Genomic DNA, 495,101 nt, shown 5'->3' with positions numbered 1-495,101 from the left:
GTCTAAACACAGTCGTTATCAGGGTGTTGTTGTTCGGCTCCAGCCTTGCGACCGCAGCTGGCGCCGAAAGGGTATCCGCATGAAGTGATGGTGCTTTTTACTTTAGTGCGAACAACTCATATGAATTTCAAAGCTGTTCTAACAGTCCAACACTGGTCTCTCAATCTCCCGTTGGAGAGCCGTGAGCTTCCCCATGATGTTATCAAACTTGCGCTCCGTGATGTTGTCATTCTTGTGCTCAAAGAGCCGATTCTGAGAACTCATGACCACAGTGAATAGGTAGATATCTTCAGCACTCAGGCTCACCCAAGCCCAAACTTCTCATTGAGAAAAGGGTGTCAATTGCATTTAGGGACCAGTTGATCAAATCCATAATTCCTCTCTTAGGTTTTAGAGAACAGACTGTGAGAGAATGTTCCAGGGAAAAGTAATACAAAAACACGAGACTAGACAAGGACATAAGAGGCTAAGCAGGGAAGCTAAGGGAGAGGAGGAGAGGAGAAAAGTGCGACCGCCTTCGTCAAGAGCAAGAGCAGAAAAAAAACAATCAAAAACAAAACAAGCCCAAATCATCACTCCTCCACCACTGGCTTGACAGCTGGTATGAAGTATTTGCGCTGATATACTGTGCTTGGTTTGTGGTGCTGTGCACTATAGCCAAACATCTCCATTTTGGTTTTGTCTATTCCAAAGCAGATTGTTCCAGAAGTCTTGTGGTTTATTCACATCCAACTTTGCAAACCTTACCCATGCTGCCATGATCTTTTTACAGAGAAGAGGCATTTCTCCAGACAGCCCTTCTCAAATCATATTTGTTGAGTCTATTTCTAATCGTGCACTCATGAACTTTAACATTTAACATGCTAACTGAAGCGCGTAGAGTCTGAGATGGCACTCTTACCTAGCTCTGACACCAACCCCTTTATTTTGCAGTTTCTCTAAACACTGCAATATCTGACCTTGAGGTAATTTTGCTGGATCATCCATTCTGGGAAAGATCAGCAATTTCTCAAATGTTTTCCACTTGTGGATAATCTTTCTCACTGTTAAATGATGGTTCGGCTTTTTAAGCCGGCTGCTACTTTCCATCTTCATTCTTGTGGAATAAGTTACTTGGTTTTTGAGACACTGCTTTTGCATTCTAGCGTATGTAAAAATAAATAAATAAAGACACGGGGTAATAGGTCATGTGAACTTGTATTTACCCAATTTTAAGATCTGCCAAAGACCAGATTGTTTTTTTCTTATGTTCATATAGTACATAAAACCTCAGAATTAAAAGTAGGCATACTTTTCCATGTGACTGTAAAGTCCTTTACAGTCACTCAGAGGAAGCAGAACCATTCTGTAAAAACAACCCTGACAACCTTTTAAGGTTGTTGAGGCAAATTTTGCCATCGATCATTAATAAATCCAACAGTTATAAAGCAGCACATCATCATTTTGAGGTGATATTTTTGGCCACCTTATTAGTGAAATAGTCTGGGGGAGCGGGGGGGGTAGCTCTGATTTTGGGTGGCATCAACTGCCAGGGGATACGTATGATTGTCAACATTTTACTGCAGCTATTAAAGAAAGCCAAAAAAAAAAAAATGTTCAGCAGTGCAAACACGAAAAAAACATTAATAGGAAAAAATGAATTTGCCCCACAGAGAGACGCTTCGACAGACAAGAATTGGATATGGTTTGATTTCAGATGAAATGGGAGGGAAAAGCAGCAGCACATAATCAGATAACTGTCAGAATGAATCAACTTTATAAAATGACAATGTAAATTTGCCACTCTGTAAAATGCTTGAAGTCTTTGCCCACTGTATGAATAATCTGACCAATATTAGAGTGAAGTATGAAGTGGAGGTGGTCATTCGGTTTATTTCTTGCATTTTTCCAAAGCCAAATTATTCATCTAAAGGCAAAAAAAAAAAAGTTAAAAAGTATTGATTTTTCTTCTAACCTGATCTAAAACTCCAACTAGGCTTCCACTCAACTTGTTTTATTTAGCTATTTATTTCAGTTACATCCCTTTTACATGACTTGTTTACACTTCAGTTTCCCAGAGCATCGACTTCCTGCTGGTTCCATTTATTTGCACTCAGTAAAGAGAGAAGTGGGAGGGAAAGACAGGAGACAAGACTAACTATTAGGCTGGTCTTGTTGATGAGACAATTACCCTCATCCAACGGGAAGGTGTCTGGTTCGACCTTCAGTGCCACCTCCCCACCCACACGCCATCCTCGACTCCCTCACAGCCTTCCTCCAAATTGTGTCGCCAAGGTAACGTAGGAAAGTAAAGTAAAAGGGAACACATGCTGCTTTCCTTGATGATGTGGCAGGACCTGGGTGATCAACGGGTCACGTTTATGTTTTTTCCTTCCCTTTCATTGTCTTCTGCTGTGAGCACAGACAGAAAAAGAACAAGAGGCTGACACACTGACTGCAGAGGAGTAATGAAATGGAGGCAAAGATAAATTAGGAGCCATTCATCAGCAACTGACACGAATGCACCGAGTTTGCTGGAGCTTCAGGTCTGGGTGTGGATCCATCAAGTTTGATGCTGGAGCCCAAATTGATCTGCTTAATTCTCTCCCCGGGAGTTTTTTTCTCCCTCTATTATTGAACCATTCTATCTCTCACTGTTTGTTTCAGATACCATGATGAGTAACCTCAATAAACAGTGTTGTGCAATGCAGCTGGAGTATAGCATAACCTTCATTTTTCAGACATGCTTGGTCTGCTTTCTCCCTCTATTTTTAATGCACTTATTAGTAAGCTTCTAATAACTCATAGGGGTGTTGCTTCTGTACCTCTAGTCTTTTATTTTAGTGCTGCCAGCGTTAATCTCATTAAAATGACGTCAACGCGTTAGCATGGTTAGCTCGTTAATGCCTTAACGTCATTTTAACGAGATTAACGCTGACAGCACTAGTTTATTTATTTATTCATTTTTGATGGATGGAGTTCTCTCATTGGACTAGAGTACAGGATGTAGTGTAAAATACATTGAGTGACATCCCTTTCTCAATCCCTGGGGTTTAATATGATCTTGGCCCACCCTTTGCAGCTAGAACAGCTTTAACTCTTCTGGGAAGGCTTTCCACAGGTTTAGGAGTGTTTATGAGAATTTTTGACCATTCTCCTGGAAGCAAATTTGTGAGGTCGGACAGGGATTTCTGACTCGCAGTCTCCAGTCTAATCCATTCGAAAGGTGTTTTATTAGGGTTGAGGTCAGGACTGTGCAGGCCAGTCAAGTTCTTTCACACCAAACTCACTCATCCATATCTTTATGGACCTTGCTTTGTGCACTGTGTGATAGAAAATTTGTGCTTCACCTCATCTAACCTCTGTGTACTATTGATATGTATTTGTAACTTTCTTGTACAAAGTAAGCGTGTATGTAGATGGGGAAACAACGCACTGTAAACTTTGCTCAAGACCATGACATGGTTCATTATCAGGCTGGTGCCCACATGATGGTGAGAATTTCACTCCCAACCGCTGAATAGACAAGACTGTATCCACACGATGGATGGATGGATGGATGTAAAGGACATGTTGTAGTTCTGCCTTTTTGTAAATTTTCAATACAACCCCTTTCGTGTTGTATTGATCCATCTGCAAATGTTTTAACTTTCTTTCAGTAAATCTCTGAGAATGTTTTTGGTTTTGAAGCTCAAATAATTTTTCCACAGCACACTGGTGTGCAGCCTTGCTGGAAAAGGAGGGGGGCATCCCTAAACTGTTCCCACAAAGTTGGGTGCATGAGTTATCCAAAATGCCTTGATATGCTGAATGAAGCATTAAGAGTTTCTTTCACTGGAACTGAGGGGCCGAGTCCAACTCCTGAAAAACAACCTCCTCCTAAAAACCCCTGCTCCATCCAGCTTTACACTTGGCACAATGCAGTCAACAACAAGTACCATTCTCATGGCAACCACCAAACTCAGACTTGTCCACTGATTTGCCAAACAGAGGAACATGATTCATCACTCCAGAGAACACGTCTGCACTGCTCTAGAGTCCAGTAGCAGCATGCTTTACACCACCTCGTCTGACATTTTGCATTACATTTGGTGATGCATGGCTTGGATGCAGCTGCTCTGCCATTGAAACCCAGTCCATTAAGCGCTCTACGCACTTTTCTTGAGCTAATCTGAAGGCCACATGAAGTTTGGAGGTCTGTAGTGATTGACTGATTGCTGACTGATTGATTTTATGTGGCTCTGGCTGATTCTCAATCACTTCCACTTTGTTATAATACCAGTAACAGTTGCTCCTGAGAATCATACCCCTTGAGGGCAACCCATTCTTTCACCAATCTTTGTAGAGGCGGTCTGCATGCTTAGGTGGTTTATTTTATACACCTGTGGCCATGGAAGTGATTGGAACGTATTTTGAATCATTTGGATGGCTAAGTGAATATTTGGGCAATACAGTGTATGTTTGTGTTGTGTCATATTTTCCACAGACCTATATGACAACTTACACAGCTCTGACTCCAATCACGTAATGCTGCTTTGTTTTTCAAACCAGCATTTTGTTTTAACTCAAAACCACAGAGGAAGGTATTTTATAAAACCTAAATCTGTGGAGTACATTCACTCATGTTCTTAATCTGAGGAGACTAAATTGTTACCCTAAACCTAGAAGACTGAGATCCTTTACCAAATAGTTACCAAAGTATTTCTATGTATACATTTTTTATGTGGGACCTCTAAATGAAGGTTCATGGGGAAAAAAACAAACAAACAAACAAACAAACAGGACATTCACTGGCCAATTTTTAAATTGCATTTTACCTTAGTTCTTCATGACATAGATTAAATAAGGTGTTGGAAATATTACTCAGAGATCCCAAAAAGTTGATTCTGTTCATCGGGACGTAGCAGTTTCAGTGGGAGAAACATTTCATCACTCATCCAAGTTCTTCTTCTTCAGTCTCAGCTGACTGCAGGTTTCTCCAACCTTACGAAATTACATTTGCATAATGACTGAAACTAGCGCCACTGACTCTGAGGTCAGTTTCTTGATTATTAATATGCAAATTGTCATACCTGTTAACCAACAACCACCAATCAATGACCATTATTCAATTGCCATGAGTACCATTGACAGAGAGTTGGGGAACGGCTGCAATCACAGCATTGTAAGATGGTGAAAATGTACCCTTAGGCCCCCTCCTCGATTCAGAGATGGTCTTTCCCTTTTCACATGATCAGTGGTTATTGGTCAGTGGGTTCCTCTCAGCTCAGTGCAGTTTAGCCACTCTCCTTTGACCTCTGATATCAACAAGGTATTTTCATCCAGAGACTTGCTTCTCAGATATTTTCTCTTTTTGAACAATTCTCTGTAAACTCTAGAGATGGTTGCGTGGAACATCTGAGATGATCAGCAGCTTCTGAAATGCACCAACAGTCATGCTACCTTCAAAGTCTCTTAAATCACCTTTCTTTCCTACTTTGATGCTCGGTTTGAAATTCAGCAGCTCTTCTTGACCATGTCTACATGCCTAAATGCCTCGAATTGCTGCCATGTGATTGATTTGCATTAAGAAGGGGTTGAATAAGTGCATTTAAGAAAGTGGGCAGTGAGTGCATAGCCTCATGTAAAAATAATCGATGTGGGTCAGAAAATTTATTCTGATGGGAAAAGAAATGTCTAAACTAACTTTTACCGCAGTCCAAATATTTCAAATATAGTCAGTCTTAAATTAAATGATGTCATCACCAGTGAGACTGGCCAGTGCTTGCATTGTGAAGGGTCTAAATAATAAACACAAATAGCATGACTGAGTATATTAATATGTTATGATGTCCCATAACACTCATGGTAATAGACTTGTTAATCAGCTGTCACTGTTTCAACCAAACGTGAAGATTTGGTGCTAATCCCTGATCACAGAGTGGTAATGTCAGACTGTCAGACTAGCACTGTTGAGCTGCTGTAACTAGAATAGAAGCAAATAGCTGGATGTCCACTCTCTGGAACTAATCACTGTTAATGAGAACAGCCCAATAAAGCAATAAATTAAAAAAACCTCCCCAAATGCTCCATTTCATCCTGATAGAAACCAGCTAGAAGCACATGTGGTGACAGAACGTGTTCAAACCAGCTTCACTTTATGTGACAATATTATGTTGCTAAAAACAACATGAATGCTCTGCTTTATCTTATATTTGCTATGTGAAAATATAGACATCATGCTTAGCAAGAATCATTCTTACAAACTGTGTCTTCATTTCATCCTAAATTGCATTACTTTATGCAATTTTCTGGTTGCTTATTACACTTTCAAGTGTAGGGTGGAAGGTTTTTTGTTTGTTTTGTTTTATTTGTCAAAAATTGTTTAGTTTCCCAACCTAAAAAACTAAAATAAAGTAAATTATACCTGGATAGTAACTGTTGTCTGGATCAGCTGACACAGTATTTTGGTCTGACTGCGTCAGATATTTGATATTGTCACTGCAGGCAGTGCAGACACCGTTGTCCAAATTCACCCTTGTCCCCAGATTATTTTGGACAATATATGTGCTCACTTACATCTGGATGAGAATTTCACTAAAATTTGAACAACATTACATCAAAAATGTTATTCTTTCAATACCCTCTAGGGTTATGTCGCATATTTATATTTGGTGTCCACAGCTCTGAGTTGTTTTGGTAGAGAATTCATGTTCCCCTTAACTTAGTTTTTTTTCCCCCAGGACCATCAATTATTCAATTATTTGAACTTTTTGCCAGTAAACTGGCCAGCATAGCTACATACATTCATTAACGAATTTGTACTTGCTGTTTCTTGTTTTGATTTCTATTATTATGTCTTATAGCTCATAAACGGCTTACAGCCACACTTTATGTGTAAATATTTGAATATAGAATATATGAAAGTTTATCATTCTGAATTAAATGACCAAAAAAAACTTTTTTTTCCCTATTTTTTTGTGATGCCGTAGTACTTAATATACAGAGTGTATTAAAAAGAATGATCCAATTTCAAAGTATAATTCAAAGTGTTTTACAAACAATGGCATTACCTGCTTAGAATTAACAACCCTTTTATGCTCAGTCCTGGTTTTCAGTTAACTGGACATACATTTATTCCTCTGGCTGTGCTATGGGGGCTCTCTTCAAGTGTTCTTGGCTTCACTAGATGTTTATTAGAAGTTAATTTTCTTAACCATAGAAATCATTCTGAGATCATCCACTTTCAGGTCGTTTGGTCTTGCTGAGCTGGCCAGTGCATTTATTCTTTTTAAGAATGAACCAGACTCCATATCCTGAAGTTTTTTTCTATCTCTGTAACAGGTTTACTTTTTTTTCAGCCAAATGATGGCCTCCTCATAATTTCATACTGTATTTAGAGTGCCTCTGACATGTTACCAATACAAGTTAAACACTTGAACTCTACTCCAGATCTTTTACCTGATTAATTCATCACAGAATGATCAGGGCCTCGTCTGGTCAGAAAACATGCAATTAGTTTTGTGCCTCTGAAAATGGGGGACTGTGTATAAAAATGTCTCTAAAACAGTTAATCAGATAATAAGACCTTGCTTTACAGCTGAATTGCTTAATTGCTGGAACAAACTGTAGTGGTGCACAGAGACAAAATCACAACAACAAAAAATCATAAAAACATGTGTACAGAAACATACAGCAGATGACATACTGTAAGGGGTCTCTCATAATTCAGTTAGATTTTAGTGACATTTTCAAAAAAGAAAAATAATAAAAATAAAAAAACACACACACACGGAACACATTTAGATTTCATATATTTTAATTGATGATCACCAGGCTGTTTCCCCTTTACAATGAATCTGCAGTAGTTCTAGTTTTACCAGTTAGATTTAAAGAGACAGAGAGATATTGAATATTGCGCTGCGGAAGAAACCATAAATTTAATACAATGCAAAACAAAATAAAAATAAAATAAAATAAGAGAGAGAGACAGAAAGAGAGAGAGAGAGAGAATCAAACAGAACTACCAGTACAGTGTCTTTTTTACAACATGTTAATAGGGCAAGCAATAAAAGCACAGCCCAGTTTTATATTAGGTCAGTACCAGTTAAGACAATTAGCTTTTTTTTTCAAATATACTTCTTTAAAATAGCATTGTATTTTTTTTTCATTATAATTATTATTGTTATTATTATTTCAATGTTAAACAAGTACATTCAGGATATAACTAAATAAATCACATGCAGAAAGATTAGATGGACAGATGACACCATACGCTGATTGTGATCATTTTAATGCAGGAGATGAAATCAAACTGAAAGATGCACTTTTTTTTTCTTTCCATATCTTATCAGCGTTTTGTGTAGCTTCAGCTGTTTTTGATCATCCCGTCACATAAAACTGCCTTAAATAAACAAGATTCGCTTCTTCGTTGTATCTTTCAGATTTGCTCTTTCCAGAGCGATATGTACAAATCTGTGTACAGCACACAAGTGTGCGTGTAGCATTTTATTGAGTTTATCAATTTTATTAATGGTGTTTTGAGTCTGCATGTGTTTCAAGTCATTTTCAGGAAAAGGAAAAAGTTGCAGCTGCAGTTAGTACTATGTTACTGTTAATATGTTGCTTGTGGGATCTCAGTTACTTTCTTGAACCTTCCTCTTTCTTTGGAACAGAACTGAGACTGCAGTATCTGCTCGCCTTCTGCACGCCGTTACATTTATTTCTGTCTAAGTTGGTGTGAATGTTTTTTTTGTATTTGCATTTTTTCTTTGTTTTTGTCTATTGTTTTTGATCCAGCAGCATTCATATGGTAGTACCAACTCTACATTCAGAAAAATAGATCTCCTGTATAGTGCATTCAGCTTCTGTATAGCAATACAGTTCAGTATTAAGTGATTCACAGCGTTCTACTTAATGCCTCGGGAAAAAAATCTCAAGGCCGGGTATTTGGAATCTGCCAACTTAAAAACATTATTCAAAGACAGTACAACAAATCAGACCATCCATAAAATCTGATCCGCACATTTAATAAAAAGCTTCTTCCTGCTTTGATCCCAGCTCATACAGCATCGAAAGGAGAAGTGAAAAGGACTTTTTGCTTGCTTGATCGGTTCACAGACATTTAAACATGTCTTCAGGGGAGTCATTTTAAAACCTTCATGCTAGGCTGGATATGTACTTGTGCGTACGCAGATGTTTGATATACAACCTGCATCAAACTCAGAGATTCTCTGCAGGTGTGATTTTTTTTAAAAGAAAGGAAAAACACACAGAAGCCATGTCTGCCTCTGAAACAACACAAGCATGGGATGCATATCAAGGCTTGTACAGTGCATAATGGATAAGGGTTATGATGAAAAGAAAAGGAAAACAACATTCAGTGGCAGCCGTGTGAGTTCGCCATCTTTGATTTTAAAACTAAAGTAGAGCGGGCAGAACAGAGAGGCATTGGAAGATGAGGTATAAAGTAAGGAGTCTTATGAGCAGCAAGATATTGGCACTGGTCCCAGGCTAGCCCGAGGTGATGACGCGGTCTAGCCTTAGTTTCTTCCGTGTATTGAATCCAATTGAGGTAAAGGACTGACTAAAGTTTAGCTGTGAAAGCTTTTAATAGCAACATCCTGACAAAAAGGACTTTTTGGGAATCAAAACCAGCCATGCGTCCTCCATCCTGGCCCTCCTTTTTAGCTTTAAATCAGCCAACAAAAGAAACATAACAAAACAAAAAAACCCATAAAATATTTCTTGATTTTATATCTCAAACAAAGAGCGAATTAACCTCTGAAAAATAAATCAGAATTGGATTTGCTTTGCAGCACCACATTTAAAGGTTAAATTGTGAATATCTTTTAAAAAACGTGCATATAAATTAGGAAATGAAACATGGCCCAATGTGAATATGAGCTGCTCTTGAGTCTGGCTGTAAACAAGCAGAAAGACCTTTCACAGTGAACTCGCAGAAAACTCGCCTACAAAACCAAAACCATGCTGCAATTAAAAACAGCTACTCAGAGCGTACTGTATACTCAAGCACACAAAAAACTACTTCTAAAACATTCCTACAGTATATCTGTGACCATAACCCACATTCATGCTCATTATATATATATATATATATATATATATATATATATATATTACTGTGTGACTAACATCAGGCAATTGCTTCACGTTGATCTCGTCCCTCGCTATTAGCAAGCTCAGTCTGGAGGAACGTCCTGTACATAGTTTAATTTATATTATTGAAAACTTCCTCTCTGCTACTACACAAACTCTCTGTGCTTCGACTTCAAACAGCGCCCCATCCCCGCCTCAGAAAAGTGCATTGCTATTTGGTGCAACACGTTGCTCTCAGACATTCATATTGGTTAGAAAGTAGTATTTTGATATGAGGATTTAATGCTTGGCTTGAATTATACAGTTCCAAAGTTTGAGCAGTGGGAGAGTACTATATCGCAGTGCAATTTACAACTTTAGTGTATGAAGAGATTGGTCCTCAGTTTTAAAGTTTTCTACTTGGTTTCTTTCTTTTTTTTTTTCTGACTCTGCTTCAAAATGGCCGACATGTCCATAAAACATCCTCCGCTCTCTAAAGGCACGTGAAAGAAGCCTCCTGTAACATGTTTTTGTTGTGAAAAGTACCCCCCTCCTTAATAAATAGAAATACTGCAGTTCCCGCTGGCATATCGTTACCTCTGAAGGGACGAGCAGGCAAGCTTTCGTTGCTACATTTGCCACAGGTCACTGCTTGCTGTTGTTTTTTTTCTTTCCCATCCCTTTGTGATACTAACGGAGACGGTACATTGTAGCTAAACAGGAGGAAATGACAAGAATTAAACCCTCTCACTTAAAACGCTGCGTTCGCCTCAGGATCAAATCATCACAAAATATATAATTTATTCAACAGAAACTCTGTGTTGATATGAAACATTAATCTTATATGCATACTGGAGTACACAGAACCAACAAAGACTGTGATAAAGACTTAAAGAAGAACACCCAGCAGAGATGTGATTACTGTAGAAACGTCGTCCCTTTTGCCTGGCGCCTACTGAAATCACTTGAGCGCAGACAGCCAAACAGTGTAGTAGTCTATCCACACTATACTGCATTTCACACTTGAAAGGCCAGCTAAAGAAAGGTTTAACCCTACGCAGTTCTCTCCAGAAGAGTCCGAGCTAAAACACAAGCAACATGCACCAGCTAAGCTGTGAGAGCCAGAAGAAGAAAGAGTTTTCCAGGCACCTCCTAAAACTTCACCACAAATCACAAGAAGGAACTTTTTTGTTGTTTTGTTACATAACATCAATTTATGCCATTATCGAGTTAATCAAAACACTACTGTAGCATGAGCTGAATTGCAAAGGATGCGTTTTGCTGTGTACGCCGATGGAAAAGAAAGGTTCGGATTAAGAAACGAAAGCTTTTCTAGTCTTATAAAAACACTTTGCGTATGATCTTAAGAAATAATTGATCACGGATTCGTTTAGACACCATTTTGGAGATGATGAGAATTCCTAGTTCAGTAGTGTTTTGGCACTTGTTTGGACCACTTGGAGGTCTAACTTTGCAATGCAATTTGAGTCACCTTTGTAAGAGCTACACATGACTAATCTTGATCTTTAACTGTGGCATTATTATTCCTTTGTGGGATAATGATCTATGTTTATCTGTCAGGTGTAAATATGTTTTTGAAAAGTATTTAAATTTGTTCCACAACTGCTAGCGCTTCTATAAGAAATGTGTAAGGGCAGACATTTAACTCACAGAAGAAAACAAATATAAAAAGTACGGTATTATTTGCGAGATAGCCCCACTATCACAAAGCATATACCCAGAATTTTGACTAACAGAATCTAGTGTATTGAGGACTGCAGCAAATGGGTCTGAGACTGGTACCATGAGAGAATGAGAAGCTTTGAAGAAGCAGAGTACTGTTCGCTCTCGCTCTAACGTCATGATGAGGAGGGAGGGGTTGTTGGCGGCGGGAAAAGCGGAGCGGTGCCCTCGAAGCTCAGAACTCGATCTTGCAGGCGGGGAAGGACTCATCCTGCATGACTACGGTGCTGCTGGAGGCCAGAACCATGATGTTCAGGTCCTGCTGCCTCTCGTGCGTCTGCTGATACCATTCCCGGGTCACCTCTGTGTCATGGGTCGGGATCAGAGTAACCTGACAGAGATATAACAAAAGGAAATGAGAGGCGAGCTGGCAGGAAGGGAGTAGGACAGATTGATTTGGAGGGGACTCTGGATTCAGAATTTGTACAGATCCAATGGCTAGTGTTTTAACTAACAGTACATCCAAACCATTCTCCAGACAGATCTACCTGCCAGAGATGTCTTATATCATCAATGCTGTTCATTGATGCCCTGTGGCATTCATCAATGCCACAGGGCCACTGACTGTATAAGACAGCTTCCAAACCGAAAGTACTACTATTGATCCACTCAGCTCTTCTATTTTTGACTGACTGAGCCTCTACCTCTAAAACAGTTCTTATAATTCAATTCAATTCAATTCAATTTTAGTGATATAGCGCCAAATCACAACAACAGTCGCCTCAAGGCAGACTCTGAAATACAAAAAAGAACAACAGGAAACCCTTTTCTTAGAAATACAATAGACATGTGATATAAATTGTATTAGCATATTAAAGATACTCCGTCTATATCACCCTTCTGCCTCTTATGGATGCATCACATAGTGCTTAGAATTTGGATGAGAAAAGGTGTCCAAAAATGCGGATTTGTACGTGGATAGTAATCTTCTGACAATTAACCAGTAATCTCAGATATATGAGTTTTGTCAAAAATATTTTCAAAAACATGCAATTAAAACATCTGATATCATCAAAATATAGGCAATGTGAGCTGCCATGATCCCATCTTGGGGACTCTATTCTTCACAATAAGAACAGCCTTGTTTGTTGCATGGTGGTGAATCCAGTACTGACATGTGTGACAGAATACAGATGAAAAGGAGCGGGGACGGGTACGCTTAAAAACCAAATACTTAATCTATTCAAACTAGAACGAAACTGTTAACATACAAACTGCTGATGAGGAATTATATTGCACCAGTCAACATTTCTAACACGTGTCAAATGTTTGAGGGAAAAGCCACTCTCTTTCACTGTGTATGGGACTATCCTAAATTACAACTATGCTCGAAAGCAGTTGTTTAAATTTTATCAACTGTAAATTTAAAGATTTGCTATCAGGCAATAAATGTACATATTTGGTAAATAACCCAAAATTTTTACTGTCTTAATTAATTTTGGACTGCAGTAAAACAGGAGGCCAAAACTGGATTTACCAACAATACATGCATGAGTCAAAGAAATGGCATGGCACTCTGATGGAAAGACTGACTTAGATAACAAGAGGAAGAGCAGGAGACTTTAAAACACTGTGGAAAACTTTAGCTGAATTTCTTGGTCGTCAAGGTGCACAGTTATTTTTAAAGTGCTCTGTTGCCGAATGTGTGTTTTCTTAAATATGTTTAGTTCATAAACCACGTGAGCCAAAAGCTCAGGCTTCAGATTGCTCTAAATGCTCAATAGCCTTAATAGGGTCATGTTGTGCACACCATAGACAGCGTATAAGGTGGACATGGCTATCATGACATCACCAATCGGTTTCTTAAGTCCAGTGAGTTGAGAGGAGCAGCCAATCAGAAGAAAGTTGGCTTAAAAGGAAATGAGGTAAAACAGCTTTTTTTAGACAGTGGGTTAATTGAGGGGCTGCACCAATTAACCCCTGAATTTATCTCACACAATTGTCTCACACAATTGTCTCACACAATTGTCTCACACAAAGATGGTCGCTCACAGTGAGCGACCATCTTTGAACAGAGGCGGGGGTTTACGACACCAACTCTCTGCCATCTATAATCCAGTTTTGAGATCCCTTCCCAGACGCCTTAACGCCCACTCACATCCTGGGCCATCTGACCTCAGGAATTCGCATGATAAGGTGGGGCCAGGTTTCACAATGAACACACCCGAAACTCTGGCTGATTGGGACCCACACCCAGTTTCACACCTTGGCTCAGGCGATTAGAAGATCATCAGGGGGTCCTTTTGTCCCTCTGTGGGGGGATACTCCCACTAGGTTTATATCTGGGACTCTCCACCATTTGACCTTAGATCTGAAGAAGCTTCTCGGATGAGAGGTGAAACGTCTTCAAGTAAACTTAAAGAAGTCCAGACGCTTTTCTTTGCAAGCTCCTTTGACTACGATGACCTGGATGACTGAGAACCTTCACAGACAACTGTGTGAGATAAATAAGGTTTACTTTGAGCTGTGACTCACACAAAGCTACTCTAGTAGAGTATATAGGAATATAAGAAAGGAGTCGGAAATGAAAATAGCAAACCTTTAATTTTTTTTATTACAATTTGATAATTGATAATGTGCTCACTTGAGCTATAGCTGTCTTTTCTTTAGAGACAAGAATGACGTTCTAGTTATATTTGCTGCTGTGGGCCACAAGGTCAAGTAAATGTACACATTAGGTGCTCTGTTGTATACAGTGAAGTCATCAGCCTTATTATGATTATTATCCTTTTAGCTCAGATATCTACCAACTTCTTTAATGAGAAAGTGTTGATTCCATGATTGACATGGTTTCCCAAAGTAATGAATCTATGCTGTACACTTCATATATGTAATCCAGCGGTCCCCAACCTTTTTTGCGCCACAGACTGGTTTATGTCCGACAATATTTTCATGGGCCGGCCTTTAAGGTGTTGCGGGTAAATACAACAAAATAAAACTAGTACCGGTACCAGAAAAAGAACATTTATTCATAACACATGGTAAAAGACCCAGGGAAACCGTTAATGATAAAAACGATTTTAAAAAATAACGCTAAAAACCCTGAAAACCATAAATTTCACACCCGAGCCTCAACTCTTGCTGATGTAATCTATCCATATATTATAGAGTACATATACTATAGTCATAGAAAATGTGAAAAAATATCAAAAGAGAACAAGATGCTGAAGCTAAGGCAGCGAGGGGGTAAATACCTGCAAATTGGAGCCCCACTGAGCTTTGCCTTCCAGCAGGGCATCCAGGACTCCACGGCTAGGCTCTCCACTGCTTGGGTCATTCCCACTCACAACGTAGTATGCAGCCCGCACTCTCTTGAAGAATTCCTGGTCCACATTCTTGGCACTGCAGTGGTTGGGCACATAGGCCAGGTCAACATAGACAGGTGGTCCAGGGGGGACAGTCGAACTGGATTTCTGGGCGTTATTACCTGGAAGTGATCAAGGATACAAAATAAGAATTCAAATATTAAAAATGACTCTCCTGAAAATGCACAAAGGAATAAGCGCTTTCATCAAGTGAGATAATTATCTAATTCATTCATATGATGAAATTATTTTTGCAATATATGACTGTAAGGTGTCATCGCAACACAACAACTGTGTCCTGCATTTCCATCACTCTAATGTGCTCTTCCTTACCCATGCTTTGCTGTTAAATGTTTGATTGTAACTTACGGCAGTGTCCACTGAGCACAGTAATTTCCATCATTACTCCCTCACATAAAGATTAGTGTAACTGTATTATATTCACAGACAGACACACGCAAACAGAACATATCCATCTTTCCAAAATTATATCTTTTGAGGGCTATAACTGAGAGCTTTGAGATTTAAAATTGGAGAATGACATTTAAATCCACTTCTGCTTGTGTCTAAATTTTAAACTTAACAACTCTCTTTAGTTTTATCAAATCCATTACAGAATATTTTGTTTGGATTTTTAAATGTGATCCGATTGGGACCTGAACATTCTCCATTTTGTTTGAAGTGCTAATGTTATCACCACCTGAGGAGTTATCCCTTGAAGTGATTTTTCTTAGAAAATCTTTGTAAGTAATGAGTTCTATTGTTATACAATCAACCTTGATGTCACTGTTTTGTGTGCAACAGCCATAGACTTAAAATTCAAGACAAACAAAGCCAATAATATTTCAGCTGTGAAGCCTCAATTTGAGCATTTTTGCCATTGTCACTTTGGCTTTTTGAAAGCAGATGCTACAGGTCTGACGAAGCTTGCCCTGCTTAATCATTCTTTTTACTCTGATGAAGGCATACAAAATGAAAAATATGAACATCATGTTTCATGGACCCCTTCTGGCCATTATAAATAATACAGGTTAAAGGAACCTTTTCACTGGCATCACTTTTCAGACCCAGAAGCTATTTCCATCAAGCAGTAATACAGCAGGTAAATAAGTATTAAAAAACTCATAAATTTTCTAAGAAAAGAGGTGCAGAAAGGCATGGAAAGTCACGACACCTACTGAAATCTATCAGTAATTAGATAATGAGCTCTCTCAAGACCTTAACCTTATTGAAGAGTTGTCCAAGAGCCAAGGAGTACTTGTGGAGCGTTACAGAAAGACCTGGAATCAGCAGGTACAATTGTTTCAAAGAAAACAATAAGTAATGTATTCAACCGCCATGGCCTGTATCGTGGCAATGGAGTCACACAAGACTCCATTGCTGAAGAAATGTTAATGCATGTTAAAGCACATTTCAAGTTTGCTGAACAACATTTAGACAAGTCTGTGAAATACTGGAAGGATTCAGTCTGGCTAGATGAGACCAAAACTGAAGTCTTTAGATGCCATGATATATGGAGATCAAAAGTCACTGCATTTCACCAAAAAACACCATACCAACAGTGAAGTCTGGAGGTGGGAGGTGAAATCTGTTTTTCAGCATACAGTACTGCTTCATATAACAGAAGGAAGGATAAATGGGAAAATGTACCAAGACATTCTAGGTATAAATCTGCTGCCATCTACCAGGATGATGAAGATGAAACAAGTGAGAACATTTTAGCAAGACTGTGCGTGTGCGGATTGGATGGGCTGTTACTGACTTCTGGTGATAATTTTATGTCAATAGCACCTTTAGAAGTATATTTACTTGGAAAATTGGTGACTTGTTCGATGCTTATTTTACCTGCTGTAATTGTGCAAAGTTCTTAAAGTGCTGCTTCTGAATATGCATTACACAGTAAAGTGAAGGTCAAATATCTAAGGGCAATAATGATAATAACAGCTCTCCTGATTAAATGTGGTTTTCCAAAAGCTTAGTGTTACAGAATGTTAATGATTAACCTCACCTGAACTGCTCTTGATGCCATTGACCAAGCCTTTCCCAGGGTTGAGGATCTCGCTCCTTGAACCATGGGTTTCAGACATTTTGATGAGCCTGGAGCTTCTGTCTGTGTCCTTCCTCCTGAGGGAGGCTGATCGCGGCGAGGCAGAGTCCTTAGACTGTTTCACTGGAGTAGAAGACCTCTTCCTGACTTCCCCCTTTCGAGCAGGAGAGGCTGACTTGGGTTTCCCCTTTCTCAGGCCCTTGGTGGTCTTGTGCTCCTTCTTGAGAATTTTCTCTGTACTGCTGTGATCATTGAGAAGAGCCTCTGGATCCACCATGCACACATCTGGGTGAGGTGGGTGGGGTAGAGGGTCCTTCATTGGAGCGGGAAGGGGATCGTGAGTCTTCTGAGATGACCGTGGTGATGAAGGATGGTGGCCACCACCAGCTCCAGATAATTTGTCCACTGGCAGATGCTCAGCATCTTCGTCTGAGTCCAGATTTCCCTCTGCCGTTATTGATGGACACTCCTCAGTTTCTGGAGGGACATCAGAGTCGGACTGTGACGGCAATGACTCGCTCACTGATGTCGGTGGTGTCTCCTCACCAGCTAAAGTCACAGCCAAACCAGATGACATTGCACCAGGCAGCTGGCCTTGTCCCTGTCCGGCATCTCCATGGTGACTCTGAGCATGGTGGCGCCTCTGCTTGTGTGACCTCCTTTTCACAGAGTGCTGCTCTTGATCATCCTCACCCCCTTCCTGGGAGTGGCCACTGCCACAATCATCTTCACCCTCATCACTGGAGAGCTGGTGAGGGCTGGGGTTGATGAAGGATGGAGAAAGTTCGCCTTTGCGATGTTTGTATTCACAGGAGGAGAATCCTGGCGGGGATTCAGAGGAGGAAGTTGCTCCAGTGTTCAAATCCGAAGGGCGATCAGTCTTTACATCTCCTTTGCTGGATGTTTCTGTGTGGTACGTGTCTTTTGAGGTACTGTGGGCACTTGCCATCCACTCCATTCCTTCCTCATCATCATCACCATAACCTGGAGGGGGGGCACTTGGAAAGTCGTCCGGCCTTTGTAGAAGCTCCCAATCAGATATACTGCTCTTTCTCCTTACCTCTAATCTCTCAGACGGCATCTCCAATAATCTTTTCTCCTCCGCTATTTCGGCCTCCCTTTGTTTCCCATCTTCTACCTTTTCACTCAGTTTGGGATCAGAAGTTACTTTTTTCTCCTCTGTGATGTCTTTAATGCTCTTTTCCTCTGGTTTCTTTTCTTCTATTACCTGTTTGAATTCAGTGTCTTTCATTTTGTCTGCCTTTTCATCTTTTTCACTTGATTCTTTTTCTGACACCTTGGCATCATCCTTTAGTGGTGCAGTATCCTCAGCACTCTTTTCTTCTTTTACCTGCGATTGTTTCTCTTTCACCTCTTCTGATTTGGGCAGGTCTGTTACGGCACATGAGGTTTTGGTAGTGTCAGTGTCACTCACCGGAGTGACCGATGCTGCCTGTTGAGCTGTTTCCACCGTTGCATCAGGTTTAGACACAGCGGTTGCAGAGGTAATGGCGACTGTCTTTGTTTCTTCAGAGGATGTTGTACTCTGTGCAACACATGATTCAGTTATTAATGAGAAAGTCTGTTTTTGCTCAGCTACTTGGATTTTTTGACATTCGATACGACACGGTAGGGTGCCATCCTCCATTTCAAGGGTATCAGGTTCCTTCTCTTGGGACTGTTTGTCAGAAGAGTCAGCCCTTTGGAGGGGAGAGACATCAAAGCATGCTTCTGATGTGGATGAACTCTCCTTAACGTCTCCTGTAGTTTGTAAAAATGGTGCTGTTGTGGATGCTTTTAACACAGGTTCAAGCATATGAAAGCTGTCAGTAGAAGATTTTGCATCTGGCTTTACAGAACTACTTTGATCTTCTGGCTTCTTGGCAGTAGTAGACAAGCCTGGAGATGATGGTTTGCTCTCTTCAAACTGACTGGGCAAGGACTCTTTTGTTTCAGGTTTTGTCATTACCTCCATGTACTCATCTCTTTGAAACCCTCCAAAGCAGGAACTTGTTGACGCTGCCGCAGTCGATGGTTCCTCTTTGGCCAAAGATACTTCAGAGGTTGATAATTTATAAGGTTCATCTTTGCCTCCCAGCTTTTGGCTCAGATGAGTAGACCCTGAATATGAATAACTGTACGATGTTGAGGAGTACGTCGAAGCGGAGTATGTTAAGCTTGTGTATGGGCAAGGTGATGAGGTAGAGTCCTCGTGTTTTTCTGTGATACCAGAAGTATGCCTCACATCTTGACTTCCTTCTTGGACATCTCTTTGGCTTAAATACTTATCCTCACTTTGCTGGGAGGCATCTGAGAGCACAAGGGAGTCTTTCCTGTCATCCTTCAATGCTACTTGATTCTCTTCACTGTAGTAACTCTCATACCTACTATGTCCAATATCAGCATAGCTACCTGTTAGCGGTGAGGATGGACTGGACGTAGGCTTTGACATAGAATCAGTTTGGTCTGTTGCTAAAGAGCTGCCAGTTAAGCTACTCGTGGATGTCGGGTGACAGGTTTCCTTTGTTGAAAGACTTGACTCTGGTGATGGAGACTCTTTATCTTCAACTCCTTTTTTTGATTCTAGTACATCAGATGAAGAAACATCCCCTGCTGACGACAACCTCCTCTTTGTGGATGGCTCAGGGGACAAATGCTTTTTGTCAGTATCCTCTAATTTTATTTCTTCAGTATGTTTGGGTGTAACTGTTGGAGCAACAGAGCTTTCATCTATTTTCTGCGCACACGTGTCTGTTGATGAAGTTGTTCTGCCTTCGTCTTTACTTGCTGCTTCAGGAGGTTTGGATGTGCTTGTATCTCTAGCAGTGTCCTCCTCTTTAATTGGTTTTGGTTCAGGTGCTTTTTTACTTACATCCTGGACTTCTTTATCCATGGTTTTAAAAGCTGAGGCATCATCAGGTGTCATCTTACATACAGTCTCCTCTTTAGTTGAGTCAGGGACCTGTGACTTTTTATTTGAGTCCTCTACCTCTGCTAACCCAGCACTGTCACCAGAGCTACGTCTGCACATTTCCTTCTCAGACTGTTCTCTCGCACCTTTTTCCATATCTATGTCACTTGACTCTTCCTCTTCTTCGTCCTCCTCATCATCCTCATCTTCATCTTCGTCATCATCAACGTTAAAATCCTCTCCCTCAACAAGTAATCTTTTGTCTATCAGGCTCTCTTTTCCTTCAGCACAACTTAAGGATTTAGATGTAGCAGAACTGCTAACTTCGCTATAATCAGATGCCAAAACATTATCATCAATTTCATGTCCTATAAATGTGGCCGAAGAGGGACTCCTTGAATCACTTGATGCATCCTCTCTCTCTAACACCGATGGCTGCTGAGGTAAAATGTCTTTTTCTGCAGGCGAGTACCGACCAGATGGAGATCCTTCTCTATGGTCACAGGAGTCAGTTTTGTCTTTGAGTGACTCCTCAGATTTTTCTTTGTCTGTTTCTGTTGCTTCCTTTTCTCTGAATTCTCCAAAAGGTGAAGCAGTACCTGATGCTTGTGCACCAAGATCTGTCTGGCTCCATGAGGGAGAGGGTATTTCTTGTCTTACGCCTGCTGATTGAAGAGCAGCACTGCTGGACTCTAAATCACTTTCTACTGGTGCCTGTGTTTGAAAGGCTGCTGCAGCACCTTCCTTTATGTCATCTTTCTCTTTTTCTGACCTCTCTGGTTTGTCTTCTTTTGGAGTGAAAGAATAGGCCTCAGCAGCTTGAGACATTTTGTTGTCTTGCACCTCTAAAGCTGAAAAGCTTTTGTCAACATATGGTGTGTCTGCCCTTTCTTCTCTCTCACTCTCTTCCTCTTGGCCTTTCTCACGGTCTTCATATCTCGGGGAGGCACTTTGACTGTGGTGGCTGCTTCGCTCGCTCTCTGTGAGGGAAACTGGGCTGTAGTCGACTCTGCTGAATGAGAGAGGTTCTTCTTTGTACTGCTCATCCAGGAGGAACATGGCTCCTCCAGCTTCTGCCTGGCTTGATCTTCTGTTATCATCAATGCAGATGTCAGAAGCATGATCAGAACCAAGAGGAACTTCTCGTGAGTCCAAATCGTGATCTCCTGGAATAGGTTTTTCATATGGATCGTACTTAGAGGCGCCAAAGCTGTGCTTCTCGTCTTCAAGCCTTCCACTGACAGTCTCCTCTGTGCTCAGTTTTTCACTTTCCACTTTCGCTGGGCCAGCCGTGCGTCTGACATGTTCAGAATCTTTGTCCAGCATAAAATACGAACAAGGTTGTGATAATCCCGGAGACGCCACCTCTCGTTCTCCTTCCATCTCTCTCTCTGTTTCTTTTACTGGTTTCTCATCCAATTTTGTCTTCTCTGGAGCACTCTGGATTCCTGAGCTCACCTCAGCTGGCATCTGTTTCTCTTGATGTGGCATTTCCTCCACGCTAGATTGGCTTTCAGTACTTGAAAGTGTGTAGCTCATAGGTTGGCTGTCTGTGCTTGATATTGCTGACAGTGCTGGCTTTTTCTCAGATGAGTCTGACACTGGTTCTGTTTTGGCAGAGGTTGTCTCCTTTGATGTGGGAATATCAAAGGATGGCTCGGGCTTGGCGAGTGGTGCAGGTGTAGCTTCTGTTTTTGCAATATTTTTGTCTGCTTCAAGGAAAAGCATGGACTCCTCTTTCCCAAACTCTTTGAAGTCCTCATCCATAGAGGGTTCCTGCATTGTAAGTGTAGGTATAATCACTGTGGGCTGTTGAGATGTAGGTGATTTTGTTTGATCACCCATCTGTACCGTTTGGGCTAAAGGCAAACCTGCAGAAGAGATGTCATGGTCAGATTTTCTAGGCTCCACTGACAAAGGTCTGGAACCTGCTCCTCCCATACAAATGTCTTCATCCTCTTCATCTTCTCTGTCTTCATCAGATGACTGAACCACAAATGCAGGTTTGTACTCTAACTTGGATGCCGATACTTCCTCTCCAGAGAGCACCAGAGCAGGTTGCTTAATGGTTTTGTCCATGTCCTTCTCCTGTAATTCCTCTTTCTCCCATTTCTCCTCTTTGGTGTGGTCTGCATCAGAGACATCTTGTTTTTCCTTCTCTGAGAGCTCATCGGTCTTTACGCTGGCAGAATCCTTTTCTTTAATCATCGTTTCGTCCTCTGCTGTCTCTTTCTTTTCTTCTGTGATGCCTTCAGGTTCATATGTGTATTCTTTTTCTTGCTCTTTTTCCATTTTCTGTTCTTTGCTCAGTTCCGCAACATGTGCATCATCTTTTTCTTTTCCCATCTTGTCTTCAACACCAATAATGACCCCTGATTCTATATCTTTTTCTTTTGTATCCTCTAAAATTTGGTCAGGAGATTTACAAATGTCATCTTTTACTGACGTTGCTGCCAAAGAGTCTGGCTGCTTTTCGACTGATGCAGCTCCAAAAATATCCTTCTTATCTGCTTCAGGAAGCATATCAGAGGTCACTCCATGTTTATCACTAATATCAAAAACATAATCTTTCTTAGTCTTCTCCTCTTCCAAGGTCTGGGTCTGTGAAAGACCTACTAGTTTTCCATCATCTTTCTTAGATTCTGGCTCAAGAGGGAAATCATCTTTCATTTCCTTCTCTTCTTTAGAAACTGTTGGAGTGTACACCTCCTTGGCCGGTTCCTGTTTAAAAGATTCAGCACCACAAATGTGATGTTTGACCGTATCTATTGTTTCATCCTTAATGGTTTCAACTTTAGATGGTTCTGTTTTTTTTGCATCTGTGGGTTGCTCATCAGTGGTGTCGGCTTCTTTCTCTTTTGTTGCATCAACCTTAACAGTTTCTTTATCCTTCAAATCTTCCGAAATAGCTTTGTGGTCATCAGTATCACTCTTCTCCTGCTCTTTAGGCTCCTGCTTTATTTTTTGTTTCTCAGAAATGTCACTTTTTTCCACAACTTTGTCATCCTCAGTGGGTTGAAAGTTGGTATCATCAGTGTCTTTTTCCTTCATTTCCTTTATGGGTGCCCCTTCAGAAATAATCTGTTCATCCTCTTTTTTAATATCTTTATCACAAGTTTCCTCCTTTGGTATTTCTTTTGCCTCTTCCTGGATGAGTTTTACATCTGATGGAGCATCTCTAAGTTCAGCCTCCTTTACCTCGTCTGTGAGGGACTTGACACCAGCTGTGTCTTTGGTTTCCTCCACTATGGAGGGTTTTGCATCAGAAATTACATCTTTAATAGCGTCTGTATCTTTTTCTTCTTTCTTGATGGGTTCGATAGCAACACTATGATCCTGGATTGTCTCTTCTTCCTTGGACAGTTTGACAGTCAGCATTTCCTCCTCACGTGTCGTCTTCCTTTTTCCTTCTTCTGTGGCTGATTCCACAGCACAAATATCTTTACCATTTTCTCTGTCTTTTTCGTCCTGCGCTGTTGGTGTAGCACCAGCTACAACAATCTCTGTGCTTGTTTTGACAGGAGGAATCTCTTTGCTCATCATTACATCCTCTTCCTCCATCTTGGCGGGTATGACAGAAGGAGTTACGTCTTTACTAAATACTGGTTCCTTTTCTTCTTCTACAACTGGTTCGACGGTCTGAAGTGTTTTCTCTGTGTCTGCTTCAGTTGGTGTAGCAGAGAAAGTATCGACTTTAGATACGGTCAGGTGATCTTTTTCCATCTCAGTAAGTTTAATGGTGGCAGCATCTTTACTTTCCTCTTGTTGCTTTTCTTCTTCACCTGCTGGTTTAACACCAGAAATTTCATCTATACTTGTAAGTTTATCTTTTTCTTCTGCCAAGGTAGGTTTAATAGCAGGAGGAGTCTCATCTTTACATATGCCCTCCTTCTTCTCCTCTTCTACAGTGGGTGTGAAGATGTAAGCGTCGTCCTTGTTTGTTGTTATATCTTTAGCCAGTTCCCTGGGAGATGTGGTGTCATCACTCTCTTTTTCACTTTCTTTTTTGTCCTTTTCTAGCTTTTCTGTGGCTGGTTTAGGCACAGAGTCATCTCTACACACTGTTGCATCCTTTTCCTCTGACTTGGTAAGGCTTGGTGTAATATCCATACTAATCTCTTGCCCCTTTTCTTCTTTTATAGTAATGGCTGATTCATCTTTTTTGCTAATACTTTCTTCTTCTTTGCTGACTTTAGGAACAGTAATGTCAAAAATCTCTTTTTTCTCCTCTTTCTGCTCAACAGTAAAGGGCTTGGCAGCAGAAGAATCTATCTTATCCATCTCTTTTTCCTCTTTATTATCTTTAAAGACTTGACTAGTATCAAATGTTTCAGTCTCCTTTTTCTTCTCCATGAAAGGGAGATCTTCTTCCTTTCCCTCTTTCCCCGTGTCTTCCTTCTCAAGCTTGATATCTGAAAGGTGGATTTCTTTGACTTCTTTTTCTTGAATCTTAAAAGTGCTACTATCAAGGGTGTCACTCTTTTCTGTCTCTTCCTTCTCCTCCATCAAAATCTTGCTATCAGACACATCCTCCTTTTTAACCTCTGTCTCCTTAACCTCACCTGTGGTTTTGAGGTCAAAATCATCTTTTTGTGTTTCGTCTTTCTGTTTCTGTTCATCTGTAAGTTTTTTGTCCTCAGGAGCACCAGTTTCTACCTCTACTTCTTGGGCCACTGGGGTGTAGTCTTTTTCTGGCTCCTTGTATTCATCTTTAATATCAACAGTCAATGTGTCCTTAGCCACTTCCTCTTTGACAGGTTTAGCATCAGAAGTATCATCTATCACTGCCTCTTTCTGTGTGTTCTCATCTGTGACAGATTTAATGGCTGAAATGTCTTCCTGAATGACAGATTCCTGCTTCTGTTCTTCCTTGATTTGTTCAGCATGTAAAGTATCGTCATTTTCCATTTCCCGTTCTGCCTTGATGGTTTTAACTGCAGGTTTATCATCATGATCGTCATCATCTTTCTTGTTATCATCATCATCGTCCAGGAAACGACTCTCCCTGTCTGGAAATTTACCTGTTTCAGGCACTTTAGGTTCTTTCTCTGTGAGCCTGTCGTCAGATTCCAGTGAATCGCTCCCTAAAACTGGTAGTTGTACATCTGTTACAGGTTCTGCAACAACAGGTAAAGTTTCTGCCTGTTTTCCTTCATCTTTTGGCACGAATGAAGCGTCTTTTTCTTGGTCTTTGATCACTGGAGCCTCTTTCATGTCTTTTTCAGATAATTTGTCCAAAGATTTTGCAGATTCTACTTCATGCTGATCTGCTTTCTGTTGATCAACCTCTTTCTGTGTCTCAGTTTTTGCATCATCTTTTGTGCCTTTTTTGTCCTCAGTTGTGGTCACTATATCGCCAAATTCCTCTTGCTTTTGCAGCTCCAAATCAGGGAGCTTCATCTTGTCTTCCACTGGTGACTGACGAAGTGGAGAGTGAGCTGCGCTTGAGGGTCCAGACTGCGGAGGAGAGGCCATTTTCACAGTGACATCATCCGGACTGAAGCAACGCTCTTCGCTCTCTGAAGTCACTGAGTCGGATCCGAAAGGTCTAGTAGGCACAACAGATGAAATGTCTTTAGGTGTAACTGCGTCAATATTTTCCTCTTCAACTGGTAGATGGTCAGGTTTGAGGTCTTGTAGAGACTTTTCAGGTGACCCCGAGCTAGCAACTTTCTCAATGTCTTTCTCTTTACCCTGCAACAATTGGGTTGAAGCGTAGCCCTCTTGGAGTTTTTCAAGTGAAATTTCAACATTAGGAGTTTGGTCTTCTTCCTCCTCCTCCTCTTCCTGCTCCTCCTCCTCTTCCTGAGTATCTACAACCTTAGCTGCCATTTGCACTTCTGCAACAGGAAGTTGTAGATCATCAGATGGAGACTTGGACTGTTTGTCTTCTTCCAAAGAAGGTGGTGAAAGAGTTCCTGCAGAAAGTGGCTGCTCTTTGCCTTGAGTAGAGTCAGGCGGAGTGGACAGGGGACCTGGAGTTTTAGGCGGCTCTTCAGATTGAGGTGCTGCAACGGATGCCACCGACTGATCTTCAGCGATAGATGTAGGAAAGGAGGATATTTTGTCGTACTCTGTTATGGACGTTGCAGAAGATACATGCTCTTCTTCTGCCAGAGGAGCAGTGATGATGTTGGTGAACACCGATACTTGCTCTTGCACACCTGGAATAAAACCTTTCTCTGTCATGGCTGCAGCTTGCATCTCCCTCATGCCGTGGATGTTTACAAATGAACCCGTCTGATCTGGAACAGAGATGTCGTAGGCACCGACATCATACTGAAGATGTGGTATTCTCTCCTCTGCCTCCTCGTGAATCTCCTCATCAGAGATAGTCTGTTCTGTTTCAGAGTAACCAGGAATAGTTTCATCTTGGATGTAGGACATGGGTTCAGCTGCAGCAGCACCTTGAGCTACTGAGGTTATAGGAGCAGTAGCCCCTCCAACATGTGATAGGTAGCCTTCCTCCTCTTCTTCTTCTTCTCCTTCTTCCACTTTGACCTCAGTCAGAATTTCTGTGGTTTTGCTTTCATCCATATGTTCAGGTTTGATCTCTTCATCAGCTATTACATCTAAATCTTCCACCTCCTCCAGTTCAGCCTTCTCCACTGCCTCCTCCCCTTCCTCTTTCTCATCCCTTGATGGAATCATCTGTTGCTCCTCTTTAGTCACAACCTTGGCTAAGAGAGTTTCTGACTTCTCCATTTCCTCTATCTCGTGTTTTCTATCAAATGCTTCATCTTTTGCCTCCTTCCATTTTGACTCATCTTCCTCCTCACCTATTCCCATGTCTTCTTCCACCTCCTCCTGTATTTTCTTTACAGCAGCTGGGGGCTCTTCCTCTTCTTCCTCATCCTCATCCTGAGTTTGTGCTCCCTCATCTTCAAACTTTTGAGCGTCTTCTAGTTCTCGCTCCTGAGTCACTTCCTTGTCTTCGTCTTTAGCTTCAGCTTTGACTTCTGCGGCTGGTGCTTCCTTTTCAGGGGACTTTGTTCCAGGTGGGATTTCAGACACTTCTTCGTGTTTGCTTTTCTCTTCTGTTCCTGCTTGTGGCTCAGAAGAGACCTTATTGCTGTCCACCAGCTCTGCTGAAACCGTTTTAACTTGAGTCTTTTTAAGTTCTTCAAACTCCTTGGTGAGGTCTTCAGGTGTGGAGGGAACAGATGTTCCCTCAACAGCTCCATTTTCTACCGGTTCAGGTTGTATAACTTCAGGTTTGGACTCCTCTGCTTTGGGTTCAGCGGGTTCAACCTTCACCGTTTTGCTCTTGCCAGTTTTGGCTTTACTTGACACTTTAGCTTTATGTAATGTCTTCCTTACCTCTGGTGTAAGTGGTTTCAGGTCAGGCTTAGTAATTTTTCTCAGCTCAGGTTTGGATGAGTCCTTCTTCTTGTCATCCTTGGACTTTGCATCCTTCTTGTCATCTTTTTTGGCAGAGTCATCCTTCTTCACTTTCTTGATCTCCTTTTTTTCCTTGTCCTTTTTCTCATCCATCTTTGACACTCTTTCCTTGGAATGTTTTTTCAGTGATTTTTCTTTCATGATTTTTTTCTTCTCTGGCACTTCAGTTTTAGATTTTATAGTCTTAGTGGGCTTTTTCTCCTCTTTTTTCTCTGATATGTTTTCTTTCACAGAGTCACTCTTTGCCTCTGTGGTGGCTGACACATCATCCTGCCCCTCGACTTCTTTCTTTGGGGCCTTTGCAGTGGTCTTAGGAGAGGATTTGAGACTCTCTTTGCTATCCGTTCTTTGTTTTAACTTGGTTTGTTTTATAACAGAGGGAGGAGCTCCTGAGGCAATGTCCTTTTGTGTGGCGACAGGATAGCGCAAGAAGTCAAGGTGCTTTAATTTTTCGAGGCCCTCTAGGATCTTGTTTTGTGGCGCATTCCCGGGGAACAGCACCCTAACAATCTTTTCTGTAGGGCTGGCAGGAAGCCATACAACTAAGGCTGTGACTGATGTCAGGTAGGGCACAGATATTTCTCCTTCTTTCCCGTTGGGCAGCACAATGCCAGTTTTGGCCTTGCTGTTGCCAGCCCACTTCTGCATTAAAAATTGCATCTCTTTACTGTCTTTGACGGGGTTGAGAATGTACATGTCTAACCGGCCCACTCCCATCTTGTGGAAAAGTGTAATGGGCTCAATGGTGTTGCTGACAACTCGAAAGAGAGGCTCCGGCTTGATACCGAGTTTGTTAAGGTACTGCAAAGTAAGCGAGGCCTCTTCGATGCTACGTTTCACTTTAAGATTAGATTCTGGCATGCGAAGCTTCTCTGGCACGTTGAAGAACACAACACCTAGTTCAGGAGAAATCAGGTTCTTCATCCAGTCACTATAGTTGGTGGAGCCTTGTGACTGCTCCTCCTCCTGTTCTGCTATCTTCCTTTGAAGAAGCCCATTGATGCCCGGGAGATTGTCAGCACCGATGTGTGTGAGGAGTATTGAGTCGATGCGGTCTAAGTGGCGGACCAGCTTCCAGAAGCAGGACTTTCGATCGGAGCCTCCGTCCACTAAGATGTTGAAGCCATTCACAGCAAAGAGAGCAGAGTCTCCTCTTCCGCCCGGAAAGATGTAGCAGCATGGCTTGGACAGTTTCAGGAAGCCTCCAGAAGTGGGCGGCTCCAGGAGGTCAAAAGGTGAAGGGACATCGACGGTTTCAGAGACGTACTCTGTGAACTCTGTGACGCCCTCCATCTTGGGCAGAACAGGTTCAGGGTTTAGTTTGTATTCAAAGAACTCCCGCAGGGTCTGCTGCTGTCCCAGGGAGCTCCAGCCCACCTCCCCGCGACAGGACACAGTAAGTGTAGCCTGCTGCTTGGGGGATGATGTGCCCAGCAATTCACTGACCTGCAAGAAAGGCACACCCAGACATGTCTGAGTCAGTGATGATATGCATAGAAACAACATAAACTCTTATGTCAAGGGAAGAAATGACAAAAATGATATTTCAACTAAACGAACCACCAAAACTGCCTAAATAAATAAATAAATAATACAGAAAATAAAAACAGGCAATTGGGGATTTCAGTTTTTAATTTGATTTTGTATTATTTTGTGTTGTAATGAGATGCTTAGACAATGACTTGCTCAAAATTATTTAAAACTGAAGGTTCAGCCGTGTGTCCATGTATGCTGCCAATCGAAACAGACGGTAAGTCAGAGCATCCTCACGAAAAAGTAAATAGTCCTGACTGACAGCACTATTTTCAGCTAGATTAGCTAAGCGCCTCAGCTCTTCAGCAATCTCCCGACTAAAGGAAGTCATTTCTGCTGTGAGCCTGGCATTGATCAACAAAGGTGACACCATGGCACACTTTGAATGACAAGCCCTCATTTCCATAATGCAGAAATGCAAAAAGTGTAAAAAGAAATAAATAAACATTTAAGGAAGCAAACAGGAAACAAAGTGAAGGGTAAATAATTAGCAAACAAATACATTATAAAATACTTTATAATTAAAGTGAACTTATGATAAAACAAAGGTAAATAAATATAGAAGTAAATTATACAGATTTTTTAAATATAAATTAATAGACGACTTTATTTATTTATGGTGCTTTTTATTTAATAATCGATTGACTTATTTCTTCTTCCTCTTCTTTTGGCTGTTCCCTTTACGGGTGTCCTGTCACACTGCATGTCCTCCTTCACTACATCCATGAAGCTCTTCTAAGGTCTTCCTCCTTTCCTTCTACCTGTAAACTTCATCTTCAACATCCTTTGTCTGCACATGTCCAAACTACCTCAGCCTTGTGTCTCTAACTTTGTCTCCAAGCCGCTCAATCTGAAACGTTCGTCTGATGCACTCATTTCTAATCTTGTTCATCCAGGTCCTACCCAATGAATATCTTAAGATTTTCAACTGCCACATCCAGCTTGGCCTCCTGTCTTTTTTTCAGTGTCACCATCTCCACACCATACTTCATAGCAGGTCCCACTATCATCTCAATAAACCTCCCCTCTCACTCTTGCTGCTATCCTTCTGTCACAAATCACCCCTGACACTCGTTTCTACCCATCCAGTACCACAGTTCTTCTCTTGGCACCCTATTGTCTGCTTTCACTAGACCTCTAGTCCTTCTGTCTCTATCACCCTAACTTGCTGCACATCCTTTCCAAGTCCTTTTCCTCTTCCTTAATGTACAGCCTAACATACAACTCACTACAAGCCTTTCTTTTTGTCACTTCTTTACACCTAGTCTCACTACTTTCTTCATCTCCCTAACTATCCGACTTTGTTTTGTTTTTTTGCTAATCTTTTCCTTTAACTTACTTCCTCATTCCACCACCAAGTCTTCTTCCTCTGTCCAGAAGATCATACACATCAAACACCTTCTTCACCCTTACAGCTGTGTTTTCCCAGTCATCTGGTAACTCTTCCCTACTACCCAGAGCCTGTCTGAACTCCTCTCTGAACTCTGTGCAACACCCTTCTATCTCACTTAATTAACATATTTATTTGTTTAATTTAATTTTGCGAGCTTTTTTAAAACTGAACGTTTAGAAAGTTGGGACAGGAATACTTTCAATTCTCATCATCTTTTGTGAAATATACAGTTATACATATTGTTTGTCTTTGTAGTCATTTTACAACTGATAAAAATTTGCATTTGTCCTTTGAAAGTAAACAGTTTTTAACCACACACATAACTGTGAATGCAAAATCTGAATGTTGTTATTCGTTTCATTATTACCAAAGAACAGTAGATGGCTTACCCCAGGATCAGTAAAGACACGTGAAAAGGTCTGGGAGGTGAAAACACCGGTTTGAAGGAGGAGGGCACCGTGATCTGAGCTCTGCCCACTCAAGACCAGAAGCTTGTGTCCTGCTGAGTCTGTGACTAAAGACTGGATCTGGGACACACACAGAGGAAGAAAGGACAGAGAGGGACAGAGGACAGTTAAAGGGGAGCCAACACAGCCAAGATAGATAGAGAAATACATATACTGCATTAGTGATGAATAAAGATTCACTTAAACTGTGTCAAGGTTAACAAGATTAAGCATTAATGGCCTGATTTTTTCACCTTTCTTTCCTTTCAAAAGGCACAAAAAGATAATGCCGAATACTTGATTTAAGCAACTGAAATCAGGCCTTTATTTTGTGTCATAGAAACAACTCAAATTTGTGTGCAATAAAGAGATGAACGTAACTGTGAGGAAAATGACATGGAATAAAGAATTTGAATTAAGTGTATTTGTGGCCTCACCACTATGCTTTAGCTTTGCCCCAGAACCTTTGTACTTATTCTACCAATTGGCAACTCTAAAGCAGTCATAGCCAATTCCACACTACATTTAGGTAAACATGTAATATGGCTTAACATCTGTCTGTCTGTCATTTTAAAAAGGACTTTTAAGAAGAAAACAATCTCCATCTGTTAGCATAGTTTAATTTCAACATAGTTGTTAACATCTGCTCAAACATGTCTGAAAACCATCTGAGCACAATGAAAGCAGAAACCTCTGGAGCTGAAAACAAAATGCGACGCTGGTTCCAGAACATAGCTAATCCCCAAAGACTCCCATGTTAAAGTGTCCGACTTTACTGCAATAAAAAGCTGGCAAAGTTGACATTTTTAAGTGGAGTAAGGGGAGTGGTCATATTGACACGTGTCAGTAGAACAAGCACAAATGCAACTGTCCTGATTGTGTGTCTGCTAAGCGTCATCTCTGCTAAATGGTGTCGCTGAACTGGAACTCTACTGTTTTGTGCATTTTTGGAGCCTTTTTAACGGAATTATCAGACAAATAATGTGGCTTCATAGATGCTGACTGCTAACTAAGTTTGCTTGCACTGGCTGGTAGCTTAGGGCTTCATCTTCTCGTCCATATATAGTAACTTCTGCCTCCAAAAACATGGGGCAGCCAAACTGGTCGGTGAAATCGCAGTGTGTACATCCATATTTTACATCACCTATGGTTCTGATAAACTATGGAAGGAATAGTAACAGCTAAAACCTAAACCAGAAGACTACATGGCAATAGTTAAAAAGTTCATGAATGTCATTATCCTCAAAGAGGTTTTCCATAAAGGAAAGATAGGTAAAATAATTAGGTAAAATAGGGCTGCTAAACACAGATGAACTCACTGTAAGCATCTCCTTTTCTCACATCAATAAACGTAAACCAGCAAAGAACAGTAATTCAGAACATGCTGCTCTTACCTCTGATAAAACAGTGCCTTCTGAAGGGTTGACGAGCACTACGGTCTCTAAGACATCACTCCTGTGGTGGAGAGTCCTTTGTCCTGAAAGAGAAGATGGAAAACCTTTTAAATATTTTTTTTAATGTAACAAATCTGAAGAAAGATTATGGAGGCCGGAAAGGTCGAAGGAGGTAAACGACTTGATCGAAACTACTGGCAGACATTCAGCCATCTGGTTTGAAGACATCCTGTTTGGATTGCATCCAGACCTGATCTGGAAAGCCTCTTTGAGTCAGAGAGATTTACTATACTGCATTCTCTACTATATATGGGGCAGTCCCTTTATACAGGGAGTGCAGAATTATTAGGCAAATGAGTATTTTGTCCACATCATCCTCTTCATGCATGTTGTCTTACTCCAAGCTGTATAGGCTCGAAAGCCTACTACCAATTAAGCATATTAGGTGATGTGCATCTCTGTAATGAGAAGGGGTGTGGTCTAATGACATCAACACCCTATATCAGGTGTGCATAATTATTAGGCAACTTCCTTTCCTTTGGCAAAATGGGTCAAAAGAAGGACTTGACAGGCTCAGAAAAGTCAAAAATAGTGAGATATCTTGCAGAGGGATGCAGCAGTCTCAAAATTGCAAAGCTTCTGAAGCGTGATCATCGAACAATCAAGCGTTTCATTCAAAATAGTCAACAGGGTCGCAAGAAGCGTGTGGAAAAACCAAGGCGCAAAATAACTGCCCATGAACTGAGAAAAGTCAAGCGTGCAGCTGCCAAGATGCCACTTGCCACCAGTTTGGCCATATTTCAGAGCTGCAACATCACTGGAGTGCCCAAAAGCACAAGGTGTGCAATACTCAGAGACATGGCCAAGGTAAGAAAGGCTGAAAGACGACCACCACTGAACAAGACACACAAGCTGAAACGTCAAGACTGGGCCAAGAAATATCTCAAGACTGATTTTTCTAAGGTTTTATGGACTGATGAAATGAGAGTGAGTCTTGATGGGCCAGATGGATGGGCCCGTGGCTGGATTGGTAAAGGGCAGAGAGCTCCAGTCCGACTCAGACGCCAGCAAGGTGGAGGTGGAGTACTGGTTTGGGCTGGTATCATCAAAGATGAGCTTGTGGGGCCTTTTCGGGTTGAGGATGGAGTCAAGCTCAACTCCCAGTCCTACTGCCAGTTTCTGGAAGACACCTTCTTCAAGCAGTGGTACAGGAAGAAGTCTGCATCCTTCAAGAAAAACATGATTTTCATGCAGGACAATGCTCCATCACACGCGTCCAAATACTCCACAGCGTGGCTGGCAAGAAAGGGTATAAAAGAAGAAAAACTAATGACATGGCCTCCTTGTTCACCTGATCTGAACCCCATTGAGAACCTGTGGTCCATCATCAAATGTGAGATTTACAAGGAGGGAAAACAGTACACCTCTCTGAACAGTGTCTGGGAGGCTGTGGTTGCTGCTGCACGCAATGTTGATGGTGAACAGATCACAACACTGACAGAATCCATGGATGGCAGGCTTTTGAGTGTCCTTGCAAAGAAAGGTGGCTATATTGGTTGCTGATTTGTTTTTGTTTTGTTTTTTAATGTCAGAAATGTATATTTGTGAATGTGGAGATGTTATATTGGTTTCACTGGTAAAAATAAATAATTGAAATGGGTATATATTTGTTTTTTGTTAAGTTGCCTAATAATTATGCACATTAATAGTCACCTGCACACACAGATATCCCCCTAAAATAGCTAAAACTAAAAACAAACTAAAAACTACTTCCAAAAACATTCAGCTTTGATATTAATGAGTTTTTTGGGTTCATTGAGAACATGGTTGTTGTTCAATAATAAAATTATTCCTCAAAAATACAACTTGCCTAATAATTCTGCACTCCCTGTAGAGACAGGCAACCCACTTGTGCATCAATGCAAGAGGTCACAAATGTCTGTTGGGTGAAGTTTAAAATTAAAGCCTAAAGATTTTATTTGTTGTTTCTCTGCACTCGTCTTTCCTCCCTTCGTTCTCTCCTCACCACAACCTGGTGAGGGAGATGCTCCCCTCCCTCAGGCTGGTTTTGCTGGAGGTTTATTCCCATTAAAAGGGAGATCTCCCTTTCTGCTGCAAAGTTCTCGATTAAAGGGAATTGCTGGGTCATGAGCTTGCTGTATGCAAGTTGCGCTAGGATGGCTAACAGCATTTTATACAGTGCATTACAGAACTTGGGAACAATGTCCGTAAATTGGACATCATTTTTCTCTATTTTTTGACTGAATAGAAACAGTATTTGGACATGGATTGAAAGTAAACACTAACGCACTTATGCATAGAGGACATAAAACAAGCAAAACGCAAGAAAATTTAAAACACTTCCTTACATTTTTTTGTGCATTTAAATTTTTGATATTATGTGTCTCCCTCAAAAGTACACCACAAATTAAAAGTTAGGTTTTATCTCACTTATTAACAGAGAAACAATCGACACTTTAAATTCAAAGATTTAAAACAGCAGCAGCATGTCAGAGTCATGTCATGTTTAGCTAGAAACAAGCCACTACAACAGAGGCTGCTGTCCCATTTTAGAGAGCTCAGCCCAGAGTTTATATTTTAGTTAATGTGCAAATGTTACATATGGCAAAATTCCTATAGCTGCACAGGGAGTCTATGGAGATGCTGAGATCTCCGTTGTACTGAGGTTGATCACAGTCAGCTTGACTATAGTATGAGTTACAAAATCTTTACATGGATGATGAGCAAAATATTGTTTTATATTCGTGCAGATCATTTCATCAAAAGTCTTTGAGTGAATGGGAATGAATGACACAGGGACAGTGGTCAGCTTCCCTGCGTTCTCGTCTAATGTGTTAGGCTGAGGTCTGGCATTTTGTTAGCAACTGACAGCTCTACTCACATGATTGGTAACCAATGTATTGTTTATGTAGTACTAGGTGACCAATCCACGGTCTAGGCAGGAGCTAAATGTACAGTATGTAAAAACAAAATGACATTTTAAACATTAACATTTAAAATAATTTAAAAAAAACCACTTACTTACTAAATGAGCATAAAAATGGGAACTATCATATTTTTTATATATTATGTACATTACTCATTTTAGAGGTGGTGTTAAGCTTTTAATTCCCCTTTGTTTCAGTGCAAATTAGATATCTCAGAGCTCTATTAATAGGAGGATCTCAGTGACTCCATCATCCGCCGGGATCTTCAGTGCATCCCCCGAGTTTGCAGTACTTTGCCTTCCTCTTTGCGATCTGTCACGTGTTTTCCATGAAAAGACTATAATGTAAATCACTGCCAGCTTAAGATACCATGCTGCAAAAAGAACAGCATTAAGAAAAAACTAAGTACTGTTAAGATGCAGCGGAGTTTGAATGAAACAAGTAATTTAATACATTAAAGAGAAGCTCTGAAATTATTCCACTTGAATATCAATAATGCAATCAGTGTGATATTAAGTCTAGACCATCTGTGATCACAGGAAGAAGCACTCAAATATTATATTGCACACAATAATCACAGACATATTATCTGTTTTCAGCTGATCTGATTCATCCATTTATATCTTTTTTTTTGTACCAAATGACATTAGTACAATTTTGAAAAAAAGAGTGAGCTGAACTGAATCATTTTGTATTCAACCACATTTTTCTCTTTTCTACACATCATCTGTGACATTTTCAGAAAATGTCAAGAGTTATTTTCTCTCCTCACAGTGATTCTACCTATTCTCAGATCACGAACTCTTTCACACAGGTGATCTTTTTGTGGTGCGTCATAAGAACTAAAAGCTGCATATCACGTTTTCAATAGCAATAACAATGGTTCAACGTAGAATTAATAAACGTTATATTCTAATTTAGCTCCCACAGTTTTAACACCAAAAACCACAGCATATATACTACTATTATCAAGGAGAAGACAGGCTATCTGGATATTTACATTAAATTACAGATGTTGGCTGTTACTTCAGGAACTGAACAATGAACTTTCAGACGGTCTAATGTAATTGCTTCTTTTTGATTCAAATGTTCTGGTTCATTAGGAGTTACACAGGGATATGGTTGATGGTTTTTGATATCACCATTTCATAAACACAATATCCTTTTTTTATATTTGATTTATGTCATTTGAGAGTAATAATTGTGTTTAAATTACTGGCACACGTACGTCAGCTTAATCTCTCTTCTGAGTGGTCTTGGAAACAAAAGCGTTTGGACTTCTTTAAGTTTCTTGAAGATGTTTCATCTCTCATCCGAGAAGCTTCTTCAGTTCAGCTCTGAGTGGATGTTGGAATGTCTGAGGTATTTTTTTACATGTAATTTATGTGCATAATTTAATAAACGAGTACATGCCCATGCTACGATATTGGTTGACCTGTTCTTGGAACTGGATAAATGCAAAAACTGAGTCATTTTAGCCCATTGCTAGGTGGTTGCTAGGGAAAATGATGACATCATGCTATCTGATATAGATGAGACCCTTATAGATGCTGCTGAGTTTTAGCTACCATCTATTTCCATTTTTAGTCATGTTAATATATTAATTTGTGTCAGTGTCCTTATATAGAGCCCTTAAAACTGGCTAGTTTAAAGTAGCTATACAAATAAACAAGACTTCTGCTTGCATTTAGCATTCATTATGTTTTGATTCGTTTTAGCATTTTAAGCTAATTGTTATTGTTCATTAAGCTCTCCTGTTACTGGTGCATTAAACTACAAACAGGAAATGTGAGCTAGCAATACTACTACCATAGTGAAAGACTATTTTCATCCAAAACCTCTTGCATCTTGACTGATTTATCACAACTAAGGATGCAAACAGTTTAAATTATGAAACCCATGTGAACCTATAAAGTGGATTTATTTTCATATTGCAATGTATTCTTCATAAGGCAGCATTCAGCCAGCATCATTCAACCAAATTAGAAGATGTGGCTCCCTCTGTTGATGTTACCATAGGAACACACTGCAGACCAATAGAAAGCAACGATTTCTAATCAACTGACAGCTTCATGGGGTGAGTGGCGATGAGAGGTCACTGAAGGATTTAACTGAAGAACGACACCCCTTGCTGGGACAGCAGTCAGAAGTTCTAACACTCCAGCAGATCTGCCCACAGACGCGTCCGGTTTCACAGCGCGATGACTAAGCTGCGAGGGTGAGCCATGATTTGCAAGTTTGCTTTGATACTTTAATCCCTGGCAAGAGCAAAACGCAACACCGAGCAGCCTCATCGATATGGACAATAGAGACGCTGGAACCACACAGCTGCAGGATGAATTTGTTAATTTGCTCTCACAAGAACGAGGCCCATACACTTGGTGCTTTCCTTTGACCTCCAGGTGAAGCAGATGAGGAGAGACTCCATTAGCTGCTGCCGATGGCTGCCCGCAAGCTGATTGTTCGCTGACACTGCAGACTGGTACGACAAGATACTACAACAACAAAGACACTCTCTGTCAGTGTGAAATGCTGATGTTTCTCCTCGGGGTCACAGCACATCAACAAGCCTCTCAGAGGGCTCGCTGTCAATGCAGGATGAGATTTCTCAGACCACGTCACCTTTACTCCTAATTACTGCTAATGGGGATAATTCTGTGTGGGTGACAGTGGTGCACTGGCAGGTTAAAAGGCCCTCCAACACTCAAATTTTAGCATTTTATTATTATATTTACTGTAATTCAGGTGAAGACCCCTCCCCCCTTATGTTTTAACCCTCTCAGGCCCGAATTAATTTTTTTGCTGCTAATGCACAACCAAGTCCTGCAGTGGTACTTCTGAGTAAAAAAAAACCTCATAAAATATGCATGTGGGGTAATCAGGTTGTTAGGTCTTAACTGTTGCAAATCTGCAACGTCTGCCTGGAGAGGGTTAAGGGGATTTAATTAAAAGAAAATGAATTTCAAACAACATTTATAATCATTTCATATTTGGAGGTATTTTTTTAAGATGATAAACGTTTTTTAAAGCTTTCCATATAAGAAAATGTGCAGCTATTTTTTGTTTTAACTATAAAAAAATATAAGATTGGGGTGGTATAAACTGGAAAACCTGCGAATGGGGTACAGCAGCAGAAGACACCAGGTCGCTCCTTTCCGCTGAGAACAAAAAACTGATGCTACAGTTCATAGAGGCTCACCGAAACTTGACAATAGACTGGAACTGGTGCCAGGTCTCATGAGTCTGATTTTTTTTTTTCTTTATGTTAGAATCAACAACATGAAAGTATAGATCCATCCTTCCTTGTGTCAACAGTTTATGCTGGAGGTGGTATAATGATGTGTGGGATGTTTTCCTGGAACACGGCCTCTTAGTACCAACTCAGTATTGTTTAAGATTACAGCCTGCCTGAGTATTGTCTTCCTTAGTCATCTTTCAGTGACTGCCTCTGTCACAAAGCTCAAATCAGCTCAAACTAGTTTCTTGAACGTGACAGTGAGATCACTGCTTTAAAATGGCCTCCACTGCCACCAGATATCACTTCAGTAGAGCACCTTTGGGATGTGATGCTGGGAGATTTGGATCATAAATGTAGGGCCATCAAATCTGCAACAGATGTTATCATGTCAACATGAATCAAAGTCTCTGAGGAATGTTTCCACAACCTTGTTGAGTCTATGACATGAAGACATTAAGGTAATCTTAATGCGCTAGACTTAACATACAGACATGCACAAGGTAAATGTAAAAAATGTAAAACGAGTAGCAGGCAGAGGAGTTTAGATGGTTGTAGGCAAGTGAAGGTTAGGGCACCGAGTTAGTCATCCCTCCTACTGAGGAGCTGGAACATCAGTAATGAAAATTTCTTGTCCTTTAAAAAGACAAGGTATTACTACTACTGCACTATACCAAGTCACTGTTTTATCATTATCTTTATTTATTTATGTTTTTACTTTTTAACCCAATGTATCCTAATACATGCTGTTTCTTTGTGAATTGTAAAAATTCTCTTCACATACACAGTGAAACAACCGGGTCAGCATCATTATATTCCTGTCTCCAAAATAATGATGTAAGCTACATTATGAGCCAAGGACATTTGTCCTTGGCTCATAATGTATTTCCATAGTGTCATCTATATCTGTCTGAACATGGGACACATCAATGCATCAGCAGGACTTCTTCAAATAAGATGAAACTGACCAATGGCAGTGGCCAATTTAGCAATGGATAAATGACTAAATCTGAATGAAACCGTCATAATAATATTGTTTTGTTTCCCAGAAAAAAAAGGGTAATACATAAAAACAAAATAAACACACACAAAAAAAGAAATATTGTGAATAATGCTGTCCCAGCTTCCACAGCTATCCAGCCTGCAGTTCACTCCAAAACCACAAATACCAGCATGTTGCTGTACATTCAGGGCACACCATTTACCTTCAGGACAATGTTGGTGTTCTTCATCTAACCTCAGTTTTTCTTTGTACACAGGCAGGCTCACCTGCACACAAACACACCCAGACACCTCGACATTCAACACAAAGTGTCAGCTTGCTCCTTTATTTTCTATCCTGTCCTAACTTTTAATTCATTGTCCTGTCATGTACTTATTGTTTTAATTTTGTTTCTCCTCTGTGTCCTTGTCCATGTCTCCTGTTTTGCAGTTTTAAAAACCCCCAAAATTAAGCTTTTACGTTCAATTGGATAGATGTGATCTTTTACATTCTGCCTCTATTCCTCCTGGTGATTCAGGCTATTCCTGAAGCTCTATTTTCTCCCACACTTCTGATTTCCCACGCTGTCAGAATCACCTCATTCTCAATTTCAGCATCACTACTCTTGTCCAGCGAACTTTCTGCCCACGCTCTCCGAGCCAATCAGCACCCACTCCCTGTTCTTTAAATTCATTCTGCGGTAACTCTGCCTTTGATCTATTTTGTATCCATTCTCATCTCATCCAGGTTGTTCAGGACATCCATCATTGATTAATGAGCTCTTCTTATAGAAACTGCTGTTGTCAAAAAGACAAAAGTGTTACACTGATCGGCCACGTGGACTACGAATCTGCAGGACAGTGACAAATGACAAAGTCATGTGCAAGTCCTGCCAAAGTTTCTCACTTATCTAATGAACACGATCAGCATAAAGAAAGCTGTCAAATGCTGGTGGATTTTTCAGTAGTTTAAATTAACACACAATTAACACACACAAACACATATACAAATCAAAATATCCAACTTTCAAGTATTTTCAAGCATTTCCATGTATTTAAAGAAACTAAACGTAAAAAAATGGTTAATGACAAACATCCATTGTTCATATCAGCCTGTTAACCCACTGCCCTGTGATAAATTCCTATTGTAATAAATAATGAGACATTTACTGGAAATTACAGCCCGGTGATGTGAGTCAGCCTTGTGGGTCTCAGTGCACCGAGAACCAAACAGTGCGAAGCTAAAGGCTCCTCAGGCAGGCCAGCGTCTGCTCCACAGCTTAAATGTGTTTGTTTAAAGAGCCCTATTGAAGACAGCAATGTTCAGCCAAGTTGCCCTCATCTATTCATCCCTGTGGCTTTCTTTTACTGGCATTGCAGCCAGCGAGGAGGCATCATCCTATCACATAAAGTGACGTCCAAGCAAAGGCAGTAAAATGAAGACTCGCGCTGTTCAGACTGGCTGATTTTTTTAATTTTTAAATAACTCATATCTCTGCAGAGGCTTTACTGCTTTTAGAAGGTCCCGGCTTTCCGTCTCAGCTGAATTTGTCTTAAGTACTAATGACATACTCGTATCAAATCAGCTCTCAGGCTTTGTGATACGTCTGCGATTTTAACATCAAAGCAGTGCATTAGAATATCATTGTCACAGATTTTACTAAGTCCACAACAAAGACTGCAGCCAAAGCTAAATCTTCCTATTTGTTAGCAGTCGCTTGGTGAGTGTCGAAACTGCAAAGCACAGTTATATTTTTTAAACAAGAGCAATTTTTTTTTATCATATATAGTGTAACAACGGTGGTCAAATGTAAAATAATAATAATAATAATAATGATAATGTCAAGTAATCCCCATTAACCAAAAGGTTCAGGCTTCAGGCTGCTCTAAACTCTCAGTTGGTTTTATATAATGATAATGAGAGTGGATACATGTTGTCACCTCTGGCACGCAGAAGCCCCGCCTAACACAGTGGATGAATTGAGGGACTGCTCCAGGGCTATAATTAAGGATTATTATGAACAGTGAGTCATGCAAAGCTACTCAGTCTGAGCATAAAACTATGGAGATGAAAATGAGCAGATATTGAAGGAAATATTCAAGGAAAACCTTTCTCCTTGGTATAGATGGGCGTTCTACTTAATCATCTGTTAAGCTTCTTTTTAGGTAAACAGTTTTGATGATGCCACCATTGTTAAAAAAAATCATCTTAATAATCATTTAAAACAATCAAATACAGATAGACTGACCGATGTTGTTTTTATTTTACATTTTACAATGTTACTATTTTACATTTGACTATTTTACTAAAACTGGCCTATTCTTTAAAACGATATATTAGAAGTATAACCAGTAATGAACAAGATTGTACATTTTATTGTATTTGGTGATTTGTATTTTTTTTTTAAATTATACCTTATCTAGCATTGTCTTTTAACTTATTTTGTTTCTATATTTTAACTTTATTATTATTTAATTAAATGTATTTGACACACTAGGCTGCTTTATTTGATGTTTCATCTTTGATTGTTAACTGCTGCACATTATTTGTTTTGTTTCATTACATTTCGCTCCATCTGATTATCCGATTGTCACCGTTAATTGCCTGCAAGAAAGGTGTTAGACAAAGAGTTTGATTAACTAAATTGAAACTCTGCTCTGAGTTTTGTTTTTTTTGTTTGTTTGTTTTTGGTTTTTTTGGTTCTTTTAAACAGCAAATACCTCGCAGGGCCAAAATATTCACAAATAAAGTTTCCTTTCTTATGAAAACTTTGTGATTACTTGCAGCATCTGGGTACAGTGGTTAATATTCAAATAGGAGCACATTAATTCAGCAGCTTCATTTTTTTGACAATGTGTGACAACAGTGTCTCTAAATAAACAATCCATTGAGTGGATTTTGCTTAGAGCGCTCACTGCAAGGTGCAAATCTGTTAAACTTCTGTTTTTACCAACTTTCTCCATGTTTGTTCCTTGTTTCACCCTGAACTTCAAAACTGTTACATATAAATTTCATCAGTTCAAAGAAGTACTCGGTAATCCATCGGAGACATTCGTGCTAACACATGTCTGCAGTGGTCCATCTTCTTGACAAAAATAACTCTGGCAGCAGGTTACATGCTGGGTGTCATCTGTCCTGCTTCCATCGGTTGACTTGGGGATCTTGGGAGATGTGAACTCTTCACTTCCCCTCAGTCTTTGCACGACTCTGCTCGTCAGGCCCAGAGGAAGGAAGGTCATTTGTTAGACAGGACTCAGTGTTTCAGCTCTCGACTCTCTCTTCTCAGCTGACCTGCTTGATATAAATATCCACGTCTGAACTCCCAAAATGAGAACGCTCTGTTTAAAGGCGACTAAAACGGAGCACTGATCGACCGAGGCCCAGCCACTGCACTGCTCCATATAGCATGTTCCACATTTACAGCAGCGGGCTGGCGTGAGGGGGGGTTCAAGGAATTTAAAGACAACAGCTTAAAAAAAAAAACCTTCTAGGGAGATCGGTCTAACAGAGCTTAGAATATTGGGTTTTACTTATAGTGGAAAACAAACTTGAAAAATGGACCACAGCATTGGATCAGAGGCTTTGAAGCATTCATGAGGAAAAGAGTTGAAAGTGATTCAGGAACAAGGATTGCTACTTTTTTATATTTAAAAAATAATCATAAAATATCTACAGGGAGATATTTCTGAATATAAAACCACTGAGTTTGAGAGCGTACCTACAAACCTTGCTTCTGTACCACCTATGCAAATTTTTTACCTCGACCACGCACATTCTTTTAATCAATATGATGCATAAAATTTTTATCAATTAAATTAATAAATTAACAAATTCATTTCTATGACTTAACATCTTTCATGCCTATGGCGTTCAAAGAAGTAGCCTCAGTTATTAAGAAATATAATAATGTTAATTTTGAAAAAAAAAGCCATTACATCATGAGAGAGTCACTGCTGAAGTTATTTTACAGGATCTTTAACATCAGATCAAACCCAGCATGACTGAAGGTGACTAAGATACCGTAAATTTCAGAGCAGCCATCAGAAAGGTGTGTGAAAATCTGGGATATATACTTTATGTGACAAATTAAAATAAATAAATACATTCAAAAACAGCACTTGAACCCTACAGTGAGGGGATATGGTGGCTCTGTTATGTGGTGTGGGGGTGGGGTGTTGGCATGGTTTTGATCCCCTTGTTCCCTTAGCTCAGTGTTTCTCAACTTTTTTTCTGGCATGCCCCAGTTTCCAAGCCTAAAAAAGTCCATGCCCCACAACCCTCACTGTTTAAAATGAGTAACAATCAAAAAGGATCCATAATGAATTTCACTCTAATGCTTAGCGCAATAACACTTCATATTTTTCACCAGGTTGTTCCTGGTTGCTTAGAAATTGGTACTGCAAATCACTACAGTCACTGGTGGTTCTGAAGGATCACCTTTATCATACAATCAAACACAGGAAGTGAGCAGACATTCAAAGTTCTTCTTTGGATGTTGGCTGGCTTCAATAATAATAAGGTCGGGGATCTGGGGAGGCCACTGATACTGCTCCATTGTGTGTTTTTCTATGCTTTTGCTGCACTGACAGTATGTTTAGGATCACTGTCTTGCTCAAACATAAACCTTTCACCATCAGACACTTTCCAGATGGGATTGCCTGATGGATCAAACTCTGTCGGCCGTTCACCGAGTTCATAATACAGTTAATGTAGACAGGAGCCCCAAAACCACTCACTGAAATCCAGCCCCAAAGCATCACAGAGCATCTACAGTGTTTTACAGATGCCTGCAGATATCAGTGTTGTACCTCTCTCCTTACCTTCTCCATGCATATTTATGATGATTTCAAGCAAAAAGTTCAAATTTGAATACATGAGTTCATAAGACCTGGGCTGAAATAAGAATTTTCATTCAGTTCTACAGTAATGTGGCATACTTCAGCTGTTTCTCTCTTTTCCCCTTCCTTAAGAATGGTTTTGTGACAGCCACCTTTCCACTAAGACCATTTCTGTGTTCAGTGAACAGTAGATGGACCATGTGAAGGACTGGATACATCGCTCAAGTCCTCTGTCAGATCTTTATTTGATTTTTCTTCTTAAGGACATGACTTGTAGATATTGCTCATCTGCTGTAAATATTTTTCAGGCCAAACAACATTCTGAGATATACCAGGTTTTTAGGCATCACCTTGTTTGTACAGATATACTATTTTATGCCTCTTAGACTGTCCTCTTTGTAATTTTTGTAGATTCAACTGTAGAAATATTAGACTGTTAGTAATAAAATGCCAAGAGACAAATTGGTTATTTGCTAATTTGTCTGTTATGTGGGGAAACAATACTGGTTCATGCTTTGAGAACTGGACAGAACAAATGAGTGAAATAACAGCCAATGTCCAAAGAAAAACTTCACAAAGACCTTCACAAAGCCTGAAGTTCTATTGCTTAACACCATTAATTTGGCTATACACACCGACACACATACAGCTAGCTAGCTGTGTTCATGATTATTTGTACTCCATGAACATAAGGAGATTGGAGTTACTTCATATACAGAGTAGCGATTCAGCAGAGAGCTGGGTCAAAAAACCAAGCACTGACAAGAAAGCAGCTGGAGTCTCATTAGCTGAAAATGTTATGCAATTTAAGCAGAAACATTTTTGATTTTTCTGCTAGTTATTTTCTCCACAAACTATCGTTTTTTTATCTATGAAAAAAAGAAAGATCAGAATTAACAATTTTTCAAAGACCAAGACGACATCTGAAGATGCATGATTTTCTCAAACCAACAGATAGAAGATACTGAGTTTATTATCGTGGAAGATGAAAGAAATCAGCAGAAATTAGCATTTAAAAAGAGTCAGTTCATTTTTGACACTTCTGATGAATAAACTTCTTAAATACTTTGTCATGACAGGCCAGGACTTCTTGCAGCTGTAGCCCTGGACATGATTTCTCCCGAGGAAAATAAAGTTAAAAAATCAGAGAGTTAATGAGGAAGAACCGATGCTTTGGGCTTCATCTTTATATGCCTGTCAGGACAGCAGAGGTTGACTGGAGCAACATCACAAAGTCATTACCCTGCTTTTAATCTCATTTGCCTAATGTGAGCTTATTCCTTCCCTAGGACCGAGTACTACTGTCTGTACTTATAGATAAAGAGGTGTGAAGTGGGCTGGAAAATTAAAGAAGTCAATACAGACATTGCTTTTCCCTGCTCATTTCAGGACTGTGTCAGCTTTGAGCAGTAAAGCCATGCATCAACACTACAAGGCCAATCGTCTGTTTGTATCTAAAAGCAACGAGTGACTGCTGAGTCAATGTTGCAGTCTGCAATCCATTGAAACAGAGCTGCTATAGCTGTTTAAGTTTTAGTAGGTTTTCATCATTTCTAAAGAGCGCTAACTGAATGACAGAAATGAAAATTATGGGATGAATACTGATGAGAATAATTAGCTTCACACACACAGATTTGTCCTGTTCTTTGAATCTAATAGCTCAAATCAATGTCATATTTCTACACTGCCGCTTACCGTGTTTAAGCTGACTGTGTAGTTATGACTGCCTCATCCACTGTAATTAGCCCGAACCTCAGCTGCTTTGGGTTGTTCTTGTTAATATTTTCAAGGACTTCCAGGCATCAAAGCTAAGGTATCAAACCAGCTCCTCGAACTATAGTCATTATCATCAGTTTACAACAGCCACAGAAAGCCACAGTCTTAGTTTCTGATGCTAATCCAGGTTCTGTGATTTAACATCTGAATGTTTGGGATGATAAGCCAGATAAGTGTCTGTCAGTGACAGCTGGGTGTCAGTGTTGGGGATTCACTGTATTTAATTTGGACAAAATCATAGATATTGTCCACAACTTGCACATTAATGTCTTTAGGTCACTGGATTAGGTTCTGTTGTAGTAATTGTTAATCTTCCTGGAGTCACCACTTTAAAAATGACTAAATAGAAAATAACAAATGAAAATATAGACAAAACTGAACTAACAAAAATTAAACACAGCTAACGTCATATAAAACACATAATATAAAATGCAATATTGTGTCCAGGGGCATAACAGTGTGCTTGAGCATCAGAGCTCAAACTGATGGCTGGACATTCTCCTTCAGGATTTTCTGGTACAGATCAGAATTCATGGTTTCATCAGTTGAGACAAGTCATCCAGGTCCTGAAGCAGCAAAGCAGCCGCAGACCATCACACCACTACCACCATGTTTGACGGCTCGTCTGATGTTCTTTTATGAAATGAAAAACTTCCAGAAAGTTTTGCTTTTGTCTTGTCAGTCCACAAAATATTGGATCATGTGCATAATTTTTATGACTTTTGAGACTGTTTATTTTTAGTATTCAGACTATGTTTCATGTATGTGTCCTACACGTGGACTATAAACAGAAACCTAAAATTAACATTTAGCTTTTTGCCAGCAGATTTTTCTCTTGTAGAGAACAAAACTGCAAAAAACAGTACTACAGCACTTAGTAACTGCGCAAACATTTAAAATTGATGTGCGTGATACTATTTCATATTCTTATATTTTTTGTGGGAGGGGGGTAATGGATACTCAACACAACAGAGTCCACTCGACTTTGACTTGTAATGCAGTAAATCCTTTGGAGCATCTTTTTCGAGTCAGCTGGTTTAATAAGCAGACCGTGTGTGAGCTACCAGATATCCAAATCCCTGCAAACTCTACAGATTTCCCCACAGGGATCCATTAAAGTGTATCTTATCTTTAAAAAAAACACTTAAGTCCCACTTGTCACAGCCTAAATATGTGCACAGAAGTGCCAGTATTGGATTGTCTCAAAAGTAATCTTCTACTGAACTCATACCAAGGCCCATTGTTGATGATAAATGGTCTATTATAAAAGTGCAAAGCCAGCGCAGTGATGGCTTCAGTAGACTTGGCTTGCTTAAGACTCCAGTCAAACAAAAAGCCATGAATGTAGTAAAATGCACCTTTAACACTCTGAAAGTGGTCGAATGCATCACAAATCTGGTTAAAAAAAAAAAAGGTTTTGTAACTTCACACGGGAACAATAAATGGCATATGATTACGACAAAATTTTAACTTCAGTTCAAAAGATTCACCTGCCTGATTTAACTGTTTTTTCTAAATACCTGCAAATCATTATCACCATATGAGTCACTCCCAAGTCAATAAGGGAGATGAGAACACAGAACATTAGGCCACCAATTGCAAAGTGCTTCACTAACTTTCCCAGTGTTTCTGAAGTGGTGAAGCATTAGCTCACTGTCATTATGTCTGAAACAGTGAAAGGAAGAAATCAATGGGAAGAACAGGAGGAGACTGAGGTCAAAGAACCATGAAGGAAAGAGACACAGCTCATTGGTGCTTCAGTATGTAAGTATTGCAGCGTTTTGAGTCTAAACGTCTTCAGAACGTAGTTTCATACCAGCCTTCCTTTCTGCGCCCTCCTTGAAGGGCCTCTGAGCTGCTTTTGGAAGCCTATCATTCAGTCTTTGTTGCTGCAGACTGCCATGGTGATGCCTCGCAGCTCAAACATCCACACACAAACACAGAGTACCTGCGCCACATGCCTTTATGTGAACACTGGAGTCTGTATACTAAAAGTCTTTTTTTAACTGACACTGCAGATTCACTATCTACAAATACTGTTTTTTTATTTAGTAGAATATTGATCATAACACTGGCCTCAAAACACAAGGCTATACTATTTTATTTACCCAGAATTTCACTTTTTATTCTTGTTACAGAGAAAAGCCTCTGAATGAGGCATTTATAACAATAATTAAATAATGGATCAAAATAGCAATAATAATAGCAAAGCCCCGAACAATCGCATGCCTAAACAACATACTAAAAATAGCTATTCAGGGATTAAAGTAACATGTTTAAATTGTTTACGCAGCAGTGGCACAGCCTGCACAGGCACATGCCAACACAAACGCTTTAGATTTCAACCTTCAAAGTGAACTGTAGTAATGATGCAGATTATTTAAACCATTTTAATAAGTCTATCTTGACAAAAGACCTTCAAGGCAGACTTTATAGGACTAACAGAGAGTGAGAAAAACAACCAGGCCAACACGCCGACTGACCACCCTGAAAGTGAGGAGCGGCGTGAAAAAACTGCTGCTAGAAAAGGGCAGCGGGAGGATATTGGCAACGTGTCATCGTCTCTTAGAGTCCAGTCCACAGTGTGCCAACTATGACATCATTGCTACCCCCGGTACTCAGACCATCTAAATGGCCCCAAATAGGTGCTCAAAACAGTAAAAGTTCAAACAACATACACACATAAAGAGACACAGACACACACACATGCTGCCAAAAACATCACACCAAAATGTGTCAGTCCATCCTTTTCAGGCCACCACAAACAGTTTCTGTTCAAACTGTGTCCAGCAGAGAGGAAGACCCATTCAAACATGTCTGTATTATTTGTCCTAAGTCAGCTTGTGTGGCAGTGTGTATGTTGCAATGCCAAACTCTGGGAATTATAAAATCCAGTTAAATCCAAGCAGCAATCCCAATGCTGAAGTGATAAAACTGCAGTTCCTAAGAATGACCACTTGAGGCTGGCTCCAAAAGTGAGCCATCATTGACTCCTATGTTAAAATGCCAGAATTTAATGCAAAAATAAAAATGTTTGTATCTTGCTACAAAAAGCAGTTCTGATCTGTACAGTGGGTAATTTTTTTAGAACTTACTTTAAATTGTTTTAAGGTTTAATGCACTTTGAGTGATATATATACCACAATGGGTGGTATATGTAAAAGTAGCATCCACATGGATGGCAGGACCCAAGGTTTCCTAGGAGAACATTGCCCAAAGCATCACTCTGCCTCCGCAGGTTTGCCTTCTTCCCATCGTGCGTCCTGGTGCCAGGTGTTCCCCAGGTAAGTGACGTAGATGCAGGCAGCCATCCACGTGACGTAAAAGAAGACATGATTCATCAGACCAGACCACCTTCTCCCATTGCTCTGTGGTCCAGTTCTGATGCTTACGTGCCCATTGTTGGAGGTTTGGAGGTTGTTGGAGGTGGACGGGGTCAGCAAACTGTGATGCTCCATGTATTCTGACACCTTTCTATCAGAACCAGCATTAAGGCTGGAAGGGTGGTCTGAGCTAAGTTGCTAAGTCTGAGTTAAGTAATTGAGACCACCTTTCACTCCCCTCATGCATAAATGAGCCTTAGCTGCACAGTTTGGCCCTCAAACTCGCTCAAACCCTTATACTTGTCCATTTTTCCTGCTTTAAGGGCAAAATGTTCACTTTCTCCCTAACATAGCCCATCCACTAACAGGTGCCATGATGAAATCAGTGTTATTCCCTTCACCTGGCAGCGCCTGTCCAACAACTTAATAAACATGCTATTCATCTAATATCATATACTTTGTGATTACAGCAAACATCTGTATTTTTATCGTTTGTTAAAAATACATATTTGCACAGTATTTTCATTCTACTTTTTTCTCTTTGAGCATAGTTAATGGCAGCTTTGCATGTAGTAATTCCTATTACTTTGTATTTCTTTTCAGAAACAAGTGAAATATTTTAAAAACATTTCATTTTTCATCGTGGCATAAAAATATATGCACATTTACGCACAAGCTCACATGCATCTGGCTTGTTTTTTAAAAGGACACTGCTTATTTTTCTCGCTCAGGTGTCAGGAGGTGAGGCGCATTGATAATAAACTAGCTGTCAGCAATATATTGACAAGATAAGGCATCTCATTCATCATGGAGATGGTCACAGGACAGGCTCCCTGGGTTGCATACATCCAGGTGAGTGAGAAGGCAGTTTGGAAAAATGTGTGTCGATGCAACCTTACCTCACACAAGGACAGTGTATTTAATCCTCCAAGGTGGGGAAAGACAAAATGAAGGGCACGGGAATGACAAAGCTTTCCTTGTCTGTTTGAGAAGACAGGCCTGAGAGAGAATAAATGGGAATGGAGAGGTGGGAGAAAAAAGTGTCATTCAGAAGTCACAGGCTGTTAAATTGGCTGCAGATAGACTGCTATTTGTTTGCAGCTCTTTCTGCGGCAGCTCCTCTGTGAGAGGCTTTGGCCCTCAGGGATTTACTCTCAGCTTAAGGTGCTTTTCAAACCACCAGAGCGCAGGTTCAAGTTACTGGCTGGTTGCTTGGTAATAACTTGTCGAAAACAACAGCCCTGTGGATAGATGTCTCTGGGTGGAGGATGACTCACATGGTGATCCACTCTAACACACGCAGAAGTTTCTCGAGCTAGAAGTATATACGATGACTCTGTATCTCAGAGCTTTGCCAGGAAAAGCTGATGGAGATCCAAACTAGATGAGCTTGAAAGAAAACTGGAGCACACAGCTTCTGCTTCCACTGTTATTTATTGCCTCCATTGATTTCAAAGTAATAACGAACGAGGTGTTCCAGTTTCTTTATGGACCCAGAAATTCATGCCTTGAGAGCCTATGAGGAGAAACGCTTGAAGCTCTTTTCTGAACTGTTTTCTATCATATTTCAGGCTTGCTTATAGAACAAAATGACAGAGTATGCCTCAGACGTTAGTGAGAGTGGTCTTTGCCTATGCAGCTACCCTTGGAAATCCCCAGAAACTATTCGTCTTTACTGATATATGTTGAGGTGACAAAACTCGTCACTACAGGGGAGATTGTCAAATGTTGTGTTTATGGGGGGAAAGAGTTAAAAGTCTGGAGAAACTTCAAGATTTAAATTAGAACTGTAGCTATTCAGTATTTGAAAAATTCAGTCTTCTAGTAAAGACTTAAAGACATCAATTACTCAAGGCCTGTGGACAAATCACCTTCAATTTCGAATGCAACAGAACAGAAAAGTTTGTTTCTGAAGTGAGTATTTTTAATCCTCACCTTTTTTTTTCCCAGGTTAGCTCAGCTTTCTTATGAAACATAATAAACCAGTCAAGCTATTTCACATTACAACAGGGTTAAGTGAAGGACAGGTTGCCACGGACACCTCATTAGTTATTGTCTCCCTCCCCATTTGCATCTCCTCGTTGCAAAGCACATTCAATCCTGCAATGTTCAGCAACATGAAGGTCCTGAGGTTAAGCTTCGTAATTTCTTACTTGCAGCGTTTCTTGTCCTTGTACAGTCTAATGACTCACTGTGTTCACTTCAAGTGCAGGAGCTTCATAAAAGAGAGGCGGTAAAACGCTGCTCTTTGAACCGCTGCACATTTAGTCCAAATTTAAAGAAACAACCTTGGCCACAAACATAGCTCCTAACTAAACTTCTCAGTTTATTAAAAATGAATTTGCCAAGTGTGGTAATTTACTTCACTGCTTCTTCCAGCAGCCTGCATTTTGTACACCTACTTAAAACAGCATTTCCTCCAACTCCCAAAAAAGCCCTTCAAAGATGTCCAGGAAAAAGCCGACACATTTGAGCTTAGGGTTATTACTACAGGTGGTAGACAAAGGCTAAGGCCTGGGTGTGTGGGCACTCAGCATTGTAGGAACCTGAGCTAGAGATGGAGTGCTATTGACTAGAGACAGACCTCGAACTCACTGGAGAGATTATCTCTCTCATCTGGCCTGGAAATGCCTCAGGATCCGTCAGCACACAACAAACCCTACTGTTGTGTGCTACATATGAGAAAGGAAAACTGCAGACAAAATTAAGACCTGATTCTTCTAACTTTGTTAGAGTTCATTTATTAAAACTAAAGATATAAAAGATGGACGTAGCCATACTGATATCACTGTTTGGACTGTGCATTTTGAAGGCATAAGGTCATGACTGACCGACACTGTTGATTTTTTGGACATTGATGTGACCATATTTGGATGAGAGGGTGGATTGCTATGTTATTTGCTAAGAAATTCTATGGATGCACAACAGAGACACACATTTCTGCTAATTAGTGCTAAGTAGCAGACTAATAAAATACTAGAATGGTACTCATAAATACTAAAGCCGAAACTATTTGGATGGGCTGGACCCAAAGACAGACATATTCATTTAAAATGAATAGTAACTACGACAAAGAGGTCCACTTCTGTGAGGTCTAAGCAGCAAGCAACTACACCACCACACCTGCCAATCAAATGTTAATGGACTGGTTCTTATATTGTGCTTTTCTAACCTACTGGAGCACTCACAGTGCTTTATACAGCTTGCCTTATTCACCCATTCATACAAGTACTTTTCTCTATACCTAAGTGCTTTCCATCTAACATTCACACACAATCATTCTCCAGTACAGAGAGAGCAGCTTGGGGTTCAGTATCTTGCCCAAGGATACTTTGGTCAGGTATTGAATCACCAACTTTTCAATTAATTAGTGGGTGACCTGCTCTACCTCCTGAGCGACAGCTACCACTAATTTTAAGCACAATCCAAATGTATGACCTATAAAAAATAATAACAATGCGTTATGAAGTCTGCAACTATCCTTAAAGCATTTTATCTTTACAACATTTTAACTGTCTACAGAGATTAACTCACTTTGGAGCCGGCCACAAGTGACCACTGCAGGAAATGCAGCTTTTCGTACTTTCGTATTCACTAAATAGTTGCTTTAAAGTGATTTAATTATGGCTTAGTACAACTTTGCTCTTTTAGATGCCCGTCTTTTTTCTTTTTTTTTGACAACAAAAAGCAGAGCATGAGATGGAAAAGAGTAGACTGGACAGCACCTTCACTTCACAGCAAGAAGGACCAGTAGGTCCTTCCTATGTTCTTTCTGTTATATGGTTCCTCCCACAGTCTAAAGACACACATGTTAACTTGTACAAATCTCATTTCAAGTTCAGTAAGAAAGATGTTTAATCAAACATCTGTCTACTACCTTTGGTGTTTGGTGGCTAGTCTATGATTTTCATCACTTCCTCTTTCTCATTGCTGACATCATCTGTACCAATCCTCTTTCTGCCCGCCATCTTCAAATCAATTAGCCTCCACTCCACGTACTTTAAATCTCACTGCTCACAAGTCATTCTCCCTTTCAGACTCCACCTCCTCCCCATTTCCACCTCTTTTACATTCCTCAGAGCTCCATCTCAGCCTCCATCTTTATCAACACCACCAGCATCTACACTCTTGGGGGTCCTGTCTAATTCCTATCACCACTGGAATTTGTGGTGAAAACCCTGCGCTGTGGCCAATCGCTAAATAGCTTGACTGAATTCTGTTTATCAATAAATCATGTTAAATCCATCCTAACAATCTCTCCTTATTAAACTGTTAGGGTGGACCTTCTTTTTTTCCCAATGCCACATTTTGCAGTGAAGTCTGATGAAGCACAAAGCAAATGTGGCTCATTGCAAACTTATCCTGCAACATCTTCCATCTGCAATGCAGCTGCATCAAACTAAAAACACTTTTCCACAAAAGAAAATAAGCCAGACAACAAGAAGCACAAGAAAATTTCTTGTCTTGTTTAGAGGTGTGCTAAAACTCATGGTAAAAAAAAAGAAAAGGTAAAACAATTTATTCAGATCACACGGCTGAGAAACTGGGTGTGTCGGGTGCACTGCACACGTGGAGGCTCTGTCAGCAGTTCAGAGGGGACAAAGAGATGGAGGATGAGGCGAACAACTCCTGAAGGAGGAATCAATGTTTACTGCTGCTCTGCACCATCAGGAGGCAGGGGGAAGGCAGCAGACACCGTGGCATCACCAATATGGCTACCCTCAGCATGAACTGACTGTGGAGTGACAACTTGCCCTTACCCTGCCTCGTTTTTGTTATTCAGGTCATTCCCCGTCAGTCTGTTGTTGTCGATGTTAGTCAGGCCGTCTTTCTGTCAATTTAGAACCATCTCCTTCTCTCTCGCTCTCTCTCTTTCTCTCTCTCTCTGTTGTGTCATATATTTATTTCTGTCCTCTTCTATGCTTTTGCTTCATCATTCACACTCTTCGGTCTTTGCGGCGTTTTAATGAACCTTCAAGTGACATAAGATTTTCCTATATCTGTTCCTCTCTATTTCTGCTCCACGACCCCCCAGGGTGCATGGAGAAAAAGATGAAAACACTTGGTTGTTAACCCTCTATGTGCCTGAGCTGCTGGCTAGTGGACTGCATGTTTCAGAATGTGGGATGAGGGTTGCACAGTTCCACAAGTAAAAATATATATATATATTTTTTAAAAACAACAGATTTTTTTAACGTTGGTAAAAAGGCAGGTGGAAAGCTTCTGCAAAAAGCTCGTCAAGCAGAACGAAGCAGAGGTAGAAAATGAACAGAGGGACAGAGACGGTGATCTACATTTTCTTCAGAGCAGAAGACATTTTTGTCTCAGCAGGAGACATCGTGAAGGGTCCGTCGCATTGGTCTGAGCTGAGGGTCGAAACGGTCTCTCTTTAGACAAACGTAAGACAAACACAGCGAGGAAAATTTCTGCATAACTGTACATTGTCTCTCTGTTTCTGTGTGTGTGTCACACACTCCAGCAGCAGAGAGAGCTGGCAAAAAGCAGCAGAGCAAACAGGGAGGTGCAAAAACACTGCAAAGACTGCTCACTGCTGCATTTTCTGAGCCAGAGCCTCCCTTCTTTTCTCTCCATTGTTGTCGATGAGTCCCGAGACTCTCGCCTCAGTACCCCTTCTCTCCGTGCTCCTCCTTTTGTATTACTGACACAGCGCAGTGTTTTCACAGGCAGAATAAGATACAGACTTTCATGTTTGCACGGATGGCCATTTGTACTTGGCTGTCATTCAGGTACTGAGCTCTTCTATTTTGGACATGAATGTCATAAAGAGATAGAACTTGTATTTTTTGCTGTGAAAAACAAAGCAAGGCCATGCAGCGGTTTAAACAAGAAGAATTTGACAGTCTTTTAAACATTAACATGTTCTGCATGTTAATGGAAATTTCATGGCCCCAAAATAACACGTATAGTACTTCATGTTCGTTCTGGCACATTGATTCAAAAATCAGACACTAAAACTGCCCACTCAAACCAGGAAACAAGGCTTAGGCAGGCCAGACACTCCTTAAGTAGAGTGATTTTTCTAAGTCTCTGAAACTGGAAGATTGGAATATTAATCTTTCTCATTTGGTGTCTTGATGCTCCTGTACATGTAGGTATTCATCTGGATCTCAATCTGTGATTCACATCATTATCAACCCCGTCAAACAATTCCTTGACACCGTGCCCTTGTGCCTTATGGGTGGGGTTGTCATCCTGAAAGAGACCACTTCTGTCAGGGAGTGACAGGAACACTTTGTACTGAATAGCAGTAACTGTTTCCCCCAAAGGAGACCATCAAAGTGTCCACCAACAGCATAACATAGCCACCAGATGCGTGCATATCTGCTAAACAACCATTCACAAATCTATGCCCTACTGGTTTAACATCGTTCTGCACTAAACAGAATCCAAAAAAAATACTATATATGCAAATGCTGACAGCCAGCATCACTGTCAGCAGTTTAAATTTGTTAACTGGTAATAAAACTTTCACAGACAGCTTCAGTGTGAATTATTAAACACCCTAATTTCATATTTATACAGCCATTCATTGGATCTTTGCTAGCCCTCAGACTTACTCTATGCCAAGCAATGTCCACCCAAATCAAAGCCAAACAATGGCTCTGTCACAACAGGACAAAGAGTCTACAGTCACGCTAGCAGCGCTGTAAAGTTGTACTTGGGCACAGTGTTGCTTTCAGCTATACATTCACACTGGCATACTACTAAGACCATAGTAACAATAACACAGTGTTACAGATATTTTTACTACATCCACAATGTTTGTTTAATGTCTGAGCATGCTAGCATTCGAAAACTGGCACCAAGTGGCTGACAGAAATCTAGTTAATGGACCTGATCATGAAAAGTCAGAAACTCACCAGATGTAATCATGGTCCCTTCAGGAACAAATTCTATACGATGACATAAATACACAATGTAACTGCTACCAGTAGGGCATGTTTCTACTCTAATTGAGCACTCAAAGCACTTTTCACTAAAAGAATCATTCACCCAATCACACACATGTTCATTCAAGCACTTTTTCCAGACCTTAGCAACTTGTCTAATATTTGTGCTACACTCACACCTCGGGTCAACTCAGGGTTCAGTAACTTGTCCAAGGATATTTTGACATGCAGATTGGAATAGTCAGGGATCGAACGGCTCCCTCTATTACCTGAACCACAGCTGCCCCTCTAAAGTCAAATATTCCCAAAGAACAGTTCAACTGTTATCATCATTACTAAGATATTCCAGTGTTTTATCAAAGTCATGGACTCCCACTTCCACGCTACCATCCTTAGAGCTGCTACCAAGGCTACCTTTGGCGTTTGTCCTGTGTAGTTGCCCCACACAACTGGCACTACCGAACCTACTGTTTATAATTGAAATTTAGTTTAGTTGAGGATAAAAGTTTCTATGTAAAAGCCTTAAAGCATCTGTGAGGCCAATGAAAAAAATATCCTGACCCTTAAGTTTTTTAAATTAATCTCTGACATGTTGTGTTTCCATATAGCACCTGATTCCTCATGCATGCTTACAGGGAAACTGACACATCTGGTGTGGAGAAAAATAGGCAATGTATTCTAGTTACATTTATTTTTAAATGACCTGCTGGAATATAAGCCAAAAATAACTCTAAAAATTGATTTTTGGACACATACTATAACCAATTTTGTAATGGCAGTGAGCCAGCAGCATAGTGATGCCAGTTTTCTGGACAGCCCTTTATGATGTCGACACACTTCATCTAAAAATGCAACACAGTCCTGGTATTTCTGAACATACTGTTGAGGATAGTGAATGCTCTTATCTGAACTGAGCAGGTAGGGGCTCAGTGTCTGCAGAAATCATGGAAGCCGCCAACAAAGCTGGGACTTTCCTGCTAGACATCTGCCTCTCTAAGAAGTCAGCTGGGCCTGTGGAGAGCAGATAGTAGTAACTGGATGCCTCACTCTGTGAGACAGGAGAGAGGGGGAAACAGAGAAATGTCTGTGCAGGTTTTTTGCAGTAAGTAGAAGTAATAGTAGTGGTTGTAGTAGCCCAATTAGCAGATCAGTGGACTTCGTTACATAACGAAATAAGTGTTTTGTTTTGGGGGGTTTTCTAAGAAACAACAGGTCCTTTCTACAACCCAAGAGGATTGCTCAAAGTCCAGTTAGTAAAAGAACAAAAAAAACAGGTTCAAGCTGATTTCAGCTGCACTTACATAATCTGGTTGGTCACTAATTGGAAAGCTATCTAATGTTCCCAACCGAGCATTTACCCAGTGACATAAGACGGCTAATACTTTAATAAGATGGCCTAATGAAGTGTGTCAACGATCACAGTGGTCGCCATCTCGGGCTCTGCCAAGTGGTCCTGCGAGAGTCACGGGGGCTTCGGGGGGCTTCATAATGGCCTGCAGTTAAGCCTTTTAGAGACATTAAATGGGATCAAGGTGGGTGGGTGTGTGCCACATATGCATGAAGCTCATGTGTGGCACACACATGTATGTGTGGGTGTATGATTTTAATCAATAACATTTATATAAATGAGGTGTTTGCTCTATCATGTGATCTGCCCCAACCCCCACCCCCCCACACGCATTTCCCTCCCCTCTGTGTTAAGCTGGCCAGCAGCTAATCCGTGAGCAAGCACAGCTCATTGTCTCCATCACAATCCCAAATCCTCACAGTTTAACAAGCAAACACCTTCTCTTTCGGCTGAGAGTTAGTGATTTGAAAACATACAGTGAGGTAAGTTGTGTATAATAAGTGAAGTAAGCATAACTGCATTTTAATAAACAAAGATAAACTCGCATTCACAGCTTTGGCCAATTTAGAATCACCAGTTAACCTAACATGGGGGTCTGTGGACTGCAGGAGAAAGCCAGAGTACCCAGAGAGAAGCCACACAGGTGCAGGGAGAACATGCAAACTCCAAATCCAAAGGCCACAGTCAGCCGGTGGATTTCACCCCAAGTGTTCTTACTATGAGGGAACAATACTAACCACTGCATTGACCTTGTGTAGCAACACAAGACTTAATCCCTTTACTTACAATAAATTCAGATAAAACTCTTAAGTCTATTTTTTATGCATGACTCTCAAGCATTCTCAAGCTCCAGCCAGCTATGAGAAACTGTGAGAATTTCTGCTTTTCTTCAGCAACCTGAATATCTTTGGAGTTTTTGTCAGAGAAATCAAGCTTGTTGTGATGGACACTATCCCCCCCAAAAAACAGAACAAACAAATAATTGATTCTTTAACATAATAAATAGCAAAATAATGGTTTTGGTCCTGGTGCGTAATTGAGCAACATCCATGTTTTTCCTGGGCTATCGATGTCATTGCAAAGACCACTGAAGGTTAAAAAGACAAATTCCTACTTCCTACTTGTTGGTTGCAAATTTGCTTCTGTGATGGCTCAATATAAATAATGGGGAATCACAAAACATGCAATTTTGATCAAACAACTCTGAACAGCAAGATTATAGTTTTGTCATACTCAGTTTTTGACCCCTTTGCTCAGAAACAGCAGCAACTTCTTAAGTGTGTTGAGAAAGCCACACACATGAATAATTATGTGTCCGTGCGTCCTATCAGCAGCTCAGGTGAAGCAGTTGAGAAATGATTCACTTTATCAGAGGAAGCTGATGAAACGCACCAACTGCTGACTCATTAATTTTTCTTTCCCAACACAGATTAATATCATGCAGTCTGCTCCTCTAACCTGGCGTAGCTCCAACATATTAAACCAGAAGACCAGATTCAGACTCTGAATATCGACTTTTTCTTTTACAATTAAAGATTCAAACAACCGACCAGCATCTAAGACGTCATTTCATTTGACAGCTCATCTAATGATTTGTTTTTCCTTCACAGGCCATCACAGTTTTTAGAGTTCATGTAGAAGCTCTGAAATTATGTAGAGGCATGTGAAGACTGAATCATGTGAAGCAAATGTCACAAAAAGTGATTCAGCACTCTCACCACCGTTACTTACAGTTGATTCACTGGTAGCCAAAGTAGCCAGGACTGTATGCTATTCCTGAACTTCACTGATCAGTGACTGAGAGAAGCTCTGAGGATTTAAACCATGCAGCTTTAAGCATATTTTTCATTGTCACCATTGTATAAGAGCATGGATAGAACCAGCAGGAATGTTACTTTAATGTACATTTAACCAGGTACTTTCAGCTACTGAAATACAGGTTTACTGTTCTGTATTTTATTGAACTATTTCTATATTATGCTACTTTCTGATACTAAACAAAGAAAAAATGTAGAACCAGTGGGAAAAACTAACTAATATTCAGTAGCTTGTAGAACTACATATAGCATCAATAACTTTAAGTAATCATCTTCTGTATGTCTGTCACATTGTTATAGAGGAATTTTGGCCCACTCTTCTTCACTCTTCTTTTGCCAAGCTGTCAGACAGGTGGTCCCACATTTTACTCTGGTAAACAGAGGAATGCATGATCTACTCAATGATTGGAGATCCTGTGTCTGCAAAACAAGCCGCCACCGTGCTTTTACCATGACCGTAATTACAATTGCATCAATAACTGATAAATATAACCCATTCTTATTCATCATAATTAGTGTCTTTACTGTACTCTAACTTTTGCTCTATGAAGATACTTAATTAGGATTAGAAATTTGACTTAAGTGAAAAGTAAAAAGAAAATTTCCACTTTGCAAAACAATTACTCAGCATAGAATGACGTTTAAACTCTTGTGGAGCACCACTTGTACGCAGGGCTGTGCATAAACCTGAAAACCATGCCCAAAGTTTTGTAGATCATTTTCTACACAGATTTTACTCCTGATGAAAAGTTCTGACTTGCTGTTAGAACGTCCTTCCTCTTGACCCCGCTGATGCGACCTTATTTAAAATCATGCATTATAAATCTCTCTCTTACTCCTCTGCACTACCTAGTCTGTGGATTTTTGTATACGTGGAAAGTTAATCCATGTGCCTCCACTAGAAAGCACTTTGGTTCAACTCCAGCTGTGCTCTCTGCCAAGGAGTGTCATGTGATTGGTTCAGTCTGTCTGTTTGTTTTGTCTTTTAGCAGAATTACTCAAAAAGCTATGGATGGATTTGCATTAAACTTTTACCAGAGATGGGACTTGTTCCAACTTAGAAGTGATTAATTTTTGGAGTTGATCAGTATGTGCATTTTGATTCAGGAATTCCTTCCCACTGTGAGATGGACATAATTATATCTTTTGCATATTAAAGTAAGTAAAATCAGAGACATTTATTTGATGTTCCACAGAAAATAGCACAAACTAATTAGGATGCAGATATCCAGGTGGATCCAGGGATTCAATTTAAGCACCGCATGGAGAGAACTTGGAGCTGCTCTGTTTAAATGTGGTATACATTTATAAAAGTGGCTTTACTTAACTTGACCTGGTAACAGCTGATTGGTTTGGCAGTCCCAATAGCACGGCTAAAAGTTTAGAGTAGCCTAGCGATCAAAGCAGTGCGACGGATTCCCAGAAAATTGCAGATTCCTAATTCTGCTTAAGAGAGCATCAAGGTGTCTCAGTGAAGATGTAAGTTTTGACACAAACTTTGACACACACACACACACACACACACACTACTGCAGGACAGTACTCGTCAGCTAATTACAGCTGTACGTCTAAATACTCCAAGATAGCAGCTAGTTAACGTCAAGCAGAATATTAAGATATCATCTTCCTATGACTTCATAACTAATGCAAAAATAAAATATAAAGTAATGCTGCGTTTTACAAAGTCACCAGCTGATGGGCAGCTTGACCAACAAAAATCAAAGCTGCACATCAGACGAAATGTTTCATGATATATGATTAGAGAATCTGATGGGTCAATTTTACCCGAAAATGAAAGTTGAGATTATTACACTGCAAAGTAATTACAGACACAGCCATGCATGCAGACAATCACAGTTCAGATCGCAGAGCTAAAATCATCCTGCATGCAGACAGACACTCATTTAGATCAGTAACAACACACACACACACACACACACACACACACACACACACACACACACACAGATACAGGTACACACAAAGAGCCTGGGTCGAACCACCTTTGCTGAGTCACTGGAAACATTCAGTACCAAACCCGGTACAGGAAACTGGAGCAGACTATTACATGATGATAACTTAATAGCACAGGATGAAAACTGACTAATGGGGAAAAATAGGAGCTTTTCCATCTGTCATCGTCACAGACAGCCCACAACACACACGCAGACACACACTCGCAGACACCATAGAGGAGGATGGCTTCAGAGCAACGGCAGTGGCAAAATGCTCGGCATGAATGAATCATCAGAAACACAGTTATCTACCCTAGAGTACAAATGACTGGTTGGTTGTTTTGCCACCGCAACATATAACCCTTACACACACACACACACACACACACACACACACACACACAGTCTCAATCTCCTTCTTTTGTGCTCTCAAGTTTGGTTTTGCATGGTCATTTGTCCCGTTCTGGACAAACACGCAGACAACATCAGTCTTCCCAGCATGCCAAATGGAAACCATAGCAATGTCTCAACTAACACAATACAGGCTCTTTGTTATGTTTTAATTTTTTTTCCACTCCTCTGGGGGAGGGGGGAGGGGGCAATGGGTTCATCTGCATCACCTGCATGTAAGGTGTCTTTCAGATTTACGCACTTTAACTGGCAGTGACAACACAGGAGAGAGTCATTTCAGGGAAACAAACCTGTGTCCCTGCATATACAGGGCAGCTGCCACATCCACCACATCACCCTTTAAACTCTTACGTTTTGCCTACCGTTCTTTTGATTAGTATTTCACAAAGAAAAGTAGGTCGCTGTGTTGGCTTTTAATGATCTTGTGCCAAACAGACGGTGTATTTTTACGAACAGGTTAAAGGCTCGGCTCTCCTAAACACCTGCATTAATCCCGTCACTTGGCTAAGGAAAGGACTTGCTTAAATCCCCGACTGAACCTTGCGTGCTTCTTCTTATGTCAAGGTAGATTTAAATGGACCGGCTGGTTAACGAGTTTATATGCTGTCTCGTGCCCTAATTTCTTCCAGACATTTCTCTTTCCCCTGTTACGCACCACCAAAGGTAAAAAAAAAAAAAAAAAAGCACTGCGCATAAAAGTAAATATCTGGCTACCGGGTGATGTATGCTGGATCGGAATTATGCAACAAAACCAGACGAAACGACAAACCAGCTCACAAGCAGTGGTTTGAGAAGAAACGTCACGTCTGTGCGGAAAAGAGGGAAAAAAATCTTAGCTGAGGACGGAGGAGAAAAAAAAAAACAAGCAACATATGCAGCAGTCGCTCCACAGCATCCCACTCAAGCAATCTGTCGCTGTAATCAACTCCGAGAAGAAGAAAACAAGGCAGAAAAACACACAGCATACATCGTTTTTTGGTTTTTCACAAACACTTTACGTACCGTTATGGGTGACGAGCCACTTTAGCGGAGTGTTGAGCGTCTAGAAACCGGAGAGGAGCGTCGGCGGTGCTTGCGTGTGTGTGTGTGTTTGTGTGCGTCAGGCGGAGACAGGAGGACAGAGGAGGAGATTTGGCACATTTGGAGAGGAACGCAGCCTGGTGGCGGAGCGCAGAGCACCGGGATGCGGCAACATCCGTCTGCAGACGACAGACCAGCGGCGTGCGCTCCTACCAGGGAGGGGCGCACCAGGCACACACACACACACACACTGCACCAGCAGTAACTCATTCACTGCCAGGGCGGTGTGGGTGGGTGGACTGCTTTTGCAGAGACAGAGAGAGAGAGAGAGAGCAGTTCGCCGTGTCTGTGTGTGTGAGTGTGTTCATATGCGCCATATGTCACAGCTCTTTATCAAAACACCAGCTCGGTTTAGCACTTGTATGATGATATTCGCTGACAATTACAGAAAAAATACTTCTGGACGAAAAAGCAGCAAATATAAAGTATGACAGTAAAAATCTCATATCTGTAAGGAATAAAACAGGACAAGTTCGACATCAGGCCTACAAAGTGATCTTTTATTTCTGTAAAAGTTTAAAGTAAGGTTCTGGCTCTATACTTCTACGCAGTCTTTAACAAGTTGAGTGCTGTCTTTGAAAAATAAATGCTTTTTTTTTTTTTTTTTTTTTTTTTTGGTGCTACAGGAAAGATCTGAGTCACCCAAACTATTGTAAATGGTAAATGGCCTGTATTTATATAGCGCCTTACTAGTCCCTAAGGACCCCAAAGCGCTTTACATATCCAGTCATCCACCCATTCACACACATTGTAAATCGGGCATAGAAAGACTATGAAATCCAAATGCCATGCCCACAAGCACATGAGGGTTACAAACAATTACCAAAAGGAAAAAAGCAGCTGAACACACAGAAGAGTCTGGAAACAAAAAAGGAGGCCCCATGCCCCTTCACATTTTTCCTACACTAAACACAGATTAATAGAGAACATGCAGTTTGTAGCACAGACGCCTTTAACTCAATGACTTACTATGAGACACTGGGTCTTGAGATTGCTTTGAAAGTCTATATAGTGTGTGATTAAACACACGACATGGAAAGACATGTTGTTCCTGCCGTTTAATCAAATCGCCACAGTCACCTCAAAGCACTTTAAATTGTAAAGTACAACAATAGAGAGAAAACCCCAATGATAAAATGCCCCCTATGAGCAAGCACTTGGTGACAGTGGAGAGGATACACTCCCTTTCAACGGAAATAAATCTCTGGCAGAACCAGACTCAGGGAGGGGCAGCCGACTGGAGTGATGAGAGGGAGATGGGACAAAAAGACACACTGTGGATCACATGACCGTTTTGGACAATGCTCAGCTGGCCAATCGTGTGCAAGTAGGAGTCAAAAGGAAGCAAACTGCACTTAAAGCCATGGATGTTTTCTGAAAGTTACACAGAACTCTAAACTTAACTTTGGGGAAAATCGCTTTTTAAAAACTTAATAAAGTTGCTTATCAAATTAAATTGATGATTCGATGTGGAGTTTATGTACTGGTGACTGTTTGAATTACAATTATGATTTCTCTCTATTTATTTAGAGGAGGCTTTTAAAAACCTGCCCTGGAGGCTTTAACATGATGGTTGCTGAGCAGCAGGAGAACTTTGTCCAACATCTCATACGAGGACATGCTTTAGAATTAGCTATGAAAAAATGTAATGATTTGTAATGACTGTGTTTTTCTTGCTCTAGTTGAATGGAAAACTATAATGTACACATAACCCTGCTGTGGTCTGACCTAAACAGGCATAATCATAATCCTGCATGCATAATGTACACCCACAATACTGATGAGTCTATATTTAGTTGCTGAATACGTATCACGTTGTGCGACAAGCAGGACCAGCCTACCCTCATGTCGCTCACGTTTGCTCTGAGCTTTTACACCTTGCTCTGCCTCTCTGCTGTTTTATTCTTCGCTCCTCTCTTCTATATAGCAAAAATATCTTATAGTTATTTATAAAAGTGATGACAATATTTACACTCCAGTAAAGGGGACTGCGAATGTGTTTGCTTTATAAGCTGGATGAATAATAATGTTTGGATCCTGTTTTAGTGCATGCCACTAGAAGCTGGCCGTTCTTCTGTGTGCTCCTGTACTCTTGCCATAAAAACACGGCACAAACTGCAGTCCAGTTTTATCTCATACTTTAAAGACCCACATGCCATCCTTTTCCAGACCGTATATAAATTTCTCACCAGAGTAAATTCTGTCAGTCGATCAGGTCATATTTCACAAAGCCCATTCGGGAGATGGTGAGACTGCGCCGCTTCACCCGGCATGCCCAGCCAATCGAAAGAAGCTGAGTGGCTGCTGGATACGTCCATGAATACATACAGGGGAGCAGTTTCGAACAAAGTTTCTCCTTCCTGTTCTTGGCAACAAAGCAGCTTAGTCATGCCCGTAGGTTTGCTGTAGCTCTTCCTAATACCCAAAAGGCTGTAGCCTGTAACTATAAATACACGTTAGCATTTTCATGATTGTTTTATTTTGTAAGAGGTTGTTTTGCAGTATTGCCACTGAGAAACTGAGAGCTCAAAAAACATAAACACCCAACAAACACACTTAAACGTACCCCCCCCCCCCACACACACACACACACGCACGCACGCACACTATTAGCTACTATGAGGTCACTATGAAGCTGCCTTTCAGTTAGTAACTTGTGAAACTTTGAGCAATTTCAAAGTTGCCATTTAAGCTTTTTAAAACAGACATCAGGGACACTGGCCTGCACGCTAATTAGCTGATGACTTTTCAGTCACAAAACAAAGCCTGCTTTATCGTCCTTTTTGACTACCGACTTAAATTCATGCTGCTTTCAACAAGCCTTAAACCTAGTGACTAAGACCATAAAACTTGCCATGAAAATGTTTACGGAGGTCACAGAGCACACAAAGTGAGGGATATTTTCACAAAGGGTTCGGCACAGCTGGACAACTCTTTGCGCAAACAGAGTCGCCGCCCCCTGCTGGCCATTAGAAATTATAACACATAAGCAACTTCCACGCTGACCCAAAATTTACGTCCAATCACAAGTCAAGGAGTTAGAAGATGATACTTTTGTTTTGGGAGAAATTTCCAGATCATTTCTTAATAAATATTTTTGTGTGTTTTTTTTGTAAATTACCTAAGCATGTGTTTTTATTATTAGCCATTTGATTGTGTTTATGTGCAGCCACCACTGAAGCAGTCTATACATGACAAAAAGAGTGTGGAATAGGATAAAGGGCCCTCTTTAAAATATGATTCATGAGTTTAATTAGTTAACACTGGGTAACACTCTTCTTTATTTTGAATTTGTAGTACTTAAAATCATGCATTCTGCTGCCACAGCGCTAATTCCTTTTCACACTGAGGCAGTACTGCTCCTTTGATCAATCACTATGCAGAGTAAAGCATTAGGACAGCTTGTTGTTGTTCAGCAGTGCATCAGTTTCTAACGTTTCAGTCTTTAAAGTTAGTGTTTCTCACTTGCTGTGGTAAACCCCGACTGAATTTTCCCTCATGAACCCGTCAACCAGGAAAACAGTCCCGTGGAGACTGACTCGATGTAGGAGTTGCTCTCTATAAAACCAATGCTGATATAAAAGACTCAGCATTTACAACATATTCTAAATGGATCATGTGCTAAGACCACCTTACTGTTGGCCCTGTAGGGACACCTTTCATGATACGTGAAGTAAAAAGCTCTTCCCAGAGGGATAACATTTATCCTAAATATTTCTCTCTTTACCTTCTCTTCTAAAGCACTTTCTTTGTTCTCTTAACTTCAAAAGTAACTTTACAATTTTAGGTCTTATCTCTGTTCTTCAAAGCAAACTTCCCCGGTGCTGTTCTCATGCACCATCTTTGTCTTATTTTGTTTTCAGCAGGTTCCCCCACTTTCACCAGTGCAATCTCTCTTACAGTATGCACGTCTCTTTCACTACTGCTAATTTCCTTTAGTTACTTTTTCTCTCTCTTCTTCCCTCTCACTCACTTTCTCTCCATCCCACAGACTGCAGCGATGGCAAGCCCTGGGATCAATATCAAAGCTTTGCATAATTCAGCAGCTGCTTCAATAATGAATGACGCAACGAGCCACTTTGGAAGGAAGGCTCCCTCCCTCGCTCCCTCGTCCTGACTCTGTCAGTGTCTCCCTCTCCCTCTCTCTGTCTCGCCTGGCCTCCCTTAGCCAGATAAAGTCAACCTGCTTTACTGTCTTCATTAATGAAAAATAATAGGCATAGATCTGCTAATGAAAGCTGGAAGGCTGCACGTCTGACTTCCAGATTAAGGAGTTAAAATCTTAACAATTAAAATTGTTCTTTCTCTTACTTAAATACCAATGACTCAACAAAATGTTATACAACTACAAAAAAAGTGGGTGACTCACTGAGATGTGAATCGTTGTGTTGAACATTGCCTCAATGCTACAATTAGCAATTTTACAAAGATTATCTTTGAGGGAAAAGAAGGTTTAATTCCAGATTCAAGAGTGCGAAAAAGTTGTTAGATGAGCTGCAGCTAGGACAATACAGAATAGATGAGTACTTACGTTACCAAGGGTTCACGAATTTCACAAACTTCAAAGTAAAGCAACAATTTTGTTTAACCCGAAGAAAATCTTTATCTTCTTTAGGACGGAAATTTAAGTTGAAAAATACGCCGTAACAACCACACATACTCATTTGCGCCCATGTGGGAAGGGTCAGGCTGGTGGCTGAACCACCTAAAAGAGATTAGAGTAGAGCTGTCTGTGATGACGCTGCGCTCTAAGCACTGCTGGATTAGCATTAGTATAAACGCAGTTGTAGATTGACTCCATTCAGCACCCACGGGAGCAGCTTAAAATATATCCTCGAAGATCTGAGCTTTTAAAAAAAAATTTTTTTTGAGGACTCCTTCAAAGAGTGACCTGTTATCTGCAGTTACTGTGAATCTGTGGATTCATTTGAGCCTGCCAGTCAAAAATCAACCACCACAGCGTGTTTAGAAAGCTACTACGCAGAAGGACTTTGATGCATCCATTAATCACAATGACTCATTTCAGACTGTAGCTTTTTATTACCAATGGTAAATAGCCTCTTACTTTATTCAATGCAATGTGAATTGATTTTTTGTTACAAGTGAAACTTGAGAAGTCCTTATCTTCCTTTAACTGTGGCTTCCAAGAACCTAATATTACCTAATAAGTAAAGACCCTGACTACCAGGATTTTTGCCAAAGTCTGACAATATATTTTCCATCTTATTCTGTGTTTATCCAAAGAGTTTTATTTTCATCCAGTTGCAACGTATAATGTCACCCCCCATTTGAAATGGGATTACAGTTGGCATGGCTGTTTGTGCCACACTGCATTCCTTTGCTTTTTCCCACACTCTGGCTTCCTAGAAAACCAGCAACACAGGAGGCCAAGTAATAGCAGAAACAAGGATGTTCACTAAAGACATAAAGCAAATTTGACAATTAACCTTGGTTTATGCCTGGTGCTATTAACCTTGCAAACAGCAGTAGACACCAAAAGTGGCTACCGCTGCTAATGTATATCTTGTGTTAATTTCTTTTTAGCTTCTCGTAGAGGTTTCAGTTTCCTGGCCTGGGAATCGTGTTGATGAGTGTACAATCATGTTGGTTTTCACTATCATTTCAATGATATATCAGTACGGAGCTCAGAGGTTTCCAGGTTACAGAGAGGGAAATGCTGCAACAGTTAAACTTTAAAAAAGATGATTTCATTGCTTCCTGTTTCAAATTCTTCTCCTATACAATCTCTGATGCAGAATTTTGTCAATTCAGGAGACAAGTGTGATGACCCTTATAGCAATGCAGCTGGCAGTCGGCGCATTATGTGGTGACCATGTGAAGGCAACATAACTTACAACACAGGTAGCAAAAAAAAAGAACGTTAAAAAAAGTATTAGAGAAAGTGTGACTGTTCATTCATGCTGTTTGTCTATACAGAAAATGAACAACAGAGATTTTTGATTTACCAGTAAGTCACGTTACCTAAAATAACCCCCTCCTTCCTCTTCATAGCTCGTGTTCATAGACAGTGAAATGATTTGAAATGTTCCTCAACAGCACTCGTATGGGACTGCATCTGGTGAAACTATTCAGGCGAACCTGCCAAAAACACGAATACAAGAAATAAACATGAAATTTTCATGTTCCACTAAGCGACGGAAGCCTGTGGCACTTACGAACTTTTCACCCTCCTCACCGCCTCCGGTCGCTGGGGAGTGTCTTACTAGAAAGCACAAGACAAGACGATGTGCAGAGAGGCAGAAAGAAAAGAGTCGACTCGGCGCAAACAGCCTTTCCACACTGGTTCATCTCAGGGCCAGAGAAACGGAAACCGACAGCTCCTCGGATGCATTTCCAGCGATATGGCTGACTCTGGGAGTATTTGTAGAGCAGATTGTCCTGCAAATGTAAGTGTGTGTGTTTGTGTGCCTGCATGAACATAAGCATATGGTACACACATTGGGACTGCTGCATGAGAAAGAAGCATCTATGTGAGAGTGTGTGTGTTCCTGTCTAGCTATCTTTGTGAGGACCAAAATCTGCATTCTACTATACTTGTGAGAACCAACAGTCACTTGTGAGGACATACTCACCGGTCCTCACAAGCTTGAAGGCCTTTTTGAGGCTCAAAATGTGGTTTTAGTGTCAGTGTTACAATTAGGTTATGGTTAGGTGTAAAGAGAGTTTGATTTAGTTCTCTTTTGCTAAAGCTTTTGATGCACGGTCCTAGGGGCTGCTGGATCATCCATACTCTCCTTTAAGGTTCAGCTTTTGAGTAAACAGAAAGAGTGGTATCTTAGGCATTAATTTTTAATGGTTAGGGTTAGGGTAAGGGGCTAGGGAAACTATTATGTCAATGAAGGTCCTTACTAAGATAGCTGAACGGGCGTGTGTGTGTGTGTGTGTGTGTGTGTGTGTGTGTGGTCGGCAGGTCTTTTTAGGAAGGTTAAAGTGTCCCGGAAGTGAGTCGGCATGCCGCTCTCCTATTAAAGCTGCGACAAGGTGAGAGGACAGAACTGCTGTATCACTGTCAGGACAATGTTACACAGCAGAACTCACTGAGTGTAATTAAAGCCAGCGACACAGCCGGGATATGATGATGAAAATGAAGATGATACTAAATATGATAAATCTTTTTATGTCAGGTTTTACCGGTGCAGTAGACTGCCCAATGACACCATCTGTGATAAAAAAATAGAGCACCACCTGTGATTTGGTGATGAAATTCACAGGGGGTTAGCACCTTTTGTTATGTGTCTTCATTCTTCAAGACATTTCACGAGACATTTTGTCTGCTTCCAGTCATTTTCCATATTGCGTTTCTTCTGTTTTGACTGTACTGACCACACAGTTTAGACTGTAGAAGCAACACAGGTCTGCTTTTATTACTTATTGAGCCAAAAAGTTTTACCCTAATCATCCATCCAGTTTTCCAGGCCCTTGTTTTATCACACAGCCACACCACAGTTCATGAACACACTTCATATCTAACAATTCAATGTTCAGATAAAGAGAAAAGGCGAAAAGGTTCATATTTAGTGGTTTGACAGTGACATAAATTTTTTTTCCCACTCACATCTGGAAGACTGCTGTTTGAGTCCCAGATGGAAATGATGATTTTTATTTTGTATGTTTTAGAAAATAAAACTACTTACTTAGGAAAAAGCTACAATGGTTGCCAGGCACCAGTTTTGCACACTTCCTCTGTTCTCTTTCATCTCTGCTCTACACCCCTGAACTGTTAATTAAAGGCAAAAAGCCTGAAAATAAAATGGTTGCCACTTTTTCCAAAGCTCTGATTCGTTGGTTGACAGGACGACATGTCAACTTTGACTCTCAACAACAATAACATGTGCTGCTAACACTGCGCGTACTTCCAACTCTCGTGAAAAAGTGGAGCAATCTGTGTCCATGCACATGAAGAAACACAACACGCTTTGTTGTGGCAACTTTAAGTTTGGTATTAAGACCAGACTGAAAGACCAGAACAAAACCCAGAAGCTGTGCAGTTTACCATTAGCATGAACAGGGAAAGCTTTATATTTCTACTTCTGAGAAGCATAAATAAATAAAAGGTTGACACAAATTTATATTTTTTAGATTTTTGTAAAATAATTGTTAATTAACTTCTGGCGACTTTTCCATATGATCCCCATGTGTAGCTTAAACAAATCCCCAGAACAAGCAGAAAATAAAATCCTGCACTTTGTGTGACTTTGTCATGCAATAGCAATAAATACATTTAAAGCCACTTATTAGTGGGAAATCTGGGGGTGGTACTGAGGACACTGGAGGGTGAGATGTTAATTGTGTAAAGAAAAACATTGCACTTCTTCTTCATTTAGTTCTCATATAATAAATATCTCTACGCCTACATGTCTGGCCCAAATTCAGAGACTAAGACAGCAAATCACTGTCAAATAATAGCAATTCAATTTTGGTGTTCAGTAAAGATCCAGTTCTGTCTTCCCTTTCTTGTTTAGTTTCTTGGGGGGTTTTTATGTTAAAGTACCAAAAGGCAGCCAAAATGCAGATGTGACAACCTTCCCTGGTCCTGGGGGAAAAACCCTCTGTGCTTGCTAACCATAACTTCTTCTCCTACCGCGCTCAATCGATTTCTTCAAGGGAATCTAGCAGAGTTGAGCAGTGATTAAAATGTCTTCTTTCCACCATCCAGTACACAAGATGAACACAGAGATGGACACAGGAAGAAATATTTCCCACGCTGGAGGTGATAGGCGAGGAAAGAGCAATGGTGCCGTAAAATTTAGAAACAGCTACGTTTTTATAAGGGTTAGACATCCTCTCACTGTCGTCCTTCAGAAATTGGTACAACATGATGAACACCACACATGGCAGAATGAAAGCTCTGACTCCAACAAATCTCAGGACCAATAAGTCAGTGAGAAAACATGAACTGGATGAAGTTTGGATTGAATTGTAATTAGGCAGTCCACCTTTTCTTCCCTTCCAAGATTTTACCACATACCATAGTTGGCAAATTTAAAAACAAATCAACCAATGCAACCTGAAATCCCATGCATCCCAGAATAATTGTGTATTTTTTTTTTATCAAAATTGCATGGAGGTTTCAAATTTTAGTGCAGAGGTTGTTCTCCTTTTATGCTTCCCTCAAGTATGTAGGAGAAACAACGTGTATGCACAACACGTCAAATCTTAAAGCAGGTGGACAACAGAAGACTAGAAAAAAACCTCCTGGTCTAGCTGATTTCTGCAGCCTCATTCAGATGTTATACTCAGAATTTGGTATAAACAACATGAAAGCATGAACGCACCCTGTCCCTAACAATATTTCAGGCTGGTGTTGTTGTTGTTAGTGGTGGTATAAGAACATGAGGGATATTGTCTTGGCACATTTTGGGCTTCTCATGGCTGCTTCCTGTCATGAACTGGACGGATGGCAGGCAGATAAACCAAAGTAGATTTTAATTCACAGCTTTGTTTACATTGAGAGCTGAACAGGAACTTGAGGCTCAGACACCATCAGGGAGGACACCACAGAGAACAGAGGGAGACACAGACAGTGTATACACAGGGCAGAATGGACACATCTGGGTGCACAGCTGAACAGAATCTAACTAACTAGACAGGGTACAGCACAGACAAGACAAGTGACAATCAAAATAAAACACAAAGTAACACACACACACAAACACACACAAGACAAGGGACTATCAGAATAAAACAAAAAGTAACAAGGACCAGAAACATGGAGATAAGACTGATGACCACAAGAGACACTGAGGGCAAGACACAAAGACAAAACTAGGACAGACTGGGCATGAAAGGCCACTAACATAATTATAAGAGCATAGAGAACAAAACTCAGAAGCACTGGGAAGCAGGGAACAATATAATACTTAACAAGGTAATCAGTTATTATTCAGTATGTAAGGGGGCTGGTTTACATTGTTCTGTGGAAACAAAGAAAATAGTAAAACAGAGTGGGTGCAGTTGTAAGCTTAAGATATGTATGAAAAAAAATGAAATAAAAACAATGGAGTTGATTTGCTAACCTCTTTTTTACTAGAATTACTGCCAATTAACCTCTATTTTACCTTTAAGTTATTTCAAGTGTAGGTGTGACCTAATAAAGTGGTTACTTAAGATGTCTAGTTGCACTTAGTCATTGACAGGAGGTAATAGCTTCCCAACCTTTTTATTTACCACTGCAGCAGGGAGTGAAACCACTGGGCCTCAACTCAAATCCTGCTGGATCAAATTTTTCTCGTGTCTCCCCCTCACATATTTCCCCTACAGCTCCTGTCTATGAAAAGAAATAAAAAATATGGGCAGACAAGCAATTTTCCCTTAAAAAAGAAGACATCAGAAATGATCAGCAAAACTGTTATTTGATGTTGAGATGTTATTGAGGTAAGAGGTCACGATGCTGACTTTTGGTCAGTGCAGGTTTTTAGTACGCACAAGTGTCAGAGGAAGATGAAAGCTGTGAAGTATGGGCCACAGCTCTGGTGTGATTACAGCTCTGAAATCTTTGTGGCTTTCCCTCTCACATCCACATTCAAAGTACCGTCTCCAGCATGAATGATCCTAAAGCTCCAACCTTACAAGCAACTAATACCGGACTGATTCTGAACCAAAAAGACCCAGAGCGATGGTATTAGAGGTTAGAGAGAGAAAGAAATAATATGGAAACTGAGGAAAGAGAAAAAGTCTTAATGAAGCAGTTAAAGCCATCAGCTGCTTAGATTTTAGGTGTAAAACTATCAATTTAAATCTAAAAGGACAAAATTTGATAAAAAAGGAAGCGAGAGCTCTTAAGAGGGTTGCTTTCGCTTTCAGATAAGCATTTTTTTAGAGCCGTTTAGATTTGAATTTGAATTTGGAGTACGTCACAATGGGACGTGAGATAATGCTTCCTAAAATTTACAGCAGTAAGACTAATAAGACTAACGAAAGGCTGACCACATGATGAACTTTCACATTAGCTTAAAAAATGATGATTAAAAGCTCACAGCTCAAGCTAATACTTCAGAGCAGACTGAGCAATAGCAAAAGGTTAGCATTAACCAAAGTAAGAAGATTGTTTTGAATGAAATAATCAGAGATTCAGAAGGCAAAAAAACTTTAATATCTTTGATTAAATATAGCATCATTAGGAATAAATGACATACGTAACTGCCACATGACAGGGACAATTTTTACTGCATAGCCTACTGCAGACCAGAAACAGCCCGACACAGAATCCAACCCACAGTGCATAAAGAGGACTCTCCATTTACATCAACAAATTGGAGTCTATTAGATAGATATCATTCAAACCACTTCAGCGCATTACATTTAATACCTAAAGCATGCTCTAATCACTTTTATAAATATAACGGTCAACAGTATCAAATGCTACTGTTGCATGTGCAACAATATGTCTCAGTTTTTCCAGTTTTGCACAATATGTCCACTATCCCTCCTCTGCATGTCGAAACCATCTCAACAGTGTCGCTTTTCAGTGAAGTGTTCAAGGAGGAGAGGTGTTGAAGGTACACGAGTTTAAATAACTGGGGTCAACCATCCAAAGCAACAGAGAGGTGAAGAAGAGAGTGCAGGCAGGGTGGAGTGGGTGTCTGGGGTGATTTTTGACAGAAGCATAGCAGCAAAGTGAAAGCGACAATTTACAAGATGGACGAGACCTGCTATGATGTATGGGTTTGGAGGAGGTGGCACTACCAAAATGACAGGAGGTGGAGCCGGAGACGGCAGAGCTGAAGATGTTACATTTTCAATGGAAGTGACCAGGATTGAAAAGATGAAAAAGAAGAAGATTTAGTGTGAGTGTGGCCAAAGGTAAAGGGTTTGTCAGTAAGAATGCTGTAAATTGGTTGAATCCAACTACTGGCTCAGATGAGTCAGACTGATGATGTGAATAATTCTGAATAATTTCTAACACAATGCTCTCAAAAATTATGCTCTTCTTCTCTGAGATCTTTTCCCTCTACAAAGGCATCCAGTTCATCAGATGATGATGACGATGAAGCTCATCCAGTTACTATAAGCAACCGTTTTTTTCTCGTCTTCACAATGAAGATTTTTACATAATATGCAAGAATATGTAGAACAATATGTTGTAGATGATCATAAGCAAAAAAAAAAAAAAAAACATGCACTTTTTTATATATGAATTCTTGATTGCCCCAGGATAATTCTATTGACTTTGGTAATTCCCTGAACTGCCATCTTTAATAAATACCAAGTTAAATTTTCACTTACATGAAATATGACTGTAATAGTTTTTTAAGATTTTAAGGCAATAACATCCACTCTAGATTAATTTTTAACTTAACTCTTAAATTTTAATTTGGCATCTCTATCAGGTTAAAACAGAAATGCATCCACTTGGTTTGTGACCAATCCTCTTGACACCACCAGCAGCCTCAGTTGCTCTTTGTGTTTATTGGTAACTATAAAACATTAGAAGACTAAACAAGCATTGTAATGCCAGCATTTTACATATACTATAGCTTTTGAATGCGGCTTAGCCTGTTTGACTGGAGCTCATTGTTCACATCTTAATTTAAAGGAACATACAGTCCAATGTTTTCCAGATTTGCACAAGTAGACATTAAACTCAAAAATATGCCTATCATTCACAGCGAGGCTTTAAAATGTTCGCACTCATTAATATCACTTTGTACCTGATTACACAGCTGCAGATTGTATCATATTTCTCAAACCAATACCAGCTAAAGTGCATCCTCTTATGGAGCAAGGTCACACACAGTGCCTCCTTCTTGTGACCTTCAGCACGTGCTCTGCCCATCCTCCACCAGTTTGACTTTAGCCACAGTTAATCGATGAAGGTCATGCAAACCTCTTTAACATTTCATCTTTGACACCTTCAGGGTCATTATTTGAGCGTTATTCCACTCGGGCCCTGATGGTGAGGTTGCTACAGCAACAGTCATGAAAGGCACATTTCCCTGGGCGTCAGAGCTAATTGGCTCCACCATCAAATATGAATCTTTAATCACCCGCAGTTAACTCTCACCTCGACCACATCTACATCAGGTGCCACAGAGATGACGCTCCGCCGTGTGTGTGTGTGTGTGTGTGTGTCCATACATACACAGGTCACACACAGGTTGGGCTGAGGGAAACATGTTGGAGGAATTGAATTCTCGAATGATTATGTTTGATTTTTTTTTTTTACTATATTCATCATAATCATGTTGAATTCATGTATGTATTTATGCATTTTTCATGCTAAGAGGTCACATTTAGATGCAGTCTAATTCCAGTAATATGACTACCTTCATGAATTAACTGCAGTAGTTGTAAAATGACGTCTATCCTGCAGATAATTTTGGAAGCCTCTTATTAAGGATCGGATCAACTATGTAGTCTTTCATGAGCCCCCCTGCCTGGGTAAGCTATCTTACTGAGCTCACCCTGCCTCTGCGTGTATGAACGTGTGTGGGAGGGAGGATCCAGGCATAACGACTGCATTGAGTTTATTCCCACCGATTCTTTCACTTTTCTCCTTTTTCTCCGCCCACACCTCCCTCAGCAAGATTGAGCAAAGGAGAGAGAGTCAGGAAGAAATGAGGAACGTGATGCTTCACATCTCACTTCAAAGCATCTCTGGACCTTTGGGACGTTCAAACCCGCTTCCCGCTAACCCAACGCACAAATTCTCACAACCTTGTTCACTGTGTTTCAGATATGTTCCTGCGTTGATGGACTAAGAGCAGCAATACATGCTGTTAAAGCTGCTCTCATTTTAAGCTACCTTCTAAAGGTGTCTCCTAAGAGTTTTGATGTGCTATTGAAACAAATGTGCCTCTATTTAGACCCTGGGAGACGTACATGCTGCCAGCTAAATAATAAAAACCTGTTTCAAAATGTTCTGATTTGTGATCTAGACACACCGTTCTTTTCCACAGTTTGACTGCGGGCATATCAAATAAGACTGAAATTAAATAACAAATAGACATACTAATCATTACTAGAGTCACATATCTCGCCTTTGCTTCACTTCACTTAGCCTAGCAGCTTTACAATGATTCCTGTTGCACAATGAAGAAAACACTTATTTCATAATCAGGCCCAAACATTAAAAAGATCAGACAGACGGAGCAGTTCAAATAATAAATCCAAGTAAGAGCTCTGATACTCGAAACTCAAACACTACAAATGACACGCACAAGTAAACTAATCAAATAAATTGGGGACACACGCAGAGATACTTGTTAATTCTAAATAGGGGGGTTAATCAGTATAAATCGCTCACACAGGATCCGCAGGCTCTCTCACCCGCTCCTCACCTGGGTATCTGTGTGGCAGACCCTTCGTTGTGTGTCTGTGTGTGTTTGTGTGTATGTATACAAGCTACTGCTTCACAGAAAGTGCATTACTTAAGGGCTTTTTGATTTGTCATTGTTTAAAGAGTAGGACCAGAGAAGTAGGCAGCGTCTCTGTGCAGAAATATCAAGTCATCCCTGCAGTACTCCGTTTCAACACTGGGGGGCCACTGTGTAATATTAATAGGCTGCAGAGTGGATATCTTGAGTACAGCCTGTGTTTTATAAACATCAGCTTATAAAGTGAACCCTCAAACTCCTATCATCAAATACATTGCCCTCAGTTTCTGACACGTCGTTCTGCTTTTTCACCGTGACAGGCAGATGTTGTAAAGCAGACTCGAGCATCTTTTTAACTGGAAAGGTGATTGTGTTCCCTTAACTGTAAGGCTCTGTATTGAACAGCAGTGTCATCATGCTCCTACTGAATGCACCCATTAAATGAAAAGCGATCACCATGGAAAACCTGATGTAACATTTTATATGTTAGATCAATTTTCTATCTTCCATATTTAACCTCAACTGTATTACAGTAACACAAAACTTCCCAGTATGGCCCTTCAAAGATGTTTCTGAACTTCAAATACAAAAGCACTGCAGTGGGTGTTTCACTTATTTAGCAGTAGAGTTGGCCTCTGCTTTCAGGAGATAAAAACAAACCTGAAACATATCTATAGACAAACAGCAGCTGTACTCTGGATACAGTAACTGTATCATGTTATCAGTGAGAATGGGTAAATCTCGTGGGTGAATCCCGGTGCATCCGTATTGTGATGTGACCTTAAGATCAAGATAAAAGGAAGCCACCCTCCTCATTTCACAAGAATGCACAGAGCTTCATAGATGTTTATTACAGAATGCAGAATACTGTGAAGTGTGAAGACATAATTCCAGCTAGTTTTGAACAGCATGCTGTGTGATTCTAAATAATAACGGTGATTAGAAGTGCTGTACTCTTCCCATTTAATGGCACACTAACAAGCAAAGCTTCCAATGCTTTTGTTAGTTCACACTTGGATATGGTTACTAATGCAACAAGGAGGCTTCATATCTAATTGTTAACAGTGCAACCAACCTTGGTTGTGGTAGCACGACCTTGATAGTTAGCAGGATCTGAATAATCCTGCAATGTTTCCGTTTTCTCTGCAGTTACCATGAAGCTCAGAACTGGTTTTGAGGGCAGCTAATCTACGTCTGAAAATATAAATGACACCTCCATATACTGTTGTCCCAACTAGCTGACAACAGCCCCCTGGAGAAAACAGTGCTTTCATTACTGAGAAGAGACCAGCTACTAGAGCGTTATAAGATAAATGTCCCCTCACGGTGTTTTACCACCAGAGAGTTTGGATACAAAGAAGAAATCCACCAAGAAACATTGTGCATTTCAATGGGGCTGGCAGCACAAAGGCTTATCTGGAAAGGAAAAATGGTAGTAGAGCTGTAAGTTTCAGAAACAGGCTCACATTGGGCTGCTGACTTTTTAAATGTTCTCTTAATACTTCCTTTGCTTTAAATATTTCCTTAAAAATAAATCAACTTTACGCCAAATCACAACAGTCACCCCAAGGCCCTTAATATTGTAAGGTAACAACAATGCAGTAATACAGAAAACCTCAAAAGACGATTCCCCATCAGCAAACACTTGGTGACAGTAGGAAAGAAAAACTGCCTTTTAACAGGAAGAAACCTCCAGCAGACAGGACAAAAGACACACTGTGGAAGACAGTCAGAGATTGATAATAACTAATGATTAAATACAGAGTGGTGTATAAACACATAGTATTTCAAAAGTCTTGAATCATCCCACATTCCATTATATTTTGAGTTATCACGACTTATCTTGAGTGGTCTTGATCAACATTTCTCCAGGCTTTCTGAAGGTCTTTCAGAGCTTTTTCTTTGGGCATTAACTTAACACTGACCTATGAATCATTCAAGTATAAATTGGCACCTTTCTCAAGGGATGAGCCAGCGTTACTTCTAAACGTAACTAGAAAAAATTAAATTGGGTGGTTGTTACATTTTCAAGAGTTTAACTTTTCATGTTTAACAATTTCATGTTTCTATGGTGAACATAATTAAATCATGTAGGATCTGCATGAAATTCAACAACTTAATTTGTTCTTGTTGAGATGACATGATACAATCTAGTAAGTGGTCAGTTGCCTGGACAAGATCACACGAGATTTCAAACCACAGGAAACTCTCCGGTGGAAAGACAACCATACACACACTATGTGTATGCTATTGCTATTTATTGTGGTTTAACTTGTCAAGGACAAAAACGTAAAGAAAAGTTTGTATCAAGCATTGTAATCACAGCTTTCCTACTTTGTCCAAAAACTGGACAAGTGGAGGACAAAAGGAAAAGTGGCAGACCTAAAAAATGGCCGGAGGCAGAGCTGGAGGAAATGACCTGGTCTGGACATCTCTGTTGAAACTACTGGAAAAGTGATGAACTGTAAACAAAAACATATAAAAATGAATACAAATCAAAACAAAAACTACAAAACCAAACTGAACTATAATTTGTTTGTCCCTGGCACACCTGCAAACAGCAGTCTAATACTTTCACTTAAAAGAACTGCAAGATACCATCTTGACAAAGCAGAACATAATCGATGCACTCTGTTGACCTTCCTACATCTGATCAGAGAAGCGATTGGCCCTCCCTCGCCGTATCAGCTCATTTCCAAAATCAGCCCACAGGGTAGCACTACTGCCGATTTCCAACAAGGGAAATTTTCCATCAACCCAACGAAATGTGATCTCCACATCTATTTCTGCAGAGCAGCCATTGGATTGCTCTGCATCAAAGTGCTATTGATTTAGCTTGTTGTCCTGCACTGAGGAAAGGATGGTGGGATAATCAGGAGCAGTCAATACTCCCAGTTTCCATCCTCGGCCCTCTGGTCTCAGTGGCCTCACAGTTTTCAAAAGAGATGAGGGACTTTCAGTGATCTCCCTTATCAGTTGTTTGAAAGCACGCCGTTGCGTTTCAGCACAATGTACAGCATGTAAGAATGGATAAATGGTTCTTTTTATAAACATAGCCCCTAAATACTAGAGACAGTCTCACAAGGATCCTGTAGTCAGAATTAAAAATACACTCCCTCTACACATGGTTAAGCATTGAGTTTTATCTGTTGATATCACAAACACATGAATTCATCAACAACAGGGAGTTCCACACTTCTCCTTCACCTCATCTCTTTTCCAAGCAAGAAAAGAAAAACAGCCATACACTCAGTGTGTTTACATTCTTTCATGCACCATGTTAGTGATCAGTGCTCACTTTGAGCACAAGGTTTACACAGGAGATGGCTTTCCTAGATGTGTTATGATCTGTGAAAAGAAAAAGAAATAAGGAGCCTTTCCTCGGCTCCCTTAACAATGTCGTTCCTATAAACAGTCTCTGCAGAGTTCTGAGATTTAGGAGACGGGAGAAAACACAATCTGAAGCTTAAAAGGTACAATATGTAAAGTGAAAATGTACACAGCAAATCCAGCATGTCCAAATTAACACTGTCAGATTTGATTTCAACACTATTAAAGTGTCTATATGGGTCCACACCAGAGAGTGTTAATTTAACTCTTTTTGGAGAGTTGGTACGTTAACTCTGATTTAGTGTTAAACACCAAATCTGTCTGGAGTTGATAATTTAACACTTGGTATTAAGAGTTTATATATTAACTCTCAAAGAGTATTTTAGTTTAACTACGTAAGAGTTATCTTCTAATTAATTCTAAAAAGCGGGGATTTTACTGTTCTGAACTTCTAGAAATTTCTTTTGGAAACAAACATTTACTAAAAAGACGCAATGGTTTTTGAAAAACATTTATTCTGAACTGTGCATCACAATTTCAAAACATTTTCTGAAAGATGTAACAGTGTACGTGTTCTCACTTTCATTAGAATTTTGTTTATCAAAAGGTCTGACATAGGTGAGCTGGTAAATGCAAATAATAGCATTCTCATCACTTATTTCTTCAATACAATATGCATGTCCTTCATTCATCACTTTGTGGAACTTCAACGCACTTCTGCTCTCCCCCATATTCCATCTTCACAAGCATATCCTATGTGGAGATTGAATAAAAATTAGTTGACACTAATTAATGGCACAAATAATCCTGTAATCAATTGCAGCACAGTAAAAAAAAAAAAAGAATCCTTTTTGAGCCATTACTTGTGTAAAGTATTTTCCCAAAAGACAAGGACACAGGCAACAGGTAATACTGAACTAAATGTAAAACCTCAACCTTTTTCATTTTTACCTAAACCGTGTGCACAAAACTCTGGAGGGATCTAAATGCTAACGCAGAACCCAGTCAGGACATCTGCTACTGCTTCACATTCTAGACATTGTTTTAGGTGTATTTGACCAAAGGTTTGACTGAAAATTCACATGCAAGCTTTTTTTCAAGGCTGTAGTATTTGCCCGCAAACAATACCTTTCAGCTAGCTAAAACAGAATATTATGCTATCACCGAGCAACATGGCTAATGCCTTCCACACAGCTTTGTCTCACCTCCAAAGAGCCACAGAAGTAAAAGCTAATAATAATAATTGAAACAATCTTTGAAAAAATGACTTACCAAGCATGGCGAACCACTCAAATATGTAGAGCAAAGTGTTCTGAAACGGCTTCACTTCAGCTTCGATTGAAGCCTATGGTGCTGGGGGCGGAGTCTGTGAATTTACTCTATTGGTGTCATAGCCCCTGTAGGAGTTCAGAGTTAAGAGGTCAAGAGTTAATGTTTCCATTGTAACACCTCCAGATTTGACATAGAAACACTCATTTTTAACACTCGATTTTAACTACTATCATTTTACACCTCAGAGTTACATTAAAAGAATGTGACTCTACTTAGAGTAAAATTAACTCTACTTTTGCAAGAAGACTACTAACACCAAAACATTTAACACTTTTGAATTTGCTGTGTATATTTAACAGCTAGATGCTTTGTCCACTGAAGAGATACCATATTACATACATTATTACATGGATTCTTTTTAGAGGAAACCAGGCAGCAATTCGTCTGGTAGGAAAATCTGAGAAAAACACCATATTGCCAAAAGTATTTGTTCAACTACCTTGACACATATATGAACTTGAGTGCCATCCCATTCTTAATTAAATTAGGGTTTAATATGACCCTTTGCAGCTAGAACAGTTTTAGCTCTTCTGGGAAGGCTTTCCATACGTTTAGGAGTGTTTATGGGAATTTTTGATCATTCTTCTAAAAGCACATTTGTAAGGTCAGACACTGATGTTGGAAGAGAAGGCCTGGCTCATAGTGTCCATTCTAATTCATCCCAAAGGTGTTTTATCAGGTTGAGGTCAGGACTCTGTGCAGGCCAGTCACGTTCTTCTACACCAAACTCACTCATTCAAATCTTTATCTTTAATCTCTGTGAACTGGTGTCATGTTTAAACAAGAAGGGGCCATCCCTAACCGGTTCCCAAAAATTTAGGAGCATGATATTGTCCAAAATGTCTAAGGGATCGAGCCCAACTCCTGAAAAAACAATCCCACTCCATAACCCCCCCCCCCCTCCACCCTACTTTACACTTGGTACAATGCAATGAGACAAATACTGTTCTCCTGGTAACCACCAAACCCACACTCGTTCTTGAGTAATACCACTTTGTGTATAGTACATTTATATCACTACCAAACTGTTCTCAGTCCAACACGAGAGGAAAAAAAGTAGCGTAGTTTATGACTAAGACCTCTCAGTGAAGGACAGGTGGTCAATAAATTAAACAACCAATAAATAAAACAAGGATCAAACCTCCGACTGTACCTATGCTTCATCTCTCCTCTCAGAGAACTACAGGCCTGCTTGGTTTTTTGGGTTTTTTTCTGGTCCATAAAAAAAAAAAAAACTTTTTTTCTATATAATATATTAGCAGTATATAATACTTTATATGTTGCAAGTTAGGATTCGGGGGGATTGGGGTCTTTCGTTTGTTCTGAGTCTAATCCATAATAATAAGTCATACTTTATTAGTTTTAGAGAAGTATTAGTTTCTTTTTTTGTCTTCATAATAAAATTGAAGAATTGAAGTGACTGAAGTTTTGAAATAAAGCTACAAACTCAGGCGTGCTGAGGGTATCACTGTTAGAAAGAGCACCGGAGCAGGTAGAAAGAAGGCCTTCCTTCACATTTCTTTCAGTTTTATGCTAACATTTAAGCCACATCAGGCTCTGAACAAAGGCATAATTTTATTTATTTTAATGTAAAAATACTGAGTGTGAGAAAAAAAAATTCATTAGTGGGTTCATTTTATCCACTTTGCTTCACAGGTGGGCTCAAATGGTGAAAATGCCATCCATGCTGTATGTTTTTCATTTGAATTATATTAAAATCCCTTGTAAAAACCTAAAGTTTAAATAAAAGCATTTTGTTAAGTCAATGAACAGCCATATTAAATAATCGAGATTACACTTAATGACTAAAAATACTGGTGATTATGTTTTTTGATGTATTTGAGCACAACTTCTGCTGATTAGTTAGTTGTGGTTTCTAAACTCTTCCACTTCCACTGATTTGTTGCAATGGCAGCATCCTGTTACAGCACCACGATCAAATTAATAGAGCTCTTCAGAACGACCCATTGTTTCACAGTGTTTGGAAAAGCAGACTGCATAGCTAGGTGCTTAACTTTATATACCTGTGCCAATCAAACTGAAAACATTGAATTTAAAGATTAACAAGTGTGAACAAGTGTAGCATAGCAACAGCTGTTTTAACATAACTGACACATCACTAAGACTCAGAGCACAATAAGAGGATATTGAGGATATGCAGTGATAAGATAGTTCAGGTGCAAGGTTTGTGGACAAATTCTGACAATCTCCAAAGAAAACACAACTTACAAACATCCAGTGTGCACACAAAAGGATTCAGCAATGCATCCACGGGGACAATGTCTCTCAAATCAATGACAGTTAGAGTCATAAATCGATACTGCTTCTTTCAATACAATATGACTGCATTCAAGATGCATTCAGTGTCAAAGTAACACTGACATAAATATTTAAAAAATATATCCAAAAAAACAGGAACTTAAGCTTCATATGTACTTGTCATCCAGCATTCAAAGCTGAAACACTGTTACACGTGCAGCAGCGGTATTAACAAACAGCAGCTTTAAGCACAAAAATAAGGTGAATCACACCGATTCAAATGAGTGGAGGAGTCGTTCCTTAGAAGAGTAACCCTTTAAGACAGACTGGATAACAGATGGTATGAAAGACAGTAATAATGTTTACTGTTTCACAGGAATTCCAGTGTTTCCTTTGAATGTGTTCTCTTTGTTTAGCAGTTGTCTTGAAAAACGCTGTGTCACTTTCTGCTGACTGCAGCTCCTGCTTAGCATTTGCCATCTGTGCAGTTTTGCTGGTCTTTCTTCTGCATATTTGTATATGTTTGATCCCTTCAGGCTCTTACCTGGAAGATGATTGAAATAATTCCCAGTTCAGCATCCACTGCATGCTCAGCCTGGGCTCTGAGCCTAAAGTGCTGCATTATATAGATGGGTGAGCAAGCACTCTCTCTCACTCTAACACATGCACACATACATCTAACACCACAGGTCCACAGCTCTCTGCAGAGTCGCTGTGGTGATTATAGTCACCGCACAGCTTTGATGCAATGCAGATGAATTAAATGCCTACACGATCAATAGCTCAAATAATCACAATAAAAATTGATTTCTGTGATAGTAGTAGTAGTTTGGTGTGCTTTGTTATCATTTAAAATCCTAATAATGAACTAATCATGGTTAGCAGTAAGGTAAAAACTCTGAAATGATGTAAAATTTTTGCCAAAAGATCTCAATATATCATTTTTTAAATCAATGTAAGTAAGTAAATAGGTTAGCCAGGCAAATAAAGTCATACAATTCAAGTAAGTGTTACTAAACCTCAAATAAGCCTTAACCTAAATTTATTTTTTATCAACAAATCTGAAGCAATATTAAAGTGGTCCTGTTATTCTTTTCCTTTTTTGCTACACAAAGGGCTGTGAACCATAGTCTTATATGTCTGTGAAGGTTCTCAGTCATCCAGGTCATCGTAGTCAAAGGAGCTTGCAAAGAAAAGCGTCTGGACTTCTTTAAGTTACTTGAAGACGTTTCACCTCTCATCCGAGAAGCTTCTTCAGTTCTAAGGTCAAATGGTGGAGAGTCCCAGATATAAACCTAGTGGGAGTATCCCCCCACAGAGGGACAAAAGGACCCCCTGATGATCCTCTAATCGCCTGAGCCAAGGTGTGAAACTGGGTGTGGGTCCCAATCAGCCAGAGTTTCGGGTGTGTTCATTGTGAAACCTGGCCCCACCTTATCATGCGAATTCCTGAGGTCAGATGGCCCAGGATGTGAGTGGGCGTTAAGGCGTCTGGGAAGGGATCTCAAAACTGGATTATAGATGGCAGAGAGTTGGTGTCGTAAATCCCCGCCTCTGTTCAAAGATGGTCGCTCACAGTGGACATAGATGGCTTCTTTCACTCCTCTTTCAACCCCTCTGTCCTCTCTGTCCAAAATGTGAACATTGGCATCCTCGAAAGAGGACAAGAGGACAAGACTCAGCAGTCCATCTGCATCTTAAGGATAAAGGACACTCTTTCGAGGATGTCAATGTTCACATTTTGGACAGAGAGGACAGATGGTTTGAAAGAGGAGTGAAAGAAGCCATCTATGTCCACTGTGAGCGACCATCTTTGAACAGAGGCGGGGGTTTACGACACCAACTCTCTGCCATCTATAATCCAGTTTTGAGATCCCTTCCCAGACGCCTTAACGCCCACTCACATCCTGGGCCATCTGACCTCAGGAATTCGCATGATAAGGTGGGGCCAGGTTTCACAACGAACACACCCGAAACTCTGGCTGATTGGGACCCACACCCAGTTTCACACCTTGGCTCAGGCGATTAGAGGATCATCAGGGGGTCCTTTTGTCCCTCTGTGGGGGGATACTCCCACTAGGTTTATATCTGGGACTCTCCACCATTTGACCTTAGAACTGAAGAAGCTTCTCGGATGAGAGGTGAAACGTCTTCAAGTAACTTAAAGAAGTCCAGACGCTTTTCTTTGCAAGCTCCTTTGACCATAGTCTTATATTGCTTCACATTATTTTTTAATTTTAGACAAGGATAACCTGAGAAAATATAAAATGCAGTTTTGAAATGATGACTTTATTTATTAAGGGAAAAAGCTAGGCCATCTCAATCTGATTTAAGTCCAGACTTTAACTAGGCAACTCCAAAACCTTTTGGGGGTGTTTTAGCGATTCGGAGGCAGACTTGCTGGTGTGTTTAAGATCATCGTCCTGCTGCAGAACCCAAGTGTGCTTCAGTTTCAGGGCATTAACTGAGAGTTGTAGATTGTACTTCATGATTTTCTGGTAAACAGCAGAATTTATGTTTCCATCAATTATGGCAAGTGGTCCAGGTCCCGAAGCAGCAAAGCAGCCCCACATCATCACACTACCTGTTGGTCTCTTTTCATGAAATGCTGTGTTAGTTTTACACCAGATGTAACGCGACTCAAACCATCCAAACTGTTCAACTTTTGTCTCGTCAGATCAAACCACCAACCTTCCGATTAGTAGATGACTTGCTCTACCACCTGAGCAATTCCAGTGAGCTCCTTAATGAGCCGACTGTGCGCTCTTGAAATAGTTTTCGTAGCCCACTCCTGGGAAGTTTCACCACTGTTCCAAGTTGCCTATCCAAGTTGGATAATGGCTCTCATTGTGTTTCACAGGAGTCCCAAAGCCTTAGAGATGGCCTTGTAATCCTTTCAGGACTGATAGATGCTAATGACTTGTTTCTCATCTGTTCGTGACACGATGTGTTGCTTTCTGAGATCTTTTAGCCTACTTCACTTTGTCACACAGGTCCTGTTTAAGTGATTTCTTGATTTAACAGGTCTGGCAATAATAAGGGCTAGGTGTGAAATTCAGTGCATTTTTAAAAAAAGATTTAATAAGGGGTAGCAATTACTTTTTTACTGCACTCACTGTATACTCTCAGTGTATACTGTCAGTAAGTGGACACTTAATGATTGTCCACTTACTGACAAATAATGAGGTCTTCCCATTGTGATTATGATGACTGGGATGAGGCTTTCCATGTCTGCATGTCTGCTGGGGGCATGGAGCTAAAACAGCTAATTTCAAAAATGACGGACAGGCCCAGCGTGAGATAAATAACATTATTTTGAAATGTGAATCATCCAAGGTTACTCTAGCAAAGTCCAAGAATAAAAATATGGAGTTGTTATTAGTATAACAGACCCCCTTTAATGATCTAGGTGTGTTTGGCAGCTTTGAATGATAGCATCTATTGACCGGATAAAGAAAAAAATCCATAAACTGAAAACTACACACAGAATGCTCAGTGGTGAACAAATAAACAAAGAAGGTCCCACTTTGTCAGTCACTGCTAGCCTAAAATCCATCCAGAAACACACAGAAACCAAAAAAGATCTTCACTTGATTAAACTGAGCACATCTACAAAATATCACACAGGTCAATAAAACACTAATGATTTATTCTGTATTTTATATCTACTTGCATTCACTTCAATTCTTGTTAAATGTTGAATTTAAAGACTGGAGCTACATCGTCACGATAATACAAAAATATACAAGATAATAAAAAAAAAGCTTCATTGTTTAGAGTGTTATTCAGAATACGTTGCTGGTTTCTGTCAAGTCATCTCCAGGCTCATAAAGAGCCACATCACACTGACCTCTGACCTCGGAGGAGAAGTGGGCAGAGTGGCGAGTTATAAACAGCTGCAGCTGCTGATCAAGGTCGCAGCACTTGAGGTCGACGTCCCAGGATCGAATTCCTGCCAGGAAGAAAGACAAAGATTGTTCAAGGACAACGTGATGCAGTGAAGCGCAGGCATTGGTGAAACTAAGCAAACTTTTCCGAGCCTTTCTTTTATCTGTGTACTTGAGGTAACCTTTTATCAGATGCTGCTGTCGTATCTTGTCTTTCCTCAACTCGCTTTCTGAATTCTGTTTGGGTTTTGGGGAAGGTCAATGACCTGAAACCACTTCATATGTTCAAAATGTCTAGAAACTCAAAGCATCACATGCTTTTCTCATTTCAGAAATACTAACCTTAAAAACCAGTGAAAGCACATTATATCCACAGCAGTATTACAGCCTGTGATGACTTTTAGTCAGCTAAAGGTTTCTGACATGTCATCATGCACACATTGCTTGAAACTTGTCCACTATATTGGATGTAATACATTTTTTATGAGAGTGTGAACAGGGTCTTATTCACTTTACCCTAAAAGTGAATAAAATGCCATTGTGTCACATGTCCAAAATGGCAGACGAGTTAATGTCATATGGCTAGTGGTCAGTTCTGTGTGGTAAAGGTAGATGTGGAAGCTAGCTGCTCAATATGGATGGGTCTAGCCTTGATTTTGGTTTTGGTGATTTTATGAAGTTCTTTTGAACAGTTTACACCCTGTTGTATGCTAATCTGCCTCATTTGTCTGGTGAACACTGTAAATTAGTTACACACAAGGTGAAAATAATTCAGAAATCCAATCCGTTCCTAGATTTCTTTAAAGCTCTGAGTGTTTGTAAAACCATCGGTGGACTTATTAATTGTAATTGGAAGCCACAGGACTTTGCCTAGAGTTGGATATCTGGCCAAACTGAGTAGAATAGGAAAACTCCCATGATCGCCAAGCTTTAGACGCCCTCTGAAAAGATGGGGTAACATAACAGAGAAAAGAGCATCTCATCACACCTTTTCATTTAGGCTTTCATAGCTGACTAACTATGACTGCCTACTTAAAATATGGTAAACTATCTTTAAAAGATTCTGAGAGTACAACAAGACAAATAATTGGTCTTCTTTTGTAACCCTTTCTAACTTTTGCTATGACATTTAAGAGTAAGCAGGAGTTCCTGTATTCTCTGGTCTTACAGGTCAAAAACTAAACTGTTCGGGCAGTTTTGTGTTTGTCAGCTATATGTCTGACAAACACAAAATACTCACCATTACCTGGCTAATCCCATTCCTACAGTATAGCTTGTGATAGTAGCAACATGTCATGGGTAGGCTAATCTAAACTAAATCTATATTTGGAAAGAAAGAGAGAGAAAAAAATCCTATTACTCCAGCAATGCATGTGTAAGTCTTTCTTTGTAAGAGTACAAAAATCCAAAAGGGGCCACTTCCATGAGAAAAAAAACAGGATACTGAACATGTACATGTACTGCTTGTCCATTTTTTTCCATATGGGCAGAGAGGTCCTTGAAGAAAACCTGCTGAGATTGATCCAGTTAAGTTCAAGACTGAATCTTATTAACTCTTCAGTCCTTTGAATTACAAGGCTCCAGTGCATCTGGCTACTAACCATGTGTTAGCTTGTTAATATGTGTAAATGGAGTGTTGATGGCTTATAACAAAAAAAGGCACGCTTCAACAGACAATAGATATCAAGAAGGTACTGAGCAGGTACTGCATTATTATTAGATAATCGGGGCAGTTCTCTCTCTCTCTCTCCCTCTCCCTCTCTCGCTCTCTCTCTCTCTCTCTCTCTCTCTCGTCGTCAAACTTCAGAGGGAACTTATGTCAGATCTCATCCAGCAGGACGGAAACCAATGCACACACCTCTCTCATCTCACCCACTTCTGGATTCCTTTACTCACAGCAAGAAATTAGATTTTAATTTTTTTTCCAAATCCATACCCCTCTGCTTAAATGCCCTTAACAGAGTAGAAAATGTTCCATGACTACAGACTGCAGTCTGTGCACAGAGATGCTGTATCACTCTCTTACTGTTCTGTTATTAATGCTTTTAGCACTCACTGCCAAGTGTCTTTCTTTGCACTACCAGATGCATAAAAATGATAACCTTCTAGAGGCACAATATTACATTTTCATCACAATCCCCATGACAACATAACTGTTGGCATCGAGAGAAGACTAAAAGCAAGGGCAAATTATGATAATAACAAAGGCCTTCTTATTTTTGATCGACCCATCATAGAGGATGACATCTGTCAGCAAGTTAATAGAGTCAACATTTCAAACACTGTAATTAGTCTCACACATTAATGGCTGTTTATAGGCAAGAAAGGATTCATCAGTTTCTGCATATGCTTGCGTGAGGAGTTCCAGTCGAGTACATTTTTAGGCGTTTCTAAAGAAACCTCCTTTGTGTCTGTGCAAAAAACAGATGTCTGGATATGACGCTGCAAAATATGTAGGCAAGGAATACGATCTCTGGTACTGGAAGCTTTCTGGGTTTGGCTTCAGTTTGTAGTTCACTTTTAGTTTGTATTTTACTGATCAGCCACGTTTGAACAGGTTTTTGGTTGCATGCAGGTAAAACAGTCAATGTGGAGAACAAAAGAGGAAAAAAGCTTTTGCAGGAATGCAGTCTCAGAACCATCTGCTGTAAACTGACCAATTTAGCTTTCTAAAAGCCTATGTTTAATATCTGAGCAGCTGGGGCTGAAAATTGCCTGTTAGGCCTCACCTTGCTGATTGAAGTCACTGAAGTGGGCGTCTCGATCGCGTTCGTGTTACTATTTTGTTTGTTTTAATGGAATTATCTGTCAAACAATAATAACACTGAAAATAATAACAGCCCAGAGAAGTTTGTGCTTCAGCACTGAAGAATGAAATTCTACAACTTTATTATCTATTGCTTAGCACTGACTTGTGTATCTGTGCATTGAAACCACTCAGTTTACCAGCTAACATCTCGGCACTCCACCCTCTCTTCCAGTGTGAAGAGTTGCTGCTTGTATATCACAATAGATTTGATATTTTGGGGTTTTGGTTTCCCCACAACTTTGTAACAATAAAATAAATCATTAATTTAAAAACCTTAAAAATATTTACTTATTTACATTTGTTAACTGAACCCATTCACAAGTTCAAATAAGTCACCTAAACTAATGAGAAGCCTGGTTGGACTGACTTTATACATGCAGAAGAAAACCTCTGACTTCTGGTTGTCGGCATCTGCTCAAAGTGAGTCTCTCAGACCTGCATTTTGACAGCTCAGCTTTGGAGCTTCTCATACACTGCATCGAACACAGTCCACGTTAATTTCAAATAAATTACTTATTTTTAAAAATGGACAATGCTCTTCGTCACATGGATTGTAAGTTAATCGTACGTGTAGTTCCTAATCTTACTGTCTGTAAGGTCTTCTTGTGAAACCTCTCCAAGTAAGGCATAGTTTTCATTCCCATGTTTAATGAGTGGCATTAAAATATCCTTAATGAGGCTAAAATTATGAATTAAACAGTTCAGCACACCACAGGAAATGTGAAATATAAAATAAAGTCATTTGGTTTAGTCTTGTCAATGTGCAGAGTCAGTAGTGGGTTTATGAAAAATTCATGTTCATCTGAATAAGACCTTAAGCAGAGCACAGCCAGTAAAGCTGGCCAACAACCACCCTGTGTACTCTGGGAATGTCCCTATAATACAGTGTTTGGAGCTGCAGGAGGACAGGAGAATGGGAAGGCTGTTAAAGGCTAATAATAGCATAAAAACAACATACAGTTTTTGAATGAGTCATTTACTACACTATGTGTAGAATATTTCCTATTTCCCCACTTTGAGACACGGAGAAAGGATTATAACTGCTTAATGCTGCAGACTGCCTACAGGTAGGCTTTAGAGCAAAGTTTTTCAATAGTGTCGAAGTTAATCAAATCCAAAATATGAACTTGCAGTTTTTTTCCAGCTCGCGGCACATTTGAAGAAGAAATTATAGAAATGAAAGGATTAAAACAGAAAAGTTGGGCACTGATTCTGATGTAATAATCATCAATCTGAGCGAGTGGTCAGCTTGTGTTCAATAATAAATACAAGTATGAAAGAGGTTTCATGAACTACTGAAAGCCTTAATACTTCACTATCACAGGATATATAATTTTAAAAAAAAAAAGCCAGCCTCAGTGGTAACTTTCAAAGCACCCATGGGCAGACTGGGGGCCAATAACCATCACAATCATACCTAACTAAACACCCCCGCTAAACATTATATTAATAAATCTTGCAGCAAATGGCAGTAATGAGTCTGTACTACTGTTCATTTAAAAAAAAAAAAAAAAAAAAAAAAAGGCACTACACTTGTCATGACCCTCTGAAACAAACTGTAGATTAAGTATATAGGTGTATGCATTAGTCTATATGTATAACAGAATGTGCATGTAAGAAAATGAGTTAGATCTAGGTGATTGTAAAGGCTTATATGACATTTACACTAAGTGGATTGTTTTATCTAAGCAATCTTTTCATTTTTAACATCAGAAGGAGCCAGATACCCTGTAATCTGTAGAAAGGTGAATTTGGTCAATAGCCTCAACCCCAACTGGTGGTGACAGATGGCCGCCCCTCCCTGAGCCTGGTTGTGCTGGAGGTTTCTTCCTGTTAAAAGGGAGTTTTTCTTTGCCACTCCTGCTAAGCGACTCCAACAATCAGACAACTCTTGTAGTTTTCTGATTGTCGGGGTTTTCTCTTTTTTATTGTAAGATCTTTATCATACAATACAAAGCGCCTTGAGGTGACTTTTGTTTTGATTTGATGCTACATAAATAAAATTGAATTGATTAGTAAAATAATCCAGTGTGTCTGTTGCATTATTGGAGTTTTAGAAAAATGCTTTATCTATATCTATATCAATATAATCCTCGGGAAAAATGTTGCCCATCCTTGTTTTAAAGCGCAAATGTCACTTGCTACATGAGCACCATGTTTGCTGATAATATAAATCATAAATGACCAAAGTGCTCAGGGGGAAAAATGGCATAAATGTGACATTTGTCAATAGTAGGGAGATGTAGATCTCAGTCATTCAGATTTCAGTCAACTGATTTCGCTGTCTTACCCCTCCCAATAATCCTAACTACAGTGGTTACTGTATATATAAAAACAAGTTTTTTCCATCAGGCTGGCCAGCGTGTTTTCTCCAATAGTTTGGACCAGATCCATATCCCCTGAGATCCCTATCGGTAGAAGACTGTTTACCTCAGCTGCCAATGCTGCATGAGAAGCATTCGCATCTGTTCACATCATTCTGGAAAAGGCTGTAAAATTTTGTGAAAAGAGTCCAGGTATGGAGTCAAAGAAGCTCACTTCTGACTGATGACAGCGATACTGAGGTGAGCTGTTAAGGATATCCCGAACTTTTCTGTCAGTAGGCGTAGCTGCTGTTAGCTGCTGTTAGCCAGTGTAAGTGAAAGTACCTTTGAAGCAAATGTAACTCATATGTTTGTGAGAATGTAATCAAACTCAGAGGGAAAATGTGATTTTTGAGTCAAATAAACCTAACATTAGTTGGTATATTGTTAGTTTATAACCTGCTGTTGTTGGTGTTTACTCAGCTCTTGTTTTGTCAGCTGTCTGGAGAGGGGCAAATCTATCTCCCTTTGCATTTTTGCTTCTTTGATGAAGGGAACTCCTTTGATGATAAAACAGGTATGATGCTTCATAGCTTAAATTCTGAAGATGCAGACAAGAATTGAAATCTCCGTCCACATGGGAATTTCTACAAACTGCAAACCCACTCCTCTGTATTTTAAATGGGTTCAATGTAAGTTCATTGAAACACATCAATTTGTTGGAAGACATAATCATACACTACTCAATGTATATTTGTCAGTGTAATGTCCTTTTTCTATTAAATCACCATAAAAACATAAACCGGCTGTACCTTTAAGATCATTTAACTGTTTTTCTCATTATTTTCGTTTGATCTTTTTTAGTTATTGCTAGTTTAAAAAAAAAAAAAAACTGTTAAGGATGTAATAATTTTTCAATTCCTAACTTTTATTTTTTCTTTAGAAAGGTGCCAAGTGCACTATGCACTTGCAAAACTAACCTAATAAAATAAGAATATAAAAGCCTGTCATTATTTTTATTTTTCAGTGTTTTTCACATCAAATTCATTATCAGAACCTGTCTGATGAGGTTTTCAAGTTAACTGCCTTCATAAAGATCAGCACTGCAATGCCAATTTCTCATTATATTCTGACCTTTTGTGTAAGCATTAGCCTGTTGTTTCAAAAGACTTGGGGCACGTTATGTCAACCAAAGGATTAACCAAAATGTGGCCATTTAATCAGCAATGAAATGAACCATCAGCTGTAGCAAAATGAAGATTCTGGCCTTTTGTTTTGATGAAATTACAACACTGCAGTGAGGGTGACTTGTTGCAGGCCTACACAGGGACCCTGCAGCTGAGGTGTAATGTGAGTCGACAGCAGGTCTTTTACTTTGAGTCATGCTTAAAACACCGACCTGGGAAAATCGATGCAGTAATGAGCTTTGTGGGTGTGACACTGAGCTTGTGATCACAAGAGGAGGTCAGACGGGACGCACAGGGGTTGATATGGCGTTGCAACGGGAACAGCTTAGATTGGCAACGGTGGCGCAGAAAATAGCTGACAGGCGTGCTCCCGAAACATCTTTCACACAACAAAGCATTTACTCTCTAAACTTCAGACAGCCCTCAGTGACAGGAACGACTGCAAGCTGCTGCAGTTCCACAGGAGAAGGAAGAGGAGGAGGGTTTCAACTCAGAGCAGCGCTGAGATATTCAGCCGAGTAATGATGGCAAAATAATCAGTCCAGCAGGAAACTGAAAACTCTTCCCTCATTGTGTCTGGGAAACAGTTGTGTTCTTGTTGCTGGGCAAAGCCTACAAAGTTTGTGTGTTTACTGATTTGACTTGATATCACGGCAACAAAGAAGAAAAAAAACAAAAAAACAAAACAAAACACTATAGTGACACTCCAAGCACAAAAACACACGGATGCCTGAAAATACAAACTATTTTATTTTCTTTTTAACTAAAGACTTCCTGTGCAGATTGTGATCTGCTGATATGCTGATTTATGTCTCTTTATCTGGTAATTGGTGAGTGTTTGTAGGTGCTTAGTGCAGTATTTGGAGCTCCAAGAGAGATTTTGGCCAAACTACTGCACTATTAAATTCTATTCTGCCTCTATGAGTCTGCAGTTTTTACAGCAACACTCTGTGGGTAAGGAAAATGCGTAGTGTCCCATGGTGCAATGCTGCAGTAACGGCTTCTGCCTATGGATACTATCCCATCATTGCGTCAAAACACGTCTCTCCTGTTGCTGTTCCATGTTTGCTGCACACTGAATCACGGAAGACACACGGGTAATAAAGCGGATGGACGTCCGTCACTCACCCCGCTCTATCTGCGCTCTGGCGGTGTCCAGCTGGTGCTCGGTGCCGATCTCCCCAATCACTATCAGCATGTAGTAGCTGCCCCGGTTGAACGGCACCCCTCGCCGGCGTCTCCCCGCGCCTCTGCGGTGCCCTAATCGCCCCTCGCACCCCGGCAGCGGCGCGCTGAAGTCCTCGTCTTCCTCCACCACCGGGAGCGCACCTCGCACGGGGATCTCCATGGCAACAACCCCCGGAGCCGACGCCGGGGCTGACTCCATCGCCATGACAACTACCGGTGTGAACGAGGGGAAGAGCCTGGTAGGGTGGGGGCGGGAGTGGAGGATGAGGATGGAGGACGCTGAGAGGTGAGGAAGGGGAGGGAGGTGAAGACAGGTGATAGCAAACGGGCCAGAAATCCAAAAGAAATTTCCGCCTAAACTTTCAAAATAAGAGCGCTTTCGTGAAAGTGTTGTATTTATGCTGTTTCTATACATTTAGCAAGCCGGATCCAATCCGTTATTTTAGTTTTGTTACATTTGCGATGTTTTACTTATAAATCATATAAAATTATATTCAAGGTATATGCGATATATGAAAAAAACAAACAAACAAACAAATCCGAATGACCCACAGTGGTCACTCGGAAGTCTGAGCTGCTGTCAGTGTAATGTTTATCAATTCTGCAAGTCTCAATTTAATTTTATTTATACAGCACCAAATCACAACAACAGTCGCCTCAAGGCGCTTTATATTGTAAGGTAGACCCTACAATAATGCATAAATAATAATACATAAACTTGAACTATGAACTTGAACTAATGGCAGATGAAAAAGAGCAGATGATTATCTGCTACAGAGTTACGGTGAAGGAAATAATAATTTGATTATTATGATTATTATTATTATGAATTTTCTCACCCTCAAAGAAATGAACAGTCTACAATATTAGATTCATTTTAATAGAGAGAGACAAAGTATCAATCAAAAAATTCACATTAAATAAAAGGTATTAACTGATTTGTGTGTCACTGAGTGAAATAAGTATTCCTTCCCCTACAATCCAACCAGAAGTCTGGCTCTCATAGATTGGGTGTGTGCCCATGTGATATAAGGTTTACAATCAATTAATCACAGATATACTACACTAAATTGGTTTAAAATCTTGAGGCACCTGCAAGGTCCCACTGTTCAAGCAAGCAGCAGTACAGGTCCATCTTAAATCTACAAGTGCTAAATGATTCAGTGAAGGCTTGGGAGAAAGTGCTGTGTGTGTGTGTGTGTGTGGGGGGGGGGGGGGGGGGGGGGGGGTATAAATTGAGTTCTTTGGCATAAACTCGACCCGCAATGATTGGAGAAGACAAATGCTTAGTGTTGTAAAGGCTCACCTTTCAGCACATTCACTTCACTGGATGCACCTTGTTTCTTTTCCTCACCTTTGATTGGGTGTGGTGCTTTCCCTTAATTGCACTCACCTGCCACTCGTTATATAAGGACTGCACTCACCTACAGCTCACTCTTTCTTCACTCCCACATGGGGCGGCAGTTGAGGTGAGTTTCTGTATTATTTTTGAGTTACTTAAATCATACTTTGTTTCCTTTCAGAGACAGCAGTCCATGCGTGTCTTTCCCTTGCTCATTATTCAATAAAATGAAAACCCTGCAAGTGATTGCTGACTGTTCATTCTCATCCTGACCGAATGAGCCCCTGATGGTAACAATCTCCAACCTCCTCTGAACCTTCCTCCAAAACATTTAGTATGACCAAAGCTTTGAGTTACCAAGAAATTTAAAGAATTTAAAGTTTCTAAAAATAGGAGTGAGCCAAAATCCCTCATGAGATGTGTACAAACCTGGTAGACCAACTACAAGAAACATCTCACTGCTGTGCTTGCCAAAAAGGATTTCACCACCAAGTCATATTTTCACTCACTTGCATGAAAATCAGTTTTTATGTAATGTGCTTCTTCTGGCTCTTTAGTAATATTGTGTCTCTCACCATTAAAATAAAACTACCATAAAAATCGGACACTGATCATTTTTGTGTGGTGGCACGAATGAGGGATAATCAGGGACGGTGACGTTCACACTGCAGGTGAAAGCGCATCAAATACGATTTTTTTGACCCTATGCGACCCATATCCGATCATGGTATGACGGTGTGAACGGCGCAAATCCGATATTTTCAAATCCGATCTGGGTCACTTTCGTATGTGATACTGAATCCGATACATATCCGATGTTTTAGAAAGCGACTGCTGTTTGAACGGTCATGTCTCATTAAATCCGTCTTTTACGTCACTGACACAAGACAGACGCCAATTATAAGCGCCCGAGAAGACATCGCGAACGCTTCCTGGCCATCCAGTGTAGATGTCAGTGAAACTGTTGGGAAGACAACGTTGGAGAAACGTGAACATTTTATTTGTACTGTATAATCTGCAGATTCTGACAGAAATCTGCAACTATCCTTTGAAGCACCGCTCCTCTCTAAAACAGCAATAAGGATCATTATTACAAAATAACTTAAAGAAAAATTTGGGAAACGTAAAGTCCGAAACAAGTCTTTATATTAACGGCCATCAATCAAACAATACAGATCTAGATCTAGATTGGTCTGGATCTAGAGCGCGTTGTGTGTGACGTCTTGTTTTGCGCATGCGGGCCGCTTTGAGGGTTCACACTAGAGCACGTTTGCTGTCGCATTTTATTTGTAGTGTGAACAAGCAGACAAAAAAAAAAAATCGGAATTGAGCATTAAGACCTGCAGTGTGAATGTAGCCTAGGGGATGTTGACAACGCAACCTGGGGAGAGAGTTACACCCCAGGAAAGATTTTTATAGCCATATAGATATTACACTAGCTACCAAAGCCCACAGGCTCGTTATTAACAGCAGAGGTGAGGCAGATCAGTTTTACAAATCAAAATTAAGAAAAACTACTAAAAGCATAGAACTGTAAGATCAGATAAATTCTTAGGGTAGCAGGGCTGAGACTGCAAGACTGTTAATTAAAACACTTTATTAACAAACTATGATTAAAACAACAGGCTCGCTACCACGGTGCTACCCTAGTAAAATAACAACTCAATAAACTAAACGGTGGAGACCGACCACTTGAGGAGGCAACCTACAGAGAGGAGTGCCTAAGGGTGCCACCAATTACTCACCCGTGTAGTTCCACTGCAAACCTCACTGTCACTCACACTGAAATCTAAATGGTGCAATCTACCCATGCCCGGTGTGTACACTCTCATGCATCGGGGAGGGGATTCCACCTCACGTGCCTAGCCCCTCAACAAGCGGCCGCACCTCCACTAAAGCAACAAAGCAATAACTAATTGAACAAATTAGTAAAAGATAAATAAAACAAATACACCCCAAGTTACAGTTCTTTATAAAAGCATGATTAAAATGTATAAAACAATTCGGAGTAAAAGACCATAAAACCAGGAGTCAGGTGAGGCCAGTCCATAAACGTTTGTAAGATGACAACAGGCCACAACAAAACAGAATAAAACTAAACAAGACAGCAGCAGTATGGCACAATCCTGTAGCAAAAGAGGGAAACAGTCGTCAAGGTCCACTCTACTACATGCCACATTATAGCAAACACAAAAGTCCCACTGACCACTATCTAAAGGGCAATACTCAAATGAGCAGCTTTCCTGAGGAGATCTGCAGTGCTTAGCTGCCTAACGCTCTCAGCCACCTTGGATGGGAAGACTGCCAAATGCCTCCACGTGGTTGTGAAGCACAACTGTTTCTTATAAGGTTGCTAATTATCAGCTGGGAAGGTGTGCCTGGGATGTTAGTGCTGCATTCGCGGACATTATGTAAAATCCTACCCCAAAATCTACTTCACTACATTTGTAAGTTTGCAATCTTACAATTACTTCCCCCGACTGAAAATCATATTGTAGAAGGTAACAGCAAGTATCAAAAGATTAAAGATGTCTGTCTTTTTGGCATCAGTCTGTTAGAGAAAGTGCTCTACAGTAAGTGGTGAAGAGGGTGGTCAGGATTATCCCTGATGGGTAACAGTTTGTTCACAGCTCCAAATGTTTCCATTTTACAGCCAATCACAGAACCAGCCGTCCCAATCAGTTTTTTCAGTCTTTTGCTGTCACCAGCTTCAATGCTCATCAGACCAGAGCAAAATGTCCTGTCTGCCACAACAGACTGACAGAAAATTCCCCACATTTTGATTGAGAAGTTGAAGGATCTCAGCTTTCCTATAAAATAGTGCCCTGTGTTGGTTTCTTTGTACTCCTCCTACCCTGCACCTATACATCTAACCACTGCAGAGTATTTGTGTAGGTGGCATGGCCTAGACCCAGAGTTGTACTGGAAGTCTTAGATGAACAACAATGACGATTTCTGTAAATATTTGTAAAGGAAGGTGAGCTAATGACAGCCAATCACAAGTATTTGCCCTCAGTGTCAAAGTCACATCCACCACTCACTTTTCATGGACTGATTCTGTATATAGCACTTTTCTACTCTACCTGAGCACTCAAAGCGCTTTATACAACTTACCTCATTCACCCATTCAAAGGGATTGAACGACGAACCTTCTGATTAGAATGTGACCTGCTCTACCTCCTGAGCTACAGCTACCCCATGCTTTCAAAACACCAAGATGCTAACACCGAAAACACTTAGCTCAGAACTTCATAACACGACTTCACTAACCAGTGGATGTCATGTGACCACTTTTTATACCATCTATGGATGCAGCACTTACAACGGTTACACGTTTAATACAATATCAAAAGCATCGAGTGTGTCGTTCACAACATTGTTGTAGATTTTCTCCGGATAACCCTCTCCCCACCCGACACCTCCCTCCAATGGGAGCCTGACTCAGCAGAACACTGTGGCTCAACCAAGCCTCCAAATACTGACCCAGCCTTCCAGCTCCCCGTACTTCAGTCAGATTGAGCATCCATGAGAAGTATGAAGGTCCAGACTGGCAGCACACAAGTCACAAAATCCTGGTGTCAGAAAGCACACATTACCCCCAATGTCATGTATCCATGTCCCAACAGGTCAGAGCTTTTAACTGGCACAAAGGGGACCTTACACAGATGGTTTACGTGTAGCATGTGTATGCCCACATGTATCCTCTTACACTGTATGAATGTTCAATTAGGTTTGGTTTTTTATTTTTATTTTTTTTTGGGGGGGGGGGGTGTTTTGTTGTGGGGTTGTTGTTGTTTTTTTTTGGGGGGGGGGGGGGGGGGGTTAAAAGCAAAACTCTAGACTCTAGGCAAGTGAGAGTTATAGAAGTAAAGCCTGATCAGACTGCTCTAAACATCAGTCAGGCACTAATACTGCCTCCCAGTCTTAACTCTGGATTCAGATGGTGTCTAGTAGAATGGATGCAGTGCAGAGGACTTATGCAAATAATCTGCAGAAAATTCAAGTTTCTTCAGACTTTAAATGTCTTTAGCACACAGTGAGGACACACTGATGAAGACACAAAAAGAACGCAGCATTAAAATAGGCTTTCTTCCTTCCTTCCTTTCTTTCTTTCTGCTCACACAAATGATCCTCATTCAGCTTTTTCCTGGTTGACCTTGAGCTTGGCACATTTTGGAGTCTAGCGGAGGGAATCTCAGCATAAACTGTCAGCACCACACTGAGAGGATAACACGAAGGTTTGCATCGACTACTGGCTTTTGTCTCCCTCTGCCTACAAACAACCTAATACATGGCAGGAGATGGTGGTGAAGGACTGAACATATATGACTGTTTATGCATTTACATCTTTTTTGCTTTTGCTCAATAAGCATCTTTCGATGCCTGTCAGTGTTAAAAATAAAAGCAGCACTTGCGCTTCATCATGTTTGGTAAAGTTACTGGATATTACAGTTAGCTGTCTTTGCAGGAGCTCCAGTCAAAAAAGGCAGAAATAAACTGTGTGTAGCATCCCACCCTGTGTGGATACCTCACCACAGGCTTTTGCTGCAAGTCTCTCTGACAGTGAGTCAGCACTTCTAACCACACAGCACCTAACCACAGCCATGCTTCCCTCTAGTGGTAAAACTACAGTCTTTTGTCTCACCACACTTTAGCAGATGATGTAATCCATGTGCAGTTGTATTATGTCAAGGCTGACTCACCTGAATGTACAGTGCTGGCTCTTTTTATAAACTGGAAAGCATTTCTTGGTGTATTTGTTTTTCTCCTCCGATGGAGGAGGAGAAATGCGTCCTTCTTTAAATAATTGACGATTATTTTATTTACACTGACTTGCTGTTATTCACTTGGGGATCAGATATTCTGATCTGGTCAGTACTTCAGAGAAGTAGCAGAGAAGAACATTTTGATGCACAGTTAAGATTAAAGCAGCTAACGTATAGCAGGGCTCTACCTCGCCATCTTTTGGACAAACTGTGTTTAAAAGCCATTGTTGTCAAACTGATGCTGAAACACTGCATCTCTATGACACAACTGATTACTTTTTTATTCTACACACATCAACTTCAACCCCAGAGAATTTTTTAAAACTATGGAAGAATTTATATGTGACTCAAATGTTGTGAAACAAGTTGTGAAAAATATCAATTAAAGCTACATAAGAAGCCTTAAAAGTGCTTTTAGTTAACTGTAAGTACATATATTTTAATAGTTGTGCAAATATTTTTTCTACCTTGGCTGAATTAACTCTTTTCATTGAGAGTACACTGGAATAGCTGCAGGATGTGCACAGCAGTTCCTTGTGGATTACTGTTTCCTTCCGCAGCTTTCACCTTGAGCTGCAGACGCTGATAAAGAGAATCTCTGTCTCCACCTTTAATAACATTAACAGTGCCTGTCTGCTCGGGCAGCCATGCTGTCTGGTCCCGTTGTCGATGGCTTTATTTGATGGAAAGTAGTTTCAGCTATTTTGAGCTCCAGATGGAAGCTGGAGAAAGCACACAGACAGGCAGGCAGATGGTCAAAGGAGAGCGGTCATGGTCTTAGCGCAGACTCTCCACAGACTGTCTGGGTCACTGCAGACCCAAACTGGTCACGTAGGTCTCCCTCTCCATCCACCGAGGAGGGGGATCTATTAAAGACCACTGTTGTCTACAGTATGTTGCATTTAGTTAAATGTGCTTGCTAATTAAGATTTTAATTTAAATAATCTTATATCGATTCATTAATTCCTGAAATCGATTTTTAAATATAAAAGTATTTTTCTGAGTATGAAAGAGGTAGCCACCCAGGAGTGAAGTAACCTGGCTGCACATGAACCATCATGGCTACTTCACTGAAGGCGCCACCAAGCCTTCACTGTCTCCAGTGAAAAGCTGGACAAAAGCAAAGGCATATGGAAGACGTGCAAAATGGAGCTGAAATACTGTGGAAATACCACAAATCTCAGAAGTAAATAAAAAGCTAAATAACAAGTGCATTATTGTAACTGCTTTAGGATCTGTTCTTAATTTAAAAATTAATATATTTAATTTACAAGCTTTAAAGGGTTCTTTCTACAGCACATTTCCAAGATAAATGATCATAATTATAATATTTCTGGCTGAGTTAAAATTAAATTGAATCAAATAAAATTGTGAAAGAGAACTGAATTGGTTGTAGAAATCTGTGACAATACCCAGCCATGCTCTGAGGCATGAATGTGAACATGACTGGTCATTTGCCTCTATGTGATGGTCCTGTGATTGACTGGTGACCTCTCCAAGGTGTACCCTTCCTCTCACCTTATCTCAGCTGCTGTTAGACAACTCAGTAAACAGTTTGAGAAATGGATGGATGCCGGTAACACCTCAGAACTCTGATTAAAGCATCCGATGTGATATCCCTGCAGCTCTAGTTCACTCATTACCCCTCAGCCATAAAAGGCTAATGGGTTATTGGCATGGACACCCAAGTTTGTGACTGCGAGAACTTGAGAATCAGACAATGTAGGAATTTCAAATTGATGCCATAGGTTTAGCCACGAACATCTCCGATAAGTCTGAATCTGTGACCTCAACCTCAAAGTCAAGGTCAGAGGTCAAGCTTTCAGAAAATCTTCTGAATGAGATTAAGAACGAGTTTTCATATCAAAGGTGCATCTACTAGGAGGCTGAGGGGTAGCACTGGTGTCCACAATACAGATAAATTTGTTACATATTGTAGCTACTAAGCATCAATATATCAACAACTTTCTTCCCCCAAATTTTTGATTTGCAACACTAAGCAAAATATTATCTTTGTTCTATCATACTAGTTCAAATTGCTACCCAATTTAAAGGTATGTGACATTTATGGATTAAAATACTTAAGCTTTTAATAATATTCAAACTCATATTGATGCAGCATCATTGTCTTCACGTCACTGGTATTATGTCTCCTTTGATCATGTCAGATGTTGGGCTAATGCTAATGTGAACCAGTTACTTTTTAGATAACATGTACTTTATTGCGTCCAGATGCAGGAAATTCTTTTGTTTATATCCACCATCCGTACATGTCCAAACCTTCTCAACTGTGTCTCCATATTGCTCAATCGCTCTTATATACTCAGATCAAATCCTGTTGCACCTGGTCACTCCCAGTGCACGTCTTGAGATCTTCAACTCTACCACCTCCAGCTCAGCCTCCTGTGGGTTTTTTTTTTAAATCAGTGCCACCATTATCAAATCCTTCATCACAGCAGGCCTCATCAGTGTAGTGTATCTATTAACTTGACTCAAATTAGATTTAAAACGTAGGGGGGAAAGTAAATGTTCTGTAAAACTAAAAAAAGGAAAGTAAGGAAAACAGTTTTAAATGAAAGTAAAGAAATTTTAATAGACGCTAAAATACAAAATCCAGATGTGCATTCAGAAATGTGTGAATTTAAAACCATATTTACTATACATAGTGTAAATTAAGCTCAAACCACCAATCAGACCGTTATGCGGTGCAGGAACATCATAAAAAACATTCAAATTTGCACTTGTCATTTAGGAACATGTTACATCCAAGCTGATGCTTTGAAACAGTACAATCAATAAACACACACACACACACACACACACACACACACACACACACACACACACATATGCATGCTTTTTAATACATGAAATCAGGTAGAAAATATACACCAGCACACAAATAATTTAGAGCTCAGTGGACAAGTTACAGGAATACAGGGAAGATGTTCCACTATTTCCAAGAAGAAATGAAAATACCGCAGCTGTTTACTGAAACTGGATCTGTTCTGAGGAGGATGAAATGTATCATATTCACACTGCTTTGGTATACATCTAATCGGATACATAACTGATTTCTCAGAAATCAGAATACCCGACTTACTTTCTGATTGTTGTTAAATATTCACACCGTTTAAAAAATAAAAATCATTGCAAATTTTCTAACATTCCTCCTGCATTAAATGTTAGTAAATTAAAAAAAAATACTCTAGCTTGGATGGACTCAGTCCATTAAAGAATCTATATGAAATGTTGATCTACTTATTTTATCAGAAAAATGTTCCATTTTTATATTCAGTACTTGTTTGGTTTCCTTAGAAACATCTCTTAAACAAGGTAGTGAGAAGACATAGCTGAAGCTGCTAAAAAATAAGAAATAAATGAATGTGATCCTGATAACATTTGTAAATATTACCAGCTCAGCAAGAATATTCGGCTGGAGAAAAACAAACAAACAAAAAAAGGACATTAGATCCTCAGTCTGCCGAATTAGATTAAAAAAAATCTGAGTACAAGCATGAAATGATGTGGAGCGATGTGGTTTCCTCTGTGGATGCGATTGGTTATGTAGAAATCATGAGCTAACTACCAAGATCATCTTACTCCAGGTTTAAGTCATTTTGTGCAATAACATCCAAGGAATATCCAAAACTTTAAGGCCACACAGATTACAATTAGCATGATCTATCAGATCCATTTCTTCCTCATTAGACTGAAAATGTGCAGCACACAAAAGCAAAGAGATATGCTTCCAGGACAAAATACATGTCAATCAATGACAAACACTTCATCTTATTTATATTACAGGATATTCCATCAGTGTGGAGGACCGCAAGCTCACTGCACCCACATGAAATATAAAATATTTATATTTTATGTACAAGAAATGCTGAAATAGCACTGAGTCAACTTCATGCTTTACACTCCAGTTTGCACTTTCCCTCCACTGCTTGCTTTTTTGTTTGTTTGTTTGTTTGTTTGTTTGTTTGTTTTTAAAAACACCCACTTCAGACAATGCAACTCTGCATGGCACACACTGAAAGTGACAAGCAAAAGGAGATACAGGGAAATGCTGATGGTGAAGGGTGAAGGAGCTTAACCTGGCTCAGGGTCTGTACATTATGAGGTCAAAATCTTATTTCCAGAAATCTGGCCGATGGCTTCAAAAGGCTTATTTGTTCAGCTTTAGTTTAATTAATTATCCAGACCTGATAATGTACAGACATTGACCTGCTAAACAAGCTCAGTTTAGCTAAATCTACCATTAGTTGTTTGCCTGGAAGGCTCCCTGGGCAGCAGAGGAAGCTGCTCCAGCAGCGGCAGTTTGGAAGGTTTTACTGGTGAAGACGCCCTGAGAGAACTCCTGCTGCGCCTTCTGGAAACTGGCCCCAGTACGTCGGTACATGCTGTGGACCTGAGGAGGAAGAAATTGTGAGAAAATTGCTGTTTAAACAGGTAGGTCATCCCTGTATGGGAGGAGACACCAAACAAGCTACCTCTGCTGGAAAATAAATCCTGCTTCGGCCTGGCACTGCATGAGGTCTCTTCCTACTAAAAATCACCAAGTACGGCTCATAGGGGATCGACTGATTTTGTCTTCTCTCTAATATAAAGCAATTTGCAATGACTGTTTTGATCTGGTGCTACAAAAGTGAAGTGGAATTTTTATTTTTTTCTAAATTGAATTTAGCAGGCAGCACAACAAGAGGGTTCCTGGTTCAAACGTGCTGGCCAGATGGGTTTCTCTCTGGATACACTGGTTTCTTCCCACAGACCAGAGATAAGCATGTCGTATTTCTAAAAATGCCTTAGATGTGAGCGTGAATGACGGTCTTTCTCTCTGTGTTAGCCTTGTGACACAATGGTGACCTGTCCAGGATCTACCTTGCTTCTTGCCCTATTAGAAGCATAGGGCTGGGATAGGCTCCTGAACTGGACACACATTTAAGAATGAATGAATGGCTGGAATTCCATTTCATTGTGATTGGTGCACTTGAAGGATTTGCACTGGTGTTAACCAAAAATCAACCATAACATTACACAGACATCTAGCAACTGTTGATTAGTGAGTCAACAAGTAAAATAACCAGAGATAAAAACTGTGTTCTGAAGAAAATTAAGAAAAAAAAGAAGAGAAAAGTGAGGCAACTCTTACCATCTTGAGCAGAATGACAGACATCACAGCGCACAAAGTGAAGAGGATGGCCACTATGATCATGATGATTCCCACTGCACGGTGTTGACTGATGACAGTGAATGCAGAGAGCCAACCACTGCAACAAACAGCAGAGTTTTAGGTGATCTTATAAACAGCATCAGTGAAACTTAAAATTGTATTCAACAGAAGGAAACATACAACATACAGCGTAGAACACATGTACGCTGCTATATTAGATTTGAGGAGAAGAGAAGAATGTGTTTCGGAAGCAGCCGGACAAAAACAAAAACAAATGCCAACCACTTTCTGGTTAAATAATTAACGTGAAATAAATGAGCATCACTACCCTCATTTTCTGTTGCTCTTATTCTTCTTTTTACCTTTAAAACTGTGTTTGACTTTAATACATTTAGAATTAATTTGATCGTAATATTAAGAAGTTAAAAAAATAGGAAAAAAGGAAAAAAACAACAACAACAACAAACAAAGTAAAAAACAGCAGGTTAGTATTAAAAATGGATCACTGCTTAAAGAGCAGAGGTTATGACACCGTATTCTGATGCAGTTTAAGCTGAAACACACTTAGATTGGGAAAAGAGAACAAAGAAATGGTGGGGTAACAGATTGCAAGCAGCAGAAACTTACAGAGTTACCAGCAGACAGAGAGGCAGCAGGCTAGAGGCTGAAGAATGGAAAGTTTCTGTCGTAAGAGATGAAAGATTGCAGAAAATGAAGGAAAGAGAGAGGACGGCAGCTGACAGGCCAAATGACCGGTAATAGTTCTGATTATTTAACGCAACAAATCACAAGCACACAAAACACTTTGTCAGTCAGAGGGACACGATCACAACTTGAATACTCCCCTGAAACCAGTTATTTTATTATCTATTCATGAGCTCTTATGAGATTCATACATACTATGAATTAATATTAATATAAACATAATTATTCTGTCAAAATTATATGTTAAATTATAACATTTGTTCGAACTTGAACTTAAAATATACTTATTGCAATTTCTGGTGTTTAAAAATAGTTTTTTAAACTTCTAAATTTCACTAAAGCCGCCAACAGAATATCAAATAACTGTTACGACTTTATATCCAAAATGTCTGTGGTTTGTGATGAAGATGCACAAACTGAAATTGAAATAGGACTCTGATTTACTTTCATGCAATGCATATATCTACCATAACATGGTGGACTAATATAAGCTTTATTTATCCAGATATGTAATTAAATACAGATGCCTTAGAGTTTAAAAAAATGTATTTGAAATTTGCAGAGGGTAATAAAAAAAAAAAAAAGCTAACCCAACAAGCATAAATTGATTATATCCTTAACATATTATTTCAAGTATATGCTTAAAAACCATAAACGTAATGCCCACATATTTAATTTTGAAGAAGCCATCTGGAAAACTAAAGTTTTTATTGAAAAATAGGACATACATGACACTCACCTGTTGCCCCAGTGGGGTATGCCTATTGACTGGATGATGAAGATTACCACTTGGCAAAAAAACACAAAGAAGAAGAAGAAGAAGCTGAAGGAGCTGTCAGTCCTGAAAAAAGAGGAAAAAAACCCGTCCATTAAACTTTCAGACTTAGAAAACACATTTATATCAGGAGTACAGTTATATGAATTTAAGTGACATGTGCAAGTGCAAGTCTTTACCATGGCAACGCTGTAATATAAATGTAATGTGTGAAATACACACTGTGACAGCGCAAAAATTACAAGGCAAAGCGAATACATTTGGCGCAGAAGCATTATCGTTGTTACAAAAAGTATCAAAGTTATCAGGCATTTTTCTTTTTGTTCACAGCAGTTGATCGAAACTTGAAAATAAACTCACAGGGTTTTTTGTTAAATTGATACACAATACATTTGGGAACAAACATTTCAAAAGCTAATGCATTAATGTACACGTCTGTAAAATCCAGATGAAAAAATGCCTTTTAAGCGGAGTTCTTAAAAACACACATCACTGTCCACACACGGGGTCAAATGATGCATACAGTACCTTTCATGATGGGGGGACTCACCTGAAGGCCTTGTAGACGGGTCGGTACCAGCAGAGGAAGGAGCAGGGAGCAAAGAGGATGAGCCAGAGAATGGAGAGACCAAAGTCCACACCATTGCTTGAAGCCGTGGTGAAGAAAGCCAAACATGCCAGCAGGTTGAGGAACAGAGTCACACAGTTGACTGAGGACGACAGTAGAGAGAGTCAGTGATTGTATTCTAGTCAGAATTTCAGTATCATGTATGTATACAGCAAAGAAGAAAACAAACTAAACAGTACTGGCTGGAGTGTTTTTCCCATCACACCAACCGGTGTTGTTAAGAAGTGATTTTAAGGTACATTTTGACACCGATTCAGAGCTTCAAACCTTCCCGAAAGGTTTTTACTTCTCAGACTCCCAATGTCCGCCCCCCTAAAAATGTAATGTGCTTACACATCCAGAGGTAGTACATCATCTTGCAGACTCTCTGGTACTCTGGGGGGATTTCCTCTGAGAAGTCCTGGTAAAAACATGGTTTGATGGGGAAGAACTTTGGAAGTGGAGGCCAGTTGTTCTCTTTACCTGTCGAGTCAAGAGATAACATCAGCATGGCAAACTATAAATACAAGACAGCAGATATATCATGAGCACGAATAGAGTTTAACAACAAGCAATCGGTGGTTATTTTTAAAATACTGACACATTCATCTGAGTCATTTACTCAAGTGTGTGGGAGACAATGCACAGCAGCATTCCTACCTAAGCAGGCTGGATAATGTCACTGCTGTGCCTCTGGAACATAACTGCACTGTTTACATAAACCGATCTAAGCATCTGCTTTTTAAACTAAACTAAAAACTTATCACCGCAAGGTTGCATCAGCAGATGCAGCACATGAAGACACATTTCACCAGACAGTCATTCACCAGAGTTGATAATTAACAGATAATGATCTTCATATTATTATTATAGCTCTTTGCAGACCTATTAATATGAATATCAGAGCCAAAAAACAAACAAAACAAAAAAAAAAGCCAGTGTGTGCAAGGATGTAGTTTTATATTTGTCTTTGGTACATAATGCACACGTTGCAAATCATTGTCTGTTATCAGGGCGCTGTGCTGAGGAGTTTTGTTTTTAATGACCTGTCGGGCCTCTGCTCTGTAGCTCATGCTCTCTGCGGTCCAGCTCGGCAGCTTTCCTCTCCAGCTCTTCCTGCTGCCTCAGCAGGTTGGCCTGAGCTGCAGCAGCAGTTGCCTGAAAAAGGAGGAAACGCTTCACTCAACCACCACATTAGATGCACAGAAAATTATCTAAGCCACTGTCAGGAGATTCAGATTTCATGCAAATAGCAAGGAAACGGTGCAGAAATTATTCACTTCACATATAAGCTTTCTAGTTTCAGTTTTTAACACCCAAGCCAGCAATGAGTCGCTGTGAGCCACTTCAATAAACACTCTGAATTGCATCTGTTTTCACAGGCATCTAAAAGGGTGTACTTGACTTTTAAATGACACATTATAGGAAATACATATTCATGGTTATCATATCTGATCTCTGACTTGCCAGGAAGAGGTAGGATGCAGGTGATCTGTTTTGCTATTCATGAATATTTATAGGACAGAACAAAGAGCTTCATTATAATAATGTGTAAAGTGAGTAGATGTTTGTGTAGCAACCACACATCCTGACGTAAGGACCATACTGAGAGTCTGAAGGGACAGATTGCCCTTTAGACACATCCAGTTATTTTAGAATTCTAAAATGAGCCACGTGTTGGTAAAAAATGCAATTTCTAAACATTTTATTCTTTGAATCAGATGTTGCTAGACTAGAATAGTTAGTAGGTAGGATGACACCTTTAGTCTGACTTTATCATGTAGAGAAATTACATTAAAAGCTCAGTTTTGTGATCTTTTTGGCAAAATAAGGTTTGGACATTTAGTTCGATGTAGCAACTAAATGGCTTTGAGTAAAAGAAACGGCTACACCATCTGTGTGAAAAATAACTGTTAATTAAACACAGGCAGGATAAGTAGAATTGGAACTTAAGAAAATACTCTTTCTTAGTGGTTTCCCAACTTTTAGTACCCAGTGCACAGCAGAGGGCAAGACAAAATGCACACCTCCATTCACACTGTCACTAAATAACATCCAATTGTCATCATAGTTATTATGAGTTCTTCTAAATGTGCTGCAGTAGGAATATGTGATTAAGAGCCCATCTGTGACATCTAGACCTAGCATAAGAACTGAATTTTTTAAATGTATTTATTGAATTTCAATAAATGGTCTTGCCCATCTTGGCTTAGATGTAGTGGTCTTCTATAGTAGGTTTGAGTTGCTCTCAAAAATGTTTTATTTCCAGTAGAGATGGCACGATACCACTTTTTTATGTCCAATACCGATACCGATATCATAAATTTGGATATCGGCCGATATCGATATGAATCCGATATAGTGTTTTTTAATCAATAAAACTGTTTTTTTTAATATATTGCTGCATTTTGTATAAGTTCATACTCAAGTTTAAATAAACAACAACAGTAAAGCTATTCTGTTATACTTGTATGTGAAAAATACACTGCACCCAAAATATTTCATAGTTTAGCAATACTGATCAATCAAATAAACTTAAACCTACTCCATCCTTCCTATTCTGGTGTTTTAAAGAGTACTTAGCAGAAATATTAAACAACCTAACTAATAGGGTTGCAAACTCCCAGCAAAAAAAAATAAAAAATAAAAAATAGGGACCCACCCCTCACTCTCCACCTCATGATTCTTAATCGACGTAATCAACTTTAATTTGATGCAGTGTGGAAAAAAAATGCACAGAAATCAATTATTTTTCAAGAATAATTAAATAGATTCAACATCTTTCTTCAACAGAATTGCAGACTGCACAGATGGTATCTTCCCAAAGGAAAAAGTACTATAGCTTACTAGGGTATATTAGACAGTTACTATAATGGACTTCTATACATTTTAAATAAGATTAAAACTTTGGGTGTAAGATTCAGATAATTATTTATTAAAAGCTAGACATTTTAAATGAGAATAAGAAAGAAATGTATGTCTTTGTGCCCCCTTTTCCCTGTTAATGCCCTATCGGCCCCCCTGGCTAAACTTTGCTAGATCCGCCCCTGCACAGTTACCAGCCGTCAACTACATAGAAAAGGATCCTGGTCTAGAAAGTAATATTAAATAAATTCTAACAACAGCTTATCAAGGTTAAACGTGCTGCTGTTGTTCAGCTGCTGGTTTCCTCTTTCTGGCGCGAAGTGGGCCAAAAACAAACAAGAGAGACGGACTCGCGACAGAAAAGCTGATCAGCTGATCATTGTAGCAGCAAGAAGAGGCAGTCACTCCATATATCGGTTGTTAAGCTTAATGTGGGAATGCTTTACATTCAGAGATGAACTTACACACTTGCTTTACTTCTCTCTGGGATAACTTCATCGGAGATGAAATGCTGGTGTGGTAGCGAGGCTACAAATACACACAGCCGCTCTATCACATGAGCACACTTCTCCAACTGCTACGGTTATGAGCCGAGTTACACCGTGTTGCAAGTTTTGTGAGGTTCTTTTTTTGATATTTAATGGATCGGATTACATTTTTTATTTCTCTCCGATATCCGATCCAGTAATTTACCTCAGTATTGGACCGATACTGATACATAATATCGGATCGGTCCATCTCTAATTTCCAGATGTATTTTTAGCTTGCTTTGCACAATGTTAGCATTAGCCAACCTCTCCTGACAGACTGGGGCTGTCTTACAGCTTCGGTAAACTGCAACTGAGTCTAATTCTGCTCTTTGTTGTCAATTAGGGCTTCGATGTATCTCAATCTCATAATTCCCACCATCCATCAACTGAAAAAACAGAGTGAGGTCACATATTTGTGCAATAATAATGTTAGATTGTTATAAAATCTCACCCACACCTGCTCATTCACCTTCATAAAACCATTTTTTTAATCAGATAAGTGGTGGGTTTGGTATAAATTCTCACCTGTGGACTGGGCTCTGTAGATGGCTGTAGCACAGCAGGAGATGTGGTGTGAGCCGCTAGTCCATCCTAAAAAACAACAATAAGCAAACAAAAGATTCAAATGCAACCAGTAAAAGAGAAGGAATACCAGGAAAACAAGGCTAAGAAGATAAAGGGAATGGCGACATAAGCAGGCCAAGAAGACCAAAAAATTGAAATGGTGAACTGAAAGATGGTGAGAAAAAACAAAAGACACAATATTTTGACAGGAAAACGAAATAATGAGGAAATGTGCAGATAAGACACCATCAAATGGTTTCAAAACCAACAAAATGAGTAGAAAATGTAGCTTCCAGATGTCTTACATTGGGTTGAGCAGAGAAAGGGTTGTACTGGTCAACTGGTTCAGTGTTGGATTTTGTCACCTGAGTGACAGAGGGATCCTGGAAAAACAATAAAAATAATAATAAAAACATGTGCTCATCTTTATCAACTTTTCTCCATGCAGCAAATAATAATGGGTCACCTGAAAAATCTACAAATACATTTTGATCCAATTTCTGTCTATGATGATAGCTTGGAAGTATTTCTTATCTTTGAGCCAAAAGCTGCAGAAATAAGTGTAGGTGCTATACAGTAATGAAAAAGAGGCCTCTTGTACCAGGTTTGGCGAGCTGCTATTAGAGGTAAGTGCATTTACATGGCTTAACTGAACCGTTTTGCAAGAATATAAATATAAATAAATATAAAATAAAATAAATATATATTTATAAATATAAATAAATAAAGAATATCAAGTTTATTTAGAGATGCTTGACTTAAAATCTACAAAGAAGAAATTCATTTAGTGCTGTTCATTTTCTCTCCAGAAGAACTCTTTGTTATAAGCTTTACCATTTCCTGAAACACTGAAAGCAACCCTCAAAAAGAAAAAAGGAAGCCGAGATTATGAAATCTCGTATCATGCTTTGCCAAAGTCATAAAGTAAAGTACAATAACATCCAGCAATAACCTCTGAGGTTCCTGGTGATATTACCCCTGGAGAAGCACTGGTAATCATTAAATGACTCTAGTGAGCTCACTATTGATTTAACCACTCTCTATAATATGAGAAGGCACTGCTTATTTTGACACGTCTGAGAAAAGAAAGTCAGGACCTGATAAATTCCATCAATACAGTTCAATACATTTTACACACATGCACGCAATTATAGATTTCTCTCAAAGCCTTTTAAGACCTTTTGGAGACATTTTAAAGGCTTAAAAACATTATATACACATACAGTTTTCTTCCTCCAATAAACCTTTTTATTAAGGAATTAAAACTGTAAAGCACAACCTAAATCTAAAATAAAAAACTAGAAAGCATGTTTTGACGTCTGCACCGGATGATGACACTATTTTGGCAGCTTGCGGCATCCCAACACATGACCAAAAATTTTAATTATGCACTTTATATTGGCATGCAAAAAGAAATATGAGGGGGGGAAAAGGTACCAGGAATTTTTTATTCACACCAAAACTACAACAGTAACTGTGAATTCCTGCCATACATGACACCACTTCAGCCCGACAGGTTCTCTGGAGCCTCCTGTGATGTAACACGCATGTGTCGTGATGTAACTCAACAAGGGTCTGTCCTATTTGAAAGGAAGACGGTAAGATTTCTAGGATGTGCCAACAGCTTAATTGCAAATTGTCCTTTTGTATTTGTATGTAAGTGGTTGTCAGTCAATATCGGTAAGGAAAACCAAAGAGACCCTGCAAAGCAAAATTACAGTCTCAATTAAACTTACACAAATATTTTATTGTTCTCCATCTTCCTGACACAACTTCAGCTTCTGTTGAACTTAATTGCTACCACTTGTCCCGGTTACACCTCACACAATTATTTCTGCTTTTTTTCTCCTCTCCAATCTATAGCAATTTCCCGACGACGATGAGATTCTCTGATCCAGTACCTGAAGTTTTTAGACACACCTCTACACTCAGCAGTTCGCTCAGAATAAAGGCTCAAATTCAGCCCAGCTAGAAATACCAGCTTTGAAAAAAAAATCCAGGTCTTAAAATGGGACACAGCTCAAGATGTGTCGGGGGTGGGGCCTGTAGGCTCAGTCTGGAAAACTTGGCCTAGTTGTTCAGCAGCAGTAGTCAGAGTCTGAATCAGAGATGTCCTCAGGTAGATTGGAGAGATTTTCTTCCCCCAAAAGGTTCAATAACTATAACCTACATAACTAGTGAAGGGGTTATCACAAAACTGAGTTAGCAGGTTTGTATTCTTTTCCTGTGTCCTAGTCAGAAGAGTCCTAGTCGAGCTGCAAGAAGTCCTGCTGTGTTTCCATATCCTGTGTACTTCAACAGGTTGTTCATGGTTTCTTTACAGAGGATGAACAGAAACTCCTTACTGTCTGCTCCATGGCGTTTTGAGGTTTACTCAAAATGTGAGTTACAGTGGAAGGATATGCATATTTGATTTGGCACAGATTATTACATATTGTGTTTGCACCCCTCCCAATGACCTTTGTCTACTCCAGGTCTCGATTTCAGCAACATACCAACATGGCAGCAGCCACAATGGCAATATTTAAAATTCAGAAAGCAGAGGGTTACGCAACAGTAGCTATAACCACTGTCATATACATATATGAAATACACAATTTACTGATAGGGTGTGGTGGTTGCTACTATGTTGTAAAATGTAACTTGCGCATATGTAGACTCATACCTTGTCCTCATTAAAACATTCCTTATAAAAGGTTTGAATGTAACTCAACAGCCTGTGATGTTCTGGAAGGACCGTCCGTCCGTCCGTCCGTACATACGTACGTACATACGTATGTACGTACATACATACACACACCAATATCTAATATTTACACTAGAACATATTGTAACAACTAAGCTTTTATTTGGAAATGCTGGTGTAAAATGCAGTCCTGAGAAATGCTGCATCTGCAAGTTTGTGTGAACTCGGTGGGTGATCAAAAACAAAAACTATGACACAGTAACAACTTCCAGAATTACTTCAATAATCTGGGACAAATCAGTCCTTCCTTTAAAAGGTAGACGGAACGAGTACTTCACATGACTACGTGACACGTCACTCACCAACAGTGTGATAAGAGCTCGCCTGCTTGTTAATATGTGCTTGTGACACACCTGTAAACATTCCCAGACGGAAACATAGAGACGTCTGAGTGAGATGATCAACAGCTAGCAATATAAAGGGAAAAGGGTGAATGGAATTAACCTCTAAACCCAACTTAAATGACCCATGATACATTTTACGAAACAACTCCTTGTTGCCTACAAAGATATTCAAAGGCTCTCGTGCAAAACGTCTTTACCTAATTGCACAGGTAAAAAACATATGCTTAGTAAACAGCGAGGAGTGGCTTATTATACATCCTTTAGAGAGACAAACCGACAGCAGTGAATAAAGTAACTGATGACAGCAAACTTACACAGTCTCTGAAATGAAAACCGAGCTGGGACAAGCCTCAAACAAGAGGACAGCATCTTCAAAACAATACACAGACATACAAAGATGCAGTTTTCCATATATGCTGATATATGGAAAACTGCGTACTGTATATAGATGACATGTAAACATGGCATATTTTAATACAAAAATAATACTGTGACTTTAACACTTAGCCTTCTTTTATGTTTTTATATGCAATTCTTTTGCCTTCGTGTGTTTTAATGCCATTTAACCTGCTAGCACGTTTTGGTACCTTGCCATAGCCCTCATCCTTCCCTGTTACTTCATCTTACCCTCTTGCATGTTAAGCACTTTGGTACACCACTGGTTTTTAAATGTGCTATATAAATAAAGTTTGTTGTTGTTGTTGTTGTTAACATCTGTGTACAAGGAAACCGGACATGCTCTCATAACTGCTGATTGCCTAGGTGTGGCCATTTCAAAACAGCAGCTGGATACAACTACTTTTTACATTAGATACCACAGCCATGGGGTGCCGGTTTAGCTCACTGGGTGAACAGGTGACCAAAAGCATTATGGCATGGGTTCGTCTCCAACCCGCAGCCCTTTGCTGCATGTATTCCCCTTTCTCTACCTGCTTTCCTAACCATAGGAAAGTGACACACCTGTAAACATTCCCACCTGTAAACATCTTCACTGCGTCTGTCCGGCAAAGGCCCAAAATTAATAATTTAGATACCACAGTGCTACAAATGATAGAAGTACATGCTCAGAAAGGCCTACAGGGGGGGGAAAGCAGCATAGTGCAGTCTGCAGTCCACAAACATGCACATTTTAACATTTGTAATATTCTTTAAGTCTTTCAAAGGTTGGTAACATGTTAAATATTTAATGTGACCACAGACAGCGAGCTTTTATGAATAGAACTGCTTTTCAGAGTACATATTATACTCCAGCTGCTACTAGGGTATTTATCCAGTCCACCCACCAAACAAACAGAAGTCTCCACTGACGTCACACCTATTGAACACTTGAGATAACAAAAGTTCCATTCTGCAATACTGTAACAGCATAATGCCACTTAAATCTTACACAGAATAGTACCCACAGGTCATTGGTTTTGATTTGGAGTGTGATAAGAGCAATTTACTGTTAAATATGTCACACTAAATGTGAGGCCTGGTTGAACCTTGGACTCTGAATGTTCCTGTAAACTGTTGCTCTCTCTGCAATAAGATGGATTTCTTAACATTTGGTAGAATTGAAAAACCCTAACAACAGCACGTGTGTGTTAACAGATGCAAACACCCACTTATCTATGCGGGTATTCAAATCTGATATCATGATCAAGCCATTGTGATTAATCTGCTAAGTTTCTATTCACCTTTTATGTTGCATTTTATCTAATTCTACATTTTCAAGAATGGCCACTGTTACTAAAATGTTACACTTCATTTCAAAACTGCTAAATAAGGAGAGTTATGACAGGTTCAGCCTTTCATTTTTTTTTTACTTTATGAATTTCATACTGCATAATAAGAAGGAAATATGGAAAACATAAACAGGTTCTTTACTACTGCAGAAACTAGGCTAACATATCTAGCTCATGTCCTAGAGAAAAAAAAGAAAACTTATGGAGTGTGAGATAATTCCTGACAGACTTCAAAGGTTTCTGTGAAAGAGAAAGAGAAAACCTGATATAAAAGGACTGTTTCCCTGCATGTACATACACATGTACAATAAATCATGCATTCTTATATATACACATATATACGGATAAAAAAATAACAAGCAAAAGATGATGGTTAACATTTTTAAATTGGTGCTCTTCCATTGTTGGGTTTGAAACTTCTGTGTGTTAAAAACTGTGTTAAAGGAGTATGAGACACAGTGACAAAAACTAGGTTTTTAAAGAGTAACTTACATTAGGGATTAATCAATGTCAGAGTCTCCCTAACTGCTGCTGCCTCTGTGTCAGCCATTTATTTCATTTTCATCCTTTTTCTTGGCTGGCATAATATTAAATCACAGACTGGTGCATTTAAAGGGGTTGTCTACCCTTACTGAGTACTCAAAGCACTTAAAGACTAAAAGCCACGTCTTCCTTTTCACACACATATTCACATTGTACTTTATTCTACTTGTCTTTTTCTATGACTTCTGTTACTTTCTATTAATTCATTTTCAATTTCAGATGAGGACTAGGCAATAATGGAGGTAAAATTGCCCAAGGACACTTTTCCATGCAGACTGAAGCAGCCAGGGGTCAAACCACTTCCTTTATGAATGGCAAATAATTCTAGCTCCTGAGTGTACTACAAAGTACAATTAATGGGTCAGTGAGCTTGTCAAACTTAACGTCACAGTTTCTTGTGTCTCAAAAGTGGCTCTCTTCATAACTGGCCAAATTACCTTGGTAACTTAGACTGAACACATAGCCTTGTCCGGAGCAGTAACCACCACTGTGATCCCCATTACCTCAGACTAGGGTTTTAGGTTTTGTCAAGCCTGCTAACACTAAGAAAACCTGGCTGTGTTTAACTTCTTTCACAGTATACCCCTCAAAGCTTCAACACGTCTTTGTGAAAAAGCCAACAGAAACATTAATGACCAAATGTGAAATTCTGGGCTTGTTTCTGTTATTAACCCATTTTAGTGCAAGGGAACAAAATAAAATCTATAAAGACATAGCAACTAAACACTCTTACTCTCACTATTTCTGAACATTTATCCAGGGAAAAATGTATGGGAACATGAGGATAAGAACATTCCCAGTAGGCTTTCCTATTATAAATCTGTTCATATAACTATATATTATTTCAGTGCACATAAAGAAAGACCTTAGTTTGTCGCTCGCCCATTTTAATATTTTAAAGTGAAGGAAGGACGTTCCTATTTCCACAAACAACTGGCCTACTACCCGACATCCTGTGTGCTAGAAGCTCTTTGTAGAGAGAAAACCAGCAGTTTCGATAAACGTCACATTACAAACCACCAGAACTATCACAAATCACGTCTAAGACATTAGAAATACACACAATAATGTACATTATCTTCCGAAGGAAGCAGAAAAGAGGTACTGTGGCTTAAAAAATATATTTGACACACATTTCAAGTTTAACTTCCTGCAACTAAACTCACAGGATACCCAGCCGTTTTACAAGCCACGTGATTGGTTAAAAACCTGTCAGTCACACTTCCTGCCAAATGGTTGCAATCCTCAAAGACGTAGGTCCCCGCCCCGACATCCACCAACAAGTTTCCTGGCGTGCTGGCTACCGTTTAACTGCCGCCGTTTGATATGTCACCGACTGCGCCTTATAATCTCAGTCCTCGTACTTACATTGAAAGGGTTTTCGCTGGCAGTATCTGCGAACGGGTTGTTATCAAATTCCGACATTTTGAAAATGTTGCGAGGTGTTCTTTTTGTCTTCTCTGAAGGTGGAGTTAACAACAAACTCTTCCCTATCGCTTCTGGTGCCTGTCCTACCACTTCCTCGAATAAAGTTTAAAGCGCATGCGCACTGAGCCAGCTGGACGATGACGTGTGCGTCAAATGACGCGCAGGTAATCAAAGCGCGCCACCTGCAACCCCTCTCGGCGCCGTTTGAGATTAAAAGCAAATTCCAGTTGTTATTTCTTATCATTTTTATTATTATTATTTATTTTCTTTACCTACATGTTAACCTTGTTTCTATCTTACTTCGCTATATTGTGCAATTGTTAACCAGAATCAGAATACTTCATTGATCCCTAGGGGAAATTATGTTGGTTACAGTGCTCCAGTACAAACAGTAACAAAAATAGACAAAACAAGAAGTAAGAAATAGCACAATATATACAATATATACATACATATAAGTCACTTACGACTAAATATCTGAATAAGAAAGAAGAGCATGTGCAAAAAGGGTGTAACTATTGCAGTATACAGTGTGTTAGGTGGATGAGTTGTACAGGGAGATGGCCACAGGGAGGAATGATTTCCTGTGTCGTTCAGTGGTGCTTTTTGGTAATCCCAGTCTCTCACTGAACGTGCTCCTGTGGCTAGCCAGCATGTCATGGAGTGGGTGGGAGGAATTATCCAACATTGTCATTATCTTGGACAACATTCGCCTCTCTGTCACCACCTTAAGAGAGTCCAGCTCCATCCCCACAACATTGCTGGCCTTGCAGATTGGTGTATTGAGTCTGTTGGCATCAGCAACCCTCAACCTGCTGCCCCAGCATGCAACAGTGTAGAGGATAGCACTGGCCACAACAGACTTGGAGAAAATCCTGAGCATTGCATTGAGCATAATGATGTTGATATGAGTCCATGGCTTATATTGTAGATGTTATTTGAGTTTTTGTTATTAAAACCCCCCACAATCTTATTTGCCCAACAAACTGATTACTAAACTAATAATAATAATGATAACAACAACAACAACAATATCAATAATAATAATAATAATAATAATAATAAAGTATTAATAAACTATTTGTAAATCCTGTGGATGCCTCTGCATTTCTTCCTTTGCTAAATCCATGAATCTTCTCTGAGGTCTTCCTCTTTTTTGCATCCCTCTGTAGTTACAGTTTGCACATCACCCTTGTTCTTGAAAATTCATATCAGTGCACTTCACCTCCTTTCTTCAGGCATCCTCTCATTCTCCAAGATTGCGTCAACCAATCTGGTTAGTAAGACAACATCTCCATACCTCCACAGGTATGTCATTTGGACCAACCACATTTCCACTCGTAGTTCGTTTCATAGCTGGCTCATTAAATTTTCTGAAAAATGTGTAATGTATTTATAGAAAAAAATATATATAAGAGAAGACTTCTGTAAAAATCTCATATGTATGAAAAGTTTTAATGCATAAAAAACTCCATACTCTTTTAGTTCAACTTTAATTTACTTATTATAAAAAGAACACACACACTCACACACAACACACTCTCTCTCTCTCTCTCTCTCTCTCTCTCTCTCTCTATATATATATATATATATATATATATATATGATTATATGTATATTGTTCTTGTTGTTTTATTTTCTTTCCATTTTGGGTTGGTCCTAACTGTCGGATGTCCTCGTAGGACATGTCCAGAATGCCCTGTGGCCAGTTATGGTCGAATAAATATTAAAACAAACAAACAAACAATCTGTGGTGTTTAGTTTTAATTTTTTGCTTTGTTCTTTTCCAAGCAATTATCTCTGTGGGTAAAAAGCTGAAATTATTCAGTTGAATTATTCAAATTTAAAAAAAAAAAAAAAAAAACATCTGCCACGTCCGTCGTGACGTCACCAGCAGCCGTCAGTCGACGTCGCAGACATGGAGGAAGTGAGAGGTGAGAGATTTACTCCTTTTAAACTGTCTGAATTGATCTTTTTCACAGATACATACTCAGCTAGCTAACAGCAGATGTTTTACGCTGCGTGATGTCCGGTGCTGCTCGGTAATATGACGGGAGGCTCGGCGTTACCCGAAAAACCACCTCATTGTTTCAGCCGGCGTTTTGATTGCTTTACGTGTGGCTCACTGTCCTTTTCACTGTGCTGTTAGCACCTCAGCCACAAAGATGGAGTTTAGTATTTTTTCCCCACCACATATAAAACCTTTACTTTCAGCTACATTTGTCTGAAACCGGCAAACAGAGCCTGCCAAAAGGAAAAGCTGCTTACTGTGTGTTTCTGTCCTGTGAAGGCTGCACCGTCAGCTGCCCGGTGTTCTGATTAAAAATGTACCCCCAGCGACCCGTTCCGCTTGTCTTACTAGTTTAGCGAAGCAGGTAGTTATTAGAAATCCAGTGAAACTTGTTTATTATAGTTCAAACTGTGATAAGACAGAAAGAGAGGTAATGAGGTAAAGATATATTTTTTAAATCAGACGATTTTCCTGTACCTACATAAATCTAATGCATTTTAATATTTTTATAGATGACTTTAACGCAGGTTTTTTCTGGTGATTGGTATTGCATTATAAAGGATTACTGGATCATGGGCACAAAAAACAATTATTACCATGAGCTTCTGATGATATTTAAAGATAGCTTGTTGTTTGAATGATCTTAGAGCAGTACAGCTATCACCATTAAAAGCTCGACATGGGTCTCACTGTGTGTGAAGATGGAAACCTAATGTGTTATTGTCTCAGTTCTGCTGCTGATAAACTGGCTGCTGTGTGCATATGCACCTGTCAGTAGAACATTAAAGAGGCTCATACTAGAGTTTTGTAACTCACTGTATGTTTTTGTTTTGTTTTTTGTAATATTTATACACTTATTGCACATTAAATGTTTCCTCCTCAGTGTTTCCCCTGACCTGTGCTGTGCAAAATTATGCATGGGGCAAGGTTGGACTGGACAGTGAGGTGGCCAAGCTGGTGATTGGCGGAGATGCACTTGCTGTCGTAGAGGCTGATAAACCTTATGCAGAGGTAAGGCCCAGAGATATTTGGGGTACCTGTTGGAGGGAGGGTAGTGAACATTTAACACTCAGTATTGAAAATGTAGACCACTATGCTGGAAACTTGGCTTTCACTCTGGTTTTCTGGAATAGATTTGAATAGAATTGTAGGACTACCATTTCCTGAGATAGCTATGCTTGAGTCGCTTGAGCTTGTTTACACTTACTGTCAGCAATGAGGGATCTTTAACATTTGAATTTAGCTCTGTAGTCTTATGTTACGGTTAATGATACACAACTCCTCAGCAAAGCAAAAATAAGGTAATCATTTTGGTTTTAAATGCAGTCGTGTCCTAGGCTGTCTTGGCACAGGCTCGGTGCTGTGCATGCCTTTAATAAGTCTGTCTTTATTTAGCCACAACAGCTTTGCAGTGTTTGTCATAAAGGTCATTAGTTCAGGTTACGATAGTGCTGATATTTTCACGTACTGTGGACCACATCCCTTGGTTGTACACATTTTCAGAAAGATGGCATTGGTGTTTTATTTTGTTTTGTTCTTTTTAAGGGACTTGTCACCATAACTTCCTGTTATAGTCACAGTCATTGCCCCCTGGTGGCTAGTAAAAATAACGCAGATTTAAGGTACCTAAGGCTTTACGTTTCAGACCTGGGCCTCTAATATGAATAAACATTCACACAAAACTAGTTAACTGGCTAAATTATCCCGGGCACTCCCCTGCCCGTTCGCATAAAAGGGGTGGTCTTGGCACCACCTGACCAATCTAAAGGGGGCATTTCACGGGTTTTATGACTTTTTTTTTTTTCCTCCACAGAAAATGATCCCTATCTGAGTCACCTACTGCAGAGATGTTATCAAATGGTTCTCATTGAGAACCAAGAACATATAAATATACTATATAAGTATGCAAGATTGTTAGATATGCTGTAGAAAGTTATTAATCTATAACCAGATTAATAACTTTCTACAATGATTATTTTTAGCAGTAAAAATAATCATTTTAATTCCAGTTATTTACACATTAGAGTCCATTTAAACTTTAAAGCTACACAGCTTGATAAAGAAGATGTGGAAACCAATTCAGTTAGTCACGGATCAAAGTGAAATTAATTGTACTGGTTGAACAGGTATTCTCGGTGTGTTTTGTGTTCTAGAACCAGTGTAAAAAAGATTTAGAATCAAATTATAATCAAATACAACTATATTTGATTTTCTAAATCTCTGAATCATTACACACCGATTCTGTGATATACAGCACACAGTTTGTGCTCATTCAGTGGTTTTAGGCACAGCTTAACAAGCAATAGAAAACAAATTCCCCCAGCAGACAATCTATTAAACAACCATGCTGTGAATAAAAGACTCCATAAAAACGTCATTGATTCCAAATGGAAACTCTGGAAGTAGCCTGATTAAATATAAAAACACTATTCAACCCTAGTGTGCTGTCAAATCTGATATGAAGTCAGGAAGTACAGTGTAGGTGTCTAGTTTTTGGATCATCTGTTTGCTCACTGACACGTGACTTTGATAGAGCTTGTCCTTTATTTACAAACTGGAATAGCGCTCTGATCCCGTAGTTTACACTCTCATAGTTTGGATTCCTTCCTTTTCACTGACTATAAATGACCATGGTTTGGAGTGTAGGATTAATTGGGTCCATGTTTAATCGCAGGTTTTTCTCTCAGTCAGCAAGACATCTGGGGCCTCTCATAGGTTTTTTAGAAAGTTTCAAGGCAGATAAAAAGAAAATAAGGAGAGCTACAAAACTGTGGTTTTTGTTATTTATTCGATTATATTTACTTAAGATTTAGTACTTAGGAAATGTAAAGTGTGCCCACTTTTGGAACCTCTTGCTGCAACACCAACAGGAATATTTCTAAATAAAGTAAATAAAGTATGAGCTGTTATTCAGCTGAAAGCTGTGCTGTTTTCTCCAGCTGTGGATGGGCGCTCACCCAAAAGGTGACGCCCAGATTAAGGACAACAGGATTGCACAGACCACCCTGGGCCAGTGGATCGCCCACTTCCCTGCATGTCTGGGCTCAAAGGTGAAAGACACCTTCCAGGGTCAGCTGCCTTTCCTCTTCAAAGTTCTCTCAGTCAACACGGCTCTGTCAATACAGGCCCACCCCAACAAGGTGAGTACACAGACTCCCACACCTGCTCAGAGTTCAAGTTCTGCTGAAGCTGGCTCATCATTGTGAACTGGCTGAAGTTTATGGGTGGAGGCAAATGTCAGCTGCTTTATCAAATGATGTATCAGGAGAAAGCATTACTCAAATCTACTCGTATAGCATGTAGTGATACTAAACTCATTATATTTTCAATTTTTTTAGGATCAAGGACATACTTTTTTCCTTTGTATGTGTATGAAAACGGATGTTTTTTTCTATAATGTTTTGGTCAGGAATTAGCCACTCGACTACACACTCAGTTTCCGGAGCACTACCCAGACACCAACCACAAACCTGAGATGGCCATTGCTCTCACCCGCTTCGAAGGCCTCTGTGGCTTCAGACCAGTGGAAGAGATCCTGGAATTTCTTGAAAGTGAGTTTTTGATTTTTTTGTGTCAAACCAAAAAACATGTACTCTGCTTCAAATGGTCATAAAACAAAATGAATCTGTGTGTGTTTATTTGTCAGAGGTCCCAGAGTTCCACACTCTGGTGGGTCACGGGGCAGCACAAGAGCTGCGGGCCAGCGTGGGAGATGCAGACCGTACGAGCCAGGCGCTGAAGAGGTGCTTCACCAGGATGATGGATTGGGAGAAGAAGGTGGTGGTAGAGAACCTCAACGAGCTGGTGAAAAGGGTCACGGAAGACGGTGAGAATTAATTTGTTTAAATGATCGTCAACAGGTTGCATGATGTGTGTAGATATGTGTGGTTTAACTATTACACATTTCTGAGGCAGTTTTAATGTAAATTACACAAAAATTGAATCAAGGCCACTGAAGGCAAAAAAAAATATTTTGAAAACGGTTTATTAAAAAGAGATTAATTTACAATAGTAGATTCTTTAAAAGATCTGTACTATATTAAATGAAAAAAAAAACATTGACAATTGCAGAGTCAAAGTCTGATTTGCAGTATTTGTTTTTATAGCCAAGGATAATTTTTAAAACTAATCTCTTAATGCGCAATTTTAAATGTATGTTCTTGTATACACAGCTTACAGCTATCTACTGTTATGTTTGTAGTTCTGGGTCTGTGAAGGTTCTCAGTCATCCAGGTCATCGTAGTCAAAGGAGCTTGGAAAGAAAAGCGTCTGGACTTCTTTAGGTTGCTTCAAGACGTTTCACCTCTCATCCGAGAAGCTTCTTCAGTTCTAGGGTAAAATGGTGGAGAGTCCCAGATTTAAACCCCGTGGGAGTATCCCCCCAAGGAGGGAAAAAGGGACCCTGGGCCATCTGACCTCAGGAAATCACATGATAGGGTGGGGCTAGGTTTCACAATGAGCTCCCCCGAAACCCTGGCTGATTGTGACCCACACCCATTTTCACACCTTGGCTCATAAAGGATCATCAGGGGGTCCTTTTGTCCCTCTTTGGGGGGATACTCCCACTGGGTTTAAATCTGAGACTCTCCACCATTTGACCTTAGAACTGAAGAAGCTTCTCGGATGAGAGGTGAAACGTCTTCAAGCAACTTAAAGAAGTCCAGACGCTTTCCTTTCCAAGCTCCTTAGACTTTGTAGTTCTGCTCACATTTTAACCAGGACCTACATGTTGAAGATCGAATCTGTGTGTCAGATTGGAGTAATTACTAAAATTATAAAGGCTAAGAAACCTTTGTGTGATTCTGTTGTATACTGGCATTGGATAGGAAGGTTTCTCATTAGCTAGTGATGATATTTTTCATCTTGACACCCTCAGGCAGTCAGGGCAGATGGCCGCCCCTCCCTGAGCCTGATTCTGCTGGAGGTTTCTTCCTGTTAAAGGGGAGTTTTTCTTTCCCACTGTTGCCAAGTGCTTGCTCCTATGAGCAAGCATTTGACTTGAGGCATTTGATTTAGCACTACATAAACTGAACTGAATTGAAAAAGTATGTAAGACCTGAAAAAGTGTGGTATCCGCTAACTTGAAGCATTTACTAAAACATAATTGCTGAAGTATAAATAATGTTTTGAGGGTATTTGTGTTAGAATAAATAGCTACAGTGAAAGGGTAGGGTCCAGCTGTGATTGTGTTGCCCTGAGTTCACATCAGGGGAACGGTGCTGTGCGTTCACACCTAGCAGTGTTAGCATCTGGCAGCAAAGTCGACCATTCTGCAATTATACAAAAATGACTTTAAAACACAGAGAAAAATAAGAGCTCAGTCTGATCTTATGTTTTGCTAACACAGTCCTACCTCGGGATGTTTGTGATCCTTGCAGCTGGAAAGGACACGTCAGGCATCAGTGGTGACCTGTTGCTCCGTCTCCACTCTCAGTACCCTGGAGACATTGGCTGCTTCTCAATCTACTTCCTCAATCACGTGGTCCTGAATCCAGGCCAGGCCATGTTCCTAGGAGCCAATGAGCCTCACGCTTACCTTTATGGAGGTCAGTAGATAGCATTTACATTTATAAGATTCTAGTACAATAGAGCTCCAGATTCAGTTGAGTGAGCGTGACTGAAACTGTTGACTCTCCAGCGTCGCTGCAGTTCTTCTGCATAACAGAGCAGCAGATGCAGCTTTTAAGAGCTAGTATGGGATTATTTAGCAGCTTAGGCTTTTCTGTCTGGACGACCAATTTGACTATGCCAAGACTGGCTTCTGTCTGTCCACAAGACTTACTTCTCTACAGTATTGGTCAGAATTTTAGTCAAGCTTACAACACACTCATCACCTAATGGATCACATTTGTCATTTTACAGTCAATAACCTGTAAATTGTGAAGGTGAATAAACTGGATGAGCTATTATGTCATAGAAGCGCTGGGTCTTTAATCCCAAACATAAAAATAAACAATGTTTTTATCCATCTTCTGTTACTCTCAACGTCACGTCCACTGCATCTCTACCACAAATCTTAAAGTATAGATCATAAAGTCTCAAAACTGCAGGCCTCTGTAGTTTTGAGAAAATGCTACTCAAATATTGAACTACGTTCAGCTGCAGATTAATACACAGGGAGTTTTTAAAGGGGGATTGTGCATTTTTATTACTTTACACTGAAGAACCCTGAAGTATACTAAAAAGCTTGTGACAGAGCAGAATACGTGTTGTTGTACAGTCAGAGATGTTTAAACTGGAATCTGTCCAACTGCTGGACAAGAGACTCTGGAGAGGAAGCTAAATTATATCAAAGACTGCCACAGGAGTGAACTAATCAGTCTGCAGGTAGGGAAACACAAGACAGGACGTGGTCTGCCAGCAACTAATGAACTTTCACAAAAAGTGGGGTTTGTCTGACAGTAAACAGTAAATGATGTCTGTCTCTTGGGAGGAGGAGATAGTAAAAATAGTTTGGCAGAGTAAATAATGTTTTGGGTGTCACTAACATAACCAAGTAGCCAACTCCAGTAAATTCTGTGTGTATTATTTGATTCCTTAGATGAGTTGATGTTAAATACATCGATTTAGTTATTTTCAGCAAATGACGTGGAAGCTAGTAAAACTGCCTCATCCACTGGGAGCAAACTGCAAAATGCTGAGAGCCAGCCTTTTTTTTTTTTTTTTACTAGAAATGTCGAGCTTTGGTGTCATCTTCTTTGAAACATGAAGCATACACAAGAGCTTCTCTGTGAACTCAGCAGTCTGTGAAGCACTGATTTACCGCAGTGTCTTTTTTAGCAGCTGTCTCAGCAGAATAAAATGCAATCTGCCTATGAGATGTGTTGATGATGTGTTCAGCTCAACTTTATCTCTGGAAAATTGCCCTGTTCTGCTGTTCGCCCACATGAAAGCATCTGAATCTGTTAAACATTGCAGGATTTTCTGGGAATTGATTTTAATATTTGATTTTCTATTTATGCACCCATCTAGACTGTATTGAGTGCATGGCCTGCTCAGACAACACTGTGAGGGCCGGACTGACACCCAAATACATCGATGTTAACACGCTGTGTGAGATGCTGAACTACAGCCCCGCCCCCGCCTCCTCGAAAATCTTCCCGTGTCTTCAGGACCCCTCTGACCCCTGCGTGTCCATATACAACCCGCCCGTGCCAGACTTCACTGTCATGAGGATACAGGTTAGAAAATTGTATAGTTGATCTCATCTTTAAAATAAAACCTTGTCATTTGAGAAAAAAAACAACTTTACATGATATATTGACATTATATACAAATTAGACATAACACTGTGACCGCTGCTAGTTAAAGTGAATAACGCGGACTGTCTCTTTATCATGGCTTCTGTTAGTGGGTTTGATATATTAGGGAGATAGTGAACATTTTGTCCTCAAGGCTGTAAGTGAGTTTGAAAAGGAGTGATGGCTAGATGACTGGGTCAGAGGATCTCTGCAGCTCCTGTTGGTTGTTCCCCATCTGCAGTGGTCAGTATCTATCAAAAGTGGCCCAAAGAACGAATAGTGCTGAATAAGCGACGGGGTCATGGACAACTAAGGCTCATTGATGCATGTGAGGAGTGAAGGCTGGCCCGTGTGGTCTGATCCAACAGATGAGTAACTGTAGCTGAAAGTGCTGAAAAGGTTGATGCTGGTTCTCATAGAAAGACATCAGAATACACAGAGCATCACAGTTTGTTGTGTATGTGGCTGCATAACAGCAGACCAGTCAGGGTGTCCATGCTGATCTGCATCAGAAGTGGACCAATGAGCAATGGAAGTCGTGGTCTGGTCTGATGAATCATGTTTTATTTTCTTTTACATCACGTGGATGGTCAGGCGCGTGTGAGTTGCTTACCTGGGGAACACCTGGCACCAGGATGCAATATGGGAAGAAGGCAAGCTGGTGGAGTGTGACGCTTTGGGGAATGTTCTGCTGGGAAACCTTGGGTCCTGCCATCCATGTGGATGTTACTTTGATGTGTACAGCATTTGATAGAAACAGCATTCTCTGCTGACTGTGGCCTCTTCCAGCAGCATGATGCTCCCTGCCACAAAGCAAAAAATGGTTGGACCACAGCAATGAGTTTGAGGTGTTGACTTGGCCTCCAAATTCCCCAGATCTAAATCCAGTCATTCTGTGGGATGTGCTTGACAAAGGAATCCATGAAGGCCCCCTGTGCAACTTACAGGACTTAAAGGATATATTGCTAACATCTTGGTACAGATACAGCAGCACATTTTCAGAGGTCTAGTGGCGTTCATGCCTCGATGGGTCCGGGCTGTTTTGGCAGCAATATGGGGACCAACACAGAAATTAGGCAGGTGGTCATAATGTTATATCTGATCAGTGTATATAATAACCAGTTGGTTTTTTGTTTTTAATTTTTCTTAAGATTTAGTTTAAAATGTAATGTTTGGCATATTGTGTTTTGTGTTTAATTAAACTTTTACTCTCAACCCATGTTCACTCGGAGTTGATATTATAGAAACCTTCCTTCCATCAGTCTGCCTTTGTAACGCTTTGACACGTAGTTTGTTGAACTGATAGAGTGCAAAAACAAATTTGAAAGAAATTAGAGTTTCATCTATTTTCATGTATTTTCCAAAGTGGCTTTTATTATTTGAGTTTAGTTTTTGTAAAACTGCTTAGTTTCACTTTAGTTTTTACTAGTTTCAGTATTAGTTTTAGAGGTTTGATTTAAAGAGTTACAAATTGATCGTGCAATACAAACACAACACTTTTGGAAGGCAGCTGAGTCACAGTTATGTGACTCTAACAATCTGACCAAATTAACCTTTTCACGCATAGTGGTCACTACAGTGGACAGCTATGCAAAGGCTGTTTTCTTGTATTTGGGTCAGTGTTGATGGTATACTTGCACATAAACCAATACATTGGACACTGATGTGTCACTCCATACCCTGCCATCCACTGGTCGCTTAGTGTGACTATAGATGTATGACGTGTTTCATTGTAATTATTGTTATTTAACCCTGTCATGCATGAATTATGACAACCTCAATCAGGATTTTTTCTTAAGTATTTTTATTCATCTTTTCATGCCTAAAGATGAAGGAAAAAAATCCTGATTGAGGTTAACTGTCCAGTGAGTGTATATGTCGTGTACAGTGTCATTTTACTTTTTTCATGTGTCTAGATTTTATTTGATTCCAGTTCAGCAAAATGGTTTTTCATACCTAGCTTTAGTTAATGATAAACCATTATTGATGTTATTACAACACCTGTGCTTTTAATACTGTTAAAAATACACATCTACAGTTAGACCTGAACTGAAGTATAACAAATGTCTGAAGTCACAAAGTACACATCATCAAATTTAGAAATCTGCACATGAGGCCACAGTTGTTGGTAAAACTGGATTTATATCTTATTAATCAGCAGGTGGCGCTCATGAGAGGGTCCTCAGTGAGAGGAATGAATTGAGTGTAATGGCTAAAGCAATTAAAAAAACGCCAACGCATGCTGATTGGTTGATTAAGGATTGACGACACACTCTTTGATCGACATCCAAACTGGACTATTGCAAGAACCACCTTTAAACAGGAAGTCTCGAATGTTTTCTTTAGTTTTTTAATGTTTGTTTTAAATACCGACTCATTGTCACCCTTCCATCCTGCAGATCCCAGCCTCAGTGAAGCAGTACAATATTGCTCCAGTCGACAGCGCCAGCATCCTCCTGGTCATTGAAGGTGAAGCCACGGGAACCTCGCCTGCCGCTCTCTCCGACCTCACACTGACGCGGGGCAGCGTCCTGTTTGTCTCGGCCAACGAGAGCGTCTCTCTACACATCACCTCGCAGTCGGGGATGACCCTTTTTCGAGCCTGCTGCCTTCTGTAGTTGTGGGTCTGTGGTCGTTAAAGCTCATACTACCTGTTTGTTTGTATTTGTGATTTGAAGTGTCGAGGTTTGTCCTTGTGTTTTACCTGAGCTCGATGACTCGTGCACTTTTTACAAGGTAGTATAGAAGCTAAAGGAGCCTCTAGACCCATTTTATTGACGCTCATCGGTACCTGCTGCTCCCCTTTAACCCCTAAAATGTAACATGTGCCCTCTCCGCCACCTCCAGCACTCTTCTCTAGCTTTAAACTCCAGTTTTAATCCAATGCTGATGGATTTAATTGGTTCTTACCCTTTTCGTGTGTGCAAGTACTCATAAAACACAGAAGATCTGCACATCCAAAATTCTTTATAGGTGCTGGATAGAGGGCAGAATAAAAAGTAAAATATGTCTGTTTAGTTGCTGTTTTGGTGTTTAAGGTCCTTAGTTTGCTCAAAAATAGAAATCTGAACATCTGCCGTCCCAGGACAAGTGAAGAACATCCAACATGATTAAGTTTTCAATTAGCTGAAGGCGGAATGTAAAAAATGTTGGTGATAACTGGAAAAAAACATCAAGTACAGTTAATTTCTCAATTTTTTTCCTGCATGTTATCTTATACCCTGAATCATGAAGGTAACACACACTAGCTGTAATGAACTAAACAGCATTGTGGGGCTGATGTTTACTCTTGTACACTTCACCACCACTCAGTGCTTTGAACAGCCAGACAACCAACCTGTTGAGGACAACAAAGCACATCTGTTTTATATGCCAGCTACTGCGTTCCCCCAGGATCAGTGTTGTCATTTTAACTTTAGCTCAAACTGGAGAATATCCACCTTTCAAACGTAATTTTAGGCAAAAAAAAAAGTAAAAGAAAAACAGTAAAAAGTACAAAGTGTGATACTGAGATGCCTGTGCATGTTTTAGAGCAGTAGCACTCTCCAGAGCACCTTCTTTGATTACTATATCAGTGCTACAAACCAATCACAGTGAAGCTAAGCCTGCTGAGTGTTACTGCTTCTGTTACCAGCGCATGTTTTACAGTCTGCAAACATCCCATCAAAGTGGTGAAAACTCATGAGTATTAAAAATGAATGAATAAAAATAAATAAGAAGCGGGCATGAAGAGCCATTTCCATCTCGGTCCCATGAAGCATGACGATGTGGCAACCATGTAGGGGTGTAACAATTCTGAGACCAAAACCGTGACACAAACGTCCATCATGCTGTGTCACGTAGGTACTCTGGGATTCGCGTAGAGCAGTTAAAGCATGCTAACTTTATGAAAGATGTAATAAAGATTGTTCAAGTAACAAGCAGGGACGCCTGCTATTTGTCGACTATACATAACGTCCAGAAGTACTAGAAGTGCAGACTTTAATTAGTGCTTTAATTAGATGCAAGTTAACTGTTGATTTGAAGAGTTTGTTCAGTCACCCATGACAGGTGGGCGTACCTCTCCCTGACAGGGCGTGATGTTCGACTTTTGTATGTGGGCTTATCTGACAAAACTAACAACCAGAGCACTGTGTAGGCATGTGGGCGTTAACCTGAAAAGAAAAAGTACTTCTGGTGTTTATGCTAACACTAGCCACACTCGGCCACACAAAAAGGCAGAACAGATTTCAGATTTTTGGTTATGCATTGTGCGAACAGTATTTGTATGGACAATGATTCATTCCCTTTAATGTTTCACACAAAACATGAAGTGAAGTGTTTGTACGTCTCTGCAGTCTATCTAACGAGACGGAGGAAAATTGTCAATTCTCTCCTGATGAAACTACAGTCAGACTGGATGGCATCATTACGGCTTACAACATGTCAGTGTACACATATGACCTTGGAGGGAGCCAGTGTGTGCATACATGTGTGAGAGAGAGACTGGGCCTGGGGCCTGTGGGACATTGTCATGGAGGATGGGACGCTACCCACTGGTTATTGCTGCCTCCAGTGGGATGTGGGTACTTGATGGTCCAGGGAGTGCGGGTCGATGATTTGTTGTGGTTGCTTACCCGCTTCTTTGTGTGATTCCAGGCCGTTCTTGGGCATTTTGGGGGCTGGGGTCCTGTCCTCAGCTTGTGCTGGGATGGCTGGCATCGGGCCAGGTCAGCTCCCTGTTGCATCTGGTCCTCTGAGTCTCGTCCCTTTGGCGATGGGGGATAAATCTGTGGCCTCACTCTTCCTTCTACGGGGTTGAGCACACAGTTTTCCCTGGGTCGTGCGGTCTTGGGTCTTCAATACTCTACTTGTCTGCTCCTGGCTAACAGGGGATGTTGCTGCGAATTGTTGCCCTCATTATCAAGAACGTTTTGCGTTGTGCTAATCTGGATGTATCAAAGAACTTTTGCACTGGACATTTTCTTCTTGGGAAATCAAATGTTTTTGGGACAACAGCTGAAGCTGTCGGACAGGACGGGTATTGAGACTGTCTGAGGGTATATAGGGCTGAACCGGTAAACTTCACTTTGCAGAAAAAAAGTGAGGGAACTCATGCAACCTAATGGATTTTTACACCATTTTCAAATTTTGAAATCACTCTGACATGTTTCCAGCTATTGGTTGTACTCCTCATTGTCCTGTTAGCTGTTAGTAGTGTAGTAACTTGAAGTGTTACATTAGGAAGGGTATCTGGCATAAAAACTGTGCCAAATCAAAAACTCAGATCCATCCGCTGTGGCAGCATCTTGGGGGGAAAAAAAGAAAGCAGCTGTAAATACCTCATTCAACAGTTTCCAATGTGCATGAATTCACGCAAATAACTCACGGCAATACTTCACTTTGTCTTTGGTGTGAACACACAAAAAAAAAAACAAGGTATGAACCTTGTAGTTTGGGAGAATTGTTACACCTCGAGAATCATAAATGCATACCGAGTCAAACATCTTGTTTGTCAACTAACAATTAACTAAACCTGCTTTAAGGTACTTATTGTAATTTCCTCTGTTTTAAAAGTGTTTTTAACACCTTTTAAAGTTAAATGAAGCTTTCAGCAGAATGTAAATAATTGATCGGCATGACTTTACGTCCAAAACACTGATATATTTTTTGTTGAAGAGATATAAAGAGAACCTTAACCAGGGCTGGACGGCAATTTTGTGTAATACCAATTTGTACCACAAGATGGTGCATCAGCGTAACCTTTGTTTAACCAGGCAAGCCATTAGAACAGTTTGTACAAAGGCATTTACTGGTGAAATACTGCCCCCTGGTGATAAAGGTTTTAGTTAACATTTGCTGAAGTTTAATTACAAAAAGTACCTTTAAAAGATTTTTTTTGTCTTTTTGTACAGTTGTACAACAAAATGCTGCATTGAATTTTATACCTTATTGTATTGGAGACAGATTTTTTGACTGTTGTTTGTAACGATTAATCAGCACGTGACGATACATATGAAGTAAATGGTTTTACATGTTTATTATAATAGCTAAACAGGTTTCTTTTCCTAAAATATAATCTCTTTTGGTGACCACTTTACAACATGTTGGTGCAGTAGTAATAGTAGATTATTTCAGTAATGGTGCAAACTTCTGTGTAACTTTCCGGTTCTAGTAACAGGGTCGATCTGAATTCACTCAATAATGATGTGCACTTTCTTCTCGTAGTAGTTTTTATAGGCTCTCAACTCAAATATTCAATGATAGGTCCTCTATCAGCCTGCCAACCTACCACTGAACACGTTTTTCAGAGTGAGTGAAGCCCTGTTAATGCTTTATTATCACGCTTGTGATGTAGGTTGATTGTCCCCAGTGCAGATGCGGTAAACCTTTACTTGTTTACTGTTGTTTTTTTTGTTTTTTTTAAAAAGAAGAGTATTAAGAAGGATGTGAAGTTATTTTTAGATCACTTTTCTTGATTACCTCAAATCATCCTTCTGTAGCTCAAAACACTGTTAACGAATCATCTCTTGTTTGCCATGTTTTCATGTTATCTTTGTTTTGTGGAGTACTGTATTTAATGTAACTTCTGATTTAATGATCATGCACCTTTTTGTTGCCGATCTTGCTGTAAGTCACATTTTCATTTGAATACTGGACACCTGAAGTTTGTGGCTCTTTTTTCCTTACTGTAAACTAATGACTTTCAAATACAGTTTGCATTGTTTTCTTTAACCTTTTATGGGAACATTTACTAGAATATGTCTGTAGTTAGGGCATGGTTGAGTATTTTTGAATGTGGTGATGCTGTAGCATGGTACTGCAGAGAACATGTATGTAAAAACGGTTTAATAAAGCCAGGTTCTGTTAACCGTACGGTCTGAACTTGTTTTTTATTTCCTGCCTCTGGAGCATGAACATGAACAACACACACAGACTTTTACAGCCCCCCCGTGTGACAGTACTGTATTGTAGCAAGTATTTCTATTATATCATATCATAGAAATGTTTGTTATAACACAATGTCATAGAGTGGCAAATGTGTAGCAGACTGGGGTGACCTGATGATGTTCTCCACAGCCTCCCTGGAAAGATCAAAGCCTTAAGAGAAGGGTGTGTCTGTTATGCTCTTGAGGATATTTGAATGGGCAGCAGGTCAGACCCAGGACACGCTTATGAACACCTCAGTGTTCGCCCTGGGGAGCGAGAGGAGAGGGCGGTGTAGGCATCTCTGATTGGAATGTTTTACATGCAAGTGAGCAGAAAAGAGCATGTGAGAGTATACAATCTGGAACAGAGTAGAAATGCAACACATTTATTAATGTCAAATATAACTTTCTATAGAACACATTGAAACATTAAGTATATGAAATTTCTTTTGTCATAAAACTGTAAGCAAATATCTGAATATAATAATGAAAGTAAAGCTGCTAGGTCAACGATGAGTAAGGCATTTTAAAATTTACCCCACACTGCCTAAGGATCGACCACTTATAGTTCCACAAACAGACATTTTTATATTAAGAAAAAAAACCTCCTGAACATGAATTTTCTTTGTGTTGTAGAAAAGTGCAATAAAGCTTTATTTCCTTATATCCAGTGTACAGGCTTTCGTTATGTTTACTTATTTTCTTTTAATATTAATTTCTTAAGTCTCAGATAATAAATTAAAATTGTATCAGGTTCTGATATGATCCTCCGTAACCGTCACGGTCTGTTTGAAGTGCTCCCACAGGGGGCGCTGTCCTGGTAGTCTGCAGTGCACTTTGGCAGCTGTGACAGGTGTTTTGTCGTCCATGGTGTCCAGAGTAAATCTGTGCCTGCAGATCACTTCCGGCTTGGGCCGAAGAACATCATACAGTGCCTGTAAAGCCCGCACGTCCTCCAGAGCATCATGGGCCTTGTAGCTCACGCCCAGCAGCTCCCTGACCAAGTTCTCCTGTCGAAAACTCTCCAGCCCATAGTCCTTGAGCACCTCACGTGACAGCGGCAGAGTGTCAACGTAACCTGAGACCAAAGACTCAAACTCTGCTCTGAGACCAAATTCATCTAGCGCGCGAGCCAGAAGCACACAATCAAAGCGGCGAATGTTGTGGCCGACGACGAGAGGGCGGCCGAGCATCTGAAGGAAAGCTATAAAGGAGACGAGCACCTCTCTGAGGGAGTTGGTGAGAACAGGCTGCCGGTGCAGGTACAGCCTCTGCCTGTGAACCTTGAAGCCAGTCACCTTGGAAGCTCCTCGCTGCATTCGACAGCGAGGGACGACGTAGAGGTTCAGCGAGTGGCCTCCACTCACCGCAGCCAGCTGGACGATCTCACAATTTGGATCTAGAGAAATAAAACATGAACACTTTCATGTGCTTCAAATTTAAATGACTACCTGAAGATTTTGTTTGTTTGTTTTTTAGCAGAAACGAGCAATTTTAAGAGCCAATAAATGAAAGTAAAATAAATAAAGAAGAAACAGAAAAAACACCCTCAAATAAGTTAATAATTGTTGATGTTGCACAGTTTGTCTTCCACTGTGCAGCTTCCTGCAGCAGACATGGGCTTAGCATAAATGAGTAAAAAAATAACTACAAATAATAAACCTGAGGGACATCTGTTTGTGTTTTGTCTTTGAAAGAATAAATAACTCAGCCATTATACTGGAATATGATTTTTAAATAATCAAATATCAGTCCAAATCTATATTATAGCTGTTCTTAGCTCACAGGAGTGGTCTTTTGCTAATGTAGCCTTCAAGGTTCAACATGTTGTGCATTCAGAGATGCTGTTCTGCACATTTTCCCGCCGAGATCTGCCACTTTTTGGACTGTAGCTGAAAGCTTCTCAGAATTTCTGGGAAAATGACCTCATTAATAATAATTTAAAAAAAAAAATCACTGTCTCTTTGTCATGTAGCTGCAAATGCAAAAAATAGCCTATTTATAAAATAAATAAACAGCATATTTATTGCAAGGCTGCATTTTACATTCGAAGAGATGCTATTTAATAGTTGTTTTTTTCTTTTAAAGAAAAGAAAAATGACCAAAAAAAGAACAAACAAACGAGCTATTGAATATTTTGGCTCCATTGATCTTCCATACATATGTGTGCACGGTGCGCTTAGTGGGTCAACCGTGTGTGTCTTTCCAACTTTTAACCGCAGTTTACAACATTATCACCATGATACAGTTTTATCGGTCATAATAACTCACGTAAAACAAAGTTAGAGTATGACCGTACCCAGTCCAGTCGTCTCCAGGTCAAAGAAAACCAGCGACTGTTGAGCGCCTTCAGCTTCCTCAGTTTTTTGCATCACGAATAAATAACTTCCGTTAGTGAGAGCAACGGAGAGGTTAGCTAAAAAAGTCCAAAACCGGCTATCATCATTGGCCTAAAGTGTTTAGCGATAAAACATTACATTTGGTCGGCACAGTTCTACTGTACACCGAGTCTGTCAAGCTTTCCCCGCCATGTTTTAAAGCACCTGCGCAGTGACCGACCGGAAGCTTGAAAGTTTCAAAACAAAAGCCTCGACGAAAAGGACCATATTGGACCATACAATGAAGATACATGAAAAACACAACTAAAAAAACTCGCACGCTTAGGTATAATATGCTACTGAAAACCGAGAAATAAAGAACCTTTTTTTTGTTATTTCTTCCTCTTTGGAGGCCACATAAAAGAGGCCACACATACACATGAGATGTCAATGGAAACCCCAGGATGTCCTTATTTTGTACATCAGGACTTGGTAGGGTAGCTTAAATAAGTCAAATGATATAGACCAAAAACAAATGTCCATTACAGAGGACATAAATGAATAGGCTGGTTCTAAGGAGGATATATTTGTTTGACATATTGATTTTTTTCTGCGTGAGTCATGCAAAAATTTTGAATAGTACAATGCTCCCATCTATAAGAGACAAAAAGATAGCAAGTCATCTATACAAATTACAAGCTATGTTGGGCTCCACCACTGACTGTAGAAAAAATCAAATCAAATAAATCTTTGATATAATCATTGGTGTTAACCAGCAAGCCCAAGGTTCACAACTATGCCCTCTAGAGAAGAAGACGTGTGTAATTGGTTCCATATGCTTGTCTGTCTGTCTCTTTGTTAGCAGTCTAGCGTCTACAGTTTTCAAGAAATGAAGAGTCAGCTGAGACAGGATATGGTGCAGTTTAAAGGTGTCATTTCCTGCTCTTATAGAAACCTGGGATAAAACAGAATCAGTGGAACCTTAGAAACCACAGAGAGACACTTTGTAGTAGCAGATCTTTTATTAAGGCTGAGAAAGATGTGGGTAATGCTCTTTTTTTTTAAAAAAAACAAAATATTTTGCAGACCCATTGCATTTTGGTCCACAGAGGCTACAAAAAGGCATCAATGAGATCAAAGGGAAACAGAAAAGGAAGATTGCACTGCATGTGACACATTACATTACATTTAACAGTAAATAAGTTAAATCTTGATAACTTATGACCACACATTACTCCATTTCATTTGTTCCTGTTTGTCCACTGACCTGAACATAACAGCAAATAAAAGGTCAGCTTTAACATTATTTATTTTATTTATTAAAATTATTTAATATTTTTGCTTTGTCTGATAATTTCTCATGTATTTCTTTCAGCATTTTGTTAATACACCCGGACTGCCCTGAAGGTACAATTGGAGACGCTAAATGTGGTAGGTCTCCAGACCTTGTACAGCTCCTGCAGCATTCTGGCATCCTCCACAGCATTATGAGCGTTGTAGCTTTTTCCCAGGAAGCGCCGGACCATGAACTCCTGGGAGTAACTGCTCAGACGAAACAGGTCCTTGCTAAGCAAGAAGGTGTCCAGGAACCCAGACACCACCTGTTGGAACTGCTGCAGGAGGGAGCAATTCTGCAGCCACCTGGTGAGCACAGGTGCATCGAAGCGCTTTGCATTGTGGGCCGCCAGCAGCACTGGACGGTGGAAGGAGCGCAGGAAGGCGATGAAATTAGTGAGAGCCTCGACAAGAGGGATGGTGTCCACGGGAACCCCGTGGAGAAAGAGGTGGTTGTTGCTGACGGTGAAGCCCGTGACACGTTTTGCGCTCTCTGTGAGAGGCTGGCGGGGGAGGATGTAGACATTAAAGATCCTGTCTTCACAGATGGCGCCGAGCTGAATGATGTCACACACCGTGGTGTCTGAAAATAGAAGACGAGACAAAAGGAAAAACAGATAACCACAAGTTATAATAGAACAGTCTTTTTGCAGAAAGCAGTGCAACATGAACAGGATGGTAGCTTTCCATTTAAAAGCAATAGTTTGTCAGGTTATAACGTTAATATTTCTATCCTTGTCAAGACTTAGATGAGAAATCTTACACCACTCTTAACATCTGTCACTCACATGGATACCTTGACAGAAATGCTGAAAACAGTACTGGTGGGCAGATCTATCGCAATATCGATACCAACACTGGTATTGGATCGATACTAACACAATCGTATGTAGTTAAATCCCAACAGTACTCAGGAATAGGCAAATTTATGATAATTCAGCTAATAAATCATGACACACTGCCTCTTGTATTCTTTAAATACAAAATGAGAATCAGGTGTTAGTTATCAGCAAATGGAGGCCTAATATCTTCCACCCTATTACATAAACACATAATGTTTGTTATCAGGAAGTGATAACAGATAATCACTCCCCATTTGTAGATTACAGTGAAAATGAAAATATCATCAGCTGCTGTTGTTAATCTTCAGACTCTGCGTGCTGTTCTTTTTGTCCTGGGCAGGTGGGGCTGTTTGCTGATCCCGCTTATACTGACGTCAGTAACACGCTTCTCTTTAACGGACTCCTGCCAAGATGTGTGACACCAACATGCCTGGCCTCTGAGGCCATTCTCACACCCACGCCAGCTCAAATCACAGAAACGAAATCAGCATCTGGTTTCATCTATGGCGTGTCTCATGTCCCAACGATGACAGGAAATATAATTTTGACTGACTTCCTAACTGAACAGTGCTGTGGTTTCCACTGAGTAATCTGCTGAACTCTTTCTCAAATTAACTGCAGTCATCCTGAAAAAAACAAAAAAAACTAAGTGCAGCAGCGGCCGTCTATCAAGAAAATAAAGTGATGTTTTGGTGCTTAAAGCGTGTTGTAATTCTGTTTTGGTAAATTGGTGAATGCAGTATTAGGCAATATAGGCACAGAGTTGCAACTGCATGTAACTACTGCTTTCATTTCATTGACATCCAATGATGCTGAGGTTTAATTTACTCCAAAAAAATCTCTATCTAAAATAACATAAAATACAACAAAATACAACAAGAAACGTTATATTATTAAAGATTAGTACCTAATCCAGTGGTTTCCAGGTCAAAGAAAACGACAGTTCTGTCTTGAGCCATCTGCAGATGAAAAATTAAAACAAAAAACAACAACAGTCAGTGTTTAAACGGAACCTTTTTAATGTTAATTTCGCCTCCTCAGTCACAGCTGTAGTCAGCCACTGAGAGCGTGTATTGAACTCACCGTGCAGCCTGCAGGTTGCTGTAAGTCTGCTGAGCCTTGTGACAGATGTGAAGTCAGCTGGAGAGAATAAATGTACTTATGCGGACTCCTCAGGGAGGGCCCAGCAGGTGAACCCCCGCCACGACATTTCACAACTTAAAACTGCGCCCTGCTTTCATTTTAGTGGAAGAGAAACTCTTTTTTTTTTCTTCTAACCAGTCTCCTTCCTGCTCGTTCGGCCCGCTCTGAACGTCCGTGAATGTGCCAGCGGTAGAAACACACACGCACGTTTCTCGGTAAACGTGGAAACTTCTCTGCTGTTCGTTCACTTTCATTTTTGAGCCGCTAGATGACACACGGTTTTTGTTCTACGGCAAACCGTAGATTTGAATAGCCTATGTTATATAAATGAAAAATAAAGTGACTGTATGACACAAAATACAAATATAAAGAAATTCATGTTTTTAAAAAGCTATACTATTAAGCGAAACTTTAAAAAGTAGAGTGTGACCGTAATGATTTTGAAGTAATTTGAAATAAAAAGTTTTTAAAAAGCTGTTAAAGACACGGTAAAAAACAACAACACCCCTCCCCCCCAAAAAAAGCAAAACAACATCAACAAAAAAACGTATTCTACAGTATTATAAATATTCTGCGAAGTATTTTATTTTATTTAACTTGCGCTCGTTAGCTGCCACCTTCTACCAACCAGGGATGCTCATGATTAATCATTTTCCTATAGTCCAGTATAAACGTTTTCACAGCCCCTCTGCTGTTCTGTGAAAGTTTGTAGAGACACCTTCAGAAACAGTAACTTGAAGTAATTATTTACTGTGTGACTTTATCACATAGTAGTGAGGAAATTGTGGCCCGCTCTCACAGCGGTTAGTCTGTTTCGGTTCACTGAGCTTTATGGTGTTTCATTCATACACAGCATTCCAGTCAAGCTGAGATCCGGACTTTGACTGGATCATTGCAGCACCTTGATCCATTCATTTTCAGACATTATCTTGTAGATTTGCTGCTGCACTTGGGACCATTGTCCTGTTGCACAACCCAGTTTTCTCCAAGCATTAACCGTTGGACACACTTGACTCACACGTTAGAGAACTTTGGTATTCTTCGGTTTGCCAAGTTGCACCTGAGCAAACCACAAGAGTTGTTGAACCAATGTCCTTTGGATAGACGAGAGCGAAGCGGAGACGTTTGGCCAAAATGCACAGATCTACATTTAGAGAAAATTAAATGCAGCATAACAAACACTTCTTATCAACTGTCAGGCACCGTGGCGGGGGGATGGTGATTTGGGCTGGGGACCTTGAAGTGACTGACCAAAACCTCCTCAGGCTGTAATGCCATGTTTTTTGTTTGTTTTGTTTTGTTTTTTTTTAGAAATCAGACCTTGGGTTGAAATTACTGGGACATTCTGTTGACTATTTTTCAGCTGTGAATAATCTTTCTCACTGGACCATAGATGTATAACCTTTGCAGGTTGATGTGCAGCAGCTCATTGCTTCTCTAAGACCATTGTCGATGCCTTTCCTTCTTCACATTGTGTTAACAAACACCTGAGTGCTCCAGACCTGCAAACAGACAAAACTTCTGCTTTTATAGAGGAGGTGACATTTTCTGCTACTTACTCTCTTTATTCCTATGGAAGTGCAAAGGCTGCACTTAGTTTTTCACACTGTGGTTGTGAAAGTATCATGCATTCACTTAAGTTTCTTTTTTTATGTACTCGGATAATTATATGAGTAATTCAGTGGTACGTGGCTTTTTGTCAGGTAAACGCATTATGTTATTTTAGATTAAATTTGGAGAAAAAAATACCTTCACTATTAGGCTATAACGTAAAAAACAATATATTGTATTCAGACCTTTTCTATCTGAACCTGAGCTTAAAAAAACAACATACCAGACATCACTCAAAACACATCAGCATGAAGACGATCACAGAGGTGAGAAGGTGTGGTGCCAACACAAAAAGCTTATGTAACTGTTTCCTCTGGAGCAAATCTTATTGGATAACTGTTGTAGAAAAGAAATACTCTGTGTTAATAAATTCTACTTTTTAAATATTAGGTTTACCCTCTCGCACACTCCATGTCTTTCTCTGCACTGATGGTGGCACTAGAGCAGTGTTTCCCAACCTTTTGGAGCCACAGCACATATTTCACATTAGAAAAATCACACCAAACAAAAATGCCACAAAAGCATATTGATAATTTTTGTTTTGAATTGGCTCGGTTTGTCCCCAGTTTGCCCTTTTCGCTTTCTTCTGACCACTACTCATGCTAGGGCCTTCATCATGGGTCAGAATTTTCTCCAGCACCCAGGTCAGATTGACTACTTTTTCAAATATTTATCTATTCTTTATAGGCACTGCGTTGTCTGACAGAATGACTATTATGTAATTTCTTTTTCCTTCTTCTGTTTTACTGGCAGTTGGCAACCAATTTAATTAGAGCAGGTAGTTGTACTGCCCTCTAGTAGAAGATAATATAGTTGTTCTGCCCATTACGCCGATTGCTTAGAGTACTAATCAGGTGAAACCAGATAATCCTCCACGGCACACCTATGTGTGGTTGGGAAAACACTGCACTACAGCCTAATAACACGTCACAGAACATAAATGACAATTCATAAATATCTGGAGTAGATGAAAGCCCTCTAGCTCAATGAATTAATATGCTTCCTTAACAACAAATGTTTATTTTAAAGATTTGTACGTTCCTCTTAGGTTCTCAAACTGTGGGACAGCTCCCACTAGTGGTGGGTGGTGGTACTGCAGGTGGGCTCTGCACAAGCGAAAAACGTCTCTTGTGATTTTATTTCAGGTTGGATCTTTGTTGGTGTTGACCGAGTGAATGATTGCGTGAGCTTCTTTTGGTTCGTGAAGTCAGGTTCAAAAGATGACTCAACTCACTCATGCTTGGCTGCAATTTTGCTTTTTTAATAAGCAGATGGATTTTCCCTCATAAAGTCTTTTTTTTTCTTCTTACAACCATAGACATGTTTATATCATTAAAAAAAAGAGGAAATGTAACACAAATCGCACCTTATACATACATACTGTGATAACTGTGTCCAGAGTGGCGCAGACAGACACAAGGCTTTTTTTTTGTTTTGTTTTTTTGCTTTTTGCTTTATAGCACAAAAAATGAGTGACTGAGTATGGCCTGTTAAAATGTCGCCATGAGTAATAGTATATAATGAACCGTACACAGGATAATATATCCTTTTATAACACCTTTTTATAACAGATTCTTTTTAAATCAATGTACATCCCAAAAGCATGATCATAAATAGTACATACACTGTGTATAAAAGAGGAACAAAACAAAAAAACAACCAAAGAAAGCAGAGCATGCCTTCCAGTGACAGGTACATTCACTTTTTCCTTTTTTTTCTTCTTTTTTCTCCACATGGACAGCTTAGACATACACAACAAACATCATTCCATCAAATATCAGCTAAAAGACATTTGACCAGAATCAGCCATGCCCTTTCAGCTCAACTCCGAAAACAGGTTTTTTTTAATGTCTAAATGGTTCAAAGTGATACTAAAAAAAAAAAAAAAAAACACACACTAAATCATCACTGAGACTTCCAGCTTTTAAAGTTCCTCCAGAGACGCGGCAAGCAAAGAGAGATCGCAGCTTTATCACGGAGACGTGATCGCTGTTTAGCTACTGAGAAGAATCTCAACATCACACGGATACTGTTTGGATACTTTATGGACAGAGACAGGAAAGAGAGGAAGAATATGCAGAAACACACGGACGGTTTGAGTTAGTTGCTACTTGTTTTTTTGTTGACAGGTTAACAGGCAGATTAAATGCTACTTATCACAGCCAGAGCCGGGAGAGAAGAGGAGCTACTGTACTGGTGAAGAAGAAGAAGAACAGGCATGGCTCAGAGGACATCGCGGACGGTTTGAGTGCATGATGAGTGCAAGTGTTTCCCCACAGGTGCAGTAAAGCTCAGACTAACCCTTGTAAGCTCACATCAGTTAGTTTTAGTGTCACACGACAGATGTAGAGCTTCTTTTTTTTTTCAGTCCTTCCATTAAGAATATTTACGGAGGAGAGGCTAAACATGCACAAAGTGGGAGCTGATAAAAATGGAAGGGATCATTCACTCGTTCACTCACTCCAACAAATAATAAAGATCGGAAAGAAAAAACAAAACGATGGCTTTCATCTGAACAAAAACTATTGACAGCAATACCAACATGTACACTATAATACAGCAATAATATATATTAAAAGAGAAAAAATTCAAGTTCTGACGCAGTAACACTGATGTTTCTGAAATGTGGGGGTGGGGGGTAATAAACGGCTGCGGGCAAAGAAAGACAGAACAAAACACACATGGCTGACTGACATCTGATACTGCAGGTCAAGTTCGCGTGACACCCGACGCTCTGCGCTACAACCGCAGGTTGGTGGCTTTTTTCTTTCATTTTTTTTTTTTAAATTCTTTTACGACTCAAGAGTGCAACCAAAGTGCTCTCTGTTCATTGTGTAATATTAAAAAAGAGAGAAACCAGCAGTAAACAGAGGAGAACCGACACAGAAACAAAAGTGGAACCTGAATTTCAGATACTTATATTTGCAAAACAGGCCATAGAGACTGATCACCGATGAGCAACCCAGCAACCCAGCAGCAGCACTGGACTGTCTCTTTATGTACACCTTTTTTCCTCCTCTTTAATATAATAATAACAATAATAATAATAATTAACATACAGCTGTAAGAGACAGTTTCTTCAAACTGAAGAAAAATTGTGATGGAGAAGCATGCAGCCTCTTGGCTGGTGTGTCCTGTGTAAACGAGAAAAGCAGACTTAGCTTGGTGCTGGTTACAGACAAGTTGGTTGTCCGCCAGTTCGGTCAGTATGGCTACATTTCTTTTGGGGGGCTTTCACCATCTGCCCGCATGCTAAAAAATAAAGACGAGGCTCTGAAAGGTTTGGCTTTGCAGGCGTGGGTGTGGTGTCCTGTGTCTCGCCACCCGTCCTTCCCTTCCTCTTCCCCCACCCCTCCCTCTCCTCTGACTGACCCCTGGGGCTCCAGCAGGGGTCAAACGGTTCAGATCAGAGGATCAGCGAACACAGTTCAACTTGTCTTTTTGCTTCTCTCCAGATTTCACATTAGTCGTCAGTCATCCTTCGGTGACCAGCAGCTGTTTTTGTCCCTCTCTGTCAGAATCTCCTTCCTGCTTTGACTGGACCAAGGGAGGAGGTAAGGCTGGGCACCAAGGAGGGGCAACAGGCGACTCTTGGCGTAAACCTTGCCCCATGACCAGCCTCATTCTGCCCTAAACTCGTCTTCCTCCCGTTCTCACTCAGCCTCCCGTGAATGGTCGGCTTCGGGGTCAAACCATGAACTCGTTGTTGCCGTACAGAACCAGCTGCTGCGGCCCCGAGCCGAAGTCCGACTCCCTCCGATGGCTTCCCGAGGGCTCACGTGGCGAGCTGCGGCTCAGCCTGAGCCTGTGGCGCGTTTTCCCGGTACTTTGGCCCCCCTCTGCCTCGGCCAAAGGGGTCCCCAGGCTGCAGGAGGTGAGTAAGGGCCCGGAGGAGGAGGAACGGAACCTGTAGTGAGGGGAAGGAGAACCAGACGCGTTGGAGGAGAGAGAGGAGGAAGGGTGATAGGAGGAGACGGTGGAAGTGGAGTCTGCTGAATCCTGGGAGTCGGGCTGGCGTCGCAGAGCTCGCCTGCTCTTCGCCTCTGACTTTCTGGATCGGATTGTGCCGCGATCTGTGAAGAAGAACACACAAAGATGGCAGTGATAAGAGAGAGTTATTATTATTATTTATTACACAAAAAGCAACTAATTTAATTACAAAATTAGGAAAATTTACTTTCATGTAGACAATTTCACATGGTTATCCTTTATTAGACATAAATAGAATATGATTAGGTGACTTTACCTGGAGCAATTAAGCCATTACCTTAACGAATATAAGGATGATGAAGGTTGAGTGAGAGTGTGAGATGGCAGCATTTATATAGGATCTTTGGATTACATCATTACCTGCAGTTAGTCACAGTAAGCAAGGAATGAAACATGAACACAAACACTGACACGCACCAGAGGGGTCAGAGGTGGCTCCCTCCGTATCCATGGTGATATTCTCTGAGCTGTCTGCTGTGCCGATGGAGGCTTCAGATTCAGGAGTTTCATCATCGGATGCTCGTGGCTCCAGGATCAACATTTCATAGGTCAGCTCCTCCCTGTTGACAGACACATTAAAGGTCATATTTTAAGTTTTGGGATATTTATTACTGTATGCAACTGACCCAAAGCCATCCACATAGAAGCACACGGCAGCTACAAGACAGAACAAAAATAAATTTTATGTTTGCTCTGAGTTTCCAGGTGACATTAGTTACCATTAGTTTTTAGGTGGTTTTAAAGCCTGCACTGTTGTCTGCCTTTAAATATGTAACATGTGTAACAGGAATGCACAACTTAAATGTAACAGTATGACCACAGAAACTGCATACTTTTCTTTCTGCAGACTCTCAATCTGCTCTGCGAGGATTCGCTCCTCCTGCTGCATCGCCAGCTCCTGCTGGTCATTGAGCACGGTCTCTGCTGCGTCCTCTACTCCTCCTCCTACGGCAGTTTCTCCATCAACCCCAGAGGGCGCTCTGGGGCTGAGAGGAGGTGAGGTCGTGTGGGTGCTGCTTTGCCAAACACGGCTTTTGCTCTGCAAGTACACACACACACATACAGAGACAGTGTGTTAGACAAGTCCAAAGTGACCAGAATGTTCAGGGAGAGACAGTGATGAAGCACACAAAGCTAAGCTGCTACAGGTGTAGGTGGATGCTCTGACCACATACTGACTAGATAGACTGACCACAGTTCACCACATCACTGCTAAAAAGAAAGACTATGAGGTCAGGTGATAATCACTACAAACAGTTACACACAATCACTTCATACACACACACACACACACACACACACACACACACAGGTTGGCATTACCTTAACTTTAGCTGTGTTAGGCTGTACATTGTAAAACAGAAACAGAAAGCAAAGAGCGATCAGTGGGGCTACAGTTAGTGAGCTGCCTTTTTTGAGAGAAGCATAAACATTCAGCAGTGATTAAAGAACAGTGACGGCAGCCGTGAAGCTGTAGAAATGCACACTACTGCCTATGGCGCAGCTCTGCTAACCTGAAATAGTTGATGTTATTAAGTTAGCCTTAATGCTTTCGTAGCAGAAAGCATATGCTTTCTATTTTCAGGGTTTATTTACAGTGCAGTTTGTTTTTGGAAATGTTAAACATTAAGTGTGAACACAGCACAAAGTCTTTTAATGTGAGATGTCTCCTATGGAACATCTGGATGTAGCTACCAATTATATATATATATATATATATATATATATATATATATATATATATATATATATATATATATATATGCTTACTATGTACTAGCCAAGATAATGGCTTATGTTGCCTCCCTCCAGACTTCACAGAACATCACTATTAATGTTTATATTAATAATTAAATCTACACAAACAACAAAGCTACAGTACATTATCTGAGAAACAATGTAGTGTTTAAATACAGTTTATACAAACAACAATGCTTGGAGAGGCTATGTAGCTCAGCTTCAAAACTACACTGCACATAAACACCGTTTTGTGTTTAAAATGCTGTGGCTTAATTGACTTAAAGGTCAGTTGTTCAACTTTTGCTTGACTGTAAAGTCAACTTTAGACTGTAGCAGCCATTGATTTAAAGCGTCAATTTGAACATTTCGTCTGCTGTTGTCGAGGCTTTTTGAAACCAGAGACCGAGGAACTAAAGACACCGTATGCTCATGTAGCTGTGAACTGCTGTGAACATAAAGCAGCCATTAGCTAAAGCAGAAACTGCTTTGCCGTCTCTTGTAGTCTAAGATGAACCCCAGGCTTTATGAAGTGTATGAAGAAAATGTTTACTGAGGTCATAAATGACTGTAGCAAAAAGGTTGTCTTTCCCCATTGATTTCTTATGGCAACCAGACGAGCTGCCCCCTGCTGGCCAATAAAAAAAAATCCTGATTTAAAATAGTTCATCAATGGCTACATCCATCTCTTTTATACAGTTTTATGATGTTGAAGTCGGCCTCTTTTGATATACTGCTAATGATGACGACGAACCAGTATATTTAAAAAGAATTGAAGCAATAACTTATATCAAGCTAATATTAAATGTAATAATACTTAATATTAATACAATAAATAAACGAGCTAATGTTTTTATTTGAGTACAGTTGTGCTTACAGACCCTCTCCACCTTCCTATACTTCTGATTATCATCAATATAATCAATAATCAGTTGCTAAACAGAAGACATACATTACATTACATACATTATTTCAAATTACAACTGAAACTGTGAGACAATGATTACCAGCAATGTTAATTATTTAATACAAACACCCGACCTGGCTGCCAGAGGCCACGTTGCTATAATAAACTATATAACAATGCCAGCTGAAAGACTTCTGGTGTTGTATGATTTGCTGCGCTGCATGTTAGCCAACCCACTGATAACAAAACAGCAACACAAACAAAGAGTCAGACACCTGACATAGAAGTAGCTTACAGGTATATGAGATGAGTGGTGTTACAGACAGCATGAGTGGACGGAATTAAGAGACTGATGGACAGGACAGGACTGGTGGTGGGCGGGTACATGTTGTGGGAGGGGCATACATACCGGGGTGGTAGTGCGGGTAATGCTCATAAACCTAACGGCAATTAGTACGGGTTTCTGGAAGGAGGGTGTGGGGGAGGAAAGGAGGAAGGACAGGTTAGGATTAAGGAGCGGTGAAGGTTATCATTTTAGTATGGATCTGGTTATTTTACAAAAGAGGTTTCCAGATTAAACTGAGCTACAGTTGGTTAGAAAGTGAAAGATCTGAAGAAATCTTCCCAACCAGAAAATACCCAGTGTAAAAAGACGCAGAGGGAGGAATTGATAGGCAACTGAACAATACTGAGGTTCGTTTAAAAAATTAATTAACAGGAAATTCCTAAGTGGGCAAACGTGAATTCATGATTCATACTAGGCTGAATTTAAGTCTTTGTAACAGCCTCAAAAGACGACTTTTCACCTTTCACTTTTCAACAAAGATGAAACTCAGACATTTCTGTTTCTCTCACCAGTTAATGTGTCTTTGCTTTTGTTTTTTGTCCTTGGTGCATTGCAGTTTTATGAGAGCAAAAACTATGTAAAAGCCCAACGAGGGTCTGCTGTGGGAAGTTGGGAACTAGGATCTGCTGTGACTGGCTGACCAGATCTGGCCCAGAAAACAACAACCATGGACGTGTGGCACTTTACACATGCTCCACCTATAAGAAAAAATCCAGGCGAGATAGCTCTAAACCTTCAAATCATTAAAAACACTCTTATTTGGAAAGTGTGGATCCATGTGGATGCTGGAGGAATTTGGTTGTCCTGTGAAGCACAAGTTAGCTCATCTTCCCGAATAATGCTTTCCAGAAAGACAGATTACACAGCAGGATGCTCCTTAGGGAGTACAATAATTTCATTCCTGGGTGAAATCATGTAATAGATGGTATACTGTATAATGTTACATACTGTATTTAGGCATGAGCTGCTTCCTGCTGAAATCTTCAATTTCTCCAATTTTGAATCTTTTGTAGCTTTTGTTGCCTAAATGAACCTCTTATCTCAGTTTCTTGCCGATTACTTGCATGAATAGTGGCTGCATCATCACCATTTACTAAAACTACGCAGTTGGAAAGTACGTCAGTCCACTAGGGTGCTTTTGAAAACTTTACACTTTTCTTCTGAGGTTATTGTTTCCCTGGTATAAATGATCTTATGTGTCCCAAAGAGACCTTTGACGTGAAGAATTAAACTCCTGTGAGGTATTATTACAGCAGAATAATTCACAAATGAATGATTCAAACAAGTGTCCATCCCCTTCAAATGCTTTTTTTTGGTCACCTTTTTGCATGTGTAAGAAAAACACAGCAAAAAGTGTTGATGACACATGTAAAGAAACACACAGGAATGAACTCCTGCCATGGCGACAACCATGCCAGCTGCTCGTGGAGCTGAAAACGGATCCATTTTGATGAGGAGTGAGAGGAAGGAGTAAATAAAAAATAAAAAACTTTCGCTCAATGACAACCTCAGCCTCTATGCTAACACCTACTGCACTTTGATCTTACCATGGACCTCCTGATGTGGGTCAGCCTGCTCTTGGCTTTGTTCTCTGCAAACTCCAGACTGCTGATGTCCTTCAGACGAGCCTTGTACTTGCTCATCTGCTCGTTGATGATCAGCTCCACACACCTGCGGACCAGAGAGCCATTTAAATTGGAAGCAAACAGAGCAGAGACGCTCTGGTACCCCATGATAGACTTGGACACACTTGGATAAGGAGATGTTTGTTTTTCTTGAAAAACCCCTTTTCAAAATGTAAGAGGCTGAAGTTTTTTTTGTTGACATCAGCCCAAAGATGCAGTTACATTTAGATGTTATTAAGCTGTAATTACAGCAGTATACCAGGTTTCTGGCATTTAATGAATAATGTTGACTGTAAAACTGCAGGGTCAGTTTGTGAACATACGCTGTGGTCTTGCTGATGTCTTGGACGCTCTGCAGTGGGTCAATGCTGTCGGGGCAGCGAAGGATGCAGGGAGCAAACACGATGGCGAGGGCGTTGGCTGACATCCTGTTTGTCTCCTCCTGCAGGGCAATCCTGTAACAGCATAATACTTTTAATCCTGATGTGCAATTCCCACTGAACACAGCTCTAATCCAGTGTGTCTGACAACTAGTGAAAATAATAATATATATCATAGGCCCTGAAACCTCTGCAGCTTCGACCTGATGCTCAAAAACATGATTCAGATCTTATTATAAAACCCTTTTTTCCAGGCACAAGCTGTTTGCCTGCTCATATTGATTCAAATCATCACTCACCTGACCAGATGGAAGATGAGGCGTTCCAGTGTGCTGAGGTGTGTCCTGCTGAGCTGGTCGATCACAGAATACACTCCGTGGATCACCTCCCGCTTGTCTGGCTGACCTGAAAAGGCAGAAAAACACCACAGAGTTCAGGCAAACGCATTTTTTCAAGCTAACTCGGTCCTGGGCTGAAAACCAGCAAACAGACGGTAAAGAGCATAAGCATGAGTTTACCCATGGCTCTCAGGAACTCCTCGTAGAGTTCAAAGGTCATTAGAGGGCTTGGCAGGTCACGGAGCCACTGTTTGAGCACACTGGCAATAACGTGGATATTGTAGTCATCCAGATTCACGCTGCTGACATCTGAAAGAGCATGATTTCAGACAAGTTAACACGGTTTCCCTTTGATCTTTGGTCCAAATGATGCAGTAGTTCATACATGTGGTTTAAAAATCATTTAATAAACGGCCACGAAAACTGGCAGGATTCAAGTTTTATTTTAGCTTTTAGTCCTCTTTAAAAATTCCTTTTTTTCCATAACAGTGCCATCTGTCTCAGCTGTACTTTGTAATTAGTGATAATTAGTCACCAACTAAACCACATTTTTATGACAGTACACATCTTCACCCATAAAACCAGCTCATTAGGATGGCGACACGTACTTTTTAGGATCTTTATTTTCTCAATTTTACTTTCAGACTTGTTTCACACTTTTAAACGCCCCGGCAGGAATCCTGTAATATGTATTTGGAATGTGTGTTTCATTGATCTGTGAGTCAGCCTCACCCGTGTCCAGCCCCTGTCGGAGTTCTTTGATCTTATTGGTGGAGCCCGACTTCCTGTAGATGCCCTCTGTGTAGAGGCCGTGCATCTCGATGTAGTTGATGAGCTTCTCCACCAGCTGGGGTACGGTGCGCTCCTCGCTGGTCAGACGCGACAACTCCACGCCGAACTGCCGTGACGACAGCTCCGGGTCGTACTTGTTTGCAAACGTAAATAATGCTGCACATTAAACTGAACCACTGGCAGGCTGCACAGACCAGTGACCGTTACAGCTCGATGATGAAGGATGACGTAAACGTAAACTCCCATCTGCATTATACAGTAATATCTACCTAAAGCTGGTAAACATCTGTGTGTACTGATGACGCACGGGACTTTTTATTTATTATGAATTCCTTTCTTTCAGGGCTAAAATTCCTTTTTGTAGGATTAATGGAGAAAAATCTGATACAAACTCCTTTAGTCATACTGTCACACATTCAGACGACATCAAACCACAAAATAAAACCACAAAATAAACCAAAAGGGCAAAATGTGATTATTTTAGCTAATGATTATACTGCGCTGTGATTTCTGTTGTTGGCTACATATTTTGAACGGCGGAGAGAACCCGTGTCATCTTAAAACAAGTGTCACATAAAAAAAAGGAACTCCACCTACCTTCTTGCTGCACTTTGTGGTCATTTTGGAACAGCACTTCCTGTGGCAGGCGTAGCGACACACTGTAGACAAAACAAACGACAATCAGAAGGGAGGCATTTCTACAAACTCCTCACAGTCACGACAGCAGCAGTCGGTGCTGTAGACATTTACCACCTCAAAGGCTAGGGCAAGCGTGGAGGCGGCAGAGAGCCGGGATGGGATGTCTGCTCTCAGAGAGTGCAGATGGAGCTCTGTAACTAGATCGAAGACGGACTCGTGAAAGGAGAGGGGGGTTTAATCGAATTCTGCAGACACTCAGGCACGCAGGGAAAGTGTGTTAGTTTTATGTGTATGTGTGTGTGTGTAAGGACTGCCATGTGAGTGGAAAGAAAAACTACACAGTTTTGAGTGTGAGTGGTGTGGTAAGTGAGTTAGGAGAACATTAGGATCTGCTGCTGGTGTGTATTTTTATATTTGTGTGTGTGTGTGTGTGTGTGTGTGTGTGTGTGAGTGAGAGAGAGAGAAAGATCCTGGGCAGACAGCTTAATGCTTGATTTTAAACTGACCAGCAGACAGCTGACAGTTACTGACAGAAAAACTAAAGCAACAGTACTGAAAAGTGTCACCTCACTATGATTTTGCATTAAGATAACAGATGTTATGCACATAGCTCTTATCCCTGCAGTTTTAAAGACAAAAGTGCCTGCTGCACCTGTTTATATTTCACTTTAAGACCAGAAACATTGTGCAGTGGTTAGCACTGTTGCCTCCAAGCAAGCAGGTCCTGTGTTCAAATCTACCCACTCACTATCCACTATGTCCTGCTTTCTCCATGAGTCTGCATGAGCTCTCCCTGGATTTCCTTCAACAGTCCAAAGACACACGTGTCAGGTTAGTTGGTGATGCTAAATATGCCATATGTGTGAATGGCTGTCTGCCTCTGCTTTAGCCCTGCAATAAACTGGCGACCTGTCTAGGGTGTACCCCGCTCTCTACTGGAGCTGCTGCTCCTTCACAATGAGGTGTTTGGGTATCTGATAAGGATGACTCCTGCGCACTGGGAGAACAATCAGGGTAGACACAGGACATGCTCTCGGCCAGCTCAAGTACGTCTTAGCATTCCCCGAGAAGAGCTGGAGAAGGTGGATGGGTGGAAGGAGGCCTGGGTACCTCTTCTTAGACTGATGCCCCTGCAACCTTTACCCAGATAAGCATCACAAAAAAGGTGGATGGATGTGTATATGGGTGGATGGACTGTAGATCATTTAGATGTGATGTTTTATCTCCTCGAAGCCACCTAACAAACTGAGAATTCAACAGTCTTGTGAGCCACACATTGTGACATTGCTCTAATAAACATAAGGCTCTAATAAGGATAATTTGGCACTGACACATGGCAACACTTCCTTCGTTATTTTGTTCAGTGTTGTGTTCGTAGTCTGGTCTTCATTTTTCTTTTTGGAAGCTAAAACACTGTACCCCCACCATGCTGAAGGGTGTCTGGTTAGTTAACCTTTTTTCCCCAATGACAACCACAAAGTAGTTTTGGAAGCTGGAACAAAAAGTCCTGCAGCACCTCCTGTGCCCTCCACATGAGGGCGGACCCAAGGAGCTTTTTTTAACTAAGCTTAGCTGAGCCACAGAGGCTCGCTCTCGAGTCCCTACCCCAGGCCTGTCTCCAGGGTGGTATCCCGGTGACCTGTCCTGGGCAGGGTAAACTGGAGCTTTGACTTCAGTTCCTAAATGTGTGTTTTGGACAGATGTGTTCTGTGTGTAGTGCTTACGTTTGCAGACACAGGCTCGATCCATCATCCAGATGAGGGAGGAGCAGTACTCGCAGTAGGTGGGGATGCTGTACTGAGTGGACTTGAAAATGTGGCCGTTGTGTTCCTCCACCTGCAGGGGGCAGCAGACCTGCCAGTCAGCTCAGTTGACATATGAAGCAGAAACTGCATATAAAAGATGTCTGTATCTACCACACAAGTTTGTGAAGCCCTGTTTTAAATCTTTGCAGAACTGACTGCAATATCTGCTTTTTATGATTGATGGTATGAAAGTTATTTTTTCTTTCAAACTACCAAACTCACAATATCAGTTTCCTTCTTCCTTGACTTCTTGCGTTCTCGTTTTGGAGCCTGAAAAGAAGCAAACATGACAAAATTTGTTTTCTCTGTATTTCTTAACAGTAATGCATTAAGATTAGCAATTTATGATGTTATATCCTATGAAAGAATTTCTCTGTTATCATTTAATGAATTCATCCAGATGTTACTGGTCTTACCCTGCCGATGGTTCCCTCCATGGGCTTATACTCCGTCATGAATTCATCCAGGAACACCTTGAACGTGTTGACCCACACCTTCACAGGTGACTCGCTCCAGTCTCTCTGCTCCATACGCATCGTCTTCTCCAGGATGTGCTCAAACAATGCGTACAGATCCTTGTAACGGATGCTTTTACCATCATCCATCTGGTGGCGAGGAAAAAAGAAAGGAAAGGACGCAGAAAACATAAATCTAGTTTAAGTGGCAGCATCTCTGTTTTTAAAATCTTCCTGGTCGTGTGACAGCAACGACAGAGAAAAAGAGGGTGTCAGACTCACAGCGAGGGCAGTGGAGTACGAGTTGAAGATGTTGATCCTGAATTCCTTCAGCGCTTTCTTAAAAACAACATCCACCATGGTGTCCTTTTTACCATCTTCAGAATCAAGATCGGCAATCTGAGGGAGCGAAGCACAGCAAAATAACCTATATGGATCAATATGTGAATCGGATTTTGGGGTGAACTGTTCCTTTAATTCTGTTTGATGTTTAATTTACACAGACAACCACATACGACACGCTGCATGAGAATTTAAACGTTACGTACCACAAGGTAATCCTTACAACTCTATGAACAGCGAAAACACACAAACACTGCTCTTTGTGTGAGTCAGTGAGGCGTGTGCGGCCCTTGCCCTCTCACCTTCTTCATGAGGAAGTCGTTCATGCTGCGATAGTCGTGGGCCGAGGTGAGGATGTGCAGCGCGTCATTCTGCCACTGGGCGGGTTCCAGAGCGATGCTGCTGATCTTCACGCTGCGACGTCTCTTCATTTTGGGAGACGGCTCCTTGTTCTCCTTACTGTCTCTGACCCCCCGAGATGAAGCCGCCTCCAAATCTGGACTGTGAGGAGGAGACGGGCCTTCTGCTACACAAAGACACCAAAGCTTTAGGTTTAGTTCATCTAGGAATAAAATAAAGGATTTTTTTTGTTTTGTTTTCCATTAAAAACGACTATTCCTTATGCTATACTGTGCACTTCTACTCTTCACAAATTTATTACACCATGTCTAAAATTTACTGCCAGAACAAATTCATGCTTGCAGCTCTGATCCTGTTTTTATTCACTTGTGTTTGTGTGTACCGCACACAGGTGTGACCAGGATATTCTGGAAGTAGAGCTCCTCTTTTTCAACATTTAACACAGCTGCTATTTATAGATCGCTCCTGTTCACTTATGCCTGGTGATCTGTGTCAGAGGCCCATCTCTCTCTGCAGTCTTCTCTCATCAGATGGCAGATGGCCGCCCCTCCCCGAGCCTGGTTCAGATAGAGGTTTCTTCCTGTTAAAAGGAAGTTTTTCCTTCCCACTGTCGCCAAGTGCTTGCTCACAGCGGCATCTGATTGTTGGGGTTTTCTCTGTATTATTGTTGGGTCTTTATCTTACAACAGAAAGCACCTTGAGGTGACTTTTGTTAATGTGATTGTAACTGACTAAAAACGAGTGTGCTCCTGGTTGCTCTGCCTTTAAGCTTTGAAACTCTTGAACTGCTGCGACACAGCTCTCTCATCACCAGCAATGATCCTTCATATTAGACCTGCTGTTCTCTGCATATCCACAAAGTCCATGAAGAAATCACAAAGCAAGAGGAAGATCCAGAAAGCGATCTAGAAACAGCAGCAATGCTGAGGCTGTCCAGAGCTAATCAGGTGACGTATTTCATTTTTATTTACAGTTCAGAGATAATTATGAGCACATCTAGCGTTTGCGTGCTTATAAATCTGCTCAGAGGCTGTATGTGGCATGCTGAATAGCTTTTATTTTTACCATGTGTTTCTCCAACTTCACTCATGCTGGCCTGCTTCTCCCTTGACAGTTTTTTCTCACTGTGTTTTGTTTTACTCCAGAATCGCATCTTCCCTCTCATCCTGCTGAAAAAACGAAACAAAACAAAATAAAACAACTTCAATATCTAGCATAAAAAGTAAGATGTGACAAGAGAAAGTTGAGGAAGATCTACCTTCCATCTTGACTGGAGGTTTTCCTGAGGATCTCCATCTTACCCAAGTCCCCTGATGACATGGTCTTATGGATTTTCTTCTGGTCTTTGTGAGACGACTGGAGAGAAGAGAAAGATACAGTGAGTGAGAAAGACCACAAAACATATTTATAATCTGTCAGCTGATACGACTGTGACATGTTTTGATTAAGAATTCTGCAGATTTTTATGGTTTTAGCAGTTTATTTGCAAAACTACAACTACTAAATTACTTCTTCGAATAAATAAATGATCACATTAACTTAATGTGAAGAAACTGAAAAAATCGGCACCATAAACATGCACAGGCCTGATAATGAGAGTGTGTGATAGGCAAACAGAAGTCATATGTGTTAGACTGTGTAGGAAAATCTCATTGTTAGTGAGAAGTTACTCTGGTCGAGCTTTTACTGGCTCCAGCATGCAGGAGCAGTGCCGTGCAGTGCAATACGAGATGTTTTGTTTCAAGGACGGGTCAAGTTTGGGAGGTCAGAATATGAGAGAACAACGTCTTTGACCACATCACACGAGTCAAACGAGTTTGCGCTGGGACAGTCTGCGTTCAGTGCTGTAAAAGAAGAATATCTAAATAAACTCATTCTGAGTTTTAGCATTTTATTTTTCCTTCATGACAGATGCAAAACTGTGAGCAGTTTGGTCTAAGAGGATTTGTAATTTAACATGGTGAGGGGGACAACCACAGGTAGATAAGCTGAGGCTTCACCTATCATGTTGAATTTTCATTCACAGATACCACTGAGCTGTTTTTTACATCTTCTATTATTGTGAACCTATTGTGCTCAGTTTTAGCTCCACACTGTTACACATACCGTTTTCTCTAGCCAAGCTCCATTCTGTAGTCTTGCCCTTGCTGTAGGTCATTAGTTCAGTATTTGACCTACGCATCTTTCTTTTGATTGGCTGACTCTCACAGACAAAAGGTTTAAATGGCAGGTGGGTGTGGCTTCTGTGCTGAGATGACCATATTAGAAATGATATTATCCTCAGTAATACGTCTGAGATGGAGGGTTTAGAGCAGTCTGAAGCTCAGGCTTTAGGCTTGCAGGGATTACTTGATCTGTGGACATGTTTAATATGAGCTTCCTCCATTGTTTCATTACATATTCAGGGCTGGAGCTACACACTGACTCAAATAGCTGCTTGTTAAAACCACAGTGTGCTTCCATCACGTCACAAAGCAGAAATTCTCTCTTTAACATCAAAGTGAGTTCACTGCACTCAAACGACTTCCACAGTCACCAGATCTCAATCCAACAGAGCACATCTGGAATGTGGTGCGACGGCATATTAGCATCATGAATATGCAGCACATTTATGCGTGACACTATCATGTCAAGATGGATCAAAATCTCCAGGAAGTGTTTCTAGCACCATACTGAATCTGTGCCACGATGAATTCATCAGTTTAGAAGGCAAGGTAACTAATGACCAATGAGTATATATCACAGGAAATATAGGAAAGCATAATAGGTTCAGGTTACGAATAATTAGGAGCTTTCAAAACTTGATGACTTTGCACTTCACTCTGTAAATCTGTAAATTTTTGTATCTAATGAAACAATACAAGCGAAGTGACCCTGTTGCATTTGAACCTGTCTGAATAATTTAAGGATGATGACATTTTTGCAAAGCACATATTAACTGAATTAAACTAGCTGATAGAGCGAAGTGAAAAAAGGTAGTGTGGTCTAGAAGCTTGGACTTAGTTTCAAACTAGCAGCCACCAAAGCAGTGTGCAAGGCCATTCACGGCACCAAGTGACCTTTATCAGCACTGAGGAAAAACACAAACAGCGCTGCCATAATTAGCAGAGAAACATGTGTTTGGTCTGACAACATTGAAAAACTGAAAGTGGGGTTAGCAGTGTTAAAAGGCTCGTCCCCCTGTCGTGTGGCCAGATGCACATGAGAAGGTAGAGAGGGGGACCGAAGTGGACAGGTTACTCGCACGGAGGTCAGGTGACCGCCGCAGACCCGGTATTTTACCATCTCGGAGTCACTGTGACAGTCAGCGTCGGGGTGGGAGTGTGGGGGAGACAGAGAGGGGGGCAGCGTGCAGGAGTGGGCGGGGATGTAGTATTCATCATCGTCATCCGACTGGGTCGCCCCCTCTGAGTTACAGCGAGTCAGGAAGTCGGAGCGCGTCCGGGACATTCGGGCTTTCTTTTTGGGGCCGGGGCGGCCCACCTGCTTCCAGGCAACCATAAGAATATATCAGCTATGTGTGTATGTGTGTGTTTGTTGGCGTGCTTGTATTTACTTGTTTTGTGTCTTAAACTTGACTCAAAGTAAATAAAAATCTCAATCTTGAGTCTGAACTGAATAAGTAAAGATAACAATAATTACGATGTGCAAATGAAATTAAAGTGATGTGTAGAAGCTGCGGGCTCCTACCTCTCTGCTTCTGGATCCAGCAGACTTGGAATCATCTCTGAACATGGCGAGAGATCGTTCCTGGTTCACCAAATCCTTATCGGACCTGCATCAAATCACCACAGTTTAAAAGGTTCTACTTTGAGTTAACTGGTCTCTTTAAAAAGTGCTAATGAAGTCGACTTTTTTTTGTAATGAAGGAAAACTGGTGATACAGATTTGGGGAAATGAATCATTAGCCTTTAAACAGCACTGCAGGCTTTCAGCTGTTCATATTGCACTTTCAAAATAAAATTACTCGGATTAAGTGAGTTGACTTTTTGGCATCTTCTTTAAGCAATTCTTCTTAAGCATCTTCTTTTGGCCAAAGTGGCCATTTTCATGGCCATCACAATATTTAAGGGTTATGTTCACCAGCTCCAAGGCATGAAACTGTGCACCTATCTGGCCCAGGTTGTTCTATTGACACCATATGAAGACCTAGCTTAACACAACTGTGCAAATATCCACTGGGACTATTCACTCTACACGCCTCCTGCTTGTCCTGGCTAACTCAAAAAGATTCTCCCTTCCAGCAGATAAAGACCCCTCCACCCCCTCCATGGAATAGACCACGAGGTAAACAGTTTGCTTTGAGGAGTTTTCTTCCATTAAATCGAAACAGAAGAGGCACTGCAGGTGTGTTCATGGCGTTCCATTTAAATAGCTTCAGTGTACTCTGGAGAGGCAAATATACGCCTCGGCCCTGCTAAACAAACACAAAAGCACAGTTTACTTACTTGGAGAACGGCAGCTTGCGCCTGGGTGGGGAGAACACAGTACTAGAGGGTTTCTCCACCATGTTCACAATCACAGTCTGGGCGTTGCTCTTCTTCTGGGCCTTTGGAGGTTTGGTGTCCAGGACCGGGCTGGGGGCCTCCTTTGCTGACCTAGTCGTCTTCCTCTCCTGCAGAGTGGGGAGTACGGCAGGAACGCTGCATGTGGGCTTCAGGGCTATTTTGATGTCCATCTCTGCGGAACAAATCCCTGGACCTTCCTGACTCTCTCCACGAGTGAAGGGAGCCTTTGAAGACTTACCGACCCCAAATATGTCTCTCTTGGCTTGGGTGGAAACGCCGTGAGGCTGCTCCCTGTCTGATGCTATCTCAAGGCCTGCAATAGGGGTCGTTTGGGCATTGGGTGCTCCTGTTTGAGAAGCTCTTTCTAGAGTTTGGGCTGCCAGCAGCTCTCCCTCTTCCAAAGGACTCTCTTTCTGCATACTGATCAACACCACTACAGGCCTTCGAGACGTGGACTCCCTTCTTTCTCTGTAAGAACTGCTGGGGCTTTCAGATTTTGGTTCATGAGCTGGACTTTGGTCAGAAGCAATATAAAAAGTTGCCCTCGGGGCCTCCACTTTGTTTGGCAACTCAGTCACAGGCTTTTCATTATAGTTGGAATCTCTCAGCCCCTGCTGAAGTTGAATATCCAGCGTCTTGGGCTGTTCCTGAAGTACACTGAGCTGAGAACTATATCCTCCAGAGCCTTCAGTTTCCATGTCTTCCACACTGAGAACTTCAAAACTTCCATGACTAGCCGGGGACCCTTGGGGTGAATGTCTGTGATGCTCATCCTGTTGAGAGCTGCTGCTGCTGTTTGGGACCGGGTCTTCTGACAGCGAACCCCCCAAGCTGGTACTTCGGACTTTAAGAAGCTCCAAGCTGAACTGTGCCTGCTCCAGCTCTCTCATTCGTCTGCTTTCTCGTTTCGACCGGTTCTTATGGCTGCTCTCGTCTGTGCTCCTGCTTCGCTCCAAGTCATCTTCTTTTTCCATCTCTGCTCCATAAAGTGAAACAGACTTAGAGTCTTCGGAGAGCTCTGCAGAGATGTCCTGGCCATAACTCTCCAGTCCGGATGAGGCGGGCTCTCTTCTTCCTGCCTCCATCGCTGCTGACAGACTTGTTTGTTCACCAAGTCTCTCGTGCTGCTCCTTGAAGTCTCTAAACCTGGAAACAGTAATAGTGAGAAAACAGAAGCCTATTATCCACATAGGCACCACCATGATTTTACTTCCTGTGCCAAAAACTTAACACTGTGCCTCAGTGTTTTGGGTTTCTACACATTTTCACATGAAACACCACTTGGTGGCAGCAGATACAACTGTGAATCCTAGACTGTGCATACAGTCTGTGCATACAGACAGATAGCGCAGGTGTCCCTTTGGATTGTTTGAAGTGTGTTCGAGTTCAACACTGTTTTGTTTTTTTTAAACCAGCAATAAGGTCTCCAAATTAGCCCTAGTTAGAATTCCTGTGTAAATCTCATTGGCTGCATTTTGTTTAAATGCAACAATGTTAATGCGTCAGTGCATCAGTCCAACTATACAAATAAACACGCTGTATTTAAAAGACACTAATCAGTTGATTCAAACTACCTACAAGCTCAACTCCTTCACTCACCTGAGTCGAGCGAGGTATCCTCTGCTCCTCGCCTGTAACTGTATCACCGCTGCGTGCGTTCTGCGGTAACGCCTCCTCTCCCTGGATCCCTTCCAGGCTGTCTGAATTGTAGTAGCTGCCAGAGCCCTCCGATGGCAGCAGTTTTTCCAGCTCCTCTGTATGACGATCGCTGAATCCCGCCAGTGCAGGAACTTTCTCCTCTCTCTGTAACCCCTCCAAGCCGCCTGCAGACACAACGCTGCTCCCTCCTCAACGCTCAGGTCAATGGTGGACTGCCTGAAGAGGCAGAAACGCCACCATCGCTGAAAGAGAAAGAAAAGCACGGTGAGACAAAATAGATGTGAGGAAAAAAAGTCGGGCTGGGGATCCTTGAATATGTTGAGCTAAGCTTTGAATATTTTTTTAAAAGAAAAAGATGCTCATCCCCCGTTGGGACCACCTAAAAATATGTGCATTTCTGTGAGGCTAAACTGACACAGATTAGGGAAGAGATGTATGAAATTTGACGCCTGTTATTCATTCAGTATGTCAAAGCAATATGATGCAGTATGACTGACACAGCAGGAATGTTTGATTCAGAAAACTCAGAAAAGCAGAGCACACCTCACGTTATTTTGATTAAGCCCAACTCCAAAACCTGAACTGTAATCTTGGAAGGCCCACGCAGAAATGCAACCAACAAGCACAGAACAAAAATCCCACATGTGACAGTTTATATATTTCGATGCTCTGAAATTCTCTCGTAAAAGTTATCTGTGCCTGAATGGATCCTGCTCTGGAATGACCTGGTGTGTATTCTTTCAAACTGATGAGGATTTGGACAGCCTCTCTCCAAGAACTCTTCCAGAAAAAACAGAAAGAGCAAATTTGTTGTCTTTCATCCTCTCTCTACCACTTAGTGCTGCATCGTTTTTTCCACAGTATTTACTCTGTAGCACACGTGTTATTTCTTTCTTATAACTCATTAAAAATGTAATATATTCAGTCATCCTTTAATACAGTAGCTTTATACTTAATTTCATTCAATTTTATTCATATAGCACCAAATCACCAAAAACCTATCAAAAGCTTTCATGGCTTTTGCTTCCACTAGATCGATCGTGCTCACCAAAGTAAGCTAAATAGCAACTGACTTTGGCCTTTTAGATGAAAACACACTGCTCTGGATTTATAACAAGACAAATGAAAGCTGAATACACTCAGGCAAAGGCGGTGCCTGACTCAGGACACATGACACATGACATCCACTGGAGCATTATCTGGCATATGGATGCAATCGCATTAACATGGATTTTGTGTTAGAGACTTTGCTAGTTAAAGACCAAGAAGACAAATATCATACTTTATATCCCAACGCAGCTACATTGAAGGTCAGAGCTCTCCTGTGAGGACACAAGTGCTTATCATCTCAAAAGGAGAGACTATTTTTTAAGAACCATGACACTTAAAGAGTTAATACACAGCTATTAATCATCTAATGCTTAAACAGTCCCAGACTGAGAAGCCTTAATGGAAGCTCCTCCTAAAGTGCTCTGAGAGGGATTAGTGATACCCTTCGAGCAATAAGGAGAACAGAGGAACAAAGCTATAGAATTGGACCACTTCTTAGGCCCATCCCATCACAGCGTCTCACCTGAATGGTGCACGCAGCTCGTCTCATGTTGACAAAGTGCTTCCTCTCCAGAACTGCCCTGAAGCGGCGCTGCAGCATGACGATTCTCCGCAGGACCTCCTGGTGCAGGAGGGTCTGAAGACGCTGGCGCTCGGCCTCGCGCAGGAACACCTGCATCATACAGAAACATTAGGTAAAGTGAAGTTGCTGAAGTCCACTGCATGGGACATTTAAAAAATATATATATAGAGAGAAGGACAGTCCATTTATAATTTCCAGAATTCGTACCATGGTGCTGCCCACTTGGTACCCAGCAGGGGGCAGGTGGATCCGTCTGAAGAACTCCCTGACGCCCGACTTTGTGGGGCTGGTGCCCCGAGGCAGCAGCACATGGAAGTGATGCACAAAGTCCTAAAAAAGGATTTTTGTATGTTCATTTTCTGGTGATTCATTTTGTGATGAAAATAGAACATTAAAAACGTGTTTTGTTATATGACGGCAGAGTTCTGGTTAAGATTAAATACAGCAAGGAAATCTAAACATCATTACAAATGTTATTTTCTCAATAAAGTAAAACATCTTTTAATCAACATCATAGTGATAACATGGCTTTGGCTGTGGATCTGCAGCGCAGTTGCGTTAGGAGGGGATTACCTGAAAGGTGTACTTGCTGCTGTATCCTGATTGTCTGATCCGGACGGTTTCCAGCATACCTGTGTACCTCAGCTGTCTGAGCACCAGACTGTCGTTGAAGCGCAGCGGCAGCTAAGTGGGACAGAAAACAAAGGAGCGCTTAAAAACAATCCAGCAGTCGGTCACTAAGAGGAGTGGAGGCTATTCTGCAGGAGTGATCACCTTCTCAGCGTTGGAGCGAATGCACTTGACAAAGTATGGCTCCGACTGATCCAGAGTCTCCATCAGCTTATTGAGCGACGCCTGCACACACAAACTGAAATGATCACACTTTTGCTCTTTGTTGTTACTGATGCTGCTGCACGTGCTTGTGCTGCCGTCTGCTGTGTCACCAGTGTTGTTGTAATTCTTTGAGTGCTCCAGCAGAGGGCGAAAGCGGCACTGACCTGGAACTGAGCGCTGATGCTGGGAGGCTTCTTCTTCTTGTGCAGATGAAGCAGAGACTTGGTGATGCGGTCGTGGAGCGTCACGCTGCTCAGGTAGCGCAGAGACTTAATGTCCAGCAAGTGCTGCGCACAAAAACCCGGATCATTTACAAACCTGTGTATCACTGAAGTGAATGAACACCTACTAAGTTTTGCGTAGTGTCAGGTCAGGGTCTTACCTTGGGAAGAGTTGGTTTAGTTTTGCAGTTTTTGTTTCTCCTGAACATGAGAAATTATAATTAGCAGATATTATCAGCAGACTCAACAGCTATTAACATCTTTTATTTCCTCTGTATTAGTGCTGATACGCTCTCTTATCCCTTCTTACAATCCAGCCTTACAGGCCTTACAGTATGCTGGGGGAAAGCGCCTTAAAAACCATTGCTTTAAAGACAGCCTATTATACTTGTCTGTATTTTTTGCCGGCTATACTCTATACTGTTACAGTGACATTATATTAAACATGCCAAAGTTTTGATTCATGAAGTCTGTGTGTGTGGATAATCCCTGTGAGTCATAGTCTGCTCAAAACGGCTGCTTTTAGACAGCTATTTCCTTTCTTGGCTCTGTATGATGTTAATGACTGCAGATAGCCCTCAAATGGGCACGAAGATCTGGCTGTCAGCACCAGAAGCCTGACACATCTGCTGTTTAACCCTCCCGTTTACAACTGGGGAAGCCAATCAGAAGATTCAGACAGCGTATGAACAGCACCAAGTTAGAGTGTAAGATATCCAAGGAGTTTTTAAAACTGTGACTGACGCAAAGCTACTTTAGTAGAGTCCAAGAATAAAATTAGTTAGCAGGAAATGAGCAGAATAGGCTCCATTTAAAGCGTATCACTACTAATATTAGACCAACAGGGGCGGGCGAAGCTCAGGAAGTAGAGTGGATTGTCTACTAATTGGAAGGTCAATGATGTATTGTGTGAGTGTGTGGGTGATAGATAAAAGAGCTTGAAGTGCACAGAACAAAGCACTGTATGATTGCGTGTGCATGGGTGAATGCATGCTTGCAGGGTAAAAGCGCTTCGAGTGCTCAGCGTGATATACTGGATTGAGAATTATCAAAAACAAACAAACAAACAAAAAGACTACTGTGACTTTGTGATATGTCACTCACATTAGAATTCCCTGAGCTCTCTCTAGGAGCTTGCTGTTGTTCGAATTGAGGAAGATCCCATCTTCTTCCAGCGCGGGGCTTCCCATCGAAGAGAGGCGACCCGACCTGGAAGTGCGACCATTACATCCAACGCTGTAGCCATCCCTACAGGGAGGGAGGAAGAGTGAAGATCAGCACAGAGGCATTTTATTTAATACTAATAATACACACTCGTACTTACCAGCTGGCCTTCTCATTGAGGGCGTTGGTGCCTTGAAGATCTGACAAGGGGGTGCGGGGATTCTTCCTGGTTATACCTGGATATGAAGTGGTGAAGAGAGGAAAAGGAAAGGAAATACAAAAAGGAGTCAAAGGTCACAGGGTTTATCAACACCTACATCTCACTCACCCCGTGTTTGAAGCCACAGCATTAAGATCCAGCACTTAAGGGTCTCCGCTAATCCCCTAACTCCAACTCTCTACCGTTCTTCGCTTTCACTTCTCTAACACACTTCTTCTTTATACATGACAAACCACTATCTTCAGGGCAGCATCTCTGTTCCACTTGGACTCTATTAGAGTGGCTTTGCTATCTGAAACAAGCTATTTTAGCCTTCTTCTGATTGGTTGCCCTAAACAGCAGGTGCAAAAGAAAATTGCCCAGATTACCCGTAATTTGGGCATTACAGATATCATCTTAACAAGGCTCTTTCAAAGCAAAATATAAACATTACAGTATATAACTGTTTTCACAGGCTTACTTGTAGTAATCATGACTAGTGCACAGATGTCGAGGTGCAAAATCATCAGACTTTCTGTTTTACAGGAAAAAATAAAGACTTGAGAAATTCTCTTGGGAATTTCCTTTGAAATGAGTTGCATTGCTGGAAAGCTGTTAAATCCCACTTCTGCAAAGTGCTGCTTTACAACATTAGGATACATGACATGAATAAACACACTTGAAGTATGCAAAAACACACTCAGGCACACAAATGTGATTATCAGTGCTGAAAGGAGTGATAAAGGACGGCCAGAAAAACCGTGGGTGTCATTAAACCCTTCTGGTCTACAGAGACCTGATTCATTTGTCTGATCACTCATGCGTGGGAAAATTTTTGGTTATGAGCTTTGCTCCTAGGCTGAGTCAATCTGCCCAGAGCTCAGAGTGACCCACATACCTGATTTCTTATTAATGGCTGCAACAGAACCAGTTTACCGGGCCTCAAAACCACAAGCCACCCATTATGATCTATACAGCACAGGATTCATTTCTTTCATTAGGCCGAGCTACGTGCCTTCTTAACTCACGAGGAATCAATCCATCTAAAAACCTCGTTCACAGGGATCACCTTCCAAACTCTACTTAGATATGAATCATACCAATCCAATATAGTACCATTTAATATATAAGTGAAGATAAAACACATTAAACCTCAAGAATTACATCAATTTTCAAAGGAAGGCCTCTCATATTCTTAGCAAATTGAATTTAAATGATCAATACCAAAAAATATTGCACGCTCAAATAAGTGCCGACCTTTCAGTTTTACAGAGGGTCCCTATTATTCTGGCTTCAAATTTATTGAAATATTGACCCTGCCAACCTGTCTTTAAAATCTGACAAAACAAATCCACATATGAGGACAAGCGAAATCCCACATCCTTATTATTTATAAGGATAACACTTATACGAATGTAAAGGGTGCAATATGCAAGATTATATATGCAAGAAATATAGCTTTGTGTCAAAGATATCTGTGTTGTGTATCTACTGAAGTTGGGATAGTATTCAGCTAGGACCAGCTGTACCTTTCCGTAATACCAATTTATAGCTCAAGAGGAGCTACTGACTCATCCTAGTGTCCAATCTGTCGAACTAACACGAAAAGAAGAAGCAGCGCTCCCCAGAGATTGTTTTTCACTTTTATACAGTCTATATACAAAGCAGGCAGTCAATAAATGAAACAAAAACATAATGACTGCAGATCCTGGGAACCAGCAGTAATGTGTGACCTGCCTTGGATTGCGTTGAATCCATGCAAAGCCTACTAGGTTGCCTATGCAGGCAGCTGATGTTGTTGCCAGCTTTTATACTTTTGCATGACACAATAGTAAGTACTGGTGTAAATCCCAGCATGTAGGTGATAGCATGGACAAAACTCCTGCTAAAACTGCTAAGACTAGCCAGACTCTCAAACTAATGTGTTTGTAAGTGCTACACTTTTTAGTGACATTCAATACATAATTTGTTTATGTATTGTTTTTGGGAGATTTTCTTTCTCTTAGACTAGTCGACTTGCCTAAATACTTTCTGCTATTTAAAAAACTAGCGTCCAAAGATTAGCATGGTAGGCTAGTTGGCGATTCTAAATCGGTTGTAGGTATGAAGAATATAAAGTGCTTTAGGTGTATAGACAGGGGTGCACATAAGTGGTCCGCAGGTGCGCATTCGCTGTCAAAATAAAAGACGCGCACCAGATAAAAAGTTGCAACGCACGTTTGCGTCCATATAAAAGGCACTGTTTTTGTCCGCTAGAGTGGGATTTTCACGGCATATTCTGCACCACATCTCTATGCGTTCATCATTTGTTTGAAGCCAGCTCACCTCCTGCAACCACTTTTCCAAGAATATGCGCTTCTTTTGTGGTTCGGACTCCTTCTGTCATTTCTTTGGAGGTGGAGGAAAACCAAAGTAATTGCTTAAAGGAGCTTCTTCGACATCTTTAAGAGTTCTAAACAAATGTCTGTCCTCCTCCAGAAAATCTTATGCACGCAAACACGCGTTGCAACTTCTTATCTGGTGCACGTCTTTTATTTTTTCAGCGAATGCGCACCTGCGGACCACTTATGTGCAGCCCTGTGTATAGACTGACCTGCTGTATGAACATATGGTTCATTATAGTTGATTTGTAGTTTTAAGTGCCTTGAGTGGTCAGTTAGACTAGAGTGCTACAAAAATGTGTGTAGGCTACACTTTTAGCCTAGCATCGCTTACACCCGCAGCAAGCCTAGTTTGCCTTTCAAGTCAGCCATGGAGGTTGGTTGTTGACTGATGATGTAACAATTATTGGCAAGTGAAACAAAAGAAAGCCACACTAAGAAACGAAAGCAACACTGCCACTTCTAGGCTAAACTGTTTCACATATTCCACCTTTAAAAACAAAAAATCATAATTAAGGTGAGGAATAGAGAAAAACACAAATAACTAATACATACTGTTATTTCAGAATAACAGTATATCAATATTTTTAATTTTTTTTGAAGTAAAAGCAATTTTAAAAGCTTTCTACAAGAGAAGCATATTGAATAAATTAAAGACATACAGACACTTTCTCTGCTGCCTCCATCCCTTTTCTTTGTTTTAGCTGTAGATCAGTTTGTTAGTTTTTTAAAGGGTCTCAATTTTTGGTTAATAATCCATAAAACATGAAACATGTATGAACAAAATACTGCAAAAATCCATGACAATCCTTTTGCAGCACAAAACCGCATACATGGTGAAATCACTGTGTGTGGGACTGAACTGAGGCTACACGCAAGTCTCTCCAACTTTCTTCCCACCGTCTATTAGTGTGAATGTGTGCAGGAAACTCAGGTTACTTACTGTATTTCTCATCTTTGCATCTTTGAAGGATCTCGAGGCTCCGCTGGTGAACAGGGTGGTGAAGAAAACTGAAGCTGTCAACGGTTTTAACAACAGCACAGGGAACTGCTGCATCATTCCCTAAACCAGAGAGAGGGAGAGAAAATATGACAGTAAATTCCAGTCAAGCATCTATCAGGAATATTAAACATAATAATGGTTATACTGTGAGTGGATTAAGTCACTAAGCTCTTTGGAGTTTGGAGGTTAGATCTACACAGAGAGTAGATAAGCTGGGAATAATGAACCAACTCCATCACAACAACCTACTGTCATTCAAAACCATGAGTCAAATGCTTATGAATGCCGACTTTTGATTTTTAATACTGAAGGTTTGACGTAGTTCCTCTGGTGCGCACTGTAGTGGTACCGAATCTGTCCTCACAGAATCTAGATGGACAACCTTGCTAAACTTCCTCCAGTGAACAAAAGGCAAAGCAAAATTTTCAATTATGGAAGTTTGTAGCCGAGCTCCTGTTCAACTTTACCATGAGCACACCCCCCTGCACTTTTTACATAGCCTGGCTACTTGAGTCCCGACTGAAGACAGAAAGTTTATTATGATAAGGTAAATACACCAACTAACCATGTACAAATATTTAAAAAGGCCCACATCTTAACAATCAATCATTTTTCTGTAGCTCCTACTGTCAGCTTGGTTAATATTTGCGATGCACAGTTCAACTTATGGTAAACAATACTACACACCTGTATACTTAATATATTTGAATGTATAGTCACTGTTATCCTCATTTTGGACAAAGAAATGTTATCAAATAGTAATCTGAGACAAACTCCAGAAAGTTTCTGTAAATATAATTTCTTCTGAAAATGAATGGTCTGTTCCATAAACTATCAAATTAAAATACAGAAAACACCATAAAAGTATCTGTAGCACCTGCAGGTAAGTTAGTCTTTCGTAACAACTATAGGGGGAGAAAGTGCTTTTACTTCAAGTCTTCATAACATAATTACCTGACATCTAACATGGCTTGCTGTGCTGTTATTTGTACACACAGCCCAGCCAACAGTTTTGGATTATGAAATAGTGTTTTCATGTTATTTGGAAGGTTTCCATGTCTGTACACTGCACCCATACGTTTTCAGATGCAGCTTGCTAAACCAAGCTTTCCAGTGTTAGCTAACAGCTTTAACAGTCTACTCTCTCACCCATGTGTGGTCACATTTAGCATAAAAAAGTTTTTTGTTTTTTTTTAAAGAAATGTTACATTGTGGTTGCAACAGCCATCTTTTATATACAGTCTATTATGGCAGAACTTCTTTTTTTTTCCTGGCCTTTAACTTTAACGGTTTACTGCATATACTGAACCTGCAGGGTGTTCTTCACCTGTTTTTTTGTGGGTGTGTCTGCGTCCAGCCTCCCTGAACGCCACATGAGCTCTGAAGTAAGCGCGGAGCACGGCCCAGCGAAAGGTCGCCACGGGGTCGATTCCCATCAGGCCACAGATGAAGGCGTTCTTGCTGCTCTTGAGCAAGGCCACAATGTCGGGACGCATGTGGTCAGTGTTCTTCTCCCTGAAGTCCTGGATGAAGAAAATACGTGTTTTCAAAACAGCCTATTTCTTTCATTTAAAGAAGAACGTTAGGCAACCTTTGTAGGACTAAAGCATGAAAGCACAAAGCTGAAGTATTACAACAAACAAGGACCTTAGTTATTGCTGTGGCTGGGATTTTATTTCTTGTTTGTAAAGCTGTGGAAAGGCACTTGGCAGCAGAGTTTGCAACTATTTATGGGCAAATGTTTCACCTCTTTTCTTTACTCAGTTGTGTGGATAGAGTTAAATAGCTTGCATGATAGCGCCATCGATTTTCATCTAAGACTTGGCAAGAATGCAAATACATATTAGTATACAAAATGTCAAAATATTGCTTTAATCTTCAAAGCCATAATTAAAATGAAGCAGTTTTACAGCCTGTAAATATGTAGTTAATTCACGTTTGTTCTCATGCACCTCTCGCTTCACATTAAGCACGAGGTGAGGAAAAATCTTCTCACACATCCATACGAGTGGAGAAACACATGCCCCACGCCCTCTGCCCCATCTGTCTGTAAGGAATGAAATATTCCAACTTGAAGTGGTGCTATCATAACAAAGCTTGAACTATAAACCCTTCTCTGTCCATATGAAACAAATCAGCTGTGCGCTCGCTGCCGAGCCAACGTCAGGCACATTTCACGTCTGCGGCTCTCGCTGCACGGTTCGCCCTAAACGACTCACTGTCTCTGAGCAAATATAAGATACTTTTCCACAGCTGAGATAACCAGCTGTTATGGATTTATATACAGTCAAACAACAATACGCTCGATCCAGTCCAGCACATGTGCTTCTTATCAAAACGCAGCTGGGAAACGAGCAGAGAATTAGATCTAACTGCAAAAATAGGTCGAAAGAACAAGCAGATCTGCGGCAGGGTTTCAGGATCCATAAAGACTCGAGTGAAGTGAGACAGCTCAGACTATCAAAATCTCAATTTGATGCAAACAAAAGGTAGAAAAGTGAACGTCAGATTCCGAACTGTAGTTCCTGGCTTCATCAGTAAATTGATGTTATCACTGGAGACATGTTTCCTAACACTTTATTTAAAATGAAGTCCGCAGCAAAATTAACAGATATCAGTGGAAAAAAATCTCTTTTTTTCACGTAACTGTTTGTGCCAGCGTGCTCGGTTTAATGCCTAATTTTGGGTTCATTCGCAGCTATTAGCAGGTGGGGCTGTTCTGTAAATCCAGGGCAGCAACAGAGCAAACAGTACATAAATCCTTTGGATTACTGTTACAGTTGGCTGCCCTGAGATTATAAGAAACTACCAACACGTGCAGGGTCGGGGACACGGTGAAACTACAACGCTGAGGCTACAATGATCATCGGTGGTGACGCGCTACTGTAAAAAGCAGATCAGATCTTTTGCATGAGAGCAGAGACTCGTCTTACCTTGACTCCGTACTTGACTTTCCCAGCGTAGTGTCTGATGATGAAGGCAGGCTCCATGACAGCGGGGAACTCGATGTAGCTGTTTCCTTCATGCTGACGCTTGAACTTGTCCAGCAAGGTCTGATTGGAAGCTTGAGGGAAACTGCAAAGACATTGATTTCATCAGGCTCGCATTCAAAGTCTCTAAAGACCAAAGTGGACACACTTTGGTTTTTAGAGACTTTTTATCTTCTGATTATTTCAGGAAAATAAAAAATAAGTTACAAACATTACCACCACCTGCCACATTTTTCCCACACATCTGCTTTCCTGCACTTCTCAAGCGCTCATCCCATTCCTCTAATCCCAAGAGATTAAAACTCCCTGTCACATATTTAATCCCATGACTTAAATTTAACCACAGGGGTGCTTACGAGGCCTCCACTTGCACATTCTTCTTTGGTATTTTCACCTCTGCTTTATGGACATTTAAGCCATTAACTACCAACCTCTGCTGGCTGGATCAACATTCCTGGAGATGTTTCATATCACCTCTCCTCCCTGCACCTCCAGACCGCACTGCCTACCCAGGTGGAGGTCCTGAAGTTTGATGCTGTTAAAGTCAAAATGCCCCCACACTCGTCTGATTCTGCAGTAACATAATCCATCTCTCCAGAGGCCCTGAAGGCTGCACTAGCTGTGAGTGATGAGATCTCCAAGAGACTTTCCTTCTTTTGCTATAGTCATTTAGCATGAAGCTCCTTCCTGCGGCAGCACAAACCCTGGGAGAGATCCTGTCTGCCTCATTTTTTTCTTCAGAGATCCCCCTTTGACCCTATTTCTTCAAAATTGCTTCCCCACACCCCAACACGCACACACGCTGTACGAACAAATACATACACGGCATTCGGTCCACTCCCAACGTTATTACATCCAGATGAAGAAGCTACGCTAAGTGGCAGGTAAGATGACAGCTAACATAGATAAATATGGTTCCAAAGATGTACCGCCTGGTGTGTTTTTCTATGCGAGGGGGCTGGGGGAGCATTTGATTTGATTTATGAAGAAGAAAGATGCCGAGACAGAGAGCTGACCCGCAGTACAATGTTTCACCATAGGAAAGGCAGAGAAAAAGCACAACCTGTTAGAGTAAAAGTGGGGGAGGAATCAGTATATCTTTGGTTAAACCCTGGTACGAGTCCCAGTGTTGGTATCGATCAGGCTAATGAATGAAAAGCCTGCAGAGGGAGCAATCTGTCTCTTCAGTTTAACAGATGCACGAAAGTAGTTTCCGTGTAGCGTGACCATCATTGATGAAGCACACTGCAAGGGGACAAAGTTTAAAAGCAAGAACCAAACTGCAAGCAATAAAAGACCTATCTATACTCTGCTCTTCAACTGGTTTCACCAATAATCAGCTACGTTTATATCCTCTCCTCATGTTTAGTGCCACAAGTTTTATTTATGCAACAGCAAATCCTATTGTAACGTAATTACTTATATTGTAAAGAGTCAACAAAGAATAGAGAAAATCCCAATAATCAGACAACCCATTTGAATAAGCACTTGGCGACAGTGGGAAGGAAAAACTCCCTTTTAACAGGAAAAGAAACAGGAAGAAACTATCTAACACAACTGGTTAAGTGTGAGGGGAGGGAGACAGGACAAAAGACACACAGATTAATGATAACCAATGATTAAAAGCAGAGGTGTGTATAAACACAAAGAGAGCAAAAGCAGGTGAGTAAAGTAGAAACACTCAGTGCATCATGGGAAGCCCCCAGCAACCGAGGGTCTATTGCAGTATAACTAAGGCTACGTCCACACTAGCCCGGATAAATTTGAAAACTGTTTTTGTCTGAAAACGCTCCGCGTCTACACTAGCATTTTCAGTCGTTTTCACAGAGTTGTGCGTCCACATTGAAACAGACGAAAACGCTTACGTTCCAGTACTGCGCATGCGTGAAACGCAAGAAGATTCGACCTGCCTCATTTCTGTCTGCCGTTTATTTACTTTCCGGCTCTTTGAAACGTTGCGGCAAAATGTTGAGGAAAAGTTTTTTTAAATGGAATAACAATGAGGTGGAGTTGTTGCTGCGAGTAACACAAAGGTACAAAGTTGCAAAAGCGAGTGAGAATAAAATAATTTGAAGAAAAGCTATCTGGAGCATGTACAGACTGATATTAATCTTTAATAGGGCTGTCAAAATTAGGCGCAAACAAAACAACTGCTGTATAATGCCCTCCGCTATCTTAGTTTAATTGGTCACATGACTGCATCACATGACTAAAATGTGTCATCGTTTTCAAAACGTCTCCGAGTTCGCTGTCCACACTGCAACGTGAAAAACGGCCTTTTCAAATGTATCCGCTTTGGAGAGCTTTTTCAAAACGCTGTGTTTTCCTTGACCGAAAACGCCGTCTCAGTGTTGACCGGAGGCCAAAATGGAGAGAAAAAGATGTGTTTTCAAATGAAAACGTATTAGTGTGGACATGGCCTAAGGAAGGGTCACCTGAAGCCTCCCTGAGAACCCATGCTCAGTTTTCAGGCCTCTGATTCCATTTTATAAAGGCTCCCTCCCATAGTTGATAAAATACACCGTTTCCCTTATAACACATGGAGGAAACCAGCAGCTGTGCAATATCTTGCAGAAAATGGTTCAACTGACAGTTTTAATGATTATCTAGTAAACAAACACGATCCATGCTAATCAACAGGTGCCGTACTTGCACTCCTCGTCCAGCAGGTGGAACAGAGCTGTGGGTTTCTTGCTGATTAGGTTGATGCAGCCACTGTTGTCGATGTAGTCGATGTTGTGCCAGGTGATGCCCTCTGCCCTGTACTCTTCCTGCAAGCAAGAACAAACAGACAGGAGAAGGATGGTCAGTAACTTTGCGAAACACAAATGAAGCGAGACAACAAACCCGTGTGTTAATGTCTTTGATCGCTATGTAGCTAAAGTCTGACAGGATTTCTTGCATATGCTGTTCTTCTGAATTGCTTTCATATTTTCCCACAGGCATATCTATCAATCAGTCTCTAGCTGCACTACAGCACGAGAGGTTAAGCATCTTACACACGCAGCAGAGCTGTTTACCAGCGCTGCAACCAAACATGTTCTGTTTTGCATGAGATTTTGACTTTGATAAGCGTGGTTCGTACAGGCCAAAGAGTATGCTTATGCTTGTGCTGGCATTAAATGGCAAGCACCACCAAAGCAGAAACCTAGCTGAAAAAAAAGCATAAGAAAAGAGGGTGGGGGTATCAGATCAATCAGCTGGACAGCATTAAACAAGCAGCCAATATCCAAAGACAGTAAGAACAATGAATTGATAATTGTGCTACGATTAGAGCCTTCATGTTCGACGACACGGGCTACACTGCAAACAAGTCCTCAGAAATCTGCTAATCACTGAAAATGACTGGATTGGTTGTTTGCATGAGCTCTTAATACGAGTTTTAGCGACCTCTAGTGAGCGTGTGTGAGCTCATGTAAAATGAGCACTTATATCGCTACCCTTACACCTCTTTTGCGCGGACACAGTGTGGGTCCTGGTGCTGAGCCAGTTCTTCCTAGCTGCCTTTTGAGAACATATTATTACACCTCGTCGCTAGCAGAAGTTGGAGTCAATCACATCAGCCAAAAACTGCTTTCTTACAGCACTGAGCAGTCGCATCTTTTTGCCTACCAAATTTGTGGTGGAAGCTTTTGCTTTGAACAGATTCTAGACTGGGCCCCAACCATAGGTGAGTTGATTGGACATAGCGTTTTTAGTGGGAGAAATGTTTCTGTCGCACGACTGACAGGCGACCTGCCCATGATGTACTCGGTCAGATATCCCCGTGGCAGCTGGACTCAACCCTGAATTGGATACATGGAAGAAAATGGATGGATTCAAAGACTTTCTAAAGCTTTCTTACCATGGCTAATGCTCAAAAAGGGTTTACTTGAACCTAAAAAGTACTCAACAAGTGAAAATTCCTCACCACACTCCATCTTCTGTCTCCCAGCAAAAAGTTGGGTGTGTTTGTACCCTGGCAATAAGTCAATTCAAAAACAAGCAGTAACACAGGAATGTGCATAATGATTAATGACTAATCCTAAAATAAACCCAATTGTAAATGTGACTGTATGGGAACAAGTTCAGGGTTTATGTGTGCTTGGCATACCAGTTTGAGTACTGTAATTTTTAGGTGTCATAGTGTAGTTCAGTCTTACATTTACATGTTTGCATCCTTTATATGGCTTTATTAGAGAGCAAATTTGCATAATGAAGAAAGAGGAAAATATTGTGGAGCATATGCTGGCCATTTGTTAAACTGAACAGTGATCAAAAATTCAAAGCGGAGCTGCAACATAGTTTCACATATGCAACATGTCTGCCCTCTCCTTGTTTTAGGCTGCTGAATCACTGATGAGGCATTTAGAACATGTGGCGTGTTTTGCTTTTATTCCGAGGTCGCACCGGATCAAGTAAAATGAAAACAGAGGCGTAAAGTTTAAATCTCTTTTTGTTTAAATCTCATCAAGGACGAGCGCCGGCACCGCTGGCTGACGCGGTTCATCTGGCTACATTTGTTGTGTCTGTGAGAGTTTGTGAACATGCACACTCAGTCAGAGAGAGAGGGGCAATTAGATACAGACACTCTGATAATGAGATAAGCACACACACACACGCGCGAGCACTAATCAGCCATTTTATTACATAGGCACATTAACGTAAACAGCCCGACCCAGCAGACAGAGGACTACAAAGTGGTGACTCAGTATGTGAAGAATGTACAGAAGGTCTTTCAGTCATGATTCAACCAAACAGCAAACCAGATCCAACAACTTAGAAACAGCTGCTTTAGGAATTTTTTTTTATGCACTGCAGAGCGACCCTCTAATTTTTATATGCAAGACCCTATTCATGGAAGTCCTGTTAACACAGTAATTGAGAGTAGCAAATAAATGCCAATCAAGGTCTCGTTCTAGTTGAGCTGGCAGAAAGGAGAGCTCAGATGAAAAAATGCTAACAGAGGAGACGGACTAAAGCTATATCCAGTCTGATATGTTTTTATTTTAAAGTCGTTTTTAAAGTGGAAGTGATCCCTGCTCATTGGAGCATTTCCAAAATGATTTCTACCTTTACTGACACGTCTGTTTAAAAATATTACACTGACCATTCAGTGGGCACAGGTGCTGATGTAAACAGGAAGCAGATGGTGGGTTTGCTTGGAGAAAATATAACAGAGGAAGAAGAGAAATGGCTAAAAGAAGAAAGATTCCTTTGCCTGGACCATTGGTCTCAGGATTTGCAGCTGAGTGTGAAGCAGCTGGGATGAGAATTAGCAAGTCTGAGGCCACAGTTCTCAGTGGGGAAAAGGATGGAGAGCCCACACTGGGTCAAGAAGGAGTCACCGCCCCAATGGGAGGACTTCAAGTTTCTCAGAGTTCTTGTTCACAAGTGAGGGGAGAAAAAAAGAGCGAGACGAGCAGATTGTGTGGTACACGGAGGAGAGACGAGAGGCCTGAGCGTGAAGATGTTCATTTACTCCCTAATCTACTACTCCTAACCTTACCTGTGCTCACAAAATCTTGGTAGTGACCAAAAGAATGACATCGGGGACAGAAGTGGAGGAAACTAACTTCCTGCAAAGGGTGTCCGGGCTCTCCCTTTGACATGGGGGGAAGACGATCAAGGTCACTTGCCTGCTTGTTTTTTTTGTGACTGTGCAGATTTGTTCACGGAGTTTCTCCACAAAAACTCTCAGCTATGTTTGTGACGCCTGTTATTTGGGCAGCTATTAAAAAACATTATCAAAATTAACTTAATTTTAATCATTTTTGGGGCACTGAAAAAAGTACTTCTACTACCTTTTCTGTGGATGGGTGCTTAGTTCTGATTTAAACTCATACCAAGTTTAACTCAGAATCTGTTGAGGGCCATCTTTCTGTCTTTGTCTCTGAAATGTAAGGCTGATAAGATTTCCCCAGTACAATAGAGGCTTCAGATCCTCCACAAAACATGATGAAATAAATTTGGCAAAACCAAACCACTGTAAACAGAGAGAGATGTAACTGATATTGGACCCCTAAAATCCAATCTGCAAGCAATAAAAGCCCTCAAAACTCCCGCTAAGTCGAAAGTGAGCCGGGAGTTCTGTTGCGGTCGATGAGGTTGGTCAGGATTTGTGGTCATCCTTCCATCCATTAGTCAACCATGTGTCTGTTCTCTCCTGCGTAACTCAGTGCAGCATTCAAGCAACCCGGATTGTGTTTGGCTGAAAGCCCCGGTGTAGAGGTGAGGGAGGGTGTGTGTGTGTGTGTTTCTCGATTGCTCCTGCTATCTCTCCACTCCCTCCGTCTTTATATTTCTAACTCACTAAGCTCCTGTCTCTCTTATTATGACAGCAGAGTGTTTTTATTGAGCGGACAGGAGGAACAGTGGTGCAATAATTGGAGATGGAGCAAGTTCTCGTGGTTTTAAAAGGGTGAGGAGAAAAAGACATCAAAACTGGCAGAGATGGGGTGAAGTGTGTGCTTTGGGAAAAAAGGGGCATCCAGAAAGGAGAAAACTAGCAGAGACCAGAGACCATGAAATGTCAAAGAAAATTCAAAGACTTATCCATTAATGTTGTAAAGTTGGTGGGTCCTCAGTTAAAGTTTTGCATTTGGCTCCAGTTAGTGTCATTACTAGCAGCATGAAGCCATAAATGGACACTACAAAGGTTGCACAAGTAGTCCAACTGCTCCAGGATGGCACATCAATATATGCTTATTGCCAAAACGTTTGCTGTGTTTCCCAGCACAGTCTCAAGGGCATGGAGGAGATTCCAGTCAGGTAGTTACTATAGAAGAGCTGGACAGGGCCATAGAAGGTCTTTAAGCCATCAGGACTGGTATCTGCTCCTTTGTGAAAGAAGGACCAGGATAAGCCCTACAAAATCACCTACAGCAGGTCACTGGTATGAATGTCTCTGTGCTCGCTGCCCGGCACCATGGAGCCAATTGCCATTGAATACCAGAACTGGGAGATCCACTACAAGCACACTGTGCTTTTTCCTGGAGGATGAAACATTTGATATCATCGACTGGCCCTCATGCTCACCTGACCTACATCCAATTGAACACCTGTGGGACATTATGTTTCTGCCAGGTTGCACCTCAGACTGTCAGGAGCTCAGTGATCCCCTGGTCCAGATCTGGGAGGAGATGGGACACCATGGACACCAAGGCCGTCTCATTAGGAGCATGTCCCGACGTTTGGATTCAGTCCTTTGTAGGCTGATATTTTTCATTGTGACATCCTTTCCTTACCCGGTCCATATCAGTATAAATATCCATCCCGATTGTTTTTATGTGTGTTTTTATGGTTTCATTGTAGGTGGTCCAAAAGATTTGTTTTAACTATCATATAATTTGGACTCCAGCGTTTTGCTCTATCTCCTGAGCCACAGCCGCCCCATAAAAATGAATTCATGAGTATGACCGTTAATACAATAAAGAGATTGTTTTGGTAAAATTGGCACGTTCCTAAGGATCCTATTAATTCAGAGAAATACCTTGTTGCTTTGTCTGAGGAAAAAGTAAGCTGCAGAATTCTCTGTCAGATGACGATAAACCTTTCCACATGTTTTTTATTTCAGTTCGGAGTCAGTGTGATATCTCCCAAGGTAAACACGATACTGTGTTTGCCTTAGGCGGTGGCCATCATATATGTTTTCTCACTTTGATACACGGTCCTCGTACAGACAAGAAATCAAGCACCAACTGGCATGTAGAGTGTAAACACTAGACACTCACACCCTCCTTGATCCAGCTGAGGGCTAAGGTTGGTGCGGCGCTATTAGCTTTGGCTCCTGTTCCAAAGATAAACACGCAGCACTGATAAGACCAGCTGGTTGGCTAGAGCGGATTGTAGCCCAGAGGGAAGAGAGGAGGAAAATCCCCTTGATGGAGAGCTAAAACCGCCTTTCAAAAATGAGGCGTATGAGCTGACAGAGAGCATGCATTTTGCTCGCATTCAGAAAACAGGTTACATCTTTTCTGGACACACGATCCTTCTTAAAAATGAGCATAAACCGTAGATCTTTATTACAGCTCAATTAATGGGCTACAACCCAAGCACGGACTCCACAAATGGCTCCAGTCTTTGAAAGTTAAAGGTTGAATAGAAATGAATTCAACCTTAATAGTAAAAAAAAAGATCACATCTTCAAAAATACTAGAAAAATTAAAGTGAAAACGAAAAGAGTAAAGAGCTGCAGTTAGCTGGAAGTAGACAATATGATCTGTTTTATTTCAATCGCAGCTCCATTTCACTTGATACTACTGTTAATACTCAGAGTACAACTCCAACAAAATTAAGCTCTCGTAGTTTGTAACGGCAGCTCTGAGGAAAGCATGACCATGGAAGTGTTCAGACTGCACAACAGTAATCTATTAATGCCAGAAATCTTAGAAAACTCTCAGAAAGGCAGAGCGTTAATCCTCTGGGATTAACCAGGTAATCTGAACCCCACAAATAAAACTTGACATCAAACACCCCACAACACCTACAGGGTCATGATTAGTGTTTAGTTACCTTCTAAAGGTGAGTGCCAGCTGATCTGAGGTCAGCAGTCAAAGGCTCAAAACAAAGCCACAGGTAGGTGTGAAGAGCTTTCTCTCTGTATCACATCAGAGTAAGGCTCGCAATTTTATTCAAACAAACGCAAATCAGTTGAGATCTGGCAGCCCTTTATTTTGAAGCTCTACCAGCTTCCGTCAGAGGGGCCCAACACCACCTCAGCTGTTGTTCTGTTAAATAAACTCAATGATAGCCAAAGTTTCGGAGGACACCGGTGATTAAGGATAATAAACGTGAACGCTGCTGAAACAATGTTTGATGCAAGACTGGTCATCTCAGGAGCACTTTGACTCTTACTAACTCAATGTAACAGAGGAACACGCCTTTAAATGGAAGCACCTTACAAAACAGAGATATTCATCAGTGACAGACCGAACTAAAAATAAATAAATTTACTGTACTTTTAAAACAAATAAGATGATGACTTATGTAGTTAAGGTAATCTTTTATTCTTACACGGTACATAGAGCTCAACTGCAGCACTGCAGAAAAACATATTATGTATAGTTTCTTTCAAAGAGTCTTAACTGGAAATATGTTAAGGCCTCCAATGCTATGAAACACATTTTTTCTTTGCCTAATTTCTTAGTTTTTTGCATATTTGTCACACTTTAAGGTTTCAGATCACCAAACAACTTTTTATATTTGGTAAAACTAACCTGAAAAAATACAAAATGCAGTTAAATCAAAAAATTACTTAAATAGATCAAGTGAAGTAGGCTAAAAGGTGTCAAAAAGCAAAAGATCATGCCAGGATAAAAAAAAAGCCAAGAACAGGTGAGAAACAAAGTCATTGACAACTACGAGTCTGATAACGGTTACAAAGCCGCCTAAGCACAGTGAGAGACACTATATGCCCACATGGAGGAAACTTGGAATAGTCACGAACTTCCCCAGGAATGGATAGGCTACCAAAATTACTCCAAGAACACATCAATGACAACATCTCAAGAACTGCAGGCCTGTCTTGCCCCAGGTAAGGTCAGAGTTCATGATTCGACAATAACAAAGAGGCTGGTAAATAATGGCGTCTATGGGAGTTGAAGGAGCAAAGCACTGCTGACCAAAAAGAGCACAAAGGTTGTTCTCACATTTACCAAAAAAACTTCTCAACAATCTACAAGACCTTCGGGAAAATATTCTGTGGACCGATGAGACAAAAGCTGAACTTTTTGGAAGCTTTGAGTCACGTTACATCTAAAATAAAACTATTTCATAAAAAGACCATCAGACAACACTAATACATGGTGGTGGTAGTGTGATGCTTCAGGACCTGAACGAACTGTTGTAATTGATGGAAGCATGAATTCTGCTCTCTACCAGACTATCCTGAAGGACAACGTCCGACCATCAGTTTGTGACCTGAAGCTCAAGCTCACTTGGGTTATCAAGCAGGACACTAATCCAAAAAACACCAGCAAATCCACATTTGACAGGCTAAAAAATACCCAAAATGACAGTTTTGGAGTGGCCTAGCTGAAGTATGGCCTTAAATCCAATTGACATGCTTTGACATGACCTTAAACATATACATGCTTAAAAATCTCCAATATGGTTGAATTAAAACAATTCTGCAAATAAGAGTTGTCCAAAATTTCTCCACAGCAATGTGAAAGACTCATTGCTAGTTATTACAAATGCTTGATTGCAGTTCTTGCTACCAAATGTGGCACAACCAGTTATTCGATTTAGGGAATAGTTATTTTTTAACCCGGGGCCAGGTAGGTTTAGCTAGTTTTTTAAATGAAAACACCATTTAAAAAAGGATTTTGTAATTTTTTGGGTTATCTTTATTTAATATTAAAATGTGTTTGATGATCTTAAACATGTAAGTGTGAGAAATATGCAAAAAACAAAGAAATCAAGAAAGGGGGGAAATACTCTTTTCACAGATCTCTATAAATTTGAGGACATTTGGTAGTGAAATGTGCAAAAAACATCACATCCTGAGTTTTTAGATAAATCACTCTATCAGATGTTGGATGCAGAAAGACAGATAAAGACTTATTTTTGAAGTTACGTTGCAATCCGTTCTGATCAGTCCTGCCAGTCTCCTCTCTGAATTGTAGAAAAATACTAGCTGGGTTAAAATGTTATCCTGCATGTGTGTGTAGCCTGAGGGCTAACAGTGAGAAACAGATAACAGCGCCATTAGCACTGGCTGACTGCCGGTTTGTTATCTTCATTAAGACTGAAGAGACGTTTACTGCACTTGTTTGCTGGCATTATTCTTTTTTTTTTCACACTCCCTTCCTCTCTTAGCTTCACCATCAGCCATCAGCTAGCATGTTAAATTGCCACGGCCTATCAGTGTTCAGCAAGAGGGAGAGGAGGGCTGACAGCTACTCTGACACAGTCCGTCTGATTTGAGACTCATAATCTCCCCTAAATGATCCTTCTCTATTTTTCCTTCTCAGTTCTGTTGTCCACTCGATGTGATTTGGAAACAACAACAGAAACAACTCGGCACGCAGAATATTAAGTGGGTTAGCAGTTGGCATCCAAATAAAACAGCATGAATATATAATGTAACTGATGTGGGATTTTTGACTCATAGAGGCTCGTTTTGATGCTGCAGATGAGTTTGCTCTGAGATGCAGCAGTGGTAAAAGAGAAGAAGGCATGAATAGTAAACAAGTCAATCCAACGACCTGCACAAAGCTATGTTAGCAGCACTAAGCTGTCAGGATCCATGCTGCTCAGCTTGACTCATGCACTCTAACCCAGCCTGTCAGCCTGTTCTGAGTATTCAGCACTTTTTCCTCTGACCTTTCACATTAATAGATGTGCATGCTACCCTAGCCCAACTGCATAATTACAGCTGCTTTCACAGTAGTGTCACAGGAGCACTACGCACGCTCACCAGAGGAATACAACCGGCATGATTAAGGCTGATGATATATGAGAGGAGACCACATGAAGAACTAAAGAGTTTCCCATGATCATGTTTTCAATAAAAATTATCAAGTTATCAACAAAAATCAATGAACCAGCCTTAGTTGTCATGTCCAGAATGTTCTGTAGATGACTACTTAGCAGCTGATGCTTCCTAGCATCTGTCCAGATCTCAGCTTTTGATGCAGTTGCCCTTGGTGTATCAGGATCGGCCTTAGAGTGGTTCTCTTCATACCCTATCTGACAGATCTTTTTTTGTGGCTAGTTTTAAGTACAGATCTCCCCCTCCAGTTCATGTTGGTGTACCCCTTGGTTCTGTTTTGGAGCCTCTGCTGTTTTTATTGTAATCGCTCCCCCAGGACACAGACTGTTAACCTGTAAGGATCTCCTATCACTACTATGCAGATGATATTCACTTGTACGCCTAATTTCACCCAAATGAAATGCTTAAACTCCACAGTTTATGAAAGAGCCTAGACACTGTTAAACAGTAGATGGCAGACAGTTTTCTTCAACTAAACCGAGACAAAACTGAAATAATTATCTTTGTGCCAGAAAAATGCACATCTGGGATAAAGGAGACACTTATACCTCTTAGTGCTGCTGCCAGGCTTCTCACAAAAAACAACACAATGGGACTCAAATGGGACTCCAATCCTGATGCAGCTACACTGGGCTCCGGTTTATTTCAGAGTGGAATTTAAGATTCTTTTATTGACTTGGAGAGCTTTTCACAGACAGGCACCAGGTTATATCAGAGGGCTACTGCATCCATATGTCCCTGGCAGGTCCCTGAAGTCCTATGACCAGGGCCTGCTGATGGTCCCCCGCACTAAGCTGAAAACAAAATGAGACAGAGCCTTCTGTTCAGTGGCCCCCAGACTCTGGAAATCTGTTCCTTTGGATTTGACACTGGTGGACTCTGTGGTCTCTTATGAAAACCAGTTAAAAACATATCTTTTTAAATGTGCTTTGTTTTGTTTTTTATGCATTGTTGGATCTTGTAAAGCATTTTGTGATTTTATATCTTGAAAGGTGCTATATAAATAAAGCTTTACTTACTTGCTGTTTGACTGTAAATGAAGTAGACTTTGACACATGTACTGACACATCTGACTTAAAAGGAACCTGCACTGATTTTGCACATCAAAGCACTTTTCTTCTAGCACCTCTTTAACATACTGCGTTCAGAGGTTCAACTAAAGAGGAAGCCATGCGTCACACATCAGAAAAAATTACTAATGTCCCTTCACCTCACCGCTTTGAGTGTGTGCATATGCAGACGTCGAGAAGCAGATCCTGTTTGAATGTTTGCACGTAGTTCCAGCTACACACAAAATGCAATGACGTGTTATCAGCGGCTGCACAATGATTATTGTGTGGAGGAAAGAAAAGGAAAGGAAAAACAGTAACATTACCCTACCTGCTCCAGTTTGAAGATGTGTTGGTTGAAATAGTGCTGAAGTCGTTCGTTGGCGAAGTTGATACAGAACTGTTCAAAACTGTTGTTCTCATAATCCTCAAAGCCAAAGATGTCCAGCACTCCTATAGACAGGATCTGGTGGAACAGGCAGACAGCATACCTCAGATTTCTTTAATCAGCGTGATTTCTTTTTAAAGGAAGACTCTTCCTTTTGAAACACTGTAAACACGAGTAGAAATGCATGATGCTTTGACCAACAGCATCTTTATTTAGAGATGTTTCCCTTTACGTCCCACTTGCTCCAGCCTCTCACTTGCCCCCCGGGTGTCAGTAAGATTCATGTCATCATGCATCATTAATATGCACCATCTAAAGAAGGCATTCACTCAGAGAAGGCCTTTAATTATGAAATGGACTGTAAAAGCTGCTTCTCATTTAATTGAATGTTATTCAGCAGCGTTTTATTTCCCTCTGAAGGCTCATTTTTTATAGTTTGGCATAAAAAACATACAAGAGCACATGGCATATATATATAATCTGGTATCTGAACATAAGAACAATGACCTTGATGGAAATTGCACCCTCATCGACCCCTGACAAACACACAGACAGATGATGTCAGTGCCAAGGGAGGCACTCACACGCACTCCTGTTTTCACCATTTCAGAGGACGCTGCATTGACTTACATTCATTTCCTGCAGGCTAAAGCACTGCTCATCAATACTCGAACCTTAAACTAAGTCCTCAGCCTAAAATCAAATGATTTACATCCTGTGGACTGTTTTTCCCCACAGAAAGGGGCAAATTCCCACAATGTGACTGTGTAAATAGATTTATGTCCCCACGATATGAATAAGACAAGTACACACATCCACGCACACACAGGCACAGTGCTGGGACATCAGAGGACCATGGGGGGTAAACCGAGCTGAAGGGAACTTGATGCCATCTGCCCAAATGTTCCTAGCACACACACTCACACACACACACACACACACACACACAACGATCTGTTTTCCAATTCCTTCGATGCACCCACTGGGTTTGGCTTGCCAGCTGCCAACACACACACACACACACACACACACACACACACACACACACACACACACACACACACACACACACACACACACACACATCACACCCTCTGCCTCTAGGAATAAAACAAAAGGCAACAGAAATAGAAGAAAGAACAACATGGCCAATATTTACTCAGTGTAACGGTATAATCATTTAATAATAATATTAATAATGATGATAATAATATTTGTCTAACAATAGTACTAAAATCAGGTTTAATTACTACAGTTCATAACAGCTCTGTTCCATTTAAGGGTATGAGCCGGTGGTGTAACCTAACTAATATTATTAATGACAATATTTGAAGGATATTTCTAATATGAAATTTGAGGGAGATCATTTTATTTGGACACTTGGACACTTGGACACACACACACACACACACACACACACACACACACACACACACACACACACACACACACACACACACACAGGTGAGATCAAGATGGCAATAACTGGAGGAAAGGCGATCTAATCAGAGATATCAAGTCTATATTAGACCTGTAGACCTTGTTAAAGGTGTCTGACTCTGTGTTTGTGGAGTGTGTTTTCATTCCTACCTTTGAACTGTCCTCCAGGTCCTTGTTGTTCAGCAGGGCATGGTTGGTCCTGAACACAATCCAGTCAAACAGCGCGCTGTACAGTGACTTGGCCATGGAGTCCCTCACTGTGCCTGCCTACACACAAACAAACACACACACAGACAAACAACGTGATCAAAAACATATGGGTTTTGTAATCTGAAACAGAAGCTCTGTGGATGTTTACCGCTTTCACTCACAGTCTTGCTCAAGTAACTTTTTTAGCTTTTTTTTCACTTGTTCTGTTGTTACTGAGACTGGATCATTGTAATGTTAAATGTGTAAAGTGGGCAGAGAAAACATTCTAATAAAATCCTGCTGCAGCTGAAACATTTGATGGAAGACATTAAACAGACAGAAAAGCAATGGAGAAAAATGAATCAGTGGATGGTGTTTTAAATCAAAAACTGCTCATAATTTGGCGATGGCTGCAACAAAAACCTCATCCAGATTTTTCTGAAAACAGCCAAACATTTATTCAAACATTAACTTTGATCTGCCTAAATACTCAAAGCACAGGAAAGAAGTTAGCCTGACTGCAAGAATAATCTACATACCAGAAGCTCCAAATTTAAATGACTGATGTTATGGTCTTCTTAGCTTAATCTCTATGCACACAAAAGTACTGAATATACACGCAAAGACATTTTATGTGTAAACTCGTTCAGCTGCTAGTTAATACAGATATCAATTCAGCCAGTGGACACGATCAAGACAACCTGCTGAAGTTCAAACTGAGCATTAGAACGGGGCAGAAAAGTCATTTAAGTACTTTTAATGTGGCATGGTTGTTGGTGCAACAACAAACATTTTCTGCTGCAACAGTGAGACGGTAGTGTCAGAATTTGTTGTGAACAGCATGAAAGCATGGATCTATCCTGCCTTGCATCATCAGGTCAGGCTGGTGCTGGTAGTGTAATTGTCTGGGGAATTTTTCCTGACCCTTAGTGCCAACTGAGCATCCTTTAAACATCACAGCCTACCTGAGTATATTTGATGCTCATGTCTGTTGCCGTATGAACAAAGTGTACCCAATCGTCTGGTGGGATAACACACCACGTCACAAAGCTCAAATCATCTTAAATTGGTTTCCTGAACATAAGAGTGAGTTCACGGTTTTAAAACAACTTCGCAGTCACCGGATTTCAATCCAACAGAGCATCTTTAGGATGTGGCAAAGCAGGAGATTCGCATCATGGATGTGCAGTCAAAAAATCTGCAGTAACCAGAGATCCAACATGGTACTACCAAATATAATGGACACTAAGTGTATATGATCACGATTTAGATGAGCAGGAAGGTAAGAGGTGACTGGCACTGTGTTTTTGCAATGCATTGCTAGTTTTTCTCTAGTTGCTAGCATTGATCCTAAGCATAATCAAAGTCAAAGTTAACTTTATTGTCATCCCTGCTATATACAGTACAGTATATAGAGAGACGAGACGACAAGGCTCCAGTTCCATTCAGTGCAAAAAAACAACAATAAATATAAGAAGAATAAGAATAAATATACACTTAAGACTGAGGTAAAGATAAAAGGAATAAATATACACTTTAAAATTTGGGTAAAAAGGATCAATAACAGTCTAAGTTTCCAATTTACAGTTGAATAATTTAAACTGACCTTGAAGTGGTTTAAAATGACCAGCGTAGCAGCTTTGCAGTTTACAGTATTGAGTGATTTAATGTTACAGACACGTGAGGATCAATCCTCTTATTTCAAACCTAAATTAATAACCTTTGTTCCATTAATGTATAACATGCTTATTTTATTTTTAGGCATCAAAAAATCAGGATGTATAATTACAGCAACAGGCAGCTGAAAAGAGCCAGCAGTCAACAATCAGCAGTTGCTTAAGGAAAAATAATCGAGCTACTTGCTTGAGTAAGTTACCATCAATGTTAACAGCCTATCAGTGGCTGTGCTACTGTAACTTAGAAAAGGCAATGTACCCGAGGCTCCTGTTATGAATAAACTGTTAGGCAGTATAACAACAGCCACTTTGTATTTAAAGGGCAAACAGAGCCCCTGTTTAAGTTCCCTGTCTGCTCAGAGTTAGTGGTCTTATGTTTTGTAGGCTCGCTGTGCACAGTGCTGTAATACTTTTGGAGTTTTCAGTCATGAGCCAGAGCCTTAAGTATCTCCAGACCTACAGATTAGTATTTGCACAACATTTTTTATAGTTCACTTTGTGATCCATTAAAAAAACCCAACCCACTGTGCCTCAATGAGCAAAACAGCAACTATTCTTTCTCTTTAGAGACGATGAAAATCATGCTAAGCTAACATAAGCAGACCTGACTTGGACACCAGAGCATGTTCTCTGTCACGAATAAGTGTTATGATTGAACAGGGAGTGTAATGACACAAAGGAAATCTGCTTCAGCTAGGCCAAATATTTTTATGCCAGTAACCCCAAAATATTTGTGCAATACCCCAATCCGAAAAGGCTGCTAAGTGTGATCCAATCAGAGAGGATTTCATCTAAAGGACAATCAAAAAGAATCACAGAATCAGTTGTGTTGTTGTAAATAACTCTCTCATCTTGATGTAGGTTTATCCCTCACAGAGCCTTAAGTCATGTGACTATCGAAAAGCCCTATGGCAAATTCAAGTCAGTCAACTTCACAATTCAATATATATAATGCCTAAAAAAAGTTGCCTCAAGGTACTTTATATTGTAAGGTAAAGACCCTACATTAATTAAGAGAAAACCCCAACAATCAGAAGACCCCCTATGGGCAGGCACTTAGTGACAGTGGTAAGGAAAACCTCCCTTTTAACAGGAAGAAACCTTCAGCAGAACCAGTTATTCTTATACAGTCCTTTTCTACTCTCGTTTATAAAGTGATGGATACAACATGTTTAAGTGCTTTCTATGTAACATTCATACACAGTCATGCTCCAGTGGATGCATCGGAGAGCAGCCCAAATATCCTTGGGCAAGATAGTAACCCCAAATATTCCTGGCAGGCAGACTGGAATGATCGAACCACCAACCTTGTGATCAGTAGATGATCTGCTCTACCTCCTGAGCTACAGTCACTCTGTTGGGGTGTCCAGGTGATGACAATACCCCATCAGTCTTTTACAGCTAAGGGTTAAAAATCCCTTCAACCTACATTGTTGTCAGTGCGCCCCAGGGCGGCTGTGGCTACAATGTAGCTTGCCATCACTAGTGTGTGAATGTGTGTGTGAATGGGTGGATGACTGAACGTATAAATACGAATACAGGCCATTTACCATTTTTTTTTATGGGATGCACTAATACCAGGCTAGCTAAGCATTTATTGAGATAAAAACTAGATTCTGGCAGATAGACCAGCAGGGCAGCAGGATCTGGACACTCAGTATTCCTACACATGCAGTTTTAGTCCTATAACAGTTATATGCAGAATGTGGATAAATCAGAAAGCTACCAGTATTGTTAGCTAACTATAGCAGTTTGCTACCTAGCAATTAGGAGCACGGCGATCAACTGTCTTCAGAATATCAATGACATTCACTGCCTTCGAGCAGCAAGAAGTAAAATAACTGCTGGTGCAGGCTCACAAGTTAAGCCTTTCTCAGCTTTGAGGGGAGCAGTTGAAATGACTTCCTATGAGAGTAAAGGTTACTACTGAATACCATGAGGGAGGTGTCAAAAACATTTAGAGGGTTAGCTAGGTGTTCTTCCAAAGGAGGGCATGTTTTTCTCAGCAAGGGTGTTGGTCTCCGAGTATGTCTTTTTGCTTTGCTGCTATGTTAGTGTTCTCCTCTCAGATCATACACTTATTGTTGATATCTGTGGGCTAGCTGAAACCATAAGAGGTGATAGTTTCTACGAAAAGTTTTTTGGGCCTTTTCTAACAACTATTTTAATAACTGCAGAGGCCGAGCACACCAACGCAGATGCACGAAGGACTGAAAGTCTTGCAGCAAAGCACTATGATGAAGCAAAAACGTGCATTTTTAAAAGCTGCCTCCTCTCTTTTACATTATTGATTGCTTGTGATATATTTTTAGCAGGCAGGCCTGTGACGTCTCTGTGCCCACAGACTTATGTAAGATTGACATGAATAATACAAAAAGAATCAGTTGGGATTGGCAGATCTGAAGTGAACATTTGACATGCCCACTGAGCACGTGTCGTCTCTGTATTTTGCCATGTCACTTAATTATTCATAAAAATGGGACAAGTTAGGAACTAGAAGGGAACATGACTGGAAGCAAATGCGTAGAAAATGTTTCACTCAATGCCCACCTAAGCAACAGATGAAATAATTAGCAGGACTTTATCGGAGGCTTTTGTAAAGTGCAGCAATACGGACTGTTAAACTGGGTCTTAGCTGGTGTTTCTGATTATAAAGCCCTGGAAGGGGAACTTGTTGTTTTCTCTGTCTCCATCTCTTTCTCTCGTTCCTCCTCCTTGAAAAACCACAGGAGGCGTGAAACACCAGCATGAGCTCACACTGCACGTGGCCTGCTAGCTTCCTCGCTGCAGGATGTTTTACTAGGTATTTCACCACAATATGCCAGTGTGCATATGTTTTTCATTTGCATTTATGTACTTGTTATCTGTGTCAGTGCCCATATATGTATGTTTACTGGGTGTTTGTGATGCATTTTACAATCCATCACCAATAGGGGAGTGGTTTTATACTTCTCATCATCATATAGCTTAAAACTATCATAAAGTGACGCTTCATATATGAATGGAAGCCATTTGAATGAGGGTTTGATGATTCCCCACCATCAACGCCTGATCCCCGCACATACACTTCCCTTTACATATGTCTGTCTTTCAAACAGGAAGAAGGAAATGGTAGAGTCAAATAATCTGTAGCCACATCAAAATTGTCAAACCGCTTGCCTTATCGTGACCAGCATGGACCCGCGCGTGCTTACAGACACACACACATGCATACAATCAAGATCTCACACACGTACTAGAGATGGACCGATCCGATATTACGTATCGGTATCGGTCTGATACTGACGTAAATTACTGGATCGGATATCGGAGAGAAATAAAAAATGTAATCCGATCCATTAAATATCAAAAAAGCACCTCACAAAACTTGCGACACGGCGTAACTCGGCTCATAACCGTAGCACGTCGGAGCAGTGTGGTCACGTGATAGAGCGGCTGTGTGTATTTGTAGCCTCGCTACCAAACCAGCATTTCATCTCCGAGGAAGTTATCCCAGAGAGAAGTAAAGCAAGTGTGTAAGTTCATCTCTGAATGTTTGTAAAGAAGCATTCCCGTGTTAAGTTTAACAACGGATATATGGAGCGACTGCCTCTCTCTCTCTCTCCTGCTGCTACTACAATCATGAAACTGATTAATGATCAGCTGATCGGCTTTTCTGTTGTGAGTCCGTCTCTCTTCTTTGTTTTTGGCCCACTTTGCACCAGAAAGAGGAAACCAGCGGCTGAACAACAGCAGCACGTTTAAGCTTTATAAGCTGTTGTTAGACTTTATTTAATATTACTTTCTACACCAGGATCTTTTTCTATGTAGCTGACGGCTGTAACTGTGCAGGGGCGGATCTAGCAAAGTTTAGCCAGGGGGGCCGATAGCGCATGAACAGGGAAAAGGGGGCAAAAAGACATACTTTTCTTTCTTATTCTCATTTAAAATGTCTAGCTTTTAATAAATAATTATCTGAATCTTACTCCCAAAGTTTTAATCTGATGTAAAATGTATAGAAGTCCATTACTGTATATAGTAACTGTTAAGTCTAATATACCCTAGTAAGCTATAGTACTTTTTCCTTTGGGAAGATACCATCTGTGCAGTCTGCAATTCTGTTGAAGAAAGATGTTGAATCTATTTAATTATTCTTGAAAAATAATTTAATTCTGTGCAATTTTTTTCCAACCTGCATCAAATTAAAGTTGATTATGTCGATTAAGCATCATGAGGTGGAGGGTGGTTCCCTATTTTTTTTGCTGGGAGTTTGCAACCCTATTAGTTAGGTTGCTTAATATTTCTGCTAAGTACTCTTTAAAATACCAGAGTAGGGAGGATGGTGCAGGTTTAAGTTTATTAGATTGATCAGTGTTGCTGAACTATGAAATATTTTGGGTGCAGTGTATTTTTCACATACAAGTATAACAGAATAGCTTTAGTGTTGTTGTTTATTTAAACTTGAGTATGAACTTATACAAAATGCAGCAAGATATTAAAAAAACAGTTTTATTGATTAAAAAACACACTATATCGGATTCATATTGGTATCGGCAGATATCCAAATTTATGATATCGGTATCGGACATAAAAAAGTGGTATCGTGCCATCTCTAACACGTACACACTCGCTTCTCCAGGTCTGAGTCTGAAACCCAGACTAAATCACACAGGGGTCAGAGTTATGCGCATCCAGCTTGGATAACAAAGGATATCTATAATAACAGCTATTTAATAAAGTGATGCCAATCCATTAATTTTTTTCTGCTCATCCAACTGAGGGTCGTGATTGGGCTGGAGCCTTGATGTCAAACAAAATCTTTTTTCTTTATTTCTTTTGTTACAAAACAGTATTTTTGAGCAGCAGATGGCCTGTGTGCCTGAGATGGCCGTACCCCCTTTTTATGACATCACATTCTTGACCAACAACTCTTCTTTTTTCTTTACGTTTCACAACTTAAAAAACGTAAAAAATATCCTGCTTTCACTATTAGCTTATGTCTGACAGCTAATGTATATATAAAGATGGTTGAAATGTTACTGAGATACTGCTCAATGCAGGCTTCAAATTTCCACACCAAACTTGTGTGAGTTACCTTTTTGTGTGACTGGCTTTTAAACTATGTTTAAACTACGTACAAATAAGATAGTAAAAAAATCTGCAGCAGATTTCTGCTGAAAGAAATGTTCTACTTTCAGCAAAAGAATCTGAAAACAATCTGTCAAACTCTGAATATGCATGTTTAGTAACAATGTCCAAAACATATTTTTGAATGTGAAACTTTAACATTTAGTCTAGACATGATGAACAGTACTTGCACTATTTCTCTATTTGTGGCACAGCCAGCTTCAGTAGTAGGAGTAGTAAGTCATAGTAGTAGTAGTAAGTAACTTCTTGAGGAAGCTTGAATGACAGAACAATAGCTGCCAAGCACAATCTTCCTGCTTGAGCTGGGTTTTACTTTTACTCTCATTATTCCTCTATGATAAACCCCAAGAGCTACATGATTCAACCAGAGATCGTCCACTCAGGTTCGGGACTGTCTGCGATAAAGTTAGAAAACCAACATCTTCCAATCCGCAGCTTGCTGAGGTTCAGCAGGTCGAACACCTCATCCAAATTTCCCCACCTCCACTGCGGGTGGATGGGACAGCTGCCTAGCACATTTTCTCAACCTTTCTTATCCAAGCAGGAAGAAATCATTTCTGAGAAGAACCAGCAACATTTGCCAGGTTCTTTTTTCCACATTTCCTTTGTATAAAAACAGCCGTGTTATGGATTCCACAGGTGGCCTCGACTCGCTCCCACGACCCTCCGTCAGATTGGGGCAGGTTTTTACTTCTAATTTTACGTGGAGTGTGATTTTCTGGCATTATGCTTTTACTGATGCCGCAATGAGTGGACACGAAACTGGGGAAAGAGTGTGGGGGGATGACATGCGGGAAATGGCATGGCTTCTGGTATTTGATTTAGTTTAAAGGCTGAATTAAGGATCGCTGTTATAATGCTTATGGAGGATCCATTATACTTTTCCTTATTCTCTGTGACACATATACTCTTACAGCTGAGGATGCCCATCTTGAATGTGGCCAAACGTTCAAATAATGAGGACAAACAAACCCCATGAGCCAAAACCTCAGGGTTCAGACTCTAAACGCATTTTTTCAGACAGTTTTTTTCTGCTCTTGGCTCTGTGCGATACTAGAAGAGTAGATCTCCCTAATATGGTCATTCCCCTACAGAGGCCAGGCTGAAAAACACAGTGCATTTGCAGCAACATCCATGAAAAGCTAGCTAAAAGCTAAACTGAACTCTTTACCTCCTGAAAGGCTACGAGGAGTAACCCTTGAAACACTTTTTCTGAACTGAGTGGTTTCTGTCGTATTAGACCTGCTTATAGAACAGAGGTTAGTGAGGGTGGTCTCTGCCTGTGCAGCTACCCCTGGAAAAACCAAGAAACTATTCTAATGGTCGTCGAGCCACGTCTTTATTGACATAAACTGAGGTGTCAAAACTCCTCAGAGGAGATCTTTAAACGTCGTCTTTATGGGGGAAAGAGTTAAAGCTAGCATGAAGTCCACCAGTTTGCCCAAACTTGTGCCTTATTTATATATGTATCCTTGAAATGTTAATCTAATGTTAAATGTTAATTTCATCATTATGAAGCATTTTAATATTGTTTTAAAAAAATATTTTTAATAAAATATGTTTGCGGTCTACATATATAGTGCGAAGTAGTAATCATTATCTGTTATGTGCTGCTACTTGATAGATAAGTCAGAGGGCCTGGTGGCGCCAGTGTCCGGCAGCCTCACCTCTGTCAGTGCGCCCCAGGGTGGCTGTGGCTACAATGTAGCTTGCCATCACCAGTGTGTGAATGTGTGTGTGAATGGGTGGATGACTGGACATGTAAAGCGCTTTGGGGTCCTTAGGGACTAGTAAAGCGCTATATAAATACAGGCCATTTACCATTTACCATATAACAATGTTCTGTACGCAATCTGAATTAGAGCAATAAACCGAGTCTACTAACAAAGATACTGCCCTGTCTCCATGGATTGCATAAATCTTGGCACAAATTAAAAGTAACATGTTATATATGACACGTTTTTCTTTCTTTGAGTGGATAGTTGAGGATTTCCTATAATGCTAATCTGCTGTTGTTTTCATTTTTTTTTATTATTATTTTTACCACTTCCTCCATGACATCGATGACATAGTACCTGAAGGTTTCTGCAGGTACCCGTGAATCCTTTTATCTCTTGCTCTTCTTGAGATACAACCACCTCAACAAGGACAGAGGGGGATTCGTGGCAAAACACCAGAAGCCTTCGAACATCATTTAATCAGAAATGCAGCTCTAATCCAGGAATAGAGTTCTGATCACATCGTCTGAGCCTGTCTCACACAGCCAGTCCAAAAATAAGTGAATTTATGCTTTGAAACATGTGCGACTGGAGGAGAAAGAGACAGACAAACAGACTGAGGCAGGATCGTGTTTTTGGCCTCTGTGCTGTATATTCCAGTGGAGGTTGCACATTCCTAAGACAAGAACACATGACTGAAGCAATGGGGGTGTGGGAGAGTGGGAACAACCATTGTTGGGTGAAACTAGGCTGTGGATCAGATGGAGAGGTGGAGCTTAACGGGGTTACAGGCAATCAATGTGTAGCATTTCCTTCCTCAGACAAAAGGCCCTGAAGCCACAAGCACAGAGCAGGACTATGCAGTGCTTTGCTGAGCTTGGAGGGAGAGATAAGCAAAATTCACTGAATATTAATATTCAGCAGCACTCTGATGCCCTTCAGTGGAGTTTATCTAGGTCAAAAGAGGCAACAAAGAGGTAAATTCTTCAGACTGTGAGTCTAGAGAACATGATTAACTCAAACCACCACTGCTTGGCTTAACAGGAAACAGGAAGTTGCAGAGGAAGACCCCTATCAAAAGAGAATGCCACAACAAACTCCCCAGACAAACTCTAAAGCAAGCAAACACAAACAAAGAATCTCCAGTACAGATGACGCACTTCAAAACAAAACGTTCAGCAACAACGTGCTTTTACTGAGACTCACTGGAATGTGATGAAGCCACGCTCCTGCTGACACCACACAGCAGCGCCATCAAGAAGCAGAACAGACGAATATTTTTTTTGCTGTATTTTGTTAAATGTGTTGTGGCACCGAAGGACTAGAGGTTCATAGAAGATTTAGCAGCTTTAGACGGTGAGACAAAGCCACTGTATTTGGGGCACGTGTCTCACTCTGGTGCGGTTACCTCTGCAAGCTTGTAGGGCACTATGAGCCTTTCTCCAACAGTCACCGTCTTCCTGGTTGTCAGTGCTTCAAGAAGCATCTCCTCCTTCACCTGTGCACAAAAGAAAAGCAAGAATAAAAGTGTCATTTTCAAGGAAGACATCAGGGCACTCACTCCTGGACTTATAAACAAATAATCTGTGATGACAAAGGGATATCACCCACAATAGCTATAACACAGGATCACTTCTACTCTATCAGTAAAATGTAACCTGAAATGAGATTTACTGTTTATTTTACAGGCAATGATGGTGATAACATTGATTAGGAGACTAATGAAATAACACATTCAGCAAAGCTGGGGAGATTTACAGGAGACAGATTGCAAAGATATGGGAGCAGAGATATGGTGACTAACTATGTATCCTACAGTTCCCACAGTGAGGTTGCACTAGGTACACAGAATAAAGGCCTTTGAAACTTAGTCATTATGCATGTTTCACCAATATGTCCCTCGTGGTATCTATTACAGCCATTTAAAGCCACATTATACCATACATTCACACAGCATTCATACAACCGCGGACAGTTTGGAACCAGCGGTGTCTTTGGACTGTGGGAGGAAACTGGAGTACCCAGAGGAAACCCACACAGGCTCAGGGAGAACATACACACTCAGCTCCAGCTGGCTGGGAGGTTCAAACTGATGACCTTCTTGCTGTGAGGTTACAAAGCTAACCGCTGCATCACTATGCAGCTAATTCATAAGTTTACCCAATCGGTACTCTTTCACTCATTTGATGAAATGTCAGAAAGTCCAAAACAGACAATCCCATTTGGTTCTATTACCTATACGCAGATGATTGTTTGATTCAGTTGTAGTGTTTGTCACATAGTGTCTGTATGTATTTAGCTGACCTTAACTCTGACATCTCTGCCGCTTTTAACCAACGTAGCTGACACAAAAGCAGCACACATGATATTCAGCACAGTACTATATGACTTTCCATTTGAGTTTGTGCACACTCTAAAAATGGCCCCAGACAAACCAGCGATGACAGGGCCACACTGGGAGAAGCAGATGTCACTGCACACATCTCCTCCATCTACAGGGATTATGGGCGTGGGCCGAACAGCTGCTCCTGAGACTGTGTGTGTGTGTGCGCGTGTGTGTGTGTGTGTGTGTGTGTGTATACATGTGAGAACAAGCCATCGCAAGGCTGCCTGATGTCTTCATGTTTAAAGAGCAAGGGTGTCAATGTTATAGTTAATACCATTATGGATCTATTTTTGTCAGTGGCCTCTTTTGTAAATGCTTTGACATAAATTTGGGGGGGGGGGCAGGACAAGTCAACTCTGCAGTGAGTGGGTTGGTGGGGAGCGGGGGGCATAATCAGACCTCATTTCACACTGCCTGGTAATCCCTCCACAAAGAGCAAAGCCTATTCTGCAGCTCAGTGATTGGTCTTTAACTGGTACATTTCCATGTATTAGTTGCTTGGTGACAGGCGCGATGCCCTGTCATGATCACAGATCTTAATACTCTAATAATCAGAAGTTTGTAAGCACCAGTTTGGGGCCAGTGATTCTGAACTGAAGTCAGCCATTTTTTTGGAGCACCTTTAGATCCTAGTGAGGACAAAAAGTAAAAGCAAACGCAGCAGAGCCGCCTGATCTGAGCATGACGGTTTTCCAGAGACATTGCACACAAAGAATCCTGAATAGAACTCTATAGGAAAATATGAGCCAGTGATATTGCATCTGCACAGTAGAGGTTCACACAAGTTTCAGCTGTGAGGTGGTGGGCATATCCACCTGTTACTGTAGTAGAGCCACAGGTAAGTGTGCCTTCTATTCTCTCTCAAATCTGCCATTCTTCTCCCAAAACCCTCAAACTCCTGCTCTCAGGTCCTATACTCTAGCATCATACTCCATAGCAGCTTTGCTAGTAAAGGTTCAAATGTCTGTTTCCACTCTGCATCGGTCAAGTTCTTGTATTTCTCTGAATGTTTAATCTCATAATGATAATTCAAATTGTAATCCTTAAACACGGTAATCTGCTCTCCACAAACCAAGCAGATGGCTTTATCTCTGACTTCAGTAAACGAATACTTAGCGGTTTATGTGTTGTTAAAAACTCTGCATTCGGCATCAATCTATCTTTTTTGTGTGTCAGCTGAAGCCTGTTGGGGCTAGAAAACACACTTCTCATGAACGTCAGTTCCATTGCTTCCACAGTGAGGCTGCAGATGCATGAGTGTAAAGAAAACTTTCAGTAGCCTTCAAAATAAAAGCAACAAAGTTATATTGTGATTTCACCCTGAAACGGAATTATTGATGGGGGGGGGGGGGGGGTGTATGAAAGAGTAATTGGCAACCGAAACAAGACAACTGCAAGATTTAGGTTTGAGTCCTGACTTCCTGTTGATGTGTGGTGGGCTGGTCAGGGACACTCACGGGGCAGGAGGTGGTCAGGAGGCCGTATAACGCCCAGGTCTGTTTTGAAAGGACTTTAGGCTTTCCCTGTCAACATTATTTATCACCATTAATGTCTAAATTGACGGTGTGATTTTACGTTAATAATATGCAAAGCTTTGTAGACCATCGTCAACCTGTTGTGGGCAGTGTCAAAAATGTGTGAACCAACCAGTCTGTGGTAACTGGACTATTATTGGTACTTCAGCATCCTGCTGACAAGACACAATTTAAGAAGCTGCAGCCTTTTTTGATCTGTCCAGGTCCACTTTAACCTACACAGAGAGTCCTCCCCATCAAGCTACGTGCTGTTTATTGAAAGATTGCACACATTGTTGGATACCCAAAATGCTTCACTCTTTGTAATCAAATGCCTGGAGAAACACACAGTAACGCAGTGCCATGCATCTCACATACGTTTTCTCCTATGCAGACACACTATCATGGTTCAAAGATCGTTTGAACTGGGCTAAAAGTGACACCTGGTAGCCCGTCTGTGTCCTAATGGAGATCTTTTTATTACATATCAAAACCCAAAACAACACGATAGCTACTTTGGGTTTGAAAAAGGGTCCTGGATGCTTACAGGGCCCCTCTGTTTGCAGTTTGCAGTTTCCTCCAGGAGCCCCAGGTTTGCCTGCCAGCAAAAGCATTCAAGGTTGAGTCTTCTGTTACTGCGACCAAGACAATAGCTTACATCTGGAGTTGATCCCACTGCTCTTTGTACTTACAGAAGGATGAGTTAAATGCAGAGAATGAGTTTCCCTACTGGAGTCAATAAAAGATATCTATCCTCTTATCGTAAATGTCCAGAGTGGATTAATATGTGATGCTGTTAGTAAGTTAACATCAGATATAAGAATAAACTGTGGCATCTGGTTATTGTAAGGGCAGAACGCAAACGTTAGACAGCTGGTTTTCATATTCAAAACTAAATGCAGCAATTAAAAAGCAAAATAAATAGCAAATGTCTAAAATAAAGAAAAAAAAGAAAAAAATAGACAAAAGAAAAACTGTTTTTAGCATTCAATTACCATCAGCAGTTTCAGGCTTCAGCACATTTATTCAGACAGAAAGCTTCTCTCTGTAAGCTGGTTTCCAGTTTGGACAGAAATGTTTCTGGTTAGGTCAAATCACTCAACTCCAGACCTCAGAGGATCCAGTCTGTCAACTGTACATCAGCCTGTACAAGCTCTACTTCCTCTTCCTGTTTCACCTCCACAGGAAACAGGAAGTGGCACTTGGCTTTATTCCCATTTGTGTATCAATCCACACTCGGTTCTCTTTGAAAGGTGCTTTGCATTAATATGCCACAGCAGCAGTGAGTGCAGCAGTAAACATACCTCATCCTGTCCGAAACCATTTTACACATCAAACGCTGGACATTCATGCAAATTAGGACTCATTTAGAGCCAGAGTTTGCCTTCAAGCAGTCCTAGCCTCACATGACTCAACATGAGACTCTCTTCAGCTGACCCGAACAACCTTTTTAGCCATTTAACAGACTCTCTCACACAGTGCCTTAAAGTAAAACCATGCACCATCAATAAAACATAAGTGCTAACGAGTTTTGATGGTGCCTGTCTGTAGTCTAGACACTCATTCAGATTCTTAGCATAAAGCTAAGTTTGCAAGGATGAAACAACATCACCAATTTGCATAGGTCATACTAATTCAGTATATCTATATCTAAATCATAGGCACATCAAGGAGCTTGTAGTTCTACTGCCAAGCTTCAAAGGGTAAATATTTAAACTCAATCTTGATTCCCAGCAGGTCCTGCTAGTTTTCTAGACTGTGTACATTAAATAACACTACAAGTAGTATTTAAACGTAAACTCTTAGATCACCTAATCTGTCACAGTCTTTAAACTTCTCTGCCTACCTGATTCAATGGTCACATAATGAATGATAATATTTTCCCATCATCCAACCAAAAGATTGCATCTCACCACAAATGTTAATGCTTAAGATCCACTCAAAACAGGGATTCATTATGACCCCTTCTTTCAGGTCAGCACTGTGCTTTCTTTCTTTCCTTCTCTTTCTTCATGGCTTTTTAAGAATATTTTATAAGACCCAAGAGACAGACAGCCAGAGGCTCTGCATCAAATAACAGACATCCAAATAAACTTGAACTTAAAAAACTGACCCCCGAGCATGTGGCCTACATGTGGCTCAACTCGCCGCACTGCCACTCTGGATCCCTGGGGGAAACAAAGAGACCAGCCTGGATGTTACAGGCGAACACTCCACAGTCATAACATCCCCACTGCGCTGTTGACAGGAGTCTCCGGCACACTTCGGACATTGTTTTGTCACCGACTCAACAAGCGCATCCGGCTAATTGTTGCAGTTTGTAACAGGGACTGGGAAATGACACGTCCAAGCAGCATGTGGGTATTTCAGCTGTCCTTTCTATGTATGTGTGTGTGCATGTTTGTGTGTGTCTGTGGTCTGATTTCAACGTCAAGAATGAGTCCAAATGCAGCTCAACTTCATAAACTTATAAACACTGTGTGGCACATAAACCCTGCCAGTAAATGTTTTTGCAGGTCTCTATTTTCCCCAGGATAGTTAAAGAGTCACCAGCAGTTGAAATTCCACAGACGCTTAAAGTCATGCAGTACTGAACAGGTGAGTGAAAGAGCCCGCAGCAGAGTAACAGGCTTCACCCGCACTCAAATGTTGCTAAAGGTTAGCACTGTTTAGTAGGCATCTACGTCTGGGCGATGTAGTTTATGGACGAACCTTTCTAACCAAGCTAGCTCGCCTTAGCTGACAACATACTGTATGGTCACATGTGGTTCCTAAGAAACAAGATGGTAACGATCATGATGCTCTGCTTTTGAAGTTGGGATTTTAAAAGCGCACCTGCAAATTAGTGGGTGCTATCTTTCTTATACAGTCTGTGTATGCACACAAGAGCATCTTTTAAAATGTGTTAATTTTACATTATTAAATGTTAACAAAACAAAAAGATGGTTATAAAATATCTCAGTCATTAGATTACAAAAAGGAGGAATAACAAACAAACATTCAACTGCTTTGTTTAACACCAAAAGTGTAGTTTACTCAGAGCCACTACAGTCAAAATAAGAGTGACTTCCTTTGTTCTATAACGCCCTTCCATATGCATATGTTGAAAACACAGGATGGGTGGAGCTACCAACAGAAGGAAGAGCTTGGGTGAAAGTGGCTTGCACATGCACAGCAACTATAAACAGGTTAGACAGTAGATCCTAACATAACATTTGCCAGCTGGATGCTGAGGTGGATGTCAGCTGAGCCACCAGCTGATATGGCTGGGACTGAGATCAGCTGGACTGCAGCGACTGCTGCAGAGCTTGACTTCTGCCTGGCGTGAACTAATGTTATTCTTGATTCTATTATTAGTCTGAGTTTTACTGCAACAGTCTGCAATATAATTGCTGAAATCAAAGGCTGGATGAACTCTACTTGAACTTCATCTTCAGAGACAATGTGCTCCCAGTATGAAAACAAATGGCCCGAGTGTAATGCTGAAGAAATGACAAAACAAGCCAAAAACAACCGTTTTTTGTTTTTTAAAAGGGAGCGTAATTAAGGAACAACAGTTGTTAACAAACAAATGAATCACAATGACCCTTAACAAAGCTTTTATCTGTATTTAAAATGCTCCTACAATAACTTAAATATGATTAAACTTTGCAGTTAAAATTGGGACAGTAACAGGGACTCATTGTTCCTGGTGGGAGAGCAACAACAGACCAGGATAAGAGCTCTGAAAATAACCTCTACACAAACAGTACTTTGTGAAAGTACTGGATGGGTGGACGGCTCTTTGGGACCTGAAGCACCTCTTAACTTCCGCTGTCACCACAAGCTGTGCTTGTATACCTATATCCTCAGCTCTCTAAAAGGCTTTTTGTAAAACCCACATTGTGGGAGGAATCACATTTTTCTCACAGCTTTCAACAAAAACAGAGCATAGAAAAACGCCTATTTGCTCGAGTGGATGTTACTTATTTTTAAAGTTCATGAAGTCTGTGTGAATAAAAAAACGGCAAAGAAGGAATTTCGGGAGAACAAACAAGTCCTGTGGTAAAGTTCTGCTCCAATTCTTCATTTTTTTATTACCCTTCAAAGTATCAAGAGTTTTGCATTTCAGCCTAAAGTCAGCACCATAAATTCCTCAGATATCTTAATGTGCAATTTTTCCATTTGATTTTCACAGAGCAATGTTGGATATACACAGCTCTGTGACATTTATTGATTCAAAGCATAAACTCATGTCTGCCAAATCAACTTTAATGCTGCTGATTCAGTGCTGGTGGATAGATGTCACGATCTGCACCATGCCGCTCACCTCTAGCAGCTCTGAGACGATGGGCAGGACCTCTGGGTTGCAGATATCGATGGAATCATCCCTGTAGGTCTTCTTCTTGTAGCGGATGTTTCCCAGGTGGAGGATGGCTGACAGCAGGGAGAAAATCCTGACAAGGAACAAAGGTACTTTTCTTTATAACATCAACAAATTCCACCTTCTTACTGAGCAGGCTTTACAGTGGCTATTAGGGCATCATGAAAACGTATTTATACTTAAATACATATTGCAGGGACTGAAAAACTGAAGTAATTAATCCTATCGACTAATTTCCAAGAACTGTGGTTTATAAAACATAGGTATTAATATGAAGCCCTGTAGAAATAGTTTTGGGAAATTTGGGAAAATGCATTTATTTTTTATATATTTTATTATATAATTTATATGCTTTCTTTTCAAGAGTAAGATAAGAATACACGCTTCTTTTTTCAGCTAAAGCTAAAAAGTTACGCTTTGCAATAATTTTTTTTAGCTAACAGTTAGTTCAGTTAGTGATTTAAATCTTAGAAAGACTGTAAAAAAGTAAACAAGAAGCACAACATGCCCTGAGCTGCTGAGACAAGCTGAAGCACCTTGTGAGAGAATAAAAATGTTTTGTGGTGAAAACATCACGTGAGGAGCAGGGGTACTGAGGGAGCGCTAGTTTGCTTTAGTCTGCTAACATTATCATAGCTAGACAATTCCCTGTTTTTTGTCCAGTGCATAGGTTTCTTCAAAAATAAATAAATAAAATAAAATAAAAAAGTACTGAGATAAGTTTCTAAAAACGTTCAGACTCTGACTGTTGGCTTGTAGTTCTTTAATCTTACTCAGTTTTACACAAGAACAGGTTACAAGCTAATGGTTGTAGCCATGCAGCTAATCTTACTGTTTGCGTGTTGTGGGCAGGAAGCCAACCATCTCCATAGCCAGCTGCAGCCGCTCAAAGTCGTGTTTTAGATCTTCTCCTTCCACTGTGAAGCAGTCCTGCTGGTGTCAGGTGGAAACACACAAAAACAGAGGAACACATAATCACTACAAAGCACATAAATTCAACAAAAACAAGATTCTTTATATTGTATGTGTTATTAAAGTGTGTACCAGAAGCCAAAAGACAGCATGCTGTCTTTTTGTGACACTAAGCAGGGTTTCCCCACAGAACTTCTAATATAAAATGTGCCCGATTTCCTCAAATTATCAAAGAAAGTTGCAAAATAACACTGAACCCCAATAACAAGACCTCAGCTCTCCTGATGAGATTTATTTTAAGTGCTTTTTCTAAAAATGCAATTAAAATAATTATGAATTATTGCAATTTTCTAACGTATGTGCAAAAAGTCAAAGATTAAAATATTAGATATTTGTGTCTTACTAATGTGCTCTATTTATAAACTTATTGGACACTTCATTAGGTACACCAGTTCAACTACTTGTAAAAACAGCCAATAACAAAGCAGCAATTCAATAAATCAAAATGCGACAGAGACTTAATTTTTATGTAAGTGCCTTCAAACGCAGCATGACTGTTGCTGCATAATAAAAAAAAAAAACTGCTGCTCTTTTGGGATTTTAGCACAGAATCATCTCTAGGGTTACAGAGAATGGTCAGAAAAGAAAATATCCATTGAGCAGCATTTTTCTGTGCCAAAATGTTGATGCTAGCCATAAGAGAAAAAAGGCCAGACAGAGCATCACGTCGAGCATTGAAGCAGATGAGGTTTAGCAGCAAAAGACCACCCCTAGGAAATAGAAAATAATGGCAGCAGCCAGTTTGACCCTCAGCCTCCTAGTAAATGCACCTATGGTATAAATTTGAAACTCCTGCGTCACTTCATTCTCAAGTTATCAGATTCATAAGATTTTCAGAAAACGCAACCTCTGACCCCTGAACTTGAGGCCGAGGTTACTCAGATTTGAGCTCGTCCGAGATTTTCAGTAGTAGTCCTATGTCTCTTCATTCTCGAGTTCTCACATTCGCAAACTTGGGTGTCCATCTCGCCCGGCCTCCTGCCTGCCCGCCCAGCAGGGTGACGACAATATCCCATCAGTCTTTTATAGCTTCCCTCAAGTTGAATCTTGCATCTTTAGATTCATAAGTCAAGTCTAACATGAGTTTATGTGACACATGGCAGTTAATTATGAGAAAAGCACATTCACTGGGTTGGACCACAATGTAGAAACTGAACTTTAAACTGTTTTATAATCATGGTCATCAGACTCAGCTAAGCAACTAACAGCAATTATTTATAGAAACTGCACATTCCTTTGTGTAATGAATGTAAAAAAAAAAATACAGTTTACAGGGTTTATTTCAGCTGTTGAAGGGGGAAACTCTGCGAAGTGAACACAAGTACATTCCTGTGTAATCATGAGCCATCGCACAGTGTTTGAAAGTGTTTTAACAATTAATGAGTAAAGCAAAGGAATGAGCGGCGTGAGGATGTGTACGTATACAATCATAGCGTGTGTTTGTCTCTTCGAGCCCTCCAGTCAGTCGGCGTGTCTCTGCTCCAGCAGCGAGCCTCTCTCAGGCACATAATTAGCACATACCACAGTGACCGGCCGGCGAGAGAAGACACAGGAACCCATAATCCACACTCTGGATCTGCCTCTTGTACCCTTTACCATTCAACGCTCATCTGCTTCTCCATTGTTTTCCTTTGGCTTCGAACTTGTCAGGAACTGCAGAGCCAACAATCAGCGCATTTCTACAGTGAGCTTCTCCAATTGCAACAAAGGGGTTTTGAGGCTTCTCGAGCTACATCGAGACCCAGGAAAAGCCAGTTTTCAAATTGCCGGGTATGTTTTAAATCGGCGCCAAACAGCACAATGTGATACGTTGAAGGAAGTTGAGAAAATAAAGAGATCAATTTTGGCAATTGCAATGGAATACTTGGGTTGAAAACCAAAACCTTAGCTCGTGGTGCTCGGACAAAAGTCGAGAAAAGAACAAGGGATTGTTGAGTGCAGTAAAGTGATGATTAAGAAACAATCTGTTCTTACTTATTTTAAACAAAGAGTCTATTTTCACTTCAGAGCTTGAAATTGTAATTTCAGGCCAGTTGCAGCAGTTCTGGTGCATTAAATCAAGCCGGGAACCCTGCTGACTGTGCACATGAAGCTTTTTAACAGATCGCTCGAGGATTCTGTTAAAACCGAACGTGCGTCCAGTCAAGGCTTTCCTGTTATTTACCATGACTTTAGTCAAGATTTATGCCATGGACCAGCCGTGCAAAAAACATCAGCATGCCAACCCATCTCTAGACATTCCACACAGCCAAAAACCAGAGATATCCAAACAAGTGCAAAATGCAAACCAGCAGCCACCGAGACCCAGAACCAAACACCAGACTGCACACATCAAATGCAAACATCCAGAAAATGTTTGGTCTTTAGGATCTTTAGTTAAATACTCAGATTTTTCATTCACATTCATTGTTTAAGTGGTATTTTTAGCCCCAGACGCTGCATCTGGAATCTGTATACACTTGTCACTGCTCAAAGTGCGTCTCTATTTACTGCAGCACACATTGACCAGTGGTAGAGGTCAGAGGCCAAACAGGCCCAGAGGGTTGGTCAGGTCATCAGGCAGCTGTCAAAAGCTGCCACTCTTTCTGTGTGTGTGTGTGTGTGTGTGTGTGTAGACACTGACATCATCTCCTTGGGTGGTGGGGTCTCTCATGAGGTCATTCAATGACCTCTGGGAGAGACAGTGTGTCAGCAAACAGTGAGATGGGAGGATTGTGCGAGAAAGTAATAACAGAAAGGAGCCATTTACTAAAGCAAAGCTTCAAAGTAATGGATCATAATGAAAAAGACAGTCAGCTTCTCTAAGTATTTGGACTTTGGCACATTTTGTGTAACATTACCTCTGTATATCACCACATTCTTTTCTTGGTTTCATTACCATGCAAAGAATTCTGCGATCGTGCACTTTAGTCCTTTGTGGGCTTTCAGCACTTTTGGTACTGCTGAGCTGGCCGGTGCAGTCACTCTTCGTAAAGTTTGTTATGTTTTTCTGATTTTTTTTTTCTGTTTTTTTCCTGGCTAATGACGGCCTTCCTCACGCCATCACTGACATTCAAAGGTCCAATGAACAGCTACCTAACGCTAGATTAACACTTGGAATTAACTACAGATCTTTTATCTGCTTCATGAAATAAAGAGGGAACAGGCCATGAAACCGCTTTTCAGTCAATTTTCCAATTTCCCTTTGCAATTTCTGCCTCTGAAAATGGGGGACTATGAATAAAAATGGCTGTAATTCCTAAACAGTTACTACAAAACTTTGGTTAAACCCTTGAGTTAAGTCCAAACTTCAATCACATGTTGATGGTTTGATGTAAAATTGGTGATGGTGTACAGAGGTTAGGGCCTAACAGTATGCCTTTTTGCCTTCCTTGCAAAAAATATAATAAAAGAAAGAAATCTAATTAAAAACAGTCTATTAAATCTAAGATTAAAAAAGCTACACTTAAGTGAAACCAATTTCATGGAAGATTGCTAACTGGTCCAGTTCAGCAACAACTTCATAGTTTCACACCTGGCTTCTTGGATCCTTGTAGGATCTCGTGTTTGCACCAATTTCTTGAAAATCCAATGGCCTCAGAAGCATAGCACAGTAATTAACGTGGCTTCATAACATTTACATTTACTGTAAATGGTGAAAATGATGCAGAGACACAGCATGAATCAAATGAAGAGAGGAACACAAATCGTATCTCAAAAACCTCAACAGAAATTTCTCAAACCACTCCTGCAGCAAAAGCCACATGTTCAGCATGACTTAAATGATTCTTCTTATAAGCAGTTGTTAAGTATGCTACCTCAGCCAAGGAGCTTATGTTTCTGGTGTTTGAGCTTATGGTTGACAAAAAAGCCTTAAAACTAAAGTATGATTCGTAGTGTGGTGTGTATTGCCAACATGTACAAAGTACAGTAAGACTTAAAATATGTCACGTTTTACCTCTGACCTAACCTTCAAGGTCAACAGTTTGATCTGAAGTTCAAAGTAATAATAATGTTACCTAGAGCTATATTTACAACAATGTTTCTTACTGCCATTGTTTGTACTGACAACATACAGGCATGCAGGTAATAATATATGGGGATTGTAAATATCACGTTATTTTATCATGACTTTGTTATGGGTGTGCAGAAACAGATTATAGCCATTTAAAGACAAAAACAAGTTGAGTATATATGTGTGCTATCGCTGTACTTTATGCCGTTAAATGCCTCCAGGCAAGATATGAAGTAAAGGATATTCTGCAGGTGTGGTATGAGAAAAGTCCATTAGCTTGTAAAATTAATAGGGATTCACAACGCCAATGAGAGCTTTTTAGAGAATACTCAAAATATTTGTTTTCATTCATAACAAAAAGAAATGTTTCAGAGCTAAAAAACAAAGAGTTGAAAAAGCCAAAGTCAAGAGTGAAATACAGTAAGTCCACAGGTCGTATTTATACTGACCAACTCTCATGTCAAGTGTTTGCTCGCCAGCAAAGTCTAAGTAACATAATCTCCCATTAGGAGATACAGGGGCCTTTAAACAAACACAACAAATCCCACTGACCAAACATTACTCACTTCAGGCGGAGGCTGGCAAGACAGCGGGCAGGCTCAGAGACCAATGAAACGGCAAAAACACACACAAACACACATAAAACGGACCACACAGCTAGAGGGAAGTTTCAGGATGTGAAGCTAATTGACCACTGCTCAAGCTGACTAATAGACTTAGGAGTATTTTACCAATTGTTCAGGTTAGCGCTTGCCCTATCTTTAATGTTACCGCGAAGCATGAAATTATGTTAAATTTACATCCTAGTCAACATACTTGAAGGCCCTCACCACAAATGCTTGTTTAACATTGATGAAAAGTGTCGCTGCTGCAAGTCTGCCTCTCGTTTTGAACATGGTTACTAGTATCATTTGGATCAGCGACACTTTTGAGTGCTTGAAGGTTCTTCTTACTCCTTTCCCTCCTTACTGTGGTAAGCAATCAATGCTATCAATATCAGCAGTTTTTGTGGCTCGGTGATAACAAACCAAAACTGCAAAACTTCTGTCATACTCACATTAAGATCCTGAACCTTCCCTTTAAAGATGGTAGTGTCGAATTTGTCACCTATTCCCCAAAAGCAAAGCACGCAAAAGCCAAAGGACAAGTTTAAAGGGATGCCTTATTGTCCGAATACTGTTAATCAGCATGTCGTCACCCGTCATTTTATTTTTTTTAAACGAGAGAAAGAGATTCATTTACTTTGAAAAACAGGCAAAAACCTTGAGTTACTGGACAAAGTACAAAGAGCAAACGTCTTGAGACGGAACAGCCAAATACAGTCAAAAGATTACACTAAGGAATCCCTTTAAACATTTTAGAGCACAACCGGCGGAGGTCAGTCCAGGTCGCCTCCATCTTTTTCACTGAAAGCGGGCGGGTGTGGAAAGCCAAGAAAGAACAAGACTAAGACTGGCACCAAAAACCCAGTGTACCACGACACACCCATGGACACAGACGTACACAAACAGCTTGTCATCCACACGATACTGACCAGCTCACTCTCATAGTAATTGTCCCAGTAGAGTTTGTGCGATTTCTTTGTCATCTGGAAGTAAGGCAGAGCGGGTTAAGAAGGCTTGAGTTACACATACGTACAGTATGAAAATGCAATCTTTAAAAAGACTGAGGAAGCAATGACGCATACTGTTAAGACGTGAGGGGAGAAAAAGAATCTCACGAAAACAGACACACATCCACAGAGTCACAAAAATGAAACCCCGATGACCTCATCAGGGTTTGGCATTGGAAAAAAACACACCATCTGTGGTGCAAAAAGTAGTTAGATATTTTATGTAAGTAAAAGTAGTGGCAAATATTAATTAATTACAATTTTGAAAGCGTTTCCTATCTAAATTAAAACTGCTACAATACTATCATAGCACAACTGGATAAATGCTGTTGATTCCTTAATGTTATAGTTGTGTTTTTAATCATTTTGCTTTTTTTAAAATTCAGACTGGTTAAGTTAGTGATTAAGTCAGTGCACTGTACCTGTGCATGTGCAATGACAATAAAGTTGAATTCTATTCTATTCTATTCTATTCTATTTATAAGTTATCCTAAACATTAACTTTAAGCTTAAATCTGTACCACACTGCAACACCTTCTAATGTGTAAATCACAATCAGTAAAGGAATTAGTAACTAAAGCTATAAGCAGAAATTAATCCAGTGTGCAAGTGTCAAAAACACCCTTCCTAACATTGGGACAGTGTATCCGATATCCCTGTGTTGCCGTTTTCCCCATACCATCATAACATTGTCATTTGCAGTGATCATCATGGACGGACAAACTACGCTGTGATGTCTTAGCTTTGACATCACAACATGGCAGAAAAAGGGAAAAAAATGCCTGTTTATATAAAACTCTCTTCTAAAACAAAAAGTAAACAAGTGTTTTCTTTAATAATTAGCAGTGTAGCAAATATATTACTGAGTAAGGTTTGCTATAAGCTAAATTTTGTTAGCATCAGCTAACTTCTTGGCTAATGCCAACTAATTGTTCAGATAAAGTGATTGGTCAGTTGCAATGCTGATCCTGGACCAGCATTGTTATGATGATATAGGAACAATGCCAACACAGGGATATTGGATAGACCACTGGAACTCAATAGTTTAGATTTTGTGAAGTCTTAAAGTTATGAAATGTTGCTGCTTTGGCAGATATGTGCTAAGACATACAGAACAGACGTAGCCACCACGATGTAACTCAGTGGTAAATGAAGTCTAGTTAGGAAGCCTTGAGCTGAGGAACAAGACTCACCCAACAAGACTGGCTAGCAGCAGATTGTTAGCTGATGACAATATCCTGGATCGCTTTCTGTTCTGATTCTGACAATGACCATAAAATTTACCAATTAAATCCACAAAATTAACTTTGTGTTCTGCTCAATACTGCACACTAAAGGTTTCCTCGTAGGCGTCTTATAAGGAAACCAGTGGTGTTTTTGCAAGCAGAGGAGACATCCCTTTCTGGCCACTGAAAGAACTGATGTTTAAGGCACTTTCACACTGGCTTCAGTCAGCAGATCTACACTCTCAAAATCACAGTAAGTTAAGTGCACTGTATAGTAAAGAGGGAGCACAGCTTTGAAGTATTTGAGCAAATGTACTTCAGTCAAATCCACCAAGAAACACAGAGTAACACAAAGAGCTAAGTACGGACAATCGCTCTGCTCTTTTGTGACATTGGCGTGTGCGTAAGTGCGCACCACTACACGACTGCCGGCAGCCTCTGCGTGAGTCCTCGTCAGCGCCAGACTGAGTCGTGAGTTTTGCAGTTGCCATGGAAACAGAGCTGCAAAGTAAGCTGGCAGCTAACAAGAGGGGGTTGTTGTTGCTGTTGTTGTTGGGGAGATTAAAGAGAACGGGGGAGAAAAATTGTATTTTTTGGGCAGATGAGGAGAGAGAATCTTTTTTTCATCTTTCCAGTGTGCTACCTTCATGGCATGAGGGAATGTGAATCCTCACACATCAGCTGCCAAAACACACAGATGTACTGCAAAAGATACACACGTATGTGGGCTTTTGGCATGTGACCAGGCATGTATGCACACTCGGCCGCACATACATGTGAGAAAAAGAGTTGACTTTCTGGCAGTCAAAGATATGTATGTGTCCCAGTTGAGTTAAGTGAGTAAATAAGATCCAGCAGAGATTTTTCAGCTTTACTAATCAATAATAACTTAACCCGGTTTTCATTTGGGATGAATATTTGCTTTTTTTATGAATCATTTACATAAAATTAGCATTAAAGTTTTCTTCAAATGCCAAAAATGCATTTACTCTGCTGTTAATGCCGTTGCATTTTTTTGCCCTACATCTTTTAAAAAAGGCTTTGATGTGCATCGGTTAACATGTTATCAGTTTAAAATCTTCTGATCTTTTTGTACACTCAAGCTTTCCATCCCTGCTATAATGATTGTGTCTTCATTTGTAACTCATTATCTCATCTGGAAATTGTTTATATCTAAATTTTTGTTGTTTTAAATTAGAGGTCCGGATATATCTGATTATATCTGATAATAAATACATCCTGACAAAGTCTACAGACATATTTCTGTCTATAGTGCTATAGTACTGCATTAGGCTACGGTAAATTAGGATTTGTGGATAATCCTGCCTTAAGTGAGGAAGCTTACTTGATGATCATGTTAGATATTTATATTTCATAGTTGTATCATTTTGATGGGCTGTTTATGTGTAATTTAAAAAAATGTCTTTTAATTTTTTCCCAAAATGCCATCAGTTATATTATTATTTTAATATAAGATCACACATTTTACTGATCACACTAGTACATACTATTTACTACATGTAAACTGAATATAGCAGGCAATGAGATATTGTAAAACCAATGTTGGTTTCCATTGGCAATGATGTGCATTAAACCACAAGCACGTGCTCACTCCATCCTTATTCGTGCCTCACTGATGACTGTCTAAGTTGGACATATATGATTGGTTGTTTTACGTAAGCTGTTTAAAATGTTCACTGTAACCTGTTTGCTGATGAACCAAATTAAGGCCTTTATCCAAAGCTTATCAGTCAAATTAATAAAGCTGTTTCTTCACATTACAAGTGCTGCTGGAGCTTTAATCGATTCATATTTTAACCGACAGAAACTGGAGTTGAATGACTTGCCAGATAATAAAATATAATTGAATAACGTGAAGCTTTTCTAGAAAGCATCACCCACTTTGCTATTTGTATCTATGTTTGGGCGTGTGTGTTTTTGTGTGCGGACCTGGTTGAGGTAGTGATATTCCTCAGGTTTGAGCAGGTGGAAGGCCTTCCTCTCCTCTTCGCTGGCTCCAGCCAACAGGTAGTAAAACACATGGTAGTTCCTACAGAAACACACAGAAACACATTAGAGCACTGATGTCAAACTTCTTTATATTTTTCGTAGGTCACATCCAACTCACTTTGATCTTAAGTGAGCCAGACTGGAGAAAATCCCATTTCTGTCAGTGTAAAGAAGTTTAACTGTACGTTTAATCCCTTGGATACCTCAGTATGAGAAAAAGAAGTGATTTTTCAACAGTATATGTCAGTTTTTGTACATGATAAAGAATTGCTGCTGATATAAATGTGCTTAAACTGTAAGAAATATATGTGTAAAATTACAGAAGCCTGACTGTCCTGTAGTTTTAAAACAGCAAGATTTTGTTAATTATTATTTAACTGTGGACACGTTGTACAAAAATAGAAATGTCTGTAGTAAATACTGAAAAGAAGCAAGAATTTTTATTTTTGTTTTAAGTGTTTATCTATTACTTGATTACAGTGAAAATACAGTTAAAAGTCTAAAATTTATGCCCCCCTTTATATTTTCCAAACGCATCCAGTGGGCCGGATTGGAGTTCTTGCCAGGCCGATTCCGAGCCCTGTGCCTTATGTTTGATACTCCTGAGTTAGACGGTGAAAAAGAAAAAAAAGAAAAAAGATTTATTTTTCTTGTATTAATTTCTTTTAAATTTCCTCAGAGGTGAACTAAGGACAGCAGCTTTCATATCTCCCCGCTGTGCCGAAACGGCCCCTGAGGAGGAGACTCCTTTCGCGTTATCTGTGGAACATTTCTTAAAACAAACCTGCAACATGTAACAGATAAGTCACCCCTCTGACCCGGCGGTCTCACATTTCAAGACAAACAAAGCGGCAGTGTGGTGTGTGGGCTCAAGGTAACGAGTTGTGATTAACCGTGACAAAGGCTGGGGCTTTGGCCAGTGCGCTGAGAGGTAATTCTATTACAGCTGGAAACGAGTTTCCCTTCTCTGCAGAGGGACACTTACTGTTTGATGGAGTGGTGGAAACTTATAAAACCCACGGAGTATATTAAAGACTCCCAACCTGTAAGCTCACGTTTTCTATCATCGCACCTCTCAAATAAAAGATGCTATTACATAATCTCTACATCAGATTCCAAAATATTGCGATATTTTACTCTGAGCTTCATGAACTGCATATATACAGGTTTGGTAAATAATACATGGACTTGGCAGTAATGAGTTATCCAGATGAATCCAGATAAAGTTGCTTAATGAATCCAGCTGTTACAAAGGTAAAGGTTACTCGTCATTTGCCCTGAACGCAACCGTAAACACAAAAGAAACAAATGTACTCAACCCCAAATTATTCTTTCTGACCTTCCACAAAGAACTGCTTTACAACCTTTTTTTTTGCCACAGAGTTTTTCCGCATCTTCACACTAACCGCTGACCAGAATACAGTATCAAGTAGCAAACCTCGTGATCGACTGCTTTCAGTCTTTTTTGGGCTTTTTTGTAAGACCAGAAAAGCAGAGTTCATGTAGGTAAGGTACCATGGCTTTGCCCAGAAAACTTATGTAATCCATCAGGCTCTCATTCAAATACACCAATGAATGACTTGAATGCCTGAATGACGTAGTGAAACATAAATGGGTGGCTATCAGCTGAACACTGTATTAAGTATTAAATCTTCGGTTTAAGTTCATTTGTGATTCCACACGAAAGATTCCAGGGTGCATGTCTCCAAAATCATCTTCTGGTTTAACAGAAGAAAGGCCTGATTATTCAAGATTGTGTATGAGAGGAGAAGAATTTTAAATTCAGTTCTGCATTTAACTGGCAGGAAGAAGAAAATAATGTGGGAAAAATGGGGTCTCTCATTCAATGCGTTAGACAACATAAAACAGGGGCAACTTATAAGATAACAACAATAACAAAAAATAACAACAAGCAAAAACAGTATCCACACTTGGGATTTGCGTGACAGCTCTTGAATACAGTAAAGCCCCCTCCCTTGTAGTTTCTGCAGAGTCATTAAGCCCCAACAGTATCCCTGGAAAGTTCAGCTAGTTCACTCCCTAGTGCTTTTTCCTCTCCAGTGGGATCGTACAAAGGCAACCTGCCACTGAACCGACTTCAAGATTTAAGATAGTTTGCAGTTTATCATCCTTCTCCCCCACCTCTGTGGTTCAAGGATGAACCGTCTGGGAGGTCCTGACTTTAGTTTCTATCCTATCAATATGGCCACCAGAGCCTGTCATCAGGATGAAACAAAAAGCCCAGACCAGTCAGGGTTAGAGCGATTAGATGACTGTTGGACAGTTCCCCTCCTCCCCACGCATGAAGCTATTATGCTGGTGGGATCAGTGGCTTTTTTTTACTGTCACCTGGGAGCGATATGATGAACTGTTAGGGTGTGTCTCTGTGTTACCTGAGACAAGTAAAGCTATTTATAGGATGTGGGTGCAGGTGGAGACACGTGCATGTGCGTGCATATGCCCAACGTCAGGTAGATGAGTTCTTCATGCACATGTGAGTGTGTTTATACGTATAAAAAGTAAAAATAGACAGTTTTACACTGTTATACTGGACAGGAAATATGACTCCTTATGTAATATCTCAAAATCTGTATCACAGTATTTGTCCCATTCTGCGTCAATAAATGCCTAAACTCAGAGGAAAACCTGAGAGTTAAACAAAGGGCAGAGGTTTCAGTCAGATGGCCACCTGATATATCCTTGCAGGGGAAATGAAGACTATTTCAGCATTGAGTTTCTTAGACAAAGAGCATGTGAGCGAAAAGATACGCATTTAACATCTTAGCTTTCAGGCAAGTGGAAGTGTCTCAGTGTTTCAAGTATCATATTTAGATTATTTATGGCTGCACCACCTCTAGCTGCGCTTATTGAAGTTCGTTATTTTCACCTTTTAGAAATGTTCACAGGAAAAATTGGATTTCCGTTAAAGGTGGAGTCAAAGTTAAACAGATTATTTTTGATGGATTTTAAATCCACACAAAGCAAAGACTTGGATTCTTTCTGATTAACAAGATGTTATTTACATTCAAAAGCATGAGAGCTGCTGCTGAGTCATTCTAGGTGTGATAAAACAGCGATCCATACTGATGAAACAATGTGGAAAGTGAGCCAAGTGCTGCAGATGACAAATCTTCTAATGATGTCTGTATGGGTTTATCCAGCAAAAAGAGAAGAAGAAAAAACAAACAAACAATATGTGATCTGCACTCACCTCTCATTGTGCTCCTGGTACACCAGACGTGATTTCTCCAGCAGGTACTTCTCTACGTATGCGCTGGAAATAAACATAAATGCAGCTGCACTAAGTCACAAGAGTAATTTAAGAACAAGCTGCTGTAATTATGATCAGAAATGAACAATGTTTCAATAGCACATGGACATTGAATGTGCTTTTTCTTGCCATACTCATCATAAACAGGGCGTTTTAACAGATTAGCAGACAATAGGAAGAGGTAAGAGGTATAATTATCTGAATTGTGGTTTTTAATAGTTTGTCAAATGAGAATTTACATAATCGCACGTCAATAATGGCTGAATGTTGTTTTTTGTAACTTACATGTTTATATTTATAAATCATAGCACAATATTAAGAGATATATAAAGTTAATAATAATAATATACATAAATTGTAGGCATTATTCTGCTATTATATCTGTTATTAAATTATTTCTCAAGTCAGATTCATTTTTATAACACCTTTAAAAACAAAAGCTGTTGACCAAAAGTGACAGACAAAAATAAGAAAACAAAACAAAACAAAACAAATTTTTGATTAAAAAAAACAAAAAACGAGTAAAACAACATGAAATGTGTATCTAGTAGAGCAGGAACGATATATTGATTTTTAAGACTGATAACAATATTTGGTGATTCTATTCAATTCAATTTTATTTATACAGCGCCAAATTACAACACTCGCCTCAAGGAGCTTTATATTGTAAGGTAGACCTTACAATAATACATACAGAGAAAAAAGCCCAAAATCATTTGACCCTCTATGAGCAAGTACTTGGGCGACAGTCGGAAGGAAAAACTCCCTTTTAACAGGAAGAAACCTCCTCCTCAGGCTCAGGGAGGGGCGGGGCCACCTGCCGTGATCGGTTTGGGTGAGAGAAGGAAAACACGATAAAAAACATGCTGTGGAAGAGAGCCAGAGATTAATAACAAGTAATGATTTGATGCAGAGACGTCTATTAACACATGGTGAGTGAGAAAGGTGATTGAAGAAGAAATGCTCAATGCATCATGGGAATCCCCCAGCAGCCTATGATTCTAAAATCATATAAATGGCCCAATATTTTTTTTTTGTTTTAAACAAAAAGCTTTTAACTAACATTTCATGCATGTAGTAATTTATGACTCTTTATTAACACAATATGACAATAAGCTACTTTCGGCTGCTTCCTTTAAACAGCGAGGACATGTAATCTTGTTTTATTGTCACAAGTCGTGGATCACTTGATGCACTGCCCGACTCTGCTCGGATCAGCTCGTTGTTTTGTTTGTGGTGTTCCAAGCACATGTTGCCAACAGCTAAGTTGCAGAGCGCCCTCTGTCTCATAAATGCCGATACACTGGCAAATAATATCGGTCCAGCTCTAGATATGGCTTCTATAGATGTGTTTTATATGTCAGCATGCATCTCTCACCCCCTGACTGTGCCACTCTCCTGATAGTTGACCTGGATGAACTTCCCAAAGCGGCTGGAGTTGTTGTTATGGGCCGTCTTAGCATTCCCAAAGGCCTGAAGAGAAAACAGAAAGGATTACATATCAGCACGCACAGGTACAAGGTGCTGGCAAGCTATGATTAACAGTTTACACCTGTAAGATAAACCAAGTATCAACAGGTTAGGGTTAGCATTCAGATTTCAGTAGATGTTACATCTACCAGCTCTGAAGAAAAGTAAAAAAAAATATGTTGAAATATGTTGACATATGAAGGGAAAGCTACCAATCACAGCACTGTAACAGAGGCCATGAGGCACAGGAAGGGGCCTGCAAAAGGGGCACACACACAAATACACAAACACGCAGTTAAAACTCACAGTCAGACACGTCAGTCACGCACTAAACTGCCAAATTCCTCTGAAGGCAAACACTGCAACACTGAAAACAGACACAGTCACTGCTTGTGGGAGTCTGTGGGCATTTCTGCTAACACACACACACACACACACATAGAGAGAAACTAGCATTAGAGACCCCAGGAGGACTCATTCAGGTTCTCATTAGCAGTCTGATGGGCCTCGCTGGGTTGGTTAGTTAGGCAGAGGAGAGGAGAGGCAACAGGAGAGGCAACAAGGAAAGGGAATACACCACAGAGATACAAACGAAAGGGAGGGACAAGAAAGAAGACAGAGCTCAGAGATAAAACAAAACAAAACAAAAAAGACCAAAAGAGTATGAAGAAGGGATGATCATTTGTGAGAGAGGACATGATGAAAAGAGAAAAAATGGGGAAAACTAAGTGAAAAGTGAAAAAAGAAGGAAACAAGCCCACAGATGAAGATATGGCAGGAAATAAGGAGATTTTTCAGAGACGATAAAGTGGTAGCAACGGTAAATTTTCCGGCTGATGCAATCAGTATTTTGGAGCGATGATAAATTACTATATAAAAGCCAGCAGAGTAAAAGGGTGGGGGAGAAGGGGAGCGGGGGAGAACGGTGTGGGCGTCGGATAATTGATTGTGGCTTCTGGGTGAATACTACAGCTCAGGAATAACACGGTTAATAAAAAGTAAAACCCTGCTCCAGAATCAGGCTTTGATCTCTGTGATGATTCATTTAAAAACAGAACTTGACACATTCAGCGAGCCAACCGGGACAAAGCAGCCCGAAGAAAGAAGCAACAAAACAAGGTTTAAGTAAGGTTGATGTCGTTCTTTTTCCAGGCCTTTCACTTTCATACCAAGCAACAGCTTCCCCTGCACATCCATCTTTTAGACCCCTGTTGGTCTTTAATGTGTGCCAGTCTTGCAGTGGTTGACACACAATGGTAACTACCAAAAAAAACTAAAAGGAGGCAAAGGCGGAGAGTGGACTGGCAGTGAGATCTCCTTTGATTTCCCGAAATGTAAATCGAAACTGCAATTCAGAATGATAATGACAGAGCTTTCATCCTCAATCATTCTGCTGTGGGAAATACTTCCAGTTTAAAGTCTGAAGGGGGAAAATCCACTTCCTGAAATGATTGAAGTGAGCAGCCCTAACAGAAACTGTCACTCACAATCATTAACAAAAAGAAGCGATAAATGCACTGGTAACATATATGTGAAAAGGACACTTGCCCGTCGCACATCTGTTTGCATGCATGTGCTAAGCCCCACGCAGTTTGTGCGTGTGCTTTCTGTTTATGTTTGAAAGAGATTAATGAGCAGGGCGGCACAGTCTGGATGATTTAGTGTTGAACTCTGCTTCATGGTCAACGCCTGCTGCGACCACAGCACAGGAAAACACACGCTATGATTAGTCTGTGCGCGTGTGCGTGTGTATGTTCGTGTCTGCATCAGTGTGTGCTCAACGTATGAACGCGTGGAGACGAAGCGAGAAAACAGATGCAAAACAGAGACAGAAAAAAAGGAAAAAACTAAGCTAATCAAGAAGAACCTTAACTTTATTTGGACTATTTATTAATAAATAGTAAACAAAACAGAGACAGTCTTTGTTGCCACGCCATGCCCCGCTATCTTATTTTCTAATTTCCTGTCTTCACTGTACTGTTTCGGACAAAGCCCCCAAACAAACCGTATTTCCTCAACCGGTAGTCAATTTGAAGTCAGACAGGAAGGGGGTCTGGTAAACATGAACAAACACGGGGGAGGGGAAACAACAGTAGTCATATGATATAAAATAAAAGCCCTATTAAGAAATGAAGGGTTTCTATTGGGGAAAAAAAGATTATTGATTAATACTGTGCTGCTACAGTGCTAAAAATATAAACAAGGAAACTAGCTATTTTGATACTAGTCTGCTTCAAATAAAGCACATTTAAGTCTTGTGCATTTGAGGTAAAATAAGGCACCAGCAACTATTTGTGAACATTTTAATTTAAAGTAAATAAATAATTAAAAATCATTTTAAGTCAATAGCAAAAGAAAGGTGACAATCCCTGCCAAGGAGGAGGCTGGGGTGGATGGATGGACCTAAACAGGAGAAATCTTCATTTTCTTTTTTAGAAACCAACAGTGACTGAAAATTTTCCTCTGTCATGTTTATACAAATGCAAACTATGACCTAGTTTTACTGCAAACTGGATTTAAACAACAGTTTCACAGGTATGAGAAAAAAAAGGCTTCCACTGTCACCTATGAAATATCAAAACAAAAAATGAATAAAGCTGTTAGATTATTAGAGGGATAAGATAATATTTACTCTAAGTGTTTGAAATATTGACTGGTTATATTATGTACTGATGACCTACTTTAGTTAAAAATCTCTCTGTTGTTGCCGGGCAGATAACAAAGACTGATAAGGAAAGATGCTGTGAAAGGAGGGGAATTAGTTTAATGCAACCAGTTGAACAAGCGAGGACTAAAATATCTTAAGTCATACTTTATCACATTGTTTTCTTCGGATGCTGTCAAAATACAAGAAGCATTTATTTGATTGAATATATAAGTCAGTTCATTTCAATATCAAGCACCAAAAATTAGACAGGCTTCTTTGGCATTATTGGTGCATTTAGCAGTAAATTGCATGTCACAAACATTCGTAAATCAGTTTGCACGCTTGATTTTATTGTTTGCCTCCCTAAAGTTTGCACCTTGAGGAAGGAACTCCCAGAAATACACAGGAACAGGATACGCTGCAAAAGTATTCCCACATCTTACACCTAATTTTTCACTGTGCTCTCTGTAAATAACAACAATACCTTTTTTTAAGGTTTGTGCTGGTGCAATATGTTAGTAAATCTGGCCTCAAATTTGAATTTTAATTGAAAATCCAAAGTGACTCAACATAATCTGAATTAACCACAGCCTTCAGTGCATAGCCTGTGGGACCATATGGAGTACAGAAATAAACAACTTAAATGTGTTAAAAGCAGCTCACCACAGCGTCCACTTATACAAATGAAAGATACAGTGCTTCCCGGCAATATGTCACATTTTATGCCGAAGCAAATGTGCTGAGCCCAAGGCTTAATCCAGCTATAACACTGTGTGCGTGTGTGTAGGTTTAAGTCCAAGCGTCATTCTAACAATATGTTAATGAATGCATATGTGCTGTGGTAGCCCTGGCGGGTCCTTCCATGCTGTCACATTACGTTAGGAGCCACTTGTTTTCTCCACTCCTGCAGAAAGCCCGTGCTCTACAAGCACTGAGGAAGCAAGCAGTGGTTCTGCTATTTTGGGATAAAATTTTGCATTTTATATGTTGAAGTGGAGTGGGGGCGAGATGGGAGCTAGGATGGTAATTAGCATGTCAAGCCTTTCCTCAAAGCAGTGGCTAAAATTGGTTTGGATACCAATTCTAATAACATGCTTTCTCCCTCTCTGTTACTTTCTTTCCCTTGTTTCCCAGCAGAGCCACAGTATTTCCTCGTACAGTTTCAAAAATCATTAGGTGACCTAGTTTATGAAAAACAAGTGGAGACGTGCCAAAACCACTGCTGGGCTAGCTTCCATTAGATAGCTTTCTGTGTTTCAGGGAGCGCTGAGTGCTTCAAATGACTGAAAATGGTTTCAATTCCCCAAGTTTTTAGTTTTAAGACAGAAAAGTTTTCATGAATGAGTCAATTATGAATAATGAACAAATGGAACGAAATCCCTGTTTTCCTTGTTATTAGTAACAATCATTACTTTTTGTTTAATTGGATCTTCTTTAAGCATGCTACTAGCCTACATTTGTACAAGTTCTTTATCTACTTTCTAGGCCAACCAGCGATGTTACTATTAACTCAAATCAGTTTATTATGTCACATCACTTCTTATAGTTTTATATTATCTTCTGTTACCTTACCCTTTTTTATTTTAGCTTCTACCCTCATTCTCTTTATGAAAAATAATTAACAGTTATTGTCAGTGTCAAATTTGATGCTACAGATCTCAAAATAGTTAAGACAGGGGTGTGTTTACAATGGTGTAGCAATGCCTCTTCTTTTCTAAACAGTTTTGGCATTGATGTTATGGTTTTGGATTTCGGTCCCATTCTTGCCTGATAAAAGTTTCCAGCTGCTAAAGAGTTTATGGTCCTTGTTGACACATTTTTCCATTGAATGATGCAGCAAATGTTCTCTATAGGTAAAAGATCTGGACTGCAGGCAGGCCACTTCAGCAGCCAGACTCTTCTATAGCTGCAGTATGTGGTTTTGCATTGTCCTGCTGAAATACACAAGGTCTTCCCTGAAATGGATGTCGGCTGGAGGGGAGCATATGTTGCTCTAAAACCTCTCAATACCTTTTAGCATTCATTGTTCCTTCCAAAACATGCAAGCTGCCGATACCGCATGACCTTATGCACCCCCCATACCATCAGAGATGCTGGGCCTTTGAATTGAACGCTGATAACACGCTGCAAGGTCTGCCTCCTCTTTAGCCTGGAGGATGCGGTGGCCCTGATTACCAACAAGAATGTCAAACTTGGACTCAAGTGGACGTAGAACACTTTCCCACTTTGAAACAGTCTATTTCAAAGGAGTCTTGGCCCACAGGACAAGACGGCGCATCTGGATCATCTTCAAATATGGCTTCCTTTTTGCATGATAGAGCTTTAGCTGGGATCTGCAGATGCCACAGCAGATTGTTAACCAACAGTGGTTTCTGGAAGTATTCCTGTGCCCATTTAGTAATGTGAGGGACACCGTCATGCTGATGAGTGATGTAGTGTGTCTTTCACAGATTGGAGAGTCACTGCCGCTCTAAGACATCGCTGTGACTTATCAATGGCAATAATCAATAATCATTTGATCAGTTTACCTTTCTTTTATTCTTATATAGCTACCCATGGTCCTTGACAATTTAGATTTAATTGCTTTGCCTATGATGTTCATTAGCTGCAAAGACAGTGTTGTGTCTGGTTAGGGTAAAGTTGGCTTTGAAACCAGCAGATAGAGAGAAATCTCCAGCCTTGTTCCTCCATTTTATTTTTATAAAATTAAAAAAAAACCCTCTCTGGTTTCAGCCTGCAGGCATTTAGGCTGCAAGCACATTTCTTTTGGTAGCAAATACAGTGAATGTCATGTCTTATGTACCCTCAAGATCACAGGCTCAGTGGTAGATGCCAACAGACTTAATAAACTAATCCGTAAGGCCAGTAATGTTGTGGGGATGGAGCTGGACTCCCTCAAGGTGGTGTCGGAGAGGCGGATGCTGTCCAAGATAAAGACAATGTTGGGTAACACCTCCCACCCACTCCATGACATGCTGGTCAGTCACAGGAGCTCGTTCAGTGAGAGACTGAGATTACCGAAAAGCACCACTGAACGACACAGGAAATCTTTCCTGCCTGTGGCCATCTCCCTGTACAACGCATCCACTTAACACACTGGTTACAGCTACAACTACACATGTTTCTTTTCCAGCTATTTATTTATGAGTGACTTATGTATGTATATATATGTATATATTGTACTATTCTTAGTTAGCGTATTGTCTGTCTTGTCTTAATGTTGGTTTATAATGGAGCACTGTAACAAAAAATAATTTCCCCCAGGGATTAATAAAGTATTCTGATTCTGATTCTGAGACACTAAACCCCATTTGCTGCTTCATTAATCAACTATAGCATGACAGCAGTAGACTGCTGAGTTACACTGCTAATACTCATCAGATACATACACACATCAAATCATTTTTCTGACAGCTTCACCGGTAAAACAGAAACATCGTGTGTAAAAAATCTTAACAGAAACCCTTTGGATTCTTTTGCGAGACAGTTTTAGAGATGTAATACTATATTATAAATTCTTCATCATACATGATATTAATAATTAATGTTTCTTAAAAAAAATAGTTTTTGAGGGATTTTCTTTGTGTGTATTAACAGGACCACCTTCAAGGCTTCAAGTAGCTCATTTTATCCCACCTAGTGCCTGCTCCCACTGTTTCTCTGTCCTACAAACACATGTCAGCGAGGTATTAATTATAAAGGGAGATGATCAGTATATATATATATATATATTTATTTATTTTAATTCTATTTTATTTTTTCAGTGATGCCTTATTTAGAAAATATAAATAAGCTCTCATGCTAACTGCCAGTATTCCTACATCAAACTGCAATCATTTTTGCTTTGTTCTTTTAAAATACAGCATAATGTCTTTGGCCACGATGTAATTAAAACAATTTGAGGAGTGAACTTTGTTCCAGTTATATTTAAATCTATATTTTAATCTTAAATCTGTGATGAACAGAAGACATTTCTTCATATTGATTTAATAAACATGGAGGCTTTTTTTCTTGTGCCAAATATGTTCCCTCTAAAGGTTAAAATGCTAATAACATTAGCATGACGAAGCGATGTAGTCCGTTTGTTTTGGTGGGTTGTTAGCTTTGTTGTACTAAATTGAAACAATGAACACTGATGAATTAAGCATGAGTCGCAATGAGTCAAAGTCATCGGGCAAATTCACTACAAACAAAGTGACGCACAGATAAAATGATGCCAGTGCTATTTAACTTTGTGTCCATCTCATCCCCTCCATCCTTACACTGTTGATTTTCTGTATGACGTGTGGTTTAACAACATCTGGAGCAGCAGAAATACCCCGAAAACAGTTTTTCAGGATGACTTCATGCTGTGTGGATTCCTCCAGAAGGCTACTCATAAGCCCAGAGGAGTTTCTTTTTTTTTTTTCCCCTCAGCGGTGAGTGCCCCTCACTCACAGCTGAGATGACATCACATTGCATTCCTCTGCAAGCAGGTGCAGCTCGATTTTACATGGCAGGCTGGGAAAAACAGCATATCTGTGCAAGTGTGTGTGTGTGTGTGAGGATTTGTGTCTGTGGTTGGGGATAGCTTCAATGCAGCCCTTATTCTAGCTGTGCAGACGAGGTTGTAACGCACGCGCATGCAGCCGAGCAGGTGGTTGCGGCAGTGTCAAATGACAGCATTGTGCAAGTGTGTGTATGTGTATGCAAATGTGCGTTTTTATTCATCTCTGATACCTCTGGATGTTCCTGCTGATCAATGCACTGCTTGTAAACAGGAGGGGAAAATGAGATACGGGAAACAGTTTCATGTATATTGCAAAAAAGCTTGTATGTCGCGTTATATATAGATGTGATGTTTGGTGTATGACAGTTTTGTCCTCATACAAGAAAAAAATAGCACGATGGTTTAATTTTTTAAAATTACAGCGTCGTTGTTACGCTCAATATGTGCAAACATAAACACCGGCAGATCTTAAAATCTCCTTAAGTCTTTAACCACATCTAGTATAAACACACACACAGAGACGCACTAAATTCACTTCAAGAAACAGATGACAACATTTAACCCAGACTGCTTGGATCAAATGTAAATAAACCGTTTATCTCTAAAACATCAAAGACTCTAAATTACATAATAAAGTTAAGCAATAAGATCTTTGCTTCATCTGCATCTCATCTTCTCTTTTTAACTTTCCTCTGTCCTCTGAATCCACTCCCCCAATTCTTGTGCACTCCTCAACTCTTTTTCTGTCCTTTCCTCCGGACACATGGGATGAGCTCTCCTTTTCTGGGAAAAAGAAAGGTTGGGAGTGAAAAAGAGGTGAGGACGGAAGAAGGAGGACTACGGTTATGTAATCACACAAGGTAGGCCTTTGTGTGATTACACACAAAGGTCACACAGCAAAGAAGGGGCCACCGCATAACAGCAAGCATGAGGAGAAAGGACATGAGGTTGTTTAGGTAAAGGAGAAGCCAATCTTATTATAATGATCATAGCACATGTATGTACCCGAACTCCTCTGAGATGCCTTGATCAATCTGGATGAAAGTTACTAAAGAAACTGCCTAGGGTACCAGATATTGATGATTATCAACATCTGTTTAGCTTTTGGGAATTAATTTTATTACACTCATATGTTTACAAATTATATACACTATGTGGAATAGCTGATCTCAAAACATGTGGTGACATGTACGTTCCCACGTGTTTGCAAACTGTCCTCGCATTTATCATACATGGATTGAGTTCACATTGCCCTTCTAGGTTTTATGAACTCCTATTTTCCAATTCTTGAGCTTGCACATTACATACAACATATCTTTCTCATGAAAACACACAACAGTCACAAAGTATGATTCTATATACCGGATTTACAATACTTCAGATACATGTTTGTGTTTTAACACACAAGTGAAGCGAAAAAGCAATAAAATATGGGCTCTTAGCAAATATATAGACATACATGCACACACTCAACCCTCTTGTCTGTAGAATATAATAAGAGTGAGTGCACTAGCTTAATAAAAACCAGATAAGAATTTTTACTGCTAAAATGAACCACAAAATAATGTTAGCTGGTTATATTAGTATCAGCTAGCTAGCTAGGACAACAGTTACTAACCGATAGCTAGCTCGGACAAACCATTAATACAATTAGTATATATATATATATATATGTATATATTAGGGGTGGGGGAAAAAATCGATACTGTGTAGTATCGTGATATTTTGTTTGCTAATAATGTATCGATACAGGGACAGCAGAAATCGATATTTTGTTACAAAAAAGGTTTTTGTGCTCTGACTTCAGAGCATGATGATCCTTTTTCTGAGCAAGAATCCTGACACTGTCCAAATGTGTTTAACTTTTTTTATGGCAGCAATAAACATGACAGTTTACTTATTTTAATTTAAGACATGTTTTATTTTAATTAAGTTTAAAACTTTTTTATTCAATGTAAAATTATATTTTGTTTTAATTTACTTTCAAATTCTTCAGTTGCTGAATGGGCTGCATAGTTTTCATAAATTTCATAGTTCAGAATAGCTATAATTGGACTAGATGGTTGCATTCAGTTAAGTTGGACTAGACTGTAATACAAACCGTTCAGTTTGTCAACAACACAACTGACTGAAATGAGAGAAAGACTGAGTGTGAGACTTTGATATTAGATAAAATGAATATTGATAAAGTTTACCTTTATGTACAGAATCTGAATATCGCAAAATATTTTTAAAAATTGCAATAATATTGTATCGTGCGTTAAGTATTGTGATAATATCGTATCGTGGGATGTATGGTGATTCCCACCTCTAGTATATATATATATATATATATATATATATATATATATATATATATATAGCTTATTAAATTAGCTAGCTTTTCTGTGCATTTCCAGCCATCTTGTTATTTCATAAGCAATACAGCATTAATGCTGTCAGCAGGGATGTACAAAATGTTTCGACACCCACCACAAAGATTGGGACTTCCTCTAAAGAAAAATCGACAGAAGTGAGATAAAGATTTATTTTTGTAACAATTTATATGTTCTGTTTATTTCTTCTTCTTTTTTTAAAAGTGTGGTTTCATTTACTCAAACAGAAAACTCATTGGTTTGTTTATTAAATGGCCGCAACAGAGGTCTGTGCAATTCCTGTTATGTAGGGTAACATCAACTGTGCCAGCTGCCCTTAGTTAGCACCCTAAGGCGCATTTCGAGCTCAGAAAGGCCCGTGTAAGTCGCTGTTACATTAGTGAAAAAGGCAGCGAGGAAGAATGCAATGTTCATCCTGAGTCGTCTCGTGTGTAATAATTCTTGTCAGTCCTACTCCAACGCTTAGAAATAAAATTTGAGCTTGCTATTTTAAGCTAGCCACTATATAATCAAGATTATATAAAGCTGCTAAAACAACTGTGTGGAATTAGCATTAGTGTTTCCTACAGTATATAGTGAATTTTTGAAATATAGTTAAAAAAAAACAGCTTTCACTATGTTATGTCTTGGGTTTTTTTTTTTCCTCTCTCTGAAATCAACCCTCTAGTATTTGTGAAAATATGAGTGAGTTACAAATCTGCCTGCACAGAATACAAACAGGGGATCAGCTCTACAAGCCAAAAAATGACCCCCTACCTCTTCTAATCACTAGTAATCACTTTTCCTTGACCTTTAAGGAAAACATGATTAGGTTATGGAAAGGTGTGAAGAAGACTTAGGAAAAGAGAAGTACAGCACGTGTGCGTGCCATGTTTTAACCACAATGTTCAAAGTTTGGGCTCCAACACACACACCTTACTTTACTGTAAGGTGTTGTTACTGTATGGTTTCATGTAGGTCACATGCTGTGAGCACTAAGCTGCCACACTTGTTTTTCCAGGTTAATTTACTCAGTCAGGAACCTTCCTAAGCAAACATCACCCCAAGGCTTGTTTTTTTTCTAACTGCATTCTTAAATTTGGACACCGATTACTATGCAAACAGTCAGGTTAGATCCACTGTACCACATGCTCTGGTTTTACCTTTCGGCTTCATCGCTACCCTCCATGGGGCTGTATTTAAGGGCTAATAATGCTCTGATATTAGGTGACACACTCTGAAATGGTTTCTTTCATGTGGTGAGCATGAGCCGTTGACGTCATGGCTTAATGGCTGGTGCTTGACATGAAAAACCTTACTGAATAACAACGTCCTCCAGTTGATAAAATGCCCAGAATCTATTGCCCAATTTGACCACAAGAAGAATTAAAACCAGGGAAACAAGTTGACATTGGCCTGCTGATTCACAAACGTGTCTAACAGCTGTGAAAGATAAAAGGCTTATTCTCAATATATAGTGTCACTTGTGTGGATTCCACTACAGAACATTATTTAACACAAGAAACACCACAAGTGCGCAACAACATTAATCCAAAAGATGCAGCAGAGTGTTTCTGCTCATATCTGGCACACTCCACGCTTGCATTAGTCATCTGCAGCTCTGTGCCTGTGCCAAGATCATCATGTTAAAAGGAGCCCATTATTTCATTCACACGTACACGTATAAACACAGTTGTGTATTTATGAAGCCCGTACACTGACTCATATTCATTTCCTGGAGGCTTATACTACTACTAACTCAACACTTAGCCTAACCTTAAAACAGGCACTTGTGTTTAATGATTTAACCTACAAGAACTTGGTTTTTCTACCCATATTGTGATTTTCTTTTCACACAACAACATGAGTAACACTTAGAGTATATCAGCATATCCAGGCTTTCTTTACATTAGCTGGTTTGACAGTCAGAGATAACAAGTATCATGATGGTGGCCATCAGCTTTCTTTGTTACCCAGGCTTCCTGTTCCAGGCTCTGTGTGCGCTCACATAAAAATGATGATGAAATGATGAAAATTGATCAGCTGAGCACTGCCTACTCCAATCATTCACACATGAATGAGTGAAGAACGCAACAAATAAAGTTGTAACCAGGAACTCTGGTGCAGCAAATAAGACAGGACAGTCATGTGACTGAAAATGGGCATGTGAATTCATGAGTGTTTATTTTAACACTAACATTCGTGTTCATTATGCTCTTGATGCTGCTGTTTACTTCTACTGCGATAGCTGCACACTGGAACTTCTTGGTGATAGATAGCCTTTAAATATAATAATAAATAAAATAAAGATCAAACATTAAATTTACACACACAGATAAGCTTTCACAATTCACCCGTCAACATTCGGTAATTTAACCTGATACTAGAAGAAGAGAAAACTGAGAGCATCAAACTTTTAGTCTATGAAGTGGTTTGTATACTTAATCACTTTCCTTTCGAGATGGAGCAATTATCTATGTTTATTTCCATTCCTGCATGGTAATACTAACATAACAAAGACGAATTGGCAACATATATATATATTTTTTATGATGTAATTACTGACTTCACAGCAGTTTCCACACTTAACAAAGCCATCAACTGGATCCTTTGAAGTTCCTATCTGGCCCTTGGGGCACATGTTTGACACAACTGGCCTCACCTTTTCCTATCATCACAATAAGGATGATGGTAGGGAGAAAGCTAATGCTAGCTAAGTGACTCTCCTTTTAATTATAACAGCACAGGGCTCTGCTGCAATGGTCAGTGACTCAGCATGTACTGAAATAACATGAATGACATTCAACACAAAGCAAAATCAGATGACAGCGTTTGGGCTCATCATGTCTTTATTTTTGAAATCATGTATATTTGGTGTTCAGGTTTTACAAAAAAAAATACCTAAAAACACAACACGGCTGAGTGAAGGGGTTGCCGTTAGCTTGGACTACCTGTAATAGCAGCATGACAAGGCTGAGAAAATACTGTCAAACTAAAAAGAAATATCAGAACTTTGGATTCATCATCTGGACACAGTGTTTGAGCGTTTCAACACTCATCAAAGTGGCTTGTTTAGCCTCGGCTGACTGCACGTTTCTCCAGCCTTATAAACAGTACAGCTGTAAAACAGCCAAAACCAGCACCAAAGCCTAACAATTAGCCACAAGTTCAGTTTCATGATTGTTGTACATTTTTTGTGTGTTCACAAAGATTTCAGATTTTTTTTTAATAGCATGTGGAACTGCGAAGATGTGTCTCAAACGTTTTGGTGCGTGTCTCATGTGTGTCCATCCTTCAGTGCCTGAGCGCATCTGGTGCTGTCACATGGGCAGAAAAATACACGTCCCACGCAGCCAAACACAGCCAAACACATGTGAACACGTGTTAAAAAGAGCTCCAGAGCACACTGAGAAGAAGAAAAATCACATCTTTGTCACAGGTTGTCTCACATGCATACACACACATTCTTTCTCTCCATAAATGGCTGCTGTCGTAGTGTGCCGGCAACACATCTGGATCCTATTGGCCTCAGGAAGGGCTGAAGACTCAATAAAAGCCTCCTTCCACTGCAGAGGACTGTCAACAGGCCCTCCACCACTGTCGGCGAGGAGGAGGACAGAGAGAGGGACAGAAATGAGGGAGGCTAAGGGGAAGAGGAGGACAGGAATAAAGAAAATGGACAGAGACACAGGCAGCAGGAAAAGTAAAAGTAGAAGAAGTAGCAGAAGGGTGATTATAAAGACAGGGAAAAAACAGCTCAAACTGCATTGCCATTTTTATGATTTAGTACTTTAACCTTTCATCACAGTAATACCATGTTTTATTGGATATATTCAACTTCTAATTTATTTTATTTAAAGAGTGCCAAATCACATTTGCGTCAATGTGCTTTATACAGTACGGTAAAAATAATTATATAATAGAGAGAAAATCCCAACAGAAACCCACTATGAGCAAGCACTTGGCAACAGTGGGAGGAAAAAACTCCCTTTTAACAGGAAGCTATGATGGGTAGTCGTCTAATTATAGAACTAAAATAACAAAAACTGTGTAGATTGTTCACCTTCAGAGTAAAAGTTCTCAACCTCACAGCTCAAACCAGCAGGTTTCAAAAGGCGCGACTTTTAGTTTGAAGGCCATTTCTAGTTTCTGTCACATTTTTCAAATGACACTATTGCTCGACGGTTAGTTGATAAGTGTTTACGGCCACAGCAATCTGCTGGTGAACAAAGCACAAGGAGGTTTTTGTTGCAGCAACCCTTTTATGAGTGATTTCACCCAGCGATAGCTAGCAACCAATCAACAACCAGAGGGCATCCTTTGCAAGGGGAGGTTGCAAGGAGGTTGCCAATTGGTCTCCTGGCCCGTGTGATTGAGATCTTCGATAATTTGAAAAGTTAGTTATGAATTGTGCTAATAAAAAGCTTTGAGGGGAAGAATAATAACTCAACAGCATTTCAGGGCTTGTGTCTGTTCAACAACAAACTCAGAACAAAAAAGTCAACACAGTAGACATTTGGAAAAACAAAAAAGCTGATATGTTATCACTTAAGAAACACATATCTGTAACAGCAGCCATTACCGTAGCTGCACCTTCTCAATATCAAACTTGTCCACGTCATCCAAGCTTAATCTTTCTGATTTTTTTTCGTTTTTATTTATCATCATTCGTTAAGTTTTTCTTGCTCACAAAGTAGAAAAAAATGCATAAATACTGCTGTATGTGAACGTGCAGAGACAGGGAGAGAGAGGCATGCAGGTCTGTATTTAACTCCTGAAATATTTATTACTAAATCTGTTCTGAAGAACCGACTTGAGCAGTGTTTGCTTGTGTGTACTGCATAACTATTGTTTTTCTGCAGAGAAAAACAGACACCTTTCAAGAAACATGAAGATGCCCAATCAACCCCAAACCCCCTTCAGTTCGATCCACACACCACAACTTCTCAGGCAAACCCTGTGAATATGTGGGAGTGCGCTCGGAGCTGGCGGCGATCCTGTAACGCAGCGCGGTGTGAATGACATAAAATGTAACTCAGCATGCGAGGTGGTGTGGGAAAATCCCACGACTGAGCGTGTTGAAGTGTTAATCCCCCGAGAGCTGGACCTCTGCATGCTGCAGTGTGCAAGTGTGTGTGTGTGTGTGTGTGTGCGCTGCAGTGAGAGATGATTAATTTGGGGATTTGACTGGGAGGAGTGTGTGTAGCCTGAAGTGCATTTATATTTGGATGTTGCAATGCAGTCTGTTTATGCATTTGTGAGACAAAAGTTTCCACCTAGACCATGAATGGTGTAAAGAGCAATATATTGCTTCTGCTAAGTGTTTACAGTAATATTGCTAAGGACAACTTAAAAGGTTAAACTTTTTGGAAAAACTTGACAAAATCAGACATTATTATGATATTTAAAAAAAGGACAGACAAGTATTTTTAATCTCTGACGCTACTATTTTCGCCCTGTATTCTTGACAATAAAGACAGAAAGGACAAAGGACACACAGCCTTACTCTGATCACATGACATTTGTCTAAAAACACTGTGATAAATTCAGTAATCACATTAAAGTTATAAATCAAACCGTTATGCTGTTACTTGAGCTACACGACTTCTTTTATAACCTGCCAGATGAAAATGTGAGTACAGTTGCACAACAGGTGCATAACTTTAATTCAAGCAGGAGGAAGAAAAAAGTTGGCAGAGTGATCTGCTTTCGAGGAGTGACCATATACACATCATTTCTAACTAGCAAAAACCCGCCCTGCAGGCAGTTTTTGCCAAGCCAGAGGTTCTTGCTCGCTTCATTCATGTAAGAGTGCGGGGGCGCTGGAGCCTATCCCAGCCATCATAGGGCGAGAGGCGGGGTACACCCTGGACAGGTCGCCAGTCTGTCGCAGGGCTAACACACAGAGACAGACAACCATTCTCTCTCACATTCACTCCCACATTCATACCTATGGGCAATTTAGATTAATCAATTAACCTATCCCCACTAACTGCATGTCCTTGGACTGTGGGAGGAAGCTGGAGTACTGGGGGAGAACCCACGCAAACACGGAGAGAAGATGCAAACTCCGGACTGATGGTGGAATTCTTGCTGTGTGGCAACAGTGCTAACCACCGTGCTGCCCCACTAAAAATAGTTTAAATATATTTATACACAAAATACATATTGTAAACTACTATACTTGTAAAGATGAGGGAACATACAAACATATGCTACGATCATTATACTAAGATTTATTGCAGGGAAAAATCAGGAACTTGACTATAAAGAGACGACAATTCTTAATCTGGAAACAACAACAATCCACCGCTGTGAACACTTCCTAAAAGCTCTACAAGCACCTGAAGCAACATGCTAACCTCTTTCATACACCTACAGATCCAGAGTGATATTCACGCAGAGCATAAGCTGCCATCAACCCAGCAGCTAAACCTTGATTTTCACCAGGTAACATAAGCATGAATATGCTTGCAGGATTGTACATTTCTGCTACGCTGTGAGCTTCATGGTAAACAGCCAACTAAGAATAAACAGCTTTGTTATCTCCTCCTTAGGACGGTGATTTGCGCAGATACATGTTTTAAATCACTTTCAGCGTTTGAAAGTAAAGAGTAAACTTTTCTGGTATTTCTGTAGCTTTCATACAGTTTGTAATTCCTAATAAAGAACGCAGCGGTGCTCAAGTAGTAATCAGTATCAGCTGAGACAGTGGAAAAGGTGTCAGCAGACAAAAAGACAGATCTGTGCATCTGTTCTTACACGGCCGCTCTGGAAATATGGAAAAACATTTTCTTTCCAAACATCAGACCTGTGGACTTGAAGCTGCGCAGCTTGAAATATTCAAGTGAAACCTTTCTGGACATGAACTCACTCTTCAAAAACACAGCTCCTTATTTATGACATAAACACAAAAAGATTTATAAGTACAGTATTCTGGCGAACAGGTCCTCTTTCCACACTCTCCAAAAACACAAATAAATAACGTCGGCTGTAACTGAGAGTTACCTCACTGTTCATAACTCAGCGATAGTAACTCGGTCTTTGTGCACTCATGGATGGAGTATTGTGTTACCGGAGCGCCGGGGGTAAAGAAAGAGTCGGGAAGCTAAATTAGTGCCCTACATGAACTGTGGATTTGGCAAACTAATTCAATAAAGGAGTGCAGCATTTCCTGTCTTATCTGTGCCTGTCGGGGGGAAGGAAACATTGGAGGGAGATGAAGCCACCTAAATTAAGACAATCTTGCCTTCCTGTGAGGCTGCACTATTTCCTCTTTGTCTTCCTGAAATTAAGAAACTGAGACACTATACCTCTTCTAGTTTAACATGACAGTCTAATATTAGCCCTACGTCTTTCTTTTTCTCCCTTCCTTTCAGCCTTTTCTTCTACTTCCATCTCCCCCATCTGAAAGCTTCATTGCCTTCTTCCTCTTTCTCCTCCCCTCTCTAGCTAAGCTCTCTCTGAGCCCAAGTGCTTCAGACGGTGTTTCACTCGGCAGCAGAAGAAACCTGAGCTATTTTTACACCGATCCCGCAAAAATTTAGTGCCAGTGTGAACAGGAGCCCTGGAACGCTCACCGCATGTAAACCCAAAACCAAAATACATGCGTACAGTGAGCTATACAGTCACACAAGCATACATAAAAACAGAGGGTAAACCCACAGATGCTCACGCCCCTCTCGCCATGCTCGCTATCAAACGTGTCATGACGGTGCAGTGATAGCAGTGTCGCAGCTTTGTTTCATTGAACATAGTAAGTAAACATGAATGTGATGAGGTGGGTGGCACAGAAGAGCCACAACAGTGTTTGACTAGTGTGGGGACATTATTTGTGAGAGAAAGCGAGCTTGAACAAGGCAATCACACATTTCTTCACGCCGTTTGTTTACAAGGTGAACAAACAAACTGCTGCTGAGGGGATAAGAGTTTTGCCACCCACTTTGCCACCCGGAGGAATCTCTTCCACTGCACGCCTTTGCCTCTGAGGACCATGGAGACGGCCTTTAGGAAGAGTCAAATCTGTCGGCATTACCAGCCTCATCTCGATTTCACTAAACCTCAAAACTGGGGCACTTGGGAGCCATGCTAACTTGAAAACGATCCTCTCGCTCTACATTATTTAAGCGCGAGATCCTCTCATCTCCCTCCTCCTCCTCCTCCTCTCTTCCTTGACTCTCCTCTTTCTCTATTGTCCTCCCCTTTCCTTTTTTATCTCCGTCGTTCCACCGTGTGCCTTCGGTGGTGCTGTAGCAGAGTGGGTGGGATAGAGAGAAGATGAAGGCAGAGAGGCAGGGTGCTGCAGCAGAGTGCTTTCATCCACTCTCTGCAGGGCTGTTGCATCAAGGAGAAGTCACACTAAGTGGATGCAGTGATACAGCAGAGCCAGGGCACCATAACTGTACGCTACATGCATTTTTAACCTGTCATCGTAACTGCTGGAACGTGTTACTCACAGGCAGACATATTACATATTTCAGTAGCTATAATATGAGTCACATGACATGAACCAGGGAGATGCTGCAGTTATTTCTATTCATTCAGCCAATCTGTTTCCTGCTAATCATACTGAGAGTGAGAGCACAAGCATGCAGACGTTTTTCCACAATACATACTGTCCCCCTTAAAACACACTACAGTTTGTGTTGTCACGTGACTCTGCCCCGTCCATTCTGCCCATTCTGCCACATGGAAACATCGTATAGGAAAAGTCAAACACTGAGCTGATTAAACAACTCGTGCAGTTCGGACTACATAAAAATGCCGTGTACGTTGTTTGAACGCACTTTTGCATAGGCAACATCAAACAAAAAGTCCAAAATGTCCAGCTCTCTTAAGGTCCCACCACAGCATTTCCTCGACTGGGACTTTGATTGGGCCATTGCAGAATCTTGATTCTTTTCTTTCTTATATATCCTGTTGTAGATTTGCTGCTGTCTCACATCTGACTCTTTGGTGTGTACAGAGAAGCTGACATGGCTGATTTATGCCCTGTTGGTGCAAAACAAACCCAAATCATCATCCCTCCACCACCGTGCTTGACTGTTGGTATGAGGTGCTGATACGCTTTACTTGTTTTTTTGCCAGAAGCAGAAAAATGATATGCCAAGATGATAATATTTGATATACCTGAGACAGCTAATTTTTTTCAGCTTTTTCAACATTGCATGGTTTGACCTTGGGAGAATTTGCTGGGACATCCACTCCTGGGAAGATTACACAAGTGAAGGTTTCAGATCAGCAAACTGCCAAAACATCTGCGTTTATAGAGGTGATAGTTGGAACTGGAGATCATTTATCTGAATTTCAGGGGTTGGGCCACACCTTATGCATTCCCCTTCAAATCCTATGCCTCCAGTATATATGCCTTCCTGCACTACAGGATGTTTGTTTTCATTTTCATACCCCACCCTGCCTCCCCCATTCTCAGTTCTCAGACCTCTCATTAATACCTGGGGATCTGCCTGGCCCGCCAGCAGTCCTCACTGAGGCTTACCCTAAATCCCACTCTCAGTCCTACATCTACACTTATTCCATATACCTTTCTCTTTCAATAAATGTCTAATCTAATTCTGCTTGTGGTCCCTGCTTGGAAATTATTGCTGTAAAAAAACAAAACAAAACAAAAAAACAGCAACCCAAATGTAAAAGCTGCATCTGAACAACAATAATAATAAGATCTGAAGGACGAAGATCACAGATAACTGGTTAATAAATCCATGTATGAGACATTTGAAGGGGAACATCTTATCTTATACTTTCTAAATAAAATGTGGTTGTTTAGGATGTGGTTAAAAAAAACAAGTGAAACCCTAAATAATTTACTGGTGAATCTCAAGCTCATTGTATATGTACAAAGACAATAGAGGCTATCCTATTCTATTCTATTCTATTTGAATAAAGAGAATCTTAAAATAAAGTTGACACAGATTTATGAATAAAATATAATTAGCAGAAACCAAACTGAACACTGCAGACTGAGCAAATTGTCAGAAAATAAAGCAGCTCTGATTCCTTGAATAAAACTGCAGTTTTTAGGTGTATTTAGCACTGGGCACGCTACTATATCATCACAGGTTATGGCAGCGGCAGCATCAGTCAACTATGGTCTATTAGATTAAATTAAATATTAAAAATAAATGAAACTTTAATGATGCCCGTGGGGAAAATCAGGTCATTGCACCAGCCGTGAAAAGGATATAGATCAGAGCAGAACAGACAGACACCACTGAGCAAATACATCAAAGAATTACAACCGGAAAAAGCTTGAAATAGGGCGTATTAGGTTTAGATTTAATATCATAAGCTTTGATTTATATCATTATTATAACTGAAACTGAATGTTATGATTGTTTTCACAATGCTGCGTCTTCTTTGGATATTATAAAGTTAAAGAAAATCATTAGATTAAACTATGTTATGTTGTGCAGCACAAGTGTAAAGGGAAGGATTGTAGACACAAATATACTGTAGTTTGCCAAATGTCATCAGTGCTGCCTCATTCATACCAAGCAGTAAATACTGCACTGAAACAATACAATACAAACGCAAGCAGGCATGTGCACCATGCACCGACAAACCAAACCAAAGCATCACCTGTCAGCCTCAGTCTGAAAACAAGTTCAAACCTCCACCGGCCACTCCCGGTCTTTTCACGCACCCACCCAGTCCACACACACTCAGCAGAAGGACTCTCAATGGTACAGCTGTACCATTCATCCCTTCATTCATTCATTTATCCACAGCGGCCTACTGGGCTTTGAATGGCTAGACCAAGCATGACTGTACTTCACTTGAAGTATTGGGGTGTCTGGTTTGTTTCAGTGGATTTCAACATCAAAACCTGTTGAAACCTGACAGGTGAGCGTCATGTTCATGTGCTTGTTGTGTAAATCCCTGTTTTGTGACAGCGTACAAAGACAGTGATTAGGACTGCTACTGTCTGAAACTTTCTCAATCACCCACACTTACAAACACAGACAAAAAACGAGGCAGTGTGTGTTCTCCACAGACCATTAGTGATGACTTCATGCCGATCTGATAACACCACTATTACCCAGCTTGCACAGCAGCTGAACCAAAATCCATCAAACTGAGAGTTAAAATGAAAGCAGACTGTTGCCAGTGTCGCTTTCACGGTCAACTCTTTCCAACACAATACTTAAAACTCCAGCAGCTCCTCCCTGCACCCAGACTGGATACCAACACGCCACCATTTTCTGGCTGAGAGCCATGGCCTCAGACTTGGAGGTGCTAATCCTCATCTTAACCGCTTCACACCAGTGCGAGCTGGACGTCATGGCCTGATGAAGTCAGCAGGACCACATCATTCGCAAAAAGCTGAGACAAGGTCCTGAGTTTATACAATTTGCTGTGCCTGAAATTCAGTCTAATAAACAGAATTAGTGGGAAAAAAAGCAGCCCTGGTGGAGTCCAACTTCCACAGGAATGGGGCTGACTTACTGCCGGCAATGCAAACCAAGCTCTCACTGCAGTCATACAGAAACTGGATTGCCCAAAACAACAGACAAACAACAATAATATCCAAAGTCCAAGCCAAGAGGAATCCTGATTGCTGCCTGGATCACATCATCTGCCTCCTTTCAATGTGGAAGAACAGCAGCTCTACTTTAAACACCTCGTAAATGACTGAACCTTTTTTCTATAAATGAGTTCTGACACTGTTCAGATGAAGCTTTTATTATTTGTGTACCTGCATTCAAAACGGGCTTTTTTGAAATGCAACATTACAAACGCTAGCAGAAAGACATCCTAAGGGCAGGTTTTGCAAACTCTACCACGATGGAACCATCAGGTGACTGTTATATGTAATGTGCATATAAATGTACAAACATTACGGTACAAATAATGCAATCAATGCTGCAGTTTCTTCAAACAAATACACGGAAATATTTTTTTTATTTGTAGTAAACCCCGTATGGATGTTACAAAACTTGGTATCCTAGCTAATTTCATTAAGTTTCATGACGACTGAACCAGCAGATGATGATGATTAGATTCAGCAGTACTTATCAAATGTTAGCAAGCTAGCACTCTAAAAAGTGGTTAAATATGCTGAAAATAATACATAAAAATAACACTTTAGCACTGTCATGTTAGCATTTAGCACAGAGCAAAACTACAGAGCTGCTGACATGTAAATGGACTCTCAGCCTGGTTTTAGAAAAAGGACTAAACAAATATACAAGAAGCTCAGTGAAAGATATAGAAACACATTTCTAAAATGTAAAAGAAAAAATCCTAAAAAACACAGAAATCAAGTAGCTAAAACATCATGGAGGCAAACTGTTATTCTCTGTGAGGCTAGAGAACATGTGTTTATCAGTTAGTTTTAGCTAGCAGAAACTCTGTGGGATACTTTGGGTAGTAGAAACTGAAGTTGCTGATGTAAAGCATTAGGACAACTGGGTGCAACAGGATGTTTCTGCTTCTTTGTATGTAGTATCTATTTGTTTAAGGTCCTTTGAAAGGTAAAGAATTCAATAATAATAGTGAAGTAGTCCTTAAATAAACACGCACATTCCTTTAGTTATTTAAATTCAGTGATACGTGCTACAAGAAAAAAAAAGGAAATCAAACACCTGCTAAAAAGTGCTTTCAGACTCACCGAGTCTGTGACACAGATATGTTTCTCAATAAGGAATGACAGAATTATAAAGAAGAAAAACCAAGCAGGAGGGTTTGTGGGGAGATTTAAAGTTGTGATTACTGCAGCAGTGACGTGAGCAAAAATGAGCCAGATTTTAGCTGCATGGGGTCTCACCACAAAACCCCCCAAAAAACAAATGGAGCAGCCACAAGAAGCCAGTATCTGCAGCATGTAGTTAGGCAATGCCTAAGTTACGGTATCTTTGTGGGTATATATATATAAAAATAATAATTAAAAAAAATCTTTATGAAGAAAAGCTTTCCAGGAGTTTAGTGACATTTTTTTTTTTAAATTTCATCCAAAGGAGAATAGCAACAACAAAAAAATTAGATGCTAATTTCCTTGAGGGTATCCCAGCACATGTTTCCTGTGGTTCCCATTGGCTTTTAGTTATGTTTCAATGCATGTTAATTGCCCTTTGGTTACTTCCTTTTTTTTTTTTTTAAATAGTTAGCTTTTCTAATGTGTCCTGTTGCGGTTGAACTTCCTGTTTTTGTTCCTTTGTGATCATCTGGCCTGACCTGATTAGGTATGATAGGTAGGATTAGGTAGGTTTGATAGGCGACATCTTGGATTGGGAGGTTGGGGTCAGTGCGGCTGCTCTGATCTTCTGCGGTGGCGTTACAGTTGAAAACTCCACTTAAAATGGAATGCAGCCATAGCCGTTTTCTTTCACATGCATGTGCACTTTTTTTTTTTTGCACTAGAAACCCGATAATACCCAAAACCTGATTCAGATTACAAAGTGACATGTTTTTTGTGTGAACCCTAAAGAAAAAAAATAGCACTGTCTCAACTCTGATGAGGCATGTATAGTCTCTATCATGTGTACACTCTTCTGCATTTAAACAAGCACTTTACCTCAATGTTTATTGCAGCTATTAGTTGAATATCCACCTTTAGATAAAAATAACAACTGTTGTGCAGAAACATACCATGCACACCAACTGAAAACCCCCCCACATTATTCTCTGACATCTCTCCTCTTATGTTTGGTTCTCTGTGTAACACCATATGCTGCTGTTATGCACCAAGGCTACCAATTATTCTGAGGCAAGCCTCCTCCAGAAACTCGCAAACAAAGGCAGAGTTTGTTGTCTTTACAGGCTTAAAATAACTTTTCAAAGGCTGCTTCACAACCGCATGATGCTGGGACAAAAGGTAATGAAAACCAAGCCAACTCGTGCACGTTAGAGAGTGAATGGGGAAGATGTTAATTTTAACAATTGTGGAAGCAGTCTTGAAATGACACTGAGAATCCGCGGATGAAAAAACTGAAGAGATAAACAGATATCTGTATGACAAATTAAAACAAGCAACTTTTTTTTCGGGGGCTCAGTTTCCGTCTGATTGATGAAAGTCTAGTTAACGGTTTCAAACAGACAAGATTACAAATGCAGATCTAGTTTGCTCAATAGCCTCCATAAAGCCCAGATGGCCTTGTGTCCAACTAAAGCTGCACTAATGTCAGTAATCTCATCTGGGCCTGATTGCTGTGACACCACATAAGCAGAATCAGATTGAATCAGGCCCGTTTTAACTATCAATTTCCTGTCGTGAGCCTCTCGCTAAATCTATTGGGTGGAGTCGCGGACAGTCATCAAGAGAAAAAAGACACTGCTGGCAGGGAGGAAGAAGAGGAAATCACCGCCTGGCCATACGGCATTGTGTGAAATATTTGTGTCAGCCATTGTTTTTAAATGGGCACATCCATTCAGTGTTACTGTCCAAAAGACAACAATACAGATTCCACTACATGAAATGATAGGTACTTATTATTCTTTGACGCATGCATGTGCACAAGAATCCTTATATGGTCACTGCAGAAGCTCCGCCCACCTGTTTAAAATCACCTGTTAATGAGGGGCAGATAATCAGAAGCAAGTTAGCTTTAAGGGAGAGGAAAACGAGCTAAAACAACTTGTTGTTAAGGCCGAGTATGAAGTAAATAAGGCTTATTTTGAACTGCGAATCATGCAAAGCTACTCTAGCAGAGTTCAAAGATAAAAATGAGCAGAATAAAAACAGGATCCTTTAAGCTAATAAAATATGACAAAGAAAAAAAATTCTCAGGATGCAGAAAGGAGCAGCGAGAGGAAAAAGGAAAAAAAAAAACTTGGCTGATGATATTACGCTGAACCTTGTCCAGGTCAACTATATGTCTACAGAGCATTTGAGTACACTGTGTACAGCTGTCTGAGGGGATAAATGCTGTACTGAGCTTCCTGAGAAAGGAAAGCAGGAATGCTCCAGAGAAAGAGCGCATGAGAAGGAGATGAGGATAATCCAGTGAACAGATGTTTGGGAGCACATCGAAGAGTGCTCACTGCCCAGAGGATACCGATTATAAGCGGATGGAAGCGCTAACAGGAATGCTTTGGAGCCAAGGTGAGCTACACGATTAGCCAACGCACACCTGCTAAGGCTAGCCAGAGTGCAATCTTGTGATGTAAAAGGTAGCCGCTGTTGTTAAAGCACACGTAATGATAGAATTTCACAGAAGTAGCCGCCGGCAAAAGAAACACTCCAGATGTCACACAGAGAAGACTCCAGACATGTGAGAGTGGACGGAGCTTTGCTTTGTACTTCTTCACCATTTAATCAAGAGGAAATAGCTCATTTAGTTAAAACTCTAGCATGTGCTAAAGATGAAGGAGAGGTAATGTGACCAGTGAGTGAGGGTGGGACAGCAGCACAGAGGAGAGCACTGTGCAGTAAAACCAGCCTGTCCTCTGCACTAGAGCAGCCCTGGCAGTACAGAGCTTTCCAATGTCTCATTGTGATTTAAAGACCAAGGACACAGTCAGTCATGAGTGAACATCTCCTATTCCCCAGCTCCTGGGAGAATAGAACATGTTCTGACAGGCACCTCTCCGGTGCACAGAGGTTAGCGCTGCACACGCCATGCAGAATAGTACACACACACAGAGCAGCGGTGCCCTCATTCAAGCAGAATAAAAACAGCACCTCCTGCAATACGCACGCATTTGAGCGATGGTGCTATAATCCATGCATCCTCTATCAAGCTGCCAGCCTTATAACAGGCCTTGCAGTTCTCACCTGGTTTGTGAGGTTCAGTGGGTTCACCCCCAGCAGCTGTGGCACCATTGCCGTACTGTAAATGTGTCCATATGCCCGGGAGTACGTGCCGTTTTAACCCAGGTAGCTGTCTCCAATCCCAGTTTTGGTGGTGCTGGATAGGAGCACCGGACAGGTCCTCAAGCCATTTCACACTCATACTTAATGACGCACGCTCCTTTGAACCCGCATTTTGTTTTGTATCAGAGTGCTGAGGTACTACCTGGAGCCATCCATCAGCCACAGGAGACAGAGCCTTTCCCTGAGGGCCTGGTTAAGAGCAGGGGGGGGCATCTGGATGGGAACCATCTGGTGAAGGGGGAGTTTGTTCTGCTACTCCTGCAGCAGGCAGGCAGGCAGGTCTGCCGGCCACACCACCAGAACAAAGGCAGGCTGTAATGTGGTCCCTGCGGCCGTGGCGGGGGAGCTCTGTCTGCCTGCCTCCCCAGACAGAGCAGCACACAGCTGGGGTCAGTCTCAAAGCCTCACTTGGCCTTCAGGACGGATTTAAGATGCAGACGTCTGCTCGTCATGCGAGAGACTGCTTCACTTTCATGGATTGCCTCCGCTCTTCACATGACAGTAACTCAAACACTAAGATTTTAACAACTCACTTTCTCTACCTGCTTAGTTGTGGAGGACACAGCCGGCAGCCTTTCAGAAATCCCATCCTTCAGTCAGATGACGACTCGAGATTATTTACCGAATGTGCATGTTTTCCAAATGTGGCACACATAACGACTGCTCCACATACACAAAGCTTTTGGGAAACTGAATCTTTTTAGTTATTTATTTACTTTTTGCTTAAATGTATGGCTCTGCACAAAAGTCTGTCCAGCTTACGTGAAAGTGAAGGATTTTTTTCGTCATCACTCAGATTCCCTTCCTGCCTCTAAATGACTGATAATCCAACATAATGTCAGTGGCCTCTTTATTTTCAGCAAGCCTCTGGGTTTGATCTGATCTCACAATCAAACACAGTCAAATAATAGTCAAATTTCACCTCCCGTGTATCAGCTCTCCGAAACTTAATAGGCTGCAGGGGACCAAAAAAAAAGAACATCTCATCTGATATTACCTGACTGCACAACTACAACTGGACTGCTAGACACAGACGGACACTGGAAGCCAAGTCCTTCCCATCAGCCTGCCAGCTGTCTTCCCGTCAGCGCTCTCCCGCTGTACGCTCATATCTCTGCCGTCGCCTGCCTCTGAACGCCGCTCAAATTACACACGACGGCAGTTATTGGACATGTGCGGCGCATTATGAAAGGCTTTTACGCGACGAGAAACGTTTCCAGCGGACGATGACAGCATATCATGAATACTTGGATTTTACCGCTGGCGTGATGCAAGGAAGACAGTCATTGTTAGTCATGTGTCTGCACTGCTGTATTTCTGAGACGCATCACACAGAGGCTACAGAGGCTGCACTGTAGCCAAAAAAAAAGAAAAAGGTCACAAGACTGAACCCCTGCAGCAGCTGATGCAGCAGCCGATGAAGAGCTGAGGGGTCATCAGTCACTAGGAATAAAGCTGTGTGAGTCTTTAAGCCTTTAAAACCACACACACGCACACACACACACACACACACACAGTGTCCTTGAGAAGGGAGTAAAGTCAGGCACAGCCTCTTCACTCACTGCAGCGTGCTTTACCTTGAGCAAAGGTGAACAATCAGGTCACTGTGATGCAGAAAAATGCACAAATGTGTGCAACAGGGTTGGCTATTAGATCAGCCCAAACTTCCAAAGATCTCCAGCCAAAAAATAAAAATCTTCACTTAGGTTCTAACAGGAATCATCACAGCGTCGCACTGAGTCCCGACAACAGCAGTTACTTAGCTTAATGAGGGAAAAAAAGCGTTCACGCAGCCAGAAGTAGCCGAGCATGTCAGTGCAGGGGCGCAGACAACTTTCAGACGAAGTGCAGACGGCATACTAATCCACGGATTTAATACGAGTAAACAGAATAGTATAAACAGAGTACTCGAAACAATAGAAAGTCTTTGGACAGACAGTGTCATCGGCAGTGAATATGAACTTCAAACCAAAAGAAATGAGGACAGATTTGGGCGTTATCTGCCTGTAAGGACTGCAAATATTGTGATATTTGACTACGCAAAAGACCAGTTACACGACAGCCCATTAGGAGGTTCAAATAAACTCCAAAGCTACCCCAGCAGGCCGCTGTAATCTTTTCGTATGTTTGGAGCCAAGTATTTTGGTGCTTTTCTCTTACTATTTTTCCTGTGCCCTCCTGTGTCCTGTGTGCAAATGTACAGTCCTCCACACTGACTCAACAAATGACTAACACGTATAGCTTTTGTCTTCACTGTTGTTAACCCGGCATTTCACAGTAGCCTCCATGTACCAAGAGCAAGCCACAAGCTCAGGCTGCACCAAGTGTGGCTATTTTATTGTTTTACCTTCACGCTGACTAAAAGCCCACTTTGTCTCATTTCCCTGAGCACAGGAAGAAGCTTTCACTGTTACAGCTTGAAAACTGAAGGAAATAATCCCAGCCTGGATCCTTCACAGCCCACCTGGTGTTTCCATTTAAATCTCATTTTAATTTTGTCAATCAAATGTACACGGGAAGGCCTGAGATTTAATGTAATTGATTTAAAATATTTATAAGGAACAAGGTTTAAAAAGTAATTTTTCACTCATCTGCAGGTTGCCCCCCCCTCCCTCCATTCATCCAGTTGGCAGTAAGCCTCTTACACCAATCCAAAAAGAATGATTTATCTAAGGCTACAGGCTTTTATACAAATGTTGTCAAATCAAGGCCCAACCGCAGCATCTCCTGCCAGCGAGAGATATCTCATCCTGCAGAGTGTTTTCTTTCTTCTTCCAGACCTCTTCCTGACATTAATGTAAAAATCTGGACATCTGCTTTCGTTATTGCTCCGTCTCAGGCAATCTATAAGAAAAATCTAATGAATCATTATGATGTAAACTAACCAACTTCCAGTCGCCACAGCAGGTAGCTCTGCATGTTTGATTTGGCGGATTTTTAAACCCTTGCTGACAGATTTGTGTCACCTCCATGAATTAAACAAGGGATCTTCTCCTTGTTAGACAAATGTGTAAACCACCACACTATGAAAGCAATTTAGAAGATACTGGCAGCCACCAGTGCTAGCCCTCAGCCTCCTGGCAGCAGAATCTTTAGTTAGCGCAAATACCATAGAAGCAGAATTTCTAGAGCACCTGCCTGGTGGGTCATACTTGTGGGCCAATGTTACCAAAATTCAAACTCATCTGAGACTTTTAGTAGATACATCTATTGTGTCAGGCTTTACTAAATTATCACGTTCACCAGATGTTCAAATTACACTTGACCTCTGACTCTGAGGAAAAAGATTCATGCTTGTCTGAGATTTTTAGTAGATGCATCTAGTTAGCATGGGTGACAACAATACAGTATACAAACTGGCAGATAGAAATACCGTAATTGTCGGGCTATAAGCCGCTACTTTTTGCACAAGCTTTGAACCCTGCAGCTTTTAGTCAGGTGCGGCTTTTCTATGGATTGTCCATGATTTTTGTGATATCGTAAGAGGATTTGTTTTGTTTGTTCCGCTGTTGTACGGCACTACGTTGCCTGGCGGAAGGGCATGTGATCAGACACACAGTATCGGGGTTCAAGAGTGGTATGTTGGTCACATGTCCGTCCGCCAGGCAACGTAGTGCCGTAAGAAGTAGCGCGAAAAACAAACTTCAAAGTAGCGCTACGCGTTCAGTGGGAGGCGTGGATGATGTGCGGCGATAAACTTGCGAAAAGCAAGTTATGCCCAACTCCACCAGTGGATTCTGACAGCGTGGAAAAGTGTGAAAACATCCATGATCACCAACGGATTTCGAAGGGCTGGACTGCTGCATGATGGAGAGGAGGACACCGCCACAGCCCTTCTGAGGGTGTTCGACTCTGACACTGACAACGAGGATTTCTTTGGTTTTGAAAGTGACAACGAAGGAGAGAAGCGGAGAGTGGATGACGTAGCCATCCTGAGCCTGTTCGTATCCGACACTGGAGAAGAGGACTTTGGTGGTTTTAGTGCGCAGGAAGATGGTGGTGAATGACTGACTTTTCTTCTTGTTAAAGCCGTGTCACTGCACCTGAGCCTAAAAGGTAGGCCGAATCTATTTTTCTGGCGTGCTGTAGGTTATTGTTATGTACTACATTTGTTACTCATTTATGAAGCACAGTACATGTTTCGTACTTGTAATTACCGGTACTTGTACATATACCCTAAAAAGTTATTCAAATATGTACCCGTAACTTGTTTTTCAAAATATTAATAAAAGTGATGTGTCTCCAAACAGCCATCTTTCCTGACAATTCCCTTTGTGCATATTCTCTTACATATGATAAGTCAACATTGAAACACCTGCGGCTTTTAGTCAGGTGCGGCTAATGTATGTACAAAACAGGATTTTCCCCTGATTTTAGCTTGTGCGGCTAATATTCAGGTGCGCTTTGTAGTCCGGGAAATACGGTACCAAAGAACTGTGTTTTGTTAGTCTTGCCAGGGCAATTTAGATGTAAAACAAACAAAAGAATCGAATGTCATCAAAGGCCTTCAAGGAATTTATCAGAAGAATACCAAAAAACTGATTCGATGCATTTTCATCTTAATACATTTGAAAATCCCCAACGTCTGGGGGAATCACATCATAGTCCAACAGTCAGCATGACTTATTAAACAGTGTTACAGGAATACAACAAATGGTGTTGCATTCAGTCTTGACACACAAAGTCAAGGTAATAGTGTTGTTTATATTCAAATACCATTACACTTTTATAGACTGCTTATAAAAGTCAGATGTAGCCACAGTGATGTGAGCCTCTGGTCAGCAAAGTCACGTTTTTTGTGCTGTCCAAAAATCAGTTGGGGTAGGATCTTCTAGCTTCATATGGCTCTTTTGCATGTTTCCACTGATTCTACATTCAACAATTTGGAAACTGAAATGAAAAATTTAACCTAGACACCAAATTTGGGAGAAAAAAAAACAAAGCTGAAAAAGTATCACAGCTTCTGTCTGCTCTACCTCTTGATTTTGCTGAACCTTAGTGTTGGTGGTAAGCATGGATGTATACACTTAAATGTTTAGGCTTGAGTTCCTCTAACTGTGTACTTCAACTCCAAAAAAGAAAAAAGTTGTACATTTCCTCAAAAACAGCTCTTTGGATAGTAAAGATTACCAACCCAAGGTAGTCCCACCGTGTGACATACCCTACTTCATTTGGATTTTTTTTTAATCAAGGTCTTTTATTGAAAGAGATTTTTGTACAGTTACAAACAACAAATCAAACATACAAGCGGTTAATGCGGTTATGGCGTTAACATCATTTTACCAAGATTAACGCTGACAGCACTAATTTTAATGTTTTGGTGTCAACCAGCAAACTCTCTACCTAAATTAATGCAATCATTTGAATACTTTGGTTGATTATCGAGATACAAAGTTATGATGAGTAAAATACAACTGCTTAAATACAATTATAATCCATCAGAAGCAATTAAAAATAAGCATCATTTAGCATGGCAAACAGAGTATTTTAAAAATATTTGGGAGTTATAATACCTAAGGATCTCGCAGTTTATAAGTTTATATTCGAGAATAGATTCGATTAAAATGAATATACTGCCAAATTATTATATTTATTTCAAACATTGCCAATGGAAATAAGCCAGAAACAATTTAATGAATGGGACAAAATGTTGTCAAGATACATGGCAAGGTAAAAGACTCCGAATTAGATTTAAAACCTTACAATTGGATAAAGGAATAGGGGGGTGGGGCCTTCCTTCTCTCAAGGATTATTATTGGGCAGCACAATTAAGGCCTATGATATGCTGGTGTAATCCTTCATATGATGCTCAGTGGAAAGGCATTGAGGAGGGTCTGACCTCCATTCCCTTACAAGCTATTATAGCAGACAGTAGCCTGCAAGATTTAATAAAAACTATTTAAATGGATCAAGCTGACTTTTAGTTTGGGAAATAATAATAAAAGAGCATAAACTAGAAGAAGATATAGCAATTCTTAAGTGGTGTGCATATGATACACATTTTGTTCCAAATAAATTGGATACTAGATTCAAAGATTGGACAAATACAAGATTGGCGACTTTAAGTACGCTAATGGGGGAATGTAGACTTCTTCGTTTTGAAAAGGTTAAAGAAAAATATTAATTAGAAACACAGGATATTTAAAGATACCTACAGATGTGGCATTTTGTCAGCAAAAATATAAAATCTAAGGCTGAATTAAGCAAACTGCTATTACACTTATTTAAAAGGGCATACAGCTCAAATAAAAATAGAGGCATCATCTCAGGCCTGTATAAAGGGTTAATAAACATGAAATCACACTCGACCCTATATATTAAAACAAAATGGGAAATGGAGGGAGCAATAGATATAACGGAGGAAGCGTGGACAACAATATGGATAATATGGACATATTATCCATATTGTTATTGGAAAAGCCTGATAAGATATTTTATTACACCTTACCAAAAATCTCACTATGACGGTAACCCTCCCGTTTGCTGGAGAAATTGTGGAAACACGAATGCAAATCGTTATCATATTTTCTGGGACTGTCATGCTATTAAAGCTTATTGGAAGGGAACACATGTAGCAATACAAGGGATATTTGGAAGATATTTGCCTTTAGAAAGAAAAACTTTATTTTTTGGACTCATCCCAGAAGGATGGACAAAGAACGATAAATATTTGTTTAATATTTTATTGGCGGCAGGCAAAAAAGCCCTCATAAAAAATGGCTTTCATGTGAGAGCCCAACTATGAACATGTGGATGGAGGTCACAGTGGATATTTACAGGATGGAGAAAATGACAGCGGATGTGAAATAAAAGAGGGACCTGTGTGTATCACGTTGGAAGAAATGGATGAACTATATAATAACACGCAGGCCAGATTTTGACTTTGTTAATCTTAGATAAGATATTATTTATATTACTGGTAATTAAATCTCACTCCCTAACTGTTTATGCTTTTTTGTTTTGTTTTGATTTTTTTCCCTCTTCGGTCACAGGTGTAATGGGGAGTGACAGTTGGTTTAAATAAGCTTTTCAAAGGTGCTTGGAATTGTTAAAATATAAACTAGCCAAGCGGGAGCCCAGTCCAACACGTCTTACTCCAATGTCGGCTCACTAGCGCCCCCTTATTTAAATTTTTCACTCTCAAGGGGACCGCAACATGAGTAAGATGTTGTATTAAATAAAACTTTAAACCATTAACTGAAACCATAAGTTTATTAGTACAGTGTTTACTGAAGTCACAGATCAAAGGAGCTGAAATCAGCTTTCACACAGATTTTTTTTTGCAATCTGACTTCTTTTTGAAACCAGAGCAGTCGCCCCCTGCTGGCAAATGCTGGAAAGAATAAAGTTTTAAGAAACATCTGCATGGGCTTTGCTTTTAATCCAGGAAAAAAAACATTTAACAAACAGTAACAGATTTACACATCAGTTTGTTTTATCTGTAAATTGTGAGCTGATATTACAAACACATTAGACAAAAAAATAATAAAAAAAAATTCTGTAAAAGCTGAAAACTGTTACTGAATGCAGCTCTGTTTCCTCCATAATGATATCATAAAATTGCCTTAATGGTTATCACTTTTTTGTCCTTCCTGTTATCATCATTACATCAGCCTTTAAAAATCCCCCATTAGTCAACCTCTGATTGTGAGGTCAGCACTTCAGCAGCCAGCATGTGGGGATAACACTTAACTGGTCAGTAAATGTATCCGTCAGAACATGTGATGCGTAGATGTGGAAGCTGGGTGGTAAATACACATTCATTTGATTTATTTGGCCTAAAGTCACAGATTGGTCCCAAAGCATTTTTTCAGTCTATACAACAGGCAGCTTTGACTGAGCTCTGGCAGTAATTTATTAGAAAAGGTATGCACTGTATTAGACAGTATCCAATTTACAGGCATGAAGAGGGAAGACGTTCAACAAAAGGGAGATAAAACTACCGAGAACCAAACAGAGTGGCTAGAATTTTAATAGTTCATCTGGACCGGCATGCATTTGAAATCAATCTAATAAGCTTCTCTGACCTCATATTTTCAGCCTGACTCTGCCTCAGGGGCACATTCAAACCACCACAAAGCCTCAGTGCAGCAGCAGCAGCAGCATCTGACCGAAGCAAATGGTTCTGTAATTGCCATTACAACTTGTGGAAACCAAAGAATGGAACCAAAGCACTCTTGTGCCCTGCCTGCTGGTAAACTTTTTACCCCAGAAATCTGCTTCTCCTTATATTGGGGAGGAGCCGATCTTCCCATTGAAAGGAGAAAACACTCGATGTTTTCCTGCTTTCTCATTTTAAAGACATTAAAAGCTATTCTTTGCACGTTGGTTTAATACCATGTGACACATAACTGCTACCGATTCATTTTTTACACTACATGAATCGCATAGTTTCTTTTTTACATGTAATGGCACTGCATGCTTCTCTTTCATCATTTAGCTATACTGACCCCTCGAGAAATTCAACATTTTTCTTCTTATTTTTCCTGTTACTGTAATTTGTCATTTGGCCTTCTACCAATGTAAATGCTGCGAGCTCATATTGAGGATGACGAGTGGCAGCTCATCAAATTAGCTGACAAAATCCACCTACTAGCATCTCTAAAATGCTCACTAATCATAATCCGGTAATCTGACATTTCGCCAGTTTACAAGAGTCTGTCAGATTAAAGAAATTAGATAGCCACATGAATTTGTGTTCCGAAAGTGACAGAAAAACGATCTTTATACCATCTTGTTGGTAACACAACAAACTACAGCTGCTGGTATTTAACAGTTTTTAGATGCTGGCCCCTCTGTTGATGAGTTTTTGTTTTCTACCGTTTGAAATCCATCAACAAGAAAAAGATACCAGAAAAAAATGACTGATTACTGGTGATCAAAGATGCCGGGATTTTACCATATTTTTACCGTTTTACCAATGTCCTTTATTTAAATATGTTTAAGAATGGCGACGTGTCCAGGGTGTAACTGACACCTCAGCCTATCACAACTAGGATAGGTTTCAGACCCTCTGACTTGGATGAATGTTAAAAGTTGTTACAGCATTTTACTGTAAAGGTGTAGGTTCACACTAAAATACTGACAGCTCTGGTAGCTAGCATTTTACTTTATATCGTGTGATCTTTAAAATGTTGGAATGATTGGACTGAGGACAATTTAAAATGAACATTTAGCATCTATTCATACATGTTTCAACCTAATTTTTTACTCAGATGAGTTATGAGCAACATAATGTAGCAACAGTAAAACTCAAGTCTGCAGAATGCTTGCTGTTCAGACAGAAGCACTTACAGTATTTAGACGTATTTAAGCCAAAAAAGTGTATTAGTGTAAAATCTTTAATCTTTAAACATTCCTAGTGCGCACCTTTTTTGACACACCACAGTCAGACAGGTGATTGATAGGGAAGTAATTACATGGGACACAGTCACAGCCTTCATAATAAAGCACATATGCAGCCAAATAGTATCTACTTCCTCAGAGAGTACTGTAATGTTCCTCTATCTGTGTTATTATTAAACAAAAAGAGCATGTCAGTTTTTGTGGTGATGTCGCCCCCGGCAACTGAGCTCTGACAGGTATTCAGTCAGCCTGCAGATCAAAGCAGTTGTGTGTTGAACCACAGCTATGTGGCTAAAAAAGAAAAAAGCATTTCTGACACGTGTAACATAACCTTCATTCTGTTGGTGCACAAAAACCTCTTAGCCATGTAAGGTATTGTATACAGGCATCACATGAAAACTGTGTTTCTCCAAAGATTTTTCTCTGAAATTTGGAACAAGAATGAGCGTCTCACACATACCAGAAACCTTTATTTTCCCCAAACCAGCTGCAGTAACAGGTTTCTTTCCCCAGAGGCAGCGTGGGGGTCTTTAAAGGTGATTCATGATTTCCAGCTGACAAACCGTATTTCTGACTGAGTGTACAGCAGATTTATTTTACTGTACAGACTTGCACGTGGGATGCATGGTGGTGTCAACATGCACAGCTGCATATTGACATGACATCCCCATACATCCTGACAGGAAGCTGTGAGCTGAGGAACAAAATGGCTGCCAGCAAACAACAAACTACAGGCGGGCACATATCCCACACAGAGTCATGTTTAGGCTGAAGAGAACATGCTGCCCTTGAACAGACCAAACATGGAATTCCCAATGAAATTCCATAATCCATAATCCATTATTGATTTATAATCCACAGCAGATTAGGCAGCATTCCATTATATTTTCCCCCCGTTCTCTTGTCAATGCAGAGATTGGACACTGCAGAAAAACAACATATCTAGGTCACACAATAAATATTAAGTATAAGGAGTCATATGTGGTAAAGCTGATGCTAAATATAGGTTTCCTGCCTGTTAAGGGATTCCAGCTTCAGAGGGACATTTCTATAATCCATTTCATGCCTGGTCTCATGAGCTGACATTCCATCACCAGAGGGAAAAAAAAAATTCCCGCTGACTTCTCTACAGATTTCGTTGGCCTTTTTATTTTGGTCACTTCCTTTCTACACACAGGGTGTCTTAATGAACAACATATGAACCATATTCAGCTTGAAAACAAGTCAGCTTGATGGGTTTTTCCTTCAATAAACTCAGTCAAACAACAGCTAAAGTCCAACACAGGGGTGAACATTTATGTTTTCTGAAGCATTTTGGGTCTGAGTCTTGCTCTAACTATCAAACTTTTCTAGTCTCGATGCCCAAATGAACTGCACAGCTTTACACAAAGTTGACAACAGTGACAAAAAACGTAGTAAATGCAATAAAGCTTAATCCCAAATGGGATCTAGACAGAGAGAATGTCTAGATCTATGGATCAGTGGGTGATTTGCAGCCTTGGTCACAAAACACACCCTGCGACACGATTCAGACAACTCTACAAACCAACCAATCAGAGTCAACCATGTAATGAGACAGACGTTATTAGCGAGCACAACATTTGCCGAGCTGCAAAGGGCTGTGGTACCAAATGTCATCAAAAAGAGTAGCAATCCTCTTCAAATCAGACTTTACATGTCGTCAGATACTCATCTTAGACTTATGGGGCATTCCAGTTATTTCAGAAGTCCAATATCGGAACTTAGAGTGACATCACTCAGTTAGTTCATTCCAACAGTAAAGTCAGAAAAGCAGGGACTCGCTGCAGAGGCAGCTGAAAGTCCACCTGATGAGTGGAATCAGTCACTTATTTTAGAGACATACTGAATAGAATCAGTATAACCCAAAATACTATATTCAAAATACAGTCTATTTTGCAAATTTTGCATGTTCCAATTTGAGAAATGAGGATTATCCATAGTATGCTCATTGGCTAATGACTTTTGATTGACAAGTCCTCGGCTAGTGTGGTTTCACTGGTTAACTCAAAGCTTCAAAACAGGACTTAACTAAGTTATGTATGACATCACGCTAGCTACATCCATCTTTTATGCTGTTTACCTTTTTTTAGTAAAGTTTGTGCAGTGGAAGATGACTGCTAGACTAAGTTTTGCGCCTTTTAAATGAAATCAGACAGTCAGGTATCACAAAAACGCCACCGTTCATTTTAAAAATACACCCATGTGTCCTCCATTGGTCACAAGGCAAAATGCTAACCGCAGTTTAGTTTCTAATTTAGTTCCTTACCTCTAACACAGGCCCCGCTCCCAGGATGATCTGCTCCACCCCGCTGGCAAAGCCCTTCTGGCTGAGGGCTGTCAGGTGATGGATGAGGAAGTTGGTGCTTTGGGTCTTCCCAGATCCACTTTCACCAGAAATCACTATGCACTGGTTCTTCCGCCGCTGCAACATGGCATGATACGCCACATCTGCCACAGCATAAATGTGGGGCTCCAGCTTCCCCAGCGTGTGGTTGTCGTACATTTTGACATATTTGGGATTATAGATTGGCAGGAACTGGAAGGGGTTAATCACGATAAGAATACTCCCAACATAAGTGTAGATCTTCTCCTGGCGGAAGCGTGCACGGAGGCTGTCCAAAAGGGCGCGCTCCGTTAGCTCCGGGAGAGCACACAGGTCACAAGGTGGGTCGCTCCCTGCAGGCTGGGGGAGGAAACCCCGTTCGACCATGCGCCTTCGTTCCTCAGTCACCCGCAGCCACATTTGCAGGCTGCCCCCGTAATGAATAGATCCATCCAGGTTCTTCTCCCGCAGGAGGAAGCGGTAATCCTCGCCACTGCACAAGCCACTACGGTTTTCCAGGGCGGTTCTTGGCCACAGCATCATCCGCTGAACCGGGCAGTCGCCGGGATTGAGGATCCACTCTTCCCCACCGAACTCCTTCACCTCGGCCAACACGTAGCATTTGGTACGGTCCAGGTGTAACCGTTCGATGAGGCACTCGATGGCTTCAGCAGCAGTGGTGTTCTTGCGGGCGGTGACGGGGCAGTAGATGGTGCCCTCAGCCAGGGAGCCCGGATAGACGCGCAGGGTGAACTCCTGGTCCTCCAGGCGCCGCCGCATGCTGCCACTAATGGTGGCCATGTTGGCGCTGCTGGTGTAGCTGCAGCCGCCATCTTGTAGGCTCATGGCGGCGCAGCAGGTCCCATCAGCAAGCTGCTCTCAGGGACCAAAGGACTGACTCAGGACATCCCAACTAGAGGAGGGAGAGAGAGAAAGATGGAGGCGGTTAAGACGGACACATTTTTGGTTTCAGACATCAGTTCATGCCCTCACAGCGTCAAACACTTCCAAGTACATTGAGTCACAACGGGGTCATCAGAGTCAGGGCGACACAGTAGTCCGACTCAATGGGCTTTCTGTTTCGTATCGTAAAGGGAACCACTATGAGAGCCGCCGCAAAAGAAGAGCAAGAGCCCGATGCTAAGGGAGAGTCGAGAACTGATAGTGGGCTGATAGTTATTCAAAACAATGAGGAACAGTAGCTGCTGCATGAATTTAAAGGCTACTGGCCACAGCTTATCAGAGCCACGTACACTCTGTGTGTGTGTGTGTGTGTGTGTGTGTGTGTGTGTGTGTGTGTGTGTGTGTGTGTGTGTGTGTGTGTGTGTGTGTGTGTGAGAGATAATCCAAGTACTGTAGCTGTGTGCCAAGATTAACAGCTGCCACCTTCCACACAAAAGTGGCTGTAATGAGAGCACAATGGTGTAATTCACCACTTCCCTGTTGATAGTGGACACAGGACTCCATTCTCCCTCTCAATCTTTCACACACACAAACTTCAAATGTCACACTTGAAAATTTAAAGTGCTCTTCCATCGATTAATGATTTTGGGAGACAAACCGCTTTTAAATTCAATTGCACAAACAACAATACTGTACATTGTGTCTGGGACACGATCAGAAACAGACTATAGCACTTCTATGCTGCACTAGATTAATATAACTCTTTATATACAGCATTTTTTTACCTGATTTTTAACTGATGGTAACGGTTTATATTTACCTCTCTACTTAAATGTGTAACTGCTTTTTCCTTGGGCAATTAAAGCTCCAGCATTACTTATAATATACAGAACAGCTTTATTGTCAAACTCTGAAGTTGTTCTGTACACTACATGTGTTGTTAGTTTGGACTTTATCGCTTGAGAAGTAGGTGAAGTTGTGCCAGAAATCTCGAGAGTGTTCATACTGCATCCGTTTGATGGAGCCACTGAAATACTTCAAGGTTAATTTAACTAACTATTCTTTTCTTTTCTGGAGCCAGTTCACCTCAGTGTTTCCTTCATTCTTTACTTTCTCTTTTTTGGTTGAATTTTCTAATCTGCTACATCTCTCTCATGCCTTCTCCATTTTTTCTACGATACAACAAATACGCACCAGAGAGCCAAAGTCAAACGTCTGTCAGGGCGGCTGTTAGCAACACAGCTTCCTTTAGTTGTCCTTTGAGCTATGTGTACAGTATGTGGCCGACAAACAAAGAAAGATAAAGACAGGAGAGGAGAGGATGAGCCAGCCACTCGCCCTTTGAGCGCTCCAGACAGGCCTTCATCTCCATCCTGCTTGTCTGGAGTAATCCTGAACATCTACAGGAGTCTGCAGCAGCCCACAGACAAACAGGGAGGAAACAGACAGCCGAGTGTCTGTAAGACACAAAGAAGTGAGCTGTGAGGGATGAAAGACAGGGCAAAGGCAGAGGAGGCAGAGCTGAGAGACAGGCAGAGATGACAGAGAGCCTGGGACTTAAGATAACTGACGCAATCACTCGCTGGGACACTAATGAGCTGCTCAAATAGGTAGAAGGTCAAAGTTTCAAGTCTATTATGCAGAAATGCAAATAGAGTCAGTATTCATCACGGTGCGTGTACGCTGTGCTGGTTTCCTTTTGGGAATTTCTGGTGTTTTTACACAAATATACAAACAAACACTAAAGGCTTGTATTTCAATGCCACTCCAAAGTTCCCTGACACTGTGGTCACAACGATGTGAGTAATAATGGCAAAAATGCAATCCAAGGCTTGATTTATGGATGTTGATGCAATTACACTGTTCCTCACTATAGCCCCTCCTGCCCACACACACACAGTTTACTTGGATGGGCCACCCAGATTTAGAACCTCATTTTGGCATTTTTATTTCCTCCAAGAGAGCGACACCAACCCCTTTGCTGTCACTCTAAAGGCTCCGTCTCAGTTCAGAAGGTAGCCCTGGCTCTTCACATGACACGTTTCCTTACCAGCAAGTTCACTGTTCAGGTCAATTTAATTCCAATGTCTCTCCAGTGATTCCCTCCTCTGTGGTTGGACATACACTGTCAGCTAAATGAACCTGGAGCAGGTGGAGAACTGGCACACGTGTCACTGCGCTGTAATAAAACAAGAGCTGGAGTTTGAGTTTACAGCCGTGGATTGAGACTCTCACTTGGAGGGGCAGCTGATTGTTTTAGTCTGATGTGTTATTTATTCATCACAAACTAGTTGGTTATTAAGGTTTCTGCAAAGGATAACCTCATAAATGGTAACATTTATTTTTCCTTTGAGTAAGTGGATGCATGCCTCCATTTATGTGGAGACACAATAGAAGCTACATCTTGTTCATCCCACCTTAGTTCCCCCCTCTGGACAGACACTGCGGGACACATGCAGCCACACATAAATGTGACGTAATGACACGTGGAAAAGGAAGTAGTAAACACTGAATAGGGAACGGATTTTGAGGAATTCTACTTCTATAACATGAGAGCTTTTTAATTGAATGTTATTAGCATTTAATTTTTAGAAGCATCTTATAAGGGCTCAATGGTGAATTTTTGCCTGAGGCCCAAAGGACTATAGAATCGTCACTGCTGCACATCCTTACTGATGCCAAGTCCAGACTGATTTAATTTCATATAAAGTGACATTTAAAAACATATGCAGATGTGCCAGTTTAGCTCGCCTGGTGAAGCAGGCAACCATATACTCCAAGGGACCTTCAGCTGTGTCTTTCACACTTTTCTCTCTAATCTCCACCGCTCACAGCATTAAAAAAAAAGAAGTCTGACATCTTAATTTAGTGGATAACTACTGAGCAGACTAGTGTGTGCCTACTCTATAAGCATAATGAAGAGGTTTGATTCACAATGAGATGAAGCACAGTCTTGCACCTCGCTGTAAAGCTGCTGCTGAGCCCAGCTGCTGTGGCCTTCATTCAGTTCTCCAGTTGCTTCGTCTTCATCAGCTCTCTGCAGCTTGCTGAGCTCAGCTGCCAGTCCAACTCAGAGAGTCATTAAACCGGAAAGCAGCAACTTATGACTGCTGTCGGCATGTCTTCCTGTCACAGGCCAAAAATGAGCCACTGAGGGCAAAAAGCATGCAGATTTCCCAATGAGAACGGATGACAAGGAGATGCAGGAGCCTGGGGGAGACTGAAGAATCTTTCCACATTTCTCCATATTGGCAAACTGCACGATACATTCTTACACATCAAACAACGCTATAGCAGAGAGTGAAGAGGGAATTAAATACACTGAAATCAAATAAAATCTTCAGTGAACCCTTAGCTCAGAGCAACAAAGTGTGCAGATCTCCTTTGATGTCTGGCAGGTGGCTTCCTGAAGGAAAATCAGTTTGTCTGGAATCAGCAGAAGAAAACGTCGCCGCCTAAACAGAGCAAAACTACAACTCAGCTCCCGACGTGTGGTCGCTGGGAAATACCGTTTGAAAAACACTGCAGATGTCACCAAAATAAAAGGATATTGTGGATTAGGAGTTTAAAGGGCAATCCAAATCCCTACTTCGGGTAATGACGTCCACGCCCCACAAATATATATATATGTGTTGCTTTGGTGCCTCGAAAGCTAATACCACTGGCTTCCCTTTAAACCTTTGCCCGAGTCAGCGGACTGCAAGTCTCCAGAGCAGAAAATTAACCTGTTCGCCTGCATTTCAGCATTTAGCCTTGCAGAGAGTTCATGCAGGTTACACTGGACGCTCCTGGCCAGAAGGAGGTAGAGACTGGTGGATGGTGCAAAGGTCAAAGGTCAAAGTAACTAGTCAAGGTCACAAATCACACATGGTAGAGCTGCGACCTCGCTGCCAACATTTTTTGGGGGGAGATGGAAAAAATTGTTTCTGACATTTCCTCGAACAGCTGCACGCGGTGAGATCATTCGGGGAGGAACTGGATGACTTTTAGAAAACAAAAGCCTTTAATAATATGGCTGGACATGACCTTAACTGTATGTTCAACATCTACTCTAACTATTGCTGACAGAATTAAGGAGGATGATGGATGAAGCTGGAAATTGATACAAGTCGGGTATGGAAGAGAAGGGAGGAGATGAGATGATAGAAAGCAAAAGTAGTGGAAGGAAGGCGAAGCACAGGACGGGGCTGAACATCTGTTACGTCTTGTTTTGACATGGTTGAATCTGAAGTGCTGACAGCGTGTTGAGATAAGGACGTAAGCTGACATGGTGGAGAAATGAGCTTGTAGTTTAAAAGTAGAGAGACTGAAAGAGTAGAAGATGTCTTAATGAGAGCGTGGAAGTCATCTGACTTGCCGGATAGGTTCAGCCCAGGGTCACGGATACGCATGTGGAGGAAAACTGCAGATGTTTTAAAACAGGGCTCCTAAATAGATAATTAAAGAGAAGGAGACTGACAGAAAGTAGTGAAAAAAAAGGAGAAGGATTTCCTGTAAGCTCCTAAACTGATTAATCTGCCTACCAATCCAAAATTCAAAATTAGTTTTTGAATCAATTTAAAAATCAGCTATTAAAATAACTGTTGATAAAATACCTGCAGATTAACTAACTGATCGGATAGGAATCCATCGGCTTATCTGTAGAATCAGCCTCTGAGGTAACAGCCAGGATTTTCCGGCTTCCTGTGAAGCCACCGGACATCTAAACCAGTTTTCTACTTGCATTTAATCCCTATGATTTCCACGCCCCGTTTCCATACAGTGCTGAAAGATATATTTGAGCTATAGTCTCAAAGCTCAGACTATAGCTGCAATTCCTCTTCAGGTCTTCTTGTGACTGTTCAGTATTTGCACTTTCACAAAGCAAAAATGAATCCTTATCTTATTGATTGTGCAGGCTTCTGTTTATAGAGATGAACTAACTGACTACTTGTTTCAGCTCTAAAGGAAAGAGAAAGCTAATGGTGCCGGGTTGTTGTGTACAAGCAAATATAATTCTAAAGATATTTAGCTGTAAATATTGATGGAATTGCATTTGTTAAATAAATAAATGACTTGACTTCATGCGCCTGAATAACACTCTAGGTTTGTTGTTTGCGTCCCTTAAAAAAAGACTTCGGGTACTCTCAAACATTGTTTGCCGAGTTATTATCCACTATGACTTCCCATAAAACCATAGCGCCATCTCTTCAATGATGTTGACAAGTGTGCAGTGCGGCTGCAAATATCCATTAGCCGTTGCATTAGAATCATATTAAACTCATTTATTTGTTTTTGAGTTGAAATATGGTCAACATTAACGTTTGCCTCAGGCTTTATTGACTTCAGGCAGATTATTAGAAATCTTCTTAAGTCAAATGTTGTGTTCTAAATTATACCCTGTGCAATCCATTTGATAAATGCAAAATCTAAGTCTACATATTTGTTTGTCTGTCTGATGGCAAAATAAAAACAAAATTTCAGACAAAACTGCTGGAAGCTTCATCTCTTTTTCAAATTGTTACCCATCATAACACATGCTGTGCATCCTTGTTTGAGAGCAATTATGGTGCACCACAGTTTATATGATGCTATTTGACCTGATAGAGGGTAGAATAACACTTATTAGATACTAAGTGGACACTTTAGATTGCTACTTTACTGTTATATGACATGTGTTGGCTGGTTGCTAAAACAGACTGTGTACTGTAGAAAAGTAGCCAACTTGAATTTTGGAAACAGATGTGACAAATTAGAGACGGATCTCACTGGAAAGAGAACGCTGCACACCAAGATGTTCTTACAATGCAGATGCACCCTTGACTCACACTGTTACATACTGCCATTAGCATTTTTTACACATCAAGTAATTTCTGTGTAGCACACAGCAATAGCACACTTGGAGCCAGCACATTTCTGAATTATCCACTACGTTTGGAGACAAAAAACTCCTCTCAGGGCTCAGCAAAAATATGTTGCTTTTGGATAAAGTAGATACTGTTAAAGTTTAACTTTGAGGACATAATTTGCAAAAAAAAAAAAAAAAGGTGCAATAGATGTTACCGTAACAGCCAGAGTAACGACAGAAAACAAAATGTTCAAAATCGCAATATTAGCCAAACCTGAGAGAAATATTGTGGTGTTTCCCAGCTCTACTATTCACATATCAGCACAGTCAAACATCAGGCCAAAGACCAGCTAATGTTCAATGTTCCTTTGTGTTCTTACACACACCTCTGTCGGGTGATGTCTGGAAAAGTTCATGACTGTGCTACATGTGTTATAATCAGTTAGCTTGTCTAAATGGGATGCTACTTAACAAAATAAACATCACATTGTGTTTAGGAAGAGTTGAAATGAATGACTGAGACCACGACATCATGAGTAAAATGTTTGCCAAGTTCATAATTCAAGTAATAAGTAGAGTTGTTGTCTCATAGATTTACATACATCTAATGTCTTTTTGCAACCAAAGGATCTTCCCCCTGCTGGACGCTAGAGAGATTGCAGTTTTAAAGCACATCTGCACTAGCTTCATATTTTTACACCTGCAGATACAGCTTCCATCTTGTATACAGCCAAATATAAAACAATTTTTATATAAGTTCGTGAACCTGCAGCTACATTTGCTTGTTCACATCTGCACTCCCATGCGCCTGTGCGCACCCAGCCTCCTCCCAACACTGCAACTAAATTCCAAATGTGTGGGAACTGGAATAAGAACTGTTTTACATCAGCAGTGTAGCAAATAAATTACTGTGCTGCTGCAAGGAAGGCACTACAGAAGTCAGATAGTCTTCAGGATCACAGAAAAGTTTGAGAAACCTGCCAGGAACGGCAGGCACACATCCAAGATATTAAATGCAGATGAGGAGCTCAACTAGTCTTGCAGGTCTAAACAGTAACACCCCCTCCTCTCCCACAGTCGGTTCTCACCAATACACCAGCAATAAACATCAGACCTCAGTAGTCCCCCTGCACCGTTAACGCACATAAACACACAATCTTTCAACACAAAAGGTGCACTCTTACCCATCCCAAAACGGAGTGCTGTGCTAATAAAACTCAAGTGGAAGAATGGGAACTACAGGGTTTAATTATACTTTGAACTGTGACTGCACATCAAGTCTTTTCTGCCTCCTTACAGACACACAAACTCTCCAAGCCAGGATCACTCGTCACTGAAGATCATTTAAGGATTGCAGGCACAGTGTTACTCTCAGCAGGCTCACTCTTGATCTACAGTATCATAGCAAGCTTAGCCCACACACTCCCAAAGCATCACCTCAGATGAGGACCACACCTTATTATTGTCCTCAACAAAATGTAAAAGAATATATCGAAAGTTCAACCTACACAAGTTTTCAAAAAATAATAATCTAGGGCTCACGAATCATTTTCAAACCCTGCTGTTTGAAGCCAGAGATTCAAACAGTTCTTGTTCTCAGTTCCTGAAATCCTGACATTTTAAAGGTCAGGATTTTATATCTGCTACCGCAAAGCTGCTATTTTGAATTCCTGCAACATCTGAGGAAGATAGAGGAAGATAATCATCTTTTTCACTCTGTGTGTATCAACAGCTGTTTATTTGGACAGAAACTCGTCAAATCTGCATCCGCAGAGGTGCTAAAGAGTGTCAGTATATATGCAGGCGGAAAAAAATAACTGATAAAAACCACATGCATGAAAATCTTATACTTAAAAGAAATCACTTTTGTACTGGTGGTTAGCGCTGTGGGCTCCTAGTAATAATCCAGTCCGGGGCCTTTCTGTGTGGAGACATGCATGTTAGGATCGGATAAATTTGAGTAAAGATTGTTCCAAATCCAGTTGAAATTGACTTCTACGCCTACAATGTGCTGAAATTTGTGCAAGACTCGTCAAACGTTCTGTGAAAGGCGCCAGGGTTTTTTGCCCAACTTTAAACTGTTGCAGAACTGAACAAATAGAAAAACTTTCACCTTTAGACACAGATCTGTGTCGTACTTTTTAACAAGGCATCTCACACTGAGTGTCGTGTTCCTCCCGTTTAGTGTTTACTTTAAGCACAAATGTGACGCAGAGAGTTACTGCAGAACAAAAAATGTGTTCAGGCAACTTTCCGTAGAAAGTTAAAGGTTGAAATAAAAAAAGCAAAAAAGCTTAATAATAATCGCCCTATGTGTGTGTGTGTGTGTGTGAATTCCTGAATTCCAGTGGGCCAGCAGAGCTCACAGGAACTGAGCCCACACAGGCACAAACATCTGCCAGAAACCGATGCACACAGTACCGAGTCAGTTAGCGAAGCACTCTGAGGCTTGTGGACTGTATGTGTGTGTGTTGGGGGGGCGGGGAGCGTATGTGCAAGACGCCACTTCTGCACTGAGCTAGAAACAGGACTTTCTCATGTTAAGGAGAAGATCTGGTCAACACTCTGTGGGTTAAAGCTCAAGTGCAATGCAATAGGAGAATGATCCCAAGCACAAATAGGTCACCATCCTTTATTTATCCAGGGCGATCTGGCCACTTCTGAACACCTCAAAAAGGATTCAATTAAACTTCAGTGCAGACCGAGTTAAAATCTGGACCTGAACCCCAGTGAAATGCTGGTGAAAGACTGCAAACCCTTAAAACTGGCAAAAGGGAGTGGTGCCAAAATACTATGACAGCAAAGTCAGAGACAGATCTAAAGTTATTGGAAATACTGCAGATATTGTACATAAAGGTGCCACAGTCAGCAGTGGCATGTTCTCAAAATGCAGAATTAGCTTTTCTATTTGACAAATGTGCATTTTGTGACTTCACAAAATGCACATTTGTCAAATAGATATATATTTTTACACAGCACACACTACACAGCACCAGATCCTTCAATACTGTGTGATGTATGTTTAAGAGCACCATTCTCTCTCCACTCTTAGATTTCCCACTGGGGTATGACATCATCTCAGCCCATCCGCCCTTCTCCTGGCACACAACACACACACAAACACACAGTCATGTATCCATGCCTTCAGTGGACCTTCCATTAACTTACATTCATTGTCTACAATGTAAGCAATACCTACTAGCACAGAAACATCACCCTCTTTGAAACGTCGTGAAAAGCCCATCACAGCACTCTTGCTACTGCTCTTTTCCCAAACCATACCCTCACTTTGTAACACGTCTTCACTTTCAGTTATTTTAATTTTTTGTGTTCTGTCCCCATAAGGAACACATGTCCCCATAGTGTGAGCACAAATGCAGGTCCCCACAACATTAGTAAAACATGACACACACACACACACACACACACACACTTTAATGGAGCCGCAATGGGGAGCTCTATTGATTGAAGACCCCGCTTCTTACTGCAATCAAACATTAACTGTGATTCTCTGTTGCCATGGTAACATGGTAATTGAAATCAATTAGCATCTGAGCGTCACGATTTTCCCAATGTGATGTTTTTGTGCATGTCTGGTGTGTATGTTGGCACACAGAGCAGTGAGAGCAGCAATAGTAGTACTGTTTTGTTTTTTTATTTCAAAAGGCAGCAGAGTGAGCTGTAAACGTCCACCAGCAAAATTATAAATGTGAGTCTATGTGAGGAAATTTTTTTATTTTAATGTGTTCTGCAACCCGCTACATAAGCTCGCCACGGAGCCAGTATCATCTTTCGCTCTTTCTTCCTAGCTAACCAACCCCCAGGAGACGCCTATGACTCCATAAGTGATGAGCAAGCGAGTCGCTATTGATCAGCGAGCAGAGACAAAATGTCGACCTCCACCATCGGGGAGTGTGCTGGAGGCCGACTGCCTCAGGTTTACACTAAAGATGACTGACAGGAACTGGCCTGAGACAGACAGATGTCGGAGTGGTTTGGGTCTGTGTGCGTTATGCCATTTAATGTGGGACCTCAAACATCAACACGGGTGGATAAATGTGTTCACAGGACGTCACTGGTTAGCACCTTAAAAAAAAACCTGTCAAAACCAATGACGATACAGTCATCGGTCAAAACGGAGGGCACAACTGTTACACAACTCATGTGATTTCATAGCTGCTACATTCACACCCTTCTTTCCTTCATTCCCTCTAATCTCACCTTTTCCTACCTTTTCCCTCTGCCTACTCCTTTCTACTCCTTTTTTTCCTTCATCCTTTTTACAAATTCTTTTGTTTTCACTCCTTCCTTCTTTCCTCACCTCTCTCTCCTTCCCATCTCTCTCTCTTTTCATCCTACCTTAACTTAACTCTTCACCTGCCCTCCACATCTTTTCTTTTTTTCTTCCCATCTTCTCCCTCCCTTCCCTCTTTTCGCATCATTCCATCCTTCCCTCTTATTCCTCCCCTCCTTCCCTCTTACTCCTCCCCTCCTTTCACCCCTTTCTCCTACTTTCCTTCCTTTCTCCCTTCCTTCTGTCTTTTTGCTTTCCACCCTACCCTCTTACTCGTCCCCTCCTTTCACCCCTTCTCTTCCTTTTCTTCCTCTTTCACTTCCCTTTGCCTACTCCCTTCTTCCTTGCTTTATTTTTTGACTCCATGCTTTTTCCATGTTTTCATCCTTCTTTTCTTCCTTTCCTGCTTCCACCTCCTTTCCATCTTCTTCCCTGTCTTTCTTGTTCCTTTACATCTTCCCTCATTTTCCTTCCTCCAGTAATCCAGTCCCATTATTCCAAACTGAGTGTAGACCTATTCAAAAAAGTCATGTATATTGAATTTTACAGTATACAAAAAAGACAAAAACAAAATAAATCAGGGAATACCCAAAATAAATGAATAAATAAAAATAAATGTCTGTACAAAAACATTTTAGCTCATTTAAGTCCAAATTTCAAGTGATTAAGTGAGTAAATTAGCAAATGTAAGACATCTGTAAAAATGTAGAAAAATAAAAAGTCAAATAAACAGGGTGGGAAAAGAGTTATAACACAGATTTGAACCAATTAGTCCAAGGTCCAAGCTTTAATATCAGCTTGCTGTGCTGAATAAAAGCACTTTTGAGGAGAAGACGGGGGTAAGATTGGTGTGTATTTCTCTCCCACAGCCTGAGTGAGGCCAGAGAAAACACCCCCCCTCCAAGTCTATTTGCATTAAAGCTGCTTGTGCCCTGGACTTGTTCATCAGAACGCGAGACAATCTGCCCACAGTTTTGGCTCTCAGGGTGCGGTCAGCCAAGCACCACTCAGAGGAGCTAATGCTGAGTAACTGCTGGACGCCGCAGAGCTGTGGAAAATGAAAGAGAAGAACTTAATAAGGTGAGCCGGAGCAGCAGACGGGCTCGCTTCAACAAAACCGAGGAAACGGGCATCTGAGATGTCAACAGACTGACCACAGAGGTACCATCAGCTGCAGCCCACGGTGCAATTACCAATCATCAATATTCCCACTTTTCAAACAATGCTACAAGAGCGCCGTCTCCCCTCACAGGGTCACCGTGTCACTAATGGCTCCATCATACCTCATTGATCCTCCAGTTTCCACCTCTGTTTACTGTTCTGTACTGGGATTTGTGTCCGCAGGACGACAATCAATACCATCCTCCATCCTCTCCCTCTGTTTTGTGCATTAGTTGTCCGCATTTTTTCTTTTTAAAAAAGTCGATGCTCAGATGAACTCAGGTTGTTTTGTTTTATCTGTGCTGCAGAGCCCTAAATGTCAAACGAACGAAACGGGTTAGGCTAGGACATCAGTGTGAGAAGTTTCCATTAAATTAAATGCAAGCATTAAGACCAGAGATATTCAGAGTGTACGGCAGGCCTAACATCATCCTGCATTACTCACTTCGAGCTGGCCTGGTTAGGAGTGTCCATAAAAGGTCTGGGATGTAAAATGTCAGTCAATTAAATGGCCTCAAAGGATGCTGGCCTCTTTTAACTCTTAATTTAAAACCTTTTTTTCCGTCCTCCTTCTGCTACTTTCCAGTCATACAAAAAAAAAAGAAAGGGGGGGGGGGGACTCGGGCTGAGTAATGCTCGTGGACAGACCGTTCCTCATGCATAATTTCTGCACAGTAATAAATGGTGAGGCCGTGGCGTTTTGGGGAGATCAAAGCAAAGCAAGTCTGGCCCTAATAATGGCTCTTATAGCGCTGGACCAGGAAGAACCAAAGATGCCACAGGCAGCAGGATGTGTGCGTTTGTTTGCCAGAGAACAAGGAACTACACTTTTGGATACAAAAGCTGTCATAAGCTTTTGTGTTCCGATCTGCTGAACAGATGAATGAAGCTCATAGATGAATGAACTCACAGCGCAGCCCGACAGGTAAAGTGATTGTTCAGCCTAAACAATCACCTGCTTCCTGTGCAGCTCTGTCACTTTGCCTTCAGGGCAACAGCCCGCCACACCTTCAAGGCAGACAGACAAAAATAGGTCAGCAGCTAATGCGTGTATTTTTTGTGCATTCTCAAGTGTGAGTGCATGCATGTGTACATGCAGTCGCCATGGATGTGGTAGCTGTGAGATGAAGAGGTCCGCAGCACTCCAATAAAAGTGGGCTGAAACATGACACCGATCGCCACACAGCCAGGGAGGAAAAAAGGCAAAGCCCAGCAAAGCAAGGGTGCCACAAACATTACCAGTAGCATGTCTTTCAAACCAGAGACGGCATTTGACAATCAGCAGAGGGGATGTTGAATTGCATGTTTGCGCCCACATTTTGGACGTTGCCTCTGACAGCGGCTCTCAAGCTTCTGCGATCTGAAATGACATGTCGCCTGTTAGAACACATGTTAGTTTTCCCTAACTGTCTCTCTGAGGCCTGCGTTCTCTTTGATCGGGGGTTTAACCTTAAAAAAGGATAAGGCTGGCATTCTTCAGCTTTTAATTATCCAAGAAGGAAATAAACCAGCGCTGAAATGTTGCTGCGAGCGGTGACGAAAAGGGCCGCAGCGGTTCAGGCAGGGTGCAGTCACCATGTTAATGTTAATGTAGTCGTCTTAAAAGCAAGCCTGGAAGCACAATTAGGGAAAAATCTTTCTTTTTCTTATTACTTATTACAACACCACCAGTGGGACAAATGTCACAATGTTTTAAGTCGTCTTTGAAATAATCCCGAGTCCATGCACCAAGTCTCCTTTTGATAGATCAAAGCGTTCGGTTACGGCCTCGCTTCCTGATTGGCGGTTTCACTGCCAGATTACATTTACTGTGAGAGACAAATACCTTTAAGAACCCATGCATTCATCCATCCATTATCAGCCACCCTTTACAGTCGTGCTGCGGTGGCAGCAGGCTATTGCATACGTCCTTCTCCATGGCAACAGTTTCCAGCTCCTCCTGGGGGAATCTGAGGCATTCCCAGGCAAGATTAGATAAATATTCTCTCCACTGAGTTCTGGGCCTCCCCTGGGGTCTCCTCCCAGTTTGTAGTATCTGGATAATCTCCACAGGGTGGTGCCCAGGAGACATCCTAACCATGTTCCCAATGGCTGGACCACCTCAATGGGCTCCTTGAAGTACAGAGGAGCATTGGCTCTATGTCTATGATACCAAAAACTCATGGTCACAGCAAGAAGGTCCTGGGTTTGAATCCAGCACTAGGCCAGGGCCTTTCTTTGTGGAGTTTTTACATTCTGTCCATGTCTTTGTGGGTTCTCTCCAGGTATTCCAGTCCAAAGACATGCAGTCAATAGGATTGGGTTAAATTCTCCATGGCTGTGAGCTTGAGTGGTTTTGTCTTTTTATGTTAGCCCAAAACTGCATAAGCAGAAGAAAATAGATGGAAAAACTAAAAAGAAAGATTAAATGATTGATGATTGAAAATGATTAAAAACGTAGAAACACTTAAATACATTAAATACAAGTTTCACAGCTTGGCACTTATAAAACTGGAATACTCCAGAACCCAGCATTTCTATTTTTTACTATTCAAACTAAAAGTGATGATAGTTAAAAATGTTGATATGAACAATTACAATTTCATACAGTTGCATAAAGCTGCAGTGAGTCAACCTATCTGCCCATCTGGCAGCATGCAACAAAACAGCCCCACCTAGCAATTTCCCTACAAGTACTCAGACACCACTCAGAACTGGACTGATTAAGGATTAGAGCAGGGCGATATGACCAAAAATATTTATCACGATATACATTTGAAAATTTGCGATAACGATATAACTGACGATATAATTGACACTAGACAAAATACTTTACAACTCCACAACTTTATTAGTGCAAAAAACCCCATCAATGTATTTTCACTTAAACAAGCAGCTGTTTTTTTATGTGCATTAAAGTTATATAAAAATCTAACAGCGCAAATGCAAATTCCTTGCTGACAGTTTAACCAAAAGGCATTTCCAGTGGAAATTGTCCAACATATCCTCAGCATAACCATGTATAATATCCACAAAACTTAAAAAGAGGTTATACACACACAATACAGTAATATTATGTTGAAGCACAGTACGTATCACTCCGCGAGGCTCCTGCCTACGATAGCCGTAATGCTCCAACAATCCATCAAGCGGTGCGGGTTCGTAGCTTAGCAAAGTCGTACTGAAACATTTGACAGATTTTCGAGCGCCGTGTACCACATAAAATCGTTTCGAAGTCAGTAAACACAACCAGAACTCACACATAAGGCACACGGGATTATAAGGGGCACTGTCAATTTTCAGAAAAATCAAAGGATTGATTTTAAGTGTACCGTATTTTCCAAACAACACGGTAATAACGACGGCCCGCTAGCATGCTCTACCAAAAATAGTGCTTTGTTGTATATCTGACGGACAAAAGCTAAACCAGTTCCACACCACTGAAGTTGCAGCATTTTTACAAACCAATTCTGGTTCATCCGTTTCATTCAACAATCCACTTTCACCCTTCTCATTCTCCGTCGCCGCCATGCTTTTTCCGCCATGTGCGTATGAAAACAAAGGCACTGCTCATGCGCGTTTTACCCATATTCTATCGCAATATTTCATTTTTTTATCGTTGCCCAACATTATACCAGTATTACCGTGAACGGTATGATATGGCCCAGCCCTATAAAGGATTATCAACTCCTCTTTTGTTTCTTTAAAAAAAAAAAGAAGGAGGACACGGAGTACACATACTGAAGCACGTAGAGGCACAAAGATGACCTTGATAGGACGCAACAGATGAAGAAGACAGGAGGCTTCAGGGGACTTGGCGTCTGCCACTATGAGTCAGGAGACTGGCTATGGCAATCGGGTTTCGAAGAGCGTCATTCCTCTGACGGGAAGAGGAACGGTCATGTTCTCTACAGTCAGCAAGGACGGGACAGCGGAAGAGTGATGGCTGATGCATCAGCTGTACAAGGTCAATCCACTTAAAACCTCGGACTTCAGCTAAAATGTAAAGAACATTTTATGAAAGAAGTTGGATATATTTTAAAGATCCACAGGTTAAGAACAGTGGATAAAAGTGGACAATGTGCAACACATTCTCAGGGAGATGGGAGATTTCTAAGCCCCATGTTTAGCATTATTGTTGTCTGGGCCTTAATCCAACCTGAGGCAGAGTTCATGTTTGTAAAGGGAAGGGAAGAGGAGGTCGTCCAAAAATCCCAGTTTACAGGACAAAAATAAGAAGAATGCGCCTCGACCAGATGTCTGAATTTGAACAAACTCTGTTTATGACCTTGTAAACGCTTCACCCGAATGATGAGGTGGCCCTCAAACACAGCAGCGACCTCTGACATCCTGCAGGAGCTCTGAAAGCAACGGTGACAATGTGTTTTGAATGGCCGCTTTTTAAGCAGAGCTGCAAGAAAATACGGTGTTTCATTAAGGGGAAACCGAGCGCTGTGCGCAGCTAAGTGGTGCTGCAGTTTCCGAGAACTGTCTGTTTGACGTTTTGATTTGTTTTCTGAGGAAAAGCCTGCATTGTTTGCTCCAGCCCCACCTCTATTGTGTGTGCCAGACCTTGCGTTTCAGCAAATTCAACCAGGGCTCAACACAATAACAGTGTGAGGTCTTTGCTGCTGTACGCGTTCGGTCGCTCACATCATCTGGGCCTCTGTTTTTCGCTCGTTCTCGGTAGTAGAGGTTTCTCTTCGGCTCTCAGTTTTCATTCAACCACATCAGCGCGCCCCTCCCTCTCACCCTGAAATCCAAAAGGAAATGACTATCCAATTAGAGAAAGCGGAAGATGTTTCAAGGTCCCCTTTTCGTTCGGGTGAAACATGACACAATAAGAGGCTGAGGGGAAAACACTGCACTGTGGTCACTTTCACTTCCACTTCAGGGATTTTTCAGCCACAGAGTTTTCTGCCTCCTCCCTCCACATGAATCATTTTCCTGTGACAATCTGTTTAAATGTACAGAAGATTAGCACATCCTCCTCTTAAACTTCACTGTTTCTCGCCTGCATGAGCACTGGATAGTAAATCCCTGGAAGCTCAAGTCTCGAGCTACAGGATGGCCTAATTTATCAAGCCTCCTTGAAAACCAGCACCGCTATCTCTGATGCCGCGGTGCTTGGAGCAGGTCACACAGACATGAGAGTGGACAAAAGCAAGTAGAAGAGACAGATTTCTGTGGGGTAATGACAGATAATAACGGGGCTCTAACATAGGCTCCACGGCTGGTTTAACCCTTCATTACAACACAGGGCTCTGAATCTAAAAGAACTCAGTTGACTCAAGCTACTCTGCAGAGATGATGGGGGAAAGACAAATAATGTGAACGTGAAAAACAAAACGAAAAATAAAAAGGTTCCAAATCTCTAAAAGTCAGTAAAACGATTTTTAGATTCTCATCTGTCACAACAGTGAGAGGAATCTTACAGCGGAGCCCTGATCTCAGCATGTGATACCACAAGTTTTGGCGATACCAAGTAAATACAGGGCCAGTATTGCCCATACCAATACCGATTCTTTTTAACCTTATGTATGGGAGAGCAGTGTGTCATGATTTATGAGATGACTCATTATTAATTTGCCAATTCTGAACTAATTTTCATGACAACTAAATCGCTGTCATTTTTACTTTCCACAATAATTAACGAACACAACAAAACAAAAACACCCCTTTGAACCATTCAGCTGGGTTTTTCTGGATCTGGCAGGTAAATGTGACCTGTCTCTAAAGCACTTGGGGTCACTTCTATTAAAAAAAAAGATACATGTGACAAACAACAAAATAGTACTGCTTAGTTTGTTCAGCTTTTTGGGTGGCTGGGCTCTCCCTTAGAGATAGTGAGGAGCTTCGTCATTTAAGATTCACATAATATATATATATAATCTCTACTAGGGCTGCACGATTAATCATTAGAAAATCGCGATCTCGATTCATACTTATGTGCGATCTCATTTCCAAATGACAACGATTAAAAAAAAAAAAAAGACGACGACGACGATTGTACCGCATTTTGATCCGGGACGTAATCTGCATGAAAACAAGCGCTCACTCTTCCTGCTCAACAAATGACAAGGGCGGAGCCTTATACCACGTGATACAGAAGCTGTGCCGTGTGATGCTAAAATTAGCAGGGAAAAAACAACGGAGAGCACGTCAGGGATGACGAGAAAGTGACAGGAGAAAATCCGTCCGGGTCAACCACCCAAACATCAATAACGGGAACCTTATACAGCGCTCCCCTATACACGTCGAACTCCCGCAGGCACAAAGAAATTACGAGGCTATTACTTATCACCTGACCAAAGATATGGCTCCCATCAACACTGTGCAAAACGAGGGATTTAGGAAAATGATCAACACCCTAGACAAACGCTACACAGTGCCGTCCCGCAACTATTTTTCTATTGTTGCACTACCTGCTCTATACACGCAGTGTCGAGCAACGGTGGAGACGGAATTTCAAGCAGTACAACATTTTGCGGCAACAACAAAACGTGAGACATTTGTTGTTTTTATGTTCAGTCTCAACTGTTACGAAGTTGATGTGCAGTTAATAAGTGCAATAAATATTTATACTGGAAAAGAAAATCGTGACAGAATCGTGATCTCAATTCTTAAGCCAAAAAATCGTGATTCTCATTTTATGCAAAATCGTGCAGCCCTAATCTCTACTCACTGGAGAGATTATATCACTCAGTCGGCTTGGGAAGGAGCTGGAAAAGGTGGCCAGGGTGAAGGAAGTCTGTCGGAAATGCATGGACGGATATTCCATGCAGTGGTTAGTGTTTACAGTTACATTTGAGTCTTGATGTTTTCGTTTATTCAAAACTTCCACGACATCCTTTTGTGTCTTTTCAAATCTTCCTCTTAGGTTAGCGTTGAGTTTCTTCCTGTTTTATTTTGATAGTCATCTGTCTCAAGTGCCTCGTATTCACTTTTGCAGTACTTCCTTGCTTCTTGTTTTAATTCGTTTCAGCTGTGTCCCATTACCCTCCTGTGTCCACTTACCTTGATTACCTCACGTGTGAGATTTTAAACCCCGCCTTTTGTCCGTTTTTCTCCCAGTGTGTTCCTGTCTACTTTGTTTGGAACCTGCTTTCCTTTTCCTGTGGACTTTTGTATTCTGTGGATTTTGTACCGGCCATAATAAAGGGCTTGCTTTTAGTTATCCTGCCTGTCTCAAAGCCTGCTTTTGGGTCCCATTGTTGCGACCCATGACAGTGGCCATTGCTTAGTTCTGCCCCATCAGTACTGTACAGGCCTTCAACACAGTTTAAAACAATTCTGATATGTTTATAATGTTGATTTTTTTCACTCTCTCTTTTGGCACAATACGGAGAATGAATTACAATTTTTACAAAGGTATGGCTGTATAGTTTATCCTTTATAGCGACAATTACTATGTTAAGGATTGACAGGATGAGTGACATTTGACTTTTTAAGACATGCAACAACATGCTGAAGAGGGAGAGTTCTTGGGGTTTTAGAAAATAATGAAATATTTCTGATATTCTCACCTATCTTCCTTCTCCTTTTCACTCACACTGAAGCCAACAGTGTTAGAATTACCTGTATAACAGTAATGGTGTGACAGCATCAACTGAATGTGGAGCTCCTCTTTGTGGACCGAGCGATTGTATTATTAAGCGAAGACCTCTGGCACTGAACGCTCCGCTGCGTCCTATCATTGAAAAACGGATGACGTGTCAAAAGAGAGTCAGCGGTATGTTCTGACCCTGGAGGCTAACGTGGGACCACAAAAGGGTCTTTGGCGAAGATAACTCTAAATAGGGTCATAAATCAAGGTCTTAGCTCAACGAGATCAGCACATGCTGTAGTTATCAAATCCTAAAGATCCTCAAGCAGAGAAGTACAGTCTTAAACTGTCCTTCAAAGACAGACCGATACTGAAGAACAGGTGCACACAAAATTCTCAATAAGACTAAAAATGCGATTAGTATCTTTTAAATTCAATATCCAAAACTATAAACAGATCCTCTGATGTCAGAAGGGCTTTGAGGCTCATTTTTATGCTTCTTTGGTTTCTTTGAGGAAAAGACAACCAGATTTTTCCAACAAAATCTAAAACCTATGGATTATTATTATAGAAAACAGAGATTTTGTTCAATAAGATAATCTTGATAAACACCACTTTCGTGATGTTTCAATGATATCACAGGAGGTTAAACTCTAATGTTAGGATATAAACTAACAACAGCAAGGTCACATGACTGCAGGGTCAACACCACTAAGCTTATATGCTCACCATGATGACAATGCATGTCCCTATCTTCTCGTTTGGGCACAAGTGAGGTTTTATTGACATATTTCATGTCGTAAAACAAATGTTGGGTTAACTGTCTGCCTTCTTTTATACATCCAACCACAAACCCACTGAAAAAATGACTAAAGAGTTGAGAGAACCAGAAGTACAGTAATGATAACTTATTTCCAGCTTCTAGGACTCATTCTTATGTCACTGTCTTGCCACATCACAACAACCAAACCCAAAAATCATGTCCTCATTGACTGAGATACAGAAATGCTTCAATTACATCTCCTTCAGTTTTTCCTAAAACCAAACGCTATCCTTGGTCCACGAGGTTACCATAGCAGCAGCTGTGTCTCAGTCACCCTGTGTGCCCTCCCGAGACCAATCCTGTACAGATTAGATATGATCATCAAACAGAGGAACTGGATCCTCAGAGGATTAGAGCCCAGAAGCAGAAACTATGTGACAAACTCGCAGCTTTCTGTTCGCTCCTGTGACTCCGGACTGTCCTCCAAAACTCCTCAGAGGATGTTTTGAAAATGCTCATGTCGCCTGTAGCCCACATATGTGTTTTATGTCAGATAAAAGGGGGAAAAAAAGAAAAGAGGCAGTTAAGGCCAAAGAGAAGAGAACAGAAAAAACCCCGAAAAACAGCATCAAATTACTCTACAGCGTCTGCCAAATCCTGCAGGATGATGTCAGAGATGTTCAAACACATTTTTTAATACTGTAATAAGGCTTCATGGCCGCCGGCTATTTTAGATTATTAGCATTTAGACAGATCACATTCATGATGGCATTTTAAAGAGCAGAGGTTTGCAGGGATGGCCGAGGGTCCGTCTGCAGTATCAGCCACCAGTCTGCTTCCTACGCAGAGCCCCTGAGGGCAGACACAAGCGCTGTTAAGAGTGTGTGCATGTGTGCGTTTGTGGCGATATCAGTGACGTGGGATTATGTACACTCAATTTAGTCCCAAGAATGCAGCCATCAGGCCAAAATGCATCTCCCACAAGGCCTCAGGGCACATTTTAGAAAACAGGGTGGGACCACAGACAATTTAACACTTACAAAAATATCATTGGCATGACTGAAACACATCTTTGAAAAATCTAAACATGTGGCCACATTCTGTGAATTTTCACGCTTTAATATAAATAATACAAAAGATGTGTGTGAATCCTCTCTGGGAACAAAGAAACCTATTACATCCTCATCAATAAATCACGTATGGATGCGATGGTGAAACAGATAGTCTGTTTCCTTACACAGGAGGGGGGATGAAGTGTGCAATTTAAAGGTATAATAACATTTTCTTTTTTAAGTTTACGTTTCACTGCATCCTGACTCTTATCTTTCCTCTCCCCCCAAACTGAAAGACGGCGTAAAGCAAGAAAAAAAAGAGGAATAACTAGTAACATCTGCTTTTAGCAGTCTGCAAGTGTGACCTGAGTAGATTCATTTTCTGTACCAGCCAAGAGCAGCGAGACAAAAACAGACACAGACAAAGCTCTCTACACTTCCCTTAAAGTGTAACCACAAACTCTCACCACATTCAGCAGACACAGACACACTCGAGGTAAATAAAGCCACAGACTACGTCAAGATGTGCTGCAGAAAACAAATGCAAATCATCAACAGACAGCCATGTTGAGATTTTAGTTTACCCTCAGTATCCTCCTGCACCTAAAGCAGCTGTGTTCCTATCAGGGTACAAATAACAACAATTTCTTACCATACCCTGAACTGATTATGCTGTATAAGTGCATCATAAAGATCTATTATGGCTGCCACTACAACATATCCTACAGGCGGGTATTGGGTAGGCTCCACTATGCTGGGGTTAGCCCATAGATGGAAGTTATTATAAGAAGGATGTGCAGCACCAGGACCTGATATAATCTACGCCTAATAGCTGACAAAGCCAAACAGGACTCAAAACAAGGGGCTCCTAACAGCAGGTACTCATCCAGGCTGGATAACACAGGGCAGAACAATCCTGATCATGAAGGATCCCTACATGGGTAAGATGCCATTGAACTACTGGCCAATTACCTGCCTCTCCACAACGTGGAAGCTCCTCTCAGGCATTTCAGCCAAGCTGAATAGGCACAACTCTATACATGAACACAGCTCAGAAACACATTAAAAATATCCCCATAGAGTCAAAGGTGGTTATCAGAACAGTACTAGGACTCTAAGGCCAGGCAGGCCAACCTGAGCACTGCCTGGGTTGAGTACAAGAAAGCCTACAACTCAATGCTCAATGAAGACAACACTAGTGACCAACTTGAAGGCAATCACACAAGTTACCAACAAGTTCAGAATACACCAAGGTGAATATGCTGTTCCTGCTGTTCTCTGTTGGCCTCAATCACCTAAACCAGCCCAGCACTAACAGTAGATATGGATATAGATTCAGGAGTGGAGTGACCATCAGCCAGACATCGACTCACTGATCCATCTCACCAGCATCCACCAGCGTTGGAGCAACTGGAAATATATAATAGCAGAGATACAGTGCAGCTACAAGTACCTGGGTATCCCACAGGCCAAAAGGAACCCAGATACCCAACTGGAAGAATAAGCTGGTCACAGGAGTAGATGGATACCACTGATGACAACATATGAAAACTGACAATGCACAGAGGTCTCCACGTGAAGTCCAGCACTCTGAGGCTCTATGAGCAACTGAAAGAGGGAGAGCAAGAAATACAGGGACTTTGAGCATTCACAAATAATATCAGGATGAAGCAACTGGAGATAGACAGTGATGAGGAACAGGAGGAGGAACTCTCATGGATGACCAACCACCTGTGTGGGATATACAATCGACAGAGGAAGGGCCCGAGATGAAGAAATCCTAATAAAGGACAGCTTAAAGGACAGCACAGAGACTCTGATGTGGCGGCATAAGATTAGACCCTAAGCAGCAGATCCAAAGAGGCAGAACTCTATCAAAACCAACAGGACCCAAGTTACAGACTGTGCAATGGTGCTCCAGAGACCATCCACAAGATAGCAGCACAATGTAAGATGCAAGGTGAGACACATACACTGAGAAACATAACCAAGTAGTTGGGAAACCAGACAGGAACATATGTGGTGATATGGACTAGAAGTCCCCAACTCCTTATGGGAGACCACCAAAGGGGGTCGAAAACAACAGGGCTAAGTTCCAGTGGGACTCTGAGTTCCAGACAAACCTCATGAAGAAAGGAATGATACAACTAGGCTAGGCTTTTTTCAGTGTGGGATATCCCCATCATTCATGACAAAAAACAAACTTTGAGAAGCTGGAATAAGGAAATGTGGAGCATTTCTCACTGTTTTTGCTCAAAATGAAAAAGGGATGACCAGATCCCTCTCGCCCCAGCAACCACCTCCAGCTTTAGGAATACTGAGTCAGTGACTGAACCTCTCACCTGTCTAAAGCTGAACTCAGATAATCTTCAATAGAAGCTGATTTCTCCTACATATATAAACAATCATGTTCCTTCTGTCTCTAATCAAGCACGGTGGCCATAAATAAGTGTAGGAACATACACTGCCCAGTGATTTGACAGAATTGCCCTCGCTCTCAGTTATCTCTTGGATAACAGACAGTGTTATATCAGATGCAGATACAAATACAGCCTGAACCCTTAAACATGCACACATATGGCTTTTAGCTTTACCCACAAGGTCAGTTTCATAAGTAATAGCCCAAACACACAAATACAACACATCTCTGCAAGCGTCTGTAGAAGCTTTACTGATCGAAGATGGTTTACACTTCAAAAGCTTTCTAAAAACAATGATAATAAACCACATTTTCTTAAATTACTATGATTTTCTATCAGTTATATTAACACCAGATTTCAATGCTTGTCTGCATTAAATACACATGCATTTGCTATTAAATGTAACCTTCCTGTTAAACCTCAATAATTTCATTGCATCCAATTGATTTGTTGGTGGAATGACCCAGTTTCCCCACATGAAAATTTCATCTTGAACAAACACGCATGTTCAACACATTGCTGGCAACACAAAATCACTGCACAGGATTAACACTCACACATCATGAAAACAAAAGGCACATCTAATCACACACACACACACACACACACACACACACACACACACACAGAGTCCACAAGGCAATCTAGACATATAGCGCAGACGCCGTCTCCCCTCCCCCTCCCTTTTTCCTCCCTTTCTCCATCCAGCCACCAAATCCACTTAGAGGCCAGTGTGTGACTCACTGATTGTTTTCTCTGTGGCAGCAGCTGCTCTGCCTCCCTCCTCTGCCTCGGTCACCTAATCAACTGTCAGTCAGCTGGAGAAGGACTGAAGAGGTCGGAGATTAAAATTTCCTTCAGTAATGAACACATCCAAGGTCTCTAATCCTTCAGAGCCCAGCCTACAGATGAATTTAAAGCAAGGATCCATCAGATTTTCGTGTCTTTTATTTATACAAATTATGTCAGAGACGTGGAAAGCAGACTCTGCAAAGAGTATTCACCAAAAACAAACAAATAAATCAAATAAACAGAAAAATAATGCAATCAGCAAGGCTCACTGGGGCTGGGGTTTGCTTGGATATCCTGTGTTTTTCTGAGAGTAACAAAGGTGGAAGACCTAATCTACAAACAGGAAATAGCGAGTGGCTTTAGCGATGATGCTGAAGAGCTTTTTTTTTATTTGAATTAAAAAAACAAACAGACAGCACAGAGTAACCTGGCACTTGATGTTTGGCTTTTGAAATTTCCGGGGTTTGTGGTGGGGGAGACAAACAAACTCAAAAAGCCTGAATGGAGGTTGCCAATATAGCATGTACTAATGAGGATGATTGTACGAGCATGAACCACATCTAACCTGTATCTGTGCTCATTTTTTATTCAGTTCAGACACACAAACACAAATGTTCATTTTATAATCCTGCTTTTATAGCGCTGAAACAATACGTCATGGGGTATTTTATATATTTGTTAAAAAAAAAATAATTAAAAAAAGAAGCTACTTAAATATAAATATGCTTATTTTGATCAAAAGCATATCTCAAGTAGGCCTGCAATGTGCAATAACAATATGACTTGATATAAGTAAACAAATATTAAAGATTTACCATAAAAACTAATCTAAAACATTTAATTTACAGATAAAATATTACATGGTAACTTCCTCTGGTCTGTTTTTAGCCATCCAGCCACTTTCTGGAATCAGCTGTTCAGCTCTGGAGACATCAGTGTACAGAAATCTGTTGTCTCTTTAATATAATGAAACTAAACTGCACTCCTCTTTTGGAAAAATGAAGAAAAAAAAATACAAACTCAGCAACCATCTTTTTCCAGAAACTATGAAACAGGTTCTCAAAATAAAATCCACAAACCTCTGAGCAGTTTCAAGTAGGAACTATTTACTTTCTGTTGAACTAAACCCAGCTGAACACAACCCATCCCTTTAAAGTGTGCCAAGTGCGTCGCCTATTTGCACACTTTTTGCTTTAGTAAATACACAACTGACACAGACATGCTTAAGCACAATTTTACGCAACAAGGTCAAACGTTTGTTTAAGGTTGAGTGCGTGGCACATGCAAATCACATGACTTTTGTCATGTGATTATGTGCTAACCGGTGTTAGCCGGTAGATCTCATCAAGTTTGTGTAAAACTGACTAAACATCTTTTATTTGTATTTGTTTGTTTGTTTTTTACATCTACAAAATCAATGATAAATGCAATCCAACAGATTAAAAATATATTGTATAGTTAAGATACATGGTGTTGCAGCAGATGCAGATTCACATGGTCATTTTTCAAAATGCAGCTATGCAGGAAGATGACATCTGACACGTGATTGTGGACATATGTTATTAGTGTGAGTGTGTGTGTGGGTGTGTGTGTGTGTGTGTGTGTGTTTGCTGAGCGTGTTATGACTCAAAGACCCTTTATTCACACCCATGTAGCCACAGCGGGCCAGCTTTCACACCCTCCTCAAACTAAATTAAACCCCACTGTTTCCACCTTGATCTAAACTAGACACACACACACACACACACACACACACACACACACAGTCATGCATCTGTCCTGAGCTTGATTTGTACACAGTCTCTTTCTCTGGTGGACTTTTAAGCGCCGTGACAACAGCCAACCACAACGCAGCTACTCCGAACCCTCGAGCCAATCACTAGTCTCCCTTCGTTCTTTGCCGCCCAATGAGAGCGCTCCCTCCACGGATGGTTTTATACCAACGGCTTTCATCATTGTTCCAGATGAGATTGTAGCTCTGCTGCTGCTCGGCTCTCCTCTTCGCACCAAAGAGCATCTGCTGCCTGAGAGGAAACTGAGAGCTTTTCATTAGCGCCACAGCTGCAGACACGGCAGACTCCCTGATGAATTCATACTGTACGTTTCACAAAAAATATTAACTGTCGCTCCTTCTTCATCGTCTCTGCAAGCTGTTTATCACTCATCCTTGCTACGTTACACTGGTTTCCATCATTTACAGTGTTCATCATGCTTTACAATGTTACAATACATGAAAGTGTCCACTGCTCATTAGGAGAGCAGCACACCATTATATTTGTTAAGGATTCATCTATCAACTCAACATAATCAGTATCTTAAAGACAAAGACAACTAGCAAGCACTGACATTTTAGAAGCTGAAACCTGTGAATATTTTGGCAGTTTTTCAAAACAAAAAGGATTCACTGTGGAGCGAATAAAAACCATTTTCAATTTTTAATTGTCCAGAAAAAAGAGACAAAAATAACCCACATTTAAAGCTGCTGTCTTATATCTTTCTATCTGCTGATGCCATCATTTACTAATGGAGAAAGAGAAAAAAACAGCCCAGACACAACTGGAGATTTCTTTAGGACAATGTGGAGGCGGATCTAAAAGCAGCACCTGAACACAGTGAAAACATTTTTCATCACAATAACAGACATTTAGGTGAAAATCCATCTTACCTGATGCACCTCTGTGAAGCTCATCAGCAGTGTCGGGTTATTGTTACCAACTAGCTGCTTATTTGAAAGCGAGCGAGCGAGTCTGGCTCCTAGCAACTGCTGCCTGACAGGGAAGGTTGAAGAGGTTACGCTGTCACAAGGACCACAAGCCTGAATGAATGAACAACGTGCAGCAGAAAGAGGAGGAGGAGAAAGTAGAAGAAGAAGAAGGACCGAGCTTTGACCGCCTGCACATCCAAACACTAACTAACTGCTTTATTAACATATAAATAAAAAACATGAAAATAAGACAAAGGAAAGGGGAAACACGGGCGGCCATGAAAACACAGCGGCTGCAGGCTTTTGTTGTTGCGGCCAGTGTTTAGAAGCCCAAACAAGACAGACACGAGCTAATGAAGAGCCTAATAGAGAGGACTAAGCTGCTTCATTGGTATGCCTTTATCAGTTATAGGTGGTCATCAAAGAATCAGTTGATTTTTTCCAAATGTTACAAAAAGGTACAAAATTCTCATCAAAATCTTCATCAAAGTCTTCAAAATAACCGTTTAGCTCTAGTTTCAACAACATTGACAAGTACATCTATCAGAAAAAATGATACTTGGATACTGTTAGTACAAATTACTATCAGATTAGATACTTTTTTGCAACAGTATTGATACCAACACTTCTGTGTTCACCTCCTCCAGCTTAAACGGAACTTCAGATAGCCCCTCCCCTCACTAGCAGCTGAACACACATCAATAGTAGCGCAACTAACATGACACTGATTTTACATCTTTAAGAATTTCAAGAGGTCAGTAAAGCTCTCATGTCAGCAACATTGAAGTATTAAATCTCTATCATAAATATTACCTGGTCAGCATACACATTTAACCGTTAACCTTTTAAGTGTTAACAATTATCTGTTCAGTTACCATTAAGATGATCATTTTAGTCTCGTAAATGTCACAAAAATGGACAACATTCTCTTCAAAATTGTTCAAAGTCTTCAAAATAACCCATTCTGTTTGACCAAAGCCCCCAAATTCTCCCAAAGTCCTTTTACGAAGGATTTCCAGAGGTCAGTAAAGCTCTAGTTTCAACAACATTGAAGTACTAAATAGTTATCATAACTGTAAACCTGAGAGAGGACTAACAGAATAGGTGTTGTTGTGGTAGATTATGTAGCAGAAGAAGATGCACTGACTAGTTTTTAGACATCAAGTAGGATTTATGCTTCTGTGGTAAATCTACACCGCAGGTGCGTCATAACCACCAACACTTTTAAAACTTTACACCATGACCGGACATGCACCTCCGCAGACATGGTGGGTACATTTCTAGAAAAGCTTTGACCAAATTCTTCTAATGATGTTTGTGTGTAAAATAAAAAAGCTAAATCACATGTACATGGGACCTGTGAGACAATGTCACTTCCTGCACATGCAACACATGATTTGGTAACTTTGGGCTATTTACAGCAAACTCCAGTACAGGACGATGACTGAACACTGAGACAGAGACGCCGTACAAACTGCATCTACAGATCCCGTGACTAAGGCCACCAAACCACCGGATCCTACCTGCTATATTCGTATTGTGCCGTCCCAGTTTAGAGTCGTGCACCAAAGTAGGACAGGCTGCAGGACAGAGCAACTTTCAGACAACCTTGGCAGAATGACTACGCTTTTATAGCCACACAAAGGAAAGTGAGACGCAAGAAAAGAGGCATGGAAGAAAATGTGACCAAGAAGAAAATGAGGGCAAAAAGAAAGACTGTTAGGACAGGAATAGTTTACATTTTTTACACTGATCTCAGCAAGACACCTTTGACTTTTTTTTTCCTTTCAGAAACACAGAAAACCTGAATTTCTGACTAAAACTAAAAATCATGTCAGGGGTGTTAAACTCGTTTCAGTTCATGGGCCTCACAGAGCCTGATTTAATTTTAAATGGGCCAATTCTGTGAAAGCATTGCACAATAACTTGCATTTTTCTCTAGTAGGAATGTGACCAGGACCAGTACTTACAGTACCTTTTGAACTGCTCAAAACACAAATCTACTTGTTTTTATTGTAGGGGTTTTTCTTAGTGTTCTCAGAAAAAATGACACTCAGATACTAACTGATCTTGAAATTTACTATCAGATTAGATACTAATTTGCAGGTAACGATACAAACAACTCTGTGTTAACCTCCTCCGTCTGAGCAGTCATCTGAAAGTCACATGGCCCCTCCCTTCACTAGCAGCTGAACACATCAACAGTAGTCAACAGTTAACTCGACACTGATACCCTGGTCTTTATGAGGAATTTCAAGATGTCACTAAATCTTTCCATTGTTTTAACAACATAGAAGTATTAAGCAGGCATCATAAATATGAATATATGTTAATGTATATTAATATATTAATGTTAGTCGTTTAAGTGTTAGCTATCTTTAACTTGTCATTAAGGTAGCAGCCAGCAGCTATGGCTAATTATAGAATAATAACATTATTTGTGGGTTTAGACAACAATTGTTATGTTAATAGAAAATATTAATTAAAACAATAACACAATTATTTGTGTCTAAAGAGTACTATGTTTCTCTAAATCTCCCAGACTGAAGCTAAGGAAGGTCTACCAGCGACTACTAGAGCAGGGCGATATGACCAAAAATATTTATCACGATATACATTTAAAAATTTGCGATAACGATATAACTGACGATATAATTGACACTAGACAAAATACTTTACAACTCCACAACTTTATTAGTGCAAAAAACCCCATCAATGTATTTTCACTTAAACAAGCAGCTGTTTTTTATGTGCATTAAAGTTACAGTGTAACAGTGCAAATTCCTTGCTGACAGTTTAACCAAAAGGCATTTCCAGTGGAAATTGGCCGCCATATCCTCAGCATAACCATGTATATGTCATGGTGCTGGGTCGTTGGCCCAGCGTTTTGTGTTTTATGATTATGTCCCTCTGTTCTAGTTATTCTGTGTCCTCCCCCCTTGTGTCCGGTTCGGGTTCTAGATTTCCTGTTTTGTTCTGAAGGTCTGTGTCTGTTGTCATTGTGTTCAGCTTGTCTCCTCCGGTCCTCATGTGTATTGGGTTCAGCTGTTCTTCCCTCCTGTGTTTGATTAACCGATTACCTTGTGTGTGTATATTTAGTGGGTGTCGGTCTGTGTTCGTTGTCGGCTCGTCTGCGTTCTATGGTGTTCCTGTTCCTTAGTCTGCGTCTCTCTGCTCTGCTCCCCGTTTCGTTAAGATTTCAGGTTTGCTCTTTAGTTTCTCCCAGTTTAGGTTTCCGTTAGTAATCTCTCATGCTTCGTTGTCTGTTCTGCCACCTGTAATTAAACCCTCACTCGAAACATCAGTCACTGCCGCATTTTGGGTCCTCCTTTTCTCCAACACCACACGGCTCACCCCGCCAGCCGTGACAGTATAATATCCACAAAACTTAAAAAGAGGTTATACACACACAATATGGTAACATTATGTTGAAGCACAGTACGTATCACTCCGCGAGGCTCCTGCCTATGATAGCCGTAATGCTCCAACAATCCATCAAGCGGTGCGGCTTCGTAGCTTAGCAAAGTCGTGCTGAAACATTTGACAGATTTTCGAGCGCCGTGTACATAAAATCATTTCGAGGTCAGTAAACACAACCAGAATTCATACATAAGGCACACGGGATTATAAGGGGCACTGTCGATTTTCAGAAAAATCAAAGGATTGATTTTAAGTGTGCCGTATTTTCCAAACAACACGGTAATAACGACGGCCCGCTAGCATGCTCTACCAAAAATAGTGCTTTGTTGTGTATCTGACAGACGAAAGCTAAACCAGTTCCACACCACTGAAGTTGCAGCATTTTTACAAACCAGTTCTGGTTCATGCGTTTCATTTTAACGATCCGCTTTCGCTCTTCTCATTCTGCGTCGCCGCCATGTGCGTATGTAAACATAGGCACTGCGCATGCGCGTTTTACCCATATTCTATCGCGATATTTCATTTTCCTATCGTTGCCCAAAATTACACCGGTATTACCGTGAACGGTATGATATAGCCCAGCCCTAGCGACTACACAGAAACAGTGCCAGCCTGCCTTAACAGGTATTTGATCAGCAACAAAAATACAGTTGCAAGGCTGTGGCTAAATTTACATAAACCAGTACTGCTGTAATTTTCTTTTTCTTTTTTTAAATTGATTTCTCTTAATTTTGGCTTCTTTTTTTTTAACTCTGCGGTATCGAAAATAGCATTGAGTACTGAGTATTTCCCTGGGTGCAGGTTTTGATTTTGACATTATAGTGCTGTGACAAGCATGCTCTGTAAAGTATCTTCTTAAAATGTTTACCTGGGGCATAATCAAGATTTTAAGAAGCAAAAACCATAATTCCAAGAGAAATACACCCGTTGCTCCACTCCCTGAAAAATATAACAGCATTAAGCGTTCTTTATTTTTTCCTCGTTTAATGAATAGCTCATGTATAAAGCAGATGAGGGACAGCCTGAGATGTCTTGAGATAAATAAGTGTGATTTCTTATCTTAGTTTTTTCACAGTCATTCAGTCTACATGTAGCTGCAGTTTTTTGGAATCGGTAGGAAATTCATGCAATGTTTGGTGACCAGAAGAAGCGTTGAGTGTTGAGAGAGCGGCAATCCAGCAGCAAGGATCCCGACTTCATCAAACTGAAAGCGCCACACCCAACTCTGGTCACAGACTGCTTTGTTCTGGCTCTGGCCACTACTGTCTCTTTCTCTCTCACACACACTGCCAACAGCATACTGCAACAAAGCAGTGGCAGACAGCAGGTCACATGCTTGTCCTGCCTGCTTGTCGTACTGTGCATGTATTCAAATTCCTCTCGCATGTGTATCGGCTGCCAGCTCCCTTCAGCAGGGCGTCATTTGGCTACGACTCCCGACCCGCAGCCGAGGCCGCAGTGACTGAAGCCAGACTCTGCAGCCTGCAAACTAACTGACAGAACGAATATGAAACAAGCACTTATTATAGACGGTAGTTCAGCATTTAGGGAAGTGACACAAGCGTGGAATAACGCAGCCCCCCTTCAGTCTGTAGGCACCATGTCAAAAACGTTTAAAAAGCGAACCACTGACACACAAGTGAGATGTGACATTATCGACTGCCTCGGAACCCCAAAATGACACGGTGCTAATTGCAGAGGGGGGCAAGAGTTTTTCTTACTACTGATTTAACCTCACAGGCATTTTCACAGGCAGAGTCTGGCAGACTTTAGGGGAGAGTGGCTGGCTGAGCTAGATCTGTCAATCTGGGCAGCGACTCCATCAATCTGGTGTTAACACAGTGAGACAAACAGTGCAAGCATCAGCATCATGAGCAGAGCTAAAACACACGGCAGGGCCTAATACTGGCCACCTGAACTCACTCGAGGGCTTTAAGTGCAAGTTCAATCATTTTCAGTTGCTGCTTATAACTTCATATGAGAATAATAATAACAATAACTGAAGGAATTCCTCTGAGGTGCGTCCATTGTTTCCAAGAGCTGAGGTTTGGATTCTGGCTCCCCTCAGCTACTTAACACATAAACTCAATTAAACAAACAAACAAAAAAAGATCAATGTGATATTTTATGGATGACTCCAAGGAAATGGCCTTTAGTCGCCCTACTAATCTACTCAAAAGCCATTTGAGCTCTAACACAGTGAACTTGCAATCTTAAGAAATTAATGGAACTAATGACTGACAGACCACTGTTCACTTAAATGTATGGTCTGGGGTCATGTGGATCATGTGAGCACTAAGCCACACAGAAGTGGACAAGAAAAGGGAGACGAACTGGAAATGTTCACAGGGAAATTCCACTTTCATACAATTTGGGTTTTATATCAGTTGATATCAGTTGTGATAACTCTGCTCGCTCCCAGTTGATAATCATTAAAGAGGGTTAAAGGCACCAATATTTACACAGTCCTATAGGATTTGTTTATAGGTTTTATGTACCCAAACTGTCAATTGTGATGGATCTTTTCAGAGAACATGTTTCCATTTCATCTTTAAATGGCTCAACGCGCCTTTGCAAAGTATGCAAACAGTTTTAGAGATAATTACAGCATTTGAGTGTACTCACTACAGGCATAATTTCCAAATAAAGTGGTTAAGATAATCTGTGAACCAGACTCATTTGACTACTTGCGTATTTCGCCCTGCTAAGCAAAAGCCATAAAGTACAGTAGAAAATGCTACTTTAAAGATACCACAATTATTTTCTTAACTGTGTGTGACGTAAAAGACGTCCTTTACTTCTACATTTTAGTGCCCGTTAGCGTTTTGGTTTTCTGGCATACAAATTCAGTGTTTTGATCGTTCTATTCACAGAAATAACAGCCAGCTGAAACTGTTGCACTTGGTAAATGATTTTAGGAGAATTAAGAGAGAGAAAATGATACATGTATGCATATATACTTGAATATGCAGCAGTCTTTAATATAGGACTTTAGCACAAACTCAGACAGCAGTATCTTATCTCCTGTCCCAAATTGTTCTTTGTAGTGGTTCAGTCCACAGGGAGTAAACTAAAACTCATGATATAATTCATTGGAGGCTGCAAGCTGCATTATTAGGACAGGTCTTTACTGGAGCCAGGGACAAAGCAGTTTAGCTAAACGTAACGTGTAGCTGGCGAGGATCGACTTGAGTTCTTGTGGTAAGTGACACTGTTTCCAGGTTCTTGGGCCAAGTCACATTCTCTGTGGTTAGTTTTTGCAGAACTGCCAAAAACCTGAAGTTCCTCCAATGGCTACTTGAAGCTGTTTCCAAAACTGAATAAATCCCATTGACTCCCAGGCTAAAATGCCAAACTTTAGAGGTGAAATAAACACTTTTACAGCCTGGTATAAAAATGGTTTTGGCCTGTTTAGCCAATTTCACTCACTGTGACTGTTGGGTAAAGCTTAAAATTGTAAATTATTATGGGCAGTCCACTGTTGGTGATCGATGGGTGACAGTAGATAAAAACACTGAGCTGCTTGGTTTCTCTGATACGCAGGTTTTGTTTTAAACCTGTTTCTACACAAGCCATATTTAGCATCCTATTAATCAGCCTTAGCTGTCCCCAGGTCTACCCTCTCATGCAGTAGTTGACAACACGCTGACCACACACAGCTTTTAAAGTCAGAGTTCCACCAAAGATTCCTCGTTATATACCATAAATATACTGCCTTCAGAAACTAGTAGAGACATATAAGGGTAAGAGACACAGTCTTAATCTGCAGAGGGAGTCTCACTGCTGGCTGATTTAAAAGGAATCCTTCAACATGTATCAACGCCTAAACTCGCTCGCTTAATGATCCTCGTTCCCTGTCAAAGTCTCTCTTGCTGCCTCTCCATCTGTAACCAGCTAGGCAGGATGGAGGGGAGAGGTGCTGTGCCGCTGGCTGCTCTTTGCCCCCGGGCAGTGCCAGGGGACTGATCCATGCCCTCACCGGCTGCTACCTACTGTAAGAACCACAATCAAGTGCGCCTATTCTCTATGTCAAAATAAGCCCACCAATAAAACCAAGACGTGTTTATTTCCACAAGGCGAATACTCGTTAAATGGTGCCTAAAGCAGTGACAGCCATAGCATGAGGTTAATGAATAATACAAAGGAGATGTGAGAAGCGATAATGGATGCAGAAATCCACGGAGACGGCTTTGAGCAGCTGTAGGAATAACAAACAGCGGAGCCCCCACCAAGAAACAAGCCATGTTGGAATCAAAAGGACTTCTGCTATCATGCTAACAATCTGCACCACTGACACTTCTTATACTGCAGTAAATCCTTTCAAGAAGCTTCTGGAGAAAACAAAAGTGAAAGGTATTTTAATCTCATCAGACAGCTGCACAAAAGAGAGGTAGGAATTCTCACCGGCTGTCTCTTTGGTTTGGACGCAGCTCCTTTGAATGTTTTTCTCTAAATAACACCTAACAAGTAAAATGCGCTCATGAATTAACCCCACCTGCAGATGACGGACGTAATAAAGGGATAAACGTGTCTGTGTGGGGATTATTTGTTGGATTCAGGAGTTTGTGAGAAGGACTTCAATCAATGAAATGAAGCACTTAAAGACTCTGTATCTGACAGCATCCAGGCTCTTAACAAGCCAGCTTCTGTCTTCACGGTACACATGTGTGACAGAGGTCAGCAGGTCACAAGGTGGCCTCGACTAACAGCAGAAGTGTGACAGCAGTCGTGTTTGACCGAGTGATCCAGCCGGCAGGAGAAAATGTGCGTTTATTTTAATGCACCCGTGTGCTGATGTATGTAAAAATGAGTTTGTTAGGAGCAAATTGAAGGACACAGCAACATCAGATGCACGAGACTACAAGCTAAACCACCACTGATAACGGGATTTACACAATCAATACTCTGCCAGTGCTACATTGTATCTTCCTTCAAATCATTTTGGGAATAAGACAGATTAGCTAAGGCATTAAAGAAAGCCAAGACACTCTTTTTTATATAACATTTTAAAATGCCTTTAATCTCGTGGCATGAGCATGTCGAATCTAAAATGAAAACTTCTGCGTCTTCCAGCATACACTCCTTCATCAGGCAGTGAAACAGATTTCGTAAAAGCACCGGGTCTATTCTAGTGGTGTTCCACCAACACATTGTGGCAACAGTGGATGCACCACCAAGAGGAGGTTTCTTCTAAACATGGATCGAGTGTAGGAGTTTAAGAGGAGGTTAACACAACAACTAAAGCTTTTATTCTAGAAAATAGATAAGAAATGAAACTTTATAAACTCCTTTTAAGAAGATCAACAAATATGTTGGTCTCTACTACATTTGTGCAGTGTTGGCAATGATTTCCCTTGCTGCCTTAGGTTTGTTGTAGATGGCTGCGCATAACTGGAGAACTCCAAATGAGATAATGCTTCAGGTTCAGATACAGATGTGCAATCTGCTGACAATACACAACTGCAACAATGATGGGGAATAAACAAGCATGTTTCTGCATGTTTGCATGTGTTAGAGTCCCGACTTCAGGTCAGGAAATGAGGCTTGAGGTGAGGAGGAAGAGGATAAGATTTTATTAAATTGGTGGTCAAGTTGTCTATTTTCTCTATGTGTTTTACTTTTTTGGTTCTCCAATGATAAAATATAGATATGATTTTTCATAACTTGAGTTTACAGGTGCACGCAAATGCCTCAGAGTTCAACGTGGGAGTCTATGAAGACTGACATACTTTCGATCTAACCAGGCTAACTTTTTTAACATTTTCTGGACAACAGTTGAGGCCTGGGACAAAACCACAACATGTATTTCTTGCTTTAAACAGACAGCTTTGGTTCTTTCTGGGATAGCGCTATATCTTTTATATTATGAATTTATATCTGACAGATTAAAAAAACATTACTTTTTATGTTCATCAGATTTTAAGAGTAAATGCAAAATGTCAAACTGTGCACAGACATGCCTCGGTGCTCCACAATGCATCGCAGTGACTGTTTTGTGAACGATGTCTGTGAAGGTTTGTGTCCTCTCACACCACAACCACCACAGTCCATGTGGGTGACACCTAAAATAAAACTGTGAGAAATCTCATACTATAGTTGAAGCAGACAATAGAGGGGTCTAAATACAACTAACACATAAATAAACATGGAATAGTTATCAATTTAAGGCCTTCATATTTTCATTTACATTTGTGTGATCAGGGTTAGAAAATGTGAGGGCAAAGCATAACAAAAAAAACGTGCATAAACGAGCCATGGCCATGGTAAATAAAATAAAACTAGTGACAACTGAAATCTGACTAGTTAACTGCAGTATCTTTTCAAAATCTTTTTGCCAGCGTGAATCCAAAGATAGATGCCTCACACACACGCATGCACACACACCATTCACACCATTGTGAATGACTCTATAAATACACCTGCTTAGAGATGCACATAGCTGCTGACATGCTATATGTGGCCTTAACCTCATCCTGATATTGTTTTACATGAAGCCTTGAGTATTGCTGCAGCAGGTTCAAGAATGAGTCAGCACCTCATGCAAGGACAAAGAGGGTCCAGATTGTTCACACAGAAGCTATTTCTCTTCATAAATGTAGTTGTTCACTGACTTAAATCCATTTGAACTGAATTAACTCGTTGTGCTTAAGCTATCAGTCAAACTGTCTGATCAACTGTCTTTTAACGTGCTTATTTATGACAATAACAATAAGCAATTTTACACTGCAGCTGCACAGATTTGACCCGTTTCTTCTTTAAAAATTCAGACACTTGGCTTGGTAAATACTCCCTATTCATACTACCGTATAAGCCTCTCTTTTCTAACCCTTCCTTCACACATTTCCATTTGTTTTCCTGTTTCACATCAACCAAACAAACTGCAGATGTGAGAGCAATGAACCACAAGACTGTATGATTTATCCATCCATTTTGCATTAAAAAGTCAAGAAAAAGCCAAATCTAGACACATTGGTCCAGAGCCTCAAAACAGCTGTAGAAAATAGATTAAAGACTTCCACTGTTTATGAATTATTGAAATGACTGGTATTGCTCTTTTAGTGCCTTGAGTGCTCTTATGTGGTGTTTATATTAACTTGTGAGGAAAAATAGCCACAATGGCTGCTCTTCCGCTTTCACAAATGTCTTCATCTGCCACAGATTTAAAAACGAAACATCTCTGGGCCGCTTTGGAGCTCCTTCGGCGCACTCACGAGCCCATTCGCCAGCCAGCTGGAGCTGTCAAAGCAATGTTTTCAGTTCTGCTCTCAAGGGCCTCGCCACTTACATAATGACTTGCATGAAATGTTAACGTCAGCAAAGTTGACACTGCAAAAAAGCAGCATGTTCCTTATCCCGAACCAGCAACGGGGAGAGTGAAACCAGACAGTTGAGCTCAAGAGCACCCGGAGGTGGTGAGAAGTGTTTGTCTTTCCTTGCCTGTCAAAGACGTCCACCCAAAATGCTGTTATCTGTTTTCTTGAAAGTGCCATCACTGTGGCATTTCATGCAGATTGCCACAGGGAGGGGAGGAGGAGGGTAGAAGTAGTACTGGGGCTTTTGGAGCTAGTGGATGGAGACCTTGATGGCACCGGTGGTCTGACTGTGGCCAAGCAGGCATGTTTTAACCTGTCAGCTGGTTTGAAATCACCTCATTTTGACTCAGACTCTCACTCAAGCGTTATTTTATTTTCATCCTCAGCCCGACTTAACATCACAAAATGGCTTGTACTTTTTGGTATTACATCACACCAATATTTCCTCTACCTGCTCTCTCATTCCAATCTGTAACAGGCTTACAGCTTAAAATCCCTCTTTGGTGTTGACAGCTCTACTTTTGCCGACAAGAGTTGTGTCAGACTTGTTGATCTGATGGATGTGTGTCAAATTAGTGCATTCTTTAGTCACTAAATTGCATTAAAAAGTTGAATTACCTACGTTTCGAAATCAAACCATTCGGAATCTACGATCAGGCCGGAATCAAAGTATGTTTAGACTGAAGGTAAAGCAGAACACTGCTCTAAGTGCACGCTGATCAACAGGACATAATACAGGATTTATACTGAGCCTCGTCCACAGCAGCTGAACATCATCCTGCCCTGCTGTAAAAGAAAAAAAAGCAGCCATGCACCATCAGCAGCAGCAGCGTGATGTCAGCAAGCTGAGAGGCTCGCGCTTGACGAAAAAAAAATTTCACCACCGAGCGTCACGAGCTCACAGAGCGCGTTAGCAGGGAGGTAGATGACACAAAAACAAAGCCCCGCAGCTGCAGCTCCAGCAGCCCGTCCTCTGCGACACAGAGCCCGCCCGGGTCAGCGCCCCCGACCGTCTTGTCCGTTTACACCAGTGCGTCACGTCTATCTGCTGCACCCCGCCAGATGTGGAGCCTCGCATCCACCAGCCAACATCTGTAACCGTACCCGCACATTTACTGCATTATGTAAGAAAACAGGGTGACATTCATCCGAGGCGGTGGCGACGGTGGAAGAGAGTGACGTGAGAAAGGTGTAGGTGTGTGTGCGTGTGTAGGCATCATAAGGTGGAGGGTATTTTTGAATGATGGTGTGGGTTAAGGTGTCCTGGCGAAACATCTGAACTGGGGTGGCGGGGTGGGGGGTGGACAGGAGGCTGCAGCCGATGAGCTGACTGATCGGGGCAGCCAGCAGCTCCGCAGGACGGAGGTTTGGCATTCCTCACCCCGGTGTCTGCTCTTACTGACAGCGGGAGCTGAACAACACAGAGCTGAAAGAAAGGAGAAAAGGAAGGCTTACCTCCTCCACCGTGCCTTCAGTCTGAGCACAGCCCTCCGCCACAGACTGTCCTTTCTGAAGAGGAAGAGCAGACCTCCTCACCAAAAACACCCGTGCTGATTTTTTTTTTTACCGCAGGGAAAAAGCCGCCGTCGTTAACAGAGCGCGTATCCGGCTGCTCAAATCTCCAAAATGTGCCGCAGATAAGATCCGGTCTTTGCTTTCCCGTCCCTCTGTCCGTGTCGTACTCCCGGCAGCTTCTGTTTTGGGTGCTCCCGTCACGTCTGCCCTCCTCCCACAGCAGCTCCTCCAGCTCCTCTGTGCTCTCTTCTCGCTCTCTCTCCCTTTTTTTCCTCTACGAGCCGCGGTGCTGTTACCGCGCGTGGACTCGCGCTTGCGCGTTCACGTACACCGTAGGATGGGCGCTTTATAGCAGTGATGCTGGTGGGTGGAGGTGGGAGACTGCTGTGAACCAACAGCGATTGTTTTCACGTCAAGACCTGAGCAATAAAAGTCGTTTTTGTTAGTTTGTTTTTTTCTGAGCAGAATTAACGTGTTGGCTCTGAGAGTGTCACTCAGATTATGACGTGCTGAGGGGTGTGGCCAATACTGACACACCCAATATACAATAAACTAACACACACAGGAAGATGCATAAATTGGAGTAAAATATCTTTGTACTTCTGGAAGATTTACGACTGAATTTAGAGGAGGTTTTTACAGTATGGTGTTTTGCATTAAGCCAGTTATAAAATGACCAATATACAAATCAGTACTACCTGCAGAAACAAGTACTTATTTTGAAGATGAAATCCAAGCCAAGGCTTACCTTATTTATTTAATACACAGAATGACACAGAAAGCTTAATTTTACTGTCTGTTTTCTATTATTGTTTTATAGATGCAATCATGTAATCCTTATCAACGTGTCACCGAGATTAAAAATCTTTTGTTTTTCCAAGACTGACTGGGCCAAAAGGGCAGCAGAGAATTAACCATTAAAAATGAAGAAAGAAACAAACACAACTGACTCACAATACAAGCAAGTGAACGCAGGTCCATGTCAGGGCCTTGATGTGCTTCCAGCTTCCCAGTGTGTCCTTAGTAGAACTGACTTTACTGACATGTTTCTATTATTTTGTGCATGATTAAAATATGCCACCAAAGATCTATTAGACAACGAGGCTGAATGTGTTGTGGATATCTTACATCCTTCTATGTGGGATAAACCAAATGTTGAGTGTGGAAAAAAACAAACAAACCCAATGGCTGTCAGGGACTTTTTATAGTGTAGCATGAGTGTATCATTGATTTAATTACCACTTGCTGTCAGAGACATGTTACCAAGAGACCTAATTATGTGCAGACATTCTTGTGTGATGCCAGGATGGATTCACATCTCTCACGACCTGTTCTGTGACATCTCAGGCACTCCCAGTGTTGTCTTTGGGCTGTTTAGAGAGCCTCAGCGACGTCTCCGATGTCTGTCAGCCTACCACTTTGGGCCAAGCCAAAACATCTCGGCATCAGTTTGATGGCTGGCCGCAAGCATTAATGATCCCCAGAGGATGAAGCCTAATGACTTTGTTGATCCCTAATACTTTTTTGGGCAGAAACCCATGTGTGCTTTTCTTTTTGGTTAAAAGTTAAGTGTCTTAAAAACTAGTAAATGATTTCCTTGATGATGATATTTATTGGCTGCACATATGTTGTACTCAGGGACAGTTTAAAATATGGGTGTGGACACCAAGGCATCAAACACTGATTTTGAACTACAACTCACAATGAAAGCTGAAAGCAGGAGCGCCACCAAGGGGGGGGGGGGGGGCAAGGGGGCACTGCCCTCCAAATTTGCTGACATTAGGTTACTCCATTCAGGGAAAGTGAATCTTAAGCTACTTCCGCTATGAAAAAATTCCAGAGGCACCCCTGGCTGGAAGCTGTCATATTGTTTTGGGTGTTTTTTTTGTTTTTGTTTTTTTGTTTTTTTTTTGGGGGGGGGGGGGGGGGGGGCAAAACTGATCATAAAATAGAGTGATGTGATGTTATCAGTCACAGGAGTCAAGCATAAGGCCTGGGGCCAGAATCAGCACAGCAGTGAATCCAATACATTTTGGAGTTTTAACTGTAAAAGTTTTACAGCTTTTCCTACTGATAAAGTAATAGATAAACAATCAACTGATAGAAAAGTTGCTTTTTCCCCCGCTGTTTTATTTGTGTTTTTTTTACAGTGGGTCAAAAAGAGGATATTTTCTGTGAATTAATAAAAACTTTGCTTTATAATAGGACAGTCTGGGCGATGCGCTACCAGAACGTTTCACTGTAATTTAACACATTTATTTCCTTAAGCCCAATGAGCGGCTTCTTTCATTTATTAAAATTGAACATCTTGAACATCTTTCTTATATTATGCTATATTATATATTTTAATATAAAGCTCCTTGAGGTGACTGTTGTTGTGAATTGATGCTATATAAATAAAACTGAACTGAAATTAATTCAATATTAAGATGTAACAGGGAGTAAAAGTGTAATTAGATTTCTTTACACTGACAGAAAACAGATTTTCACTGCTTAAGATCAAAGTGTGGCCTACAGTTTGACGTCCCTGGTCTTCACTGGCAAGTTTAGTTAGCAAGATACAGCCATAAACTGCACAGACACAATACCAAGGAGCACACTGATTAAATACTAGAATTTCACTCACCTCAAACTTCCGTTGAGTTAGTATAGAGGGGAAAGTTATCTAATGGGGGTGAGGACTGTTTTGTAGCAGGTTGTGCTCATGCTTTTGAATGCTCTAAAGCTGGAAATTTCAACATAGCAGTCAAAGGAGCTTGCAAAGAAAAGCGTCTGGACTTCTTTAAGTTACTTGAAGACGTTTCACCTCTCATCCGAGAAGCTTCTTCAGTTCTAAGGTCAAATGGTGGAGAGTCCCAGATATAAACCTAGTGGGAGTATCCCCCCACAGAGGGACAAAAGGACCCCCTGATGATCCTCTAATCGCCTGAGCCAAGGTGTGAAACTGGGTGTGGGTCCCAATCAGCCAGAGTTTCGGGTGTGTTCGTTGTGAAACCTGGCCCCACCTTATCATGCGAATTCCTGAGGTCAGATGGCCCAGGATGTGAGTGGGCGTTAAGGCGTCTGGGAAGGGATCTCAAAACTGGATTATAGATGGCAGAGAGTTGGTGTCGTAAACCCCCGCCTCTGTTCAAAGATGGTCGCTCACAGTGGACATAGATGGCTTCTTTCACTCCTCTTTCAAACCATCTGTCCTCTCTGTCCAAAATGTGAACATTGGCATCCTCGAAAGAGTGTCCTTTATCCTTAAGATGCAGATGGACTGCTGAGTCTTGTCCTGTGGAGGTGGCTCTTCTGTGTTGTGCCATGCGCTTGTGAAGTGGCTGTTTGGTCTCTCCAATGTAGAGGTCTGGGCATTCCTCGCTGCACTGTACAGCATACACCACATTGTTAAGTCTGTGTTTTGGCGTTTTGTCTTTCGGGTGAACCAGTTTTTGTCTGAGCGTGTTGCTGGGTCTGAAATGCACCGGGATGTCATGCTTGGAGAAAACTCTCCTAAGCTTTTCTGATACACCGGCTACATAGGGGATGACAATGTTGTTGCGTCTGTCCTTCTTATCCTCCCTCGTTGGTGTCTGGTCTTCTTTTCTGTGCCTCTTTGCTGACTTTAAGAACGCCCATTTAGGATAGCCGCACACAACATAGCAGTCTTGACCTCAAGTGGCCACTAGAGGAACTGCAGTTTTTGGGACTTAGTTTTTGTTGTTGTGTTTTTAGGCTGTTACTACTTGGTTGTACCTACATTATTTCGTATAATACGTTTCTTTTAAATGTAAAAACAAACAAAATGTGTTTACTGCTAAATGATAAAGAAAATAATTAAGTTAGTGGTTGGAATAGATGAAAGATGCAACTGTGACACCGGTAACAACGGCATTTTTCCATTTCCTTTTTTTAAACTTAGTGTGAAAAACGTCACAATAATTAAGCACAATGGCAAAGACAGAGAAAGAAACTACAGGTTTTTATCAAAGTCACAGATCACCATGCTTGATCATAATCATCTGATCTCCTTTTCCTTCCCTGATAAACATTTTGATTTTCTAAACCTTTATAAATCTTTTCAAACTAAACCTCACAGCACAGAACACAGAAAAACCTGTGCTTTCCAAAACACCTGTGCACATGTGGACAGAGCCATAACTCAAAAAACACCTAAAACTCTCAACATAGTGGCATCAGATAAAGAAAATGCACTTGTCTGTTATCATACATATGTTGCTGTTTATTTTTTTCCTTGGCGGACTAAACTTCTGTAATGCACGCTGAAAAGCTAAACTGTATCTGGTAACCTCAGTACATGGATCCAAAGTTGCAGTGAATTTGGAGGATTTGTACATTTGTTGAAACTTTTAATAACAACAAACTGATCAAGTATTGGTCCCTGGTCGCAGCCGTTGGAATCAAACAATAAATTATTGTCAGAGTTATAAAAAACTCGGAGTATACAGGAGCATTTCTGCTACGTCATTATAAGAATTAATCACAGGTTTTTTTCTTCTTTGAGGCGTGTGATGACAGCGGGTTGGCTGTGAGTCAATACTGGCTTCACACAACACACCTTTGTGTCACGATGGATTTGTCATTGGAAAGGTCACTGTCGTTTCATTTTCGTTTCCACCGCAGGGGTGTTTGGTGAAATGTAACTCCTTTTGAGGTACGGACACACCACACACAGTAAATCTTTGAGAAATCTTATGAGAGAAGATTTAGCAGCCGATCTCAGATAAACTGCTCCAGGGCTGCTTACTCTTGACAGATAATACCTTTGCTGGCAGGGAACTAACTCTCTTTACATTCAAATATGTGTGTGTGTGTGTGTGTGTGTGTGTGTGTGTGTGTGTGTGTGTGTGTGTGTGTGTGTGTGTGTGTGTGTGTGTATGTGTGTGTGTGTGTGTGAGGGAAGAAAGACAGATCACATGTACTTCTGTAGCGGGTTTGAAAACATCCCACCTGTTTTTCACAGGATCGGTTTCCAGCCCGGTGACATATTTACCAGCCAGACATGTTGAAAAGGAAATCCTCCCCTGGAATCCTACTCCGTGTCGCGGGGCCCTCTGCTCACACATTCAGGCTAGCGTCAGCGTCCAAAATGACAGTAGCCTGACATTAAATTAGAGGATCAGGAGCTGAGCGAAGAGGCCGGGGTGATGGAGACAGTCGACTAGAAACGTTTAAATGGAGGGAAGTTTAGCCAGGAGGCTGACAGGGCTCTACTGACATGAGAAACCTGAGATAGGATGAAGAAAAAATCTGTATCCTCGGGAACAGAGGAGACAGTAACAAAGACACCTCTTGCTATTTGACACTTGGAAATTTTTCTATTTAAAACAGAGTGAAAAGTGGCCCCGTCTCACAGTGGCAACATCTGTATACCAGCATGAACACACACAAAGCAAATAACATATATATTTTAGGTCAAACTAATGTTTTTTATATAAGATTTATAAAAGATGGGAATCCACTCTGTTTGGGTTTCCATTAAAGTCCTATTTTTACAGCCAACCTGATGATTTTTTTTTATTTCTTTTGCACTTTTACATCTGACTGAAATAAGACTGAAAGTGCTGAGTTGTGCTGGCCACAAAGAATGATGTAAATGTTGTTAAATATTCTGTCTGGTGAACAATTGTTTCCCATACAGTATATCTCAAAGATGTTCTGGGGAAATCTTCCAGTCTCACACCCACCTGATATGACACACTGTCTAATACCTGTCTCATTTCCCGGCCGTGCAAATAAGTCGGGCATCCCGTCTTTTCATAATCTTCTCTTAATTTTTTCTTTGTGTCACAGTTAATTATATCTCATGATGTGACTTTTATGACTCATGAAACTAAAAAGAAAAACACTGCTGGTCTTTGCCTCATACTTTTTCTGGGAAATTCGTGGATGGAAGCATAACTGAATGAAAAACACGAGATGAATCAAGTTAATCACAAAATAATCCCTGGTTGTACTGAAGAACAACAGAGAGAAAAGAAAAGAAACTACAAGCTTTCTTTAACAACATGGTTCACCATGCTTTACCCAGATGATCAATTTTTACTTTTCTACACTGAAAACAATCATAAAAATAATCAATAGCCTTAGCCTGTTACGTTTCCACAGAAATCTTCTCAAAGTAATTCTTGCATCTTTGAAATGGAGATAACATTTTGACAACAGAAAACAGGTTATTAAAATAAAAATAAACAATTTTAACTTCTGTTTTCAGGGTTTTTTTTTTTCAATCTTTAACTTATTAAACTAATAATATTATTTATTCATACTTAAACATTTTATTTTATATACCTGTACATGACTTCTCTAATAACTAGGGTGGTAAATATAGAAAATGTTTGCTAGCTACTTTTGCTAGTATTAGCCTGCTCACTAAAACGTTTTAGCTAGTTACTGATGCAAGATTTAATACAGTGATATACGACAATACATTTAAGTTGCAACAGACCATATACACCAGCCACTTTGTTAGTTAAACCTTGTACTAGTACCAGGTTGGACACATTTTACCTTCAGGAGAGACGTAACTCTTTTTGGCACAGATTCAGTAGAAAAGCATTCCTCTGAGATCTGAGTTCATGTTCACACAATAGCATAAAAAATGCTGAAGGTTTGCTCTCTGCACCTCCGTAATGCACATATCTTATCCAAATATCCAAATTCTGGCTCTACCATCTAAATGTCGCAGCAGAAATCAAAATCGAGACTTGTCAGATCAGAAAAGGTTTTTCTGGTCTTCTGTTGTTCAATTTTATGAGCCTGTGTGAATTGTAGCCTCAGTTTCTTCTTGTTTCCTGACAGGAGTGGTTCTTGATGTTGTTTTCTACTGCTGTAGTGCACTCGCTTTAAGCTTATGTTAAGATCTTCAGAAGTACTGACTGATGGAGTTTTATGACAAATGTTTGGCTAGCTTTTAGCTACCTGTGTTTTTATTTAAGCTAGCTGCGCTGTTCTCTGTATTGCTTTGTGCCAAATGACTTACACAAAGTTTACATTTTTGTTATCAGTTCTTTTCACTCACATTGTAACTTATTTTACTAATTCTTTTAGACATATATTGATTTATGTTTATGACTTATCTGCTAAGCTTTTAATTTTGTAGTACTTTCCCAAATGGCATATCTTTTTCTGCAATGAATGAAAAATTCCCACAATCTTAAATACACCTGTCTCACACCTGCCTCAGTTCTGACTCCTTGGGCATCCCACCATTTCAAAATCCCTTACGAATTTTGCACCGTGTGACTGTTTCCGGATTATGTCTGATGATCAGTGCTTCATGACTCACAAGATTAAGAACAAAAATAGAACAGCTGAAAGGTAGATTCAGTGGGCCACCATGTTTCCTGACGTCTGGGAAATGTGGGGAATAAACCACATGCAGATATTTTGGAAGATCTAGAAAATCTGTTACCAAATACACTAAGAGATGTGGTGTGATAGTAGTGGAGTGGACCTAATTGCAAAATGCAGAGACAGTTGAGATAACAGACAAAAACAAGTCTTTGTTGGCAAAAAGAGCTAAAATTAAAGATATATATCAAAACAGAACATGGGAGCTGAAAACAAACAGAGATCATAAACAAGCATAACAAATGATTTACACAAATTATGTTTTTGCTTGTTTTTCTGTTTGTGACAGCATGGTTTTAATTTTACTGGATAAACTAAATTATACATAAAATTAAATGTACAACAAAGACTAAAAAGATTAATTACCACAGTTCAGGATAAAGTATTTTATTTGGATGTCCAAACTCACTGACAATGTGTCACACATACAAAAGCTATATAAAAATTATACCTGATCAATGTTTATTGACCACAGGACTGCTGAGCTGAATTGTGAGCAATGATATTCTTTTAGGCCATGAAATTAACCCACAGTGTATTTCTTAGCTTTTTAAGGTGTCTCATAAAACTATGAGTTTGTAGGCCATAATAATGAGAAGAAATGTCATCAAAGTCAAAGAATGGGAACATAAAAATCTATTCATATGGTTTGGGTTTTTTCTCTTGGCATGAGTTAAGGGTAGATGCAGAGCTGTAAATGGACTGGTTCTTATATGGTACTTTTCTAGTCGAGCACTCAAAGCACTTTATATAACACGCCTCATTTGCCCATTCATACAAGCTCTTTTCTATGTTTTTTCTACCTAAGCGCTTTGTATCTAACATTAACACTCTGATAGATGAATTGGAGAGCAACTTGGGGTTCAGTATCTTACCCAAGGATACACACAGGCTGGAACCGAACCACCGACCCTCCGACTGGTAGATGACTTACTCTGCCTCTTGGTTGATACCTTTTGAGTCACACCAGATTGGTTTAAAAGTACTTTTTGCAATAACCTTCTGCAATAACCTTCTGCAAAGTTGAATAAAAACTTCCACCACTAGGGGTCAGGATTTTTTGAGTGGGTTCTGTTGTTCTTTTAACTTATGAGACTTCCTTTATATTCCTACACCCATCGCTTCAATTGGCTTTTCTTGGCTGCTGATTGTAAATAAAAATGTGACCACAACAACAACAACAACAACAACAACAACAACTGTATTATGCAAAACTACAGCCAGGTCCATATTCAACTGTGGTTGATATTTCTTCAACACAGTACACAGATGTTTTCATAGTGGTTGTTTCTTCATTGTCCTGATGGTGTTATGTAAGTTTGGAAGCTTTAACATGATTTTAAAATGCTGGAATTTACAATGAACATTATAATGAAATATTCTAACATGAAACTGTTGAGATTTTTTACAATCGCAACGTAAAAGGCTCATTTAAACAGACTTTTAAACTGAGGAAACTAACACAGATACACTGTAGACTTCATTTATATCGTATTTCTTTCAGTCCTTTAACTAATACTGTTTATTGTGTTTTTGTCTACATTCTTTAGTAGTTTCACACGGACAGCAAATTTTAAAAGTGTGTATCTAAGCAACATTGTAGTGTATATCACAGCACAGCAGGTGTTGATGCTTTAAAGGATGATGACCTGGAATTGGCTGCAGTTCTATGCGTTTGCTAGCTGAATCTGACTGCATGGCTGTGTGTTAATGTGAGGTTTCTGGTCTGTGGATCCTCTTCACAGTCTCCTATTTCACCTGAGTGCTGACACTAAAATGCCACTACACTGATTTCTATAAGAGACAGTAAAAATCCTTTTGGAGCAGACTCCTTTAGTGATACCGTACAATTAAAGGCAAAAAGAGGAAACTTGATAGCTCAGAGCTGCCACTCAGCCAAGAGCTGGTTTGTCAAAACAATGTCAAAACAGATTGTCAGGAGAGACTCCTCCCAAAAAGTCACAGCGTGGTTGCTTTGGATTCAGCTCAGATGTCAGAAATTTGAAAAACAGAGCAATTGCAATAAGGTCTTTTCAGATGAATAAACAGGGTGCCATCATTTGTTTGTTTATTGAGATGTTGTGAGTGGTTGTAACTTTCTACTTTCCTGTGGCAATCCCCTGAGTGCAATGTGATGATGTGATTATATCTGATAACCTGGCAGACGTTCACAAAGCTGGGCTGTGCAATAGAGAGAAAAACCTCAAACAGGAACAAAGGTTTCTCCTAACACGCTACGGTGCTGTGTACACGATCAGCTACAATCTCTGCTTTTACTGATCAGATCTGTAGAAGTAAATGAATTCCCCCCCTGGAAAAACAAAACTTTAGTTGTGTTTAGTATTTGTTTAGGGCTTTCAAGCTTTCATGGACTTTCTAAAAATGGAAATTTGACTGATAACATACAGTGAGCTGACTCATCGCACTGACAATAAACGTAGCAGGCTTGGGGGGATTTTTCGTGACTAAAGCTGATTTTTATCTGTCCAGTTGTGTGAAAAATCCCAAAAATAGTTTTGAATAGATTGCACTTGTTCCTGCAGTACATGCACGTTCACTTAAGGCTTTTTTTTAATGTCACAGACCTTTAACCTGGATTGTGGATAGCACAGTGAACTGTGTTCAAAGACAAGGATTTCTGGACGTGTTCCTGAAGCCATGCAGTGATTTCCACGACAGGATCCTGCCTGTTTTCAAGGATGGCATGGACGGATATCCATCACTGATTTTCACTCTTGTCCCTTGTGTACAGAAATTGCTCCAGAATCTCAGAATACTGTGATATTATCTATGATGAGATATTCAAAGTCTAGACATTTTTATGCTGAGGTGCACTTTTCTGAAACTGTTGCACAATTCGTAGATACATTTTTTTGAAGACCGAGGAACCTCTTCTGAAAACCTGACCTGACCTGTTGTCAGTTAACCTAACTGGTTTCAAAATGTTTCACTTACTTTTCTAGCTTTTCCCCCCCTTTGTCTCAGATTTTTTTGAGATGTGTTGTTTAAAATGAGCTTATATTTCTTATAAATGCCAGTTTAAACAGCATTTGATGTGTGTACTGTGAATAAACCGGGTTCATGAGATTTGCAAATCAATGATTTCTATTTTTATTTACATTTTACACAACGTCCTGTTTTTTTTTTGTTTTGTTTTTTTTTGGGGGGGGGGATTCTGCAATTCTGTTACTGGTCTATTACTTTAGTTTGTCACTCCCCAACATTAGTTTCAGCAAACGCTATAGCTCCTCTCAAGAGCCACAGCTTCTTGAAGTTGCTTCAAGCACATAGGAGGAAAGATGATGGCGTCACAAGATTCCTGAGCTAATCTTACCTAATAGGACATCATTTTTTCTAACACACTGCTGTGTTTACTTTCACACAAAGTAAACACCTGCTAAAAAAAAAAAAGCCATTTTCTGCATGTTCCCTCTTTATGCTCTCTGTGAAAATCTTCTTCGCTTCCCCTTGTCCACTATAAACGACTGCTTTTCCTTCCTTTACCTGCCTCCTTTTAATATACATCTGAATGATTGACCTGTCAAACCTAATATGGGTTTTCCACCGATGACATCGATGGCTGCTCTCTTCGTCACTTCAAGGGATGTTGTGTCTCACTCTGCTTTCCTTTTGTAGTTTCCTGGCATGACTGCTTTTCTGCATTATCTAACATGTTAGGCCACTTAGGGACTCCAGGTGGAAACATATGTATGATTATAATCGGGTGCAAAGCAACATCTGGTTTTCATCACAGAAGGATTTGGTGTACTTGTACACTGTCCCAATAAAATAAACTCACAGTAAACCAAATGAATGATGTACTAATACCTTGAAATACCAGTTTATACTTCAGAGATTTAATTTCACTTCAGTGCCTTATAGTACAGTGAGTTGAACCACTGGTTCAGTTTATCCCACAGCAGCAGCAACACAGTGTGTTGGCCACCACCAGCACCAGCATGTACTGTAAATAGTTTCAGTCACATTTGCTTTGATGTAGCAGTCATAAAATCTGATGGGCTACAGCTTTTAAGGTAAACTGGTGCTTATAATATACCAGCTAAACCCACTGGTCTGTACTGGCCCTCTTGCTCTTCAGCTTATTCAAGTGTTATAAAGGATTTAGAAGCTACTGAGCACATGAGCTGCCAGGGTGAATCTCAGGTTGTTGTTTTATGCAGCACCGCCATCTACTGTTCAAACCAATGAATTAGCAGATAATGTTGACTATTGTCTCCATCTTCCACAAATTAAACATTATACACCCCTTCATGTTTACCGGGCCAACTATACATTACACCTACAGGAGCTGGTTGGCTATGGAAACCTATCCCATGAAGCTCCTGGTTCTCACTTTCTGTGCTGGTGCCTTTGTTACCAAGTCAGCAAAGCTTTGGTTATGTTGGTGACTTTTACGCACCGTGCGTAGAGAGATGATTATGTGAGAAAATGTGAGAAAATCCCAGCAGATCCCAACAACGGTACCATGTTCAAGGTCACTTCAAACTACTTTCTGTCAGTTTCTGATGCTCAGTTTGAACTTCAGCAGGTCGTCTTGACCTAAATCACAATAGACATTAGCAAGAGTGCTGCACTGCAAGCAATTAAAAACTGATTTCTTAGACATTAAATTAAAAAAGAAAATTGCAAGGCCAATAAAAAGAGTTTAAAATAGACAATAATATTAAAAACAGCAAGAGGAAATAAATCAAAGCGATACCGACACAGTTAGACTTCATCTTAACGAGCAGTGGTGTGTTTTAGTCGACAATTGGAAACTGTTACTGAGATAAATAATGAGGTCAGCATATGCACAAGGACAATTAATCACATCTCTAAATGATATGGTTAATTGTCTCCTAGAAAATTTTAGATCCACTGCAGAAATTTTAATCTTCAACCAATTTGATTTGAGCGTGTGCAGGCGAGTGCTGATCATTTTTGGGTAAAGAAAAACCGTGAAGGTGTACTTTTGGTCAAGATTTTAACACTAACCAAGGAAAAATAATGAGGCCCATGAAAGTGTAAGCAATCTCTGTGAGCCAAAAACTGTTCTGAACTCATAGAAGTCTTTTCTATTCTTAAATCTTCAGGACGTCAAAGAGAGATTATATCCCCAATATGGTTCTGTTTCTTTTCTCTCTTTTTTCTTCTGCATTAATGTATTTATATTATGATAAAAATTAAATGAAATCCACAGTTTAAGACTGTAAAAAGTTCAGTAAAGGCATTTATTATCTACAGTCAGTGAGCAATGCTGTTAAATAACCAAAATAATCATGCAGTAAAGAAGCAGCCCTGCTAAACAGAAACCTGGAGAAATAAAAATAAAATGTGTTTCTAAATAGTGACACTAGAAGGCGCCACTGCTCAGTGTGTCTGGTAATGACAAAGACTGGACGCTCACAATAAGCAGACATGCTGTGGCCTACTTAGTGCTGACTCTTGGGGCAGCTAATTGTGCAACTCTAAATTCAGGCTGGCTTTGCTGATCTCTGCAGACAAAGGATTGTGGGTAACAGCCTCTGCTGTGCATTGTGTCCAAGAAGCCATACAGTAACATGAGTGCGCGCAGGTTTTGTCCGAGGAGGAGAGACACCTGATCCTGACACACAGTGAGCTTGTATGAGAGTCAGCAGACAGTGAAAGTGTACATGAGAGGATGAACACTGTTTCAAAGGAAACCTTCAGTTCTACATGTCTCTGAAGTCCGGTTTGCACACATCTACACGTCTGTGAAGTCTGCATCACTAACAGGGAGGGTGATGGGTTTAAACTTTGTGATAACAGTGACAGTAAGAGTTTTTACTGTCTTTCTCTTCACCTACTCTGCTCAATTCAAGGCTGCTGTGTCAATGCTGAAGCAGGACTAGAGGGAGGGAGAGATTACCCTTTCCTTGGCCTTCACTCTCACCATGAAAGTGCTCAATAAAACCACGATGTCAGCAAGCTGTCTGTAGGGAGGTGCAAAGTTTAAGAAATCATTTTTATTCCGATTTTAACAATTTAGTGGTAAATTTTGGTCAATGTCCCCGACCAAAAAAGCATCGTAGCACAGTGTCGGTTTAAATGTTCATTGAACAGTTGGTTGAGTTACTTTGATGAGGTTAAAGTGTTACATCAGTGCACCTTCCAAGATTAATCCATTATAATGGGCAGCAGATAGGACAGACAACTGTTTTCACGACTTTGAACTCCAGTCAGCGTAGTGAAAACTGTTAGGTCTCACTTATTTACTGAAAGTTGATTCGCAGTCAGCTACAGATACAACTTTCTCTATACATGTGTTTCCAGAATAGTTGACTTGGTGATAGAGTAACATTTTAAATCCAACAATAGTTTGTTCTCAAGGCAAAGTTAAAATAAATAAATAACCATCAGCAACATACATCGATATGATTAAGTTCTTCTGGATTATATTATGGGATATCCTTGTTGTAAAAAGGCAGTTTAAGCCTGTGGACCTTTACTGACCAAGATTTAACCCATCAGCAAAACCTCTGACATCCAACAACAGGGCAAAGGTCTTATGGGAGTGGTGATTGACATGGAGGAGAAGATAGATGAGGAATCCCAGCTGACATTAGCATCACAAGGAAAGTAGACTGAGAAGTACCAGGGACTGAAGGACTAACTAGACAAGATGTGGAAGGTGAAATCCAAAGTAGCCCAGTGGTAATGCAAGCTTTAGGAGCCGCTATTGTCATCAGCATGTTTATATTAAATTCAGCAGAAAGCAGAACCCAAGAAACAACCAACAGAACTCAAAACAAACACGAGCTAAAGTTAACAGACAACACAAGTTTACCAGCTTTATATACACAGGAGGTAATCAGGGAAAATGGAAACATAGGGGTAACAAGGCACAGTGGAAACTAACCAATGCCACTGACAAAAAAAACTAAAACTTATAGCAAAGCACAAGAGATTGAGGACTCACCAAAATAAAATAGGAAGTAACTGAACAGGAAAAACAACCAAGTAGACTTGACAAAACATAGTAAACATAGTAGAATAAACTGAAACACGAGGAATTCAGTATAAACTGCAACTCAAGTCAAGTAACTAGATTTCATAAAGCAGCAATAACTAAAACTAAACTTAGAATACAATCATAACTAAACCTTTTTTGTACTACATACAAAGAATACAAAATTTAAAGGGAACGAGGGGTGGCTGTAGCTCATGAGGTGGCACAGGTCAGCTATTAATCAGAAGGTTGGTGGTTTGAACTCTGGCTCTGCTCCAGCCTGCACGCCCCAAGTTACTCTCTGATGCATCCATTGGAGAACGAGTCCATTTACTGTTTAACGCCATAAACACGGGAATCAACAGGAATAAAGAATAACTAAGAACAATGAAACACATGTCAGAACCAAATATTAAGTACAGACATAAAACCCAGGGTCAATGATGCACGTGTCAGATTACAAAGCAAAATACACATCAGGTGATGAACGCTACTTAACCTGTTTTTAATAATCGTTATCAGTATTATATAAAGTCCTTAACTTTATATAATGATGGCCTGGATTGTTTGTCACCTTTTAGACCCAAGTGCTTTTTTCTAGTCTTTCAGATGCATTAAAAGCTTCTTTAGCTTTTTCATTTATGTGGATTTATGTGGATTTACAGTTAAAATCAATATGGGATTAAAGCAAATTCTGTCTTAGGCCAACACAGCTGGACATAATGTATTCTGCATGAATGTTGTAATGGATACTTTAAACTGTTACGAAATGGGAGATGGCAATTGAATTCAAAATCCTGCTCCTCACATACGAGGTCTTAAATAATCAGGCCCCATCTTATCTTAATGACCTTGTAGTACCATATCACCCTATTAGAGCACTTCGCTCTCGCTCTGCAGGCCTACTTGTTGTTCCTAGAGTATTTAAAAGTAGAATGGGAGGCAGAGCCTTCAGTTTTCAGGCCCCTCTTCTGTGGAACCAGCCTCCAGTTTGGATTCGGGAGACAGAAACTATCTCTACTTTTAAGATTAGGCTTAAAACTTTCCTTTTTGCTAAAGCATATAGTTAGGGCTGGACCAGGTGACCCTGAATCCTCCCTTAGTTATGCTGCAATAGACGTAGGCTGCCGGGGGATTCCCATGATGCATTGAGTTTTTCCTTTCCAGTCACCTTTCTCACTCACTATGTATTAATAGACCTCTCTGCATTGAATCATATCTGTTATTAACCTCTGTCTCTCTTCCACAGCATGTCTTTTATCCTGTCTTCCTTCTCTCACCCCAACCGGTCGCAGCAGATGGCCCCGCCCCTCCCTGAGCCTGGTTCTGCCGGAGGTTTCTTCCTGTTAAAAGGGAGTTTTTCCTTCCCACTGTCGCCAAAGTGCTTGCTCATAGGGGGTCATATGATTGTTGGGTTTTTCTCTGTATCTATGAAGCGCCTTGAGGCGACTTTTGTTGTGATTTGGCGCTATATAAATAAAATTGAATTGAATTGAATTGAATTGAATTACACAATGAATGATATGTTCATATTTGCTAAATGGGGAAATGCTACGTTTAGTCTGGATAAGAGATGGTCGATCAGGACGTGATGGTTGTGGCATTCCTTGTTGTGATCAATATGTGGCAGTCACACTCTAATGAAGATATAATATTGTTGAACCTCCAGACATTTATCAGTTGAGTCTGCAGCTTTATAGTGATGTTTGTATCTTTTAGGCTTTCATCCTGCAGCTTTGCAGCTTTTTAGTCACTGTTGCTGCTCTCGTGGCTGCCTTTGGGTTGCAGCAAGAGAGCAGTTTTGGAGAACAGGCTCTAAAATAAGTTAAGTATGTCCCATTTTATTCCCTGGCCTACCAAAAAAGATATATCAGAATGTGCATGGAAAGTTTTAGAAAAGGGGGCCTTGGAACTTGGAAGTGTTTTAGTTTTGCATCTGCATCCTGGAGCTACAGTATTTGGACATTTTTTGCCAGCACAAAAACGGACATTTAAGTCATTATCTTGATGTTCTTCAGTAATGCCACACATTAATGCAAATCCACACAACAAGATCCAGGAATTCATAAACACACTCCTGTGCACAGTGAATTTTCAGCCTTGGAGGTTCACGGTCTCGGACAGTTCTTGTTTTGATCTGCAAATCATGCAAAGCTACTCTACAAGAGTCCTGGATAATAAATATAAGGTTTGTGAGCCTAAACTTAGACAGTTAGTCCCTTAAAGTACTGAGGAAAAAAAAAAGATCACTTAATGTGACAGAAAGGGCCAGAACAGCTGATAAACAGTGTATTTTTTGTCTGCAGTGGTGAGCACAGAAAAGTAGATTTTATTAGAACATCCGATCTGCATCAGTTTAAATGCCTTCTGAAGGGATTAGCTGTCCACTGTCTGACTTTAACTTGCTACCCAGTGTTGGAAACCGAGATGGGAGGACGCAGGTACATGGGCAGCTTCTGAGAAGTGCCGTGCTGTGAGTGCAGCTGATGCTGTAACCACTTACTTGCCTCCATCTGAGGTGACTTTACGTAAAGTCAACATAAGATTAAGGCCAGGAGGGGACAGCCTGCCTCTTGACTTTTAGTGCAGGGGATTAGTGACACAGCTTTATTTTAACATGCGAGCTGCTGTCGGCCATGGAAGAGCACGAGCACTTAAATGGAGCCTCAAGCAGCAGCTAAACATGAACACACAGAAAAAACTTTGTAGACTATACAGGAGTGTAGATGTTAATTTGGGAGTCTTACAGCTGGTTATAGGGTATAATATCAGCTCATCCTCTGTTTGAGCCCTTTTGCTTCCCTCGATTGGCTGCCCAACACAAACAGAAGGTGGGGATGGCGGGTGTGATGGGCCGCTCTTCCACCAAAGACGTGTGGCTGAGATCTGTGCTAGGGATAGCTCCTGTTTTTGACATCATACAGATACAGAAGTGAGAAACATAACTGAAACTGGATGTATGAAACAGCCTGCGTTTAGCTCACAGAGATCACTGTGCTTATGGTGAAAATCTGTCACAGAAAAGAAAGTGAAGATCAGAATGTTGAGTTTTCTGCTTTAGGAAGTGTTTTGTATTTTGCAGCCCAGGCCCACCACAGCTGAAAATAGTCCTCTTGATCAACTGACCTGAGAGCTGGTAGCGATTTTTGGTGAGGAGTCAACAGTGATCTTAGCATGTAGGATATAAGTGTATGTGACAGTGGCTGTCTGAAACTACTGACAGCTGATTAAAAAACACAAACAAAAACCAACTTTCACTTGCTCAGATCAGCCTCATCACTGCACTAAGGTTTCACACATTAAAAAGCTCTTCTTGCCTCCTGTCTGTTCTCTGCAGTGTTTCTTTGCTTATACTATTACAGCAAGTCAGTGCATTTAGGCATGTGGACACAGTCAAGGGAACCTGCTGAGGGCCAAACAGCATCAGAATGAGGAAGAAAGGCAATTTAAGTGACCGACTGTGGCTCTGGTCTAAATATTTCAGAAACTGCTGATCTCTGCTGGGACTTTCCAGCACAATCATCTCTGGTTTTTACAGAGAAACACCCAGTGAGCGGCTGTTTTTTCCTTCAGATTAGAATGGCTGCTTCTAGACAACAGAAAGGCGTCATTAAGTCAAATAACCACTTGTTACAACTAAGATGTGCAAAAGATTCAAACCAATTTTATTTATATAGCACCAAATCACAACAACAGTTGCCTCAAGATAAAATCCACCTTTCTCATACCAACAATGAGCTAAATTTATCGAGTCAAATTCAGGTTTTACGCTCTATAACTTTAAACTAGTGACTGGTGTTTTTCCCCATAGATTTTTCTATCATTTCTATCATATCTTCAGTAAACATCCATGTTTTGTATGGCCTTTTTTAACATCTCTGCAAGCAAAATGTGTGTTTCTTTGAAGGAAAGAAAACAGGAAGCATGTTTCAGTTAACAACCTTTATTGATTCCCCCTGCGTGAAATACAAGTGCGGATTGTCATTGGATGGTTGCCAACTAGTTAGAACAAAAAGTAAAACCCTAAAACTATCACCATAGAGAAATATACATAAAAATATACCTCTGAAAAACTTCATATAGACATTTCCTAACAGCTTATAGTCAGGGCTCAATCAGTAGCAATAAAGACTGGTATGATGTGAACACAGAAGAAAAAACAAAACAAAAACAAGGCCCTGCCCCATCTCACCCAGACACTGGACAGACGGTCATGTTACAGGAAGTATGGCTGACGTGGGGAATGTAGGTTAATATTGCTTTACATAAACACAAGCTAGGTTCAGATTAGCTGGATTTGAACTGACTGCAGACAAACTGAATTCTTTGGCGTTTTATTCAGAGTACTTAAAACCATAAAACCAAAGTCTGAAATGGAAAAAAGAAATAAAAACAAAACGTGCCTGCGTTTTAACTGTTCTTGCATATTGGATAAGCACCTGAAGAGTCCCTGCTTGTACCCCGGTGGCGAGCTAACGTTCCTCTCACACAACATGCGTCTGAAACTGGGGTGAAAAATGGACACATTCCTTCAATAAGACTTGAGTGTAAGAAGCATTCGCACTCTCCTCTTGAGGCACTGAAAACCCAGTTTCGATCAACACTTTAGGTGGTGCTGAAGAATCTGCGGGACTGAACGAGCGTCATTTCCGGCCTCTCATTGCACCTTTATCATATTTGAGTCACAAAGCCGATTGTTCTGTTCTCAAAATGTGACATCTCCAGATCAGAAATGCCTGACACGAGTCTGCTCAGCTTGTTTGACAATTACGTCTTAAATAAACGCACAAATTATGGCTGCTCGTCACGTTCTATGAAAACCAGGACGCTCAGACTTAAATGTCGTCGCAAATTGTGAGGATCTGCTTCTGTGAAGTGAAGCCGTCTCTTTCTCCAGCTTCTTAGCAACTCACTGACATAATTAGTGGGCGGGGGAGAGGTGAAGGCGATGGCATTGAACAGGCTCGCTGCTTCTTACTGCAAACGCTAACAGAGTGTTTCCACATTTGTAGCTAAATCGTTTAGAGCAGGAAAAAAAAAAAGAAGTGTGAGTGACGTGCTGGAATGATGCCTCGACACATTTGAGGAAGATTAAAGAAACGTTTACATGTGTTTAATGCTAAATGTAACAGATCATCGTCTATATTATAATGTAAAACCATACCACACCCCAGGCTTCCCCCATCAACACAGCTTTAAGATAAACAGCACACAAAAACACAAAGTCTCCTTTCTGTAACGTTACAAGCTGTCAGGAGAGATATGTTGAATTTTAACATCCTCCTGGATGTCCAGCAGTTGGTTGTCCTGTCAACCGCAGCATAAACAATGTGGCCGAGAGAGGAAGCAGGAAAGAAAGAAAAAAAAGGAAAGAAAAAAAAACCCCACGTTGCATGTGGAACTTAGTTCAAGCTATGCTGCTTCTTCACAATACGGTTATCTTCAGAGAAGGGGAGATAGGAGGGTGAAGCAGCAGTGTCTGTGCTCTCTCGCACAGACACGCTGCCGCTCCTGAACGCCTCCTTAAAATAAGTCTAAGAAAAAAAACGAAGAAGAAAAAAAGTGACACCTCGTAGAGGAGGGGGAGGAGAGGTGTGTCAGAGGGAAAGTTGAGGCAGGTTCGATTGTTTGAAGAGGAAATAAAAACGGTGGAAAGGAGGGGAGAGGGGGTTGAGGGTGGGAAAGGGAGGCGTCAGGGATAATGTGACAGTCACTCCTCGTCAGAGCTGCTGCTGTTCTCCAGAGAGTAAACCATGAAGGCCAAATCAGGCCGGGCAGGTACCATGGGGTTACCCGGCTTCACCATCTCGAAGCCCATGTAGTGGAACGTCTTGATGATGGACACTGGAGAGGAAATGAGGGAGAACGCTCAGTGTATTTGTTGAGGTAACATTTAAGCCCTAAAAACTGCAACCAAATCAATTTTGTGCCAACTCCACGTCTCAGAATGTGAAGCTAAACATCTCATTTTTTCTATGTCTATATCCATTTATCTATCTATCTATCTTATTTCAATAGCAACACTGCTCCATTTAAAGATCTGACACAGGAACACTGGATATTCTATCTATTTTTCTGATAAATCACTGGAGAAAACCTCAAAAAAGTAGTTTTTGTATCTTTTAAGGAGCTGGGATATACTGCTCAAACCAACATATGATAAGGTCTCCTTTTTATTTACACTGAGACTCATACCAACCTCATATTCTAGCTCAGATTCCTTCTTTAATACTTTTCTAATATAGGAAAATATTATGGAACTGCAAACTCTGCTCCTTTTTGTAGGAATATTACATGATCTGAGTTGGAGTGTTAATCTTGACTCCAAGTGGTCCAGTCTTTGTGCATAAGCTCCTCTCAGTAAATGATGATTTCATTTATTTAGGCCAAAAAGTCATCCAGACTCACCTGGCCCTGTGTGAAAAAGTAATTGTCCCCTAATCCTAATAACCGGCTGTGCCACCCTTTGCAACAAAAACTGTAATCAAGCGTTTGTGATAACTGGCATTGAGTCTTTTATGGCGCTGTGGAGGAATTTTGGCCCACTGATGTTTGCAGAATTGTTTCAGATCCGCCACACTGAGTTTCCTGTTTAAGATCATACCAAAGCATAGGGGGCTTTTTTCCCCTTAATAAATGAAACGTTTTAAAAATTTTGTATTTACTCTTGTTATCTTTGTCCAAACGTGTAACTGTTAAAAATACACAAAAAACTAGTAGCACTGATAGCGTATGAATACTAGCACTGTATTTATACACTCTTACTATTGGCTGTACACCTGGATAAGGTCTCTGCATCAGTATACAATGGTTGGCAAAGGCAAATCGTGCTTCAGAAAGAACAAGGGAAGGGCATTTTAAAATAACAGGAGCTCTTACATCGATCCTCTCTGTTTTTATGGAACCACAGGAAGACGTAGTTAACTTTGAGCTTCTCTTCTGCAAACTCAAGCAGCACGGTGAGCCTGTGGATGACATGAACACAGAGATACAGAGTCAGCCGCTAAGCGAGGGAAGAGACGAGCGGGGATGACGCACAGAGTATTTTTTTCCCCCTCTTTTATATAAGCACTGCAACTTTACATAATAATGCAGTGGCAGCTGCAAAGCTGGCTGTTTTTAGGACTGGCAGGGTGCCTGCACCAGGCAAGGTTACTCTGCCCCAGCATTGATTACAGACAAACACAAAGCCAGGCTCTAAAAGCAGAAACTTATTAGCACAGCCTTTTAATTTGTAGTAGATTTGAAGAACCATGATAAATAGCTTCTCATAAACAACTTACATCCTGGCATAAAACCTGCTCTGGTGGAGAACACTGGGACAGTATGTCAACATTTCTAAAACTAGACCAACATAAGAAATGTCCCATTTAAGCAGTTTTATGACCCAGAACTCCAGAAGAAGAAGAGCTTGTGTTTTGCTCGTTTTTCTGCTGGACTCAGTAAAATATGAAAGATTCACAAAAGCCATTTCTATCTTAACAGTGTCCAGTTTTTTCATGTCACGACTTTGTATTCAGTAAGCAAGAAAAATTGTTTCGACAATGCCAGAAAATGTACTCTAACACAAACAATGACAGGTTAATGAACCTAATCTTGTAGTTTCTAACAATAATTAACAGTTAAAATATCACAAATGTAGAAAAATGTGTCCTGTGAGGGACCCAAACTCTCCTCTCTTCAGCCTCTAAACTTAAACCTGAACTTCCACTGAAACTAGAAGTGGAATAGGAAGAGGCAAAAACAATGTTTTGCATTATGCTTAAAATGCTTCTACACATCTGAGACAAAGCTGAAAAGCACTCAGAAATTTCTTCCTGATGAGACAGTTTAGAGTTTTAACAACAGCAAATAAAAAGCAGGGCGGCTTCTTAGTAAACCACAATAAAATGAGGAAAGTTGGAACTTAAAAGATCGTCTTATGAACTCTGTTCTCCTTTATTAAAGTCACATTTTATTGTCAAAGAACAGTGTTGGTCAGGTCTGGCATTTTGTGCTTTTCTAACAATATCCCTCTTGAACCTACCCCTCCTTGCTGCCCTCCACCAACGGCCCAGCAGGAATCTCCAGAAAGAGGCTGTCTCCTGATAGAGCTGTATCCCAGGAGGCCGAGCGGCGCTCGCTCAGCTGGTAGTGGAAGCGGAGCAGAGTAGAGCTCCCACTCACTGAAGAGGCCTGAGTCACAGTTAACTTTTCATCCTGGAGGCACAGGGAGGAAGAACAGATTTAGTATAGATCCTAATCCAGCTTTGTGAAACCAGAGTGAGATGTTATACGATACACTTTCTAAGGACAATAAACACAAACACCACCCCCACCCGGTTCCTCCATAAAGGGGCATATTTTCAAGCTCCTACTCTGTTTTTTTGGGAATCTGAGTTCTAGCAGGAATATCACATCCACGCGTACACATCTTTATCCTGGCTGTGCATGCCAACTTTTTTACAGTTTGAGGGGTGAACGAAAGCTGAAACATCAAACTGCAGCACACGCCTCCAGCTGTGGTGTCACTTTTGGTGCGAGGGTGAAGCAGCAAGTGTAAACATGCCAGGAGGCTGAAAGCTTGGCAAAAGTCTGAAGAAGACTTCTCTCTGTCTGAGAACTGTGCTGAAATGAAACCAGTTAAAGAGGAAGTGGTTAAAGAAGCAGCAGACAAGTGTGATCTTCTGTGAACTAGAAAACCATTTGTCTTTACCAACAAGTTAGTGGCGCACAGCTCTTTGGGTCATGAAACTGAAACTAAACCAAAGCATGGCAAACAGCAAAGGTAAAGTCTTGGTTCGTTTTTTAACAGCTGCCCTTCACAGGATGCTGTCCATTTCAGGACCTTTGATCAGCAGCGTCACTCTAAATAGTCATGCATGACTCTCGTGTGCCGAAATAGAAGTGAAAGTGTGAACGCGTTCAGCATTCTGTGCTGTTGCTGAAGCAGTAATATTAGAAAGGGCTGCACACTCAGAGCACAGATGAAGATGTTAATGACAGTTTGTGACTGATCTGCCTGATCCTAAAGCTCTAATCCTCCTGAGAGAGTCAGTCACATGTCTGGGGAGCAACCTGACATACACAAACACTGTTGTTTCCTCTCCATTGTTTGTGAGTTTCTGTGCAACCCCACCCAAGAAGTTCACAAATATGAGACAGCTATAAAAGTATACATTTTCACTTGGGTGCTTTTTTGTATTCTGCACGGCAAACATAACATTTGAGCATGTCCGGGGGAAGAGAGGACTACAATAATTTTGTTAAATCCACTGCAGGTGCAGACGAGCAGATTAAAGGATTTTTTTTTAGCTTTAAATAAAACAACTTTGGGAAATGAGGGTATAACTCGTTAGTCAGGCGCTCCTGTGTTTGGCTCAGTGAGTCAGAAATGACCTTGAGCGGTGAAGCACTTAACAGTTATGACAGAAAAGCTTATAGTGAATTAGAGCAACACGTGCCAACCCTTTCCCCCAGTGTTTACCCCCTAAACCCCATTCAGTTTTATTAAACCCTATTTAATCTGAAATAAAGACCCTGATGACTAACGTAGGACTCTCACCACAGCAGCATTAAGAGGCTGATATTTGCATGCATTATGGCAGCGGTCCCCAAACTTTTTTGCGCCACAGATCAGTTTATGCCCGACAATATTTTCACGGACCGGCCTTTAAGGTGTCGCGGAAAAAAAGGTACTGAAAAAAAGAAGTGTTATTCATAACACACGTGAAAAGACCCAGGAAAACCGAGTTAACGATAAAAACCATAACAAAATAACGCTGAAAACCGATAAAAACCCTGAAAACCACACATTTCACACCTGAGCCTCAACTCTCGCGGCCCGGCACCAAACGACTCACGGACCGGTACCGGTCCGAGGCCCGGGGGTTGGGGACCGCTGCATTATGGCACCACTTTGCATGTGTGTTGGTTAGAGTGGCCACACGTGGAGAAGATGATTTACAAAATTGGACTATAGCTCTGTGTGAAATATTGAGGACCTTCACCTTGTGCAGTAGCACGCCGAGAGAGTGATCCCTGACCGTCCCTCGCCCACCCGGGATCTTCAGCTGTGGGTGAGGGGCATCAGGAGCACCACAGAGGCCCCGGAGCCTGAGGGATGGAGCATGGCATCAGAGACCCCCCTAACCAGGAACTGCAGAGAGAAGCATGGAGAAACATTTTTCAATACTCGTGTAAATTTAAAAAAAAACAAACAAACAAAACAATTTTGTATAAATTTATACAGCTGCCACAAAATAGTGAGATGGAGATGTTTTCGAGACATGTTTCCTGCCTTAAAGTTCTTGTTTACTGTGACTGTACTTCACAGAAACTTAAATGAAGAGCTGCAAACCTGCCAAACTAAACTGGATGGAAACAATTGGCGCTCTTCGATCTACCCTTATACCCGACAGAGCAAAACAGAAACCATCAGCGAATGAGGAGAAACCAGAGTGCATTATTAAAATCTGCAGAGTGACTAATCACCAAGACCACAGCTACATAAATGAAGTTTTATGGGAATGCTTTCACGCACTTACAACACTGCAGGGCATCTCTAACTCAGACAGACAGAAGTGAAACTTGGGCACTCATGACTAATGGCTGATCCACTGCTGATGTAAACCTCTTAGCTTGTTACTTCACACACACCTTATTTTAACTTCATTAAGCATGTTCATATAACTAGCAACTATGAAGCATCTGTAGCAACAAGCTCGCAGAACGAGATTTAACACGATACCGCCCGCTCGTTTGTTGGATCCATTTAAAGCCAGGGATGTCAAACCTGTTGCCCAGGGGCGAGAAGTGGTTACTGGAAAGTGTGATTCAGCATTTAATTACTCAACATGCTTAGTAGACACACTGGAATGTGGAAAACCTGACACTGCTGACATTTATTAATTTTTAAAAAAACGCATTCTACCTCAGAGATGTCAGGCTCATTAAAAATGAGGACGCTTCATTCCAACTTCTGATCAGATATAAGTGTAAAAATCCATCAGCTACAATGTTCACTGTGAAGAATTATGCCTGATGCTGCCATAAACATTGCTTTACTAACTTTACAAATTAAAATCTAAAGAAATAATAAAATATAGCAGAATAATGAGTTGAACAGGCCTGATATAAATGTGGTAAAATATTTGCATTTGTCTCACTTACAGCAACCAAATATTAGCAACGCTTTTGTCTTTTCCTGAGGCTCCTCACACAGTCGGTATAAATGAAATCAGCTTGTGACGGGTCATGTTACTGCAAGCACAACAAGCATTTCCCAACAAGTGTCACCAGTGTCCTTCTACTGTACTTCACGCTCTTATACTGAGCTACTTCAAGGTCATCTGATATTTGCTGTGCTAGTTTCACTTCATTCAGTAAGGCCTCAGTCACACAGGCATAGAGTCTGGTCTGCAACACCCTGGCAACCAGTGGTTGCTATGGAAGAATGAATTCTGACAGGTGATTACTGGAGGTTGCTAGCAGTTTCTGGGTGCAACTGTTTGTAAAGATGGTGCTTCGCCAGAAACCCAGAACTGAACTTTGTCTTTATACCGTTTTCCCCATATAGGTTCTCATGCATGTGGCCAAATAAAGTAAGTTTTAACATTTCTTTGAGGTTTGGAAAAAAGAGAAACTTAAATTACATAATTAAACATAGCTTAAGAGAAACTCCTACAGTCGTCTTTGTATATTTGCATCAAACTCAGAAGCAGAAACAGCCTGACTGCAACACTGTGGCCTTTAACCTGAGACTCAGTGGCCTGCTTGGTTATATATAGAAAGTTCTTCACTGCTTCAAACCTGTTACCACAATTCAAAGTAGAGCAGGGCGATATAACCCAAAATATTTATCACGATATACATTTGAAAATTTGCGATAACGATATAACTGACGATATAATTGACACTAGACAAAATACTTTACAACTCCACAACTTTATTAGTGCAAAAAAAACCCCATCAATGTATTTTCACTTACACAAGCAGCTTTTTAAAGTGCATTAAAGTTATATAAAAAATTTGCAGTGCAAATGCAAATTCCTTGCTGACAGTTTAACCAAAAGGCATTTCCAGTGGAAATTGGCCGACATATCCTCAGCGTAACCATGTATAATATCCACAAAACTTAAGAGGTTATACACACACACAATACGGTAATATTATGTTGAAGCACAGTACGTATCACTCCGCGAGGCTCCTGCCTACGATAGCCGTAATGCTCCGACAATCCATCAAGCAGTGCGGGTTCGTAGCTTAGCAAAGTCGTACTGAAACATTTGACAAATTTTCGAGCGCCGTGTACCACATAAAATCGTTTTGAGGTCAGTAAACACAATCAGAATTCATACATAACGCACACGGGATTATAAGGGGCACTGTCGATTTTCAGAAAAATCAAAGGATTTTTTCCAAAAAATACGGTAATAACGACGGCCCGCTAGCATGCTCTACCAAAAATAGTGCTTTGTTGTGTATCTGATGGACGAAAGGTAAACCAGTCCCACACCACTGAAGTTGCAGCATTTTTACAAACCAGTTCTGGTTCATCCGTTTCATTCAACGCTCTTCTCATTCCGTGTCGCCGTCATGTGCATATGTAAACAAAGGCACTGCGCATGCGCGTTTTACCCATATTTCATCGCGATATTTCATTTTCTTATCATTGCCCAACATTATACCGGTATTACCGTGAACGGTATGATATAGCCCAGCCCTAATTCAAAGTAAATTAAAATCACAAATGTCTGAATATCAATCATGTGATGCAAACCAGCTACAAACTCTTAAATTGCTCGTATTGAGCTCCAGTTCATGGACTCTCCTCCACAGGCTGTTTGTTTACAGCGAGCCTGTCACTGACAGAATTAAAGCCGATGATTTATTACAGCTTCAAAGAGCCACCACATGCAGTGGAGGGAATGTATCATAAACAAGCGCATGATCTGTAAACACCTCTGCAAATAGCCTTCATGGCTTTCGGGAACAAGCATGGTCTGCGTTTCGAGTTACAGTCGTGCATCTCACACCAGACGTTGGCAGACTGCCGGCGCTGCCAGAGTCGGGCTGGGACACGGGGAGGGCTCCCGGCCCTCATGCCATCAAACTTTAGGTAGACAGCTATGCAACAGTGCCTGACTCAATTCTGTCCCCGATTGCCAGTGAAACCTGACACGTTCTCTCTTAAACATGCATCAGATGGACTGACCTGTTTGCAAGTATACACACATATCCAAGTCATGTGCAACAGAACAGTCACATGTGTCAAACAAGCATGTGCCTTTCATGAGAGGGAGGTGCCACAGTTTCCCTGCAGACCAAACAGGTTACCCCCACGACCTGATGTACAGAGCTACAGAGCAATGGAAAACAAAGCTTATTATGCCTGTTTATGTCTGCTGCACACACCCTCTGTTTGCTTTTCTCATTATTTGTGCTTAGCTGTGCACAGGAAATGTGCCACTGCATTATAGTGGGTAACATTTTAGGACCCTCTACCTGGAGGTTACTCAGTTTCTTTAAATAGTAAGTCTTTAAGTAATCTATAAAAATTGGTCATAGACTCTTCATCAACAGAGCATGTTGATTCCACAGAAACAAAACTGATACCGACTGTATTTGGGTCAACAGGTAGGACACAGATGGAGGGAGAGAGAGCAAGATGCCAAGGCAGGCTTCTTTTTCCATCTTCCCTTTCAGACAGTCTGCCCTTGATGGAAATGCCAGCTTGTTTTGAAAGCCAACGCTCTTGTCCTCTGACATTTCAGCCACACTCTAAACACCCTCCTCTACACCCTCCTGTCCCAATATGCCACTCAAGTTGAAGGCTGTGGCCTTTAGTCGTCTCCCAACAAATCACAAGTGACAAAAACACCATTTAGTTTACATTTTTCCAGAAGGTTGACTTCATGCTCTGTAGACCATTAATGTGAAGACTGAGCACGTTCACAAGCTTGTGCTGCATTAAGTTGCTAGTGAGGATCATCTGTGTATTGCAGAGAGATGTGTCATCATCATTTTGGCAGGACTGGTGAGAGTATGTTTGTATTCAAGAGAATTAATAATTTAATTTTTAAAGCGGATGAACGCTTGCACTGCCAGTTTGCACTTCCTTAGGTGCAAGTTGTTATGAGAACTGATTCAGGTGAATTGTTTCACGGGGATGAATACCCCGGGTTGGACAAGCAGCTGATCCAGAGTTTGGCCAAAAGCCAAAAAACACACAACTCAACCAAAACAGGAAGCTTTCTGGCAGGTCCTCCAAGAAGCCCAAGACACACCAAACCAACTTTTAACGCTGTAATTACAAGATTAGTCATGGAAAACGACTCGACTCAAATCCACACTGAACATAAACAAGCTTCCTGGCTCCAGAAAAGCTTTGGGAAAGGGCTTTAGGTCTTACACATGGACAACTATTTACTGTAGGAAAATAAGGACAGTCCTTAGACTTTTGCCGACCCCAGTAAGTCTGTCAGAGCAGCATGTCGGAGAAATATCGAGAAACAGGAAAGGCACACGTGCTCTGAAACGTCAGCGTAAAAGGAGGCGTCTCTGCCAAAACATAGAACTGACCCCTGCACCTAAACTGTATGTGCTGAAGCGGTGCTGGAAACTTCAGATTTAACCCAAGATTCATTTTAAATTATGTATTATCTATATAGATGTCTGTACCCCATTTCTCCGTAACAGTTGGACCAATCTCAATAACCCTTTCTGCAAACATCATGAAAAACAAACCTGAATTGTGATGATTTTCTGAGAATGCGTTCTTAAGTTCTGTTTGTTTCACATGTTACTTCCCTACGTGCGCAACTTAGCAGTCATCAAATTGTTGTTCAAGTTACTACTGAATACAAAATGAACCTTGATTTGTTTTGGCTCTCAGACTGTTAAAAGCAATCTGGGCTGAACATCTAAACAGTCATTTACTGTAATCTATCAGATTGTCCCGTGTCTTAAAGGTAGAGCTATGATACTCACAAGTCTTATCTTGCACAGTATTTTTACCAGATTTCCTTCCTGGTTTCAGATATGCTGGAGTTACGGGTATACTATCTCTTTTCCCATCTCACTGTCTAAAGTGCTTAAAGCTCAGAATATCATACAGCACTTTGTGCATTACAGTTATGTTCCTTTGTAAAAAAAAAAAATTAAAATTAAAAAATTAAAAATTAGCTGCTCTGCTAGCAGCAGCCCCTTCTGTGTTTCTGACTGGTCATATGCTGTCCCACCTCCTCTTATAGAAACTACACTGGGAAATCCTGGGTTCATTTATCGATCACCTTTGTCTGACTGCTGCCTTCAGTTCTGATTTTAGTGTGGGAAAGCCAGAAAAGTGAATAAATCCTGGGTATGTTGAACATGTTTCACAGTAAAATCATCAGACAAACAGTGAAGTACAGTGGAGACATAAATGTAACGTTTTTGTTACTCAGGAACACGACACATAAGGTCAATATTTAACCACAGTTCAAAACAGAGCTGAAGGACACAATCTGATCAATCAGAAGATTTTAGCTTGTTATATTAACAAGATAACAGATATATTAATGAATGTATCTGCTGATAAAAATGACAGGATGTGCATTTGAGATGAGATATGCATTCAGATACAAGTGTAAAAGCCTGTATCTGCACTAGCAGCTCTGCAACACTGAATTCAAGCATTGCAGTTGCTTAAAGATGACCCATTATGCTAATTTTCTGCTCCACATTTTTTATTGTTGGATTAGAGTACCTTTGGATGATTCACAGTTTAAATAATTCTTATTTATCTCACACCGGGCCTTGGAGCAGCTCTACAGTTCAGTGTGAAACAAGATGTCCTGGCTCCTCGACCTTCAATCCTTAAGCAACTGAGCTATTTTAACCAGAAAAATGACAGTGGGCCCATTTATGTTTTATACAAATCATTATTAAATTCTATCTTGATTTATCATACTTGTAGTGTTGTCTTTATCCATGACAAATGGTCTTAAATGTTCAGAATGACATACAAAACTGAAGCATGACTAAAGGGAAAAGTATGCATGCTCATGCCTGTTGTGCAAGCAGTTTGACATAAAACATCAACTCAATTATCCAACAGCAAAAAGGGTGTGTCTGCTTCAAAAGACTTGTGAGGGCATTTGTGTGTTGGATGGGTATCTCATTAAGTGCCTGCCTTTCTGCTACTACAGTATTTCTGTGGCTGACAGAGAGCGCAGAGACTGCAGCTGAATCAGAGGGACTTTGAGACCCCTTTCATGATGGAAAACACCAGCAGCCACTTTATCAAACCATATCTATAATCAGACCTTTTACTTTTGATTTCAACTACAGACCTGTAAAGTTTTATGATACCGTTACAGTCACAAAAATCAGTTGACCTACAAGTCAACAGACCAACACAAACACCCACCAAAGTATTTGAGATTGTGCCAGCAGTCAAAGGCATCTACAGGACCACAAATTCTCTCAACAATATACAGCCGCACAAGGTGAAATCAATACCAGCCATGCAAGTAGGGCTGGTAACAAACCTGAACAAACCATTGGTCCTAATATGAAGCCTCAAAATAACCGTTTTTTTCCCGTCACCATCATATCTGATGAGACATGGGTGGATCTTCGGGGTGGGGCTGAGAACACAGAAAAATAAATACTACATACACATAATTTTATTGACACTTGCAATAATAATATATTTATTAGTGTAGGTAAAGGTCGAGCATTTTCCAATGAGCCACTCTCACTGACATACTTGCATATTTGAAATGTGAATCTACCGAAAAAAGGTGTCCGCAGCTGCAAGAGCCTAATATCCAGTGACACCATAAATCAAGAAAATGCAATAGCTAACAACTGACTGCCACTAGCCAATGAGCATATTGTGAATAATCCAACTTTCTGACATTTAAAATGCCCAAAATTTAATGAATCAGCTTTTTTTTTTTTACTCAGTGTGACCCCCCCAAAAATGACATTAGCACAGGGGTGGGCTTTAGATGGGTTTTAGATGTGTGATCCAACACAGCTGATTCAAATGGCTAAATTACCTCCTCAACATGTCCTGAAGTTCTCCAGATGCTTGGTAACGAACTAATCATGTGATTCAGGTGTGTTGACCCAGGGTAATATCCAAAACCTGCAGGACACCGGCCCTCGAGGCCTGGAGTTGCCCACCCCCGCATTAGCTGGGGGTGTAATTAAGCTGTAATTAATAAACAAATTAAGCAACCTTTCTCATCACAATCTCCATCTTCAATCTCATGCTTAGTCCAGCCAACAGTTCAAACCCTGTGGGTAACAGGCTGACAGTGACTGTGGTAAAATACTCCATGCTTAAATCTGAGAAGCGAGCACAAGCAAAGCAAAAAAATAAAAATCTTGCGTGACAAATTAAGAATAATAACTGCTACTTATTACTGCCAAATGACCTATGTGATTAAGCATTTCATCTCCAACCGCTTCAAAACTATCAATGTCTGTTTCATGCTGGCAGTTAGGAATTCGTCCTGTTTATGTAACCAACTCCCTGTGGACAACTATAAAACCGGCGGCTGTTAAAGCCAGATGTCAGCTGATACTGCTTGGCACAGTTTTGGCTTTGTTATGGAATATTTAACATGACTGATCCAGGATATACCAGCAAACAGCGCAGAGCCCAGAACCACTGAATTAAAAAGGCACTTAGTGCACTCAGGTAGCACAGGTTAGAAAATCCAGCCATTTCCGAGTGAATGCACTCCTAGACACTTTCCACATGCAGATTCCATTGATTCTTGGGAAGTGAACCAGGGGAGAGAATGGGGTTATGCAACTGCTCTAATGTAGGCCAGTGCATGGCTTCTGCTGACAAGGCCATAGCAGTCAGAGAGCTAATATAGTCACTGCTCTGGCTCACAGCATCAATGGACCTCTGCCTTCTCCCTGCTCTGCGTGTCAGATGATAAACACACAGGACAAAAACAGGCCTTGTTTCGCTCTCTTTTTGTTTGAGGGCAGAGGCATACAAAGAAAACACACAGGCTACAATTAAATGCTGCAAATGCTCATTTAACCAAAAGGTCAAATAGTTATTTAACGTCTAACATTGTAATCACTCCCAACAAGGGTTAAACAGGTGGGTGCTGCATAACAAAAGACAAGACACCAAATCTCTGTAGGACTATGATGATGCAATAGCAGGAACATAAGGTGCAAAACACCACCAGTGTAAACACTCACTGAACAGCCACTGTACTACACACTCCAGATAAAGTGAAGATAATATAATGCTCTTAGCACTTGCATATCACTATGCACACAGAGGTGGGGAAAACCAGGCACAAACAAAACCACACAGGCTGCCACTAATTGTTATTTTTATTTTTGATCAAATCAAAATAACTATCCAGACTTCCCACAGTTCAGTGAGACTTAGCTGGCACCCTGGCAGTCTACACAGGAATAAATCAGTGCATGCATTGGGCGATAAGGAAAAATATCAGAGTTCATGAAAGAAAAACAAGAAAAAAAAAAACAGTATCTCCAATACATGGTTTGTCCACCAGAGAGCACTGATTATTTTCTAGCTAAAAGGCATCTTGCTTCCTACAAATCTGCTCAGTTACTTAATAGTAGGTGAACTCCCCATTAGGAAAAATGTCATGAGGTTCCCCCAATAAAGACCTTATCAGCTTATAAAACGAGATGTTTCTATTATTCAATTAAAACAGTGATATTATTAGAAGTGGAGGAAAAGTAAGTGATCTAAATGATTCCAGTATTGGAAACAGCAAATATCCAAATGAATAATTAGCTGGAAAAATGCCTTCAATAATCTGTTAGGGCTACTGACTTTCTACTGAAATAAGGTGAGGAGTGCATTACATCCGGAAATGTAATCACTTAAGGAGTTGGATTAAAAAATTAATATGAACTATATGAAATCTGTGAACCAACTAAAATAGTCTGGGTCTGGCTGTTTGTTTTTTTAAGAAAATTTCACAGTTGGAGCTCATTAACTTCTAGCGACTAAGGAAGAAACGCTAAGCACAAAACACAAATTTAAAAAAAAAAAAAAAGGTGCAGATGCAGGCCTATAGTTCCTATATTTTCAATAACAAGAATCAACTTGCTTGCTCCCGGAAGAAAGCTAAAAAGTGGTGTAAGGGGGCTTTCACGGCCTTAAAGACCTCCACCTCCAACAATAAAACAGCGTACAATTGAATTCACGTATAGCTCACAGTTAGTGGATGCTTACCTGCTTTATACAGCGGGAACAATACCGTGTAAATGTGGCATAAAGCAGCTTTAACACTGTTAGAAACGTCTGGATGAACTTGTCCTGCTTATTTTTTAAAGACGGTAATAAAATTCGCCATTAACCTGCTCGGTAAATATCATAAACATAAAACCTTCAGCTCCGTGTGTTTACAATGGCTCGACATCTGTCAGGGGAATCATTTCTAGATGTTTCCAGCCTTGCTAACTGAGCTCCGTGCTAACTAGTTTTTGTTTTTTTTTTGGTTTTTTTTTACAAACTAAGCACCTTTAACACAGAGACAGCGTTAATATGAGCAGCTGACAGCAGCGCAAATATCTGCTTTCAGTATGTCGGTAAAGAAAAACAAACATCCTCATACCTTTCCTCGGTGTTCAACATGATGGCTTCGAGGAAACGCGGATATTTACTTCTTTTATGACAACTGAAGCAATCACTGTTCAACAAAAACTCCGCAGATGTATTCACCATTCGGGGACTCGGAGCAAACTTGGTGTTTGTTAAGTCTGTAGTTCCACTTTCTGTAGATGAAACCACCACCCGACGCTACAACTACACTGCTGCAGCCCGCAAACGAAACACGGCGCTTTTATACTCGCGCGAGGCATCATGGGTATTCTTCGCAGGTTTTTTTTCCCCCCAGCTCAACAAAAACAAAGTGAACAAACTGACAAAAACAGACTAAAGCGCCGAATAAAACTAATCACGGATGAAGTTAAATGAGAGTCGTGATGTGTCATTTCTGTTTCTTTGTTTTTATTCTGCTTCCTTCCCTTAATTCACCTTTTCTGTAAGACATAGTCCAAAGAGCCCAGGAGCAATTTTAGCAATATTCCTCAAGTTTTCTCACTTGTTGTTACTTATCTTTCCTAAGACATTTTAAGTTCTTCACATATGGATGTTTTAAAGAAGAATTTTAACGTCCTTACACACCTATAGATCTGTCTAAAAAGTATTCGCCCCATTTTCTTCTTTCTTTTCTGTTGGAAATTAAGCTTAGTTACGTGTTTCAGATCATCAAACAAATTTTAATTCTAAACAAATATAACCTGAGTAAATACAAAATGCAGTTTCTAAATAATGATTTTATTTATTAAGGAAAAATCTCTACCTACCTATGCAGACCTACCTAGCTATATATGACAAAGTGATTGCCCCTTATTAACCTAATAAGTAGCTGTGGCAACTTTGGCAGCTAGAGATAACTCTTTATTGTCATTGCATAGTCGTACCTAGTACAATAGTACAACGAATGACTGTGCAACGACAGTAAAGAGTTATCTCAAGCTGCCAAAGTTGCCACAGCTACTTATTAGGTTAATAAGGGGCAATCACTTTGTCATATATAGCTAGGTAGGTCTGCATAGGTAGAACAGCAGCTAAGCGTTTGCTTTGCAGGATTTTTTAAAACTCATGCCGAAGCATGCAACCAGATTTCCTGTGCAGGCCTCATGACAGTTTAACTGGAAAAAAACAGTCAATGAGTGAACAAGACTTGCGTGGAAAAGTTGACCACTACAGGCTCTTCTCTCTAAAAAGAACAGGTAACCTGGCATAGGTTTGCAAGGATGAGTTCAATTCAATTCACTTTAATGCAGATTAGTTTACATTGCCAGTGCCAAATCGCAACAACAATCACCTCACGTTGCTTTATACTATAAGGTACACCCTACAGTATTCTGGAGAAATTCTTAACAACCAAGCCCCCTTATGAGCCATCACTTGGCAACAGTGGGGAAGTAAAAACTGCCTTTTAACAGGAAGACACCTCCAGCAGCAGCAGGCTCAGGAAGAGGCGGCCACCTGCTGCAAATTCTTCAGGGGATGAGGGGAAAGAGAAAACAAGAAAGACAAGAGGAAAGAAATGATCCCTGATAAAAAAACAAAACAGCAAAGGGAATAAAAAACTAAAATTTAAAAATGTCTTCTCTGAAGTCTCACCCTCCAGTGTATGTGTAAAAATGATTCAAACAAAAGTGCTCATCAGATAAGAAGCTTATTTTCATGTTTTCCAGTTATACCGCAAAGGTGCACCCTGACATGTAAATAACACTGACGTTAGAGGTAAAGCACGCACACTGTAGCAGGTTCTCTCCTCTCCTTGCCCAGCCAGTTACATAAGAAGCACACAAAGAAAAATTCTCCAGTTTAACATAAGTAACCACTATTTTTTCCAACCAATGACTATATTTGCATTAACCTCCTAAGACCCGAACTCTGCATTTTTAATTTTTCTTTGATATTTGGGCATATTGGGGCCCAATGAATGTGAAAACAAAGAATTACCAGATTTTTTTTTTTACCTTATTTTTGTTTTTATGAAAAATCAGAGCCACATATGAGGATATTCATTTAAAATTTTGATAGAACAGTAGCAGTATAACGTCCTCGTAAGTGGATATCAGGCCCTTGTAGAGCAAAATTGAGTATTTTCATCTAAATAACCCAAAATGTGATGTCCACATATGTGGACGCCAGGTCCTAGGAGGTTAAATATGTTTGCATAACCAGTAAGCAGAGGGGGAGTTTGAGACATCATGACATATCTCACCATCAAAGTCCCTCTGGAAACATGTGCTAGTACGAGCTGGTGTGCGGTGACACTTTGAAACTCCATCGGATTTAAATTTGGCCTTATAATAAAGTCTGGGGTTAGAGTTACTCAGGTTAATTTATTAGGGTCAGGTTTCACTCATCCAGTGTGCATCCTATCTGAAGAAATTAATGTACATTTATAGACTAGACTAGAGCATATCTGTTTTTAACTAGTTATGATGCCTCTACATTTACTTAAGTGCAGGTTTTAAACATTTGCCTGATAATATTGTGGAATATTATAGTTTAAAATGTAGTTTAAATGTCCTTCAATTATCTGTATATACATTTAGTATTTCTTGAGTTGTTTTCCCAAAAGAGACTGACCAAAACTTTTAGTTTTTCTTCTTTTTAAATCAATACTCTTCAGGATTACCTTATTCAGGCCCTGACTAAAGTTTCTGCTTACAAGCTCTTTTTAAGAAAAGAAAGTCACCGACTTTACACACAGGCAAAGTGCAGCGTTGCCAGAATTAAACTAATGCCTTCTTGGATGATACTCCTCCCCGATCTGCTGCACTGCATTGTATTGCAAAACCACAATGATTAAGATTAGTTACAAAGATGAATCAATTTGAAAAAATAATATCACACAGTCTAGCTGGCTGAACACTGTTCACACTCTGGCAATTGAACCCTCATTCATACAATCGTAGTCGTGCTTTGATGCCTGTGACACACACACACACACACGCACACAGACACACAGACCGAAAATACAGTATCATCAACAGTTTTAGGTCTCGAGTCAATAAAGCCATGTGGTAACGTGGGGTATAAGGAGATCCTACTTGTCATTGGTGCAGATCATGATGCTCCAAATCACCCTGGAGCTGTACATTATAGATGACTTTGACCTCTGACCCCTTCTGAAGAAAGAGACAAATTTAACTTACACCCCCTTAAAGTGACGGCAAAGCCCTGCTCTTCCTGTAAAAGTGATAGTCTGTCCCTCTCAGTGGTCATCTTGGCCCAGACTCAGTACGAATCCCAACATAGACCCAGTTATGTAAGGAGGAATGGAAAACAGCTCCTGTGCCAAACAGATTATCAGATTAGTAACAAGATAGTTGCAGCCAGGCTACTTGATCCTGGCACATCACAGCGTTACTGTCGGAGGTCTGGCCTGCCTGGACGAGCAGAGAACACGGGGGGTCATTGCCCCCCGCCAACCACCATGAAACAGCTCTATCGTGATGTAACCGTGTGCGAAACCCTGTTGTGGAGTCCCTGTGGTGTAAATGACAGTATCCAGAGCATTTTACGGCACGGCTCATTGCTTTTCTCAATAAAAATTCCAAGAAACACTAAATCTGAATGTTATATAAGTTGTAATGGCATTAAAGTGAAGGCAGCTTAAAATGTGGAGTTAAAATCTCAAGTGTGAAATTTATCTCTTAGTCTTTAGCTCCTCTTCTGTGAGTGATGGAGATTTAAAAAGAAAATTATAACCCACTAAACATGGCTGAAATAGCATAACATTGTCTCCTTGGTCAAACCAGTTCTGGGTATGATGCCACAAACAGCGTAAATATATGGATGCTGATGTTGTTTCCCATGTATAATATTAACTGATCAGAGTGTGTTTACATTTCGCTGTAGGTCACTTTTCATTAGTAATATCTGTTCTTGTATTGGGAGCATTTATATGTGGGCTCATGAATGAATTTTTCTGCTTGAAAAAGTGACAGATGAGCAGAATTTTACTTTTCTCATAGAAATTTGAATCAAGGAGTAGGAAAGCACTGTTTCTTTTTATTGGCTATATGTTTCTTTATCTTTAAAATTCCAACCTCAGTGATTAGGTGATGTTTCTAACTTTCATTTATTCAGGTTTTGTATACACATGACTGCTAACTATGTGACATTACCATGCCCACCATTTTGGTGGTGGCAGTCTATGGTCACCTAAGTCTATGTGCATAAGGCCAAAGTCACACCGGCCTGGGGAACAGTCAGTGACCCCCTGACTCCCTGAGCTGGTTCTGCTGTAGGTTTGTTCCTGTTAAAAGGGAGTTTTTCCTTCCCACAGTTGACAAGTGCTTGCTCAAAGAGGGTGATCTGATTCTTGTTTTTTTTTTTCTGTGATTATTGTAGTTTCTTTGCCTTACAATTTAAGGGGTCTTGAGGTGACTGTTGGGATCAGGCACTTTAAAAATAAAGCCAAATAAGGTGCCGGTTTAGCTCAGTGAGCCAGCAGGTGACCAAACCTGCTGTTATTTTGTTCACGTTCTGCTTCCTGTGTCCTGCATTTGGGTCTTGCTGTACATTTTTAAAACATTAATGAAAGTATCTTAAGTAAAAGCAAAGAAACCACGCACATCTGTGGCATTCACACTTACATCCTAAGAAATAAACATTTGAGTAATAAAAACATAGATAATATATATCAAACATGCTTTACAATAACGATCAGGCTGATAAATAAATCCATACTGTAATGAGACCCATAGACTGATGACCTATTTTTTGTATCAGGCAGAAGTCGGACGTTTTCATTTCTTTCACGCTGAGACGGCAAACAAACACCCAGGCAGAGCTCAAATTCTTGCCCTCATTATTTGTAATGCAAAGAAATGCGCTGGGACACTTTTCCCCTACTGACCTATTTATGTTGTTTTCTGACTCAAACACTGGTAGACTGCAGCTGTTTCCACATGACAAGCTAAGAACCAGTGTGACTTTATGGGGAATGTGGCAGAACAATAAAGTTTAGAGTCACACTGATTAGTGGTTCAACCTCACTTGCACGTCGTGTGTTTGCAGCTTCAGTTTAACTAAACAAAAGTTCAGTCTTTTCAGGTAAAAACAGATAACTAACAGGAAGGTGAAGACAGAGGGAACAGAGTTAACCTATAAGATGATATTAGCATACTAGACTGAACTGTTCCTGTTTCACCACAGACTGCATGAACGATGACATGCTAGTCGCCCCCTGGTGGCAGAGTATAGTCTCTATGTTAGCAGCTGGAAAATTACCTCAAATATACTAGATTTTACTAAATATAGTGAGAATGACAGATTAAGTTCATTTTATCAGTTGGTCAAATGTTCAAATTCCTGATTAGATTATAAAGAGTTTTGAGAACATATACATCTTTTTTCAGTACGTTTTGTATTTTAAAGGATAACTTAATAAGTTGATGCTAATGTTACAGTTAGCAAGCAAAATTTCATTGACTAGCTTAACCGCCTTCATTCTGACTCCTATTTTATACTCACTCTTTTCACCCTTGTGAACTGTGGCATGCATTTCTAGTGAGCCAGGTTGAAGACACTAGAACGTGATTGTGTTAGTCTTAAATGCAATTTCAATTTGATACACTACTCAAAAAATTAAAGGGACAGGTTTTAATCAGAGTGTAGCATCAGTTCAGCTAACCTCTTAAGTCCTGAAGTGATAATCATGCCAGTTTATTAGCAGACGGGGTGCCATTGTCACATGGCTTGTTGTGTCTCCCACTAAAATTTCAAGATTGTTCAAGATTCCAGGAGATAGGCAGCACTCGAGGAGAAGGACCTTAGAAGGTCCTTAACCCATCAGTAGGACCGATATCTTCTTCTTTGTAAAAGGAGGAACAGGATAAGAACAACCAGAGGCTTGGTGGTGAATCAGTGATGGTCTGGGGATGTATATCCATGGAGGGATTAATAGATCTCTAAAGGCTAGGCGATGACACCCTGACTGCCATTATCAGGATGAAACCTTGCAGTCATTGTCAGACTGGGTCCTGGGTTCCTCCTGGTGGACGACAATGCCTGGCCTCATATGGCAAGATGCAGGCAGTTCCTGGGGGATGAAGAAACCTCATTCAGTGGACAGACAGACTGGTACTTTAGGACTGTTTAACGTGTGTTTAAAAATATTACATTGCATAATATAGAAAGAAAACAGGACATGCTTGGGGTAGATTGAAGCTTACTGGAAGATTTAAGAAATACAGGAGATAATTATATGACCTAACCAAAAAAAGTACTATATTAAAATACAAAAAACAATTTTCAAGTTTCTGTCTTTTATTTGACGATCTAAAACATTCGCACAGCAGCGAAAAGGAATCTGAGCCTGGGCTCAATCTCAGATGACCTTTAAACATCTTAGTTTGCAGGACAAAATGTCCCTCCACTGACCTTCATGAACTCCGGTGCAGTATCACAGAGTTTCATATGAGAGTCTGACTGAAAAACAAAGCACGTCTCATGTTTCAAGCTGTCGTCCTGATGCTGTTTGAGACCAACACTGCTGACCTGGTGTTTCACTCCTCACACTAAAGATAAAGGGGGAGATCTTGTGAAGAGCTCGGGACACTCTATCTCTGCTTTGAGGATGAAATATTCAGCAGCAGCTCAGTGGGGAGTGAGTACTGCAGCTACAGGAGACTCCTCCTGCTGCCAGATGTTGAAGTTTCAGAATGAAAACAGGACCAATCACAAGTGGTTTGACTAGCTGAGGGTGTTTATGATTCACATAACATTTACTTGACTATTAGCATTTTGCATTTTGACAAAATTTGCAAAAAATGAAGAAATACACTAAAGAAAAGACAAACTAATATAACCCTTTAAAAGACACTACAAGCAACAACATAGGGATTAAGCATACACTGTATATAGAAGATGTACGTAAACGCTCTTTTTAGTAATCAGCCAAAATGTTCAAAGTTACTTGAAATAACTTTAAATCAATTTCCAGAACTTCCATCTTCCAATCAAAACACAGCTGAAACCATCAAAGTCAGCTTCTTAGCCTGCATCAGAAACATGATTTTGTACAATAATTTCTCATGTTCCTTTGTAGGTGTCTCAGTAGTTCAATGTGGGCGTGGCTAAGTGGGAAACAAAGAGGTTGCATGCTAACAGTTGAACTTACACATTCACAGATGGAGTAGATCAGCTTTTTTTTTTTTTCATGGCAATAAAAACACGAGTTTCCGTTCTGACCTGACGTCTGTAAACACTTTTTTACTGAGGTTATGGGCTCATGTCACTCATGTTATGTCATATGGAATAAAAATTTTAGTCTAGTTTGTAAATATTGGTCATACTATGTTTCAAAATGGATCGTTATCGTTGGTTTGATTAGAGGATTTTTTTGTTTGTTGGTTTTTTGTGGGTTTTTCTTTTAAACCAAGATGATGACAGTGAAAACACCAATCTCAAGGCTTCAAAACGAGACTTCAGAAATGAATGTCTACAATCCACCTGTTTATAAATGTTACTGTCAGTTGCTCATGAGTTACTGTACTGAAATTCTTTGTAATTTCACAATCTCCCATTGCAGCCTGCACAAGGATCAATGACCAAGTCAGATCAGATTATAGAAAATATCCTGATTATACTTCCATATGTACATTGATTGGAGGCAAAAAAAATCAGAACAGTGAATTTATGTACCTGTCAGGGTTAGTGCCTTTAAACTTGTTATCACAACCTACCAAACAGACAAGAATACAGCTAATGTCTTAACGCGATTGTGTTCTTGGACACACAGGAATGCAAGCGTGCACGGATAATCCCTGAATAAAGTCTTGATCTAATTAAAGTTTCCATTGTTCCTCATTGGCAGCGTCCCATCTTTATGGGCGGAAGATTTACTTTTGTAGGGTATCACAACAAACACAACGACTCTATGAAGTAATGAAGTGGGGTGGACCAGTTAAAAATATGTAACTTTCCTCATTTTCTATTTTTTCTTTCTTTTGTCTCAATGCGTCGTCTGTGTTTTTTGGGATCTTGGGACAGCATTTCTTGGAGTTTGGATAAGAACTCCGATCTTTGCCAAATCTTCCGTGGAAATCGCGATGACAGTGGTTGTTGTGGGCGAGGTCCTCGTCAACAATGGAGCGGAGCGTGTAGGCGTCCGCAGGAAGCTGTATTTGTCCGCTTTTGTTTTTGAGAAGATGTTTCCAGAATGTTCTCTCAGAAAGTCACATGGGCTGGAAGCTGCCATCCAGAACATGTTATGAAATATACAAATTTTTGATGGTGTTTGACCAAGGGTGGGAGGGCTGTACGGCTTATATAAAGTAAGTGAAAAGCCTCGAATCCAAACATGATGGTTGCAGATTACAATAAAAATCTAGGTAACACAGATCCACTTAAAGGCTTGTATTGCCATTGAATCAAGGCTACATGTTGGCTGACGTGAAGCAGTACACTTCTGTCATTAAGGTTCCTTCATGCTCAGGATATTGTTTAGATTTTTTTTTAGGTTAAACATGACCATACCATGAGAATAAAGGCAAAATGAAGGGAAATTATTGCATTTTAAACACTGCATTGTTTAACCTAATATCAATACGAACAAATTGCTTTTTCTATAGGAAACAACCTGAAAATTGAGATTTTATGACAAACACATATGACATCTCATAAATGAATGGTGTTGTTATGTATTACTTCCAAAGAGGTAGCAAGGCACCACTCAGGAAACCAGTGGATTGGATGCCCCAGTGAGGGAAGAAGAGTATCTCAGGAGGATCTGATGGTTGATTTTTGTGATGTTAGCAGTAATGTGCGTGTTGTGCCATACTGTTGTGATCAAGCAAGGGTAAGCCAAATGGTGGAGCGCTCAATTTACCAATCCATCTTATGACAGCTTAATTTTAATGGAGAACGTGATTCAGTACTTGGTGGAGAAGTCCTTTTTGGCCAGCACAGCAGTGAGATGTTTCTTGCTCACCCGGTTTGCACACATCTCAGGAGGGATTTTGAATGACTCCTCTTTACAGAAACTCTCTGAATCCTTTAGGCTTCTTGGCTGCCACTTGGCAACTATAAGCCTCGTCTCCCTTCACAGTTTTTCTATAGGACAGAGGTCTGGAGACGGGCTAGACCAACCCAGGACCTTAATGTGCTTCTTCTTTAGTCACTCCTTTATTGAATTTGTGGTATGTTTGGGGCCATTGTCATGCTGGAAAACCAACCCATTATATGGAGAGATTATATCTCTCCATCTTCATTGGAGGACCTCCGGATCCAGCTGGAGGGGATAGAGTGTTAGTCAGAGGCCAATCTAGAATATTCTTACCAGTCCACCCACACCTTAACCCTACTTTGAATAAGATGAAAACAATGGATGGATTACTAGTTTCAAATGATGACAAATCTGTCATCAAATTAATGCCAAAAGGAACTGATCCCACTGCTCAGGTTTGCTCAGGACGTTACCTTTATGTGACAGAACTGATCATTATGTGCTTTGTGTTTACATCTGAGAGCCTCACTCTTCCTCCTTTGCATTCATACTCAGAGCCTTAAGCTGATTGTCTCCATGTAATGCAGACCTCCACGAGTGTGTCACTGTTTCCAGCTAGGGCTGTCAGTGTGCCCTGCAGCTGATCTGATCTCCAGACACGTGTAATCTCACCTCATCAATTAATGACAGCTAGTGCGCCACAGCGCTAATCGGTTACAAGGAGATGGGACAGGTTCTTCTGTTAGTCTTTGTTTCTCTAACATACTGACAGGATAGAATTGATGTCATTATTTTGCGGAACAATTTCTGCTAATTGTTTAAAGGATATTTAAAATAATATTTATATAATATAATTATTATTAATATAAGTCAGGTTGAACGTTAATAGTAAGAGTTATAAGCAGATTGGACAGGTTCCTGTGTTACTCAAAGTGACTCTAACTTACTGACAGAATCAAACTAATTGCATTATTTTGTCAAACAAATTTTGCTAATTGTTTCCAGCAGAACTAAACAGTAGGTGTCTTCAAACAGAGGAAATCAGCATCAGCATGTTGCCTATGAATACTTTGACAGTGGGACTGCAAGAGGTGGGAATTAATCTAACAGGTAACAGGACTTGGTGCTGGTTCGAACAGCTTGACCTGCTTTAGGTTTTCCATTAGCATGCAAGACACGGTAGCTAGTTAGCTAGTTAGCTAGTTAGTACTGCTGGGATGTAATATTTTCACAAGCTAACATGGGCTACATACACGAGTCCACAGGTACACAGTCAGAGCACTGGGGACGTATACCATGTTTATATGAAAAATATACAGTATCCCTTGATAGTCTTCATATAGCTTAAAAATGTGAATCCTTATGCAGCACAAGCATGTTTTTAAAAAGGTCTCCTAAGCAGTGCAAGTCTGTGGCTGCCAGGGTGTTTCTCTTCTCTCTTAACCAATTACGGATCTCCTTACATTGGTCCACATGGCTAAATAATGTAGAAGCTAATCCAATAGCAAGTCCAATAGTTCACTGACATTTATGATTAGTAGACTTCATTAAGTAGTGTTGCTAGCTGAGGCAGACACAGTGAGGAAAGAGTACTACTACGCAAAGGGTGAGCACTTTTGATTCTGTTGCAATTCAACTCATTACGGTTGCAAATTCAAACCCTCACAGAAAAATCTGGGAAAATCTTATTTTTTGACTTATGTAATAAGTCAAACATTGAGACCATCAAAGTATTTAATACAGCGTTGTCAAATATAAGGCCTGGGTGCCAGAACTGGCACACCAAAGGGAGGTAAATGACATAAACATTATAAAGACTTTTTTGTAATTACAGGATAATTTCATTTTATGCATTTTTGCATTTCAACAATACGTTTCGTATTGTTGAAATTGCACTTCCTAAGGAGATATCAGGTCATCAATCAATCATCAATTTTATAAATGGATGGCATTTTAAATTTGAACATTTTAAAATGTAAAAGACAGAAACTATTCAAAGGTGATTTATTATAGATTATGAGGCAAATGTTTTAGTGGTCTGGCATACCGAAGATGAATTGTGGTATGTGGCCAACAAGTTAAAATGAGTTTTAGTTTGACATGCTTTTTTAAATACATAAAATACGGCCGCAAAATGAATTTTAAATATCAAAATGGCCAGCAGAACATCACCAACCTTCACTTTTTTCCTTTAATTTGTTTGTTCCTCAAATGATGTAGGCAGTATCTGGACTACAGGATCACGGGCCTCTCGGGACAGATGACGCAGTCTGCAGGAACTGTGTAAGTGGGTAATCTCTCAGCGGGCTCCATATCGACTGTGTATTCCGTTGCCTGAAGTGCCAAGCAAGCGGCTCTTTCTAAAAGAAGCCCATCTCGGCCCTCAGCTATGAGATTTATTATGCAAGTCCTGCTGCCCCATTTCCACTCACCCATGTATCCACACCACAGAGCATGACCTGGAAGGGCTGAGAAGACTTTTAGTGCAAAGATACCAAGTTTTAGTCCTTATTTCTGTTTTGTGAGCCTATAAATATTACATTAAGATCCAAGCACTTACTTTCAGTTTTTCTCTTATTTCAAACCAGATGTGAAAATCTAGCACTAGAGCTACTGCCTGCGGAACTACAGTTTGATTAATATTTCACAGGCTTACATAACTCCATCAGTTAGCTTGTCACCATGAACCCGGTGCTACTACTATTACCCAACTCCATTAGACGAGCAGGAATGCGGCAGAACTTTTATTGTTTCTGGAAGAACACTTGATGACGTCCCTCCCGTCACAGCTTTATCATTTTATCGTGTCGTCAGAATTCAGGCCAGGAGGTGGGGGTGCAACTTTAATTAGCTGAGCATGCTGGACTGAGGATATAGAGCATTAAGAACACTATTTAAGAAAAGTTGGAGACTTCGTCCTTTGTGATTGTACTTACTTTTTAATCCTGAGGTTGAGATGGAGCTGATGAAGATTATATAAAAATGTGTTTTAAAGCCCCAGGAGCTTTAAAATAATAATAATAATTTTAAAAAAAATACAGTGATAAAAGTTTGACTTTACTTTTTGTAGCTGTATAACCTCTCTTGAGTTTTACTTGCCTCTCTCAGAGCCTGGTCCTGCTGCAAGGTTTCTTCCTCACTGCTGTCACCAATTGCTGACCCATAGGGCACTAACAAATCTTAATTTCATAGGACGCATGACTGGCATAAAACTGTTTGCACCTTAAAAAGTAAAACACCTTATTTGTTGAATTCCCAAAACTCTCACTGTAAAGACTTTTTGCTTTTGTAGAGCTACTCCTATAGATAATGCAATAATGTAAAAAGACTTACTGCTGAAATCTCTGTTTTATAAATGGATGGTTCACTGAAAAACAATGTTTACTGACTTTTTTACATTAAAAGAAAGGTAGATTATTATGAAGTTGTGTTTGTTCGTTTGTTTTTTTAACTGGTCCACCCCACTTCAGAAAAGAAATACAGTGATCCAGATTGCCAACAAAATTTTATATCTTCTTCTTTTGGGCATGCTCCAGCCAAACAGGCAGGAGAAAATGGAAGTGAAAACATGTTTTTATCCTGTTCCTTCTATAAGCAGAAATTAGTTGCAGCTGATGCTGATGTGAATATCTGTGCAGATACAGATAAACTGAAATACTGCAAACCAGTGTTAGCTTTTGCCATCAGAATTTTTGAACCTTTTCTTCATAAATCTATGGCATTTATACTTAAGGGGAAGGTGATAACCAGTGGATCTCAAATCAGCCAATTTTCTGCTCAACCATCTCTGATTTGCCCATAAATTTTATTGTTTGCACACATGATTGCTGTGAAATTTTTTGCTTCATATATGAAACACATCAAGAGATATTGGAAAATGATCTGTCCAACTAGTTTCAGACCAAATGAATTCAGTGTTTGAATATGAATATCTCAGAAGCTATTGAAGATTTAAGCTTTAAATTTGTACTACCCTTTCTTGTAATTAAAATGAAAGAGGATATGGACATTGGGATAGAGTATATATTTGTTAACATAAAATTCTTCTTCTTGTGAGGCCAAGCTGTTGTGTTTATATGGCATGTTTGGTAGTCTCATACAGGATGCTAAACCTCTAATCCTAATACCTAACTCGCTAACCCAACCCTAACATGAATGCCATCAGTGCTACAGACAGGTATGTACACCACAGAGCATAACCTGAAAGGGCTGAGAAGACTTTTAGTGAAATGAGGACTTTTAGTCCTCATTTCTGTTTTGTGGGCCAATAAATATTACATTAGTATACAAACACTTACGTTCAGTCTTTTAAGCAAATGAGAGACGCTCAACAAGAAGATCCGTGTTGAGATGGAAAAACCCCGCTGTCATGTTGCCCATTATCTCTGACTGAGGTTTTAGGTTTGCTGAAGCCAACTGCCACAAAGCCTATGCTGAATTTGTTTGATGATGTCATGTTATAGAATGTACATACAATGTATTTTACTAACTTAACTATGTAACAATTTTAGAGGATAAATGTTATGTTATTTTGTCTCTGTTCTGTTCCTACGTTTTAACATTAGTGTAGCATAAGTTGAATCATTACGCCCATGTAAGGGTCCAATGGAAGACATTATCACTGTACTGCCCCAACTAGATTTCATTTACCGGGATCCCTGTTGGAGAAGCATCTTTGAATAATTGTGTTATATCAACTCTGATGTATTTGCTGTAGCTCTGCAACAGATTTATGACCTGTAGAACATTCAACCCCTGTCTCAGTCTGTGACAACTGCAATAGCATCCAGTCACCCTCGTGAAGCAGTCAGGCAAATGGATGGATGTATCATGGTGGCAGTGTGTAGGAAATCTGGGGATTATGTCGGGGTATCAGCAGGGGATCAGGCTGGTGGTCTTCTTGATGTAGTGGTTTACTTCTGAACTGGTGCCATTATATGAAATATTTGTCTACAGATTGGTAGACCAATTTTACATGAAAATTACAAGTATAGCTCTGTATTTTGAATCAAATATTCATATCCAGCTTCTGACAAAGCAACTCCAGCTTCAGTTACTGAGAATCATATCAAATTGCCATCCATGTACACACACACACACACACACACACACACACACACACACACACACACAAGCTCTACACATCATGTTTTGTAATGCTCCCTCACCCACTCGGCTCAAAAACCCACCAAGCTCTTGGTCTTGTGGGCTTTTGAGTTAGTGTCATCTACACTGAGCTGGTTTAGTCCTACAGACCTTGAAACTACGAGAAAGATGTGCAGCATGAAAATCTGTTGAGATATTTCAATTGCAGCCTAAGTAGCCCACCATTGGATTAGCACTGCTGGTCACTACATTGTAAATATGAGCAGAGATTTTGGAAAAATGAGACCTTGAGTTAACCTCCTCTGGAAATATTCCCACTATTTTTTCCATATTTCCGTCCTTGTAGGGACATTTGTGTCGCACGAGCTTAGTACATGCTCATAACTTATATGTACTCTTAGTTACAGAGAAGGCACCAGCTCACAGTCTTTCACGTAATTCTCATGTAAGACAATGGAGAGCCAGCAGAGTTGCTTAAATTAGCACGCACTCTCAGTGGCCTTGTTGCCCTGTTTTCCTGTCCGGAGCAGTGAGCAAGTAGTGACTCTGGAGGAAGGGCAGGAGATCGTGGGAACCAGCATGTCACCACAGGCTGGGCCACGTCCCGAAGAAAACTCTGACAAACTCTGCAGGCTGCAAAGCAGGGGAAGAGAAACCGGAGGGGAAACTGGAGAACAATGAAGAAATTAATGTGACACTGCTGCTCGTATATAGGTCTGGGTGGGAACCCAAAAGTCTGTTGTCCCGGAGTCAGAGCCAGGATTTCTAAAACTCATTGACAAAAAATAAGCCCCAGTTCCCACACTGACCTTTCCCACGCCGCTGCTAGTATTGTATATTTATACTTGTGTTGTTGAACTGCTTCCCCTCTGAGTTGTACACTGCATGTTTGGCTTTCCTTATCTATGTGAACGTGCTTCGGCTGTTATTTTGAACTTGATCTCAGCTTTATTTACATCTCTCCGCCGCAGAGGTTTCTATGATGTTTGTGGCTGGGCCCGCAGTTGAAGAGAACAAGCAGTGCCCAAGGAAAAGTTTGGCCTTTTAAAGAACATTTTCACTTGTAAACCCTGCTTCTTGGAAGAGAAACTCCCACTAGCTTCCAGCCATCTTTGGACAGCAAACTCATAATATGCATTCTGCTACAAACAGGTTTATCAGACCTTCTTGCCTAATGCTGTGAGCTGAACTATGAAGCAAGTTCAGCATACCCAGAATCATTTCTTCACCACTTAGCCTGACTGCTGATCTTAGGGTTAACATGGCTAAGCAGTCACATAAAGGTCTTCATAAACTCGATACATCAATCCAGGATCTTCCGGTCTAGCTACTAGTGTGTTACATTGGCGGCACATAACCAATCACAAACATGGACCGACCTACTGCCAGATGAGCAGCTGATAAGCTATAACATCGGAAAATTATGAAGAGTTTAAACACAAAATATGAAAAATGCAACGAATAATATCGCTTCCAAGAATCTATTTTCTTACTGATGCTAATCAGAAAAAATGATGATTTTGAAAATGATAAAGATACTAAAGCACTGACAAGGCCCCCAGGAGTGCAGTGAGCTCTGTCATGAATACAGAACCACCGAGTTGTGTTTGACATCCAGCCAAACTGAACAAGAACAGCTCTGCCTGGCCAAAAGGTAATGACTGCAGTCTATTCAATGCTTTATACAGAGAGCAGATCACAGAAACCAAGACATGTGACCTCGGGCTGGAGAGGAAATTTAAATTCCTGGACAAGAACAATGCAAAACACAAAGAAAGACGACACTAGAACGTCTTCGGATGTGATCCTTTTCACATTAAGCCTTAGAGGCTCAAAATATCTGTAAAAACTAAAAACAGTCAAGGTCTAATGCAAGAAAAAACCCATCTTCCTTAAAATCAAATGTTTATTGAAAATAAAGTAAAATACAGCAAAGTGGTGAAAAAATGTAGATATCAGACACACAGGTTCAAAATATTTTGTATTACTGAGGGAAATCTGACATAGTTACTAAAACAGCAGAGTCTACGTATATTAGGATAAAAAAAAAAACATACAGGAAATATCTTAAATTTTATCAGTGTCGTCAAATTTGTCAGCACAACCAGTCTGAGGAGCATATGGTTCATGTGTTTATGGGATGTCTGTGTGACTGTGTCTGTCCTTGTTCTTTGTTCAGTGTTTTTTGAGTCTTTGGATCCTGTTTTGATTTTGTGATTCATTCGTGTATGTTTTTAGTATTCAGTATGTTTGTATTTCTTGTTGTCTCTGTCTTATCTGCGTTAGTGCCTCCATCCCTCTTTGTCATCATGTTTCCCACCCATCCTTATATGGATGTATTCCAGTTTACATGGGGTGGCAGGTTTTCTCGGTGAAGATGAGTCTTGACTTTGTTTCTGCACCTGATGTCTCTTCTGCTCCGGCTCATTTTGGACTGCCGGTTTTGTGCTAGACTTTTTTTATTTGCAGAAAACAAGTTAAAGGCTCACATTTCATTTTGTTTATTTCTCTGTTCTGCATTTGCGTCCTCTTTACAACACATCTCATGACAGCATCATATGTTTGTATAGCAGTGATGTTAGATGGTATTGTTAAATCTTACAGTTTGAGAAATACCATCAATGTATTTGTCAGGCAAACAAACATTCAAACAAACATAGAAACTAAACTAAAACTAAACAATAAAGCCTAAACTGAAACAAGCTAACAGGGACTAAACTCAGTTGAAGACACTTTGAGAGCGCAAACCTCTGCCGAGGGCCCTCAGTCTCAGGGCAGTATTTACATTTAAGGGAATTGTTCTGTATTTTCTGTGTATTCGTTTTTTTATTTGTTCTTTTTAAACATACTTTAAGAAGTTTGCAGTGCATGAAAAACAAGTGTGAAGTGCAGGTTTTGTTATTCACCCTGTTAAATAACTTGAGCTCTTATACAATATGATACTACAGTATATTTCAAACTGGGTTCATTCTCTTCCAACTGACAATACTTTCTTTGAAGGTGTAACACATTTGGGTTTCAACATGAAAGAAAGGCAGATGTGAAATGTAAAAGTGAGGTCAGAGGTCAAATATGGTCAATATGACATGATATTTAGCGTCTCCATATATATTTTATTTTCTATAAGGCTGTATGCTGCCAACACAAACAATGGCTGTAAGAAACATGGTTTTGAAACCTTGAAGGAGAGGTCAGAGGTCAAATGTGACATCATATTTTAATCATTATGTGCAGGTTAGGGCTTTCTATATGTTGATAATGCACATCACTTGTAAGAATCATCGTTTTTCAGTTATAAGGCTTTTTGTCAATTTATGACCAATGAATCATTAAGTTGACCTTGAAGGCCTTGATGGATATAAAACTAATTTTAATGGATTATTAACATGACCCCGCTCTACAGCCTACACATTTTCTCAGAAGTCATTTGAAACTTTCCAAGCTATCGTGCTTATAGACAAGAAGAATGACACACACACACAATACCAAAAACGTAACCTCCTTGGCAGAGGTAACTATACAATTGTACTTAGGCACTGATAGCATTTGGTTTCTGTTAAGGAAATATTAAAGTGTGCGTAAAGCAGAAAATAATAGACGGGCCAATCATTCTTATATCTGTATTCACCCCCTAGAAGCTCATTTTGAGCCAACAAGAAGCTGCTATCAAACCAATTTAATGTGTTTTAAACCATCTGGCCAACTTTTAATCATTAAACACATCATCATGACCCAGTTCATCGATAATGAAATACTGAAGCACTGACAAGGCCCCCAGGAGTGCAGTGAGCTCTGTCATGAATACAGAACCACTGAATTGTGTTTGACATCCAGCCAAACTGAACAAGAACAGCTCTGCCTGGCCAAAAGGTAATGACTACAGTCTATTCAATGCTTTATACAGAGAGCAGATCACAGAAACCAAGACATGTGACCTCGGGCTGGAGAGGAAATTTAAATTCCTGGACAAGAACAATGCAAAACACAAAGAAATAAAGTACTAGTTTCTTTACGTCCTGAGGAGGCATGGCCTGTGTAAAGACATGATGCCTGTCATCTCAAGTGTTAGGGGCTTAAAATATGTCTGTTTGTATATTAACTGATAGTTTGTTTTTTTAAAAAAGTGAACAAACCTGAGGCCTATTTCAACAAAAACTCATCTGTATTCAGCAAAATGTAAAACACACACCTTTGACTTGTAAATGGTAAATGGCCTGTATTTGTATAGCACTTTACTAGTACCTAAGGACCCCAAAGCGCTTTACACAACCAGTCATCCACCCATTCACACACACTTGTGTGTGTTAATCCACAAACCTTTTACTGAGAATATAAACAGAATATTTTTCAAAAGGCAAATAAAGCATATATGACTTTGGGCGATATTGCCTGGATTATGTTATAGGTTACTAAAACTAAACTAAAAAAAAATCAAACCAAAAATTACTTAACTGAAATAAAATTTATGTAAAGCAGACTATAAAAAAACTTGTTCAACTTTCATGCCAGGTTGAGCAAATATGACAAGTTGCACCACAAAAACAAAGCTATCGGTCTAATCTGAACGGAAGAAAATCGTGGAGTTTCCAGATGGGCCTCATAAAACGTTTTTTTTTTTTTCTATAGCCAGCCCTGACATCATGGAATATAGCTATCTTTCAATACTAAAACTGAGGCAATTTAATATCTGCGATTTAATGTAACATAAACAAGAAGGAATAGGAATCAAGAACCAGTTCCTGTGGCAAGCTGGTTCCCAGTAGCTCCGTATCTTGGACTTGTTACCTATTGATTGCACTTATCAGTTCCACTTTCAGTTGCACTAATCGGCAGATTTTAGTTAAGAGGATGAAAAGGGTGGTGCAGTCTACAGAGCGAATAAGGACATTACTTTTACTTTTAGTCACAAACAGATGAGAGCTCGAATGTAAGAGAAACAACTGCATTAAGCGGCTAACACAACTTAGCTAGCATGCTAAGGCTAAGCTAGCCAAGAACCCAGAGTGACATTGAAGCGGAGTGAGTGCCGAGCCCAGCCCTGTAGCCTCAGGATTATACTGTTAAATGGTAATTATAAGACAGTGTGCTTCAGGTTATTTTACAGAGAAACGTGAAAGTCAAGTTGTGTAATGAATCATTTTTTCCCTGCATTACATTTAAGAAACGTGTTATTATATGTAATAATTACTTTATGATTTACTGTATGATCCTGATCACAAAACTGAACATTTGACCACAGAGCAGGCAATTATTTTGCAGGAATGTAATGTTTTTGATATGCTGCTTAGCGATGGTGGTGACACTCAAAGCGAACTCAGTGAGAGCCCAATGAGAATCAATAAGATAATCAATAAGGAATTGAATTGATATGTGATATAGATAATGGAAGTGGAAATATTAAATTCTTATCAATTCCCTCCCTATAAATAAGCACTGGTAACCTCAGTGTTTTATCGGTTTCTTTCATAAATGGACTGGTCAAAGTTAGAACAACATTAGATCCTAGATCAGCACTCAGAAACGCCTGGATCACAGAGGATCTTTCTTTTCAGATCTGGTTCATCTTTAAATAAAATGACCCCATGTAGACCTGTTGTGTATTTCCTGCTGTTAAACTGTGGCAGAGAGTAGATAAACACGAGTTGATGGCAAAAGGGCAGGAGGAGGACGTTCGGCGCTCCTGTGTGACCGAAAGCTTCCATGCTTCTTGTTGTGATTCTCTCCAGTGTTCGTTTAATCTCTTTGACAAAGCCTCTTGCAGGAAGCTATGCCAGATATGTCCGGCCCGTCATGGCTTTTCCAGCAACGCCAGTAAGTGAAGAATAACACAGTTTCACTGAACAAATCCCAATCGCCACAAACAAGGCCAAACTGAACAACAGAGGGTTTAACCAAGACCACGGTTGTGCCAACCCTGGGGCATTCTTTCCATATTTTGATTCTGATGAGTCATACAATGCCTGAGTGAATTTGAGCAAAACAAGGACTTCAGGGCCCAGATCTGCTATTTTGGTCTCCTAAAATATTTTCTTTTGGCCTGATTGTTGACAACCATTTAAAAATCATTTCCCTTAAGGGAGGCCTAGATTTTAGCACTGAAAGCTGTTTGGAGTCTGATGTTGGAGGACTATAGCTTCACATTACAGTGATTTAATCTTAATTATACACCAATCAAAGCTTTTCCTCACTCTGTAATTATGCAACTTCACAATCAACAACATCTGAAAATCAGCTTTGCTTTCCTAGTCTTTCCAGTATGCAGGTACGGGGTGTGTACCTGTAGTTTGTTTTTGTTCAGATGGCTGAAGCTGAAATGATAAAAGTTTACACTAAACTGGGAGCTGGTTCCACAGAAGAGACGCCCGGAAGCTGAAGGCTTGAGCTCCAATTTACTCTCACATACTCTAGGACCCACAAATAAGCCCACAGGCTGAGAACAAAGAGCTGTTTTTGGGTGATATGGTATTATGAGGTCCTTAAAATAAAATAGGGCCTGATTATCCAAACCTTGTTTGTGAGGAGAAGGATTTTAAATTTCCGGGTTTAACAGAAAAACAAATGAAGAGAAGCAGTATGGGAGGAATATGCTCTCTCTTTGTAGCCTAGTCACTATTCTTGCTGCAGCATTTTAGATCAGCTGAAGGCTTTTCAGAGTTTTTAGGACAACCTGATAATAACATAAGTGAGTGAGTTTCACACACTTCTCACACTTGACAGGATTTTTCTCATTTTAGACATATTGTGCAACACAAGAAAGCAAGAAAGATATTTGTTTAACATGTGCATCCAAGATTCCTCACAGGAAGCCAAAGTAATGAGATTCAGAGCAAGTATTTGGTTAGACACATTGTTTCTAGGATCCTCTGCTTTCTTTCTTTCCCTTTTTTCATAAAGAGATTTTTACTCTATGTTTCAGGGTGTTTAGACTCCTTGTGGAAGAAAACTGTAAGCACACCATCAAATACTGTACATCGAAAGAAAGATGTGCTGGGCATGGATCTTGGAGCAGAAGCTGTTTTTTGTTCACAAGCATTTTCCCACTCCTTTCCTCTCCTGTTATCAACAGGAAAGCTGTGAAGCCTAATATTACTTCCCTTGTTTCCTTTCTACTCAAAATTGCAACCTAAAGCAACACAGTGTGGCATCGTTCAAGAACATTTCATATGCTGCTCGTGTATATTAATGAGCTATTTATGTGCTTCGTATTCGGGGTACCTTTATGATGATTCAAAGCAAACACGCAATCTTTAATCTAAATGCAAAAAAGGTGAACAGTTCCTGTTAATTTTAACTAAACAGACCACACCTGTCTACAAAGTGTTCAAACGTGTTTAGAGCGTGTTTAGCAGCGTGATATTAAAACACATCCCTACTCTGTGTACAGAGTGCAGCAGCCTGCTTTGATTCTCTCCACTGGGCCTCCTGCTGCTCTTTATTACTCTGCTTCTCTAAAAGAAAAACAGTGGTTACTGGATATAACTCCAGATCTATGAGTAGCCAGTGTCACTGGAATCCAGAACTCAGGTAGATGATGATACCCCATGAAGGTAGTGAGAGGTACTTGATTTTATTTTTTGGAAACTATCCCATGATGCAAAATCTTCGTGCAAACGATGTTTCAACACAGCTAATCAAACATTTATTAGTCATAAAACTTATTTAGGCAAAATTTAGTCGTCTTACATTTTTAAAACCTCGCTGGTGGATTTCTTATGCTCATTCCTGTTTTTTACAAGAGGATGAGGAGCCAAAACCAACTAATTAAATACATTATTAAATTATTAATTAAATGTCTCAATAATTAACTACAATTACAATTTTGATTAAAGCCAAGTGTGGCACACAAATGCCACCAGCTGCTGACAACTTTAAATTCCTTTAACTAGAAGTGTCCTTTAATTGTGTTAAGAGGTGAGGAGCAGGAGCACAATCACTTCTTTGTATGTCTGACACACATGACAATGAATGTGTGTTAGTTAATTCTCTATTTTTTCCCATTTTAGGCTCCGTAGTCACTGGTCTGTGGCAGTTTGTCTGACAACTGCTTGCACTGACTGAATAAGCAGAGAAATATTCTGACGTAAAAAAAACAGTGTTGTGCAAAAGTCTTGAGCCACTCCTCATTACTTTATTTTGCATCCAATCGACCAGATTCTCTATAACTTTTTAAAGGTTCTCTTGACCAACAGTCCTCCAGGTTTTCTAGAGCTCTTTCAAAGTTTTTCTTTGAACACTTTCACTCATTTCCAGTCCAGTCCTTGTACCATTTTGACTGTATATTCCAATATGCTCTTCATTTTAGGCCACCAGCAGCCTTGACATGTCAGGATTTCACAACGTGGATTGCTGTGGTGGTGGAGACGCATCAGCTCCCCCCCCGCTTCACAGAAATTAGCAGAAGCACCTTTGACTTTTGAAAGCTTGCTTTGTGTCACTGATTACAAAACAAATATCCACCTGCAATGAAACTGTACGTTGCAGAATTTAACAGACTCTTGAGAAATTTCACAGTGAAGGGCTCATTTTCCTCAAGGCCACTGGGCTCGCTTTTGTTGAGGGCATCTGTAGATCATGTTTTCCCATTTTATGTGGTGGCCTTTGAGTTTGTATGGCTGACACTTCGGTTATCGTTTCCTTTGTGAAGAATTGACCTCAGTGGGGCTTCCTGGTTATCAGCTAAATTTATTTCTGTAAAAACCCATACTTAGAGAAATTGGTGAAAAATATACTTTATTCTGCTCCCTCTGTGGTGCCGCACTGAGCTTCACACTCTGGTTTCAGTTCCCGGCGATAACAGCAGGCAAGTCGCTCCACCTAGTGCTCACAAGAAGAACTGCGTGACTTCATAAAAATCCATCCATCCATCCGCTACCGCTTATCCTTTTCAGGGTCGCGGGGGGTGCTGGAGCCAATCCCAGCTGTCATAGGGCGAGGCGGGGTACACCCTGGACAGGTCGCCAGTCTGTCGCAGGGCTAACACACAAGGACAGACAACCATTCACACTCACATTCACTTGCACATTCACACCTAGTGGCAATTTGGATTATCCAATTAACCTATCCCCACAAACTGCATGTCTTTGGACGGTGGGAGGAAGCCAGAGTACCCGGAGGGAACCCACGCAGACATGGGGAGAACATGCAAACTCCACACAGAAAAACTCCGGCCTGATGGTGGAATTGAACTCAGGACCTTCTTGCTGTGCGGCAACAGTGCTAACCACCGTGCCACCCACTTCATAAAAATCTTGTGTTAAAACCAAACCGATCTTTTATGTAAATGCATTAAATACATGAGCTTCAAGGAGACCGCAATGAAATGTACACATCAGTTTAACAAAAACTGAAACCTTTATTTCAGATTTCATTTCCTTTTTCTTACAAAAAAGTGCACCTTGGAATGCTCGTTGTTAAATGGACCCAGTATGTTGTCACGGTTGCTTGAAGTTGATCCTTTTCTGGTGCATTAAGACAGCAGCCACTGAATTACCCCAAACCCCTCCCCCTGGACCACAGAGCCGAGTGTTAAAACGAGGTGGCCTGCACGATTTCTCCCTAAACCCACCCACTTGCCCCCTCCTTCCCCAGTCCGGCTCTCCTAGTTAACCTTACAGCAGCGCTCTACTCCTTGGCGACTGCGAATGGCTTCTCCACTTCAATTTTTCCACAGTCGTGAATGATGACATCTTTCAGAGGTTTGTCACGCCCGTCGGTCTTCGTTTCCTCGATCTTCTTCACCACGTCCTAGAAGAATGATGAACGTACAGTTACATTTTCCCCCTCAACAAGACAATAAGTAAATAAAATCAATACAGGGTTAATTTGAAAGAAATGTACTCTTCTTTTGGTCAAAGTTGAGCAATCTTATGTACAGTTTAATCTTATGTACAAAATACAATTTTTTTTGAAACTTGAGTTTTTATTGAAGCTTAATAAAAACATTTGCATAACTTTATATATTGCTACACGCAATTTATGGCCTACAATGCATAGTGCATTTTATTTACAGTTTAAAGAACAAAGTACAGTACTGGAGTAATGTCCTTAGTTGCATTCCACTTGGTTAAACTGGTAGTTTTAAAACCTGAATAAATACTGGTTAGAAAGAAACCACTGCTGAAGCCCACTACTGTAACAGTGCAGGGGTCTTTGGGTGTTGCATACGCTTAATTTCCAGCTAATCGCCACATACTTTTGGCGACTTTGGAGTCACACACTACTTCCTCCTAACTCATCATGCGCTCCTGGATGATTCACCTTACATTTTTATTTTCCCATGCATTTTCAAAACCTGACATATCTAGAAGTTTAGAGAAAAGAAAAGAAAAAAACAGTATAAATTATGTTGTGCTGCTTTGAAGTGCAGAGCACACAGTAGTACCACTTTCTACCTTGCATTTACTTTTGATCTCACACCCAGACACGTGGACAGCTACTAGCAGTTTTCTACTCTTTGAGCACTCAAAGCACTTTCTTACTGCAAGCCTCATTCACACAAACATTTAGTGCTTTTTTTTGTTTGTTTTAAAAGCCTAAACCCTTTTAATCCAAAAAGCCACACTCACACACACTGATGATGCCTCAGAAGAAACTCAGAGTTCAGGTATCTTGCCCAAGGATACTCTGACATGCACACTAGAGAAGCCAATGAGCGCTCAAACCGCCAACCTCCTGATTAGTATACAACCCACAATTTCCTGAGCTACAGTTCCCCCATCGGGTCAGTAAGCTGGCTCAATGATCTCATGTAGTCTGTAGTAACCCATTCTGGTTTTCTTAAAGTTTGTGAAAAGAAACCAAACTACGGGAAAAGCAACAAGTTTAGAAACTCAAACCGACTTTGTATGAAAGCATCGACTCAAAAGGACACAGACAAGCTCGCACCAGCCTGCCGAGAATTCCAGGCATGTCTGGACTTTCGTACATCAGCAGTGACTCCTTGGCGAGCCAAAGCTGATGCTAACTGTCACACATGCCTAAACTGGGTCAAAGATCTGGGAACAAAGGCAGCAGCAGCAGGCAACTGTTATTTATGTTTGCATGGGCTCACCTACAAAAACTCTTTACAGTTTTAGGCAGATTTTACTGACTGGGGCTATTTTAGTTGTCTCGGCTTAAACTTAACAGCGCATATGTGTGCCTGATTTATAATTATTGCAATTATTTTATTTTCCCCAATTGCTAAACCTGAGTAAGAAATTGAACAATAAACTGATCAACTGTCTGTTTTAGTAGCTCAGATCAGCTCCTAGAATTCATATTTCAGGTGATAATTTCTCCTGAACCCTTCAGCCATTTACATGACTCAGTGTCACACTCACCATGCCCTCCAGGACTTTTCCGAACACCACGTGCTTCCCATCCAGCCATGGAGTCTGAACTGTGGTGATGAAGAACTGGGAACCATTGGTGTCCTTGCCAGCGTTGGCCATGCTGAGCCAGCCGGGCCCGTAGTGCTTCAGCTTGAAGTTCTCATCAGGGAAACGGTCTCCATAGATGCTCTTGCCTTCAAAGAGAAAAAGGTTTATATATTAGCCATTTCCACTCCCTCCCTGCACTGACCTTTGCAACTCATTTGAATGGCCTGATTGCTGCAAACGCTTATCTTCACTTTAATTATTCAGGAACGCTGAAAGCAGTCGCTCTTGGAATGAACTCGACCAGTAAAGCCACAAAAATGGTAAAGGAGTGTTTGTGAGCTGAACAGGCTCTTAGCACACAATAGATATGTTGATGCTGACTGTCTTTGGATTTGGCTAGAATTGAATGAGTAACCTTTTGCTTGCCAAACCAATGTGCTAACCACACTATGGACAGAGAGTTAACTATGTCGGCAGATTGTGATTACGCGCCTAACCCCAGCCCTGGTACATTGTAAACCCAGGACAGTGAAAATGCAAATTAATTCCTGCTAGAAAAAAATCTGTCAAGTCCTGACGTCTCACCTCCAGTGCCGTCTCCTCTGGTGAAATCTCCACCCTGGATCATGAACTGCTTGATGACTCTGTGGAATTTGCTGCCCTTATAACCAAATCCTTTCTGTTCAATTGCAAATGACAAAAAATTATCATGAGCACCACTTGAAACATCTGAAATGAATGAGCAGAGAAATACTGATTTTAGTTTCTGCCCATTTTGACCAAATCACCCCTTCAGTTTATTCACAAATAAAATGGTCAATGGTGACAAAAGGAAGAAATGGCTTCTCACCTCTCCTGTTGCCAGGGCAGCAAAGTTGTCAACCGTTTTGGGAACGGTTTTCCCAAACAGTCCGATGACAACCCTTCCAACGTCTTCATCACCAATTCTAATGTCGAAGAAAACCTATTAAAAAATACATTTAAAAAAGCAGTTAATAAAATCATTTTACACATGTTTTTTTCAAAAAACTGATTTTTTAATGGATTTCCATCCATCCATATTCTTCTGCAGGCATGACGGTAGTACTCCAAGCAGAGCAACCCAGCGCTCACTGTCACAAGCTACCACTGCCATGGTCTTCAGCAGGGACACAGACAGACAGCATGTCCTCCGTCCGGCCAGGGAAGGAGGCGTCCAAATGCTTTAACATTTGCATCATTTTAGGCAAATGCAGCGGCTCAACTCTGAACCTACGTTCCCTGCCCCCCATCTCTATAGTTCCACCATTCACCAGAAGACTGGATCCAGAACTCAAGCTGTGTGTGGAGGTGAGCCCAGCTACATCTAATTTTAGTTCTCAATCTCTTGAACTAGCTCTGCCTCCTTCCTGGGAGAGGTGATGTCCTGATCCGCGTCCCAAGAACCAGGTTACCAACCCAGGATCAGAGCTCAAAGCTCCCTCCCTCCCCCCCTCCACAGCTTGATCCAAGTCACTGATATTTAACAAAAAGTAAAAACTGGTGGGTCAGAATACTTAAATAGGTAGTTTATGTTCTTCACAACACTGAGAAGATTAAACTTAATGTAATTTAATGAACTGACAGCTGCAACCTAACCTCTCCGGGTAGTTTGCCTGCAGACACTTCCATATGAAATTATAAGACTTTTAAAGACTGAATTATTAGATTCTGATTTTTTTGTGCCTTTCTTCCCTTTGAGGTTGTCAAGGCACTTGCTGTTATTTGGTGGTAGGTCTGAACAACACATTTTTCTTCATCTAATGGCCAAAAACAGCAAAATGCAGATTTTGAGTCTGGGGAAATCTCGCTACTGAAGGACAATTTTAATTTTCAAAATATCCCTGGTGTTTGTTTTTTTGTTGTTGTTTTTTTGGTTGAATATCAATCTTATAAGACCTGCAACATAAAAGTCCCGATGGTTAATGTGTGAAGTAGTGTAAAGACTAAAAGGGTTTCCCCCCTCTTTTTTGTATTATAGTATAAAATATAACACCGAAATATCGTTTCAGCTGGCTTCATTATTGCAAGAAGTCTAACTAACATGTACAGCAGTTTATTTATTCACCTACGACATCCTTTGATTGCATGATAAAACCACGGGAGGAAAATTTTTGCTTAAATTCAACTCTGACCTATGATACCACATATTATACATTTATCTAATAATGAAAGCAACTACTTGATGTTACTTATCGGGTTTTATAGTAAGTCTGTTCCAACATGATGGCTCAGTTAACGGCCAGTTTAGAGCTTCCTTCAAACTGTAGACGTGGACAAACCAGACACAATATGCCAGACAAAAACACCCGAACCCCACACAGCTGCAGTTTTATCTCTTTATATTAGATAAATAAATGAACAGATAAGGAAAAGCCAAAGAAAGGTGGGGCCATTTATGAACAATGTGTTTGGGATTGCATACAGTTAAGATAAAGGCCTAACATTCTTGGCGAGCTAGCTCCATGATGTCCATGGACAGCTAGCTCTGGGATATTAGTCCATCAGCGTCAGTTTAGTCCTGACCTCACGGAGTGCTCTATAAATGCAATCACAGCTGATATCGGAAAAGCTTAAATGTCTGCTAGCTTAGTCAAGCAGACGGCGTCCTGCAGACCAGCTTGGTTGTGACGTGGCTTTGCAAGCTGCAGCTTCCCGTTAGCATCAGTGCACAGCGAGAAATGAGAGCAAAGATTTCTGCTAACAGGCTAACACCCACCTTCGCTGTTACTTTGGGGCCTTTCTTCTTCTCGTCAGCAGCCGAGCCATTCGGGAAAGCGAGAAAAATCAGGGATCCCACAATAACTGTAACAGCTATGAGGAACTTCATCTTTCTCTCACAGAGTCTAACCATCAACGAGAAAAAAAATTAACAGCCCGGGAACGGCCTGTTAGCGCTGCTACGTTTATAAAGGGCCGGGGGAAGGAGTGAGTGTGGTATCCGGGGGTGGAGACTGTGGAGGCGCCCTCTCCAAAGGCTCCAGGCCGGCTCGACCACAATGGGGCGGGGTTTCAACCCTGAGCAGAGACGCACGGAGCTTTGATTGGATCACGTACAGGATAAGCCAATCAAATGTAGACGCGTAACATTTTTTTTTTCTTTTTTGAGTGTTCAAGTATTCCTAACAATGGAAAAGAAATGTTTCCGTAAGAAACGTATGGACGGTGAGTTTTCTTGTCCTTACACAGACCAGTTTCTGCCAGGCTCACATTGTTACCGATATCATTCATCATAAACAAGGTTTTTATACCTGCAGATAAAAATACAAGTTGCCTTAAAAATGTGTTTTGCTTTGTGGTCTTTAGGCACACACACCACTGATACTGTAGATTACTGAGACAGCCACCCAGGGTCTCAATGAGTCTGGCCTTGTTACACTAATACATTTATGTAACTAAGGAAGAGGAAGGGAAAAAAAATATAAGGTTGGACTAGATTCAAACCCAGGACCTTCCTACTGTGAGGGGACAGCACTATTCACCCAAAAGTGTAACACAAAACAACCTAAATGATATCCTAAAGGCCACAAAGAGACACAAACGTGATCAACAAGACAGAAAACAATAACAAATACAGAAGAGACGCAACAAAAAAATATAAAACTACCACGAAAAGACAAAGCATGCACATGCAACTAAAGTGAGAAGCAAAATAAGAGACAGAATATCTACAAACTAATGGAAAAGCACCAATAAATGAATGAAATGACCAGAAAGCTATGCAAAATGCTGGAAAACTAACAAAAAAATCATACTAGTGTGGCTTGAAGAAGTCCAACCCCTTTCTTTCCAAGCTCCTTAGCCTATAGAAAATTTCATATCACATAACACCAGAATGGGAATCAAATCATGCAGTTCAAGTACAGAGGAGACTCAGATTTATTTATTCACCGCCTAACACAGCACTGATCCATCAACACCGTGTTTCTGGACCCTTTACACATTTATTGAACCACAAATGCAAATTACCTCACAACAGCATCTAATTTTCATTTTAAGACATAAATGTTCCACTGTAAGTTCATCTATTGATTTTCAATTGATTTTATTTTAGCAGGTAAATGATGAGAAACAAATAAAACAAACCCATTAAGAAATAAAGGGAAAAAAACATCTTAAAATTCTGTCTATCAGGACTCATTATCTCTTACAGCCCACACAAATATACGTAATATTCTGCAGCACCAGTCGCACGACACACACTTCTCTCTCTCCACATACATTTTAATGACAAATGCAAATGACAGTTACAAATGTTAAAAACATGCAAGACGTAATATGAAGTATGTGAAGTTGAACAGATTGTACTTGCTCAAAAAAAGAAAGAGATAAAGAAAAAAAGCAGGAGTTTTGAGAATTCAGCTTACATTCACCTTCTCGGCAAACCTGCCACCTCCGCTAGTGCAAAGAAACGGTCCTGCTAAACGAAAATGTCACTCTCGTCTGTGTCATAGGGTTGCATTAAGACTCCATTATTATTGCGTGCCTTTAGTGGCCGTCTGAGGTATACAAAACACATTATTTTACATACTGTAAGTGATACAGAAACCAGTAACAACAAAGAACCCATGAAGAAGAATCTCCTTATATGCTAGGGCTGTAAGCAGAGGAGTCATACTGGCCAGCTTTCACTGATTCAAGCCGATCGTGTGACATGATTAGAGGTTGTATGACTGAAACAGGAAGAAAACTGCAGTAACTCTGACTTTTACTTGTTTTATCTATAATGAGGAGCTACTGTGGTAATTACAGTCTGAAACAAGCGCCTTTTGGATTGACTGCCCCTCGCAAATAGAAGGTTTAAACTGCAGGTCTAAGCCCTCAGTGACATCAGATAGAGCCAAGAAAGAAAAGAGAAAAAAAAACAAACATCCGAAACCAGGTTTTTAATGCAGCCCAAGTTCAGCTTTTATCTTACAGGGATTACCTGAACGTAGGACGTCATAATTTTTGCAATTTCGGCCCGGTTTAATATGAGCATCAACCCTTATTAACAGTATACACGGGACAGATGAAAGATAAGCAATAACAGGTCCATTTTAAGTTAAATAGCTGGTATCTCACTGTAAACAGAGCTTTACTGCATAAAGAAGGACCCGCTTCAGAAGCATATTTCAAGTCGCCATATGAGACTTTCTTATTCATTATTAAAAAAATAAGGATGGTGCTGTGGAGGTTTCAAGCTTAAAATGTCATTGTATGCCAGAGTGTTTTGGTCAAACACTAGAAAAACAAACAAACAAACAAAACACAAGTTGTCACAGTCTAGTGTTTTCTCTATGCTAAGAAATAATATAAAGTTAAAGTCAAGTATGCCTAGATAACATAGATAACAGTTCTTATGTGTAAATAAGTCAGATACTGAGTAATGCTTGATAAACATGACAGAATAACCCTTTAAAGCTGTTCTATTGACTAAGCTCTATGCACCCAAAGTTGAAGAAGCAAATCTATCGCTTAACTCTACCACATGGTCACATGTGCATCCGTTTCCAGTTTCAGCTGTTCGTGTCACAGCTTCAAGGTCATTTTTGTTTGTTCAGCTCTATAATATGGATAAAATATTTAACAATAACTTCTCGTGTATTTTCTCAAGGCACAGCATACTGAAGATATGCAGGTCAGAAGGAAGTTTTGCTGAGCCGACAAAACTCTTTGGAGTTTGCGAAGATGGCTTTCAAACTGCATCCAGTGCATAGCCTCAAGCCTCTGTGTCAGCCCGAGCAAAATGAAGGAGGGACAACAGAGGGGATCAGGGCAGGCTGAATGAGTCCACGGGCTGGATTTAAAACTGGAGATCTGGCAACTCCATCCCGCCGACCACGGTAGGAGTTGAGACCTCTCTGGTTCTTTTAAGCTCCTCTCACCGTCTGCCATGCTGACAGTCCGCTGGAAGCAAACCTCAGAAAGGCTGCTGGGGAAGTAACTCTGAGTAAAGCAGTCCCTCTGCTGAGATGGCATCCCCGAGCCCAACTGTCCGAAGCGGGCGCTTGCAGACCAGCACCGGCGTGAAGTAAAAGGTGACGTTTCCGCGGTGCCACACTGTAACAGGCTCTGCTGGGTTCAGGGACAGCTGCTCCCGGGGCTCCATGTGGGAGCTATAAAACTCCAGAGGGGCTCTGAGCTCCACCTTGCTGACGTCGACAGACTGGAGGCCACAGGCCTGATTGCTGGCCACCCGCGCTCCGGCCATCACCGCCGCCACCTGGTTCCCCCAGTATCCGTCTACTGTAACCAGAATGTGGTAGGCCAGCGTGTGGAAGTGGATCCGAGTGAGATCGGCTTCTGACGATGGCTCACTGCGGCCGTGCTGCTCCAGGATCCACAGGAGGATGTCACTGACCCGACCCACATCCGGGATGCCTTTCCAGGCCACCATTTCTGAATGAGGTCCCTCTCCGGCCTGAGAGAGGAAGAGCAGCTCCTGCTCGTTCAACCCAATGGAGCTGACAATGGGCATAACCTGCTAACAGGAATCAAGAAAAAAAACAAACAAACAAACTTTAAATATACAGAACTCCACAGGGATGTGAAGACACTAAGCACATGAATCTTTGCTGGAAGAGATTTTGTTAAAACTCAGAGCCACAGCTGCGCTCCACATGTACCTCCTGCATTATGCTGTTCATGTAGTCTTTGTCGGTCATGCTCGCCAACTCCAGGTGGATGGGAATGTCTTTACGGATGTCAGATATGGCCGAGACAGCCTGCAGACAGGAAGCAAAGATCCCAGAATTATATAGCATAAACCTTCGTCAAGGCAGCTCAGTCTCAGGCCGGTGTTTACGTCTAAGGGAACGTTCTTACACTTATTTGGATCCAAACTGTAACATGACATTTAGAATCCACATATATCATTCCCTATATGCCTACATGGTGTCACTACACACACCAGCAGTGAGAAACATAGTTTTAAATAGATCTGTATAGCAATATTATCATTTGACTTCAGATCAATCTGTTGATCTTAAAGGAAAGGTCAGGGGTCAAATATGACATGATATTTTAAATCTTTACTGTCTATATGGTGACACACTTGTAAGAATCATCTCTCAGTTATAAGGCTTTTTATCAATTTATCAATCATGAAGTTGACCTTGAAGACTTTGGTGGATGGAAGCCAAATTTGAATGTATTATCAACATGACCTCGCTCCACACCTCTACAAAGTTTGATCAGAATTCATTCAAAACTTTTCCAGCTATTGTGTTTACAGACAGAATGACATGCACGCACACAAATGCTGCCAAAATCATAACCTCCTTGGCAGATGAACTAAAGATTATTTTAGTCACGAACACGCAGATAAACTGATGAATAATTGATACAACGCATCTTCTATCCCCTCGTTATAACAGTGCTTCAAACAGAACTGAAATAGATTTGTGTAAGAAGTGGGTGCAAGGCTGTGTGTGTGTGTGTGTGAAGAGAGGCACTTTTTACATTAAATAAATTCAATCAATAAATAAAAACATATACACTTCTTGCCTGCTGGATATACTGCTGTCTCTGTATTATTGCAGGGTCTTTACAATATAAAGCACCGACTGCCGTGAATCTGTGTTATACCAAGAAAACTGAACTGCGTAACAACAAATAATAATGAAGATTAAAGTTTAATAAACTAAACATGAAAGCAGAAGATGAGCTTAAAGCCAGCTGACCTCTTTCAGCCGCTCCTCCCACAGCTCTCGGCCCTGACCGTCCATCATGTGGAGCCCAGACAAGACGACAAGCTCGGGCTGGAACTCTTCCAGGCTCGCCACAAAAGTCTCCAGTGAGCTCATCTTCCCGTTGGACATGTCGTGAGAAAAGATGAAGCGGTTGGCTTGAGGTGCCTGAGTTGAACCCCATTTCTCACCTGGAGACAGAGAAGAGGAGCACATACACACAGCTGTGATATTACTCATCCAGGCTGAAGTGAGGGAAGAAATCTTGCCCGGGCTGCAGCGTCTTCTTCTTTACCTGCTTTATACTCCAGGATGAGGTGAAACTCATCCGTCTCCTGAAGGGAATCTGGGGGAACAATTATCTGCTCATCCAACATCTCGTGAAGTTTAGGACCAACTGGACCACAAAGCAAAACCTGTTACATAAAACAATATTTATAAGCTCTTCATCCAGATACTCTAAACTTCCCCAGCCTGGCCACCATTTACTTATTTTTGTGCCACTTGCTTAGAATAAATTCCTGGATCTGTGACAGAGATGCTCTAATATCCAGAATTACAGTGTTACAGCGTGTTTGGAGGGCTACCAAAGCAAAAAGCTAATGCTTCAAAATAAATGAAATGTTGTGTACGTGTTTAAGACAGAAATATTAAACTGCTGGTCTACCATCAGATCAGGGTATGTCGCAAGCTTCTGAGCAATCAGGGCAGCATTTCCTCCCACGTAGAACTGGAAGATGACACAAAGATTTTTTGAGAAGGAAGTATTTATTTTAAAAAACATTAAAAGAAATAAAGGAAACAGCCGCCTGAGGAGTAAAGCAGCCCTCTTGCCTTTGCATTGGGGTACTCTGCTGCTGCACGCGCAATCCTCTGAAAAGCCTCCCTGTCACTGAAGAAGCGCTCAGCGGCCGCTCCACGCCCCATGTAATGGATGAAAGCTTCCTTCAAGTCCTCTTTGGAGTGCAGCACTTCGTGATCCTGGCCGATGCCAGGATCCACAGCCAGAGCCTGCAGGAGTGAAACTCCTGAGACCACCACGTCCACGCAGGCATTTACCCTTAGAGAGGCAAGTACAAACTACGGGTTATTTCACGGGTAAATCAGACAAAATGACCAAACTGGTGATGTTAAAAAGGAGGCAAATCCACCAGTGTGGTGTCAGTGTCACAAAACAAGTAACAATTCCTTCATTAAAAACATCAGGGTTTTGTACAGATGCAAGGAAAACTTGCTTTAAAGGTACTTTTTGTAGTTCCCCTATCACGTTTAACTAACACACCAACAGGGGGCAGAATTACACCAATGGGTGTGTTGATGTTTTTGAATGTTTACTAATTTCTTTAAGCCTTGTCCTCTTAAAAACAGAGGTTTGACGTTAATGGCACTTATGGAAAATTGTCATACCCCACGTAGCCTGTGGGTCACAGTAAATGTTGTATTCTTTATGTTAAGAGTAAAAGTAAGGGAATTTGAAACCTGCATATTCTAATCTACTAACACAGGTGAATAAAGTGCGAGTGGATACCAAACAGCTCAACTGTTTATTTAAGAGCAATCACAAATCTTTTTTGGTATTTTGTTTGACTTTTCCTGATTGGTGGAGACAAAACACTATTAGTGTTCTGCAATTAATTGAAATCATGGCTTGCAACAGTAATGAGAACGCTCAATGCTGGCAAAAATTATAAAATGCAAAATCAAGAAAATTGTATTTGAGAATCATCAGTGGACATCCAGATAAGCTGAATTGGTTTTACCACTCATGTTAAATAAAGCATCTCTTCCTGTCGTCACAGCAGTCCTGGATGCAACTATCCTACCATTTCAGTGGGACTTCCGGTGCATTGTTTCACTTCTCCCACTTTAAAAAGAAAAAAAGAAAAAAGGGGGTTCCATCCCTCCAGTGGGCTGTCCTTCAGCTTCAGCCAATCATCTTTTGCCATGTGATAATCTGGTTGCGTTTATTGGCCATTCCAAAGCAGGCTACAGGTTGCAAATGACTTAATTCTCTTAGACACCTCCTTCTCCTCAGCTCTGACTCATGACAACACATTCCTTCACACTGGCAGAGCAGACTACAGCCTCTCCAGCACAGCACCTTCAGGTGACACGCCTGAGTAAATGGGCAAATCTATTTCTTACAAAGACCCCTGTTACTGTTCAACTCTGTGACTCACCCCACTGCCACTCTGCTCCACTGCTGGGTTGGTAGAGTTATCAGAGCCTCCCAGGCACTGGAGATCACCCGCTCCAAGCTGTTCTGACTGTTCAGGTTTTGAGATGAAGTCTGGAAGTTTGGCAGGCTGATGTACTGCAGGATCTGCTCTGGCAGCTCCGGGCTGCCGTAGAAATAGCCAACGGCTAGTGCCAGCAGGGCCGCTACCAAAGCCTTCCTCCACATGATGCTCTCCCACACGCTCCTGAGACAAAGGAAGTCGGACACTCTCGCTTTAATATTAACCATTGCTATTCAAAACTCATCCAGTCATGCAGGAGATGTTTCATATATTTATACAAGCTGTAACATTTTCTTAATCTTGCAGGTTTCTTAACTAAAACTATTTGGTGTTATCTATTAATGGATTGACAAAAAAAACAAACAAAAAAAAACCCAACAAAGAGCAGCTATTTTAATTATTTTTAATTTTAAAAAATGTAAAAAAAAAAAAAAAAAATGTAAAAAAAATCAGATCACCGTAAAAATCTAAATTCCTCTAAATGTCTTGTATCACACTGGAATTAAGCCAGGGGCTCCAAAAACTGCAGTCCCTCCAATGGCCACTTGAGGAATCAGTCCTCTACTAAAACATCAAGTTTAACACCAAAATAAGTATGTTTTTTCTCCCATGTCCCCTGCGGGGCTCCGTAGTTTACAGCCTGGCACAGGAGAAATAAACAAACACACCCACAACCTTACCTCTATGGATGGTGTCCTTCAATTAAATCAACATTAGATGTTTTTTTTTTTTTTAAACATAACATCGATTTGCATTTTGCTGAGGCTCAAAGATAAAGGTACATTTCTGTTTCGCACAAATTTGCCACTTTTTAACTTTTAAATCTGCAAGTTTGTTTATTGTAAATTTCCACATTTGTTTGTGGACATTTCTTTCATCCAGTTATGATTCGTAAATTGATTTATGTATAATGAACTATACTATACTACTATACAATGACCCCCTTCCGTCCCCCAGCCTCTTAATTTTTATTTTATTTTTTAACCTAATACAATTCACACCTTCTGATTCAGATTATCTCATCTGATAAGATCCAGATTGACACCAAGATGAAACTGCAGGTTTAAAATATGATCTCCGTGTTTCGTGCTAATAATACCAAGAGTTGCTCTGGTATGCACAGGGAGCCCATTGCCCTCTAAGCTGCAGATATACTGTGCACATTAATGCATAGTATGCTGGGTTAACTTAGTGCAAACGTGGACACACAGAATGTGTTAGCTAACACGCTAGCAGCCCTCAGGCTGTATGTTTGCTCACAGTTTAGCAAAGATAATCTGCATGTAGCAAGTAGCTTTAGCTAGTCGGGGTTATTCGGAGATCTCATTTAGAAAGGAGGCTCGCAGCCAAACACTTGCTGTACAGTCGGATCTGTTTAACAAACAGCTCTTGTTACAAACGAAGTAGCCAAAGCTTCACTGTAAGTTGTCAGCGGCACGTACCGAAAATCTGCTTTAAAGGGATTCAAAGTCTGTCAGTCACGAAGAAGATCCAGCTTCCTGGTAAGTCACACAAAGTAGGTCCAGACACCGGAAAACTACCGGTGTATAGAGGGAGCGGCAGCTGAAGAAGTCGGTACAAGTCATTCAAGGAGCACCGAGTGGGGAAAAGACGGCAGACCGCCAGCAGCGGCTTCCGTCTACCGTAACGCGCATGCGCTTCTCCACGCTGCATCGAGGTGCTGTTGTTAAAGTGGGAAGAACAGGAAAAAAAACGTTTCTACTTAAGAGGATTAAATTTTACTCATCAATACAAGATGGTTATTCCAGCTCAAACCGTCAAACTCGGTTTAGTTTATAATCCCAAGTGACTGGAACCAGTTAAAAAAATTAATGTAATTTTAATTGCAGTTTTTACTTTTATCTCAGTTAACTAATGTCACTTCACTGTAATAGCCTAGGCCCTGAGACACAACCAAGACCACAAGCATTAGTGAAAGACACTCCTTATCAGACTGCTTTAAAAATCCCAAATGACAGAAAGCATTATTTATTGTTAAATCCTTTTTGTCATTTAATCAGTAATCCATTTACAAAACACGTGACCGAGTCTGAGACAACTCAAGAAAAAAATAAGAGGAATTTAAAGAATATAACTTTCCATATTTATGCTTATTGTTTGCTATATTTAAATGAATTATGTGTGGTGTTTTCCTTTAGATGAACAATGTACAACCTCTAACCTCCATAGTTTGTGTTTATTTTGAATTTATTGCCACACAAACATACTCCTGTGACATTAACATGAGGAAGCATTGGTAGCCGCAACCCCCAAGCTGCGATACTGGCTCCAGCTGATTTCAGACACAACATCTGAGGTCTCTGTCCAGAAGACAGCAGTCTTATGATCAGCTAAGATACTGTGGAAGGGAGTTCAGGAGTCTGATGGCTTGTGGATGCCTTTGATCGGGCCCCAATGCTGCAGTAACGTCTGCCGGGTGGAAGGAGAGAAAAGAGTCCATGTGAGGGGTGTGAGGGGTCAAGCACGATGCCGGAGGCCTTACTGATGAAGCGGTTGTGGAAGATGTCCTGTGGCAGAGGGAGAGATGTTCCGATGATCTTGGCAGCTGCTTTAACAATCCATTGTAGTTTGCTGAGATCATCAGCATTAAAGTTGCCGAACCACACGGAGATGCCGCTGGTCAGAACGCTCTCTATGGTGCCCCTGTAGAACATGGTGAGGATAGGAGGAGGGAGGTTGGCCCGCTTCAGGCGTCTCAGGAAGTGGAGGCGCTGCTGGGCCTTTTTGGTGATAGAGGTGGTGTTGGTGAGGTGAGGTCGTCTGAGATGTGAACTCCCAGGAACTTGATGCTGTTAACAGTCTCTACAATGGAACCGCGGATGCTGAGTGGTGTGTGGGTGGAGCGAGTCTTCCTGAAGTCGACAATCACCTCCTTGATTTTGTCCACATTCAGTGACAGGTTGTTCTCGCTGCACCAGTACGCCAGCTGCTGAACCTCATCTCTGTACGCCGACTCGTCGTTGCTGCTGATGAGTCCAACCACGGTTGTGTTGTCAGCGAACTTGATGATGTGGTTAGAGCTGTGTAGGGCGGTGCAGTCGTGTGTCAGGAGAGTGAACAACAGTGAAGACCTGTGCAACAGTGTTGTGCATCAGCTGCAGGTGGAATAGAGTGGATCCGGTAATGCCTGTTTAATGCAGTAGTTCAGTGTGGAGAAGATTGGTGCCGTCTTAAGCTTCAGTTTCAGAAAACTGTTATTAGTGTCTAGTTATAGCCACTGTAGTATTTGGGGGACCAATAATAAATTCTGAAAGCATTTGTTGTCACTCCAGTAATCCTATCTCCGTATCCACAGGGGGAACTGGCTCATGATTGTAAACGCATACATTTCCAACCTAAAGATAGAAAGTGTCTACACAATAATTCTCAGATTGTTACTTCCTACTTCTTACTCCAAGCAAAGTGGGTGTGGCAGCTGTGCAGAAAAATAAAGACTGCACTTTGAGAAGAGCAGGAGCAAAGCAGTTCTCTGCATAAACAGAGCAGATAAGCTAGCAGCTAGCAGATAAGCTAGTCCATGTGTATTACTATATCAATGAAGACCCTTCTAAGTGTCTACACAATAATTCTCCCCCTGCCTTCTGCTGCTCCATCAAAACAAAGTGCATTTTCTTGTTCTACATGTTCATAAAGAAAATTCACACGAGACCAGTTCGACTCTTTATTACAAATTTACTATAAACATGGTACAAAAGTCACACATGTCAAATCTTTGACTAAACAAATATGGCTTTAAAACTGTAACCTCATATTTAAAATATATTACAGTCAGGATATTAGACATTGTATGCACTAGCTCTGTGCTACTCCTGGTTATGACTCTACAGGTTAAACGGTTACGAGCATATCCTAAAATGTGTAAAGTGTTTTCCTAAAATATTTCATTAAACTTTGAATCTAGCCCTTTGTTTTAAAATGACTTCCCACTTGCTTAGACACAGTGAATTATACGAGAATTGAGGCTGTGGTTTGAATCAGTCAGTATGAACGACACCATACTGCCTGATGCCGTCCGTCATGTTCACAGTGTAAAAAAATTAAAACGGCTCTATGAGATATTGTGTTACTTGGTTTAAATACATCTTTTCCACTGACGGCGCCCAATCCGGAAACGTAGATCCCTGTGGCAACAGCACGAAATCCACTGATAATGGCACATTTAGTCTGCCATAATTTTCTTTCCCCTAAAATTCCATCAACTTCCGCCATTTATGCTCTGTTATTTTTCCCCACCAGTCATCTGACCTACTTCTCAAATCTGCCACAATGCGAGTTGGATTTCAGAAGACACTAAAAGAGAAATAAACCATGCGCCGTGTCTGTGCTGTAGTAACAATGGATGGAGCACTGCAGCAACAAAGCCTGGGTGACGGGTTTCAGTCCCACTGGGTCAACCATACAGAAACTCTTCTTTTGCTTTGTCTTGTTGTGCTGATGGTTTTCTTAAAAAAAACTATTTTTGAAAATCATGTGTTTTTAGCTATAGCGCACTTTAAGTTAGAACATTAGGCTTCTGGGTGGGGTCAGATGTGGGGAGGGTGGGCTCAGGTTCAGCGATTGTGGGGGCATTGAAGCTGACCCGGACGTCCCGGGGGTAAAAACCCTGAAGAACCCCATCTACAACCACATCTGGAAGACCTGCAAGACAAACTTTGCTTTAAAGAAACTTTCCATATCTGCAGTAAAGCACCAAACAACAAAACTCATTTCTCCATGCCGTGCATTCACCCTACCTGAAGTGCTGTCGGTGAGATAAGGATCCTGAAAGAATCCCAGCACTCGCTGATTGGTAAACTGATAACTGAGTAAGCGAAAGCAAAACATAATCGATTAATTTCATGCAATGAGTGTGAGTTGGAACTCAGCTGTCATCATTCATATGAAACACTGTTTGCACAAATACTGAGAAACAGGAAATACCAGTAATACTCCCACCTGTCATCTTGGCTGTCAAGTTCATCAAGCGATCTGAAATCAGAGCAGATAATTACTAAATACTGCCAAAAATTTCAAAATGAAATGCTTTGTGATGCTGTATAGTTGGCCATTTTATACGATGGAGTTTGCAGGGATGGACGACTTTTAAAATGAGCCACTCGAGGGACTGCAGCTTTTGTCACTTGCTTCAGATTCCCAAAACCAACAGGTAAAAGAATGGTGGCTGGTTCCATCTTTTATATACAGTCCATGTTTTTAACCTAAGGATTTAATAAAGACTAGTGTGCCCACATATAGCACACTAGTCTTTATAATTAGTTGTACCCTACACATGCTGTGTGTTCTGTAAGAGCAGCGGGGACTTAACAGAGCCTCATTAAATGCACTGTGGGGTAGAGTCAGGGTTGCTACTGCTCCAGATCGCTGTTTCTGAAGATTTATTATGTTGTCACATTGCCCCCCGTGACCATTAATAGAGGCGCTAAATATAGCAAAATGTCCGGCTTCTCCAGACTGAAGGACTTACTCCATGCTGCTCTTGTTCCCCGTGTGGAAATGTCTAACGTGGAGGAAGTCCAGCAGCACCTGCGGCACATCTTCATTCTGGTAGATGACATCCTGGAGAAAAAAAAGAAGAAAAAAAAGAGCATGTTTTCTTTAACAGTTTTTTAAGGGCAAAACGTCTACAAGAAAGAAAGAAAAAAAAAAACAAAACACCTTTCTTTAGACAGTAGTATAACCACATAATATTTATAAAGTATGATCTTTCATCAGCAGAAATATACATAACATTTACCCCGGAGCCTGTCACAGGAAAACACTTCCTCAAACCTGAAAAGTGTTTATTAAATTCAAAGTTTCAAGTCAAGGTCAGTGTAGTCGAAATCGCTGAATTCAAACTGTTCTAAACTTTCAGTTTCAAGCAGTTTTTTCTGTGAATAATGCAAAACTAAACCATTAGAGTACACAAATATAAACATTTGGAGTTACAAAATGAGAATCACAGATCCATTGAACTAAAGTTTTGTGCGTTACTCAGTGAGGTCCTTGCAAATTTCTTTGATGCCGAGTAAGTGTCAGCTGATGGGGTTTTATCTAAATCTAGTCACGGTTGAATAATAGTTCAAAAGATCAATTCTATACAGTTCAAGGAGCACGATTTTACATTTGGTTCTGCATTAAATGAACAGATGAACAGAAGCCAATATGGGGGAAATATGCTCTCTCTTTCTAGTCCCTGTCAGTACTCTCGCTACAGCGTTTTGAATCAGCTGAAGCCTTTTCAGGGAGTTTTTAGGACATCGTGATAATAACAAATTACAATAGTCCAGCCTAGAAGTAATAAATACATGAAGTAGTTTATCCAGCATCACTCTGAGACAGGATGTTTCTAATTTTAGAGATATTGTGCAAATACACGAAAGCAGTTCTACATATTTGTTTAATATGCACACTGGGGAACAAGTGAAGTTGTTCGTTCTTTTCAACACTTTCTAGTAAGAGAAAGTTTGGGTTCAAGGATAGTTTTCTACTACTTCTGTATCAATATTAGAATAAATAGAGATAAACAACACGTTCCAAAGAGAGGAAAGCACACATCAACACTTTGAAGCCCGTTTCTCATCCTACTGAGCTGTTTGTCTTCACACTTAATCAGTCACATTTTTATGATGCTAACAGCAGGAACAGATGGGCAATTGTTGTGCTGGTCCAGAAAGGTTAGCTTCACTACCCAACAAATTAGAAAGAATTTAATTTAGAACATAAATAATAAATAATCTGATCTAGTTCTCACTTTGTAAGAAATCGTCAGACCATCTACTCTACATGGACATAATGTTGACATCGTTCCATTTACAGATCAGTTTTTGCAGTTTCACAATGACCAGCTGTCACCTGGGAGCAGTGTTGGTCAAATTACTTGAAAATAGTAATTAGTTACTAATTACTTCTCCAAGTAATACTATTACTTTACTGATTACTTATTAGTAATAAAGTAATTAGTTACTTTATTACTTTGTTACTTTTTAAAAACATGACACACAACCTGAAGTCAAAGGAGCTTGCACAGAAAAGCGTCTGGACTTCTTTAAGTTGCTTGAAGACGTTTCACCTCTCATCCGAGAAGCTTCTTCAGTTCTAAGGTCAAATGGTGGAGAGTCCCAGATTTAAACCTAGTGGGAGTATCCCCCCACAGAGGGACAAAAGGACCCCCTGATGATCCTCTAATCACCTGAGCCAAGGTATGAAACTGGGTGTGGGTCCCAATCAGCCAGGGTTTCGGGTGAGCTCATTGTGAAACCTGGCCCCACCTTATCATGCGATTTCCTGAGGTCAGATGGCCCAGGGTGTGAGTGGGCGTTAAGGCGTCTGGGGAGGGAACTCAAAACTGGATTATAGATGGCAGACAGTTGGTGTCGTAAACCACCGCCTCTGTTCAAAGATGGTCGCTCACAGTGGACACAGATGGCTTCTTTGACGACGATGACCTGGATGACTGAGAACCTTCAAAGACGCAACCTGAATACGTTATAAAGCAACTGACCTTTCAGCCCAATTCTTTTATTCTTCTATTTTATATTCAATATAACATTGAATCAAATGAAAAAGTCTCTTTTTAAAACTTGTTTTATTAGTTTTAATATTTGAACATTATGCACATTGCATGAAGCAAATTAAATTATATGCAACATTCCCCAATAAAGTGTTTATTTTACTGCTCTGTGCGCTAAATCACCAGATTAATGATTTACTGCAGCATGTCCTTTTATAACAGTGTTGCATTTTACTGGTGCTTTTTCTAATGTTCTTTAGAGATTTTTAATCACCGTTTCATTTTCATCTGATTGGAGTAGGTAGCACTCATAGAAAGAAGAGTCATTTGATCTTTGAAATGCCTTTTTTAGATCGATCAGATGGTGCCAACACACCTCTTTCACATGAATGTGCAGGGGAAGCTTTGGTTTTACTTGGCCAGTTGATAACCAGCTTTGAGTGACTGCATAACCCGATTTCCACTGTTGGGGTAAGTGAATCCAGATAACGCAGAGATACGTTGGTTATGTTGAACCCGCTTCGTAATCCAAGCCTCAGATGTCTTACCTGGACATAATCTTCCAGCTCTTGCCTCCTCTGCTCCAGAGGTTTGGTCCTCAGATGTTGGTTCCTTTTGCTCGGGAAATCTGGAGTCTGGACGATTTTCCTGAGCTGTATGTGGTAGCAGCACAAGAAGCCTCAAACATTTCAAACAGACAGATCTGGGTCCCATTTAACATCCTTATCATAGTAAAAGCAGCTCTGGTCATAAAACAAAGATCATACTTTTCTGTGGAGATTTTGAAATTCACTGTTTCTTCTCAGCACAAAATGTTTCCTCTCGTTGAACAAGACTTCAATTCTGAAGAGCTGCAAATAAGACAGAGCAGGACACACACAGAGGATTAATTCTTTAGTCACTACTGAGGCATGTGGGTCTTTCTAAAAGGTAGGAACTAAGTGGTAGAAGTTGTGTTAAGTGTTGTGCTTCTCTAAAATAAAATGATGAGCAGGGATTAGGTAATAGCGGAAGAAAATGCAACATGACAGAACCTGGTAAAGTTCAAACCGAGCATCAGACTGGGGAAAAGGGTGACTTTGGTGCTAGCAGTAGTCAAAGCTCGTCATCTTAATCTGGTTTCCTGAACATTACAATGAGTTTACTGCACGGAAATTTTAGACCAGGCACCTCTGGGATGTAGTGTAACAGTAGATTTACATCATGGATGTACAGCAAACAAATTTGAGGCAACAGCGTGATGCTGTTACATTTATGAGGCAAAATCTCTGATCTCTGTTTCCAGCACCTTCTTAAATATAAGTCTGCTCTGAAAGCAAAAGAGAGTCCAACTGAAAATTGTAATTATTTTTCCTTACTTAGAAAAGCATGTAATCCAATTGTCTTTAAAAAAAAAAAAAAAAAACCCCAAACGTGTATGTTATGCTTTAACAAATGATTTTTATTATAGTGCAGTTCACTTACACTCAAGTTAAAGAAACAAAAGAACAACTGAGTGAGACGAATCCTTGAGTTACAAAAGTCTATTCAGAATGACAATTTTTAAACAACTAATGTGAAATTTCCTGCAACTTATGAAAAAACAAAAACAAAAGACGGTCTCTCCTGGTACAAGCAAAATGTTACTAATGAAGTGAAACAATCAGGCGACTGTGGGGCTCCACTTTTACCCATTTACTGAAATAAAGGCATTTTCTTTTGTATGTCACAGACTGGTTCATAATACAAGAACATGACTTCTCCACTAGTCGGAGGCACAGAGCTTCTGATTTCACTCTGCAAATTCGATATATCCACTTTTTCTTTCCTTCACAATGATGAGTGAACTTTTAAATAGAGTTAGTATGCTAACATGTACATATCTTATATATGACTACTTTGTATGACTGTCTTTTGCTATTTTCTAACATGGAAGTAGTCCAACGTCGTTATAAATAACTACCTGTAACGTGTGTAAGCCGTGATTTTACTGTAGCACAGGGAATTGGAACAATCAAGAACAATTATAGTGAAGATGGAAAACTAATTAAAATACAATTTAAAAAAAGAGAGGACATTTTAGTGTTTGTTAGTTTGATAAAATCTGTTGTCACAACCCGATGAGCTGTCGGTGGATTAATGAGACTTTGAAGGTCTACAAGGCTGCGAATCACCTGCTTTCAAAACTTCTGGTTTTATTGTAGCAAACATTAATGTATATCGGCATACAATAGCAATATAATAAAAATAAGAGAGACTAAAACTAAAACTCTGAGGTTAATAAAAACTAAACCACTCTGGAAACCAAGTGAAACTAAACTGAAAGAAAAACATAAAAAAGCTCGGGCTTCACACGGCTCTGAACGCTCAGCTTCTACTCTATGAGCTGTGTGATGTCAGAGAGACAGGATATTCTTAATATGGTCATCTCAAGTGACCAGCCTGAGTCAGTGCTACTACATGTTTTAGCTGTGTAGATAGCATTAGCCTTTAGTCATATATGAAATAATCATCATCCTAGGATTAATACATCCACACACATTTATAGTACACATATTACTATTAAGCAGTTTGGTTAAAAGTGGCATTAAACAAACTTTATACCGGTCTGACTTACAGTTTGGTACCCTGCATCTTCTTTCTGAGGATATAAAACTCTTCATACTTGTGACGTGCTTAGACCAAGTCCTTTTGCACTTCGCTCTCCAATGTGCGCCTTTCTCTTGTTTTGTATATATTCCTCTTGGCTGTATATATGCATTCTTCTGTTTGCTATTTTTTTCCTGCTGTCTTTACTATTTGTACTTTTTGACTCCTGCACAGTTGGCGTGGAACACCCATAATTTCGTTGTATATGCACAATGACAATAAAGGACTATTATAATGTATTCAATTCTATATCCTTTATCAGGCCCTTCAGATGTCTCTTGTTGTGAGATGGAGGGAGCGTGCCAATGATCTTTCCAGGCTTTTTCATCAAATTTTGAGTTTGTGATGTGAGCTTGACAGGCAGAGTGTCACAAATATGGGGAACAATGGGACTGTGGGCTACTCTTGATTGTGTTTGAGATGTTGTTGATCCTTTCATTTATGGCACAGAAACCATAACAAAAAGCTTCTTTGCAGTGAAATGAAACCAAGTGTTTAAAAAAAAGTGTCTGCTGCCACCACGGTCTGAGTTGCTGTTTCAATCTTTCAGAATTTTTCCACGGTTCTTCCTCTTCTGGTTGATCTCTACTGTCACTATATTTCAAGCCCACTTTTCAACCAATCAGCAAACTGCTTACACACAGCATCATCAGCCTCCTCATACCCTGTTACTTGTTTGGAGAAATGCATGCAAGCATGTCTGCTTAGGCTGCATACCCAAGAAACTTCAGTCTGCGTGAACAGGGCACAAACAAGGTGCCATCGTTTCTGCTTCAGGCACACAGCGCTCCAATAACCTGCCATTCAAACCTTCTATTTGTGACAGGCAGCCAATCACAATGAAGCTGGCTTAAGAGAGAGAGGAGCTTAAACTGTTTTTTTTGTCCAGACAGAGTCATCCTCTGTCTGGGGAATTTAGCTTTGAGGGATTTAGAATATGACCAATATACCAATAAGGATTATTTTGAACAGTGAATGCAACGTTACTCTAGTAGAATCCAGGAAAATAAAGAAGATAAAGCTGAAATGAGTAGAATAGGTCCCTTTTAAAAAGTGCTATGATGGTTTTATATTGCTATTTTATTGTGAAGCACTTTGGTATACCGTTGGTTTTTAAATGTGCTATATAAATAAATTTGTATTGTATTTGAGACTCTGACCCCTTCTTAAAGATGTTCCTGCAGCAGAGGAAGTATAACTGAAGTCTTACATGCATATCTAAGAGTTGATCGTCAGTTTAAGTTTCACACACAAATAATATAAAGATCTGATAAATTTAAAGAATAATCTGCAGAAGGATTGTATAAATAAATAAATAAATAAATAAATAAATAAATACCAGCTCAGCAAACTTCAGCCTCAAAGTGTAGTTCTCAGGTTAATGCATCAACAATTACATCTAGTCACATTATAAGTGAGAGCGGCTGGGCTTCAAGTACATTTTACAGTGTAAAATCACAGCAACTAGGGCCACAGTTACTGTGAGTTGCTGCTGCGTTTACTGACGAAATCACCTGAACGCATTTAGTAATAAGGATAATTGTATTTGTTCTTGCAAGAAAAATTGCGTAATTCTTGCCACTCTGGAGTGGAAAAAAACCCTGAGCTGAACTCACTGTCACTCTTCCTGCAGGTAGCCCGGCTTACCTGGCGTCCCCGGAAGACAAAGTTTTACTGATTATCAAGCGAAAAAAAGTGCTTGTGTCCAGATAAACCGCAGTCGTAATTTCATCCCGCTGGATTTGCGCAAAAAAACCCAAAACAAAAAAACCCGATAACACTAAAATGCCGCGTCCTCACCTTTGTAGTCTTTCCCGACTCATCCACCTCCTTCTCCATCGATGGTATCGACACTTGAATCATGGGGAAACTTTCCTGCAACACCATCGGACAGCGGTCTATAATTACTAGCTGCCGCTGACTGCAGACAGAGCTGTAACTCCACGCACTGTTCTCCGTGTCCGGAAACTCCGGGATAAGGGTCAGTGTGTGCGCTCTGTAGGTCTCCGCTCGGTTTCCTCCTGCGCCCCACCTACACACTAATTGGACAAACCCATCCACGAGCTCCTTCTGGCACATTAAAGGCACAGACCAGATTTTAGGACCCGAAGCGTGACGGTGGGCAGCGTTGACTTGAGTTTCTGCGCCAGTCACGTGTCCGCCACACAGTAGCAGGGATGGAGTGTGTGAGGGTTTTAGTGCTCGTGTAGTTTTCTGTAATTTTTCGCCTAACATCAGTATTACAGTATCTAAATAGTTAATAACAGTGTCTCAGCTTGGTAACTTCTGTCTGTTTGTATAGCCTCACCATACAATAGACTGGCTACTTTGTTAAGTATAACTAATACACTTATAAGAACCGCCATATTTCTTTGTTGCATGAATTCAACAAGGTGTTGAAAACATACCGCTGAGATTTTGGTCCTTGTTGACATAATAGCACCACAGAGTTGCCGCTTATTTGTTGGCTGCGCATCCATAATGCAAATCTCCACCACCATATATCACAAAGGTGCTCTGTTGGATTGTGAAGGCAATCTGAGTCCCGTGAGCTCACTATCATGTTCAAGAATCCAGTTTGAGGTTATTTGAGCTTTGTGACATGATGTGTTATCTTGCTGGAAGCAGCCATCAGAAGATGGATATACTGTGGTCATAAAATGATGAACATGCTCAGCAACAGTCCTCAGACAGGTATTCAGGTGAGCCGTTGTCCAGTTTTGGTGAACCCATGTGAATAGTAGCCTCGGTTTCAAGATTGATGTATGTTCAGAGGTGCTGTTCTGCGTAACTTAGTTGCATTTTGTACTAGAGAACCACCACGTACTGGATATTTTCTGTTATTCAGACCTCACTCTGTAAACCCCAGCAGATCAGCAGAAATACTCCAAACATCCCGTCAGGCTCCAAAAACTATGCCATGCTTAAAGTCACTTAAATCACTTATTTCCCCCATTCTGATGCTCAGTTTGAACGTCATCGTCTTGACCATGTCTACATGCCTAAATGAATTGAGCTGCTGCCATGTGATTAGATTAGAAATTCAAACATTCTGATTAGGTTTGGATAAAACAATAACCTCACTCAAAAGTTTAAAAGCACCCCAAACTACCTTTCTCTAGTAAAGCTGAATCAGCTGATCGATGCATATAACAATCTGTGTTTAAACTAACTGTTTAATAAATGGATAATGGCATAACAACATGCAGTTCAAACAATGGACAGTGTTATTTTATGTCATGTTTCACTGATGTTTTGGCCAATTAAATCCAGCTTAGATTCAGCTGCAAACACAATTATGCTATCAGTCAGTTATATGTTTATAGGTCAGGGGTGGGCAACTCCAGGCCTCAAGTGCTGGTGTCCTGCAGGTTTTAGATCTCACCCTGGGTCAACACACCTAAATCAGATGATTAGTTCATTATCAGGCTTCTGGAGAACTTCAGGACATGTTGAGGAGGTAATTTAGCAATTTGAATCAGGTGTGTTGGATCAAGGACACATCTAAAACTTGCAGGACACCAGCCCATGAGGCCTGCATTTGCCTACCTCTGTTATAGATTATGGTTTATGAACACAGTCATAAATCCTAAACCTCAGAAGACCACTGAGAAGATTTATGGATGGAGTGAAGGAGGACACACAGAACGCTGGTGTGAAAGAGGAGGATGCTAAGGATAGAGACATGGTGAGGCTGAGGCAGGTGATTTGTTGTGCACACACCTAAAAGAAGAAGTCAAAACAAGAAGAAGAAGTTGTGCTTCATGCAAAACTCTGTGCACATTTTACTATCTCAGTGGTTCCACTTAGGTCTCTATGAACTCTTGTTAGAAATATCTGACTTCTCTAACCTCATGACCTTTATTTACTTTTGTCACAGACAGGTAGATTACACTGGGGTTTTATGCAGGGCTGAAAATATCTACGTTAAAGCTTTCAGAGTAATATAAAACTGTAAACTTGTAAAAGCCAGATGAGGGCACGCAAATGTCTAAGGATATGTTTTTATCTTTGTTTTTACTGGTAAAAACTAATAAGTGGGCCGTGAGTTAAGAGCTATAGCTATTGCTATAGAAAAACTATAAAAGCTTTGCAGGTGGGTGCATTCCCTGTGTAAAAAGATTATCACAGTCTAAGTCTACCATCCCTCAGAAAGCAACACGGTCACATGTCACTTTCAAATCCAGGTTCACTTCCTGCTGTTTTCTGAAACTCAAAGTAAAACAAAAAACTGCTGGACATAAAAAGGGATGTAACCCCGGACCACACGCAGCACACAACTGTACTCAAATCCTCTGAAAATCACAGCTTAAACATGAAAACCAGACTGAACGCCCAAATCCTTTTCCCCTCAACAAACAACAACACCTCCGCCAAGTTCTTCCACCACATGCAGCTACCCTTCATGTTTTCATCTCCTCCACAATCACATGCTCTGTGTGTGACCTGTCATCATGGGATTAATATCTTCCCATCTCTGTTGTTGCTCACTGCGTTTAAATGTAAGCAGACAGCAGAGCTGACTTAAGCAACATTACGTGAGGATGTGTGACTTACAGTCATAGATCAGAGTAGGGAAAAATATAACACACTCGTCTGCCGGTCACGTCATCACACGTTTAACTGTGGTGAGTCTTCTGCCTGCTAGGACAAACTCACTGTGCCTGAAATCCTGGCGTCAGCACACACACACACACACACACACACACACACACACAGGCCGAATACAATAACAAAGAGGAAGTGGTTGGTTTTATAGCTGTAACACCATTTTTTTTAAATAGTTCTCCTGTTGGATTGAATTTAAAGAATCCAAACTCACTGAAAACATTCTGATGAGCTTTTGAATAATTTTATTTTATAGGGCTGCTTTTTATACAGGATTTTATTGAATTCTACTTTTACTTTTAATTGTAATTTTTAGAGTTTTACTTAGTGAGCTCCTTTACTAACTGAAATTCTACTTTCCATCTCAGATATATTATCAAAGCTGCTTTTTTACATGTTCTTTTTAATGCTGTAACGCACCAACTTTTCAGACAAATAAAATAATCTTGTGCTTGTCATCTTTTTGTTGCCGAGGTAACCCATAGCATTTACGATCAGGTCATACGGTCAGTATGGTCAATCAACAGTATTCTTTACCCTCATTGGTAGTCGCTTCAGTCACTCGTGTCTCGCCACTTCACATCGTCAGCAGTTGCTTGAAGTTGCCAGATATCGTCTACTTTTTATGGTCTCTGGTTTCCATGTCACTGTGAAATTGTGACACTGGTTAAAATACGGATGTAGTTTCCGGGTTGGAAAAGTAAAGCTGCCTAAAAAATGCCTAGAGTCCTGCATTCTATCTGAAGGCCACCACTTTTGTGCTCAGCTCAAGGTTTCAAAATGGGTTTCAAAAAACTTAAACTTTGAGCTACACTCAAAAAAAATATATGTCCAAAATTCTTACTTTAAAATTTGCAAATATTTCCATGTAATTCTGTTAAATAAGTACAATGTAAAATGTTACATTTAATGGAATCTGGTCAAATGAAATGTTGGTGGGTTGGTATACAGTCAGTCTTTGGCAAGCATATTTTCTGTAATAATTTAAAAAACTTTGACTTTATATCATTCACTTACATTTTACTCTATAATATTGCCAAGAAATGTTTTGTTTTTTTGTTTTTTGTTTTGATTGCATGTCCATCTTTCGTACTGTCCGTGCTCCCAGGTCTGCACTGTCATACTTCAGGGTTTTATTGTTTCCTTTTTTCTGTTCCTCCTCGATTTTCTGTCTGTGACCCTGAAATCAAGCTCCGTCTGCCGTGTTGAAAGTCAGCACAAAGCCTGAAAATCACCCCAGAGGAGGCAGCAGCAGGACTTATATCGCAGAGGTGTATCCATTGTTTTTACCTGAGGGTATCAAAGAGACACTGCACACAGCTGCAATATACAAACCATGACATCTTTTAAATTATTTTCTATGTTGTTCCAATTATTTAATGTGATCCTACTTTGTGCCCTTCACTGTTCAATGATATAAAAAATGTAGCTAATGTCTGTGAAGGTTCTCAGTCATCCAGGTCATCGTAGTCAAAGGAGCTTGCAAAGAAAAGCGTCTGGACTTCTTTAAGTTACTTGAAGACGTTTCACCTCTCATCCGAGAAGCTTCTTCAGTTCTAAGGTCAAATGGTGGAGAGTCCCAGATATAAACCTAGTGGGAGTATCCCCCCACAGAGGGACAAAAGGACCCCCTGATGATCCTCTAATCGCCTGAGCCAAGGTGTGAAAGCGGGTGTGGGTCCCAATCAGCCAGAGTTTCGGGTGTGTTCATTGTGAAACCTGGCCCCACCTTATCATGCGAATTCCTGAGGTCAGATGGCCCAGGATGTGAGTGGGCGTTAAGGCGTCTGGGAAGGGATCTCAAAACTGGATTATAGATGGCAGAGAGTTGGTGTCGTAAACCCCCGCCTCTGTTCAAAGATGGTCGCTCACAGTGGACATAGATGGCTTCTTTCACTCCTCTTTCAAACCATCTGTCCTCTCTGTCCAAAATGTGAACATTGGCATCCTCGAAAGAGTGTCCTTTATCCTTAAGATGCAGATGGACTGCTGAGTCTTGTCCTGTGGAGGTGGCTCTTCTGTGTTGTGCCATGCGCTTGTGAAGTGGCTGTTTGGTCTCTCCAATGTAGAGGTCTGGGCATTTCTCGCTGCACTGTACAGCATACACCACATTGTTAAATCTGTGTTTTGGCGTTTTGTCTTTCGGGTGAACCAGTTTTTGTCTGAGTGTGTTGCTGGGTCTGAAATGCACCGGGATGTCATGCTTGGAGAAAACTCTCCTAAGTTTTTCTGATACACCGGCTACATAGGGGATGACAATGTTGTTGCGTCTGTCCTTCTTATCCTCCCTCGCTGGTGTCTGGTCTTCTTTTCTGTGCCTCTTTGCTGACTTTAAGAACGCCCATTTAGGATAGCCGCACGTTTTGAGTGCTTCCTTTACATGTGTGTGTTCCTTCTTTTTTCCTTCAGGCTTAGAGGGAACATGTTCTGCCCGGTGGTGTAGGGTCCTAATTACTCCAAGTTTGTGTTCCAAAGGGTGATGGGAGTCAAAGAGGAGGTACTGGTCCGTGTGTGTGGGCTTCCGGTAAACTTCGATGTTGAGTTTGCCGTTCTCTTCAATGTGCACAGCGCAGTCCAGGAAAGGCAAACAGTTGTCCTTTGTGTCTTCCCTGGTGAACTTGATGTTTTTATCCACAGCGTTAATGTGCGCAGTGAAGGATTCCACTTCTTGTGTCTTGATTTTGACCCAGGTGTCGTCCACATATCTGTACCAGTGGCTGGGTACTCTTCCTTTGAAAGAGCCAAGAGCCTTCCTTTCCACTTCCTCCATGTAAAGGTTGGCTACAATAGGTGACACGGGGGAGCCCATGGCACAGCCATGTTTTTGTCTGTAAAAGCCTTCGTTGTATTTGAAATATGTAGTGGTGAGGCAGAGGTCTAACAGTGTGCAAATCTGATCGGGTGTGAAGTTGGTCCTGTCCTCCAAGGAGCTGTCTTCTTGTAGTCGTTTTCTGACAGTCTCCACGGCCTCCGTGGTGGGTATGCAAGTGAAGAGAGAGACTACATCAAAGGACACCATGGTTTCATCTGGGTCCAGGGTAAGTTTCTGGACCTTGTCAGTGAAGTCGGTGGAGTTCTTGATGTGGTGTGGGGTGTTCCCCACAAGGGGAGCAAGGATGGTAGCAAGGTGTTTAGCAATGTTATAAGTGGCTGAGTTTATGCTACTGACTATGGGTCTGAGTGGGACAGCTTCCTTGTGGATTTTAGGAAGTCCGTAGATGCAGGGTATGGCATCCCCTGGGTAAAGGCGGTGATATGTAAGGCGGTCAATAATTTTGTCCTTTTCAAAGTCTTGAAGGCAAGCTATAACTTTCTTTTTGTAGCTGCTTGTGGGGTCTCGCTTTAAGGCTTCGTAGGTATTATTGTCACTGAGGAGAGTAGTGATCTTTGTATGGTAATCTGTAGTGTTTAGGATCACGGTGCATCTTCCCTTATCAGCTGGTAAAACAGTGATGTTGTGGTCTTTGCTCAGGGAAGCGACGGCCTTCTTTTCCTGTATTGTCACACTGTGCAAAGTTTACTTAAATATACAGCGTGGCACATACTGGCACATCTGAGGTCTAAAGTACAGCTCTGTTTGGACTATAATAAATTTATACCATTTATGATGCACCTGTACCGCACCTTGTATTTACTTGTGAGTCGGTGTAGCTGTGGCCATGTTATGATGTTTGACCTTTGTAAACAACAGGTTTGAACAAACAGCAGGGGGGGTGGAGCTTCTGTGCCCACAGCCAGATCTGTGTGCATGTGTTGACCATATTAGGAATAGTGTCTTTTTTTTTACAATATACAAAACCAGGAGTAGAAACAACAATTTTTGTGCGTGTGCTGACCCCTTTTTTTTTTAGAAACTTCAAAAATTAGTCTGTGTTTAAACATCCATCATTGCAGTTTTATAAATATATGACAGAAAATTAAAAAGTAAAACAGAGTCCCTTTAAATGAAGTAAGCATTGAGCATTTTTCACATAAAGGTTCATTTGGGGGAAATGGTGTAACTTAATATCATGAAAACAAACTCCTTTTGGCTCATGTCTGCATGGACTGAAATCTGAGCCTCTACATTTGGGTGCGTCAGTGTAAAAATGCTTTTGCACGTGATGTTTCCTCATGAATTTGTGTGATTTGTGTCCCTCCTTTTGAAGCTCTCCGCTGTGGAATGTGGAGGCGAATCTCCACAACTTCACAAACTGAAGTTTGTCACTGACAGACATACCAGCTGGTCTTGGGAGCGTGATGCATTTGTGCAAACCAGTGCGTGAATGAAAGAAAGCACTGTCATCCAGAATAACTGTGTTAGCTGACGCATTCTTGAATTTTGTGCAAGGTTAGACTGGAAGCTGTTTACCGCTACATAATGAAAGAGCACACCCACATATACACGCAGACTTCAAAATAAAACAGCAACACTTTGCACTTTGACCTGCTATTGAAGACTTGGTTCCCATTAGTGTCCTTAATGGCGCTCCTCTGTATGACTGTAAACAATAGTGTTCTTTGTTACCCTGTAAGAGAGACAACACAGTTTTCTCATTGATTGTAATCTAACATTTCAGTCAGCAGTGTCATCGATTTCTCTAGGCTGTTGTTGTTTTTGCACTTCTAGATGTAAACATGCAACTGTTGCTCTGTTTTGTAACTACTAGATGAGCCTTTTGTGAAAGAATAAAGTTTTATATATTATTATAAAACTCTTTTGTAGATTCCTCATTTAAGAATGGCCTGTTTACTGCAGCTTGTTATAATCACTGTGAGATGATTTGAACTTTGTGACATAGCACCAGTAGGATAAGGTGAAGATCTGTACACTGTGGGCATAAAGGGATGGAGATGGTGTTTAAACGAGGCAGCTCAGTTGACTCTACTGGGTGCAAAGTCTGTGAAGAATACGCAAATGCAGGTAAACTCAGTAATACTCAGACCAGTCAATCTGGCACCAAAAACCATCAAAGTCACTTTCATCTTGAACATGTCTACATGTCGAAATCTTTGAGCAGCTGACATATGATTGGATGATTAATAAACAACATGAAGTAGGTGGCCCCTGAGTGTCTATTAGATCACTGTTCACGTGCCAAACAAGTACTTTTATTCTTAAACCTTAATTATATAGTTGAATTGTACTCGTAAAATGGTGTACAGGTTGAGCCATTTTTGTATTCCGGTTGGCAAAGAATGGAGGCTCAGCCCCACAAGTGAACTAAGCAAACTTTACGTACTCTGTAATTTGAGTCAAAATCTAGTTTAAGTACTTTTGTTTAGATTATATTTGTTTTAAAGTTTGATTTATTAAGAACCAATACACGTTTGAAGTGTTTAACCGACACAAACATGTGGAAATGTAGGATTTATCCTTTTTAAAACAATAGTAAAGCAACATCTGACAGCTGTTTCCTTCAATAAATGATGGATTTTTTGGCATACTGCATCAGACATATTTAATACATTCACTCACTCACAAAACTGCTCAAGGCAGAAAACAAGCATGAATGTTTCTGAGGTTTATAATTTCTGCGTTTATAATTTGGTCATTAAAGGAATAAGGAATCTGACATGTACTGTGGGCTCAGTGGGGGCCCAACAACAACTTTCGGCCCTGGGATCCCTGAGGAGGTCACATTTAAACAGTAACTTTCTATAGAACAAGACATCATTCACTTCTCCATTGAACATCGAAATCTCCAAAAATCACTTTTAAACAACATTTTACAACATAGAACTGAACCATCACATTATTACATCGATAGTTTTAAGTCATTGTGGTTGATTCAGTGGAACATCTAAATAGTAAACTTGACTCTTCAACCCCACAATTTGTGTTTCTACATTTTCCCTGAATGCCCTTTGTCCTTTAACTTGAACACAAAGTGTAGAAAGTTTGAATTATTGAGATGTTGCGTGATGGAGCAGTGAACTGAGTGATTCACATCATGAAAAAACTGTAAAATGTATATCTGCAGTGTTTGGATAAATCTGTGAGCTTTACACAGGACATTGTTGGTACAGTTTCATCAAACTTTGGGATGATTTCATCTCTAACAATGTATCATATTATATTACTTTGTCAAAGGAAACCCTGTAAAACCTGAAACTGCAGAATAACTTGATTCCACTGCTGTTAAATAAATGTACAATATTTCTCTCTGCAGTATAGTTCAGCTTAATGGGGTATTACATCACAGAAGTCAGCAGTTAATGTTGTAACTGGTTGAGCTGAAGCTCAAATCAAATTCAAATTCAAATTTTATTTGTCACATACACAGTCATACACAGTACGATATGCAGTGAAATGCTTACAGAACTGCTCGTGACCTAAAGAAAAAAAAGGCTATGAATAAGATAGGAAATAAATATGAAAATTAAAAAGGGTAAATTTAACTAGGAAGGAATAAAATAAAATATAAAAATTAAAGTTAAAAATGAAATAACTGTACAACAACAAATTAGAATGAAGGGTAAATTTAACTGGGAAAGAATAAGATAAAATATATAAATTAAAGTTGAAAATAAAATAACTGTACAACAAAATACACAATACACAGTATAGAAATGTATAAGAATGTATGAAGAAATATAAATATATATATACAATAACAGCCGCTGTACAGTATTAAGTGGAAATGAAGAAATATAATGTCCAGTGTTGTGCAATCCACATTTGTAAGTGTCTTGTGCAGTGCAAATATGCTTAAAGTGATTTAGTGATGAAGTGATTCGATTAGATGACCACGCATCTAATCGAATTAGTGTAAACAAAGTCCAGAATGTCCAGTGTGTGTGTAAGAACCAAATGTGTGGGTCAGTACTGTGTGGTGGTGTGATTGAGAGACCGTATCGCCTGCGGGAAGAAGCTCCTCCTCAGTCTCTCTGTGTTGGTCTTCAGGGAGCGGAATCGCTTTCCTGACCTCAACAGAGAGAACAGTCCGTTGTTGGGATGGCTGAGGTCCTTCACGATCTTGCTGATCTAAAAGTGAAGAATATTTGTTGAATTAAATCAAATTACAAGTTCCTTGTTAGTGTTATTAAATATTATATATATGATAATTAACAAAGATTCTTGAACATAAACATGTAACATATTTAAATGTTTCTGGTCAACAGTTGAAACCTGTTAACTTTATTCTGTATAACTGGGTAATAACAAAGTAGGAACTACTGCAGTTTTATAAATGCAGTAAAGTCATGAGAGTTCACAGAATTAATTGTTTTATGTATTAATTAGATTTAATTTTTCATATTTATCAGTTTGGTTTTAATTAGTTTATAAATACGGCACTTTTCATGTATTTGACTTCTCTATAAAACGAATAACCTTTGTATTCTTTGGCTAAGCATCATATGTTAATTAAAACTGACTGATTGTAACTGGAAAGTCACACCTTGTTCCCACTTAGTTCTGTGTTATATGTCAGTCCCAGTCTGAGAGGATCGAAACCTCCTATGAATGTGCGCCACAGGATCCCAGTCAGAATCACTTTATCATTCTTCTGGACGAGTTCAGACAAAAACGCCGCATAAAACCAACTCTGTCCGTAAGATGGACGTCAGGGAAGAACCCAAACAAGTAGTAGAAAGTATGGAGTCAGAAGGGCAAGCACCCAACCCTCCACCCTCTCCTCCTGCTTTGCCGGCTGGACTAGTGATGGTTACTCCCATCCAGTGTTGGTCAAGTTACTTGAAAAAAGTAATCAGTAACTAATTACTGATTACTTCCCCCAAAAAGTAATCCCGTTACTTTACTAAGTAATTAATTACTTAGTTACTTTTTAAAAACACGATTTACAACCTGAATAGGTGATAAAGCGATAGATCTTTCAGCCCAATTCTACTTTTTCTGCATAATCCATCATACAAAATGTAATCAAATGGAAAAGTCTCTTTTTAAAACTTTTATAGTTTTATTAATTTTAATCTTTTAACTTTATGCATCAAGCAAAAATTTAATTATATGCAACATTCTCTGACTGGAAGAAATTTGTTTAATATTTAAACCTATTTTCTGCACATTCCAGCACATAAAATATTTTTTTTTTGTGTTTACACTCAGTCTTTCAAATAGATGCAAGTAAAACACAGCAGAAAATAAATAAAATCAAAGACTAGCGGTCCTTTTGCTCTATTTTCACCTGTAAAGCAGGAATTGGGTAGGCGGAGGTTTACCCTGGTGCAGGTGTGCCGCAGCGGTCAGTGGAAGGATACGGCAGTTTCTCTGTGAATTTCCCATTACGTGGTAGCGCACTCGGAGCTTGCTTGGAAGTTTAGGGGTTTTTTTCGCTGTAAAAAGATGTTTTCTTCCCACGCACAATGCTAATGGACGCTAATGTTTTTGTCACTTTTTATGGAATCAAACTTAAAGTAAGGTCAGTACTTCCACGCTTTAAACGCTGCACGCTCATACTCTCTCCCGTACTCGATATATGATCCACTGTTGATCTGCACACAGCTGTTGTCACGACCGTCGCACTTGCTTACGTCACTGTCATGAGACATTCTCGCAAAAAATCACGGTTTTAGTAACGCAGTAACGCAGCGTTCCTACGGGAAAGTAAAGGTAATCTAATTACCGTTTTTGCAATAGTAATCCCTTACTTTACTCGTTACTTGAAAAAAGTAATCGGATTACAGTAACGCGTTACTGCCCATCTCTGTTCAGGACAGATAATTAGTTATTTTAAACTTCCTTTATTTTCTCCACACGGCTCACTCCACTCGCCGTGACATCATCACTAGTTTACAGAGACTAGAAAAAGAGACAATATCCAGCGGTGGCTCTCTGTGTAAAATAAGAATGATTTGATTGCTTCAAGCTGATGGGAAGAAAACGTAGCTTGTTACAATCAATGCAGAAGAGCATCTCAGAATACATAACACGTCCAGCTTTGAAGCAGATCGGCGACAGCTGCAGAAGACCACACCGGACGCCACTTCTGTCACCAAAGAAGAGGAAGATTCTGCAGGTTTACCAATATTAGATAATAGAAGATTGAAAAACAGTTATCTAGTCTGATTAGTCTCACTTTTAGCTCTGATATTAGATTGATGGGGTCAGAATTTGACATAAAAAAAACCCATGAAAGCATGGATCCATCCTGTCTTCTTGGCACATCTGATTATTGTTTAAATCTTACAGCCCTCCTATTGTTGCTGAACATGTCCAGTCTTTCATGAACACATGTTTACTATCTTCTGATGGCTGCTTCCAGCAGGTCAAAATCAATATGGAACAATATGGGACAAATAATTAAGTCAATCCACTATTTAAATGTAAAAGTAACAAAGTGATCTTGAACTTATATGTATGAAGACAGCCCCACCTGCTGGTAAGATTGTGTGGTATTCATATCGAAAAAGTACATCATCAGCAATACATGATGCAGAGTAATGCTTCTTAACTGCAATATGTGACACTTTAAACTCATTGTTGACAAAAGTATCTGTGTTTGTGGGGAAAAGATCAGTGTGTGGCTGCAGAATCACATCAAAGCTTGAGAAAGACTGGAAATGATTAAAGGTCAAAGGTCAAATTTTTATTCCAGGTCACTAGTGCATGGAATCACATTTCTTGACTTATGCACTATTTATTTATCCTTTTCAACATCCATTTCATTGTTTTTCAGAGCAAAGTTTGGGATATTTTGTTTCCCATCATTAATGAAAGTTTTTTAATAATGTAAACATTAAAAATGACGAAAAGATGAGACTGAGTAACTTTTGAGGTCTGGTGGAGCAGTGGGAGTTTTGGTGTTTTTTCAGATATAAAGCAAGAATCATTGTGATCAGATGGGGACAATGCAAAGTAAACTTATGCCTATGTTTTACCTAATGGGGTACAATGTTGCTGTTGAGGGGTTGCTGCTGCTCCTGCTGCTGATAGCGCTGGAGGGCAGGGCTGTGTTGGTCGGAGACTGTAGAAAGCCGGTCGGAGCAGGCACGCTCCATTTTGCATAACTATTTTTAAATCCCGGTAGCACTGCAACCACATAAGCTAGCGCAATAATTTTTTTTGCATATGAAACCGGAGGAGTTGTACTTACATCTTATGCCATCAGTTTGTCCTAAGTCACAGTTTCGTTCCACATATAGCTTTGCAAAAACTGCATAAAAATCACTTGCAGCAACAAAAACATACTATTCCAGAAACACGCTTTGCCAATCCGATCAGCTGTTTGTAACACTTCCTGCTCCATCAGCACGAACTATCGCATGTCCGCCATGTCCTGCCCAAACCCGGAAGTGACAGCATTTTGCAGAAATGTAGTTTTTTACCATCAGGGCCTTATGAGCCTATACTGGTGTTTTTAAAAGTTATGTTTGACTTTATGACTTTCTATGTCGTTTCTGGGATGCTTAGGACTCATATTGCGCTGCTGGAAATAGTTTATTTTGATGCATATGCTGGTTTTTTTTTGCAAATTTGCATTATAATATTTATTTTCGTTTTCCTGCAGTATATAAAAATTGGTGTATTTCAAAAATAAAACTATGAAGACAGTCAAAATAAATTTCCTGTGGTGGGAAACTATTTTGTGCAACTGTTTTGTATTTACAGTTTTGAGGGATAAGCCTCTTAAATTTCTCTAACTAGAAATATATGTTAAAAAAACAAAAACGATTTTAAATTTTTTTGTAGTTTATTGCACTTTTTTGCAATTTATGTAATTACTATGCACTTAATGCAGACATATTATTAAAATTTGGGCTATAATGGTTGTATTGATGTATATCAACTTGAAATGCTCCCAAAAATGGCACTACAGCATGTAAAAATATAATATAAGCTCTGGCGGACTTGGTTCTATGGTAGGTCTTAAAGGGTTAAAAAGTCCATAGGAGAGATGGTAGTTGATTAAACAAGTGTTATGAGATAATAATAAAATGCAAAGATTGGTGACAGCACTTGGAACCGTAATGCAACAGATTATTATTATTTTTTTTAAAAAAAGAAAAAACTGTGGGCAATAAATTAGGCTCTGCCTGTGACTCACTCTTTGCCTCTCTTCCTCCTTCCATCTCCTCATCTCATGTATCACTCTCCACTTGCTTTTCATCTGAGAAAAGGGCATAATTTGTTATTGCATTAATAGTAATAAAGTCATAATTAAGTAATGATGGAATAATGTTATAGAACCAAAACACTGCAATTGTGTTTATTATTGTTTTTATACTTAAATACCTCTGCAATGCAACAACTGGTACATGTGTTAATGTTACCTGTGCTCTTTTTAATTCAATTGGTGAGGGATCCACTGCCTTTAACAGCCTCACATAGCTACCTTTGTCACTGTTTTCTCCTCATGTCCTTAAAAATCTATACACATAAAACACATACACATGCACATACAGTGACATTTTTATATCTTCTCCAGAATACTGTATATACCATGGCCACAAGTTTGCATCATGGTGCTGATCCAGAATCCTTCTCTTGTTATTTATTCCTAGTGCTATAACAATAAAGTAATGAGAATGAAAAAATAAAGTAATACCAGCACGCTCTGCTGTCAAGGGTGAGCATTGGTTAATGGTTGTCATGTGACTGATACAAGCCAGATCTTTTTATTTAGCAAAATTGTGATTAAAATGTTATTGTTGAGGGGCACAGGCGGGGCTCCACATGTACACAGACACATAAAAAAATACCTCAAGAAAAGGGCATTTGGGGCATCCATCAGGAAAGGGGCAGGTGCTCAAGCCCCCTGCATGTGCCTGTACCCAAACACCGCTGCACACTGAGTACACTCTTTCATAGGAACAGACAGAAAGGAGCTAGCTGAAGCAGTTAGGTAAAAACAAACTCACTGTATACAAGTCAGTGGATTTGATCTCTAGCTAGAAACCAGAGTGATGCACCTGGAACTGACAGTGTAAGCTTACTGCAAGATACTGAAGATCATCATTCCTGGTTTTTCCAACAATTTGAAAAAAATTATATCTCTGCTGGGTTGATTTTCTAACAATCCCACACATAAATCCTCACACAGATCGAAATACACACATGTGGACTGAGATTCACAGGCACAAATGCGTTTGCTACAATAATAGCCCCATGCAGCAGGTCCTATACTGTTAGGGACAGCCAGGCTACCATCAGGTCAAACTTTGAAGTCATAAATCCACCGTGATTGTGAGCGACTAACCAGATTCACTTGTGTGTCATGACACTGAACTTTTCAACAACTTTAAAGTTAATGGCAATGTTTTCTTCCTGAATTAGTTTCACATCATTTTTTATTTATTTTCCAGCCTATGTCCGTTTGATTTATTTCAGTTTATTTTGGAAGTACAGCCTGAGTGTGAGAGAGACCACTAGTTTTAGCAGTGTAGGGGAGAACGGGGCCGGTGAAAGACTATCTACTATACTCTACCACATAAGAAGTTGTGTGTGTGTTTGCGTGCGTGTGTGTTTTGATAATAACAGGTTTCTAGAGTTAATAGTTGAGATAATACAAATTTTCAACTGCCTGTTATATAAAAATGTATGAAAGAAAAATGTGTATATATATATATATATATATATATATATCCCGGGGGGGGATCCAGAAAAGTCACGTGACCTCATAACCCCCCCCAGCCGAGCATCCCGGAGATAACGGCGGTGTGTATGCGCCTTTAAGAGCCGTGTATCCCGCTGCCTTCTGCACTGAATCGCCGTCGCTGCTGCTCTTTGAGAGCGACAAGAACAAAAACACAAACACACTGAAAGACACGGCTATGTCCGCCAGCTCCGCTTTTAACGATGAGAAGGGCGGCTCGTCCAGCGTGGGGGAGCCGGAGTACGGTCACGATCCGGCGAGCGGAGGGATTTTCTCCTCCGACTACAAAAGGTACGAGCTACCTGCCTCGGTGCTGCCTGCTACTGTTTCTGTTTGTCATATTGTGGGGAGGGGTGTTATGGGCCAGCTTATGGTGGGGGAGGGGCAGCCTTATGTCCGCTAACACGTACATAAAGTATGCTGTAACGTCAATAGATAACGGACAGCATGTTGAACTTTGTTGCTACAGGCCCGTGATTGAAAGCAGCGCCTTCGTTTTCTAGTTCTGAGTCTCGGGCTGTGATTTGGCCGCTATAAGGCTGCGGTGTGCGGCTCGCTGCTGTTTGCTGTTCGCTCCTGTTATTACATTTCTTTGCTCACGTGTGTGAGGCTTTTAAGGTTACGGTGTTTATACGTCATGTTTGTGAAGTGGGATGCGAAAGGCCTGTCACAGGGGGGATACGAGGCCTGAGCTCCAAGGTTTCAGCACCACCCCTGCTGGACAGCGGCAGCAGCTCAGCCTGGTGGCGGCACACAGGCCCGGACCGGAAGGAAGTTCCACATTACAAGAGAGAGTACTAATACATGAAAATAAAACATCATGAGGTCATCACAAACAAAGCAAAACCAGCTAAATAATCATCAGTCATCAGTCCTGACTGCAACTACATTGAGTCGCATTTTTTCAGGAATATTGCATCCTGAACAACTGTGAAAAATGTGTTTAAAAATGTTTTTAAATAACATAGGGCATAATAACTGGTAATCTGGAAAACTTTGACCTTTACTGGGGCACACAAACAGGGAAAGAGGTACACACAGCTGTACAGAGGCAGTCTGTGATTGCACATTAGACAATGAACTTGTTAATTAAGCCATTTTTAATTTAATGGTATACACCTGTTTCCTGGTCAGCATGCTCCAGCTCCTTCTACATGTTTATTTAATTTAAGGTTAGTGTTTAAAGTTACAGTGAGTAATTTTTTCACATTTTTAATTGAAAATAAAAAGAATGTATTCATCACAGTTACTTATTGTCAGCAGATTAGAGCAGGGGTGGGGGAACTCCAGGTCTCATGGGCCGGTGTCCTGCAGGTTTTAGATGTGTCTTTGATTCAACACAGCTGATTGCGGGGGTGGCTGTAGCTCAGGTGGTAGAGCAGGTCAGTTACTGATTGGAAGGTTGGTGGTGATGCCAAATATCCTAATCCCCAGTTGCTCTCCAATGCATCCATCGGAGCGTGAATGTGTGTGAATGTTAGCTAAACAGCACTAAAGTAAAGAGGGTTATAGAAGAAAGTGCTTGTATGAATGGAGGTGATTGGGTGAATGTGGCATGTTGTATAGAGTGCTCTGAGTACTCTACGAGAGTAGATAAGCGCTATATAGATGGCTAAATTACCTCCTCAGCTTTCTCTCTGAGTTTGTTCACCAGTGTCCAAGTCCAACAACGTTAGATCCACTTTAACGAAAGTTTCACTAATACCAGCTAACAACATCTTATAGAGGCTCATAGCTTAAAGCATTTAGTCATTTAACAATAGTTTTTTTCTTTCTTTGTTTTGTTTGTTTTTATTGAAACTACTGCTTAATTACAGACAAATTTCAGAAAGTTATTATTTACAAAATAATTTTTTTCACTAGCATGCAAAGTCAAATTGTCATGTGTGAAAAATATCTGATGAGATGGGATTAAACGGTGCAATAGAAATGACAATTTAACACATCGTGCACTCCTACAGTTTTATTTTTGCTTTTTACGACTTTTCCCACCATGAAAGCCTGATGGGGTATTGTTCTCATTCTGCCAGGGCAGCAACGATGCACTGTAGGAGTTTCAAATTGATAACATAGGTGTATCTGCTAAAAATCTCACATAAGTTTGCATCTCAGTGAACTTGTCCTCAAGGTTAGAGGTCAGAGGTCAAGCTTTCTGAGACTCTTGTGAATGCAATAACTCAACAAAGAAGTCACCTAGGATTTTGAAATTAATACCTATGTGTATCTACTAGGAGGCTGAGGAGTACCACTGGCTGCTGAGAGTATTTTTCATTTTGGACATGATGAGCACAAAGGTGACACATTAGTGCAGTGGTTAGCACTGTTGTGTCACAACAAAGACATCCTGGACTCAAATTCACTGGCCAGCTGGGGCCTTCCTGTGTGGAGTTTGTATTTTATCCACGTGCCTCTGTGGGTTCCCTCTGGCTTCCTCCCACAGATCCAAGACATACATGTTAGCTTAGACTAGGTCACTTGGATCCTAAATTGGATGTGAGTATGAATGTCAGTGTGAATGAATGGGCATTGCTAATTTCACTAACGTATACCTCCTCTGTCCTTTTGCCTGTGAACTAGATATCAATCTCAGTATGCCATGCTAAAGGGTCTATCAATCTTTAAAATGCATCTGGAGGCGAGAAGAAAGAGGAAGCTTGCTGCAAGAGCTATAAGGAGCAAGCGTACCTGCAGCATGTACATGAGTCGTGACACCTAGCTGCAATGTACAAACCACTGCAAGAGGAAGACTCATTGAATAACTTGTTTTGAATGTTTCCATTATTTAAGCTGATCAAACTGCTTCTGTGTTGGATTAGAAAAGGTAAATCTTTCACATTGTGCCATGTGGGTCCTAAATATAAAAAACTCCCACGTGCACTATTAAATCTGATAGCGTGAACGGCAACAGTAGTCGGGTTTTAAATAAAACAATTCATGATGCGGTTGTGCCACGCATCAAACTCAGCAATGCTTTTAAAATGAGGCTCCAACGCAAAGGATGTCTCATTTATTAAATCCCTGTTACCTTGGTTTCTCTCTCCTTGTGTCTCTTCTGCTTCTCCTCTACTCACATCTTTGGTGAAAAGGGACAGAGACACAAGGAGAGGAACTGAGGATACAAGATACGATACAAGAAATGAGGATATTGTATCTGTGTTAACCCTGACTGGCGACTTGTTGCTCCAATGGAAAGGGCAGTAAGCATAAGAAGACTGTGTGGGTGAAGCAAGAACATCCCCCACTCAGTTTCTAATGCCTTCAGCGTCACCATAATTCACCAGCAGAGGGAGCCGTGTGTCTATAGATGGCAGAATTTCAGGCTCTGAACTATGACCTTTGGATGTGGAGGAGGAGGAGGTTTTGTCTCGAGTTTGTCTGGCAAACATTAGTCATTAGTGCAAAACTACTTGTGATTAAATTCCACCCTCTTTACTGTTTTTTCCAGTGTAGGCTGGATATTGTTGATATAGAGATGTGTGTGTGTGTGCAGAAGTCAACATTTGCTCAGTGAAGGTGGGTTAACCGGTTTGTCTGCAAACGTAATGGTGGAAGCACACTAACACGACCTTCACTGTTGTTGCCTTGGAGACACGTTGGATGTGAAACATTGCTTCGGTCCTCAGATCGTGCCAATCTTTTTGTATATTATCATCCAGAGAAAAGATCGGCTTTCTTCCGTTTAAAAGTGTACACTGTCCTTCAGCACTTAAGACAAATAAATTATGACTTTGAAAGGACCAGAGACTGATGCAGGTGACTATTTGTTTGCAAGACTTAACGAAAAAGGCCTTGGCTTCTTTTTTTATTATTATCGTAGGTCAGTGTTCTTAAACAATAAAATCAAAAGTGTTGGGCGCCAGTTTAGCTCAGTTGGATGCGCAGGTGCCCACATACTACATGGCTAAGAGCCGCCGGCCCGGGTTCAAGTCTGACCTGCGGCCCTTTGCTGCGTGTCTCTCTTTCCTGGTCAGTCTTCACTGTATCTGTCTAGTAAAGTCAGAGAAAGTCAAGTCTTATAATTTCATATTTATGGGACCGTTGCCCTTCCTCATACATCCGCGGGATCACCTTTTTGGTTTTTACATCTCTGTCAGACAGCAAAAATCAAGTCTGTGATATAGGTCACATAGGGAACTTGAACTGGACTGCATCTCACATTGCGATAACTTCAGCTTCACTTTCTTCTTGTCATATACCAAACACATCCTCGCCAACTGCTGTCTCTGACATGTCAGTGCTGCTGCTTCTCTGCAACGCTGCTTGCTGTTTCCTCCATCATCCTGGCATTAATCTGTAGTCTCCAGTGGGATTTTTACTTATCATTTCTAGTTTCTACATCTCAACAGGCAACTGTTTGTTTTTAAGAACTTGTTTGGCATTTTGAGAAGTACACTTTAGCTTATCATAGAGGATATATTATCTTTTATCACCATGTTACATTTCTAGTGTAGCATCAGTTGTTCGCAGCGAGTTTATGTCCTTGCACTCCTGAGCTTTGTGTTAATTCTTTCTTGTTTGGATGGCTAATAGGAGTGACCCTTGTTTCTCTTACTAAACTGAATGGATTCTGTAATATTTCAGGCCTGCTTCTATAACAAAGTAAATGGGTGTGCCTCTGAAGTTACTGAGATTGATCTGTGCCCATACACCTTACCAGGGCTCGCCTTTGAAAACCACCTATTCTAATGGTTGTCAAGTAGGGCTGTGCGATATGACCAAAATCTCATATCCCGATATAAGAATTCTATCGTCCCGATAACGATATAAATCACAAAAATGTAACATTTTCTGTAAATTCTGTGAATCTCGACTTGCGTGAAGTGTTTCCAGCTGCGCGTCATGTAGCTGGAGTTGAGTGTTTTAACCGATGCATGAAACGATACATTTTTAGACATAAGTTGTAACGGCCGCCGTTTTCTTTGTGAGTATTTATTACACAGGGTGCTGCGGGGAAAAGCCTGTTCTAACGTTTGAGTCTAAGGTTTATTTTTTAGCACCTGGCGGCTCTTTTTTACTTCTCATCCGTAAATAATCTGCTCTTTCAGTTTATTTTGAAAAGTCTCAACAGGATCTTGAGCTTTATTGTGAAAGGTTTATGTGGAACATAAACAAGCGGACACGCGATGCTGTTACCGTCGTTGTTGCTAACCATAACGCATAAAAACCGGTGCTTGTCCATCCGTAGTGTGGTTATATTACATATAAGAGAAATAGAGAACTTTAAGAAATTAATATAGCCACTACAGTGACCATCAAAACCATGAAAAAATATTGCCGTAAACAGTTTATTTTGCGACACCACGAAAGAAACATAGCATAAAATGAAACGATAGACGTTTTTATATTGTCATCCGATATATATCGTTATATGAACAGCCCTATTGTCAAGCCATGTTTTCATTGATGTATACTGAGTGGAGGTCATCAAATGCCATATTTATGACAAAAAGAGTGAAATAGTTAAACTAAGATATGAACATGATATCTTCACAAAGCAAAAAAACGTGAGTTTCCTAAAATGTGACGTTGTAAAACACAACCAGGTTGTGTTAATACTAGGGATGGGTACCGGTTCTGACATAAACGGTAGTAACCAGTAGTGATGTGCGGATCGATCCTGAAATATCGATTCCTCCGATACCAGTCATTTATGTTCTAGAATCGATTCTCACATTAAAATATCGATATTTTAGTAATTTAGGGTAAATTTGTAGTTTACCATTAACATGAACACAGTGGAAAGTAACTATATCATTCAGATTGTCTACATTCGAAGGAACTACTTCCTCTTCCGCCTTTCATAGTCATGTGTGAAATACGGCTGCATAAATGTCTCGCAGCCCCTTGGCGTGCGCACTCACAACAATGGCTGAGCGTAATTGGATAAAACCTAAATGATACCCATCCCTAGTTAATACTGCAATGCTCACCTTATATCCACAAAGTGTTATCTTTAAAGTTTTTGTTCAAACTGAACAGTGTTAAATATTGTTTGCATTTACTAGTCTGTACTATACTGTACTACTGGCTCTGAATGGGCTTTTGGGATTTGACTTGGCTCAACCCTGAATGGTCGACTGGAGCATTGCTGTGTGGAGTTTGCATGTTCCTTCAGAGCTTACGTAGTTTTCCTCATGGTTCATCCATTTCCTCCCGCAGAGCAAAGAAATGCATGTTAAGGTAATCAGTGACTGGGATGGCTTCACTCTTCCCCTTGAAATTAATTTGGATAAGCAGCTATGAAAATGGATGCATGCGTCTTTTTCCACAGTTTGATTTGTTAAAAAACAGCTCCTAAAGTGACTGACTGTCAGGCAACACAAGTGCTATATCAGTGATAGCCAGTAGTGACCAGTGCTTCCTTGGATTTTAAGGCTTGACTACTGGCTTTAATCTTATATTTAGCATAGTAATGACATTGTTAATAATCTTTTCATCGAACTCGAACACAATGTAGGTACCAGCCTTATCTCCATTGTGGCCACACAGAGCATGAATATGAATCATCCAACTTTAGACTATATGAGAGTTTATTAATTTATGTCTTCATATATAATTTTGCTCTCATCCTCCTTCATTTAGAGGGTGTGATAGCACTGCACTGCACCTAAAGACCAGACAGAGAAAAAAAGACAATCTAAGTTAAGAAAAGCCAGCAGCAGTGCTGTGTTGTTGCTGTCACAAATCAACTGTACTTGGATGTTTAAAAGAAAAAAATGTGATGTTTAGCTTTTGGCTTTTTTGAGTGCTTTAAACTGAGAATCAGGAGATCAGAGTTTGAAATGTGTTAAACTGTCAAATGTATTTTCTGAAAAAACTACAGCAAATTGCAGATATCTGTAAATCTTCTGCATTTGTTTTTGTTTTTTTGTTTACTGTAAAGATGCTGCCGGCGCAGCAAGCCCAGGGTTTGCTCTTGATGACATCATGGATAAAAATCTTATTAGTCTTAAGCAAATGTCAACAAATTGTCACTGAGCTACTGCAGATCACAGCAAGCGCGTTATGTCAGTTGTGCTTCAAGGCAGTTTCTTTTTTTTTGTTTAGAGCCACATAGAAATATAATCGGGAGAGCGAGAGAGAGAGCGAGAGAGATGTCCTCATCACGACACTGCCAAGAAAGCTGAGTCATGTAAGATGAGAGAAAAAAAGAGGCACAATGATGGCTATAAAAAATGAATAGGACGGAAGGTTTTTAAGCGTAATGCGCGAGCAGAGGGAGGAAATATTTCTGCAAAGGCTCGCTGGCGTTGAGTCCAGGTGAGGGCAGATAAAAGAAGCTGTGATAGACGGCGTGATAGCGTGGAGGGGAGACGTGCAGTTTCTAGCTGTTAATGTGAGGATTCGGAGCAGTGATGACACGCACGAGGAGAAGCGAGTGATAACGTGGCAAAAGGTGGGGAGAGGCTGTGTCATTGTTGATGAGCTGGGATATAAATATATTGTACACACACACACACACACACACACATGCGTACAGAGGAAGAGAGTGACTGGTGCGGCAACAGGAACCACATGAGCAGCAGGGAGGAGTCGCGAAAGGAGAGGCGTCACGGCAGATAAAACTCCACGCCCCTCGCTGCCGAGCATCCATTTACTGAGCAGCTGATGTCTGCTGCTTCACTCAGCAGTAACAGAAGACAGCGAGAGAGAAAAATACAACAGAGCTCTGGAGCTACCGCTGGATTTTTAATGGGGAATAGGCAGCAACCTCTCCTCAGGATGGAGCATTTATGAGGAGGCTTGCTGTGCCAGTCTTGCAGGAAATGTCCACATACTTAGCCTTAAAGGGAAGGAGGATTTCTAACAGAGTAGCTGACGCTGCTCTTTGTGGCATGAAAACTGTGTGAGGAGCTCCAGGAGAATTTCCTCCGATTAACCGGAAAGCTTCGATCTTCTCGCAGCTTTTTTTTTTTCTTTGTTTTTTCTCTCCACTTGATCCAACCTGTGGTTCCACAGGTCAAGGCGAAGTTTAAAACATGACCGCCATGCAAAAGCTGCTGCAGCTGCCGGTGAACGCGGTGAACATGGTGAAGACCGTGCAAAGTCAGGTCCAAGGCCAGGAGGAGGACAAGAGCCCCGTGCTGACTCCCGATAGCGGGCAGCAGGCTTGGTACAGCGCCCTCCAGCCTGATGAGCTGCGCCACCTCCGATCTGGAGGTACAGGTGGAGGAGGAGGAGGTGACCAGGAGGAACGAGCCCCACTGGAGGAAGGTGGTGGAGGTGGTGGAGGTTTCCAAACTCAACCGCTGCGGTAGGATGAGAACACATCAGTGCTAGAGTTAAATAAGAGAGTATTTAGCTGCTTCTCTTCCAGGGCAGATTTCAGTGAATGCAACTTGAGAACAAGATTAAAATGTCAAAAATGGGCTAACAGGGTGCTTAACAGTGTAAAAGTGAGTGTTAGCGGCCCGATCCAGTCTTTACTTACTATGTTTGCCTCCTGTTGCTTAGATGTCCTGTAGAACAAATGGCACGGGCTTTACAGCAAGGCATTAGTCTACTGGTTAAACATGGAGGAAATCTTTTCCAGGAACACCCATGGAAAATTAATTGATTTAGCCGAACTGATCTTAATGTCACCTGACCATCTTGACTCACTCAAATACTTCTCCATACTTGCCACTTAGCTGGCTGAGCAGTAATCCAAGCTTCATGTTCTTTAAAGATCTGATCTTTAAAGTTTGTGTAATATATCATATATTTATGTCACCGTTTTTGCATTCATAAGCTTCTGGCTCTTGTCTATATATCGACACATTTACATATTTTGGTTTTCTTTTATTCTCCTTGAAATACAACAACCTGCCAGGGACTGCAGATGAAGATTAGTCTGTGTGGCTAAATGTTACCACTTTTTAAATAGAAATAAATGAACATGCAGGACTGTGGAAAAGTCTTGAGCCACTGAAAAATGGCAATAAGTGCAGCAATTTATAGAAACGTACAGATATACATGGAAATACAGTCTCTGATGATGCTTTGGCAAACGATAGATGGACCAGTTGAAGGACCAGATGTATCTCTCAGGTCATGTATTAGCTCTTTGTTGGATTTTTGTCCTATTTCTTAAGAACATCACTTTCAGATATTATTCAGCTGCTGTAAATAGTTGTTTCCTCAATTTTTGGAAAGATGGAAAGCACACCGTACCAAAATCTACCAAGTTTTAAGATAGTAGTTCTTTGGAAATCACCTTGTGAGTGCAGTAATGCTATTTAATGACTGTCAAACTATGTTTTCTTTGGCATTTTTCATAGATCAAGTAATGTGAAGTGCCTAAGAATACAACTTCAAATTTACTAATTTGTCTGTTATATGTAGACACAACACTGGTTCATCCCTGGTGCCTTTTTAACGCTCAAATGATTTAGCATTAAGTGGCTTAACAAACAAAATCATTCCCTTGAACATTGTCAGTTACAAGAACTGGACCAAAAATGTGTGGAAAAGCAGCTAATGTCCAAAGGAAAACTGAAGAAAGTCTGAAGAACTGCTGCTTAAGAACACTTTAAAATATTACAAGAAAGTCTGGCTCCTTTGACACAAAACATAAACAAATGAGATGGCAATACTTTTGCACAGTATTGTGCAGAAAAAGTTTACTGCACATTCTGAGATAGCTAGTATGTAGAGTGAATAAATAGACTGTAGGCCTGCTTCTGAAAATTGGCATCATTATCATCAATCTGCTGGTTGTTTTCTCCACTAATGGCCTTGTCTGATGGCCTCAAATCAGAAGATATTCAGTTTACAAAAACATAAAAAAAAGAGACGAGTAGAAAATGCTTGACCTGGAAAAGGCGGAAACAGAAAATCTCTAAAGGAATTACTTATTCAGCTAGTTACTCGTTAATTTCCTACTGATGCACTAATGAAATAAAAGCGCACTATCTAGGTTCAAGTCTATAAGAATCATAAGGAAGCATTTCATGGACATATGCAACATGTGCAGTGGTGCAGTGCAGACTTGGCTTTAAAAAGATGGGGACTGCTATCACATGTCATGGTGCCCCGGGGATCGGGTCGGTATAAATGCAGATGGATTTATTAAAGAAATTAGAAAAAGTGCAGTTGTTTATTGGAATTAGACTGAGTGTATGAATTAAAGGCCATGGAGCTACTATAACTAATTAGACTGCAAACCACTAAAATGTAAAGTCAGTGTAGCGCTCTTCAGAAGCTGTTTTTTCTTCAAGGGAGATGTAATTATACTTTCAGATTTTTATTGGGTCATACCTACCAGCTACAGCAGTTTCTTTTAATTTTACAAGACTGGAGAGGCACAGAAATTCACTTCTGGTTGGCTTTAAGAGGCAAATTCTGCATCTGTAACTGTGGAAAAACAAGACGCGGCTCTGCTAAGAGAGCCGGCTTATGTAAAACAGCTGCTTATAAATTCAAGCTGCAACTCCTCAATCTTTCACTCGCCGCTGATTCATGCAAATACATTTTCATATCTTTTGCTTTTGGTGTTATTGCACCCTGTTCTTGATGAACAAACTGACATTACACCTAAAAGTGTGTCATTAAACACATGAAACACTGGCCAAATCCCATGGAGACTTTCCAGAAGGAGGAGTCCCGCTGATCTCTTGGCAATGGTGGCAGGTAACCTGACCGCCCGTCAGCTCTGTTGTACCACACTGGGCTAAATAATTCAACGCTGGTTTGTAAATTCATCTGTTGTTCAGCAGGACAGGGTTTCCAGAGAAATGAGAAACCTAGTGCTGGTATTGAATTACTGCAGGTCCTTTGAGCTCAAGCTGGGACGTCTAAAACCAGTTAGAGGTTTATATGTCCTGCAGTTTCTCAATATAGTCTTTTAATTTTCTTTTTTTTCTTGTGTGTGTGTGCAAATAATTGATCATTCCTGTTTGACACATTCAATGTTTGGCCACAGCTACAGCAAATGTAATGAATGGTGCAGGTTCAGTTTTAATTAGATCTTCTAAAGGCTTGTTTGTCATCAAACAGGCCACATTAATCCCTGTCACTTTATTAATTAGTAAGGCTGATCGGGGGGGGGGCTAACACAAGCTGGAAAAGCAAATTGAGCCTTTGATAGGGAAGTTTCACCGTGGCTGCTAAATTTTAAAATTGACTTTGTCTTTAAGTCATAATTTACTGGTTTCCTGTTTTCTAGAATTGTTGCTGATAGCAATCAGTAGAAGTACCACCTCTTTGCTTTCAGCCACAGGCTTTAATTAGAGGTAAAAAGAATGTGTAATTTAAGCAGTGGAAATTTATCTCATATACGGTTAATTTCTGTTATGAAAATACAGAACTTCATCTCCCATATGAACATATTTGCCTTCACAGTCCAATAGGACTTGGGTTCGACTAGGATTAATCCTAATGACTTAAATAATTTGCTGACTTTCCTTTCGTGCCATCAGCAGGTTAAGGTTTACTTTTCCAGTGAAATATCTCTGCATCCACTACTTGGATGGTTCCCAGAGGATGAATCTGAATGACTTTGGTGATCCTCTGGCTTCAGCACAACCATGAGGTTAACATTTGCTTCATATCCATATGTGACATTTAGACAAACTGATAACTGATTTGAAATCACAGTCGTACCTCCCACCAGATAAAGGATAATGACTTTGATACCCTGTGAAGTCTTCATTTAGACTCTAGACATTTAGACAAATTTGCACTGTCATGAAATCAAATTTTTCACTTTCAAAAGAAATTGCAATAATGCTGTCATTCAGAGTCAGCGTTCGATTTTTTTTACCAAAGTTGGCAAGAGTCTGTGGCCATGACGGTACAAAAGCATACAAAAAAACAATTACTCTTTGACTTACTATATTTTTAAATTTACATTGTTGAGACATTTTTGTGATTTATTTGCTTAAAAACACCGTTATCGACAGTACACAGTTATTGCGACAAACCTGTTTGCACTATGACCTGACTGTTGCCATGGTAAACCACATATGTGGCCTGATATGTGCTCTGATAGCACTTGATAACTGTACATAAGGTACATATTCTGCCATTAGACGCTTTTATAGCTGTTGGATGTCTTTTGAGGAGCTAGAGCAGGTCAGCGACTAACCGGAAGGTTAGTGGTTCGATCCCTGCCTGCTTCAGTATACTTAAGTATCCTTGAGCAAGATACTGAACCCTGAGTTGCTCCCACTGCATTCATTGGAGTATAAATGTTAGATAGAAAGCACTTAGGTATAGAAAATATTGCTGTGTCAATGTGTTTGTAAATGGGTGAATGAGACATGAATAAAAGAGTTGGCATTTTGTTTTATACGCCAGTTTGAGTCCTCAGTTATAGCAGAAATAAACTATAAAAGAACCAGTGCATTTACCATTTTGAGACTTGCCTTGTAATATTTTTATCTGTTTTTCACTTTTAAAGACAAAAAGGTTTTTCCCACATCAAAGTAAGTAGAAGTTGAGGTTTCAGGCTGTGTTGATAGAAATGATCACTTGTTTTAGCCAAAGGCTGTGATTCATTTTCATTATTTTAAAGGATGAAATGAGCCACTTCCCTCCTTTTCTGCTGTAAATCAACATTAGGCTGCAATATCCATTCATTTATTTTATTGTTTGTTTTGACCAAAATATTAAAAAAAACCCAGCAAGAGTTCTGCACTTGCATCCAAAAATAATCCTTGCTGTGGTGGCTTAATTTGACAGTCTTTGATGAGTGCAGGTTTTTGAAGTGTGTGACAGAGTGAACTATATTATTCGCAATGCAGTGCAATTATTAACACTTTGATGCTTGGCGGAGCAAAAAGCAGAGGCTTTTCTTAGCACACAGACACACAAACGCCTGCGCACACACACTTTAAACTCGGGGCAGAGTCGTGATAAACCGACTGTGTTCTGCAGCAGCCACCTCCTCACAGACTGCAAGCCTCCATTCACTGCTGTCACATGACCAAAACAGATGAATTATATCGTGCACCCCAGCAGCCTCCCACTCTCACAGCAGAGTAAGTAAAAGTTCTGCCTGCAGTTTGATTATCTTCTTTAGGAAGTCATTTGTAGCACTGGTTGGAGCCTGATTTAAATAACATGCAGTGTTGGGAAATACATTCACACTGCACAGGAAGATGATGAATTAATCACAACATTGTTTTAAGATCATTTCCTCATACATGCTTTGATTTTTGAATCTTTCAGGCTCTCCTGGCTCTCATCATGCCTGTTCTGATTCATTTACCTGTAACAGATATTCTGAAATGTTTACATTTGTAAAATATCACATGTACAAATTTATGGCTCAATCACTTGAAGGTTAATGTCAACACCCTCATAAGGCTAAATTTTAAAGTTATGAATTATAAAACTCCATCTCCCAGTCCATCCATTTTATTAACTGCTTCTCTAGCTCAGGATCATGTGAAGCTGGAGTCTATCCCAGCTGTCTTAGGGCGTGAGGCACACTTGACAGGTCCCCGATGTCTAATGACTGAGAGACTATATAAAACATGAGGGTCCAATATCTCAATAGCTTTAATTTTAATCTGAAGGAAAATGTTTTGATTTTTTTTTTTTATTTAAAGCATTTTGGACACAACTTCACTTACGGAGAAGAGGACAAGATCTGAGGAAGTCACAGCTCTAGCAGTATTTGCAGTACTGCTTGACCAATGTGTTTTGACTTGTAACTCAAATGCAGAGCACACAGTCATATACATCCTTATACAAATCTGCCAATGAGGCACCAACAAGGATGGGCTGAGTCTATGATTGTGCGGTTTACTGTTCCTGGCAACAAGGAGCTCTAGCGAAAACTTTGTTGGCACTTTAGCCGAAAGCAGGAAAAGTACAGCCGAGGGGTTGTGTTTCCCAGTTGTGGCCATAAGATATGGAGAATACATATAACTGCACATCAGTAATATCTATGCACTTACTGTAGTAATCACTGAATATCTGTTGATTTAATTTATTAAATAGGTGAGCCTCTACAGAGTGTACCACCTATTGCAGCTGGGATAGGCTCCAGCCACCTCCAGTCTGAACTGGAGACGGATGAATGGATCTGACATGAATTACAGAAGTGTAATGATGTCTTTTAAAAGCTCATACAACTAATAACATATTTAAACTTTGGTAGCAGAAGCTGTATATTGCAACCTGCATGTTGTAGTGATATAAATAAAGAACAATATTTTACATTTGCGTCTCACAGTTTAGGGGGTATTAGCCAAATTCGAAGGCCCGCACTATAATACAATATAGATCCCTTTATTTTTCAGATATACTTCAGTTAAAAGAGAAGCTTTAAGAAATACTCTCAGTGCCAGCAGCGAGGTTGTTTGTGTGAGGGGAAACCCCAGTTTCGCCACATCTGAGCCTCCCATCTCTCACCTGTTCTAAAACAAGTGTGCAGTCACTCAATAATTTTCAGAGACTCTGGACTCGGTTGTTAGAGTCGATGATGATCCCACGTGGTAATACTGTCAGATGCAACAAAGGCTCTCCGGGAAACCGGGAAATCACTTAACTTCATTTTATTGCATTCTTTGTTGCCTTGGAAACCCGCTGGGGGAAATGTGCAGCAATCACTCCACCCACCACCAACTGATCTCCACCCTTCATTTCCCATACCACCAAATGACAAGACCCTGATTCCTAATGAAAGGTCTGTCTGCTGAGAGAGTTGTCCTGTTTGGTGGTTTTAGAGTAGTTTACAGTTTTCCTTTTGTGCTAAGTAGGGTCAGATTTAAAGAAACTTACTGTATGAGTGTAACTGTTTCCATAATTAGACGTGAAAACATTTCAGAAGCTGCTTTTATTGAATCATATTGTTATTGTGGGTAATTAAACAGCTGGCTGAAGGGCGGAAATTGAATAATACCCACATAACACTGCCAAATTTATATATATGTACACTGTTACTATTAAAAGAAAATAAGACTTACAAGTTGATTTAAAGTGGTTATGATTGAGGGCATTATATAGACAACTCCGCAAAGTTGTCATGCATTTCTGTCTTTGTGGAATGAAAATACGTGAAGTCTTTTTGTATCTTATTTATGGGGAAGCAGCAGAATGAATGCTAAGGTTGCTTGAAAATGCCATCCATCAGTATTTCAGAATTCAATTAGCCTGGTGTGTTTATCTTGACAGCTGCAGCAGTTGTTCCTGTCTGTATTGTTGTGTTGTCTTACTGAAACCAGTGTTTGCAGGTTTTCCTACAGGCAGGTTTGGTGGAAACTGTCACTGCCGTTTATTTATGTTTGTTTTGCAGCTGGGTGGAGATGTCGGCTTAGATCTACTCAGACTGCTGTGTGAGCTGACCGCTCTGTTGTTTCTGACAGCAATGATGGATGAGCAAAGCTGGAGAACAAAGCACTGTTATACAGTAGTCTGTATGCAGATACAAAGCACAGCTGTTAGAAAATAATATACAATAAAACAATAAAAAAGATATATACTGGTGATAATACAGTAGAGGTACTTTTACATGATATACTTTGCCAAGTCCAAGTTAGATGGAATTTCGTGTCATCCACATGTGGCTCCTGGATAAAAACTAGAGAATGTGTTTTCAGTTTGCTGTATCAGCATTTCGTTGGCACTCAACGATGGACAAACTGTACACTAGATGCAACAGGTGATAGAGGCAAGTATGCTAGCAGAGCTTATTGCAAAGCCAAAAATAGTATTATGTCTAGATGCAGCAAATGTTAATAAAATATATAATACACATTAAAAATTATAAATATTACAGTATCGGATGACAGAAACTAAGGAAGAGGATTAGGGCCACTGGGACAAAAAGTGGGCACGTTTATTTTTTCTTCTTTTCCAGAATTCTGAGAAAAAAGTCAAAATTCTAAGATGAAAGTCAAAATTCTTAGAAAAAGTCAGAATTCTGAGTCAGATTTCTGAGATTTAAGTCAGAATTCTGGAAACGAAAAAAAAAGACATGCCCACTTTTTAATCCTAATCTAATTTTGATCCTAATCCTCTTCCATAAAAAACTGATATCAAAAGTAATAAAAGTAGTAAAAACTAAATCTAAAACTAGCTTTAGCTTGAGTCCTACAAGCTAAATCTGAACACCTCAAATCTTTATTTGGTTTCTGTTTAGTAATCTAAAAACCTGAAGTGGAAAATGAACATTAGCCAAAGTACAACTGCGCTTGAATAAAATAAAACAGCAAAAGCTTTTATACCCAAAGAACAAGTTAATAGGAAAAAGCTAGTAGACATTCTCTGCTATGGTTTAAAATCTTGTGGTTTAATAGCAAGAACCATCATTAAAGTTTATATAGAGTCAACTGGAGAAGATGACAATTGCTTTACAATCTTAGGTTTATATTTTTGAGTCAAGTACAAATATGATAAATTATAATTTTTTTGAATTAGTAATACTTTTCAACTCTGCAAGTGATAACAAAATATTTTACTTGATTTGGTCATCGTTTTGTTGATTTAGCGTGGTAATCATATGTTCTTTAAACTGCAACATCAAAAATCAGGATGCTTATAAAAAAGCAAAGTACCTGTATGAAACCAAAGAACAGCGATCAACCCTTGCATATGACGAACTGCAATTAGAAAATGCTGAAATCAGCTGACTGGCCCATCATTTGGCTAATAAAATCACTAGACTGTTTATTTAAATAATAAACAATTGTATATGATACTGATAGACCTAATGTATTCTATTTTATGTATTGTTCTACTTCGCCACATCCAAAATATTTCTAACACTCGTTTCTACCCATTTATCAACAGTCTGTGTTTGAGAAGTCATTTTGTTTTAGCGATTATGTCACTTTCCAATTATCCAGGTATTTTATGTTCAAATGATTCTTTATTTTGTGAGGCTTTCCTACTTCAAAGAGAATAATTTTGGGGTCACAGCTGTAGTCTTTGATCAATTTTGAGCTTTAAAAGTAAAAAATATCAGTACTTCTTATTGCATTCTGGGTGTTTTGTGGTTTCCATGCTGTGAAATATATTTTTATAATGTTTTCTTCCCACAGACATGACGACTTGAAAGAGATGCTGGACAGCAACAAAGACTCCCTTAAGCTGGAGGCAATGAAGCGGATTGTAGCTGTGAGTATAAATCAAATGGACACAATGGGAAATTAGGATGACATCAAGAGTGAGCCATGAAGTTTATTATCATGCTTTAAAAATGTCATGGATAATACTGTTGTATAACGCTATTTCAGAACAGAGAACAGAATAGAATGTATATGTACAATGAAATTGTGGGTGCTCCACACCAACTGTGCCGTAATACAATATAAATAGTAGACAACAGGAATAAATAGCAAACAGGAGAAAAACGTACAGTCAACAGGGATCTATACAAAACAAAAGAAATATATACAAAAATAAGAGAAAGTCACGTTTACTGTGGACGATAAACAAAAGATCCTCATAGCCACCATGTCTGTCATTACTTCAATTTTGAAGCCTTGAGCTGAGCTGAGTGTCTTTGCAGTCTCCATATTGATGATTAGCAACAGGTAGTGTTAACTGTGAAACCAAGGCACACAGCTGACATCTGATTAGCCAGTGAGCATACCCATAATCCTCCTTTCTGACTCTAATAATGACCATAATTTTTAAAAAATTACTTTAGTTATTATTTAACTGATCTTGTCTGACAACTATGTCACTGATGCTGTAACGAGCTGATGAACAGTTAACTCATTGGCCTAATGAAGTGGCCAGTGGGTGTAGATTCACATAAAAACCTAGAAATCTTTATTTTATTTTTTAACTAAAGTAAGTGGCTAGCTGGAACATTAACATTGCAGAAAGGGGCAGATTCCCCCCCCCTTGAGATTTCACTGATCAGCGGGTACACAGGTGCACAAGGTCAAACCTTTAAATGCAAAACATACAATGCATCAAGTTTTACTTATTCTGAGACTAAGAAAAGGCCAGAAGCATGCTCTCTATACCAAAACTGGCGATTAATCTCATGGTATTATTGTCAAAATGCAGTCATTTTATAAAACTGTGCTCTGAGCCATAAGACAAAGGCTGCCTCCAATGATTTAACTACTGTGATAAGAGATGCAAACTGTGCAGTCAGCTGTTAAATATTCATACTCTGTCAGATTTCTACTTCTGAGGCTCCACACCCATCTTTTCATTCATCATTCCTGCCGGGCCAAGAGCACGGGAAAAAAAGCATCAAAAGATAAAATAAAACATAAAAAATTTATTTTTTCTTGCCAACAATTGAAATGCTTGAAAAATGCCATCTTTTGAAATCTTTGTTTTGCTTTTTGGATGCGTCTTTTCTCTGCAGATGATTGCCCGAGGTAAAAATGCATCAGATCTCTTCCCCGCTGTGGTGAAAAACGTGGCTTGTAAAAACATAGAGGTTGGTAATGAACCTAGTCTCATGTTGCCTTATGTGCTACAGGCTCTGCATTCTTCATTTTCCTTCATATTATCTTATCACATTTTCCAAACCTCCGTGGAGTGCAGTTTTATCTCATATAAACAAAATTGCAATTTCCTTCTCCACTTTTGCATGTTTTAATAACTGTGCCTTACTGGACTCATCTCAGTGAAAATAATTAAGCTAATATACATAGGTTGGATGAAATTGTTAAGATTTAAATGATTACATTTGTTTCTTCTTTCCCTCTTACTGTTCGTCTTTCCAGGTGAAGAAGCTGGTCTATGTTTACTTGGTGCGTTACGCTGAGGAGCAGCAGGATCTTGCTCTGCTTTCAATTTCCACGTTTCAGCGAGGTCTGAAGGTACAGCAGTTTATATATGTGACAATTTTTTAGATTTGAGATAATATAAACCATTTTTGTAAAGCCTCTTGTCTTCATATTATACAGAAATTAGCTGCAGTTCACCTAGCTTGCACGATAGTCCTCGTTAACTATTTTACAACATTTGGACAAAAAAAGCTTAAATGAAACTGAATTGATTGCTTAAATTAACGTGTTAGCGCGGTTAGCTCGTTAACGCGTTAGCGCCGCCCAGCCCCACGCACGGGGCGATCCACGCTAACTCACTAACGGAGATTTAATGCGGTTATGGCGTTAATGTCATTTTAACGAGATTAACGCTGACAGCACTAATTTAATTATTAGTTATTATTTATCTCTGGTTCTCTTTCACACCATGTCTCTCTGCTGTCTTCATCCACTTACCCCCAACTGGTCACAGCAGATGGTCGCCCCTCACTGAGCCTGATTCTTTGTGCAGTTTCTTCCTCTTAAAGGGGAGTTTTTCCTTCCCGCTGTCACCAAAGCGCTTGCTCACAGTGGTCATATGATTGTTGGGGCTTTCTGTTTTCCTTGTATTATTGTAGGGTTTTTACCTTACAAAATAAAGTGCCTTGAGGCAACTGTTGTTGTGATTTTGCGCTATATAAATGAAATGAAAATGAATTGATTTAAATATCTGGAATTACTGGATAACTTGGCCTGAAATCACGGCCAAATAAATAAAATTTTAAAAACTTTTTATATTAGAACCAGCTATGGCAGTGCTGTGTTTTAGTGCTAATTTCCTAAAAGTGGTAAGCTACTTTACTTAAAAGTGTTGTATTTCATTACTGACTGACCTTTTTATTATTCATTGTGATCATGTTAGCATGCTGAGTTTAGCATAAAACTGCAGGAACTACTAGCCCTGGGAACAGCACCACAGAGCTGCTAGCATAACTACAGATTCCTTTTTTAGATTTTATTACTATTTTGCAATGAACAAAATGCAACATTTCACCACCTCTAAAAGTGTATTTTTCCACCACTTTGTACTTCTCCAGGATCCGAACCAGCTGATCAGAGCCAGCGCCCTGCGAGTCCTCTCCAGCATAAGAGTAACAATCATCGTTCCAATAATGATGTTGGCCATCAAAGAAGCTGCTTCGGATATGTCTCCGTATGTCAGGAAGACCGCAGCACATGCAATCCCTAAACTGTACAGGTACGAACCCAAAAGGACAGTTTTAGGTTTATAAAACAAAGTTATCATGATTTATTGAGTTGCTAGTTCTTAGTGTATCAGTTATTATAACGACTAATGATCATATTTTTTTCTCACAGTCATTATAAAGTTTTGGTTATTTTAAATTGAATTAATAGTGAAGAACACAAAGAACAGAAAACTCCTGAAGCAGCCGTAACGTGAACTAGTTGTTTTCTGTGTGAATTTGTCAATCTTTTACACCATTGCGGAAGAATTTTATCCCCTTCTTCTTTACAACATTTCTTCAGTTCATTGAGGTTTGCTGAAATGTGTTTATCCACAGCTCTCCAAAGGTCTCACCACTAAATTTGAATTGGGTTGAGATCTGGACTTTACTGGGTCATTGCAACACCTTGATTCTTATCTTTGTCACTCATTCTGATTTTCTGGTGTGTTTGGGCTCATTTTCCAAGTTCATGATCCAATTTGGGACAAGAGTTTGCTGTTAGTCAGATGGCCTCATAACTGACTATAAAATACGTTGATATACAGAGAAGTAAATGGTCAACTGGAAAGTGCTGCAAGTCTGGTGGCTGAAAAACAAACCCAAATCATCACCTCTTCACCAGCATGCCTGACAGTTGGTATGAGGTGTCCAAAGAACGTTGTACCAGAGGTTCCGGTGTAGTCTTGGGATTTTAGCAACTTCTCTGAGCATTGCATGGCTTTATTGTATCAGGATAAACCCTTTGAGATGTAGCGTCTTGGTTTTTTAGGAGCCCAAACAGACATTCATACAAAAGAGAACAAATTTGCTGGGGTGTCCACTCCTGGGAGGATTTCAATATTGTGTTAACATACATCTGAATTCTCCAGACCAGCAAACTAACAACTTGTCTGCTTTCATGGAGGTGGTCATAATTCATCAAGTGCATTTGATTAGCAGCACCTGTCTGCTACTTACCCTCTTAATTCCAGTGGAAGCAGTAAGAGTGTGCTTAGTTTTTTTACAGGACTGCGTACAGTCCTATTGAAACTTGACCATTTCTCTTTTTCACAAAATTTAACACAGTAGGAAATATATAAATTTGATAGAGAAAAACACAGTATTGTGTCCTGTTTTCTATTTAATACATTTAGAATCAAACAATCATTAAGTAATACTGTGATTACATTCCAGTTTTTATGAATTCTTTGTTGTTTTTTCTTTGTGGGAGCCTTGATTCCCAGTCTGAGAACTGCTAGGCCTGCTAGATCAAATGTTGATATGACTTGCTGCCACTGTAAAACTTTAGCAGTAAAAAATAGACTCCTGAGAACCCATTGCTGCTCTAGCAGTAAAATCCATTTTCTTTATACCCTTGAGGATGATTACTTACAGTTCCTGGAACAATTTTTCATGCATTTTTACTGATTTATTCTTCTCTCCTCTCAGTTTGGATCCTGAACAAAAAGACCAGCTGATTGAAGTCATAGAGAAACTCCTCGCTGACAAAACCACGGTGTGTTTTTCCTCTCTTCTCTTTATTGATTCAGTGTTTTCTCCAGATTTTATTTCCAGCAAAGGCAAATACAATTTTGCAAACCACACAGTGCACAAAATATCAGGGACCAGCTGCTGTGCACAGCACCAGATTGCGTTTAATGCCCCGGTTGTTTCAAGGCTTATCATTTGTTTAACCAGTCTCCTTTTTCACCTTGCAGTTTTTTGCATTAGCTCTTTCTGTGGGAAATGCAACAAAACCAGAAACAGACTGCAGATGTCAGTCAGTAGTTACAGGTTTTTTGTACCGTTGAAGATTTAATTGTACAATGCATGGATAGTGTTAAAATCCACAGGGCTAACTTGTAACCTCCTAAAGGAAGATTCATGAACTTTATCTTAATGTGTGTGGTCTGAAATGTACTGCAGTTGGTGGCAGGAAGCGTTGTGATGGCTTTTGAAGAGGTGTGTCCGGAGCGCATTGATCTGATCCACAAGAACTACAGGAAGCTGTGTAATCTCTTGATTGATGTTGAGGAGTGGGGGCAGGTCGTCATCATCAACATGCTAACCCGCTACGCCAGAACGCAGTTTCTCAACCCAAACATCAATGTAAGTAAGCAACACACAGCACGAGAAAGCAAGCAGGCCAACAGGTGCTACATTTTTGATGAGTAACATGTAGCCTAATGTGAAACTGTTCTTATTATCCTTGGTTATTCTCGGTTCTATGTGAGTTTTTTCCTTGTCCGTCTTTCACTTTTTGAATGTGGTTTTCTATGTTGTGACTTCCCGCCTTCGATCTGTTCCCACCCTACTTGGTTCAAGTGTTCCTTACCTAACTTAAGCTCGCTTCCTTGTGCAAATTTATTCTGTAGGTGCAGGTGAGTAACTGAAGAGCAGTCCAAAAAATTTCCAATTTCCAACTTTGCTCTTTCCAATCTTCTACCTCCTTTTCCTAATCACGTTGACTTGACTTCATTGGAAGAGTTCATGAGATCACTGTCGAGTATTTAAAAAGTTGATTCATCTAATCCTTATTATCCTTTGCTCTTAGTGTATGTTTAGTCTGTCTTTGTCAGATTGCCATGCGTTCTGTCGTTGATGCTCTCAGTTTAGGGGATTTAATCTTATTGACCATTTTGAGATGTTCATTTTCTTTTCATTGTTGTACAGCCTTTTGTGGCCTTTTTTCACTCTCTGTAAATACATCAAGTTTTCTGCTTGCCCTTGGGTTAACCAATTCCTCATTCTGACAGTCTTCAGTTTTTATTTAACTGAGAGTGAAGTAAGAAACAGAGAAGCAGCAGATGTTCACACTTGAACAGGTAAAATGAGAGATTCATAGGTTAGAGCCTCATCGAATACTTTCATGACTAATTTGTGTGTTACAGAAACATGAATTTATACTGAGGAGCAGTAACACCTTACATGCAGACTCTACTTGTATCGATGAATTTTAGTACATAATATAAACAAAATATCGCCGGCTTCATCACTGTGTGTTGCGACGCTCCACGCAAACTTACAACCCTAGAAATAAGTAGTGACAAAACATAATGGCTAACATTATGTTTTGTCACTACTTTCTAATTTGCATATGAATCACATATTGGGTGCTACGGTGCAGCAGAGGTGTATAGGTACATGTCTTGCAATAATACGTCTTTTCTACTATTGTGACTGTGCAGTGGTACAATCATCCTGTCATTTATTTTCCTCTCTCACTGCCACCTGATTTCAGTATATTTATCAGTTTTCACAAACACACCTGTTGACTTATTTTTGTCAAAAGTGACTAGGCCCAAATGGAACAATTTTTTTTCCACAACATTGTTATTGTAGTAATTACCCATAAATGTGCTGCAGCCATTTTACAATAAGGACATTTTTCCACACTGCGCTCCTTTTTCTCCATTTCATGACTTTCACAGACTATTTAAAAAGGACCTATTATCCATCCATCCAATTTTCTGCTGTTTGTCTGGGTCGCAGCAGTCTAAGCATAGACATCCAGACCTTCCTTTTCCCGGCCACCTCCTCCAGCTCTTCTGAGAGGACACTGAGGCATTACTAAAGCCAAAGCCAAGAGATATAATCTGTCCAGCATATCGTGGGCCTCCTGACAGTAGGATATGTCCAAAACACCTCAACTGGCTCCTTTCAGTGCGGAGGACTAGTCCCTCCAGTCTGAGTCCTCTAGTCTCCTGAATGATAGAGACTAGAGCTCCACACTCTATTGCTAAGCTTTGTTCCCGACTTGTGAACAAGACTGATATGTATGTCACACAAACCTGGTGGCTGCCCCTCCCTGAGTTTGGGTCTGGCACAGGTTTCTTATTGTTAAAGGGAGTTGTTGCCAGCTGCTTGCTCGTGAAGAATTATCTTGTGGGGGTTGCTCTCTATTAAAACCTTATAATATAAAGCACCGTGCGGCAATAGACATTATATAAATAAATTGAACTGAGATCAGTTCTTCATGAGGCCAGAAGGACCACATCACCTGCAAAGTGCAGCGATGAGATCGTGGACTACCAAACCAGCTGTATAATTATATGTGCAGCTATAAAATTTATATTGGCATTGAATTGTTTAGATTTAGGTTTAAATGGAGACAATAAAGTAGGGAAAAAAACACCCCGACCATGACTTGTTGTTGATCAGTGTAGTTTTTCCACTGTATATTTGCATATTGCATATATAATTCACTCAAACGGAACTCAAGATTTAAAGTGTTATTGAAATGCAGATGGTTTGTTTTGCAAGAGATAACATGCAAGGTATGTCTAAATAATATAATTTGTCTTATATCATTTACATTTTTTAAGTCCTAACATAAAAAATATTAAAAACCAAATTCGGTGTAATTAGAATATCTTCAAATATGTCTCATATATAAAGGAAACAGCGTAGGTTCAGTACAAACTCACTTAAGAACAAGATATAAAAATAAAAGTATTTAATGAAACCATTCTAACAAGAAGACATTTGGTCGCTCGAAGGTTAAACATGGCTGAAGTTTCATGTAAGGTCCAAGTAATCCCTGTGAGCCAAAACCCCAGACTGCTCTTTGAGCTCAGTTTCAGACACATTCGCTGCTCTTGCCTTGTTGTGATATCGATGAGAGCAAACCATGTTTTTGCAAGGGGCAGCCAATCAGCATAAAGTTGGCTTAAATGGAGGATAAAGAGAGGAGGAGCTAAAAGCATACAGATGATGAACTGAGGGCTCAAGTATAACATAAGCAGTCAACAGATGAAAAGAGCCAGCTAAAGAGCAACAGCAGCTAGTTTTAAGCTAACATAATAGTAGCTAATGATAAGCTTGAGTATCATAAAAATCACACTGATACATTTGAAGCTCAATATACATCTGATAAACAGTTTGATTACATTCTCACATTGTATGAGTTTATTCCCTAAGCATCAGGGTCCCAAAAAATTGCATCCACTACAACAACAGTTTTACTAACACCGGCTAACAGTATCTAACAGAGGCTAACAGGTTAACAGTAGCAAAAACAGCAGTCTTTCACACAGAAAAGTTCAAGTATCCTTAACAATTCAACCCAGTATCACTGTCATCGGTCAGACGGGAGCTTCTCTGACTTATTGACCTTAAACTCCTTTCACAAAGTTATACAGCCTTTTCCAGATTAAATAGATGCAGACACCTCTCACACAGCATTGACAGCTAAGGTAAAGCGTGGGCTGACAGCCTTCTAGAGATACACGAAAACTCTGAGGGAGATGAAGATGTGATCCAAACAATATCAGATCATGCCGGCTGGCCACAGCCATTAAGGGGTGTAAATTTAATGCTTTTTATTAACTGACACATTAGTCCTACAGTGGCCATAGTAGCTAGGATTAAACACTTGAATTGGGAAGGATGAGACAGCAGAACTCTTAAGTCTACATCTACTTGCATCTTGCAGTGAAAATTTTATTATAACTTGAAAGCACTCCTCAAGAATCACTTTCTCTGCAGGAGTCCCTGCTGGAGGAGGGAGGCAGCGGCGATAAGACCTTCTACGGCTCAGATGAAGATGAGGATGAAGACGAAGAGGAGAAGGAGAAGAAGGCCGAGGCTGCTGCCATGGCTAAGAGGAAGCCATATGTGATGGATCCAGACCACCGGCTGCTACTAAGGAATACCAAACCGCTCCTGCAGAGCCGCAACGCAGCTGTGAGACCTCTGCTCTTTTGAATTATACACACACATTCCTGCAGTAAAACTCAGTCTATTGACTCACTACCATGGAAAGTGACTGTGCCCTCTAAAATCTTTTCATAATGAGTAGATGAGGTCTTCATTCAACTTATAAAGCCTCTGACACTTAAGCATTTTAATGGTTAAGTGTCCTTGTGTACAGCATTTAATCTGAGCTGACCTCTTGCTCAAAAATGAGGGCAATTTCCCCAAGGAAATTAATAAAGCATCACAATGCATTAGTGCTGCTGTGGTCACCTTGAGTAGCCTGTTTTGACCCATGTTAGATATTGTGAAATTCTGCCGTCACACACATTATCCAACCTTTGTACTGCTGCAGGCGAGCTGGTTTCTTGTGGTGAAATAAAATATGAAACACTTTTCCCATTCCTGAGCCAACACATGTTCGCTTATCTTGCATGAAGTGGAAAAGTCAATCATGGAGCTGTAATTGCTCTTTATGTGGTTACCTGTTTTGCATCAAACCAATGAAATGGAAAACCAAATAGTTTCCTTTTCCAGTGATGACGTCATACAGTTGCATTTTTGCAGGTATCAGTTCCAACCAATGACTGTATATAAAGTTTTCTACGGTCAATTCAAATTCAGTTCAATTCAAAATGTCTTTGTATAGCACATTCAAAAACAACAGAGTTGACCAAAGTGCTTCACAATTGGTTAAAAACAAGAAAAAACAATAGAGAAACAAATACAGATAAATAAGAAGACAGTGAATTAACAATAAAAACATAAAACAGGCCTGATGGTACTCATACTGAACTTAAATGAATTAAAAGCCAAAGTAAAAAAGTGAGTTTTAAGATGCGATTTAAAAGACTGAATAGACTCTGAAGTACGAATCTCCTCTGGCAGATTATTCCAGAGTCTGGCTGCTGCTACTGCGAAGGCCCGATCTCCTCCATGTTTCAATCGAGACCTTGGTTGTGCTAAGAGCATCTGGCTAGATGATCTCAGTGCTCCTTTGGGGTCATACATGTTGAGGAATTCATATAAATAACTAGGCGCCATATTATTTAAAACTTTAAAAGTATGTAAAAGAATCTTAAAATTAATACAATATTTTACAGGGAGCCAGCGTAAATTTGCTAAAACTGGAGTGATGTGTTCATACATTCTAACACCTGTTAAAAGATGCGCAGCAGCAAGCGGACTAACTGCAAGCGATGGAGAGACGAGTGTTGAAGACCCAAATAGAGAGAATTACAGTAGTCCAGTCTAGAGGTGATGAAGGTATGAATGAGTGTCATTGGTTCCAGTCTGACTGCTCTGACTTTGATGCAGACCAACAACCTGGTCTTTTTTACTTTAAAGTTTCCAGCATTGAAGCTTAGTCTCATGGTGACAAACCTACAGACTATCATTTTTTTCAGCTCTGCATCTCTTTACAGACCATAAATTTACCAGTAAACAATCAGAAATGGTCTGTGTCAGTTCAAACTCCTTTCATGAATATCAACTGAGGTTCAGGTGTCTACCCATGCGGCTGCCTTTCTTGAAACATTTCCAGTTGTCTCCTGCTGTGTGCTACATATAAGAAAGGACAAGGACAATACTCTGACCTGATTCTCCCAACATTGTTCAGAGTTCTTGTTCAGAGGTGGCTGAAGTGACTGACTGATGAGGAAGCATCCTGTAAAGGGTTTAGGGCCAGATTTACTAACGCATTGCACCAACGCGAACTGGGTTTGGGTGTAAAAAAAAAAAGGAAAAAAAGGATTATCAGCATGTGTAAGAGGTGAGAACTCAAACCACGAAATATGAGGAGAATCAGGTCCGCAAAGTAATGTTTGTGACATGCAATTTACAGCTGATATTTAATGCCGAACTATAGAATCTATTAATATTTGAGCTTGATATGAAACTAACTAAAAACAGAGCAAGTTTTGTGAATTACACATGAAATTAACCACGCCTATGAACGCCTCAAACATTATTTTGTCTCAAAAGACTAGCGTGGTTGTGCGTTGGTCCTGTGTGATCCAGCCATTGTCTACATGTTGTCGAGTCAACAGGACTCATTGTTAAAAATATGTGGAATAAATGATGATGTCTGCGACACAATTAGAATAAAACTCAATGTAAACAGAACAAATGCCACAAAATGTCACAAAAAAACCTCACAAAACATATAAGGAGTGTTTTTTGGCGAGACAATATCATCAGGGAACAGCTGTGAAAGTGACAAGCTAACAGTAAACGGGTAATAGCAAACATTCAAAAACCTCTCTTGTGTTTTGTGAGTTTTTGTTTTTTTCTACAGCCAATGTTTGTTATTCAGTTTTGGTTGTGTTTTCTGTGGTTTCGCAGCATTTTTCTATTTGCTGGTGTTTTCTTAAGTTGCAGTGCATTTGAACTCTCAGGGGTCACCATACAGGAGTGAAAACATAGGAAACATTGTCATAAAGTGAAACAATTAAAGCTGTCCACTGCTCTTGGTGCTTCTCATGCTGCTTTTTGAGCTTTTTTGTACTTTGTCTTCTTCATGGGGAACTCCAATATTGCTCCATTTCCTATGCAGGCCCACTTTTCAACCAGTCAGCATTCCAGTGCATATGTGTTTTTGTTTTTTTTTTGTTTTTTTTTAACATGCTGCTTTGGATCTACACAATTAATTCTGCTTTGTAAGAACTGTTTCCAATGCAGATTGAGCATCTTAAAACTCCTGCCTCTTGAATGAACTTTTTACTGCTAGAGCAGTAAATAGAGAGCAAATCTGTATTTGCTTTAGTTTGTTCATGTATATTTAACACATGAGCAGAATAAATCCAAACACATTCGTCATCTCCAGTGCAACATAAGCATAAGGTAGTGATGCCTTGGTAATTAACTGCTGAAAATGAATAAATTTTCAATAGAGAACAAAACTCGTTAGTGACCCAACACTCACCATTACACCTCTTTCTTTTTTCTTTTTTTTTTACATTGGGAGGTTATGTCACTGTGTGAGACTTAAAAGTTTCTGTTTTCTCATTCTTTACACAATCCAGGTGGTGATGGCTGTGGCTCAGCTGTATTTCCATCTGGCCCCTAAAGCAGAGGTTGGTGTGATTGCCAAGGCCCTGGTCCGTCTCCTGAGGAGCCACAGGTGAGCTTTACAGTCTATAATTTCAAAATAAATTGCTTTCAAATCACTATATCGCCATTTTCCAAAATTAAAACAGCCTCCCCTCTGGAGAAAGTAACAGGAAACAAGTTGAAATGTCGAAAAAATACACAGCTAAATGGGAGGGGGGAAAAGATTTAACAACTACAAAACTCAGCAAAGTGGAAAACAGTATGACAACAAAATAACAAGTGAGCGTAATAAAATGGATCGCTAATGCCTAGAAGCAGAAAGTAAAATTAAACAGGGAGCCCAGTGAAGCTGAAGTAAGCATGAACTCATAAACCATGAGGAGTGATGATTGCACATCGGTGGCCTGTTGCCTGTAAGTCCTGCACACTGTCAGCTTTTTATTGCACAAGTGGTCCTGTGGCTCAGGGTGTGCTGTAATGGGATCATCAATCAGCAGCGACCAAACACCAGCATCTCTCTCTGTGGGAGAGTCGTCCAAAATTCATTGTACCATACCTTATCTTTCATTAGACTTACTGCTATTGACTCTGTGGCATCCGGGCTCGCATAATAACCACATGGATTTACTGCCTTAAATAATAATGCGCTGATGTTTAACAGGAATGTTTTTAAAACATTTGTACTTGCTACGTTTTGTGGCGTACAGGGGTAGCTACAAACGTGCCAGAAGTTTCTATCTTCAGTCAAAATTTCAAGTAGAGGCCAATTGTGAAACGTCTCTTGGAATTCTTTTAGTTTTTGCATAAGATTGAGAATTATTGCTTGAAAAAGTAAGCTAGGTCACGTTACCCTCAACATTTTTATCAGCTAACATGAACTTAATTTTGAAATCCAGATGTTGAAGCTGTTACTAGCAATAACAATATGTTCTTTCTGACGGATTGGACAAAAAAAAAGTTAAATTAAACAGAAAACACAACTCGTAGAGATGCCACTTGTTCTGCCTCAAAGCTGGAAATTCAGCTGTTAGCACTATGGCGGCTAAGCACTGCAAGCGGTTTCAATTATAAGTGAGAATAACATCTTTTATGAATCGTGGTGAAATTTAATACTTCTCTTAATACTAATGATTTCCTTGATACAGCTGCAGAAGAGTTTTGTTTGTTTTTGTTTTTTGTAATGACATACCAAGGGAAGAAGAACAAGTCAGAGGAGGTCCATGTAAAATCTAAAAACTCTATCAATCACTTAAAAACTGAGAGATGCAGGTAAAGAATACAATTCATTTGTTTAAAGCGGCGGTCCCCAACCTTTTTTGCGCCACGGACCGGTTTATGCCCGACAATATTTTCATGGACCGGCCTTTAAGGTGTCGCGGATAAATACAACAAAATAAAACTAGTACCGGTACCGAAAAAAAGAAAATTTATTCATAACACACGTGAAAAGACCAAGGAAAACCGAGTAAACGATAAAAACAATAACAAAATAACGCTGAAAACCGATAAAAACCCTGAAAACTATACATTTCACACCTGAGCCTCAACTCTCGCGGCCCGGTACCAAACGACTCACGGACCGATACCGGTCCGAGGCCCGGGGGTTGGGGACCGCTGGTTTAAAGCACATGTTTTGATGGAGAGAGGTCCCAAATAAGGCACTAAAGTGGGTTAAATAACAACAGGGGAACAATTTAATGGCCGATGCACTTGATGCATGCGTCCTGCGTCTGTCATGGTGTGATTTCAGTCATGATCGGTGACAGAAAAATAATGAGGATGTTGAAATGATGATAAAAAAGAATCAGGATTGCATATTGTCAGTTTTTTAGAGACCTTCTGAAAGCTCCTCCTTGTCCCTCGCTTCTTATCTCAGACAAAAAATTTGTTTTCTTCTCGCAGCAAAATAATTACCAATTATCAGGATAATAATCCTCGATCGCTACTTACTCTGTGTCTTCTTCTTTTAGTGAAGTCCAGTATGTTGTTCTTCAGAACGTGGCAACAATGTCCATTAAGAGACGGGTGAGCTAAAGCTGGTGTTTCTGTTTTCTTCTGTTTTATATTTATGTGTATAAATGGTATTTTTATTCTAACGAAGCTTCACGGAGGTTCTTCCTGTCTTTGTGTGTCACAGGGGATGTTTGAACCATATCTGAAGAGTTTCTACATCCGCTCAACAGACCCAACTCAGATCAAAGTCCTAAAGGTTGCTTTCTGTTCTCTTTTTTTGAAGATGGTCAGAAGTTTTTAGCAGTTTGTGGAGATATGAGAACATGATGGATTCTTATTATTGTTATTTGCAGCTGGAGGTTCTAACCAATCTGGCCAACGAGACAAACATTTCCACCATCCTCAGAGAATTTCAGGTACAATTAAAAAATATAAGTCATGTTTTTAGGAAGAGCAGTCAGTCAGCAACCAACTTTGTCTTCCTGTATGAATTAATATGCAGTGTGGCTGCTTTTTTCTGGCAGACATATATTAAAAGCATGGATAAAGACTTTGTGGCTGCAACAATCCAAGCCATTGGTCGCTGTGCTACCAACATCAGCGAGGTGAGGGACACATGTCTGAACGGTCTTGTGCAGCTGCTCTCCAACCGAGATGGTGAGTCTTTTTATTTGTTAGTATAAGACACTCTTTAAACTGTACATATTGTATGAACAGATGGCAAAATAACATCAAAAACAAGACTTAAAAGTAAAAAGAGAAAAATACATTCCAAAAAATCTAATCAAATAGATCGAGACCTGATGACTGTGGAGTACGGTGAACTCATTCTCATGTTCTAGATATGAGTTTGAGATTATTTGATGTGTGTGATGGCATGTTATCCTGCTGGAAGCAGCCATCAGGAGATGGGTACACTGTGGTCATGAAAGTGGTAGACATGGCCAGCAACAATAATCAGGTAGGATGTGGCATTTAAATGGTGCTCAGTATATCCTAAGGGGATTAAAATGTGTCAAGAAAATATCCCCCAACACCATTTTACCACCAGGATCCTGAACTGTTGATACAAGGCAGGTTGAATCTGTGTTTTCATGTTATTTTTCATGCTCTGATTGTTGTTGAATGTTGTTTCATTAATGGAGAGTCATCGGCCCAGGCAACATTTTTCCACCCTTCTATTGTCCAGTTTTATCCCGTGTGAATTACAGCTTCAGTTTCTTGTTCTTGGGTGTCAGTACAGTCACCTGTTGTGGTCTGAAGCTGCTGTAGTCCATCTGTGTTATGCATTCAGCGTAACTTGGTTATAGGTTACTGGTTATGCAGGAAAATCCCAGTAGATCAGCACTTTCTGATGCTCAAACCAGCACGTCTGGCATCAAGACCCATACCACGTTCAAAATCATTTAAATCACCTTTCTTCCTCACTGCATTGCTTGGTTTTAACTTCAGCAGGTTGTCTTGGTCATGTCTTAATGTCATGACAGTTGAACAAATATACCGAATGAAGTGTGAATTTCTAGTGTGAATGAACTGGTAAATGAATGCTGAATACTTTCCACTCATTGACTCGGCGCATTAGTGATGTTTAAAAGTATGTATTTATTGTTCATTTCTGATTTCAAGGAGTGACTCTTCTTTCTTTTGTGCAGAGTTGGTGGTTGCCGAGTCAGTGGTTGTTATCAAGAAGCTGCTGCAGATGCAGCCGGAGAAGCACAGCGACATCATAAAGCACATGGCGAAACTGACCGACAACATTCAGGTAAGAGTCTCTTTCATGACCTGCAGATGGTAGCTTACCTCAATGCCTCATTCAGTATCTATTATTATAAACCAGGTGTCAACTAAGTGTTCACTAATTGACTCGGGCTCTTGAACCACTGTTTACATCGACGGTAAATCTGTTTCTGCCAGTCATATCCCTCTGTAGTAGCGTTAGTGTTAGTGTGCTATCAACCTGTGTTCTCAGGTGCCAATGGCACGGGCCAGTATCCTGTGGCTGATTGGAGAATACTGTGAGCATGTACCTAAGATCGCCCCAGATGTTCTAAGGAAGATGGCCAAGTCATTCACTAATGAAGAGGACATTGTGAAGCTTCAGATCATCAATTTGGCAGCCAAGCTATATCTGACCAACTCCAAACAGGTGGGAATGGCATGTTTTTCTGTCACTAGTATTTATCGCTGTCCTTTTGTTCTGTCTCCCTTCCCTCACCCACAAATCGGTCACAACAACACAACAAATGGCTGCCCTGCCCTGAGCCTGGTTCTTCTGCAGGTTTCTCCCTGTTAAAAGGGAGTTTTTCCTTCTCACTTTCACCAAGTGCTTGCTGATAGGGGGTCGTCTGATTGTTGGGGTCTTCTCTCTTATTGTAGGCTCTTTACCTTACAATAAAAGCACCTTAAGGTGACTGTTGTTTTGTTTTGGTGTTATAAATACACCAGCTTCAACCCCAGAAGTTTGAATTTATTAGCAACAAACTTGTGGCAGAAGGTACACCTGAAAGGAAAGTCTGACCCATTTGTATGAACATTTTAGAGGAAGAGGAATTTAATCCAGAATAAAAACATTTCAACTCACACATTTAATTTCACTTCACAGAATAAATTACTCAAATATCCACTTTGTCTTGAACATTCAAGTCAGCAGTGATATTTGTGCTCGTGAGCAAAGACACTGTTGTAAAGGCCAAATCTAATCTTTAATTAAATTAGGCTTACTGCTTACAGCAGCAGAGTGCAGCTGGGAGGATTCAGGATGGTGATAGTCTGGCTGCCTCTCCCTGATAATAAGTGTGAATACACAGAGTCCTTCTACCACATCAACAAGGTCTGCTGATTCAAATCATCATCATCAAAAAAAAAGAAACATTTGAGATTACATTCAATATCCAACCTGTTGTTTTTAAAAATGACCTTGCAGTATTGTGCATAAATGACTGAGCATGATGTTGGCTTTCATTTAGTTTGTGTGAACAAGGCTGCTGTCAGGTGACAGAACGCACTAAACACACCTCTGTGGCTTCCACACACACTCTTCTTCCTGCCTTCTCCAGTCTCACCTGGGACATTGTTGCCACCTACACTTATGCACTGTGTAAATTTGCAGTCTAGAAATAAAGCCAGTGACGCTCTCACACAGTCATTACGTGCTCTTTGCAATGCAGACCAAGTTAAAGAAAACTCAAATATGTCACATTCAGAGTCAATTTTCAAATGAGTTCCAAAAAAAGTGTTGAGCTTTATCATTTGAGTTAGCTTTCAATCAGGGACTCTGTCTTTTTATAAATTAGTTGCAGACTAGTTGCAAACCTTCACCAATCTCCTATCACCAATTATGTTTTTTTCTTTTAATGTGATGACGTCTTACAGGAATCCATGAAACCAGAAACATGACAGTGTATCCAGATATTTACATGCCTTTGGTTTTTCTTTGTGAAAGTTTCATACCAGGAAGTCTGTCTGTGTTTAAAATGTGTTCATTCATTTAACAAACAGACTTTGAGTTTTTCCACAGAACACCTAATTCCTGTTTCTAAAGAGTTGTTTTTTAAAGTGGTCTTCAGCAAAAGTTCTCCAGGCTTTCTGGAGGTATTTCTTTTCCACTTATTTTCAGCCAGTGGTGATGGAGATCTTCTTAAAACTGATGGAATTACGAATGCAGAAAAGGACTGTCAACTTTGATCCACCACGCAATACCATCTGATTGTCTGACCCGCAATGGCTTAGGTCCTTTTAGCAGGACACCAAACACATTTCCTGTACAGTCAACAGTAAAATCATACCTGGATAAGAAAACACACAGGTGTGTCCTTGTAATTGTCAATTATGGATTGGCCTTCCTAGAGCTTGGGCCTCAGCACTTCTGAAGCAGTGTGAGCTCATCGTGACAGAAAACTGCACCAAAAGTCAGCCAACATCCATAGAAGGGCTTTGAATGTCCTTCAAGAAACAAGGAGAACTGTTCTTGAATAGTGATACCAAATACTGATTTTTGAGCTTCTTGTTTTTGCCTTATATACAGTATTCCCATGTATGTTTGCACATTTCAGTGAGTCACATCTTTTTTTATGTTATAATAAAATATTACGACACGAGAGGTGGCTCAAGACTAATGCAGTAGTCCTATCCTCTTAGACCCTCTCAAACAAATCCACAGCTACATATACTCCCACACTGCACATGCATGTAACGCAGTAGATAAGGTGTTGTTTTACTGTTCTTCCACCTTCCTTTCACCCCTCAGACTAAACTGCTGACGCAGTATGTTCTCAACTTGGCCAAATACGACCAGAACTACGACATCCGCGACCGGGCACGCTTCATTCGCCAACTCATCGTGCCCACCGAGAAGAGTGGAGCCCTAAGCAAGTATGCTAAAAAGCTGTTCCTCGCCCTCAAACCTGCACCCGTCCTTGAGTCTCCTTTTAAAGGTACAGAAGCAAGTCAACAGTAAGTTTTGTTTTCTAGTTTGTGAACTTGTATTGCGGCTGTTTGAAAATGATAATGGCAGAAATAGTTTGAGCAATGTTATTAGCGTTTAATTACCATCAGTCATGAACCGCCTTAACAAAAATGAGACAGTCACAATCAATTAAACAGAAAATTGAGTCATAATTTCCTGCTGCTCGGTGTCTCTCTGTACGTGGGAGACACCTGAGGCAAAAACAGCTAAAGTGAAAGAAAGAGGAAGTTATGGGCTGTTTTGGTCTACACAGCCAGCAGATGCAGCTGCAGCAGCGGCTCTGCATCAGATATAACGTATCCTTCTCAGAGTCATAACTCAGTCAGATATCAACACAAATAAGGCACTTTTTTTTCCACAAGTATTGTGATTTAAGCTTCCAGGGATTATTATCTCAATTTATTCCAATTTGAAATCTACAAAACAGCTTGGAAATAATCAACGAGGGATTTTTTTCCATGTGTCCAAGAGCTGTTTGAGGATACAGTTTTACAAAATTACAGGTCATCCAGAGCATTCACACATCTTTTTTGTAACTGTGAGTCTGTCCTTACACTGGGAGCATTTTTATTCTTCACATGAACATTCTGTCCATCTTTTTATTCATGTAAAGTACATCCAGCGGTTTTTCCTACAGCTCAGCTTTCTGATCTTCACGTGGCAGCAGCCTGACAGGAACCATAACAAAGAAAGGAGAATCCACTCATCCTCATATTACAGAGCAAAGTCTTGAGATTTGAGATTTTAAAAGTTCATCCCGATTTCCTCTTTGAGGTCATCTCCTTGTGCTCCTCTGGATCACTTCCAGGGTGTCTGTATTTCCAGAACTCTCCCTTGGTTTAATTCCCTGTTTGCCACTTTGTACCCTCTGTGATACACACTCTTCTTCTTTGAAACAGCGATCCTCCAACTTTGGGACGGAGGACACAGTTAACACTTAGACACTCTTCTAGCTGTTTGTCCTTTGTTCTGTCTCCCTCCCCTCTCCCTCAACCTGTCAGGCTAAATGGCCGTCCCTACCAGGCCCTGGTTCTGCCGGAGGTTTCTTCCTGTAAAAGGAGTTTTTCCTTCCCACCTTTGCCTAGTGCTTACTCACGGGGTGTCATCCAGCTGTTGAGGTTTCCGTCTGAATTTTGTACAGTATAAAGTGCCTTGAGGTGACTGTTGTTGTGATTTGGTGTTATATAAGTAAAACTGAATTGAATTGAATTCCACTAATAACTCCTGTTTGGTCTCAGGGCTGTAAATGGAAGTGGTCCAATGGTCATCGCAGACATGTTGGGAGGTTGAGTCAGTCTACACACAAGTTAATGTTTTCTTCAGTTTGAGTTCACATGCATGTAGTCAAAAAAAGAATTGGGTCCAGAGGTGCACAAGGAGATGACTTTGAAGTGGAGCTTAACTAAATTTAAAGCTGTTGAAGTTCTTTCTCAGAACTTTGTGATTCTGTGTTATGATAAGAGTGACTCTGCTCTTTCTGTTGCACTGATCTCTGTGTGCGCTTGCATTTTTTTTTTCTTCTTTTTGCAGATCGAGACCACTTCCAGTTGGGTTCACTCTCCCACCTGTTGAATGCCAAGGCTGGGGGCTACCAGGAGTTGCCTGACTGGCCTGAAGCTGCCCCTGACCCCTCCGTGCGCAACGTGGAGGTGAAGGAGTCTGTGCGTGCAGTGGGAACAGTAACACACAGAGACACAGGGGCCCTCTGGGGGCCCCAAAGAATGGAGGGGAGCGAGAGTTGCTCCTTCCCCAGAGCAGTGCCTCAGAGGGGTTGGACAGAGTCACCAGAGCCTGACACTAACTCCAATATAACATTGATTCCTCTTTCACTGGTCATCTTTCATTTGCTTACAGCTCATTAGCATTAACAGCTCATCCTTTTTGGTCTCCATCTACTTCAAAATGGATGCCGCTTAACAACTTCCCCATCCATGGAGGAGAATGAGTCACAAAGGAGAAAAGAGGATTATTTTCATATTAATGAGAGAACATGTTAGACAGAAAGTGCCTAATTTGAGAACACCCGAATCATTATAGAAACAGTCAGTGGCATGAAGCTCCACCTCATCCTCTCTGCTGCACTCGCTTCTGTTCAGCAGCAGCTCACTCGCCCCATCCAGATGTTTCCTGACAGCTGTTTGAGCCAATAGCACATGCGATAGAGAAGAGAACAGATTTTAACAGCAGCATGCTGACTTTAGTATTAATGTTTAGTCAATACTTAAAACACAAAAGTCTGTCAGCCCAAATCTCCAAAGCCTCCTCTTCTTCTCCATCCCATTCACTCCATGTGCCATCGGTTCATCAGTTAAATTAACGTGAAATCAAGACTTGAGTGTTTTCACTACTCCATCTAAAAAAAGAAGAAAAGGAGTCAAAACTTTAAATTTCAGTAGTGACCTCAAGGCTTGATTTTGTTGTGACATGTGTTTCGTAACAATAATGTTGCTTTTTAACACACAGCGCAGTAATCCATGTCGTGTCTCTTTAAGTGTGAAGCACATTTCAATGTGGTGCTGCAGGCGCCTTTCATGTTCTTGACCATGATGTTTGTACAGTTTAGCTGGCTAAACACATCAGTGTTTTCCCAAGTGGATCTTTACTTTTAGAAAATTGTTGTTTTGTCATCAGGATGGCCTTTTATCGTGTGGTAATGCAGCTGTGACTAGGGAAAAATACGTGTGCAGGTTGCTGACTGTTTGCTTAGTCTGTGGAGGACTTACTCGCACGGTGGTAGTGAAACATGAACCAGAGACTGTTTGCCTTCAAGGTAAAAGCTGAGCCTTTTGAAATGTGCTGGTCACAGCAGCAAGGCACATTTTTTACTTTGAAGGAGAGTTCTCTGCTTTTCCAGTTCGCGCCATATTTCTCACAGTTTCATTGCTGCTCGGCTAGTTTTCTCCCTCTGAGTGATCTGGGAATCTCTCAGCGTCTGTGTTTTTATACACAAACTGAGTCGCACCGGCCGTGACACCTGCACGAGGTTACAAACACGGAGCCGTGCATGACCAGCTGAAATGACAGCTTTGCCAGGGCGAGAGCGGCGGGTGCAACAGGCTCATCACTTGCCTTTGCTTGAACCTGTCAAATTCGTAAATATCTATATATAGTTATCAATGTGCAAATGTACAAAAAAAAGAAGAAAAAATGAACATTTTTTCAGGGGGGCCATTTTTGCCTTTATTTGATATTGGACTAAAACCACTGCGTTTCTGCTGCATTGCATATCGTCACCCACTCAACCAGTGGGCTAAACTAGCACTCTGTAAGTATAAAAATTAAGGACTCACTAAAGCAAAAAAAGTAAAAAAGGTTATGAGCAGTAGATTACTAGAGTGATTTATGAGCTGTTACATGAAGATATAAATGCATGCAAATTAGTCAACAAGTTATTTTTTTAGCTAAAATTCCAAACAATATTTGTGGCCAGCCTTCCAAAAGCTGGGATCTGCCAGTTTTCCTTGTTTTAAGAGTATATTTAAGCTTATTAATACTGATTAGGTTCAGTTAGGTGTGTGTTTTTATATCCAGTCAGACTCGTTTAATTCCCCTCCTGATATCTCGTGGCTAAAATGCAGTTGTAATCAGCAGCAAAGCTAAATTTCACAAATTTCAGAACATAGGGAGTGCTGAGGGAAGAAATCAGACCGAAAAGCTATAGTGTGCCTTTCAAATCATTATTATACATCATTTGTAGTTAAAGAGCAAAAGCAAGCAGAGCTGTAAAACACTCAGTACTGTCCTCTAAAGTTCAGCTGCTGGAAAAACCTCTCTGGGTTATTCTGAAAGTCTCACATTGCATCCACTCATGTTGTGGCTGTTAAAGCTGGGAGTGTCAGTGAATCTTCTGAAGCCTCAGCCTCTCTGACAGACTCTCCCTCTGCTATACGGTCCTCCACAGACAGAGGAGGTCATAACCACCGGAGAGGGGCGGATCGGCTTACTAGGAGACTGGCGAGAGGTGCCCCTCCCTTTGAGTTTGGAAATGCAGTGGTGTTTGCGTTGATGACTGCTCTCTCTGTTTCTTCCCTGCCTGTCAGTTAACATCTAAACTGCTGATGTTGGCATTTATACAAAATGATTTACACATTTCATATCACACAATGATCACAGTGTGTGAATGGGTGGATGACTGGATGTGTAAAGCGCTTTGGGGTCCTTAGGGACTAGTAAAGCACTATACAAATACAGGCCATTTACCATTTAGGTGACATCATAGAAATAAATCCTCTGTCAGTTCACACAAAGTAAGGCTGACCACTGTGTATGTTTCAAGCAGACAGAGTTCAGCTTTAAGGGGTCCAATAAATTGGTTAGTAATAAGCAGTGGGATAGAAGTTTCTTTAATTTTATAAACAAAGCTGATTCAAATTTGTAAATGAGACTAGTCAAAATCAATTCTTAATCTCAGGAAAAAATCTTCTAGTTTCAAGATTTACTTAATCATTAAGCTCCAACAGGGGCTTCCAAACATATCACACTGTCTTTATCAGCAGTTTTGGGACTTCTCTTTCATATTGGCTGAAAATTTTAAATATACAGCGAGTTTCATGAGAAAAAATCTTCATGTTCTTATCTTAAACCTCTCCACCTGCCAGCTTGGAAAACATGTACCTGTGAAGCTTACAGGTGCATGCTGTCCAAACCCACCTGATGAGTGCCTCCTGCACATGAGATTTTTGTTCGTTTGTCCAAATACTGCCCTAAAACGAGTTTGAAGCAGTAATTTAGTGGCAGGAGTGAAATTAAAAGACCTACAAGAACTGGAAAAGATTAATATTTGGCAGGAAGGTATATTGTGAGAGCAGAGCTGTAGAAGTTAATCCTCTGACAGAAAGTTATTCATTCTTAAAGACTTTTTCCAGGCTTTGCTTTAGAAAGCAGAAGTGCTGATGCTCAATGCAAGGCTAGTTCTGCCTCAGTGCCTTTTGATAAGCAGCCAACATTTAGACAGGGTAGATTACTGAAATGAACATTATGCTACATTGTAGAAGCTCGGGGAGCTTCCATAGTCTATAGAAAATAGACATCGTAGGAGTGGTCATGTGACACGTGAAAATAGTACAGTAGTGGAAGGATGAAGGGTGTTTCCCTTTGAGGTTAGCTAAAACCTCCTTTTTTAAGTTTCTAAATGTATGAATGACGCCCAAATCTACACTACTAAGGAACAGATCTGTTTATTTTATTGTTTCTCTTTCACTCAAGTGCACTTTTTAGTGACGCCAACATAGAACAGAAGCCTTGTGAGAGCTTAAAGCAAAACAAAAGATTTTGACCTGCTGACGGGGACTCCTTCAGGTCTCCTCCTGTCCATCTGCTTGGTTTTCTTCATGAAGTTTGTGACTCGCTTGCTGAACACGTCACAAATGTTGTCACGTGATAATTTTTTTATTTTTGATTGATGTGATTTGTTCTCAGATTTCTTCCTCTACCCCTCTGCTGCTCCACCTGTGCTGCTCTTCATTCTGCCCATCTAACCCATGCTAGCATACCATACTTTGTTGCTGGCGAAGACTAAGTGCATTTCATGTATTTTTTTTTGATGTATTGGTGAAGTAGTGAATGCTAATGTTGACTTTTAATTTGACAGTATGAGTACGTATTAAGGTATATCCAGTAGTTATATTGGAGTATGTTGATTTTTTTTACCAACAGAAGTTGTCCTTTTGATTACTTTTATCAAATACTGTGTTTAAAAGTTATCATGTAATTAAATTTAGGATTATTCTTATTATTTTGTCTCTGTGATATCCAAAACTGTTCTCACACATTCTTATTTTTTAGCCCCTGAAACCTTCCTGTGCCTGTTTCTCTTGCTCTCCTGACTTTTATTCTGAAAGAAACCTCTTCTTTTTTCCTCATCTCCATCCCAATCTTTTTTTTTCCCTACGTCTGCCAGGTTTTTACGCTGCTTGAAAGAGTCACAACATTAACAAGTGTGAGTCAGTTAGCGGCAAACAGCCACATGTTCTTGAGCCTCAACCCATATAGCCGCAAAAACCCAAGTGCTTTTAAACTGAACGCCTCCTTCCCGCATATAGTAGTCGCTGTTCTGTGCTTAGCTCAGCCAAAGCTACCTGAAACACAGCACCCTGTTCCTCAGTCTCTACCATTAAAGAAGTGATTCTTTCAGCAGGCAGATCGGTGCTCAGGCACGTCACGCAGCATTAGGCTCCTTGTGGGTATTAAGTGGGGCTGAGATGTCCGTGCTCATTAGCAGATGGCTCTGGTTAATGAGTTTGGTCACAGAAAAAGCAGATGGCCTTTTCTTTTTAAGTGTAGGAGGATAGTTACTGCTCCTCAAAGATATCACTTCTCTTAATGGAACTGCTCCCTTATTATTACAAGAAAAGCATTTCTGCAACTGGTCATGAAGGCAACACCTGGTGCTAACGTCTCTGTGTGCAAAAACAGAAAACTCTAATGCAAACAAGTAAACCACTCGCTCCATTGAAGCATTGGTGTAAATTTGCTCCCTGACTGTGGGATCTGAGAGCAGATCTGCAGCAGCGATGGCTGGCTTCTTTTGGCTGCATCACGCCCAGGCAGAGGCACTCATGGCCATGCTATCTGCCCACGTTTCTGCTTCTGTCTGAGGGTTTTCTCTCTGAGGCGGGGCTGGAGGCTTACTGTTTGTACTCTCGCTTTTTCCGTTTTGTTTTATGCCAGGTGCCTGAGTGGACCAAATGCAGTAGCCGTGAGAAGAGGAAGGAGAAGAAAGTAGAAAAGCCGTTCTACACCGACTCAGAGGGAGAGTCTGGTCCTACGGAGTCTGCTGACAGTGGTAACTTTAGGCTGCTGGCACTGATAGCATGGTCATTTTTTTGACTAAATAAGTAGTGCTCACAACAGGGGTGTGTGTTTGTGTGAGAGACTTTTGAGTCAGTGTGAATGATCTTGGTAGGGGCTGGTAAAACGAGACAGTCTCAAAGAATAAGCTCATTATCAATTGAATTTTATTACAAATTACAACAACTGTTACCTCAATGTGCTTTATATTGTAAAGACCCACAGAATAAGTCCTAATAATCATATCACCCCCTTTGAGCAAGCCCTTGAGATTTGTGTTGTTGACCAATTCTATAAAAATCTAAAGAAATAAGGTCCATCTCTCAATCCTTTCTAACTTTCATACCCTGTTTGTGGCACTCAGGTCCAAGTCCAGCTGTATAAATCTTTAAAATTGGTCATAATGCCCTAAGACAACTAGAGACTTCAACAGCAATAACAATATTGGCTGCAGACTATTTCTCGGGGGGGTTAATGCACATTTAATGTATTAACAGAAGAACAGAAGAAATGTATTGTACTTTGATTTATTGGCAATGGAAAAAAATATAGAATGTTACCAGATGAAAGTATCAGTACTGAGTTTGAATTTATTGTTTAAATATGTTGCATAAAAGTTAACACAGAGACCAATCAAGGGTTGATGGTTACAAGTCGATGTGCAGCGATTTTCCAGCAAATTCAAATGAGTGTGTGATGATGAGGATGTGGAGACAGACAGCAAAATTTGTGAGGGAGCGGTTGCTAATTTTTATATAGGAGTGTGTGTGGAGAGCTAGTCAATGCCAGGGGTGGTGACATCGTGACATAAATGGAAAAGACGTAATGAAGAATTTCAGAATGTCAACGGCTGCTTTTAACCTGCGTATATATGGTGCTGTCTCATGACTTCTCGTGAGGTTTCAGGACCTCATGATGTATCGTGAGGCAGCAAAAGTCAAATCAATTCTGCTCTTATTGAGGATCATTATCTGAGGACCACATTTGGAGGTGACTCAAGGCAGAACTGAAAAGAAACAAAACTTGTCTTGTTCATACATGGACCTCATTCACTCCCAGTGCACAAATCTGTTCATCCAAATGTTTTCACCTGCTTTATTCTGCAAGTGCATTAACAGCAACAAGCACGCCTGTCTAATTACACTGATCCTGATTTCCTAATGTAGTGCATTATTATCTTATTTTAACAGGTAAAAGCAGTTCTGTGAATATTAGTGAAGCCACGATGTTATTTTAAAAAAATAGATCTGAATCATATGAGTAAAATAAGAAACTAGGTAGCAGTTTATAAAATGTTTAGTGTGGAATTTTCAGTACATAAAAACTTTCCCCATTAATTACAGTGTGAGATGAGGAAGTAGAGCTACTAAGGAATACATCCCTCAACCTTAAAATAACTCTAATAACACCTTACGATGGGGAAATATAGAAAAACCCCATTACTTCCAGTATAATTTTGTCTCTTATTGTCTAAAATACACCAAAATCACTTAAAAATACAAATAGGGTGAGGTATATCGCCAGTTGCTGCATGTCATCCTCCTGCTCTTCCTCCCAGCCTTCCCATCTTTTCTCCCCCGTCCTGTTTAAATAAAGGCGAAAAAGCCCAATAAACATATTACAAATTTGCTTCAAGAGTTATTAAGCCTCAAGTTTAGGCACTGAAAATTACATCCTATTACTTTTGGGAAATTGCAAAATACGTTGTGGCCTTTACTGTACGAAGTGCTAATTTGGATATTGTCCCTGTACTCTGAATATAGTTTTATGTCCTTTTAAGAGCTTCATATTATTCGTACTTTTAGCAGTACTGACTGAAACATCGCTACTGTTACTAGCTTTTGAATATCTGTTGACCTCAACAGTATTTTACATTAAACAGAAAGTAAACCCCTAAATGTCTGATTCCATCTGATCAGTTATCTTTAACTGATAATCTTCTGTTAAGAAGATTATCAATATTCCTCACTATTACTGCTGCAGAAACTATCATCGGCTACAATAATATTATAGACAATATGCAGTTTTGTGAGTGCGGGTGTAGCATAAAACACGTCTGTCTTTAGTTCTTTCTGATGTGTCTGCCTCAGCTTCACGCTGAAAGAAAATCTGAGAATGTCAGTTAAAAGTTCTGCTTTATCTTTTTTTCTTTTTCCTCGCCTCTGGAGGAAAAAAGTGTCTGAGGCATCAATAATACAAAGGATAATAAAAGTTTGATCTCCTCTCTGGTTTTGATGATCTCGACTCTTTTTGATGGTAAAACAGTTTAACGCGCAGACGTCTCACTCAGTCCCAGCTGCTTTGTTTGTCAGAGGACGCCGTGTAAGATGTGAATACCAACAGCCTTCAGATCACACTTACTCTGTGTAGCCTATCTAACCTGCTCTCCCTCTGACCTCTCCCTCCACAGAGTCAGACTCTGCCAGTGGCTCGGAAAGCAGCAGTGGCAGCGAGGAGAGCGGGTCGGGATCAGAGAGCGAAGAGAGTAAGGAAGCCTCCGAGTCTGAGGAAGAAGAAGAGGAGGAGGAAGAGGAACAGAAGAAGAAAAAAAAGAAAGATCTAAAGAAGCCAGTGCAAGAAAGCGAAAGGTAGACTGCTTTAAACTGCATGCCATGTCAGGCATATTTGCTGGACTATGGATGTTATTATTAGAATTGGTGGTCGCTTTGTTTGTAGAAAATAAAGTTTGACTCCTTGGGGGAAGTTTGACCTCTGGTTTCCTTTGACAGTGAGCAGAGCAGCGAAGAAGAAGAGAGGAAGCACCAGAGGAAGAGTAAACCGCGCAAGAGCGAGTCAGAGTCTGAATCTGACGAAAATGAGGAAAGCGAGTCTGAAAGCAGCCAGTCAGAGTCTGAAGACTCCGAGTCAGAGGCTGAGGTCAAGAAGAAAAAAAAGGTGCAAACCAGGGTTAACTGCAGAGAAAGACCACAGGAGCAGAGTGCATCAAAAACAATCATCAGATTTAAAAAGGCTGGGTTTTCTTTTTTAAGTAATGCACATAGAAGCTTGCAATAAATATAGAAGTACATGACTGAATATAAGGTTTCACACAGCCCCTGCTGTTGTTATGCTACCTACCACCAACCATGTGAAGCTAATGAATCCGCTCTTTCCATCGGTGCGTGTTTCTATCGTTAGCGGTGAATAAAAGCACTTTTAAACCAGATTATTCTTTTTGATACAGCCTGTATCTAAGAAGCCACTAAAATTCTTATAACCTTAGCATTTCAAAATACAAGAGAGCGCAGTTGTGCCCCTTTTCCTATACAGCAGCATGAACAGCATCTATTCGTGACAGTTTTTCTTTGTTCTCCAGACGGCTGAATCTAAACCTCCTCCCAAGCCTCTCAAGAAAGAGAGCAAGAAAGAAAAGAAAGAAATGTCTCTGCTCGACCTTGATGATTGTAAGTTGTTTTTGTTTCTTTTTCTCGATCTTTCCAGCTTTTCTTCTCAGACAGTAGAAAATGTATGGCACTCTCTTTAAAACGGAAAGCAGTCTAAGCAGAGGTGTCCACATCTACCTCTTCCCAGAACTGTCTTCATCTCTTTCATCTGAGAATCTCATCCCATTTCAAATTGCGCAAACCACTTCTGAATTAGATCCAGTTCAGATGCCTGAACCATCTCATTAGCTCTTTTTGAGGAGCAGCAGCTATAATCTGAGCCCCTTTTAGATGACTGAGCTCAAGGGTTTGGTCACCACCCACAGATGTGTCCACAGAATAGGTAGGAAAGTAGAGCTCCCATTAAACCGATGCTCTCCCCTCATTCATAAACAAACCGTCCAAGATACTTAATCTCTCAACCAGACTTGGAGATGCTAATTCACACCTAAACCCCTTCACAGTCTACAAAGATGCCAAAGGAAAAAAAATCCATTAGATGACTGCACACTGGTCTGAATTTGGGAACATCATCCCGTGTCTTGTTTCTTTCTTTCTTAGTTGAACCTGCTCCCTCACCACAAGTCACACCCGTCAACACCTTCCTATCCAACAGCCTCGTGACCGACCTGGAGGGGCTGTCTTTGTCTGACTCTGTCCTCTCCCCAGCAGTAAGTGTTTCATATTATTTGCTTGTTGACATCTTTATTCTCTGTTAGTGAAGCAATGAAATGAAAATGAAGAGGAGGGGGGTGAAACTAAAGCAGATGACAAACCAGAGGGGTCTTTTTACAGACCATTGCTCCCTCCAGCGCGCTGAAGAGCTACGAGCTGCTTCACCGGATCACGGGTGAGGGTCTGTCGGTGGAGTACTGTTTCAGCCGGCAGCCTTTCAGCCCTGACGCCAACATGGTGGCGGTGCAGATGCAGTTCACCAACAACGCCTCTTCCGACACCAAGAACCTGCACATAGAGGATGTGAAGCTCCAGTCTGGGATGAGGGTCAAGGAGTTCCCAGAGATCGGTGTGTGAGATTGTCCACTGTGTACATGCACGGGCATATGAAATACAACCCTGCTGGCAGTGCTTGGAAACTGCACTGTTCATTACACCAGATAAAACAGACGTACTTGTTGCAGATGTCGGTGTTTTTTCTATTACAATAATTTTGCTTCAGGGAAAGCTGTAAATAAGATGCTGAAGTTTTGTGATTATGAAGTTGAAAATTCTAATTTAAGTTTGTTCATAGACAAGAAGGGGACCATCAGCTTGCTACATATTAAAATATACATATCAGCTCATTTAAATTCCTCCATTAATCTTATTATTAACATGAAATACAAGTTTGATGGATTTCTGTCCTTTCACCTAACAGCAACAGGTTGCAAGCTGCCTCTATGACCTGTACACGGGCAACCACATAGACACCAGTATCCTGATAATTAGTGTTAAGCCACAGACTGATAAAACACTGGAACTTTGTTCACCAAAATGTCTTGAACTAGCTCTGCCACTCAGTAATCAATAATATTACTCATATAATTCTATCAAAAAGCTGCAAAACACCATAAATATGGGCGCAGTGGTTACAGTTCAGTGACTTGAATGGCCCTACCTGAGGCCTGACATCAGCTACAGCTACAGCCGGCACACATGCCACGAGTTATGTGCCCTTAAATTTAAACCTTAATAAAACCCAGTCTGTAAATAATGTTGGCTTCATCACTCGAGTTGGGCATTTTATGTCCATCAGGGTTGACTTGACTTAGAGAAAAACAAAGTGTGGCAGTTTTGAAGTTGTCAGCAGCTCCTCCATCTCAGTTTTCTTCTTAGAGGACACTTTTTGTACAAGGACGTCTCAGATGTTTCAGTATGAACATTCACATCCTAATCTTTGTCTCGGTTTTTCATGTGACTTTTAAGAGTTGTGCCTGTTTTTTGTGTGGAAACACTAAAGGCTTTTTCTTTCCTCCATGTCCACAGAGCTACTTCCGGCAGGTGAGACGGCCACAGCTGTGATGGGCATCGATTTCTGTGATTCAACGCAAGCAGCAAACTTCCAGCTGTGGTGAGACGGACTCTTGATTACAGAGGGTAGACCTCCTGTGCAGTCCTGCTTCTGGTTGCTGGTCTGCTTCATTTTTGGGATTTGCTAGATTTGCATTTGCGCTGCAGCAGTTAGTCTGCTAAGCCACTGATACGTTGATATACAGACAGGAAGTTAGTTAATTATTTGGAAAAACTCTTGATTCGATTCAGTTCACGTTTAATAATATCAGAGAAAACACTCCAGTGGTTTCTGAATTTCTTTAAATCTACAGGCAGTCATTTTTGAGGTTAATGGGAAAAAATTGTTGTACTTATAAATATACACAGATTATTGTGCAATTATGTCTTCCAACAAACTGATGCGCTTTTCATTAATAAGTATATAAGACCGGCTCCGGTCCAAGCCCAACACTTGGATCTGCTTCAAAGAAAGTTTCACTAACACCAGTTAAAAGCAGCTATCTGAGGCTAGCATCAACACTTAACTAGGGTGACCAACCGTCCACTTTTACTGGTGTCAAGCCAGCCTCCACTTTGTTTTACGTTCCCTGTGTATTCTGAGTATTATGGCAAAAGACGTGGAAACCTGATTTCAAAATAAAAGCTCCTGAAGCATGATTTCAAAATGAAGGCCAACTTCCAGTAAATTAAGAGCACATTCACAAATATCAATTAGTCTTGTTTGCACACTAATGTTGGATACAAATGACATACCCTAGTATTCTAGTAGCAACATGTCAATATTAAAGCCATCTCCTTTTGGATTTCAAAGTAAAAGACCTCTGAATGTTTATTTTTGAACTACTCTTTTAATTAATTCAGAATGGAAAACTGACGTTTCCACAGACTAGTTGCAGTCTATATTGAGTGTATACAACCCCATAGTGATACCATGTCAATATCAATCATTCTTATTTTGCCTTTCAAAATAATGGCCCTTTCAAATTGACCATATATCGGTGTGCGTTTTCAATGACTTCAGAAAGCTCTAAAATGGAAAAATACTGTTTCCACAGAATAATTACTGTCTATATTGACAGTATTCCATCCCACAGTGATACCATGTTAATCTCAATTCATTCTGATTTTGCCTTTCAAAATAATAGCCCTTTCAAATTGCCAATACGGGAAATAATCTTTCAATGAATTCTGATTTCTCTAAAAAGAAAAATTCTTGTTTCCATTGCATAACTTCACTCTAGATCAAGAGTATGCAACCCCACAATGATACCATGTCAATATCAAGTCAGTCTGATTTTACCTTTCAAATTAATGGCACGTTAAAATTGCCCATTTAAGACCTACCTTTCAATGATTTCAGAATGCTCTAAAAAGGAACATTTCTGTTTCCACAGGTTAATTCCACTTTAGATCAACAGTATACAACCCCACAGTGATACCATATCAATATCAAGTCAGTCTGATTTTGCTTTCCAAAATAAAAGCCTTTCAAATTGCCCATATCTGACTTACTCTTGGAATGATTTCGAAATGCTCTAAAATGGAAAATTCCTGTTGCCACAGGGTAATTCCACTTTAGATCAACCGTATACAACCCCACAGTAAAACCATGTAAATTTCAAGTTGCTCTGATTTTGCCTTTCAAATTAATGGCCCGTCGAATTTGCCCATATGTGATATAGTCTTTCAATTACTTCAGAATGTTTTAAAAATGAAAATCGCTGTTTTCACAGGATAATTTCACTCTAGATTGACAGTGTACACTATCACGGGGATACCAAGTCAATTTCAAGTCGCCTTGATTTTGCCTTTTAAAGTAATGGCCCGTTGAAATTGCCCATATATGACCCACTCTTTCACTGACTTCAGAATCCCCTTAAAAGCAAAGTTGCTGTTTCCACAAGATCATTTCACTCTACATTGACAGTATACAACCCCACAGTTTTATCACGTCAATATCTTGATTATAATTGTTTATGAGGTACTTTTTATAACTAATAATAATAATGGAATGGATTTATATAGCGCTTTTCAAGGCACCCAAAGTGCTTTACAATGCCACTATTCATTCACTCTCGCATTCACACACTGGTGGAGGCAGCTACAGTTGTAGCCACAGCTGCCCTGGGGCAGACTGACAGAAGCGAGGCTGCCATATCGCGCCATCGGCCCCTCTGGCCAACACCAGTAGGCGGTAGGGTAAAGTGTCTTGTCCAAGGACACAACGACCAGGACAGAGAGCCCGGGGATCGAACCGGCGACCTTCCGGTTACAGATACGCTTCCCAACCCCCCTGAGCCACGGTCGCCCCCTAACTAAACGCGGATGCTGCAATTTGAAAAGGCTTTTATTTTGGAAAGCAAAATCAGAATGACTTGATATTGATATAGTATCACTGTGGGGTTGGATACTGTTGATCTAAAGTGGAATTACCCTGTGGAAACAGAAATGTTCCTTTTTAGAGCATTCTGAAATCATTGAAAGGTAGGTCTTAAATGGGCAATTTCAACGGGCCATTAATTTGAAAGGCAAAATCAGAATGACTTGAAATTGACATGGTAACATTGCAAGGTTGGATACTGTTGATCTAAAGTGGAATTACCCTGTGGAAACAGCAATTTTCCTTTTTAGAGCATTTTGAAATCGTTAAAAGAGTAGGTCATCTATGCGCAATTTGAAAAGACTTTTATTTTGGAAGGCAAAATCAGACTGACTTGATATTGATATAGTATCACTGTGGGTTTGGATACTGTTGATCTAAAGTGAAATTGTCCTGTGGAAACATGAATGTTTCATTTAAGAGCATTTTGAAATTGTTAAATGAGTAAGTCATATATGGGCAGTTTCAATGGGCCATTACTTTGAAAGGCAAAATCAGAATGACTTGAAATTGACATGGTAACATTGCGAGGTTGTATACTGTTGATCTAAAGTGGAATAACCCCGTGGAAACAGGAATTTTCCATTTTAGAGCATTTTGAAATTGTTCCAAGAGTAAGTCAGATATGGGCAATTTGAAAAGGCTTTTATTTTGGAAAGCAAAATCAGACTGACTTGATATTGATATAGTATCACTGTGGGGTTGGATACTGTTGATCTAAAGTGGAATAACCCTGTGGAAACAGGAATTTTCCATTTTAGAGCATTCTGAAATCATTGAAAGGTAGGTCTTAAATGGGCAATTTCAACGTGCCATGAATTTGAAATGCAAAATTAGACTGACTTGATATTGATATCGTATCACTGTGGGGTTGCATACTTTTGATCTAAAGTGGAATTATCCTGTGTTAACAGGAATTTTTCTATTTAGAGCATTTTGAAATCGTTAGAAGAGTAAGTCAAATATGGGCAATTTGAAAGGGCCATTACTTTGAAAGGCAAAATCAGACTGACTTGATATTGACATGGTATTACTGTGAAAAACACTGTGGTTGGATAGTGTTGTTATAAAGTGCAACTAGTCTTTGGAAAGAAGACTTTTACTTTTAAGAGCATTATGAAGTCATTTAAAGAGTAGTTCAAAAATGAAAATTCACAGGGCTTTTACTTTGAAATCCAAAATAAGATGGCCTTGATATTGACAGGGCGCTATTAGGGTACAAGGTTGTGTCATGTAGATCTAACATTAGAGTTTGTAAACAAGCCTAAATTATATGTTATTATGTTCTTAACATATCTGTTAATTCACTCGAAGTTGGCTTTTATTTTGAAATCCGGTTTCCACATCCCTTCCCGTAATACTTTGAATACACAGGGAACAGAAAACAAACTGGAGGCTGGCTTGACTGCAAGTCTCGAATTGGAGGCTGGCTTGACACAAGTCCACTACTCACGTTCTGTCCAGGGCATCCGGGGGGATTTTCGAGATTGATAAAAATGTCCGGGTTTTCCTACATTCCGACAGAGGACCCATGTGTTTGAAGTCATCCCCGAACTGCTGCTTTGTGAGCACTTGTAAGTTTTTCTGCGCTCACAGACGGGACAGACAGCGCGCAGCAACGCGCCTAATGATGTTTAAAAGATCCCAAAACGCAAGTGAATCTTTTCAGACGAACTGCAAAAGAAATTTCCCTCGTACCGACCCAGTACTGGTAATTTTTCTTATGCACATGAGGCATTATTTCTGTACCATTATTTAATTCCAGAGGCTTTTAAGTTATTTTTTTTGCACTTGTTGACTTGCAAAGTCCTATATGACAAATTTTATTTCACAATTCATTAACCGCACAGAGAAGGCATCGTTTAAATACGTTAAATATGTTTCTTTAAGCAAGTTCTTCATGACTGAGCCAAGTGTCCTCGTTTTTGGACATCAAAATATGGTCACCCTAACTTAACTGACTAAAAAGCTCAACAACTCGTCAAAGTATCGCTGTTATCGGACACAAGCTTTAATAGTTGCAGCTTTTGAAAGTTTGCATTGACTCTTTACTAATCTTTACTGATTTGAATCTTTGGGGGTTTTGCATAACATATTGATGACACCTACTGAAGCTTTGAGAAATACTGATGGACATTTTTTCAGTTTCCTGTTGAAAACAGTCATAAAATTACCATCAGATCAGATATTTTACTTGTATAATTTAAAAAGTCTTATTCCACCTCTGTCATCCCACCAGGGTTAGTGCTCTTTGGGAAACTTTGAAGTTTAAGAACAAAAGACAAAATACAAATCCCTGACACTACCGTTCCTCCTTTTTCAGCACTCACACCAGGAAATTCTTCGTGTCGATCCAGCCACCTGTCGGGGAGCTGATGAGGCCCGTCTTCCTGACAGAGAACGAGTTTAAAAAGGAACAAGGTGAGTGAAAATAGGCCACGAAATTTTTCTGATGTCTTGAATGTTGCGACCCTAAACCACTGTCTCAGTTGCTGCTTTAACACCAACACATCTTTAAATGTTGCATAGTCCAAACAGGGAGCTTGTTAACATGTTAACCAGTGAGCTAATGCTGCAGCGCTGCAACTCATAAGTTTTGACCCTGAGTGTTAGTAGTCTACTCTGTATATATACTTCATATATTCTGTTCAAATATAGCGCTCATTTCATTAGACTGTGAATAACTGTTGTGATGGGGTTAAATGTTTGAAGTCATGTGGGAACCACATGCTGAATATCTAAAGTTAAAAAGTTAGCACATACATGAAACTTCAGGTTTGACTTGATTTGATAGCTGCAACTTTTGAACAGTCAATCAATGAAAATACAAATGAAAAAATTGCTGCTGATCAAAGACATTGAGATCTGCACTTTGATCTTTAACAGTTACGCAGAGAGGAAAGCATGCAGTGATGCTCAGTCACCCGTTGATAATGTGCATCATATAGTGTGACACGATGAAATGAGGACCTTTTAATTAGAAAGTATATTTCACTTTTCCAAATGTGTGTTTTGTTTTGTTTTTCTTTTATAACATTGCGAGCAAGTCATTTGCCACATGCAGTAAACATCAAAGTAACTGCCTGATGTTTCTGAGTCTCCACATCATCCTTCCTCCAGAGCAGGAAACAGTTTTTTGTCCATCAGCTACGTTAAATCCACCAATACAAACCAAAGGTTTGCATTAGACGGTGTATGGTAGAGCAGCTGCAGACAGCGGTTCCCAGCATGTTTCTGGTTTCTGGTGTTCGTTTTCCATCCTAACAGTGATCGAGTTTTGAGCTCTAACAAGCCCACAATGACTCTTTAAACATGTGTCATATCCACGGTTCCTCCCTCTCCATACTCTCCCCAATAGAGAAGCTATTACACAATCTAGGTAAGTTGGCTTTAATAGATTTGTTGTTCCCAGCTGTCTGTGTGCCACCTTTCCTATAGCCAAACTCATCCTCACACAGACCACCCCCTCCTCCCATTCCCCTCCTCCCTCCTCCTTTAACACCTCGTGCTGACTCCCCCTCCTCCCTTCTTGCCTGGGTAATCAACACTTAACTGCATCTCCGGGTCTGTAGCTGCAGACACCTGCAAACCTGCCGCTCACACTCTCCTGCTCCACCAGGAATGGCTGGAAATGCTCATCCACTGATCCTCATTCACTCTTCCACATATACATCTGGCTCACAGCAGCACTCGATCATGTGCTTTCTGATAACCACCAACCATGCTGGGAGTTTGAACTGTTGGTCATCTTGTAGTGCATCGGTCTAACAGGCACTGGGTTTTGTTTTGCAGGTCAAAAGAGGTCTTGACATCTCAGTTAAAACCAGGTTATAGTCATTCAAGAGGAAATGATAATGTCTTTAATTCGTATTGAGGTCTAGTTTTTAAATCAGCAAATATTTGACTTAGTTCAGACTTTTGACTTTGGTCACTTTTAAACAAAACTTCAACCCCTTTTTAACCAGTTCCAGGAACTAAGATCAGGATCTGGGAACTGAAGGAACCTATTTAACAAACTATTGTTAATACGTTTGTTAAATAGTGATTTACACCCTTTCAAAATGAGCCAAAGATATTGACCTAATCTAAAGAAACAGATTAGCTGTGACTTTAGGTCCAAAACATCTGAGTGTTGCGTTGAGATATCAGTCAAAGCTGAACTAGTGCGGGACCTACTGTCCTGTAATACCAGGTCATACCACAAGATGGCGCAATAAGTCCGCGTAACCTTTCATTCCTTGCATTTTTATTTACATTGGCAGTCTGATTCTATACACTGTTCAGTATATTCACTCGTATACATGAGAGATCAAGCATGTGGATCCATCTGTGTGACCCCTTGAGAAAAAGGCCAAAAGTAGCTAAAGTCTGAGAGAGCAGCACACATCCAAAAACATTTCACCACACTCACTGGTATAACACTGCCCCCTGGTGGTGACAGTTTTAATAAAAATGGGAACTATTCTCAGTTAGGGGGAGGGACTTTGTGGTTGTTCCTTAAATATCTGTTTTACAATGCCTGTGCTGTGACTTGAAACAATCCTTATGCAGGTTTAGTTCTTAAATACTACAAAAAGTTCGTGCTGTGGAAACACTTTATATCTACCTGTAAGTGTAATACAGAAAACATAAATTTCTGTTTGTGGGGAGCAGTTAAAGTAAACGTTTGACTGGTTTTCTGTGGGACCCACAACATTTTGTGCAATTTAAATTTTTTTCCCCTATTTTGTTTTTTCGTGCTCCCTCACACAACTTACTGCACAACCTCTTGGCAAGGAGCTACAATTTTATTAAATTTGGGTTGGTGTTATAAAAAAGTTCAGATGAAGCATGCATAGACACTAACACTACGAACGGACTGCAGTCTGTTTTAGCTAAATTTTCTGAATTTAAGTTTTCTGTCACTTGACTTATTATTGCAGCGATTTTAGGACTTGTTTTACATCAGAGCAGTATTGATATATAATACTGAAATACTAGTTTTAACCTGGACATCCAGGCGTCTTTTGACCAGCAAATCACCAAACAGTTGCTCTCTACAAGCCATCTTCGCACAAGTGAGAAAATTAGTACTGAATACCTCTTTCAACCAGAATTTCTGTCTTTGGAAATACTCTGGAAAATGGTGACTTGAGTTGGTTAGCAGTCAGAAATTTGCTTCTTTTGTGCTGTAAATTCACCAACAAAATCCTGTGTTCAGTGGGAAGCATGAGTACATTCCCGTGTTAAGTGTTAGTAGCATTTACAGTTCTTGATGTACTGAATATTACATCAGTCCCTCTGAGAACTTTAGCAATGTTCACTGCATTGTATAGTATATGTATATAATACTGTACATGTCTGAAGCTAGCAGATACCCTGAAAAAGAATAGCAATGGTTAAAAAAATGAACTCTGTTACTGTACATGTTGTCTTCTTCTTATTATTATTATTACTACTACTATTATTATTAAGATTATTAACTGCTTTGCTTGTTTTGCTGCTGGGAGGGAGAGGATTCCTGTCTGACCAGTGCTCTGCTCCTACAACCTCCACAGGTCAGCTGATGGGCATGAACGAGATCACAGAGAAACTAACTTTGGACGTCAAGTGCCGAAACGAACACGCCATCGTCCAGAGAGTGACCACCGCTGCCAACCTCAGCAGAGTGCCCTGTGGGTCAGATAAAGAGTGCAGGTGAGAAAAATCACTCCTGAGCAAACACGTCTTGTTATCTGAGCCACCTTTTAATGCAAATAGCGCTCTGTGTGGTGTTTGTCTTCTGCAAAGGACACGGAATCATTTGGGAACAAGATCTTTGCCAAGATCAGCTTAAAAGATCAGCTTAAAAGTGTGGCTTCACGTATTTTACGCAGATTTTAAAAATCCACTAAAGGAACAAAGTGTACATTTTTCAGACACCTATAAATTTTAGTTCCAGCTTGAGTAAAATAAATGATAAAGAAGCACATGCTGTCAGGAGGATCTACCTTGACATGACAATAAGAAGGCTGAGTTCTTTATTTCTCCATTAGATCCACTTCTCCTTTGTGACATCTGGTCTCAAAAATCCAAGATATAAGGGGATTACCATTTATGACCACAACAACATTATCTACATCACAGAACTAATAACATTTATCCATTCGCTTCCACTTATCCTTTTCAGGGTCGTGGGGGGCGCTGGAGACTATCCCAGCTGTCATAGGGCGAGAGGCGGGGTACACCCTGGACAGGTCGCCAGCCTGTCGCAGGGCCAACACAGGGACAGACAACCATTCACACTCACATGCACTCGCACATTCACACCTAGTGGCAATTTGGATTATCCAATTAACCTATCCCCACAAGCTGCATGTCTTTGGACGGTGGGAGGAAGCCGGAGTACCCGGAGGGAACCCATGCAAACACGGGGACCTTCTTGCTGTGCGGCAACAGTGCTAACCACCATGCTGCCTCTAATAACATTTAGACCTATTTAAATTACAATGTGTGTTTGCGTGAGAGGAAATCTGAAAATCTTAAGGTCATAAGTAGTTGGACTGTTGTTAGTTTAAGTTCAGTCCGGTTTTATTTATATACCATCAAATTATAACAATGGTTGCATCAAGGTGCTTTATATTGTGAGGTAAAGATCTACAATAATAGAAGGAAACACTAGAAAAAAGTTACTTTCTGTGTGGACATTAAACATGACAGACACCAGGAAACGCAGAAAGCAGAAGAAAGTAACAAAACCAACAAATCTAACAGAGACACAAAACACAAGAAATACATGACAAAAGCCTGTGACTGTGACATTCAGGAACCACTACATCATCTGTACAAACCTGATACAGCATCAGCTGTTCAAGCTTTTAGGGGGGAAAAGGGTGCACATATATTCACAATCAGCTGACTTGAAGTAGGATCTGATGCAGTTCTGAGAATATTGATCAGAGTATTCTAGAAAATTTCTAGAAAAGAAAACCAAAAACATTTTTTTTGCACTAACTTTGCACTCATTGTTGTGTTTCACAGATGATATTTTTGTCTCGCTGACTCACGCGATGTGTATCCCTTCTTTATTCTGTGGCTTCATCTTTACTTCTTGATCTTTACTGCCTTGACCTCAGTCCTCCTGTTCCTCCTCCTGATCATCCTGTCCACAGGTTTGCCGGCAGGACGGTGACCAGTGGCAGCTTGGTGCTGGTCACCGTGGCAACCAAAGAGGAAGGAGCCGCCCAGCTGACGGTCAACTGTGAGAAAATGGTGATCGGCACGATGCTGGTGAAAGACATCCTCCAGGCTCTAACGCAGTGACGCGAACCAGCTCTCCAGCTCTCCAGCTTTGAACTCCGCCTCCACCCGCACTTCAGCCATCCCTCACATATCATCTAAGACTTGTCAGTGTAGCATCTCCTGCGAGCCGTGTCAGTGAGGAAGCTTCCACAACATTTGTTTTGTTAGAAGAGCCCCAAACTTTTAGAAATGACTCCCAGAGACAGTGAATGCCACACCCGGACCTGACAATTAAAACTGAACCTGAATGTTTTTACTTGACTATCCAAAAATACTAATTTCCGAACGTTTTGGGTTTTTTTTTCTTTCCTTGAGGAGCTAATTGGACTTACTGGACTCACATTTACTTAATCTAAACCTTTTTTCTTTAGTATAAAGTTAATGTCAGAATTTGTTTCCTGGATAAACATTAATCGAGGCTGCAGGTTTATTCTTGACTTTGAGAAAAAAAACTGTGGCTCTGAAACGTTCAGCCACAGCCTGTGATCTTCCTCAGTGGAGGCAGTTGCTCAGTTGTCATCGACAAAGACTGAATAAACTGCATTTTTCATCATTTGTGAAATCAAAATCAGCTACAGTGACGACTAGGAGGACAAAGTCATCCGTGATATTCAAATCCAATTTGTGGTGCTAGATTTTTCTGTGCTCTCACCTGGTACATAATAAAATCTGGAGTAGGACACATCTTTAAAAAAAATCCAGAAGAATCTTCAATCAGTAGTAGTAACTGGACTCATCCGCCTTCTGTTAAGGCTGTAGTCAGGCTTTACAAAGATTAGGTGAGCAAAAAATAAACAAAAACATGTGCAGTAAGATGTTCACTAGGTTCAGGCTGGCGGAGATGAAAGGGGTATTAACACTGTGCAGTAAGAATATGTCACTCTTGGCAATCAGGACACTTTATTTTCCCAATAAAGTGGTCCTACACCATAAACGTCGCTCACTCACGATCTCCCTTGATTTTTTTTTTTAAATCTCAGACTAGATTTAATCCATGTGTAGGAAACTGAAATAATCCCAGATGAACAAGTCAAGACATTTACATTGCGACTGCTGGTTTTATATACTTTTTGCTTTTATTCCAACTTTATGTATATCAGGTAATGACTAAACCATCTCTATGACAAATGAGCAACGTCATACGCTGGGGAAAGACTGGACCTCCACAGGTTTTTGTCGGAACTAAAGGAGGTCTTTCTATGGTGTTAACATGAAGATGAAACAACTTTCAGTTCAGTTCATTTTATTTATATAGCTACAATTCACAACAAAAGATAAAAATCTTACAACAATATAGACTAAATCCCAACAATCAGATGCCCCCTGTGAGCAAGAAAAACTCCCTTTTCCTCTGGATGGGCAGCCATCTGCTGCAACTGGTTTGAGGGGCTATCAAAGTGTTTTAAGATGGAGTGATACTCTGAGATACACGAAGTGGGTAAAAGACTATCATTATATTCCCTCAAATCAGGTGGCACTGTCACAGTTATTTGAAATCATTACAAGATACAAGAAGATAGCTGATCTAAGACGGCTACCATTCAACCTCAACTATGTGATTTTGGTATAATATTAATGAACAATTCCCCAGAGTTTTATCTGATAATTTGGTGATTTTTAGCATGTGGTTAGCTGTCAAAGTGCACATGTTCATCACAGTAAGTGGGGCATTGATAAAAGCTGAAATGTATACATGCTGTTTTATTGCAACATGCAATGCAGTACTACTGTAAGGTGTGGTGTGTGTCTGTGTGTGAGTGAGTATCAGCCTAACAATAAGAAGTAGCGCTTTTGATTAAAAACTGTAACACTTGACTTGACATCATCATGAAGCACATTAAAATCACAAAAATCATCATGCTTGATTATACAGAAATGTTTTTTTGGTTGCTTTTCTCTGATTGCTGTGAATTAAACCCAGCGTTTAACCCCAACTCCAACAAAAATACTTAACGAATATCAGCAAATTATTTTCCTAATTATAATTTTGATAAATGATTTATCTGCTGGTGATATTCTCGTATAAGTGAATCAGGACTGTAAAAAATAGGATTTTTGCCCACTAAATTCTCAACTGAGTCTTGTAGACAAGCGTTTACTGTAAGTCATTCTACATGGATTTAATGAGGTGGTAGTTGTGTCTTCAGTTTGTTTATGTGCATAAAGGAAGTAATATATTGACCATAGAGCTGTAGCATATTTTTCTAATTTTTATTAACTTCCGAGAAGGCAAAGCTAGCAGTTCTCGTGTTTTGTGTTAAGCTAATGGGTTGCTATCTGTAGCTATTAGCTTTAGGGAGTTAGCTTTCCCAAATGAGACTTAACTGACTTTTGGCAATACAGTAAAGATAAATATTTGTCAAAAATATCAATGCATTCATTTAGATTTCTATTTTCAGAAAACTCAGCCTATATTTACTAGTAAATAACACAATGAAGCTTTGAAGTGAAATATTCGCAAAAGCTTAAAACAAAACTCAACCCATTCAGCTTTCCATAAAGTTGATTTAGTAAAGAAACATTTAGATTATGTTTGAGTATGTGCTGAAGATAATGTGCGTGATTTTCAAGTTAAGTGTTGCTTTTCATCTCAGTGGTCAGGCTGGTTTCGTGGCTAATTACATTTGATGCCCCTTTTTTTCCTTTTAATATCCTCATCTGTGCTGCAGACGCATGTTTCTTAATTCTAGCAGTATCTGTGCACTTCTTTTTACTGTTGGAAACTGTAACTGTAATCTTCCAAAGCTACAGCAGTAGTGAAAGGACTTTATTTTGGCCTTTAACGTACTCCTCGCATTGTCTGTTATTTGCCCGCTCGCTCCAGCAGCCATGATGATGAAAGTAAACAATAAGAAAGTCTACTTTCACAAGTAAAAATACAGAAAAGACTGAACTCTATTCTCCAAATCATACGTAGGGCCATCTGTTTCATCTGCTTTCAAAATATCCAAAGTACAGTTCCTCATACCCGTGTGTGGTTGTGAAATGTGGTCCTGAGGTATTACAAGTATAGTTATACAAATAAAAGTACAGATATGGTGTTGCGTGTGTCTACTTTTTTATGGTCTTTAGTCAAATCGACCACAGACAGCTGCCTTAACTGAAGGAAGCAAGACTGGCAGTTTGAATAAGGAAGAGTAAAACAGAAGTTGTAAAAAGCCTGCTGTATTTGCTGAAATCGAACTCGTCCATCTGTTTGGCATCTTTGTAGTGACATTTGAAACCCTGGAGCACAATTTCTTAATTACTAAATTTCCGCACGAAAGTTGAAAGTAACAAAAAGCTGGTAAACAAAGTGGTATTAAAGAGAAACAGCTGGAGGAACATTTTGCAAATAATGAGGTTAGCTAGCAACACATTAGTAGCATGACTGCTTCTCTTTTCCTAAGACCTTAAAAACTTTCCTTCACACCTTTCCTTGACCTCATGAAGTTGTTCATCGACGTCATGGTAAAGAGACGTAGGAAGGATGTGGGAAGTCTTTCTTGTTTTTTATTTGATACAACAAAACAGAAAAAATACACACACGTGAGATGAAGAAAAAGCTGCATTTATTTAAAAACCTGATTAAGGCATTACAAAATAATTGTAAATCTGCTTTAAATTTTTACAAAATCCCTGATAATGGATTTTATCAGGGATTTAACATCAATGTAGTCTCTCAGGCAGATATTAAGGTAGTCTGTAAATGATTTGGTCCTTTCCCATCACTGCACTCTGAAATCTTTGGTTTTCCACTCAAACTGAACTAAACTTGCCCAATCCAGTTTGTGCAGGAAAATATCAGACTGAACCTACTAAAATCTATTCTGTGCATAAGTATAGACTTTTTGGAACCCATTTGCTATGATTCTTTGGCTGATTACACCACCTACGCAGGTCATGAACCTCCAAAAACATATAAGGCCATTTATTCAAACATATATTTGAAGGCAACTTATTAAAACGCTTTTTTTCTAGCTGCATGGTTTTATTCTTAGATTGCACTAATACAGCTTAGCATGATTCACAGTTAAAAATGATTTAAAAAAACTAATAGCACTTATCTTACACTTGGCCTTGGTCTTGTTTTTTCACAATTCAAAAGAGACATGACAAAAAACTGCAGCTGCTTTAAGTCAGCCTTCTCGGATTGGCTGAGCCTCACATCCAGAAGATTTGAATGCAGCCTGAGTGAGGGTTTGTGTGCTCAAAGCCAGAGCCGTGTCCCTGAGTAGGTCCTATTAGGGACAAGGCATAAGACTAAATTTGAGCATCCTCCACTGTGACATAATATACATTCACTGGCCCCATTATTGAGTACACTTGGTCAACTGCTATTAAGACAAATATCTAATCAGCCAATCACATGGCACCACCTGAGTGCATTTCGGCGTGTAGACACGGTCAAGACGACCTACTTAAGTTCAAACTGAACATCTGGACAGACAGTTGTTTTAATTGATTTTCCTGTTGGATAAGACATCAAAATTAGAAAACAGAGGTGTTGGCTGACCTGATGAGTCTCAATATCTGCTGCAACATCTGGCTGGTTGGGTCAGAATTTCGTGTAAACGACATGAAAGCATGGATCCATCCTGCCTTGTATCAACAGTTTGGGATGGTGGTGATGGTGTAAACATGTGAGGGATATTTTCTTGGCACACTTTGGGCCTCTTAGTACCAACTGAGCATCATTTATATGACAGAGCCTACCTGAGTATTGTTGCTGTCCACGTTCACCCCTTTATGAGAACAGTGTACTCACTATACAAAACTAGTTTCTTAAACATGACAGGAAAGCAAAAACACAAGACCTACAGTCGATCCATCACTCTTCAGTAAACCAGATAATAAGGCCCCATTTTCTCACTTTGAATATAGGGTTTTGTCATTTACATACAAACTTTTTACAGGTGTCCAGGATTTTAATAACACACTGGCACTTCTTTCTCAGCTTTCCAACGCAGTAATTCTTGGAAGGCAGAGAGAGCCGACTGTTGTTTAACAATTTGTTTTAGCAGTGGAATTTTTAAATTAGGCACCATAGAAAAAAGATGACAGAAGGCACAGGATTCAACCAGGAAATACAGAGATTACAGAGCTTCAAGTCGTTCTACCCATCTGTGAGGATGTTAAGAGGAAGCTGAATCCATTTAAAACAACGCTAGTGTTCACGTGAGCTCTGTCTGCCTGGTTTGTGGAAGTAGAAGACCCACCAGTCCTCCAGTGAGCAGCAGGGCTGACACCAGCAAGATGGGGACAGCACAGTTTGCATCCACCAACCTTCCAAAGACCAAGTTACCCATGATCGCTGCCACTCGGCCCACGCCTGTGAAGAAACCAAGAGCAGAGGACCTGAGAGAAAAAGGGAAAGAGATTCAGTATACGTGCATGTGACCTCTCTGAGTTAGAATAAAACACCTCGATGGATGAGTGAATCAATTAAAAAAAATACAAAAAAGAAATCTTAGTTTGATTTCCATTTCTATACATGGCTGAATCTGAGTTTCGAGACTGGTTACCGTAGCTTTGTCGGGTAGAGCTCAGTTCCTACGACATCCAGCGCATTCCAGGCGATCACGGACACCCCGCTGAAGATGCAGGACAGGATCAGACTCTGAGCTTTGGTCTGAACCACATAAATGAGGAAGACACTCAGACTGGACAACAACAGGCTGCCGGCTGGAGAAAGTAACAAAGATGAAGAAATGTATGATTTTTTTGTTAAACACTGACTTAAAGGTGGGCGTTCTGTAGCAGCTCGGTTTTCTGATTTTCTACATTTGTTTGTAGTGTGAGAGCTTCTTTAATCATGACTCGAAGCTTTTGAAGATGGAGCGTTTGCTTAACTATGAATGGGTTGTGTTAAAGACAGTGATATGCAGTGATGAACTCTAAAAGGACAAATTTTATGCTATCAAGTGTCAACTCACTGACAAATTCAGAGAATAAATTATTTACAAGAAACAAGCCGGAAAAATAAAGCTGAATGTCCACTGGAGGCGAGTCAATCCTCTCTGACTTCTATGTTACAACGTTACAGCAGAACAGACTGTTACGATAATAGAATTTCCTATAAACTTTGTTTTATTCTATTAAGCATGATTATGGATGTTTTAGTTACAGCTTAATTCATGGACTGAACTGGACCTCTCAGTTGTTTCTGGAGTATCTTTAATCCATTCATCTAAAAATAAAATAAAAAAAATAGTAATAAAAACACATGTGTGGCTCTATTTTGCCTTAGATATATGATTCGCATTAAATTTGCAAAAACTTAAATAACATCTAGCAAGATGTCAATTATTTTAGCTTTGTAGCTCCATTCACTCCATGGACTGTTTCTTGAGCACCACTTGCTGTGGCCACAATTTCTGTGGGTTACTGTGAAGTGGAATGGCTCTCCTGGATTGGCTCTGCTATGATCTTTTTTTTTTTTTTATACACAACCTATGATTATATGCAACATGTATGGGAGAGTGTTAAGGCATGAAAACATATTGATTTGTGAAAAAAAAAAAAAAAAACTCACAAAGCAGAGCCTTTCCTCCGGTGCTGTCCATCACAAGAATAGTGAAGATGTTACCTGGCAGGTTTGCCGCAGCTATGATGAAGCCATCCGTATATACTGTAAGGTAACAGAAAAATACAGGAAGACGAGTGTGGACAGGAGAAAGACGTGGCGAGATATGGATGGACCAGAAAAAACAAATAAAAAACAACTCAATATAAACTGAAATAAACATTTAAATTTGATTATAAAAAATAAATACTGCAAAATTTTTCCAAATTAGATTAACTTGGGTCTTTTGAGCAAACATCCTTCGACAACCGTGCATTGGTAAAATAAAAAGCTACTGATACAGCAGGTACAGGACTAAAAGACAACACAGGAAATCTCTTCATCCTGAGATCTCCTGAGTGAGTCCAGTGTCAGCTGGTGCTTTAAGCTTGTTAGGAAGTCATATTAAAGCAGGTTAAAGAGTAAAGCAGAAGTGTCCTGCACTTGTTGTAAGTTTCAAATATTTGCTTTTCTCTTCTTTTCAAGTATTGTAAAAACTGACTCCTGTCAATGTTAAAGCTGATTTCTTGGCCTCCGTGAGCAATGTTTGATGCCTGGATGAAAACACTAATATGAGCATGAATCCACTGAAACACACCTGCTGTCTTGACCGTGTCACAAGTTTCATTGACCACTGCAGACGGGCGGGACACATTTGCGCAGGGCGAGCCGCCATCTTCGGTTCTCTCAAACAGCTCAGGAAACCACATCCACAGCCCGTAGTAACTACACACACACACACACACACACACACACACACACACACACACACACACACACACACACACACACACACACACACACACACACACACACACACAAAAGATTTTAACTTTTGATTTAGAATAAAGGGTGAAGTGTGAAAGTTTTAAAATGTAAAAAAAAAGAAGAAATAAGAAAACCACAGTAGACGTGCAAATATGAGTTTGCCATTTAATTGTTCCCTATCACTTGATGTGATGCCTATCAAATGGTTATCTCACATTAGTAGTATTATGTTTATAAGTCTGATACAATCCCCCAGCAGCTGAACAGCGTGAACAGAGCTGAAGCACAGCCTGAATGTATAGGTGCCCATTTCTTACCCAAAAGATATTGAGTAGAAAATGATGAGAAGAGGGATACTCCTGGATCTGAAAGGGCTCTGAAATATCTTTTTAATGGGAGCCAAAGCCTGCAAGTTAACAAGAAAATTATTCATAAGTAAACCAACAAAAAACAAAGGAAATGCCTAAACTACTCATGCACTGTCAGTGTTTTCACATTTACTCAATAGCTTAACAAACAAAAGCTCTTTTCCTTTTTGTTATATATACAGTTTGGTCCAAGTGGATACTATTAACCAAATAATCACAACTTGACTGAAGTCAAGATTTCCACCTTAATTCAAGGGGTTCACAGAAGTGTTATATTAACTGTTTAGGAATTAAGCCATTTCTATACAAAGTCCCCCGTTTTCAGATGCTTAAAGCAATTGAACAATTTACTGCTGTGCAGTTTTATTGCCAGATAAGGCTCGTTCACTCATTTTTCCGTGACTAATTGAGCAGATAAACCATCCGCTAACTGTTCAAGGTAACGCTCAATGTCAATTCCAAAGAGAGGTCTTTGAAAGTGAAGGCAGGGATCACTGGACTAAAAAAAAGACAAAATAAACCTATTGAAAAGATGGCACAAATTTACGAGTGGCCAGATGAACAATCTGGTGTATTGTTAATTCACTGAACAAAAGGCCGGGAAAAATCACAGAAAACAAATCAAGTGAAGGATGACACAACAGCTAACCAAGTCAAGAACACTCACAAAAAGTTACGCATAATTTTCATATGTACAAAAAAGGATGCCGTCATTAACGTAAACACAGAGGGTGTACAACAAGGTGCAAAGCACAGGTTACGCTCAAGAACTCAAGGCCATAAATGGGATATTCTTCAGTGGCCAGGTCAGCCACCTGATGTTAGCCTAAAACTGCATAATTTACAGTTACTGAAGACAAAAGTGAAGGCACAAATACCAACAAACAAGCAGCAACAGCAATCACTGACTATAAAGTATTTTCATTAAAATATTAGAAACACCCCCCATGTTACTTTCATCCCACTGAAATTCCCAGATGTATATAAAAATGTGTTTTTAATTCCTAAAGTTAATGGAATATTTTTGTTAAACCCTTGAATTAAAAATGCGTCACTTAAATCACATCTTGGTGTACAGAGGCCAAATGATTAAAAAATGCACTTTCCAAAGCCCAGAGCTGTGTTCATAAAACATTTTGGGTACCTGAAAGGATTTGTCAAATTAATTTACAACTATTTCTGGTAATTTTTCAAATCAAAACACAAAACAATCGTCACACGGGAGGATTGTTTTGTGTTTTGCTACTTTTCTCTCCTTTTTAAAATCTTTCAGGATCGAGTATCTTATACTCATATTTTACCATTTTCAGCCATTCTTTTTTAAAATAAACAAAACCCTAAATCTTGAAACCAGTACTACCAGACATTCTAAAAATCAGTTAAACTATTAATAATAACAAATTACATCACCTTTTTCAAAATATTTGCAAGACGTTCTTTACTTGAACCCAAGCTTCTGCTCTTGTCTTTGTCACCTTTTTGGGTAGAACTTGTACGCAAACCAAATTCCTACAAAAGGGTTCAGAGGACAGTTGTTACACTTACAGTACTTTTATACAATTGCATGAAGGAAGAAAATGTTGACTGATGACTGATGTTTCGTAAAGGCAAGCAAGGCAAGCAGTGCTTGCCCAGTGAAATCTAAAAATACATTATAGTACTTGCTATTGTCAGCTAATTCTAAACATTTTTTAAACATAACTATAGAAGCGCTAACATTTCACAATTTTTCAGCCAGGAAGGAGTTCAGACAGGTGAAGATGTCTGTGCAGATTGCAGCAATATGTACAAGGATGTCAGCATATACAAAAGGATAGTCATGCAGCACAAAATCATGTTCTAATCTGGTCCAAGTTTTCTTGTTGTTGTGTTGAACACTGGAGAAATGTTTGTTCTCTTTGTTTGGAGGTGGAAAGGGGGTGGCCATTGTTTCTGCTCACCTTCCTGTAAAAGTCACTGCTTGCTACTGATTCAACAAAACTGTAGAATACCACATGTGGAATATAAACACACACAGTAGCTTTCACTTCTCTTTGATTTCACCTTATCTTTGTCAGTTGCATCACTTTGGCTTTGCTTTTTGTTGACTTAATTTGGTTTTATTTTTGTTTAAAAGAATTATTAGATATGTGCAGCAAAAATTAAACATATAGTAGTATACTTATTTCATACCGGAAGAGCCTTTTCTTTTCCTTTCATGTTCAGCTTAAACATCAATCTGAAAACATGGATTGCTTCTTTCTCACGGTTAGCCTGGAAAAGATAGAACACAAAAAATCCTCCTAAAGACAACTCAGAAGTAAAAGCATCCAAGCAACACAAACATTATTTTGGTCTTTCAATACCTCCATGAGGAACTTGGGGCTTTCAGGCATGAACAACTTGAAAATGAGTGCCGACGTGATGCTGGGAATGGAGCACAGCACCACAAACACCCGCCAGCTCTTGAAGTGCAGTGTTCCCAGAGAAAATTGTACCCAGGTTCTGGGGATCACCAGCCAGGCCAGACCTGCAGACAAAGGCAAACACAGATGGTCAATATTTCACAAAAAAAAAAACCTATAGTTTATTTTAAGAGAAGTTGAGTTTAACATCTTGTGCAAGTCTGTGCAAAATTTTAAACACCAAAACCAAAAACCCGGTAACACACACCACTGAGTATGTGCTATTTCTTTCTGAAATCCTCAAGAAGCAACATCAGGAACTTAAAAGAAAATCAAGCTGACAAAGAAATACCAAAACAACTGCAGTTAACTTGAGTCTAGCTTAACTCCCATGTTAAAATTTCAAACTTTATAGAATTTAAAATCTTCTAAGCCTGTAGTTTCTGCCTTCAAAACAGTCGTCTCAAAAGTGAATTTTATTATAACTCATTCACCTGTATACTGCAGTTAGGGGTGTGGTCACTTTGAATTCAATTCAATTCGCACCAACTACTACAGACCCACTATGAGGAAGCACTTGGCGACAGTAGGGAGGAAAAGCTTCCTTTTAACAGGAAGGAACACTGATAAGTGCCACGACACAGGAAGCTGTTGTCACTGTCTAAGCCTCACTTTTTGAGTTACTGAACTGAACTCCTTGATTGTATTTGTGCTCTTGGAGCCTTTTGGGAGCATTTAAATTGAATTCTTGTTTAGTGGTACAGCCTGTTCAAGACGTTTGTACTTCAGTTTTGGTGAGTGAAACTTGAGTATTTTCTGGTCTTTTACATAGCAATGTTTAGCACTACCCAGTCTCTTTGGACTTGCATATTGCAACATATGCAACATGGTAACTAAGCTTGCTAGCATTAGGTAATACCTTACACTCCACCGTTCATTCAAATATAATAGCATCTCGCTAAAACCCACATGGAGGGGGTTAAAATGCTAAAATGTTAAAATGGGGCATAACCACAGTTATATTAATTTTTTATATGGAGAATACTCCTTGCTCCCACCTGCAGCCAGGATGTTTCCTGCCATCCAAAAGGTGGCCAGACAACTGATCATCGCACCTCTTCTCAGCCGGGGCATAAACTCTGAGAAGTAGGAGAAAATGACAGGAAGTGACCCGCCGACCCTGCAGAGGAGAACAGCATGGTGTTTATTCTTTAGCTGTTTTAGTTGTTTAACAAAGAAAATTTAGATGGTTTTTAAATACAGCGTGGAGGGATGCTGCATGTCTTGTGCTATATTTGGGTATTTCAAAAATGGTGACACTGAATAAAATCAAACCAGTCAATTACTAATCTGACTGACCTTTGTGCCCCAATAGGGGCATTTTTGTCCTCTAATGACACCAGAGGTACATTTAAAACAACTAAAAGGATGCAGCTTCCCAATGTGGAACTGCCCTAAACTTGAATGTTTTTTTAATAGTCAACAGAAGGCAACTCTTCTGGTTGTAGTATATATGAAAACTGCCCTCTGTCATTAAGATTTTTTTTTCCCAAAATTCCCTCCAAAAAATAAATATTAGGCATTGTAGCAATACAAGTCACATCGTAACACTTCAAGAATTATCGCTCTAAACATTTAAACATATTTTGTTGAATGTGTGTTAGCCAGTTTTAGGAAACTCTGCACACCTGAATCAATGACAGGTGCATAGAGGAAAAATATATAAAATAACCTCCGCACAATGGCCCACTTACCATAATCTTTTCTTCAGTTACAACATTTCAGTCTCAGTGACCTTTATTTGCTACACAGAAACAGTCTTCATGCACATTTGCACATATATACAGATTCAGCAAATTAAGGATTCTGGCTATTAGACATCTCACACGTGCATACTATCAATCAGGCAATGAGTCCACTCAAAACGTCAATGCCATCATCATCAAAAAGCCAAATACCTTTTAACATCACCTCCTATGTCTCCTATAGATTCTAAAATTATCACTTAAATTCATGAATTACCACCATTATAAAACCATTTTACAACAAATATTCATACTTTGCACAAATCAGTGACATATAATATTCTAAAATAGCAACATTACAATATATACAAATCACATATGAAAACAAATCTACTCAAAAGTGGATATGAGTACAAGTTCATAATTCAGTCCTTCAAGTGACAATGTCTGCAAAGTGAAGTATTACTAGTATTATTCACTAGTATTGTGGCCCTGGGAACAGTTGAATGTGTGTTAGCAAAACGTAAACTTGTACAGAAAAAAAGAATTAAAAATCATGTTTTTACCCAATGCCACTGATGAACCGCATCAACAGGAAGAGCCAGAACCATGGAGCCAAGCTAGCCAGACCCCCAAACAGCCCATTGACTGTCAGAGACACGATCAAAACCCTGCGACGCCCCTTCTGGTCAGCCAAGTAACCCCACATGTAGCCACCCACCATCATTCCTGGAAAACAGGCAAAAAAGATGAACTTGGTGTAATCAGTGGGCTCAGTCAGTTGCCCAAAACACTGAGTTACAGTCAGGGAAAAAAGTATTTGGACAATGACAGCTTTGCTCCGTATACAGTGGACTGTAAATCTGACAATCAACATGTGAATTAGGCGCAGATTTTCAGCTTTAATTGAAGGGATTTAATAAAAATATTACATTAAAGTGATTTTATTGATAGTTCAACATTTTCAGAGGCTTAATAATATTGATAAAATGGTCGTATATTCAGTTATGGCTCCAGTTTTATAAGAAAGGGTTACAAAATAAGCAGAGAGCAGAGGCTTATAACGTCTTGTGTGTTTGGCTTGTGTAAGGTCTTGTGGTGTTACGTCACATAAATCAATAAACTTAAAAAAAAAAAAAAAAGCTTCTCATTTCCAAGTTCCGCTTCAAACAGTTGACCTATTACCAAACAAACAGTTTGTTTCATTTTCTGTGAAGGGGAGTTTAAGGTGGTTGACTAAATGATTCACCGAGGAAAATGCTTGCTGTCAGCAGGCCCATGTCTGAGGAGCTCAGCTGGAGATCACAGTGTGCCGTTGGCAGCAGAAAAGAAACACAAAGAATCTCCACAGCATCACTGGCATTGGCCCAACCACAAACCACCAGCAGCAGCCAATGGAACAAACCAAAACCTGAGAGAGAAGTGAATAAACAAAGGGGAGAAGCAATTCATGATTGACTCGTTGCATAGCTTTGAAAATCTTCATTTTATGTCATAACCACAAACACCTAGGTATTACACCTCTAAAGGTATAAAGTGTATACCTAAAATCTTAAATAAGCTTATTTTTCATATGCTTTTCTCCTCATATTTACGATGACTAAGTGCAAAACAAAAAACATTAGATTACCTGCTCTTTCCACTGCTTCCTCATATGTCAGTTTCTGCGGTATGTGCCCACCAGCTTCTGCTGTTCTGTCAAAAATGACTTCACCTGTAAGGCAGCCAAATACACACTGTCAAATTCCATCCATCCATCTTCATCCGCTTTATCCGAGGCCGGGTCGCGGGGGCAGCAGCCTAAGCAGAGAGGCCCAGACCTCCCTCTCCCCAGCCACCTCCTCCAGCTTATCCGGGGGAACACCAAGGCGTTCCCAGGCCAGCCGAGAGATATAATCTCTCCAGCGTGTCCTGGGTCTGCCCCGGGGCCTCCTCCCGGTGGGACATGCCTGGAACACCTCACCCAGGAGGCACCCAGGAGGCATCCTTGTCAGATGCCCGAACCACCTCAGCTGGCTCCTTTCGATGTGGAGGAGCAGCGGCTCTACTCTGAGCCCCTCCCGGATGGCCGAACTTCTCACCCTATCTCTAAGGGAGAGGCCAGCCACCCTTCGAAGGAAGCTCATTTCTGCCGCTTGTATCCGCGATCTCGTTCTTTCGGTCACTACCCACAGCTCGTGGCCATAAGTGAGGGTAGGGACGTAGATCGACCGGTAAATTGAGAGCTTCGTTTATACACTCAGCTCCCTCTTCACCACGACGGACCGGTGCAGCGTCTGCATTACTGCAGCTGCAGCCCCAATCCGTCTGTCGATCTCCGGCTCCCTTCTCCCATCACTCGCGAACAAGACCCCGAGATACTTGAACTCCTTCACTTGGGGCAGGAACTCATCCCCGACCTGGAGTGGGCACTCCACCCTTTTCCGGCTGAGAACCATGGCCTCAGATTTGGAGGTGCTGATCCTCATTCCCGCTGCTTCACACTCGGCTGCGAACCGTCCCAGTGCGAGCTGGAGGCCCTCACCCGATGAAGCCAACAGAACCACGTCATCTGCAAAAAGCAGAGATGAGATTCTGAGGCCACCAAAGTGAAAGCCCTCCACCACTTGGCTGCGCCTAGAAATCCTGTCCATAAAAATTATGAACAGAACCGGTGACAAAGGGCAGCCCTGGCGGAGCCCATCACCCACCGGGAACGAGTTCGACTTATTGCCGGCAATGCGAACCAAGCTCTTGCAACGGTTGTACAGAGATCGAATGGCCCGTAGCAATGGGCCAGACACCCCATACTCCCGCAACACCTCCCACAGGACACCCTGAGGGACACGGTCGAATGCCTTCTCCAAGTCCACAAAACACATGTAGACTGGTTGGGCAAACTCCCATGCACCCTCAAGTATCCTTGAGAGGATAAAGAGCTGGTCCAGTGTTCCACGACCAGGACAAAAACCGCATTGTTCCTCCTGTATCCGAGGTTCGACTAGCGGACGAACTCTCCTTTCCAGCACCCTGGCATAGACTTTCCCAGGGAGGCTGAGGAGTGTGATCCCCCTGTAGTTGGAACACACCCTCCGGTCTCCCCTCTTAAAGATGGGGACCACCACCCCGGCCTGCCAGTCCAGGGGTACTGCCCCTGATCTCCACGCAACATTGTAGAGGCGTGTCAACCAGGACAGCCCTACAACGTCCAGAGCCAAATTCTGTCAAATTCGGTTCTTTTAAATTCTTTCACTGATAGAGAAAGACCCCGACTCAGTGTGGTCAAAGCTCAAAAAATCATCTTTATTCTACATTTACGGAAAAGGAGAGCTGCAGACTCTAGCAAGCATCCACAGGTCTAAAGCATCACAAGCCAAATGCGTATATATAGTTCTGCTATACGTCGCACACAGTCACACATAATTTTGATCAAAACAACTCTGCAGTGCACTCTGCCTAGTTTCACTTTTTGTCCACATCCTGTCAGCCTCTCACCTAGTTTATACTCAAAGTTGTCCCTCTCTTAAACTGGAAGCAAACTATATTAAAAACAAGTAACAATAAGCACTAACAATATATATTTATTCGGTAACAACACAAACATGTATAAAGTTTACAGAGGGTGAAGTGTTTTACTTTCATTGCACTAGCATAAATCGAGCCATAAACTTAACTTAATAAGACAAATAGGCTTGCCTGGGCCATGTAACTGGCTGATGAGGCTTTTTGCAGTTAGACCATTTCTTTCATTAAAACATATTAATGAAGTTACGACAGAGTTGTTGTTTCCATCTGTTTTATAATTTGATACATTTCTGTTAGAGATAATCTTTTATCAAACACTCAGATATAATGAAATAACACTCAGACACTTCAGCAGTTTAACGTGCACGGGTGAGAGCTCAACGGAGACTCACACCCTGCAGCAGCTCTCTGCCTTTATTTATACACAGCATGAAGCATACAAAAAAGGAAATACTATGCTTATCTAGTCAAGCATGCAGGTGTGACTTCTCAAAACGTTGTGTTCTCTACAAGGTCGTTTCTTACTCTTGGGTGGCGGTTTCCTGTTGCTGACAGATAATATGACGGCACACAGTTTCCGTTATAGAGCAGAGAGCCAGCGGTTAACTATGCAGCTGGTTGAGTACAAACAGAAATATAAACACTCTTAGCTGATTATTATATGAATAATAAAACCTTTAAAAGCAAAAATCCTTTGACAATTTCTATGGTTGCAATGAAAATGTAATTAGCAATAACTGGCAAGTAACTAACTGTTATAATAATTATCTGGCTACAAAATAGCACAAAATAATGAAAAATCATTAAAAAAAACCCCAACAACATCACAATTTAGTCCAAAGTGGGAATGAAAGTTTCATAGTAGGATGACATTTTTTTAGAGTGATACCAAAGTATAACCAAATTTCTGTAACGTTTATTATGTGTAGATATTTATGAGTCAATACTAAGATAAGACAGTGCAGTTTAAAAATAGCTTGTTTGCTTGGATCAGCTGGTTGTGTTCTTTGTAGGGAAGTTGCAGAGTGCCCTCTAGTGGGCAAACAATGGAAAATCAAAATGCATAACACTGTTGAAGGGTGTTTCTCCTGTCTCTTCGTTACTTTTTTATTTTCATATTAGCTGTTGCAGATTTGATATATGGTCAAATAGCTAACATTCGCTGATACACTGACGAAGCCAAAAACAATTTTTACAGAATATTACGCAGAAAACGAGGCTCTCAGCACTCTCTGCAGCACATGCAGCAAAGTCGCATTTGTGGAAAAAAATTAAAGTTAAATGTAACTGGATTATGAAATGTATTGTAGTAATTTTAAACAAAAAAAATCCCCCATCCTTTTTTTCTGTTGTAAGAATATTAGCAGATACATCAATATGAGCATTTTTTACTTCTTAAAAATCAATACATCAACTGTTAGTCATCCATTACTTATCAGGCACAGATTTGTTTACCGCTTTAAATATATGTTGAGGATTAAGAAGTAAAAGTACAGAGTAATCCGAGTATCAGAAATGGAAATTCTTTTCAGAGCCATTTCAAAGTAGTAACATCCTAAAAAAATATTTTAACATTTGATCTGAAAGAGGGCTTAAAACTACTTTTTAGGATTTAAACTACTACAAAAATATACTGATCCAGCTGTCCAAATTTTCCACATGTGAGGTGCGCAAAATGTATCTCATCTCTATTACTAGCATATTTACATTTTAAACGATGTGAAATGTTCCTGAATTTACTCAGCAAATGAATTTATAGGAGTGTGTTAATAAGCACGTGTTATCAAAGAGAAGGTATGATCTGTTTAAAACTAAAATGTAATTTGAATCAATTTCTTTTAAAGAATTTGTTAAACAAATTTCGTCACTTTTTAAATTATTCATTTTTGTCATCTTAGTATATTATTTTGTTTAATTCAATTAATTTTGAAACAAACAAACATGTAAAAGGTGGAGAAAGCAGTAATTAAGTAATTTTTGCAGCTGCAACTATTTGCAATTTAAATACAATACAATACAATACAATTTAAATGGACTTTTACAAATAGCATGCTTTATTATGTATTCTAAAGATTTTTTGTTTTGTTAATATTTTCATAATTTTACATTGGCTGCACCATGTGCCCTGGAACGTATACCCGTATACACGTGGTGGTAAGCTAGAACTGAAAAACCTAACCATATATATATATATATATATATATATTTATATATATATATATATATATATATATATATATATATATATATATATATATATATATATATTTATATATATATATATATATATATATATATATATATATATATATATATATATAGTTAACAAATATTATTTTTTACATCTTTATAGGCCAGGTAACCAGAATTGCAACCCAATATCAGTTTACAGTGTCAGTAAGGGTAAACCGAGTGGAAGCCTTAAAGCATCAGAGAAATATTCTTTTGAAAGGTTGATGAAAGAGTGACAGATGGTTTCCTAAAACAAAACAAAAAAGGAGTAGTAACTAGAGGACTCATGAGGGGGACCAATTCAGGTACACAACTTATTGTAAAGACTTAAAGCATTTAAAGTCTAAATAAAAAAATAGGTGTAAAATATTAGTAAGCTTATACAGCAATAATAACGTTTTTTAAAAAAACAACTATATCAGGTAACTGAATTTGAACAAAATAAGGAGAGATGCCACTTACTTTTGTAAAAAATAAAATAAAATAACAATAATAAATAATTTTGACACATATAATTACTTTGTGTGTGTGTGTGTGTGTGTGTGTGTGTGTGGGGGGGGTTATAGGAATGACCTCTTTATGGATCTTCGTATGCAAGTAAACAAACTGTCTGCCTTTACCTTCATCCGAGTCCAGCTCCCTTGCGTCCAGGCGATGTCCCGTGAGAAGCGGCTGGCGTGCCTCCGGATCTCCGGCATGCTTATGACGGGACATCTCCAGAGAAGTCGGGTGTCTCTAATCTGGGCACTTAAGATTTGGGTAGATTAGCTAACTTCTCTCCAGATCCGTCAAATCTCCGAGCGAGGTGTCCGGTCCTATGACTGCCAAGTCTACAGGCTACAGCTAACACTGAAGCTAACCTGATAAGAAGTAGGAGGAGTAGGACCAGGAAGTGAAAAGACAGCGGCGGGTTTGCACGTCCTGAGCAGTGTCTGTTCTCCACTAGTCAGCCCAGTTTAGGTGTACACCCCCGTCCGGCCGAGGTAAACCGCAGTGAGAAACGGCGAAGGTAACGTTAGCTGCTAACCGAAGGAGACACGTCTGTGTGACAGAGAGCAGAGGGGAGCAGTTGACGTTACCTCCCCTTGTGTTTTCAAAGAGAGTGAAGATGGCGACCAGCTCGGAGCGCAGTCCTCCCCCATTCCCGGACTCCGAGGACCAAGATGTGCTGGACGCTGAAGAAGTCCGAGGCCGCGACAGTGATGAAGATGAGGACCTCTTCGGGAGTACGGTATGTACTGGTGGAGTCGACCTAGCTGTTAGCGGTCAGGTCTGGATAACTCGTTAACTTAATGCAGAGTTAGCTAGGAAAGCTAATGAGGCAAAAGTTTTAGGAGATGTTGGCCAACGTTAAGCAGTTGCACAGGGGAAAAAATAACAAACAATGTTGACATAAGATATTGTCATCTCCAAAACTCTTAGTATTTCCTAATGTTTCGAAGCATTTGTTGTAGAAACTTCTTACTACCTGCCTACGAGCTTTAGGAGTTCTGCAAACGCCCTCGCTGGTATTGATTTCACTCTGAAAGTTGCTCTTTGAAGTTCTCCCTCGCAGTGATTCAGTTAACCAAACCAGGTAACGCCGTACTTCCTGTTTTGGTGCATGGAATGTGTGAGTTCTTTTCATCTTCTAAAACTTTCTCGAGCTAACTTTTAAATCTGAAGGTGTCCTCAGCATTTTTTTTGACGTGCAGACTTTTCACGCCATGCGTAGGTGAGGTGAAATCTGCAGACAGTGAGGTCTGTGTGTGGTTTCTGTGAGAGCTGACACAGTAAGGGAGGTGATAGTGTTATTTCACGATGCTTATTAGTGGGTTAAGTCAGCTTCCCCATATTATTTACGTATTTCTCCCCCTAAAATAAGGATTGTACGCTGGCTCGGGCAGCCTCCTGTCATGTGAGCGTGGTGTGGTCACATGGTCAGAACCCGGATGTTTTCCTACAGTCAAAGTTCAGAGGATACATGAGAAAGTTGCTGTCTTCGATTTTTTTTCTCCCAACACTGAACTCGCTGCTGCACGGAAACCCTCAGTCAGCATTTTATGGATGTTTTAGGTGTCAGAGCTCATGCCTGAAATGATGTTTGGAAATGTATCAGCAGCCAGAGTGGCTTGACTTCCTATAAAAAGAAGTTTCGGGGATGTATTACTATTTTTTTAAGCATTTTTTGTCTAAAGAGTATAATTCACATTTTTCATTTTTAATAAGGGGCGACAGATATACAGATAAAATGGAAATATTTTTGGGACCACTAAATACAGTTATTAGTCATTGTACATTCATTTTCCACTAGTACTGAAAAAATGTAACACTGGCAGTTTCCCTGTATGTCACATAATAATAATAATAATAATAATAATAATAATAATAATAATAATAATAATAAATAGTAATGTGGAGTGGTAGGTTATCAGATAAATGCTAGCATTCTTGCTTGACAGGCTTATTTCTTAAACTGTATAGGTATGCAGATATTATAGACTGTATATAAAAGATGGAAACAGCCAATACCACATCATTCATTATTTATCAAAACTCTATTATAAAACCTTGAGCTGAGAATTTTCTTTCTTGGCAATAAACGTAGTTCATCGCGTTCCTAAATTGGATTTGATGAACCAGGTGTTCATCTGACTTTGAAATGAAAGAAACTACACAGTTATTTGCTAATGACACATCGATAGCAAATGGGCATGGCCTTTTTGACTCCATTGATGACCATTACTTACAAAAATATCCTGCATGTTTTATTCAGTATGACCTGAAACCATCAAGCCCATTAAGTCATCAGAAAAAGTTGTCTTTAATCCAGCCAAGGTCACAGAGTAACGGATCCAAGAGTTGTTTTCATCTTCTGAATCAGCAGCCTTTGAAGCAAGTCATTTAAGTTCGTTAAACAAAAACCTAAACACTGCAATCGTTGTTACATTAGACTGTTACATTAGTCTAACCCTAATGTAAAGGCTTATCTAATGAAATGGTTACTGAGGAGATTTGCTTTGTGTTCTTGGCGAAAACATATCTGTTAAATCTGTTTTTCAAGCATCATAAAATGTTCCCTGCAACTTAGCTTTTTACAGTGACAAGGTCCTTGTTTTTTTATTTTGAAAACATTGTTTCTGCTGTCAGTGACACACCCAGTAGCTGGGATGGACATTGGATGTTTAGATGTTACCCAATATCCAATTTGGCTACCTAGAGACGAGATTGTGTAATGTGAAGCTGTTGAGATCTAAGAAAAGAAAAAAGCCCCAAAGGTCTTTAAAATTTGAAACTTTGATCAACTTGTTGCATGAGTCTTGGGTTACTTTAAGAATTGTCTGTTGTCTACACACACGTGACATGACAGCAATTGACATTAAGCATCCCCTTTTTGGCCTTCAGAGCACATCACCAGTGACCGAAATGGACACCACACCGACCAGTGATGTTTCAATGAAGCCTCCCAGTGACATCATGAATGATCCTTTAATCGAGCCAATGAGCAGCCAAACAGGAAACAAGCCAGCGAGTGAACCCTCAGATGATTTTTTTGACCTGACAAACAATGTTAGCGTTGTAGCTGCACCTGCAACAAAATCCGATGATTTCGTTGACATATTGGGAAGCGAAACTGGAGCTCAGAGAGGGGAAGTAGTAAAGGCAGATGTTACTGTTGAAGCAACAATTGATAGAAGTGAAGTAACTGCTGGCGTTATAGATCCACTCAGTCAGCAAGAAGCAAAACAAACGTCCACCGCTCCAGTTATCGACCTCAGTGGTGACTCACAGCCTATTACTAGCAAAGTTGCCGACCCTTTGGTTGACCTCTTTAGCGATGCTCCACCAGCTGCTGAAGCCAAAAAACCCAGCAGCGCAAACGTTGATCTCTTTGACGACGAGGAAGGGAGTGATATTTTCGCAGAGCCGCTACAGACCAAGCCTGCCAAGCAGCTGCAAAAAAGCCTCTTCGGTGAACCTGACGAGGACGTGTTTGGCGAGCCGCTGGGTGCCATCTCAAAGAAACCTGTCCCTAAAGAGCAGAAGGAGAAATCTGTCACAACCAAAGTTACTGCTGGGGGACCGCTGCAAGACAGTAAGCCAGCTGATATCTTCAGTCAGGCAGCCGCCTCCACACCCAGCGTCACCAGCACCGTCAACTCCAAGACCAATGGAGTCCACTCTGAGGAGGACGGTGATATATTTGCTGGTGGGTCCGCCTTATTTTATTCTATTTTTTATTCTCATTCGGTTTATGTTACCAAAGTTTTAAGCCTAGAGTTGGTCTTTATACTAAAGTCATGATTCAAGACAGGTTCAGTGAAGTTCATATAGAGGTTTGTGCATAATCACATCTGTATAGAGGATAAAATGAGCTCTAGGCTGGAAAAATGTTGATGAACGCCTCCTAAAGTTGAAACAACAGCATGGAAAGTAATGTTTTCTTCATTGTAAATAACTGTTTTGCCAGCATTGAGTTTGAAACTTTGTACTGGGCTGTGCCGGTTATGGGAGAGTGGCTCAGATTACTTATAAAAAAAACCTTTTGAGTAGTAGCCCTCTTAAAAGTACAGCAATGTTTAACTAGAAGCAGCCATCGTGATTTTCTGTGCATCATGCTGTTACCACATGGCTGACACCAAAGCCAGGATGAGGACACCTCAATTAAGAACATGGGACCATCTGAATGCAAAGTACAGTTAAATCCACAGGTTTAACATAACCCTCGGTATATATTTGTGTCAGACACCTGAGATGGAAAACACAAGTTTCAGTCTGGTGTAAATAAGTGATTAAGAAACCAACACAGATGGTCCTGTTGAGGCATGACAGGAGCAGCTCCAGATCACCACACATGGAACAGAACTCAGAATCTCTGTAAATACTTAAAGGTAGACTTTGGTAGCTGTGGTAAAAGCAGCTCCACTGTACTAGGGAAATAATGGATATCTTACTGCACGTTTCCCCTCTAGCAGAGGCCACGGTGGAGCTCTCTCTCGACAGTCCGAGGAATGAGAGAAAAAAGGAGGCGACGGCCAAGCCATCTGCTCCCGCCCCCACCTCTCTGCCAGCAGCTGCCAGCCTCGCCAAGCCACAGCCTCCTGCCCTGGAAGAGGTGAGCTCAGATTTAAACCCAGACAAAGATTTTCGAGTGTGAGCCCATGAAATAGTTTCCAAGTATTTAATAAATATACACACCAGTTTATTCTATCCTTTATTTATTCAGCTAAACGTCTCTTTGAGATTTATATATTGAAACAAAACAGCCCATGGAAAGTCTGAGGACATACAGAGATGCACACTTATTTACAGGAAACAGGAAACAGTGGTGTATTCAGCTTCTGAAGCCAGTAATAAAATATAAAGCACAGTGGCAGAGAGTGTCTAACATCTTTAGGTGCTGGTCAGGTGCATTCATATAGACTCTAATCCAGTAAAGATTCAAATCAAACATTTCCTCATCTGGAGGAAGAAACTGGTTTTATTTTTTTTTTTTAAAAAACATACTTAAAGTTTCAATTTGGTTAGAAGCTGTTCATTTGATTTTTAAAATGACAGATTTGGGTCTATAGTTAATCTTGTTAAAACCTGTTGGTTTTTAACAAGGTTAAATGTTAACTCTCTGCCCAAACATCAGAATGAGAAAACTGGGGCAGCACCAGGTTCTTTCCAACTGCGGTTTAACCTGTTTAACATCCCACCACAACAAAATGCGGTGGGAGAAGCTGACTGTTCAGCCATGGTTTTCATGTCATGTTTCACTTTCATGCTCAAAATTTGTTTCAGTTGGAAGAGGAGGAAGAGGAAGAAGAGGAAGACAAATTTGACATCTTTGTCTCTGTCAAAGATCCAGAAAAAATAGGTGAGGCTTTTATTTTTTTTTATTGCTTAATGTAGCTTGCCTGATGTTTAAAGATCAGTTCACTGAGTAATCTTTGTATGTATTTATACAGTCAGGGACATTTAATGATGTATGTATTGTTTTTTTCAGGGGATGGTATGAATGCCTACATGGCCTACAAAGTATCCACACAGGTAAAAATGTGTCATTATTCATCATTTCACTTGAGGTTGGTTAAAGTTGACCAAAGATGAAATATTGATGAGTGCCTTGTTGGAGACACACCCGTGCTCTGCTCTTAGAGGGAAAACAAAGGTTGCGACACACGTTTAGTGGAGTATTGGAGCAAACACGAGCCTGCTGGGTACATAAATTCCATTAATGTCTGTTTCAGACCACACTGCCCATGTTTCGCAACAAGACATTCACAGTGAGGCGACGCTTCAGCGACTTCCTCGGACTTTATGAGAAGCTCTCAGAAAAACATGGACCAAATGGATTCATTGTGCCTCCACCACCAGAGAAGAGCCTCCTGGGTAGGCTGACGCACTCATCGCATCTCACGCTTTCCTTAGAATTATAATGTAAAATCTGCTCTCAATCATAAGTGGTGATGATCGTTATCTTGCGCAGGGATGACAAAGGTGAAAGTGGGGAAGGAAGATTCATCGTCTACAGACTTTGTTGAGAGAAGAAGAGGTGCTCTGGAAAGGTAAAAGAGAAAGAATGGCATGAGGTGCCAGTTAGCGCGGCTAACGCAGAGTCCCAACCCTTGTACAGGAAGCATGACGTGACAAGAATATAATTAATGCAAAAGCATCACCACCACTTCCCCGTTGATGCTCTCGTGCTATTCTCATGTTGCAATTTCCAGACTACTCGTGAAAATCAAGCGTGTCCCTGTTGTCTGATTGAACAGGTATCTGCAGAGGGTGGTAAATCACCCGTCACTGCTCCAAGACCCCGATGTCAGAGAGTTCCTGGAGAGAGAGGAAGTAAGAGGATTTTGTTTGGTTTCAGCTCGAGTTACTGCACTGAAGAGGTGTAATGCAGTTTTGTTTCACTTCTCTGTTTTTGTAGTGGATGAATGGTGTATTTGTAGTTAGAAACATTACACCCTTCATCACACTAGTGTGCTTTACCTAAGCATTAGTAGTTGGGTGTGCAGACAATGGAGGAAGATGAAGTTGCAGTAAAATATTGAAAATGTTCATATCGCAGTTTGCAGTTTTAGAATCATCACAGCTAACACAACTAATGCATCTGCAGTTGCCTCGAGCAGTGAGCACTCAGGCTCTGAGCGGCGCCGGCTTCTTAAAGATGATCAATAAAGCGACGGACGCTGTCAGCAAGATGACCATCAAGATGAACGAGTCAGACGTGGTAAGTTCAGCTGTAAACGCGCGCTCATGTTCTTCACTGCATTTTTCAGTCTTTATACTAAAGCAGAGACTTTTGGTGGAACTTTCGGGCATAAACAGAGCTGCAGTTTCATGGTTTGATTTTTGACAGTTATGGGATTTATCTTTGGTAATGATGCTTGTAGTGCCGTAGAGCTCACAGCCCTTGCAGCTAGTGTTGGAGTCGTACTAATGGTGCGTTGTGCTGCAGTGGTTCGAGGAGAAGCTGCAGGAGGTGGAATCTGCAGACCAGCAGTTCAGGAAGCTCCACGCGCTGGTCGAATCCCTGGTGGTTCACAGGAAAGGTCCGTTGTCTTTTTTCCCATCTGTAAAGTGACTCATCAGTTATCATTCGGATGTGTTTGTACAGTTTTTGGCCACTTGGGGGCACCAGAGTGAAATGTGTTCAGATGTTAAACATTGTTAATTATAACACTTTTTAATTACTATTCCTCCTCTAATAAAAGCTTTTATAAAGCTTTGAATGATGCCACCTAAAATAAAATGTGTGAATGCACCTTTTAGCCCATAATTGCTGCTTTCATTTCTTGTATATGTTCTCGCATTCATGTTTGTGTGAAGAACACTTGTCTTTGCATTGAAATCTAGAGCTGTCACTGAACACAGCGAGCTTCGCCAAAAGTGCGGCCATGCTGGGCAGCGCAGAGGACAACACCGCCCTGTCCCGCGCCCTCTCCCAGCTGGCCGAGGTGGAGGACAAGATGGAGCAGCTACACCAGGAACAAGCTGCAAGCGACACCTTCACCTTTGCTGAAATGATTGCAGATTACATCCGCCTGCTGGGTGCTGTGAGGGTACGGAGAGAATTTGTTTAGCTAGTTTCTGTAGATCACAGCTGTTTAAGTTTTGTTTTGCTTTTTTTAAGTGAAAGGAAGTGAAATTCCAATATTATTAAATATTAAAAAGCACGTACATGAAGGTAAAAAGATGTGAGTTTTGTGACCTGCAGGGGTCCTTTGATCACCGTATGAAGGCGTGGCAGCGCTGGCAGGATGCTCAGTCCATGCTGCAGAAGAAGAGGGAGACTGAGGCCAAACTCCTGTGGGCCAACAAGCCCGATAAGCTGCAGCTGGCCAAGGAGGAGATCGCTGAGGTACGACATGGGCCAAAAACAACAAAGTAAAAATAGCTCGGATGTGGCTGAAACTCTCGTTTGATGAGGCCTCTTCAAGTTTGGGAACAACGTTGTAGTAACTTTAATTTTTCTGATCCTTGGTTCATTCTTAGCTTGATGTTAATCACTCCATAGCTTTTGCTGCACAATCTCTGTATGTGAAGCACTGTATTTGGTTTAAGAGTCCTCTGTGATTTTTATCTTTGGAAACAGTGGGAGGCCAAAGTGACGCAGTACGAGCGAGACTTTGAAAGAGTTTCTGCAACTGTTCGCAAGGAAGTCATTCGCTTTGAGGTACCAGTGTTCATCCTTATTGGTATCCACATCAGTAACTGCTCAGACAGCTGAACGGGCTGAGAGTGATAAATCCTTCTGAAAAATCTCTCCTAACAGAGAGAAAAGACCAAGAATTGCAAAAGACAGGTTATCAAGTATTTGGAGTGTCTGCTTCAATCTCAGCAACAGGTGAGTGAGTCAGCATTTTCATATTCATAAACCTGTAAGTACTGCACTGGATTTAGGTCAGTTTTTAACTGTTGAGCATCACAGATAATCTATAGAAGTTGACAATTTCAAAAGTAAATCATACACGAGGTAATAAGTAAGGTAAGACGACAGGAACAAGGTTTTACATACTTTTTTTATATAAAAGTTAAATAAAGCAGTTAAAGAATATTCGAGTTTCTGTGTGGACCAAAACTCCCAAATTCAAAATAAGTAAACGACTCGGTAAATCTGCAAACATTTTTATTTTGTATTTAACTTTTGCACTTTTCACTCTGGTTCCCTAAATGTTTTTTTCTTTACTATTCTTTATGCATGTGCTTCATGCTTTTTCATTATTCCAGTGAGGCTCTGGTTACTATGTAAAGTAGTTTGTTAGAAAACTGAGGCTAATCCAGCTTAGACTCCAGTATGACTAATAGACAAGTTCATGAAAACTTTTATCAAATAAAAGTCTGAGCAAAATATTAACAAATAACCAAATATTTACATTCACTTCAATGGTTAATGAATATTAGAAATTAATTAAACATGAATGTTAATGTAACACATCATTATCAAATTCATTTTTTAAAAGATATTCGTGATTTGTGATACACTGAAATACATATTATGTAAATGTATTTGTGTGCTTACTTTGGATTTTAGGAGTTTTGATTATTTATATGAAAGAGCCCAAAGTAGCAACTTTAAATTGTTTCTTTGGTTCATAAAAGTGACAAAGTCATTTACTGGACCCAGCTGATGATGATTGAAACGAGCCCACTCTAGTTTCAGTCATCTTGCAAAGGTACTGTTTATAAGGTTGGGAAACCTGCAGTCAGCTGAGACTGAAGAAGTCACTTGGATGAGTGATGAAACATTTCTCCCACTGAAAACGCTGCGTCCAGATGAACAGAATCAGCCTATTGGGATTTCCATCCTGGATGATTGAGCATGCATCAAGTCATTTACTAGACAGTTTTTTAGATATAATAGGCTACATTTTCTTTGTGATGTTTTACTTTTCAAAATTCTCAATTAATTTGGCGTCTAAAGACTCCTGTTTTTTCTTTGTTTTTGTTGTTGGTTTTTCCTCTCTCTCCAGCTGATAAAGTACTGGGAGGCGTTCTTACCAGAAGCAAAAGCAATCGCCTAATCCTCAACCACCAGCCCTCTGGACTACAACAGGCTGCCTTTTTCTCATACACTTTACCTCTTTTGCCTTTTAACCAAGGAAAATGTGTGTATTGTAAAGGGAGATACAATCAATTCTGTTTTTGTTTTTTTAAATCACCTTTAACACATAGCTCTGTATTCTATTGTATTAATAATTGTATATTTTCATTTAACCTTCCACAAATATTTTCTTAATAGATGAAAATAGATTGCATAAACAAAGATACGGACAAATGAAAAGAGGGGAAAAAAAGAAGTGTGGATGAACGATTCCATTAATTTCCACAGGAGAATCATTCGTTCTCAGGATTTCCTCCCTTGTGTTGATCAGGAGCTCTTTCACATCAGCTGTGGTTCACTGTTTACAGCCTGGCTGCTCTCTCATCACATATTTCTGGGGACCCAGATGAAGAAAGTGGCTAAATTCTCACTGTGTTTCTTATTGGTGACTGAAAGGGATTAAAAAGCAGATACAAATTTGATTTATGAACGCTTCCAGCAGGTGGATAAATTAAGTACCATCGATGTTTTTCTTTCTTTCTTTCTAATTTGAAGTACTATGATGCTGAGGGGAAATGGGTGCAGGGTGATGCGCGGCATTAGATTAGCAGTTGTGGTCAAGGGCTTTGTCGCGTGCTGAGGTTGTGGGGTTAACGATTTCAAATTTCTTTCAGTAAGTGTGCAAACTTTATGTCGGTGCCTTTATAAAAGCGAGAATGGTGTTTTGGCTTAAGACACCAGTTTAGGAGGAAGTCGTAGAGGGAGCTGTGGGCTTGCCATCGTTTGTCATCTCAGTGCTGATGTTTAAGAACTGCGGTTGCGCCCCATTTACTACCAATTTCTAAAATGGTTTTAATGTTTTCAGTCTGCCTTGCATATGAACCTGCAGAGACATGAACTGGATAATCTAGTCCCTAAACATCTAGTTGTCTAGTTGCGTCATGTTGGACACTTTAAGGCAAGCAAACGCAGTTTAGAGGAAATAAATGCTGATTGTGTGGGATTAACCAACTCAAGCAAGTCTAAGCAAGCAGTTTCATGCTGTGTCAGATGACACCCAGAAGCTTTCTGGATGGTAGGATTCAACTTTGAGGTGGTGTAAATAGAGCTGTAACTCACAGCAGTCTTACTTGTGGATTAATCCCAAGGTGTAGTCCTGTTTTCGTCTGACAGTCCAAACTAGCCCTTTGTTATTCACTTCTAGTAGCACCGGAGGGCAATAGTTCTTGGTTGCGTATGCATGTTCTCAAACACAGTGCAAAGTCCTCTCTATCCCATAATGTGTACTGTTGGCTCCCTTTGTTATGAAAAAACAGAAGGAAAAAAAGTCCAGTGATTGGACATGTGAGAGTGGTATGTCTGCTAACGAGTGCAGCACTGTGGGCACAAATTAAAGGGTGACTACTGCTGAGTCCCACATCACTACTGTTCACTCATTTATTACTTCTGATGAACATCCAGCAGTTTACTGGATATTTTCACTCTAATTTTATGAATTTTTACAAAATAATGGACACGTTCAGGGCACTTATTCTAAATTTGGCCACACAAATAAAACTGTGTACAGTTGGTGAAGCGCACTAAGGGGAGTCATTTTTGACCACAGACTGTATAGAAAAGATGGATGTAACCTTGTGAGCTTAAAAATGTGCTGTTGAAAGTGTTTTAATCTGCCATTCTTTCCACTGGCCAGCAGGGGGCACCACTTTTGGTTGTAAAAAGTAATTAGATTGCACAGAAGTGTATAAGAAAATGCACTCAATCATTTTTTACATTGGCAAATGCTTCACAATTGGTTTATTATCTTATTTACGAAAGCTTTTTGGTAATTTTGGTAAATTTTGACTCTACGGTTTGATTGTTCTGTCTAAGTCAGATTTACCCTTCATTTGTGCCATCTGAGTGAAAGCTTGCAAAATGCAGAAGTTTAGGCTTCACATGGACGTCCATTTTTTTTTTTTTTTATCCAGTTTGTTTATGCAGCCTTTGTCAGTGTTTTATGGCATTCATCACTTTTGATCAAAAAAATCCAAGATGAAGTTTTCTTTGAAGCAGTGAATGTAAACACCCGTTTGTTCACATAAAGTAGCCACACAGTTCCTTTAATTTCAAAGGACATACACCAGACAAAACCCAGAGGAGGTACCACCAGATGTTTGACTTTTTCACTTGCTGATTGGCGTAAAGACACAAAATGCTGTCCGCGATTTATCAGAAAGGAGGCAACGAGATGTCCTGCAAGAGCCGAACTGGACTACTCGGAGCTGGATGGACGACTCGGAGCTGGATGGACGACACTGATTGGCAAACAAAAGATTAATGGCTTCAGTACGCACGCTGACGGTGGAGTGTATTCTTTCTTAGTCTCTTCGTGTATTTTTAACAAACCTGCGTCACAGCTTTACATGGCAGGACTGCCATCCCTTTTGATTACAGCTTTAATGTCACATTTGCACTCATGTAAAAACTGAAGGTGTGCAGCGACTGCGCTTCACTGTATCATTCGTCGTCATTACGGCTTTCTTTTAACTTGCAGACATTTCTTTGCCGGTTAGATAAATAACTATTTTTGCTTTTATTTTTACATCATTGAATAAAAACAAGGTTGTTGGTGTGTGGTTAAAGGTGCAGAGCAATGTCAGCAATATGCACTGTGTCATAGAAACTTAATTCAAATCAATAAAAGTTGCACTGTTTACACTTGGAAATTTCATAAAGAATAACGACTCAAGTGTGTAATTTCTTTTCTCCCGACGTGCCGATTTACTGTGACGTCATTTTGTGAGTCTTTAGCAAGTTTTAAATGAGATTTGTTTTACTGATTTCATGCATGCAGTTTTAATGCCTCGGTGATTAATATTAATTTTACACAAATGAAAAAGTTAAGTGCCAAATAATGATGAACGTCTCACTGCAGAGTAGTCAAACATGGTGAAGTTTTAATTACACTGCTCAAAAAAAAATGAAGGGAACACTTGATCAATACATTACAACACAAAGTCAGGCAAACTTTACGATTATCAGTCACTTCTGTTAGGGAGCAAAGACCAACAGGTTCATTGGAGAGATGACAAAACACAGGTTGGAGGTCTCTTTATACCTCCTGATTGACTTTTCTCTAATTTTGCTTTTTGTTGGTGACCTATCAGACGGTACCTGCGGCCCATTCAGGTTGCACAGGTAGTCCAGCTCCTCCACCATGTCACATCTAAACGTTCCAATGCTAGAAAGTTTGCTGTCCCAGCACAGTCTCAAGAGTGTGGAGGAGATACCAGGAGGGTTACTCTACGAGAGCTGGACAGGGTTGTAGAAGGTCCTTCATACAAGATCAGGGCTGCTATCTGCTCCTTTATGCAAGGAGGAACAGGACAAGCGCTGCCAGAGCCCAAAAAAAATGACCTCCATCAGACTACTCAGGTGTCCCAACTGTCAGACTCCATGAGGATGGCTTTAGTGGGACCAGTACTCTCTGCCCAGAAATGCGTAGCTTGACCAGAAACAGGAAGTTTCTGGCACCTTATTCTCTTTGCAGATGACAGCAAGCTTCATCCTGAGCACACGTGGCAGAGTCTGGAGAAGCTGTGCCTAAACCATCATCCAGCATGACTGGTCTGACAGCAGGTCAGTGATTGTCAGGGAAAGTTTATCCCTGGAGAGTTGCACAGACCTCCATGTTTCAGCCAACAATACCCTGACTGAGTGTGTGATGTAAGTGTTCCCCTAATTCTTTTCAGAAAAGCTCATTTTTACTAAGCAGTGTCTCCTTCATTATAAGGCCCAGATATGTTTTGCAGCACCTTTTTTGAGCAAAAACTGTTTATAAATCACTGTCTTCACTGTAAAAGTCGCTCTAAGGGGATTCAACACAGTTCTTTAAATTAAGCTTCGGGCTCTGGCCAGCAGTCATTTCGCTTAGCTTAGCAGCAAGAGTGGAAACAGAGCAAAGAGCTTACCTGGTAATGCTGAAAGGGTGTTTTAATTAACCTTTAATGTGATGCCGAGCACTGTCAGTTGTAATACAAGCCATCTTTATGAAGGGAAAAGACCAGTAACAGCAAAAAGAAGAAATGTCACATTTTTCCACAATTAAAAGTGAGGCAAGTGTACTTTCTGCAACAGGTTTGATTAGCAAAATCTTAACAGCACTGAAAACGGGGAAGTGACATCAATTCTGCAAATTTCTGAAATTCATAAAATTCAACTTGGATGGTTTTTGTTGTTGTTTGGGGGGTGAAAGAGCAGTACTACGCTCTAAAAACAAAGTATTCATGCCATCGTACCTACCACCATCTCAGCCTTTGGCCAAATTCTTCTTCTTTTTTTTAAGTTAAATGAAGGAGGATCAATTTCTTCTTGGCGGATCACCGTGTCGAAACAAAAAAAGTCCTTTCAGCATGATAAAACACCAAAAACTATGTTCAGCAGTTAGTCTAGGATACAATCTCCTTACTGAGTGACAGTCACCATTTTTTCTCGAGCCTGGATGATCTTCTGAGGAGAAAGGGTGCCCTTTTAAATGCTGAAACAGCCGTGTGTAGTGATTTAGAAGCTGCAGGGGTCTTAAAACTGACGTTCCGCTAAAGTCTGCAGACGCTAATCCAGCTCTATGAGCTTTTCTCGTCCATGATGAAGACATTAAATGCCAAGGGCTTCTGTTCTTTCAGAGCAAAGTCCGAGCAACGTATCTGAGGAGCCCTCCGTGTTGGAACAAGATAACGTCTGTGTCGCTGTCAAACAGGGCGGTGACGGAGAAGGACTTTCCTTGGCTGGTCTGCAACAGAAAACACGAAACACACGTTTCACTTCACCACTCAGCAAGGAGACCCGAACATGACTGGTAAACTGCAGAGAGGGACTAATTTGTGGACAAACACATAAAGTGAGACTAAGAATTAAAATAACATTTTTCTAATCAGGATTTTAGCACATTTGTCACTGACATGTTTCATCATTTAGTTTAGAGCTTAAAAATAACTTTGGCTTTGCAGAGGCTAAAATGCAGCAAGTGTTGCATACCTTGACGGTAAGCTCCTGCCCTGGACTCAGGCTCTCCGGCAGGGTGATGTTGAATCTTTCCTTCCCACTTAGCTCCAGTGAGTCAGCGTTCTGGCCTGACAGGAACTGGAGCGGCATGATCCCCATTCCTACCAGCTGGTTCCTGTGCAGCTTCTCAAAGCTTTCAGCAATCACCGCACGCACCCCCTGCAACCACAACGAAAGCAAGGAAGTAGAAACACAGTGGAACACAGTTTGCTGAACATGCACGGCCATTTCCAAATTCCACAGTGGGTCAACCTACTGTAGTGTAAACTCTGCTAAATTACAACTATAAAAACTGCAGCTTGTTTACCAGCAGGTACGGTCCTTTGGCCACCCAGTCCCTGGAGTTTCCAGAGCCGTAATCTTTGCCTGCCAGGATGATGAGGGGAATGCCGTCTCTCTGATAGCGATCAGCTGCCTCGAAGACATCCAGCTGAGCAGACACAGGAAGAGAGAGCAGTTATCTGTAGCTGCTCTGACACAGCAGAAACAACACAGTGCCGAGTCTGGCTTGAGCCTGCAGCAATCAGCAGTGCTAGACACACAGATGCAGCCACCCAAAGGTCACAGACCCGCCCGGGGTAACAGCCAGCTCATGCAGCACGAGTGAGTACATCAGCAAAACCAAAACAGCCCAATATTTGTCAAAAGTTAAAAGGAAACCATTGAGGTTGTGTTGCTCTTACTGTCTGGCCTGATGGAATGTGCAAAGTCTTCGGGCCTGGTTTTCCGATGAATCGATTTTGGAGCTTGATGCTGGCAAACGTGCCTCTGGTCATCACGGCGTCATTCCCTCTGCGAGCGCCATATGAATTAAATTCTCGCGGTGTCAGTCTGAGGAACAAATTCAAAGTCAACAATATTAGTCAATATCAGGTTAAAAGGGAGTTTTTCCTTCCTACTGTTGCCAACTGCTTGCTCAGAGGTTTGTCTTGATTGTTGGGGTTCTCTCTTTGTTACTGTAGAATCGTTTTCTTACAATAAAAAACACCTTGAGGTGACTGTTGCTGTGATTTTATGCTATAGAAATAAAATTGAAACAAGTTGAATTATCTTTCAATTTTCAAAGTGAAAAAGATCTCACCATAATTCAGGTTTACAAGACTTGCTTTTCTTGATGGATTTCATTTGATCGTCTCTGCAAACATTACTTTAAATTCTAAATGCTCGAGGTTCATAATGTATGAACTCTGCTGAAAGAAACCCTGGATTTCCCTCCATACTCCTATGGTTGATTCAATAATGGTGACGGCTCGCCAGCTGAGCTGATTTTTAGTTCATTTCCTCACTGATGCATTAAACTGTTATTATCACCAGACCAATAAATCAAATCTGCCTCACTATAGTTTCATTTTGCATCTCCACACAGTTAGGTGAGAAATAAACTTGTGTTTTACGTTTGTGTGTTGTGGAGGATGGATAGTGCTAACACAAACAGATGCACGCTAACCTCCTCTGCTGCTCTGTGACGGCGGCGATGCCACGAGTCATGGATGATGTCACAGGGGGACGATCAGACCATGAAGCAGATAACTTAACTACAAATCCCTTTGCACCACTTATTCCTTTGGATTTTAAATATGTGCTGAAATGTTCTCATTTAGAGCGTCAAACATTTAAACCCAAGTTTTAACCATTGCCATCATCTTTGAAAACCTGACGTTGGTTGATTACAAAGCTGTCCAACTGAAGCTGCCTTGAAAGATTTAAGTGTATGTGTCCACAAGTGCTGAAGGCTGAAACTGACCGTTTACTCATTAGGTACTTGGCAGCAGCGCTGACCCTTGCAATGCTGCCCGCTGGTGAAATGTGGTCCGTGGTCACTTTGTCCCCAAGGAACAGTAAGGCATGTGCGTTTTCTATTGACTGAGGAGGAGGCACCTCTTTACTCTGAAAACGGAAGCATTCAAACATTTAACACTAGGGAAGTAAAAACATCTCCTCTAAGGTCCACATACAGTCAAAGGATGTGCAGCACAGAGCGCTTACCAGCTTGCTGAAGAAAGACGGTGATCGGATATATGTGGACTTGTGATCCCAGGGGAAAAGAAGAGAGTCTGAACATTCAACATTTTTCCAAAATGTGTTCCCTTTCTGAAAGACAGAAAGAAACCACATTAAAAAAAGAAAAAGCAAAGAATGTTTTCCAGTCATCCGTATCACGCTTTTAGCAATTCAGGATCAATCAGTTTCCACACTCTCTGTCTCAGATCGAAAACACAAGGAAATGTTCTACTTCAGATCTGTTCAAACTACTGAATAAAAGCATTTTTTTATGTGCATTGTTTCCAAATGTGCAGACAGACAGAAGGAGCACCGTACTGCTGCTCATGCTATGCAGCAACTGCATTAGAAGTTGAAGAAAAGTAATAAAGCTCATATCCTGACCTCCATCCTTCCCCTTAGATCCTTAAAGATGGAGGAGAATACTGTGTCCTCTTCAATCTGTTGGACCTCCTCTCTGGACGGCCAGATATCTCGCAGATACACCTCTTTCCCATCGGATGTCAAACCTACTCAAACAAGAAACCAAATTTGTAAGAATTTATTTAAGAATTTCTCAAGTTGTATTGAGAAAATGAAATAATGTAAATACAAACACGAGACCTCAGGATGTCTTTTTTATGCTTTTTGTTTAATATTTCTAGCAATAAAGGTTTTCTTTGGCTTATACAAAACATAGAATCACAACATGCCCCTTCAGTGTAATCTGCCAAATCCTCTGACGATCCTCAGCTCTGAGGTAAAACCCTTTAATAGAGCGCATTTCTTACCTAAAGGCTCCTTCTCAAAGTCGACTCCCACAGTGCCTGCAATAGCATAAGCCACCACCAGGGGAGGAGACGCCAAGTAATTGGCACGCACACAGTCGCACAGTCGCCCTTCAAAATGCCTGTTGCCAGACAGCACGCCGCAGGCCACCAGATCACCCTGGAACAAAAGAGATCATGAAGCTCTGACTGCTCTAACAGCATCAGCAGCAGCTCCTTTCAGCCCGATGAGGATCCTACCTGTTTGATTGCATCCACGACAGCTTCTGGCAATGGCGCCGTGTTCCCCACACATGTGGCACAGCCATAACCAATCACCTCAAACCTGTCATGGAAACGACAACACAGGTCTGTTTAAAGGATATGAATCATTCCGGCGTCTTTTGCGTCACCACCTTAGCACACAAACCTTGCATCAAACAGGTAGTAATTAACACAAGCTCAAAGTTTTTACTGGTTTAGATCACAATGCTGACAAAGCTCCAAACTTATTACTTCTAAACCATGCAGCTATCTGGTCATGAACATTAATGCAAGAACTTAAAATGAACATAAAGTCATAAATACATTTATGAAGGGCTTTCGGTAAAGTTGATGTATTGTTTGGCTCTTAAAACAGTAATTTTGGGCAGATTTGTTAAAGGTTGTGTTGTGACAGTAACATGCCTTTTAGAAGCTTATCCTTATGCTTTCATGGTGAACCCAATTTTATAAACTCTGGATGGGTGCAAAACACCCCGGCTAGATTAAATGTTGCTATACCCTGCAGCAGTCGGCAACAGACAAGATCAGTTCATTTAGTTATTCATATTTTATTTACATAAAAACGGCAGTTAAACTACTCATCTAAGATGTTACAGAGCCCGGCCCACAGCACCGCTCTCTCTCACACAAGCAACGTGAACAACAGTCAAACAAATCCACATTAGTATGTAGGTTTATTTCAGTAACCTGGTATAGAACCGCTCAAATGAAGCAATTTGCAACCACATTGATCTGAAAGGAAAGAGGCCTGCTGGTGCTAGTGCTGATAACCTTAGCCACACCCAGAAAACTACAAACTGTGCTTCACCAAAAACCTCCTTATGATTGCTTTGTTCTCTGTAGGTTCCTCTGTACTACCAGGTTCTCTGTAGTTTGCATGGACGATAACAACTGCCAAATGGTAGTGAAACTTGACAAACTGCAGCGTAGACTGGAAACGGAGACTGCTGGTTCACCCAGTGATATCCAGCAAACTTTAGCAACCACTCGCCAATCAGTTGCCAGCCAGCATTTAGGCTTGTGTGACTGAGGCTTCATGTTTACATTTCTTTTTAACTAGACAAAACAAAGTGCTTTACATAAGATATTAGACTAACTTCACACAATACATACATACACAAAAACTTTAAGTTTTTGTGGAAATACACTTTTAACCATTTAAATAGACTGATTCCTATACAGCGCTTTTCTACTCTCCTGGAGGACTCAAACCACTTTATTATGTGTTTACTACTAGCTGGGCAGTATTTAAGTGTTCAGTTACAGGTCATCCCTCCTCAGACCTGCAAATACCTGTTTATTCCAGGTTATTGCCTTGGTGCTAAAGAGATATTTGTGTCTGTCTGTGTTCTTGCTGTGTACATACACTTACCCCAGCTTATTAAAGTAAGGCAGGACTCCACTGGCATTGAGGTAGTGCGTGACCATGCCGCTTCCGGGAGCCAGGCTGGTCCGAATATAAGGCTTGACGAGAAGCCCGGCCTCTACAGCCTTTCTGGCCAGAAGCCCTGTCAATCACAAATAACTCTACGTTATGCAGTGCTGCAGACTGTAAAAGAGTGCCAGTGAAAACAGGCAACATGATGCTGATATGGGTGTGCAATACAGCTTAAAAATTATTTCAAGAAATTTACAATAATAATATTCATATCAATATAAAATAATGAACAACATTTTGTTGATGCTTGCAGGCAGCAGGATTTATACATTTAAATAAACGAAGGTATCTTCCACTGAGCTTGCATGAGTGATGACACACCACCTAATTCAAAGTGTGACTCTATTAAAATAAAGTGTCAGCAGCAGCGACAGTGACACAACAAAAGTTAAATGTAACCACAAAAGTAGCCATTGTTTCCCTAGAAGTTATAAAACATTAATAATGAAGTGTAAAATTACTGTTTAACACTTTAGTTTAACATTAACTAACCTTGTAACTCATCAGGAGCTGCACAATATTCTCACGTAATAAAAGAGACTTATTTTCTGTGATGTTGCATCTTGCATCAAACTTTCTAATGAGCTGCGCTTCCACCATCTAACCGCTTCAGTAATTTCCATCCACTGTTAGCTCTTTCTATTTGCAAAGCATGGTGCTCTCTTAGAGGGCTGAAGTAGCTCCATTTTTACTAAATATCATTAGAGACTGTCACCAGGCTCTTGTTGTCAGAACATGTCTGGGCTTGTCTTGTTGTGTTCACAAGGAAAAGTAAACACATCATGCTGCTATGACATTGTGATGTGACACTTTGATATCCCCTAAAAAAATGATACCAATAGCTCCAAGCTTTAGAGCTTTTATGTTAGAATTGAGGGGAAAATGCACTTTTTCTGGCTCTTTCTTTGAGTCAGTCCTTTACCTGCAGTCAACATAACAGATGGATTGCAGTTGTTAGTACAGCTGATGACAGCAGCGATGACCACTGAGCCATGGGACAGCTGGTACTCCTGACCACCATGCAAGAAAGGAACACGGATCTCCTGCTTCTCCTTAGCGATGTGGAAGCCTTTAAAACCCACCTAAAGATAAACCAAAGAAAATATAATTACACTGCAAATCCTGCAGCTTAACTGAAAACCAAAATACACAAGAGTTAACTTGAAAGTTATATTGTTTAGTTTTTGCATCTTACCTTCTCATCAAGACAACTCTGAAAGTCTTCTTTCATACTGCTGACAGCCACTCTGTCCTGCGGCCTCTTCGGTCCACTCACATAGGGCACCATGGAGCTCAGGTTGAACTCAATCACCTGCACAAAGATCAGTAGCTGTAATTTCTTTCATTATGACCTCTACTTCTGACCCCTAGGGTGCTATTTGCAAACATAGCTTCTATAGGGCTTGTCAGAGTGTCATTACTACATTTTTTAACTTCATAAAAACATATTCATATCAACAGAACACCACAATCTATTACTTTTAATTCAAAATCACATATCTCCACATTTGTATTCTTGGCCTCAACTTAATTAACTTTAAATGATTCACAGTTTTACTTTTCATACTTTTTCAACTACAAATATATCTTGCCCCTTGAATTACCCACTGTCTAAAACAACCAGTTTTAGTTCCTCTTCCTCTAGCCAGCCATCTTCTGATTGGCTGGCTAAAGCGTGGGTGGGGCTTCTGTGCCAACAGTCAAAATTATGTTCCTAAAACAATCATATTAGGCCTCGGTGACACAGGCCTTGAAGGCTCCATTTGTTCCCCAACTGGTTGGCAAGTGGTTCCCTGAGGTTCCCTGTGATTACTGTGGTCTCTGCTAGACTGCAGCTGTTCCCCATAGTTTTCATGGATGAAGCAGACTTCTCTGCTAAACACTGGCCAACTATTTGCTGAGTAATGAAACCTGAAAAGGTGAAGTAAACGTGGAAATCGAACCCGTTTACCTTTCAAGCAAAAGTTGTGCCTTATTGGCACAACCAACATGTTTCAAAAGGCGCAGCTTTAACTTTGGAGGCGGACATTCTCTGTTTCCAGTGTGTGGGGCACGTTTCACAGTTCCACTGATGCTCGGCCAGTGGTCGGCAAGTGTTTGCAGACAATTTGGCGTCTTTCCTTCAGACTATGGTCAACCATGGCAAACTGCTAACTACCAAAGCAATCCCAAGGAGGTTTTCAGTGCAGCACAACATACCTCTTTGCGACCAACTTCACCTAGCAACTTGCCAACCAGTTGGAGAATACAGTGGTGGTCTGAAACTGAGTTTTTGGCTCACAAGGATCATTTGCAAAAACAATGACCTCATTATTTCAACCTTTGGCAATGTACTGTAAAATTATTAAGAAAATTAAATCTCTAAAAGTCTGCACTTTTCAATAGAGACTTTTAGAGATCACATCTTGGACAAATTACCTCAGAGTACTGGGGGTCTTCTGAAGGGTCATCATAGCTTCGGAAAAGTTTTACAGCCTTCATGTAACACTCCAACAATTCAAGTTTTTCCTGGGTAAAATCTGGAATGGTGTAAAATTACATGTTGGCCTGGGAAACTAAAAAATAAAATAAAATAAACAGTAAATAATAAAAATAAACAGAAGCTGTGACTAACTCACTCGTCTTTTTAAAGTGCTTGAGTGTGACTTGGTCGACAGGGAAGAAGCTGACAGTAGCATTGTACTCTGGGCACATGTTGGCAATGGTGGTTCGGTCGGGGACTGACAGCTGGGAGACTCCAGGTCCAAAAAACTCAACGAACTTCCCAGCGATCCCGGCCTGCCGTAAGTGCTGGACAAAAAAAATTTAGAAAAAGAAAGCACAAGAAATAATTACACATAAAGAAACAAGATGACTTTTATACAACAGAATCATCCTTCAGTTTTTTCGTTGATTTCTATAGTTTACAATGATAAAATTACACTTTTACAAACACCTGCCTCTTACAAAGTAAATATGCACCAAACCAGTGTCGAAACATATTCTTGCCTTACAAAGTACTGACCAATAGCAGTGTTATACTGATTGTGTTTCTCATGCTGTATCTCAATGTCAGGTGGCACCTAAATATCACCCTCTTGCTTCATAAAACAAATAAAAGAATACACCATTTTTATTTAGTAAATTAGATAAAGTAAAAAATGAATTTCATATCATATTTTATTTCATTACTATTTATATATAATCAAATCTGATTGGCCTGTTGCCATTGAAGGTCGACCTTGCTTTGTGAGTCAGGGTCAGAGTTATAGGTGATCCAAGCATCAGATCGGTGCATCCTCATACCACAGCTCTGCTCTCTCAACACATAAAGAAACATAGGAGAAGACTGACCTTTGTGATACCGAGGACGATGTCTATGGATGTGGTCAACGGGTTAATGGAGCCCACCAGCTTACAGCCCACTACTTGAGGGAGAGTCAGAGATATTGGTTGGCCCAGCATTATGGCTTCAGACTCAATTCCCCCGACTCCTGAGAGAGAAATATGGTAAAAATTGTAGAGTTTTTATCTTGGTTTTTATTTCACTTTCTGTCTGCACCAGCGAAAAAAACTCTTCTGATGTTAAAAAGCTCCGGTCAATATTTCCTATAAGGGCGCAGTGTCAATATTGTGAGTGAAAAGTGTGGATATGGATGTTCTTTTAGTGTTTTTAGTTACATTTGTAACTACATTTAGTTACAAAAATTGTTCCACATTGAATACGTCTCTGCATGTCTTTTCTCAGCAGTGCACACACATAGAACAACTTTTGTTTTTTAAGTGTTATTGTCTGAATCCTAGTTTACATACATGGTACATTAATAATTTCTTTCTGTGCATATGGATCACAATCTGACAGAAAATATTTTGTCTTCTTCTTCTGCACAACTGTCAACTGAGATTTGAGAAGATTTAAAGTTTACACGGTGGAACAGTCTAGAATAAAGCAGCACTCCTCAAAATCCTCCTAAACAGTCAGATCACACAGTCTTCAGCAGTTCCTTACAGACAACGTTCAACTTTTTTTTAATCTGAAACGTCGTAATGTTTCTAAAACACAGTGCATGCATAAAAACACACACTTACACTTGATTATTTAGGTTAGCATGTTGCTATATCCCTTAATGCATCTGCTCATTTTTGACCTGCTAATTTGTGCTGCTTTCATTAGTATGCTGGTCATTACCTAAATGAACTAACTGCTTCTGTTTTATGTAAATCAGTGCATCATCAGCTGGAGAACTTTACCCTCCCATCGGCGCATGGCTACGATTACAACATCATACCACTTTGACCTGCTTGCAAAACCTAATCTTTATATAATTTATTATCTTTATATTATTCATTAATCATTTCTCTAAGTGAGAGTCTCCATGGGCTTTCTCAGCCAAAATATTACACGGTGAAGGATCAGGTTTAAACCATGTAAGTGGTGTCATTAATTGTTACATTATCCCTAGAAAATGTTGTATTATTTAAGTCAAAACTTCCACAGATTTCTGACCAAGGAATTGTTTAAGTGCCTTAAATACATCCTCCAAAAATATGTTTGGTTTAAGGCAATGTGCCCCACAATTTCTCCAAGAATCATTTCACAGTGCTTAATTTACCCATTATTCCAGGATTTTCTAAAATGTCATAACTACCTTCTGTTTGAATTCCCTACATGTACTGCATACTGATGCACCACTTATCCTCTGTGGTGGATATATCTGTAATACATCTGTATTCATATCAGTGTCCCATTTTGTTTTTATCTAGAGTGTAAATTTAGAAGCAGAGAAGTTTGCATTGCAAAGTTACCGTCTAGGACATAATCCGTTTTTTGTATTTGCTGCCCTTTTAGTATGTGACTTATTTGTGTCTCTTTATCGCCTCCTCTCATTTCTCAGAATAGCTATTCAAACACAGGTGTACATTACAGCCACTGAGCATTTTCTCATGTTCACAAAATGCCAACAACTGTCAAAATATTGGAAAATCTCTTACCCCAGCCAAGGATGCCCAAGCCATTAATCATGGTGGTGTGAGAGTCGGTTCCCACCACACTGTCAGGGTAGATGAAACCGTCGCTGACTTGCACCACTCTGGACAGATACTCCAAGTTCAACTGGTGGACTGCACCAACATCCGGAGGAACCACGTTCACATTCTTAAATGCTTTTGAACACCACTGTTTGGGAACAGTATCAAAAATTTTAGCATTCATTCATTTAAAAATTGTTTCGCTACATAACCCATAACTGTGACTTCTTTTTTACTCGGTTATAAAAACTACAAATCATATAAAGACTGCAGCAGCAGCGGTCATTTTTCTTGTTTTACCTTAAAGAACTGAAGCCTCTCTTTGTTTCTGATCAGTTCCATTTCCTGATTTCTCAAAGCTGTTTCAACTCTGCAGAAAAAAAAGGAATATAAGTCATCAGCAAACATGCGAAAGGGGGAATTCAACTTCTACTGACGTATGTCAACTCATGATAATCAGATGTTCTCATGCTCTTCAGGTCATTTTGCAAACAGAAACGCCACATCTGCGAGAATTTCAAAGGCTGCACAATTTCCTCAGCCAGTAAAATCATCTGATCTAATGTATTATCAACACATAAACATAACTGCACAACAGCTCAGTTACTGTATTCATCTGCTGTTTTCATTTAATCATCCTCATGGTGCATATTAGCCCCTCCCCCCAGCATCCTTTAAAACTTACTCAGAGACGGGCTGCAGGTGGAAAGGGCAGAGGAGAGGTGTATTCTCAATCTGTTGGACAGAGGCTGGAGATCCACCTGGGGAGGCTGGGGGGTCGCTGGAGGCCACTTTACTGCAGGAGCCCCGCTGGCCTCCACACTGTGCGCCCCCTCTGGACGGAGGCCTGGAGTGTACTGAGCGAGAGGGCCCCTGGCTTGGACCCTCCCCTCCACCAGGGTTGGGAGCATTTTGTATGGCACTGTGAGTAAAAATGTAAAAAGAAACATTAAATTCATGAGGCAAAGCAGCACAATTATGGCGAGAATATATTTTTACCAATCTGACTTTAAATGATAATCAACAGAGAATTCACATTCACAAAAACGGTTAATATAAACACAAACATACCATTTGCTATAATCAATCTGTAATGAGTGATCTACTATGAGGTCTGTAGGGCATTTAGGATTGACCAGGCTAGGATCCACACCATGTTTGGCCACAGCGTCTCTCATGGCTGTCAGGTCCACCATTGCAGGAATACCACTGTAAAAGGACATAAATGGAAATGTATATAGACACACACACACACACATATATATATATACTTGTTTATGGCAGAAAACAAAGAAAGATGACAAAGGATCTGATAAGCTAATTGCTGGTGGGTCACCTGCGTCACCCACATCTTATCACTCATCTATCCATTCTGCTTTCTCCAACTGAAGATAAACTGATTTCATCTCATGTTTTCCCAACACACAGACCACAGCGCTGATGCAAAGAAATCCCTGTGAAACTCACGTAAAGTCCTGCAGGAGGACCCGAGCGGGAGAAAATGGCACCTCGGCTTTATTCTGCTCCTGCTGCCAGTGCAAGATGTTCTGGACATCTTCTTGTTTTGTGTAAAAGCCATCACAGTTACGAATTGCTGCCTCCAGTAAGACACGGATGGATAGAGGCAGCTTGTCTGCACAGAGCAAACAAAACAGTTATTTCCCACAGCAAAGAGTGGGTAATTAGGCCTAACACTTTATTAACCGCCCCTGTTAGATAACTGTTAACTGTCAAGATGTGCGCTGAGAATTTGTTGACAAATGAAAGCGCCAACACACCGATGCCTCTTAAGTGTTACTTCAAGACAATCCTTTTACCTTACACAACTATCCTGAGACACAAAAGAGTTTGCAGTGTCTTTAAAAACATCATATCCTGTAAAAACATTTCAGTCAGAGGGCCTGAACTCACCATATCGGGGATCGTTTAATTTGTATGGATTGAAGAACTTGATCTGGCCATCTTTCAGTGTGTCGATTAGATGGCTGTACGGGTGCTCTGCAGCAAGAAAGGAAAAGAAATAAAAATACACTCATGAAAATAAAACTCTGATGCCTGAGAAATATACAAATAGTCAAGTAAACTTAACTACCTGCTGACTCACATGAAGTACTCCATCTGCTCTAACCCCATGTTATGAAGGCAAGAAAATTGATTTTTATCTAAACAATAGTTTCAGTTAGTTTTAGTTCGTTTTTTTAACTTAGAAAATTACATCTAATACTTTGATCAGGTTAGGCTTTAGAGTACTTAAGGGACCACTAAGGTTGAAGAACAGTCCCATGCAGAGCTTTGATGACCATCATCAACATGTTTGAGCTGCAAACTCATCAAAGGGGCTGCGTGAAAAATATGTTGAAAAACTAGTTTGTTGGCTACTATTGTTTCTCGGCCCCTTAGCTTAGCTCCTGCCGGCATGGGAACCAAAAAAAGTGAAGTGTTACAAACAATGAAAATTCTCCACTGAAGCCATTGTCTGTGCTTCTTGTGCTGCTTTTTTGATCTTGTTTTTTCCTATGCTTCCCCACTTAACGGTCATCTCCACTATTGTTTTCTTTCTTTCAAGCCCACTTTTTAACCAATACGCATCTGCGCATTTATATGATGAGTTATTTAAGGACAAGGACACACTCTTTCCTCTCTGGACATCAGACCTGTTTCTAGAACAAAATGACTGTTTGTGACTGTGTGCGCAGTAGTTGGAGTAATGTGTACCTACACTGCTTACTTGGGCTACCCTTGTAAAAACCTGGAACTTATTGAATGGTTGTCAGACCACAACTTTATTGACATATACTGTCAAAAATCATCATTAAGAGTACAGGGGAGGTCATCTTTATGAGGAAAAGAATTAAGGCACCTGACTGGCAGGAGGCTTACAATTGTGTTTTTACATGTCATGTGATATTAGTGGTCATTAGGCGAGGGGCTGTAGCATACCAATTGCAACATTGTGCAACATACTAATACTGAATTCTCTCCAACGTGTTCATCTAAGTAAATGAGTGTGGTATAAAGTGCTTTGAGTGCTCGAATTGAAAAGGGCTTCAAAAGAACCAGGCCATTCACAATCAGTAGCTGTGTATTCAAACTTCACTTTAGATCAGAGGTGTCAAATTCTTTACATACAATGTTTAGAGTAAAGAAATGCAGCCTCAAAATGTTCCCATTTAATGAACCATGAACAACCGGCCTGATGTGTCTTTAGAGCAGTAGGTGCAATTTGAAAAACGTGTCTTGGGTTTTCCATATGCTGCCAGTCTACTGTCATGAGAAATAAAACATGTGAGCACAGCTCTTTGGTTTAACCATCTACCTTTAATGTGGTATAAAAGGTCATGGCTATAAAAGTGCTTTAATCAATTTTTAACAACTTACAACACTAAGCTTCCTGGTGTCATACTTTAGAAAGTGGATCCAGTGGGTCAGACTGGTCCCTTTGGAAGGCTGGTTCTTGCCCTCTAGCTATATGTTTTACACCCATGCGTGAAGTGATATTTTACATACGTTTCTTGGTTAGTTTCTGACTGAAAAGCCACAGAATGCATGCTACAAATGAACTACATGAAAATGCAGTACAGAAAAAGAGAAGCAGACGATATACATTTAGTTTCAATACTTTTTTTCTCGTCTTTAAGCATAGTAAAAATGACCCCTGTAGAATGTAGTTAGCTGAACCTAAACTAAGAATAAGCCCATTTGCACTTCATGACATGACAGGTTGCG

At 40.4% G+C, this 495,101-nt stretch overlaps 14 protein-coding genes across 39 annotated transcripts in view; 3 read left to right on the top strand and 11 right to left on the bottom strand.

Annotated features, from left to right (window-relative positions):
* Window positions 1-7,759: 7,759 nt before the first annotated feature.
* map1ab (microtubule-associated protein 1Ab) lies at window positions 7,760-95,748 on the bottom strand. The gene is made up of 7 exons (XM_084934079.1): window positions 95,425-95,748; window positions 87,961-88,062; window positions 32,230-32,312; window positions 30,779-30,916; window positions 17,113-28,909; window positions 14,994-15,226; window positions 7,760-12,130 (listed from the first exon to the last, which is right to left on the bottom strand). The coding sequence occupies exons 1-7, from the start codon at window positions 95,687-95,689 to the stop codon at window positions 11,975-11,977; spliced, it is 12,774 nt and encodes a 4,257-aa protein (XP_084790205.1). The 5' UTR covers window positions 95,690-95,748; the 3' UTR covers window positions 7,760-11,974.
* Window positions 95,749-105,539: 9,791 nt separating this feature from the next.
* scamp2 (secretory carrier membrane protein 2) lies at window positions 105,540-119,717 on the bottom strand. The gene is made up of 9 exons (XM_084934077.1): window positions 119,543-119,717; window positions 113,120-113,197; window positions 112,776-112,841; window positions 109,902-110,013; window positions 109,210-109,338; window positions 108,799-108,958; window positions 108,213-108,314; window positions 106,748-106,865; window positions 105,540-106,006 (listed from the first exon to the last, which is right to left on the bottom strand). Exons 1-9 carry the CDS (start codon window positions 119,597-119,599, stop codon window positions 105,857-105,859), a joined length of 972 nt encoding a protein of 323 aa, XP_084790203.1. The 5' UTR covers window positions 119,600-119,717; the 3' UTR covers window positions 105,540-105,856.
* A 1,770-nt stretch (window positions 119,718-121,487) lies between these two features.
* On the top strand, window positions 121,488-135,709 carry mpi (mannose phosphate isomerase). Its single transcript, XM_084934075.1, has 8 exons — window positions 121,488-121,536; window positions 122,497-122,624; window positions 124,553-124,753; window positions 125,023-125,164; window positions 125,260-125,439; window positions 126,992-127,159; window positions 128,586-128,794; window positions 131,254-135,709. Exons 1-8 carry the CDS (start codon window positions 121,521-121,523, stop codon window positions 131,470-131,472), a joined length of 1,263 nt encoding a protein of 420 aa, XP_084790201.1. The 5' UTR covers window positions 121,488-121,520; the 3' UTR covers window positions 131,473-135,709.
* Window positions 135,710-136,132: 423 nt separating this feature from the next.
* Window positions 136,133-138,299, bottom strand: LOC146383004 (maternal protein exuperantia-1-like). The gene is made up of 2 exons (XM_084934076.1): window positions 138,062-138,299; window positions 136,133-137,161 (listed from the first exon to the last, which is right to left on the bottom strand). The coding sequence occupies exons 1-2, from the start codon at window positions 138,132-138,134 to the stop codon at window positions 136,512-136,514; spliced, it is 723 nt and encodes a 240-aa protein (XP_084790202.1). The 5' UTR covers window positions 138,135-138,299; the 3' UTR covers window positions 136,133-136,511.
* A 799-nt stretch (window positions 138,300-139,098) lies between these two features.
* Window positions 139,099-141,477, bottom strand: LOC146383003 (uncharacterized). The gene is made up of 3 exons (XM_084932538.1): window positions 141,341-141,477; window positions 141,165-141,216; window positions 139,099-139,998 (listed from the first exon to the last, which is right to left on the bottom strand). Exons 2-3 carry the CDS (start codon window positions 141,214-141,216, stop codon window positions 139,463-139,465), a joined length of 588 nt encoding a protein of 195 aa, XP_084788664.1. The 5' UTR covers window positions 141,341-141,477; the 3' UTR covers window positions 139,099-139,462.
* Window positions 141,478-144,251: 2,774 nt separating this feature from the next.
* LOC146383002 (unconventional myosin-IXAa-like) lies at window positions 144,252-296,215 on the bottom strand. 12 transcript variants are annotated; one of them, XM_084934072.1, is made up of 45 exons: window positions 295,838-296,215; window positions 256,152-257,121; window positions 219,109-219,203; window positions 217,671-217,733; window positions 214,400-214,499; window positions 211,146-211,199; window positions 205,478-205,578; window positions 204,592-204,718; window positions 197,791-197,880; window positions 187,823-187,939; window positions 186,176-186,310; window positions 175,969-176,090; window positions 173,263-173,404; window positions 171,657-171,852; window positions 170,270-170,389; window positions 166,907-166,982; window positions 166,687-166,830; window positions 165,744-165,783; window positions 165,526-165,648; window positions 165,302-165,382; window positions 165,101-165,211; window positions 164,735-164,857; window positions 164,468-164,617; window positions 162,835-163,136; window positions 161,176-162,381; window positions 160,418-160,502; window positions 160,010-160,213; window positions 157,986-158,083; window positions 157,793-157,896; window positions 156,670-156,893; window positions 156,308-156,424; window positions 155,987-156,175; window positions 155,793-155,840; window positions 155,490-155,601; window positions 153,724-153,785; window positions 153,067-153,259; window positions 152,515-152,643; window positions 152,296-152,401; window positions 151,940-152,071; window positions 151,539-151,662; window positions 150,055-150,108; window positions 148,325-148,345; window positions 147,835-148,040; window positions 147,419-147,561; window positions 144,252-147,084 (listed from the first exon to the last, which is right to left on the bottom strand). In XM_084934072.1, exons 2-45 carry the CDS (start codon window positions 257,052-257,054, stop codon window positions 146,699-146,701), a joined length of 7,458 nt encoding a protein of 2,485 aa, XP_084790198.1. In that variant the 5' UTR covers window positions 257,055-257,121; window positions 295,838-296,215; the 3' UTR covers window positions 144,252-146,698. The 12 variants fall into 12 exon arrangements, with proteins under 12 accessions (XP_084790198.1, XP_084790190.1, XP_084790191.1 ...); XM_084934064.1 differs by lacking the exon at window positions 160,010-160,213 and having other exon boundaries at window positions 156,670-156,890; window positions 295,838-296,213; XM_084934065.1 differs by lacking the exon at window positions 160,010-160,213 and having other exon boundaries at window positions 157,793-157,893; window positions 295,838-296,213.
* A 17,935-nt stretch (window positions 296,216-314,150) lies between these two features.
* Window positions 314,151-320,338, bottom strand: oaz2a (ornithine decarboxylase antizyme 2a; the record flags this gene model as incomplete). The annotated part of the gene is made up of 4 exons (XM_084934061.1): window positions 314,151-316,067; window positions 317,103-317,188; window positions 318,250-318,422; window positions 320,213-320,338. Coding segments are annotated over 4 exons (519 nt in total), but the record flags the coding sequence as incomplete, so codon positions are not given.
* A 32,852-nt stretch (window positions 320,339-353,190) lies between these two features.
* On the bottom strand, window positions 353,191-358,198 carry ppib (peptidylprolyl isomerase B (cyclophilin B)). Its single transcript, XM_084934060.1, has 5 exons — window positions 357,956-358,198; window positions 356,069-356,182; window positions 355,804-355,897; window positions 355,180-355,364; window positions 353,191-353,602 (listed from the first exon to the last, which is right to left on the bottom strand). The coding sequence occupies exons 1-5, from the start codon at window positions 358,088-358,090 to the stop codon at window positions 353,480-353,482; spliced, it is 651 nt and encodes a 216-aa protein (XP_084790186.1). The 5' UTR covers window positions 358,091-358,198; the 3' UTR covers window positions 353,191-353,479.
* Window positions 358,199-359,093: 895 nt separating this feature from the next.
* adpgk (ADP-dependent glucokinase) lies at window positions 359,094-366,783 on the bottom strand. 2 transcript variants are annotated; one of them, XM_084934057.1, is made up of 8 exons: window positions 366,589-366,783; window positions 365,087-365,329; window positions 363,741-363,966; window positions 363,574-363,636; window positions 363,202-363,322; window positions 362,901-363,097; window positions 361,845-361,943; window positions 359,094-361,702 (listed from the first exon to the last, which is right to left on the bottom strand). In XM_084934057.1, exons 2-8 carry the CDS (start codon window positions 365,308-365,310, stop codon window positions 361,139-361,141), a joined length of 1,494 nt encoding a protein of 497 aa, XP_084790183.1. In that variant the 5' UTR covers window positions 365,311-365,329; window positions 366,589-366,783; the 3' UTR covers window positions 359,094-361,138. The 2 variants fall into 2 exon arrangements, with proteins under 2 accessions (XP_084790183.1, XP_084790184.1); XM_084934058.1 differs by having other exon boundaries at window positions 359,094-361,699.
* A 2,033-nt stretch (window positions 366,784-368,816) lies between these two features.
* On the bottom strand, window positions 368,817-377,377 carry snx22 (sorting nexin 22). Its single transcript, XM_084934056.1, has 7 exons — window positions 377,088-377,377; window positions 373,427-373,510; window positions 373,208-373,312; window positions 370,632-370,723; window positions 370,103-370,135; window positions 369,901-369,968; window positions 368,817-369,805 (listed from the first exon to the last, which is right to left on the bottom strand). Exons 1-7 carry the CDS (start codon window positions 377,364-377,366, stop codon window positions 369,660-369,662), a joined length of 807 nt encoding a protein of 268 aa, XP_084790182.1. The 5' UTR covers window positions 377,367-377,377; the 3' UTR covers window positions 368,817-369,659.
* Window positions 377,378-392,465: 15,088 nt separating this feature from the next.
* On the top strand, window positions 392,466-452,331 carry ap3b2 (adaptor related protein complex 3 subunit beta 2). 12 transcript variants are annotated; one of them, XM_084934045.1, is made up of 29 exons: window positions 392,466-392,722; window positions 409,405-409,480; window positions 410,694-410,768; window positions 411,058-411,153; window positions 412,179-412,339; window positions 413,757-413,823; window positions 414,234-414,416; window positions 417,795-417,992; window positions 421,025-421,122; window positions 423,023-423,077; window positions 423,190-423,261; window positions 423,359-423,421; window positions 423,530-423,662; window positions 424,658-424,767; window positions 424,975-425,151; window positions 427,252-427,438; window positions 429,001-429,119; window positions 433,370-433,408; window positions 434,140-434,254; window positions 436,670-436,847; window positions 436,989-437,154; window positions 437,576-437,663; window positions 438,204-438,313; window positions 438,438-438,666; window positions 439,626-439,710; window positions 444,356-444,453; window positions 445,391-445,411; window positions 447,570-447,708; window positions 449,163-452,331. In XM_084934045.1, the coding sequence occupies exons 1-29, from the start codon at window positions 392,610-392,612 to the stop codon at window positions 449,311-449,313; spliced, it is 3,402 nt and encodes a 1,133-aa protein (XP_084790171.1). In that variant the 5' UTR covers window positions 392,466-392,609; the 3' UTR covers window positions 449,314-452,331. The 12 variants fall into 12 exon arrangements, with proteins under 12 accessions (XP_084790171.1, XP_084790170.1, XP_084790173.1 ...); XM_084934044.1 differs by having other exon boundaries at window positions 429,001-429,131; XM_084934038.1 differs by lacking the exon at window positions 392,466-392,722 and adding an exon at window positions 399,561-400,685.
* A 495-nt stretch (window positions 452,332-452,826) lies between these two features.
* On the bottom strand, window positions 452,827-467,560 carry sv2 (synaptic vesicle glycoprotein 2). 2 transcript variants are annotated; one of them, XM_084934054.1, is made up of 13 exons: window positions 467,458-467,560; window positions 462,732-462,815; window positions 462,351-462,512; window positions 461,668-461,830; window positions 460,415-460,536; window positions 459,318-459,481; window positions 459,145-459,225; window positions 458,383-458,481; window positions 456,922-457,010; window positions 456,435-456,562; window positions 455,807-455,902; window positions 454,797-454,956; window positions 452,827-454,629 (listed from the first exon to the last, which is right to left on the bottom strand). In XM_084934054.1, exons 1-13 carry the CDS (start codon window positions 467,549-467,551, stop codon window positions 454,446-454,448), a joined length of 1,626 nt encoding a protein of 541 aa, XP_084790180.1. In that variant the 5' UTR covers window positions 467,552-467,560; the 3' UTR covers window positions 452,827-454,445. The 2 variants fall into 2 exon arrangements, with proteins under 2 accessions (XP_084790180.1, XP_084790181.1); XM_084934055.1 differs by lacking the exons at window positions 462,351-462,512; window positions 462,732-462,815 and having other exon boundaries at window positions 467,458-467,554.
* A 385-nt stretch (window positions 467,561-467,945) lies between these two features.
* Window positions 467,946-479,667, top strand: snx1a (sorting nexin 1a). 2 transcript variants are annotated; one of them, XM_084934053.1, is made up of 15 exons: window positions 467,946-468,068; window positions 470,222-471,026; window positions 471,793-471,932; window positions 472,604-472,679; window positions 472,809-472,852; window positions 473,053-473,194; window positions 473,292-473,370; window positions 473,578-473,653; window positions 473,928-474,041; window positions 474,270-474,363; window positions 474,668-474,873; window positions 475,029-475,172; window positions 475,407-475,487; window positions 475,587-475,658; window positions 476,785-479,667. In XM_084934053.1, the coding sequence occupies exons 1-15, from the start codon at window positions 467,946-467,948 to the stop codon at window positions 476,833-476,835; spliced, it is 2,247 nt and encodes a 748-aa protein (XP_084790179.1). In that variant the 3' UTR covers window positions 476,836-479,667. The 2 variants fall into 2 exon arrangements, with proteins under 2 accessions (XP_084790179.1, XP_084790178.1); XM_084934052.1 differs by having other exon boundaries at window positions 471,790-471,932.
* Window positions 479,668-479,774: 107 nt separating this feature from the next.
* The window catches only part of ireb2 (iron-responsive element binding protein 2), a 17,256-nt gene continuing 1,929 nt past the window's right edge, over window positions 479,775-495,101 (bottom strand). The window contains exons 2-22 of the mRNA XM_084934050.1: window positions 493,287-493,373; window positions 492,843-493,008; window positions 492,447-492,584; window positions 492,061-492,297; window positions 491,676-491,745; window positions 491,340-491,523; window positions 489,702-489,841; window positions 488,987-489,158; window positions 488,787-488,887; window positions 487,564-487,680; window positions 487,291-487,450; window positions 486,303-486,438; window positions 484,907-484,991; window positions 484,670-484,826; window positions 484,284-484,408; window positions 483,885-483,989; window positions 483,643-483,785; window positions 482,582-482,729; window positions 482,206-482,328; window positions 481,872-482,057; window positions 479,775-481,626 (exon numbers count right to left, since the gene is read on the bottom strand). Of these exons, the coding sequence (XP_084790176.1) occupies window positions 481,516-481,626; window positions 481,872-482,057; window positions 482,206-482,328; window positions 482,582-482,729; window positions 483,643-483,785; window positions 483,885-483,989; window positions 484,284-484,408; window positions 484,670-484,826; window positions 484,907-484,991; window positions 486,303-486,438; window positions 487,291-487,450; window positions 487,564-487,680; window positions 488,787-488,887; window positions 488,987-489,158; window positions 489,702-489,841; window positions 491,340-491,523; window positions 491,676-491,745; window positions 492,061-492,297; window positions 492,447-492,584; window positions 492,843-493,008; window positions 493,287-493,373 (2,891 nt within the window). The 3' untranslated portion in view covers window positions 479,775-481,515. The remainder of the gene's footprint in view (window positions 481,627-481,871; window positions 482,058-482,205; window positions 482,329-482,581; window positions 482,730-483,642; window positions 483,786-483,884; window positions 483,990-484,283; window positions 484,409-484,669; window positions 484,827-484,906; window positions 484,992-486,302; window positions 486,439-487,290; window positions 487,451-487,563; window positions 487,681-488,786; window positions 488,888-488,986; window positions 489,159-489,701; window positions 489,842-491,339; window positions 491,524-491,675; window positions 491,746-492,060; window positions 492,298-492,446; window positions 492,585-492,842; window positions 493,009-493,286; window positions 493,374-495,101) is intronic.

Source organism: Perissodus microlepis, chromosome 7, assembly GCF_051167445.1.
Source record: "Perissodus microlepis isolate ML-2025 ecotype Zambia chromosome 7, ASM5116744v1, whole genome shotgun sequence".
In the NCBI taxonomy this organism is placed as follows: domain Eukaryota; kingdom Metazoa; phylum Chordata; class Actinopteri; order Cichliformes; family Cichlidae; genus Perissodus; species Perissodus microlepis.
This window is presented reverse-complemented; position numbering and strand designations above follow the sequence as displayed.

What these genes read in the sequence shown, in the direction of transcription:
- map1ab (XM_084934079.1), bottom strand. Translation starts at nt 95,689, where the DNA reads ATGGCGATGGAGTCAGCCCCGGCGTCGGCTCCGGGGGTTGTTGCCATG. An exon ending in CTTCTCCTCCGAGGTCAGAG is followed by an intron (nt 32,313 to 87,960) that starts GTCAGTGTGATG and finishes CTTCTCTTTCAG; the next exon opens with GACAAAGGACTCTCCACCAC. An exon ending in TGGCATCAAGAGCAGTTCAG is followed by an intron (nt 15,227 to 17,112) that starts GTGAGGTTAATC and finishes GATCACTTCCAG; the next exon opens with GTAATAACGCCCAGAAATCC.
- scamp2 (XM_084934077.1), bottom strand. Translation starts at nt 119,599, where the DNA reads ATGTCGGAATTTGATAACAACCCGTTCGCAGATACTGCCAGCGAAAAC. An exon ending in CTACAGAGCCCAGTCCACAG is followed by an intron (nt 110,014 to 112,775) that starts GTGAGAATTTAT and finishes CTCCTTTTTCAG; the next exon opens with GCAACTGCTGCTGCAGCTCA. An exon ending in ACAGAGCAGAGGCCCGACAG is followed by an intron (nt 109,339 to 109,901) that starts GTCATTAAAAAC and finishes TTGACTCGACAG; the next exon opens with GTAAAGAGAACAACTGGCCT.
- mpi (XM_084934075.1), top strand. An exon ending in GATCCTGGAATTTCTTGAAA is followed by an intron (nt 125,165 to 125,259) that starts GTGAGTTTTTGA and finishes TTTATTTGTCAG; the next exon opens with AGGTCCCAGAGTTCCACACT. An exon ending in TCACTGTCATGAGGATACAG is followed by an intron (nt 128,795 to 131,253) that starts GTTAGAAAATTG and finishes TCCATCCTGCAG; the next exon opens with ATCCCAGCCTCAGTGAAGCA.
- LOC146383004 (XM_084934076.1), bottom strand. Translation starts at nt 138,134, where the DNA reads ATGCAAAAAACTGAGGAAGCTGAAGGCGCTCAACAGTCGCTGGTTTTC. An exon ending in CCTGGAGACGACTGGACTGG is followed by an intron (nt 137,162 to 138,061) that starts GTACGGTCATAC and finishes TTATTTCTCTAG; the next exon opens with ATCCAAATTGTGAGATCGTC.
- LOC146383003 (XM_084932538.1), bottom strand. Translation starts at nt 141,216, where the DNA reads ATGGCTCAAGACAGAACTGTCGTTTTCTTTGACCTGGAAACCACTGGA. An exon ending in CCTGGAAACCACTGGATTAG is followed by an intron (nt 139,999 to 141,164) that starts GTACTAATCTTT and finishes TTCTATTTTCAG; the next exon opens with ACACCACGGTGTGTGACATC.
- LOC146383002 (XM_084934072.1), bottom strand. Translation starts at nt 257,054, where the DNA reads ATGAGCCTACAAGATGGCGGCTGCAGCTACACCAGCAGCGCCAACATG. An exon ending in TCGTCTCAGAGCTGCTAGAG is followed by an intron (nt 197,881 to 204,591) that starts GTGAGCGGCATG and finishes TTTTGTGCACAG; the next exon opens with GTGAAGGAGGAGATGCTTCT. An exon ending in TCGAGCCTGTGTCTGCAAAC is followed by an intron (nt 153,786 to 155,489) that starts GTAAGCACTACA and finishes TTTTGTCTACAG; the next exon opens with TGTGTCGCTACGCCTGCCAC.
- ppib (XM_084934060.1), bottom strand. Translation starts at nt 358,090, where the DNA reads ATGGTTAGACTCTGTGAGAGAAAGATGAAGTTCCTCATAGCTGTTACA. An exon ending in GCCCCAAAGTAACAGCGAAG is followed by an intron (nt 356,183 to 357,955) that starts GTGGGTGTTAGC and finishes ATTTTTTAATAG; the next exon opens with GTTTTCTTCGACATTAGAAT. An exon ending in CAGAGGAGACGGCACTGGAG is followed by an intron (nt 355,365 to 355,803) that starts GTGAGACGTCAG and finishes TTCTCTTTGAAG; the next exon opens with GCAAGAGCATCTATGGAGAC.
- adpgk (XM_084934057.1), bottom strand. Translation starts at nt 365,310, where the DNA reads ATGTGGAGGAAGGCTTTGGTAGCGGCCCTGCTGGCACTAGCCGTTGGC. An exon ending in CGACATACCCTGATCTGATG is followed by an intron (nt 363,323 to 363,573) that starts GTAGACCAGCAG and finishes TTTATGTAACAG; the next exon opens with GTTTTGCTTTGTGGTCCAGT. An exon ending in GGGAGGAGCGGCTGAAAGAG is followed by an intron (nt 361,944 to 362,900) that starts GTCAGCTGGCTT and finishes TCCTGTCTGCAG; the next exon opens with GCTGTCTCGGCCATATCTGA.
- snx22 (XM_084934056.1), bottom strand. Translation starts at nt 377,366, where the DNA reads ATGTGCCAGAAGGAGCTCGTGGATGGGTTTGTCCAATTAGTGTGTAGG. An exon ending in GGGAACAAGAGCAGCATGGA is followed by an intron (nt 370,136 to 370,631) that starts GTAAGTCCTTCA and finishes CTCTGATTTCAG; the next exon opens with ATCGCTTGATGAACTTGACA. An exon ending in CTTGACAGCCAAGATGACAG is followed by an intron (nt 369,969 to 370,102) that starts GTGGGAGTATTA and finishes TCGCTTACTCAG; the next exon opens with TTATCAGTTTACCAATCAGC.
- ap3b2 (XM_084934037.1), top strand. Translation starts at nt 400,411, where the DNA reads ATGACCGCCATGCAAAAGCTGCTGCAGCTGCCGGTGAACGCGGTGAAC. An exon ending in TTCCAAACTCAACCGCTGCG is followed by an intron (nt 400,686 to 409,404) that starts GTAGGATGAGAA and finishes TTCTTCCCACAG; the next exon opens with ACATGACGACTTGAAAGAGA. An exon ending in TGCAGAGCCGCAACGCAGCT is followed by an intron (nt 417,993 to 421,024) that starts GTGAGACCTCTG and finishes TACACAATCCAG; the next exon opens with GTGGTGATGGCTGTGGCTCA.
- sv2 (XM_084934054.1), bottom strand. Translation starts at nt 467,551, where the DNA reads ATGTCCCGTCATAAGCATGCCGGAGATCCGGAGGCACGCCAGCCGCTT. An exon ending in CGGTTCATCAGTGGCATTGG is followed by an intron (nt 460,537 to 461,667) that starts GTAAAAACATGA and finishes TCTCCTCTGCAG; the next exon opens with GGTCGGCGGGTCACTTCCTG. An exon ending in GAAAAGAAAAGGCTCTTCCG is followed by an intron (nt 458,482 to 459,144) that starts GTATGAAATAAG and finishes ACCCTTTTGTAG; the next exon opens with GAATTTGGTTTGCGTACAAG.
- snx1a (XM_084934052.1), top strand. Translation starts at nt 467,946, where the DNA reads ATGGCGACCAGCTCGGAGCGCAGTCCTCCCCCATTCCCGGACTCCGAG. An exon ending in AGATGAACGAGTCAGACGTG is followed by an intron (nt 474,042 to 474,269) that starts GTAAGTTCAGCT and finishes GTTGTGCTGCAG; the next exon opens with TGGTTCGAGGAGAAGCTGCA. An exon ending in CCAAGGAGGAGATCGCTGAG is followed by an intron (nt 475,173 to 475,406) that starts GTACGACATGGG and finishes CTTTGGAAACAG; the next exon opens with TGGGAGGCCAAAGTGACGCA.